The 575,151-nt window shown below is 38.7% G+C and overlaps 5 protein-coding genes, 4 long non-coding RNA genes, 1 other non-coding gene and 1 pseudogene across 60 annotated transcripts; 4 read left to right on the forward strand and 7 right to left on the reverse strand.

Moving 5' to 3' along the window:
* Positions 1-25,628: 25,628 nt before the first annotated feature.
* On the forward strand, positions 25,629-375,074 carry LOC145507181 (uncharacterized). The gene is made up of 2 exons (XR_014054670.1): positions 25,629-25,843; positions 374,056-375,074. It is a non-coding gene; the product is annotated as an uncharacterized LOC145507181 (long non-coding RNA).
* On the reverse strand, positions 71,783-76,571 carry S1PR1 (sphingosine-1-phosphate receptor 1). Of its 2 annotated transcripts, none has more exons than XM_081493137.1 (2): positions 76,241-76,571; positions 71,783-74,594 (listed from the first exon to the last, which is right to left on the reverse strand). In XM_081493137.1, the coding sequence occupies exon 2, from the start codon at positions 74,429-74,431 to the stop codon at positions 73,283-73,285; it is 1,149 nt and encodes a 382-aa protein (XP_081349263.1). In that variant the 5' UTR covers positions 74,432-74,594; positions 76,241-76,571; the 3' UTR covers positions 71,783-73,282. The 2 variants fall into 2 exon arrangements, with proteins under 2 accessions (XP_081349263.1, XP_081349264.1); XM_081493138.1 differs by lacking the exon at positions 76,241-76,571 and adding an exon at positions 74,824-75,094.
* On the reverse strand, positions 124,834-132,485 carry LOC145507180 (uncharacterized). The gene is made up of 2 exons (XR_014054669.1): positions 132,436-132,485; positions 124,834-125,106 (listed from the first exon to the last, which is right to left on the reverse strand). It is a non-coding gene; the product is annotated as an uncharacterized LOC145507180 (long non-coding RNA).
* On the reverse strand, positions 153,380-281,281 carry LOC145507178 (uncharacterized). Of its 40 annotated transcripts, none has more exons than XR_014054632.1 (11): positions 281,073-281,281; positions 264,571-264,615; positions 258,650-258,806; positions 251,547-251,602; positions 227,191-227,314; positions 226,070-226,144; positions 222,774-222,906; positions 221,438-221,530; positions 219,958-220,007; positions 203,362-203,417; positions 198,370-200,157 (listed from the first exon to the last, which is right to left on the reverse strand). XR_014054632.1 is itself a non-coding variant. In XM_081493153.1 (8 exons), exons 4-8 carry the CDS (start codon positions 251,553-251,555, stop codon positions 164,228-164,230), a joined length of 396 nt encoding a protein of 131 aa, XP_081349279.1. In that variant the 5' UTR covers positions 251,556-251,602; positions 258,650-258,806; positions 264,571-264,615; positions 281,073-281,281; the 3' UTR covers positions 159,208-164,227. The 40 variants fall into 40 exon arrangements, 3 of the variants coding, with proteins under 3 accessions (XP_081349279.1, XP_081349281.1, XP_081349280.1); XR_014054634.1 differs by having other exon boundaries at positions 226,070-226,188; XR_014054635.1 differs by lacking the exon at positions 219,958-220,007 and having other exon boundaries at positions 226,070-226,188; positions 226,941-227,729.
* DPH5 (diphthamide biosynthesis 5) lies at positions 281,300-309,174 on the forward strand. 4 transcript variants are annotated; one of them, XM_081493149.1, is made up of 8 exons: positions 281,300-281,441; positions 281,656-281,813; positions 285,216-285,340; positions 289,794-289,902; positions 300,689-300,809; positions 305,712-305,751; positions 306,653-306,756; positions 308,262-309,174. In XM_081493149.1, the coding sequence occupies exons 2-8, from the start codon at positions 281,679-281,681 to the stop codon at positions 308,483-308,485; spliced, it is 858 nt and encodes a 285-aa protein (XP_081349275.1). In that variant the 5' UTR covers positions 281,300-281,441; positions 281,656-281,678; the 3' UTR covers positions 308,486-309,174. The 4 variants fall into 4 exon arrangements, with proteins under 4 accessions (XP_081349275.1, XP_081349277.1, XP_081349276.1 ...); XM_081493151.1 differs by having other exon boundaries at positions 308,265-309,174; XM_081493150.1 differs by having other exon boundaries at positions 281,300-281,350.
* On the reverse strand, positions 328,112-431,552 carry SLC30A7 (solute carrier family 30 member 7). Its single transcript, XM_081493139.1, has 11 exons — positions 431,317-431,552; positions 430,992-431,093; positions 413,778-413,891; positions 409,612-409,699; positions 408,839-408,965; positions 400,128-400,271; positions 395,390-395,440; positions 392,333-392,468; positions 343,084-343,174; positions 337,025-337,174; positions 328,112-328,988 (listed from the first exon to the last, which is right to left on the reverse strand). Exons 1-11 carry the CDS (start codon positions 431,394-431,396, stop codon positions 328,941-328,943), a joined length of 1,131 nt encoding a protein of 376 aa, XP_081349265.1. The 5' UTR covers positions 431,397-431,552; the 3' UTR covers positions 328,112-328,940.
* LOC145508052 (U6 spliceosomal RNA) lies at positions 338,928-339,034 on the forward strand. The gene has a single exon (XR_014055321.1). It is a non-coding gene; the product is annotated as a U6 spliceosomal RNA (small nuclear RNA).
* Positions 361,368-367,596, reverse strand: LOC145507182 (uncharacterized). Its single transcript, XR_014054671.1, has 2 exons — positions 365,655-367,596; positions 361,368-362,325 (listed from the first exon to the last, which is right to left on the reverse strand). It is a non-coding gene; the product is annotated as an uncharacterized LOC145507182 (long non-coding RNA).
* A 75-nt stretch (positions 431,553-431,627) lies between the features above and the next one.
* EXTL2 (exostosin like glycosyltransferase 2) lies at positions 431,628-451,879 on the forward strand. 8 transcript variants are annotated; one of them, XM_081493144.1, is made up of 7 exons: positions 432,293-432,449; positions 432,663-432,831; positions 435,053-435,131; positions 442,614-442,756; positions 445,549-445,976; positions 446,858-446,928; positions 449,768-451,879. In XM_081493144.1, the coding sequence occupies exons 5-7, from the start codon at positions 445,583-445,585 to the stop codon at positions 450,254-450,256; spliced, it is 954 nt and encodes a 317-aa protein (XP_081349270.1). In that variant the 5' UTR covers positions 432,293-432,449; positions 432,663-432,831; positions 435,053-435,131; positions 442,614-442,756; positions 445,549-445,582; the 3' UTR covers positions 450,257-451,879. The 8 variants fall into 8 exon arrangements, with proteins under 8 accessions (XP_081349266.1, XP_081349274.1, XP_081349269.1 ...); XM_081493140.1 differs by lacking the exon at positions 442,614-442,756 and having other exon boundaries at positions 431,628-432,449; XM_081493145.1 differs by lacking the exon at positions 432,663-432,831 and having other exon boundaries at positions 431,982-432,449.
* Positions 451,880-466,255: 14,376 nt separating this feature from the next.
* LOC145504717 (large ribosomal subunit protein uL6 pseudogene) lies at positions 466,256-466,830 on the reverse strand (annotated as a pseudogene).
* A 22,922-nt stretch (positions 466,831-489,752) lies between these two features.
* Positions 489,753-503,285, reverse strand: LOC145504531 (uncharacterized). Its single transcript, XR_014052272.1, has 4 exons — positions 502,058-503,285; positions 496,300-497,157; positions 493,638-493,950; positions 489,753-490,537 (listed from the first exon to the last, which is right to left on the reverse strand). It is a non-coding gene; the product is annotated as an uncharacterized LOC145504531 (long non-coding RNA).
* Between the last annotated feature and the right edge of the window lie 71,866 nt (positions 503,286-575,151).

The following is a 575,151-nucleotide window of genomic DNA, read 5'->3' on the forward strand; positions in this document are numbered from 1 at the left end:
GAACAGCACAGAGGTTCCTCAAAAGGGCTAGAAGTGGAACTGCCATGTGATCCCACTCCTGGGCGTGTAAAAAAAAAAAAAAAGAGATGGGAATACCAGACCACCTGACCTGCCTCCTAAGAAATCTGTATGCAGGTCAAGAAGCAACAGTTAGAACTGCACATGGAACAACAGACTGGTTCCAAATCGGGAAAGGAGTATATCAAGGCTGTATATTGTCACCCTGCTTGTTTAACTTATATGCAGAGTACATCATGTGAAATGCCAAGCACAAGCTGGAATCAAGATTGCTGGGAGAAATATCAATAACCTCAGATATGCAGACGACAGCACCCTTATGGCAGAAAGTGAAGAAGTACTAAAGAGCCTCTTGATGAAAGTAAAAGAGGAGAGCGAAAAAGTTGGCTTAAAACTCAACATTCAGAAATCTAAGATCATAGCATCTGGTCCCATCATTTCATGGCAGATAGATGGGAAACAATGGAAACAGTGACAGAATTTATACTGGGAGGCTCCAAAATCACTGTAGATGGTGACTGCAGCCATGAAATTAAAAGGCGCTTGCTCCTAGGAAGAAAATCTGTGACCAACTTAGACAGCATAGCAAAGGTCTGTCTAGTCAAAGCTATGGTTTTTCCAAAGCTATGGGTTTTCCAACATGATTTTTCCTGGATGTGAGAGTTGGACTATAAAAAAAGCTGAGCACCAAAGAAATGATGCTTTTGAACTGTGGTGTTGGAGAAGACTCTTGAGAGTCTCTTGGACTGCAATGAGATCCAACCAGTCCATGCTAAAGGAAATAAGTCCTGAATATTCATTGGGAGGACTGATGCTGAAGCTGAAACTCCAATATTTTGGCCACCTAATGTGAAGAACTGACTCATTTGAAAAGCCCCTGATGCTGGGAAAGATTGGGGGGAGCAGGGGATGACAGAGGATGAGATGGTTGGATGGCATCACTGACTTGATGGACATGAGTTTGAGTAAGCCCCAGGAGTTGGTGATGGACAGGGAAGCCTGGCGTGCTGCAGTCCATAGAGTCGCAAAAGTTGGACACAACTGAGCGACTGAATTGAAGTGAACTGAAATGAAGTCCAAGATGTCGAATGAATGGACTTCCACTAGATCTTGAGCCTGAGCTCACTGTAACATAGCAGCAAGCTGAATACACACCCACAGGCACCATGACAGTTCCAAGTGAAAGTCGCTCAGTTGTGTCCAACACTGTGACCCCATGAACTATACAAAATTCTCCAGGCAAGAATGCTGGAGTGGGTTGCCATGCCCTCCTCCAAGGGATCTTCCCAACCCAGAGATGGAACCCAGATCTCCTGCATTGCACACAGATTCTTTACCGGCTGAGCCACAAGGGAAGCCCAAGAATACTGGAGTATCCCTTTTCCAGTGGATTCCTGACCCAGGAATCAAACCAGGGCCTCCTGTATCGCAGGCAGATTCTTTACCAACCGAGCTATCAGAGAATCCCCAGTTCCAAAATCAAACATAAAAGGTCAAAAAGTGGGTGGTGGCTCACCTTTTGGAAATCCCCACCCCTTCCCCCAACATAGTTGCAATAATCCTCCCACGTATTACCCTATGAAATTACCCAGCCCTATAAAAACTGACAACCCCATACCCTGGGGTCTCTCACCCTCTGAGATGGCCCACACTCTGTCTATGGACAGTGTATCTCCCTGAATAAACCTTCTTTCACCTTTCTATGGCTGCCTCTTAAATTTTCTCCTTTGCAAATCAACACACACTTGGTGGCAGTCCCAGGGACTCCCTGAGATATAAACATCTCTCTAGCCCCACTCTCTTTCCTTTTCCTTTTTCTTTTTTTGACTGCTCTGCCACAAAGTGGGCTCTTACTTCCCCAACTAGGGATGAAATCTGTGTTCCCTGCCTTGGCAGCTCAGCTTAACCACTGGTCTGCCAGGGAAGTCCCCCCACCCTCTTTCCTGCAGCACAACCAGTCCCACAAAATCACATCCTTGACACCTAGGGAATGTTTCCAGCGCCTTAAATTAAAAACAGCAACCCCTCCCTCTCACAAGCATAACCTTGGCCTGAGTATCCTTTAGTAGCTCACTGCCACCACCAGAGTTCTGCCCCTTTTGGTGAAATGTCCTCAAAAAGGCAAGGAGAATTTAAAGAATTATCTATGCCTATAATTTCAGATCTTCTCAAATCTACATCTTCTGACATCCTAGAACCTTTTGTTTAAAAAACCTGAGGTGAGGTGGGGAGAAATAAACTAAAATGAGGAGCCTTATCTAGTCAGATTGCTCCCAAATATTCCTCTAGCCCGTCCACTAGCTGTCCACCCTGGTTGCCAAAGATGCAAGAGAGAAGCCAAATGTACCTCACAGGTATCTTCCCACCAACTCTAATCTCAGAAAATCTTCAAGGTATCAAAGGAAGAGAGTGAGAGACCTACCTCCAGGTGAGAACATGGGAAGGTTGGAGTAATTCATCTCACTTAAAGGAGCTGCCCTTTGGGTATTAATTTAAAAAGTAACTGGTGGTCCAGTGGTTAAGAATAAGCAGAGGACACAGGTTTGCTCCCTCATCCAGGAAGATTCCACATATTGAGCAGAAACTAAGCCTGCACACCACAACTACTGAGCTGGCACGCTGCAAGAACTGAAGCCCAAGCACCCAGGACCTGTGCTCTGCAAGAAGAGAAGCCACTGCAATGAGAAGTCCATGCCACGATGAGGAGTAGCCCCTGGTCACCACAACTAGAGAAAGCCTGCACAGCAGGGAAGACCCAGCACAGCCAAAAATATAAATAAATAAAAATTTTTAAAATGGTTTAAAAAATTGTTTAATAAAATAAAAAGTAACCACACAAACCAGCCATATAGATTTCATTAGCCCACCGTTCAATATTGCAAAATAATTTTAATCCAGCTTCTTCAGCCAGCCTTAATTTCAGATGCATGCCTATCTTAAAATGTGTCACTACCCACCTTCACACTGTTCATTGCATCCCCAAAAGGTCAGCCTAAGTATACCTTTAAAACACTGCCTTCTACCGCAATCATCCTTTCTTGTTCCATCTGGCTCCCAAGATATATTTCTTGGTCAGCATAGAACTAGGGACATACTGAACCACATAGTGACTCTATTTTTGCTCCTGCCATCCAAGACAGTTGAGAATTAGGTTCGTTTTCTTTGCCTTCAGGCTCTTATAGATCCCTGGGAACTGGAAGGTGGCTAAGAAAGCAGTGACTTTATCTACCACCTTTAATCAGGGTCATGCTTAAGCCTTCCCAGCAGACGAGAATCGATGTTTAAAAATAATTCCCAAGATGCTGAATGAATAAAAGAGGTCATTTCATTAATTCTATGGTGAGTAATGGACAGTTACGCACATAAATGACATTGCCACTGGCTGTGCTTCCCATAGAAATCCAGCCTGCACAAAAGTGCTGCCCAGAGAAGCATAATCTCATCCGGGACACATTATCGGCAGATGAAGACGCAATGGGCCTGAAGTTACAGAGCGTTTCCCAGCTTGATACATGAATCAAATCGACTTTCTGAAGTCCTCTGGGAACATGCGTAAAAACCTGGGAAAAGGAACATCTTTCTCTGAGCAACTGTGATCAACTCTCAGGGTATTTCCTGGAGATTCATAGACAGTGAGGCAACTCACTGAATGGATCATACATGTCATGCCACTAGCCCTAAACTGGACACTCATTTCCAGGAAATCTACTGCCCTTGAATCATCATTGCTATAACAAGCATGAAAGAACAGGGTGTGATGATGTCTCCTGGAAGAAACCTTTTTGCCTAGTTCTAGAGAATCATTCAGAGAAGGCAATGGCACCCCACTCCAGTACTCTTGCCTGGAAAATCCCATGGATGGAGGAGCCTGGTAGGCTACAGTCCATGGGGTCGCTACGAGTCGGACACGACTGAGCAACTTCACTTTCACTTTTCCTTTTCATGCACTGGAGAAGGAAATGGCAACCCACTCCAGTATTCTTGCCTGGAGAATCCCAGGGACGGCGGAGCCTGGTGAGCTGCCGCCCATGGGATCGCACAAAGTCGGACACGACTGAAGCGACTTAGCAGCAGCAGCAGCAGCAGAGAATCATTTGCTGGGCATCAGCCTGAAATAATTCGTCTAGTCTTCATGACTCTTTTTGGAAAGAGGTTAATGACTCGTTGCCAGATGCACTGGAAAAAAAAAAAAAGGAACCTCATGAGCATTCCTGTGGCAATTGATAAAACTGAACTGGGGTCCCAGGTCGATCATTTATTGCATGTACATCTATGGGAAAGTTGTTTAACCTCACAAAGACTTCATTTTCTCACCTGTCAAATAAAGGCAATACCAACTGCCTTAAAAGTGGTGGCAAGGATTAAATGGACATCATCACAGCAGTGGAATTTAAGAGCTGCCCATTGGCCTCAGATTCTTGTGTTCAGAATGGCTTCTCACAAGCTGTGTGACTTTGAACAAGTTATTTACCCTCTCTGTTCCTCAATTTCTTCATAACAATAACACTTATTAATGGTGTTGTTATGAGAATAAAATGAGTTAGCACAGGTGAAAAAAAAAAGCTGAGAACAGTGCCTGATATAGTAACCACCCAAGAAGTGTTATTGTTATCATTTTTTGTAAAGAACCAAGTGGGTCCACACTGCATGTCATAGACACAGTAAACAGGAGCTCTCTGTGTCCCCTATTCTCTTGGCAAACTCCCGGGGAAATGTTAGGTAACATTACTCAGTACCTTTTATTTTCCAGTTCCTCTGCGTAAATGAGGATTATAGCAAGGGATTGTCCCCTTATCTCCATGGACACAGACCTTTTTGCCTCATTTCCCATTGGAAATATTTCAGACGTGACTGACCCCAAGTCCAACAAACATGACCTCTAAAGCCCTCTTGACAAAAAAATACAATCCCTCCAACCCACCTGGTCCCAACCAAAACTTACACTCTCTCAACTCACCAACCCACCCAGGTGCTTCAAATGCTTATGATTCCACAATCCGGAAAATATTTGCAAAGCACCTGCCACTTACAAAGCAATAGGAAGGACACAAAGAAGGAGCAGTTGTGAACTCTGCTCGAGGACCTGATGATTAGCAGGAGAAAGGAAAAGCAAAAGGCACACGGTGATAGCCACCATGAGAGGGAAACAAAGGGGGTCAGAAACCACTTCAGGAAGGAAGTGGCATTGGGACTTCATCTTAATCAATGTGTAGCATCCATGGGAATGGGGAATTCCAAACGGGAGGAAGAATGGGAACAAAGGTCTAGTTGTTAGAAAGCATGAGGAAAAAAAAAAAAGCAAGACAAACAACAACAAAACTGACTGCAGATTCCCTGGTTGCCTAATGGTTAGGGTTCAATCCCTGGTCAGGGAACTGAGATTACACAAGCCTCACAGCATGGCCAAAAAGAAAAGAAAGAAAGCATGAGAGGTACATTGGGAAGGATACAAGGTCGTCCCCTCTGACAGGAGCTTAGGATAAATAAAACATTAGAATTGGAGATAAAAAACTTTTAAAATGATATTTAGGGTAGAACTGGAAGAGCGTAAGCGTATCGATAAAGTGTGGAGCCAATGAAGATTTTGGAAAGGTAAGTAGCATGACTAAAGCTATTCTTTTTTTTTTAAGATTGCTTTTTTGCCTTTTTTTTAATGATCATTTTTAAAGTCTTTAGTGAATTTGCTACAATATTGCTTCTGTTGTTTATGTTCGGATTTTTTGGCCATGAGGCACGTGGGATCTTAACTTCCCAACCAGGGATAGAACCAACATCCCCTGCGCTGGAAGATGAAGTCTCAACCACTGAACTGCCAGGGAAGTCCCCTAAAAAGATGGTTCTTGGATAGCAAACCTAACAACATTGGAGAAGATGAGTCTAAGAGGAAAGAGATGGGCGTTAGGAGATTGTTACTTGAGTATGAGTGAGAAAGGAGGCGACTGGTGAGGGTGGGAGGGGAGAGTGAGGGAGATATGGGATGTAGTTGCCACAGATCTCCACCGATGATTGGACTGGGAGGTGAAAAGAGAAGGAAACGAAGGATAAGCCTCAGATCTTGAACCTAGCTCCCTGATGGAACACAGGAGCAACATCCTCCACAGAAGCAGGGGAGAAGATCTTGGCTTTGATGAGAAACGATGACTTGAGTTTATCCCTCTAAGAATTAGTCCTGTCTTTTCCACATTCTCTTTTGAAACTTCAAAAAGAGAGAATTACCTTCTCATGTTCTGTCTTTATTTACAGGATGAGGTGAATATGAAAATCATAAGGCCCTGGGACCTCTTGAGTAGAGAGGAAAGGGTGACAGAAGCAGAGGCAATCTTCTCTTCCTTCCTCACAAGTTTATCTCTGGCTCATGAGGGAGAAAAAATAACAAGAGGACTTTCCACTACTAGAATGTAAATACAGTGGGGCCAGGGAATTTTGCTTTGTGTTGGTTTTCTCAGTGATGTATCTCTAGTACCTAGAGCAGTCCTTGGCAATAGTTGGGAACTCAATAATGATTAGACAGTGTCTTAAAAAACAGAGAAATCACTTTGCTGACAAAGGTCCGTATAGTCAAAGCTGTGGTTTTTCCAGTAGTCATGTACAGATGTGCGAGTTGGACCATAAAAAAGGCTGAGGACTGAAGAATTGAGGCTTTTGAAGTGTGGTGCTGGAAAAGACTCTTGGGAGTCCCTTGGACAGCAAGGAGATCAAATCAGTCAGTCCTAAAGGAAATCAACTGAGTAACAACAATGATGTTGAATGAATAAATGATCCCTGTTCCTAGGCTTATGAAGAAATAAAGACTAGGTCTCTATAGCTCACTCAGGCTCTCCCTCTGAACCTCAGTCATCTACTCTGTTCATTCTTTTCATTTTTTTTTTCATCTTTGTCCAAATACATCTAGAAATAATTCTCAAATTGCCCTGCTTTATAGTCGCACACTCTTGCAAAGCTCTCAGGAATTGACAGTTGTGGGAAAGATAACAAGAATTAGAAGCTCTCTGATGATCAGGAAGTTGGATATTTATGATGTAACCAAACATGGTTCCTTGCTGAGGAGGAGGCTGGATATAAAAGTATGCAAGTCTCTGACTTATTTTCTTGATTTTATTTTCTACTTTTTGGCTCACTGTATAACTTTCATTTCCCTCTTAGAACATGATTGGGCAGCGATTTGGAGACTAGAATGCCAACCAGAATATGTTATGAGTCTCTTTTGACGCTATGGGAGGATGCCTTATAACCAGTTTTGGCAAATTTGAGAAGAATCCTCTATAGACTCTCAACAAGCATCACAAGGCTGAGGAGTTGGTCCGAGAAAGAGGACATCAAGGTGGACTATGTTTAAGTGGCTAAGGATTGGGAATTGGAAGGATGTTATTCAAAGGAGTAGTTTATGAGTCAGAGTGGTCTTGACATCAGAAGCTTTAACCTCAGGTCCACCCATCCGGACTCATTATAGTCAAATTGTATCTTATCTTCCTTTTCTGCTTCCTGAAACTGAATCGTGGTTTCCTCTGTGAGTATTATCAGCTGCCTAAAACTTTATAAGATAAAAGAATGTTTTCTTTTCTGGAAGTTGCTACTCAAGGGCTCAAACTAATATCCAAACCTACAAGTTTAAACTTGGTAATGTTCAGCATGAACCACTCATCCCCCTCTCTTCAAATTATACTCTGGGGTCATTTATTATGGGCCTATTGCATGCCAGGCACAGCAGGAATATAAGAACAGAAATGAATAAGACTGTAGGCCTTGAAAAAAAAAAGGAGCAAAAACACAATTCCTGTGTAGAGAAAGACACACAACCAGCTCTTCTAGAACAGGCCATGGCCAGGGATGACACAGCCACTGAAAGTTTTTGAGTAGTAAGTTTCATGACACCCAGGCTTAGCTTTTTCAAATGGCTTGCACTTTATTTCTGTCTTGACTAACTTCATTCTTTCTAAAGATATGCAGAATAAAAGATAAATGATATGCTCATTTTACAATTAATTAGTATTGAGTCCATTCTGAGGAATTATATAGGCAATTTTGCTGTTTATTCACTGAGTTGTGTCCAACTCTTTTGTGATCCCATGGACTGTAGCCCACCAGGCTCCTCTGTCCATGGGATTTCCCAGGCAAAAATACTGTAGTGAGCTGTCATTCTCTTCTCCAGAGGATCTTCCCAACTCAGGGATCAGATCTGCATCTCTGGCATTGCAGGTGGATTTTTAACTGCTGATCCATCTTCTGGTTAAATCCCCAAAGTGAAAGTGTTAGTCTCTCAGTCATGTTCGACTCTTTATGACCCCATGGACTGCAACCCACCAGGCTCCTCTGTCCACGGAATTCTTCCGGCAAGAATACTGGAGTGGATCTTTCTGACCGAGGGATCAAACCCAGATCTTCTGCATCACAGGTGAATTCTCTGCAGTCTGAGCCACCATGGAAAGGATTCTTACAATTGAAAGCAATTAGAGAGAGCTGGTGGAGAAGGCAATGGCACCCCACTCCAGTACTCTTGCCTGGAAACTCCCATGGACGGAGGAGCCTGGTAGGCTGCAGTCCATGGGGTCGCTAAGAGTTGGACATGACTGAGCGACTTCACTTTCACTTTTTGCTTTCATGCATTGGAGAAGGAAATGGCAACCCACTCCGGTGTTCTTGCCTGGAGAATCCCAGGGACGGGGGAGCCTGGTGGGCTGCCGTCTATGTGGTCACACAGAGTCAGACACGACTGAAGCGAGTTAGCAGCAGCAGCAGCAGAGAGAACTGGAGCTAGAGGTGGAGAAAGTAATCAGGATAAAGGGGAAGAAGAAGTTACTGGATGAGGAAATCGGGAAGAAAAGATGAAAATGGTAGGGAGTAAGGGAGGCTGGACACATGTACTATCTAGAAGAAAGAGAGACAGGATGATCTAACCCAGAGGCACGAAAGCACCAGGACTCATCAGGATCCTTGTGACAGTGCCATGTCTGGCTTTTCCCCAGGACAGGTCAGTGCCTCACATATGGTACTGAGTAAAATATTTGTGGATGAAGGTACTAAGAAACTATCAGGTGTGTTTCTTTATAATCGTTATACTTGTGAATCATTCTTGTTCTCTTTGGAAAGCAAAGTTTAAACTCACTAGTTCTGTTTACCAATCTGATCACATGGACCACGGCCTTGTCTAACTCAATGAAACTATAAGCCATGCCCTGTAGGGCCACCCAAGATGGACGGATCATGGTGGAGAGTTCTAACAAAACGTGGTCCACTGGAGAAGGGAATGGCAAACCACTTCAGTATTCTTGCCTTGAGAACACCATGAACGGTATGAAAAGGCAAAAAGATAGGACACTGAAAGATGAACTCCCAAGGTTGTTAGGTGCCCAATATGCTAGTGGAGATCAGTGGAGAAATAATTCCAGAAAGAATGAAAAGACGGAGCCAAAGCAAAAACAAAACCTGGTTGTGGATCTGACTGGTGATGGAAGTAAAGTCCAATGCTGTAAAGAACAATATTGCATAGAAACCTGGAATTTTAGGTCCATGAATCAAGGCAAATTGGAAGTGGTCAAACAGTAGATGGCAAGAGTGAACATTGACATTTTAGGAATCAGTGAACTAAAAAGGACTAGAGTAGGTGAATGTAACTCAGATGAACAATGTATCTATTACTGTAGGCAAGAATGCCTTAGAAAAAATGGAGTAGCCCTCATAGTCAACAAAAGAGTCTGAAATGCAGTACTTGGATGCAATCTCAAAAACAACAGAATGATCTCTGTTCCTTTCCAAGGCAAACCATTCAATATCACAGTAATTGAAGTCTGTGCCCCAACCAGTAAAGCTGAAGAAGCTGAAGTTGAATGGTTCTATGAAGACCTACAAGACCTTCTAGAACTAACATCCAAAAAGATGTCCTTTTCATTACAGGGGACTGGAATGCAAAAGTAGGAAGTCAAGAGATACCTGGAGTAACAGGCAAATTTGGCCTTGGAGTACAGAATGAAGCAGGGCAAAGGCTAACAGAGTTTTGCTAAGAGACTGCACTGGTCATAGCAAATACCCTCTTCTAACAACACAAGAGAAGACTCTACACATGGACATCATCAGGTGGTCAATACCAAAATCAGACTGATTATATTCTTTGCAGCCAAAGATGGAGAAGCTCTATACAGTCAGCAAAAACAAGACCAGGAGCAGACTGTGGCCGAGATCATGAACTGCTTATTGCCAAATTCAGACTTAAATTGAAGAAAGTAGGGAAAACCTCTAGACCATTCAGGTATGACATAAATTGAATCCCTTACAAGTATACAGTGGAAGTGAGAAATAGATTCAAGGGATTAGATCTGATAGACAGAGTGCCTGAAGAACTATGGACAGAGGTTCATGACATTGTACAGGAGGCAGTTATCAAGACCATCCCCAAGAAAAAGAAAGGCAAAATGGTTGTCTGAGGAGCCCTTACAAATATCTGAGAAAAGAAGAGAAGCTAAAGACAAAGGAGAAAAGGAAAGATATACCCATTTCAATGCAGAGTTCCAAAGAATAGCAAGGAGAGATAAAGTCTTCCTCAGAGATCAATGCAAAGAAATAGAGGAAAACAATAGAATGGGAAAGACTAGAGATCTCTTCAAGAAAATTAGAGATACCGAGGAAACATTTCATGCAAAGATGGGCTCAATAAAGGACAGAAATGGTATGGACCTAACACAAGCAGAAGATATTAAGAAGAGGTGGCAAGAATACACAGAAGAACTATGCAAAAAGATCTTCATGACCCACGACAGTATGATCACTCACCTAGAGCCAGACATCCTGGAATGCAAAGTCAAGTGGGCCTTAGAAAACATCACTACTTAGAAAGCATCACTATGAACAAAGCTACTGGAGGTGATGAAATTCCAGTTGTGCTATTTCAAATCCTAAAAGATGATGCTGTGAAAGTGCTGCACTCAATATGCCAGCAAATTTGGAAAACTCAGCAGTGGCCACAGGACTGGAAAAGGTCAATTTTCATTCCAATCCCAAAGAAAGGCAATGCCGAAGAATGCTCAAACTACTGCACAATTGCACTCATCTCACATACTTGCAAAGTAATGCTCAAGATTCTCCAAGCCAGGCTTCAACAGTACGTGAACCATGAACTTCCAGATGTTCAAGCTGGATTTAGAAAAGGCAGAGGAAGCAGAGATCAAATTTCCAACATCCGTTGGATCGTCAAAAAAACAAGACAGTTCCAAAAAATGACTAGGGCAAAGACTTTGACTGTGTGGATCACAACAAACTGTGGGAAATTCTTCAAGAGATAGGAATACCATACTACCTGACCTGCCTCCTGAGAAATCTTTGTGCAGGTCAAAAGCAATAGTTAGTACTGGACATGGAACAACAGACTGGTTCCAAGTCGGGAAAGAAGTATGTCCAGGCTGTAACTCATGTGCAGAGTACATCATGAGAAATCCCAGGCTTGATGAAGCATAAGCTGGAATCAAGATTGCCGGGAGAAACATCAGTAACCTCAGATATGCAGATGACACCACCTTTATGGCAGAAAGCAAAGAAGAACTAAAGAGCCTCTTGATGAAAGTGAAAGAGGAGAGTGAAAAAGTTGGCTTAAAACTCAACATTCAGAAACTAAGATCATGGCATCTGGTCCCATCACTTCATGGCAAATAGATGGGAAAACAGGGGAAACAGTGACAGACCTTATTGTGGGGGTGGGGGGCTCCAAAATCACTGCAGGTGGTGACTGCAGCCATGAAATTAAAAGACTCTTGCTCCTTGGAAGAAAAGTTATGACCAACCTAGACAGCATATTAAAAAGCAGAGACATTACTTTGCCAACAAAAATCTGTCTAGTCAAAGCTATGGTTTTTCCAGTAGTCAGGTATGGATATGAGAGTTGTTCTATAAAGAAAGCTGAGCACCAAAGAATTGATGCTTTTGAACTGTGGTGTTGCAGAAGACTCTTGAGAGTCCCTTGGACTGCAAGGAGATCCAACCAGTCCATTCTAAAGGAAATCAATCCGAATAATCATTGGGAGGATTGATGCTGAATCTGAAACTCCAATACTTTGGCCACCTGATGCGAAGAGCTGACTCTTTCGAAAAGACCCTGATGCTGGGAAAGACTGAAGACAGGAGCAGCTGGGGACAACAGAGGATGAGATGGTTGGATGGCGTTACCGACTCAATGGACATGAATTTGAGTAAGCTCCGGGAGTTGGTAATGGACAGGGAAGCCTGCCATGCTGCAGTCCACTAGTCACAAATAGTTGGACCCAACTGAACAACTGAACTGAACTGATCTCTGTTTAATTTCCCAGGTCATCTTCACATATGCCAGGTTACTGTTTCACAGTGTATCACTTAGGCATTTACCTGTTGCAAATAACCTACATTTTAGGTTACTTGTAGTGTTCAACTTTAACACTGCAAATATACAAAGGAAGAGAAGAAAGCATCATAGCATTACATAGCAATGGAGTTCCCCTTGAGGAGTCCAAAAGGAAACCAATGAAGGTTCCTTACTGTTTTGTAACTCTAAGCCAGTCCTGGTCACCTGCTCATACATCTTTGCCTCATAAGCAGGGAGTTCTGCTTCTCCCTCTGGTCAACTCTTCAGGAACAAGCTTCTCTCTCCTCCTCTGCTTCTTTTCCTCTGCTGCTCCTGTGCCACCTCTCCCTTCCTTCTCCCTTGCATCAGACTTCCACACGGAGACAACATGAGTGGGTTGGTATCACCAGTGAGGGCTGCTCCCACTGGATAGAGTTCTTGCACCTGCGAATCTCATGGGCTAATCCATAGGATCTCAATGGCCAGGGTGCCAATCCCCTCTCCATTCTGTCCATGAGGAAACATATGTGAGGGGAGCTCCATGAAGCTGCCTGAAGAGCTCAGAATGTGGTAAGCACTTAGAATTTCATGGAATTTCATTCATTTCAATTTATATAGGCAAACAAGTATCACAGAACTATCCAGAATCAGAAGAACATTGGAAACATCATTTATCCAAATCTGACCTCCTGAAATTCCAACCGCTCACTGCTCCCTATCCCCAGCAGACCTGCCTCCCCACAGACCTCTTCATCTCAGCTGAAGACCTCTCCATCCTTCCAACTACCAAAAGTTGAATTCATCCTATATTCCTCTCTTTCTCTCATGCCCCACATCTGATCTGACTAGAAATCCTTTTGACTGCCCTTTTAAAATAGATCCAAAAACTTAGAACTTCTCACATCTCCATTATTATCACCATAGTCCAAATCACCATCACCTCCAGCCTGGATTTATTGCTGATGCTCCTAACCTGTCCCCACCTTGCTCCCCACCTAACTCACTTCCTAACCCAACTATTCTCAACACCACAGCCAGAGTGGTCCCTGTAAACATTGGTCAGATCATGTCACATGACTGTTCAGGACTCTCCGGTAGGTCCTCATGTCTCTTAGAAAAAAAGCCAAAGTTCTTACAACAGCCTGTAGGGCTGACATGATTTGGCCTCTCCACCTCTTATTTTTCACCTCTCACTCTTGCTCACCCAGTGGCAACCACACTGGCCTCTTTGATGTTTCTAGAATACATCAAACATGCTCCTACCTCTAGTCCTTGCACTGGCTTTTCTCTCATTCCAGAGCACTCTTTTCCCAGATAAGCACAGGGATAATACTAACAAACCACCCCACTTAAAATCCCACCAGCATTCCCAACCCTCCCACAATAACCCTGTTGTTGTTTGGTCGCTAAGTCACGTCCAACTCTTTTGTGACCCCATGGACTCTAGCCCACCAGGCTCCTCTCTCCATGGGATTCTCCAGGCAAGAATACTGGAGTGGGTTGCCATTTCCTTCTCCAGGGGATCTGCCCAACCCAGGGATGGAACCCTGCATTGGCAGGCAGGTTCCTTACCACTGAGCCACCAGGGAAGCCCACATACCTGCCCTATACGACGCTCTGTAACGTATCATATAATTTACTTATTTGTTATGGTTTTGGTTTTGGGGTTTTAGTTTTATTTTTCTTTTTGATCTCTCTCCCTCAAATCCTGGTAGAATGAATGAAAGCTCCATGAAGAAATCTAGACCAATCTTTGCAATAAATATTTCAATATTTCTTTCAATAAATATTTGTTGGTGAATTCCTGACTTACAGGACAACTGACACAACATTCTGAGCTTATTTAGAAGAGATCGAAGAGATCGAGTATTGTGAGAATTCAACTGTGGTTTGGGGTTTGGTGCAGTGGGTTGAAAAAAATTATGATTTGCAAAGTACATTTTCTTTCTTTCCTATTATCTGTCTTTTGATCACCAATCTGTACTGATGGCGATTTATACATAGATAATGATGTGCTAGTTCCCGTAAATAAGTTCACATCAGTGAGTTAATCCACTAGCTTATAAAGAGATCAGTACGGTTCAGGGAGGATGAAAAGTTATGGTTCTCATCTTCAAGGAACTTACATGCAGCATCCATGAATTAGTCCACTATACTCCGGTGCAAGAAATTGTTGCATGCTTTTTTTTTTTTTTGTCTCTAAATCAGACTAAATCAGCTCCACTCCTTCAGGCTGAGATGGTCTTCGGTAGGCCCCCAGGTCAACACGGGCTGCCATATGTCCCCATCAGTAGTCCTAATAACTCCTGGGGTGCTGACACAAGTCCATGACATTCCCAGAACTTCCCACCACTAACCACTCTTCCTAACTTTGGAGTACACTCATCTTCCATGCCACATGGTCACCTCTTTCTTAAAACAGTGTCAGGACTTCCCTGGTGGTCCACTGGCTAAAACTCCATGCTCCCAATGCAGGAGGTCTGCTCAGGGAACTAAATCCCATGTGCCGTCACTAAGGGTTCACATGCTGCAACTAAAGATGGCACATGCCACAGTGAAGATCAAAAATCCTGTGTGTTATGACTAAGCCCCGGTGCAGCCAAGCAAATAAATAAATTTAAAAAGAGAGGGAGAGATTAAAAAATTAAGCAGTGTCAACCTCTAGTCCTTCCCTCTCAATGATTCTGAACTACAAAGATTTGCTACTTCAGCATAACAAATTGGGGTGGAGGGGTAAGGCGCTCCATGGGACACAAGGAATCAGAGCTTAATTCACTTTTTTACCTGATGTAATAGCTCTGCTAAGATAAAACCATCTCAGAATGATTACAACAAAAAGGAATTGTAAAATAAATCTTTTAAATTGAATGTATAAAATTTCAAACAATAGATAATAAGGAATTGATCCAAATGAGTTTGAATTTATCAGAGGAGTGTTCCTGGAAAGAAGTGGATTTTCAATCAGTCCTGGAATGGGTAAAGAGAGAATAGGTAAAGAAAGGACAATATTATCTTTGGTGTACAAGACAGGAAAAAGGAAGACAGCACCGAGATAGGAAATAGTGAGTTATATATCAGGGAGGAGAGTTGGAGGGTTCTGATGTAGGTACCATCGTCATTGGAGGGGAGTGGAGGGGGCGACTCTCCACCATGGCAGAACTACAAGTCTACAGTGTGGCAGACTCGGCTGGAAATCCAAACACAGCAAGCATGACTCAAGACTGATTTAGATTCTGGGAAGAAAAACAGGGAGATGAAAATATGCTCATGAGAGACAATCCACAAAAAGAGAAAAGACCAAATACCACAAAGAAAACTCCCAAGGGTGGCATCAGGTACTCCATTCCAACCGAAGCGTTAAATTTCAACTGTATTGCATTTCCCAGAGCTGCTTCTGTCATTGGGCTCATCAAATCCAATTCCTCCTTTTGGTGGTCAAAAAAATTGAAACCACAGAGATTCAATAATGTAAAGAAACTTGAGGTCATCGAGATGGTGCTAGACTTTGTACCATTTCTCTGTCTTCGGCACTCAAACTCCTTAAAAAGACAAAGAGTGGTAATATTATAGAAGACACGTCAAGAAAAAGGAAGGATTTTTAACAACCAAAAGGAATGCTATGCCCTTCAAAGTAGTTTCTAAGTAGTTTCACTATTACTTTAAAGTAGTAGTATATACTTGATTCCAGCTGCTAGCATGCAAGAACACGTCCTTTTATTATTTCTAAAAATTATTCAATATTTATCCTTCGAAGTATGTGAATATGAAAAATTGCCCAGAGTTTTTTGGTTTAAGTTCTGGTGACTAAGGAATGTGATCAGACAGGATACAATACCATCTTTATTAAAGTTAATAGATGGACTTTCTTATGTGGTTCCTTATGGAACTGTGTTATGGAGAGCTTTCGTTTCTTACTCTCTTGGGCGCTGAAGGGGGAATGGATGGTTTCCATGGTCCCAGAAGTCAGGAAATTTACACATTAAGGCGATACTTACACAGGTTGGCATGTTTTTACATGAAAAAGTGAAATACCACGAAGTGTGAGAAGAGACTGAGTCATTAGTTTGGTTGGAGGAACAGGGAAAGCAGCATTTATCTGGTAGTTGAGGGATAACTAGAATCAATATGCAAATAAAGGAATGGAAGGAACATTCCAAATGGAGTAAGAATAACAAAATCACAGCAATGTGAAAGTGCAGGGTGAGTTCAAGAAATAAATAGTTCTGTGGTTGGGGGCAACAGGCACTTGGGAGATGGTGGTGGAAGATGAAGCCGGACGATGGAGGAACATAAACATCAGACTCAGCATTGCACCAGATCTAGGAGAGCACTTCCTGGCATATTCTGAACAACCCGCCTTTGTTAGAATAAATAGGTAGCTTCCCCAGCTGAGTAGTTTGAAGGACAACACTCTGGAATGTTCAAAGTCCAGGATTGCAAAAACACACACCAGTCTCCATAACTTGATAACCACATCTGATACTGACATATCTCTGTAGAGAAAAAGTAGGCACCAATAAGGTAAGAAATCAGGCTTCAGGGCACCAAATGAGTCATCAGCAGACCAACAACAGGAGAATGAGGTCTGCTGGGCAGTCTCTCATGAGAGGTTACAGACTATAAAGATAAACTCTTCCAGGAAGCCCTCTTGAGAAATATCTATTTCTGTCTCAGGGGAATTTGAGAGGTCTCTCGGAGGGTCAGGAGTTAGTGGGGGAAGAGGTGGCAGGGATTCAGATTCAAGGACTGAGCTTGGAAAGAGCTCAGCCTTGTGAAGAGCTGAGGCAGAGAAATAGAGAAAGAAGCTGGGTAGACTCTCCAGCACCAACACAGGATGGAAGTGATGGGGGTTTGAGAGGAAGACCGCAGCAGGCCTAGCCTGTGGGTGCCCAAGATGAACACAGAAATCGAGCAGAGGCCTGTGGGGCTCCAAGGCATGGAGGCCTTTCTGTCCCCCATTTCTCATAGGCAAGACTCCAGCTTCCATGACCTTCCCTGAGTTCCAAAAGGCAGATTGAAGGGAGGAGCATTCAAGAAATCACCTGACACAAGATTAAATGGGGCAGAGAAGCTCATCAAGATTAGGAGAGGGACCACCTGAGATAAGGGAGTTCGAACCCTGCTCCCACTCTAATCTTGTCAGGAACCTCACCTTTGACCCACTGTTATAAAAACCCTCATCAAGTTCTCTGGAGTTGAGACACATGGTTTTTCAAGGCAGAAGCCTGGTGTGTTCCCTTTGCCTGGCAAAGTAACAGAGCTATTCTTTTCTACTTCACCCAAAGCTCTGTCTCCCGGACTTGATTTGGCATTGATGTACAGAGGCTGAGCTTTTGATAACAACATCAGGGCTCAAGATAGAACAGCCATGTTCACGCTCAGTCACTTCAAGTTGTGTCCGACTCTTTGTGACTCTCTGGACTGTAGCCTGCCAGACTCCACTGTCCATAGGATTTTCCAGGCAAGAATACTGGAGTGGGTTGCCATTTCCTTCTCCAGGGGATCTTCCCCACCCATGCATCAAACCTGTGTCTCCTGCAGATCCTGTATTACAGGCAAATTCTTTACCACTGAGCCACTGAGGAAGCCCAGAACAGTCATAGCCCCACAATTAATTCTGAACACCACCAGCTGGAAGTCCAGGGATACCAAAATAATTCCCTGTCCTGGTCAGAACTGGCCCTAGAAGAGTGGATCTCAAGGTTGAGATACACCACAGTGACCTGGAGGGCTTGTCAGAGAACAGATTGCTGATATTGTCAAAATGAAACAGGCGGGAAAGGGGCACAACTTTTGAAAGATGACATAGCCCAAGGACACAACATAAACCAATTAGAATCAAATGGTACCAAGATGGCTGACAAGACTAGATCTTGATCCTCAATTAGCAAGTGAAATGACACCCAGAGGTGTCATGACAGTTCCAAGGCACTGTCAAAAGACCAAAGAGTGAGCAGTGGCCCAAATCCTAGAAACCTCCACCCTTTCCCAAAAACAGTTAGAATAATTCTCCCACTCTTTAGCATATGAAGTTACCCAGCCTATAAAAACTAACACACCGCATTTCTTAGCCACACTCACCCTCTGCGATGGCCCATACTCTGTCTGTGGAGTGTGCTTCTCTCCAAATCTAAATAAATCCACTTCTTACCTATCACTTTGTCTCTCACTGAATTCTTTCTGCAATGAGACATCAAGAACCTGAGCTTCGTTAGGTCCTAAAACCAGGTACCATAGGTTTTGGCTGGGTTTGTATCCCAGCACATGGATTCAAGTCCCAATCTGAGGTAAACAGTTTCAAAAACACCTCAGTTTTTGATTCAGTAGGTCTGGGATGGGCTGAAGAGTTTAACTTTCTAAGGATTTCCCAGGTAGTGCCAACACTGTTAGGAACCACTGACCTACAACTTGAAGGGCCAGAGTGTCACAGGGAAGAGCCAATTTTGACTCCTAGCTGGATGTGTTTCTTTGATTTTAAACTTTGTTTTTCATTGTTTTTGTTATAATAATCATACATAAAAAGCAGAGACATCACTTTGCCAACAAAAGCCAGTATGGTCAAGCTATGGTTTTTCCAGTAGTGGTGATTTAGTCACTAAGTGATGTCTGACTCTTGCGACCACATGGACTATAGCCCACCAGGCTCCTCTGTCCATGAGATGCTTCAGGCAAGAATACTGTAGTGGGTTGCCATTTCCTTCTCCTGGGGATCTTCCCGACCCAGGAATCGAACCTGGGTCTCCTGCATTGCACGCAGATTCTTTTCCAACTGAGCTACAAGGGAAGCCCCTGGTTTTCCCAGTAGTCATGTATACAGATGTGATAATTGAACTATAAAGAAGGTTGAGCATCCAAGAATGCTATCAAATTGTGGTGCTGGAGAAGACTCTTGAGAGTCCCTTGGACTGCAAGGAGATCAAACAGGTCAATACTAAAGGAAACCAACCCTAAACATTCACTGGAAGGGCTGATGCTGAGGCTGAAGCTCCAATACTTTGGCCACCTGATGGGAAGAGCCAACTCACTAAAAAAGACCCTAATGCTGGGAAAGATTGAGGGCAGGAAGAGAAGGAGGCAATAGAGGATGAAATGGTTGGAGGGCATCATTGGACTCAGTGGACAGGAGTTTGATCAAACTCTGGGAGACAGTGAAAGACAGGGAAGCCTAGTGTGCTGCAGTCCACGGGGTCACAAAGAGTCAGACAAGACTGACTTAGAGACTGAACCACAACACTCATACGTAATGACCTGCCTCAGGGAACCCTACCCCTCTGCCTGAAGAAATTAACATATCCCCTCCCTGAAGCTGGGCTTCCCTTGTAGCTCAGCTGGTAAAGAACCAGCCTGCCAATGCAGGAGACCTGGGTTTGAAACCTCGGTTGGGAAGATCCTCTGGAGGAGAGCATGGCAACCCACTCCAGCATTCTTGCCTGGAGAATTCCATGGATAGAGAAGCCTGGCAGGCTACAGTCCACGGGATCACAAAGAGTTGGACACAATAGGGCGACTCAACACAGCATAGCTGCTCCCTGAGGTCAGCCATTCCAGGAGGTATCTGCAAGGTAATGGTCTTTACTTCTTCAACTCCTCCCCCTCTCTGTCCTATAGAAGAACCTGGCATCTAGACCCCTGAGAAGACGGATTATTTTGAGACTTTACTCTGCTGTCTTCTCAGTCAACAGTAGTCTTCTCAGTCAGCTGGCATTCTGAATAAAGTCACATTCCCTGCCTCAACACCTTGTCTCTCAGGTTAATTGGCCTGTCAAGGGACAAGCTGACTGAGCTTGGACTCAGTAACAAGAGCACTCGGGTAAAGTCTTCTGTAGCCGCATCTAACCAAGGGATTTTATATGGCCAGGAGACTGATAAGTATCAAAAAAACAGCAGTCAGGACAGTGGCAATGCTATAGAAAGAGGAGAGGTTGAAGTGTCTCCTACTTTATAGTCTACAGGAACTTGAGTGGAATTTGTATCCTACACTTGTGTGAAAATTGTATAAACCTTAATTACATTGAATTGGTGATTTTCAGGTCTACTCTATCCTACTTTTCTATATATTCATTCTATTAATTTTTAAGAGTTAGATACTGACATTCCAACTAAAAATCTTAATTTATTTAAAAAAATCATTATAATACATTGTGGAACTATATGTAACTTTGTCCTGTATTTTCCAAGACTTCTGTAAATGTGTTATCATACTTTCATCATTTAAAAAAGAAAAAAAAAGAAAAAGGACATCAGGAAAAAAAACTAATAAAATCTTAATAAAATATGGAGTGTACTTTATTAAAAAAAAAAAAAGAGGAGAGGAAGGGAAAGAATTCAAGAAGGAATCTGGCCATTTGCCCAGAGCAACCACCTGTTGGAGGAGGAAGGAACTGAATCACTAGCCTCCACGATAGTCCACAGCTCTGCTGTCACCTGGCTGCCTCTAGAATCACCTCTGGCAGGGGTCCCCAATTTCCGGGATTTGACGCCAGATCATCTGAGGTAGAGCTGATGCAATAGTAATAGAAATAAAGTGCACAGTAAATATAAAGCACTTGAATTATCCCCAGACCTCCCAATACCTCACCAGTCTGTGGAAAAATTGTCTTCCACTAAACCGGTCTCTGGTGCCAAGAAGGTTAGGGACTGCTATCCTAGGTAGGGAGCTTTTCAAATATATCAGACCATAGGCCCCACACCCTGCAAATTAAATCAGAATCCCTGCAGGTGGACCCTGACTGTGGGGATGAAGCAAGCTCCCAGGTGATTCTCACATGCAATAAGGACTGAGAGCCATTCTCTAAGGAGAATCTGATTCTATGTGAAGGAAGAAGAGACTTTATCATAGTGGATCTATGGAATGAAGAATTCATCTCCAGTTAACTTAACCTTAGCAAGATTTCCTCACTGACTGGTCCTCCTTTTGCTCTGTCCTTCTCAATCCTTCAGCTTGTTTTTACTGCTGGTGATGTTCCCGGAGTCTGAGTAGCGTCTTTGCTCTGCTCCCCCCATGCCTTGCTAACTGTGAATCACCACTGTGGTCACAGCAGTCAAACATCCTTAGAACTGAAAACACCGAACCAGCCACTTTCCTGGAGCTCTCTTTCCTCTTGTCTCTCAGAGGCCTGACACCAAGAGCAAGTTCAAGTGATTTCTTGGTCTCTGCACAGCTACAAGTCTATGAATCATTCATTTTGTAGCAAATCGAAAATACAGGTTTAAGCGTCATGAAATGCCCTAGTGAAAAAGAAGATTTATGGATAAGCTAGTTAAATATTTTATGGATAGATAGTCTCAGTTTTGGGAAATAGAAGCGAAATTTTGCATGAAAGTCCAACATATAAAATAGATCAGCAGCACCAAGGAACAGTGTAAATGCTATATCGTTATTTGTGTTAGTGAAAGAAAGGAAGTGAAGAACTTTCCTGGAGATCCAGTGGTTAAGATTCCACGATTCCAATTCAGGAGTCATGGTTCCATCCCTGGTCTAAGATTCCTGAACTAAGATCCTGCATGCTGTGCTGTGCTGCCAGAATAAAAAGAAAAAAATGAATAAAAATGAAAAAGAAAGAAAGGAGGTGAGACAACAGGGGCAGGGGTGGGTAATCTTTAGAAAGATAGATAAGAAATAGTGACCTTGGTTTCCTACAATGTGGGGAATAGGGACAGGGTAGTAAGGAGACTTTTGCCTGCATATTCTGTTGTACCTCTTGGATTTTGAATAATGACCTTGGATCACCTATTTTTAACAATATTTTTTTATAAGGCAATGGCAACCCACTCCAGTACTCTTGCCTGGAAAATCCCATGGATGGAGGAGCCTGGTAGGCTGCAGTCCATGGAGTCGCTAAAGGTCGGACACGACGGAAGCGACTTAGCAGCAACTTAGCAACAGTTCTAGTTGAAACAGGCAGGATCTCACCTTGCCTTCTCTTCCACTCACTCTAACCACCCCCTCCCCAGATGAAGACACTTCAGGGCTTCCAAACCCCTGAAACTTCTCCAATCATGCCCCCCACCCCAACCCCCACCATGGGATTCAGTTAAGAGAACTGCTGGACCTTTTAAACCCCAGTGGCTGAAAGCCATGCAACTAACAAATATACATAAATCTCTTGATTCTTTGTTCAGTGTTTTTTTTCATGAGTCCTCAAATATAATCCCTTCAACAGAGCAGATCATACATTTGTTGAACTTCTACAGCTATGTCTAAGAGATACCATTTATACATGCACACATCAGTGGCAGAGAAAACTTACTGACCAGACACCAAATAAATAATCACAAGCCTCATTATCACAGTATTGATTATATGGCAATAACAACCCTCACCATGAGTTAAAGCTTACACTATTAAAGGATTATGTAGCTTATCTGGATATTTTTTAGCATGAGTCACAGGACAAACATTTGGAAGAGGAAAGCACCATATATAGAAAGCAAACCTGTTGCTTTTTGTCGGTGCTGGCACGGTCCCAGTGGCCACTAGGTGGCAGTAGTGTCTTAACGACAGTAAAACCACCCTAGCACTTAGAAAGTGAAACCCTGAGCATCCCACAATTGACCCACCTGGCTACACACAGCTTTGAGGAACAGACAGAATTATTAGAACAAATAATTCCCCTATCTGTTGATGAGTTATGTCCTCTATCGCAGTAGCCAGGAACGCTTTCGCTTACATCAGAAAGCAGGCTCAAACCAGCTGCCCTTGGGCGGAATCTGGTCAGCAGAGATGTGTTTGCCTAGAGCAGTGTTTGCTTTTGTTATTTTGTTTTAATCCAAAATGCCTTTAGGTGGAGCAAGCCTTTCCAGAACACTCACCCCTCTGTTTTATTCGGGGCTTATCCATGCATTTGCACGGTCTCTGAAGGCAGGAGATTAGGATCCCTGCTTGCTCCTGCTCAAATGCTTAGCCCTGTCCAAACCTTTGCGACTCCCTGGACTGTAGCCCACCAGGATCTTCTGTCCATGGGATTCTCTAGGCAAGAATACTGGAGTGGGCTGCCATGTCCTTCTCCAGTGGATCTTCCCGACCCAGGGATCAAACCTGGGTCTTCTATGTCTCCCGTATTGGCGGGTGGATTCTTTACTGCTGAGCTACTAGGGAAGTCCTTGGGCTTTCCCACCTCCATCTATTTTTTCTCAGAGTCATTCCTCCACAACGACTCCTCCCTCCATGGCATGTCCATTGTTTTGCAATCCTTCTCATTCTTGAGGGCCCGGATTCAATGTAACCTCTTCCTTCCTCAATCATAGCAGACTGAGGTGTATTTCCCCCTCTGACCTCCCAAAACTCACAGACTTTATACTACTTAGTTCCTGCTTATTTTCTGCTCCATTAGTTTTCATGTCTCAGCTATTTGTAAATTCTCTGAGGGAAGCAAAGAGGTCTGTTACTTAGTGAGTGTGTGTGGGTGTGGGTATGGGTATGGGCGTGTAATGGTACCCTGTACAATGCCCTACCCAGCTTTTGCTTCCTTCCAACTAAAAAACTATGCCTCCTTAATGAGGACTAATAGGAGATGGGGTGGTTTAGAAAAAAGCCTTTTTGAGAACATCATGAAAGAAATATTTTTTGTTGTCTTCTTTTTATTTATTTTTGGCTGAGCTGGCTCTTTGTTGTTTTTTTTTTTTTTTTTGCCAAAAGCTTTCTCTAGTTGTGGTGAATAGGGGCTACTCTTTGTTGCCGTGCACAGGGTCCTCATTGCAGTGGCTTCTCTTGTCATGGAGCACAGGCTCTAGACTTGGGCTCATTAGTTGCGGTACGTGGTCTTGGTTGCTCCGTGACATGTGGAATCTTCCCAGGCCAGGGATCAAACTGGTGTCCCCTGCATTGGCAGGCAGATTCTTGTCTACCATGCCACAAGGGAAGTCCAGAAATATATGAAAAATTAAAGCTGAGCTAAAACTTCATTGTCTCCTCCAGGTGCTAAGGGGATGTATTGTGGGATTCTTCATAACCTCGAGATTCAGACAACCTGGGTACACATTTTTGCCTCAGCCTGGACAAGCTGGATAACCCTGAGTGAGTTACTTTACCTGCTAATAATAATGATATCACCTGCTTCAGAATATTTGTTTGTATTAATATTTTACTTAAAGATACTTGCTCCTTGGAAGAAAAGCTATGACAACCCTAGACAGCATATTAAAAAGCAGAGACATTACTTTGCCAACAAAGGTCCATCTAGTCAAAGCTCTGGTTTTTCCAGTAGTCATGTATGGATGTGAGAGTTGGACCATAAAGAAAGCTGAGCACCGAAGAATTGGTGCTTTTGAACTGTGGTGCTGGAGAAGACTCTCAAGAGTCCCTTGACTGCAAGGAGATCCAACCAGTCCATCCTAAAGGAAATCAGTCCTGAATATTCATTGGAAGGACTGATGCTGACGCTGAAGCTCCAATACTTTGGCCACCTGATGCAAAAAACTGACTCACTGGAAAAGACTCTGACGCTGGGAAAGATTGAAGACAAGTAGAAGGGGACAACAGAGGATGAGATGGTTGAATGGCATCACCGTCTCGATGGATATGAGTTTGAGCAAGCTCAAACTTTAAGAGTTAGTGATAGACAGGGAAGCCTGGAGTGCTGCAGTCCATGGGGTTGCAAAGAGTCGGACACGACTGAGCAACTGAGCTGAACTGAACTTGAAATGACTTTATAAAATGGCAAAAACTGTAGAAAAATTCTCTATACCCAGCTTCCTGGTGGTAGCTAACTACATCTTACATAAATGTGGTTCAGTTATCAAAACCAGGAAACTGACATTGGTATTATACAATAACATTAACTAAACCTACAACTTCATTTGTGTTTCACCAGTTTCCCCACTGATTTCTATTTTCTGGCCCAGGATCCAATCTAGGATTTCACATTTCAACTAGGTACTATGTCTTCTTCATCACCTCCAATCCATGATTCTTCTGGGAAGTCCAGGCCAGTTATTCACAATATATGTCTCACGTTTTCTCATAAGTAAATGGAAAGGATGCACTTTCAGGCAAGGATATGATATTGTGTCCTCATTGCATCATATGTGGGGATATATGGTGTTGTTCTATTATTACTGGAGAGGTTAACTTCCATCACTTGAATAAAGTGGTGTGGGGGGATGTCTCCACTGTAAAGTTACTATTTTTTCCTTTTTGTAATTAAAAAAAAAATTGTGGGCAGATAGTTTGAGACCCTGCCAATATCTCATTTCTGATCACACTTTCACCCACTAATTGTGTGACTGTCAACAGCTCTTATCTGAAATGATTATTACTGTGGTGTTTGGCCAACAGCTATCTTCTGTTTTCCACTTTTCTTTTACATGTATTAACTGAAATTCTACTGTAAGGAAGAACTGCTCCTTCCCCCTCACTTACATCTTCCTTTCATTTTACTATGTATTTATTTGGCTGCCAGGTCTTAGTTGCAGCACAACACATCTTTTAATTGTGGCTTGTAGGATCTAGATCCCGGACTGGGGATCAAACCTGCATCTCCTGCATTGGGTGTGTGGAGTCTTAACCATTGGACCACCAGGTAAGTCCCCCCTACTTATTTCTTTGGCGGGCTTTCATGAGGATGAAATGAAATAGAACATTTACAACAGTGCCTGGCACATGGTGAAGGCTCAGTGTGAGTGATTTCTCATGTTATTGATGAGACAATATGAAAGTTTTCTGATTAATATAGATATTTTCTGGTTTGGAAAATAAGTACTTCTAAAATGTTTAAGGATGTTGCAAAATAGCATGCCATACTAATTTGCTAGGATGCCATAACAAAATACCATAGCCTGGATAACTTAAACAACAGAAGTTAATCTTCTCAGTTCTGGAGGCTAGAAGTCCAAGACCAAGGTGACAGCTGATTCCGTTTCTTCTGAGGCATCTCTCTTCGGTTTGCAGATGTTCTTCCCTCCACGTACTGTGTCTGTGTTGCTCTGTCCACCTCTGTTGTCGTCCCTTCCGGTGACACTTCTGGTGTCTCTTCCTGTGTCCAAAATTCCTCTTACCAGAACACTAATCAGATTGGATTAGGACCAACCCTAAGAGCCTCATCTTCACTTAATCACACCTTGAAAGACCCTATCTGCAAATACAGTCTCATTCTGAGGTGCTGAAGTTAGTTTCAGTATAAATTTTGTGGAGAAACACAATTCAGCACATAATATCTACCTACAGGAGACACGGGTTCAATCCCTGGGTCGGAAAGATCCCCTGGAGGAGGGCATGGCTACCCACTCCAGTAATCTTGCTGGGATAATCCCATGAACAGAGGAGCCTGACAGGGGGTCGCAAAGAGTCAGACACAATTCATCAACTAAGCTCGAGCACTAGGAAAGCCCAAGATAACTGGGGATAAGTTTGATTGCAGTTGTGGAGTCATTGTGTATTTAAGAAAGACATTTTAGCAGGGATCCCAACCTCCTGCCTTCAAAAAACTATCATGAAAAAATCATCGTGCATGCGAGAATGCTTTCAGAGTTGAAGAGTACTGCACAGATATAAACAGTAGTGTGAAAATCATTGCAACTCTTTGCAACCATTTCTGCATTCACATACAAGTTGTTTAAGCATTCCCTTACGAGGTCATCAGCACCTTTCATTGGACCGTTGTTTTGTGGCTGTCAGAGAGCTGTGGAAGGCGATCTTCAACCCAGCTGCTCTCTGCCTTATCACACATTCTCATTGATTGGACCCGCAATCGGTCCGTTTTGCTGGATTTTTGTCTTCCTGAGGTTTGGGACTTCGAGCAACTCTCTTTAGTCAGTGCCAGCTATCTTGACAGTGGCCCAAGGCTTTTCCTTCCCCGAGAGAGGAAGCCTGCCCTTGAGCTGGTCAGCAGAGCCCGATTTCTGCCTCTACCAGCTGCGTAGCCTCAGGCAAGGCCCCTTGTGCCCCCTGTGTCTTGATTGCTAGGCTGCAAGAAAAGGATAACGATCAACACAAGCAGGCAATGAGGATGAATGAGTTAATGTTCATAGAGCATGCGGATAACGTAAAATGGACATACTCCTATTCATGTCTTTCTAGAACCAGCATCAGACTAAGACATCTGCTAGGCAGTTAATCCTTTTATATCATGTTTTCTTATAGGAGGCAATTTACAGATTTTCATAAATCTTAGCCTCCTGGAAGTGGGAACAAGACAGACATTTCACTCTCTGAGTCAGGAAAAAGAGGGGAATGATTTCTTCCCACTGAAGGTTTTGCTTATCAGAGGCTAACAGAGACCAGGGAGAAGATGTGGCCCTCACCCACCCTACCTGCCCCTGGGTGAGGGAGAGGAGCCAGGTCTCTTCAACTCTTGAATCCTTGCCATCCACAGCCACCACGGTCTGGGGGCATAGAATTAGGAGCTGGGTACAGTAACCGCTTCCCCTACCAGCCTGCCAAACCCATCACCATTCCCCCGGCTGCCAGGAGCCATTCCTTGCTTTAAAGGCTTTCAGAGTTATGAATACTTCTGATGACTAAAGCAAAGAAGTCCTCTTGAGTTGTGCAGCCTCTTTCAGAGCACCCAGGGGACTTTCTCTGTAGGAACTGTCTTTGTTAAATATGTCACACCACCCCTTTGCAAAATATAACCCCTCTTCCTGTGAGGTATCCGCGGTGAGCACCTACAGTTTTGTTGGAAGCCCTGTCTCCATTCCATCTCCTTATTTTCCTTGCGTGACTCTCATACTCTCAGGCAATTATCACCTCTTGTGCCGCCACAGCCTTCTAGGACATCTCCCTAATCCTTCCTGCATGCTCATCATCTCCTGCCATCCCTACCGTCTCCACCAGTTCAAATCCAAAAGTTGAAACAATAATCTATCCGATCCCGCCCCTGTTCCCACATGGTCTTTGAAGTTCCTTGCGGCTATTGTCAGGGAGAAAATGTGTGCCTGTGTGGCAAGGAAAAGAGGGGAAGGGACGACAACAGAGGTGGACAGAGCAACACAGACAAAAGGGTGAGGTGAGCAAATGGCCCGTCTGGGGAACTTCAGTGCATATGCTCAGTCCCTCAGTTGTGTCCCACTCTTTTCGATGCTATGGACTGTAGCCCTCCAGGCTCCTCTGTCCATGGGATTTCCCAGGCACGAATACTGGAATGGATTGCCATGCCCTTCTCCAGGGGATCTTCCAGACCCAGGGATCGAACCTGTGTCCCCTGCATTGGGCAGGCAGATTTTTACCACTGAGCCAGGGGAACTGCAGACCAGCCAGTAAAGCTGGAGCTCAAGGAGCAAGGGAGGAAGAGAGAGGAGGCTGGCCAGAGTAGTCCAGCTTGCCAGGTCACGAGGAGCTTTTGGACTGGAATTTGGAGAGGAGTTTGGACTTTATCAGCAGATGGTGGGAGCTACTGAAGGGTTTTAAGTAGGCGAGTGTCACAAACAGATTTGGAAATGGCAGGAGACCATCCAGGACTGTTGCAATAATCCAAAGTTGACAGCAGTGAGGGAGAAGGAGACGTGATGTTAACTGCAGCAGCGTTACTCAAAGTGTTGTCTTTGGACCAGGGCCAAATTCTGGATCAATGTCTGTCTTCCTACTGTTTTTACTGATCCGCTATAAGATAAGGAACTTGTGCCAGAAAGTAAACCCTAGGCACTTCTCAGTTCATCAAGAAAGTCTTGCTTTAGGAAAAATTTTGAAAATGTCAATTGAACTAAACAGTGTGCTTAGTGATGTAGCTGATTTACATTCTGGCCCAAGTACTTTATCTTTGTGGACCCATAACAAACAGTTCACAGACCCGGGATGTGAGCAACACTAACTCGAGGTACTTTGCAAACCAATGGTGATTTGGGTCAGAGTGAGAAGCTTGCAGTCGTGATGCGTTAGGAAAGGGAGAGAGACAAGATGATGCTTCTAAGAAGGACCGGTAATCCGAGGTGAGAAGGGGTGAAGGAATGGTACATGAATTAAATCTCTGAGGGCTCAAGTCAGGATGCCAGATCCTAGAGTGGAATTGACCATGGCTTTGAGTAAAGCAGAACTGAGTTCAAATGCCAATGTCCAGAGGTACAGTGTAAACTTGTTAGCTAACCTCTCTGAACCTCATTTCCCTGTCAGTAAAGTGGATGGAATAACACCTGCCTCACAGGGACTCAATGCCCATGACACAGCACATGGCAGGTGCTTGTTAACCAATCCCAAGATCTGGTACAGAACAAGCACTTACTGAAAATGTGTTGAATATCATTAAAAAAAAAAAAATCAGCTCTGGTACTCACCTGGTTCTCCGGTGGCTGACTCTGTGCTTCCAATGCAGGGGACCCAAATTCAATTGCTGGTGAAGGAACTAGATCCCACATGCCACAGCTAAGAGTTTGTATGCCGAAATTACGTCTGAGCGCTGCAACTAGAAACACCCTTGTGCCGCAACGAAGACCCAGGGCAGCCAAAATCAATTAACTAAATACTTATCTTCATGACCCATGTTTATTTAAAAAAATAAAGTAAAAAATAAGCTCAAAGGTGATGAGAGGACTATAAAAAAAAAGAGTAGTATGAATAAGGACAGAGTTGGGAGTATGTAGGCTAGCTAGTCTGGAATATCAAACTCTGTGAAAAGATAGTAAAATCATGAAGAACTCTGTGCCCAGCAGAATAGTAAAGTCCATATTCCTTCTAACTCCAGCCTCAGTCCCACACTCTGTGACCCCAGCCTACGAGTCATCCTCACTATCCTGGGTCCATCTCCAGCCTTGGATCTTCCTCTGATAATAGGGCTCACTTTGGTGCCCCTTTGGCCCTGTTCATGTTGTAGGTACTCACCCAATACCCCAGGTCCCTCTACTAGACCACCTGGGCCACTCTGGCCAATTTCCTCCCATGGGGAGATTCCCAAATTCCTTGGCCCATGGATGTTGCCTGAAACCTACTTGTGGACAGGTGCCCTGGAGAACAAGCAGAACCCATCGCCACTTTGTTTGGGCCTCTTTACAGTTTGCCTACAGGACTCTGATGTAGTATTGCCATAGCCCTTGGGCACCAAACTCTGTGGTCAGATGAAGACTTATCCCAGTACCTGATGAGTCTGGGGTTCCCCCTGCCCTCAGAACTTGCCTCACCCCTAGTGTGACAATCAAGTTCTAGATTCAAGTCCTTTGCTACAAGTGCCTGGGATGAAAAAAAGCATGCTTGTAGTTGTCTCTTATGATCTTTTGCTTTTCTGTGATGTCAGTTGCAACTTCTCCTTTTTCATTTCTATTTTTATTCATTTGAATAAATGATTTTTTTTGTTGATGAGTTTGGCTAAAGATTTATCAGTTTTGCTTATCTTTTCAAAGAACCTGTTTTTAGTTTCACTGATCTTTTCTATTACTTTCTCCATCTCTATTTCATTAATTTCTGCTTTATGACTTCTTCCCTTCTACTAACTTCAGGTTTTTGTTCTTCTCTCTTTAGTTGTCTTAGGTGAGGGTTAAGTAATTTGCTAGAGATTTTTCTTGTTTTCTTGAGGTAAAGCAGTACTTTATGTTTATTTGACAGTTAACAATTTACAAAGATCTTTTGCATTATCGCATTTGACCCTCACACCAAAGCCATGATGTAAAAAAGAATCAACTTCCCTATTTTACAGATAAGTGCAAGTGACTTAGTCAGGATGACCAACTATCCCAGGGTACCCAGGATTAAGAGGTTTCCTGGCGTGCAGGACTTCCAGCACTGAAATCAGGACACGCGTGCAAGCTCAGTCATGTCTAACTCTGCAACCCTATGAACTGTAGCTGGCCAGGCTACTCTATCCATGGGATTCTCCAGGCAAGAAAACTGGAGTGGGTTACCATTTCCTTCTCCAGGGGATCTTCCCAACCCAGGGGTTGAACCCATGTCTCCTGTGTCTCCTGCATAGGCAGGCAGATTTTTTACCACTGAACCACCTGGGAAGCCCAAAACAGGACAGTCCTGGGAAAACTGGATGGTTAGTCAGGCTAGGTCACATAGCTAGTAAGAGACTGAGCTGTTAATAGGATTTGAAACCAGGGCACCTAACCGAGTACCATAATGTGCTTAGTCACTCTGTTGTGTCTGACTCTTTGTGATGCCATGGACTGTAGCCCTCCAGGCTCCTCTGTCCATGGGGATTCTCTAGGCAAGAACACTAGAATGGGCTGCCATGTCCTTCTTCTTAGTGCTGTAATAGTTGCTCTCAATAAATATTTGGTGAATGAATGACACCTACCTCGTCTGTCTTCTCTCTACTGCATCATATGCCTCTCATAAACAACAACCCCTTCAGTCAAATATGAAGGTCTTATTTGCTCTCTTTTTCCCTCCTGAAATGGCAGTGAGAGGAAAGGGCAGGGGAAACACTGTTTTGCATGAGAAAAGCATGCTTGCATTAACTCCCATGTAGGAATAAACACCAAGAACAATAATGTCAAGAAAGGGATTAATTAAGCAGAGTCTGTGATTATCTTAATAAGAACTTGAAATCAAAAGTGATTATGAATGGGTCACTAACGCAATCAATATACATACTCTGCCCCAGAATAATCAAAGCTGATAAATACATGAATATTCAGTACATGTAAATTTGAAATCCTAGAATCAGATAACAGCACAAGGTTGTAAGAGATATGAAGTGATCAGTGTATCCCTTTAAAGTCATGCCAAGCCTTATGGAAACCATCTTAGAAAAGATGACAATCTGTGCTCCTTTTAATGATCTCCAATGAGAGTCCAAGAGCTTCTTCACGTAATGCTTTTAACACCTACTCATGACAGAAGGATGAGAGAAAAGGAGATTTGTAGAATGCCACCACCTAGCTCACTATGGAGAATCTGTCCCTTTTTCTTCACCCACCAAGTAGCTCTTCATCCCTCAATAACACAGAGAAAAAGAGAACACCCAGGAGAGTCTGTGGTCCCATACTGTTTCTGGTGGTGACACTTATCTGAAAAGGGGCAAGAGGTTTGTTTGTTTTTTTTTTTTTACAACATCGGCATTAAAAGTATCAAACTGTGGCCCCTCCAGGGCCAAGGCTAACTTGGGACTTTGTGCAAATCACAAAAACTCAGCTACTCCAAGGGGTCCTTTGGAAAAGATGTCCCATCCTCAGAGCTGTCACAGCCCCGCCTCTGTGGCACACAGCTTGACCCCGTGACCAGCTGAAAGAAGGCTGAATGTCAGCCCCACCTTCTTATCCTCTGCCAGACTCTCAGGAAGAGCACAATCTCCAGTCACTGCCACCCCGCTCCCCGACTCCCTGCCCAAGTCTCTGACAGCTCAAGCTCTCCTCTGTCACCCTGAATGCAATTATCCTCCAAGACTATGTCTAACCTTTTGTCTGACATATTTCCTTTCTTAGCTTATATCACTTTCTGGGATAATTAATTCTCAAGACTCAACCCCACTGTGACTTCCCTGGTGGCTCAGATGGTAAAGAGTCTGTCTGCAATGCAGGAGACTTTGGTTCAGTCCCTGGGTTGGGAGGATCCCCTGGAGAAGGGAATGGCTACCCACTCCAGTATTCTTGCCTGGAGAATCTCCATGGACAGAGGAGCCTGGCAAGCTATAGTCCATGGGGTTGCAAAGAGTCAGACATGACTGAATTGACTTAACACAATCTCTGCATGCATCAAGAAACTTCTGAATATCCATCATTCATTCAACAAGCAATTTACAAGATGCCTATAGATTGTGAGTACGTCAGTCACTGTACTGGAGGTTGAAGTTAATAATGAAACAGTTACAAGAGGCAGGAGTACTTGGTCATTAGGAGAACAGGGAATTTTAAAAAGTCATTCCTGGAAGAGAGAACAGCATCACACACTGAAGAAAACAAATGCTCAGATAACTACAAGTTAGTTCAGAAGGGCTGGAGACAGGAAGTTATTTAGGAGTTGGCAAACATGAGCCTGGATAATTCGGTACTTTTCCAGGAAGTTTTCTCCATCTTATCCCTAGAGAAGCAATAGCTTTGGCTCTCTCACTTTGAATAAACATAAAGCAACCAGGGCTTCCTACTCTTTCTCTTTTATTTTCCAATTTCCAATGCTTTCCACTGATGGAGATATTTTAACCCCTCCTAGCATGTTCTTTTTCATCTGTCTTCTGTATGTACCCCAACTATGAATCCACATCAGTGTTTGCTGCCGATAACCACTGGGAAGGGTGGAGTAGTCAGGGTTTCCTGTTGGCCCAGGAAGAAGAGAAAACAAGAGGTAATTGCTCTGCACTATGATTAAGCCACTATGAGCTTCCTTAGAAGTCTGGTTAACCTATCTCAGCAAAACATCAAATACCTATCTCTGCTAAGCACAGCCTCTTCACTGAGGGGACAGAATCCTTTACATTCCTAAAGATGCTTTCCAGTGGCAGAAATGGAGCCATACCAGGGACTGGCTACATTCAGCCAATATGAAGAGCAGCCCAGAGACAGGGAAGGGACTGGGGGAAAGGCTGATGAGACATGCCCGGGAGGAGTTGGGGAAGAGGTTCTATGGGAAATACTGCTGGCTTTGGGCATGATTGTGGGCCTGATGCCGTGTGCCTGGCCCACCGTGGGCTCAGCTAGAAGGTAATCCCACAGGCTTTCCCTCACGGCCAACCTGAGCTGGTTAAAACAGGGACAGGATCTGACCCAAGGGCTGTCAACCCAGGTTGGACAGTGACCTGTGATGATACCTGAGAGTGATGACAGTGATGATGGCAACAATGACAGCTCTGACGCCTTGAGGGCTTACAGTGTGCTGGTAGATAGGTCATCTCATTCAATCCTCACAACAACTCTCTGAGGTAAATACTATTATTATCTCCCCTTTACAGATGAAGGTTCACCAGTCTCTTAAAATCAGGATTAAGTCAGACGCTTGTCTACCTGATACTAGACTCAAACTCTTGTTTACCTTTCAGTACTGTCGTTCACTAATTTATTTATTTCTTCAACAAATGCATCTGAAAATCCATGGTTAACCAAGTGCTGCACTGTGTGGAGATACATGGAGCCGCCATGGAGCTTACACTCCACAGAGGCAGTAGATAAACTGTTAGCAAATACTCGACAAAAATAAGTATAGTTTGCATTAAACGCAATTTTAAAAGATGGACGGAATGTTATGGGAGAGATGCATAGAAGATATCTCATACACTGATGGTCAGAGAAGATCCCTCATTACACCGAGATCTGAAAAATGTGACAGAGCCAGCCGTGAGGGGACGTGAGGAAGAGGTGAGGGAAAAGCATGACCAGAACAGATCTGAAGAGACGAGCTCAGTGTGACTGAGGGTCTATGGAGAGTGTGGCAGAGACCAGATGGTTGCAGGAAGGGGAACTTCTTCCAGGGCCCGAAAGTGGACTCTTGTCTAACACTCAGAAATGAATTGTCCGAGGAGACACATGTGCTGACAGAGCAATAGATTTTATTGGGAAGAGATGCTGGGCGGAGAGCAGTAGGGTGAGGGGAACCCAGGAGGACTGCCCTGCCACGTGGGTTGGGTTTTATGGTGATGGGATTAGTTTCTGGGTTGTCTTTGGCCAATCCGTCTAACTCAGAGTCCTTCCCTTTGGCACACACATTGCTCAGCCAAGATGGATGCCAGCAAGAAGGATTCTGGGAGGTGGTTGGACACATGGTGTCACCTTTTGACATTTCCTGAAATCTTCTGGTGGGAGGTGGTTTATTAGTTCCATGTTCCTTACCAGGACCTCATAAAACAACTCATGTGAATGGTTACTATGGTGCCTGGCCAGGGTGGGCAGTTTCAGTCAGTGTACTTCCCCTAACAAGATGACGAGGTTTGTAAACCCCATCAAAAGAGTTAGAATTGTCTTCTAAATGCCATGGAAAGCTGTTGTAAGTTGTCAAGAAGTAGAATGAATGTAGATTTGCTTTTATTTAAAAATAGAGAAAGCATAGAGTGGTAATTAGAAGTATAGACTCTGAAACCAAGATGGCTGTGTTCAAATCCTGATCTGTAATTTACTAGCTATGTGACTGTGGGCAAACTTACCATGCCTCAGCTTCTTTATTTCTAAAATGCAGAAACTGGGACTTACCTAGTGGCTAAGACTCAACATTCTTAATGCAAGGGGCCCAGGTTTAATCTCTGGTCAGGGAACTAGATCCCATATGCAGAAACTAAGAGTTCACATGGTGCAACTAAAGAACCCATGTGCAATGAATATTGAAGATCCTGCATGCTATAACTGAGACCTGGTGCAGCCAAATAAATAAATGTGGGTTTTTTTTAATAAAATCAAAATTTAATAAAAGCAGAAACTAACAGTACCATGGGGCATCCCTGGTGGCTCAGATGGTAAAGAATCTGCCTGCAGTGTAGGAGACCTTGGTTCGATCCTGTGTTGGGAAGATCCTCTGGAGAAGTAAATGGCAACCTGCTCCAGTATTCTTGCCTGGAGAATTCCACAGACAGAGGAGCCTGGCAGTCTCCAGTCCATGGGGTTGCAAAGAGTTTGACACAACTGAGCGACTAACATACACAACAGTACCTGCCTCAGGGTGTTATTAAAAGGATTAAGTTAGTTATTATTTGAAAGTTCTTAAAATGGTACTTGGTATATAGTAATGCATACATTTGTTTTTTAAATGAATAAACAAAGATTAATAGATGTCTTTGGGACTTCAAAGGTGGCACAATGGAAAAGAATCCACCTGCCAATGCAGGAGACGCAGGTTCAAACCTAGGTCGGGAAGATCCCGTGGAGGAGAAATGGCAACCCACTCCAGTATTCTTGCCTGAAGAATCCCATGGACAAAGGAGCCTAGTGGGGCACAGTTCATAGGATTGCAAAAAGTCTAACAAGACTGACCATGCACTCGCACAATAGATGTCTTTACTCATATATCAATACAAATACATCATAAAATAAAGGCAGAATGCAATAGCAAAGACACATTTTTCTTTTAGTGAAGTCTTTTTGCTTTCTTCTTGATTCCTTCTTTCTCTTTCTCAACTCACACTACTAACTTGTCCTGCCTAAGGTAACACATGTGAGCAACTCACTGTTTCCTACCATACCATCCTAAAGAGGCACACATTGGATTTATGGACATATACATAAACATGGCATGCTTTTGTCTTTGTCTTGCAAGATCATGTTATATACGTGTTGTTCTCAACCAACACTATCTTGTAGAAATCTCTTTAAGATAACTGACACAACTCTAATCCATCATATTAATCACTCTATTGTGGTCCATGGAGACAGATACATCATAAATCATTCAGCTACTCCCTAACTGATGGACATTCATTTGTTCATGATCCTTTTACTATTATTAACACTGCTTCAGTAAGCATTATTGTTGCAACCTCCTTACATCCTGAGGCTTTCACCTCTGTGAGACAGATTCCTAGGAATGGTTTTGCTAGACTAGAAAACATAGTGTTATTTTCTAATAGATACAGGTGACAGATTGCTTGTTCATAAGACTAATACCATTTCCATTTCCTGTAGGAAGATATGTGATTGCTTTTTAACCTACATCCTTGCCAAAAACAGATCATTTTTGTCAGTTTGAATTGAGTGCAAATAACATTCTTATATTCAGTGAAAATTTACACATATTAAAATGTATACATCATAAGAATACAATTTGATGTTTTCTGATAAATGTTATACCATGACACCAATACCACACTCAAGATATAGAAAAATTCAATCACCCCAAATAATGTTTTCTAGCCAAATCTCACCCTCCATAAGCAACCTTTGTTTCGATTTCTGTCTTCATAGATTAGCTTTGCATGCAATTAAACTTAATGAGCAAATTCATGCAAAAGTGTATGATTTCTTTTGTTGAACATGTTTTGAGATTCTTTCATGTTGTTGCATGTATCAGTTGGTGATACTTTTATTTACATATGAATTAATGTTTTTGAACTGTGGTGTTGGAGAAGACTCTTGAGAGTCCCTTGGACTGCAAGGAGATCCAACCAGTCCATCCTAAAGGAGGTCAGTCCTGAATATTCATTGGAAGGACTGATGCTGAAGCTGAACATCCAATACTTTGGCCACCTGATGTGAAGAACTGACTCATTTGTAAAGACCCTGATGCTGGGAAAGATTGAAGGCAGGAGGAGAAGGGGACAACATAGGGTGAGATGGTTGGATGGCATCACTGACTCAATTAACTTGAAGTCTGAGCAAGATCCAGGTGTTGGTAATGACCAGGGAAGCCTGGGTGTAATGCAGTCCATTGGGTTGCCAAGAGTCAGACACAACTGAGTAACTGAACTGAACTGAATGGCTGTGAAATGATATTTCTTCATGGCTTTAATTTGCATCTACCTAGTGACTAGTGATTCTGAGCTTTTTATGTCTTTTAATGAATAGAAATTTCTCCTTTTATGTTTATTGCTTTTTGTCCAAATATTTGCCTGTCCCAAAGTCACAAAGCTTACCTTGCTTACTATATACTTCTGGAAGTATTATACTTCTAGTTTTACATTAAGTCTTTGATTTGATTAGTTTTACATTTTAGGTTTTTGATTCACTCTAAACTAATGTTTGTGTGTGGTGTGAGGTAAAGGTCAAGTTCATCCCCTTCTAACCCCACATGGTTAGCTTTTCCCTCATGGTTGTTTAAAAGATTTTCCTTTTCTCATTATAATTGTCCTGGTGCTTTTTTATTTTGTAATTCTATTAAACATATATGTATGTGCATGCTCAGTTGTTCAGTCATATCTAATTCTCTTTGTGACCCCATGGATTGTAGCCCACCGGGCTTCTCTGTCCATGGGATTCTCCAGACAAAAATACTAGAGTTGTCATTTCCTCCTCCAGGGGATCTTCGTGACCCAGGGACTGAACCTGTGCCTCTAGAGTCTCCTGCACTAGCAGGTGGGTTCTTTACCACTGAGACACCTGGGAAGCCCAAACATATATGTATAGGAGTATTTTTTAACTCTATTCTACTCTATGGATCTTTTTGTCTATATTTATGCTGATACTGATGGTAAAATTTCAGTCTCTTTGCATAAGTGCTAAATCAAATCTCAGAGACAGAGTTTTGGGGGAAGTTGAAAAGGATAGCTTTATTGCTTTGCCAGGCAAACAGGGACACAGAAGGCTCTTGCTTTGAAAAATTATGTGTCCAACCCCAGAATTTTGTCTAGTCAGTTGTGGTTTTTCAAGTAGTCATGTACAGGTGTGAAAGTTGGACCATAAAGAAGGCTGAATGCTGAAGAATTGATGCTTTTGAACTATGGTGCTGAAGAAGACTCTTGAGCGTTCCTTGGACAGCTGCTGCTGCTGCTAAGTCACTTAAGTTGTGTCCGACTCTGTGCGACCCCATAGACGGCAGCCCACCAGGCTCCGCCGTCCCTGGGATTCTCCAGGCAAGAATACTAGAGTGGGTTGCCATTTCCTTCTCCAGTGCATGAAAGGGAAAAATGAAAGTGAAGTTGCTCAGTCATGTCCGACCCTTAGCAACCCCATGGGCTGCAGCCTACTAGGCTCCTCCGTCCATGGGATTTTCCAGGCAAGAGTACTGGAGTGGGGTGCCATTGCCTTCTCCATCCTTGGACAGCAAGGAGATCAAATCAGTCAATCCCAAAGTAAATCAACTACAAATATTCACTGGGAGGACTGATGCTGAAGCTGAAGCTCCAAAAATTTGGCCACCTGATGCAAAGAGCTAATTCATTGGAAAAGACTCTGATGCTGGGAAAGACTGAAGTCAAAAGGAAAAGGAGGAGTATCACTGACTCAGTGGACATGAATTAGAACAAACTTGGAGAGTGAAGGACTGGGGAGCTTGGCATGCTGCAGTCTATGAGATCACAAAGAGTCAGACAGGGCTTAGTGACTGAACAGCAACAACTCCAGAGGATTTGTTGAAGAGCTTTATAACAATGGTACAAGGGTGAGGTCTCTGACAAGATTAAGGTGTGTGTAGGGTATCAGTTCAGTTCACTTCAGTCCCTCAGTCGTGTCAGACTCTTTGCGACGACATGGACTAAGGACAACAGGCAACCCTGTCCATCACCAACTCCTGGAGTTTACTCAAACTCATGTCCATTGAGTCAATAATGTCATCCAACCATCTCATCCTCTGTCATCCACTTCTCCTCCCACCTTCAATCTTTCCCAACAGCGGGTCTTTTCCAAAGAGTCAGTTTTTCATATTAGGGGGCTCAAGTATTGGAATTTCAGCTTCAGCAACAGTCCTTCCAATGAATATTCAGAACTGATTTCCTTTAGGATGGACTGGTTGGATCTCCTTGCAGTTCAAGGGACTCTCAAGAGTCTTCTCCAACACCACAGTTCAAAAGCATCAATTCTTCAGCGCTCAGCTTCCTTGATATTCCAACTCTCACATCCATACATGACTACCGGAAAAACCATACCTTTGACTATGTGGACCTTTGGTGGCAAAGTAATGTCTCTGCTTTTTAATATGCTGTCTAGGTTAGTCATAGCTTTTCTTCCCAGGAGCAAGCATCTTTTAATTTCATGGCTTCAGTCACCATCTGCAGTGATTTTGGAGCCCCCAAAAAATAAAGTCTGTCACTCTTTCCATTGTTTCTCCATCTGTTTGCCATGAAGTGATGGGAACAGATGCTATGATCTTAGTTTTCTGAATGTTGAGTTTTAAGCCAATTTTTTCACCCTCCTATTTCACTTTCTTCAAGAGGCTCTTTAGTTCTTCTCCACTTTCTGCCATAGGGGTGGTATCATCTGCATATCTGAGGTTACTGATATTTCTCCAGCAATCTTGATTCCAGCTTGTGCTTCATCCAGCTCAGCATTTCCCATGATGTACTCTGCATATAAGTTAAGTAAACAGGGTGACAATACACAGCATAGAGGTACTCTTTTCCCTATTTGGAACCAGTTTGTTGTTCTATGTTCAGTTCTAACTGTTGTTTCTTGACCTGCATACAGATTTCTCAGGAGGCAGGTCAGCTGGTCTGGTATTCCCATCTCTTTAAGAATTTTCCAGAGTTTGTTGTGGACACACAGTCAAAGGCTTTGGCATAGTCAATAAAGCAGAAGTAGATGTTTTTCTGGAACTCTCTTGCTTTTTCTATGATCCAGTGGATTTTGGCAATTTGATCTCTGGTTCCTCTGCCTTTTCTAAAGCCAGCTTGAACATCTGGAAGTTCACGGTTCACGTATTGCTGAAGCCTGACTTGGAGAATTTTGAGCATTACTTTACTAGCCTGTGAGATGAGTGCAGTTATGCGGTAGTTTGAGCATTCTTTGGCATTGCCTTTCTTTGGGATTGGAATGAAAACTGAATTTTTCCAGTCCTGTGGCCACTGCTGAGTTTTCCAAATTTGCTGGCATATTGAGTGAAGCACTTTCACAGCATCATCTTTCAGCATTTGAAATAGCAAAACTGGAATTTCATCACCTCTACTAGCTTTGTTTGTAATGATGCTTTCTAAGGCCCACTTGACTTTGCATTCCAGGATGTCTGGCTCTAGGTGAGTGATCATACTGTCGTGGGTCATGGAGATCTTTTTTGTATAGTTCTTCTGTGTATTCTTGCCACCTCTTCTTAGTATCTTCTGCTTCTGTTAGGTCCATATCATTTCTGTCCTTTATTGAGCCCATCTTTGCATGAAATGTTTTGGTATCTCTAATTTTCTTGAAGAGATCTGTAGTCCTTCCCATTCTGTTGTTTTCCTCTATTTCTTTGCATTGATTTCTGAGGAAGACTTTCTTATCTCTCCTTGCTATTCTTTGGAACTCTGCATTCAAATGGGTATATTTTTCCTTTTTTCCTTTGTCTTTCAATTCTCTTCTATTCACAGCTATTTGTAAGGCCTCCTCGGACAACCATTTTGCCTTTTTGCATTTCTTTTCTTGGTAATGGTGTTGATCCCTCCCTCCTGTACAATGTCACAAACCTCCATCCATAGTTCTTCCGGTACTCTCTCTATCACATCTAATCCCTTGAATCTATTTCTCACTTCCACTGTATAATCATAAGGGATTTGATTTAGGTCCTACCTGAATGGTCTAGTGGTTTACCCTACTTTCTTCAATTTAAGTCTGAATTTGGCAATAAGGAGTTCATGGTCTGTGCCACAGTCAGCTCCCAGTCTTGTTTTTGCTGACTGTATAGAGCTTCTCCATCTTTGACTGCAAAGAATATAATCAATCAATCTGATTTCGGTATTAACCATCTGGTGATGTCCATGTGTAAAGTCTTCTCTTGTGTTGTTGGATAAGGGTGTTTGCTATGACCAGTGGGTTCTCTTGGCAGAACTCTATTAGCCTTTGCCCTGCTTCATTCTGTACTCCAAGGCCAAATTTACCTGTTACTCCAGGTGTGTGACTTCCTGCTTTTGCATTCCAGTCCCCTATAATGAAAAGGACATCTTTTCTGGGTGTTAGTTCTAGAAGGTCTTGTAGGTCTTCATAGAACCATTCACCTTCAACTTCTTCAGCATTACTGGTCAGGGCATAGACTTGGATTACTGTGATATTGAATGGTTTGCCTTGGAAAGGAAGAGAGTTCATCATGTTGTTTTTGAGATTGCATCCAAGTACTGTATTTCGGACTCTTTTGTTGACCATGATGTCTACTCCCTTTCTTCTAAGGGATTCTTGCCCACAGTAGTAGATATAATGGTCATCTGAGTTAAATTCACCCATTCCAGTCCATTTTAGTTCACTGATTCCTAAAATGTTGATGTTCACTCTTGCCATCTCCTGTTTGGCCACTTCCAATTTACCTAGATTCATGGACCCAACATCCCAGGCTCCTATGTAATATTGCTCTTTGCAGCATCGGACTTTACTTCCATCACTGGTCATATCCACAACTGGGTGTTGTTTTTGCTTTGGCTCCATCTCTTCATTCTTTCTGGAGTTATTTCTCCACTGATCTCCAGTAGCATACTGGGTACCTAGCAACCTTGGGAGATCATCTTTCAGTGTCCTATCTTTTTGCCTTTTCATACTGTTCGTGTGGTTCTCAAAGCAAGAATACTGAAGTGGTTTGCCATTCCCTTCTCCAGTGGACCATGTTTTGTCAGAACTCTCCACCATGACCCGTCTGTCTTGGGTGGCCCTACACGGCATGTCTCATAGTTTCACTGAGTTAGACAAGGCTGTGATCCATGTGATCAGATTGATTAGTTTCCTGTGATTGTAGTTTTCAGTCTATCTGCCCTCTGATGGAGAAGGGTAAGAGGCTTATGGAGGCTTCCTGATGGGATAGACTGACTGAGGGGTAAACTGGGTCTTGTTCTGATGGTAGGGGCCATGTCAATAAATCTTTAATCCAATTTTCTGTTGATGCATGGGGCTCTGTTTACTCCCTGTTATTTCAGTTCAGTTCAGTTCATTGTGTCTGACTCTTTGCCTTGGACTGCAGCATGACAAGCCTCCCTGTCCATCATCAACTCCTAGAGTTTACTCAAATTCATGTCCATTGAGTCAGTGATGCCATCCAACCATCTCATCCTCTGTCATCCCCTTCTTCTCCCACCTTAAATCTTTCGCAGCATCAGGATCTTTTCAAATGAGTCAGCTCTTCGCATCAGGGGGCCAAAGTATTGGAGTTTCAGCTTCAACATCAGTCCTTCCAATGAACCCTCAAGACTGATCTCCTTGCAGTCCAAGGGACTCTCAAGAGTCTTCTCCAACACTACAGTTCAAAAGCATCAATTCTTCGGCGCTCAGCTTTCTTCATAGTCCAACTCTCACATGCATACATGACTGACTACTGGAAAAACCATAGCCTTGACTAGATGGAACTTTGTTAGCAAAGTACTGTCTCCACTTTTTAATATGCTGTCTAGGCTGGTCATAACTTTCCTGCCAAGGAGTAAGTGTCTTTTAATTTCATGGCTGCAGTCACCATCTGCAGTGATTTTGGAGCCCCAAAAAATAAAAACATAAAAAATCAATTCTTCAGCTCTGTTATTTACTTGGGGCCAAACTATGGTGGAGGTAATGAAGATAATGGCAACCTCCTTCAAAAGGTCCCATACATACACTACTACACTCAGTGCCCCCAGCCCTGCAGCCGGCCACCGCCAACCAACGCTTCCACTGGAGACTCCTGGGCACTTACGGGAAAGTCTTGGTCAGTTTCTTGTGAGGTCACTGCTCTTTTCTCCTGGGTCATGGTGCACACAAGTTTCTGTTTGTGCCCGCCAAGAGTTTGTTTCCCAGTCCTGTGCAAGTTCTGACAGCTCTATGGTGGGGTTGATGGCAACCTCCTCCAAGGGGCTTATGCCATACCCATGTCTGCTGCACCCAGAGCCCTTGCCCCTGTGGCAGTCCACTGCTGACCCGTACCTCTAGAGGAGACAGTGCAGTCTACACTCCTTTAATCTCAGGTGGTCAGTCTCCTAATCTTTATGAGCATCTCTGGTTCCTTTAATCTTGCCTCAGCTGTTTTCTTGGCTGCTCCTCCCTTGATTAGCAACTCTTCCTGTCTGTCCTTTAGATCTCAGGGAAGGTCATGGAGGCTGGAGTCTTGCCCACAAGGAATGGGGGACAAAAATGATCCCAGTGCCTGGGAACCCCACAGGGCCCCACTCAGTTTCAACATCCCAGCGGGTTTATTATTGTAATCCTATAATAAGTCTTGAAATCAGGTAATGTATTTGTTCTCTCTTTGTGTCAATTTTCTCTTGGTTATTCAATATGCATTTCCACATGAATTTTCAAGACAAAAATATCTTTTCAGATTTTGACTGGAATTGCATTATATCCATTAATCAGACTGTATTTTGAAGTAGTTTGTCTTATTTCTGCTTTAATTTAACAGAACTCATCCTTGAAACTAGCTGGGCTACTTCTTTTTTCATGCAATGTGGATTACTTGATGTATCTCTAACAGCTTTTTCCATTGGGAAGATTTTCTCTTTCCACTGTCTTTCAAGGGCAACTCTGATTGTAGCTATAATGCAACTGCTGTTTATTTTTAGCTTGCACACGTAACCAAGACCAACTGTTGACAAAGGAAGCTCAGGTTTTTTTCATCGTCCCTCAGCTGATGGGTGATCCCTAATAAGGTTATACATGTGAGCTGAAGCAGGAACACTTGTGAACTCTACAGAGTGACAATGCTGTGTGCTCATGCCCTCTGGTCACACTCTGGCTTGATCACAGATGAACCATTTTGACAGAATGCTGCTGGTCTGGCCCCAATTTATGATTTTGTGAGCCCCATGACTGACATTTCCAATGTAGTTAGGTGTCAGCCATTTGGCCCAATGATAAGGTTGCTGGCACCATAACTTTGACCACCACCATAACTTTTAAGTACTCCTTCCTGCTCTGGGCCCTATACAAAGCTCGGGGTATTCCTAGGTGTATAACGTACTTCCCCCAGAACCCAAAGTTGCCTACTGTGCCCCCAGAATCTAAAAAAGGCACTATACCTCCTCCTTTGTGGTAGAAGGTACAAGATATGTCTTTTACTTTGGAGGGGTTAGTCCAGCACACTCCTGACCACTGAAGCTGTGAAAATGTCACTGAAGTGTCAGGTCCTTAAAACTTTTTTTTAAAGCATTTTAAATTGTAGGCTTTGAAGTTATTGGGGAGTTGGTGATGGACAGGGAGGCCCGGTGTGCTGCGATTCATGGGGTCACAAAGAGTCGGACACGACTGAGTGACTGAACTGACTGAACTGACTGACACACATATATTCATTTATATATACATACACACATATATATATATATACACACCATACATATACATTTATTCATTTTTGGCTGTGCTAGGTCTTCACTGCTGTGTGTGAGCATTTCCCTAGTTGCAGTGAGGGGGGCTCCTCTTTGTTGTGGTGCAAGGCTTCTCATCGCAGTGGCTTCTCTTGTTACAGAGCACAGGCTCTAGGCATGTAGACTGCAGTAGTTGCAACACATGGGATCAGTAGTGGTGGCGCATGGCACTGAGACATGTAAGATCCTCCAGGCCAGGGGTCGAACCCATTTCCCCTAGATTGGCAGGAGGGTTTCTAATCACTGGACCACCTGGGAAGTCCCTTGAATCTTCATCGTGCATATTTATCTTCCATGTGTCTTATGAAATTTTCTAGCGCACTCTTTGGGCTTCCCTAGTGGCTCAGAAGGTAAAGAATCTGCCTGCAATTCGGGAGACTTGGGTTCAATCCTTGGGTTGGGAAGATCCCCTGGGGAGGGCATGGTAGTGCACTCCAGGATTCTTGCCTGGAGAAGCCTGGGGAGCTACAGTCCACGGGGTTGGAAAGAGTCAGATACAACTGAGGGACTAAGCACAGCACAGCAGCGCACTCTTCAAACAGCATGATGTTATTGACAGAATGAAACCGTATCATTTTCTGTGGGATCTCCCAGTGTTCCAAGCATCCTCAGACTATAGAACTAGAGAAGGAAGAGAGTCAATATAGTCTTAGATGAAAGCTGCAATCGAATATTATGTCACATAAGTAAAAACTGTTTCTGATCCTAACTGGAATTTTAAAAAGCATATTTCCTAAATTGATTGCTATATACCATTTACCTAAGGCCTTATTGACCTATTTTGTCTTCTTTATCTATCGATAAAACCTCATCCAACCTAGTAGCTGCAATCAGGGTACATTTGTATGAGCTTGTGGTTTTCTGCAATCATTCCCAGAAACATCCAGCTTTTGCAGGAACTAGCCTGGTGATTTAAATGAAGGTGTGATAGTGAGTAGTGACTATCACCCCTGCATCCTTTAGGTCTTTACTGGTAGCATGAAACTCTGCCCTCCTCCCACTCCCAAGATGCAATTTTCCTTTGTTTGCTATTTTCGTTGGTGAGGTTTGGGGCAATTTCAGAGGTTTCCACTTGGCTTTCTTTACTGTGATATCTCTTTCTCCATAGGCCAATGACTCAATATGCCTTTAATTGCTGGTGTGTCAATCTACTTGGGGATTTGAGAAATGAATGGGTGGGTCTGGGGACCTAGTGGATCCCCTGTCACTGGAATTTAGCCAGGAAATTGTTTGTTCCCCAGCTCTTATAAATCTCTACTCTAATGGTGGGGCCACCAGGATAAGAACCCCCGGGTCTCTGAGTATCATCACAGACTCTGTTCCCTGCAATGTTGAGGTACTGCATTTCCCTAGGGAGCTCCTGAATTAAGCTGATCCTTCAGTGCTATCCCAGGCTGGGGTAAGAGGATCAAGCCAGTTTCTCCCCATGTTGATTAGTGACTGGATGCAAGCTGCCCTGAAGGGAACTTATACAAGTACATGCAATCCTCTGTTCTTGAAGGAACATTTGGGTGGTACATCACAGTGTCTACCACAGAAATGCTCTTGGAAACCATGTTGGTAAGGGAGTAGGGGAAGCATGACTGGGCAGAAGGAGAAGTTGAACTGTGATAAGTTGTAACAGAGAGCTCTGCCAATTCTTTAGGGAGCTCTGCAACTGGCGTGGCCCTTCCGAGTTGGCCTGAACTGATGGCCTTTGTCTCCTTGCTTCAACCATCATTGGATGCAGACGTCCTGGGAAAAAGGGTGTAATCTTGGGCTGAGGACAATACTCAAGGAGGGAATGAACTGCAAGCTGCCAGCAGCTCAGCTAGGGAAATGAGTGCCTTAGTCCTGAAGGGAATATCTGGGTGGTGAACCACAGTCTCCATAATAGAAGTCATCAGCATGTAGATGATAATTTAGACCATGGATGGGCTCACTGGGGAGAAAAAGCAGAGAGTAAAATAAAAAGGAGTCAAGACCTAGCCCTAAGTCAAACTATTAAAAGCTAGCTAGAGAGCTGGTGAAAGAGATGGAGAAGGAGCAGTCAGTATGGTAGAAGAAAATGCAGCAGGTAGGGGTGGAAGGTGCAAAATAGGTGAAGGGGGTTAAGAGGCACAAACCTCCAGCTGTAAAATAAGTAAGCCACGAGGATGTAATACAAGCGTAAGGATATGGTAAATAATATTGTAATAATTTTGTATAAGTGGATACTTGACTTATCATGGTGATCATTTCATAATGTATGCAAATGTCAAATAACTATTTGGTACACCGGAAACTAACATAATATTGAACATCGACTATACTTCCACTTAAATAAATAAATGACACAAAGAAAAAAAGAGGAAAAGAGAAAGTGTTACTAAAATTAAGATGAACGGAATGGTTCGCCATTTAGAGTGATGCTGAGAGGCTGAACATATAAGGCACAGCACACCCATTGCCTCATCAGCGTGGAGATCATTGTTAACTATGACCAAAGCTCTTCTAGTGGCTAGTGGAGACAGAGGCCAGATTAGAGTGTCTGAAGGATAAAATGAAGCTCAAGCAGGAGAGACAGAATATTAACAAAACTTTTCTGAGTTTTACTGGCAAAGGGAACAGAAAAATACGTGGGGGTATTAGCTGGAAGGAGATAACAATTCAAAGAGGATTTTTGTGTGTTTTTAATTTGTGCTTGTTTTTTCATTTGATAGCTATTATAGGATGCTTGCATGTTGAGGGAAGAGATGGATGGTGTTAGAGAAAGGGTAAGAGAAGAAATAGAGTCAAAGTCTAGTGGGCAGAGGCAGTGGGTCCCAGGGCAGAATTGGAGAGACTGGAGAGATTCTGCTAAGAACAGCAGTACCAGGAGAAAAGAAGATGGGGAAAGATATGAGCAGAAGTAATGATTTGATGGGGAGACAATAAAGAAGTTCTGAAATGATGCCTTACATTCTCTCAATAAAATATAACTGCCTTCAGGGTAAATAATAGTCTTGCACTTGCAGCTAGCTCTCTCCCTACCTTAAACCATCAATATAATGGCCCAAGGCTCTGCTTCTTCTCATCATTACACAGGAAGAGAGAACAAGGTGTGGCTTACAAAGCTGGTAGCAGTGGGCACATGTCACTTTGCTTTTTTTGCCTTCTCTTTTTTCTTCCATTTAGAGTCATCTGTGCCAACTCTCAGATTGGTAAACAGAGGGTGGGGCTAAAGGTCGAGAGGTGACAGATCTCAATCTGAACTCATTGGCTTGATCAGCTGCGTTTCTTCATTTTAATCAGGAAATCCTGGAGTGACCGAGTCAGCAAGAGCACTTGTGGGGCGACAAAGAAGGGAGGGAGGGGAAGGAGAAGAGGGAGGAGTCCTGTAGCAAGGAAGGGAGGGGCTCCTCTCTCTTGTCTGGGCTCAAAATGGATCTTCCTTTCTTTAGTCCACACGTTCCATCTCTGACAAATTTTTTCCTTTGAGATTCTGTTGGTTTTGTCACCTCTTTCCTGACTAGAGGGGATTTCATTGCATTTACAGTTAAGGTCTGTTGGTTTCCAGATATAGCCAAATTGGTCTACACTCTATCTTGTTACATTGTAAAGCACACAGATATTTGTGGTAAGACAAAGTATATAAAATGTAACTATAAAATGTGTTTATAGACATAGGAAAATAGTCCTAATACATTGTTTAGCAATAGATGCAGATTCTTTTTAATGTAGGTCAATAGATACATATGTATGGAAACATTTATATACCTTTAAATGGCTAGCATATATTGAGTGATTATTATGATCTAGATATAAAGTTAGCTTTGAGTATTGAAAATGAAGGTGGTGTTTTCATTTCAAAATTTTATCAGTAGTTATTAAGTTTTCTATATCCATTACTTTTGTAAATAAAAAAATTACTAGAAGTTCATTTTAGAGCCAGTATCAAGTCCCTGGTAAACCCTATCATTTACATACAAATTTTGTGGTTCTTCTTTTCTCTGCTTGCAAATTATACTTGCATTGGACAAAAGGTTTGGGAGTTCTTTCCTTCTTCTGGGTTAGTGTGACTTTGCTCTGCTCTTTGTAACACGTGTCATTGTTTTGGGGCTGAGTTTGGAATGCCCCATAGAAGCTGAATATCTCCTGGCCTTGGTACATTACTAACAACCAATTTCAGAAGCAAAGCAACATTGTGTGTGTGTGTGTTCAGTCATGACAGATTCTTTGCAACTCCAGGAACTGTAGCTCATCAGGCCTCTCTATCCATGGAATTTTCCAGACAAGAATACTGGAGTGGGTTGCCATTTCCTTCTCCAGGGGATCTTCCCAACCCAGGGATTGAACCCACATCTCCAGGATCTCCTGCCTTGGCAGGAGTTTTATCCAATCAGGAAAAGTTATCCTGGCAACCAAATAACAGCAGAGGTTTTGGTTTTGGAAATTTTTTTTTAACCTCTGTTTTCTATAAATTTAGTTTCCTCTTACGGAGCTGGCCTGCCTCCTAAATGTTGAGAACCGCATGATTCAGTGAAGGCTGCTGACACTGACAGGCATATTGTTAAAATTGCTGGCAATCTTTTTTCTATTTCTCTCTTCAGAAGTTGAGATTTATCTGAATATTGGCATCCCATGTTTCCTATTGTTTCCCTGTTTTCCTTTGGAGATTACAGCTGAAAGGGCTGGCAACACATCCCTAAAGGTGATATTTTAAAGAGAGGGAGTGTTTGTAATCCCTGCCAGAACAGAAAGGCCCAGAGAACCACTAGAACCATGTTTCCTAATTTATCCAGTAGTTTTTTGGACCACCCTATTGGCTGATCTTCCTAATATGATGCTATTTTGCCATGGTTCCCAGGGAGTTATTTTCCTGAAATGATTATGCTTATTTGACTTATAGGAAAAGAATACTCTTTTCATAAGTCTAAATTTTCTTTTGGGAAGTAACTCCTGGTCTCTTAAGTCCTTTGAATAAAACCTTAATTTGAATTGAAAAGGAAAAAAAAAAAGTACAAGAAAATACACGGAGAGGCTAAATTGTTTTTTATTTGCTCCCTTGTACCTGCTCTGCATCCCTGTTTGCTTCTGATTACTGATTTCCCAGTGATTGTCTGACTCTGATTACCCCTGTCAGTCAACTAGGGTTCCTCCACTTCAATCCAAAAGTCCATTTTCTGGTTAAGAAGGGTAGGGCTGGACCTGGTAAAGGAGCCTCAACCTTGGTCGCAGCTAGAAACATGACTCCGAATGCAAGCCTTTTTCCAAGGAGATTGATGATTGCTTCTTTGTGAAGCTCGGCAGATTTACTGCGTTCCACCCTCCCACCCAGCCATCAGTTCTGGCAGCTCTCAAAGCAAGTAAAGCAGAGGATTGGTGAGAGTGCCAAAAGCAGATTCCCACTGAACATACCTCTTCTCTGCTCAATTCTTTGTAGGGTCTTAAAAGGATAATCTTTAAAAATTGTGACACTATACTATACACCCATAACTTATATAATATTGTACATCAACTATACTTCAATTAAAAATAGAGTAAGGGACTTCCCTGGTGGTCCAATGGCTAAGACTCCGGCTTCCCAATGCAGGCGGCACAGGTTCAATCCCTGGTCAGAGAATCAGAACCTGCATGCTGCAACTGAAAGACCCCACATGCAGCAGATAAATGGCACAGCCAAATAAATAAACAAATATTTCGGAGAAGGCGATGGCACCCCACTCCAGTACTCTTGCCTGGAAAATCCCATGGACGGAGGAGCCTGGTAGGCTGCAGTCCATGGGTTGGCGAAGAGTCGGACATGACTGAGTGACTTCAGTTTCACTTTTCACTTTCATGCACTGGAGAAGGAAATGGCAACCCACTCCAGTGTTCTTGCCTGGAGAATCCCAGGGACAGGGGAGCCTGGTGGGCTGCCGTCTGTGGGGTCGCACAGAGTCGGACACGACTGAAGCGACTTAGCAGCAGCAGCAGCAGTAGCAAAGCTATTTTTTAAAAAAGAGAGAGAGAAAGTAAACAGTCTCAGCCAGATACACACACCACTGTCTGTCACCTCAGGTTGTACATCGTGGATGGCTCTAAGTGTACGTGCAGTTTTGCAGGGACCCTGTTATTAAATGACATGGACACAAAGCTCATGGATACAGACGTTATGTGACTCACCAATATCCCTGTTTATACAAATCATTTCTTACAATTTTCTTAATATTTCTTAAAATTTAACAGTGAAGAAACATTACACATTGAAGTTGGTCTTCATAACACCTCATGCCCATCAGTAACCAGTTATTTCTTCCAAGTGCCTCTGACATCACTAGGAGTGACTTTTCCTGAAAGGGCACAGCAGCTTGAGGACAAAGAATCATGTATCTCAAAATAACAGAGAAACTTGAGGAACTAACCTTGACTTCTCCCAAGCCATAAAGGCTCTGCACCCCCAGCCCCTTCCTCTGAAACAGGAACCTGGAGATCTTTCTTTGTTCTGAGAAGGGGAGCTCATTAGGAATCTTCCTCGTTTTGCTTAAGAACAAGCCAGTTAAGGAAATTGGAGGGGAAAAGGACTGGCAGCAGGAGAGGAAAGAGAGGAAATATGCTTCAGCTTGAGTGTATACGGTCTTTTTGAAAGCTCTCCTTTTATTTCCCTCCCTTCGCTAATATTTAAGATGTCATTCACTTAACCACTCTGAGTCATCAATTTGATCTGATCCTAAAGTCCACCTAGATTCAAGAGGATGCTAAGAAGGAACTCACAGCAAATAACTGTGCATTTTTAGATAGAATCCATCCTCCTTCTCATTCCCAAAGACACATACATACACACCCTCATTCACTTGTTTTTTCTAGAATGAATGCCTAATCAGATTTTTGTTTTGTTTTTGTTTTTTATTGAGCCATCCATTAGTCTTAGCAAAACCTCAGAGAATAAAAAATATACTGGCAGGGCTCCACACACCACCTCCAAATGCTATAATAGCACAATTATCACTGGTGAGTGAGTTGGCCATCCATGAACAGAGGTTGAAAGCAAACTTCAAAGGGCCCTTCTTGTGGTAGCCAGGATTTTAGAGATTAGGATTCCAGTGTATCTTATTTTTAATAACTTAATGGGCAGAGTATGTGAGCGAAAATATAAGAAATGAAGCAATAAAGAAAAGGAAAAAATAAGAGTGGTAAAAAATGCTAAAAATGGGAAATTAAACATGATTTTAAAAATTAATAATAACCTTAACAGAAAAGGGAAAAGTAATTTGGCCTTCAAGGACAAGACAGAAGGATGGAAGAGGAAGTGGTTAAATTAGCCCAGAGGGAAAAAAAAAGCCCGATGGAACCAAAATAATATGGAGATCTCCACTGTTAGCAGTTTTTAGTGGCTGAAATCTGAGTTTTTTTCATTTCCTGACTTGTATTGCTGTCTTTACCAACACCAGAAGCAAGAAGCAAAATAAGCAGTCATCAGACCATTAGTCAGCACTTCTAACAGAATTGCATCAACAATTAATCATCTCTGAAAAGGAGTTCCCTATTCTTCCCTTCAAAGTACAGTTACCCCTTGGTATACATGGGAGATTGGTTCCAGGACTCTCCCACAGATACCAAAATCCACAGATGCTCAAGTGCCTTAAAGAAAATGGTGTAGTATTTGCATATAACCAATCCACATTCCCCACTATACTTTAAATCATCTCTGAATTACTTATAGTACCAGATACAATATAAATACTATGTAGTTGTACATACAAGGTAAATGTTATGTAAATAGTCACCAGTGTGTAGCAAATTCAAGTTTTGGTTTTTGGAGCTTCCTGGAAATTTTTTTTTTTTCCCGGTATTTTCTATCTGTGGTTGACGCAGATCCCACAGATACGGAGGGCCAGCTGTAATGATTTTTAGGCTAGTTATCATAAGATAATTTTTGAGTTCCATTTCAGAGTTATTGTAGGATAATTCAATTTATATAAAATCTTCACCTAAAAGCCTAAATATTTTTTTCAGAGCAGTTTGCCTTTGTGGAGTGGGTTTTGAGGCCATTGAAATCTGGGTTCAGGGTCTAGCTCTTCCAATTATTGCTTCAGCAGTCTTTTTTTTCCTTATTTCAATTTATTGAGTTGATTATTTGATAGTCTGCCTTGTCCAATAAATGAAGTCTCTTCAAGGGCAGAGATAATTTCTAATTATGCTTATCATTTATTTGTCATTAGTTTAATAGCAGTTAACAGAGTAAGTACTACATAACATTTTAACAAATGAATGGATGATCTATTAATTTTTTTTCACCTGATATTTGAGTTTTTAACAAGTATTAAGGTGTTCATTATGTTCAATGTTACTATATTATTATGTTCTGGGAGCAAGGGATGGATGAGTAAAAGCTAACCCTTGCCTTCAAAGATTTATAATATAGTAGAGAAGAAATTCATACAATTAAATATCAAGCAAGCCAGACTGTAATACATGCTATAAAAGAGATTTAAACAGATCTCTATGAGAACACAGAGGAAATAAATCTGCCAAAATGTATGAAGCTTTAAAAATGCAGAGATTATCTGAAATCTGCCTGGAAGGTAGTTTTGGATAAAATGGAGAACTAGAGAAAGGATAGTTCTATTGTCTTGAACAAAAATGTTTTAACCTCTTTGAGCCTCACTTTCTTCCTGCACACAATGGGGATTCTTAGGATTAAATGAGGGAGCCAAATAAAAGGAGCTTTCTCACCTCTACTAAGTAAAAGATACTGGATAAATTATAGCAATGACGATCAGCACATTAAGGAAGGAATCAATGTTCACACACATAGAAGGACAAGAGAGGAAGATCTGGAAGAAAAGCCGAGGGGAACGGGCTGTGAGTGTGGACACGTGGGCAAGAGCAAGGGTGTGCATTCCTGGAAGTGTGTCCAGCATGAGAGCACAGAGAGAAACACCAACGGCAAGAAGAGGAGAATGAAGAGGAAGAAGAGAGACGCAGTTGGGTGGAGGAGAAGTGTGACTTGGAAGCATGAAATTTGCCGCTGACTCCACACCAATGTCGTGAGCTACCTTTGCAGGACCACCCGCATCTGGGTGCAGGCCAGTCACCTGAACCCCAAAGCCAATAAACAGGGGGTTCCTTCACAGCCACAGTCATGACTCTGTAACAAGGGTAAGTTTTCATATTTTTGAAGTGCTTTTCTCTTTTGATCTTCCTGAGTAGAAATCTTTGCACTGGTCTGCCTGAGGTAATATGCCCAGAAGGAAGATTAGAACTTATTATACGAGCAGAACAAGACAAAGAGTCATGTTCTGTTTCTGTCATTCAGAAAAATAGGGTTATGCAAGCCTCTTAAAAAGGAATTCACTCTACTCCTTTGTGAGGCCTGAGTAGTTTAACCACTAGGCACGGAGGTTTCAGATCATAGAGGTCTACCACAATAAGATTAAAAAAAAAAAAGTAACCTGTTTGTCAGGTGAATGAAGTCAGGAAAGAAGATATCTGGTCTTTGCTGATGTGGGGAGTTGTGGGAAGTAGCAAGGGAGGAGGAGAGAGAGAGGAGTGAAATGGCCAAAGTGGTCCTCATCTCCCCTTCCCCAGTTCTTTCGAGGTTGGCTCAGGCAGGGAAAGCAAGGTTAGATACTTTGGAAGGCTGAGCAGAGGTTACTCTTGAACAGACCCCCCTATGGGCTCTGAATGAGGCAGTCCTGCATGTGACAAGTCCCCAGACAAGCGCAGGGACCCAGCCTGCCCCCATCTGCGCAGTACGGCCAGACAGAGAGATGTAGAGAAGTAGAAACCTCCAGCCCCACTGCTCCTCAGAGGCAGGCAAAAGTCAGCAAGACTTCAAACGGCCCTCTACCCGTAGGGAAACTGAAATGAGAGCAGGTCACCTAGAGCTCACTCCAGACTTTGACCAGGCGGAAATCGACCACAGGTCACACCCACCCAAGTTAGCCACAAACACCCACAGGGCCAGCAGCATCAAGTGGATAGGACAACAGCCTGGAGAGCCAGTGGGGAGGCAACTGTGCCTGAGGACATCGCCTCCTCCCACCACCTGAGGTTGCAGGAGCCTCAGCCCATCCCCCTGCTCCAAACAAGCTAGGGAGGAAGAGGTGATCTGTGAACCTGGCCATTATCAGCCAAGGGGAGCAAGAAAATATCCAACGGGATATTTCTCTCCCATTCTCTCTTGAATGGGACTACATAAAAAAAAAAAAAAAAGGTTTTTTTTTTTAATTGAAGTATAGTTGATTTACAATGCTGTGTTATTTTCAAGTATACAGCAAAGTGACTCAATTATACATACACATATATATTCTTTTTCAGATTCTTTTCTGAAATAATTATAGATTATTACAAGATATTGAATATAGTTCCCTGTGATATTCAGTAGGTCCTTGTTGTTTGTTTTATATAATAGTGGTGTGTATATATTAACCCCCACCTCCTAATTTATCCCTCCCTCCCTGCCCCCTCTTCTCCCTTTGATAACCTTAAGTTTGTTTTTTATGTCTGTGAGTCTATTTGCAAATAAATCTATGTCATTTTTTTAGTTTCCGCATACATGTGCTATCCTATGGTATTTTTCTTTCTCGGTCTGACTTTCATCATCTCTAGGTGGATGGGAGTACATTTTAACCTAGGTGTGTAATTACTGTTATTTCTCCCTCTGGTCAGGAGGTGAGAGCTTGGGAAGGAAGCCAAAACAGTAGACAATAAAGGTCATTTTTCTGCACATCCAAGCTGCACTGTATGTTGAATTTTGCAATTCTGTCATATGTTCTTTGTTTGGTTTCCTGTGAAAGGCAATGTAAGCACAAAATCCATTTGTTGACTAATAGGACTTCCAAAGGAATGAATTCTTTGAAAGAACAATACTCACCCTAAGTGTCCTGGCTTGACTTAGGAGGATCAAATGACTGACAAGGAAAGAGAGTGGGAAGGGAACTGTCTGTATGTAATGATTTTGTCCATTTTCTCAATGTGTTGGCAGTGTCTGGAGCATAATAGTGAAAGTGAAAGTCACTCAGTCGTGTCCAACTCTTTGCGGCCCCATGGACTATACAGTCCATGGAATTCTCCAGGCCAGAATACTGGAGTGGGTAGCCTTTCCCTTCTCTAGGGGATCTTTCCAACACAGGGATTGAACCCAGGTCTCCAGCATTGCAGGCAGATTCTTCACCAGCTGAGCCACAAGGGGAGCCATAAGTGCCTCATAAAGATGTTAAATGAATGAAGAAATAAACAAAAATTGACTAGTACTTATTTTGTGCCAGACATCATAAACATGATCCTGTTTAATTTTCACCATAGCCTTTTGAAGTTGTCATTATCATCAAGATTTGATAGATAAAGGACTTCAGACAGGTTGAATAACTTCTCCAGGTACACACACCTGTGTGTGGTGTGGACAGAATTCAAGCACAGGTCAAACTGACTACTGTGACTTCTCAATGTATTTCCTCTTGTGGAAGGAAATCTCTTCATATAGAAGAAATTTCAATGACATTTCCACCCCCTTTTTTATATTACAAGGAAGGTCCTGGTGTTCTTTTCCATAACCAGATGGCTGTGACCACTGCAAAAATAATTCCTACCTACCACAAAAATGATCCTTCTGCTAAGAATGTAACACCAATTTTGTGGCAGCTGCTGTGTCTAAATTGAAATGTTAATAATTATCTGGATAAAAGAAATCACAGGAAAGTAGAAGAGGCTATGTGTGAAACCAAAATACAATCCCAGAAAAATAAAAGGAAAGGAAAAGGGAAATCATAATAGGAATCAGAGATTTAACTAAAATAGCATCTTTGAATGTCAAAAGAACTCTTGAGCTTTGTGTAATCAAAATAAAGAACAAAATAGACCAAACTGCATAAAATAAGTCCTTTCTTGGGTTTCCAGTGACGTTACAAACCACAAAAGACTCCACCATTTTTTAAATTACAGCATGAGGTTTTACCCTCTGGTGGATTCTTTGGTCAAGCACTAACATCTACATTAACATTTGCTACACCCATCTGCTTTGATCTGAGATTCCCTCTAAGTACAACAGACATTCATTCGCAGTGCTACAGAAGCAAAATCATTGTCATTTCAGAGACTTGAACTCCACTTAACCCAGCTGCAAAAATTAGCAAGGGCCAATAGCCGAAGGGTCTAAAGAAAACCTGGCAGGATCTAAAAGAAATAAAGCTGGATGCATAAAACTGGAAATAAAATCAGCAACACAAGTTATTTCACTTTCAGTCATGGGTCTTGCTAAAAAGACTATGATTTCCAAATATTTAGTAGTATAAGGAAAAGAGAAATGATTAGGAACCAGGAGCAAGTCACTAATCTCTAAAATAAGACCCTTGGACATGTGAATCTCTAAGATCCCTTCCAACTCAACAGATCTTTGAGTATGAGTCTGGGAAGCCTAAAGAAGTTCTCTTGGCTTCTCTGGGTAATGGAAAAGCATAGCCCACCTTCTTGGAGATTGTGTGTGTGTGCACATTCTCAGTCACTTGGTTGTGTCCAACTCTTTGCGATCCTATGGACTATAGCCCACCAGGCTCCACTGTCCATGGGGTTTTCCAGGCAAGATTACTGGAGTGAGCTGCCATGTCCTCCTCCAGGGGATTTTCCCAAACCAGTGATGGAACCCACACCTCCTGTGTCTCTTACATTGGCAGGCTGATTCTTTACCACTGAGCCACCTCATTAGCTTAAGATTCTTCATCCTAAGGGAACAGGTAGTGGATAGGATTGTTGTTCATAGGATTATTGTGTGTAGCAAGCAGAAAAATGGGAAAGTCAGACTTGCTCATACACTTTCTAAAACTTTCAAATTTTAAAGTAATTTTGGAAAGGGAGGATAGAGAGAGTCAACATTTGGAAAGTACTGTAGCAACCAATGCCCATGACTGATGCTCTTATTATGCTACTACTTTGTACGAGATGGCAATATTTTGAAAGGTTGAGACCCTAGCGTTTCAGTATCCATCATCACCATGCAGTCTGAGAGCTGGAACCACTCACCCAGATATGTGGTAGCCTACAATGATCGCACACACCAACCAAGAAGCCTCCCTAACCCAAAGTCCCAGAATCCGATCTAGCTAGTTTCCCAGCTCCACAAGGGTTTTCACATCCCAGGAAACTGCTTCACTGTGAGATTGACTGAGCACCAACGGTGGATCTCAAGTGACGAGCTCAGTTATTTCTATTTAAATCAAGTGACAAATAAGTGCCCTCAGGTCATCTGTGAATACTATCATGTGAAGTTTGGCCTGTATAAGATTATTCTGAAATTGAATCAGCTACCAACATTTAAAACTCAGACTACATGGCAGAATCCCTATGTCCATCTCCCATAGGAACATCTGAAAACACTGGATTCCTATTCTCAGCTGGCAACATAGGACTGGAGGAGGTAAGGACTCCTCACTGAGATGGACTTACTTCTCAAGTTGGTCTCAGTCCTACCTGACTCACTTCACTCCAGTAGTCCTCTGCCTGCTTCCCAGAGGCATTTGAGAGCCACCACTGACTTGAAGATCTAAATAGACTAGGAAGCCTTCTGTAGGCCACTCAGCAGCCAGGATGCAATAGCTTCAGGATCTAAGTGGCTACCCTAGCATCTAATCATGAAGCTGATCTATCAAGACCCCTGTGCTAGGCACTCCTGAAAGCCAAATGATGGAAGGATGCTGGCAAGCTTAGTGCCGGCAAACAGGTTAGTGGTCTTTACAGCACTGACAAGGAATGAAGGCCAGGCTAGAAGCACTGATTCATTATTGAAATGGTTTTTCAACTGCTCTGCTCTGCCATTCATGGTATATAAAATGTCCTTTTGTAAGATATCACGTTAATTAGCCAAAGAGCATATGTAGTTCATTTCTGTTCAGTCACTCAGTCATGTCCGACTCTTTGCAACCCCATGGACTATATCATGCCAGGCTTCCTTGTCCGTCACCAATTCCCCAAGACTACTCAAACTCATGTCCATTGAGTCAGAGATGCCATCCAAACAACTCATTTTCTGTTGACCCCTTCTCCTCCTGCCTTCAATTTTTCCCAGCATCAGGGTCTTTTCAAATGAGTCAGCTCTTTGCATCAGGGGGCCAAAGTATTGGAGTTTCAGCTTCAACATCAGTCCTTCCAGTGAACACTCAAGACTGATCTCCTCGCAGTCCAAGGGACTCTCAAGAGTCTTCTCCAACACCACAGTTCAAAAGCATCAATTCTTCGACGCTCAGCTTTCTTTATAGTCCAACTCTCACATCCATACATGACTACTGGAAAACCCAGAGCTTTGACTAGATGGCATTTTTTTGGTAGAGTAATGTCTCTGCTTTTGAATATGCTGTCTAAGTTGGTCATAGCTTTTCTTCCCCGGAGCAAGTGTCTTTTAATTTCATAGCTATAGTCACCATCTGTGGTGATTCTGGAACCCCCCAAAATAAAGTCTCTTACTGTTTCCATTGTTTCGCTGTCTATTTGCCATGAAGTGATGGGACCGGATGCCACGGTCTTAGTTTTCTGAATGTTGAGTTTTAAGCCAACTTTCTCACTCTCCTCTTTCACTATCATCAAAAGACTCTTAAGTACTTCTTCATCTTCTATCGTAATGGTGATGTCATTTGCATATCTGAGGTTACTGATATTTCTCCCAGCAATCTTCATAACACCTTGTGCTTCATCCAGCCTGACATTTTGCATGTTGTACTATGCATATAAGTTAAATAAGCAGGGTGACAATAAACAGCCTTGATGTACTACTTTCCCACTTTGGATCCAGTCTGTTGTTCCATGTCCAGTTCTAACTGTTGCTTATTGACCTGCATACAGATTTCTCAGGAGGCAGGTCAAGTGGTCTCGTATTCCCATTTCTTTAAGAATTTTCAATAGTTAATTTGGCGTAGTCAATAAAGCAGAAGTAGATGTTTTTCTGGAACTCTCTTGCTTTTTTCAGTATCCAACGGATGTTGACAATTTGATCCCTGGTTCCTCTCTGCCTTTTCTAAATCCAGCTTGAACATCTCATGGCTCACATATTGCTGAAGCCTGGCTTGGAGAATTTTGAGCATTACTTTGCTAGCATGTGAGATGAGTGCAATTGTGCAGTAGTTTGAACATTCTTTGGTATTGCCTGTCTTTGGGATTGGAATGAAAACTGACCTTTTTCAGTCCTGTGGCCACTGCTAAGTTTTCCAAATTTGCTGGCATATTGAGTTCAGCACTTTCATAGCATCATCTTTTAGAATTTGAAATAACACAACTGGAATTCCATCACCTCCACTGGCTTTGTTCATAGTGATGCTTCCTAAGGCCTACTTGACTTCACATTCCAGGATGTCTGGCTCTAGGTGAGTGATCATACTGTCATGATTATCTGGATCATGAAGATCTATTTTAGTATAGTTCTTCTGTGTGTTCTTGCCACCTCTTCTTAATACCTTCTGCTTCTGTTATTTCCATAACATTTCTGTTCTTCATTGTGCCCATCTTTGCATGAAATGTTCCCTTGTATCTCTAATTTTCTTGAAGAGATCTCTAGACTTTCCCATTCTATTGTTTTCTTCTATTTCTCTGTATTGATCACTGAAGAGGCTTTCTTATCTCTCCATGGTATTCTTTGGAACTCTGCATTCAGATGAGTATAACTTTCCTTTTCTCCTTTGCCTTTCACTTCTCTTCTTTGCTCAGCTATTTGTAAGGCCTCCTCAGACAGCCATTTTCCCTTTGTACAGTTCTTTTTCTTGGGAATGGTCTTGATCACTACCTCCTGTACAATGTTACAAACCTCCGTCCATAATTCTTCAGGCACTCTGTCTATCAGATCCTATCCCTTGAATCTATTTCTCACTTCCATTGTATAATCATAAGGGATTTGATTTAGGTCATACCTGAATGGTCTAGTGGTTTTCCCTACTTTCTTCAATTTAAGACTGAATTTGGCAACAAAGAGTTCATGATCTGAGCCACAGTCAGCTCCCAGTCTTGTTTTTGCTGACTGTATAAAGCTTGTCCATCTTTGGCTGCAAAGAATATAATCAATCGGATTTTGGTATTGACCATCTGGTGATGTCCATGTGTAGAGTCTTCTCTTATGTTGTTGGAAGAGGGTGTTTACTATGACCAGTGGGTTCTCTTGGCAAAACTCTATTAGCCTTTGTCCTGCTTCATTCTGTACTCCAAGGCCAAATTTGCTTCCTACTCCAGGTATCTCTTGATTTCCTACTTCTGCATTCCAGTCCTCTATAATGAAAAGCATATACTTTTTGGGTGTTAGTTCTAGAAGGTCTTGAAGGTCTTCACAGAACCATACAACTTCAGTTTCTTCAGCATTACTGGTCGGGGCATCGACTTATATTACTGTGATATTGAATGGTTTGCCTTGGAAATGAACAGAGATCATTCTGTCATTTTTGAGGTTGCATCCAAGTACTCCATTTCAGACTCTTGTTGACTATGAGAGCTACTCCATTTCTTCTAAGGGATTCATGCCGATAGTAGTAAATATAATGGTCATCTGAGTTAAATTCACCCATTCCGGTCCATTTTAGTTCACTGATTCCTTAAATGTCGATGTTCACTCTTGCCACCTCCTGTTTGGCCATTTCCAATTTACCTTGATTCATGGACCTAACATCCCAGGTTCCTATGCAATATTTCTCTTTACAGCATTGGACTTTACTTCCATCACCAGTCACATCCACAACTGGGTGTTGTTTTTGCTTTGGCTCCATCTCTTCATTCTTTCTGGAGTTATTTCTTCGCTGATCTCCAGTAGCATATTGGGCCTCTACTAACCTGGGGAGTTCATCTTTCAGTGTCCTATATTTTTGCCTTTTCATACTGTTCATGGGGTTCTCAAGGCAAGAATACTGAAGTGGTTTGCCATTCCCTTCTCCAGTGGACCATGTTTTGTCAGAATTCTCCTCCATGACCTGTCTGTCTTAGGAGGCCCTACATGACATGGCTCATAGTTTCATTGAATTAGACAAGGCTGTGGTCCATGTGATCAGTTTGATTAGTTTTCTGTGATTGTGGTTTTCATTCTGTTGGCCCTCTGATGGAGAAGGATAGGAAGCTTGTGGAAGCTTCCTGAAGGGAGAGAGTGATTGAGGGGGGAAATTGGGTCTTGTTCTGATGGGCAGGGCCATGCTCAGTAAGTCTTTAATCCAATTTTCTGTTGATGAGCAGGACTGAGTTCCCTCCCTGTTGTTTGACCTGAGGCCAAACTATGGTGGAGGTAATAAAGATAAGGGTGACCTCCTTCAAAAGGTCCCATTCATCGGCTGCTGCACTGAGTGCCCCCAACGCTGTAGCATATGGAGACTTTTCAACAATATAAAGGAATATTTCACCCTACTTAAGGAATTCAAATAGAGCTTCACAAAACTAAATGCTTTCTAGATTGTACAACTCTCTTCCATAAAGATAAGCTCAGTTCCCCGGAGAATACTATAAATCACAAAGATCCTGATCTTAGCAGACAGATCCTCACATTCCCCAAACCCATACTTGACTCATTTCGGTGGAATTAGGTTTGTTTCTCTGTAGCACTATTTCCCAGTGTGTGACGGTCATCAGCCTGAGTGCCAGCCCTGGAATCAGGTCTTGCTCCTGGGAATGGGCTCTAGTACACTTAAACTTTTACGTTAGTAGGATACATCCCATTAAAGAACTTTTGCTTTGTTATCCTTTTCTTAACTTGGCCAAGGCCTCTTCAGTCTCTTTTTAGATTAAGTGAAAAGCAGAGCTGTGTTTCGAGTGGCTGCTAATGCTTCCTAGTGAAAGTCATGAGATATGAATAGTGTTCATGGAAAATGTTATTCAAGTAGGCAGCCACCAATCCCAGGGATATCCTCCTGGTTCAAAAATACAGGAAACAAAGTTACACCCTCAATTTATACCCCTCCTTAAGTTTGCCAGAAAAAGAATTCAGCAAGGCAAATGACACTGCCAACTTTTATTTGCTTTAGGCAGTGTGTTACAGCCTCTGAAATGGGTTAAAGCTGTGAACCTCCTCTAAATTACAGAAAAGTTCATGGAATGACATACCAAGAGTGGAGCTTATAATGCAGAGAATCTATGGAAATCCCTGATATCTTAGACTTCTTTTGTATGAAATACAAATTGTTCTTTTTCCTTCAGACATATTTAAATGGAAATAGGGAGGAAGTTAAAGCACTTTCAACAATAAGAATATGTTCTGATTACTTTGTTCCAAATGGAAGTTTCCTGCTAGTTACCAGTGCGTTCTTAATTGATAATGAAATACAAAATCTAAAGTGAACTTACTGTGGTAACACTGGCACACAATTCTGTATGAGTCAAAATTCTGCAAACCACCTAATAATTTCACCCACGATGCCAGACTCAATCGTGACATGAGGCAAGGCAGTTGTGGTGGCCTGAAAACTGTCCTCACCAGGGAAGGAATCAACATTCAGTTTTTCAGTGGTTTTTCAGTGAAATTCATCTCTTGTGTACTTTCTTTTTGTTTTTTTGTTTTTTTTCAGTGTTTAATTTCTCCAAGTTCTCCATAGGTTTACTCTATTAGGCAAAATTATGTATAAATATTTATTTCTTTTAAGACTCTGATAAAATCATATAGCACTTCCAAAAAGCCACCTTTCTATGAGTCAGGCAAGGCTATTTTAAAGCACAAAGAAAAGTAAATGTCCATTCCTTAACTTAAAAATACTTTAGGTTTTCAGTGTTGAACATTGTGTTAACACATTTATTCTAACTTTTTTTTCTTTAGGGAGGAGTTAGTTAATTCATTCCTTTTTTTTTTTTTTTTGAGAAGACAAAAGATTAAACAATATTTTTTCCCTTTACTGGAAATCTGATGTGTACTTAGGCAACCAGAATCCCATACTGCTAGGAATTAGTTGCTGTGTGGGTTAGGTATTAACACATACTTCAAATTTACACTCTAGTGTCTTCACTAGTATTTATCTTAGACTTTGTGAGAATATCCAACACTGATGTGTTTACAAATCTACTAGCAAGCTTGATGAATATAGAAAGATACCAAATAAACAACCCCAGAAATCTAAATCTGCTTATCTTCCAGATTCCATGGCACAGCTCCTGTCACTGTAGAACATTTTTAAGGGAAGGATAGTATAATCCAGACATCTCTCTTTTTTTTTTCCCAGACATCTCTTTTACTTTTCCTCTGGTAACAAGTCCAGTAACTAAACTGCTTGTATTGAATTTTCTAGAAAGTGAAAAGAGAATGGAAATCTGTTTGACACAAATAACCTACAAGTATTTAAATTACTTCAACTCATTTCAGTTTTGATCCTAAGTATAGGATCACAATTCAAAAATAGCTGATTATGCAAAAAACATTGTATAAGCATAATTTTTAAAAGTAAAACCTGATAAAATGAATATATAAAATGAGATCATGTATATAAAACTGCTTTTCAAACTTTGCTATTATACAGGTCATTTTGTCCCTTTAAATTAGGAGGTCCTTGGGGTATGTCTTCTAAATCCCTTGTAATTTTGCAACTCCTACTATAGTGCTTATGACAGTATAATAATTTAGTTGGGGACAGTATTGACAGAAAATACTCAGATAACTGAAGTAAAGGATTTTATACACTGAATAATCTAGGTAGTTCTTTAATACCCTAGATTCGCACTACACGTGTGAATGGGGAATATGAAAATCCGTGTTTTTCTAAATGCTGCCCTAACCAGCATCTAGACAAGGAAGAGAAACCAAGAACTATTTCTGCAGGTGGCCACTGAAGCTGCTGAAGCAGAACAGCATGTGAGACCTAACCACTATTTCTGGTGCCGCAAAAACCTGCAGAAGCTGAGTGAGGGAAGAATCTCGATGCATATAAAAATTAATACCTTTCAAGTGATTTAGCACCACTCTTCTCTTATTTTAGAACATTTTTACTGGTGACTTAAATTTGTTTTTCTCTGAAGTGTCTAGACAGGCACAAAAGAAACCCTGAAATTAGAAAGATGCTTTCCTTTGTACAAAAGAATGACACCACCCAGTCCTGTCACCAGTAGTCCTTTGAGGGGTAGATCCGGTCATGGTGAGTAGGTATCTGAGCTACTGGCAGGTGCAGTGGGATTGGCATGTAATATTGGGATGTGGAGTCCTTGAGAGCTAGCCCCAGCTCCCTGGCATCAGTAGTCGTCAAAACATACAACACACAAAAGACCTACTTAGGGTTCTTTCTCTAGTCCTTGAGAGGATTTATGATTGTTCACTTTAGATGAAGTTGCTCACGATATTGATAATTAAGGATGTGCGTCATGTTTCCTCTTGAATTATTCATTTTTCTCTCTTTTGCATCCAGGTTAAATAAACACACCACCTAAGACTTAGTCATGGAGAAGGAAATGGCAACCCACTCCAGTGTTCTTGCCTGGAGAATCCCAGGGACGGTGGAGCCTGGTGGGCTGCCGTCTATGGGGTCGCACAGAGTCGGACACGACTGAAGTGACTTAGCAGCAGCAGCAGCAAGACTTAGTCAAATGTAGACTTCATTTGCCCATTTCACCCAAGTGCCTCCACCCAACATAGGTCACAGCAGGGCTCTAGAAAAAAAGCACGAATTGAAGTGAGATAGAAACTAAAAATAATGTTGAATGCTTTGATTTCCCATGGGACCTAGAACAATTTGAAAAATTGAATACAAGGGATATAATGTATAACATGATGGATATAATTAACACTGCTGTATGTTATATAGGAAAGTTGTTAAGAAAGGAAGTCCTAAGATTTCGCTTCATAAGGAATTTTCTTTCTGTCTTTAATTTTATATCTACATGAAATGATGAATGTTCACTAAACTTACTGTGGTACTTATTTCATGACATATGTAAGTCAAATCATTATTCTCTACACCTTAAATTTATAGTGCTATGTCAAATATATCTCAGAAATATTGGAATTAAAAATTGAATACCAATACTGATATTTATAACAGAGTCCAATAACATAAAAGACTTCTCTCTCATCAGACTCTAAAAGTTAATTCCCCATTTTTTAGTTTTAAGTTATTTAGAGATGTTGGTGACATAAAAGCCAAAGACCAAATCTGCCAACATTTATCATATTTATTAAATGAAATTATTTAACACTACTTGAAAACTGAATACACTCAGGGGAGTATACAACATTGGAAAACTCTTGGAAAGAAGAACTGTTTCTTGCTTATATCAGCTGTATCTCTTCTCCCAAAGAGAAGGAACCATTGAAGCATGATGTATAGCTGGAGGAATGGCTCCTGTAAGCTCTATGAATGAAGGGATCTTGTTAATCATTCGCCTGGTACCCATGGCACACAGCCTAGAACAGGCATTCTTGTTGAAGGGATGGGTGCATGGGTGGGTGCACCCATCAAGAAGGGTGGGAGCAGGAAGCAGGAGCCCCATCAGTGCTTCCTCTAGGGTTGTTCTTTCTGCCTTGGTTTCAACAAAGCAGCAGAAAAGTGAGCAATAATAGGATTAGAGCTCTAGGGAAGTAGATAAGCAGCTACTTACCTTCCCCACTCCAGTCAGCACTGGAAGCACTGTCCCTTCTTCCCTATCCCCATTCTTCCATGTATCAGATCAGCCTGGCCCAGGAGCACTGTAGTGCCTGAAGCACTTCCATCTGCCCTGCTACTCCCAGAGCAGGTGAAGGAAAGAGTCCTTAGAGAGCACTGAGTACAAGAGAACAAGCTAACTAGCCGCAACAAGCTTATAAAGCCCTCAAAAGCATGAGCTTAGTGCATAAACAACTAGGTCCTATCATATAGCACAGGGAACTCTATTCAACATCCTTTTTATTTTTAAATAATTTTTTAATATATATATATGTATAACTGAATCACTTTGCTGTACAGCAGAAATGAACACAACATTGTAAATTAACTACACTTTAATAATACGTATATATATATATATATATATATATACACGTATATATATATATATAGAGAGAGAGAGAGAGAGAGAACATTTGTTGGTCAGTTGTTAAGTCATGTCCGACTCTGCAGTCCCATGGACTGTGGCACATCAGGCTTCTCTGTCCTTCAGCATCTCCTGGAGCTTGCTTAAATTCGTATCCATTGAGTCGATGATGCCATCCAACCATCTCATCCTCTGTTGTCCCCTTCTCCTCCTGCTTTCAATCTTTCCTAGCATCAGGGTCTTTTCCACTGAGTCAGCTCTTTGCATCAGGTGATCAAAGTATTGGAGTTTCAGCTTCAGCATCAGTCCTTCCAATGAGTATTCAGGGTTGATTTCCTTTAAATCAACTATGCTTTAAAAATACATACATGTGTATATATATACATATATGTATGTATATATATATAGAGAGAGAGGGAGAGAGAGAATGATATCTATTTCTTTTGTGTGTCTGCCTACTACCAATACTTCTAACAATGCAGATCTTGCACCCAAGACAAGTGTTATGTGACTGACTATCTTTTACAGGTTTGGCCAGGTGGTTTGGCACACTCCAGTTTTTCTGTCACCACTGCTAACATGTTTCAGAATCCTTGCCTTTGTGTAAAAGTCCATTCTTCATTAGGTGGTTTACAATGCACCATATACACCTAAGACTGAAATCTGACTGTTAATAAACTTTCATTGTGAAAGTTTCAGTTATAACCCTAGACTCTTTCAAGACACAGAAATTCTTCAGAGATTACAAATACCAATACCAGGCCAAATTCTCATCCTATAGAAGCAAAGAGAGTATCATCAGGTCACAGTTACTTAGCATTTTAATGTTTTGGTTCTGGGGCTTTGGAGGATACTAAAAAAGCATGTGTTCCTTTTGTGGAACATTTTGGGACTTTTGCCACATCTACTGAACTCTTTGAAAACTTGCTTCATAATTTCACGGAGAAAGTGCCAGCTGCATAGCTCTCATACTCAAAAGTAGAAGTTTACCATGGTGACTCTTTTTTTAATTCCACAGATCTTAAGAATATAGTTGGATAAGTTTAGACAAATGCATACACCAAGTAACCAACACCTTAAAAAATTAATAAAGAGAACATTGCTAACAACCTAGGAAGTGTCCTCATGTTCCTTTTCAGTTTGTCCTCCTCCCCCAAGCAACCACTGTTCTGATGACTTCTATCTTCATTGATTAGTTTTGTCTGTTTCTTAAATTTCTGTTCTTAAATTTTAAATAGAAGCATGCAGTATGTTCTCTTTTGTGGCTGGCTTCTTTTGCTCAATGTAGTGATTTTGAGATTTGCACAGATTGTTGCAAATAGCAGTAATAGTTCTTTTTTTAATTGCTGAACAATACTCCATTCTGTGAATTTATCAAAATGTGTTTATCCATTATTAATTAATACAGAAGCTGGTTGAGTGCATGCCAGTGGTTCAATAAAACAAATGCAGCAATTACTGTTCTTTCAAATTTGCAGTTTATACTTGGCTTTTGCTAACGATTATACCCAGGGTTAAATCTGATTTGTAAATCTTTTAATCCTCAAAGAGAGTATGGAAAAAAACAGGAATCCCTTGAGAGTCTGAAGAATCTGAGCAGAAAGCAGGAGGAGTAAAAGATAGGTGGTATTAGGGCAGATATCTTTAACATGAACAAAGTTTGCTCTAGGTCCTGGCTCTTGTCAAGCATTGTGAAAAGACTGAATCAAATACAGGTATAACCCTAACCATCTCTCAGTGTTATCTTCATCTTATCTTTCCTAGCTCTTTGACCACTGGTTAAAAATTCTTTCTCTCTGCAGACAATCTAAAGACTTTAAGTTATTCAAGAAAGCCATGCTTGCTTGAGTAGTCTGTAGTTTCAGTTAGAACTGCAGTGAAGGCAATGGTGTATATCAAAAAGTACTTTGAGTCCCTTTCCTTGTGACCAAGCACACATCAAAAAAGCAGGAAGGAAGGCTGGAGGAAATTACACAATTTATTATGATTTCTCATCATCAAGAGTTCACTGTTGTCCACAGGGAAAGAATAATGGTTCCTATAAACGTTTCTTTTGGTTATTTGTGATTCCTCCCTCAAGATCTTTACAACCTATTTTGAGAAAGCATAGACAAATCTAGTTTGATCTCATGTGTTGGGAAACGAATGAGATCAATCTCATTTGATCTAATTAGTTAGAGGTCCACAGAAAACATTTTTCCAGAAGAGAATGGAACAACCAGTATTAAAAAAAAAAAAGAATAATTGAACACTATATTGAGATTATAGAAACTCACTATTGCAAATACTATGGGTATGGGTAAATAATAGTCCCTAATCAGAGATTAATGTGTTTTAAACAGTGACTATTTACAGGATCAAATCTTTAATAGATTTGTAGGTAAAGTATTTTTTTTAATGTGTTATTCAAATATTATCCTTTGTTTCTCAGCTGAAAAAGGAATCGCTAACATGTAGAATTACTTGAATTTCAAGTCCTCACTTTGTATCATTTTCTAACAGGGTCTGTAATCTTTCTGAAGGTGTTATTTCAGAGTGGTATGTCCCACAAAGAGCTACATTTGTAGTTGCCTAGAAAATCTAACAGATCTCAGTGGGCTATGGAGGCATGAAGAGTCAAAATCATGCAAAAACTGTAGACTAGGTTAAAAGCACTAGGAAAAGTATTGCACTGGATATATTTTTAACATACACCATGTACTAAGGGGAAATTAATCCAATTAGAAAATAAAAACCATTAAAATCTTTAAAACTCTTTTTACATTAGGGGAAAAAAATAAAGACCCCATAATCACAACTGTAGTGCTGATATTATTACAATAGAATATAATATCTAATTAGCATAAATGCAAAACTCCTGTTCTTGTACACTTTTGAATTTATAACATCAGTAAATCAACTTTTTTACAGAATTAAATTTTTCTACTTATTAAGAGACTACAAAGGAAGAACAAGTGCTGGCTTTTATAAGATTTTTATTTGAATGTTCTGTAAAATTATAATCACACTTAAAGTTGTGAGGAAGAAAGCATTATTTGATGTCATTTTGTAATTTTCCTGAATATTTATGAAGTGAAGTGAAGTGAAGTTGCTCAGTCGTGTCCAACTCTGTGCGACCCCAAGGACTGTAACCTACCAGGCTCCTCCATCCATGGGATTTTCCAGGCAAGAGTACTGGAGTGGCTGCCATTTCCTTCTCCAGGGTATCTTCCCTGGAATATTTATGAGCCATAAAGTATTGTTCTGGTTGTCTGTTTTCCTCCTCTTAAAAACTCTACATGCTTTTTTTTTTTTAATCAGAACTTTATGGAGTTTATTTTAGTGTAAACATATAGGTACTGAGGGTTCCTTTTTTTTTTTTCTTTCTTATCTTTCATTCTCAATTCTCAAAATATACTGAATTAGAACCAGATATTTCTGGTTGAGATGCAGCCAAGACTCCCTTCATCTTAGCCATTGCTCTTAGCTAGAACTAGGGATCTGACCCACTTCTACCAGGAAAACCACAGTCCATGACTATCCAGTTGTCTTGGAATGAACTGCACTGTCGGGAATTTCCAGGAAGAAAGCACATTAAATCACTGAGTAATGTACTCACAGGTGGGCAAGCGCGACTGGGCTCCCGGTCACTAATGAGCTCCCCCACTCCGCCTCAACTTCCCCACATCGTTTGAGTCACTGCTGTGCTTATAAAGATAAGTCCAAGGGTACAACCACTTTATCTTCCATAGAAACTCAAAATGGACGCGGTTTTCCATTATGTTTGATTCTGTACTGAAAGGTCTGGGAAGTGAGTGTAACATGAACTCATTCCTTCCGCTTCAGCAGACAGATGGATAGAGACATTCCAGTTTGTTTCCAGTCTTTTGTCTTCGGAGCATTTTTGGCATTTCCCTCAGGAAACTGGAGGTTGTGACCTAAGGTTTCCTTAGTGAACACGCTTCTGTTTCCCACAGTTAACCTTACCCAGAAATGACATCTACTCTATTAGGTGAGGTTTTATCTTCATGTCCCAACTGTGTCCTGTGCATATTCAATGACACTTGAAAGCACAAATTCTGAAAGCTAACAATAGCACTGAAGAGCCAAACATGCCAAAATACTTTGATATAATCCCCAATGAAGATGACAATAATATCAAAACAAGAATTAAAAATTCTGTGAGGCTTGCCATTTTATAGTTGGAGAAATTAATGACTATGGATGGTAAAGCTTTCAGACAGTATGAATCAAAATTTTTCAGATGAAAAGTGTATGCTATTCAGCCAAGATTCTACAACTTGTTACTTTATCGCTATTGAATAGTTTTACACTGTTCAGCTGGTAGACTGGGAGAAGCCAAGACAATCTTCTGAAAGAAGTAAGTAATTTAACAGAATCTCTCATAGCCATACCACCACCTCCCAAGTATGCTGGTGGCAAGCCGAGAATGTAAACTTCTGTGGATGGGTGTGAACTGACCAAAGTGTCATAATTTAACTTAGATTTACAATGACATTGTTGTACATCATTTATTTTAAACCCATGTTTTTAGACAGATTTATTACACTATTGCTTGTTTTTTGGCCAAGAGGCATGTGGGATCTTAGCTTCCCAACCAGGGATCGAACCCACACTCCCTGCATTGGAAGGCAAGTTTTAACCACTGGACCACCAATACTTAATTTAGTTTGGCTTGAATGTCATTTAACTCAAACAATTACATTTACTTGTCGATGTGGTATTTAGAGGTTGGTGGTTTTCATCTCATTCTTTACTACTCTTCAGTGTTAACTTATTGAAGTTTCTCTTCCTGAAAAAGAGTGGTTTCTAAACAAACCACAGTTTTTTTTCCACTCTCTAGTTTATCAAGATAAAATCCCGTGAAGAATAACAGAAATTTGCCTTTAACTTTAATTCTAAAGGGGTACATAGTCAAATAGAATGTCTTACTAATTATTTTTTTAAAAATGCTCTTCACCAAAGAATCTTTAAAAAATCAGTTTATTAATGTTTAAAAGTTGATAAAGCTATGTGCAAAATGATCCACATTGTCAGAAACCTATTAAATACTATTTTTAAAAAAAAGACATTTCTTGATTTAATTGCACTGGAAACCATACTAAACAGACACCAATATATTTTTATTCTTTGTGACATTTATATACATCTTCAATTAACTATTTAATGTACTGGAAAACTTGTCATGTTCCCTATCAGTTAAAGTAATGCTTTAAGGGCACAAGAGGATGGTATTTTCTGAAGAAATACACATTCAATGGTGTTAACACAGGTTAGGAAAATCCAATAAAATGCTGAAACAAATACATTCAAAGATTACAAAAAGTACTTTTAACACAACAAAATATAGCCATCCTGTTGGTTGAAATGATTCCCACAACACTCTGAAAGAAACATCAACAAAAGTGCCAAAGATAGATGTTGTATTGTTAGACAAACTCGTTAAAAAAAAACTCTCTTGGTTTACAAAGTCACCCCCCAACCCCGAGTCAGTTTTCACCTTCTTTTGCTTATTTGTTTCTCCTATGACACTAAGGATACTGGGTGATGTCATTTAAATAAATTGGACTTCCTTATGCAGATTTCAGCCACAATGGATATGATACTGCAACACATTTCAAAGCAAAGGTTTTTGTTTTTGTTTTTAAAGTGACTGCAACTAAATTCAAAAACACTCATCCAGCTTACGTGGAAACTTTGGCCTCAGCAAGTAAAATTGCTTTCCAGCTCCAAACCATCTCCACCACAGTCTTCCTGCTGGATGCAGCCTACCTGCTACACATGCTCAAGAAATGGACCGTGCCACACCCCCAGCTCTGAATGCCAGGTAGTTAAAATATAAAGTAAAGGTATTCTGAGGAGGGGTGTGAAGGGGAAGGGAGGGTGGGATACCTAGCATAGTAGGTATGTAGAGCATACCTAGCGAAGCAGAAGTGCACACACTCACTTGCGTTGGAAACTAAAGTGAAAAAAAACATCTCCTCAAAGCTCCCGTCAGAGATGCTTTCACATGGGGACATTATTAGCAAAGCAGAAGTGCACACACTCACTTGCGTTGGAAACTAAAGTGAAAGAAAACATCTCCTCAAAGCTCCCATCAGAGATGCTTTCACATGGGGACATTAGTCTTTGAGGAGGGGCCAAACGAACCCTTCAGGAGCTTGACAATGCTAGACCTTTGGCTCAGTGCAAAATCAAAAGCTCCAGCAAGGGGAGGAAATAGATTCCAGGCGAGGACCTGATCTCCACCCTTCCCAGTGCATTGTTCACAGGAACTAAGTCTACCCACCAACACCAGGCGCTACCAGACTGTTCTGTGCTCCTCCTCCCTCCCTCTGGCTCCGGACAGCTCCTCCCTGGCAGCAGTGGAGGCACAGAGAGATGGCTGGTTTTGACTTTTTCTCCTCAAACACTGGGGGTGGTGGGTGACCATGCAAGAACACTCCCCATGGGTCAGCAGTTTTCACTTTTAGGAAGAAGAGGTGACATTTCCAGAAGACATAATGGTCTCTGGGTTGTCCCCATCGTCCTTCTGGGGGTGGGAGGAGTTGTCTGACTTACTCCGGCTGAATTCCATGCCCGCGATGATGGGTCGTGTGAATTTACCCGCAGAGTCTCTGCTGGGGCACTTGCAGCAGGACATGATCCGGACGAAGGCCCGCCGCATCTCCTTGTTGGACAAGGTGTAAATGATGGGGTTGGTGCCGGAGTTGAGCACAGCCAGCACCAGGAAGTACTCCGTTCTGAAGAGGATGTCACAGGTCTTCACCTTGCAGCCCACGTCGAGCAGGAGCAGGATGAAGAGCGGCGCCCAGCAGGCGATGAAGACGCCCAGGACAATAATCACGGTCTTGAGCAGTGCCAGCGACTTCTCAGAGCTGCGGCTGGCCTTGGAAATGTTCTTGCGGAAGGTCAGACGGCGGCTCCGAGTCCTGACCAAGGAGTAGATCCTGCAGTACAGGATGACAATGGAGAGCAGGAGCAGAGTGAAGACAGTGGTGCAGAAGAGGATATAGTGCTTGTGGTAGAGCGGCAGCACGGTAGAACAGCTGGGCAGCGTGCTGATGCAGTTCCAGCCCATGATAGGCAGGCCCCCCAGGATGAGGGAGATGACCCAGCAGGCACTGATGAGCAGGAAGGAGCGGAACCTGTTGCTCCCATTGTGGAGTTTCATCTTCAGCATGGTGATGTAGCGCTCAATGGCGATGGCCAGGAGGCTGAACACGGAGGCCGAGAGGGCCACAAACATACTCCCTTCCCGCAGAAACCACTGGGCGGGGGTTAGCTTGTAGGTAGTGGCCCCAGACAAGAGCAGGTTGGCTGTGTAGGCCACTCCCGCCAACAGGTCTGAGAGGGCCAGGTTGCCGATAAAATAGTACATGGGTCGGTGGAACTTCTTGGTTTTCCAGATGGTCAGCAAAACAAAGATGTTTTCTAGGATGATAAAGCAGCAGATGAGAATGAACACCACTGAGATCAGTTTAATGCCGTTGTCCTTGTCCGCGCTGATCTTCAGCTTTCCCGTGTAGTTATAATGCCGGACGATGATGTCGTAGTTGACATAGTCGGAGACAGGGTTGTGGAGGGCCTTGACCAGCGGAATGCGGGTGGACCCCATGATGCGCACTGTCCCCAGACACCCGGGGCGGCGCTTCTCCGGATGAACGCTAGAGGGCGAGGCGGAGCGAGCCTTCACAGGCAGCCGGGGTGGTTCAGGCAGCGAGATCCAGGCTTTTTTGTGAAGGTTTTCTTTGGCTGGAGAGGGCCTCGGAAAACACAGCCTTAAACAAATCACAAAGAGCAGAGAGTCAGGGAAAAAGCCACAGCACACAGGCGTAATTCGTTCTAGCGAAGGCATTGCTCCAGTTTTCTTGTTGTTGATTTGTTTTAAGGAAACTTGGGGAGAGCGCAGAGGGAAGGATTGTTTAAAAAACAGCAAACTCTCATTTCTTGGTGGGAAAAAAGGAAGAAGGGAGAGAGAGAGAAATAAAGGGAAAAAATTTTTTTTACCCAAACTGAAAACTCCGACTCGACAAGACGAAAACGTCCTCTATGGTTACATCCACTCAAATGGAAATGGGAAAACTGGAGGCGTGAGCCCCATTTAATTCGACTCCTGCCTCCTCAACACACACATACACCCCTCCACCTCGCTCAACGCTCCCCCCACCCCCACCAGGTTTCCAGCTCCAGTAGAAAAACTCTCTAAAGCCTTCACCGGCTTCGCGGCGGGCTCACCACCAGTTCCTGGCCGCACCTTCGAAGAGACCAAATCACCAATGTGAGACGCACACCTCTGTGCTCCGGCGCCACCCAGCTAAAACCACCTCCTAATTGCCATGCAAGAAGTTAGATTTGCACGAAAATCATTTGACAGCGTAAGTCACTTTTTAGGCTCTATTAATAATCTTTAGGAGCAGGTGTGCTTAGGGTCCGAAGGCGCAGCACAGTGTGGGCAGCCAAGCCCGCCCTGGCCTTGCGGTAAACAGGAAAGCTTTAGCGCCTCCGTGAAGCAACTGCCTTTTCATTCTTCTTCTTTTTTTTTTTTTTCCGCGCAAGTCAGTGCAAGAAACTATCAAAGTACTCAGTAAAAATCATTCATAAGCTATTGCAATAAACCCCAGAAGTTTCGTACACCCATTGATTGCAAAAGTATTTTTTAGTTACTGTGGATATAGCCAAAACATGTATACACAAAAAAAGAGAAATTAAATTACAAATGCTGAAAATACACGCCACTGCATTTCAAATTCCGAATGCAAAATTACTCTCCAGAAACTCATACAAACAGAAGTCTGGCGGTTCGTTGCTAAGCCAGTTTTATTTACTGCCCTCCCCCAATACGTTGCCTCGTCTCAGAGAACTGCAAAGTGTGGAGGGGATGAAATACGGCACGTGTGAGCAGAAGTCTACCCGTAAGTTGTATAAATGTTTCAAGGTAACATAGCAAATGCTATTAAAGTGGAATTCTCAAGACTACAGAAATTCCCGGGACAGCAGAGGCTGCTCGGCGCCTAGTAGCTCCGCGTTTCCCCTCATCTAATTCCACACCCGGCTCGCTCGCAAGGCAAGTTTAAGCCCTTAACCTCATCTCCCGCAGTCTTTGTCTATAGGATTTCCCAAAATAAGCGTCTTCCCTCCCACTCCGCAGACCCACCGCAGCTTCCTCTATCCCCCAACCCCAGACGGTTCTACAAAGAGGACTTAACCCTTTTCCAAACTTTTTAGTGCGCCCAGAACAATCCGATCCGGTTGGGCGCCTGAGTAGCCCAGAGATGCTTGTTCTCAGCACCCAAAGATGGATGGTTTAAAAGTGTTTGCTTTGCTTCGCCCTGGTTTGAAAATTTTGTTTCTGCCTCTGAAGACCTCCGGCCGCGATGCTCCCCCGCGCGCCCGGGTCCGCGCCTGCCCAGCGCACACTCCCTACCTGGCTCAGGCGGGACGCAGCTGCGTTCGCGGAGCTCCGGGTCTGCACTGCGCGCTCGGCATCTTGCTGCTGCCCGGGACTGACTGCGTCGAGCTCTCAATTTACTCGAGTCGGGGTCCCCTCCCTCCGCAGCTGCACACTCCAATGGCCAACGCTCTTGCCGTGGCCGGGCAGACCGGTCAGCTGAAGTGGCCGAGCGCCCCGCTGAGGCTGAGTGGCTTCTTTAGGAAGAGATGAGGAGGAGTGAGTGCCTCAAACCCCCATTCCCCTCCGCTCGCGCCTGGGGGCCGCTGGATCTGTGCAGCTGAGACTCACTGTCCAGGAAAGATCTGCGGCAGAAACACACAGACAAAAAAGAACCCCTCCTCCCCAAGGGAACCAAAAAAAAGAGGAGAAAAAAAAAAAAAGAAAGAAAGAAAGGGGCGGAGCCTGGTGCCCCCTGGACTCTAAATGTATAAATCACGGCCCTCGCCCTGCTATCCGCCGCTCCCTGGCGGTGGAGACAGTTCTCCCCAGCCTTAGAAAAGAAGGGAGGTGACGCGCTTTGGGAAACTTTTCTCAAGAAGAGTCTTAGGAGACAGAGGACGGCCTGGCGAATCTAGCGCGCCTTTCTGGTCCCCTAACCCCGCAGCCCGTGGGGGATCAGAGTCCGAAGATTGTGGCCGGGCGCTCCGGGCCCCCACCCCAACCCCGACCCCAGGTGCTTCTGCGGAGGCAGGGGGAAACCAGCTCCGCGACCCCGCGAGTCCCGGTCGTGTTCCTGGGGACGAGATGCTGGGAAGGGGCTGCCAGAAGGATGGCGGAGACAGGCAGCCCGGGTAGAAGAATGGCCTGGGAGGTCCCTCCACTTCAGCTCACCTCCCTCCCTCATCTCATCCTCATCCTTCGGCTGCCTCGAAACTTGCGGTCTGAGGGGGCAGAAAGTGGCTTTCGCGGGGCGCACAGTGAAATGGGCCAGCTCGGGGCGAGGTGTTGTGCGGGGGTTCCCCTCACTCAACTGGGCGCAGAATCACGTCTTGTGTCCCAGATTCTAGCCAGTGGTGAGGTCTGTGAGGAGGTGGGCAGCTGCCGGGGCCCGAGAGTTTAAACAGCTTGGGCAGCTCAGGAGTTTCCAAAGAGGAAGGGCTGCCCGGCGCGGACCAGCCTAGGACAGGCAGCTGCCCAGCCTGGGGCCAGCGCTCTTGTCTGTCTTTCTACTTCGGAGGCCCCAAGCCTCAGTGTTCACAACTCGCCCACTGTTTCCTTTCGCTTGCATGCTACTTCAGAACGTGAGACTGAGAGTCAGCCTTGGTCAGCTCCTCTTAAGTGGTAAACTGAGGGACCTGCTGCCCTGCCCTTCTGCTTTTAGCTTTGCAAGACAGTTTCCACCCAGTCTCTGGTCTCACTGGCTTCCCATCCAGGCAGATGTGAACGCAAAACTTCTCCGTTGTGCAGTTTCAATTAACACAGTACAGACACACCCTGTACCTGAATGACTCAGAAGGAGGCTGAATGAATAAACAACAACTCCTGGCTTCTGGGATCTTATGACTTTGCAAAGGAAAAAAAAAAAAATCAAATGACAGTTACTATACAGTTGCCCCAAAAGCTCTCATCAGCAGCCTTGGGCTCAGCACACACCCTCAAAGTCAACAACAGTAAATGTGTAAGACATAGAAACCAAGATAACGGTCCTCTAGAATAAACTCGGATTGGGTTTGAGGATGTATTTCTCTTAAAAGGGATGATATATTGAGTTTGCTGAGCACAACATAATGTGTGGACTTGGCAAACTTCACCCCATCCACTAATTTATGAGTTCTTTAAAGGGAAAAGAATTAAAGTAAATGGTACACCCAGACTATATCAGGCATGTGGTAGATTATCTAATTGAACACTACTGTTCTGTGAAGCAAATGTTGTTGGTCATTTTGTTGATGAAGGAAATGTCAGCCAGTTTAAACCACTGTATTTTCCAGCTAATGAGTTGCTGAGCTAGGTTTGAAAACTCAAATACTACAGATGCTATGCCAAATGCCTTCAGTAAGCAGTTAAGGGGTTCTGTATGTATACAACTGTCTGACAATGAAAGTTCTTTAAAACTGCTTATTTCCTGACTATCAAGCTTCACACATATTAACACATTTTATCCTTACCTTACCTTTACTTACCATGATCCTACACAAGTTAGGTACTATGTTTTTTTGTTTGTTTTTGTTTGAATTTGGGTTTTTTGGGGGGTGGGGGGGCTGTGCCATGCTGCATATGGGATCTTAATTGCCAACCAGGGATGGAATTCTTGCCCCCTGCATTGGGAGCACTGTCTTAACCACTGGACCATAGGGAAGTTCCAGGTTAGGTACTATTAAAATCCTAATTTTACAAACAAAGAAACTGAGTCCCAAACAAATTAAGCAACTTGGTTAGCGTGGGTGTTGACCATAGACAAACTGCTGACTCTTAACCGCTACTCCAAACCACCACAATAAACCTCAACCATGTCAAAGAATTATGTGGGGGAAGTCAGTCCTTTTTTCGTGAATACTGTTGGAGGACAACATTCAATACTGATTCAATATTTAGAAGAGCTCAAATACTTTGCAGATGATTACTTAGCAATATTCATCCTTAGTGCACAGCTATGAGATGTAAAATGTAGGTGAGCACTCAGGTAAAATTAGAAAGCAGTCGCAGTGATTTCCAGCAACGGCTTCCCTAACAGTTTCAAGTCTCTGGTTCCCATATATGTCTCTTCCCATTACTCTCATGAGAGGCCCCAAGAACGGCACCCTCAAGCTATCTCCTGGCTGTTAGCCCAGCTCCCTTTCAACTGTTGCCTGGAGGATAAGCCCAGTGTTCTTACCTTCTTCCCCACACACTGAGCTTACCATCTGATGCCCATAACATTGAGGTGGATCCATTCCAGACTTCTTATTTCAAAGCAGCTTTACTGTTCTTTATGCATGCTTTGGGAGACCTGGGTTCAATCCCTGGGTTGGGAAGATCCCCTGGAGTAGGGCATGGCAGTCCACTCCAGTATTCTTGCCTGGAGAATCCCCGTAGACAGAGGAGCCTGGTGGGCTACAGTCCATGAGGTTGAAAAGAGTCAGACACGACTGAGCTACTAAGCACATGCATGCTTTACTGTCTCTCTTTAAGAGTTGCCAGATAAAATACTATGCAATATTTGAGACACATACTAAAACAATTATGTCATTTTAATCTGCAATTCAGATTTCACTGAGTGAGTGGTATTTTTATTTACTGAACCTGGCAACCCTACTCTCTTTTCTAAAGTCATTTTCCAACTTCACTCTTCCCCCTAGTCTCCTGCAAAGATCCAACCCTTTCCTTATTCATTTGGAGAATAACTAAACTCTTACTTCATGGAGAAAAAGAGTATCAGACTTATAAATTCCAGCTTAATAACAATTTCACCCATACTTACCTCCTTTCCACAACTCTACTCCTGCCTATATCACCATGCTGCTTTCCCCAAATTTTCTAAGATAAACTCCTGCATAGGCCATCAGTATGTATGTATTTAGTTGTGTGCAACTCTTTTTGGTCCCATGGATTATAGTCCACCAGTCTCCTATGTCCATGGACTTTTCCAGGCAAGAATACTGGAGTGGATTGCCATTTTCTACTCCAAGGGATCTTCCTGACCCAGGGATTGAACCCACATCTCTCATGTCTCCTGCATTGGAAGTCAGATTCTTTACCAATGATGCCACCTGGGAAGCCCAACTTTCTAAAACTTGGATAAATTATTCCTTCTCTCTTCTGTACTTTTAATTATTACCCTCTGATGAGTCTTTACTTTCAACTTACCTTAATATTCATGTGTTTCCTCTACTCAAAACTTACTGTCTTCCCTTCATACTAGGTCCCAGTATCTTTCTCTGCTGTTTGCCAACATTCAGAACTATGTAATGGAATATGACTGAGCTTTGGAACCAGACAGACTTTGGTTCAGCCTTAATTCTGCCAGTTCCTAGCTGTGTGACTTTGGGCAAACTCCTTTAACTTCCTGGAGCCTTAGTTTCCTCATCTCTAAAATGGTGTAATGGTATTTCTTTCAGGAGTGTGAGGATTAAAGCACTTCATGTGTGTAAAGAGTATTACAGTAAATGCTTCACCTTCCCACCACCTCTATCTCTATAAGATTCATTGCTTTTACTACCTCACTTTCCATCTTTCCATTCACTTTCCTTTTTGATTGTATAATAAAATTATTTTAATAAAATTAATACATGCACATGGTGTTTTTTTTTTTAGTTAAAAAACTCACTGGGAAGAGCATTAGTCCTCCTCCATGACCCTCTAATCTTTCCAACCACTTTAGAATCTTATTGATCTTTCTTCTAGTGGCTATATGAGCTCTCTAAGCTCATATATTTTATACCTCCACTTCTTGATTATCAATTTTATACAGTATCTATAGGTTTTCTGCTATGTTGAAGGAGTATGAATTTACTTACCTTAAGAAATGTGCTTGTGCTATAAGCTTTCTAAATTCTTGCATGCCTACAATTTTAAAATTATACTTTTACACTTGAATAATATTTTGGCTGAATACAGAATAAGAGATTGCAAGTAACTTTCCCTGAGAATTTTGAAGGCATTATCCCCTTGTCTTTTAATTTCTAGTACTACTGGTAAAACTTCTAAAGCTATTCTGATCAAAACCTCACATGACTACATTTTTTCTTCTTTGGTTGTTTTTAGAATCTTCTCTTTCTCCATGGTGTTCCAGAATTATACAACAATATATTTTGATTTTCCAAGTGTTTTCCTAGGAAGTCATCTGAAATTATTTTTTGGATAACTTTATTTTCTCTATTCTCTCTTGCTAGAACTTCCACTCTTCAGATTATGGCCCATTTGGACTGATCTTTTAATTTCCTCATATTTAAACTTCAGTGCTTTGGCTACCTGATGCAAAGAGCCAGCTTATTTAAAAAGACCCTGATGCTGAGAAAGAATGAGGGAAGGAGGAGAAGGGGGCAACAGAGGATGAGATGGTTGGATGGCATCACTGGCTCAATGGACATGAGTTTGAACAAACTCCAGGAGATAGTGAAGGACAGGGAAGCCTGGAGTGCTGCAGTCCATGCGGTTGCAAAGAGTCAGACATGACTAAGTGACTAAACAACATTTTCTTTTTTTTTTACATGTTTGCCTTGTTTTCTAATTTCTGGGAGTTTTCTCAACTTAGTCTTTTAACTCTTCAGTTAACATTTCCCTTGCTTTTATCAGGCCTTTAATTCTAAATGCTCTCTTTTTCTTTTACGAGTATTTCAGTTTTGTATAACCCTGTGCTGTTGATGGCATTTTTCCTATTTTCTTTATTTCTCATTTTCTTGTTTGTTTTGGTCTCAGCCCTTTGTGTCAGAGGCTTTCCCCACTGTCAGGTAATCTCTGGCTATCTATTCATATTTCAAACAGAGTCACTGAAAGCTAATTTAAACTCTTTGTGGGGAGCTTGTTAATGGAAAGATGCTGGGTGATCAGGCTGTGTTATTTTGTTGGAGGATCCCAAATGTAAGCACCTGGAGATCTCTATTCCTAAGCTGGTCAATTTCACCAGAGGGGAATTTCAAAATCTCCTGTCTGCTTTCTAGCATTTTCCCAGGTAAATCAAGGAAGAGCAGGGGAGAGAAGTAGGGGGACTCTTAGTACTCGGTATTTAGATTTGAACTGAATCACAATAATGGGGATCTCCATACACATACTCTTAGCTCTGCCACGTGTCCCAAAGACTCTCTGATTTAGGCTCCAGGAAACTTGCAGTCATCTGCTGAAATGGGGGTGTTGGTACTTGTCCTGTCATACAAGTTGGAAATGGTGGGCTGGAGATATGGCTGCTAATTTTAATTTGATTTAAAAAGTAATTTTATTTAAAAACCTAAAAGGAAAATGAATGAGAAGTAAGAGGTTGAAAGCAATGAGTCTAGCAGGGCTAGAGAGAGGCGGGTGGGAGGTGATACATAGAGCATCTTTTCTCTAGTAGATGTTTCACACTCACTCCTCTTATTTTCAGATCATCATTTACACCAATTTTCAGAAATACCTATAGCTTCCATATCCTTACATTATTTGAGTATCTGTAATGCCACTCCAGTGTTCTTGCCTAGAGAATCCCAGGGACCGGGAAGCCTGGTGGGCTGCCATCTATGGGGTCGCAAAGAGTAGGACACGACTGAAGCGACTTAGCAGCAGCAGCAGCAGCAGTGGTAATTTGGGCTTCCCAGGTGGCGCTAGTGGTAAAGAACCTGCCTGCAAATGCAGGAGATGTAAGAGACCTGGGTTCAATCCTTGGGTTGGGAAGATCCCCTGGAGGAGGATCTGGCAACCCCCTCCATTATTCTTGCCTGGAGAATCCCATAGACAGAGGAGCCTGGTGGGCTACACTCCATGGGGTCACAAAGAGTCTGCCATGACTGAAGCGACTTAGCACGTATGTATCCACGGTGGTGATTTAACTTGCCTCTAGAATTGCCCTGCTTCTAGTACAAGGTTCAACTTTCTCTAGTCTGACAAGCCATTTACACACACTGTTTTCCAAAATTTAATTGCTATTGTCAGAGGCAATTAACCTTGAAGCTAACATAGCTCAAACTTTCCTGTCCTGCTTCCAGGGTCCTGCTTCCATGGAAGGAGTCCTAGCAATACATCCACATGGTTGTATAAATACAAAAAGTAAGCCATTTTACCCATGGCTAAGGTTCTTGTTTCTTTTCCATTAAGAAGTCTCATCTGTTTCATTTTCTGATGTGTAGGGGTGCTTTTGGAGTTACTGTAGGCATTTTTGGGATCTGACTAAGGGGAAGTTGAGCTGCATTTAGTTTGAGTAAAGGACAGGGATCTACATTTAGATTGAATATAGAAGGATGTGTGAGTGAAATCGGGGCTTCCCAGGTGGCTATTGGTAAAGAACACACCTGCCAATGCTCAGTGCTGGAGACATAAGAGATGTGGGCTTGATACGTGGGTTGGGAAGATCTCCTAGAGGAGGGCATGGCAACCCACTCCTGTATACTTGCCTGGAGAGTCCCCTGGACAGAGGAGCCATAGGGTTGAAAAGAGTCGGACACGAGCAAAGTGACTTAGCAGGCACGCATTTGAGCAAGATCACAGTTACTTCCAAGTTATTACTGGCTACCCAAGTGTAGAACTGATTTTCAGAATGTCTACTGCCCTCCATGGCTACTCATGCTGTCATGATATAAAATGCAAGGCCAGTGTCACACGACTCTAAGCTAGAAGCTAGTCTGGGGAAATACTTTCCAAGATGTCATGTGTAACATGTAACCGGAGCATTTGATTCTCACTGATGCCTCATGAAAACAGAAGTTCTCTTCTTTCCAGAATATACTTGATCACTTAGTATATATAATTATTAAACACATCATATACTTTTGTCCACTTTCGATGGAATTCACCCAAAAAAGATTGATCGGAATTTGTGTATATGTCCAGAATTTGTAGGGTATAAATAACTATTGCAATTTGGAAATAAGTTTAGGACTATTTCAATAAAATATGTGAGAAATTACAGACTCCTCACTTGGGCATATATAAAAGATACTTTATTCTGTCACCTATACACTTATTTATTGAAGGATTGAGAGAAAATTAAAATTAAAATTTAATAGAATATGAAACAAAAACAATAAAATGGGCAATTAAATAAACAGAAATTTTTCTGATGCTGAGAAAAAGTGATATCAAAAAATTTTTCAGATCATACCAAGACCATAACATGTTATTAAAAGGAAGATACTTGTTTTGAATAGAAGCAATGAATATGCTTTTGGATTGTTGATAATCCACATAATGAAGAGTAAATAATCATAAAAACTAGAAAAATATAAGTTTCTTGCTGACTTGACACACAAAACAACTAACATGGACAAAAATGTTATAAAGTTCAAGATATGTTACTGTGACATAAAGATACTAATTAACAAATGGTTTATGATCATCTCCATCTAAGTACATTTGCGATTAGTCAAAACACAAGAAAATTTGAAATGTTTTAAAGTCCTACAGTTTATGTACGTAAAAATAGGCAACTACTTTCCTAAATTTGGCAACAGTCCTAAAAGCTTATATGACACTACCAATAGTAATGTTGAAGCTAAAAGAATTTCTTCTAACTCGTCAATTTAAAAACTTTCTTTGAGCAGTGTGCTACAGGGAAGACTAAATTGCCTTTCTATTCTAATAAAATTAATATTTTATCACATGAAGAGTAGATAGAAGGCAATATAGCCCAAGATGTTAAAAAAAAAAAAGTATCAAAAAATTCCTAAGGCAGTTAATAAAAACACTGCTATTTTTCTGATGTCATGACGTCTGCTGGCTTTTTAAAATTAGCAGTTTGTTGTGATGTCTTTTATTCTATTCATTTTCAAATCTGATTTTGTGCGCTTCTTGTGAGGGCCTGCTGTCTCCAATTTTGTAAGCTCCTACCTTGCTCTTGTTCCTTCTTCCATTCTTTGTCCTAATAAGTTTATTTTACTGCATCTAGTAGGATTGAAAAAGGGAGAAAACATGTACAAACCTTCATGTTTTGACAGAAATTTCCATTCGTGATTTTTTAGACAGTAATTTTTGTTTTAATCATGATGTGTATGTAATTTTCAAATGAAATATTTCTATGAAAGTTGTTAATTTAAGGACTTCCTTGGTGGTCCAATAGTTAAGACATTGTGTTTCCACTTTAGGTGGTGTTGGTTCAATCCCTGGTCCAGGAAGATCCTGCATGAGACATGGACCAGCCCTCCCCCCACCCCCAAAAAACAGAAACAGACCAAAAAAAAGTTATTAATTCATGAAATAATTCTCCCCCTCCCCATTCTTTCTCCTCAGTGATAACTACTTTCACCTCTTTCACTTTTTCTTTGTGTATTTGCTTCCATGCCCTCCCGTGGTGGCTTCAGTGGTAAAGAATCCACCTGCCAATGCAGGAGACACAGGAGACAAGGTCTCTAGGTCTGGAAGATCCCCTGGAGAAGGAAATGGCAACCCACTCCAGTACTCTTGCCTGGAAATCCTATGGACAGAGGAGCCTGGCGGGCTAGTCTATGGGACTGCAAAGAGTCGGACATGACTTAGCAACTAAATAACAAACAATTTGCTTCTATGTTTTCTAATAATGTGCTTATGTTGATTTTTGGATTTTTTTCTATTTTAATAATTGTGTGTTGACTTTATCCTTTGGATACTAGGATTAGCTCTCAAACACACTGCTCCCTCAACCCCCTTCCAGTTTCCTGTCTCCAAAACACAGATCAAACATTAATTTTTATATTATTGTGACTATACAAATTTTACTCACAGCTTAGTCATATATGTACTATGATATGTTTACTTTCAAGTATACCTTTTGGTCTTCCCTAGACTTAAATATTGTCATTTTTTTGGTTCAGTCTCTTATATGCTTATTACTAATGCGTTCCCTTACTTAGAGCATTTAAACACCTGAGAAAATATAGCAGATTCATGGGGACATCACTCCTGAGTCCTCTGTTCTTCTCTCTAGGCTCAACTGCTGCATGGTTATTGTCCTGGGTTGTCCTCCACTTCTCTCCTGTTTGGGGCCTCCATTCCTGGCTCTGCTTCATTCCTTATGCCTTCATATTGATGGAGCACAGCTGCCAGGAGTTTCCTGGTTAAAGGTATATGGAAGATAAAATCCTTGAGAAGTTAAATACACACAAATAATCTGTCTTAACTCTTAACTCTGAGTATAAAATTCTGCCTCAAAAGCTGTTTTGTTTGATAAAGTTTAAGGCAGGAGTTTCCTGGTTAAAGGTATATGGAAGATAAAATCCTTGAGAAGCTGCTGCTGCTGCTGCTGCTAAGTCGCTTCAGTCGTGTCCGACTCTGTGCGACCCCATAGACGGCAGCCCACCAGGCTCCGCCATCCCTGGGATTCTCCAGGCAAGAATACTGGAGTGGGTTGCCATTTCCTCCTTGAGAAGCTAAATACACACAAATAATCTGTCTTAACTCTTAACTCTGAGTATAAAATTCTGCCTCAAAAGCTGTTTTGTTTGATAATGTTTAAGGCACCGTATGGATGTGAGAGTTGGACTATAAAGAGGGCTGAGCACCAAAGAATTGGTGCTTTTGAACTGTGGTGTTGGAGAAAGACTCTTGAGAGTCCCTTGGACTGCAAGGAGATCCAACCAGTCCATCTTAAAGGAGATCAATCCTGGGTGTTCATTGGAAGGTCTGGTGTTAAAGCTGAAACACCTATACTTTGGCCGCATGATGCGAAGAGCTGACTCATTTGAAAAGACCCTGATGCTGGGAAAGATTGAAGGCAGGAGGAGCAGGGGATGATAGAGGATGAGATGGTTGGATGGGATCACCGACTCAATGGACATGAGCTTGGGTAGGCTCCAGGAATTGATGTTGGACAAGGAGGCTTGGCATGCTGCAGTTCATGGAGTCACAAAGAGTTAGACACAACTGAGCGACTGAACTGAAGGCACTGTTCATCATCTTCTAGCATCCAGTGGTATTGCTAAGAATTGTGATCCCATCCTCACTCCCTATCCTTTGTGCGTCTGGTATTGCTTTGTCCTGTCCCACCTCCCAGGCCTTCCCACAATGTAACAATTTATACCTCCCCACCAAGGTTGCAGTCTCTGTTGTCTCCAACTGAACCTGGTGGCCCTTTTTAACCTGAATGAGGTACAAATAATGCTGAGTGACTTCCAAGGCTAGGTCATAAAAAGAATATGGCTTCCTCCCGGTGCTTGCTCTTTCTTGCTCTTAGCATCCACACCATACTGTAGACACTACATGGAAAGAGAAGAGAAATAGAGAGAAATGCCCAGGGTACCATTTGTCCTTGTTAAGATTTTAGACACATATAAAGACCATGAGGGCACTGTGTGGATGAGCTGAACTTGCTAAGTGGTGGACAGCACTGGAAGATAACCTGACTAAGCCATTTCACTGGGAGACCCCTGTCAGTAGCTTTAGGTTTTTTTCTCCTGGGGTACGTGTTTATTGAGAGGAAAAAGTCTCTCACCCTCTTTCCCAGAATACATAAACTTGGTTGCAGCATCTTGGAAAAATAGAGAGGGAATGGACCTGGGGTATCTCACTGTTCAGCAGAGACTTCCACTTAATCCATCCATTTGTACTGTAATGTTCCTCGGTCAAGGTCATTTGGTAATAACAAGGATCTACTCTAGAGCAGAGGAAACCCTACTCCATAGTCTGATGACCTCTGTGAGCAAATGAGCTGAAAATGAATGAATACATGTATATGAATGACAATAACTTTGCTGTACGCCTGAAGCTAATGCAACATTATAAATCAACTATACTTCAATAAAATACCCCACAGCTTCTGCCCCAAGAGTAAAGAGACAGTCATTCTGGCTATGCAGGGTTAGGGAAAGACATGGTGAAGCAGTACGAGGTGATGAAGTGATGATAAATGCTTCTTTTTTTCTTTAAGTTTCTTTTCAGCTTTTAATTTTTTATATATTAGTCATGCATTTGCTAGTTGGTTTAGTCACTAAGTTGTGTGTGACTCTTTTGACCTCATGGACTGTAGCCTGCCAGGCTCCTCTGTCCATAGGATTCTCTAGGCAACAATACTGGAGTGAGTTGCCTTCTCCAGGGGATCTTCCCGACCCAGGGATCGAACCGGGGTCTATATATATTTATATAATTGATTTATAAGAGTCTAACTGCTTCTGGAAAAGGTCAGTTTTCATTTCAATCCCAAAGAAAGGCAATGCCAAAGAACGTTCAAACTACCACACAATTGCACTCGTCTCACACACTCGAAAAGTAATGTTCAAAATTCTCCAAACCAGGCTTCAACAGTACATGAATCGTGAACTTCCAGATGTTCAAGCTGGATTTAGAAAAGGCAGGGGAACCAGAAATCAGATTACCAACATCTGTTGGATCACTGAAAAAGCAAGAGAGTTCCAGAAAAACACCTACTCTGCTTTGTTGACTACGCCAAATCCTTTGACTGTGTGGATCACAACAAACTGTGGAAAATTCATAAAGAGATGGGAATACCAGACTACCTGACCTGTCTCTTGAGAAACCTGTATGCAGGTCAAGAAGCAACAGTTAGAACTGGACATAGAACAACAGACTGGTTCCAAATTGGGAAAGGAGTACATCAAGGCTGTATATTGTCACCCTGCTTATTTAACTTATATGCAGAGTACATCATGCAAAATGCTGAGCTGGATGAAGCACAAGCTGGAATCAAGATTGCCAGGAGAAATATCAATAACCTCGGGTACACAGATGACACCACCCATATGGCAGAACACAAAGAAGAACTAAAGAGCGTCTTGATGAAAGTGAAAGAGGAGAGTGAAAAAGTTGACTTAAAACTCAACATTCAGAAAACTAAGATCGTGGCATCTGGTCCCATCACTTCATGGCAAATAGATGGGGAAACAATGGAAACAGTGGAAACAATGGAAACAGTGAGAAACTTTATTTTGGGGGGCTCCAAAATCACTGCAGATGGTGACTACAGCCATGAAATTAAAAGATGCTTGCTCCTTGGAAGAAAAGCTATGACCAACCTAGATAGCATATTAAAAAGCAGAGACATTACTTTGCCAACAAAGGTCTGTCTAGTCAAAGCTAAGGTTTTCCCAGTAGTCACGTATGGATTTGAGAGCTGAGTGCCGAAGAATTGATGCTTTTGAACTGTGGTGTTCGAGAAGACTCTTGAGAGTCTGTTGAACTGCAAGGAGATCCAACCAGTCCATCCTAAAGGAGATCAGTCCTGAATATTCATTGGAAGGACTGATGCTAAAGCTGAAACACCAATATTTTGGTCACCTGATGAGAAGAGCCAACTCATTGTAAAAGACCCTGATGCTGGGAAAGATTGAAGGCAGGAGGAGAAAAGTCAACAGAGGATGAGATGGTTGGATGGCATCACCGACTTTATGGATATGAGTTTGAGCAAACTCCGGGAGTTGGTGATGGACAGGGAGGCCTGGCGTGCTGCAGTCCATGGGGTAGCAAAGAATGGGACACGACTGAGCAACTGAACTGAACTGAACTGCTTCTAAAGCAGAACTTTCTGTTTTCGTCTTAACTTTCAACCCCACTTTCAGAGATACGTAAAATCCCCAATTCTGGGTTTTTCTGGGGTTCTATACCATAACTCAATTTCTTTTGGGGCTTCCCCTATGGCAGGCTTAGTTTTCAGTTTTTTAAATTGTACTAAGTAAATTATCATCCATTCTCTGGTTTTCAGTTTCCAGAATTCTGTTACTGTCATCTCTTGTCGTTTCTTTCTCTTTGTTATGAGAAGAAAAAAAAATCCCTTTACTATAATGTCAGTGCAGTGTCAGGGGAGGGAGGAAGTGAAAGTGTTCAATTTACTATCTCTGAAGAGAGGTCATTTTTGATTTGCTCTTAAATCCTAGCAGTAAGACTTCTGCTGCAGTTATTCTCCTGACCTTGACCTTTCTAAGAACACAAGTGACTCTTTAACCAACAGAGACAAAGGCCTCTCAGGAATCCCCACTTACAGGAACTTATAATGTTTGGCACAGTTGACACCCCCTCATTGAAACTCTCTACTTTTATAGCACTGCTCTCTCTCGTTCTCTTCTGACTCAGATTTCTCTTTCCTAGAACCTTAACTGCCTTCTCTTTTTCTGTTGCTGTTGTTGCTGCTAAGTCGTTTCAGTCGTGTCTCTTTTTCTATACTACCTTAAATAGTGCTGTGTGCTAAGTTGCTTCAGTCATGTCCAACTTTGTGATCCCATGGACTGTAGCCCACCAGGCTCTTCTGTCCATGGGATCTTCCAGGCAAGAATACTGGAGCAGATTGCCATTTTCTTCTCCAGGGGATCTTCCCGGCACATGAATCGAAACTTTGGATCTCTTACGTCTCCTGAATTGGCAGGCAGGTTCTTTACCACTAGTACCACCTGGAATATGCTTATCCCCCAAAATAGGAAATAATTATATAATCTGTATTATGTTCCAGGCACTGTACTAAATAAGCATTTTGTTCTATTAAACAACCCATTTTACAGATGGAGGAACTGAGGCACAAAAAGATTGAGTAATGTGTCCAAAGTCCCAGTTTTTCCCTACTGTGCCTATTGCCTCTTCAAGTGTTATATCCTTGGTCTACCATCTTATTCATTCATACTTTTTTGTTTTATTCTCATCTACTTCTAAGGCTGGCTTGATCTATCACATGTAGACAAATCTGAACTGTACATTTCTAGTCTCCCTTTCTCCTAAGCTATAGATTCGAGTCTCAAATATTTATTGGAAACTTCTTTTTGAACAGCTCATTCCCACCTCAACATAAAAATATCCAAAGCCCAACCATCTCATTTTCACCATTCTTTTTTCAGAACAACTCAACCTACTCTGTGTCATGCATATCAGTTAACAGGAAGCATTCATCTCATCAGACAAGCTAGAATATTGAGTCCATTCTGCCTGCTCCCTTTCTCTCACCCTCTGTGTGAAATTTACTGTGGAGACTGTTATCTTCAAAAGTGAAAATGCTGATCACTCAGTCATGTCTGACTCTTTGCAACCCCATGGACTATAGCCTGCCAGGCTCCTCTGTCCAAGGAATTGGAATTCTCCAGGTAAGAATACTGGAGTGGGTTGCCATTTTCTTCTCCAGGGGATCTTCCTAACCCAGCGATTGAACCCACATCTCCCACACTGCAGGCAGTTTCTTTACTATATGAGCCACCAGGGAAGCCTGTCATCCTCTGATCAGGCATCTGAATTCATTTCTTCATCATCCTTAGAATGTCATTGTTAGATTCTTACCTCCTGTTTATAACACCTTCCTCCTAACTGGCTTCACTACCATCATAATTGTTTTTCTAAATGCCTAAGATCTGTTTGCATTGAGGGTGGACAGGTAGTCTCCATGGGAGGGAAGGGTTCCTTACATTACAAAAGGCTAACAGAGAATCCCTTAAAGAAACATCCCATGTCTATTTTTATAGGTCAATAAACATACCAGGAAAAGCTAAGAGCTGTGATGTTCCAAACCACTGATGATTAAGTACCAATCAGAAGCTAAACTAAAGCAATTCTGGAGTCACACAGATAAAAATAGATCTTCATTTATTTATTTATAAATATTTGTTTATTTTACTTTTTTTTGTTTATTTGGCTGCATCAGGTCTTAGTTGCGGCATGTGAGATATAGTTTTCCTACCAGGACTCCAATCCAGACCCCCCATTTTGTGCATTGAAAGCATGAAGTCTTAGCCACTGGACCACCAGGGAAGTCCCTGGGCCTTCATTTATTTATTTAATAATTAGTAACCAAGCTCCTACTGTGACCAAACAGACATTCTTCTAGGAACTGGCACTGCAGCCTTGAGAAAGACGGATACGTTCCCTGGTACCATGGAGTTTATATTCCTATGCTGAAGACTAATAGCAAAGAAATAAGTAAATAAGTTAAGATATCAGAAAACAACAAGTAACATGCTGAGCATGAAGGCGAGATGATATGGCCTTGAGTTGTTGCTCTGGGTGGCCAGGATTGGCCTGTCTGAGATGCTGGCTTTGGGTACCAATACACCATGGCAGGCTCGGTCTCCCTGACCCAGCATCAGGAAGGCCTAAGAAGAGCTCTGCCCTGAGAACAGTAGGCACCGTGAGAGGAGCTCTGAAGTACGCATCATGGGACCGATCCAGGGCACTCAATAGGTGGCCTAAGGCAAGAAATTAAAAGACGCTTACTCTTTGGAAGGAAAGTTATGACCAACCTAGATAGCATATTAAAAAGCAGAGATGTTACTTTGCCAACAAAGGTCTGTCTAGTCAAGGCTATGGTTTTTCCAGTGGTCATGTATGGATGTGAGAGTTGGACTATAAAGAAAGCTGAGCACCAAAGAATTGATGCTTTTGAACTGTGGTGTTGGAAAAAACTCTTGAGAGTCCCTTGGACTGCAAGGAGATCCAACCAGTCCATCCTAAAGGAGATCAGTCCTGGGTGTTCATTGGAAGGACTGATATTGAAGCTGAAACTCCAATACTTTGGCCACCTGATGCGAAGAGCTGACTCATTGGAAAAGACCCTGATGCTGGGAAAGATCAAGGGCAGGAGGAGAAGGGGACGACAGAGGATGAGATGGCTGGATGGCATCATCAACTCGATGGACATGGGTTTGGGTGGACTCAGGGAGTTGGTGATGGACAGGGAGGCCTGGCGTGGTGCAGTTCATGGGATTGCAAAGAGTCGGACACGACTGAGCGACTGAATTGAACTGAAGGAAAGACTTCATCCCTCTCTGGAACTCTAAGGTCCTTTCCACCACTAGCACTTGCCTTCTTGGGTCCTGGGTCCCCCAAAATAATCTTCTTCCACTACTACCTCTATTCTTCTGGTTTAGGACTTCAACTGCAAAGCCTGGCTGGGCCTCTCCTCCATCTTCATAGAACCTTGCTTGGCCAGTGGTGGGGAGAGCACCAGGTAGCCAGGGCATAGGGTATAAATGCAGGAAGCAGCTCTTGGCAAACATGTGACTGGTGGGTCGCTTAACTCGACAAGGCTGGAGGATCTTGAGAGGCATCAGAAATGCAGAGAAGCTGCACTAACATTCAATAAGACTGCCTTCTCCTGAAAGAGAGTAATCTATGTCTGATTGAAGGATTACACATCTGTAAAGTAATATGTGAGCAAAATCTGATTATTCAGAATGAAATTTTTAAATGAAGAACAACAAAAGTGACTCTTTCTTTATATATATTTATATATAAGTTATATATATCTACACATATATATACCTTGTTATATATATCTATACAAGGCTGAGCACCAAAGGATTGATGCTTTCAAACTGTGGTGCTAGAGAAGACTCTGAAAGACCCTTGGACAACAAAGAGATCAAACCAGTCAATCCTAAAGGAAATCAACTCTGAATATTCATTGAAAGTACTGATGCCAAAGCTGAAGCTCCAATACTTTAGCCACCTGATGTGAAGAGCTAACTCATTGGAAAAGACCCTGATATTGGGAAAAATTGAGGGCAGGAAGAGTGGGGTGGGGAAATGAGATGGTTGGATGGCATCGTTGACTCAATGGACATGAGCAAACTCTGGGAGTTAGTGAAGGCCGGGGAAACCTGGCATGCTGCAGTCCATGAGGTAGCAAATAATCGGACGTGACTGAGTGACTGAACAACAACAGCAGTATATATTTATATAAATACATATAACTTCACGGTAAATAAAAATTTCAGAAGGAATTGTGCTTCATATAAGCAAAATCAAAGAAGTTTCCAGCTTTGAAAATCCACTCAACGGTTGCTCTTTCTCATGAATCATTTCTCTGGCTATTTTAGAAACAAAATGAAGACAGATTCACCTACAAATATGTTAGGCAACTCTGTTTTTAAAGTTTGCAAATTTGTCTTACAGGTTTGAAATTAGCTGTCTTTTACGTTTGTATTTTCTTTTATTATGTCATTTTCACAAGCCTCAAAAAGATCCAACTATTCACATGAATTGCAGAGGTAATTAAGGACACTCTAGGCTATGATTTTCTCTCTCCATTGTGCATTGTTGAGATGAAACATAAAGATAGCACCTTGCTCTGCATTGCGCAGCAGACTAGGCCATGAAGAGGAAAAAACTGTGATTGCTGCCACATTTATTTGTTTATTTTTAAGAAGATTGAACTGAATTGTGTGTACATAAATATGAATTTTAAATTGATAAGAAATCCAAAGGCATTTTAATTTCACAACTCTGGCTTGTAAATTGAAGGTATTACTGTGCTTTTAAAGCAAAGTAACAACTTCTGTTTGTTCCTCCCAGCTAAGTAGTAAGCAGGAACTGCCATTCTTATTTTACAGGCCAAGGAAAATGCCTAGAGAGAAAAGTGAGTTGCCAGAGGTCTCACAGAGTCTGTAGCAGGGTCAGATGATAAATTATAGACTTTCATCTTCTTACCAATGCTTGAAAAATAGATGAAGGAAAAAAGAAAGAAATGAAAGGAAGGAAAAAGAAAAAAACTCAATGAGTATTTGTTATTCTGTATTGCTTACTTATTTATTGTCTGAGCCTCCAACTGGAAAGTAAGTTCCATTAAGACAAATATTTTGTCTATCCATGTATATACTAGTACCTAGCATAGTGCCTGACACATGGAGATGCTCAATAAATGTTGATGATGAGTTACTGAATAAAAGTGTCTCAGATTAATCCTGAATTATGTCACATGGAATGGGTCATTTGAAAACAGCTAGATTATAAATCAGTGTTATTTTGATTTTTTATATCAGTTTCAAATTAACAGTGATATAGAACTATTGGTCCATGAAAAGACATGAAGGAAGCTAAAATGCATTATCACTAAGAGAATAAAGAATAGAATTGCTGTGTGATTCCAACCACATGACATTCTGGAAAGTTATGGTGACAGTCAAAGATCAGGGGTTGTCAGGGTTTAAGGGGTTGGGAGTGCTGGACAGACAGAACGTAGGGGAGTTTTAAGGCAGTGAAACTCTTCTACATGGTGCTACAATGATGAATATATGTCATACATTAAACAATTGTCCAAACCCATAGAATGTACAACATCAAAAGTACGCCCTAATGTAAACTCTGGACTATGGTTGATACTGATGTGTCAGTACAGGTACAGTTGTAGCAAATGTACCACTCAGCTGGAGGATGTTGATAGTGGAAAAGAGGAAGAGGAAGAGGAAGGTTTGTTGGACCCTTCAAAGAGGAAGAGGCTATGCTCATGGAGGTAGAGCATATATGGGGGATTTCTATACATTCCATTCAATTTTTCTCTGAAATATAGTCTAGTAAAAAAATTTTTTAATTGAAGAATTTCAAAAAAAGTTTCCAAGTTGCCTCTGTCTGTGGTTCTTGTTCCTAGAGACAGTAACTTTAGCCTCTCTTTGTTCCATTGTTTTAACTTCATTGAAGGATGCTAACCTTCCTTTCTGAGGTATCCTGGGACACTCCAAGTTTTTGTCTATATATTTTAAGTCAAACCATCTCAATTATACCCTCTCATCTTGAGAAAATTCTGTCCAGTAAGTTTTGGACATAATGATCTAAATTTTGTTTATATAAATTACAAATAATATATTTCCTGAAAATTTGTTAATATCAGCATTGCAAAATCACATTGATCCTTCTTACCCAGAAAAGGCTGAATTAGATTAGTGAGACATATAAATTAGAAAGCAATTTAAAAGTAAACGCATCCTAAATTCTTTAAAATTGGGTAAATTACAAGAATGAGGGTAACCAGGTATTGTTCAGGAGGCGGCTTTGACTGAATTAAAGGAATGGGAAAAAACCAGCTCTCATATATGTGAGGTAAACAAATGCCTCTCAAGGGCTTAAGGGTTCTTAACATGTGTACCCAGAGCCCTTAAGCATTGTTTAGACTCAGAGGGCTTAGTACACTGTCTTTACAGGTTATTTCACCCTCAGTCCATCCTAATTCTTATATGTTGCATTGTTTATAATTTTAAAAGTCTCTCTTCTGTGGCAGGAGAGAAGTTGATAAATGAACAGAGAGGCAAAAGGATAAACAGATAAAAAATGACTTGTGTATGTTTCCACAACTGAGTCAAGGATTTTCAACCACTAGAGTTTTCTCCCTATCATTAAATTCAAATTGCTGAAAACTGAGGAATTCGGGAAGGTTATGTGGCAATTACTCTCCTGGTGTCCTCCTTGGAAATAAAAGTGTATTACTTTAGGTAATTTAAATATTTATATGTTATTATATGTTATGTATATATTATACATAAGTATATGTATGTTTATACTTATATTAGATATGAACGTAAACTAAGTAATAAAAAAGAAAACAATTAAAGCTTGCTATTTACATACATTAGAAATTAATTATGTGCCAATCCCTCAACTCGTGACGTTTGCACTTGCTGTTCTTCCTGGAATGTTCTTTCTATCCTCAAACAGCTCCCACCCTCACTTCATTCAGATCTTAGATCAAACGTTGTTTCCTCAGAGAAGTCAGACTGTCCTCTATCTACAAATGCACAATTTTCTCTACACTTCATCTTCTTAAACCTACTTATTTTTTCTTTTTAAGCCTAAAGGGTGTGTTGTATTTTTTCTTTATAGTATTTCAATTACCACCCTACACGTGATTTGCATGTCTCCTCCTACCAGAGTGTAAACTCTAAAAGTGAAATTTTTTGTTGATGGGCCCATCAACAAACAAGAGTTTCGAGACAGCAGTCACTCATAATGTTATTGAGTGAATGAACAACAACAACAAAAAAATCACAGAAAATAGTGATATTTCTCCTTAAACACCAAACAAGCTTTTTTCTTTTTTTTAGAAAATGAACATTTTCTGATTTGAAAAAAAGAAAACAATTCTCATAAAAGGCCAGAAAGAAAATATCAGAACCTCTAAACCTTTAACTGCACCTAACACTGACCTGACCTGGTATCACCCTTGTAAGAAAGGGTTTCTGTTAAATTACTACTAAATTACTAAATTTAGTCAATCCAGTGAAAGAAATTGGTCTTAACTAATTGTTTTTTGCATATAAAAGGCAAAGATTATTAGTGGAACTTTTGTAACTTTGTTCTGTACTTTCTGAGTCTCCTGTAAATGTGTTATTATGCTTTCATAATTTAAAAAATTTAAAACAAACAAACACAAAAAAAAACGGGTTGTTTGGTTATAGTTTTTACCCACTGATGTGACTTCAGGCCTTGAATCTGTAAATGAAAAAGCCAGTGGCTCAAATTTGGCCTATATGCTAACTGAATACACAAATATCCAGTATTGTATATATGCTAATGCTAAGGATATCAAATCCCTGGCTATAGCATACTCACAGTCTAGTAGGGACAACTGAGAAATAAACAAGTGTATACTGTCCAGCACAGTAAAGTCTTGTCCTCAGTGTGTGATTCCATATCCCCAGCTGAGCTTGTGTTCTCATGCACCCATGCCATGAGAGATTTGCTTCTTGTAGAGACTACTAGAGCCTGAGCTATCTGAAACTTGGTCTCAAATCACTGAAACCTCTGCAGAAATGGAAACAGAGCAGGAAAAACTCATTTCAAAACTGCAAGCAATTTTCTGGAGTATTTGACAGTATGTATTTGAGTCGCCAAGAGTTGGACTCGACTTAGCGACTGAACAACAACAAATATATGAGTCAGCTCTTTCCTTTATTCTTGAAAAACCAGCCAAATGGACCCTTCCGTTACGCAAATGAGAAGTTAAAAATCCAAATCAGGAAAGGTCACTTTTGAGAAACTGCCATTACTGAGTGAAACTTCTGTTGCCACAAAGTTAAAACAAGGAAAGATAACCTACTCAGTGTCTCCAACTGAATATCTCAGACTCAATGTAACTAAAGTGCACCTTAGTTTCCTTTTCCTTGAAAACCCTCCTGCCCTCCACAGCCACCCCCAGCTCCCTCCCATTAGCCAGTGTCATCCTTGGTTGTTCATTTCCTTTTCCATCAGATCCAATGCCTCAGCGAGTTCTGGCATCCCATCACCAAAACACATCTTGAGTCGTCCACTTCTCTCTTGCTCCAGTGTCAGCCCTGCATTGAGCTGTCATCACCTTTTGCTGGATCACTGTCACGCTTCTTCAGCTTCCACTCTTGCTCATCTCCAGTCCATTCTCCACTGAAGACCCAGACAGAGCCTATTTTTTTTTAATCTTTTACTTGGCAATTTCACTTTTTTATTTAAAATTTTTTATTTTTTTTTAGAGCAGTCAAATTCACAGCAAAATTGAGTGGGTGGTGCAAGGAGTTTCCATACACCCCTCATTCTTGCACACGTACAACCTCCCTTGCTATCAACATCGTCCACCAGAATAGAATCTTTTACAATCAATGAACCAACATTGACGTATCATCATCACCCAAGTCCATAGTTTACATTAAGATTCACTCTTTGTGTTGTACTTTATCCAGTATTGACAACTGTATATAAAGATATATCCACCATTATAGTATCACATGGGCTTCCCAGGTGGAGCTAGTGGTAGAGAACCCACCTGCCAATGCAGGAGACATAAGAAAGGTGGCTTCGATCTCTGGATCAGGAAGATCTTCTGGAGGAGGGCATGGCAACACACTGCAATACTCTTGGCTGGAGAATCCTATGGAGAGAGGAGCCTGGCAGGTTACAGCCTATAGGTTTGCAAAGAGTCGGACACCACTGCAGTGACAGCACGCATGCACACACGCATAGTATCATATAGGATAGTTTCACTGCTGTAAAAGCCCTCTATATTCCTCCCCCTCCCCTTCCTACTAACCCCTGATAATCATTGGTCTTTATTTTTTTTATAAATAATTTTATTTATTTATTTTGGCTGTGCTGGGTTTTCGTTGCTGTGTGTGAGCTTTCTCTAGTGGCAGCCAGCTGGGGGCTCTGTTCGTTGTACTGCATGGGCTTCTCTTTGTTGTGGCTTCTCTTGCTCCAGAGTGTGGGCTCTAGGGCAAGCAGGATTCAGTGGGCTCTAGAGCACTGGTTCAGTAGTTATGGCGCACGGGCTTTGTTGCTCCACAGCATGTGGCATCTTCCCAGATCAGGGATTGAACCCGTGTTTCCTGCACTGGCAGCCAGATTCTTTACCACTGAGCCACCAGGGAAACCCTCCACTAGTTTTTTAACTGTCTTCGTAATTTTGCCTTCTCAAAATTATGTCATAAAGTTGAGATCATACAGTGTGTAGCCTTTTCAGATTGGCTTCTTTGACTCATTACTATGAGTTTGAGATTCTTCCTTTACTTTTAAGGGCTTGATTGCTCATGTATTTTTAGTGCTGAATAATATCCATTGTTTGGATGTACCAGTAATTTATCCATTCACCAATTTAGGGATGTTCTAGTTGCTTCCAAATTTTTGGCAATTATAAATATATCTATAGATATCTGTGTGCATATTTTTATGTGGACATAACATTTGGGTAAGTACCAAGGAGCACAATTTTTGGATTACATGGTAAAAGTAAGTTTAGTTTTGTAAGAAACTACCAAATTGTTTTTGTATTCTCACCAGCAATGAATGAGAGTTCCTATTGCCTTACATTCTCATCAACATTTGATGCTATCAGTGTTTTGGATTTTGGTCATTCTAATAGATGTACAGAAGTATCTCACTATTGTTTTGATTTACAATTCCCTAATGATAAATGATGTTAAATATCTTTTCACACGCTTACTTGCCATCTGTATGTCTTTTTTGGTGAGATGTGTCTTCAGGTCTTTGACCCAGACCCATTTTTTAGGTGAGTTGTTCATTTTCGTATCACTGAGTTTTAAGAGTTCTTTGTATATTTTGGATGAAGTGAAGTGAAAGTCGCTCAGTCGTGTCTGACTCTTTGAGACCCCATGGACTATAGAGTCCATGGAATTCTCCAGGCCAGAACACTGGTGTGGGTAGACTTTCCCTTCTCCAGGGGATCTTCCCAACCCAGGGATCCAACCCAGGTCTCCCACATTGCAGGCAGATTCTTTACCAGCTAAGCCACAAGGGAGGCCCATATTTTGGATAACTGTCCTTTATTAGAATTGTCTTTTGAAATATTTTTTCCTAGTCTGTGGCTTATCTCCTCATTGCCTTGACAGTGTCAAGAAGTTTTAATTTTAATGAAGTCTAGCTTATCAATGTTTTCTCTTGCCTTTGATGTTGTATCTAAAAAAGTCATTGTAGCTAAAAAGTCACCTAGATTTTCTCCATGTTATCTTCTAAGAGTTTTATAGTTTTGAACTTAAAGTTTATGTCTATTATCTATTTCAAGTTAATTGCTGTGAAGGGAGTGAGGTCTGTGTCTTGATTCATTACTTTGCATGTGGATGTCCAGTTGTTCCAGCACCATTTGTTAAAAAGACTGTCTTTGCTCCATTGTGTTACCTTTACTACTTTGTCAAGTATCAGTTGGCTGTATTTATGTGGGCCCATTTCTGCACTCTATTCTGTTCCATTGATCTATTTGTTTATTCTTTTGCCAATACCACACTATCTTGATTACTATAACTTTATATTGCTGTTGTTGTTTAGTCACTAAGTGGTGTCTGACTCTTTTGCAACCCCATGGACTGTAACCTGCCAGGCTCCTCTGTCCCTGTCCATGGGATTCTTCAGGCAAGAACACTAGCATGAGTTGCCATTTCCTCCTCCAGAGGATCTTCCCAACCCAGGGATCGAACCTGCATCTTCTGCATTGCAGACAGATTCTTTACTGCTGAGCCACCAGGGAAGTAAGTCTTAAAGTTGGGCAGTGTCAATCCTCCAAGAGAAGGAGTTTTTGGAAATGTAATTGCGTTTTGAAAACAAATGCTTCAAAGGCTTCTTCTTTTCCTTAGAATGAAGTCCAAATATTTAACAAGGCTTCCAAGGCCCTTTGCCAACCTCTCCCTTTCTGTGTTTTCTCCCTCCCTAATTTTTATTCCTCAGTCATCTGGGACTTCTTTGCTTCTGGAAATGTGTCTGCTCCTGCACACCTCAAGGCCTTCACACACGCTGTTTTTGTTGCAAGAAATATTCTTTCCAACCTGCCACCATCCCCCCTCTACCCCTCTGCACCAGGCTGACTCCTTCTTATCCTTTAGGAGCGTCTCATCTCGGGACATCTTCCTTGACCTTCTTGACTGGGTCAAGACCTCAAGTTACATGTTAGCATTTCACTTGTATTTTCATTTTCAGCATATATTAAGTCACAGTTGATTGAATCTTTGTGTAGTGATTTGCATAATGGATATTCCTACTAGACTGTAATCTCTTTGAGGTGAGAAACTTTCTCACGCCGTTTATTGTGGTCTCTCTGGCACAAACCCTGGCACACAGAAGGTGTCAATAACTGCTAGTTGTGCAAGTGAGTAAAACCTCTAACCCATATCACATATCATATATACACTGAACTATACAAGTGTGTTTCAAAAGAGATCTGTCAGTTTTTTCAATACTAGAATTCATTCACCAAGATATATAATGTTCTCATAATTAGGTAACATAAAAAAAAGCTTTATTTTGGATTTCTTGCTTATAAAATGACTACAGCTATAATAAAAAGTCTGATAGTATTCCTTTCTTTTTTTTCTATGAAGTAGATATTCTGCAAAGGAGAAAATTATTCCCAATTTTAACACTGGTGTTAGATGTTCCGGGCATCCTAGGAAGAGTCCAACAACCAGCCTTTTGTTAATTATATAACAAGCAGGGCCCCAACTACTACTTAGGTGGTATTTTTGCCTATGGAGATGGAAAAAGAAACTAGTTGTTGGAGAATGATTTTCTTTGTTCTGACTCTTTAATACCTTCTGTATTTTCCTCAGCCAAATAAATGTATAATCCTCAGCATTAACTGATCTTGGAATGTGAGCACCACTGACTTTTACTTTTAATAAGGATTAAGCTTAAGCAGGTACTATGTTAAAATGCAGTTTTAGAAGAAACCTTTAAAGTTTTATTAAATATTGTAAATAACGTTTTGAGCTATCAACTTGAGAAGGTAAGCTCAGCCAGCCTCTTGGGATTGTTCTTGGAATTAGGGGTGGGAATAGGTTCTAACATAGCTCAAATTTTGTGCAAATTCTGCAAATAGCAGAGAATGTGGTCCTGTAGTAGATATTCTTTGGGGGAGTAAAGTAGAAGAGAATGGTCCTATTGCCTTGTCAGGCAAAGGGGGCCCCAGTGAATTAATGCCCTCAAAACTGTGTGTCCCATCTTTTTAAAGTTTACCTTTAGCTGAACTTGTAGACATGAAGAGTAGAATGATGGTTACCAGGACCTGGTGGGTGGGGGAATTGAGGAGTTGTTGTTAAAGAATACAAACTGGCAACATAAAGATGAAAGTCTAGGAAACCTAATCACAGCATAGTGATTATAGTTAGCAATCCTGTATTATAAACTTCAGAGTTGCTAAGAGACTAGATTTTAAATGTTCTCACCACAAAAAAAGAAATGATAATTATGTGACGTGATAAAGGTGTTAGCTAACACTACTGTGGTAAGCAAGCATGTTGCAATATACAAAAGGACCAAGCCAACAACTGTACACTTAAAGTTACAAAGTGTTATATGTCAATTATATCTTATTTTTTTCTAAAAACCTATCTTCAGTAAGGAAATATTATGTTAAAGCTTCAATCTAGCAGCATTCTAAATAACTTCTAAAAGTGTTTCTATAATTGAAGGGTGGTGAGAAGATCCCCTGGAAAAGGGAATGGCTACCCACTCCAGTATTCTTGCCTGAATAGTTCCATGGACAGAGGAGCCTGGTGGGCCACAGTCCCTGGAGTCCCAAAGAGTCGGACATGACTGAGCAACTAACGCTAGAAATAGGATGACTTTTATTAAAATAATGTATTCATTCATTCATCCAAACATCAAATATTTATTTAAGACTAAAAGTGCACCATGTCTGGGGATTTCCTGGCAGTCTAGTTGTTAGAATGCAGTGCTTTCACTGCCTTGGGTCTGGGTTCAATCCCTGGTTGGGGAATTAAGGTCCTGCAAGCCACAAGGCATGGCCAAAAAAAGAGAAAAAAAAAAAAGACCATGTCCAGTCCAAGGTACTCGGGATATACATCACAAATAGAGTAGAAAAAGATTCCTGCCCTTGTGGAGATTATACTCTAGTAGGTGCATGGTCAGTCGCTTCAGTCATGTCCTACTCTTTGCAACCCTATGGACTGTAGTTTGCCAGGCTCCTCTGTCCATGGGATTCTCCAGGCAAGAATACTACAGTGGGTAACCATGCTTTCCTCCAGGAGATCTTTCCGACCCAGAGATCAAACCACAGTCTCCTATGTCTCCTTCATTGGCAAGTGGATTCTTTACCACTAGTGTCACCTGGGAAGCCCCATTCTAATAGAGGAGATATCAAATTAACCATCAATATAATCAGCAAATTATGTAGTCTTAATTCATTAAAAATATTTATTGAATAGTTGGCCAGCAGTAAACAAATCAGACAAAGATCTCTATCCCCGGACATTCCACTTTCTAAGAAGGGGAGATAGATGACAAACATAACAAATAAGTAAATTATAAAGCACCTTAGAAATAGTTGAAACTGATCGATCTAAATTGAAAGGAGGAAATAGTTGAAATATGTTTTCTTTTCCTCCAAAGTTTTCAGAAGTTCTGCATACTCTCAAAATAAAAACTGTTCATTTTCAAAGAAATTTTCTACAAACAATGGTTAGTCATGAGATCTTTTATTAATAATAGGTATATTCATTCAATCATTGTTCCATTTATTTCAAAGTCATGTATCAAGGGCTTATTTGGCACAGAAGATGACCCCAAATAATGTGGACACTATCCGTGCCCTCATCAGCAAATATTTTATATTCATTCCAGAATTTCATGGAGAAGACATGGATTTGAAAAAGCATGGGTCTCCATAGCACATTTACCCTAAAGTTTATGACTTTTTAAAGACTTCTCTCCCATTTGTTTTGTCAACCAAAAAGCTCCTGAAATGCAAAACAAATCTTTGCTGCTGTCAATGTTGTTTCATTTTCACTGTGACCAGGAAACCTTTGCTACCCCTTATTGAAGATGTGTTAACTGAGTCACTGAGGAAGGTACAGGAAAAGAGATTCCTGCTGCACACTCCTCAGGAAGGCAGACCCATTAAAGAAGCTGTAGTTTCTAAGAGAATTTTAAGAACCACCTCCGTGGTCTCCTTTCAACTCTAGGTCCTTGTCATATTCTTAATGTCATTATTGTTGTTCAGTCGCTAAGTTGTGTCCGACTTTTTGCAACTCCATGAGCTGTAGCACGCCAGGCTCCTCTGCCCTCCGCCATCTCCTGGAGTATGCTCAAATTCATATCCATTGAGTTGGTGATGCTATCTAACTAGCTCATCCTCTGCCACCTTTTTCTTCTGTTGCTTTCTATCTTTCTCAGCATCAGGGTCTTTTCCAAAGAGTTGGCTCTTTGCATCAGGTGGGAAAAGTACTGTAGTTCAACTTCAGCACCCTTAATGTCCTAGTGTCCAAATTGGGAGTTATTTTAAGGAAGAAAATACACCATATCTAATATCTTAATATGTCATAAAATGCCCCCAAAATTTTTGTGGTGGAAATGTTCTTTTTGCTGGCTTAGAGTTTCATCCCCCTTCCTCAGATTCTAGTACCCCACTTTTCCTTTGGCAAACCACCCACTTCATTCCACATGTGGGGACTGCCAATCAACCAACCCAGCTCCCTTGGCCAACCAGTGTGCCTGGGACCTGAGCCAGGCCAGGCTGATTCTCCTGCAATTTGAATCTTGATCAGGGTGACTCAAGGTCAGAAAACATTTGTAGCCAAGACTTTCTGATGGTGGAGCCCTGAAGAAATCACCCATTCTTTCTTGCCATCTAGATCCTCAAGCTTAATTGAATTACCACTTAGATTCTTCCAGTAAAATTTCCTTTTACTTAAATATGCCTAAATTGACTTCTGTTGCTTGTGACCAAAGAATCCTAATATACTTACTCATATAAATAGATCAAAGAATGTAATAAATAATTAATAGACCTTTAAAAATATGTTTGTTGAGACCAACAAAAATGAGAATTTATTTTGTTTCTCCTTGAGTCATTCAGAAGTTCACTTCTCAGGGCATAAAAAAGAGTTCAAATATATATGTAAAAAGCATAACTTTTTTTAGTGTATTGGGAAAAACTGTATTCTCTTAAAAAACCATTATTTTATAAAAGGATATATAAATAGACTGGCATTTTTATGTAAAATTGCTAATGTTCAAATAAATTCCATAATGCTTGTAAATTCCAGCTTCCAAAATAAGATACTAAGAGCAGAAATAAAATGAGTCACTGTTATAGCTGCCTTTGGGAGCAATTGGCATAGTACCTGCATTAAAAAGGCCAATTTATGTATATATGTGTGTATAGATACATATATTTACAACTGTACAAAAACAATACCTGCTTATTCTACTTTTAGGCACCCATTCCTTGAGGATGGAGTGTTTAATTATGATTGGAAACCTTTTCATTCTGATAACTGTTCAGCTTTGTCATCATTTCCTAATCTTTAAAGAGGAAGCAGGGACTTCCCTGATGGTCCAGTGTTTAAGACTCTGGCCTGCCAGTGCAACGGATGAAAGTTTGATCTCTGGTCAGGGAACTAAGATCCCACGTGAGGCACTGTGAGGCCAAAACCTTTTTTTTAATTGAAATAAAATAAAAAGGAGGCAAATTAGATCCAGGTACACCTCAATCAACATAACCCTGATTATGTTGATCATGTGAGTCTCAGTTTTAATTTCTGGTCTGGAACAATGTTTTCATAAGTCAGGTAAGTCTTACAAACTTCAGAATATATCGTTGATAGTGAAAATGTGGCTATAATAATAAACACCACTAATTTGATGATATTTTTTATAGATAGTGTTTCATAGTTTTCAAATCTTTTTGTATACTGTACCCATCAGGTTTGGAGCAAAAAAAAGAAAACAGAATTTCCTGAGAAGATTCAATGAAAAGAATTTAATGAAGTGACTATTTACAGAGGTTGTAGACAAGTTATGGAGCAAACAAGTGATGTTGAGGCAGTCAAAGACTAGCAAGAGTAGAAATCTATTATTTCCCCTAAAACCTAAGGGCTAAAAGATGAAAACAATGTTACCAGAGCCCCATGCAAAGTTAAGAGCCCAGGAAGAGGGGTCACCCAGCTGATGCCAAAGATGTAGTATGGAAGCTGTGAGAGAAGGCAGACTCATCTTTATCCTTCTTCCCACCTTCCGATCTACAGAAACAAAGGCCAGATGGCAAGAGAGCCCTGGCAGTGCAGTTAGTAGGAGACAGCAAATCCTTAGGGCACAGAGAAAGCAGAGGAGAGGGCAAATGTGTTTGTAGGAAAAACAAGAGTATAGCCAGCCACATATATTAACTCAGAATAGAAGAGGCTCAGAGAGATTAAGCACCTGATTAAATTTACACAACTCATAATCCCTGATCTGAGGCTTAAATACAAGTTTCCAGAACCTCCAAAGCCAGCGGTTTTTTTTGCAATATGCGTGAAAATGAAAGTGAAATTCACTCAGTCGTGTCCAACTCTTTGCAACCCCATGGACTATACAATCCACGGAATTCTCTAGGTCAGAATACTGGAGTGGATAGCCATTCCTTTCTCCAGGGGATCTTCCTAACCCAGGGATCAAACCCAGGTCTCCCACATTGCAGGCAGATTCTTTACCAGCAATATGCTTAGTTAATGGCTTAGCTGCTAATGATTGGGAAGTACTGTGTTGTTTGGGTCAAAAATAATATTGTGTTTCAAACTGAGTGACTTCAATGAAGGTCCCTAAGGAGGTCCTTTGTTGCACATCTACCATAAGAATTTGACTCATGAGGCAAGATTGTCCAATGAATCTGGTAAATACAGTGATGATGACTGCCCTGTCCTGGTGAGGTCAACAGAGAGACCCAGGGAGTCATGGGAGCAGCAGAGGAACAAGGCAGCAAAGAGGAGGGCCTTGATGGCTGGTGGAGGGAAGCATTACTAGGGTGTGTTAAGCGCTTAGTCATAGGAGGCAGCCAGCCTGAGTTTGAATCCTCTCCCTCTCTCTCTCTCACTATCTGGAGGGCATGTGTGCTTGCTAAATCGCTTCAGTTGTGTCCAACTCTTTGTGACCCTGTGAACTGTAGCCCCGGAGAAGGCAATGGCAACCCACTCCAGTACTCTTGCCTGGAAAATCCCATGGACGGAGGAGCCTGGTAGGCTGCCATCTAATGGGGTCGCACAGAGTCGGACACAACTGAAGCGACGCAGCAGCAGCAGCAGAACAGTAGCCCACCAGGCTCCTCTGTCTATAGGGTACGCCAGGCAAGAATACTGGAGTGAATTGCATGCCCTCCTCCAGGGGATCTTTTAGACCCAGGGATAGAATCTGTGTCTCATGTCTCCTGCACTGGCAGGCAGGTTCTTTACCACTAGCATCACATGGGAAGCCCCACTATCTGGGATATTGGGTAATTAATCTAAGTCTCCATTTTGTCAGGTATTGTTGTGACTAAACAAATCTCCTAGGATTGATATGAGGACTAAAATACTGCTTGTAAAATGCTTAGAATATGCTTGATGTAGTAGTTCTAATTAGCATTAATATTATTGGGCTCTTAACATGCTATTGAATCCATAAAACAGACTTAAGGTAGATCTTACTATCCCTCATTTTACAGATATGGAGATTGAGACGTAGAGAATGCTTTTCCTAAGATCACACAGCTAACACCAGTGCTGAGATCTGAATTTAAAAGCACATGCATCTACTCCATTATTCAGTTCCAGGCAAGATGGGGTTCCAGTAGTTTTCCTGGTGGGGGCTCAAGCCAGGGCTTTTAAAGTGTGCCTAGACAGGCTTTTCCTTGAATTTCTCAATAAAATTGATGCGACGTTGGGGACATGAGCTATACACCCTTTTCTTGTTATTGCTGTCATAAGCTTGTTGTGTCCGTTGTTGACATTTCAGGGCTAACACCAGCGATGTTGCTGTTTTTTAAATAAAGTCCAGTGTGCCCTTGAGAAATATGCCTTTCACCGGGGGATAATTGGTTTGGAATCCCGATGCCTTTATTTATCATCACGTGGAGCTGATTTGCAAGGAACATGGCTTTGATGCCTGAGGATTGGCATTGCGCCAAGAAGTCATTGTTGGGGAGTCTGACTGTTTGATGTTAAGATGCAATCTGCTGAGGGGCTGACTAGGCCTATTAATAGGAGTTCAAGCACAGTGTCACAAGCTTAACTAGGAGGGCCTGGAAAAAGAGAGCTGAATAATGATTCTGAGAGCCGGGAGGTGTTATTGGACAGGACACTGTGACAGCACCACCATGATAAGAACTCACGAAGACATCTGAAACGTGTCAGCAGTTCCTCTGCACACCCACTCTCACTCGAACACAGTTTTGGGCACTGACACAGCATGGAACGTTACACTTAGGTGTCCATCTTTCCCACAGAATAGAGATCTTAGAGGCAGGGATTATGTCATTAGTTCAAAAAGCATTAATTGAGGGTCTTTTGCCACTGCCAGGCATTGTATGAGGAGTCTTATTCATCTTCGTACCCAGCACTTCATCCAGAGGCCAGCACATGGCAGGCATTCAATAAGTGCTATGGGTAAAATATGATTCACTGAAGGGCTAAATACGAACACTGTGGTCATGGGCACTTCAATGCGCTTTCTCAAAATCTGCTGTAATATCCAGACTTTTTGAATTAAGAAAGTCATCCTGTGGCATCTATGACAACTGTTTAATGTGTTTCTGTTTATCTTGTATTTAAGGGCTAAAGCATTCCAATTGATTAAATATTTGGTTACTTAATAGTGAAATCTATATTTGGCAATATCAATTAAAGTATAAACTCAATAGCTGAACAAAACAGAAATCATTTCTTGATGATGAAAAGGCAATGTGTATCTTACAGCTGTCATTAAGGAAGCATTTACCATTGTACGGCCTCTAGCTATACATAGGGTTAAGAGCTTGGATTAATAAATGCTCTTCCTTTTAACAATATTTCTTTTTTATAATCAATTAATGACACATAATTATGATGAGACCCCCAGACTATAGTCAATAATTTTTAAAATTATTAAGATAAAAGAAAATACTGTTATTAAGTGTTGTTTATAAAGGCAAGAGAAACTAACTCTATTAAATTAAGTATTTAAAAAATTCATTTGAAATACAATGATGAACTATCAACAAAATGAAAAGGCAACCTACTGAATTGGAGAACATTCTTGCAAATTATATATCTGATAGGATCTTAATATCCCAAATATATAAAGAATTCATACAACTCAGTAGCAAAGAAACAACCCAATTAAAAAATGGATAGAACACCTGAGTAGACAATTTTCCAAAGAAGACATACAGATGACCAACGAGTACATGAAAAATGCTCAAAATCACTAATCATTAGAGAAATGTAAATCAAGACCACAGTGAGATGGTAGCTCATACCTATGAAAATGGCTATTATCAAAAAGACAACAAATGAAAAGTGTTGACAACAATGTTGAGAGGAGACTTGTGTACTGTTGGTGAGAATATAAATTGGTGCAGCCACTGTGGAGAACAGAATGGAGGTTCACTCAGCAATTCCACTTCTGGTATTTATCTTAAAAAACCAAAAACACTAAATAAAAAAGATATGTGCATCCCCATGCTAATTGCAGCATTATTTGCAATAGCCAAGACATGGGAAGAATTTAATTTCCATCAAGGGACAAATGAATAAAGAAAATGCAGTTTATACATATTTATAGGAATATTATTCAGTCATAAAAAAGAAGGAAATTCTGCTATTTTCAGCATCAGGGGTGGACCTCAAAGGTATTATGGTAAGTGAGATAAATCATACTCGATAAATACTATATGATCTCCTTTATGTGTGCAATCAAAAAAATAAAATAGGAAAACAAAACCCCCAAGCTTACAGATACAGAGAACAGATTAGTGGTTGCCAGAGACTGGGGTGTAGGAGAAATGAGGGAAAGGGCTCAAAAAGATAAAAACTTCACAAAATAGATGTCACGGGGGTGTAATGTGCAGTATGGTGACTATAGCTAATGAAACTGCATTGCATATTTGAAAGTTGCTAAGGAAAGAGTAGATCTTAAAAGTTCTCATCAGAGGAAAAACACTTTTTTGTTGTTGTAACGATGCAAGGTAGTGGATGTTAACTAGACTTATCATGGTGATCGTTTTGCAATGTAAGCAATATTGAATCATGATGTACATCTGAACCAATACATTGTTATCTGCTGATTATACCTCAATTTTAAAAAATCAGCCAGAGAGGCTTAGACAGCAGAAATCGCAGCTGATGTCATGCAACAGGAGCTATATGGATTGGCTACCCTTGGATGCTGGCTACAGAGAATGTCTAAACGGTTTCTGTGATATGGAACTGGAGTCCACAGGGGCTGAATGAAACCACAGTCACAGAACAGCAGCTCTGATGCCAGGGCATGGAGGAAGAGAGGATCAGATCCCCTGAGCTTCTGTAACAAGAATTTGGGCTCTGCCTCTCATAAGCCTTATCCACTGAGGGAGTCAAAAGACATAATGTCCATTATATAAACTGGGTGATTTTAAAACAAATCCAAGGTCTATTGTTTGTTATAAACCTTAATTATAAAAGGGCTTCCCTGGTAGCTCAGCTGGTAAAGAGAATCCACCTGCAATGAAGGAGACCTGGGTTCAATCCCTGGGTTGGGAAGATCCCCTGGGGAAGGGAACAGCTACCCACTCCAGTATCCTGGCCTGGAGAAATCCATGGACTGTATAGTCCATGGGGTCACAAAGAGTCGGACACGACTGAGTGACTTTCACTCACTTATTCTCCCCAAAATGTAAAACTGCAAAATCATCTAATCATATCATTGATAAAAGTTAGAGTTCATGAAGAATAAAGCAATTGTTCTCACTTCTCTGAGCAAAATTTCACTGAAATAATGTTTTGACTTTTAGTGAATCTTGGAAGGAAGATGTTAGATTTTATGGAATTATTGCATATTGATATATTTCAATGCGGTAAACATGATTACTTTCTATGGTGTGGAAAGTACCACTTATATTTTTAAGTGATTCAACAGACTTGAATTTCCTAGAATTAGAAGCAACCTCTGACTATGCTGATTCTTGGTCCCCAGAGGTAAGAATTACTCTTCATTCCAAAATCAATTAAGGCAGGTAGTATTGACTAGGACCACCAATCCAATTGTCAATGTGAAGCCTGGGACTGAGTCTCGACGTGGACAGCCTGCATATCTGGCGTACCTAGAAGTAGGCCTGGGTACCGGGAGCTTCTGAACTTTAGCATTCCCTGAATTTTTGTACTTGTGTCTCACTTTCCTTGTCTAACTCTCCATCCACCACCAAGGACTAGAGTTCAATCCTGAATATCAACTTTGTAATTACCTATCTCTTATCAATCCTTTCCCTCAATCCTGCTCTCCATGTCCCTTGGCTATTGGGGTGCATCAGAAATTGCCAGGGAGATATGATACTACTGCCCTCCCTGACTTTTAGCACTATTTCCACCTCATCCTCTTTTTATGACACAGGTCTGCAGTAGACCTATTTTAGGTAGAGTTACTTTACAACACCCAATCAGGGTGCTACAGATTGAATGGTGTCCCCCCAAAATTCATATGTTTAATTCCTAACTCAGAATGTGACTATAGTTGGAGAGGAGGCCTTTAAAGAGGTAATTAAGTTAAAATGAGGCCCTTAGGGTGGGACTGGTGTTCCTACAAGATTAGGACACCGGGCGAGACATCAGGGATCAACACTCACAGAGAGGAGACCACGTGATGGCACAGGAGGCCATCTGCAAACCAAAGAGAGAGGCCTTAGGAAAAACTAACCTGCCAACATCTTGATCTTGGACTTCCAACTTTCAGAACTATAAGAAAACTAATTCCTATTGTTTGAGCAACCTCAATCTCTGGAATTTTGTTACAGCAACCCTAACAAACTTACATAATGGAAAACTTTTGAGGATGGCCAAGGGGTAGTTATCAGTAAATAAGCAGAGACAACAAGTTAAATTGGGATTGTTCTGGACAAATCAGAATGAATAGTCAATGTTAAGCTCTAGGATAGCCTGCCCCAAGGAGAGGATGGGAGAAAGGAAGTGGAAGTTATTTCAGGCTAAGGGAGCTGTTGAGCATCAAACCACCTGGGTATGTTCAAAAAATATCCTTGTGAGGTTTATGTTTTCAAAAGACCACTCTCGTAGCATGTGGCAGAGGGATTATTGGCAGAGGGATTATGGAGGGAGACTGAAGCAGGAGGATATTGCAAAGTCTTGAAAAAAAGATGATGAGAACTTGCCTGATGTAAGGGAGTTACAAAGGGGCTGGTAGGAGAGACAGATGCAAGGAACACGAAGAAAATAGAATAGGCCCTGGTCACAGAGTATATACATACAGGAGAAGCGAGAGGTCAAGAAAACAAGTTTCAATGTGGATTACTTAGTCAATGAAGATGTCATTTACTGAGATGGAAAATAAAGAGAAAGATCAAGTTTGGAGAGGAACTTACAGGCTCTTTCTAAAATTGTTAATACGTTTGTATAATTTTTAGGTTCTAATTCTAGACTATGAAATATGAGAAAGTTGTTGTTGAGTTGCTCAGTCATGTCTGACTCTTTGCAACCCCATGGACTGCAGCACGCCAGGTTTCCTTATCCTTCACCACCTGCCAGAGTTTGCTCAGACTCATGTCCATTGAGTCAGTGATGCCATCCTACCATCTCATCCTCTGTCGTCCCCTTCTCCTCTTGCCCTCATCTTTCCCAGCATCAGCTCAGATGTCCAGCTAGCAATGCAGTCTCATATTATCCAAAACTAATCCATCATCTTTCCTGAGGTTTCCTTCCTGGTGACTTCTCTGTTTTTGTGAATGATGCCATGATAGTAATGATAACTCTTGTACTTAAACATCTTATTACTTATTTAGAAATGATGAGAACTCATCCTATTACTGAGAAATGGATGCAATGTATCCATGTTCACTGAAGATGGTATTTGGCCATATCAAGTTTTGGCTGTTTGGGTGACGGGAAGATTTGGTCAGTCAACCTTGAAACCAGTTGCTCACTTGTTTCTTGAATGATGAGTTGTTGATATCTTCCCTTTTTTATGACTCATCGGCTTTCAGTAACTTTATCAACAGTCACTGATTCATTCAGTAGCTTTATCAATGAATCATCCATTCATTCATTCAATAACTAGCTGCAAGGAGCTTCTCTGCTCCCTAGAAGGCACTGGGATGTCTGATGGACACAAAATTAGAGATATGACTGTTGTCTTCAAATTACTCAGCTTCTTATGAGGGAACCAACAAGAAAATTGATTTCTGAGGGGGTGACAATTGCCTTGATAGAACTATGCATCGGAAACTCTGGTACATCCTTAGACAAGAAGCATGCTAACTTCTCACTACCCTAGGCCTACCACATATTCATATTTTATAAATCCCCATATTTTTCAGCAGGAAGGTAAAGATAGTGTCTGAAGTTTATAAAGAAGTAATGACAGACAAATTTAAAGATATGAGCTAACCGCAAGAAGAACTAAAAATAGAAAAAGTTTCAATTGATGGCCCTGGCAAAGTAACTGGTGATGGCAAAGGTGGAGCAGGGGATTGCTATTTTTCATTATACACCTCTTTATTTTATCCTTTTATCATATGAGTGTGCTCAGTCACTCAGTCGTGTCCGACTCTTTGCAACTCCATGGACTGTAGCCTGCCAGGCTCCTCTGTCCATGAAATTTTCCAGGCAAGAATACTGGAGTGGATTTCCATTTCCTTCTCCAGGGTATCTTCCCAACCCAGGGATCAAACCTGCATCTCTTGTATCTCCTGTACTCACAGGCAAATTCTTTACCACTGTGCCACCTGGTACACACTTGATAAAAACATGGAAAATAAAGACCAGTTCAGCTCTTTCTCTTCAGTCCTTTCTTCCATCCGTGGCTTTCACAACTGGCCCTCAATTTTAGGTGTGGAGAACACACTCAGAGCTCACTGGTCAACTGTGTACAATTCTATTCGTCTCAACATATTTGTTGCCTGATCACTACATGTTGGGCATGGGGAATATGGTGGTGGGCAAGAGAGGAATGTTGTCTTGCTCTTATAGGGCTTATACTGGTTGTAAGAATCAGTATAAGCCAATTGCTATTTAATTTTGACCTTCTCTCCCTCTGTACTTAGTCAACAGAGTACTATGATATGCACTAGTTCAGTTCAGTTCAGTCGCTCAGTCGTGTCCGACTCTTTGTGACTCCAAGAACCAAAGCACGCCAGGCCTCCCTGTCCATCACCAACTCCGGGAGTCCACCCAAACCCATGTCCATTGAGTCGTGATGCCATCCAGCCATCTCATCCTCTGTCTTCCCCTTCTCCTCCTGCCCTCAATCTTTCCCAGCATCAGGGTCTTTTCCAGTGAGTCAGCTTTTCACATCAGGTGGCCAAAGTACTGGAGTTTCAGCTTCAGCATCAGTCCTTCCAATGAATATTTAGGACTGATTTCCTTTAGGATGGACTGGTTGGGTCTCCTTGCAGTCCAAGGGGCTCTCAAGAGTCTTCTCCAACATCACAGTTCAAAAGCATCAATTCTTCTGTGCTCAGCTTTCTTTATAGTCCAACTCTTACATCCACGATATGCACTAGTACCAAGTAGTCATCTGAACAGTGTGATCAGTTAGGAAGGTTTGAGCCCAGAGATGGAGCAGCTACCACCATGCTGGAGGAGAAACCATGAGGATATAATTATAAGCAATGAGTTGCTTAACAAGGATATGTGCAGTGACTAGTTTCCTGCCACAGTGAATGGAATCATGCACAGGTAGAGTGGAATATTATGGGGATAGGTGCTGCAGCCAGACTTCCTGGGTCAGAATTCCACTTTTTCCATTGTGAGCTAGAAGTATGATTCCAGATAAGTTAACACACCTTGATGGGGCTACAATGCCTCATCTCTGTAAAGAGGATAACAATAGCAGCTACCTCATGACTGCAAGAATTCCCTTACCCGAAGCACTTAGAATAGTGACTGGCAAAGTAAATGTCCAATAAATGTGACAGTATTATTGGGTACACTTGCATATTTAAAATGATTAAAAGAATGATGCTGATTATGATTATTTTATATCATATGTAAACTGCTTTTTAAATTTAAAATTCAGCATTTTTATCACAGAGCATATGTGGATTCACCATTTACAAATGTATTTGAATAGGGACATGAACACACAGAAACAGATATGAGTAGAGACACACAACGTGGCTGACCAGTAATCCCCTTTTTGGAAAATTAGATTGGAAATGGTGAAGAAACCTCTAGCATTTTATTAAGTGTTTGATGTTATTTTTATGATGGAAGCATATTCATGAACTTAAAAAATAATTTTAAAATTTAAGAAAACTCTCCTATTAAAAGAAATGCATTCCATGTTCGATGCATAAGACAAAGGCTCAGGGCCGGGGCAATGGGATGACCCAGAGGGATGGGATGGGGAGGGAGGTGGGTGGGGGGTCCAGGAAGGGGAACACATGTAAACCCATGGCTGATTCATGTCAATGTATGGCAAAAACTATTACAATATTGTAAAGTAATTAGCCCCCAACTAAAATAAATAAATTTATTAAAAAAATAAAATAAAATAAAATAAAATAAATGCTGGTAGTCAGTTGGAGATGCATAAGAGGGTATATTTACATTCAGATAACATTTCTACCTTTGCTGATTGAAAACTCAGTTTGCACTAGGCACTGCACTTGGTTCTTAAGTGTATGCAAAGTACACGTAGAGCTACCCAATCTGTTGAAAAGGCCCATTTCTCTCATTTTGGAACTGGTATGACATAAATTTGAGCTGGATGGTGTCAAATGAAGGGGTTTCAATTGGAGTATCTAATCATGGCAGGCAGTATAAACAAAAGCATGAGAGTAAGAGAGTGTGAGAAATGTCCAGGAAACAGCAAGTACTCGAGTTTGAACAGATCACTAGTACTGGAAAGAGAGAGATGAGACAGATTTGGAGAGGTAAATTGGATTCAATACACAGAGAGCTTCAAATTCAGGGGAAAAGCACTAGGCTTATTTCTTCAAGTGAATGGGAATCACTAAAGGATTTTGAGTAGAGGACTAACACGATGTTTCGGTTTATTCTAGGACATGTGAGATGATGGACTAGCTGGCATCTGACTTGCTAGCTGGGCATTTGTTATGAAACAAACATCAGTCATTTGAAGATCCATGTTCTGAACCTCCTGCACAGAGAAGGTAATCAAAGACGTAGGTGTGGATAAGATGGCCTAGTAGAAAGTGTATAAGACGAGAAGGATGATGACAGAGACTTGAGAAATGATTTATTTTGAGGATGTTGGAATATTAGAAAAAACTAGTGAGTGACAGAGAATAATTACTAGCATCATGCCTCTAATGGAGCCAAGGAAGAACACAATTCTTTTTAAAAAGAGAGAGGCCAACAGTATCAATATAGTAAAAGAGTTAAGAAAAATAAGGACTGAGGGGGTTACTTCCTTCTCTACCATCAGAAATGCAACCCTAAGCACTGTAGCCCACTAGGCTTCTCTGTCCATGGAATTTTCCAGGCGAGAATAGTGGAGAGGATTGCCATTTCCTACTCCAGGGGATCTGCCCAACCCAGGGACTGAATCCAAGTCTCTTGCGTCTCATGCATTAGTAGATGAATTCTTTACCAACTGCACCACCTGAGAAGCCCGGGAATGCCTTAGGAAAAGGTAATTTGAATATTAGATGAGCCTAAAGGATACTTGACACAAGTCCCATCACATTTTAAAGGTGGATGGAAAAGTCATGTCAAGGAGAGAATGTGAAGATACAGCTGAGAAAGACTCAGAATAAAGATAGAAAAAGGTCTGGAATGAAATAAAAACAGGTCCGTGGCTGCGTGAAAATCTGATTACCCAGAGAGGGGACATTTTTCCATAACCCGTGTCCTAGAAGGCCATGTTAAATAGGATACATTGAAAACACATGTGTACTTAGTTGTTCAGTCGTGTCAGACTCTGGGACCGCATGGACTGCAGCCTGCCAGGCTCCTCTGTCCATAGGGTTTTTCAGGGAAGAATATTGGAGTGGGTTGCCATTTACTCCTCCAGGAGATCTTCCCGACCCAGGAATTGAACCCATGTCTCACGTGTCTCCTGCATTGCAGGAGGATTCTTTACCTGCTGAGCCACTGGGGATGCCCCAAATTGAAAACACTTGATGCCTCAAACTGTGAGTCACATAAACCAGAGACTCTGCAGTGGAGTGCTGGGTGGAGAGCAGATTTCCTTTAAAAAAAATACAGATTACATCCTTCTTCTGCTCAACCACTTTCGATAGCTGTTTGCTGCCCATACAATACTTTCTAAACTTACCTTGGCAGTAAAGAGCCTTGATAAATTGAATCCTTCTCAATATTATTTTTCATTGTTTCTCAAAATAATTCCAGGCTGGTCTACTCACTGTCTCCTCAAAATTCTTATCATTCTCACATCTGCACCTTTGCTCGCACTATTTCTCTTGCCTAGACTCTTTCTCCTCTCTCTTTCTTCAAGAGAAAAGGCTTAAGTCAAACACTCCCTTCTCTGTTAAGTCTTTTTTTTTTTTTTTACAATTCAATTCCTGTAAGATTTGTTTGGGGACTATTCATTTAGCACTTGAGCTTCCCTGGTGGTTCAGACAGTAAAGAATTGACCCACAATGCAAGAGACCCAGGTTCAATCCCTGGGCCAGGAAGATCCCCTGGAGAAAGGAATGGCTACCCACTCCAGTATTCATGCCTGAAGAATCCCATGGACAGAGGACCCTGGTGGGTTACAGTCCATGGGTTCTCAAAGAGTCAGACACAACTGAGCAACTAACAATTTTACCCTTTAACTTAGCACTTAGATGTTATCTGCTGTTGTTTGCTATTATACTTTCTTTAGATTATAGGCTTCTTGAAGGCAAAAAAAACCATTATGCAAAAAGTACCTAGCAGAGTATCATGTTTCAATCTGAGGTATTTTAAAATTCTGGTATCTAAGTGTATAGTTTGATAAGTACTGAAAAGCATATATACCTCTGTAAGCACCCACCCTACCAAGACAGACAGTATTTCTAGCGAAGTATGTGCTCAGTAGGCATCAGGCTCAGCTCAAGGAGGAGGAGGCAGGAACAGGAGGGTGAATCTTAGGTTTGAGGCCTATCTAAAGGGATTGGATTATTCGATGTCAGATAAAACAAAAATGACAAATACTAAAAGTAGGATGATGTAGACAAGGGGATAGGATTTTGTAAATCAGAGCAGGCTTGGGATTGTGCAATCCGACAGGCAGTGGTGGAGGCAGAGACACTGGAGTGGTGATGCCAAAATCAGCTTTAATTCTCTAGTGGGGAGAATCTGCCCTCTTAGAAATCCTAGAAAGTTGAGGGTTATAGTACATGGTGCTCTGACCTGAGTTTGAGGTGATGAGATTTCTGGGAGTTTCTTTTTAAAAATATTGACTCACTGACTGACACACTGCTGATCTTGGCTGACTTGCATGTTTGGCTGCACTATTAGTAAAATACCCTACTCGATTTCCCAAATGGGAATTGCACTGTACTAAGAATATGTGAAAAGGCCAAGAGATGGATCCTAGCAGAATACTTCCCTAATATTCTACTACATTATTATTTCTACTTTATATTTATTTTTTACCTATTTTTTAATATTTTGGTATATATTCTTCCAAATATGTGTTGGTGGTGATATATAGATGTATGCTTATTTTCTTTTTAACAAAAAGTCATTCCAAGATCTTTGCACTTGCTGTCTTCCTTTCCAGGAATGCTCTTCAGCAAGCCCTTCACATTAAAGCATCCTCACTTCATTCAGCTCTATCAGCCTCTTACAAAGGTCCGTCTAGTCAAGGCTATGGTTTTTCCAGTGGTCATGTATGGATGTGAGAGTTGGACTATAAAGAAAGCTGAGTGCAGAAAAATTGATGCTTTTGAACTGTGGTGTTGGAGAAGACTCTTGAGAGTCCCTTGGACTGCAAGGAGATCCAACCAGTCCATCCTAAAGGAAATCAGTCCTGAATATTCATTGGAAGGACTGATGCTAAAGGTGAAACTCCAATACTTTGGCCACCTGATGCGAAGAGCTGACTCATTTGAAAAGATGATTGAGGGCAGGAAGAGAAGGGGATGACAGAGGATGAGATGGTTGGATGGCATCACCGACTCAATGGACACAGGTTTTGGTGGACTCCAGGAGTTTGTGATGGACAGGGAGGCCTGGCGTGCTGCAGTTCTAGGAATCGCAAAGAGTCGGACACAACTGAGTGACTGAACTGAACTGAATCAGCCTCTTAAAGAAGTCTGCCCAAATTATTCTTTCTCCTCCCCATTTTATTTTTCTTCATAGTTCTTAGCTGTATCTGTGACAATATAATACACTATAATTTACATGTTTACTTGTTTATAGTCTGTTTCCATCACTGCAATGTCAGCTTTTATAATCTGTCTGGCTCATCATCATGTCCCTGTGACTAAAACAGCAACTGAACATCATAGAAACTTGATAAATATTTGCTGAATGAATGGGTGAATATTCATATCTTCTCATACTCTCCAGTCATTCACCCACTCGTCCAAATTAAACATCACAGAGATCATCTAGCTCAACACTCTCATTTGATAGGGGAAGAAATCTATCAGCCAAGGAGAAGGTTATCTTGGGACTACCTCTTGCTTTTGTTCCAGAACTCTTCAGCAAACCATGCAGCCAGTCACCTTCTTCCAACCACACTCCACCGCACCTTGGTGCTACTGACAATGTACAATAACTTGAGTACAGGTAATTAAAGGGTATTGTTCAAAGACCCTTCTCCTTTACCTTCTATCTCTCTGAGATCTCTCAATTTTCTCTCTCCATCTTCTCCCTCTGCCTTTCCTTCAGCTAATCCTCAAAAGTGAAGTGAGTGAAGTAGCTCACTCGTGTCTGACTTTTTGCGACCCCGTGGACTGTAGCCTACCAGATTCCTCTCTCCATGGGGTTCTCCAGGCAAGAATACTGGAGTGGCTTGCCATTTCCTTCTCTAGGGGATCTTCCTGACCCAGGGATTGAACCCGGGTCTCCCACATTGCAGGCAGACGCTTTAACCTCTGAGCCACCAGGGAAGTCCCTAATCCTCAAAGTTTCACACAACCCATCTTCTCCACTGGTCTCCTATTAACAGTCAAGCCCATTGTCATAACATCAACTGCCATCTACATGCATGAATCTATATTTCCAGCCCAGATTCCTCTCATCTCCAACTCACACTTCTAACTGCTTACTGGACCACTCTGTCTAGATGTCCCTGGGCATCACACACTCAGTATTTACAAAGCAGATTTTATTCTCCATCAAAGGAGCTCTTCCTTCGGTGCTCCCTATACAGTGAATGAAGTCATCCAACCTGGCAAACTCCTCACTCTCTGTTCCCCTCAAACTATGTTTGGGACATGTTGATTCTACTTCCCAAACAATTATTGCATCATTTCACTCATTGTCACTGCTACCACTTTCATTATACCTATCATTAGTTCTTTCACAAATGAATATAACAATCTCCTATTTCTCAAGGTGTAATTCATGATAAGGCATCAGATCAATTTAGCGGGTCATAACAAGCAGCTTCTTAGAAAATCTCAGTATTACTTCTGTCTACAAGCCAGAAATTAGCAGGAGCAAAATTAGTAACAACGCAGGGATGTTTACTGGCAGCCTTTCCTTTTTGTAAAGGTCAAAGTACTCAAAATATTTTGAATGAGCACAAAGACATGGCTAAGAGAGAAAGCCAATCCCCTGCCCCCATACCCTTAAGCCAAGTGGAGAAATGCTTTATAGGAATAGCACTTAATGGATAGCACTATCAAATTCAGTGGCAATTCAGTTTTAATGTGATGTACCTATGCCCCATGATTCAGAAAGACATTTTGTTTCTCGGCAATATTATTCCCCACATCCATATTCATCATGCTTCCTGTCCCCAAAGGGATGAGCTCCTTAGAACAAATCCTTCATCCCTTTCTAAACATTAGCTCTAACAGCTCTCTGGGATTTGAAAATAGCAGTCAGGTACTCTTGCTTCAGGTTGGGCAGTACAATTTAATTTTCTAGTTCCAAGGTCTGGTCAGGAGCTGAATTTCTCCCACTTACTGTGAAATTTTCCCTATTGTTCACAAGTCCAGTAATCACATCTCCCTCAAATTTTCTCTTTCCTGAAGCAGCCTCTGAATTCATACAGGAGCTGTTTCAAGCCTCTCCATACGTGCCTTGTGGCCTTGGAGGAAACACTCTTTCACATGTCTCGGTTTCTCCCTGTTCTGTGTAAAGCCAGGCAAGCAAGCATCCCTAGGGAAGGTATTGACTCCTTGCAACAGGGGGCATCCCATAGTCTCCAGATCTACCTAGCCTGCCAGTCATGCCCACAGGGCCAATCCAAGCCTGTGGGCATGTGGGGGACAGTGCTCAGAACTCCATGGCCCAGCAAGACCACTAGGGTGAGGAGCATGACCAGATGAGGAACTGAGGCCATGGAGAGAAAGGAGAGCGCCCTCCCTTTTGCAGTGGGAGGGGTCCTTGCTGCCAGGTGCCTTGTGCCTGAGGTCTCATGTCAAGAACACCCCCATGACACCTCCCCAGCAAGCTGCTCTGTTCACTATAACAAGAATATTTTTAAAACATGAAATAGAGTAGAAAATATTTGAATGCAGCACACGCAGCACAGTTCAACTCTTGGGCATGTGTCTAGGGAGCTTTAGTCATGTCCGGCTTTTGTGACCCCACAGACTGGAGCCCCACCAGGCTCCTCTGTCCATGGGATTCTCCAGGCAAGAGTACTGGAGTGGGTTGCCATGCCCTCCTCCAGGGGATATTCCTGACCCAGGGATCGAACTGTGTTTCTTATGTTTCCTGCATTGGCAGTCAGGTTCTTTATACTAGCGCCACCTGGGAAGCCCAACTCTTGTGTATGGTTGTGTGTCTTCAGGGTTTACAATGCAATACTGAGGGTCATGGTCAAAAAACTTGAAGGATTATATTTTAGTTTGTTAACTTGCCTTCATTTTAAACCCTCTCATATTTATTTAAGTGCAAGAGCAATATAGGGAATCTCTAAGTACTGCACACAAAGTCAAACGAAGCTGGGTTTGAAACCAGACCCTAAGCATTTAATGGTGGTATGATGGTTAGAGAGTTACTTCAACACTGACCCCTCAATCTTCTCATCTTTGAAGCGGGAATAATAACATCATGAACTCAGGGCTGTGTGGACAGGCCCAGGCAAACCATATTAAATCATTTACCTCTAATCTTTACAAGAATCCCAACGAACTTATTACTATCTTCATTTTGTTAAAGAAACTGAAGCTCAGAAAAGTCAGGTAGCTCACTCAAGGTGATGTTAATATGTTCCTGAGCAAGGAGTTCATTTCAGGGTTCCCTTTGCTCTTTCCACTGAGTATGAATTTCTACCCATATGATATCTGAGGTTTGTCATCTTGCAGCAACTTATGTCAACTTCTTGGTCAATCTAGTGTTTATGAAACATTAAGTGCATAGCACTGGGTTGAGAACTATAGGGCAATGGAAGAGTAAAATGTGGTTTGTTCTCCAGGAATGCACATCTAACTTGGAAAGAGACACAGAGCAACAGTAAACTTATTGGTTTCATGACTACCTAAACATCTATTTCTGCTTTATTGACTATGCCAAAGCGTTTGACTGTGTGGATCACAACAAACTGGAAAACTTTAAAAGAGATGAGCATACCAGACCACCTGACCTGCCTCTTAAGAAACCTGTATGCAGGTCAGGAAGCAACAGTTAGAACTGGACATGGAACAACAGACTGGTTCCAAATAGGAAAAGGAGTACGTCAAGACTGTATATTGTCACCCTGCTTATTTAACTACCATGCAGAGTACATCATGAGAAACGCTGGGCTGGAAGAAGTACAAGCTGGAATCAAGATTGCCAGGAGAAATATCAATAACCTCAGATATGCAGATGACACCACCCTTATGGCAGAAAGTGAAGAAGAACTAAAGAGCCTCTTGATGAAAGTGAAAGAGGAGAGTGAAAAAGTTGGCTTAAGGCTCAACATTCAGAAAACTAAGATCACGACATCTGGTCCCATCACTTCATGGGAAATAGATGGGGAAACAATGGAAACAGTGGCTGACTTTATTTTTCTGGGCTCCAAAATCACTGCTGATGGTGATTGCAGCCATGAAATTAAAAGACGCTTACTCCTTGGAAGGAAAGTTATGACCAACCAAGACAGCATATTAAAAAGCAGAGATATTACTTTGCCAACAAAGGTCCGTCTAGTCAAGGCTATGGTTTTTCCAGTGGTCATGTATGGATGTGAGAGTTGGACTATAAAGAAAGCTGACACCAAAGAATTGATGCTTTCGAACTGTGGTGTTGGAGAAGACTCTTGAGAGTCCCTTGGACTGCAAGGAGATCCAACCAGTCCATCCTAAAGGAGATCAGTCCTGGGTGTTCATTGGAAGGACTGATGTTGAAGCTGAAACTCCATTACTTTGGCCACCTGATGCGAAGAGCTGACTCACTGGAAAAGACCCTGATGCTGGGAAAGATTGAGGGCAGGAGGAGAAGGGGATGACAGAGGATGAGATGGTTAGATCTCATCTTTGACTCGATGGACATGGGTTTGGGTGGACTCCGGGAGTTGGTGATGGACAGGGAGGCCTGGGATGCTGCAGTTCATGGGGTCACAAAGAGTTGTACATGACTGAGTGACTGAACTGAACTGAATTGAAATCACGTTAAATATTTAAAAATCATAACAGATGTTATCCTACAATAAATTTAAATGACAGCTAATGAAAGAAATTCATTATTTTACACAAGCATATAGATCTAATTTATAGATAAGGGATCTGCCTGAGTATGAATGAGTTTAAGTTGCTTATTTCAAAATTTAGCAGAAGATGCCCATTTCAGAGACCTATGATTAGTAGAGTAACGTAATTCCATTTGCATTTTAAAAATTAATCATATATATTTGTGATTTGCCTAATTATCAGCCTTTTGTTCTAACAAATTGGCATACTTTCCACTTAGGAGCTGATAGGAAAGAACGGCTTTAAAAAATCATTCCTTAAAGCACTCTTGGGAAGCTGTTCCTCTTAATGAAGGTGAAAGAGGAGAGTGAAGAAGTTGGCTTGAACTCAACATTTAAAAAACCTAAGATCATGGCATCAGGTCCTATCACTTCATGGCAAATAGAAGAAGAAAAAAATGGAAGCAGTGACAGATTTTCTTTTCTTTTCTTGGGCTCCAAAATCACTGTAGATGGTGACTGCAGCCATGAAATTAAAAGACGCTTGCTCCTTGGAAGGAAAGCTATGACAAACTTAGGCAGTGTATTAAAAAGCAGAGACATCACTTTGCCAACAAAAGTTTGTAATAGTCAGAGTTATGGTTTTTCCAGTAGTCATGTATGATTGCATGAGCTGGACCAAAAAGAAGGCTTAAGCGCAGAAGAACTGATGCTTTTAAACGGTGGTGTTGGAGAAGACTCTTGAGAGTACCTTGGGCTGCAAGGAGATCAAACCAGCCAATCCTAAAGGAAGTTAATCCTGAATATTCATTGGAAGGACTGTTGCTGAAACTCCAATACTTTGGCCACCTGATGTGAAGAGCTGACTCATTGGAAAAGACCCTGAAGCTGGGAGATTGAAGGCACAAGGAGAAGAGGGCAGCAGAGGATGAGATGGTTAGAAAGCATCACCAACTCAATCAACATGAATCTAAGCAAACTCCAGGAGAGAGTGGAGGATAGAGGAGCCTGGCATACTGCAGTCCATGAGGTCGCGGAGTTGGACAGGACTTAGCGACTGAACAACAACAACAGGAAGCTGCCTGTGTAGTCACTCATCAGAACAAGCCGCACCCTTCCACGCTTTGTTTACCTTTTCTGTTTTCCCTATTTATTGTTTTAAATTGATTTTCCATTTCTCTAGTGAGCACCGTGTTCCAAGCAAAGCTGGGAAATTCAATTTATATTCACACTACTGACATCAGTTTTTCTATCAGGAGTTATTGAATATGAATAGGATGTACAGAAGGAAGGAAAAGAATTCAGTAGAAGTTGAAGAGGCACGTGGACTTGGAGGGGATAACCCTGAAGCATGCTGTTGCTCTTCTGCAGCCCATTCCAGCTGCGTAGAGGAGGTGAAAGGAGCCATCAACATGTGCTGGAACCTCTGCAGTGGTTGACATAAAAGAAAGAGTCACGTAGGACCTCTCTTTGAAGTACTGAAAGAAAAAAGAAAAGCAAACACATGACATGAGCCATATCATTACCTTGGTTTAACTGATACTTAGAAACTGTCCTCTGTTATTATCATTTTTTGAAACTAAGCTCTATCATATCTTAGCTACAACCTATGAGAAAACTCTAAGAGGAAATCCCAGGAAGAATTGACTTTTCAATCTTCTGTCTTTCAATTTCTGTGTTTGCAAATAAAATTTGTATTAGAGGCCCTAGAACAAAATCAGTACTACTCATATCCTGTTTAGGTAAGCCAAATGACATACTTGTTTATTCAGAAAGCAAAAGTTCCTTTCACTTTTATTATTTTCCACCCTAGAGTTTCAAAGAATCCTTGAATATTTCTCAAATAAATGGGAATTTGCCATGGAGGTGCATACACCCAGAGATAGATGCCAAATGGGGTTCTCTGGCTTATGAAATAAAGAGTTAAAGCTTTTAGAATGAAAAACTATCAGATCCAAGATAAAATATACAGAAGGGACCTTTAAAAACATTGTCGCAGTATGAAAACTAGACAAAATATTGACAAGAAAAAGACAACTTATGCTGTAACACGTACAAAACTCCCAGCTCCCACAAATATTCCCAGACTGTCCAAGATAACAGGATTCCATTCTTGTGATGTGTGGGAGTTAACACATACGAAAGGAAACAATGACTTATGCTTAATGGAGGAACAATGGCAACATTTACACATATCATACTTGACAGGAAGATAATATGGATCAGGTTTAATCCACTGGGACTTATTATAAGGTTTATGGTACTAGGCTCTATGGAACTGTGAAATAAAAATCATCCTCCCCTAGGTATGATAGTTAGACATGCAAAATAATAAGCCAGCAACTAAGACATGTAAAATGGTCCCCCATCCTTTCTCCAAAATAATTAAAAAGATGTAGGCTATGTGGATGGGGGCTTCCCAGGTAGCATGGTGATAAGGAATATGCCTGCCAATGCAGGAGATGCAAGGGAAGCAGATTCAATCCTTGGGTTGGGAAGATCCCCTAGAGTAGGAAATGGCAACCCACTCTAGTATTCTTGCCTGGAGAATTCCATGGACAGAGGAGCCTGGCAGGCTACAGTCCATGAGGGGGCAAACAGTTGGACACAGCTGAGTGACTGAGCACACATGTGGAACCAAGGAAAATGATTACAACATAAAGGCACCCACATTAAAAAGATTAACATATTAATGAACTTTACAAAAATGACAGTCAGATTAAACACATGTTACCTTGAAGGAAATGAAAACATTGGCTTTTCATTGGCACCTCATTGAGTCAAAATGAGGTGATTTGACACCAGGGAAGATGCAGTAACAGAGCAGAATCCTTTATGTTGTTCAGTTGAAAAATATACAGAGTGCTTCCTATGTATATAGGTTGGTGCTGTATGTGAAAAAATCTTTTTTAAAAAATTAAAAGATGTGATTTTTTGATATTCTTGGGTTTGTATTTTTATATACACAAATAGTTCTGAGGTTGGGATATAATGATATATTTAAACAATTTTTAGTTTTAATCCTTTTTAGATGTACAAAGAAAACTAAATGGTAATATGGAGCAATTGTTGAACTACTCTGGGCTAAAGGGCTTCCCTGGTGGCTCAAATGGTAAAGAATCTGCCCACAATGCAGAAGACCTGGGTTCAATCCCTGGGTCGGGAATACCCTGGGGAAGGGAATGGCTACTCACTCCAGTATTCTTGCCTGAAGAATCCCATGGACAGAGGAGAATCCCATGAACAGTGGGCTGTTACGGGGTCACCACAAAGAATCGGACACGACTGAGAAACTAACACTTTCATTTTCTTTTCTAGACTAAAAGCAATTTATGGAAGAAAAAAGTGTGGTACTGTTTGTGTATGCATGTGTAAATGAGTGTGTGTGTACACAGGGGCTTGTGTATTGAGGGGGGCAGTCTCCAGTCTAGCCAAGCCTATTAGAGGAATTCAACATATGCCCCATCTGTCTTCTTGTTCAGCACCTCATAGCAACCACTCTTCAGCTTTTTTTTCCAGATTATTTAGCCACCTAATTTGGTGAGAGGAGAGTCTTCTTCCGAATGTCTTATTTATATTCCCATAATGTAGACTTGTTGGTCAACTTCACAGATCAGGTGCTTTTTGTTTATAACTTCAAAGTAAAATGGCTTTGGTTAGAAGCAAAGTTTTAGTCTAAGGCACAATGAACAGTTATACTTAAAAAGCTGAACATCACTTTCACTGTCAATATTTACAATGCATATGTTATCTTGTAATTAAATACAAAGCTTTTTATATGTAACAAGTTTGAGCACATAATAAAATATTTAATTGAACATTTTACATCTAGTTTTCCAAATAATTATGCTGAGTGAAAGAAGTCAGACAAAAGGAGTGCATGCCATATGATTGTGTTTGTATACAATTCTAGGCAATGTAATCTGTATGACAGAAAGTGGGTCAGTGTTACAGCCTGAGGAAGAAAGTGGAGAAAGGAAGAGAGGGAGGGATTACTAAGAGATACAAAGAAAGTTTTGAGGTACTAGAAATATCTGTTAGTCTGACTGCGATGATGCCTTCACATATGCATACATAGGTTAAGACTTACCAAAATTGTATACTTTAAATCTATGCAGCTACCTGAATAAAGCTTTTCTTAAAAAAAAAAATCCAATCTTGACTGTCAAGATATTCCTCTTTGCATGAACTGCGATAATATAGCTACTATATATTACACATATCTGGGGACTGAGGTGAAAATTCAGAATTAGAAAGCAGAATTCAGACATATAATTGGCAGGAGGACAGGTCTTTCTGCAATGCTGTATCTGGAGGTCATGTATCTGGTGACTTATCACTTTAAGCTTTTCCAGCAACACTGAACAGTTTGCTTTCATGGCCATGGAACAAATAACTATCCAAGTCCTCACATAACACTATTTCCTTTAGTCTTTCAGTTCAGTTCAGTTCAGTTGCTCAGTCATGCCCAACTCTTTGTGACCCCATGGACTTCAGCCTGCCAGGCTTCCCTGTCCATCACCAGCTCCTGAAGATTGCTCAAACTCATGTCCATTGAGTCGGTGATGCCACCCAACCATCTCATCCTCTGTCGTCCCCTTCTCCTCCTGCCTTCTATCTTTCCCAGCATCAGGGCCTTTTCCAATGAGTTGGTTCTTTTCATCAGGTGGCCAAAGTATTGGAGTTTCAGCTTCAGTATCAATGCTTCCAATGAAAATTCAGGACTGATTTCCTTTAGGATGGACTGGTTGGATCTCCTTGCAGTCCAAGGGACTCTCAAGAGTCTTCTCCAACACCACAGTTCAAAAGCATCAATTCTTCTGCACTCAGCTTTCTTTATAGTCCAACTCTCACATCCATACATGACTACTGGAAAAACCATAGCTTTGACTAGACAGACCTTTGTTGGCAAAGTAATGTCTCTGCTTTTTAATATGCTATCTAGGTTGGTCATAGCTTTTCTTCCAAGGATCAAGCATCTTTTAATTTCATGGATGCAGTCACCATCTGCAGTGATTTTGGAGCCCCCAAAAATAAAGTCTCTCACTGTTTCCATTGTTTCCACATCTATTTGCCATGAAGTGATGGGATTGGATGCAATGATCTTAGTTTTCTGAATGTTGAGTTTTAAGCCAACTTTTTCACTTTCTTCTTTCACTTTCATCAAGAGGCTCTTTAGTTCTTCGCTTTCTGCCATAAGGGTGGTGTCATCTGCATATCTGAGGTTATTGATATTTCTCCCAGCAGTCTTGATTACAGCTTGTGCTTCATCCAGCCCGGTATTTCGCATGATGTACTCTGCATATAAATTAAATAAGCAAGGTGACAATATACAGCCTTGACGTATTCCTTTCCCAGTTTGGAACCAGTCTGTTGTTCCATGTACAGTTCTAACTGTTAATTCTTGACCTGCATACAGATTTCTCAGGAGGCAAGTCAGGTGGTCTGATATTCCCATCTCTTTAATAATTTCCAGAGTTTGCTGTGATCCACACAGTCAAAGGCTTTGGTGTAGTCAATAAAGCAGAAGTAAATGCTTGTCTGAACTCTCTTGCTTTTTTGATGCTCCAGTGGATGTTGTCAATTTGATCTCTGGTTCCTCTGCCTTTTCTAAATCAAGCTTGAACATCTAGAAGTTCATGGTTCACGTACTGTTGAAGCTTGGCTTGGAGAATTTTGAGCATTACTTTACTAGCATGTGAGAGGACTGCAATTGTGCAGTAGTTTGAGCATTCTTTGGCATTGCCTTTCTTTGGGACTGGAATGAAAACTGACCTTTTCCAGTCCTGTGGCCACTGCTGAGTTTTCCAAACTTGCTGGCATATTGAGTGCAGCACTTTCACAGCATCATCTTTCAGGATTTGAAATAGCTCAACTGGAATTCCATCACCTCCACTAGCTTTTTTTGTTTGTAGTGATGCTTCCTAAGGCTCACTTGACTTCGAATTCCAGGATGTGTGGCTCTAGTTGAGTGATCACACCATTGTGGTTACTTGGGTCATGAAGATCTTTTTTATATAGTTCTTCTGTGTATTCTTGCCACCTCTTCTTAGTATTTTCTGCTCCTGTTAGGTCCATATCATTTCTGTTCTTTATTGTGCCCATCTTTGCATGAAATGTTCCCTTGGTATCTCTAGTTTTCTTGAAGGGATCTCTAATATTTCCCATTCTATTATTTTCCTCTATTTCTTTGCATTGATCAATGAGGAAGTCTTTCAAGAAGCTAATATTATGTAATATTTCATAGGATTATAACTGCATGAATCATGGAGCAGATTTAGTAGTTTTTATTGATAAGGGAAGGGGAATGAAAAACAATGATTCAAGGATAGGAAAAACAGTTTGGTACCTTTATTTTACCATTAATATCTGAAAGAAGGAAAAAGTTGGATTTGTTTTTTGAAAGATATGAATTTGGTATTCAAAGCACCCCTGCCATGCATTGCAAATTTCAAAACTACATATTTAATGATGTCATTCCTGCTTAATATCCTGCTATGGCTTCCTATTGGCCACTGCCTTTAGGAAAACTCCCTAGCATGTTTTATCAAGAGCTCAGAATCTGACCCCTGTCTACCTTTTCGACCACAGCTCATCTCTGTCTCTCACTCAAACTACAGTCATTCTGAATGCCTTGATTTGGCAAAGCTTTTATGTTGTCATGCAGTTTGGGCTCTCCAGGAAGTAGACTCAGGCAGGGTTTAGTGTTCAGGATGTTTATTAGGGAGTGTTCTTGAGATCAACACCCATGGAAGGGAGGGGGTGGGAGCAGGATTGAGAAGAGGGCAAAATCAAGCTGTGATGCAAGCCTGATAGCCTCAGCCAACTGTGCGGGTAGCTATGAAACAAAAATGGTCCATCAGAGTTGGCCTGCATGTACAGGGAGAACGTGACGTTGGGCAAGGGTCATATTCTCCCTGCAACTGAAGCAATGCCTAAAGAGGTTGTCATCACTGCCAGAGGCTGGAGAATCAAGTCCTTCCTTACAGGGGGTCTGGATGGGGCATTTGTACGTCCACCTCACCCTGGTATTCACCTTGTGTGAAACTTTCCTCTCTTCCAGTTTACTTAGGTAATTTTTTTTCTGTTCTTCCATGCACCAGATCTCAGTGTAATTCTCACTTCTTCAGAGAGGGCTTCCCAAATTCCCAAATACAATAGGCTTCTGTCAAACTTGCCACATTACTTCAGTTCCTTCTTGCAATTCTTATTATACTTGATTATGATTAGCCACTTGTTTCCACTTTCTTCTTTATAGTGGTAACTCCATGAAGACAGAGATAACTTCTGTAATATTCACTTCTGATCCTCATTGCCTACCACAGCGTTGGCACATAATAGGTACTCAATAAATATTGACTGAATAAATGAATAAGTCTAAGGTTTAAAGAGCACTGTGAGGAGCAAGGGCCCTTACCAACACATCTGTTTTGACATATGCTAAGATTTTCTGCCTCATGATGTCAGGACAAAAACTTTATTTGAGCTCTATAGTGAGACTGCCCAGTCCTGCAGTCCTAGCTTAATCACATCCTAGCCATGTGATAAGTTAATTAAACTCTCTAAGCCTCAATTTATCAATAATTATAATAAAAGCAATAATAGTATATTCCCCAAATGGTTGTTGTGAGGGTTCAATGAAATAGTCTACACAGAGGGTTTATCAAAGCTCCTAGAATACAGTACAGCATCAGTAAAAGTTAGCTATAATTATGATAATTATTATTTGGCTTTTATCTGTAAGTTCTTAACATACATTAAAAATGAGAAAAATATAAGGAAAAGACTTTTTTTTTATATTTGCTTTTAAACATACACCAAAATAGCAATCTTGGAAAAGTTAGAAATTGTATATAATGGGCTTCTTTCGTAGCTTAGTCTGTAAAGAATCTGCCTGCAGTGCAGGAGACCCAGGTTCGAGTCCTGGATTGGGAAGATCCCCTGGAGAAGGAAATGGCAACCCACTGCAGTATTCTTGCCTGGAGAATCAGAGAAGCCTGGCAGAGGAGGAGTCCATAGGGTCGCAAGAGCCAGATACGACTTAGCAACTAAACCACCATCATATATATAATGGAGAAGAGCATTATCTTCTCATTAGTTAGAGTATCCTAAGTCTATATAAATATAGTCCTAAATAAGTCCTATTCTTGTCTTCTCACACAACCTAGGAATTTATGACTCAGCAGTCCTTATAGTTTAGAAGTACTGGTGGGGGAAGTGGCAGTGGCAGAGAGAAATGTTTTTTTTGCCTACGTCCAAAATGCCTTTTCCTGTCTCAGGAGATTTCCACTTGAGTATGAATTGACTTAATCAGCTCCAGAAACACGTCCTGAACAAATCCTCACATCACTTCTTCCATGCTGCTCTTACATTTTTACCCTAAAACCATCTACCTACCTGGACATTTGTTCTAATTCCCCCTCCCCCAACATTGGTTCTACACATAAGAGGTAAGCTTCTTGAAGGTTGATCTACTTCATCTTTTCTATCTGGCACATTCAGACACTCAATAAATGTTTGTTGAATTGGTTTGAATTAGAAGAAAAACACCAAATCTCTTCAGGCAGATATAAATGAAGAAGCAGGTTAGATAATCTAATGTGCTCCAAAAGCATAGAACTTAATAAGCTAGAAGTCAAAATTTTTTTTTTATTTAAATATAACCAGCATCCATCTTTACAGAGTATTTTCTTTCCTACCAGAAACCTCATCTGACCCTTTAGAGGTTAAATTTTTCCTTTGAGAGAACAATTGTTCTACCTGCTTTCTTTATGGATTTCCATGGCAATTGACTGCCAGTCCCTTACCTCCATCTTTCCACTGGCATGGAATTCCAATTCTTCCAGTTCAGAGAATTCTTTGAATTCTTTCATCTTCTTAAAGAAATACACACATTTACCACTCTACTTCTGTGCCTTTATGACATTTCTTTCTAGGGCCTCCACTTCCTCCTTTCCTCCCTTTACTGTGTGTTATCTGTCCCTATATTCTTCTTAATTGAAACTCCTCTCCTGGGTGCTATGACTCATCTGATCTCTCTCTTCTTCTAACTCCTCCATTACATGCTTTAAAAACTCTCCAACAGAAATAGAAGTTCTGATGAATGCTGAAAGATCCAAATGTGAATTCTTTATTTAATTCTGACTATAAAGATTAAGCGAACAGGATATATTAAGATGGGTCTGTAACATAGTAGAAAAGATGACAAATTTAGAGAAAGTGATATGCTTTTCTGGGTGCCAGGCAAAAGAATGTGAGAAACTGAAACCACTGGCAGCTTCAAAAGGGTTAATAGTAAGAATTCTGCTCAGGATACACATGCCGAGATGAAATAACCACCACCCTACAGAGGCTTCTAAAAGGTACAGCTTTGACTGAAAATGCTATTTATTAGTCACTCTGGAAGGAAGAAAATTCGTAATGAAAAGAATGAATGGCTTTTCTGGAAATGTCTCGTTTCTTTATGCGTCACTATACTTTAGCTTTTTGTTGTTGTTGTTATTCTTCTTAACGGTTCTTTCCAGTTCTTGACAATCATGTAATTTAAAGAATTGATAGTCACTGAGATTTGTGATTACAAGACCTTGCCCGCAAGGACTCAAACTGCTTATCTTAAATCTTAATGAGATGCCTCTAATTATATTCTGAACTTTAAAAAAAATTGTACTGGCATTGTTTGAGCTATTATGCGTAAGGGATAAAAAACTGATCTGGGAAATTTAGTGCTGAGACTACATGGTGACTACAATTAGTAAGAATACATTCTGAGATCTGACAATGCTCACATAATTTAAACTTGGTTCAGTAAAGCGTCCAAAATAAATTATTCTTCCCACTTGGAAAATAGATAAAAGATGATGCTGTTACAAAAATCCCACCTAGAATATAAATCTTTATACTGTGTCTATTCATACAAGTGCAATGGCACCCCACTCCAGTACTCTTGTCTGGAAAATCCCATGGATGGAGGAGCCTGGTGGGCTGCAGTCCATGGGGTCGCTAAGAGTCGGACACGATTGAGCGATTTCACTTTCACTTTTCACTTACATGCAATGGAGAAGGAAATGGCAACCCACTCCAGTGTTCTTGCCTGGAGAATCCCAGGGGCGGAGGAGCCTGGTGGGCTGCCGTCTATGGGGTTGCACAGAGTCAAACATGACTGAAGCGACTTAGCAGCAGCAGCAGCATTCATACAAGTATCTGTCTCACTGATAGATTTTGGAAAACCTCAAGGAAGAAAATATATGTTATTCATCCACTGCACCTAGAACGGTGCTTAAAATATGGAACATGTCTCAGGCTTCCTAAACTAAACATCTTAATTGTCAGTTTCTCTTTCTCTCACTGGGCTACTTCCAAGAGCCACAAAATGTTTACCTCGGAGGAGAAAGATCTTTAAAATCTCACCTTTCTTCACCACTCCCAATTCTGTGCTAACGTCTATACCATGGACGTCAGTGGCATTGCCCCTCCTCACAAGACCCAGTACTCCTATTCTATTGCCGTGTCTCTTCCTCACTGCCCTCAGAGATTCTTTTCTGCATAACAAAGGGAGAAGAACCTTTTCAAAACAATTATACACCAAATACAATGTCAAGCATCTAAAATATATTATCTCTAATACAACATGCAGCAGCGTTGTATTACCTTAGTATTTCTAAGTGAGGAAATTAAGGGAGATTAAATAATTGATTTTAGGAAACATGGCTATTACAGTACTGGAGCTGACATTTAAACTTCCCTCTTTCTGATCCTGGTGTCTCAGAGGGTAAAGAATCTGCCTGCAATGCAGGAGACCAGGGTTCCATCTCTGAACTGGGAAGATCCCCTGGAGAAGGGAATGGCTACCCACTCCAGTATTCTTGCCTAGAGAATCCCATGGACAGAGGAGCCTGGTGGGCTACAGTCCATGGGGTTGCAAAGAGTCTGACACGACTGAGTGACTATTCCTACTACTACCTTCTGACTCTAGCTATCTCACTTCCTGGTCATGTCATCTTTTTGTTAAAAAAATCACTACTGGAAAACTTTTTACTCTGGCTCTCACAGAATAATATATAAACTCTTCGACATACAAGGAAAAAGAAATCCTCCCTAATATGTGTCCACTATCTTAAGCCTTCTTTACCTATGGTGTGGTTTAAGCTTCAGATGGCCTGTACTTCTCCCAGTTCCTCAAACTTCCAGGCCATCCCATGCCTCTATGCCTTTGCGTGTGCTTATTTCTCTCTGGAATGATTTTTCTATTTTTCTTGTCTTGTAAGTTTTATTCAACCTTCAAGACTCAACTCATGCGAAACTCAGTTGCTCAGAGGTTTCATTGACTTTTCCAGGCTCCTAAACTGCTCTCTCCTATCACTTGTGCATGAGTCCTCTCTTATGAAATCACTAATCCCATTCATGTGGCCTCCACCCTCATCTCTTAGTGGGTTGTGCTGTGCTGTGCTTAGTTGCTCACTTGTGTCTGACTCTTTGCAACCCCATGGACTGTAGCCCACCAGGCTCCTCTGTCCATGGGGATTCTCCAGGCAAGAACACTGGAGTGGGTTGCCCTGGCCTCCTCCAGCCTAGGGGATTAGGCTTCCATGTACAACAGAATACAAACATTTAGTTCATAGCAGTTTTACTGAAGAAAGGTGAAAGGATTAAATGCTGGTACTGAGAAACAAAATTTTCCTCCCCTCCCACCACCACCGCGCCACCACCGGCTCCTTTTTTATCTCCAGAAATCAGTTTAAAAACAAGCTTATTGATGAAAGCTACCTAGTTATGTAATTTTCAAAATGTGATTGCTTCAGTAGGCATTTAGTAAAACCATTAGGAAGATCTAAACCGACATTTATCCAAAGAAGACATACAGATGGCTAACAAACACATGAAAAGTTGCTCAATATTGTCCATTATTAGAGAAATGCAAATCAAAACTACAATGAGATACCACCTCACACCAATCAGAACAGCCATCATTAAAAAATCTACAAACAATAAATGCTGGAGAGGGTGTGGAGAAAAGGGAACTCTCTTGCATTGCTGGTGGGAATGTAAATTGATACAGCCACTATGGAAGATGGTATGGAGATTCCTTAAAAATATAGGAATAAAACCACCATATGATCCAGCAATCTCACTACTAGGCATATACTCAGAAGAAACCAAAACTGAAAGACAGATGTACCCCAATGTTCATTGCAGCACTATTTACAATAGCTAGAACATGGAAGCAGTCTAGATGTCCATCAACAGATGAATGGGTAAAGATGCTGTGGTACATATATATACATACAATGGAATATTACTTAGCTGTAAAAGGAAGCATTTGAATCAGTTCTAATGAGGTGAACTAAGATCATGGCATCTGGTCCCATCACTTCATGGGAAATAGATGGGGAAACAGTGGAAACAGTGTCAGACTTTATTTTTTTGGGTTCCAAAATCACTGCTGATGGTGATTGCAGCCATGAAATTAAAAGACGCTTATTCCTTGGAAGGAAGGTTATGACCAACCTAGATAGCATATTTAAAAGCAGAGACATTACTTTGCCAACAAAGGTCCATCTAGTCAAGGCTATGGTTTTTCCAGTGGTCATGTATGGATGTGAGAGTTGAACGGTGAAGAAAGCTGAGTGCAGAAGAATTGATGCTTTTGAACTGTGGTGTTGGAGAAGACTCTTGAGAGTCCCCTGGACTTCAAGGAGATCCAACCAGTCCATCCTAAAGGAGATCAGTCCTGGGTGTTCTTTGGAAGGACTGCTGTTGAAGCTGAAACTCCAATACTTTGGCCACCTCATGCAAAGAGTTGACTCATTGGAAAAGACCCTGATGCTGGGAAGAATTGGGGGCAGGAGGAGAAGGGGACGACAGAGGATGAGATGGCTGGATGGCATCACCGACTCGATGGACATGGGTTTGGGTAAACTCCGGGAGTTGGTGATGGACAGGGAGGCCTGGCGTGCTGCGATTCATGGGGTCGCAAAGAGTTGGACACAACTGAGTGACTGAACTGAAGTGAACTGAAATGAGGTGAGCAAACCTAGAGCCTATTATACTGAGTGAAGTAAGTCAGAAAGAGAAAGATAAATATTATATACTAACATATATATGGAATCTAGAAAAACAGTACTGATTAATTTATTTGCAGGGCAGCAAAGGAGAAACAGACATAGAGAACAGACTTATGGACTCAGCAGGAGGGAAGGAGGGAAAGGATGAGATGGATGGAGAGAGTAACATGGAAACTTACATACCATATGTAAAATAGATAGCCAATGGGAATTTGCTGTATGATTCAGGGAACTCAAACAGGGACTCTAACTATAGGGATCTGATGGGGAGGGAGATGGGAGGAAGGTTCAAGAGGAAGGGGACATATGTATGCCTATGGCTGATTCTTGTTGATGTTTGACAGAAAACAACAAAATTATGTAAAGCAATTATCTTTCAATTAAAAAACAAATAAATTAAATTATTTGTTTTAAAAAGATACAATTAGCAAAGAATGAAAACTATTAAGGGCCTCCCAGCTGGCAATAGTGGTAAAGAACCCACCGGCCAATGCAGTAGACATGAGAGACACTGGTTTGATCCCCGGGTTGGGAAGATCCCCTGGAAGAGGGCATGGAAACCCACTTTAGTATTCTTGTCTGGAGTATCCCATGGACAGAGGAGCCTGGCAGGCTACTGTCCATAGGGTCGCTAAGAATCGGACAGGACTGAAACAACTTAGCACACACGAGAACTATTAAATCTAAATAAACAATGCAACAATACCAACAGCTAACATTTATTGCATAATTACCATGTTCTAAGAACTGTTCTATTGCTTTCATGAGCAAGTTCATTTAATTCCCACAACACAACTAGTGTGTGTGTGTGCATGTGTGTGTGTGTGCATGCACGCTTAGTCGCTCAGTCGTGTCCGACTCTTTGCGACCCCATGGACTGTAGCCCGTCAAGCTCCTCTGTCCACAGGGATTCTCCAGGCAAGAATACTGGAGTGAGTTGCTGTGCCCTCCTCCATGGGATCTTCCCAACCCAGGAATAGAACCCAGATCTCCCACATTGAAGGCAGATTCTTTACCTCTGAGCCACAAGGGAAGTCCAACAACCCCATTAAGCGGTTATTACTATTGTGAGCCCCTTTTGAAATTGAGGAAACTTAGACACAGAAAGTTTTCCCCAAGAATATACAGTTAGTAAGTGGTACAACTAGGATTTGAACCCAAGTAGTCTGGTTCCAGAGTCAGAACCTCCATACTGTATGAATAAAGAGACATGAAAAAAGAGATGACAGAGAGATCTTTTCAGAAAGATTAAATGATCTCATTTCTGTTTTAGTTATTAGGGGAAAGATTCAAATTAGAAAGACCTATGTACAAATAATCAGTAATGCTATTTAAGACAAAATTAAGCCTTAGGAAAGTCTATTTTGTTTCTATAGATTGTAATTAAGGAGAGTGAAACTTAATTATAGAATTAAACTGAAAGAATACAACAAACATTGATATATCAAGAAGTCTCTACAAACAGTATGTTGAACATTATGGTACAGGATTTAGGGATATTAAAAAAAACCTATAAAACTATAAAATTCCTGCCCCAAAGAACAAACATTGTTATTGCAAAGAATGTGATTCTCACATGCAAAGTAGAAAATAGATAAAATCTTAAGTTTTTTGTATATAAATAAAAGCAATTATAGAACAACAGATATATGCTAAATAATCAAGTTATTTATTTTTAAAAGTAATTTTGAAAATTAAACTGGGAATTCCTTTTCTCAAATGCTTTGAGAATCATCCCACCAACAGGAGAAATTTTGTAAAATTGCTACTACTATAAAGCTCCATGGAAATTAAGCTTAAGAGACGAAGAACAAAACTGAAACACTCAGTTCTAGATTAAATTTTGATTAAAAAAAACTAACAAGCTTTGTTTTAGGATATGAGTTAAATGGAATAGCATTAGGAAAACTGCCTCAGGAAGTCAGAACACAATATAAATCAGTCAAACTTTCCATACCTTTCTAGTCACAGGAAATCTTAAAATATCACTCCATTCTGCCTGTGTGTGCTGCAAAGGCAAAGTTTCCAAGGCATTCAAAATACTTTCTAAGGCAGAGGTTGATTATATGTTTTATCAAATTAAAGTGATAACCTTGCTTATAAATGTCATTTCAAAGGATAGTAAAAAAGAAAGATAATAAAAATAAAAGACATAAGAAATCTTACCAAAATGTAATGAAAGAAGAAAAGACATGAAAAGAAAATTAACTAGCTAAAGGAAATAAATGGAGAAGGAAATGGCAACCCACTCCAGTATTCTTGTCTGGAGAATTCCATGGACAGAGGAGCCTGGTGGGCTACAGTCCATGGGATCGCAAAGAGCTGGACACAACTAAGTAACTAACACACACAGGAAATAAAAGAAAACAAGATTTTTTCTGGCCACTAAGTGTTAAAAGGTTTCAATCTTGCTGAAATGATAATTAATTACAGATTCAAAATTAAATAGCAGATTTGCCATTATGCTGCTGGAAGTGTAGAGAACAGTGGACTTTAGGGGCCAGTGAAGTAGGAGAGGGTCAGAAAAACAGGCAGCCTTGAGCATATAAGACAGAGAATATCTTGGCCAAAAATAATCTGTAACTTATATTGTGAACTATGTGAGTTCAGAGATGCTCTAGACTAATTATCTGGAGGCCACATAATTTTGCATCACTAGCTTGATTAGGCATCTCAGACATCACTGCAGGCATTAGGTCCTCAGTCTCTTGAGAAACCTTGCTAGAAAAATGCAATGTCTTTGGGTAGAACTCTAGGAATTAATCTTATTTCCCATCTTGATTACTAAGGTCTTATCTTTTCATATTATTTTATACTTGAACATTCATTATAATCATTCTTTTTTTTTTAAATAAATTTATTTATTTTAGTTGGGGGCTAATTACTTTACAATATTGTAATAGTTTTTGCCATACATTGACATGAATCAGCCATGGGTTTACATGTGTTCCCCTTCCTGGACCCCCCACCCACCTCCCTCCCCATCCCATCCCTCTGGGTCATCCTATTGCCCCGGCCCTGAGCCCTTGTCTCATGCATCGAACATGGAATGGTGTTCTGTTTCACATATGATAATATACATGTTTCAATGCTATTCTCCCAGAACGTCCCACCCTCACCTTCTCCCTCAGAGTCCATAAAATTGTTCTATGCATCTGTGTCTCTTATTCTGTCTCGCATATAGGGTTATCGTTACCATCTTTCAAATTCCATATATATGCATTAGTATACTGTATTGTTTTTCTTTCTGGCTTACTTCACTCTGTATAATGGGCTCCAGTTTCATCCATCTCAGTAGAACCGATTCAAATGTATTTTTTTTAATGGCTGAGTAATATTCCATTGTGTCTATGTACCACAGCTTCCTTATCCATTCGTCTGCTGATGGACATCTAGGTTGCTTCCATGTCCTGGCTATTCTAAACAGTGCTGCGATGAACATTGGGGTACACGTGTCTCTTTCAATTCTGGTTTCCTCGGTGTATATGCCCAGCAGTGGGATTGCTGGGTCATATGGCAGTTCTATTCCCAGTTTTTTAAGGAATCTCCACACTGTTCTCCATAGTGGCTGTACTAGTTTGCATTCCCACCAACAGTGTAAGAGGGTTTCCTTTTCTCCACACCCTCTCCAGCATTTATTGCTTGTAGACTTTTATAATCATTCTTAAATTTTTTCATATATGTGTGTATTTATAACCATCCCCCAGATAAATTGCTGTAGCTTGTGTCCAGGCTGGAAACCATCAATTTCTTCCTTCTCTGTATCTACTGCACTGAATCTGTACTGGTTTATAACAGCTTTGCCTAATCAAATATAGTGAAAGTAATGCTGCCTGACTTCTCACATCTAGCTCCCAGGACTTGAAGCTTCTGTTTGGGTCTCTTGGAATGCTTGCTCCTTAAATTGTCAGGTGGTGTGAAGCCCAAGCCAGACTTGAGAGTGGCCACGTGGGGAAAAGACAGAGAGAAAGGATCCACCAGTCACCAGCTGTTGTAGATAAGTCAGCCAAGCAATGAGACGTGAGTAAAGGAGCTTTCACGGGATTCCAACCTCAGCTGTCAACTGACTGCAACTGTCTGAAGGATCCCAACTGAGATGTGCCCAGCTCTGTTAGTTAACAACCAGAAAAGTGAAATATAATAATTATTGTTTTAACCTACCAAGTTTTGAGGTGGTTTATTAACACAGCAATAAGATAACTGGAACATGTAATAAGCATTTAAAGACAGTTCTAGTACTTCTTTATGCATTTATAATACTTAGTATAAAATTCAACACCACTCTGTCATTCTGAAGTGTAACAAATTCTACATATCTATCATCTATTTGGAGTCCCTGGTGGCTCAGATGGTAAAGAATCTGCCCACAATGCTGAAGACCTGGGTTTGATCCTTGGGTTGGAGAGTTCTCCAGTATTCTTGTCTGGAGAATTCCATGGACAAAGGAGCCTGGCAGGCTACAGTCCATGGGGTCTCAAAGAGTTGGACACAACTGAGGGACCAACACTTACTTCATTGGGAACAAAAATAAATTGCAATATTTTGTTGAAAGTTGTAAGGACTAAGCCCCGTAAGGACTATAAAATAGTACAATAAGAGTTATATACATGAATAGAATCCAGAAGCTTATATTAATGAAAAGTGGTTATATATTCATTTCAAAAAATAAACTTTATTTTTTAGAGCAGTTTTAGGTTCACAGGAAAACTGAGTGGGAAATACAGAGCATACTCATGTGCCCCTTGCTCCCACGTATGCATAGAATTCTTCCTTAGTCAACATCCCACATCACAGTGGTACATCTGTTACAATGGATGAGCCTACACGGACACATCATTATCACTTAAATCCATAGTTTACATTACAATCACTCGATATTTTACATTCTATGAGTTTGGGCAAATATATAATGACATATGTTTATTATTAAAGTATCATACCAGATACATATTATACATTGCCCTAAAAATTCTTTTTTGCTCCACCTATACATTCCTGTCTCCCCTCTGACCATTAAAAACAACTGATCTTTTTACCATCTCCATAATTTTGCCTTTTCCAGAATGTCACAGAGTTGAAATGATATATAGTATGTAACTTTCTCAAATTTGCTTCTGTCACTTAGTAATATTCTTTTAAGAGATTTCCCTGTCTTTAAGTGGCTTGGTTATATACTCTTTTTGAAAAAAAAAAAAAAACTCTGTTATATTTTCTTATCCCTCATTCATTCTTTAATCTGTTTAAATTTAGTTTATATTCTCATTCCTCTATGGAACCCTGTGCTCTTAAATATATGCATGCTAAGTCACTGCAGCTGCATCTGACTCTTTGCAAACCTATGGACCATGGCCTGCCAGGCTTCTCTGTCCACGGGATTCTCCAGGCAAGAATACTGGAGTGGGCTGCCATTGCTTTCTCTAGGGGATCTTCCTGACTCAGGGATCAAACCCACGTCTCTTATGGCTCTTGAATTGGCAGGCAGATTTTTTACCACTAGCACCACCTGGGAAGCCCCTTACTCTTAAAGGTCACAAAATACTTCCCAGTCACAAAATCCAGAGCCTGTTCTGCAACAATGAATATTGCTACTCACTATCTCCTTAAACTCTCGCCTATGGCTTTGTGAGATTGTCTTTTTTTCCCTCCTCTATCTTTCACTGCTCATTTCTTCTTACACACTCTTTGAGGGTAGATATTCTTCAAATGGTTGTCTTTGGTCTTCTCTGTACTCTGTATTACCAGCCCAGCATCTTTCTCTCACAGCAATACTGCATGCTAAGTTGCTTCAGTTGTGTCCAACTCTTTGCAACCCAATGCCTGTAGCCCCCAGTCTTCTCTGTCCATGGGATTCTCCAGGCAAGAATACTGGAGTGGGTTGCCATTTCCTCCTCCAGGGGATCTTCCTACCCAGGGATCAAACTCGCATCTCCTATGTCTCCTGCAACGATAGGCAGATTCTTTACCACTAGCACCACCTGGGAACCCCATATTATCTTCTACCTAAAATATCTGAGACTTCCCTGGTGGTCCAGTGGTTAAAAGTTCACCTTCCCAAGCAGGAGGTGTGGGTTCAATCACTGGTCAGGGAGTTGATTCCACATGCCTAGTGACCAAAAACTAAAGCATAAAACAGAAGAAATATTGCAACAATATTCAATAAAGACTTTAAAAATGGTCCATATTGGGACTTCCCTGGTGGTCCAGTGGTTAGGAATTCGCCTTGCAATGCAGGGGACATAGGTTCAATCCATGATAAGGGACTAAGATCCCTTTTATATGCTATGAAGCAACTAAGCCCATGTGCCACAGCTAGAAAGTCTATGCACTGAGGCTAAAGATCCTTGTGTGCCACAACTAAAACCCTACACAACCCATTAAATAAACCAATAACTTAAAAAAAATGGTCTACATTAAAAAAAATCTAAAATAAATAAAATGATAATCTCTCTTGCCCTTATATTCAGCCAGTTACCAAAATCAATCCATTCTCCCTCCCTGTTCAGTTCAGTTGCTCAGGCGTGTCCAATTCTGCGACCCCATGGACTGTAGCACACCAGGCTCCCCTGTCCATCACCAACTCCCAGCACCTACTCAAACTCAAGTCCATCCTGTTGGTGATGCCATCCAACCATAACCCTCCCTGTTACATTTTGCAATTGTCACTTCTTTCCATTTCTTCGGTCTCTTTCCTAGTTGAGGATCTCACTAATTCTTGTTTAAATAATGGCAATAGAGTTGTAGCCAATATCTCTTTTCCTTAAGCCTATTTCCTTAGTCCATTTTATTCACTCCAGCTTGCTGCCTTGCTGGTTAATATCTACTTCAATGTTATTTGAAATACAATGGATATTCATTGCTTCAGGAGTAAAATGCCAGAATAATTAATGATGATTGGGAAAACTTATTTTTATACACAATTACTAATAACTTGTAAATGGATAAAAAATAGTTAAACTTTTTAATTTACATCAGATAAAATTTATCAGGTGAAATAAAATGACAACATATTCAATAAATTGAATATCGGGAGAGAGTGACTTAGATAATATAAAGAACAATATTATACCTTTTTTGGGCAAAAAATACTTATAAAATTACAAATTATAATGCAAAGTAGAATTATAGATGTTCTATTATATCATAATTCTAATCATTTTAATAGTATTTGTGCACTGACCTTCCAATTTTAGTAAAATTTTTGTCAGTTTATTCAGTTATTCATTTAATTAATGAGTGTTTTATGGAAAGGCTTTCTTTGGTATTATTCATATCTTGAGAGTTTGTTTTATAAAGCAGAATTTTAGTCTCTCAAAATTTCCTCAAAATATAGAAAAAGCTACAAACTCATGTACAATGTATATGTTATCTTTGAGCCAAAATTAAACATGTATAAAGCTGAAAGAATTAGAAAAACACTAAGTATTCAAAATACATTAAAAAAAATTTTATGTTACTAAATTTGAGATTGAGTACATGGAGGTTGCAAATTTACATTAAAACCTTGCCAAAAATCTTTTCCTTGGAAGGAAGATTATGACCAACCTAGATAGCGTATTTAAAAGCAGAGACATTACTTTGTCAACAAAGGTCTGTCTAGTCAAGGCTATGGTTTTTCCAGTAGTCATGTATGGATGTGAGAGTTGGATGGTGAAGAAATCTGAGTGCCAAAGAATTGATGCTTTCTAACTGTGGTGTTGGAGAAGACTCTTGAGAGTCCCTTGGACTGCAAGAAATTCAACCAGTCCATCCTAAAGGAGATCAGTCCTGGGTGTTCATTGGAAGGACTGATGTTGAAGCTGAAACTCCAATACTTTGGCCACCTCATGCGAAGAGTTGACTCATTGGAAAAGACCCTGATGCTGGGAAGGATTGGGGGCAGGAGGAGAAGGGGACGACAGAGGATGAGATGGTTGGATGGCATCACCGACTCGATGGACATGGGTTTGGGTAAACTCCGGGAGTTGGTGATGGACAGGGAGGCCTGGCGTGCTGCGATTCATGAGGTAGCAAAGAGTCGGACACGACTGAGCGACTGAACTGACTGAATTGAGCTGAACAGTTGACAATGAAGACTATTTGAGTTTCTTTTCTAAGTACAAGTCCTGGATAGAAAAATTCCTTCTAGAAAATATATCAGTGAAAATCTTGCTTTCTTATTTGTATTTCGTCTTACACAAGAAGATAAATGGTAATATTAAATGTATTGTTTCAGCTTCTTGCGCCTCAGCTTTTTGGAACAAAGAATCAAGTAGTAATAATCCTGAACAGGCAGCATGATGGATCAAAGATAAATTCAATTGTATGTTGTGTTGGGAATATAGTCAATATAACAACTTTAAATAGAATATAACCTATATAAGTTTTGAATCATTATTTTGTACACATGAAACTAATATTATAAATAAACTATACCTCAATTTAAAAAAAAAGAGTGACCAAATCTCTCCATTTGTCCTTGACAATCCAGGTTTATGCTTGTTGTACCAGTATAATTGTTAATGGAAATTTCCTTTCAGTATTAAAAGTTTCCTAGCTTAAATAATAAATTATATACTCTACCTAGTTCAGTTCAGTTCAGTTCAGTCGCTCAGTCATGTCCGACTCTTTGTGACCCCATGAATTGCAGCACGCCAGGCCTCTCTGTCCATCACCAACTCCCGGAGTCTACCCAAACCCATGTCCATTGAGTCGGTGATGCCATCCAACCATCTCATCCTCTGTCATCCCCTTCTCCTCCTGCCCCCAATCCTTCCCAGCATTAGGGTCTTTTCCAATGAGTCAACTCTTCGCATGAGGTGGCCAAAGTATTGGAGTTTCAGCTTCAACATCAATCCTTCCAATGAACACCCAAGACATATTAATCAAATAAACTGTATTGTCATAGTTGGGATATTGATTTTAAAAAATCAACTATAATAAAACATTTGAATACTGAAAAAAAAAATCAAACAGTAAAGGATGAATTCAATTGTAATTTTGCTTACTTGCTTGCTGAGAGATTTCTGGGTCTCAGTCAAGTAGTAACAGTGAATGTGATTGAATCAATACTGACAGCATAGAAAGTTAGTAAAAAAAAAAAAATAGTCACGCGGTTGTCATCAACACCAAAACAAACATGACTTGTCTATTTGGCATCAAACTTTTCCCTGTGATCTGTGAATCTCAGAGGAGAAACTGAGAAGCATTGCTCCCAGAATTCCCCTTCCTAGGTGGTTCTGGTTAGAGTCTGCCAGCTACAGGCACTTATGTGACATTGGAATGGCAAGGAACAGAAGCTATTACTCTCCAAGGGCAATGACAGATAGATGTGTGGGCTGACAGTGGACATAAACTTCACAGTAGCTTCTGGATGAGTTCCTGCAAATTACCTTCTTTGGTCCCATAGACAACTGAGATAGCTAATGGTGCTTGCTGGTAAATTACTTGATTTGGTGCTCCAAGTTTACATAGCTTGTGGGAACTTCCAGGAAGCTCTTGAGAGCCACAAAATCTTCCAAGAAAGTTTTCTTGAAGCCAACCACCAACTGGACCAATTTCCCTTATCTTTCTCAGTCCTTCCAATGATTGTGGACGCCTCTAATTTCCATATTAAAACGCTTCATTTTTAGGGTACATAGAGTGCCTTTTGTTTTTCTATATGTACTTTGTTTAATATAATGTGGAGTTTACTAAGCATTGTCCACACTGTTTTGATAAACTGTTCAAAAATTACTATGTACTGTATTAATATAATTATTAGCCAAAACCAACAAGGCATATTATCTATGAGACCTTTATAAACTATCCTATCACATACTTACACAATGTGTTAAGACAAGATGGAATAGGAACTCTAACTTTCTAAAAGAATGTTTAAACAAAACAGTCTTAAAAGCTTTTCATATAAAAAATATTAACAGAGCAGGCCTTATAAAACTAAATATTGGCTGCTTTCGGAAGAAGAAACACATTTTGAAACCTCCTAAAGAAGTAACAAATCTGACACGCCTTAAGAACACAAAATTTCTTAAATAATATGCGCTAAATATTATCCTTCATTCTACTGTGGATGTAAACTTTCTTTTTTGGCTATGCTGGGTCTTCCTTGCTACACAGGGTTTTCTCTGGTTGCAGCGAGGAGCGGGGACTACTTTTTGTTGTAAAGTGCAGGCTCCTCACTGAGGTGCCTTCTCATGTTGCGGAGCACAGTCTCTAGGCATGCAGACTTCAGTAGTTGCAGCACATGGGCTCAATAATTAAGGCTCTCGGACTCTAGAGCACAGGCTCAATAGTTGTGGCACCCAGGTTTAGTAGCTCTGCAGCATGTGGGATCTTCCTGGACCAGAGATCGAACCCAGGTCTCCTGCAATGGCAGGCAGATTCATTATCATTGAACCACCAGGGAAGACCTGATGTAAACTTAACCTTCTTGATTTTTATTGTAAAGTGCTTTCTAGATAGACTCTAACAACCCATACTCCTGCTACCATTGTTTGAGAATGTCTATTTCACTATATCCTTGCTGACATTATGATCATTTTTTCAACTTTTTAACTAGTAAGATTGCCATAACATTTTAAAGAAAGTTGTTTCCTTTGACCTTTGCATCACTGGTATTCATAACATTAGTCTTATCTAGGTAATTAAACACAAATCTAAAAACTCAGGAACATGATATTATTCTTGATTCTGTTGCGGGTTTTTGAATCTGACAAAATATTTGTTTTCAGTTAAAAAAAGAAATTTTCAAAAAGGACTGTTAGTTCTCACTCTTCTTTTTCAAAATAGTAACTTTTAAAAAATAAGAACAGAGCACAGACAAGACGGTGCCGCCAATGCAGGTCTCTTCCTCATCAAGGTCGGCCACTACTCTGCTCTGCTCCTGGGCTTGATCTGTGAAGCCAAGTCTACCTGAAACACTGGGCAGGAGAGGAGAGGGTAGCAGCTGAGGAGAAAGAGAAGCAGGGTGAGCTGAAATGCATTCAGAGAGAATTGGCAGAAGCCCAAGAGGACAGCATATTCAAGTGATCCTCCTTTTCTCTGGAGCAGTGTGAATGAATAAAGCTTTCTGTCCTCTGTGAATGAATGAATGGATGAATGAATATGTAAATAGATAAATAAATAAAATATAGCAGAGAAAGTTGATACATTTAAATATGCTAAATCGATAGTGAATATTTGCTTAATCATTGGTTCAACATTTGTTGAGACCCACTAACATGCCAGGCAGGTGTGAGGAATCAGGGCTGACGCCAGAGACCTCACCCTCTGGTAGGGGACACAGACTAGCAATCAGGCAACATGCAGCTCCGTGTGTCTTTATCCAAAGAATCTGGGTCACAAGTGTCTCAGAAACAACACTATTTGTGGATTTTTTAGGAAGGTAAGACAATACTTACATATAACCAGAAATGGCTTCTGATGGAGCCTGGGACAGCCTCCCAATAAACAAATACAGCAACACTTCCCTAGCAGAACAACATTATGATTTTGCTGTTAATATGTTTTGGCAACAATTTTAAAATAAACTTTTGGTTTTCAGAGCTTTTCGGATTTTGGAGTTGTAGATAAGGGACTGTAAACTCGAAAATGGTGTCATACATTCTAAGAGAGAGGTAAGAACAGAGTACTATGGGAATGTATGGGAACGGCACCCAACCAGACTGACAGGGTCAGGAAGATGAGTGGAGAGAAAGTAGAGGTTGGCATATAGATGCCAATGAAATGCAAATGTTTTGTTGTATTATTGTTCCGGGGAGATGCGAGAGAAGTTGAGGGAGAGATGATCACCTGATGATGAGCTCTGAAAGATTGCTTTTGGGTTTTCTTACTTTATTGTTGTGTCACAAACTGTCAGATACTTCTTTTTGCTGTGTTACAAAGTTAACGATGAAAATACTAATGCCTGGACTATTCAATTTCCTTACTGGTAGAATAAAATATATTGCAAATCTGTGAAATAGCAGTATGTCATTTAAACACTCAACTATTTCTTGCACATCTATGCTACCATACATGTTTTTATACCTTCTCACATTGCTCTCTCTGGCCCCAGACAGGCTAGATATTATACCACCATGCAGAAATGGTTATCTCACTCTCATATCTGGAAACCTTTTAGAGTGCCCCACTGGGAAGGAGTGGGGAGATTCTATATTGCTCTCTCTCTCTCTCAATATATACTGTATAGGGCAGGAATGGGTCATCAACTTACAAACAAACTTGTGCAGGAACACAAATACAAGGAAGCTTTGTGAGGATGGCAAACTTAGTGGTAAAGGACAGGAGGGGCAAAAAGGATAAATGCCAAGCTCAGGAGAGATGTATGAAACAACATGAGACAGACCAGTCAAGAGCTTACACTGAAGATGCTTTTTGGATTGAAATGTAAGGAAAGCAGATCTAGAACTAGAATCCCTTTAACATGGGCTTTAAAATATCTCAATATGTGAAATATTTGTATGTGACGAGTCACTTCTAAAGTATGTTTTGCTTAATATTTTAAAGATTCTGCTTTTCCAAGCTCAACTTGCACAAATTATTTGCACTATTTTTCAAGGCAGCCTTTCTTAAGTAAATGCCAATTCAGGACCTGATCAAGTTATACATTAGCCAAATTAAAAGAATCCATTGGGAATTTATTAAAAAGTAACCAGCACAGAAGATAAACCTTAAAATTAGTCGTTAGAAAATAGAATCAGGGAAATTGAACCAATATGATTTTACTATGTTGTCTTATCATCCTTATGGATGTAAAAATTTTTTTAAATCCTTGAAACCTATCCAACAGTTCAATAAATATACCTTTAAAATAGTTAAAAGCTCTAGGACACTCCGTGGTTTCCACACTGCAATGTATTTACAAAGTACAAAACATCAGCTATTTATTTTGCCTAGCTAGGACAAAGGGCACTGAATATTAAAACTTCAAAAATGGTCATTTGAATTGTATTATGACTATGCAAACCACATGAGCCTGACTAAACAAGAAAAATGCAAAATCCTTTTCATTTCTTGTTCCTTAACTTGAACTCTAATATGAGGGCAAGGACAGAAAGAGAGGCATCTAACATCTCTTTCCCTTTCTTTTTCATACATCCTAAAATACGGTGGATCCTAATTCTGCTAAGGTCTCTTTAATGCCTCCCATCTCTAAATATAGTATTTACCTAACTGGCAATTTATTTCAGTGACAGTTAAAAAGAAAAAAGCTGTTCCATAGGGAATCTAATTTTCCTGAAGTAAGATTGACATAAATCTTTGATTGTGAGTATATTGGGGCAGTAGGGAATAAGAAGGAATTAAATTTTTTTTTGTGCAAACGGGGGACTGCACTCCCTGAGATAATCTTATTTTTTAAATAGGTTTTAAAGATTAGGAAAATAAGGCTCAGAGGTGGAACTACTAGTCCACAGTGGAGACACAGTTCATGGAACGCCCAGTCAAAATCAGAATTCAGATCCCTGCACAGTATGCTTTTATATCATATATGGCAGGAAATACATTTTCTCAAACGTGTTTATTCCCTCATGCATTAAAACAAATATTTATTAAGTAGTGATTTAGTTTTATTTAGTAGTACCTATTGAATGTCAGATGCTGCACAGGAGATATAGCAGTAAACAAGTCATAAAATAATCCCTCACTTTACAGACTACATTTAGGTGGAAAAGACAGAAAATAAACAAAAGAAATAAGTAAAATATATAATAATTTTAATGGTGGAAGTACTATGAAGAAAAATAAAGCAAGAAGGGAGCCAAGGCACAAAGCAAAGAGAAACTGTAAATTTAAATAAGTTGGTAGAATAACTACACTGGAAAAGACATTTGAACAAAGACTTAAAGGACATGAGGCACTGGACATGTTAATATCCAACAGAAGAGCATTCTAGGAAGAGACATAAATGCAGAAACCCTCATCTGAGAGGGTATCTAGCATATTCAAGGAAAAACAAGGAGAGCAGTGTGGCTGCAGCAGGGGGCAAGGCAGAGAGTACAGGAAATGAAGACATATTGTATAGTATAGGGTTTGCCTGCCTTTCATTCTAGGTGATGCTAGAAGTCAGTGGAGCATAAGCAGAAGATTGAGTGAGTGAAGTCGCTCAGTCGTGTCCAACTCTCTGCGACCTCATGGACTGTAGCCTACCAGGCTCCTCTGTCCATGGGATTTTCCACTCAAGCATATTGGGGTGGGTTGCCATTTCCTTCTCCAGGAGATCTTCCCTACCCAGGGATTGAGCCCAGGTCTCCCACATTGTAGGCAGATGCTTTACTGTTTGAGCCACCAGGGAAGTCCACGAGCAGAAGATTGACAGGGTGTAAATTATATTATAGTTAAATCATGTTGTTTGCTCTCAGAGAGCAGAAGTCTGGAGATGCGATGGTGGAAGAAAGAAGACTGGTTCAGAAATTTTCAACAATAATCACAATGAAATGTGGGAGAGGCCAGACTTACAGAAGAGAAAGTGTTGATATATGGTTAGTTCTGGAGATATTTTGAAGGTTAAGTCAAGAGGATTTCTTGACCGTTTGGGTATGAGTGTGAGAAAGGAGAAGAGGAGTCAAGAGTGACTCCAAAGCTTGTAGCTGAGCAACTGAATGAGGGAGTTGTCATTTACTGAAATGCGGAAGGCTTTAAGAACAACAGATTGTGAAAAGACTGGAGAATTCCATTTTAAATATGCTGAGTTTGAGATAGTGTTTAAGATATCCAGGTAGAGATCAAGCAGTCACTTGTACCTACAAATCAGGAGTTCAGGCAGAAGGCCTGGACTGGAGATAAAAATGTGGGATCAGTAGCTTATATGTGATATGCCAGCTGCAAGGTTGGATGAAGTTATTAGGGGAGCAATTATGGACAGAGAAAAGGTCAGAGGACTGAACTCTGGAGCAGTCCAATGTTTAGAAATTAGAAAAATGAGAAAGAGCTGTCAGTGAAACGCAAGATTATCTATTTCAAATGCATCTTGATTACCTGAAATGAGTGCTGAAAACTGGCCACTGCATTTAGCAATCTGAATGTCATTGGTTATTTCATCAAGTGCAGTGTCCATGGAATGCTGGTTTGCTGAGAGGAGTGGGTTCAGGAATGAGGGCCAGGGGAGAGGTGTGGGAGATGGCCTGGTGTCAGTTCTTACATACTTGCCTTGATATTTCTATATGGTTGCTAAGTGTAAAGAATCTTTTAGGAATTATAACGATAACTGTTTACTAAATTCCCTTTATATTATAGGTTTGTGCTATATACTTTATATGTTTAAAAAAGAATAACTCCTTGCAACAAAATGTAGTTTACAAATGAACAGACTGATGATTAAAGAGGTTAAGTAACTTTCCCAGCACCTCATGTTTGGTAAATGGCAGAGCCAGAATTTGAATTTAGGTCTGTCTCACGCCAAGTCTTCATTCTTAACCACTGTGTTACATTGCCTTTAAATATGACAAGGCCATGTTACACTGTCAATTAAATATTAAACAGTCACGTAAAAGTAATTCTCTCCTGAGGTTGACTTCCCTGGTGGCTCAGATGATAAAACGTCTGCCTACAATGTGGGAGATCCAGGTTCGATCCCTGGGTCGGGAAGATCCTCTGGAGAAGGAAATGGCAACCCACTCCAGTACTCTAGCCTGGAAAATCCCATGGACGGAGGAGCCTGGTAGGCTACAGTCCATGGGGTCGCAAAGAGTCGGACTCGACTGAGTGGCTTCACTTTCACTTTCCTGAGGTTAAATACTAGCTTGGAAGGGAGAATGCAGAAAGGTAAATGAAGTTCCTCTCTCCTTGATGGTTAAGGTTTCTTATTCTCTAGCAGGCACAATAGGGAGAACTGAATAGGGTTGTTCATCATTTCAGCTGTCAGTCAACTCCCACCTGGTCACTATATATGAAGCCCTTTTTGATATAAAATGGTTTGATGAACCAATTTTGAAGAAATATTGTTAATTTCAAATAACTCCCATTGGGAAAAATTCAGCGCTCTGAGAATTAACAAAAAAGGAGAACCAAGGTATGTCTATAAGTCCAATACACCAAATACTAAGAGAGAAATTTGTTTGTTTTTCTTATCTGGTTGTCTTTTTGCACGAAAAGCAGTGATACACCTTAGCAGAGGAGAAGTGAAGTGAAGTTTTAGTTGTTCAATCATGTCCGACTCTTTGTGACACGGACTGTTGACCACCAGGCTTCTCTGTCCATGGAATTTTCCAGGCAAAAATACTGGAGTGGTTTGCCATTTCCTTTTCCAGGGGATCGTCCCAATCCAGGGATTGAATTTGGGTCACCTGAATTGAAGGCAGATTCTTTACTAGCACAGGAGGATTTGTGGTAAAGTGTGACGGACAAATCTCCTAATACCCTGTAGGCCCACTTCCTATCCACACCTTCCATTCACCTTCAAGTGGTGCTTTTATTTACCCTCATACCCAGCTACTGAACCTTGTCTTGGGCCCCGTGGGATAAGAGGAGGGTAACATCAAACAAAATGTTGACGGAGCTCTGCATGGCTATCAAGAGAAACACAAGAGTATCAGAATTGTCTCTGTTCTGAAAGCCCGAGCTTTATAATTCTGTTACAGCTTGGCCCAATATGAAGGAAAGAAAAGGGTTGAAGTAGCAAATAGACCTTCCTTGGGAACTACTAAAGCTTTGTATCAGCTGACTTTGTATTTTTTGTGTGTGGTATTAGGGAGGAAAAAAAAAAACACTGCAGTTTAGTATGATAATCATTTATTAAGTAAGGCAAGAAAACCAGAAGAGCTAGCGAAAATCTTTGGGGAATTCTGAAGAGTTTACAAACCAGCAAATGTTACCAGGTAAACAAAACAAGGGATAGCATGGTTATGTTGCTGTTCAGTCACTAAGTTTGTCTGACTCGTTTCAACAAAGTCATGAAGCACACCAGGCTCCCCTGTCCTTCCCTATCTCCTACAGTTTGCTCAAATTCATGTCCATTGAGTTTGTGACGCTATTTAACCATCTCATCTTCTGTCGTCCCCTTCTCCTTTTGTCTTGAGTCGACTCTTCGCATCAGGTGGCCAAAGTATTGGAGCTTCAGTTTCAGCATCAGTCCTTCCAATGAATATTTGGGGTTTATTTATTGTAGGATTGACTAGTTTGATCTCTTTATGGATATAGGGTAGAATTGAAACTGAGTCTCCATAAAACCGAGTTCCTCTATGGAGTTTATGATTAACCTCTCCATCTAAAACATTATACCCTTTCTAGTCCCATTCCTATGCCCCTCAGGACTGAGGAGTATCAAAGAAAAGTGAAAGTGAAAGTCGCTCAGTCGTGTCCAACTCTTTGCGACTCCATGCACTATACAGTCCATTGAATTCTCCAGGCCGGAATACTGGAGTTGGTAGCCTTTCCCTTCTCCAGGGGATCTTCCCAACCCAGGGATCGAACCCAGGTCTCCCGCATTGCAGGCGACTTCTTTACCAGCTGAGCCACAAGGGGGGATCAAAACTGAGAAGGGCCCTGCAGTGCCCTCCAGGATACAAAAGTCCCTCTGTGTCCCCTGTTTCTTGTCTGTAGAAAAAGGCTTTAGTCTTCTAGGCCTTCCTTGGGTTCCAAGAAGCAGACCCAAGCAGTTACTAACAAGGGAAGTGAGGTGAGACAGAAATGAAGGAAAAGCAGTTAAGCAAGAAAAGTAATAATAATGGTTCAGCAATAAAACAGAATCCTAGTTTCTCCTCAAGGAGTATACATAAGAATCTGATGCATATCTTTGAGTAGTTCTGCAGAAACTAAGACACTCTCACCCTCCCAACACAGGTAGAGGACAGTAACCACATGCTGACCACAAGCATGTAGAACCCAGCCTGACTGGAACCAGAAAGTTGATTAATATCCCTGAAACATCACCCTGGTACCTCACCACCAATCAATCAGAAGAAAGTCATGCACCCTCACCCTAAATGTTGCCTTTAAAAACTTCCCTGAAAGCCATCGGGGATGTCATGTCTTCTGAATATGAACTGCCTGTTCTCCTAGCTTTAGTGTTAGTTGGTATTAGTCGTTCAGTCATGTCCAACTCTGCAACCTCACGCACTGTAGCCCACCAGGCTCCTCTGTCCATGGAATTCTCAAGGCAAGAATACTGGAGTGTGTTGCCTTTTCCTTCTCCAGGGGATCTTTCTGACCCAGGGATCAAACTTGGGTCTCCTGCATTGTGTGCAGATTCTTTGCCATCTGAGCCACCAAGGAAGCCCTCTTCTTGCTTAGCACCTTGCAAATAAATGCTGTGTTTTCCTTCAACAGGACTTGGTGTCAGTAAATTGGTTTTGCTTTGTTACAGGCAAGCAAATTCAAGTTTGTTTTGGTAACAAAATCTACTCATCAGGCACCTACTTTTAATTTTATAGAAATAGAAACTTACAGTAAAATATTTGTATTTGTAAAGCCTTATTCTTCTTTTTTAAAAAGCTATACCTGTACAAAGAAAAAAACTAAAATATAATAGTGTAAATTGTACAAAGTTTCCCTGACTGTTAGGTCTTCAATTCTTTTCCTCAAAGGCAACCAGTTTCTAGTTCCTTATATATCCTTCTATGTATATTTTATGAATATATCCACATTTATTACCTATATCTTTGGAATAAAAACAATTGATTCTTTCTTGATACTTTCCCTTTACTTTCTCACATTCTGTGGATTTTGGTATGGTAATCATATCCTATTCTGAAAAATAAATAACATGACGTTTTTCCTCTAAAATATTAAAACAATTCATAAATATTTAAACACTTAAGTTGCCCTTTATTTTCAAAATTTTACTTCACAATTTTCCACAGAATATGCTTGACTTTGTCAGAGATCAGAATCTTAAGGTCAATATTTGCCCAGACAAAATCCTTAAATGTTTCCTGTTCACTGTTCTTGCAATCACTGCATTTAGTATAAAATTAGAACATGGTGAGAAACCAGTGCTTATTAATTTAACACTGTTCTTTGATAGAGCCAGCTTTATGAATGCACCTAACAGAGGCTGTGTTAGGTGACTTGCCTTTGATTTCTAGTCTTTCTTTATATAGTCCTTTAATATTTTATGAATCCAAGGAACAATTCAGTACAAAACTGAAATACACAAGCTGGAAGAAGAGAAGAAAAATGAAGTCCCTGTATCCTTTGAAAATGAAGGCACAGAAATACATTGCATTTTATTTACCCTTTCATTTCTTCACTGGGTGTCATAAATGTGTTTCTCTGATTTACCTGGATGCTACAGCATATACAGAGGTGGGCAGAAAATTTTTTCATGCTCCTTTTCCAGCTAGAGAACATTTGGATGACTCAGGACCTCCCCTCTGGCTAATGGTAAGTAGTCTTTCAAAATGTGTTTAGCTTTTTAACAATAATCTGGCAGCTTTTGAGGTCTTAAGAAAGGATGAAAAGGAATCTGTTAGGAGATTGGGGAGAAGGGAGAGGACACTGGGGAATATAAAGATTTGCTATACTTATACGTTATTGATTTCACAATGTAATATGAGAAAAGGCAAAATGCAGCTACTACAATCAGTTAAAATAACAGATGACATGTGCACTCAGCTGAGGTGGTTCAGGAAAATGTGCAAAGAGCCCTCTGACATAGGACTTCCTCTTACTCCAGTGTCCTCCCAACCCTCCCTAAAACAAGACACCCATTGACCTCATTTGTTTCTGAAATGGCTGTTTTTTTAAAAATTGAAACTCTTTCTCACTGAAAACTTTTGACTATATAGCTACATAATAAAAAGTTAGCCATCAACACACATAAAATATATACACTCAGTGAATTCAACTTAAGAAAATTTCCCAAAATATTCATGTAAATTTTGGGGGACTAGACAGACAAAACAATAGCTAATTGAAATTTTTACTTTCACCTAATTATTTTTGGTCATGCAAAGACATAGACTGAGCTTGGCTAAACACCAATCATTCATTTTCTATAGCTACACTTAAGAATTCAACTTGCACAGCGTATGCTAGAATAAAGAAGTTCAAATTGACATTAGACATAATGCTACAGGTGGTAGCATTTTAGCTGGAGAAAAAAAATTCCTGGGATTCTGCAAAATTGTCTATAGAAGAAAAAACTGAAAGAAATGGGATGAAATGGAGTTTATCAGATGCATAACACACAGGATGAAAAAAGATCATGGATACAAACTGATATAAAACAACAATATGAAACTACTTATAATAAATGAAAGAGAAGAAAAGACATGGTCATACCTGAATTAAGATCTCTACTTCTTGATGTCATATATATAAAATCAAATTCTACCCTTAAATATACAAGAGGACTGAATAATTGATTGGCTTCTGCTTTGCTTTAAACCAAAGACAGAGTACAGTCGTCAGGGAAAAAGCTTGTAATTATCGTTTCCTTTCTTTATAGAGTAATGCTTATTGCTTTTCACTTCTCAGGATAAAAAAGTACCAGATTTATGAGGGCTTTTTCTTCCTCATCTCATCCCTGGACCCAGTTTAAGGTTTAATCATCATCCCTTCAAAGAGTACAGCATTTCAGGTCATTTCAAAGCACTGGATTGGTGCTGATGAGAATAGGACCAAAATAAAAAAGAGATTAGCTGTCTTGAGAAATGTCCATTGTAAGTACTGCAAGAATAGTGAACCAATCAGCCAGAATAAACTGAAGTTGCCTACTGCTGTTTACAGGAAATTGTACAAAACAGTCCTGGAACAGAAGGGAATGGGGCATGTGTCATCAACTTTGAAGATGGAGAAAAAGTTTCTGTATAAGGACCTTCCAAAGAAAATAAAAATTAACACATTCAAATACATTTGCTTCACAAACACACACAAACTGAGAAAAAAAAATCTTAAAAACTAATTTGAAAATAATATGAAACCTTATTGTGGAATTTACAGTGTTCTATTCCTTTAAAAGAGTGATAAGCTTTATGGGCTTCCCAGGCGGCTCAGTGGTGAAAAAAAAAAAAAAAAAAATATGTATGCAATGCAGGAGACGTAGGTTCAATTCCTGGGTCAGAAAGATCCCCTGGAGAAGGAAATGGCAACCCACTCCAGTATTCTTGCCTGAGGAATCCGATGGACAGAGGAATCTGGCAGGCTCCAGTCCATGGGATCGCAAAAGAGTCAGACATGACTTAGTGACTAAATAACAACAATAAGCTTTATGCTGTGCCCATGATCGCAAAGATGATTAATTCTTCCAAAGATTTGACCACTAAACAGTTTTAAAAAATATGAAAATAACTACATCAGTGTATGAACTCTGGAAAATTTCTTCTCCGGTAATAAGGTCAGATAGACATTTCCTGTTTCACATTTCTAGTACACGTTGTCTTTTAAACAATAATAGTGTGAAACAATAGCTTGGCCTGAGTTCAATGCATACTAAGAAATGCCCTGGCCCTTGAAGGCTGGGATGAATCAGCCTCAAATGGCAAAGATCTCAGTGACAACAAGAAAGGCAGACTGTCTGGGGTGTGGTGGCCCTAGAGAATAAGATTCAAGAAGCTGACCCATCTAGACTTCAATCTTTGATGTTTCTTGACCATGAAGAGTGTCTATGTTTAACGTGTACATTTACATAGACAGCATTTAGGCTTGTGTCTGCAAAACTCGGCTTTTAAATAAATTTGTTTGCAAGGCAAAACTGCAATACAGAAAAAGAAAGAGTTGGCAATTCCTCCTAAATTGTTAACCAAGATTGGCCATTGTTTTCACAACTCAACCTCCTGCTCCAGCAATAATCCAGTTAACAATGAACTCTTTCCGGCTCCTTACCAAACTTTGCAACCCACTGGGTTACCCTATTCATAGGTCTTACCACTACTTTGAATAGTATGAAACAGAGCCACGCAGGAGTGGGCCCCTACTAAAGTTCGGTATTCACACACCCATCTTCAATGATGCCAAACTGGGATCCTCAATACATTTTTTATTTTTTTGTTTTTTATGCACTTGCATGCTCATTCAGGCATGTCCGACTCTCTGGGACGCCATGGACTGTAGCCCACCAGGCTCCTCTATCCATGGAATTCTCCAGGCAAGAATACGAGAGTGGGTAGCCATTCCCTTCTCCAGGGGATCTTTCTGACCCAGGGATTGACACTGGGTCTCCTGCATTGCAGGAAGATTATTTACCATCTGAGCCACCAGGGAAGACCTGAGAATATTTAGGCCAGTCATTTCCGGTGATATCTGTCGTTTCTAATCTTCTGCTACTCAGTTATGGAAAGTAGATGAAGAGAGTATCCTAAAATAAAACAAATAATTTTAGAAGTGTTAACAATGTGACCAGCATACAGAGTTAGGTGGGGCAGAATCTGAGCTGAGAAGTTACACAGAAGAAGGAATGACAATGGGGAAAAACGGTAACTAAGAGGAGGTTGCCTTTCATCCGGTACCAGAGAATGACAGGGATGAGAAAGCTGGATGTGCTCCTTAGCTAAGACATCTCCTTCACTCTCCATATACAACTCATTATCAAGCCATCCTCATTTTTTACTACAAGGGATAAAATACCTGCTATTTTTCCCCCCCAAAAGAATAAAGTTTTACTCACTTATAAAACAATAATATATATTTTTAAATTTAAAAACAATACAAAAAGGCAGAGAAAAAAACTGAAAATCATTGCCTACCCTACTACCTAGAAATAAGCACTGTTTTAATATTTTGTGGAACAGCCTTACAGATATCTCTATATATACACACATGCACATTCCTGAACACACATACAATTTTATAGAAAGTGAGGCATGTTATACAAGGAGTTGGGAAACATTCTGTTTTTACTTAACAGGTCACAGAAGTCTTTCTATTTCAATAAACATAGATATACACAATATATTTTTCACATTTTAATGGTTGTATAATGTTCCATTGATAAGAATATGTCATAATTTATTTAACGAATCTTTCATTGAAGGAAATTTTTTTTCAATTTTGACAGTTAGGACAGCACTGATACTAATACCTTGTACATGCAGTGTATGTGTAGTTGCTTCAGTTGTATCTGCCTCTTTCGCGACACCATGGACTGCAGCCCATCAGGTTCCTCTGTCCATGAGATTCTCCAGGCAGGAATACTGGAGTGGGTTGCCATTTCCTCCTCCAGGGGATCTTCTCCACCCAGGGATCAAACCTGCGCCTCCTGTGTCTCCTTCATTGCGGGCAGAGTCTTTACCGCTGAGCCACTGGGGAAGCCCCACCTTGTACATATATATGTGCTATTATGAGAATTTCTTTACTAATCTGGTAACGAAAAATAGCTCTTGTCTTTTTATTTCCACTTTTTGATAGTGAAGTTTTAACATTTTGTAGGGCAATTATATTCTTTGATAAATTGCTGTATCCATTTTTTCTATTAGAAAGTTTTTTATCTTATTGAGTCATAAGACCTCTTTGAATATTAGGAATATCAACCCTCTTATCTTTCATATCATTCAGGTGTCACAAATGTTTTCCCCAGTTTGCCCCTTGCATCACAATTTTATTATGTTTTTAGTGAAGCACTTAATTTTTACATAGTCAAATTCTTTCTTGGTTCAGTCCTGCTGAATTAATCTACAATTCCTACCAGCAGTAACCTAAATCAGATGGCTTATCATCTTTCAGCCAGATAACTGTAAAAACCTGGATTGGTCTCTCTGATCTGCCACTGGGAATCTACACTAACAGAGGTGTCAGAGGGTTCTTTTTAACATGAAAATCTGTCCAGGTCATTCTGTCTAAGACTGTTCAGTGGTGTGTGTCTCAGTGGTGTATGGCTCTTCTAGGAGTCAATAAAATAACAACTAACTATGGCAGCTATTCCTGGAGCATTATTTATCTGTGAAGATTTTTGAAGAAAGAAAGCACATTAATCTTATTTTAGGAGAAACATGGGAGACTTCCCTGGTGGCGTAGTGGACAACAATCTGCCTGTTAATGCAGGAGACATGGGTTCAATTCCTGGCCCAGGAAGATCCCACATGCCACGGAGCAACTGAGCCCATGTGCCACAACTGCTGAGTCAGAGTGCTACAACTACTGAAGCCCATGCACCTAGAGCCTGTGCTCTGCAACAAGAGAAGCCATCACAATGCGATATCTGTCCACCACAACTAGAGAGGCGCCCCCACTGCTTGCAGCCAAAGAAAGCCAGGGTGCAGCAATGAAGATCCAGCACAGCCAAAAATTAATTGATTCATTAAAAAGAAAAACACAAATATATTATGGAGCAGGATGCAAAATTCAAATGAATTTTTAAGATAAGCAAAAAGGTTTCAAAGACATATCAGTATTTAGGAGGAAACGTTTAAAAGGCAATGGATATAGAAGATAACTCTTTAGTGCTTTGACATGTACATCAGGGAGTGCCTTGTATTCACCAAAATTCATTGCCTTTTCCCCTTGTTGACATAGATTTCCCAGCCTCCCTTGAGGTTAGGTGTGACAATGTGATTGAATTCTGGCCCATGGAGGTGAAGACATTAGGGTGATCATACAATGTATTGCCCAAATCAGGACACTATTGACGGTGCAAGAGGACACTATTAATTGCTGTCCTAGGAATTCAGGGGTAAACTGGGGCATGTGATCACCGTGGGGAGAAGTGAAGTGTGTCACCCCAAGGCAGGCCCAGGCCTAACTCGCTTGTCTCTTCTCCAGTCTGTTGACAGATGGGGCAGATGCTGGAGGAAGCCTCAATGCCCTGGGTAGAGCCATGGGTTGCACTAAACTGATCTGAGAGTGAGAACACCACTTCCAGCATTTCAAACCATTGTAGTGACATCAGTTCTTGTCCTGACTAGCGCAATGGGGAATTCAAGGCTTTCTATTTGGCCTTCCCCTAGCTTTCCAGGTGCGTTTCATCATTCTCTAGCTTGAAGTTAAGCTCTAGCGAACTTAACTGCTTGCTCACATGTTTATGTGTCAATCTCTCCCACTAATCAGGGAGCTCCTTGATAGCAAAAACTTAGTCTTAATTGTCTTTGCAGCAAGTCACAACCTGGCACATAAGACATTTCATGAATATCTGTGGAGTGAAGAAATATTTACCCATGTAAGGAGTAAATTTTTCAGCAGTGGCTCTTTCATTATACTATCAGAACACATGGAAGATCTTTTATATCTGCGAAGACATGTTATTAAAATACAAGATTTTGAAAAGATGAATTAAATACTTTTGTAGCCCTAAAACATGAATAAAAAAGTATTCTTCCTCTTAGTCGTCAATCTTCCTTTATCTCTGCTTTCTCCCCACACCCCATGCACTGCTTATAAACACACACACACTCACACATGTATTTGTTCATTTCCTGGGGGAATTTTTGACTTAACTAACAATAGTAGAAGTTCGAAGAAAAAGAAAGAATTACAATTTTAAGTTCAGATCCTAATGTTGGCCAATAATCCCTGCATGAGGTGCTTTTGCTCAGCAGGGGGATTTATCTCTCCTGCTACCCAAGATGATTAAGAGTTGACTTACAATTGACAATGATGTACACTAGAGCATGTTATCAACTCAAGAAAGGGGCTTTGCCTGCATGATTTAATTAACATTAATGGTAGTTAAGCTGCACACACAGAGCATAATGTCCTCTTTGCTCTAAGAAAAGGAGGGGCTTTCAATGCCTAGATTATGAAATATTGATGAATTCATGTATGCTGACATCCATCTAAAAATGGAATTGTTCAATCTGTCACTCCTTCCCCCTATCCACATACAAAAACATAATGGCAGTCCTGAGATGAACAAAAGGAGTGATGAGGGGACGCAAATGAGGAAGGAGAATAAAAGTCAGGAAGGAAAAACACTGCAAATGAAATATGTCAGACTATAACCACAGACACACAACATCCACAAACAATCACACATACACACACACACAACACCCACTCTAATTAATGCAGCTTTGCTTTCATGCCAGATATTGGGGAAACATTAATTAGAGAGAAATCTCATTAATCCATTTCCCAGTTCATTAATTATGCATCAGTGCCAAGTTTTTGTTGGCCTGACATAAGACAATCCTGTTCCAATGAAGATCTGATGCCGCACATTGCACAACAGTTACGGGGCTTTCCTAACTCCATGGGATGGGACTTAGGACCTACTCAATTCATATGTTGTATATATTTGTGTCCTCTGATAAGTATTTTGTGATTATGAAATGTTCTTTAAGCTCACTACAATTGTTTCTTAGCTAACACTTCATCCGTCTCTGTCACAAACACATTAGGAATTCTATTCAGCTGACAAAAAAAGTGACAAAACATTGCAAATGTAATTAATGCCACTGAATTGTGCACTTAAAAATGGTTACAGTGGTAAATTTAAAGTGATATATATTTTTTCACAATAAAATTTTTAAGTAAAAGAGGCTATCTATAGATTTTTGAAGAAGTTGTTCTAGGAAGTCTATGGATGTAAAGAAAAAAAAAGTTGACAAGTTCTCAGTTTCAAAAGACCTCACAATGTGTTTCCTTGTATTCAGAGAAAATATTTTGAGATGAACTTCAGAACCCAGACAAACTCAAATGTGCAAAGATTTGAGGAAAGCAAGGATGTTTAGTGGTCTTATCAACAAATATTAATTGAGCATCTGTAAAATTCTTAGCATTGTACTAGTTAATTTGGAGCTGTTTTTGTTGTTTAGTCACTACATCGTGTCTAGCTCTTTTGCAACCCCATGGACTGTAGCGCCCCAGGGTCCTCTGTCCATGGGATTTCCCAGGCAAGACTGCTAGAGCAGGTTGCCATTTCCTTCTCCAGGGGATCTTCCCGACCCAGGGATCAAACCTGGGTCCCCTGCACTGACAAGGGATTCCTATCCACTGTACCACCAGGGAAGTCTTGTCTACTGTATTTACTGAACAGGTTTATTTACCTAAATTCTCTTCTTCATTGTATATCTGATAGGGTACATATTGGTCCCATCAGCCTTTCACTGAGCAGTTGTCTGAGATCAGCCCAGCCTGTAAGAGAGCAAGGAAGAAGCTAGCAGCGTTTCTTGCCTAACACTATATAATGTGTGGAATATGAGGAAAATCATTAAAGGCTATCTAAGGAGAGACTGCTGAGAGAAGTACCTGTCAGTGTCCAAATGCCCATCAAAGAAGGGTCTCAGTGGGTTAATGAGATCTTTGCGAGGAAACCAACTGGTTAGAGAACAAGATGCAGCAGTAGCTCCAAGCGGGTGGGCTGCATTTTTGTATGTTTCTTAATATTCATGCTCTGTCAGCAGACACAGTTTACTTGATAAAGAGACCAGAGGGTTGGGACTGATGAGGTTCAAATATCCTCCATATGGAATAGCTAATACTTCCGCAGCATTTTATACATTTGCTGAGATGGTTTTCAGGAAGAAGTTTCACATGTGTCATTTCAACTGAACCTTGAATCAAGTAGATATGAATAGTATTCACAATTTACAGATGAAGATAAGACTTGAATAATAGGCTTCCACTGTAGAAACAGCTCATCTGGGGCTTGACCTTCACTCCCTGAGTCACCTAGAAGTAAGGTCATTTCTCCAACTGGAGGAGCCAGTCTTTGGCTATGTTGTCTGCTGGGCACCTCCTGACTGGCTGGTCAGAGAAGCAGCAGTAACAGGAGCTGAACACAGGATGAGGAAGATGATGGATCCTGGAGGTCTTGGTGAACTTTTTGAGATCTCAGTTTCTCACTTAAGAGATCCTAGAAGAAAAGCAGTGGGAAATAATAGTCAAGTATGAATCCTCATTAAGTTTTTCCCTGATAAATTTTCAAATTATTTCCAACAAAATACAGAGCAATTTAGGGCATATGACTCAGAAGCAATGAAAAGAGGTTAAGTAAATTTTCAATTAAAAAACAAAAAGCCGTCTTTGCAGAGCTATCTATTTAGGTATATGCCTTGGGCTTCTTAGGAAATGTGTCTCTAAAAATAAAATCTAGAAATTTTATTGATGCTAAACCTATCTCACTCTAGCAAAAAGCAGTAACTATTCATCAATAGATACACAAACTAGTTATAAAACAAAACAAAATCCCCCAAACAAAAGCAATAGTAAGCACAATTTTAAAAAGGTTTTAAAGCCTAATTCACCTCACACTTATCTCATTGAGATGCATTTCTAATAAAATTATACTTACTGTTAAGTCAAATCATGTAACTTTTAAAAATCAACTGTATATTAATAGTAATTATATTGGTGACTTGTAGCAGAGATGTTTGGACCTCATGTTCATGGGAAATTTTAAAAATTTTAAAGTTCAATTTATACAAATATTTTTGTCGAAATATTAATAAAAGATACTTAAGCATAAACATATATTAGAATAACATCTTATGGATAAGCTGGAATGGAAACATAAGCTTAAGGGAAAAAATGATGTAAATACTTATAAAGAAAGCAGAAATATTTACTTTTTAAATGGATGGTAGGGATATTAAATTGCTATGGTATTTAGATCACATTAATTTCTATTAAAAAGGAATACAATATTTTAATTTTTAAGTACAGTATTTTCCTGAGAGAAATTATACCCTCTGTAACTATTTGCACTTATAATAAAAATTTTCAGCTGTAACAATGAGTAAGAGGGACACATACTTTTGCAAAATTCTTTTGAGCTGCCTAAATGGGAAAAGAATCTGAAAAATAGATACATGCATATATATATAATTGAATCACTTTGCTGTACACCTGAAACTATCACAACATTGTTAAATCAACTATACTCCAATATAAAATAAAAAGTTAAAAAAATTCTATTAGGCTGCATGTGAATAGGAAAGTTTAAGGACCATTATGCTTACAGGAACACAGCATTTGTCTAATATTTGTATTGGAAATGCAGTTATTTCTAAAATCCTCTGTAGAAGGCAGAAAATCATATCCTGAGAGTCAAGCATCATAGCAATGTATTACTAAAGCAAACATAATCTTCTGAAATAACTATCTGTGTCTCAGCCAATACCTCCTACTATTGGCCACCTAGTTCTTCTACAACTACATCTTAAAACCTATTTGGCAGCTCATCATGCATATCAGAGAAGAAATAAGAATTTGGGAAGCTGCTGTAACATAATAATATTAAGCCACACTATGATAAGTGATAATTCTCTTATATAATTAAAGGCACATGCATACACATGGTCACATAAGCCTTGACCCAATCCAGCATAACACATGTGGCTGACATGTAGGATTACATTAGTTTTCCAGGAGTTGCTCCTAAGGACTAATCAGGAAGTTGCTTACCCTCATGGAACAGCATATACCTAAATAAAACAGGCCAACATTGTACACAGGAACAACAACACATAAAACAGGAAATGACCATCTCTTTGCATGTTTTAATTTATCTTCAGGGCAAAGTGACAGTAAACCATTAAAGTTAAACTAGAATCAACTTTTAACAAAAATCTAGGGGAAAAAGTAGTTAAAACAAGTTTGCTAGGGCTATTAGAACATGGAGTTCTGCTACGAAAGTGTTCAGAAAAAGCTTTACAATCTAAACACACTGAAACTCCCTAGTGTAAAACACTCTAAGCTAAATTATGGGAAAAGCCAATGTCGTATCAGCACCAAACAATCACCCAGCATCAGAATGAAAAGAAGGAAATGTTGTTCTGCATAGCTTGCCAAGGCTAAAGAAAAGTAGAACAGTTGCTGAAGATGGATTGTACAGACCAAAAGGACGCATTCTAATTTGTGTTGCCACTTAAATTTTGAAATAGGCCATTATCTTCAAATTTTGGGTAAATATAACTGCATCAGAGTAAAACAGAGAGAAAGAGAGAGAGGGAGGAAGAGAGGAAAAAAGGGCTTAACAAGAAACATTGAAAAATGCATTTTAATTTTTAGATTTCTCTCAATCAATATATCCTATAACTCATTATAGGAGTATGCATGCTGTGTTTTCCTCGTTTAACTTTTGCTGAGAGATAAAGATTAGGTTAAGTTTACAAACAGTAGATCTGGGCATCCCTATAGTAAACAAGTGATTAACAATATCTTTTATATAGCCTTTAGAAAACCATTTTAATGTTTGTTTCCATCAATTTGACTGCTTGAGTATCTAGTGAAATATTTTTTAAGCAAAATCACTTGACAATTTAACATAACACAGTGGTTCCTAACCTTTTTGAATATAACAATATTTAAGCTTATCATAAGGGAAATTTTCAAAAGCCACCAAGCTAAAAAGAAGGCCAGGCTAAATCTCTGTGTATTCATCATGTGGCTTCAACAACGCTCAACTCATGACCAATCTTGTTTCATCTGTAACACACCTACTTGTCCCACCCATATTATTTTTGAAGCAGATCCAAATTATGAGATAATTTACTTTTGTTTCTAGAGTAAAATGTTTGAGGGCCCTCTCCTGCCACACTTCAGTGTTGGCATTTTTAATAATGCTCAATTAAGAAAACCTACAGGTCCATCTGGATTATTGCCCACCCCACTTCTGCGGCTTTGCCCTGACTCTGTGCCACCCTCCCCATCACAAGGTCCTGTGGTCCGTGGCGGGGAAGCTCCTGGCACAATGAAAATAGCTGGTAACATCACTTAGAAATATGCTTATTCAGTAATGCCTTCACATATACTCACAACACAAACACTGCTTGTGCAGCTTTATTTCTCAGGAATATACTTGTCACTACGAGTTTACAAGTAGATTAAGAAAGATAGAATTAACAGGACTTTTTTCTCCTCTTTATCCACCAAACTGAGCATTTCTCTGCTAACAGAACAAAGAGCTAACACAGGCCACTGTTTTCTTAATCGTTGTTACTCCCTAACAGCTGTTTAGGGGCTTTTATGACCTTGACGTTACCTTTGAAAAAAACTCCCGATCTTTGTGGGCTGCAAATCTTTGCGCAATACAGCTTGAGAGCTGGCTGTGCTTGTTGGCAGTCTCCTGGAAAAGCTAAGAATAAATGAGTGAAGGCTGTGTTCACACACTTGGAAACGACAATAGCACACTGGAGGCCTTGGTGCACCCGTACATTAATTTCCTTTATATAAAAGGCCAATATCCAATGCTATTAGTCAGTACTTCTCTTACATATGAAATTCACTTTTGTAGGAAGAAAGAAAAAGAAAGCTTCTTTTTTTTCTCTACATAAGAGGGATAATTTCTTTAGTTTCCTCAGTAAGGAGCTCTAAAAAAAATCTTTCCTGATTTCTGCTCAGTGCATACATGTAATACTGATTAAGGCTAATAGTGTTCACATATTTAAAAAAGAGTTCACTCAATCTCATGATTATAAATACCATTCAGAAAGTGTGTGACTGGAATTTATTGGTATGAATTTAATTCAGGTCAGTTTTAAACTCCTAAACTTTTATGTTTACGTGAATAAAATTATCTCTATTAAATCATACTTGACACTGATTGTAGTTATATAAAGAGAAAAGTTATAGCAGTGTTACAATTATACTTTATTAGTGAAAAGCAATCATTTCCACTTGAATTTTCTTTCTAGTTTCATGCAATACCCTGTTTGGTAATTATGAATTTCTGAAAAAATACATCATCACTTGAAGATTCCAATTTTGGCTTTATTTTTCTAAACATGTCCATTATGGAGCTGACCAAATAGTATATATAAGATAATGAAATCTTGCTTACATAGTAGAATGTTTTTCTAAAACATATTTCAAACATGAAATAAGACTATCTAGTTTTCAGCCAGGGAAATTATTATCTGCTGCATATGTATCGTACTAATTAGATTATGCCCAAATCCTGGTAATTTGCATAATTGTATTTAATTTGCCAGAGGGGTCAAATTATAGCATTGGACCTCTACTAAGCGGTAATGCTGCTTAGTCAGCTAAAGCCTAACACATTCTAAAGAAACTGAAATGCATTTGTAACTTTAGAACAATAAGATGTAGTCTTTTCAGAGGTCCAATTTGAATAGAAATCCCCCAAGAAATGCATATATATATATAATACATATATATAATCATGAAATATGGTTACATATATATAATCATGAAATATGGTTAAACATTGGTTGGAAGCTCTTGTATTTCATCCCCTTCAGTTTAGTGTCCATTCCTTAAATGTATTTTCTGGTCATTTAACTAGCCTATCATTAAAATGTAAAAGGCTCAATGGTTAAGAATCTGCCTGCAATGAAGGAGATGTGTGCAAGAGACACAGATTTGACCGGGAAGATCCCCTGGAGAAGGAGATGCCAATCTACTCCAATATTCTTGCTTGGAAAATTCCATGGACAAAGTAGCCTGGCGGGCTTCAGTCCATGCGGTCACAAAGAGTCAGACATGACTTAGTGGCTAAATTATAGCAACAGAGAACCAATCTAAATTTATCAAACTGGAATCTTAGAGGTGGGGGTTCTGGAGGTAGGGTGAGGCAGAACCTGAGAATCAAAATTGTGTAAAAAGTTCCCCAGAGGACTTTTTTTAAAAGCAGTTTCATTGAGATATAATTTACCTACCATAGAATTCACCTACTTAATACATTTGAGTGGTTTTTAGCATATTCACAGATAAGTGTGACCATCATCACTGTCAACCTTAGACCACTTTTATCATTTCTAAGGAAACTCTTTAGCTATTCTCTGACTGTCCTGCCATCCACACCATTCCTGACTCTATACATTTCCCTGTTCTGGACTTTCATACAAATGGAATCATACACTTTGTGATCTTGTATGACGGGCTTCTTTCCCTTAACATAATGTTTTCAAGGTCCAACCAAATTGTTGCATGTATAGTACTTCATTCCTTTTTATGACCAACAGTATTTCATTGTATGGATATACCACATTTTGTTTATGGACATTTGGGTCCTTAGAAGATTTAATCACTAGCCATATTTGGTAACTAATGATGAAGAGTTGATCTCAAGACAGTTTCAAGCTCTCACAAAGCAAGGAAGGAAGAGAAGCATGGCTGGAAAGGTAAGGCTTAGGATGGAATTGGCTCTGCACTTACTAATCATATGACCCGGGTGGTGTCTTTAATTTTCTCCATTTTGTTTTCTCCATTTGTAAAATAGGAAAAATGATTTCACCTTCTTAGAACTGTCATGAGGATACATGAGACAATCTGAGTAAAACTCTTAAAATTGCCTGGCACACAGGAATTTTACACATGACAGCTATTATTTGTATTTCCCCTGTTGAATTAATATATATTAGTCATTTATATACAGAGTTATATAAATAGTTGGACAGGTATTTCCATCTAGAAAGTAAATTATTATAAATAAAATAAACTTTTCCAAGTTGTAAGAAAGTAAAAGAACAGATTGAATACTGCAATTTCTTGACTTTTTAAAACTAAAGTAAAAGTTATACTAAAAGTCGACACTGTCATTTGAAAAAAAAAATAGTTGCTTCTATTTAAGAATACAAATCAGATTTTTATTGTTTCATTGCATTTTCAAAGTCTACATATTTTGAATACTACATGAAATTTCTATGCATATAAGTGCAGGTATTTTATATATGTGTGTGTGTACATACAAACATACGTGAATGCATATATAATTATATTGAATAGTTAACACTGAACTCTTGATATATGCCAGGCAATGTACTTTATATTAATTAATTTAAAGTATTACATTATGACTCAACCCTTCCAACAACCTTACATGATCAGCTAAGGAAATCAAAGCATCAGGTAGTCAAGAATCTTGTTCTTGATCATAAAACAAGTGAGTAGCAGAGCCCAAGTTGTTAACCATGACTCTTGCAATAGTTTTTCCTCCATGCATTTGTACATAAGATAATGGAATAGATCTTGTTCCTCAACCACAGAATGATGTTTATTACAGCTTGAAGCAGTCTTTAATAGGTATTAGTTAAACCTCTTAATCTATAGATGAAAAGACAGAAAGCAAGGCCTTGAAGTGGCTAGTCCAATATGGTTAGTTCTAGTCTCCTGTTCTCCAATCTAGTTTCTTTCTACCACCTCATGCTGTCCAAGTACCAAGGTTCCATTTTTGTTTTAAAAGGCAATGTAATAGGAAAATGCCAAGCATGTCTAGGGTACCCATATTGTGTCTGCCTTAAGAGTCCTTATCTCATTCTCCTGCTGGAATACTACCCATTCTTAAGGTTCAACTCATATGTAACCTCTTCTGTGGCAATTTCTTCCTAGTTATATTGTCGTTACTCTGGAGGGTCCTTATATTCTTTTTACCTAATACAGGGCTGCTGCTGCTGCTGCTAAGTCGCTTCAGTCGTGTCTGACTCTGTGCGACCCCATAGATGGGAGCCCACCAGGCTCCCCCATCCCTGGGATTATCCAGGCAAGAACACTGGGGTGGGTTGCCATTTCCTTCTCCAATGCATGAAAGTGAAAAGTGAAAGTGAAGTTGCTCAGTTGTGTCCAACTCTTAGCGAACCCCATGGACTGCAGCCTACCAGCCTCCTCTGTCCATGGGATTTTCCAGGCAAGAGTACTGGAGTGGGTTGCCATTGCCTTCTCCAATACAGGGCTAGCTCAGTGCATGTTTACTGAATGTAAGCAAATGTGATGGGATACTAAAATGAAATAATTGGGGTTAATATTGAGGTTAGAAGTGGATTATAAAGAGCTTCAAATGCTATACTAAATTTTTAAACTGAAAATTTTGAAAGGTAGAGGTGCAGTAATATTTATTTTTCAGCAAAATAGATCATTGTAGTACAGTGATTCTTAACAGAAGGTGCTGGGTATAGTTCAGGTTAGTAGTTAGAAATGTTGAATTTGAGTTCAAATAACAGCTCTATCACTATCCATATTTGGCTGATAAAGTGTAACAAATATGATTTTAACTAAATGGCCTATCATTCCAAGAGCAGGTTTAGATTTTCTTCTATAAAGGATTTTTCTGAAACAACATCTGCTGCAACAAAATCTGAACTATAATATTCATTCAGTTCCATACTATCCAGCATCAGATTATAATTGCCTTGTTTAATACAGTTGATATTCCATATGGAATTCTTTCTGCTTTTTATAAATATTCCATCATGGATTAGATCTTTGCTTAAGCTTATTATCTGATCACAGTTTCCATTATAATTTGTCTGTGTCTGGCCCCACAGGACTGCTATGCCCAGCTTTTCTTTGCTTGTTATCAGATGAAGATGAACAGTGCAGAACTGTGAATAAATTGTATAATTGGATAAAGTCATCTTTCCTGCCTCCAGGCTGCTCTGTCCCCTTCTGAAGACCCACATTGCCTTTCTGCTCTCCAACTCTTCTCCCCCATCAAAACAAAAAAGAGTGTGATATCCTCATTTGTAGCTAAAACTGATTCTGGTATTTGTGTTGTAAGCTCCTTATCTCTAATTGTGGAATGAAAGGATTTATCAATAGTTTAAAATTTTGTTTTTCTTCCAGAGTTAGTGGAAGGGAAATTCTAGATTAAATGCTATCCCTGAAGGCAAAATAATTTTCGTCATATTAAGGTGCTGTGTGTGTTAGGGGAGGGTGATGTTGTGGTGAGAGAGGTTTGTGTAGAAAAATATGATCAGAAAAAAATCTCTACTTATCCCATATTTTCTTTTAAGCCTATGGTGAGGTAATTCATCAGAGCCCCCAAAATGGAAGAAGCAGCCAGTGACTCTGAGCATGTGGCTGGCTACCTGGCTACAAGGTGATAGATAACCAAAGTGGAGGGTCAGGATTCTTAGTTATGCAATAAGTTGGCTCCGGACAGCAGAACCATGTTAGGCACAAAGTAAATATACTATAGAAGCTTTTGAGAAATAACTGAAGGTCTAGAACACAGGGCAGGCAAGATCAATGGAACCCAAGGTGATATATAAGCTATGTCTTGTGTTTTTTCTATTTTATAAAGATTGTAAGTTCATTTTTCCCTGGTAGCTCAGCTGGTAAAGAATCTACCTGCAATGCAGGAGACTCCAGTACAATTCCTGGGTCAAGAAGATCCCCTGGAGAAGGGATAGGCTACTCATTCCAGTATTCATGGACTTCCCTGGTGGCTTAGACAGTATAGAATCTGCCTGCAAGGCAGGAGACATGGGTTCAATCCCTGGGTTGGGAAGATCCCCTGGAGGTGGGCATGGCAACCCACTCCAGTATTCTTGCCTGGATAATCCCCATAGACAGAGAAGCCTGGCAGGCTACAGTCCATGGGGTCCCAAAGAGTCAGACATGACTGAGTAACTAAGCACAGGACAAGTATTTTCATCTTTGGGTCCTTTATAACTATAACTATATCTTAGATGAGTTTGACCTCCAGGTGTACTATGATTTCAACGTCAGCTTGTAGAGAAGGGCAAGAAGCAGGATTGAGCAAGGTGGGAAAACCGTTCAGCAGTTCAAATTGGCGTTTATGAAGGAGCATGTTGAACTGGAGCTCAGTCAAAGACAAAGTTAATGGGGCCTATTTGCCTGGAATACGATAGCAATGGGAATATTAAAAATCAAGTCGCTGCACTGACAGGAAATGATATGTAGCATCCCATCCAGAGGCTGATGACATAGGAGACAAGATCCAGTTCCCAGGAATACAGAACAGGCTGTCAGAGATCCAGCCAACTGGACTGGTTTCAAAACAGGTTTCAGTTCCAGGCAGGGAACTGGAACAAAAATATGGGAGACCAAAGCAAAAAGGACTCATAACTGGGCTGTGTGAACATGGCATGAATTTTACAGATAGACGAAATTACATGTGTATTAATAATAATGATTTGTAGTCAATACATATCACATATTCTTGCAGGAGAAGATGAATACATGTCCTTCTACTCTGTCATCTTGGAACGGAACTTACTGTCTCATAGCTACTTCTCTAAATTATATTACTTAATTTTCTCAACATCTCTCCTAGGTAGATACTTTTATTATTTCTGTTTCATAGATAAGGAAATCAAGAATCAGGAACATTAAATAACTTGCCCTTGGTCACACAGCTAATGAACAGGGGATTGGATCTAACTAACACAGCCTGTTCAAGAGCATATACATTCAACCACCATTGAAAGTATTAAATGAAAGAAGGCTTACAAAGCTCTTAGCAGAGTTCCAGTCACATAGTAAGGAGTCGATGAAGATTATCAATTATCATTGCTATTGTTAATAGTATAGTAATAAAGGTGGCTCAGAGGTAAAGAATCCACCTGTCAAAGCAGGAGGTGCAAGAGATGCAGGTTCAATCCCTGGGTCCGGAAGATCCCCGAGTAGGTAATGGCAACCCGTTCCAGTATTTTGGCCTGGAAAATTCCACAGACAGAGGAGCCTAGCAGGCTACAGTCCATGGGGCTGCAAAGAGTTGGACATGACTGAGCAACTGAGCACACACACACAACAAAGTAATAGAAGCAGCACTATTAACTGTAGCAGTAGTGGTCCCTGTAGCAGCAGTAACACGTATATGGAATTTGGAGCCAGCTATTAAGGCCTATGGGCTTCCCACATGGCTCAGTGGGTCAAGAATCCACCTGCAGTGCGGGAGACGCAGGAGAAATGGGTTTGATTCCTGGGTTGGGAAGATCCCCTGGAGAAGGAAATGGCAACCCACTCCAGTATTCTTGCCTCGAGAATCCCATGGACAGTGGACCCTGGCAGGCTACAGACCATAGGGTTACAAAGAGCCGGACACGACTGAAGTGAATGAGCACACATGCATTAAGACCTATTGACTGTTTTGTTCCACAGGAGAGGACTGATGAGATGGGCACTGTTCTAGGGCACAGGGGCTGAGAATCAGATGTGAAGGAGTAAGAAGATACAGGGACATACAATGCAGAATCTTGCCCTCTTAACAAAAGTAATTGAGAAGTAACATAGGAGTTCAAAGCATGGACTTGCTCTGTTGTTTATTAATAGTGAGACCTTAGGGGAGTTACTCAACAGATGTGAGTTTCAAACATCTCACAACTGTGCCAAGCAGAGTGCCCAGCATATAGTAATCATTCGATAAATGCTTGTAGAATTAACTCACTGCTAAATTTCCATTCCTTTCCACTAAAAGAACAAACAAAAACAAAAACCATCCCCGTATATATCTGCTGTTAAACTTCGCAAATAATAAGGCAAAACCATCCCACTAAGTGTAGCTTTTATAACTGATATAATTTGTCACCACATCCACTTAACATTTCAGGAACCTCCTAATCTATGCTCAAAAACTGTAGCACAACCAGTGAAAATTGGGCGATGTGCTATTCATTCCTGTCATCCTGATGCTATGTTGCTATAGCAGGTATTCCTGTTATTCACTTATCTGAAGCTATTTTGACTTGACAAGGAGAGAGCATTTTGAAGCATATCTTATTTTTCCCCCCAAAGCAGGTCAGTTTTTAAAGCACTTCTCATTTTAACTATGTATGATGTAATTAAATATGAAAATATTTATTAAAAGGAACAGGTCATCTCTTTCCTTGGGTACCTTTTCACTGTAAATTTGAATTTCATTTCCTGGGACTCAAAAGAAAACAATGCTGTAATTCATGGGGGATTGAGACTGAAGGAGAGAAGAAGGGGGTGGGGTGGGGGGTGGTGGGAAGGGGAGAACATTACTGCCACCTCTCGCTCATTTCTCTAGAACTGAGAAAGTGTGGAGGAAACTTGACACTTGCTTGCCAAATGTTCACAGAGAGAGTCTGACTTTTGTTTTTACTTCCATGACCTTTAATGGCTCTCAGTGCAGCCAGACCAACTTTGCATATATATTGACACTATGGAAACCACACAGATAAGCAGTTTGGGGTTTGCATGCTGTATTTACTTTGGCACTTAACAATGATACACATATTTTCACATTAGAGCTCCCAAGGTCTTTGTTCTAATTTTGAGTTGCTTTTCTCTTTTATTCAGCTTTTAGATTGCTTCATAATGACTGCAAAAATGCACGTATTTTTAAACTTTTTCTTTTTTCGCTAAGTATAGTTCTATTTTGTTTTGGAGTGCATTGTTTGCTTTAACAGAAGTAGGAAGGGTCTTGTTCAAGCTGGGAAACACACACTCTGGAGGGATACAAGTAGAGGAGTGAGGAAGGCATCTTTGCAGTCACCGAGGGGACAGAGCCAACAGCAGGATGTCCTTCACAGCTGTGCATGCACATGCTAAATCGCTTCAGTCCTGTCGGACTCTTTGCGACGGATGGTAACCCACCAGGCTCATCTGTCCTTGGGATTCTCCAGGCAAGAATACTGGAGTGGGTTGCCATGCCCTTCTCCAGGGGATCTTCCCAACCTAGGGATTGAACCTGTGTCTCTTACATCTTCTGCATTGGCGGGTGGGTTATTTACCACTAGTGCCACCCAGTTTTCTATTTCTTTTCACCCAGGAGTTTCAGAGAACACTTTGATATCTCTGATTGTCTCTCAGAACCATTCCCTTATACCCTTCGGGCAAGAGATCACTCCCTTCAGTTAGTTCTCACACCCTGTATTGTTAAGGAAAAAGTCTATACTTCTGGAAGTCTAAAGAAAGATGTTTCAAGAAGGAGGGTTTTTAAAAATCTGATAAATATATTCTAATTTTAAACGGCTTCTATGGGACTGAATGTGTTCCCTCAAATTCATAAAATTCATGTATGTTGAAACCTAAATTCCCACTGTGACAGTATTTGGAGATGGGGCTTTAGGAAGGTAATCAGGTCATGAGGCTGGATCCCTTGTGAATGGGATTAGTGTTTTATAAGAAGAGAAAGAGATGATGTTTCAGCCATGTGGCCATACAGCAAGAAGGCCACCACCTACAGGCCTGAAAGTAGGACTTCAACAATCACCGAATTTGCTGCCACCTTAATCTTAAACATCTTAGCTTCCAGAACTGTGAGAAATAAATATTTTTTGTTTAAACCAATCATCCTGTGGTATTTTTGTTATAGCAGCCTGAGCTGAATACAACAGTAGTAAAATGTGTACAACAATATTTAACCATTTAACTGTTTTTAAGTGTATGGATCAGCAGAATTAAGTACATTCATATTATTATGCAACCATTACCATTATACATCTTCAGAGCTTTTTCATTACCTTAAACTGAAACTCTATACCCATTAAAAAATAGCTTCCCAGCCCACAAGCACCATTCTACCCTCTGTCAGTCTGAATTGGACTATTTCAGATACCTCATATAAGTGGAATCATATAATTTGTCCTTTTGTGTCTGGCTTATTTCACTTACCATAATGTCTTCAACACTGTACTGTATGTCAGAATTTCATTCACTTTTAAGTCTGAGTAATATTCCTTTGAGACTGTATCTGTTCATCTGTCAATAGACATTAGGTTGTTTCCACTTTTTGGCTATTGTGAATAATACTGCTATCAACATGGGTGTACAAATATTTGTTCTAGTCCCTGTTTTCAATTCTTTTGTATGTGCACTTAGAATTGGAATTGCTGGGTCATAAGGTAATTCTCTGTTTAATTTTTTGAGGAATTGCCATAAAGTTTTCCATAGTTGTATTTCATGTGTCCACCAATACTGTACAATGGTTCCAGTTCCTCTTCATCTTTGCCAACACAATTTATTTCCTGTTTTTTTACTTTTTTTGGTGATAGCTACTATCTAAAATAACTAGTGCTATTGTGTGAAGGGTGTGATCACATTGTCATATTTTAATTTTTCATAAACTACAGTTTTGGCCTAAATTTCTAGATGTTTTTTACAAAATATTTGGAACTCACTATGACAGTTTAATAACAAGAAATAATATTTTTATTTGACTGTCAATATGGTGCCATCTTACTTTAATGAGTAGCTGAAGAACTATTAGTCAAATATAGGTGAATAAGAAAACTAAGCTTATAGACATACTTTAGTAAAATGCACAGGACATCATGCCTAATTGGATTAGGTATTTAGAAACAGCAAGAACAGAATCTTCTCCATGTTTCTGATATGGACAATTGATAGATGGCAATGCTATTTACCAAGATATGGAAAATAGGGTATTATAATAAAATATGCTGCACATCCAAGTAGACATGTTCAGTGGAAATGCTGGGTTATATGCAACTGAGTTCAGCAAACAGGAAAAAGCTGAGGAAAAGAGAATTTTGGAGTTTTCAGCTTATGGTGATGCCATCAGCCTGAAGACCATCAGCAGAGAAGGCACCACAAAGAACTGATCAGTGGGATACACCAGTAGCTGAGGGTAGGCAGAGGAAGAGTAAGAAGGAATGATTACAGAGTTACAAGAATGATTACACAAAGAAAGATTTTGGCCCAAACTGAAGACAAAGTTGAAGACAGATAGGATAAAAAAAATAATGAAAGCTGCCTACTGGATTTAGTACCTAAGCAACCACAGGCAATGGTTATAGAGCAGTTTCACAGAGATACATGGGGAAAGGAGTGGACAAAGAAAAGAGAGCACAGGCTTTCATGAAGCTCAGGGATGAGGAGAAGGAGAAATGCAGGTCGGCAGCTTGAGAAACACACTTTGTTTTTTTATGCTGACATAGAGTTGAGTCTGGTTATAGGTTGAAGGTAAGGAGCTAAAGGAGAAGAAAAGGTTAAAGGTTCAGGACAGAAAAGAGGGGCAGCAGATGGATCCAGGTCCCAGAGGAGATGGGAGAGAATGAGATTCAGAGCACAAGTGGCTGGATTAGAATCAAGGTTTGTAACAGAGAAAAGAGGCAAGGTTACAGCCCATGCAGTTTTGTGTGTAAAAGGTGGGGAGGGGGAGGGCAGGAACTAAGAGCACTCATGCTTGATATAGTCTTTGTGAAATAGGAAGTAAAGTCACCTACTGAGAAAATGTGCTATTTTAGAAAATCAATATGGTATACAGTGAACGAAATAAGTTAAAGGTATAAACAGGAAGCTAACATAATAGTTTAGATGTGAGTTTATATGGGACTTAAGTAGAGTGATGGCAATATGATTGGAAAAGAGAGGAGGACATCATGGCTTTTTTCGTCTCATATTCTTCTGAAAATGAGAAGCATTGCTTTTTGTCTGATTAAAATTCTGATAGACAATGTCCATGCCATGAGAATTGCCACATGACACCAATATTTTAAAACATCTAAAATAAGAGCAGAAAGATCCTTGACATCAACCTCGGTAATAAATATTTTTTAAATTCTGACTCAAAAGCAAGGCAACAAAAGCAAAACTAAGTGGGATTATATCAAACTAAGAAGCTTCTGCACAGCAAAGAAAACTATCAACAAAATGAAAAGGCTACTGAATGGAAGAAAATATTTGCAAAGCATATATCTGATAAGGAGTTAGTAGTCAAAATATATAAAGCATACAATTCAATAGCAAAGAAACAACCCATTAAAAAAAAATGGACAGACAATCTGAATAGACATTGTTCCAAAGCAGACACAGATCGTCAACAGGTACCTGAAAAAAATGCTCAATACCAGTAATCAGCAGGGAAATGCAAATCAAAACCACAGTGAGATATCACCTTACACTTGTTAGACTGGCTCTTATCAAAAAAGATAAGAAGTCAAAAGTGTTGGAGAGGATGTAAGAAAAAGAAACCCTTATACACTATTGGTAGGAAAGTAAATTGGTGCAGCCACTACAGAAAATGGTATGAATGCTATGAAGGTTCCTTAAAAAATTTACAACATAACCACCATATGATCCAGCAATTTCAGTTCTGGGTCTTTATCTGAAGAAAACAAAGTGAAAATATTAAGTAAAAAAGATATATGTACCTCCATGTTCACTACAGCATTATTTATAATAGGCAAGATAAGATAATAATCTAAGTTTCCATCAATGGATAAATGGATAAAGAAAATGTGGGATAAAATGTGTACACACACAGAGACAATAGAATATAATTCAGCTATTAAAGGAAGGCAATTCTGCCATTTGTGACAACATAAATGGACCTTGAGCGTATTATGTATGCTAAGTGAAATAAGCTATCAAAGAGAAATTCCATTTGATATCATTTACATGTAGACCAAGCCAAACCAACCAAACAAATTAAAAAAACCAAGCTCATAGATGCAGAGAGCAGATGATTAGTGGTTGCCAGAGGCAGTGGGTAGCAGTGGGCAAAATTGGTGAAGAGGGTCCAAAGGTATAAATTTCCAATTACATAATAAATAAGTCATGGGGATATAATGTGCTGCATGGTGACTATATTGTCACATGGTGACTGTATTGCATATTTGAAAGTTGCTAAGACAGTAGATCATAAAAGTCCTCATCACAAGATTTAAAAAAATTGTAACAGTGTATGGTGATGGGTGTTAACTATACTTATTGTTGTGGTCATTTCATAATATATGCATTATATGCACAATATATGCATTCAATATATATCATCATACTGTACCCCTGAAACTAATACAATGTTTTCTGTCAATTATAACTCAACAAAAACAAAGGTTTTAAAAAAGAACAAATGCAACTGGCCAATAAACTTAAGAAAAAATGTTCAGTATAATTTTATACATATAAATATGCACATATATATATACAGAACATCTAGAGCTAGAATAAAACATCTTTGGAGCAACAAGATTCTCTAAAGACAAGTTTTTTTAGATTGCAGAGATGAATATCAATATTAACTTGCCCTTCCCATTTCAATCTTTGAGCGATCCATTGTAACACCTCCTCTGTCTCACACACACACATTCTTATGTGTGTACATATATGTATAGAGTAGAACAATTGATTTAAGAGAAACTAGGGTAAAGACAAAAAGGAGCCTGACCAAAACCCCTATGTAAACCAGAAATAAAGATTGCTATAATGAATGATTTGCTTTTTAAAAAATTGTGGTAAAATAGAGGAACTAATAGAGGAACTACAGTCCATGGAGTCACAAAGAGTTGGACATGACTTAGCGACTAAACATCGATGATACATAACATAAAATTTACCATTTTAAGATACACAGTTTAGGGGCAGTAAGTACATTCACATTAATTGTGCAACCATCACCATTATCTATCTCCAGAACTTTTTCATCATCCTGTATATACATACAGGATGATGTGTATATATACATATATATATGTATGTATAGGCTATTGTGAACAATGCTGCTAAGAACTAAGTGTACAAATATTGTTCTACTGCTTACTTCCAATTCTTTGGGATATATCTCTAAAATTGTAATTAATGAATCATGATAATTCTATGTTTAAGTTTTTGAGGAACCACTATATAGTTGTACCATATAGTTGTATTCCCACCAGCAATGCATAGGGTTTCAATTTCTCTACATTTTTGCCAACACCCATTATTTTCTACTCGTTTGTTTTCATAATAACTATCCTAATGGCTGTGAAGTGATATCTTATATATATGATTTTAATTTGTTTCACTAATGACTAGTGATGTTGAGCATATTTTCATGTGCTTATTGGCCATTTATGCATTATCTTTGTTTGTTATTGTTGTTCAGTTGCTGTCTTTGGGAAAATGTCTATTCAAGTCCTTTTCCCATTTTAAAATCGGCTTGTTTGTTGGTGGTGGTGGTGGTGGTTGTAGGAGTCGTAGAAGTCCTTTATGTATTCTGTATATTAATCCCTTATCAGATATATGATTTGCAAATACGCTCTCTCAGTCTGTGGGTTACCTTTTCAATCTTTGTGTATGTGTGTGTGTATATGACTATGCAGACTCTTTTGCGACCCCATGGACCGTAGCTCACCAGGAGCTCTCTGTCCATGGATTTTCCAGGCAAGAATACTGGAGTGGGTTGCCAGTTCCTCCTCCAGGGGATCTTCCAAACCCAAGGATCAAATCTGTGTCTCTAACGTATTGACAGGCAGGTTCTTTACTAGTAGCACCACCTGGAAAGTGTTGCTAATTTTTTATATTTTGATCTTTTGGCCATGAGGCATGTGGGATCCTAGCTCTCCAACCAGGGATCACACCCACACTCCTTGCACTGGAAGATGAAGTCATAACCACTGGACTTCCAGGGACATCCCCATGATAGTCTGCTTTATCCTCTACAGGCATACCACACAGGACATGAACCATGCTCCTTCTCACCACAGTACCAAAAACTGGGTTTCCAGCTTCTCTAGAAAAAGGAAGAGATCTAGTAAACCTGGACTCATGTTCTCATGTGTCCAGAGCCAAAACACTTGTTTTACTGCAGTGCTTCCAAACCTTTTAGGTAGAGGCTCAATTAAAAAATGGTAATATTTGAATAGTACACTGGAGTCAGCAGAAGAAGCTGCTTGAATGAGGCAATGAACTCAGGTTCATTAGTACCGCAAAGGCTGTTGTGATCAATATCTGGTCACATTGGTGACCCATTCTGGTGAGCTATGAACTGTTGAGATGTTTCTAAGCAAAAGAGTGAAAGTATCAGTGCTGCATTTAAAAAGATAACTATAGCAATAGTGTAGAGAGCAGGCAGGAGGCAATCAGATCAGTTAGAAGTTTTCCTAGATGAGTATAGGGAAATGGCTATAAAGGCTGGTCATATGGCACTGCTAAGGACAGAGAAGAGGGTATTCCAGAGACTTTTAAAGATAGAACCAAAAGACCTAGTGCTAGTGATAGCTTCAGACTTCCCTTAGAGCAGGAACTTAACGACAGAGGTAAAGTCTTATTGGTAAAAAAAAAAAAAAAATACCTGAAGCTCATGTTGTCTTAAAAACTCAAATGTAAACATGGTAAAAAAAATCAGTTAAGTCTTCTATTAACTTAGATGCTTCAGAAGATTTTAGCCCCATGAAAGGCAAATTGATAAGCAGTAGTATTGTTTAAAAATATTGTTCCAAGCTTATTAAATAGCCTGATAAATAGATTTTCATTTTAGATGTTTGATGTCTTATGTATCTTTATAAGCACTGGCTTATAAATATAAGGGTTATTTTCCCCCCTCCCTTCGTCATCACATTTTAGCCTTATCTGATCTAAAAGGGTGGGGTTCATGATCCACAGTAACCGCAAAGCCATCTGAGAGGCAGCAGTATGGTGTATGCAAGTCATTTGAGCATGCAGTAGAAAGTATAAGTAAGTAGGTTATGTCCAGTGCTCTTGTACTTGACACTGTGAACATTAACAATCTACTTAAAATACATTCACCAGCTTCTCCTGCGTTATAATTTTCACTTCACACCATGGAGGTGGCATAGGTGTGATTTTTTTTTTCTAAATGAAACTGTTGAGGGGATTTCCTACTTCTTTCCTTCTTCATTCTCTAAAACATAAGTTTAGAGATTTTTTTTTCTATAAAAAAAAGTACATGGGTACTTTGAATTTTACATCAATTTTTTTTTTTTTTTTCCGATTGAAATCAAAATATGGTCAGATTCCCTGAACTCTGGCAGTTAGGAACTCAGGAGACTTTCAAAGGAGAAGACTGCAGCTCAGGAAAGGAAGGACTGACCGCAAGGCTCTATTACCCTGCCCTTCAGGGTTATCTGTTGCAGGCAGCTGCTGTCAGTTTTGTGCATAATTCACTTGAAGACAACAATAAAAACACACTGAAGTCAGATGCACAACATGCCAACCAAGAGAATGAGTTTGATCTATTGCATGCCTCACTAGGAGTGAAAAAAAAAAGGCAGGAAAATAGAGTGGTTTCAGAGAGATTCCCACTCCGCTTCACTGCAGGAAGGAAGCCTGCGCCTCAGAGACCCAGAGGGAGAGCAGCACTGGATGGATACTCCCTGCAGAGTGCCGCCACACACAGAGAAGCAAACTTGCATAGATACACAGCACTTCCTCCTCTTGTGAAAGCTGCCAGGAAGAAGTGCTTCTATGCCAGGCCCACTGTGGATGGCCTACTGTGTGATTAAAGAATCAAAGAGAGAGTCCTCCAAACAGAAGAAAGTATGATGGTATGCTTCCCCCAACCAAGGTCAGTGTCCAGACCAGACATAATCATAGTCCCAGAAGCACATGTCCTGTCAGAGAAGGTCTGAAAATTCTATTGCCTTTAAAAGTCTAATATTGATCTAATTATCACCTTCACTCCCAGATTTTCCAAATTTGCCAATATTATGCTTTTTTGTTAAAGTATCCAAACTCAGTCCTGAAAAAATTTCACCAGGCCCCAGAATGGGATTGATTTCCATCGAAAACCCTTGGTGTTAATGATAAAATAAATTTCCCATACAGATTCTCTCAGAAGCAGTGAGATGTTAGATATACATTTTAAACAGGGAGTATATAACTAGTAATGTTACAAACTGTCAAGGTATCATATACAAATCATAATTTCATTACAATGGGAACTCAAGCTCAGCTTCTCCCTGATTTTCTGGCCTATTTATAGCATGATCTGAAAGCAGATCTGACATCATAACCAGAACTGTGGTGCTGGAGAAGACTCTTGTGAGTCCCTTGGACAGCAAGGAGATCAAACCAGTCAATCCTAAAGGAAATCAACCCTGATTATTCATTGGAAGGACTGATGCTAAAGCTGAAGCTTCAGTACTTTGATCACTTGATGTGAAGAGCTGATTCACTGGAAAAGACCTTGATGCTGGAAAAGATTGAAGGTAAGAGGAGAAGGGGACAGCAGAGGATGAGATGGTTGGATGCTATCACCAACTCAATAGACATGAGTTTGAGCAAACTCCAGGAGATAGTGAAGGATTGGGAAGCCTGGCATATGGCAGTCCATGGGGTTGCAAAGAGTTGGATACAACTTAGCAACTGAACAACAATAACAATATAAATAAAGATCTGATTTCTTTTTAAAGAGATAACATTTAATTTCTTTAAGTTGTACCTCTTTAAATTCATATTAGACCTTTATGTATTAAAATACTGAAGATAATATTATAAATGTACTTTTTATTATAAAAATAAGACATAGAATTATAGTATGTGACATGCAAATTTTTCCTGACTAATATATTTTTCCTGACTAATCAAGAATTATTTATTGTACATTTTACTCAGAAAATCGATATATTTTCCTTTTCTTTTGATATGGCAAATATAATCTTAAGATAATCTTGGTTAAAATTATCATGTATTGGGTAATTCAATAGTGTATAAGTGTGGAGGGAGTTAGGTTAGAGATGAGCAAAAATGGAATCTGAAATATTAATGTAGATTGAGATAACTCTGATATTTTGACTGCAAATAAACGCAAAACTTTCATTTCAGCTAATTATGTCAATCTTCTTTCTCATAAAGCTAAATTCATAGTTAAACACATAAACAGAAATATATATATTAAGCTTTGGTAGAAACTTTAAAAACTCGAATCATGTGTTTTTTACCAGTATATTTAGGAAATAAATTGTTCTGATTGAATGAGTTTTCTAGTTTAATGAGAAAATGAAAACTGTTTTGCTTTGATCTCTATAGTGGAAAGCTTAGCTTAAACAAACAAGTTTACTATTTTCCTTCAGCAAAAAGAATATGACAAGCACAAGCAAATGATTCAGGATCATTGAATGCTGAGGGTTTTATGTTTTCCCTTTATTAACTCACTTACTTGACAAATACTTACTGAACATCAACAATGTGCCAGGTACTGTTCTGGGCAAAAGTTCTATTTGAGGGTCTTTATATATACTCTAGAAGTATAAATAACAGGGTTCGATGTGCAGAGATTCCAACTTATTCCTTAGAATGTACTCTTACAATTTTGTATTAGCTTGTTTTTTGGTAACATGGTGACTTTGCCTAAAAGTTTACAATGTCTTTCTTCTGCATGCTCTTAAAATAAAGCCTACATAGTTGAAGTTCTGGTTCATCATACTTTTACTGCAGCACAAGATAATCTGTAAAGAAATCACTACAATGTCATGGGAACTGGCGATTGTTTACTTGTGTATGATGGTCAGAATTCCATTGTGGAACCAGCGGTCTTCACTGTCTACATGAAAAAGCCATCTTCAGATAGAAAGCACAGTCAGTGTGACATAGAAACAGTACAGCCTCAGGAGCCAGACAAACCTGGTCATTTGATGAGGAGGTGAGCGCCTCCCTTTAGCCTTAGTGTAGCACACTGAAAAATAAACCTAATGTTATTTTGAAGATTAGAGAAGATAATTCATTCAACAAATATTCATCACCTGATTTAGCCTGAGTGCCCTGGAGAATCACTATAGGGTCTTACAGAGAATGAATGAGCATAAGGTAAGATTGGAATGAGCGAAATCAGTTACGGATCTGTTATAATTTGGAAATAAGTGCAGCTTTCATTGAAGGAGAGGTGGTGAGGAGAAAGAGAATTAAATGGATTTGAGCCTTAATAAGAAATTAAGAAAGTGGTATCAACAGGAGAGGATGAGAAGCTGCATGTGGATGGTGAGAATGTAAGGTATAAACAAACATTTGGATCTCTTATTTGGGTATCTGAGCAGATGGTGGTGCCATTAACTGGGAGAGAGAATGTTGGAAAAGCAGCAGATTTTGTGGGAAAGATAACAAATTCTGTTCTAGACAGGTAGAGTCTTCTGAGACACCCATGGGACCCCCAAGTAGTAATTTACAATATGTGGTTAGAAATACAGGTCTGGAGATGATGCAGGGGAACACAATACAGGATAGAAGCTCAGTGATCAGTGGCTGCTACTGAACAGACCTCCCAGCTGGCAGTGAACATCTCTGCCTCCCTCACTGGTCTAGAAGCACCCATAGTTCAGGGACCATTAAGCATCTTACAGTATAGGCAATTCATCAACTGGAAAATTTTCACAACTACTAGTGCTACCTGAAGAACCTGTCTAGATTCTGTCTCAGCCTCTTAGCTGTGGAAAAGCAGTTCAAGAAGAGTCTTGCTATTGCTTCCCTTTTAGTGATCTATATATCAGTTTTCCACTGTGGCTTCTTAGAACTTTCTTTTTTTGAAAATTTATTTATTTATCTATTTGGTTGTGGTGGGTCTTGACTGCTGCACTCGGGCTATCTCTAGTTGCAGTGAGCAAGGGCTAATCTTCATTGTGGTGCATGGGCTTCTCACTGATGTGACTTCTCTTGTTGCAGAGCATGGGCTACTGGCTTAGTAGCTGTGATGCATGGGCTTAGTCGCTCCACAGCATGTGGATCTTCCTGGACCAGGGATTGAACCAGTGTCTCTTGCATTGCAAGGTGGATTCTTAACCACTGGACCACAAGAGAAGCCCAGAGCTTTGAACTTTTGAATCTATATTTCAAGATGTGCTTGAAGTATGTGTGTAAACTCTCTCATTTTGATTTTCCATACAGCTATTGAGTGTAATGGGCTTCCCTGGTGGCTCAGCTGGTAAAGAAAGCACCTGCAATGCAGGAGACCTGGGTTCAATCCGTGGGTTGGGAAGATCCCCTGAAGAAGGGAACGGCTACTCACTCCAGTATTCTGGCCTAGAGAATTCCATGGACTGTATAGTCCATGGGGTCACAAAGAGTCGGACACAACTGAGCAACGTTCACTATTGAGTATAACATGTTGAAGTCACATGATAGCTAGGGAGGAGCATTAAAACTAGAGAAAACACAAGCAGCTGTGAGTCAAAACATGCTCGGTGCATTGAAGACCCATGTGGAGTGATGTGACAGTGGTATGAGATGACCTGGGAATACAAGCAGGAGGCAGATCATGCAGGGAATGTGCAAAGATCCTGAGGTAAGAACGTCACTTGTTCTGAGAACCAGAATATCAGAAATTCATAAAGAGGTGAAGCTGTAGAAATATTTCAGCAGAAAGGTTTGGATCAGGAAGGGCTTTACAGCCACATGAGGAATCCAGACTTTATGCTGACGCCCACGTGAAACTACTGAAAGATTATTAGAAAGATCATTTTAGTTGTCATATGGAGAATGGACTGGATAAAGCAAGTGGTGGCAGCCAGGAAGGAGGCTGTTGTGAAATGCCAGGTGAGCTATAATGGTGGCTGATTTGATGCCAGGAAAGCACGGAAAGAAAAAAAAGTGGATACTCCAGTATCAGTATCTGGTGAATATCTGGATGTGGGGTATCAGGAAAGTAAGGCACTAAGCATGACTGTCACCCACCCAGGTTTCTCAGTGGGGGCAACAAATGGTGGCACCATTCTACGCTGTCCTATTTTCTTCTACAGAACTTTTCTCCACCTATGGCTGCCATGCTCTACCTTTCTCTGCAGTGGTGATCGTTAAAATACTTATCTGTCACTAGTTGGTTGATAATAGGTTCATATCAAAGAAAACGCAGTTCTGCTAGGCTGCTACTTCTTCCACTGATGCAAGAAGTTTTACCCTAATGAGTCAGTGACAACTTGAAGCCTGGAAGGAAGTGAGGAAACAGCAGCTGCTCCCAAACCCACAGGGATCAGCTCTGGACCTCCTCAATGATGATGGTCACCGCATTGTCTCCTTCTTAGGGAACTAGCACCAAGGGGACTAAACCTCATGCAATTTAAGTTCCCTACTGTTTCTGCCAAAGTATATAGAGTCACAATTTCTTTAAAGCAGCTATTAAAGTATTTTTCTTTCACCATTCAGCTGTAAAATCCTACAAGCTGAGTTGCCATATAGAAATACTGGTTCTCACCAATTCTATGATTTGATTATTTGAAACTCTAAGAATTTCTAATTCCGCAGACACTGACCACTACCCTGAGCCACATCTTTCTGTTTAACAGGTATTTTAAAAGCTATTGTGGCTTACCACAGCACCTTGAAGGGGGTTTTCTATTATTATACTGAAGCTTATCACCTGATATGTTCAGAACTACCTTTTTTAAAAAATGTAAAATAGTTTTAAATTCAGTCATCCTGAAGCTCTTGCTTTTAGTTTGTTGCTGATTCTGTTTCAGACAGGATGTATTTCATTTAAAAAGAAAAAGGCAGTTAAGAAATTTCCAGCTTATTTCTCTGAAACCATTTTAAGAAGTGATAAAGATTCATCGCTTTTTTCTAAGAACGCAGGATAGTTTTTAGGAAATGCTATAAAGAAAATGTGCATAATTTTAAGAAAATACAATATTTTAGACTATTCACTAATAATTGATGGTATTTGATAACTTTTGGTCACCAAAAGGAAAGAAAGCACTAAGGGGGTACTTCATATGAGCCAAGAGGTAGAAACAAGTTACTAAATTAGGCAAATCTTCCTTGCACAAAAGCATTTTAAGGAATACAAAATAAATGTTTTTAAGGAGACAGTCTAGTTGGAAACAGCCTTTTGTTTGTTTATTCAGTTGTGGGAGAAATACCATGAAAAACTCATTTACATTCAGTGTGCTGTGTATTTTATTTATTGATTGATATCTAGGAAGGATGATGTTAGTGATGTTGAAACAAGAAAAACAAAGTTTTTCTTCTGTGCATCTCATGCCTCCCATTTTAAATAGTTTCCATGATGGAAATACTACACGTTCTGTATTCCCATTTCTCTGATAGACTCAGTCAATATGTAATAGGTGAGCCTTGCCATGATTAATGCTTTTAGTACTTTAAGCATTTTCTCTACATGATAGTACTTTGACTGTTTGGTGAGTTTTTTTTTTTTCATTTTGAGAACATAAAGCAAAACTCTGATGTATTGATACTTCCACTGACAGCAAATATTTTGCTTTCAAAATCTTTTTACTTTTTCTCTCTTCTGAGTTACATTGGAATAGAAAATTTTTATAGTTGCTAAAGTAACACAGTTATTTTAAACATCAAAAAATCAATCTCTTTATTTGGCAAAGAAATATTTCTAAGCATGCAATAACTAGGACTCAGTTTAAATATATTATGTTATTTGTATCTTCTATGTCACTTGGTTTTGTCTCCAGAGGATTTGACATTAGAAAATTCCATGAGCCCTTAAAGTATCTTATAAAGAAATAACTGATAATCAAGATGATTTCCTCCATTTCAGCTTTTATCATTAGCGTATGTTAAAGTGGGCTTCCCTGGTGGCTCAGCAGTAAAGAATCTGCCTACCAATGCAGGAGACACAGGAGTTCAGTTCCTGGGTTGGGAAGATGCCCTGGGGAAAGGAATGGCAATTGATTTCACTATTCTTTCCAGGAAAATCCCATGGACAGAGGAGTCTGGAGGGCTACAGTTCATGGGGTCACAAAGAGTCAGAAATGACTGAGCATGCACAAACGCATTAATAATTATCATTCTTAATATTATACTTCCTTTATAACTTTTGATTTTGGTAATACACAGCAGAGACTAGATATCTGTCTCCCTGTTAGAAAAACTGAAAATGGGCTCTCTTGCATTGAAAAGTAGGTTGAAACTGGTGATCTTTCCTAACATTCTACAATAACAAGGAGATTATAAGGTTTTTCATGTTTTATTTTCCTGACATTCCTCTGAAGTAGAAGAGCAAATACACTTCCTCTCATCTTATAGCTGAAGAGAAAAGCTGTAACTCTCCCTCAAGTCATGTTCCCTGTAGATCTGAAATCTAAACCTTTGTCTTTTGACTCTCTCTCCTTACAAAATAACCAAAGTAGCTTATAAACAACTTGTCTTTCTATTATTAGAAACTTTTTAGATGACCTCTTCCTAAACTCTTGGGATTTTGTTTCCCACTAGTAATGCTATTTCTAAAATAATGCTGTTAGAGGTATGAAGTTGAGCTAATCACCTGACTATAGATAAACCATCGAAGCAACCCAGTGGAAAAATATAAAAGATAGAATTTAATCTTCAACTTAAAATCTCATGGTTAACCATGCAAATAAAAGATTTATCACATTTATTCATGATCACTGAATTAAATCCTCATGACAGTTAACATCATACAGCCTTTTGATAAAACAGCATTACATTTTAGAGTACTTTACCACAAATTTGAAATTGAAACATGTGAAAAAGGGTCACATGTTTCCAGGATCAAACGAGCAGTAAGGGCCTCAAAACACATTCTAAGATGCTGGTTAAATGTGGTTTGGGCATGATTTTACAAATATAAACTATTTGAGAAACTGTAAGTTCTTTGTAATCAAATGCATTATCTTTCAAAACTTAAACATTATAATAACAAAACAGCAGTGCTATTCTAAGTAGAACATTCTTTCTTAGGAATTAGTTGTTTTACTATCCCAGAGATATATCTGGAACAGGGTCTAGTTCACAATAACCGCTCAATAAATATTTGTTGAATGAATAAATAAATGAGTCTCAAGTTCTGGAGAGAAGCATGGAATGCAGCCATAGATTTGAGGACAGCAGCTAAAATGGACGGAGCTGAATTCACGCCAGATGGATGAAAGAAGAGTCTGTAGTCTCAGAAGTTCTCAAGAATGCACACAGATAAGAAGTATAAGTTTCCATACGAAGAGATTTAGTTATTATTTTGATTATATCGTGTCATCTATAACTGGAGATCAGTAAGATAATCAGAACAAAAGAAATATATAAAAACAATAACTGTCAGACACAAAAGATAACTTAGAAAATGCAAATGAAATTGTGTTATTGATGGTAGTAGACACAAATAAATAAACAGAAAGAAATTTCACAAAACTATACAGGATTTACATGCAAAAATTATAAAGCTCCACTTAAAGACATAAAAGAAAATCTGAATAACAGAGTGCTAACCCCAAATTAGATGATAAACCTTGCAATCAACATTCTAATGGCCCACTATGCACCTACTAGGACAGTCCAAATCCACAACACTAACATGACCAAATGCTAGTGAGGATACAGAGCGACAGAAACGCTCATTTATTGCTGGTGAAAATTGCTGGTGCAAGACGGTATATTCACGTTGAAAGATAGTTCGACAGTTTCTTACAAAACTAAATAAATTCTTACCATATGATTCAGCAATTGAGCTCCTTGGTATTTACCCGAAGGAGTTGAAAAGTTATATCCACACAGAAACCTGCACACAGATGTTTATGGCAGCTTTACCCATAATTGTTAAGACCTGGAAACAACCAAGATGTCCTTCAGGAGGTGACGGATAAGGAAACTGTGGTACATCAGACAATGGAATATTATTCAGTGCTAAAAGGAAATGAGCTAATAAGCCTTGGAAAGCCATGGAGGAAATTTAAATGTATATCTCCAAGTGAAAGAAGTCAGTCTATAAGGATTACATTCTATATTATTTCAATAGTATGATATTCTGGAAAAAGTAAAAATATAGAGACAGTGAAAAGATTAGTGGTTATTAATGGCTTTCAGGGGTTGGGGGGAAGGATATAAAGAGGCAGAGCACAGAACATTTTTAGGGCAGTGAAAATGTACTGTATGATACTATAATGGTGAATACATGTCATATATATAATCTCATTTTGGTCAAAAATATGTATGCACATATGTGGTTTGAGAAGAGATAGAAGTGATCCTCTCTGAGCAGTGGGATTACAGATGAGCAGGAAAGGGTACTGATACTTCCACACTCCACACTGCATAAACCACATTTACAACTTAAAACATAACTAAAATGACCTTGGGAATGTTATCTACATCATCATGACAACCCGATATGACCTAGGTGCTAGACAGAGTAACAAACTATAAAGTACTAAAAGATTGGTAACACAGGCAAAGCCAGACCTAAAAATTCAGATTCTAGCCTAGGTTTTTCCATTCCCCAGTTCACAATAACAAAAAAGATAAAGTTTAGGGAACACAGTCCTGTGCTGCTGCTGCTAGTAATACTAGTGATTGCCACTTGTGATGGCCTATCACAGGCCAAGTGCTGTGCCAGACGCTTTACATATTTTATCTAATTTAATCCTCACAATCCTTTTAGGCTTCACAAATGAGGAAACTTAAGTCAAGAGAATATAAGTATTTTGCCCAAAGTCACAGTGTTAGTAAGTGCCAGAGCCAGAATTAACATTGAAGTTTAATTGGACTCCAAGTTCTTTTCCTCACAACAGCTGAATTGCCTCTAAATAAAATAGAAGAAAATATTAATTAAAGAAAAACACATCTTGAAAGAAAATCTGATCTCTAATAGTGAAAAATGTAGTGTATCTTAATGAATAACATTTAAGTTTAACTGTAGTAAGCATAGCAAACTCATCTCTATCATATAATTCACCCATAGCTCTCCATGTTTATACTTAAGCTTCACAGTGACTCTTTTCAGTAATCTGGCCTGTAGGCCAATGTATCAAATAAAGATGGAAAAGCAATATAAAATCACTTTTGTATCAGTAAAGGGCTCTCAACTGGAAAAAAAAAGAATTATCCTTCCCTGCAAGCATGTGAAAAGATTACATATTTGCACACTTCATTCCTCCATAAGAGCTAATCCAAGCTTCCTTACTGCCAAGCTTCTGAACATTTACATAAACGATAGGTTTGTTATCACTTATCACTGGATTCAGCGGATCACATGCAAAATGTGCAAAGACATGATTAAAAATCTTTGATCTTTTAATCAAAAGAGTAAGCAATATTAATTCATTTTGGCAAGTGTGATACATATACTCTATTGTAATACTATTTTGCATTTGAGATTACCACACTACAATAATTTCTTAATTAATGAAAGTTTGCTGCTATGTGATTTCACTGTGGCTCTAGGCAATAATATCCTTTCTAGATCACTGGCTAAATTTGGTGTGACTTTATTTTATAAAATAATCATATCCTTTATAAAATATAAATTTTGCCTTCATGGCATTTGATTCTGTAAAGCTCATAGGCAGAAATATCACTGAGAACTGTGTAAACGGGGAGAGTGAAAAAATCGTCAAATTGAATAAGAAATAACCTTCAAATTCAAAAGCCCACTGTATTTCTGTTGGTATTAATTTTGTGAAGCAAGAAAGGAAAAAACCTTCCAAATCTTACTACTGTCCCATTCAATAATGAGGATAGACTTATAATAAATAATCATAACACAAAGAAGGATTCACATTAATGCTGTAACAAAAGAAGAAGCGGCATGCTAATTATTCCTAGAAGGATCCTGGAAGACTTCATGGAAAAGATATCAGTCAGTTCAGTCACTCAGTCATATCTGACTCTTTGAGACCCCACAGACTGCAAGCACGCCCAGCTTCCCTGTCCATCACCAACTCCCAAAGCTTGCTCAGACTCAGGTCCATTGAGTCAGTGATGCCATCCAACCATCTCATCCTCTTTTGTCCCCTTCTCCTCCTGCCTTCAATCCTTCCCAGCATCAGGGTCTTTTCCAATGAGTCAGTTCTTCACATCAGGTGGCCAAAGTATTGGAGTTTCAGCTTCAGCATTAGTCCTTCCAATGAATATTCAGGACTGATCTCCTTTAGGACTGACTGGTTGGATCTCCTTGCAGTCCAAGAGACTCTCAAGAGTCTTCTCCAACACCACAGTTCAAAAGCATCAATTCTTCAGCACTCAGCTTTCTTTAGAGTCCAACTCTCACATCATGCATGACTACTGGAAAAACCAGAGCTCTGACTAGATAGACCTTTGTTGCCAAAGTAAAGTCTCTGCTTTTTAATATGCTGTCTGGGTTGGTCATAGTCTTTCTTCCAAGGAACAAGGGTCTTTTAGTTTCATGGCTGCAGTCACCATGTGCAGTGATTTTGGAGCACCCCCAAAATAAAGTCTGTCACTGTTTCCATTGTTTCCTCATCTATTTACCATGAAGTGATGGGACCGGATGCCATGATCTTAGTTTTCTGAATGCTGAGTTTTAATCCAACTTTTTCACTCTCCTCTTTCACTTTCATCAAGAGGCTCTTTAGTTCTTCTTCACTTTCTGCTATAAGGGTGGTGTCATCTGCATATGTGAGGTTATTGATATTTCTTCTGGAAATCTTGATTCCAGCTTGTGCTTCATCCAGTCTGGCATTTCGCATGATATATTTTGCATATAAGTTAAATAAGCAGGGTGACAATACAACCTTGACATACTCCTTTCCATATTTGGAACCAGTTTGTTTTTCCATGTCCGGTTCTAACTGTTGCTTCTTGACCTGCATACAGATTTCTCAGGAGGCAGGTCAGATGGTCTGATATTCCCCTCTCTTGAAGAATTTTCTACAGTTTGTTGTGATCTACATAGTCAAAGGCTTTTTTTCTAAGGAAAAGACATAATGTGAATTAATCTCTGATGAACGGGCAAAATCAGGAAGTGGAGAGGAAAGGAGAGATGTGAAGTAGGATGGAAAAAGCATAGAGTCTTGACTGCTCATCTAAATGGTGAATCTTTACTCTGTGATAAATAGAAAGCTACTGGATTTTGAGCTCAAAAGTAATATGATTCAGAGTTATGAGGAGTACTCTAATGGAACTGTGAAGGGTACACAAGATTAAAGGAAGAACATGGTGGCAAAACCAGTGGTGAAGCTACTTCAGTGATTGGTTTATTTGTCTGTCTGCTGAGTTGTCACAAGCACCTCCAGGCCAGGCGCCATGTTTTCCACAATGTCATACTCCCTGGGTCACACATATTTAACAGGTGCTGCTGAATGCATGTGGGAAAGGGGATGGGTTCCTGTACTATGCAAATGGCTGTGGGAAAGCAAAGAGATGAAACGGACACAATATAACTGAAGAGGTGACATTGTAAAGAGATGTTATCTGGTTGGATGTAGATGCTGAGGAAGACAAAGAAATAAAATCCTTACATATTTTACCCCAATAAAAATTTACTGAGTACTTACTATGTGCCCCAGTGCAATAGATACTAAATATATAAATATAAATTAATATCTTGTCCCTACTATCAAAACACTAGGGGTGACATAAAGTGAATAGATAAATAATACATACAAATAAAATAATATGCAATAGTACTTTACAAAATAATGTGTCAACAAAGTTTACAAATTACAAAGAAAAGTAATTGTGTCTGGGGAGAATGATGGAAGACTCCATTGAGCAAATGGTGGTGGTGGTTGAGCAGGACTTTGAAGAATAAATAGGAGTTTTCGAGGTAAAGCGGTGCAGAGCCTATCTCACACAGGGGAATTAAAATTTTTAAGTATGTGGAGGTCTCAAAAAACTTCTCCCCACATGTGTGTGCTTGTATGTGTGCATATGTGTTTAAGTATTTTGCAAAAGCACAGATTGCAACAGGGAACTGGGAACTAACGGGAAATGAGATTGGAGAGGTGGGCAGGGGATAAAAATCTCTGCATTGCAAGCTAAAGAGCATGAACTTTATTCTGTGTGTAGATGGGAATCAGTTAAGCTATTAAGCTGTGTGGCAGCTGGTAGATCTACTCATCAGAAAAGAGCAGATGGGAAGCATATTGATGAAAGCTTGGTGAATGGATAGGCAGGAGGGGAGAGAAGGTGGGTAGGTGTGAGGAGAGAGTGGTAATGACAGAGTCTATTGAAATAGGTTGGATGAAACATTGTGAAGTCTACTAAGATAGTGATGAGAGAAGGATAGGTAGAATGAAATAAAGAGATATTTAGGTAATTACATTGGACAAATTCAGTGACATGGGATGTAAAACAACCAACTCTAAGGTAGAGTTATGTCACTGAATGAAGAGTCCATTTGGGGTATGCAGCATCTGAAGCATCTCTGGCATACCCAGGGGGATGTTTCTGTAGACAGTGAAATTTATGTCTGTGACTTAGGGGTAACATCAGTGCTAGTGCTCAAGTTACATACTCGGAAGGAGGATGACACTACTGGCCAAAGTATGGAATACAATTTAGAAATACACAACAATTAACAATTGTAAATACAATTTTTTGTAATTGTTAATACAACAATTAAAATTTCTGTTGTTGTTGCATTTGATTAGCTGGTGGAATAACCATGTGGATACATCCCTATGGAGTTCAGAAATATGATACTTCCATACTGTGAAATACTTTGAAGCCTTTCAAAGAATTAGATAGCTCCACATGTATCAGTTGGGCTTCCTGGCGGCTCAGATGGTAAAGAATCTGCCTGCAATGTGGGAGACCTGAGTTCGATCCCTGGGTTGGGAAGATCTCCTGGAGGAGGTCACGGCAATCCACTCCAGTATTCTTGCCTGGTATGGACAGAGGAGACTGGTGGGCTACAGTCCATAGGGTTGCAAAGAGTCAGACACGACTGAGCAACTAAGCACAGCACATATGCATCAATTAGGAAAGATATTCATGATTTGTTGTAAAGAAAAAAATGCAAGTTGTAGAACAATATTTAATATGATTCAACTTTCATAACAAAATAGACATGAAAATACATATATGTATGAATATATTATAGACAGAAAAGTAGCATATATATACACATATAGATAGATATAAATATACAGAAAAAAGTATGGGGGAAGACAACTAATATTTTACTGTATAGTCCATTGCATTCTATGTATTTTTATAATGCACATTTATTGCTTCTAAGTTCTTTTCAGGGTTTAAAAAAAAAAGCTGTGGAAAAAAATAAGATTGTCAAGTGATCATATAGAGGAAGAAAAGAAGAGTGTCAAAGGCAGGAACTTGAGAAATGCTCTAAGCACAAATATAATTTGAGAGTCAGAGAGAAAGGGGGAAAAGAGGACTGAAAGATACCTGAGGTTTAATAGCCAAGGGAAGAGTGCTTAACTAGGTGGTGTTGAAGACTTCAAAAAAACGTGGATAGAATGATGACCTGAAAGTGGCAAATGGGGTTGGGAGATTGGCAAGTTTTGATTAAGCAGCGTTCTGAGAGCAGGGTCAGATTGCATTTGGTGAAGCATGAGATTAAAACGAGGACATAGAGGTAGCAGTGCAGTGAGTTACCAAGGAGAGCATCTCAGGCAAAGGGAAACTAGAGCGTGCTTGTCATCCAAGGCGGGAGAGGCAGTGTTCTGATAAAGGCTGAAAACATGAAGGGAGAGGGAGTAACTGTGCCAGTTCATCACATACAATTAAATTTCTTTTAGAAAGGAAGTAATACTGTATACACTTTCATATTTGAGGATGGAACAAAGTATGCTTTTCTTTACCTTGATTATACAGAATCACATTTAAGGGCTTTTACAACTATTTTTTCAATTCCAAACATTGCCATTTTTCAGACAAAAACAGGAACCGGAAAGAAATGGCTGGCAATCTGTCTGTGGTCTGACGCATGCTGCTGGCCCAGACAGCTAGAGTATATGTTGTCTTGATTCTCATGAAACACAGTCTTCTAACGTTGGATCAAACAACTTTAATTGTTCAAAGTGACAGTAAGTGTTAGAATAAACCACAACACCTGAACCGTTGGCAGTGATATAACTCCACCCAAAGGTTGGTTCTAAGACACACTTGTGAACACTGGTATTGCATGTACCATAGACTTCTTTGGTAAGAGCTTATTTTTCTGCAAGTTGTTCACATCTTGATGACATATATCCAGACACGCACACATGAGAACAATCAAAACAGCCATTTATATATATATATATATATATATATATATATATATATATGGGTGTGTGTGTGTGTGTGTGTGTGTATATATATTTGGTAATTCATATGGGGATCATGCAAGACAAATTTTAGCTCTTAGATGGCTTCCTTCCTCATAATCCATCAGAAACCTATCAATACTGTCATTAATTTAAAAGTCTAAATGTTGACGGCTTTAAAAAGGGGAAACCTATAGGGTATACCTCCTATGACAGATGGTAGAGTAGAAAAGCAAAAAAAGCATTCTAAATCTAACTATGCACAATTTTTAAATTATCTGTGAAACAAAATTTAGATTATTTGCCATTTGGGATTATGCATAGTGCTGGTAGAAGGTTGACTATATTTAATACAAAGGTATCCTATCAAATTTCCTCCCTAAAAAAAAATCAATTGTACCCCATGACCTTGGATTACAAGACTATAGAATGCACAAGCTGCTGCCATAGCAGCGTTTGGAATACATTTAACTATGAGAACATGACCCTCCCCAAATAAAAATCATCTAAAATTCCTGATGAACATTTTCCATAGGAGTCTCACATATGGCTGGAGTTTAGAGTGTATAATTGCATAAAGAAATAAAATTGGAAAAGATAGAGTGGGAAGGTTATGGAAAGCATTGCATGAAATATTTATTATTTCGGGGTTTAGTCAGGTACTGCTTACCAAGAATACACAGAAGAACTGTACAAAAAAGATCTTCATGACCCAGATAATCACGATGGTGTGATCACTCGCCTAGAGCCAGACATCCTGGAATCTGAAGTCAAGTGGGCCTTAGAAAGCATCACTATGAACAAAGCTAGTGGAGGTGATGGAATTCCAGTTGAGCTATTTCAAATCCTCAAAGGTGATGCTGTGAAAGTGCTGCACTCGATATGCCAACAAATCTGGAAAACTCAGCAGTGGCCACAGGACTGGAAAAGGTCAGTTTTCGTTCCAATCCCAGAGAAAGGCAATGCCAAAGAATGCTCAAACTACTGCACAATTGCACTCATCTCACATGCTAGTAAAGTAATGCTCAAAATTCTCCAAGCCAGGCTTCAGCAATACGTGAACCGTGAACTTCCAGATGTTCAAGCTGGTTTTAGAAAAAGGCAGAGGAACCAGAGATCAAATTGCCAATATCCGCTGGATCATCGAAAAAGCAAGAGAGTTCCAGGAAAACATCTATTTGTGCTTTATTGACTATGCCAAAGCCTTTGACTGTGTGGATCACAATAAACTGTGAACAATTCTGAAAGAGATGGGAATACCAGACCATCTGACCTGTCTCTTGAGAAACCTGTATGCAGGTCAGGAAGCAACAGTTAGAACTGGACATGGAACAACAGACTGGTTCCAAATAGGAAAAGGAGTCCGTCAAGGCTGTATATTGTCACCCTGCTTATTTAACTTATATGCAGAGTACATCATGAGAAATGCTGGGCTGGAAGAAACACAAGCTGGAGTCAAGATTGCCGGGAGAAATATCAATAACCTCAGATATGTGGATGACACCACTCTTATGGCAGAGAGTGAAGAAGAACTGAAGAGCCTCTTGATGAAGGTGAAGGAGGAGAGTGAAAAAGTTGGCTTAAAGCTCAACATTCAGAAAACTAAGATCATGGCATCTGGTCCCATCACTGCGTGGGAAATAGATGGGGAAATAGTGGAAACAGTGTCAGACTTTACTTTTTTGGGCTCCAGAACCACTGCTGATGGTGACTGCAGCCATGAAATTAAAAGATGCTTACTCCTTGGAAGGAAGGTTATGGCCAACCTAGATAGCATATTTAAAAGCAGAGGCATTACTTTGCCAACAAAAATCCGTCTAGTCAAGGCTATGGTTTTTCCAATGGTCATGTATAGATGTGAGAGTTGGACGGTGAAGAAAGCTGAGCGCCGAAGAATTGATGCTTTTGAACTGTGGTGTTGGAGAAGACTCTTGAGAGTCCCTTGGACTGCAAGGAGATCCAATCAATCCATCCTAAAAGAGATCAATCCTGGGTGTTCATCGGAAGGTCTGATGTTGAAGCTGAAACTCCAATACTTTGGCCACCTCATGCGAAGGGTTGACTCATTGGAAAAGACCCTGATGCTGGGTAGGATTGGGGGCGGGAGGAGAAGGGGACGACAGAGGATGAGATGGTTGGATGGCATCACCGACTCGATGAACATGGGTTTGGATAGACTCCGGGAGTTGGTGATGGACAGGGAGGCCTGGCGTGCTGCAATTCATGGGGTTGCAGAGAGTCGGACACGATTGAGTGACTGAACTGAACTGAACTGCTTTCCAAGTTTAAGACTGCAGACCTCCTCTCCTCTGCTGCTATTGAACCTGTTTTTTTGTTTGTTTGTTTGTTCTCTGCCAAGCAGCACATGGGATCTTCATTTCTGGAACAGGGATTGAACTTGTGCCCCCTGCATTGGAAATATAGAGTTGTTTTTAGTTTAAGATTTTTTGACGTGGAATATTTTTAGTCTTTATTGAATTTGTTACAATATTGCTTCTGTTTTTATGTTTTGGTTTTTTGGCCACGAGGCATGTGGGATCCTAGTTCCCCTACCAGGAATGGAACCTGTACCCCATGCATTGGAAGGCAAAGTCTTAACCACTGGACCACCAGGGAAGTCCCTGTGATTATTTATATTGACACATCTATTTTATTATTTGTAATTGTCATTCACGGCACTCTTACTCCCAGATTATGAGCAATCTGAAGAGCAGGGAAAATATTTGTTCTCATATCATTTTATCCCAGAACCTAACATAGTGATTGAGCTCAGTAAGTGCTCAAAGGAATAAATGAACAGAAGAACGTGTGAGTGTGTGAACACAAGTGATATGTATACACAAGACTATGAAAAGTGACTTTAAAACAAAGACGTGCTTCTAGATAAAATTGGCCAAGTTGCACTCTGGACTCTCTCCCATGACTCTCTTTTTTTAAATTTTTTCCTTGAAATTAAACTGATACTCATTTTGGCATTGCCTAAAATGTCCTTATCTTTAGTCCCCAAAGCAATGTGGACCACAAGGGCCAGCACTGAGACATGGTCCAGGGGTCAGAGGATCATGCAGTGGTGTAATCTCTTGGAAAAGCATGGAGAAGATAGAATAAGTTCTGTAAGGGCAAACACTGAGATTCGGAACTGAACCAAGGCCATTGCTAAGACTTTGAGACAAGCTGGAGGCTAGAAATGGGAGCTAAAGGCAGTTTGCATTCTAGACAAATGCAATAAGGTAAGAAGAATTAGGGAGAGCAAAAAAAAAGGGCCCAGAACTTGAGATGTGATGAGGGCTGCTTTCCTGAAGTTCCTCCCCTTGGGTGCAGCCACATAACTGGGGTAACAGGCATAACAGGGTCAGGATGAATGCATACTTTATCAACTTCTAGAGTTTCCTAAGGGCCTCATTTTCATCCAGGGGTTTCATTCAGTGAGGCATGCTTCATTCGTTTATTAAAGAAACATGTTTTGCTGCCTATGGCATACCAGGCACTAAATGAATGTGGTGAGAAAACACAACTGTGAATGAGCCACAGTCCCTGGTCCCAATCTGAAAGGAAAAATAGACTCATGAACAAATGAGAGTAAGTAAGCAGTCTAGAGAAGTATGTACAAGTGTTAGGGAGTTCAGAGGAAATGCTTGAGTTTAGTTGGGGATAGTGATGGCTGGTGTGGGAAGATCTTCAGGAAAAATTCAATGAAACAAAGTCTGGAAGGCTGGAGTAGAAGTTTAGCAGTCAAACTAAGAGAACAGGAGTAATAGAAGCAGGTAGAAAAATTAACTAATTAAAAATCAGCACCATAAAAATCTGAGGCACATGAAAAATCAGGATATATTGAGGTCAGGTTGTTCAGGTGAGATGGGAAGAAGCGATGGATACATGGCTGGAACTGTAACCATGGCCTCAAACAGAAAGCCTGTGGGACCTAGAAAAATTAATGAAAACTGGAAGATAAGTTCAGTGGTGAGAAATGCAGATGTCATGAATTTGAACCAAGACACTGGTAAGAGGGGATGAAGAGAAGGTTATAGATTTGAAAAGCAGTTTGGAGGAAGACTGGACAGAATTTGATGACATGACTGCATGCTGGGGGGAAGTATGGGAGAGTCATATTTGAGTCCAGGGTTTTTGGTTTGGGAAAACAGGAGACGTAGCAAGTGTGGAAGAGATGAGTTTGGTTTTAGACATGTCGAGTTAGAGTTCAAATTCATTATGTCCAAAATTAAACTCATGGATATGGAAAACCATGTGAAGAGGCCATTGGTAGTTGAAAATATGATTGTATCATGACTTGAATGAAACACCTCTCTACTTCTGCCAAGATCAAGGATGTATTCCAGGCTTTTTATTCTGAGAAGCTCATGTCACCCATAACTTACTCACAAATGTTCATTATGTATTTTGCTATTCAATGAGAGTACACAGGGGTTTTTATTTTTATTGTTTAATGCCTATGTCAAAATAAGAGAGTTTGGCTAGAGGAAGAATAAAGTCCCTTCTAATGTTCTAATCTCTGTGTTTGGATAAAGTCTATGTCTTTAACATAGACTTTAAAATTCTAAAATCTAAAAATAAGAAAAGATGAAAACACACATTTTTGGTTTCTTCTACACAAATATAAAAGACATTCTTGGTTTTGTCTTCCCAGCATTTACATCTCCAGTATCCTTCTGGGAAATTAACTGTGTGCAGTTTAAATGTCAGAACTGAGACTTGGCAACCTGGCACATGAATGAGGTTAATCCAAAGCATTATCATGGGATTCTGTATTTCATGAGCAATGCAAGGACAGGGGTCAAGGGCAGTATTGAGGTGGCACCCTGATTAGCCCACCCAGTGATAAAGCAGTGACTGTAGGTCTGCTCCTGGCTTTTCATTTCTAGCGACCTTTTGGTTTCTGTCTATTCCAAGCTTCCCATTCTCTAGTCTTCCGTTCGTCCTGTGAGCCTGATGTCCTCTCAATAAATCCCCTTTGCTTCAAATAGTCAGTTAATTTCTGCCACTTTGGATAAGAAATCTGACTGAACATCAGATTAAATTAAGTCACTCAACCAAAAAGAAAATACTAGATATTTCCTAACTAATTGAAATAACGATTACTACTAACACCACTGAATCTAGTCCAGAATCAGAAAAAACTTCATGGTGACTTTTTAAGAAAAGACAACTTAGACACATTCCTTACTATCTGTCTGGTTACCTTACAGTAATTTGAACATAGGCAGGATTTTTTCTGGAAACACCTAACTTGGCTGAGGAGTAATTTCAGTAGTATTTTTTTTTTCACTTAGTTTTAAATTGTAAAAGATTTAATTATTTTCTGCAGGTAAGTATCTGAATAGGAAAGATATACTATTCTTATTGCTTTGGTAGCATGTACTGAGTGCTTATTGTGGCAAAGCAATGTGCTAGATGTTGAAAGAGTATTCTCTTTCATTATTTTATATTTTAAAGAATTGAGCACATTAATGCTTCCATAGTAAGTTCCTGTCCTTGTGGAGCTTTTATTCTAATGAGAAAGACAGGGGAAAAACAATAAATAACAGTAAGTCATAGTATGTACTATGAAGTACACAGACTGGCAGCTGAGATGGTGACCTACAATGAGACCTACCTTATATTCGGTAGCCAGAGACAGCTTCCCCAAGGATAGGGTCGATATGCCAAGACCTAGAGGATGAGAAGGGGCTGCTATTACACACAGTGGAAAAGCTCATCCTGGTGTCATTAATTACAAACTGTGGGGATTTGGGCAATTTATTTAACCTCTCTGTGTCTTTGTTTCCTCATCTGTAAAATATGGAACATGATAGTATCATTCCATACTGCTGTTGTGCGGATTAAATGTATGCATATAGAAGGTACCTAGAACAGTCTCTAGTATGTAGCAAGCGCAAAACAAATACCAGTTATTTCTACTATCGCAAAAAAGAAGGGCTGGCACATGCAAAAACCTGAGGCAAGAAAGATATTTACAGATTAATTAAACTGAAATAGGACTAGTGAAATAAGATAGCATCGTGACTCAATGGACCTGAACTTGAGCAAACTCTGGAAGATAGTGGAGAACAGGGAAGCCTGACGTGGTGCAGTCCATGGGGTCGTAAAGAGTCAACACACCCGAGCAACTGAACAACAACAACAAAGACTAATGTGGCTAGAGCAGAGAAGGCAAAGAGGTGAGTGCCCAAGTTGAGGCTAGAAACATAGACTGGATCAGATCAGGCCGAGCCTTGTGGCTCATAGTAAAGAGTCTGGATTTGTTTCTTAATGAAAAGGGAAGCCACTGAAGAATTTAAGCAGGAGATTGATGTCATTTGCTTTAAGTTTTAAGATGATCCCTTCAACTGCTGTATGAAGAATAGACTAGAGGGGGAAAGGAGTCAAGGTGGGACATGATGGTGGCCAGGCTTAGGTGGAAGGAGTGGAAAAGAAGAGGGCAGTTGCAAGATATACTTTGGAGGCACTTGGCAGTATTTGTAAATTAACTGAGTCTAAGTGGGGGAGGGAGAAAAAAGGGAGAAGGCCAAGGCCAGGCTGCCACATACAGTTGTACAGCATGTTCACTAAGTGTGCCGAGCTGACAAGGGCACATGGGAGCTGACATCCAACACTTAGTTCACTGACAGAAATGAGGGATTCATTTTCTGTATCAGTTATAAGATTCTTCAGATTTCCATATTTTTTCTCTCTTTACTTTTAGTAAATTATGTTTTCTTAGGCATTTGTCCATTCCATCTAAATTTTCAAATTTATTGACAAAGTTGTTCATAATAATAATGATAAAGATAATGATATCCTCTTACTATCCCTTTAAAACCTGCATTTGTGTCTTCTCTCTTTCTTGGTCAGTCTATTCAGAGGCTTATATCGAGAATCAGCATTGTGGAGTGACTTTTAATGGTACAGGGTTTCTTTCTGGGGTGATGAAAGTGTTCTGAAATTAAATACTAGTGAGGGTGTACAACTGTGAATATACTAAAAACCACTGAATTGTATCCTAAAAAGATAAATTTTATGCATTTGAACTATATATTCACTTGTTATTTTATATATATGTATTATATTTTGTGTGCATATATATGTATATGTATACACAAACAAAATAACACAACCAGTATAACCTGTATAAGTACTAGTGAAGTTTATAATACTTGACTACATTAAGGCTTCCAGTAAAATTATTTGTCTTAGTTTTTGTACACTATAATGTTCTTCTGGGGCTTCCCATTCTTTTTATCATATAGTTTTTGACAAATTAACCATTGTTAGTATTGTCAGGAAGGTAAGATTCATTAATATATGATTTCTTTAAATCCTTCAAATTTTAAATAATGACCAGTAGTTTCCAGAGAATACTGGCACATGTTTTATTCATAGACACCAAATGAATCTAAGAAAAGTAGGTCACAGAACACAATTTAATTCAAACTTGGCACTAAATGATGCAACGTTTTTTCTTCACATAATCATGATGTTCTAATCATTCTATGATTCTGACCTTTAAGTCAGTGGGTAGTCTATTATTACTTAGTAGCTGCTGAATCCAGAGTCAACATTTTGGAGCTAAAGAATGCCCATCCTCTTTCAAAATTGTTTGGCTTACAAAAAGCTGAGCCCAGCTAAAAACTCTTGCCAAGGGTGAGTTATTTCATGCATATGAACTAAATAACAAACAGAATACAATTAGCAGAGGGTGAAAAAAAAATAGAGACCACACTTCTTTTCTAACATATTAAAAACATTAAATATATTAAAACATTTTTTAAAAAATTACCTTCAAGCATATTATAATCTCAGAAAACTATAAATCAAATTTTTTCTATGTCTCAAAATGTTATACTTTCTTTTTTCTATAGATAGTAGGCCAAAATAAAATTTTAGTAAAGTTAGAAATTTTAAAAATTCAAATAACAGAGTATCTGTTCTATCTACAGGCTACCAATAAGAGAGATTTTTTGCTTCTCAAAGATACATAATGCATAAATTTAAAAGGTAAAATGGTAATCAGAGATTGGCTCAACATCATAACTATACCTCAATTAAAAAATTTTTTTTTAAATTTTTGAAAGGAAAAGGGAAAGTTACCTATGGTTCTAATTTAATACATTTTGCAAAAGTGTGTGTGTCCTTTTTTAAAATTTTTTGTAAGAATAAAGTCAAATATAGTTTCCTTTCTAACAGGAGAATTTATATTAACAATATTCATTTATATTAACAATAGATTATTTAAGGGCTTCCCCAAAGGCCCAGTGGTAAAGAATCCACCTGCAATGTAGGAAACACAGGAGACACAGGTTTGATCCCTGGGTCAGGAAGATCCCACAGAAAAGGAAATGGCAAACCACTCCAGCATTCTTGCCCAGAAAATACCATGGACAAATGAGCCTAGAGAGCTACAGTCCACAGGGTAGCAAAACAATAGAACATGACTGAGCAACTAAACAACAACAGAGTATTTAGGTAATTTTTAAATATTGTCAGCTTTCCTAAGATATTTATCACCTTTCCATCACATCCAAAGTTTCTATCTTAACAAAAGAACTCCAGAAATACAATATATCAAGAGATCATTAGAGGTGTACATAAGAACTTTTAAGAAAGGTGATTTGAAGTCTTGACTTTTGTAATTTAATGTAATTTTCCCTTTACTTAGGAACATAGCTTCTATACAGTGATTTATTTGGTATAGTAATAAATTGCCTCTTGGGAAAGCTAGATACACAACTCTAAGATGGTCTTCAAAGACTATAATTTTTTTTTGAGGTTAGCTGCTGTGCAGTTGATATAAGTTTCTGTGGTACAACATGATGATTAATAAATTTTAAAGGTTGTACTCCATTTATAGTTATTATAAAATATTCGCTATATGCCCTGTGTAGTATATCCTTGTAGCTTATTTATGTTATACACAGTAGTTCAGAGTTCAGACTGTCAGGTTCCCAACAATTAGCAATTTAACCTTCTGTCTATGAAAATGAAAATAATTAAGTGCAAATATGCATGACTTAAAATGCAGGTGGGTGTTGAGGAATGGAAACTCAAAATGGCAAATACAATTTTAGATTCAGTAGTCCATGTTCTTTAAATAATCTTGCTGTGAGATGTTAAAATATTGTGAGAAAATGGAATTGTGAAAAGATGGTTTATTAAATATTCATTCTTGAGCTTCAAGGCACATATGCCTTCATGCATTCAATGATGAACAACAAAAAAAAAACTTTTAAATCACACCCAAAAGATAATCCTTCTGACTCAGACAGATGATTTACATCTGTTTTACTAAAAACTCCTACAAACTAATAAGGAAACATGCAAATCATTAGAATAACAGGATTGGGGTATAAATAGATAATTCACCAAAGAAGTACAAAAATAAAATTCAAAAGGATGCTGAATTCACCAGCTAAAACATGTAAATCAAAATAAATACGATATTTTTCTAATCAGATTAGAAAAATGTAAAAGTTTGATATCAATAACTGTTGAACAAGTGTGAGGTATGGTAAAATAAGCTTTAAAGTTTTTTTTTTTTTTTTTTTAATTTTATTATTTCTATTTGGCTTCACTAGGTCTTAGTGGGAGCATGTGGGATCTATTTCCCCAGCCAGGGATTGAACACAGGCCCTTTGTATTGAGAGCACAGAGTCTTAGCCACTGGACCACCAAGGAAGTCCCAGCTTTAAAGTTTTGATGAAAGTATAAATTTGTGCAAATTTTTGAAAAATGAATTTTCCTTATTAAAATCTGAAACATACATTTCCTGTTATCTAGAAATCCCAATTCTAGGAATCCAACCTATAGATATGATTTCATGAGAATGTAAAAATAAAATAGAATGTGGTTATTACAACGTTAGTAATAGCAGAAATTTAAAACAGCTTATACATCTACTGATGAGTGAATGGTTCAATGAAGGGGTAGACATGAAAACAGGCTTCCCTGGTAGCTCAGATGGTGAGAATCTGCCTGAAATGCAGGAGACCTGGGTTCGATTCCTGGGTTGGGAAGATCCCCTGGAGCAGGGAATGGTAACTCACTCTAATATCCTGGCCTGGAGAATTCCATGGACAGAGGAGCCAGGCGGGCTACAGTCCATGGGGTCACAGAGTCTTCACACAACTGAGCACACACACAGAGACATAAAACTATTCAGTTCAATTCAGTTCAGTCGCTCAGTCATGTCCAACTCTTTGTGACCCCATGGACCGCAGCATGCCAGGCCTCCCTGTCCATCACCAACTCCCGGAGTTTACTCAAACTCATGTCCATCGAGTTGGTGATGCCATCCAGCCATCTCATCCTCTGTCATCCCCTTCTCCTCCTGCCCCCAACCCTTCCCAGCATTAGGTTCTTTTCCAATGAGTCAACACTACGCATGAGGTGGCCAAAGTATTGGAGTTTCAACTTCAACATCAGTCCTTCCAATGAACACCCAGGACTGATCTCCTTTAGGATGGACTGGTTGGATCTCCTTGCAGACCAAGGGACTCTCAAGAGTCTTCTCCAACACCACAGTTCAAAAGCATCAGTTCTTTGGCACTCAGCTTTCCTTATAGTCCAACTCTCCATCCATACATGACTACTGGAAAAACCATAACCTTGACTAGATGGACCTTTGTTGACAAAGTAATGTCTCTGCTTTTTAATATGCTATTTAGGTTGGTTATAACTTTCCTTCCAAGGAGTAAGCATCTTTTAATTTAATGGCTGCCATCACCATCTGCAGTGATTTTGGAGCCCAAAAAAAGTCTGACACTGTTTCCACTGTTTCCCCATCTATTTCCCATGAAGTGATGGGACCGGATGCCATGATCTTAATTTTCTGAATGTTGAGCTTTAAACCAACTTTGTCACTCTCCTCTTTCACTTTCATCAAGAGACTTTTTAGTTCTTCTTCACTTTCTGCCATAAGGGTGGTGTCATCTGCATATCTGAGGTTATTGATATTTCTCCCAGCAATCTTGATTCCAGCTTGTGTTTCTTCCAGCCCAGCATTTCTCATGATGTACTCTGCATATAAGTTAAGTAATCAGGGTGAAAATATACAGTCTTGACCTACTCCTTTTCCTATTTGGACCGGTCTGTTGTTCCATGTCCAGTCTTAACTGTTGCTTCCTGACCTGCATACAGGTTTCTCAAGAGACAGGTCAGGTGGTCTGCTATTCCTATCTCTTTCAGAATTTTCCACAGTTTATTGTGATCCACACAGTCAAAGGCTTTGGAATAGTCAATAAAGCAGAAATAGATGTTTTTCTGGAACTCTTTTGCTTTTTTGATGATCCAGCAGATGTTGGCAATTTGATCTCTGGTTCCTCTGCCTTTTCTAAAATCAGCTTGGACATCTGGAAGTTCATGGTTCACATACTGCTGAACCTGGCTTGGAGAATTTTGAGCATTACTTTACTAGCATGTGAGATGAGTGCAGTTGTGCAGTAGTTTGAGCTTTCTTTGGGATTGGAATAAAAACTGCCCTTTTCCAGTCCTGTGGCCACTGCTGAGTTTTCCAGATTTGCTGGCACATTGAGTGCAGCACTTTCACAGCATCATCTTTGAGGATTTGAAATAGCTCTACTGGAATTCCATCACCTCCACTAGCTTTGCTCATAGTGATGCTTTCTAAGGCCCAGACTTCACATTCCCGGATGTCTGGCTCTAGGTGAGTGATCACACCATTGTGATTATCTGGGTCATGAAGATCTTTTTTGTACAGTTCTGTGTATTCCTGCCACCTCTTCTTAATACCTTCTGCTTCCATTAGGTCCATACCATTTCTGTCCTTTATTGAGCCCATCTTTGCATGAAATGTTCCCTTGGTATCTCTAATTTTCTTGAAGAGATCTCTAGTCTTTCCCATTCTGTTGTTTTCCTCTATTTCTTTGCAGTGATCACTGAGGAAGGCTTTCTTATCTCTCCTTGCTATTCTTGGAACTCTGCATTCAGATGGGAATATCTTTTCTTTTCGCCTTTGCTTTTTGCTTCTCTTCTTTTCACAGCTATTTGTAAGGCCTCCTCAGACAGCCATTTTGCTTTTTTGCATTTCTTTTCCATGGGGATGGTCTTGATCCCTGTCTCCTGTACAATGTCACAAACCTCTGTCCATAGTTCATCAGGCACTCTGTCTATCAGTTCTAGTCTCTTAAATCTATTTCTCACATCCACTGTATAATCATAAGGGATTTGATGTAGGTCATACCTGAATGGTCTAGTGGTTTTCCCTACTTTCTTCAATTTAAGTCTGAATTTGGCAACAAGGAGTTCATGATCTGAGCCAAACTAACCATTACAACCATTTAAAAAGGCATTGATAGGATTTCCAATGTACTGGCAATGTTCTTTTTCTCAAGCTGAGTAGTGGATGTCTGGATGCTCACTATGCATATATTTATTTACATACATAACTGTACATGTCTTTACATGCTTCTGAATTTTAACCAAAAAATGAAAAGGAAAGAACGAGGATAAATCTATATGGATTAATATAGTAAGATGTATGTTGTATATTATGAAAAAAACATAGGAGACCATAAAGTCTATTACAAATGGCATAATCCTTATTTTACGGGAAAAAAGTATCATGTATGCATGCATATGGACATATCACATGCAGGACCATGGAGAATATGTAACAAACCTCTGGAGAATGGGATTATAAGGATAATTTTGGGAGGAACAGTGTGGCATTGGAGAGATTTCATATCTTTTCTAAAACATAATTTTGATGGTGTATATATATATCGTATATACACATGTGTACATATAGATATGTATATATACACACACATATGTATATATTTACTTCTTTAGGTTTTGATTGACAAACAAAATCTTGCCCAAGACAGTTTAGCAAGCAAAACAAAAGAGATCAAATTTGAATACATTCTAGTAAATATTTATACAGCTATAAAAAGTGAACTATATAGTAAAAATTGTTCCATATGCTTGGTGAGGAATAGTTTATAGAAAAGTTTAAGGCACTGTGATTACAACTATGTTTCTCACATTGTAATTAGAGAAATGAAATCATTTTTATCAACTATAGCTGATATATGAAATTTACAGTAAAGAATCTGAATTCAACTGTTTTAGAAATGTTGTTCTTGTTCAGTTGCCAAGTCATGTCCAACTCTTTGCGATTGCATGGAATATAACATGCCAGGCTTCCGTGTCCTTCACCATCCCCTGGAGTTTGCCCAAGTTCACGTCCATTAAATCGGTGATGCCATCCAACCATCTCATCCTTTGTCACCCCCTCCTATAATAGATCAAAAAATTTTCCCAAATAGTAATTAAAAGAAAATACTTATTTAATTATATTTAAGTTCTAAGTATGACTCTAAGTGTTTTTATGTATTAATTCAATTATTACAACCAGTTATTACGATTATATATATTTTATAGATGAGATACAGAGAGGTTAAATAATTTGACAAAGGTCACACAGCTTGTAAGTATCAGAATCAGGATTTAAACTCAGGAATTTTGATTCTAATTTTCTACCATTCTACACTCTCTTAAAGAATTTTAACTAAAACCTAATATTCATTATTAAATGATATATTGTAGCATTGAAGTATGTTTTCTGTCTACCTCCATGAGATATATAAAAACATTTTGAAAAATATAGAACATTATAACATGCAAAATATTAAGATTGTAAAGCTTTAGTTATTATCTCTCTCTCCATAATTCAGATTCTTATGCTTTGGATCTACAGTAGATTATATGGAATGTTACGCTTGTCAAGACAAAATTTGTTTTTGAGGGAAATAGTATATAATTTTGAGATTCTGATCATAACTTTCTTATTTACTTCACAGACTAATATGAATTGCCCCAACAATTGTGTTTATACATTCCAGTGCCAAGGAACTATAGAGCTAGTTAAGTCATAGTTTATCTACTGAAATTTATTCTGTGTTAATAGATAAAAGTTTGAGAGTAAATGATACTGTACAGTGTTTTTTTTTCCCAACAAATTAAAATTCACTTTAGAGGATAGAAAGCATTTTTTAAAAATTCTAGAGAATAATTACAACATTGCATATAAGGAAGGATTAAAATGAGTGTCATAAGATACATGAGGTATATAACAGTTCAGAGAAGGTAAAAACTGTTGGATTATGAAATAATTGCAGGAGTTTTTATGCCTAATGAAGTTGGGTCTGCAAGGGAGGGAAAGAATCAAGAGTTCATAAAAGAGGATACTTTACTTTTGGTTTTTAACAAGTTAAATATAATTATGACTTTATTTTGCCTACTTTCTTAGAACTGTTGAAAAATCACTGTAATTCTGGAGGTACATTTCGGAAAAAATATAATAGTGAAAAGGTTGCTGGTTTTTTTGAACTATTCATGTGATAATGTTTTTCTAACATTATCACATGAATAGTTCTTCTTCCTTTTTTTTTAATCCAAGCCAATTAAATGATGAAAATCCCTTCTTTTGCAATTCTTTTAGCATTAATTACTAGAACTTAATTACTTTTTCTCTGATTTTAGTTAGACAAGCCCAAACAAACATATAGACCAATTGGCAAACAAACATATAGACCAATTGGCTACTAGTTATTACATATACATTTTACTAATGAAACATGTAGAGGTCACTGATTGGTCAAAGGTTATCTAGTAACATTCAAGACTTCAAACTTTCATTTCAAAGCTTTACCACACTCAGGTTATCATAGCTTGGAAATATGAAAGTGAAAACACTAGGAATCTGAACTCTCAAATCAGTAGTGGGATGTAGCAAAAGAGCCAGGGGCTACAATGAGTTACATCTCCTCATCCTCTGAAAAGCAAATGTAATTTATACCAGGAAAAGTCATTTAAGTAAAATGTTACATGCTGTAAAAGAGGAAAAGGAAGTTGTATAAGAATTGGCTATTAAAGAACATTCAGTTAGAGGCAACTCTAATGATGGAACTGCCAGGAAGTGGTTTAAAATATTTCCTTTAAAAAAAAAATAGTACAGCAACTAGTTTTATTATCCTTAATAAGTTCCCTGGGCCTTATTTATATTTATCCAGAAATGAATGCTTAAATTTACAGATATTCTTAAAAGAGCTCCCATCCTTCCTATTACATGGTGGGAAAAGAGTGGGTTATATGTCATATTGTGGGCAGGAAAGGGTAGGACAGCGCAAGAGGTAGGTTTTGGTGCCAACAGACTGAGAATTTGTCTCAGAACTAATGCCTGGAAGGAATCCAAGTTTGCAGTAATCAACATTCAGTCCCTATTCCACACAAGCAAAAAGGAGCAAACTATGCAATAAGAAAATCAGACAAATTAAAAAAGAAACTATTAGAGACTCTCCAAAAATGATTTCTTTTTAAAGTGCATTGGAGAAGTGGTCAAGGTCATATTATTTTAAAACATAGATTATCCTTCTGATGATCTAAGGCTACAGCAAAAGCAATATGGAGCAGTTACCTAAACAATTACATAGGAAGTGGAGCAAAATATTGTTCACTAAGGTTGTGTCAGGAAACTGAATAATACTGAAATTTAAGTTCACTGGGGCATGCACCCAAATGCAAACTACACACTAAAAAATTCAGCTTGACCTAACTATGAAGCTGCAATTAGCAACTGGGTTTTTTTATGCATGTGGATTTTTCAATCAGACTCACATTGCTTTGGTCAATGAAAGGACTCCTTGATTTTTTTTGAAGACTGGAAATGATACATCATTACCCATTAGCTAGGTCAAGAGTATAGGTAATTGGTACTACTGTTTTCTTGAACCAAGAGAGTGTTTTAGATCAGATATATTCTTTCTTTACTCTTTCTTCCAATATCTCCTTCTTCCCAGAGGGAGAAACAGGACCTCACTAATACACAAAAATCTTTTCTGATGCTCATGCTTCCCTCTCAGTTGTGCAGATATGGATGTGAAAAGGACATCCTATCATCTACAATGAAGATGAAAAAGATTACTTATCAAACTTGGTTACTAAAATGCAAAATAATATACTTTATGATGAGGCTTGACAAGATTCATAAACAATATGATAAAAAGCATAAAGAACTAAAACCCAGAAAACTAGTCCACTCTCTAGTCCTGTTACCTTGTACAGATGATGCTTTCTGTGGTTCAGTTTTATCATCTATGCACCTACTTTATGAGTGGTTTTGAAGGATTAGATGAGATTAATATCTTGAAACAAATAACAGAGCTGTATACAAGGACATGATATTATTGACCTTGTGTTCTATTTTATTATTTGTCAGTTAGCATATAAATGCAGTCCCTTATGAAGCACAATGGACCTGGAATATGAATTGAAAATTTTCTAGCCCTTATTTATTTTTAATAAATAAGGAGTAATGCCACATATAGTTCCTTTGGTGAAATGTTTTTGGTAGGGGCTCTTTATATCTGGCAAATAACAAGCCATAAAATTGGGACTTTCTCAGAAATTCCAGATTCAACATCTGTATTAGCTTACATTAGCTTTGGTAGTAAATGACAGAAACAATAGCTTAATAAAGAGAGATATGTGTTTTTGTCTCATAGGAAAATCTAGGAAGTGGTTCATGACTGGCGCTGTGACCCATACTGCCAAGAACTCAGGAGTCATTCATCTTGATATTCTGAACTGCGGGGCTTCAACCTCACGGTCTAAGATGGCAGAATCACATTCCAGTGGAGCAAACAGGGAAAGGCTCAGGGGACAAGAGTAAGGGGGCCTCTATCTTACTCTCTCCTGAAGAATGTTCATGAAAACTGCCACAAGAGGAACTTCCCTGGTGGTGCAGTGGATAAAGAATCTGCCTGCCAATCCAGGGGACATGGGTTCCATCCCTGCTCCAGGAAAATTCTACATGCCGCACAGCCTGTGTGCCCCAACTGCTGGGCTTGCGCTCTAAAGCCAGAAAGCCACAACTATTGAGCCTGCATGCTGCAACTACTGAAGCCCGAGCACTTAAGAGACTGTGTTCTGCAACAAGTCACTGCAATGAGAAGCCTGTGCACCGCAACTGGAGAGTTAGTTTACCCCCGCTCTCTGCAACTAGAGAAAGCCTGTGTACAGCAATAAAGACCCAGTGCAGCCAATAATTAATTAATTAATCAATTAAAAAACTGCCAAAAGACACTTCCATTTGTATGCTGCTGGCCACGCCTGGTTGCAAGCTGGAAATAAAATGTCCATTGCAAATAGTCACAAATCTGACCTTCTACAACTCTGGGAACAACTACTGGGGGATAACTATCAGTCTCTGCCATTTATTATTTAATTTATATAATTATTTTACTTTAGAAACTTTTTCTTCTTCAATGAGTAAAGAGATTGGACTAAGAAATATGTCAGAAAAGTGAAATAAAGCTGCTTTATGAATGTTTATTATTGTCTTTTTAATTCTGAAAAGTAGTAAGCTGCAATAGGGGCTTCCCAGGTGGCTCTAGTGGTCAAGAACCCGCTTGCAATGCAGGAGAGGAAAAAGACGAGGGTTCGATCTCTCAGTCCAGAAGATCCCCTGGAGGAGGGCATGGCAACCCACTCCAGTATTCTTGCCTGAAGAATCCCATGGACAGAGGAGCCTGGCAGGCTACAGTCCATAGGTCACAAAGAGTTGGACAGGACTGAAGTGACTTAGCACACACACACAAGCTCCAATGACTTTAGTGGTTTAAAATGCCGATTATGTTTATCATTGTGTAATTATTATTCCTATACTTCTGAGTATCTAAAATGCTTATTTCTCTGTCTGAATGTTGGCCTACAACATACTAAACAAAGCTAAAAATAACATAAGCATAAATAAAGAGAATACGAAAATTCTCAAAACATTTACAAGAACTACAAAGGGGAAGCAGCATGAAATGTGGCAAGAGCACAGGTTTTGTAAAGAGAGTCCTGGGACAGAAGCCCACCGTTCAGCCATTCATGCATTCATTCATAGCATCTATTGACATGTGTGTATGTTTCAGATACTGTGTGTAAGGCATGGAATGTACAACTTGCTTAGGGAGACAGGAAAAAATGTACAATTTTATAATAATTCAAATTACAACTGCAGTAAGTAATTCAAAGTAAGAGTACAGGGTTCTATGAATATCTCAATGCAAGATCTAGCAATTACACAGAAAGAGGGAAATTTATATTTACTAGTTGAAAGATCTTTTACACTTGAAAGTTTAGATACATTACATGAAAAAAAAGAAATTGCCAAATAAGGTGCACAGGATAATTCAATTTCATTTATACAGTTGCCCCTTAAAATTGTAAAAATATTATTATTACAGTTTTTGTGAAATATTATGCATGTATAAATCCACAGGAAAAAAACGTAGGAATTACTTTGAACTATCAACAGAAGTCATCTCTGATATTTTTGTTAAATATTTTTATAAGGATTTAATTGTTTGCAACAAGCACATGCATTTCATTTGTGCTCAGAAAAAAATTCTTTAAATGTATTTAAAATATAAGTTTAGGAATATAAAATTAACTGCAACATGAGTCTGATGCCTGAACACTGACCTACATCTAGTAAATGCTCAGTTCAGTTCAGTTTAGTCACTCAGTCATGCCCGACTCTTTGCAACCCCATGGACTGCAGCATGACAGGCCTCCCTGTCCATTACCAACTCCCAGAGTTTACTCAAACTCATGTCCACTGAGTCGGTGATGCCATCAACCATCTCATCCTCTGTCGTCCCCTTCTCCTCCCACCTTCAGTCTTTCCCAGAATCAGAGTCTTTTCAAAGGAGTCAGTTCTTTGCATCAAGTGGCCAAAGTATTGGAGTTTCAGCTTCAACATCAGTCCTTCCAATGAATATTCAGGACTGATTTCCTTTAGGATGGACTGGTTGGATCTCCTTGCAGTCCAAAGGACTCTCAAGAGTCTTTCTCCAACCCCACTGTTCAAAAGCATCAATTCTTTGGCGCTCAGCTTTCTTTATAGTCCAACTTTCACATCCATACATGACTACTGGAAAAACCATAGTCTTAACCAGACAGACCTTTGTTGGCAAAGGAATGTCTCTGCTTTTTAATATGCTGTCTAGGTTGGTCATAACTTCTCTTCCAAGGAGCAAGCGTCTTTTAATTTCATGGCTTCAGTCACCATCTGCAGTGATTTTGGAGCCCCCCAAAATAGTCTGTCACTGTTCTCCTGTTTTCCCATCTATTTGCCATGAAGTGATGGGACCAGATGCCATGATTTTAGTTTTCTGAATGTTGAGCTTTAAGCCAAATTTTTCACCCTACTCTTTCACTTTCATCAAGAGGCTCTTTAGTTCTTCTTTGCTTTCTGCCATAAGGGTGGTGTCATCTGCATATCTGAGGTTATTGATATTTCTCCCAGCAATCTTGATTCCAGCTTGTGCTTCATCCAGCCCACTGTTTCTCATGATGTATTCTGCATATAAGTTAAATAAGCAGGGTGACAATATACAGCCTTGATATACTCCTTTCCTGATTTGCAACCAGTCTGTTGTTCCATGTCCAGTTCTAACTGTTGCTTCGTGACCTGCATACAGATTTCTCAGGAGGCAGGTCAGGTGGTCTGGTATTCCCATCTCTCGAAGAATTCTCCACAGTTTGTGGTGATCCACACAGTCAAAGGCTTTGGAATAGTCAATAAAGCAGAAATAGATGTTTTTCTGGAACTCTTGCTTTTTCGATAATCCAACAGATGTTGGCAATTTGATCTCTGGTTCCTTTGCCTTTTCTAAAACCAGCTTGAACATCTGAAAGTTCATGGTTCACGTACTGTTGAAGCCTGGCTTGCAGAATTTTGAGCATTACTTCAGTAGCGTGTGAAATGAGTGCAATTGTGTGGTAGTTTGAGCATTCTTTGGCATTGCCTTTCTTTGGGATTGGAATGAAAACTGACCCTTTCCAGTCCTGTGGCTACTGCTGAGTTTTCCAAATTTGCTGGCATACTGAGTGCAGCACTTTCACAGCATCATCTTTTAGGATTTGAAATAGCTCATCTGTAATTCCATCACCTCCACTAGCTTTGTTCATAGTGATGCTTCCTAAGGCCCACTTGACTTCACATTCTAGGATGTCTAGCTCTAGGTTAATGATCAAACCATTGTGATTATCTGGGTTGTGAAGATCGTTTTTGTACAGTTTTTCTGTGTATTCTTGCCACCTCTTCTTAATATCTTATGCTTCCGTTAGGTCCATACCATTTCTGTCCTTTACTGAGCCCATCTTTGCATGAAATGTTCCCTTGCAGTATTTTGTTAAGTACTCACTGTGTGTTTATTTTGTGAGAGCCAAAATCATCTCTACTTTAATTCCTTCAGTATTTCTATAAACTAAGGGAAATCAGAACTTACTTTCATTGCTTTGTAAATGGAAAAATATAATTATCTTTAATGTTGGATACCAAATCTTGAGTTTTTACTATGAAAGAAATAATTAATTAACATATTTTAAAATGGGTTTCCCTGGTGGCTCAGATGGTAAAGAATCCACCTGCAATGCAGGAGACCTGGGTTCGATCCCTGGGTTGGGAAGATTCCTTGTAGAAGGGAATAGTGCACTGCTCTTTGGTCACTAAGTCATGTCTGACTCTTTTGTGACCCCATGGGCTATAGCCTGCCAGGCTCCTCTGAATATTTTATTTATTTATTCTTTTGTTTGTTTGCTAATGTTTTTCTATTAGGTCTTCCCAGGTGGCTCAGTGGTAAAGAAACCGCCTGCCAATGCAGGAGATGTTGGTTTGATCCTGAAATGGCCACCCACTGCAATATTCTTGCCTGGGAATTCCCATGGACAAAGGAGTCGCAAGAGTCAAACTTGACTTAGTGACTAAACAGCAGCACAACATTCTTCTATTTAAAAAGGGTTGCCATTCGCTTCTCCAAGGGATCTTCCCAACCCAGGGATTGAACCCAGGTCTCCTGCACTGCAGGTGGATTCTTTACAATCTGAGCCACCAGGGAAACCCCAGATCGAAAATGAAAAGGACATAGACCCTGCCTTCAAAACACTTTTGATTTAGTGATAGAGACAGGTACATAAATAACTTCCTAAATAAACTGCTAGAAAAGTAAGATAACCATGGGCAATTTTTAGATGTAGACATAACTTAACATGCCAGTGCATGCACATTCTTCTATAGTGTGCCACAGAATTATACAGTTTATTATGAGGGAAAGCAAGGGCAGAAAGCATCAATGGCTTCCTCTTTTGCAAAACACAAAAATTCAGAAAAATAAATTTGAACTGAGAAGAGGAGAAAGACAAATTTTGCTCAAATAGCTGTCATACTTATAAAGCTTCATGGCTTTTGTGTAAAAAGTCACTTTCTAGTCTTTATGTAATGATCCTTAATTGTGAAACAGTTTAGCTGCTGACAATGTAAAACCATTGCAGAAAAAGTCCTTCTATCTCAAAAAAGTTCTGCTTTTCTCTTTTTTGTCAGTTTTTCTAGTGGTGACTGTGGTAATGAAAGAAAGCCTTAGATCCATAGTGATAAGATGGAGTGGTTATTTTTCCTTCTTGGCAGTCAGCATGGGCATTTATATTGAGAGCTCACTAATAAGCATTTTCATTATCAGTGTAATGAAACACCTTCATAATGGTTTTGCAGACAGAATCAGCTCTCACTGAGACATGCACTCATTCATCCAACCAACAGTCTCTATCACTTACAATATGCCAAATCATTATTGGGCTCTGAGCTCTAAGAAATAAGAAAGCCAAAGTCCATGCTCTTAAATTCACGTAGAGACTCACTATATAGGGAACAAATTTCCTAAGCTCTGGCATCCTGTGGTGAATAGAATCAACCATACTGTTACCCACATGGTCTTCATTTCTTCATTCATTTAATAAATGTGCATTGAGCTCCTTCTAAGTAGCAAGAACTGTGCTAAACACAAAACAGCAGTTAAAAGCAGCCATGGCCTCTGTTCTAAAAGAGCACATAGTCAGGCTGGGGCAGACTGAAGAAGCAATTGTTAGTTTCCTAAACAATTTCCATTATCCCTTCTTTTTCTCTAAAAGAAAACTGATTCTTGCATGGGGAGCAATATGTCCAGCTTCACATAATGGGTCACGATAAGTTTAAACCTGTGATTCCCAAACTGTATGCTCAGTTTCCAAGGTCACTGGAGTAAACTCACTGGGGGCCACAGCATATTTTCATTTTCAAGGGAAACACAGTGGAGCTCAGTACCTGTTGGACAGCATGCACTACTAGCTTAAGGTGCAGTTTTCACACAGGATTACCACATACCTTTAGACTATGCCATATCACTGCAAAACTGGACTGTCAGTGGTTGCTGACTGAAAAAGAAAGTATGGCATGAAATGCATGTAGAATGAGAAATGGCAATGTCCAGTGTGATTCCAGTGTTTGAGAAGTTATGGAGTACCCAATACAGAATTCTCATTAATAACACATGGCTATTATTGTTCTTTCAATTTATGTGCATAATTTATTCAAATGGCTACTAAGTTGTAAATGGAATTATTATGTATTTCTTGGGGCTTCCCTGATAGCTCAGTTGGTAAAAAATCTGCCTGCAATGCAGAGACCCTGGTTCAATTCCTGGGTTGGGAAGATATGCTGAAAAAGGAGTAGGTTACCCACCCCAGTATTCTTGGGCTTCCCTGGTGGCTCAGCTCATAAAGAATCTGCCTGCAATGAGGGATACCTGGATATGATCTCTGGGTTGGGAAGATCCCCTGTAGAAGGGAAAGGCAACCCACTCCAGTATTCTGGCCTGGAGAATTCCATGGACTGAATAGTCCATGGGGTCGCAAAGAGTCAGACACGACTGAGTGACTGTCACTTGGCACCATGAAAATACTTACTGAGATCTCAAGGGAGCTGTGAACCAAGAAAGTTTGGGAGCCTTTGGGCAAAGCCAATCATGTAAAACCTGTTTCCTGTTTCTTCAGCTTCCTTGTCTCTAGAGGTGACCATATGACCCAATTCCAGCCTAAGCAGAAATATGCTGGGAGGTAAAGGAGGAATGAAGGTGCTCAGAGAACATTTACTTTCCTGATAAAAGGGGACAGACAATGACTAAGATTGTTAGTTGTCCTTCAAAGTCCAATTCCTTTAGCAGTAAAATCTTACAAGTTTCAGCTACAGACCACATGCTCCAGTATATTTTCCAGCTACATATGACCAATTGACTAAGCTCTGGCTAAAGGTACATGAGCAGAAGTGACACATGAAAATTCTGGATTATACCCTACAAAGGAATGGGTGCACCTTCTAGTTCTGTTCCTTTCATGGGTCACAGCCTTGTCCTGGTGAAGGGGCTTGCATAAATCAATGAAGCTATGAGCCATGCTGTGCAGGGCCAGACAAGATGGAAAGGTCCTAGTGGAGAGTTCTGACAAAACATGAACCCCTGGAAGAGGCAATGGCAAACAACTCCAGTATTCTTGCCACCAGAATCCCATGACCAGTATGAAAACGCAAAAAGTTATGACACTGGAAGATGAGCCCCTCATGTAGGAAGGTGTCCAGTATGCTCTTGGGGAAGAGCAGAGGGCAATTACTATATATAGTATGCTAGTACAGTAAAATCTCTTTGATATGAATACATCCTATTGATTCAAAATAATAACTGGATACATTCACATTATTATAATGCATAAACCATATTACTTTGGTTAATAAGCGAGATTTAGTTAGTGAGTCAACTTGAGATTCTTAACCTGTACTACTTAGGACTAGACTCCAGCTCATGGTGGGTTACCTCTCCAAGGTGCAGGTCGCATGATAGTTGGACTATGACCAGGAGTAGCAAAGAGGCAGAGCTTTAGCCATTCCATGAATGAGTCTCTCTTAACTGAGGTAGAAATATGAAAAAGTGACAAAAAGACAAAAGGAGACTTAAGAACAGATATGAATCAGCTAATGTCTCAGTTTCCCCTGTCCCATGGTTCATGTTATATCCATCTGGTTATTCGAACTGGCCTTTTTCTCAGTTCTTCAAATATGCCATGCTCATTCCTACTTCATGGCTTTTGCGTGTGCTGTTTGCTCTGCCTAGAACGCTGTCATGTCCCCAAAGTTCTTCAATCCCCTCCCACTCTGCCTAGCTACATCTTCATTTTCCAGATCTCTTTCTGCACCTCACCTCAGAGAAGCCATACCTGACCCTCAGCTTAAGTTATACTCTTTTAAACATGCTGTACAGAGTCTTGTAAAACCCATGACACTTGAAAAAAGTTATCAAGTTTTCTTTTATGTTAGAGTAAAACCTCCATTAGGGTGGGTTCCAATTCTGTCCCAGGTCATTGTTAAATTCCCAGGACTTTTCTCGTTTGATACATATTAGATATTTGATAAATATTTGTTCCATGAATGAATAAACAAAAGGAGAAAGAAATCCTATACCTTCAGTTGAAATGATCATTTAAGGATTTATGGTGGAGAAAGCCTTTGAGACAGGCTCTGAAAATGGACACAATAGTGAGATGCAGTGGGAATAGTTGATGCTGAGGTTAGGAGATAAAAAAAGCTGGAGGGTGCTTGGCGAGGAGTGGACAGTTCAGTTTGGCCATAGAATATGGACCATATAGAGAGTAGGAAAAGATTAGGTTGGAAAGGAAGGTCAACATAATATGGTGGGAAAGGCCTGTCTTGAAAATATTTAATTTTGTATTTGATCATGAGAAAAACAAAGGAACTGTATACATAAGCTAAATGAAAGGAGAAAGAGAAAGCATGGAGGAAACCTGTCCACAAACCAAGTGATGGTCCAGGCAACAACTAATAATAATAAAAACTGAACAGCTGACAGCAGAACATTAATGGAAAAAAAAAAGGCAGTGAGAAAAAGAATTACATGTTTAATGTGGATTCTGTGGAGAAAGACTAAAATGTTTAGCTAAAATATCTAGGGGGAGACAAGAAAGAGAGATAAGCTGGTGTGCCGTCTGAGATTTCTGTAAGAGTAACTGGGAAAATGATGAAGCTAGGAAAGTCAGAATAATCTGGTTTTAGAGATAGTGAAAGAGGGGAATGATGTAACACACTGAACTGTAACCAATGTAACAATATTGAGCTGGATTTTTTAAAAAACTCACCTTGAACACTGTAGATCAGTGACTGAAGATTAATGTAGAACTTCTCCTCTGATGAGAGTTTATCATTACATTTCTGATAATTCCTAGTCTGTTTTTCACATGCTTTTGTACCGGGGGGGGGGGGTGCTTCAAGCTGTAAGATAAACATAGTGTGCTTTTTTGGAGAAATAACTGTGCAGAAAATTTGAGGCAATAACCACCAACCAACTTGATCCCTTCGCCCAACTTAAAAATACTTTTTACATTAAAACAAACAGAAATGTGTTAGAAGAGAAGGCAAGAATCACTTGGATTTTTTTTTTTTTAAAGAATTTTATTTGTTCATTTTTGGCTGTGCTGCATCGTCATTGCTGCAAAGGCTTTTCTCTAGTTGTAGCAAGCGGGGCCTCCTCTCTAGTGGGGGTGCATGGACTTATTGAGGTGGCTTCTTTGTTGTAGGGCACAGGCTCTAGGGTGCTCAGGTTTCAGTAGTTGCAGTGTGTTGGCTCAGAAGTTGTGGTTCCAGGGCTCTAGAGCACAGGCTTAACAGGTTGTGGCACATGGGCTTAATTGCTCTGTGACCTGGGGGATCCCAGGACCAGGGATCAGATCGATATCCCCTGTATTGGTAGGTAGATTCTTTGCCACTGAGCCATCAGGGAAGCCCAAGATTCACTTGGATTTTTAAATTACTCTCTCAAATTCGAAGAAATATCATGCTTGGCAAACTGCTTTATGGTCTACCAACCTTGCCCCAGTCTCCCCATCCGTCATTTGGAGTTTATTTTGCTAAGTAAGGTGTCTAAATAGTTTTTCACATCTGTTACAGCTAGTAAGTGGCATAGCAAGAATTTTAAACCAGATCTCTCTAGAGTGTCCACTCTGAACACTACTTCCCTATATATTATTGTATAATTCAATGGTATTTGAGTTTTAACATTTAGCATCACTCACCAAGTAAATGACAACATAATGCCAAATACTGACAGCTGGCAATTTTTCAGTATGCATTAGCGGGGTCTCCAAGAATGCAATCAGAGCAAGTGATTTTTCACAGGGCTTGGGAGACATGGAAGATGGGATCAGCAAAAGGACTAGTGTGCTATTTCCTAGCTCAGTTTCAGTTCAGTTCAGTCGCTCAGTTGTGTCCGACTCTTTGTGACCCCATGAACCACAGCACGCCAGGCCCCCTGTCCATCACCAACTCCCGGAGTCTACCCAAACTCGTCCATTGAGTTGGTGATGCCATCCAACCATCTCATCCTCTGTCATCCCCTTCTCCTCCTGCCTTCAACCTTTCCCAGCTCACTGACCATTAATTTACATGGGCATGTTCATTCTTTGAAGGCTCAAACCATCCTTCAAACTTTTAAAACATAAAGCTGATATCATTTTCCTGTTCAAACTCTTGAAAGCACAATTTAGAAAGTCCTTCACAATCTGGTTCCAGGGACTTCCCTAGTGGTCCAGTGACTGGGAATCTGCAGAGCATGGGCTCTAGACTTCAAGGGTTAGTAAAGGTTAGTCAGATTAAAGTGGGGAAACTGGGTTGAGAGGGAGAGCATTTCAGGCAAGAACAGGCAGAAGCAACATCATGCGGAAGAAAGAGCCAGGCCCACCAAAGAGAGTTCACTGAGGGAAGGATGATGAGAGATGAGGCTGACAAGGCAGGTTGGCAAAAGCCAGAAGCTGAAAAGTCATGTGGAATGCGGGCCTTCCCTTCATGGGCAATGGGAAGTCCACAAAGGGTACTGAGCAAGCAATGAGATACTTAGATCAGACTTGTGCTTCAGATAGTTCACTCTAGAGTCACTTGGAAATGGTATTAACAGGCACTGCTCCATGACTGCTATTTCCAGATGTATTATCTTCTACTGACTTTTACAGGTAAATGTGGAAACTAATGAATGGATTTACTTAACAAAATTGTAGTTTGAATTCTTATCGGATTTTAAAACACAGTAATTAAAAATACAAAAGCTTTCCACTGAAAGCCTTAGGGTGCATGTTAGTGTGTTTGTTTTGTTTTTTACAAACTTTAATAACTATAATAAGCAAATTACTTTGAAGCACTCCATTTTTAAGATGTTGCTCAATGTATGAAATGTGATATTATAGCATTACCAATCTGCTTTATAATCTTTTTAAAAAAGTGCTTATTTGAATACACAAATATGATCAATGAATACAGAATTATATAATCACCAAAAGAAGTTACTAGAGTTTTCATAATGGTCTTTTGGTTTTTCCTCTGCTGATACTGGTGCCAAAGAAATTAGGTTATAACTATTGTTTCTCTTTGTGGCTGAAGAAACATTTCCAAGTACAGAATGAATGGAGTTCATTCAGAGGCCTTGCAAATGGGCTGTGGCCCCTTATTATGCATAATGGGCCCCAGAGAGGATATTTAGAACAAAACCAACTTTTCTTTTTTAACCCATTGACAAGGTCTTCACATTTTAAAGGAGCTCTACACCCCGGATTTACTTAAGTTTATCCGTCCTTTTATCACAATCTCTACAGAAAGATATTAAGGATCCTCGACAGTCTTCCACTCAGAAAAGGCAGCTGATTCTTAAAAATTTATTTATTCATTTTATTTTTGGTTGTGCTGGGTCTTCATTGCTGCACCTGGGCTTTCTCTAGTTGTGGCGAGCAGGAGCTACTCTAGTTGTATGTGGGTTTATCTTGTTGCAAGAAGCATGGGCTCTCGGCATGCAGGCTCAATAATTGTGGTACATGGGCTTAGTTTCCCAGAGGCATGTGGAATCTTCCTGGACCAGGGATTGAACCTATGTCCCCTGCATTGGCAGGTGGATTGTTATCCACTGTACCACCAGGGAGGTCCTGAATTTTTTTTTTAATAACAGGTTAAACTGCATGTTATTTAAAACTTTAATTACAGAGGACATAGGCTTTTCCAAAAGCCTAAGCCTGACACAATGACATGAAATAACATTTGAGAAGAAAATAAAGAGAGCTTGGTGGAGAGGGCAAGTCCCTGTAAATGGAAAAAAGGTGAAAAAGTGTTGCATCTTTCAGTAAACCTAATTTTTTTGTTTATTGTTGTTCCTGAATACATCAGGGCATCATGCACTTTTCTTTGAGTTCTTAAAAGGCAAGACAAGACACTACAAGTTGGGAAAAGAGGTTGTAACCCACTTCCTCCACACCCTCTTGACACTTACTATCAATCCTTCCTGTGGTCTTTGCTTATGCAGTATCCTGTCTTATTATGACTGGACTGTGAAGAGTCAAATAACTGTCATCAACAATGTAGTATCAAACTGCAGGTCCCATATTTTTGTTAAACTTACCCATTTTGTCAACTTGGTCCATTCTTACCCCCTGTTCAACCACAGAACAATCTCCTAAAGGTGCCAAGTTCACAGCTGGCAAATTAGCAGAGAAGTAAAAGAGTTGGACATGACAGCAACTAAACAACAACAAAAAAAAAACTGTCATCTAATGCAATGGCTTCAGACAAAGTCAAAGGATTTTAATCTGAGAGGAAAGGAATTTCAAATTTTTGACCCACAAGTTCAATATTTAAAGGTTCTCTCATATTTTTTTTTTTTTTTAGCAAGGGAACTAATTTATTCCTAGATTGGCCAGAGATGGATCTATCTTTGTCTCAAAGTAGCTTGCAGGTTGGACTACAAAGGACACACAGAAACCCAGTGAAAAGAGAGTAATGTGGTAGAAAGGAGATGGGCTCTTGGCATGTGCTTGCCCATCAGCCTGCATTTCTGAGCAAGCATTCAGGGGCTGGCTGAGATGCCTGCCTCCTCCACTTCACTAGCCAGCCGGGGACAAGCAGTGCTCCCTCGAACTGTGTACTTTTGAAGCACTTGATAGAAACTCTTCTTAATGGAGATATTAAAGATTAAAGAACAATTCTGAAACTGAATCATTATGGAAGAATAAAGAAAGAAAGAAAACTGTCTAAGTCAAGTGAAACCACCTCTGACAGAGCACTGACAGAGGACAGTTCCTCTTTTCCCAGGAACTCTTGAAGGGCTAAAGCTGCAGCCGGATAATTGCTAATTAACCCCTTCATGTTTTCATTAAGTAAATATCTATTAAGCTTGTCACATATCCAGAGTTGTAGTTTTATTATATAAGCATGGCATAATGACCATACAGGTACTCTAAGAATTTTATTACATAACAATATTATATACTTACAGTAGAAATAATAGTAGTCTACCTCATCAGGTTGTGGAAAGGCTGAGAGGAGAAAATAAGCATAAAGTGCTCATAGCCATATTCCTCTTGCATCATGATTGCAATATGGTCACTACTATAATTATTGCTCTAATAGAAGCTGTTCATATAAAGCTTTATTTCTTTGTCCAGCTACAAATACGTTTTAATGGAGATACAGGGACTAAATAATAACTGAGATTTGAGTAAGATCTGGAAAAAAAGGATATACTTTTGATCCAGAGGTATTTATAAGACTTCAAACCACCCCAAGACTTGGATTTCTTCTTGTTGCTGTTGTTCAGTCGCTGTCGTGTCCGACTATTTGTGACCCCATGCACTGCAGCACAAGAAATCTAAAGCAAGAAAGCAAGAGAATTGTAGGTGCCTTAATTCCTGAAGTTTGTGAAGAGATTTGCAATTTTGAGAATTTAGGCTTTGACAATGAATTAGGAAATTTGAATCCTGGCTCCACGACTTAATCTCTCTGTTCCTGAGTTTTCTTGTGCATAAAATGGAACCAATAGTTCTACCTACCTACACCTCAGGGTTGGGTTGTTGTGAACAATTTGCAGACTCTCTGCTCTTCAGTACAATTACCCATGTGTTAAGATTTCCGTAGACTTCCCTGGTGGCCCAGTGGTTAAGAATCTGCCTGCCAACTCAGGGGACATGGGTTCAATCCTTGGTCCAGGAAGATTCCACATGCTACAGGACAACCAAGCCCATGCACCACAACTACTGATGCCCGCAAGCTCTACAGCCCACGCTCTGCAACAAGAGAAGACACCACAATGAGAGCCCACACACCGCAACTAGAAAGCAGCCCAGGTCACCACAGCTAGAGAAAGACCGCACACAGCAATGAAGACCCAGCACAGTCTAAATAAGTAAAGTTTAAAAAAAGGAATTCCTTAGTACTATCACCCATCTATTTGAGAAATAGCTTCCTTAATCTTTCCTAACTCCGTCACTCCCTCCTTATTTGCAAAGATCTAGGCTGACTCCCTCCACAGTCACTACATCCAAGATGCCCATGCACCTTATTTCAGTTCCTGTGGAGCCTACAATGAACACCTATATGTACCCTGTCTTTCCCTCTAGAGTCAAAATGAAAAAGGAGAAACCAGAAGTGGTGGTTTCTATATAGTTATTAGCAGCTAAACAACAACAACCAAAAATAACTTAGATAAAAGATATTTTTTTGGAGTTACTAAAAAAAAAGTTACAGGTTCTGGCTTCTGGAACAAAGGAAGGAAGCAAAGTTATAATAATTGATTATATTCTACAAGGAGTAGCAATACCTTGGTCAAAAGTAAAGAAATTTGGTTGGGTTACTCCCTTCCCTGGTGGCTCAGAAGGTAAAGAATCTGCTTGAAATGTGGGAGATCCGGGCTCCATCTTCTGGGTTGGGAAGATTCCCTGGAGAAGAGAACGGCTACCCACTCCAGTATTCTGGTCTGGAGAATTCCATGGACTGTATAGTCCATGGAGTCACAAAGAATCAGACATGACTGAGCGACTTTTACTCACTCACTCCCTAGAAAATAACAAGAAAACCCGAGGTTCATAAAAGTTATATGAAGAAGTAAGGATTCAAAACCAAGAAAACAAAAACAAAACACAAACAAACAAAAAGTCAGATGAGAGTTCCACTTAGGTATGTGATGGAATTCTTGCTCACTATGCCCACCTTGAATCAAGGGAAGGGGGGGTGTATTGCAATATCCAAAACTGGAAATACGAATATATTTTCTGAGTAAAGTTGTTAAATAGAATGATTTTTTTTTTTTTACATAATGGGATTAATAGGATTTTGTAAGTGACCTAAAATTGCATACAATAATAACAACTGCCATTAAATTAAATGACAATGTGCTTAGTCACTCAGTCACGTCCAACTCTTTGTGACCCCGTGGATTGTAGCCTGCTAGGCTCCTCTCTGTCCATGGAATTGTCCAGGCAAGAATATTGAAGTGAGTACCCTTTCCCTTCTTCAGGGGATTTTCCCAACCCAGAGACTGAACTTAGGTCTCCTACACTGCAGGTGGATTCTTTACCATCTGAGCCACCAGGGAAGCCCAAATGAGAGTGTAATAGATGTTTTTCTGAAACTGCCATCCAAGAGTCATTCTCTTTTCTTCTAATAATAAATCTACACTTTTCCTCTAGGGAACAATGTTCCCTGTGCCTTTTGTCCTTATGCTTTGGATGGAACTGAAATCATCCCAGATTCTGGAGGTAGGTATGTGATCTAGGTTGGACTTATTTAAAACAATTATTTGGGGGCTGGAAACATGCAAATATGAATTTAATCAAGGTAAGGCCAAGACTTTTGTGGGTTTTTCTGAGAGGAGCTGACCCTTTTTTCCTTTTAAATTGGAAACCAGTAAGATGTTAATATAGAGGTGGTAAGAGTCAGCATTAAGAACTTCTTTCAAAATAAAGCAAATATCAAGAAAAGCAGTTGAAGAAATGCATCAAAATCAAATCTGAGAGTACTGTTTGAATCTTTAATATTAATTAATATTTTTAAGTTTTAGCCAGTTTTCTTTTCCTTCCCTCCCTTTTCCCTTTCTTCTTTCCTTTGCTTCGTATACGCCTGCAACTGAGAATGTTAATACAATCTGTTTTATGTTAGCCTGTATATATACTTTTTCTTTAACCCACAAAACAAGCCTATGCTGCTGCTGCTAAGTCGCTTCAGTTGTGTCCGACTCTGTGCGACCCCATAGATGGCAGCCCACCAGGCTCCCCCATCCCTGGGATTCTCCAGGCAAGAACACTGGAGTGGGTTGCCATTTCCTTCTCCAATGCAGGAAAGTGAAAAGTGAAAGTGAAGTTACTCAGTTGTGTCCGACTCTTAGCGACCCCATGGACTGCAGCCTACCAGGCTCCTCTGTCCATGGGATTTTCCAGGCAAGAGTACTGGAATGGGGTGCCATTGCCTTCTCCAAAACAAGCCTATAGCTGAACATAATTATTCTCATTTTCTGATCACAACTGAGGAATTCCATGGTCATGCACCTAATAAGCCACAAAGCTATGATTCAACTTGAGGTCAGTCTGATTCCAAAGCAGATGGTCTTCACTATACTCGCTGCTCTCAGAGAACAGGGGTCCTAAGGCACCAAGCCTTGAGGTTTCAACAGCTTATATGTACTTATAATTTAAGGGTCGTGTCTGTATGATAGACATGATGTGAGAATAACACATTTGCTCTGGCCTGTGATGTGAAAATTGATTTACTTTTGAAAATGTACTGATTCTTTGACCAGGCCTCAGTTTTAAAAATCTGTTTTATTGAAATATAGTTGACTAACAATGTTGTGTTAGTTTCTGGTTATATATTTATCTGGTTATATATACATATACATATATATAGTTTCAGTTATATATAGCTGCTTCTTAGAATATTACTGAAATGATTGTCAAGGACAAGTCATTTATAAAATGTATTTTTTAAATAATCTTTTTAATTACTAAGTATTTTTAAAAATTTATTTGGCTGCTTTGGGTCTTAGTTGTGGCATACAAGATCTTCTTTGGATCATGCAGGATATTTAGTGGCTGGTGTATGGATTCTCTAGTTGTGGCACTAGGGCTTGGTAGTAGTTGTGGTTAGTGGACTTAGCTGCTCTGAGGCATGTGGGATCTGAGTTCCCCGACCGGGGATTGAACCTGTGTCCCTTGCATTGCAAGGCAAATTCTTAACCACTGGACCACAGAGAAGTCCCTAAAATGTATTTCTTTAAAGCAAATTGTATTTTCTACTTTTAGCCTAAAAATCAGGTATATGTCCAAGAGAAAATTTTCATATTCGTTCATCCTGTAACAGACATTTAGAGATGTTTAGACATTTAGAGCATATCAGGCAAGAAGCAATGGAGTATCTGAACTGGGTTGCCTAGAACAAAAATTTGCCTAAGTGGTTATACCCACTTTGGGATATATCCCGTGTTATATTCTGTGTGGCAATGTACCACTTTGCTCTACTTGTGAAATTTCAAAGGAAGTAATTTTTTCAAAGGATAAGAGTCTGAGAGACAGTACTGAATAAATCTCCTGCGTCTCAGTTTCCTCACCAGTAAAATGATAATAATGGTTCGATTATTATTATTATTTTGGCCATGCAGCATGTGGGATCTTAGTTCCCTGACCAGGAATTGAACCACTGCCCCCTGCAGTTGGAAGGGCAGAATCTTAGCCACTGGACTACCAGGGAAGTCCTAGCAATACTGCTATTAGTAGGACACCACCCTCTCCTAAGTTTCTCAACTAAATGAACTTCTGACTTGAAACTTAACTATTTAGTTAAGTTTGAGTATTTATTGATTAGATTTCCAAAGGATTCAATTCAATTTTCTCTTCTCTCTCATGCCCTTTCTTCCACGCACATAAAAATATGCTACATAATTTATCTCAAAAAAAAAAAACAAGTTATAATACATGCTCAGCATTGAAATATGCTAATTGTATTTTATCAAGGAACAAAAGATCATTGCCATACATGGTGAACAAGGAAATACATCAATAGTTTTCATTACAAAAATGCATTGTTTTAAAAATACCTCTCTTCTCAGATTTTCTGCCAAAGTTAATGTAGCCTTGTGGCTTAGATAAGTTTTACAAAACAAAAGCCAGGTATCTTGAATCACTTAAAGTATGGTGACTTCAGAACAGGGATAGTATTATTGTTTAAATAACATTATATCATTTTAACATATTCCGTCTTTCTATTTAGGGAGAAACTAGGCTAAGACAATAGGGAAATCTTTCAAATAAATGAAATTAGAGAAATTTTCCTTTATTCCTCTCACCATAATACATTAGAATGGATCATTGGAATCTATTTCAAACAAATCAGAAGTCTCTATTATATCTGTATTGCAAAGACCAAAATGTTTAAGTTGTCATCTCAGAGCAGCAGATAGCTTTGAAAACAAACACATTTATTTTCTAGCTTATTGAGTTAGGTTAAATTTAGTTTAAGTGTTAGTCACTCAGTCGTGTCCAACTCTTTGCGACGCCATGGACTGTATAGCCTGCCAGGCTACAGCCTCCTGTCCATGGAATTCTCCAGGCAAGAATATTGGAGTGGGTAGCCATCCCCTTCTCCAGGGGATGATATTCAGGTCTCCCACATTGGAGACAGATTCATTACCACCTGAGCTACCAGGGAAGCCCTCTTTAAGCTTTCAGTCAGTCACTTCAGTCGCTCAGTCGTGTCCGACTCTGTGCGACCCCATGAACCGCAGTATGCCAAGCCTCCCTGTCGTTCATCAACTTCCGGAGTTTACCCAAACTCATGTCCATTGAGTCGGTGATGCCATCCAACCATCTCATCCTCTGTTGTCCCCTTCTCCTCCTGCCCCCAATCCTTCCCAGCATTAGGGTCTTTTCCAATGAGTCAGCTCTTCGCATCAGGTGGCCAAAGTATTGGAGTTTCAACTTCAACATCAGTCCTTCCAATGAACACCCAGGACTGATCTCCTTTAGGATGGACTGGTTGGATCTCCTTGCAGTCCAAGGGACCCTCAAGAGTCTTCTCCAACACCACAGTTCAAAAGCATCAGTTCTTTGGCACTCAGCTTTCCTTATAGTCCAACTCTCACATCCATACATGACTACTGGAAAAACCATAGCCTTTGTTGACAAAGTAAAGTCTCTGCTTTCTAATATGCTGTCTAGGTTGGTCACAACTTTCCTTCCAAGGAGTAAGCGTCTTTTAATTTCATGGCTGCAGTCACCATCTGCAGTGATTTTGGAGCCCAAAAAAATAAAGTCAGCCACTGTTGCCACTGTTTCCCCATCTCTTTGCCATGAAGTGATGGGACCAGATGCCATGATCTTAGTTTTCTGAATGTTGAGCTTTAAGCCAACTTTTTCACTCTCCTCTTTCACTTTCATCAAGAGGCTCTTTAGTTCTTCTTCACTTTCTGCCATAAGGGTGGTGTCATCTGCATATCTGAGGTTATTGATATTTCTCACGGCAATCTTGATTCCAGCTTGTGCTTCATCCAGCCCAGCATTTCTCATGATGTACTCTGCATATAAGTTAAATAAGCAGGGTGACAATATACAGCCTTGATGTACTCCTTTTCCTATTTGGAACTAGTCTGTTGTTCCATGTTCAGTTCTAACTGTTGCTTCCTGATCTGCATACAGGTTTCTCAAGAGACAGGTCTGGTGGTCTGGTATGCTCATCTCTTGAAGAATTTTCCACAGTTTATTGTGATCCACACAGTCAAAGGCTTTGGCATAGTCAATAAAGCAGAAATAGATGTTTTTATGAAACTTTCTTGCTTTTTCGATGATCCAGCGGATGTTGGCAATTTGATCTCTGGTTCCTCTGCCTTTTCTAAAACCAGCTTGAACATCTGGAAGTTCATGGTTCACGTATGCTGAAGCCTGGCTTGGAGAATTTTGAGCATTACTTTACTAGCGTGTGAGATGAGTGCAATTGTGCGGTAGTTTGATCATTCTTTGGCATTGCCTTTCTTTGGGACTGGAATGAAAACTGACCTTTTCCAGTCCTGTGGCCACCGCTGAGTATTCCAGATGTGCTGGCATATCGAGTGCAGCACTTTCACAGCATCATCTTTGAGGATTTGAAATAGCTCAACTGGAGTTCCATCACCTCCACTAGCTTTGTTCGTAGTGATGCTTTCTAAGGCCCACTTGACTTCACATTCCAGGACGTCTGGCTCTAGGTGAGTGATCGATCACACTATCGTGATTATCTGGGTCATGAAGATCTTTTCTGTACAGTTCTTCTGTGTATTCTTGCCACTTCTTAATATCTTCTGCTTCCGTTAGGTCCATACCATTTCTGTCCTTTATCGAGTCCATCTTTGCATGAAATGTTCCCTTGGTATCTCTAATTTTCTTGAAGAGATCTCTAATCTTTCCCATTCTGTTGTTTTCCTCTATTTCTTTGCAGTGATCACTGAGGAAGGCTTTCTTTCTTTTTTTTTTTTTTTTGAGGAAGGCTTTCTTATCTCTCCTTGCTATTCTTTGGAACTCAGCATTCAGATGCGAATATCTTTCCTTTTCTCCTTTGCTTTTTGCTTCTCTTCTTTTCCCAGCTATTTGTAAGGCCTCCTCAGACAGCCATTTTGCTTTTTTGCATTTCTTTTCCATAGGGATGGTCTTGATCCCTGTCTCCTGTACAGTGTCACGAACCTCTGTCCATAGTTCACCAGGCATTCTGTCTATCAGATCTAGTCCCTTAAATCTATTTGTCACTTCCACTGTATAATCAAGGGATTTGGTGTAGGTCATACCTGAATGGTCTAGTGGTTTTCCCTACTTTCTTCAATTTAAGTCTGAATTTGGCAATAAGGAGTTCATGATCTGAGCCACAGTCTGCTCCCGGTCTTGTTTTTGCTGACTGTATAGAGCTTCTCCATCTTTGGCTGCAAAGAATATAATCAATCTGATTTTGGTGTTGATCATCTAGTGATGTCCATGTGTAGAGTCTTCTCTTGTGTTGTTGGAAGAGGGTGTTTGCTATGACCAGTACATTCTCTTGGCAAAACTCTATTAGCCTTTGCCCTGCTTCATTCTGTACTCAAAGGCCAAATTTGCCCGTTACGCCAGGTGTTTCCTGACTTCCTACTTTTGCATTCCAGTCCCCTATAATGAAAAGGACATCTTTTTTGGGTGTTAGTTCTAAAAGGTCTTGTAGGTCTTCATAGAACCGTTCAAGTTCAGCTTCTTCAGTGTTATTGGTCGGGGCATAGACTTGGATTACCGTGATATTGAATGGTTTGCCTTAACAGAGATCATTCTGTCGTTTTTGAGGTTGCATCCAAGTACTGCATTTCAGACTCTTTTACTGACTATGATGACTACTTCATTTCTTCTAAGGGATTCCTGCCCACAATAGTAGATATGATGGTCATCTGAGTTAAATTCATCCATTCCAGTCCATTTTAGATTGCTGATTCCTAGAATGTCAACGTTCACTCTTGCCATCTCCTGTTTGACCACTTCCAATTTGCCTTGATTCATGGACCTAATATTCCAGGTTTCTATGCAATATTGCTCTTTACAGCATGGGACCTTGCTTCTATCACCAGTCACACCCACAACTGGGTGTTGTTTTTGCTTTGGTTCTGTCCTTTCTTTCTTTCAGGAGTTATTTCTCCACTATCTCCAGTAGCATATTGGGCACCTACCGACCTGGGGAGTTCATCTTTAAGCTTTAATATTGAGTTATTAATTAACTCAAAAAAATTGTATACATTTAGGTTGTACAACAAGATTTTTTTAAGAAGTACACTCTGATGATTTCATATATTATATATGGTGGAATGATTACTACAACCAAGTTAATTTAATACAGACATCATCACTTTGCATAGTTATCTTTTTAGTGTGTGTGGTGAGAACACTTAAGATTTACTTCCTTGGCAAATTTCAAGTATACCATTATGGTATCATTGACTATAATTATCATGCTGTACAATGGATCCTCAGAACTTATTTATCTTATAAATGAAAGTTTGTACCCTTTGACCAACATCTCTCCACTCTTCTCTAGCTCCTGGCAACCACCAGTCTATTCTCTTATTCTAAGAATTTGATTTTTTTTTAGATTCCATGTATATGTGAGATCATACACTGTTTGTCTTTCTGTGTCGAGCTTATTTCACCTAGCATAATACCTTCTATATTCATTGGAAGGTCTGATGCTGAAGCTGAAGCTCCAACAGTTTGGCCACCTGATGCAAAGAGCCAACTCATTGGAAAAGACCTTGATGCTGGGAAAGATTGAAAGCAGGAGGAGAAGGGGACAACAGAGGATGAGATGGTTGCATGGCATCACTGGTTCAATGGTCATGAGTTTGAGCAAACTCCAGGAGATAATGAAGGACAGGGAAGCCTAACGTGCTGCAGTCCATGGGGTCGCAAAGAGTTGGACACAACTGAATAACAATGCATTCCATGTCATCACAAATGGCAGGATTCCTTTTCAATGACTGAATAATATTTATATATGTGTGTGTGTGTATATATATATATACACATTATGTAAAATATATATACAATTTTTTAATTTATTCATTCATAGACAGACCTGTTGTTTGCACATCTTGGCTACTGTAAATATGCTGCAATGAATATGGAAGTGCAGATACCTCTTCAAGAGACAGATCATTTCCCATTTAGAAGTGGGAATGCTGGATCATATGGTGGTTCTATTCTTAGCTTTTAGAGGAACCCCCGATGTTGTTTTCCATAGTGCCTCTATCAATCTACATTTCAGTAACAGTACACAAGGATTCCCTTTCTCCACATTCTTGCCAATGCTTATCTCTAGTACTTTTGATAATAGCTGTCCTAAAAGCTGTGAGGTGACATATCATTGTGGTTTTGATTTGCATTTCTCTGAGGATTAGCGATATTGAATAACTTTTCATACACCTGTTAGTCATTTGTGTGTCTTTGAAAAAATGTCTCTCCAGGTCCTTTGTCCAGGGACATAAAACAAGGTGCAAAAATTTCATGGTCTAAAGGTATTGAAATCATACAGAGTCTGCTCTCTTATTACTTTGGGATTATGTCAAAAATCAATATTATCAAAAGATATTTGAAAATAACACATATTTTCAAGTGCAATGTGACATTTACCACATTGAGAGATAGAGATATTTGACTTAGCCATTAAAAGCCTCAATAAAGTTAGAAGACTGAAAAAATACAGAGGGTGATTGCAGAGAAGAAAGCACTTAAATGAGGAATTAATATCAAAACGAGAAACTAATATCAAAGCTAGTTTTAAAAATCCCATGTATATGGAAATTAAATGTCCACTTTAAATGATGGATGTATCTAATAAGCTGTAACAAGGAAAATTAGAAAATATTTGTAAAAGAATAAAAATGAAAAGAAAAGTTACCAGAATTTGTTGCATGCAGCTGAAGCTACTCAATGTGGAGTCTTGAGTAAGATATGAAAACAGATAATAGGCAACAGCATAAAGTTTTGTGAAATTTGAACAAAATTTGTACTTTAGCTCATAATAGTATATCACATGGTAATTTCCTGTTTGTTTTTTTTTTTTTACAACATAATACTTCTTTATAGTTTCAGAATTGGATTAGAAGTTTCAAGCCTCATTCAAAATTTTTAAATCACTAAGATAATAAATTTTCTAGATTTTAGCAGTAATACTAGATGCCAAAATACATGGAAATATATCAAAGTCTTGAGAGAATATAAATTAGAAATCTACCACTCTATTCATACTAAGTCAAACAAGTGAAACCAAAAGGTCATAAATTTTTTAGCTAGGCAAAAATTAATAAATTTTCTAAAATATGCATATTATATTATACATACTATATATATATGTATTCAAAAGCCTCTCTACTACACTTGATAAAGGTTTGAGAAAGAACAACAATGACAATAACAACAAAAAAGAGATGGAGAAATTGGAAAACATAAACTAAATGCAGATACTTTTTAAGGTTTTTATGTACTTGATGAGCTGAACACTCAGTTTAGATTCAGTTACACAATTATAAGATTTTTTTATCACACAATTATTCTTTCAAAATTGAATGTGCCTGTACAAATGTCCAATGTAGACAGCTGTCCAAACAATAAGAATTCTATGTATCAAGACAGGTGCTGTTATTACCCTCCAAATCCATAACACAAGTGTTCATTTATAAGATTTGAAAGAAAAAGACTTAACATAAAAATAAATAATTAAATATCTTGGTAGGAAAATAGAGCAATGAATTTCAATTTATTACATGCACAAAAAACTTTAATATATAGTCTGAAGAAAATTATAGACATTTGTCCACTGCTGAGGAAGTATTTTGATACCACATAATAATACCTGATTTGAGAAATTTAGTCCAGCTAACTCAGAAGTTCAGGACACTGCTTCAAAGTGTTACTAAGAGTCACTTCGTACATTTACAAAACCTGAAGAATCAACCTAATTTACAAATTTTGAGACAAGAGCTACTTCAGGACAAGAACAAACTTACTGATCATGGTTTTGCCAGTACCTCTCTGAGGCTACTGAATGTATCAGGCTTTGAATGTATGAAGGAGCATGTCTGACTGAAGACCTACCCTACTGGAAGAAAAGTTGTACAATGGTCAACTTACACTGTCCCACAGGCTTAAAATCAATGGCCAGATGATCAAAAGCAGTTCTCAATTAGGGGTGATATGCCCCCCATAGGACATTTGACAGTACCTGGAGTCATTTTGGGGTGTCACAACTGACAAGGGTGCTGGCGTCGAGGAGGTAAAAGCTAGGGATGCTGCCAAACATCCCATAATGACCAGGTCAGCTCCGCCCAACAAAAATCTGTCTGGCCCAAAATGTCAATATTGCTAAGGTTAAGAAATCTCTAATATTCAGAAGTTAACGGAATATTAATGTCAGTATTAGATGGTCATCCAGAGCCAAATCCACCAAACCCTACCTTGCTTAAATAAAAAGTTTCATTATACAGTTGAGTACTCATTTTCCAAAAAGGAAAAGCTACTGAAATGGAAATGTGGAAGCAAAATGAAAAGCCTTCCATGTTCTCTTAGCTAATAGACAATTTTTCACATATCTTTGTATTTATCATCACATGTGTTATTTAGGAACTGTGGTTGAACACAAGTTACAATAGAATGCTAACACAGACATCTCATTTCTCCTAAAAAATACACACTCATTATTGGCATGAGAATACGGAAAGAGGAAAGGTAAAGATATTCGTGGATATAGTTAACATCTCTTGAATGCTTTCAATCTGTTAAGGACTATACTAAGCGCTTTCCCCGGGTTTTCATGTAACTGGTTAAGTTCTATCAATTTCAGAAATTAAGTGTTCCAGTAAGAACACTCTTAGCTCATTTACATAAAGTTGTATTATAATTTATCTTCTACATCTTTCTTTCCTCCTCTAGACTGTGAGATCTTCTGGAGGACAGGGTCCCTTGTCTTATTCATCATTTTATCCCTAAGGGCCTGGCACCTTATCACAAAATAGTGCATTCATTAGAGGTTTGTTACATGAATAAAGGTATTACTATTCAGTAAAACAGCTTCTTTCTCTTCATGGACTAATATTTACAAAATGCTCTCATATATATGTTTGTCTATCATATACCACTGTGAGAAAGTTAAATAAGAAGTTTCTGTCCTCTGAATTTCTGTATTATAGGGAATAAGGGAGAAGAGAAAAAAGGGTCATTTTCCTTCCACCTAAATGTCAGTCAAAAATAATATATAAATTATTATTGTAACCAAGAAATACTGATAGTTGTATAGGTCTGACCAAACTGGATGGAGAGTATATGCTCTCAGAGTATGGACTGGGTGAGTAAACACAAAATATAACACCTTCCAATTTTTTTCAACACAAACGATCTCTGTGTTTGTTTTCTTAGATGAGAAAAGAAGGCCTGTGGGATGGTCTCCGGTCACTTTGAGCTAGTCTGCAACAGCGGATCCTTATCAGTCTGCTACCCAGTGAGCGGAAAGACCCCAAAATGGGCTGCCAGAGAGCTGCAACACATGCTAAGCACTTGTAATCTCTCTTGTTTTCTTACTTTTCCTGTTTTCATTGGCAGAATTTTTTCCCTGCCCAAAGCAGAGCTGCAAATGAAAGCAGCTGCCCAAAGTGGAAGAAGTTCAAAGACCAGGGAAGAAAGAGAAAGGAGGTGGGGTCAAATGAGGAAAACAACTGAGGACAACACGAAGACTCTTGGCAGCTCTGCCTGGTACAAAAGTCTAAAACAGAAAACATACGGGGGACAGACAGATGGATGGCTGGCAGCCATGGCAAAGTGATGCACCCATAGGCTCTCAAGTGACAACTGAACATCATATTTTTACACAGACTCATAAGCATTTAATGCTCCCAGGGTGAGAAGTATTTCTAAATGCTTTTCTCTGAACTTCTGGTGGTTACTCTTTGGGCATCTGTCATATATTCATTCGTGTTTCTGAATCATGCCACAGATGAAAATCTACTTGAAATCATGGTATGAATTTCTTCTTTCATTTTATAACTTAAAAGTCTTCAAGGAAATATAGGTATGGTTATTGTGGAATCTAAATTCAATTCAATTTTGAGAAATGAGTTTATATCCTAGCTTTTTTTTTTTTTTTTAGCTACGAGGTTTAGTACTTTTTTAGATATTAAAATTTAATCTTGAAATTTTTATAATGAGATTATCATTAAAATATTGTAATTACTTTCTTTTGAGGAAGAACTTAAAGAAGTAAAACAAATACAATTTTTAGGGCATTTCAGAATGTATTTTTAAAATGGATTTAAAGAATATATAAATATTTCACTGTACTTTAGGACTTTTAGAAGACTTTTATGCAAATTATTTTTATATACTTATAATTCAATGCCAAATATACACAAATTACAGCATGCTGGAATTTCAAAACAGATTGGAAAAATCCATAAGAGTGCACAGATTCTGAGAAACAACTTGTTTGAATATATTTGCAAGTTCACATATCTACATTTTTAGCACAAAAACTATTCTAAAAGAATATATTTACAAGTAAGAACAACTATGAAATAAGACCTACAAATATTTAATCTATGTAGAAATTTCAGGAACGTAACTGTAGAATAGCAGACACTTTTTACAGACTAACTGCCAAATCTAGAAGCCTTTTCTTTCAGTCAACACTTTCCCACCATCGTGAGAACCATTTCTCATTAACAACCAAATTGTTTTCAGATGCTGTGCTATAAGGGGTTTCCTTAGAAACCGTTTGGTAAAAGACTGTGGCTTTCTTCCATAGAAATCCCAGCAGTGAAAAGGCAGATTTTCTGGCATAAATCAAACCCAATTTCTAGGGTTCACTAAACCCTTTCTCCTCAAAATAATGTTTTGTGACTTGATCTTAGCAGTTTATAGCACATGCAGGAGAGCTGGTGTGAGCCAGTCTTAAATGAATTTTATTCTACTTCTTTTGTCATTCAATAGAAATCACTCCCAGGGCTTGTTATACCTTGATGAAGGTTTGACCGCACAACTAATGAATAAAATAGTACATTTTACTGTATGGAAAATTCTGATTTTTTTTCCTCCACTAAGTTTGCCCAAGAGAATCAATCTTTGTATTGTTAGGATAATATTATTTGTTCTGTTCTGATTTCAGAGTTGTTCCTACAACTATGTGCATGTATGCATGCATGCTCAGTTGCTTCAGTTGTGTCTGACTCTTTGTGACCCTATAGGCTGTAGTCCACCAGGCTCCTCTGTCCACGGGCTTCTGGAGGCAAGAATACTGGACGGGGTTGTCATGCCCTCCTCCAGGGGATCTTCCTGACACAGGGATCAAACCCACATCTCCTGCACTGGCAGGTGAATTCTTTACCCACTGAGTCACCTGGGAAGCCAGTATATACAATATATACTTTTTTTAAAAAGAAATTAGGCAACAAAGTTTTTTGTACTAAAAACATAAATATTTCAACTGGCTAGTTCATTTCAGTCGCTCAGTCATGTCCAACTCTTTGTGACCCCATGGACTGCATAAGTATAGACTAATTAGTGTTTTAGGAAGTTTCTAGTTGTGTACAAATTCATAAGAAACACTCCATAAATAAGCATATGTATCAATCATGTCTCAAGTGTGGGACTTGGCAGAGTACTTTAAATGGAAACCTAAAATTACTACTGGGATGGAATTATGCTTTTCCATGTCTCCATATCTTTTACATACATTGTACTCTTTGCCAACAATGTGCACCTCCCTCCCAAACAAACCCTACTCCTTCTTCAGACTCTGTTCAACCATCTCCTCGTTCAATCATTCATTTGTTCAATAAACTTTTACTAAGGACCCATTATTTGTTTGATTCTGTACTAGATGCTGGGGGTGAATAAGGCAGACAATGTCCTATCTTCATGAAACTGATGGTTGATTGTAAATTATTCCTCTGTCCCTGACTTCCTCAGACAAAAATAAATACTTCCATCTTGGTGCTACCATTATCAATCTAGCAAGTATCTAAAAGCATCTACTAAGTACTAGGCACTTGCCATATCATAGTACAATTATTTATTTGTGAACCTGCTTCACTTATTTGACTGTGACGTCTTCAAGGAAAGAGCCTTTATATATCTTTGCATTCCCAACTAACACAATTCCTGGAATTTAATGGGTACAAAGTAAATGCTTGCTGAACAAATGATTGAATTAAACTAAAACATTCTAGCTAACAGGCTAGAGTGTTATAACAGGCTTTCTTCTGTTTGAAAACTATCCTAATGTATCATGGTTTTACAGAAGTATTGGCCCTGATATGCTAAAAAACTTCAGCCAAACATTTCTGTGAAAGATAAAAATCTAAAAATGGCTGAGCTGTTCTAAGAACTTTGGCAACTAGAGGCCCCACTAAAATACCAAGCAAGTCTTTCTCAAGATTAAATTAATAAGCTTATAGCATGATCCACTTAATTTCAAAAAATAATTCAAAATAGAAATTGGTCTATTAATAATTAATTAAGTAACACAAGTCTTGTGGACATTTGGTTCGAGGATATTTGAATTAAAAATGGATAACTTGCTTCCAAAGGCATCTCACTGGGAATAAATGCCCTAAACCCCTACTATAATCTGTAGAACCCTATAAGATTTGCCACCCTGCCCCCATCTCTCTGACCTCTCAACCCCTGCCTCTCTCCCTTTCCTACCAGACTAACCTCCTTGCTATTCCTTGAATATCCAAGCAGTTCTGCCTTGGACCTTAGTACCTGTCCACTCTGCTGGGATCTTTCTTCCTCAGATACTTTCAGGGCAGACTCTCTCTTGCCTTCAGGTCTCTGCTCAAATGCCACCTTTTCAGTGAGCCTTTCCTTGACACCGTATCTGAAACAGCAGGCCTATACCCTCCACTCCCAATCACTCCCTAACTTCCTTGCTGTTGTTGTTTAGTCGCTAAGTCATGAATGACTCTTTTGCAATACAGTGGACTGTAGCCTGCCAGGCTCCTTTGCCCATGGGATTTCCCAGGCGAGAACACTGGAATGGGTAGCCATTTCCTTCTCCAGGGATCTTTCCAACCCAGGGATCGAACCCGTCTCCTGCATGGGCAGGTGGATTCCTCACCATTAAGCCACCAGGGAAGCCCTTGATGATGTAGTAATCTATTCTAAAGTGAAAGTGAAAGTTAGTCACACAGTAGAGTCCAGCTCTTTTCGATCCCATGGACTGTAGCCCGCCAGGCTCCTCTGTCCTTGGAATTCTCCAGGCAAGAGTACTGGAGTGGGCTGCCATTTCCTTCTCCAGGGGATCTTCTGACCCTAGAATCTATTCTAAAGCACTAGTGAAATTCATAGGCTATAGGAGCCCCCTGTTCTCCTCTCACCTCCATCTTCCTTGGGTCTGAAGGTACTTCAAAGGAAACTTTTAGCCTTGAGTTGAATGGATTTTGTCTTTCAAACAGACTAGATATATGGTGATATCTCTTTGCTGTTTGGTGGTTCTGGCTGTTATCCCTGGATACTCCCCTGATGTTCTCCTTTGTCCTGCATGACCACTGAAAAGAACCAATGAATCGTTTCTGAGGGGAGAGGGAGAGGGAGGCCTGAGGCCTTACATCTTGAACAACTCTAGAAGGTTAGGGGGAAATTGTGTCAGCCTTAACCAAAATGACTTTATTGAATCTGAAGAATAGAAGATAACATTAAAAAGACAATTAAATGTGGCACTAGTTGCTCTTCAAAAAAGAAAAGTGGAATAACTATATTTTCAGTTAAGTAAGAATAAATAAGATTTAAGAACAAGGAAGACACCAGAGATAAAGAGATGTATTTCATAATGACAAAGGAGTTAACTGTCCAGGAGGATACAAGAATCTTAATGTGTATATATATCTAAGAGCTTCAAAATATATCAATCTAAAAATTAATAGAAATGGAGGAAAAATATACAAATTTGGTTATAGTTAGATATTTGGTTATATCTGATGACTTAAAATACATCAAGCTAAAATTAATAGAAATGGAGGGGGAAATATGCAAATTCAGTTATAGTTAGATATTCTAGCAAATGAAACAAACAAATAAACAAAACATTAAGTGTGTAGAAAGACCTAAACAACATTATCAATTAACTTGACCTAACTGACATATACAGAACACTCTACCTACAACAGAGGATTATCTAATCTTTTCAAGTGCCAATGGAACATTCATCATGAAAGAACATATTCTGGTCCAGAAAACAAGCTCAGTGAATTTTAAAAGAATGAAATAAAATAGAGTATTTTCCTCTAACTGCAAGCTGATCCATTGATTAAACTAGAAATTAATAACAGAGGATATCTGGGAAAAAATCTCTAAGTATTTGGAAATTAAAACACCTCTAAATATTATAGCCATAGAATAAATCATGAAAAAAACTTTATATATTTTGCACTGAATGAAAATGGAAACATTGCTAAAGTGCTACTTACAGAGAAATTTATAGCATTAAGTGTTATATTAAAAAAGAGGAAAACACTAAAGTCAGTGATACAACTGAAGAAATCAAGGACAGAAGAAAAAATGAAACTCAAAGTAAACAGAAGAAAGGAAATAAAATAATGGCTTAAATGAAAGAAAATGAACAAACAAAATAAAATCAATAAAAACAAATGCTTTGAAAAGATAAATCAAATCAATAAACTTCAAATTGGAATAAATTAGATAAAAAGACATGCATCACCAATATCAGAAAAGAAAAAAAGAGATGCAACTACACACCTTACACACATTTCTGGATTTCTCTATTTCACTATTCCAATCACTACAGTTCCAGTTTATAGTATTGTTTCAATTTCTTTCTTGCTCACAGCAGTCAATCACTAGGTCTAATCTGCAATGTTTTTCTCATCTGTTCAGTTTTTCCCTGTATAAAAATCACTTGGGTTTTAGATTTTATTACTCAATCAAGAAAGGACCACTCCCCTTTAACTTACCTTGCTGCTTCTAGACTATTACCCTAAAATCCTCTGTGCATTAATTAGCTCATTTTATTTACCCAAAAAGTATTACATAGCACTCTCCATGCATCACATTCAGAAAACTAAGATCATGGCATCCGGTCCCATCACTTCATGGCAAATAGATGGGGAAAAAGTGGAAACAGTGGCTGATCTTATTTTGGGGGGCTCCAAAATCACTGCAGATGGTGACTGCAGCCATGAAATAAAAAGACGCTTACTCCTTGGAAGGGAAGTTATGACCAACCTAGACAACATATTAAAAAGCAGAGACATTACTTTCGCAACAAAGGTCCGTCTCATCAAGGCTATGGTTTTTCCAGAAGTCATGTATGGATATGAGAGTTGGACTATAAAGAAAGCTGAGTGCAGAATTGATGCTTTTGAACTGTGGTGTGGGAGAAGACTCTTGAGAGTCCCTTGGACTGCAAGGAGATCCAGCCAGTCCATCCTAAAGGAGATCAGTCCTGGGTGTTCATTGGAAGGACTGTTGCTGAAGCTGAAACTCCAATACTTTGGCCACCTCATGCAAAGAGCTGACTCATTGGAAAAGACCCTGATGCTGGGAAAGATTGGCGGCAGGAGGAGAAGGGGACGACAGAGGATGAGATGGTTGGATGGTATCACCGACTCAATGGACATGAGTTTTAGTAATCTCCAGGAGTTGATGATGAACAGGGAGGTCTGGTGTGCTGCACTTCATGGGGTCGCAAACAGTCGGACACAACTGAGTGACTGAACTGAACTCTATGCATCAAATAATGAACTCTTCATTGAGGATACATGGTTCCTGTGTCAGTCTAGTGAAGGAGACTGACAATTACATAAGTGAGTACAATGCAGATAATAGGTACACTGTGTGTGTGTGTGTGTGTGTGTGTGTGTGCGCGCTCAGTTGTGTCCGACTCTTTGTGACATAGACTCTAGCCCACCAGGCTTCTCTGTCCACGAAATTCTCCAGGCAAGAATACTGTAATGGGTTGCCATTTCTTCCACCAGGGGATCTTCCCAACCCAGGGATCTAAACCAGGTCTCCCACATTGCAGGCAGATTCTCTACTGCTGAGCAATCGGGGAAGCCCAAGAACACTGTAGGTATGTAAAGTTTAATAAGATAAACACAGAAGATGTAACGAACCCTTTCTAGAAGAGGAGAACATGTAAGGCTTCAGAGAGGTTGTGATGTTTAAGGTGCATCTTAAATAACAAGTAATTCTCAGGCAAAGAGAATGACGTAGATATACAAGTACATTAAAAGCCTGGTATGATACTCAAAGAAATGTAAATAGTGGATATGGTGTGACTGGAGTGTATTATTTTTAGGTCACTGTGGCAGAAGATGAAGATAGATAGGTGGAACGAGCCAGAGCTTAAGAATTTGTATGTTCTGATGAAAAGTTCAAACCTTGTTCTATAAGTAATAGGAAACCATAAAAAAAAAAAAAAGTGACATGATCAAATATGTATTTTAAAAAAGAACAGCTGAAGAATATAGAAAGAAATTAGAACTGGAAAAAGACTAAAAAATGTGAGATAAGTCGGGCACTTTCTACAATGGTCCAAGCAAGATGATATAGGCAGAAGGAATTAGGAAGAATCAGATTTAAAAGATATTTTTTAAATAGCAGGGCTTGATAACAAAGTGCTGTGAATTTCAGGGGTAAAAGAAGTCAAAGATGATACCCAGGTTGCTGCTTTGGCCAAGTGGAAATACAGTGGAGCCATTAACATAGAAATGAACATAAAAGGAGAGGAAAATCAGGGGGAAAGAGCCTAGTTTTGAATATGCACAGACAGGTAGTTTGTACAGTCATATGGAGTTATCTAATAGCAGTCAAATATAGATTTTTAAGTACTATCATCCTTCTTAAAATATGCTTTACCTGTGACTCCATGTCTTTGAACTTTCCCACGGCCTTCCACTATGTGAAGGACAGAGTGCACATGCTTATTTTGGTACTGAAACTCCTTCACAATCTGGATCTAGTGCATAAAGTCTTTACTTCCACTATTTCCGTATTTCCTGTTGTGTGTGTGTGTGTGTGTGTTAGTTGCTCAGTCATGTCCGTCTCTTTGCAACTCCAAGGACTGTAGCCCACCAGGCTCCTCTGTCCATGCAATTCTCTGGGCAAGAATACTGGAGCGGGTAGCCATTCCCTTCTCCAGGGGATCTTCACACCCAGGGATTGAACCCAGGTCTCATACACTGCAGGTGGATTCTTTGCTGTCTGAGCCACCAAGGAAGCCCATTGTCTGTCACAGTCATTCTCAAAATATGGTACTTGGACCAGCAGCAGCAGCCTCCAGAAACTCTTTAGAAATGAAATTTCACAGGCATCACCCGAGACCTATAAACTCAGGAGTTGGAAGAAGAACTACTGATATATAGAAACTCGACAATCCAACAGAAATGGACTACTTGCCATTTACTCAAGATGCTCCTCTTTTGTCTCTGACTTATGCCATAGTCATTACAAGACTTGCATCAGGAGAGCAAGTGTCCACAGACAACAGCTTATTATTGTCTGATGATCTACATCACTAACTTTGCTAAAAGGTACCAATTTCCTCATTTATATAATCATTTAGTAATCTGAAAAGGATTGCATTTAAGTATAATTAGGTCAAGATTAGTTTTCTGAAAAACTAAGTTAGTAGAATCTACATGATACCATATACAAACAAGTCACAGGCATAAAACAGATCATCATTTAGATGAACATATACCCAGTCAAAGAGATGACAGCACAAAAGATTCCTCTAGTGTCTGTGAAAGCAGCTGACAGCATAAGCTGCTCATTTTGGTTAGAAAATTTAAGAGTGACTTCCCTTAACTCATATTTAGAGCAAATGCCTGAAATGGTGCCAGCCTAAGCATAGATCAAAGAGCTTCTTTTTCTCTCTCTCTTCTCAGTCTCATTGGAATTTGCAAATGACAACTTTTCTGCTCACTGGGTTGTTTTAAAAAGAGTAAGATGGTTTATGAGTCTCAAAATGGCCCTTTCCAGAAACTGGGAGCAGAGTAAGTGCGCTGACTCACAGCAGACCATCTGGGTTCAAAGTCCAGTATCGTCACCTACTATGTGGGTATTCTTAGATTATCTAACATCTGAATGTCTATTTCCTCATCTTTAAAATGATCATTTTCTCAACATAGGAGTATCTCAATATGTAATGCAGATACTAACAAACATAAAGGGAGAAATTGACAGTTAACACAATAATGGTGGGAGACTTTAATATCCCACTTTCACCAGTGGGCAGATCATCTAGACAGAAAATTAATAAAGAAACACAGGCCTTAAATGACATTTTAGACAAGTTGGACTTAGTTGATATTTATACAGCATTCCACCCAAAAGCAGCAGACTACATATTCTTCTTAAGTGTACACAGAACATTCTCCAGGATTGACCACATGCTGGGCCACAAGGTGAGCCTTGGTAAATTTAAGAAAATCGAAATTATATCAAGTATCTTCTCTAATCACAGTGCTATGTGATTAGAAATAAACTACAAGAAAAAAATTCCCAAAACACAAATATATGGCGGCTAAACAATATGCTACTCAACAACCATTGGATCACTGAAGAAATCAAAGAGGAAATAAAATGGTGATTTTTAAGAATGCAATAAGTGTGGTTTCAGTCCAATAGGGTGACATAGGAGACTCTTGGACTCACCTCCTCCAATGGACACACCAAATCTACAGCCACTGATAGAAATCTACTGAATTCAGAAATCTACCGAATGACTCCTACATACTGGGCAAATGAGAAAATACTCACATAAAAATGGGTGAGAGACTGAGAAACACCCTTGCACAAACTGCACCCCTGACACAGTGACATACAGCTTGAAGGGTCTCATAACTCTCAGCTCATCCCTGAAAAATGAAGGGTTTGGGCCCAACATCTAGTGCTTGAAATTTTAAGATTTTCACTTGAGGAAAGTGTCCCCCAAAAAACACTGCTCTGAAAGCTAATTAGGCTGATGTACATGAGACCCAAATGGCCACAGTAAAGAAATAGTTCTTCGTCTCTTACTTTGTTTTATTTTAATTGAGATCTAATTGACATAGAACATATAACCTAATGATTTGATAAAAGTATATATTGTGAAATGATTACCACAATAAGTTTAGTGAACATCAATCATCATACTATAATTTTTTCTGTGATAACTTTAAATATTTACTCTTAGAGTTTTGGTGTTTTTTTTTTTTGAATGGGGAAGCACCAAACCAGGGTGTGCCTGTGCTATGCTTAGTCACTCAGTCGTGTCTGACTCTTTGTGACCACATGGATTGTTGCCTGCCAGGCTCTCTTAACAAGTTTCAAACATAAAATATTGTTAAATACACTCATCGTGCTGTACACACTATCCCTAGAGCTTATTTATCTTTTACTGGATGTTTGTACTTTTTGACCGCCTTTAAACATTGCACCCACTTCCTACTCCCCATCTCTGGCAACCACTAATACTACCAATCTGTTCTCTGGTAGTTCTTTTTTTCTTCCAATTAGTTCTTTTTTCTTCTGAAAATAGATTCCACATATAAATGAGATCATACATTATTTGTCTTTCTTCATCTGATTTATTTCACTTAGCACAATGCCCTCAAGATCTATGTATGTTGTTACAAATGGCAGGATTTCTTTTTTATAGATGAATAATATTCCAGGATGTATATATGCCACATTTTCTTTATCTATTCATCTTTCAGTGGACACTTAGGTCATTTCCAGGTCTGGGCTATTATAAATAATGCTGCAATGAACATTGTTGTTGTTTAGTTGCTAAATTGTGTCTGACTCCTTATGACTCCATGGACTGTTGGCCACCATGGGATTTCCCAAGCAAGAACAATGGAGTGGGTTGCCATTTTCTTCTCCAGGGGATCTTCCTGACCCAGGGATCGAACTCAGGTGTCCTGCTTTGGCAAGCAGATTCTTTACCGCCGATCCACCGTAAGGATGCATATATTGTTCTAAGTTAGTAATTTCTTTTTCTTCAGATAAAAACAGAAATGGAACTGCTGGATGATACACTAGTTCCATTAAAAAATTTTTTTGAGGAATTTCCATATTGCTTTCCATAGTGACGGCACCAATTTACATTCCTACCAACCACACAAAAAGGTATCCATTTCTCCATGTCCTTGACACTTCTTATTTCTTGTGTTTTGGATGGCAGCCATTCTAACAGGTGTGAGGTGATATCTGGCTATAAATTTAACTTGTATTTGCCTGATGATTAGTGATGCTGATCTTGGAGAAGGAAATGGCAACCCACTCCGGTGTTCTTGCCTGGAGAATCCCAGAGACGGGGGAGCCTGGTGGGCTGCCGTCTATGGGGTCGCACAGAGTCGGAAAGGACTGAAGTGACTTAGCAGCAGCAGCAGCAGTGATGCTGATCATCTTTTCATGTGTCTGTTAAGTTATCTGTATGTCTTTGCAAAAACGTCTATGCAGGTCTTCTGGCCATTTTTTAATCAGTTTTTGTTTGTTTGTTTGTTTGATGTTGAGTTGTATGAGTTCTTTGTATATTTTGGATAGTAACCTCTTATGGATATACCACTTACAAATATCTTCTCCCATTCAATAGGTTGTCTTTTCATTTTTTTGATAAGATTCCTTTGCTGTGAATAAGCTTTTTAGTGATTTCATCCTATTTGTTTATTTTTGCTTTTATTGCTTTTGTTTTTAATGTCAAATCGAACAAATAATTGCCAAGACCACTGTCATGGAGATGGACTCTATTCTTCTCCTTTCGAGTATATGTCCACTTTTGTGCCAACACCACACTGTTCTGATTACTATAGCTCTGTAATATAGTATAGAATCAGGAAGCATGATGCCTCCAACTTTATTCTTTTCTATCAAGATGGCTTCAGCTATTCAGTCTCTTTTGCAGTTCTGTATACATTTTTGTATCATTTTTTTCTCTTTCTCTGAAAAAATGCCTCTTCCAAAAGAAAAAAAAAAAATGCAACTGGGCTGCTATGGTCCTTTTATTACTCTAAATGTCAATGTTTATGAGCCTTAATATTATAAAATGTAAACCATATATTATTGCTAATAATTTCTCAAGAAATTTATTCCATTCTGTTAGACTTTTATTTAAATCTACTGTTATTTAATAAAGCCCAGCAAGAGTGTAAAACAGTATAAAAATATTGTCTCTAATTGGAAATAGTTTTATTAAATTTTCATCACTTAAAAAAGTTGAGCAAATCTGTAAAATAAAAGCTAGAAATTTTTATAAATAAATGTATAATTTTAGTACATTTAGTCTCCATAAATGTTTATTTTTTGATCAATTTGCATAAAAGAATAAAACTAAATCAGAATCCACAAAGATATTTCATTATAAGGAAACTTTACTTATTTAAGCTCTCCTCTATATCAGGGAGATTCCCACAAAAGTGATATTACATTGACTCTAACCACAAAAAGGAAGAATCTGAAATGGCACTTTAACACCATCAAAGTTTTGAACTACACATGACATCATAAACATACATATCATGCTACTGGCTAGGATCCAACCATGTATGTACTTTTACTAAAAGAATCACTTTGAAATATACTTACTCTTAACATAGTAGGAAATTATAGGTTCTAACCCTGATGTACTTGAAAACATATCTCTGTAAGAAAACCATAAAACAAGTTAAGTCAAACATGTTTATGTTGGTTACATTCAATTTTAATTACAGGTTATTCTTCTAGGATTTACTTTGAAAAAATAAAGGGAATCTTTTTGAGAAATATATTACTGATATCTACAATGTGAAAACAGACAAAACAGTGTAAAAACAGTACATACTATTTGATTGTGTGATTAATGGCAATCATTTGTTTCACAAGCTGTTACTGGAACTGCAAAATAGTCTGTCCTCTTATCTCAGAGAAACAGTTGTCCTGTCTCCTTTCCAGCTAACCTCCCACCACTGTACTTGATAACCTTCCCTTCTGTCACCCCCACTTACAGCTAAAAACTATTCTTAAGTTTTATAGCTACATCTCTTTCTGTGTCTATATCTCTATTTCTGATTCTATCTCTATATAATTTATCACCATGTCTCTCTTCCTCAATGTAGATCTTGCCGCAAACTACAATTCTATTTTTCTTTTAGTAAGAAATTTTCAGGGGCAAAAAGTCATTTCCACTTTAAGCACTCACTAACCTAGTTTTGAGTACCTTGCAGTATAGCCTGCTACTCTGCCATTTCTCTGAAGTAAACAGAGCTCTTTGAAGTAATCAGAGCTCTTTGTACTTGGTGTGCCCTCCCTCCCATATTTTGTGCCCACCCAGAACCTGTGAATGTGACCTTATTTGCAAATAGGGTGGGTCTTTGCAGATATAATTAAGCTAAGATTAGAACATACTAGATTAGAGTAGGTCTTAAATCCAAAGACTGAAGTTCTAATAAGAAGCGGGAAATTTCAACATAGAGACACGGACACTTGGAGGGAAAGTAGCTATGTGACAAAGGAGTCAGAAATTAGAACAATGCAGTGGTAAGCCAGCAACATGCAGGACTGCCAGTAATCACCAGAAACTAGAAGAAGCAATGAAGAATTTGTCTCTAGAGACTTTGGAGGTAGCAGGGCCCTGCTGATACCTTGATTTCAGGCTTCTGTCTTCCAAAACTGCTGCTGTTGCTGCTTGGTCGCTGCAGTCGTGTCTGACTCTGTGCGACCCCATAGACGACAGCCCAACAGGCTCCCCCGTTCCTGGGATTCTCCAGGCAAGAACACTGGAGTGGGTTGCCACTTCCTTCTCCAGTGCATGAAAGTGAAAAGTGAAAGTGAAGTTGCTCAGTCGTGTCCGACTCTTAGTGACCCCAGGGACTGCAGCCTACCAGGCTCCTCTGTCCATGGGATTTTCCAGGCAAGAGTACTGCAGTGGGTTGCCATTGCCTTCTCAGCTTCCAAAACTATGATAGACTAAATCTCAATTGTGTTAAGCCACCCAGTTTGTAAGAAGCTTAATCACAAAATCTGATAGTCTCTTTATTCCTCATTTTCCTCAACTAAAGGAAGGATTAATTGTACCTTTCATAGTAAAATTCCTTCATTGTATCTGAACACTCCACTAACATCTTCATGAGCTCTTTTCCCTCTTTTTTCACCTTACCATGGGCTTACTTTACTAGGAGTTTGCTTCAAAATTCTTTGCCCTTGTTTTCATTCTTTCTCCCATAGAACCACTCCTACTTTGTGATTTCAACTTCTGCTTCTATGTGCTGCTGCTGCTGCTGCTGCTAAGTCGCTTCAGTCGTGTCCGACTCTGTGCGACCCCATAGACGGCAGCCCACCAGGCTCCTCTGTCCCTGGGATTCTCCAGGCAAGAATACTGGAGTGGGTTGCTTCTATGTCGGTAACTTCCAAACCTAAATTTTCAACTCTTGCCCAACTTTTGAGCTTTAAATTTTACATTTTCAACAAAAATAGCTTTAAAATTCTATATTTTGTTTTATATTTTTATAGGCACTTTTTTTTTTAAGAGTCAGGGCTTCGCTGGTGGCTCAGTGGTAAAGAAAAAAAATCTGCCTGCAATGCAGAAGCCACAGAAGACTCAGTTTTGATCCCTGGGTCAGGAAGATCCCCTGAAGTAGGGCATGGCAAACCCCCCCCCATTATTCCTGCCTGGAGAATCCCACTGGACAAAGGAGCCTGGCGGGCTAAAGTCCATAGGGTTGTAAAGAGTTGGACATGACTGAAGTGACTTAGCACATGCACACACACCCATACACACACACATAGTAAGAGCCACATGGCCACTTACATGTGCCAAGCACTTTACATACATTCAGTTCAGTTCAGTTCAGTTGTTCAGTTGGGTACGACTCTTCGCGATCCCATGGACTGCAGCACACCAGGCCTCCCTGTCCATCACCAACTCCCGGAGTTTACTCAAACTTATGTCCATTGAGTCCATGATGTCATCCAACTATCTTATCCTCTGTCATCCCCTTCTCTTCCCACCCTCAATCTTTCCCAGCATCAGATTCAACTTGTTAATATTCAAAACAACCTTATAAGACCATTACTATTATTGCATCCCAGTTTAATGATGAGAAAGATGTGAAAGACCCTGAGTGGTTAAATAACTGTCTGAAGTCCCTCAGCTAGTATGTGGTGGAGCTGGGACATAAACTCACACACTTTTACTCAGCACCATGAATCTTATGCATTTAGGCAACTTAGACCTCTTTGAGAATTTGATGAAAACTATGGTAATTTGCCATGGAAAAAATATGCAAAAAGTTTCTTATAAAATTTTAGTGAATTTATGAATCCCTTAGAAGTCCACTTGTGGATCCCAAGTTAAGGACACCGGTATTGGGAAGAACGTAATCCCTACAACATTAGTAATAAGAAAAAAACTGGATTCAATACTCTAATTTGATTCATTAATTTGATTCTCTAGGAAAATACAATTTCTGCTATAGGCAGCAAATAACTAGATCTTTTTTTGTAAAGAAAATGGTGCACATCATTCTCATTCATTCACACCTGGTCTAGGAGAGGACAAAACATGTAAACAAGTAGTTACAAGATCATGCAATAGTTATCACAGGAACAATGACCTTTGTGGATCTGTGGATAATGATATAGAAGGGAAAAACAGTGGTGAACAAGATCAAGTGAAAAAAAAATCATGGTAACTAGGAAAAACTACACATGCAAGAGGTGATTAGAAGTTCTAACCTAAGACAGTAGAAGAAATAATAAAGAAGTGGATTCAAGGGTTGCCAAGGAGGAAGAAAATTATCCAAGTTTAGGGACTGATGAGAGAAAGAGAAATCAAGAACAATTCTGAGATTCCTAAATAAGATGATTAGGTGTAGAGGTAGCGTTAAATTGAGATATGGAAAAAGAAGAGAAAGGAGTTGCAATGGAGAGAAAAAAAAATTCTATTTGAACATCCTTGGTTTAGATGGGACTGAGGCAACAATGTAGAGGTGCTTACTATATGAAAGTATAAATAGGAGTTCAGATAAGAGCCTGAGATAAATATTCTGGAGTCAAAGACGTATTATGGACATAGTTGAGGAAGTGAAAAGGATGAATCATATGGAACATGACAAACAAAATGACAAAGTGTTCTGTAATCAGTCAGAGTCCTCCAGAAACACAGAACTAATAGAAGATATGTGTGTGTCCATATTTTAAACAGATTTATATCAAGGCCTGGCTCATGTGATTGTTGGGGTTGGCATCCTGAAGTCTGAAAGACAGGCAAGTCAGAAATATTTAGGGTGGGCAGATCAGCAGGCTGGAAACTCAGAAACTCAGGAAGACTACAAACTCAGATGCTACAAGCTTAAGGCAGAATTTTTTTTGTTGTTTTTTTGCTGGAAACCTCAGTTTTTGCTCTTAAGGCTTTCTAACTAACTAGATGAAGCCCAACCACTTTATTTCCTTAAAGTAAACTGATTACAGATGTTAACTACATCTATAAAACACATTGATAGCAGCATCTAGATTAGTGTTTGATTAAATAACGGTATACTGTAGCCTAGCCAAGTTTACATACAACTAACCAGCACAGGAGGGAAGACAGCACCCTACAATCAATGGGAAAATATAGGACTGTAAATACCAACAAGCATTCATAAAAGTAGAAGAAAGGGAACACAGAAGCCAAAAAGGAAAAAATCATCAAGAAGATGAACAAACATATCAAGCACTAGTAGGGGTCATATGCTGAAACCTGTTCCCAGAACTTAACATTTAGTAGTTCATTGTGACCCCAGTAAGATCTGTTTCAGTGGAATTTAGGGAAGGGTGTAAGACTGCAGTGGATTACAAAGTGAAAGGGATCTGAGGAAGTAAAAGCCTGATTGCAGTATATTAGTTGAAAAAATAATTGAAATGTCCCAAAAAGTGTTTTTCCCTTCCTTCAACTGGGGCCTCCCCACTACCAAATTACTTGGGTCTTCCCCAAGGTGAAAGCCACTCTGAAGGGCCACCTGGCAACAGGTGCAGACACAGCTGTTTAGACACCAGGCATTATGGAAATTAACTTTAATGTCACAGATGACAAATTAGATATTTCATTGGAAATCCTGGTAATACTTTTAGGAGTTATAAGGAAATCAAATTCCTAGAAAAAAATTTAATTTTTTGTACAAAGAAATGCAATTGTATTCATTACTACATATTACTTAAAAAATAATTGATAACCAACCTCAGAACTTTTCTGGTATCAGAAAAGACTCAGTCTGTTACATGTGCAGTTTTGTTCAGGGGCTATACTTTTTTGTTGTCGTTCAGGTGCCATACAAAGTTTGGTTGACTAAAGCACACTTAATAAAGAGGGTATTTATAAGAACTGGGCCCACAGAATTTTTAATTATGATAGCTAAACAGAACTTACATTAGTTGTTTACCAAGATAAGTTCTAGTTTGTCTCTATCAAGCAAGAAGTATTACTTAGAATGAAAATGTCAGCTAAAATGGAATTTCACAATTGTTAGAAATTTGTCTGGTGTATTTACTTGATAAAATAATAATTTTATGTGTGTTTCTTAACTAAAAGTATAAATACAAATTATTTGGGCCTCCCCAAGACTAAAACTACTCTCAGAAGGGCTTCTCCCAGCATTCAGGAGAAAGACCATTGGATTTGTAAGTTAAAGCCAAAATTTGGCAAAATACTTATTTTTTTAACATTGCTATTGCAACAGAAGACCTACATTTAATTTGTAAGCTAATTATGACATATATGGTTTTATTGTGGATGATTTTATTTAATTCAATAAATATTTCTACCGGCCCCAAATATACAAACACCGTCATAAATAAGCTGTCCCTTATTCCTATTTCCCATTTAAAAGTAAAACATACAAGATTAAATGAAATAAAATTACTTTAAAAAAGGAAGAGAAAGATTTTTTTAAAAGGCAACAAGAAGAACAAACACTATCTAGGAGCACAGCTCAGGGCAGGGTAAATGCCCCTGTAATAAAGAACAACATGTCACCTTATCAAGTGGAAAGTTGGAGGGATAATGCAGGAAGAGTTTGTAAATCACAGATGAAAGTTTCTGAAGTTTTCACCAGCAGAGAAACTAAGACTTGGCCTTTGAAGGAGGTATATGCGAATTGTTATTCCCGTTCACCAGTGCTTATTCCCACTTGCCGGTGCCCTGGTAGGCAGCATCAACTCTTCTTCCTCCATCCATCGTTGTCATCAGCACCAGCTGCAGACCCCCAGGCTCTGAAAGGTCACTCATCATTTTTTTTTTTTTGGCTGCGGCACGTGGCTTCTGGGATCTTAGTTCCCCAATCAGGAATCAAACCCCAGGGCCCATAGCAGTGAAACCCCCGAGTCCTAACCACTGAACCACTGAACCCAGGGAATTCCCTGAAGGGTCACTCTTAACCTCAGACTTTTAATTATTATCAGTTCCTCTATGTTAAACAGATGGGTTTACATGAAAGCTTTGAGTATAATTTTTTTTTTTTACCAAGCAGAACTGATCATTATTGAGCCTTTTCTCCCCATAGTGATTCAAAAGTTATGGAATATATATCATGCAGAATACTGTGCTAAGTACAGAGGAAAGAGGTGACATGATCAGCAGAGTGAAAAAAAAATAAAATATAATCCCTTTCCTTAAGAAGGTTATTAATTTGTTTTGTTTCTTTGCTTGAATTCAGTCAAGTCTAAAATGTGCTGGCATTGGAGATAAAGAGAAAACTAAGAGACTAATCAAGTCCTCTGGTTTTCAAGGATTCACAGCTAACTCAACATCTGTTTATTGGTCTGACTAGGAATAGAATATAGTATGGCAGATTAAAGCTGAAGGACCACAGACAGGTTGGATAACATAGTGGTTAAAATCTTTGGGCCAAATGGAGTCAAGGTTCAATTTCAGACCTAAACACTCTTTTTTTAGTTTCCTCATTTATAAGACAGGGACTATCACATGAATCTCATAAGGCTGTTGTGCCAAATAAATGAGAAAACTGACTTCAAAGCAACTAGCATGGTACCTAGCCTATGACAGAATATTTTTAAAAGTTAGTGATTATTATTATTAAGCATCTAATTTAAATTTCTCATTTAGTAGATGAAACTGCTGGAACTCCAAAAGAATATCTAAGGCAAGTGAGCAGACAAGTTAGGTCTAAAGCTAAAGCTAGTGATCAGACAAGTTAGGACTAAAATCCAGCATTATTTCACAGAGAGGACCAAGCTTCACTCTGAGAACGAAGCATTTCCAGAAATCCTACTAAGCCTTACTTTGTAATAGTAATGCAAAAGCATTCAAAATTTTTAATAATTCTACTTTTACTAAAATAAGGCACAATTTTCTTTACTATCTTTTCAAGACCTGCACAAATATCAATTATTTCCTTCAATGCCAGAAACTAACATAATTCTTTCCTATATTTTCACTAGAATATAGTTTTCTTATAGCTAAACACACCTGTTTTGGTATACTTACAATTGCCTTTGAGTCCTTTTTTTCTCCTCTGCTATTCTTTACAATATAGGGACACAGTCCTTTGCCCTGCTTTTGAAGAATGTACTGCACTAACTTTCATTCATTCTTCTCTTTGGTGCTTCTCTATTTTTAATATTGATGAATTGCATTGGTAGAAATGTAACTGAACTACTGCTCAGTCTGTGACTTACATAGTACCCAAAGGACACAGATGAACTGTAGAGATTACCTGGGCCTGGGTCAGGGAGTGGAAGAGACATCTGAAGCAGTAGCCAAGAAGTCAAGATGCTTAGGCCTCACTGGAATGATAAATCCACAGGACTCTACTGTATTCCAGCCTGCAAATCTTAACTGTGCTGCTTTTTCCATCCTTTCCTTTCTGAAATCTGGAACAGTGGGTAAAATGAAAAGAGTTTAAGTTTTGGAGTCAGTAGAACTAAGCTCAAATCTGGGTTCCAAGACTTACTAGTTTTGTATCTTTTAGCTATTCAGCCTTCCTAAACCTTAACATACTTATCTGTGAAATGGACTTTAGACTTCTTTACCAGGATTATAGTAAAGATAACTGAAATAATGAACAACACATCTAACTTATAGCAAGATTTTAGCAAGACTCCTCCTGCAATCCTGATTTTGATTTGAAGTCTGATACTGATCTGTATTCTTTGTTTTCTATAACTCATTTAAAGATAGGCTTTTAATTTACCATGAAGGCACAGACATGTGGCTTTCCATTTGGAAAAGAAATGATTTTAGATTTTATCTAATATTACAAAATAAAATGTCATTTTGAAAAATAATGTAGTATGTTCAATGGTTTACAGAGGTACTAGTAAATAGTATTAAGCAAGAGATTTGCTTGGATTGGCTTCAGAAATGTTTTCACTGCAAGTTATATGTGTGCTTATATTTTGTTTTTTTCTAGTACATTTATATACAGTGAAATACACAATCTTAAGTGTAAAATTAGGTCTTGACAAATGTATAAATTCATGTAGCCAACAACCGGTCAATATATCACCTCAGAGAAAGTTCTATAGAGCAAATTTCTAGGCAAGTGCCACTCCCCATAGGCACCATGGATGAATTTTGCCCAGATTTTAGTTTCACTTAAATGAGAGCAATATGTATTCCTCTGTGTCTAACTTCTTTTGATCAATATGTTCCTGATATTCACCCATCTTGCTGTGTGATCAGTAGTTCATTTTTAGTTGCTTATAGTATAGTATTTCATTGTATGACTGTATCACAATTTTTAAAAATCCATTTGACTTTTGGTGGACATTTGGGCTGTTTCCAATTTGCTGCAGATATAAATAAAACTGCTACAAAAACTTGTACAAGTCTTTTTGTGAGCATTTGTATTCATTTCCCTTGGATAAATACTGGGAGTTAAGTGGGTTATGTCATAGAATAGTTGCATGCTTAATTGAAAAACAGGTCTCCAAAGTCCTTTTACCATTTTACATTCTACTAGAGAATTACAGTGCTCCACATCCTTGCAAACGTTTCTTGGTATTAGTTTTTAATGTTTTAGTCATTCTAATGGGTGTAAAGTGTCTCACTGTTAATATTAATATGCATTTCCCTAATAACTAATTATGCTGAGTACTTTTTCCTATGCATACCAGCTATCAATAAATCTTCTCTGATGAAGTGTCATTCAGGTCATTTTTAAAAACTAGATAATCTTATCTTTGAATGCTAGTGTGAAATAATAAGAAAACACATAAATATTGGTGTCTGCCCCTAGTTCTTGACACAGAACTCTTAAAATCCTTGTAAATAGGGATGCTAGGAGAATTTTTTTCTAATAGTCTTTGACCAGAGTTCCTGATGCAGAGATGCTAAGAACTTGGTAATTTCCTGAGGGATAGGAGTATCTTTTGTTCTAACAAGTGACTCTTGGTGGCTTCCAGATGGGACTGGTTACCAAATACTGTCATAATCTTGGAACTTTCAGCTTCTCTCCACTCCCTCCTCTTGAATGTAATCATCAATCATGCCTATATAGAGCCTCTGTAAATATCCAAATGGAGATTTGGAGTGGCTCTGGAAATGGAGTTAATAATCAATCATTCCTTTAAGATGAAGCCTCCATAAAAACCCCAATGGTATAAGCTTCAGAGAGTTTCTGAGTAAGTGAACACATCTCTGTGCCGTGAAGGTGGCTCACCCCAGTTTCACAGGGACAGAAGCTCCTGTGCTTGGGACACTGCCAGGCGATGCTCTATGCATCACTTCATCTGGCTGTTCATGTGTATCCTTTAACATACCCTTTATTGTACAATAAGCTGGTAAACATGTGTTTCCTGAGTCCTGTAGTTGTTCTAACAGATGATCCAGTGCAAGGAGGGGGTCATGGGAACATGTGATTTGCAGCCAAGCCAGACAGAAGTTGTGGGAGATGCTGTGATACTGGGCTTTATAGTAAGAAATACATTAATTGATCTCTGCCCACTGTTACTGGCACATAGTTTGTAAAACCTTGCAATTCCCTTTATAAGACCTGTAGGGGCATCTTTTGCTATATTTGGCTTTCTGTCATCGATTCCTGAAATAGCTCCAGAGCCATAAAGGTGAAAGGAGTGTCTAGTTATTCATAAGCTCCTTTCAACTATACCTGAATTTATGTTAATGAGATGACTTTGGGAAATCTTCTAAGGATAGGGGCTAATTGTCAGGGAAACTAACCATGATCAAGCAATTGGAACTTTCAGTCCTACCACCTGAGTGCTGGAGAGGGAAGAGGGGCTTGTGGTTGGATCAATCACCAACGGCCAATTTCATTAATCATGCCTCTTTAGTGGAGCCTCTGCTGCTGCTGCTTAGTCACTTCAGTAGTGTCCAACTCTGTGCGACCCCATAGACGGCAGCCCACCAGGCTCCTCTGTCCCTGGACTGTTATCCACCATGCTCCTGTGTCCATGGGATTCTCCAGGCAAGAATACTGTAGTGGGTTGCCATGCTTTCCTCCAGGGGATCTTCCTGACCCAGGGATCGAACCCAGGTCTCCTGCATTGCAGGCAGATTCTTTACCGCTGGGCCACCAGGGAAGCCCAACGGAGCATCTACAGAAACTCAAAAGGAGGGGACTCAGAAACCCTCTGGGTTTGTGAACAAGTGGCAATTGTGGGAGAATAGTGAGCCGAGAACATGGAAGCTCAGTACCCTTTCCACGTGTCTTGCCCTCTGCATCTCTTCCATCTGGCTGTTACTGAGTTATATCTTTTTATAATAAAACAGTGATCTGGTAGTTCTATGAGCTACTCTAGCAAATTGATCAAGCCCAAAGAGAAGGTGGTGATACTCTCCAACCTATAGTCACTTGGTCAGCAGCACATGTAACATTGGACTTATGACTGGCATCTGAAGTGGGGGCAGTCTTGTGGGACTGAGCTCTTAACCTATGGGATCTTACACTATCTCCAGGTAGATAATGCCAGAACTGAGTTAAACTTGTGGGACCAAGTAAGAGAAATAGAGAATTGTTTGGTGTTGGAAAAAAACACAGGTTATACCTGGGGATCTACTACTTGTGATTGGCATCTAAAGTTGGGGGCAGTCTTGTGAGACTGAGCCCTTAACCTGTGGAGTGTGTACTAACTCTGGTTAGTTTCAGAATTGAATTAAATTGCAAGCACTGAGCTGGTGCTGTGGGAAACCCCTACATCTGGTGTCAGAAGTACTGTGGTAGAATTGTAACAGTAAAGTAGAAACAAAGAGTTCTATCTCCTTGTAGGATTTATTTATCCAGATATAGATAGATAGATAGATAGATAGATAGATAGACAGATAGAGAGAGAGAGAGAGAGAGAGAGAGAATATCTTCTCTCAATCTGTGGCTTCACTTTTTATTTTCTTAATGATGTATTTGGATGAGCAGAATATTTTAATTTTGAATTTTCAGTTTATCAATTGCTTTTAGGTTAGGGTTAGCACTTTTGGGGCCTTTTATAAGGAACTATTTTCTTGATTTGTTCTTTAGTTTAAAAAATTAATAAATGAGACATTTCAATTTTAAAGATTAAAATTCAGTAAGATATTATACCTCATAGGTTGCAGTTTCATAAACTCAAGGTGGTCACAGAAAATGGCAGAACTGAATTCTATTTCTTTGACTTTAAATCACGGTTTAGGTCTATTATTTACATAAAGGACTATGTAGTATCTCATGGGTAATGAGTTGCACCTAAAAAAAGCATGAATGATTTCTAACCATTATAAATCCTAAACTAAGGGTTGAGAATTTTTTTTGGTAAAGGTCCAGATAGTAACTACTTTAGGCTTTGCAGGCCATGCATAGTATCTACTGTAATTGCTTAACTCAGCTATTCCAGTGCAAAAGTAGCCACAGACAATACATACATGAATAAGCATGGCTGTTTCAATAAAACTTTATAGACACTAAAATTTGAATTTCATATATAATTTTCATGTCATGAAATATGGTTCTTTTGATTTGTTTCAACCATTTAAAAATGTAAAAATAATGCTTTGCTCACAGGCTATACAAAAACAGACAGCAGGCATATTTGGCTTGAGATCTACAGCTTGAAATCCCCAGCTAAGCGAAAGTTCATTTTTTAATTAATTTTCCTTGCTGTTACCTTTGGTGGGACAAGCTTACGTTTAGGCTCACTCTTAAACTGAGGGTATAGCCCTCTGAAGACAGCTCTGTTTACAAGAGAGGATTCTTATTAGACTGCCTTGGTGGCTACAGAGTTTGTCTCTGCCCTCAGTAGTCTGATTTGTGCAGAGGAAGCTCAGGGTCAAATGCTTTTGCACAAATTCCTGGGGCAAAAGGCAACTTATGCACTAATTTAGCTCCCTGGGTTTCTGTATTCATTTTGTTTTTGGCCTGTGAATTTTTAAAATTTGTTAATTCAGTTGTTCATTTATCTATCATTTATTGCTATTATCAGTAAGAGGGCAAGTCAGAATATTTTATTATTCTGCAGAAACAGAGATCCTCTAATCACAAGTCATTTTTATTCACACTATCTAAAACCAATGTACTGTTTTAGCCTCTGTAAATTTTTCAAAGTTTTGGAGGTTAAAGTCATAGAGAGATTTTCAGATTTCTTCCTATGAGTTTTATTTCAGTCCAGCCTAACAGCTCTTAAGAAAGACTGTCAATATTGTTAAAATACATTTAACACTGTCTGGCTACTTAAGGTAACTTTAATGTAGGTGGAAATCTTAATCAAGATTTAATTCCTGTTTATAAATAAAATTTGATGTATTATAAATGGTAAAAATATTAAATCAGTAAGAAATACCAAATGGAGGAAAGAAATAAATCTTTTCTAGGGAAGATTACTTTATCTATTCAATTTAATTTGTTTGATGCAGGACCTAACAAGATTTCATAGATCATCAGCTTTATAAGAAGGATCATCCAAGTTTTATTCTCTTTATATGCTCTTAATGTTCGCATTAGCACAATTTCTGAAACATATTCTCTAAGTGAAGTTGGTATAATCTAACTCAGAAGTAGTTCCTAATTCTGATAAATTTTTCTTGTCTGGACAGTCTCTAACAGATTTTGCCAAATGGAAATTTATGCTATCAATTCAGTTTTTTTAAGTGCCATTAAGACTTTTAAACTGTACATGAATGTCAAATTCCTTGCCCCACCCCATTTAAGAACATTTAAAGTTCACTGTCTTAGCAAATTTCAATTATACAATACAGTGTTATATAAACTATAGTCACCATGTTATATATCAGTTCCTCAGACTTCATTATCTCATAGCTGAAAGTTTGTAACCTTTTGTAACTTCTCCGTATTTCCCACCACCCCCAGACCCTGGAAACCACTTTTCTACAATTTTTTAAAAGATTATACATATAAGTGATACCATGCAGAATTTGTTTGTGTCTGGCTTATTTCACTTTGTTTAATGTCTTTAAGGGCCATCCATGTTGTTGCAAATGGCAGGATTTCCTTCCTTCTCATGCCTGAATATTCCATTGTGTATGTGCACATATATACATGTATATGTGTGTGTATACACACACACACACACACACACATACACATACACTGCATCTTCTTTATCTCTTCATTTGTTGATGGACACTTAGGTTGTTTCCATATCTTGGCTAATATGAACGATGTTACAATAAACACAAAAGTGCAAATACCTCTTCGATACTCTGTTTTCATTTCCTTTAGACCATGGTCCTTTTCTGGAATGATTAAAAAAGATAAATGAATACAAATTCTAGAGTACCAATATAATTTAGGCTTTACATAACTTTCAATTCTGGTAGCCAGACTTGTTTTAACTGTAGATGGTCTAAGACTACTGGCCAGAGAATATAGCTGGTTTCTGTCCCCAGTTCCTGTGAGGTAGCCTCTAAAGCCTTGGGATTTTGCCAGTGATAGGAGTGGCTCTGTTATTCATGGTGGGCTTCTAGAGTTTATACTAGTAAGATTCAGGATAGGGCAGAGACATGCTAGAAAGAGCAATCATGAGATTATAAGACTGGGACCTTAACCCATACAGTATCAGTACAACCTGTGTGGAGGGGAGGGAGGATGGAGATTGAGTTCAACCTATGGCCAATGATTTCTGGGGTTTCCCAGGTAGCTCAGTGGTAAAGAATCCTCCTTCCAGTCAGGAGATGTGGGTTCAATCCCTGGATGGGGAAGATCCCCTGGAGGAGGGCATGGCTACCCATTTCAGTATTCTTGCCTGGAGAATCCCAGGAACAGAGGAATCTGGCAGGCTACAGCCCATAGGATCACAAAGAGCTGGACACAACTGAGCAACTAACCTTGCATGCATGCATGACCAGTTATTTAGTCAGTCATACTTACGTAATGAATCCCAATAAAAACTCTGGACACTGAAGCTCAGATATGCTTCCCTGGTTAGTGATACACTAATCACTGTCACACATTGACGTGAGGCAGGTAGCTGACTCCATGGGGAAAGGACATGGAAACTGACACGGAAACCTCACACATCGGGCCCCTCCAGACATCACCCTGTAAGTCTCTTCTTTTGACTGGTTCTGATTTGAATCTTCTGTGCCTTAATAAAATTATAATTTATATTTAGTGCTTTCCTGAATTCTGTGAATTCTTCTAATGAATAATCAAACCTGAACGGGTCAAGCTGCTGCTGCTGCTAAGTCGCTTCAGTCATACCCGACTCTGTGCGACCCTATAGACGGCAGCCCGTCAGGCTCCGCTGTCCCTGGGATTCTCCAGGTAATAACACTGGAGTGAGTTGCCATTTCCTTCTCCAGAACAGGTCAAGGGAACTTCCCAAATTTGTAAGCAGCTGGTCAGAAATGAGGGTAGCTCTGGGAAATCATAAGCTTGTAGCTGGTGAATGAAATGAGGGCACTCTTGTGGAAGACTGTGCCCTTAACCTATGAAATCTGGCCCAGAATTGCATTGCAAAGGCTCTACAAATTTACTGCCACCTGTATTCCTGAGCTACTTTCTCTAACCTCTAAGTTCTTGGTTCCAGAGAAGGCAATGGCACCCCACTCTAGTACTCTTGCCTAGAAAATCCCATGGATGGAGGAGCCTGGTAGGCTACAGTCCATGGGGTCGCTACGAGTCGGACACGACTGAGCAACTTCACTTTCACTTTTCCCTTTCATGCACTGGAGAAGGAAATGGCAACCCACTCCAGTGTTCTTGCCTGGAGAATCCTAGGGACGGCGGAGCCTGGTGAGCTGCCGTCCATGGGATCGCACAGAGTCGGACACGACTGAAGCGACTTAGCAGCAGCAGCAGCAAGTTCTTGGTTCAGAGAGGAATTTAGACCATTTTTAAAGAATAAGCCTGCTATACATTATACAATTTAATTGCAATTGTAACAGTAGTGATTATTTCTGATGTAAATCAGACATCAGAGATTTTTTTCCCAACAAACTTTTATTAAGGATATTCCATGGGTACATTCTAGATGGCATGATACAGAGATAATACACAATTCCTGCTGCCAGGGAGTTTTGATCTAGGAAAGACTCAGATAAACCATTACAACAGAATTAATTAGTGTGATAAAAGAAACATGACATAGGAAACACGGCAATGCCAAATGAGTAGGTGAGAAAGAAAAGCAGAGGCCTGGAAGAAATGCTAATAGAAGTATGAGAGCTGGGCAGGGTAAGAAGGAGAAACAGACAGTGTGGAAGGTGAAGAATGGAGTGCCCTCTGGGACCTGATACAAAGTTGACTTGCACATAGGAGAGTTAAGAGGTGCAGCCAGAGAGAAACACTGGGCCCAGAATACAAAATATCTTACAGACACTATGCTAAGAAGTGGGAGTGTACCTTGAATGTAGTTGGAAAGCACTGAAGGATTTCAAGCAGGAGAATAAAGTAAAAGATGTGTTTCAGAGAAAAAAAACAAAATAGAAACCAACCACTCCCCCCCCCCCAAAAAAAACAAACTGGAACACTTTTATAAATAGATTAAATATCAGATGAGATTGGAATCAGTCTTAAGAAGTGATGAGGTAATTCCAGAGGAAAACAGTAACCTTTGGAATTGGAAAGATGGAGTCAGAAACAAGAGATATAAGGAGGTAAAATGGGAACATACTTATTTGATTTTGAAGGGGTCGGCACTTAGGGACGCATCAGGGTTTGGTCTGGATGGTGCTTCTTGTCACTAAATGGAATCCAGGAAGAACAGCATCCGTGGTGGGAAGAGTAGAGTTCAGTTCTGTATGTACTGAGATGCTGTGAAACAACTAAGTATAGCAGACATATGGCTGAACGTGTGAGACGGCAGTTCGGGAAAGTTATTGCAAGTGAAAATACAGACACGAGGGTCATAACTTTAACAACGATTCTGGAATTACAGGAATGAATAAGGTATCAAATTGGAGTTTGTAGAACAAGAAAAGAATGAATAAGACCAAGAAAAGCATCCCCCAAAACACCAACGTTTGAAAAGTAGAGGGAACGAAAACATAGAAATTGAAGAGAAATGGTGTCACAAACCAAGGAAGAATCAACAAAGCTGCAAAGATCCAGCAGCAGAATGTAACACAGGTCATTAGAGACCATGGTTTCACTGTAGAAGGGATGAAAATCAGATTAAAGAACAGCAGGATTAACAAAATAGCAGGAAGGAGGAATCTGAGATGATCTCTGGATATTTTTGCAAAACATGCTATGTGAGGGGAAGAAGTATTGGGTAATAGCTAGATGGGGTAACAATTAGAGGAAGGTTGTTCTGATTATTTTTAAGATGAGTACACTCTAATATGCAGAAGGTAAAAAGCCAGCAGTGAGGGAGTAGTTGAAATTAGGGAAGAGGATAATGGGCTTCCCTGGTAGCTCAGTCGGTAAAGAAACTGCCTGCAGTGCAGGAAACCCAGGTTCAATCCCTGGGTCAGGAAGATCCCCTGCAAAAGGAAATGGCAACCCACTCTAGTATTCTTGCCTGGAGAACCCCATGGACAGAGGAGCCTGGCGGGCTACAAGGGGGTCCATGGGTTGCAAGACTCAGACACAACTTAGTGACTAAATCACCACCATAATGGATGAAGCTAGGGCTCTGTGAACGTGGGAGAAGAGATTAAGAGAATGGGTAGAGGGATACATGTTCAACAAACAATATGAGGAAAACCTTACCGTGAGTAGGAAAGAAAAAAACAATGGTAGGGATGGCACTACAAAGAGAAAACTTAAATTACAACTCCAACTACCTACAAGGACAGGGCATTAGTTAACAATGGAAATCCTATTGATCCTGCTATTCTTTGAAAATGATGCAAACTAGGCAACGATTTATGTACATTCTCTACAGAAGAATGCCATACATAATATCAGGCCCAAAGAATAAGAAGTATTTCCACACCATGGTTTCCTTTTCCTGAGGAAGCCAGGAATTAACTACTGAAATAGATACATAAGTGGACATTCTGTTTCTGCTGAGTACGCAGAAGGCATGACTATATTGTGTAGGTATATTCACAACATTTTAAACTAGCAGTCACTAGTACTCATTTTTCTATGAAAACAGTTTCATAAAAATAGACCACAAAACATAATTCATCCTATAACTGAAATTTTTCAATATGACTTTGGCAGTTTTCATGGAAAAAACAAAACACTCTGCAATTATGGTGTACTTAGCTGTCTGGAATCCTTAAAAGGTGAGTCACTCATTTATGAACACCAACCCCACAGGGCAACCAATTCAAATTTCTGTCCAGGAAACAGACTTCTGAAGGAGAACTTATAAAAATGGGGCTCACAAGAACCCCATTAACCTGTATGTTGTGTGGAAGATTGCTATTTCCTTATGTTTTCCCAGCATCCAGGTAATAACATTCACTTTCCTGTACAGATTGTATGGTCATCAAGTAACCTTCAAGCTGGTATCTGAAAGAAGAAATGTCTAAATTAGAAATACACACCCCCTACCTCTCCCCAAACACTAATAAAGTTGACAAAATGATGCCCAGATTTTTGTATGTCAGAAACAGGTAAATGTAGTATTAGTACATTGCTATGACACTGGTATTCTGGGTAACCTGGAAAATCCAGTTAACATGTTTGTAAGGCTGAAGTTCATCTGCAACTAAATAGTTCATCTGCAATATAGTTCCCCCCTCCAAACTGTGACATAAATAAAATGGTTATCTGGTGATCAGTCAAACATCCAGAGTTTCCTTGTGTTACCTAGATATTACAAAAAGAACAGAATTAGATCAAGCTATTAGAGTGTTATCCAGTTTAATTAATCCCCTTTTCGCTCTCTTCTCCCACTGTACACTGCCTGTACCTTTATTACAGCATGTATTGCTGCCTATTATCACGTTATCACTATGGAACACAGCTACTGATGCTGTTTTTGCCACCTGAATATAATTTCTAGAGGGCATAGATAGTAACTTATGTTTTCTTTTTCCCTAAGAATATAGGACACATAGCCTTATATAAACACAAGACACTCAATAAATATTTATTGTGTTGAACCAGGGACAATTAAGGTCTAATAGGTATTATAGGGATACAAATTAGTTGTGAAAGGAATTAAGCTAAATCTCTGCATGTGGTGGACACTCACGAATATGCAAGAATATGTTAAAAATGTGGTGCTCCAGAAATTTGTATGTCTAGCTCTCAGGGCTTTTGGGGAGAAAGGCATAAAAGTATTTCAAGTAATTTGCATAAATTAGTAATAGTCTCAACTCTCACTCTATTTATTCCTGTATCCAGCTGGTTACAAGAGGGGGGAAAAATCCCATAGCTCATTCTAGTTTTGTTGAATTTCACAAAAAAACTGGATTTCATGTTTAAAATAATCAAATGTCATGACACCCTGGAAAAACCGAGAGTTTTTTAATGATACATTTCTTTGTGGTTTTAAACATTACTAAGGTGAATGTAGAATATCATTAACTTAGGTCTGAATTTATTTTTATTCTCCTGACATTTGATGTAAACTTCTAAAAGTAAGTTTAGAAGCTTGGATTGAAACAGGATCCAGTTTGGATTGACATCAGATTTTAATCAATCCTTGTCTTCCCTTCGTCCATTTAATTATGTTCATCATCATCCACATTGATTTATATAATTAATGCACCTCAACTTATTGTGCCACTGAATAGATTCAAGATTGATTATCACTTAATCTACAAATCACTATAATAGTTCATCAAATCACTTCCCTCTGTTTAGTCTCTCCCTTCTCAGTTCCATTAAGCATATCTACTTGATGGCTCTTGTTAAGCAGCAGTCTCACCAAGTCACTCTGCAAATACTGAGCATCTGTTAAGAGCCAAGTACTGATACAGATGTTACAGAGAATATAAAAACAGGTAAAACACTGCCCTTGTCCTTCAAATCCACAGTGTAACTAAAGAAATAACAAGCAATAATAATAAAACATTAAAGGAAATGAGAAGTGGAAGAAAGGAAAGAGATTGCAGCTCAGGTGAGATACTATAGTATACATTTAAAATATACTGTATTTTAGACTAGAGTTTAAAAGTTAAGATGCCTATGGAGTAGAGAAGGAGTATTCCAGGTAGATGTAACAATACTAAGCAATGAGCGGCTGTGAAAGTTAAAACAAAATAACTGGAAGTAATATACAAAGCTTAGTCACTCAGTCGTGTCCAACTCTTTGCAACCCCACAGACCATAGCCCTCCAGACTCCTCTGTCCATGGGGATTCTACAGGCAAGAATACTGGACTGGGTTTCTATGCCTTCCTCCAGGGGATCTTCCCAACCCAGGGATCAAACCCAGGTCTCCCGCATTGCAGGTGGATTCTTTACTGTCTGAGCCACCAGTGAATCCCAATATACAAGGAAGATGAGATAAAACAATTTGGGCTCAGCTAGTAAAGAATCCACCTACAATGTGGGAGACCTGGGTTTGATCCCTGGGTTGGGAAGATCCCCTGGAGAAGGAAACAGCTACCCACTCCAGTATTCTGGCCTGGAGAATTCCATGGGCTGTGTAGTCCATAGGGTCACAAAGAATCAGACACGACTGAGCTACTTTCATTTTCACAAACCTGGGCAGCAATCTCATTACATGCTGTCTAATGAAGACTACTCTTTAAAAGTGCTACTCTAGTACACAATGATACAGCATATAATATTACCTTAAAATAAAAACAAACAAAAATCAAGTAACACAGATCCAGGGTACATACTCAAAAAAGAACATAGCAGGTGAACAATAGTTTAAGAAATAGAAAACTGGTCATTGGGCCACCATGTGCAGCTGGGCAGGCTGTATGCAGTCTATGTGAATGGCACTTTTGGTGCACTACCTATTCAAAGGTACTCAGTAACCCTGATGGTTTCAGACAGGTGAGTATTTAACTTTGTGGGGGTCTCGCTTTGCAAAAGGGAACTCATTCAGGGGGAGATGCATCCGAAGGCAAGAAATTAAGTCAAAAGACTGAAATCAGTTGTATGGTTCAGTCTCTTGAAACAGCAAGATAGAGATGTTGGTCCTTAGGAACTAGGTATAAGCAAGGAATCAAGATCAGTATGACTTCTGAGTGTAGTTTCCATGTAAGATTATTACAGCTTCTTCAAGAAAAGGACTGGCTGCAGACAACACAATGCCATAATCCCCTCAAGTATCCCCAACTTACTGATGGAGTTTAATTGGTCATAGACCAAAATTATTAGGAAAGGAAATAATTGGAAGGAAATGTCATTGTATTATTATTGAAAGAAAAACATTTGTCTTTTTTTAGTAGTGATTAATACCACATTTGCTTCCTTTCATTATAAATAACATTTCAGCTACATTATAATTTTTAAAAGGTTTGCGCTTTAGCCTAGAAATCCGTACGTTTTCTGAGTACAAATATATTAATGGCAAGTTCACTTTTTGGGTGAGGGGAGAGGAGAGAGGAGAGAATGGTCCCAAAGTGCAGCTTTAGTTAGACATAGAGAAATTTTGTAAAAACCAACTGATCAGAAAAAAATCTTTGTCTGGTAACATATCAACTAATGTTAATTGTGTACCACACTGAAGGCCTTTTGATATACACTTTACATACATTACTACATTTAATCCTCAGAAAACATCTAAAGGTAGTAATATTTATAATGGCAGCTAAGAACTGAATGATTACTAAGTACAAGACACTGTTCAGAGCAATTTATACACAGTATTACTGCCTGTAATCCACAAGACAGTCCTATGAGATAACTACCTTTATTATCTACATTTTACACATAATATATCTAAGGATTCAGGAATGTTCCTAAGGTCACACTTTCAGCACGGAGGGCCAGAATTCAAGTCGAGTAGTCTGACTTCGGAGAAGGCAATGGCACCCCACTCCAGTACTCTTGCCTGGAAAATCCCATGGATGGAGGAGCCTGGTAGGCTACAGTCCATGGGGTCACTGAGAGTCGGACACGACTGAGCGACTTCACTTTCACTTTTCCCTTTCATGCACTGGAGAAGGAAATGGCAACCCACTCCAATATTCTTGCCTGGAGAATCCCAGGGATGGCGGAGCCTGGTGGGCTGCCGTCTATGGGGTCGCACAGAGTCGGACACGACTGAAGCGACTTAGCAGTAGCAGTAGCAGCAGTCTGACTTCAAAGCCCAGGTTGTTTTTTTTTACTTTACAATATTGTATTGGTTTTGCCATACATTGACATGAATCCAAAGCCCAGGTTCTTAATCACAGCTTTCTACTGCTTCTGAAATTGGTATTCATAGCATAAACAGTATCTTTGATACTACTGTTGCATTTTATCAAGTGCCTATTATTTAATGAACGTTCAAAGAGGAGCAATAACCAGAAGCGAAGATAAGATTAAAATAGATTCTATTTGAGTCTGGATACCAATAAGCCATTATTTTCAGAAAATGTAATGAACTTGGAAAGTGAGGTGCTGAAAACTGCTGAAAAGAAACAATGCTACTCAGTTACAGCAGAAAACTTTACTGTAAATCAAGCAAAAAAATCAAATAAACTAAAATGCAAGAAAATCAGGTTAAGATGAATCATGCCCTATGCCTGCCTAGGATTTAGAAAATGAAAACCAAATCCACTCCAGGAAAATTAAGTTTGTGGAAATTCTGCAACTTGATATAGACAGGGGTTTAATTTTGGTTAAAAAGGTTTCTAGATTTACCACAGGAAAAAAATCAGCCTCTAAGTAACATAAGTGACCATATTATCTGAATAACTCAATGTCCACAGAGTTTATTAGTGTACATATTTAATAACGACAAGAACTTATGTGGTTTTAAAAAAATTTATATTCTGGTTATGCTAATTTCCAGGCTTATGGAATCACTGCCTTGCTCACTGCTTCATATCAGAATCTGTTAAAGGAGGGAAGGTAGGAAAAGAGGAGGTCGATGACAAAGAGACTCTCTGGGGTTTAGAACCATGAAACAAAGCAAAGGCCCACAAGTGCAAAGATCCCAGGTGGATTCCCGGTCTAATATTCTTTGCATTCTAACTTGCTCCTTCTACAGAAAGAAGTTTCTGAATCTTAGAGTGTTTCTTAGAAATCATCTAGCTAAATATATCTATTTCACTGACAGCAAACCTAGTCCAAACTCACATAGTGACTTGGCAACAGAGCTGGAGTAAATGGGCATCCTGACCATGGGCATCCTCTCTGGACATGACTATATTCTTTAGATACACACAGTCGCTGGTGCATACATATTCCTACTGAAAGTATCTTAATTTGTAAATCATTTTGCTTACTTACAGGTACAGATTCAGCACTTAAATAACATTGTGATGGGGGAAATACTTTTGCTTTTAAAAAAAAGTAAACTTACTGTACACATATTTACACCATGTTATGTGTCAAATATATCTCAATAAAATTGGAAAAATACTGTTTGTATAAGTACAGCAAAGAGATTAGAAAAATGATAGTGTTTGCTATCTTTAAAAATAAATAAATAAACTTGCTTAGAAATGTCTTCAATTAATATTATCTTCAAAAACACTTTCATCCAAAGTGAATTCCAAACTGACTCTTCAAGGATAGATATGAGTTAGCCAGAGGATGGAGAGAAGAAATTGGAGTCTCAGGGGAGGATAAGCAAAGAAACTGTTTCAGGCAACTGTTCGGCATAAGCAAATGACTACAGAGAGAAACACAATACTTTGCAGATGGGGGACCTCTTAGCAAGTTTGGTATTACTAGAGACTAATGCTCAGCACAAGAGATGAGGCTGGAAAATATACTACCAAAAACACTGAAATTGAAATACCTGAACTACTTGTTGCTCAGTCACTACATCACGTCCAACTCTTTGCAACCCCATGAACTGCAGTACGCCAGATTTCCCTTTCTTTACTATCTTTCAGAGTTTGCTCAAACTCATGTCCATTGAATCATTGCTATTTTGATTTGTGACAGAATGTTATATTCTTCTTTCTCTTTCAAGAGCACATTTCCTATTTTTTCATGAACAAACTACTTTTGAAGTGAAGTGAAGTCACTCAGTTGTGTCTAACTCTTTGTGACCCCATGGACTGTAGCCTACCAGGCTCCTCCATTCATGGGATTTGCCAGGCAAGAATACTGGAGTGGGTTGCCACTTCCTTCTCCAGGAGATCTTCCTGACTCAGTGATTGAACCCGTATCTCCCGCATTGTAGGCAGATGCTTTACCGTCTGAGCCACCAGGGAAGTTCACATTTCCTATTTTTTCATGAGCAAACTACTTTTACCTACTTCAATTTTTTAATCAGCTTTTTACTTAAGTATAACTTACATACAATAAAATTGATCAATTTTCAGTATACAATTAGATGAGTTTTGACAAATTACAACCACCATTACAATTAAGATACAGATTATTTTCATCACGTTAAAAAGTTCCCTCATGTGTCCTGCAGTCAATCCTTTCTCCCATCCTTGACCCCTGGTCACCACTGATCTCTCTGCCACTAACCTTTTGCCTTTTATAGAATTTTATATAAACAGAATCATATGGTAAACAAACAAAAAACCACTTTCATCCAACACAAAAAAGATAGTTTTATTAACATTAAAAAATAAAGAAATTAAAGAACGACTCAAAAAAAATTGCATATGAGGTGATAAATATCTTAATTATCAAGGAACTGCATACTGAAACCATAATGAGATAGCAATACACAGTCACTAAAATTTTAAGGACTCACCATACCAAATATTGGCAAGGATATGGAGGAATAGGAACTCATTCATTATTGGCAAGATTTAGCACCATCTACTGTAGTCAAAGGGCTTTCCTTGTGGCTCAGCTGGTAAAGAAACTGCCTGTTGGGGAAGATCCCCTTGAGAAGGGAAAGGCTACCCACTCCAGTATTATGGCCTGGAGAGTTCCATGGACTGTATAGTCCATGGAGTCGCAAAGAGTTGGACATGACTGCGCAACTTTCACTTCCACTGTAGTAAAAACACATGCATCCTATTAACACAGGTATTCAAATTCTTGGGTATATACCAAGAGAAACGGTATATACCGCTTACTTCCAACAAAAGACAGATACAACAATGTTTAGAGCAGACTTCTCAAATTGTACATTTAAGATTTTGTGGACTTTGCTGTATGAAAGTTATATACCATCTTCAAAGTACTCTTTTACTCGTCCATATTGAGATTCTGAGATTCATCCAGGCTGTTTTATGCAGCAGTAGTTCACCGTTTTAATTGCTATATAGTATTGTGTTGTAGAATGGACTACAATTATCTTTTTAATTGTTGCTGAGCATCTAAAATTTTTAAAAATTAATTGTTTAGAATCCGAGTGAACATTTTCTCTGCTCATCAGATTTTGTTTCCTAAAATACAAAGTTCATCTGCATGCTAGCTTTCTTCTACTTTGAATATTAACATATTGGTAGGCAACATTTATTTGGTGCCAATCAAGTCTACAGTGTGAAAGTCAATGACAGAATGATAGAAACAAAGTTTTTCTCAGAAAAAGTATCTCAGAGTATAATAATAATGTTTGTTTAAGATGACTCTTGTGAATCAATAAAATAGTCCACCTAAAGGTCTAATTGATCTATGTCAGGATTTCAGAGAACTACAGTGAACGAGGAAAAGAATGAGAATCAATCTTGGTGAAAGATGAATCTGATTCTCATAATCTGATAGACACTGTAGATTACCATAAAATTAATTTCAAACTCCATATCTGCCATTATTGATTGAGTCTTCACTAAATGCCTGATACTGTGCTAAGCCCTTAATATGTATTCTTTCATTTAGCCTCATAATAATCCTATGAAGGATGGTATTATTATCTCTATTTCACAGATGAGACAACTGAGGTTTAGAAAGGGAATGCACTACTGAAACCATATACAAGCCCTTGTGTCCCTGTCCTTTGAAGTAAAACACTTCCCTGGTGGCTCAGACGGTAAAGAACCTGCCTGAAATGCGGGAGACCTGGGTTTGATCCCTGGGTCAGGAAGATCCCTGGAGAAGGGAATGGCAAACCACTCTAGTATTCTTGCCTGGAGAATTCCATGGACAGAGGAGCCTGGTGGGCTAGCCTATGGGGCTGCAAAGAGTAGGACACAACTGAGTGACTAACACACAACCAGTTTCCCTTGAGTCTCAAAAGACTGGCTCAATAGCTAATGATTCCTGGAAAATCCCATGGATGGAGGAGCCTGGTAGGCTACAGTCCATGGGGTCACGAAGAGTCGGACATGACTGAGCGACTTCACTTTCACTTTTCACTTTCATGCATTGGAGAAGGAAATGGAAGGAAATGGCAACCCACTCCAGTGTTCTTGCCAGGAGAATCCCAGGGACAGAGGAACCTGATGGGCTGCCATCTGTGGGGTCGCACAGAGTCGGACACGACTGAAGCGACTTAGCAGCAGCAACAGCAGGAAATGTGAAGGTACAGAAACAAAGAAGAGATGTTGGGCTGGGAAACTGGTAACAATTTAGACTATAGATTATTACCAGTAATCAGTTACTACAGATTCTTTAACATGGCTGAATCACTGATCTCACAGTTCCCTAAAAGATATAAAGGGCTGACACACATTCCTAAATTGTCTTTAGAGGATGCAGACCCCCACCAGATGAAAACAATGCCCACAAGCACATAGACCCTAGACCTGTTGAGATCCAAAGGTTGATGATGCTTGAAACTTCACCTTGATGTCAACCAATGTGAGAACTATGCATAAGCTGATCACGTACCCTGCAGTCTCCTCCCTTACAACGCCTTTAAAACCCCCTTTCCTAAGCACCTATATAAACGCCAATAAAAATTAATTAAAAACAACAACACTTTCCTGAAAGCCACTGGGGAGTTTGGATCTTTTGAACATGAGCTACCCACTCCCCTTGCGTGGCGCCCTTCAATAAATGCTGTACTTTCCTTCACCACAACTCAGTGTCAGTAGATTAGCTTTACTGTGCACAGGCAAGCAGACCCAAGTTTGGTTCATTAACACTACTGAGCAGAAACACCTAAATTTAAACCCAGGTCTGAATGATATCAAAATCTGAGTTCTTAATCATCATTCAAACTTCTCTCTGCATAATTCTTCCCTTACAAATAATGTATTTATAATATATTACTATATGTAGATGTGTACTCATTCATTCAACATATATCTACTGAGCATATGTGCCAAACATTGTTCTGGGTGTTTCTTTCACATTAGTAAACCAAATGGAACAACAAATTCTTGACTTTCTGGTGCTTATATTCTAGGATGTCATGGACAATAAACATAATAAATTAGTAAATTACACGGTTATGTTAGAAGGTGAATGTGTGCTCTGGGGGGAAACAGCAGATGAAGTGACTGAAACTGTCAGTTTTATACAGGTTAGGCCTCACTGAGGAGGTAAATTTTGGGCAAAGATTTCAAGGAAGTGGAGCCAGGAACAAACAGATATCTGTGGGGTGGTGCTGTGGAGAACACCAGGAAGTGAGGCCATAGAAACAGAAGAGCAGTAAAATGCAATCACACGTGTACTTATGTCTGTAACTCCGGTAGAAATGCAACAAAATAATAACATAAGTTGATGGCTGAGTGGATGGATAAATATGTGATTGAACACATGTAGCAAAAGGTTAAAACTGGAAAACCTAGGAGGTAGCTATATGGATATTTACTGTAAAACGGTTTTAATTTTTCTATATGTTTGAAACTTTTAATGATAAATTATTGATGGAAATGCAGTCATACTTGAAACCTGTTTTAAATGGCAAGACAGAAATCAAATCACACAGAAACACTCTGGAAAAAAAAGATGACACCAGTTTTTTTCTGCTTATATTTGCTGAGGTGGGGAAGAAAAAAGACTGCCATAACATGTTTACTTTATCTACCTCCAGAAAAGTCCTCCAAATCCACACTCCTATTGAGAAATGAAGGCAGGTAGAAAGGTGTGTTTAAGAATTCTATAGTGAAAGTAAGTTCCTTTGACTGAATTTTGAAAAGTAAAACATGAAAATACTTCTGTATTTAAAAACACAGTATTTCTTTACCAACTCAGAATAACTTCATTTTCAATATAGATTTCCTGAAAAGAGATAAAGTATACCTTCCTTTGGATTACTAATTATTCTTTATGGCAATGTTCTTTCCCTGTGAAGCTATTTTGAAATCACTCAAGGAAAATCTGAAAATCGAAACATGCTACAAAACGATCAGCACATTGGAAAATTTTACCTACTCAATAGTGAGCATATAAAGTATATGTGACATGTCATGAGCCTTTCAACATAAATGACTTCCTAAAGTATCATAAGCAAGGCATGTTTATGTTTGATAATTTCACCAATGATTTTTGACCGTCATCAAAATATCACTTTCTGCATTTCATAAAGACTGAAAAAGAAATAACCATAACAAAGAAATTGCTCAGCTCATAGTGAATAATGACCTATTTAACAAACATTTATTGAATACCTACCATGTGCCAGACACTGTGATATGCCTTAGGGATGAGAATATAAATAAAATAAAGCCCCTGATTTCATGAAATTTATGGTTTGATAAAGAAGATACACAACTACAAAACACCTAAATCGACCAGTAAGTATATATATGGAGTGTTATTGTAACAAAAAGGAGATACCTAACCTAGTTTCAGGATCTCTGGGACTACTTCTTTGATTTAGTCTTAAAGAATGAGTAGCAGGGATTTAGGCAGAAGAAAATGGCCAAGGGTATTCCATGCTGAGGTAGCCGCCTGACTAAAGGCAGAGAGGAACAGAGCAGCATGTTGTGGGCACAGAACTAGACAGCTAGAGAAAAAGCTCATGGTAAGTAGTGGAGACAGATGAGACTATAGAGGTAGACAATTGTCACATCATGGTTGATCTTGTGGGACATGTTAAGGAGCCTGGACTTCTCTTGGCCTCAAAAGGATTTAGAAGGGGAGTGACATTTTCAGATTGTATCTGAGCTAGATCTCCTTGGCTCCTGGGAGAAGGATGAATGTGAAGGAGACATGATGACCAGCTGCAGGAGTGGCATAATGAGGACCTGAATCAAGATTGTGATGGTAGCCATGGTTTCTATTGAGAAAGACCAGCAGATTGTCAGATTAAAATGTGAGGTGACTTCCAGGTGTCTGGCTTCGATAAGACCCTATAGATGACAATGTCTTCCAATCAAAGCAGACAATACAGCAGGAAAAGCCAAGTTGAAAACTGATGGATTCAGCTTTGGATGTGTTAGATTTGACATGCCTCTGGGTTACTCAGATGATTTCCAAAAAAAAGTTAAATACGGGATGCTGAGGAAGAGGTCTGAATGAAAGGTGGAAATTTGAGTCTGCAAAATATAAGAGATAACCTGAAATCATGGTAATGAATATTAAGGATTTTGTTTGTTTCTTAATGTAGCCATTCTAATAGGTGTGCAGTAGTAGGAATGGTTTTTAATAATTTCCCTAATGTCTAATAATGTTTGGCATCTTTTCAAATGTGTATTTGCTACTCATGTAACTTCTTTGGGGATGTGTCCATATTTAATTTTTTCCCATTTTTAAAACTGTTTTCTTACTATTGTGTTTTGAGAGTTCTTTGTATATTCTCAATACAAGCCCTTTATTGGATATATGCTTTGCAAATATTTCCTCCCAATGTGTGACTTCAATGTTTTCTGAAGACCATCGTTTTTATTTTGTCGAAGTACAATTTATTTTTTTCTTTTCTCTATCATACTTTTGGTGTTGCACCTAAGAAATCTTTGCCTAAGTAAGTCACAAATCTCTTTCTCCTGTTTTCCCTCGGAAATTTGAAGTTTTCCACTTACATCTATGAGTGAATTTATTTTTGTTTATTGTATGAGGAATGAATCTAACAGTGACAGTGGATAGAACCAATCATTAAGTGTACAGAATGAGAAGGCCAAAGCCTGGATGAAATTCAGAGAGAAAAGATAGCCAAGGAAGCAGAATTGAGCAAAAAAGCATTGTCAGAGAAGCACAATGAAAATTCTGAATAATCAACATTGCCTGCTGAGATATGCAATGGAAATTGTCTTTTTAACTTGGATGAAGTCATTAGTGACCTTGCTTCTGCTAAGTCGCTTCAGTCGTGTCCGACTCTGTGCGACCCCATAGACGGCAGCCCACCAGGCTCCCCAGTCCCAGGGATTCTCCAGGCAAGAACACTGGAGTGGGTTGCCATTTCCTTCTTCAAATTAGTGACCTTAGGAAGACCATATTCAGTCATAACAAATCATCTCGGCATTGGAACATTTAACCAACCACTTTAAGAATTCCCCCTGTGGAAGCGTTGTGGCGAGCTCTGAAATCCGTGAGCATTCTTAAAGGTCACTTCTCAGGGCACAGGAGGGTTTTGGGCTTCCCGACACTGACGATGACTGAGGCAGATTCCAGTCACACACCCCTTGGGACACTCCAGAATAAGGTTTCGGGGACAAACCCGAGGAATCACGGCCCCGCTGGGAAATTAGAACCAACATTCATCACCAGTTTTGCCAAAATGACAGCTCGACAGGAAAGCAGCTGGTTAAATTACGGCCAAATGAAAAGGCGAGGATGGCAATGTGTGCATTAGGGCTATCTCGGGGCAGACTAGGGAAACCCCTTCCACCCGCCACCCTCTGGTGTTTCTGGAGGAGAGAAGGAAGGCTTGGGGCTCCTTGGTCCAACCTCGAGGCTGGCTTTCCTCGCTGGGGAAAAGCTCTTGCACTTACCTGGTTCCAGGTTAGGATGTTTATAAAATTAGGGGATCGTGGGCAGGCCTCGTCCCTTCCCAAAGTCCGTGCTGGGGGACTGATCGGACTCCCGTGACCAGGTGAACTTTCGCCTCCCAGCCCCAGCACCCTGCGGGTCAACGTTAGTGGCGGTGGGACGGGGTGCCCCAGCCCGGAGCCTGCAGAAGCCACCCCTTCCAGCTAGTCGTGAAATGCCGTAAAGCGGAGCCGCTTTGCGGCATTGTAGGTGAGGCCGGCGGCGTGGATCGTTTCTCCGGGTAAATCCTCCGCTTGGGCAGCTACTTCTGGGGAACGGAGGCGGATAGGAATTTGGGGAGGACAGCGATTCAACTGTCGTTTTCTCAGCGGGTAAATGTCTGTTCCTAGCGTTGTGTAATAAGAGAGAAAGAGGGTAGGGCTATTTAAAAACACTCCAGTCCTTATTTAAAAGGCGGGAAGTTCTTAACTCTCCCGCTGACATGCCGTCCCTCCTCGTGTTATTTTGGTTTTCGTTTTCATTACTAGATTTTAGGTATCCTCGGTGTAGCTGACACTTGATTTTCATATTCATTTCGTCCTGTAGTCACCCTCCCCGTGTTATTTGAGATGCTTTACATGATTGGTTTGGGCCTGGGAGATGCTAAGGACATCACAGTCAAGGGCCTGGAAGTTGTCAGACGATGCAGTCGAGTGTATCTGGAAGCCTATACGTCAGTCCTGACTGTAGGGAAAGAAGTTCTGGTAAGTGCTTAAGGCTTTCCAGCCTCCTGCGAAGACGGATATTTAACAGCTAATTTTTTTTTTTTTTTACACTAAGCTGAATCGAATTTCTCAGGTCTCCTGGTTCAAACCCTTTAAAACACATCCCCTTCTCATGAAAAATCTGAGGAGTACAAGAATGGCATTCATACACTAACCATGTGACTTGGAAAATGAAAGGGTGCTTTTTCTCACAAGTCTCATTGTGTAGCTTTCTCCATTAAATAGGAAAGGAAAGTTATTTTACGCTCCTGGGGATAGTCATCAGAATCCCTTATTTCATGAGATAGCCAAGAAATCCTTTCCGAGTTGAGTGCTAATGAGGTGCTAACACAGCCTTAATGAGTTGGTTATGTATTCAGGGACCAAACTGAAGGCTTACCCCTTTGAAGTATTTCCATAGGGAATGGTAATCACCTTTCTGTCTGTGTCATATCCAGAGAGATCTAACCTTTAAATAGACGGTTCCCAGTCAGGCTTATACCCATACACTTGAATGTGTTGATTGAGCCAGGAACTTGGTAACCATAGAATTTGCTAGCATATCATACATTTAGCTGGATTTGGTTAAAGGCTCAGTAAATTTTGAAAGAGGGGTCAGATTCAGGTTCATTGTCAAGTTTCAAATAGAAAGTAGATTAAGATGCAAAAACTGATGGATATATTACAGGAGGAGGGAGAAGATTTTAGGATTGTCTGGTCTATCAAGTCTTTCAAAGAAAAAGGTGACCTAGAGAATTTCCAGTCTTCTGGCCTCTCAGATTAACAGCCCCGGGAATTCTGAAGGTCTCACATTTACTTTAAAACCTGAAGAAGGACTGCTACTTGAATTAGCCATACTTTGAAATGAAAGTTGTGTCTAATGACCAGCTTTGATTTGTTGGCTCCAATTTAATAGGATGGAGCCACAGTCTCCAAGCTCAAGATGATAGAAATATTCCTTTCTAATTAGTGATCAGGGGCATTTAGAATGAACTTAAAATCTTCTTAGAGAATATAAACAAATAACAAGTCAGTAGTTTTAAAGAACTGGGCCTGGTTTTATGTCTTTGTTCTGTCACATGTTAACATGTGACCTTAGACAAGCCCTTTAACTTTTGTTTCTTACTTTGTAGAAAGAGGACAGAAATGCCTGCCTTACAGTATTTTAGCATAGTGGCTGGCACAAAAGTGTTCAGAAATAGGAGTTAATAGACATTTCCAAACATCTCTACATCTCAATTCCTTCATCTGTCAAATGGAGATAATAACCAGTTGGAAGGCTGTTAAGATTATATCATTTATTAGTGTATTTGAAACTGCTTTGCAAATTTAAGTGCTAGCTAAATGTTAATTTTGGTTGCTACGATTTTTAAAGTATTTTTCCCCGAAAGACATTTGAACAATTATTACTTATAGGGTCAAGATCTGGGCCTGGAAGGGGGATGGAAAGTGAGGGTAGCATGGATTGAGAGTTTGGGATAGAGAATGGATAATCAATAAGGTCTTACTGTACAGCAGTAAGTGAACTATAGTCAATATCCTTTGATAAACCATGATGGAAAAGAATATGACACTAGATATTATGCTCCTTAGGGCAGGGGTTGGGTATGTCCACACTGTTTCCAACATCATGCATAGAGCTTGGCATGGAGGTTGTACACAAGAAATATTTTTCAAATGAGTGAATGAACAAATACATAAATAAGTGGTTACGTTAAAAATAATGCAGTACCTGTCTATTTCTGCTTTAGCAGTTTCTTCCCTTTTTTAAGCATTCTTTTTAAAGAGGATCAACCATTTGATTATATTGAGGTATTAGTGTGTATTTCTCTTTGAGGATTTTTTTTTATATTCTGTTGTCTCAATTAGGTAATGAAATATTTCTCGAGTTAGGATAAGTGATAAATATGGAGTGAATGTGATAGAAATCTTGAGGAGAGACTGGGTTTTCTGTTGTTAAGTCATTTATAAAATATTGGATCGGATTACTGCCAGCATTAAGCTAGTAACATGTGATTCTTTGATGTTTAAGAAATTTTAGAAGTTCAGAAAAGAACATTATTTCTTTCAGCTTTCAGTAATCATATGTGTGTTCTCTTACATATATGGCTATAAATGTTCTGCAACTATTAAGTTTACTGGGCTCACAAAATTAAAATAAGGTATATAAAATGAGTGATTAAGAAAAGATACGTGGTAAAAGGGAAAATAAAACATTTTTCATCCATGAAAACATTATTATTGGGAACTTCTGGAACATTAAGAACATGAGCGATGAAAAGGAAAGTATCTTTTTTTCACAACTGAGAAACAGATTGTAGTTAAGTATTAGGAAATAATTATCAGTTGGAACTTTTTAGCCTTTATCTTCAAATGCTTAATGATTTGTTCATTTGCTTGACAAATATTACTGAGTAGCTGACACTTTTCCATTATAGTAATCCTTATAACTTTTGACATGTGATATAATCCTTACGACTAAAATAAATTTACTAGCATGTAAGAAATAGTATTATTTATCTATGCATCCACTTTTACTGTATTTGAGTTGTATATTACTCCACAGGAAATCAGTTATAAGATTCGTGATCTTGCATAATAGGTTGTAACCGCTACCCCATGACCACTAGCTCACTCTTACATGCTGCCATTGCAGTTAAGGTCAGCCTCTTGAGTTTATGCTTTGGAGTTGAAATTCTGGGGATTTGTTCACAAGCAGTTTGTATGGAGATTTCCTATATATTTAGAATCCTTTTTTTTCTCCTGCAACTCTGCTTTTTTTTTTTTAACCAGAAACTAGGAAGTACAGTTTTAAATTAGTCTTTCCTGAAATTATGTAGGAATGATTGCTGGTTTTGTAAACAACTAAATCATAATTTTTACTATTTCTCATTGAAATTATCTTTTATTTTCATCAGGGTCACATAGATTTTCCCAAGGAAAATTTAATAAGACCTAACTACCATATATGTATGGTAAACATATGTTAAATAAACATATATTATTGTTTAATATAATTATTCTGGAGTATTGTGTTTCTGAAGCAAGTAAGGCTCATGCATACGTATTTTCTATTCGAACTACAATGTTTGGCCTCGTCTATTAGACCCAAATTTAGAGGTTAATATAAATGCAAAAAGCCTCAGATGTTAGGAGGTCTACCTCCTCTTGGGATATTAAGATAGCCCCAAAGACAGAGTTTAATTGCAACATGATACAGAGTGCTAGTTCATTGATGAGTTGTATTCAGGGATCGGTGTTTGGATGGTTGCCAGGATTTGCACCAGCCACAGACAAAGATTGTTTTGTGTGTGTGAGATTGTGTAAGAGGGTGTGTATGTGTGTTTGTGTGTTGAAATGGTCACCTGCTGTCTCATTTTTATATTGAATTTAAATCTATAGGAAGAATTTTATGAGAGAAAATTGATTCTCGCTGATAGAGAAGAAGTGGAACAGGAGGCAGATAATATTTTAAAGGATGCTGATATCAGTGATGTTGCATTCCTTGTAGTTGGTGATCCATTTGGGTAAGTCAAAGCAGATACTTTGACTTTTAATTTATTTACTTTTTTCATCATTAAGAATTATTATATTCAGAACTTTGTCTTCCAGGTGCTGATAGGAGACTCTGTTTACCTAGGCTCTGTCTAAAATTTTATAGTTTAAACTTTGGCCATCTTTGAGGTTAATGAAGAAAATTTACTTGGGAAAGATGTCATCATGTATCAGTTACACTGGTTATCAGGTGTCAAGTTTATGTTGTTGCTTCTGCTTTTGTTTAGAAAGTCACTTAGGACATCAAATAACAAAGTAGTATATTGTTATTAAATAAGTATATCGCATTATCAAGAGTCATACATGCCATTTATTTTGCAGGTAAGTGCAACTGTCTTCTGCTTGCTTTGTCTCCGACCCCCCCCACCCTGTTTTAATCATCTGCTATTTAGTGATACTGCTGTCACTTTACTTGCCTTGAATTTATCATTTATGAAGCCTCAGATTTCAGTTTCTTATATCCAGTGGGAGCTCTGTTCTTGCCCATTACTACAAAGATGGACTTGTACTTGTCTAGTCAAGCATCATTAATCTCTAATGTCAAGCCAAATAGAACAATTCTTTTTCTCCAGCTGGTGACCCAAAATTTATGTCACAGATTTAAGGAACATAAGGACAATTAAGTCACTTTGAGCCCACCACCAAGGATATTTTTCAGAATAATGGAGTTGCATGTACATGTGTCTGTCAAAAAGAAAATAATTTATATCAATATGAGGTTTTAGAGATTATGTATGATTATTATATTTGGTTGCAAATGGTATCCAGTCATGGACAAAGTCCAGGAAACTAATGCTACTTGAAGTGAGATTTGCTGACTGTTACCAGCCTATAAACTTAGTCCATGATGAGATAAGTACAGAAATTGAAAGTAAGCATTTAGACACTTTTATAGCAACTTTACAAAATAATTTTATCTCTGCTGAAACTAATAATAAAATAATAAAAATAAGCAGCAAATAATCACAATCTCATTGACATTCTTAAAAGATCACTAAATGTGTGGGTGAACGGACTTTAGGGAGGCAAACTAGCCCTGGTGCAAGAGAGAAAAAAGATAAATTGGGAAAAATTTAGAAGGAAAAATGCTCAGATGTATGTAATAGATGAGGAAAGGAAAGAAGTAAGTCTTCAAGTATTCTGGCTTTAGTAACTGAAGAGTTGATGCTGCCATTTTTTGAAATGATGAAAACCAGCAAGGAAGAAGGCTGGGGGAAACAGGAATCGGTCCTGGAAACGTTTTAACTTTCATGATACCTGCTAATGTAGCTCAGGGGAGAATCTATCCTGGTTATATGACTTTTAAAGCCATCCATATCTAGATATTTAAAACCAGAGGAATGGGTGGAATTACTCTAGGAAAGAATAAGAGCAAGAATAAGACCCTAGGATGGGTCAGTCCCTAGGATACTGGCATTTCATGGTCTCTCAAGAGCAGAGGAAGATGAAAACCATTAGAGTTGTGCTAAAGCAGAAGCCAAGGAAAGAGAATGTTTTAGAAAAGAGTGATCAACTTTGATGTACCGCTGAAATGTTGAGTAGAAGACAAGGATAGACAAGTCTGTGTAATTTAAAGACTTTATGGAGGAGTTGGTGCTGGGGGAAGGTCTGGTTTAACAGTTGAAGATTGTGAGGTAGGATGCGGGGGAGTTGGGATGGAAGGGAAATTTCAGTGTAAATGAAAAAACCTGAGGCCCAGAGAAAGTACTGCGGTGCTCCTCAGAATCCTTCAGTGACTTCATGGCCTTAAATCTTTTAACAGTTTATCTACTTGTTCCATTGGCTGCTCCTCTTTTTGACAGTGGCAGAACCAAGCCCTTTTGTAAATGTTTCACAATATTCATTTTCTGTTTCTTTGCTCATGCTTTTTCCTTAAAACAGACTGTCCTTCCCAGTTTCTATTTAGTAAAATAATAGATTCTTTGAAACCCAACTTAGATGCCACCTCTTCTAAGAATCTTCCCTTATTTTATTCAGGAGTAAATGCTTTTTTTTTTTTTTTTTAAACTTCTAGCGAATTAATTTTCCTTATGTCAGTGACTAGTCATATATAACATTGTATTCATATTTATGTGGTATTTACTGTACTGTAGTTGTTTTTCATTTACCCACTGGATTACTATTCAGATATATTAGCCATTGGAGATAAGATGATAAGGAAGGTATAAATTTTAATTGGGCCTTGAAAAATTTGAATTTAAATTAATTAAATGGATAAACCAGGAATGGAATACAAAATATTAACAAGGCACTGAAATGCTTCCTTATATATGACCAAAAAATGTACTGTGTTTAAGTTTAAGCCCCTTTCTACTTATTTGAACAAAAAATTCAAAAAGAAGGGAAAGTTGTTTACTCAATCTTAAATTATTTTTTGTAAGTTTTTAAAATTTTCAAATATTTAAAAATTCATAAAGTTTATCATTTTAACTATTTTTGAGTGTACAGTTCAGTGGCATTAAGAACATTCACATCATTGTGCATCTATCAGCACCATCCATCTCCAGCAATCTTAAATTCATGAAGAAGGTACTTGAAAGTCAGTTAAGTCAGTTGGTGTAGTTCTCATCTTTGCCCTTTTATCTAGGTTGTTTAAAGGAATGTGGAAGTTAATCACATAAAGAATGTAAGTCACTTTAAAATATACCGCATCAGTAGATCTGACTCAGTCATGTGAGAGATGACAGTGTTAAGCTTTCTATCCCCAAAAAGAGCAGTTGAACAAGGTCATCATTAAACAGATTCTTTCTAAAGATACTTCTGTTTTTATTCCATTCTGTATTTTAATGTGCTCTATAACTATGTATTTTATAATAAATGAACACATAATTTTTTATCTTTATGTTGTGTGCCATTTCCTTCATGGCATGTACATGCATGCATGCACGTGCACACACACACACACACACACACACACAAATATACCTTTCTTTGCCTGTCTCCTGTGTACCTTAATGTGAGTCATTTGTTTCCATTCTGCAAATCAATGTTATATAAAGTAAAATGTAAAATAAACATACTAAGCCTTATATATTCAAATTGATTTTGGTTAGAGCCACACATGCCCAGAAATAGTCATAAATTTGTCTTGACACATGGCAGTGCACATGTGCCTGCACGTACACATGTACACACACACACACACACACACACACACACACACAGCCTTTCTTAGTCACTATAATGAAATATTTTCATGAGCCACAGACTGTGAGGAATCCCTGGTATGAGAGTGTTAAACATGTAGCTCATACCAGTTTTTTTCTTTTTTTTTTAAATGAAGCAATATAATCTAGGTAATTGTGATAATAAAATAACAGTTTTATCACAGTTTTTCATAGCAGAAATTTGAGAAGCTCATTTAATCACATTTGTAGCAGTTTCACAAAATCAAATCACTTTGCCAGGTCATTAAATCTTCATAGTACACCAACCACATCTGGTCATTTTAAATGAACTTGTGAAAAAGGGAATAATTCTAAACCAGTTTTTCTTTCTGCTCATCTATTTAAATAACTCACCAAGTAACTAATTTCATTTTCCCTTATCTTAGTGTTAACTAGTGAAATTCTGTTTGAAAGGGATATTAAAAACATTCTTTACAACAGGCATTTGTATTTTTTTTAAAAAAGCTTATCCTAAGTCAAATTAATGATTATTTTTATAGTAGCTGTTGTTTCATTTCATGTGTGTGATTAAAAGCAGGCTTCCCTGGTGGGCATGTGTTAATGTTTCTGACTGCCTCATGGGGTAAAAGCCCTTGATCTTGCTACTTGGTATGCGTTGGCCAGTTGACAGGTTCTGCTTGTTTGTATGTAGTTTCTCAAACATGCTAATGTTGCTTTCCCCAGTTGGGCCTGGAGTTTTCATCAAGGGGGAAACAAGCTGTTAATAATGCAGTTCTAAATTGATTTGGGGTTAAGTTTCACAGTATCCATATTTATGTTTACATGTATTCTCCCTTTACCCTGAAAAATGAAGCCTTCAAAATAGAGCAGAAATTAAGAAGTAGTCTAGTTGTGCTATAATTTGAAACTTTGTCACAGAAATTATAAGAGTTTAGAGGTCAAAATATTTAAGAATTGCTTCTCAACTTCAGTTGCTGAGTAATATTCCACAGATGTCTTTTGCAGGTATTAACAGAATAAAAAGAGCAAGTTAAAAGTTCCCTCTTTTCTGTAGCTGCCAAGTCTGCTTTAAGAGTGTTAAAGGCGTAATTTAACATTGTACAGGGCTTGTGTAAACTTATACACTTGCCAGAATTCCCAAATGACAGCTTAAGCAAGTGCTTTGAAATATTTGAGGGAGAACAGTGTCCTTGACTGATTCTTCTTGACCGTTTGGGCTCATGAAATGTTGTAGATTTACTGTCTTAAAAAGTCAGTCTTGGTTAGTTTAATCCAACCTGATCTTTTCTCACTACAGGGCTACAACACACAGTGATCTTATTCTGAGAGCAACAAAACTGGGGATCCCTTACCGAGTTATTCACAATGCGTCCATAATGAATGCTGTAGGCTGCTGTGGTTTGCAGGTAATACTACAAAAGGATGGTTTTCTTGGTGGTATTTAGCAAAAATGTTTTTGTTTTCTGCAAATTCCCGTAGATCTTATTATATTTCATGAGTTATAAGACAATATTATTTTATATAAGACTGTGTATTAAGTTTGTTAATACTAGATATTTTATACTAATTTTCCTATACCTTAGATTTTTCCCCTCCCCCTTAGAATAGATCATTGAAATTTATCTAAAGAAAGATTTTAATTCTATATCCAGTTGGTACATACAAAAAAGGGACTATAACTTAATTGGTTAAGTATTCCTAAAACCTCTTGGCATTATTCCAAATGACTTACTCTGCATTGCTGAGGGCCATGTTTTTCCACTCGGTATTGTTTTCTGTGTGGTCAAGAGCACTATGATGGAGCATTTCTTAAAATAATACATAAAAGAGCTAAATGCCAGTGATATTAGACTTTTAAGCCAACTTTGCAGTTACTGATATGCAAAGTTAGTTGTTTTTAATCCAGAAATCATGGTTCTGAGGAGTTAAAGGAGTGCTCTGTAGCTGCGTTTAAGATTTTTTTGTGTGTTCTGATGTTCACATGTATGTAATCCATGACAGTTGGACTGCTTATGGCCAATAGCAGTTTTAAGACTCCATTGATTGTTAAGACACATTCCTTTTTCAGATATAATAGGAAAAAGAATTTGCACCTTACAACCTGTGAAATACATCTTCCTGGAATATATAATTTAAAATAACTTTGCAAAGTAAGGGACAACATGAGCTGAGAACTGTTGGCCTGTATTGGTTGGTTTCCTCTCTTTGAATAGGAAACAAGCATTTTATTTTCATGAAATCTTAAATATTTTGGTCATATATGTGGAATATTCTCAAAATCAAATAAAAGAAAAAATAGTAGTTATTCTTTGGGGAATCACGTATGTATTTCCAGTATCTTGGGAAGTATAAAGATAGTTTGATCCTTTCTGCACGTTTATTTGAAAGGAAATATAATTGTATAAAACTTAACTAATACTTGTATGCTTTAGTGAAGCCCATGGGTAAAAGCTGCTGTCAGTTATGAAGTACTGGCATGATTATTCTGATAAATGCAGTTTAAAAGTTTCTACACACTAGTTAGATGTCCCATGTGCATTACTACATAGAATAAGAGCTACTAATTTTTAGGCACAAAGAGACGACTCACAGCTAGTAGATCACCTAGCCTCTGAATTCAGTGCTAGCTGTATATATGGGAAATCTCAGAAAACACTTTTTCTTTTATTCTGAGGGTCCATAAAATTCTATCTAATAATTCATCCGTTAAAAAAAAAATAGCTGTTTACAGCAAGAAGCTACATTACCCATGGAACTCAGTGCTGTCTCTGGGGCTTTAGAGGGACCTATATTTTTTGTATTACCTAGGAAGAGTAGCTCACTTTAATTGACTAGTCCTGGCCAGTCATCCCAGAAATGCTGCCTTTGGTTTTGAAGGAACAGAGAAAAAGTATAAATGATTTACTTTTCAGTATTCATTACTTGCTCTTAGTTATAACTATGTCCAAATTGGCAAAGAACTTTGCCGTCTGTTTTGTCTTTTAATAAAATGCATACTTTAAAAAGCCTTGCCAATTCAAGTCTTTTTTTTTACACTTAAAATTCTTTCTGAACATTTCTGTGTTGGAGTAAATTGAATTCTTGATGCTCAGATTCTTGAGTGATTCTCAGTCTAATATGCTTTTCTCTGGACAATGCTACCTTTCAATCATTTAAGAATGATTGCTAGGAGAAAGGAAAAAAGTGAGGGCAAAAATTATCATATGTTAGACAAAAATACGTGAATCTTAAGCTAATTGACTATATATATTTTTTCATATTGGTTTTGTTTTTATATCGAAGAAGGTTAGTTAGTCCCTTTCGATCATATTTTGCTCTAAATTATCTTATGATAATCTATTATTTAGAGTTTTTAAGCCTAAATTTTAAAAAAGTTCCCTGTCTTTATTACATAAATCTGTTATCCAGACTGCCTAAAGTTAGACTTGTCCCTCTGATCCTCTACATTGATAAAGAAGTGCAGAGTTATTTTTCTTATGTTTAAAATGAATGAAGGTATTTGAGAAGGAATTTACTAAGAGAATTGAAGTTTCTATACATATAAACCCTCAAGATCATATCCACATTTACGTATATTATTATTATTTTTAAATGTAACTTTCAGTTTAACATGGGATTTCTCTAAGCAGCCACAAAGTATTGTTTCCTCATCTTAGTTCTGTTCTCTAATCTGGATATGAAATGACTTACTACTTGTGTGAAAAACAGAAGGTAGCTTTCTGTTTTCTGGCTTACGTATTTATGAAATCTCTATGAAAGTGTAATTCTCGTACCATGCAAGTTATTCATATCCCAGGAGAAGGAGGGATTGATGCCTTAAGTATTGATGCCTTGGTATAGTTTTCTAAGATAAAAAACATGGAAAAATAATCGTATGCATGGCATGCTTAAATTTTAAAATAAATGTCTATCAGTATCCTGCATAATGTAAAAATTCTGGCAAAGTCTCCTTCCTTGTAATAGCTGGTCTTTTTCTCTTTACTATTTTGACTAGCATTTATGGAAAAGACAGTAACCTGTACCAGTGGTCCTCTGTCTTCAGTGTTCATCAGAATTACCTAGAAGGACTATTAAAGAATTTTCTGTACCTTCCCTTCAGATTTTCTGATACAGTATATATCTGGGGTAAGGTCTGAGAATTTGCATCTCTAACAAATTCTCAGGTGATGCTGAAACTGCTGGTTATAGGCACCACACCTTCAGAATCACCAACATAGATAAAACATTTCTTAGAAAGTTAAAACCTGTACTGTCATTCTTTTAGTATGACAGAGTTGGAAAGGTTGACCTTAGTTCCCAGAAATATGCTTGCTAAATGTAGAATGTTACCTTGCTGTGCTCTCTTGCTCAATTTCCTAAAAGGGAAGTGGGCACCACTTTCGAAAGGTGTTCTGTCATCCCTGTGAAAGAGCTTTCCTATGAATTCAAAAACAGCCTCAAGTTATTGAAGAGAAGTGCTACTTTAGGTAAGGTGACAGACCTGGACAGTATGTACTTTCCAACATCTTTACCTTAGGTTAAGGAAGAGTAGTATGAAATTCCTTACCTGAAAATGGGTACAGTATTTTTAAACTATCACTTATTATTCTTTCAAACTGTCTTTTTAGTTGTTTTTAAAAGCAGCATAGAGAGCTCAGAACTGACCATCGAGTATTTTTTTATTAACTTTGTAGTTATTAACCAACAGGAGACTCTTAATTATTAGTATCAATGAAGGTAAGTAGTTGCATAGACTAACACTTCTACTCACACACAGACAGTTGATATGTGTTTTATTAGTATGCCATAAATACAGTTCTTTACCACAAACCTCATACACCTAATGAAATTTTTGTTGTTGTTAAATGGAAAGTATATTAGAGGCTACCAAGTTAGACATCGTTAAGAGGAATAGTTATCTGTTTATTCAGCAAATACTGTTTGCCTTCTTGTTGGATTTCCCTGGTGGTTCAGATGGTGAAGAATTGGCCTGCAATTCAGGAGACCTGGGTTCAGTCCCTGTGTTGGGAAGATCCTGTGGAGGATAAAATGACAACCTACTCCAGTATTCTTGCCTACAGAATTCCAGGGACAGAGGAGCCTGGTGGGCTACAATCCATGGGGTCACAAGCAGTCGGACTTGACTGGATGACTTTTACTTTCTTATTGTTTGCCTACTGAGTTTCTTTGGATATGGTAGTAAACCTGACCAAGAAGGTCTCTGCTCTCAAAGAGCTTTTATTCTAGTAGGAAAGAGAAGTGATAACAAAATAAATGTCAGGTAGTGGTAAGTATAAGAAATTCAAAAAGACTGCTAGGTTAGAGAGTGACTAGATCACTACTGTCGTTGGGTAGTCAGGAGAGGTCTCTTGGGGTGGTAACATTTAAGATTAAATAGAAATCAGGAAGGGACAACCATATCCCAAAGTTTGGGCAAAGACCCTAAAGTGGAAATGAGCTTAGCTTCTTAAAGGAAACGAAGGAAGGCTTGCTGGAGAGTAGCAGGCACAGGGAAGAGTGATCTGAGGCTGGACAGGTGGGTGGACTTGGATCACTAGGCTGTCTAATACACTATCAGGAGTTTGGATTTTATTCTAAGTAATATAGACTAACTGCCTTTAGAGGGATTTAAGTGGAGCAAATACTTGATCTGATAAGTGTTTTAAAAAGATGTCTCTAGCTGCTATGTGGAGATGGAATTACTACCAGGCAAGACTGCTAAGTTGCTAAGTCACTTCAGTCGTGTCTGACTCTGTGCAGCCCCATAGAAGGCAGCCCACCAGGCTCCGCCGTCCCTAGGATTCTCCAGGCAAGAATACTGGAGTGGGTTGCCATTTCCTTCTCCAGTGCATGAAAAGGAAAAGTGAAAGTGAAGTCGCTCAGTCGTGTCCGACTCTTAGCGACCCCATGGACTGTAGCCTACCAGGCTCCTCCGTCCATGGGATTTTCCAGGCAAAAGTACTGGAGTGGGGTGCCATTGCCTTCTCTGTCCAGGCAAGACTAGAAGTGAGGAAATCAGTTAGTAAGCTTATTGTATTCCTTTAGAGGAAAGATGATGGGGGCTTAGACCGCATGAGGATGGGGTATAATAGACGATAAGTTCTAATATCCTATATACTTGGAAGCTAAAAAGTTGGCCTGTTTTCCAACTTATTTTTTAATTTATTTATAAAATATTTATTCGTTTATTTGGCTGTGCCAGGTCTTAGTTGTATTATGCAAGATCTTTCTTTGCATCATGCGAGCTTCTCTCTAGTTGCAGTGTGCAGGCTTAGTTGCTCCTTAGTATGTGGGATCTTAGTTCCCCTACCGGGAATTGAACTTGAGTCTCATGCATTGCACAGCAGGTTCTTAACCCCTGGAGCACTGGTGAAGTCCCTGTTTGCCAACTTTAGGCAGAGGTTACCTAGATTTTCATTGAGTTAACTTTGAGATTTTTCACAGTTAAAGTGTTAGTTACAAACACATGTACTTTAAAATCATGTTGTTTGAAATACCTAGGCAACAGATACTTGTAACACATTATTTGTATTCTGAGGATTTTTCTAGTCAAAGAAAAATCCATTTATTTATCGAGAGCCAGACATGGTGGTTACATTTAAACATTCCTGGTAATGAAAAATCAAGGATTTTTCTCAGAATACAAGAGACAAGAGGAATAAGTCCTTCTTTTCTTGAACTCTTCAAGTTAAACATTTAGTGGTGTAATCATGCAAAATCAGAATTGCTTTTATTTATTATTGTTTCTGCTTTGAAGAGTCATTTTGTAATTTTTTTCTTGATAATAAATGACGTATATACTCATAAAAAATTGGAAAAATACAGTAAGTATAAAGAAGAAAATAAAAGCATCCATAGTCTTTCCTCCTAAAGGTAACCACAGTTATCATTTTGGTATATTTTCTTTCAGTCTTTTTACTTAGCACTTACTATGTGTACATTCTCCTGAATCTGACAAACTAAGTAAAAGAATTATATAATACTAAAATGCTTTTTTTTGGCCTAGTATTTATTTATAAATAATAAATAAACTTATTTATTTATTATAAATAACATAAATTTATTTAGAATTTATTATTAGTGATTTGTGTGATAGAATGTATTAATTCTTGTAAAAGTTTGATGACTGAAATAATTTTGAGATATTTAAAAGAAATATAAATAAAATGGGTTGATGAAACCAGGTAGCAATGATTTCTGCATAAAAACTGCATTATTAGTTGTGGCTGACTTCAGAGAAAAGGTTGTATAATTTTCTCATCATTATGAAATGCTTCCACTTTCTCTGACTGTTGCATGAGTGACCTTAATTATTGCCATATGTTCCCCTGTTTATATAATATCTTTCTACTTTGGAAAAAATATATGTTACTTTCAAAAAGTAAGAACTCATTTCCTTCCTTTTTTTAAATAACACTCATTGTGATAGTCAGCATTTTTGACCTTGTAGTAGTTCTTACTGTTAGTTTTCAGAAGCATTAAATTGGTTTCATTGTTGTCCAGGCACTATTGTAGAAATGATAAAACTTAATGAGTACAAAGAACACTAGACTAGGTAATAAGGGTATCAGAGCTCTGCATTACTGTTGTTACCTTAGCAAACCGTAGAAAAACTCATCCAGTAAGTTCTCCATTCTTTTAGTCACTTCGGAATTATTTTTGACCACCTGTTAAATCATGAGTATATTAAATTTTTTCCCCTTCCTTTTCATTTTCTTTTTTTTAGTCACTGTTTTAATAGCCATCTTACCATCATTGTCTTACAGTTTATAGTTTTCTGCTTAAATTGTAGATCTGATTATGCCATTCTTCTGTTCAAACGGTCCTGGTAAATCTCCATCCTATAAGAGAGTTCAGTTACTTGTGTATGTTTATGTGCTCACCATATTATAAACTCCTTAATTTACTCATCTTCACATCTCCCTTGCTACTTTATTGCAGTGTCATGCATATGATCAATGTGCAACAAATATTTGCTGAGTTGAATTGCTTATTTATTTACCCCCCCCCCGCTTTCCCCTCACCCCAAGTTGGATCTTGTCTTTGGAACTGTATGCTTTAAATTGTGATTCTTTCACTTAGTTTATATGTGGGCTCTCTTATTTATATGTGAAAATATAAATCTTACATCGCTTCTATCTACATAGTCATTCAACTTTATCTGTGTACCTGCTTATGTAGCCATGTGTATAATCTTTCTTACTATTAGCAAAAATCAGTGTTATATCATTGTTAAGCAAAATGCATGTGAAAATTAAAAACAAAACAAGTATTCTATATAAAAAAGAAAACTAGTAACTCTTGGTTAAGTGGTTTTGTGGTACATTTTTAGACAGCCCTGCTGGCTCAGCTTTCTTTTACATCACAAATTTACGTGATCTGGTTAGGATATACATATATAAAATGATATATGTAGGGCTTGCTAAAGTTCTTAGCAAGTTAAATTTTCTAATTTTTCCATATCCAAAAAAGATACTTTTTAACTTAAAAATCACAAAATATTTTCATTTGAATATAAAATGTGTGTGCGTGCTCATTCATGTCTGACTGTTTGTGACCCCATGGACGATAGCACTCCAGGCTCCTTAGTCCATGGGATTTTCCAGGCAAGAACACTGGAGTGGGCTGCCATTTCCATCTCAAGGGGATCTTCCCAACCCATGGATTGAACCCAGGTCTCCTGCATTGCAAGCAGATTCTTTACTGTCTGAGCCACCAGGGAAGCCCTTGAATATAAAATACCAAAGCATTAAAATCTAATTATAAAATGGAGCTTACAAAGTATCTGTCCTTCTGAAAGAAAGGAAATATCAGCAGTGAGATGAACAATAAGACTATTAAGGTCATTCAGGCAGGTGGTATTGAGAACTCAAACTAAGGTAGAGAAAAAAGAAATAAATAGTATCTGGGTAAACTATAGAGCAAGAATTGACAGAAATTGGTACATAGTAAGATGTCAGGAATTAGACATACTTGTTAGAGGCAAGTCAGACAGTACTTATTTCTAGACAGTTGCTTAATGTCACTCTCAGTATTGCCCAAGATTTCCCGCCTCTGTTCCTTTGTTCACATCATCTCATTCTGCGTGTTCAGCTCCCCTAGGCTAAATCTTACCCATCTTCTAAAGTCCAGCTTATATTCTGTCTATTCAAAAGTTACCTTCAGGTGCTCTCTAGTTGGGGGAAATGCTAAACTCTTATAATCTGTATCTAATTTTTTATTATTGTTTATTACCTCATATTTGTCTTTCTTGTGCATCTTTTCACTCTTAACTAGTGCCTTATATATGATTAAATATTTCATTTTGAATTGAGTTTTTATCTTCAATAGATGAAAAAAAATCATGATTCAGTATCAAGTTAGATAAACTGCTTCCCCTATAACTTACTCTAGGTTAAAATAAAAAAAGCCTGTATTTGCCTACTGCTTTTGAAAACTGCTCTTTTTATAATCTTTAAATGTAGACTTGCATCAATAATGGTTTGCAGGGAAATGATCATAAGCACAAATGCTTACATTTTTAGGATGGTAGGTACACAGGTCTCGGCAATCCCAGTTCTCGTCAACTGTATGATTTTGTTCCAGTTTCCTTTTGTACTTTACTGGTAAGTCCTTGAATTGTGAAACACAAAGGGACTGGTCCTTCTGTTCTTTAAGGTACTGACATCTAAATGGTGAAACTGTTTGCATAATGTTCCAGAATTCATTGAAGAAGTTTGTACCACAGCCATGGAAATGGTTACAGTCTATAAATCAGGGTCCTAGAAAGCAGTGCTTATGTGAGGTTTTCTTTAATCCCCCAAATTAGACAATTCAGAGAAGCTTTTACACAAAGTGTTTCAGCTAGTGTTTACATGTGACTAGCATCTCAATGCTCTTTTAAATGAACTGTTCCTTGCTTTTTGAATGAAGAATTTATGTCCATGACTATATTTCTGTGACTCTTAAAATATTGAAAACTTGTTTATTTATTTATGGTGACATATATAATTTTCTTTAATGGTTTTACCTTAAGGTTTGTTTTAAATAGAGTAATGTTAATATTTCAAAATCTGATCAGAGATGCCAAAAATCCTTTTCAAAATGTAAACGACTGAACTTTTCAGATTAAGTCAAGAGCGTAGTTTCAAATATTTGATAATATTTTTGAGCTCATTCCAGTAAGGAAAGCAGTTGGATTATAGTGTAACACAATATTTTAGAGCATCTTCATTATAAACATTATCATTGTTAGATTATCATATTCCTAACATTTATTGATGCTTTCTATGGCACTGGGCACTACATACAGTATATCATTTAATCCTTAACAAAACAGATTGTTAGGTTTATAATTATTATATCAAATTGGCAGGGGATTTCCTCCTGAAAGTCACCCAGCTAGTCACCATAATCATCCTGGTAGTAGGAACCAGAGCCCGACTCCACAGCGTTTGCTTGCTGTGTGAGGTATAAGGAAGACTGCATATTTCCTGAGGGCTGGAGCTCTGTTTGCTTCTCACTTTATACCCGTGTATAACGTAATGCCTGGCACGTCGTAGGTGATTCATAGTAAATATTTGTTAGATACGTTTGCCTCTCATAGAACAATAGCAATGACAGAAACCTCCAACAGAGCAAGGCTTATTCCTTGTAGCGTACCTGAATGTATTCCAAAGATCTCACATAGGAACTCTACATTTTTTTTTACAGAGAAATCATATTAGGTGTGGCTGGAAGGTTTATGATTTCATTCTGAGAGTTATATAGGTCTTTGTAAACTAATCTGTGAATTTGACTGCCCTTGAATAGCATGGCTTCAATGGGGAAATCCTCTTTAGACAATTTTCAAGTGGACTTTTGGAATAAAGCCTATTGGTAAGTAGGTTGGAAGTTGTGGCCATGTGAGGAATATGATGAAATGAACCTTCTCTTGGTAGCTCAGAGTCACCATTATGAGTATGAGTGATAGTTTTTAAACCCTCCATGTATAAACATCGAGAAAGGTTGAGCTTCTTTAGGCACGTAGAGATGGGGGACCCTGAATATGCCTCTTGCAGCAGCATTGTTCAAATGAAGAACTTTAGGCTTGGAAAAGTTAGGTGATCTCGTGAAGTCATACAGCTATTTCAGCCAAACAGCTAATTTGTGGCAGAGGACTAGGTGTGATTTTCAGCATTTAGTGCTTTCCAGCTGTATTAAACATTGTTTTAGGCACTCTTTAAATTGAATAGTTAAAATCTTTATGTAACAGCTTTAGTATTAGGTTTTACAATATATTAAGTCTTTGAAAATAAAGTCCATTGGGCAATACCTAGATAGTAATTAATGTAAGAATATCATTCACAGTTTGAATAACTTTTTACATGTTATTTGGTTTACACAACTCTGTGGGTAGGAAGGGCATGTGTTATCACTGTTCCTGTTATAGAGATTAAGACTTGGAAAGAAAGAGTAATGTCATCCAGCTAACAAGTTGCAGAACCAAAGCTCAAAACTAGATTTGCTCAACATAAGATTTGGAGTTGGATTCACTTAAGTGAGATGTGTGGCTAGCCTGGAAGCAAGTTGGAACAAAGACGCTTCTTGGTTGTGTGATGGTCATGTGGAGTGGATGGGCCACCCTGGGGGGAAAGGAGGAGGTTTGGGAAAAGGCCCTTATTGTTGAACTCTAGAGTCAGGGAATAAATAGTGGGGAAAGTAAGGGCATAGGTTTTGAGATGTGACCACAGTGAGTATGCAGTGTATGAATTTTACTGCACTAGCATGGTGGAAAGGAACTCTCCCTCGACCCTGGTTTGAGTTTCTACTAACTAGCTGTGTGACCTTAGGCAAGCCAGTTCATCTTTCTGAGCCTTGGTGGACTCCTCCATAAAATGAGGATAATAGGAACCTTGTGAACACTGCTCTGACTGCTCACAAGTTTTTTTTTTTTTTTGCTTCCTTCTGGGTTCTCTGTATTTCAGTATTTTTAGCAGCTACCTAGCTAAATCATGAACTAGTTACATATGTTCCTGTACTGAATACAGAAATACTAGAAGCCTCCTACCGAAAGGGCATCAGAGTGACACCAGCTGCTATGGAGCAAAGGGAATTTTTATTACCTTTTTTTTATGACAGAGTTGATCCCCAGTCCATCTCAAGTTTGGGTCTTACTTTTTATTTTGGTTGTTATCTATGAGACAGTAGTTAGTGAATTGTTAGATCATTAATTAATGTTTTTATTTTTTCTAGTTGTATAAGTTTGGAGAGACAGTGTCTATTGTTTTCTGGACGGACACTTGGAGACCAGAAAGCTTCTTTGACAAAGTGAAGAAGAACAGACAAAACGGCATGCACACACTATGCCTACTAGGTAAGTGCTCTGCAGTTTCTCTAGGGTCACAGTATGGAGTTGTCATATTGTTCTTGTTTTGATTTTGTATGAAGGTAAAACCGTTCTGTATGATATAGTCTAGCTACTCTGTGCATGGTGTGCCCTCCCCCATACTCTTGTGGAGAAGTGAGTTTTCATTTCAAATACAATTTGTCTATTCCTGCGTATGTAACACAGTTCTTGCTGCTGCCAACTTCTGCCCTATTAGATCCTCTCCAGCATTGCATCTTTTACCCATTTGTCCATTAAGAGCCTGTCCTCATCAATTTACTGCAACTCAGTACACTTATACTGAGCATTTACTCTTACCAAGTTCCATCCTATCTTTCTTGAGGTGTCCTTTGAATACTGCAGTCGTGATGCTATCAGAATCACAGAATTATAGATCTGAGGGAGACTCTGGAGATCGTCTTAAATGAAATGGAGGCCCAGAGACATTGGATCATTTTCCCCCTGTCACCCAGCTTATTGGTTGCAGAATTGGTAAAATCTACAGATCCCGTAATTCACAGCTCTTTTCACTGTATTATGCTGCCAAATTGTATTTCCTACCTAGTGTGGAAAGAGTTTGGGTCGCTGTCTTTGTGTACAAGGATGATGGTACTGATAGAGCTTCAGGGGTTTCAGCTACTGCGTTTGCCAGCAGAGGTACTGGAATTATACTGATTCACATTCACTGTCAGTTCCCTTTCTACAGTATGTGTTGTAAAAATACTGTAATCAGAGCTTTAATCTGTGGCTGGTCAACAGAAGAGAAATAATTGTCATCTTTGATAACTTTGAAATGACACTTGTACTTGACATCAGAAGACAAAATCCGAGTGCTACTCTATACTAGCTAGAGAGTATTTAGAACAGTCCATACCTTTGCCTTCTTTTTTATCAAATAGGAATAACCTTTTTCTTGTCTTTTGGAAGTGTTTAGAGCAGTATATGTATGTGTGTGTGTGTGTATGCACATACACATATATAAAATAAATATACGTAAAAATAAATACATTATATTTACTTACTTTAAAGTTTCTAGTCTTTTGTGTCGAAGTCAAATTACTATGTTTGTGAACACTGATTCACACTCTTGTAGTTTTTTTTTTTTTTTTTTATCATTTGTTGGGAACAGAATGCTCACATATTGGCATCAGTCCCTGGATCATACACTGAATTGCACTGGTTTGGTTCTACTGTGTGTGAAGTTATCCAGAAGAAGAATGTCTGCCATGTAGCACAAAATCAGGGCAAAGAAAGAACCCATAATTTTGACCTCTGTAGTAAGTACAGATATTCAGAACATTAGAAAAGATTCCTACTTGCCAAAGACATTTAGGTTGTCTCATGTACAAAGTTCTCTATTTTTCAATAATATATAATTTGTACATTATCAGAACCCCAATCAGTACGTCTCTTTTAAAAGAGAAGACTGTAGAAAAGTTTTACTAATGGTTAGCATTTCTTATAGGGTAGAATTTGGAAATTATGTAGAGCAGAGGTTAGCAAACTAGCACCGCTGGATCAAATCTAGGCTACCACCTGTTTCATAAAGTTTAATTGGAACACAGCCACGCTACTTCATTTATATATTATCTGTGTCTGTTTCATGCTACAGTGGCAGCAATAAGTAGTTTTGACAGAGACCTTGTGGCCTTCAGAACCTAAAATATTTACTACCTGGTTCTTGATAGAAACGTTTACTGACTCCTGATCTAAAGTAAAATTCTAGCTAATTTAATGTACACCCTGTATTCCCCAGTGATTTTCTTTCCCATTACCTTGTGTAACTTCTTGTCTTACCATTCATCTGAATTGTTTTATGAACTTGTTGGTTTTCTTCTTTACTTCATAAGAGCAGGGACTTTGTCTTACTGATTCCTCTCTTTCTAATGTCTAGAAGTGTAGCACAGTGTAGCTGTCCAACAGATATGTAATAGAAGTTAATTGGTTGAAGTTTACTTTTAGTTTCAGACTTGATCTTATTACCCATTGGCACAGAAAATCTTTAACTCTTGCTAGTTCATTCAGTTCCAGCTAGATTACATTCCTTTTTTACTCCAGTAAGAGTGACACCTAATTAGTTCTAGATCTAGATCAGGCCATGCATGCTTCTCTGGTATTTTTTTGGCTTATGCCTGAATCCCACAATTTACTGGTATGATAGCTTTCTTATTTTAGTTAATTATCAGTGTAATTTAGTAATTCATTATTAGCTAATTAGCTTTATAGTTTTGTGTTTGGATTTTCTATGTGGAAAGATACTAGTCTCCCTCTTTAGTAGTTCTTATTGGCAGAACTTATTTTATGGTTCTTGTTAATTCATGTGGAATATGCCATTAGAGGTATCCATCATGTTGTCTTAAACTTAGAGCCAATTAAGGCCAGCGGTATGTAGAAAGTCAAAGGAGAATGATTCAAGAGGTACAGGCATTTAAAAAAGCTTTTATTAAAGGCAGAGGTAGAAATATATGCAACTGAGGGATAAAAAATAGGGATTCGTTAGAGCTCAGCTATGAAGTGTGTGTGTGTTTAAACAACAGAACTGAGAAGTTTTTAAAACAGAATGGGGATAAAAGTAGTCTTAAGAGGCAAGCTACCTGTGATAACATCTTCATGTATCATGAAAAAAATGGAGGAAAGGGGGAAAAATTGGAATTATCTTTTGGAAGCTTTGAAAGGGCAGTTAGAAATTCAGCTCACAGTATTTATTAAGTATTTATGCCCACTGTGGAGTTAGGTTCTTCTGGAATACCAAGGAAGTATTAGACCTGGGTCCTGCTCTCAAGATTTTGAAATCTAGTTGGAACTAATGTGCTGTGTACCTGAAAGTTGAGAGAACAATTAAGCTCTATTGTATGTAGAGGCAGGAAGGACAAACCAGAACTTTGGCTCTTGGAACTTTCTCTAAGAGCTGCTGCCTCTTTTCTTGGCTTTCCTGGGAAAAGACAAACAAGGTTAAACAATATATCTTCCTTGCTCCATTAACAAAAACAGGAACAAGGTGTGAAGTATAAGATATCATGATTCTGACTTCGCAAACCATAGATCTCATCATTTAATCACCTGGAGTTCTCATTATTTTTAATTAGTATGTATTTATTGAATGCCTGCTCTTATGGGCCATACCCTGTAAGGTTTAGTGAGAATAAGTCATGGTAACAAACCATAGAGACTTTAAAATTTACTTGGAAAGGCAAGACTGATATATGTGATGTAATTGGAGATTAACAAAATATAGCATTAATTGTATGGCTATCTCAAAGGACAAAGAGCCTTTGGGAGGAAGTCTGTAAAGGCTTTCTGAAGGAGTTGGGACTTTTACTCTACTTAAGAGGTAGATAGTTTAAGTTGAGCTGTCATAGTAGAGCCACATGAACAAATTTATTCAGTAGAATTTATGGTGTATCTGCTAGGTACTTTGCATTATGCTAAGTGCTGGTACTAAAATGAATAGGAGAAGCTTACATTCTAGCAAGTAGAAAGGAATAAATATGGCCTGTGTAAATACAAGGTAAGATGCGTCTGGCTTGAATTTATTCACTAATACAGACTTACATTTGTGAAGAAGCATTTGCCCATAAAAATTCTCCCCAGCGCTCTTCATTTTTAAAATAAAATTCTATAGAACATATCATTTAAAAAGTGAAAAAATTGAAAATATTAAAAACTTAACTATCACGAATAACACTTCAGAAGCTCAAGGTGAATGCATTAATAAATGTTTACTTTTTAAAAATGATTACAACTATTAGGTAAAGGAGGTCTAAGTTGACTTATATATCATTAATTGTATTGCAGGCCATATTTCAATAACACATATACATATTTCCTATATGTGCCATACAATGGAAATACCTAAACAATGAATTTCAAACCTGAAAAATATATTCATTTCTGGTTCTAAGAACATTTAGAAATATATGTTAGGGATTGTCTCTAGAGCAATTTCCTAGCAAATACTTAGTATACTTTGTAAGAAAAACTTTTATAATCACTTGAGAAAGTTGTTGAAGTCTATCAAAAAGACCACTCAATTACACTATATTTATTTTTGCAGAAACAAACTTTGGCCGAACCATTTGTTTTTAGCATGTAGAACAGGAAGCAGCTGTTGCTCTTGCTGTTGTTGTACTGAGTTCCTGTGAGGATGTAGAGTGATTCTGCTTTTTTACCTTCTACCAGATTGTTTAGCTGAGCATCAGTGATTACAAAGCATAAAGAATCAAATCTTTGTGATGCTTGCATCATCAAACTTTATGAGAACAAGGGCTATATGTGTTTTGGCTGCTACCAGTCCATGCTTGGGAAATCCCCATTAAAGTATAAATATTTGGTATTAAAAAGTTTATTTATAAGTTACTGACATGTCTTACCATTCACACAAAAGTGAAAGTTTCTTCAATATGTGGTAAAAAATTTCTTTTATTTACATTACATGCATTGAAGCTTATATTCTAGTGCTTGAAAAATAGGTAAGGAACATAACAAGAACTTTCCAGTTGGGTCTGTGCAGTTACCATCTAATAGAAATGAACACAAAGATTTTGATTAGCTGTTAGATAGTGTATATGCCAATATTTATCTAACTCTTTCCTGTGTCTTCTTTTCCAAGAGCAAATTCAATCCATTCAGGATGGTCTCAGGGCCAACCTCATGTTTGTTTTCTAACTAATGATCTTTATACAACCACAAGCTTCCATTCTTCTTTATATTTCCTTAAAAATGTGGCCAGATACAAGTGTGAGGGAAGATTGTCACAAACTCTCAAATTAGCATTTTAGAGACTTGAGAATAATATTTACCAAAAATTTAGGTGTTTCAGATGAAGCTTACATGTAGGATTTGGGTAAAGTACTTAATTAAAAGAGAACTATCTTTTTTTGCTTCCTACAGACATCAAAGTAAAGGAGCAGTCTTTGGAAAATCTGATCAAGTAAGTTCGTATTCTGAGAATGCTTAATTCTATTTTAATTCCATGGACTATAAGTTCTACTGAAATGACATAAGTTCTAAAGATTGTTGAAAATCAGTTTTAAGTAATAGTGCAAAATTTAACACTTTAAATCTTATGAAATGTTAAGCAGTATGATAGAATGGAAACAGTAAATTTCATGGGTTCAGTATTAAGAACAGTGGTTGGCACCTAATAGGTACTCAGTAAATATATGTGGAATGAGTTAATTGAGAGTTAGAAAACATGGGTTTGAGTCATGAGTCGGACTCTGGTTATGTGCTCTTGGGAAACTTACTTCCATTTCTGAACTGTATTGTCTTCAATTGTATATTGGGGGAAATAACCCCTTTTTACTTATAGATGCAGTGTCCCATACAGTAGCTGCTACCCACATATAACTAATGAGAGCTTTAAATATATATGACTAATGTAACTGAGGAATGGAATTTATAATTTAGTTTTAATTAATTTAAAACTAATACTCAACTAAGTAACTAGATAGCATTTAAGTGTATTTAGAACAATTCAATATGTAAATCTACTTTTACAACCGTGAATTTTATGAAATCTGAATACAGATCAAGTATTTCCAGTGAAAATTTAACATTTGAATTAAGATGTGCTAAAATATAGAATACATTCCAGATTTCAAAGACTTAGTACAAAAATGATGTATAATAATTTTTATAGGAATAAATGTTGAAATATAACATTCTGGATATATTGGGCTAAATAAATACATTATTAAAATTAATTTTGTCTGTGTTCAAACAGAACATAGAATGTAGTAATTGAGTATACCTGGGGGAATAATTACATTAAAAATGTATTATGTAATTTCATGGCTAAGAACAGTGGCATCTAGTTTTTACACTTACAGGGGAAGAAAGATCTATGAACCTCCTCGGTATATGAGTGTCAACCAAGCAGCCCAGCAACTTCTGGAGATTGTTCAGAATCAGCGAATACGAGGAGAAGAACCAGGTACTCAGGAATCTTAAAGGGACTCATATTCCCCTCGTGCTGCATTGAGATGAGTATATAACATCTGAATCACACACATGCATTACCAACACCACTAAAGTGAGAGTCAGTGTGTTTGCATTCATTTTTTCCCTATCATTTTTTTTCATCTTTCCCTTAAATCTCATAGGTTGAAAGTTCTACTGAAAGAAAAGTAATGGATTTCTTTCTAGTAATATTAATATCATTCTAGAGAGTAAGGATTTTTTTTTTTTTACAAAATTAACTATAAATCAGATTTTATGTAAATAGGTTAGTATAAATATTTTGATGAAATACAGAACCTCCATTTCAGCCCAAGTCTATAGTGAGCTCTATCCTGCAAAAGTATACTTATTCTGCTTTTTCTCATTCTCAACACTGAGACCAGGTATAGTTGTTTTTTCAGGATAAAGACAAGAGAATTTACCCTTGCATTCTTAATATCCAGACACAGTAGACATGCTATATAATAAAATGTTCATTGACAATAGATTTTTATTGAGAGGTTCTTAAATAAATCTGTCATTATATTCTGTTACAAGGTGCTGACTGGCTTTGAACACATATTTCTTGATAGAAAAGATATACAAAGAGATTCTTTAATAACCATTGGCCTCAGTAGGCCTTGTTAAAATCATGAAACAAATAACCTGTAGGGGTGCTATATACCCATACCTTTGTACAGAGTTCTTTACATTCCTGCTTGTCCTTGGAGAAATCATTTGCCCCATTTTGGTCATTTTTCAATCAGGACAGCTTTTCCAACTAAAGAAAATCACAGGAGGGTCTGCTGAAGAGCAGACACACTGGAATGAATAATACTGAAGTTCACTAATGTATGTTATTTGGAACTTAAAAGCATAAGTAATGTCATACTGCCTATTATTTCTTCAGAGCTGTGTAGTTTACTAAGTACTTTCATATCTATTATCTTAGTCCTTAAACCACCATTTATGAAGGATAGTTTTCCCATAAAAAAGAAGAAACTTAAGGTTTGTCATATAGCTGAGTGGTCAAGCACAGACTCAAATCTATGTATTTATCTCATAATCTTCTGTTTTTTCCAGTATATCTTGGTCAATGTGAAGATACCTCAAACATTTTATTTATAGTATAAGCATGTAATAAACACTCTCCACTCAGAACCTAGTTAAAGGCAAATGCTATGTGATAGAGTATGGATACAGGTAATTATTCATCAAGTCCTAAAAATTTAAACTAAAGTAAACCTTTGGAATTCCGAAATGGTGAAGTTAGAAAGTACTACTTTACTTTAAATATTAGCTAGTGCAAATAATTAAGAAAAGCCTTAGATAAATCAGCAGATAGTATATCTATAATGAGTGACTAAAGGAGATTTAATATATTTGGGACTTATTTGGAACTTCTTTAAACGTATTTTTGGTACTTGTGTTAGTTTGAGTGGATTCAGGATAATGCATTTACTGAATTGGATGGTGGCATCTTTGTTTTTCTTTTAATAGCAGTCACCGAGGAGACACTCTGTGTTGGCTTAGCCAGGGTTGGAGCTGAGGACCAGAAAATTGCAGCAGGCACTTTGCAGCAAATGTCTACTGTGGACTTGGGAGGACCATTGCATTCCTTGATTATCACAGGAGGCAGCTTGCATCCACTGGAGATGGAGATGCTAAGTTTGTTTACCATATCAGAAAATAGTTCAGAATCCCAAAGTGCTGATGGACTCTGAATACAGGCATTTTCTATTGCGAGATGTTAATTTCAGTCATATATACACAAACACATATTTGTATAACAAATCAAACAGGTCTTCAGGTTTACTTAATAAGTATAAATTGAGTGACCAAGAAGAAAGACATTGACTCAACAGTGCTTGGTTTCCTGTGTCAATGAGTTTTTACCCTGTGATATCATCCAGTGTTGCTGCTATTTTGGCAGTTTTTCAGGATGAACATACGTGGAACAGACCAAACTGGAGAACTTTAAGCTAGATATCCATAGACAGAGTCATTTTAAAGCAATGTCTGTTTATGAAATCAGTTTATACAAGATAGAACTTTCTTCTTTCTTAAAAATCTGATGTCCTGACTGTGAGATACATTGTCCTGACAGCACATGGTATTAATGCATATAAACAGAGATGAGAAAAATATGTCACCAGCCAACAGTCCCACTTACTTAGGGCTCAGCTGAGTACATGCCACTGAATGACATCCTTTTGCATTGCCTTGTCTTGTTTAGCTGATGTCCTAATTATGTGCCTCATATTCTGCTGTATTTTGGAGATTATATAATTGTTGAATTATAAATGTTCAGCCAGCCATGTACAGTTGCTGTTTGGTTTTAAATAGCATCTTTCACATCCAAGCTGAAAATGGAAAATTTGCTGACTACAAAATAAAATTTTTAAAAACTTAAGGTTGAAGACAACGATAGATAGGTCAAGATTTGTCATATCACTTAACAGTTAATATGCCTCCATATGTATGCAAGTAGCCACATTCTTCTTCCTAGTTGTAAATCACACTCCATTTATTATGTTTCATAACTATGAAGTCTTATACTTTTTATCAGTTCATAATAGAAATAGCTTTGCTCCATGGTAGTTTAGTTTGTCTAACTCTGATTTCAGTTGACCCTTGAACAGCACAGGTTTGAACTGTGTAGGTCCACAAAATACGTACTACAGTACTGCACGGTCTGGTTGGTTGGATCTGCAGTTGGTTGAATCCATGGATATGGAACCACGGATGTTTTCAACTATATGTAAGGGTCAGTTCCCCAAACCCGTATATTGTTCAAGGTCAGTCAACTGTGTTTCCATGGCCTAATCAGTTTATCTGACCTCTTTGCTCAGTAGATTCACTAAAAGCTGAGCAACTACTTCCCTACTTTCTGGGAGCAACAATTAATAGATTATTTTGAGTTATTTCATTTGGGATAAAAGATATCTTAATATATGTGAAACATTCTTTCAATCTGTCAGATGCAAAATAAGAGAGCCAAAGACATTTAAGTAACAGTTCTGTATTTTTTTTTAAACAATGAAGAATTATAAAATGAAGGCCTTCTGGTTTGGGTAGTGGTGGAATAGCTTGTAATGTACAAACTCTCCCAATGATAAACTCTGGGAAAACATAATAAATAACTGTCTAAAGGCACCAAGGAGTGACCAGAAGTAGTAAGAGAACTATACTTACACAACTTTTCCCTCAGGGCATTTACCAGTCAGTCTAGTGAGTGGGAAGCTAGAATGGAAGAGAAAGTTGCAGTCTTAATGACAAGCTGTTGGAATTGGCTGCTGCTGTAGGAGCTGTAAATTGAAGGAGTGAATTCTAGAAATGAAGGTGGCACTGAGGGAGGAGACTTCCAATCTGCATGTGATTTCCTCTTAAATCTTTGGCTGACTCTGGCATTGTGCATGTTCAGGGAAGACTCCAGTGAACCTGGTGGAAAGCCATAGCTGGGAGGCAGAAAAAGCTGAGCAGAGATTGTTGCTCTCTGTTGCAAGAGAACTCAAGAGTTTGAATCCCAACAAGTTAGAAAGCTTGTACCTTAGGCTTTGCATCAAATCCCTAGAATGTTTGTATATTAGCAGTAAAGGCTGTGCCTAGGGCTAAGGATTTGTGCTAAAACTAAAGACAGAATCTTTAACATAATGTGAAATCAAGGTGACTAGCCAATAATTACCTGCCTGCTAGAACAAAGCTTATCACTTCCAGAGCATGATAACCAAATGAATCAATCTATCAACAATACCTCGAATGCTGTAAAATATTATGAGGCATGCAATGAAATAGGAAAATATGACTTAAGGTCAAAAAGAGAAAAACACAGTAAAAAGAGATCCTACCAACCCAGATATTGGAATTAGCGAACAAGGATTTCAAAGCAGCTCAGAACTGTGTTCGAGGATGAAAAGGAAAAGTGGTTGTAGTGAATTAATGTAAATGAGTACTCTTAGCAGAGTAATGGAAACGAACAGAAAAACCCAAATGGTTGAAGTTAACAACAGAGTGCAGATGATGAATAGAAATTTTCTGAGGAATAAAGGAAAAGAGGTTGGAGGGAAGAATAAAAGAGCACAGAGCCTCAATGCCATGTGGGGCAGTATCAAGCAGTTGAACATATACGTGATTGGGTCCCCAGAAGCAGAAGAGAAAACAAATAAGACAGAAAAATACAAATAAAACAATCTTCACGAAAGCAGAATTAGTCACCAGCAGACCCACACTACAAGGAAAGCTGAGGGAAGTGTTTTGGCTTGAAGGTAAATGACATCAGCTGGAAGAAAGGAAATAATAAATATGTAAGTATAAATGACTATCAGATTTTCTTTGATTTATGTTTTTAAAAGCTATTGGGCATCCCTGATAGCTCAGTTGGTAAAGAATCTGCCTTCAGTGCAGGAGATCCCAGTTCCATTCCTGGCTTGGGAAGATCACTATTCTTGGGCTTCCCTGGTGGCTCAGCTGGTAAAGAATCCGTCTGCAGTGTGGGAGTCCTGGGTTCAATCCCTGGGTTGGGAAGATCCCCTGGAGAAGGGAATGGCTACCCACTCCAGTATCCTGGCTTGGAGAATTCCATGGACTCTATAGTCCGTGGGGTTGCAAAGAGTAGGACATGACTGAGCAACTTTCACTTTTAAAAGACAACTGACAATATAACATAGTATTGTGGCATGTATTTATTTTTACATTTTTATTTAGCTATAAAATATGTGCAAACAATAACACAAGTTGCAGGGGGAAAGGGAATTATACAGTTGCAGGATTACTACATTTTCTTTGAAGTAGTAGAATAATAACTGTAGGTAGATTGTGTTAAGGATATGTGTTGTAATCCTTTGGCAACTACTACCAACACACACACACACAGACACACACAGACACACACACACACACACACACACACACACGGCAGAAGTTAAAAAAAAATTAGAGGAATTAAAATTGAATACTGAAAGACATATAATTAACCAAAAGAGGACAGGAAAGGAGGAAATAAACATTAAAAAACATAGGACAAAGGACAAACAAATAGTGGAATGGTAAACTTAAATCCAGCCAAACCAATAATTGCTTATTGGTATCGCAGTTGTAAATTAAGTAGTCCAACTAAAAGGACTAGAATTTTTTTCAAAGGCTCAACTAAAGGTTGTCTCCAAGAGTTAAACTTTATAAAGACTCTGGATGAAAGTAGAAGAATAGGGAAAAAATAAACAATACAAACAGTAAGCATAAGAAAACAAATGGCTGTATTAGCATAAGACAAAATAGACTTAAAAAGGTGGAGTATACTGGAGATATACTCTTCATAAAGGGGCAGTTCATCAAGAAGACAATCCTACATGTGTATGCATTGAATACCAGCTTGAAAATACATGGGGCAAAAATTGACAAAACTGGAGGAAGATGCAGACAAAGCCACAATCAAAGTTGAGGGTTTTGACACTCTTCTCTCAGCAACTGATAGAAGTAAACAATATCAGTAAAAGTATTGATTTGAACAACAACAACCATTTAGGTCAAATTGTTAGGTCACTACAGTCAACAGTGGTAGAATAGATATTTTCAAGCACACATGAAACACTTATCAAAGTAGACCATATGCTTGGCCATTGACCATAATGGAATTAAATTTAAAATTGCTGGCAAAAGATATCTATAAAAGTCCCAAATATTTGGAGATTAAAGAGTATATTTTTAATTGAGTAAAAACATAAAATGTGAAAATTTGTGGGATGCAAATAAAGTAGTGTTCAGAAATTTACTGCTTTAGAAAAGAAGAAAATTTTAAAATCAGTGATCCAATTTCATTTTAGAAAGCTAGAAAAGCAGAGTGTATTAAATTTTAAGTAATTAGAAGGAAGCACCCTGGAATGCAAAATCAAGTGAGCCTTAGGAAACATCACTACAAACAAAGCTGGTGAAGGTGATAAAATTCCAGATGAGCTATTTGAAATCCTAGATGGTGATGCTGTGAAAGTGCTGCACTCAATATGCCAGCAAATCTGGAAAACTCAGCAGTGGCCACGGGACTGGAAAAGGTCAGTTTTCATTCCAATCCCAAAGAACGGCAATGCCAAAGAATGCTCAAACTACCGTGCAATTGCACTCATCTCACACGCTAGTACAGTAATGCTCAAAATTCTCCAAGCCAGGCTTCAACAGTATGTGAACTGGGAAATTCCACATGTTCAAGCTGGTTTTAGAAAAGGCAGAGGAACCAGAGATCCAATTGCCAACATCCACTGGATGATCGAAAAAGCACGAGAGTTCCAGAAAAACATCTGCTTTATTGAGTACACCAAAGCCTTTGACTGTATGAATCACAACACACTGTGGAAAATTCTTAAAGAAATGGGATACTAGACCCCCTGAGATGCCTCCTGAGAAATCTGTATTCAGGTCAAGAAGCAGCAGTTAGAACTGGACATGGGACAACAGACTGGTTCCAAATCGGGAAAGGAGTACATCAAGGCTGTATATTGTCACCCTGCTTATTTAACTTATATGCAGAGTACATCGTGTGAAATGCCAGGCTGGATGAAGCACAAGCTGGAATCAAGATTGCAGGGAGAAATATCAATAATCTCGATACTCAGATGACCCCACCCTTATGGCAGAAAGAAAAGAAGAACTAAAGAGCCTCTTGATGAAACTGAAAGAGGAGAGTGAAAAAGTTGGCTTAAAACTCAACATTCAGAAAACTAAGATCGTGGCATCTGGTCCCATCACTTCATGGCAAATAGATGGGGAAACAGTGGAAACAGTGAGAGACTATATCTTTGGGCTCCAAAATCACTGCAGATGATGCCTGCAGCTATGAAATTAAAAGACATTTGTTCCTTGGAAGAAAAGCTATGACCAACCTAGACAGCATATTAAAAAGCAGAGACATTACTTTACCAACAAAGATCCGTCTAGTTAAAGCTATGGTTTTTCCAGTAGCCATGTATGGATGTGAGAGTTGGACTATAAAGAAAGCTGAGTGCCAAAGAACTGATGCTTTTGAACTGTGGTGTTGGAAAAGACTCTTGAGAGACCCTTGGACTGCAAGGAGATCCATCCTAAAGGAAATCAGTCCTGAATATTCATTGGGAGGACTGATCCTAAAGCTGAAACTCCAATACTTTGGCCACCTGATGTGAAGAACTGACTCACTGGAAAGGACCCTGATGCTGGGAAAGATTGAAGGCGGGAGGATAAGGGAATGACAGAGGATGAGGTGGTTGGGTGGCATCACTGATTCGATGGACATGAGTTTGAGTATGCTCCAGGAGTTGGTGATGGACAGGGAAGCCTGGTGTACTACAGTCCATGGGGTCACAAAGAGTCAGACACAACTAAGTGACTGAACTGACTGAGAAGGAAGCAAGTACTTTACATAAGAGCAGAAACTGGTGAAATAGAAAATGGACAAACAGGAAAGAAAAGCCAATAGAATGTCAAAAATTTTAAGGGCTAATAGTAGTAAAAGTTGCCAGGGTATGTAATAATTGAAAATCTCATTACTGGTAGGTATAAAAATTGGCACAACTCCTTGGGAAACTAATTGGCAGTTTCTTATAAATTAAACATACCATGAACTTTCAAAACCAGTCCTATGTATTTACTGAAAAGAAACGAAAACCTACTGACAAAAAATAGTCCATGAATGTTTATAACTTTGTATCTTTATTTATTCATAGCCCCAAACTGGAACCAAGTCATGTGTCCTTTACAGGAGAATGGACTTAAAAATTGTAGTAAGTTTTGCAATGGAATATTACTTTACGGTAAAACAGAATGAATCATTGACAAAAAAAACCTGAGTGAATTTAAAAAATAGATGAAAGAAACCAGACATAAAAGAGTACAGTTCCATTTATATGAATTATAGCAACAGGCAAAACAGTGCTTGAAAAGAAAACAGTGGTTACAGAGAGAGTAAGAGTGACTAGAAGAAGAGAGAGAGTGATGAGTGACTAGAAGGAGACAGAAAGGCACCGTGGTCACGGAAAGGTTCTGTATCTTGATGTGGTGTTGATTGTATAGGTATAAATATTTACCAAAATTCATTAAGTTATATAGATTCAGGATCTGTGCATTTTTGTTAGGATTTCCAGATAAAATAGGGTTACCCTATTCCAACAACACAAGAGAAGACTCTACACGTGGACATCACCAGATGGTCAACACCGAAATCAGACTGATTATATTCTTTGCAGCCAAAGATGGAGAAGCTCTATACAGTCAGCAAAAACAAGACCGGGAGTGGACTGTGGCTCAGATCATGAACTCCTTGTTGCCAAATTCAGACTTAAATTGAAGAAAGTAGGGAAAACCACTAGACCATTCAGGTATGACCTAAATCAAATCCCTTATGATTATACAGTGGAAGTGACAAATAGATTTAAGGGACTAGATCTGATAGAGTGCCTGATGAACTATGGACAGAGGTTCGTGACATTGTACAGGAGGCAGGGATCAAGACCATCCCCACGAAAAAGCAATGCAAAAAAGCAAAATGGCTGTCTGAGGAGGCCTTACAGATAGCTGGGAAGAGAAGAGAAGGGAAAAGCAAAGGAGAAAAGGAAAGATATTCCCATCTGAATGCAGAGTTCCAAAGAATAGCAAGGAGAGATAAGAAAGCCTTCCTCAGCGATCAATGCAAAGAAATAGAGGAAAACAACAGATTGGGAAAGACTAGAGATCTCTTCAAGAAAATTAGAGATACCAAAGGAACATTTCATGCAAAGATAGGCTCGATAAAGGACAAAAATGGTATGGACCTAACAGAAGCAGAAGATATTAAGAAGAGGTGGCAAAAATACACAGAAGAATTGTACAAAAAAGATCTTCACGACCCAGATAATCACAATGGTGTGATCACTCACCTAGAGCCATACATCCTGGAATGTGAAGTCAAGTGGGCCTTAGAAAGCATCACTACAAACAAAGCTAGTGGAGGTGATGGAATTCCAGTTGAGCTATTTCAAATCCTCAAAGGTGATGCTGTGAAAGTGCTGCCCTCGATATGCCAGCAAATCTGGAAAACTCAGCAGTGGCCACAGGACTGGAAAAGGTCAGTTTTTGTTCCAATCCCAAAGAAAGGCAATGCCAAAGAATGCTCAAACTACCACACAATTGCACTCATCTCACATGCTAGTAAAGTAATGCTCAAAATTCTCCAAGCCAGGCTTCAGCAATACGTGAACCGTGAACTTCCAGATGTTCAAGCTGGTTTTAGAAAAGGCAGAGGAACCAGAGATCAAATTGCCAATATCCACTGGATCATCAAAAAAGCAAGAGAGTTCCAGAAAAACATCTATTTCTGCTTTATTGACTATGCCAAAGCCTTTGACTGTGTGGATCACAATAAACTGTGGAAAATTCTGAAAGAGATGGGAATACCAGACCATCTGGCCTGTCTCTTGAGAAACCTGTATGCAGGTCAGGGGCAACAGTTAGAACTGGACATGGAACAACAGACTGGTTCCAAATAGGAAAAGGAGTACGTCAAGGCTGTATATTTTCACCCTGCTTATTTAACTTCTATGCAGAGTACATCATGAGAAACGCTGGGCTGGAAGAAACACAAGCTGGAATCAAGATTGCCGGGAGAAATATCAATAACTTCAGATATGCAGATGACACCACCCTTATGGCAGAAAGTGAAGAAGAACTAAGGAGCCTCTTGATGAAAGTGAAAGAGGAGAGTGAAAAAGTTGGCTTAAAGCTCAACGTTCAGAAAACTAAGATCATGGCATCTGGTCCCATCACTTCATGGGAAATAGATGGGGAAACAGTGGAAACAGTGTTAGACTTTATTTTTTTGGGCTCCAGAATCACTGCTGATGGTTACTTCAGCCATGAAATTAAAAGACGCTCACTCCTTGGAAGGAAGGTTATGACCAACCTAGATAGCATATTTAAAAGCAGAGACATTACTTTGCCAACAAAAATCCGTCTAGTTAAGGCTATGGTTTTTCCAGTGGTTATGTATGGATGTGAGAGTTGGACGGTGAAGAAAGCTGAGAGCCGCAGAATTGATGCTTTTGAACTGTGGTGTTGGAGAATACTCGTGAGAGTCCCTTGGACTGCAAGGAGATCCAATCAATCCATCCTAAAAGAGATCAATCCTGGGTGCTCATTGGAAGGACTGATGTTGAAGCTGAAACTCCAGTACTTTGGCCACCTCATGCGAAGAGTTGACTCATTGGAAAAGACCTTAATGCTGGGTAGGATTGGGGGCAGGAGGAGAAGGGGACGACAGAGGATGAGATGGTTGGATGGCATCACCGACTCGATGGACATGGGTTTGGGTAGACTCCGGGAGTTGGTGATGGACAGAGAGGCCTGGCGTGCTGCAATTCATGGGGTCGCAAAGAGTCGGACACGACTGAGTGACTGAACTGAACTGAACTGATGCGTTTAAGCTGAATTTCAGATAAACAATTTTTTAAAATACTTTTATGTTCTGTTCAATATTTGGGACATTTAAGAAAATATTTATTTCAAATTGAATCAAGTGCCTGTGTTTTTATTTGCTTAATCTTCCTAATCTAATCTTTATGTTATTTAACCTCAATAAATGAAATTGTAAAATGAAAAATGTGCACTATTCATCAGGTAGTTTAATGCTATTTTAAACTATTATACAGTGAAACTACTTTCATAATCTAGACACAGAATAGTTCTCTCTCTCACAAAAACTCCTTCACCTGTCCCTTTATGTTCACCCCTTCTATCCATCTATAATGCCTGGGAACCATTGATCTGATCTTTTTTTGTAGTTCTGTTCTTTTGAGAATATCATGTAAATGAGACTGGCTTCTTGCAATAAAACGCTGTTTAAGATTCATCCAAGTTATTGCATGTATCAGAAGTTCATTTTTTTAAATTGCTAAATAGTAGTTTTATATAAACACACTATTCTTTGTTTATCCATTCACTATTTGAAAGAGATTTGCGTTTTTTCTATTTTTAGCAGTTATACATATAGTTTTTAAAATATTCTCATACTGGTATTTGTATGAATGTAGATTTTTATTTCTCTAGAGTAGACACCCAGCAGTGCAATTGCTGCATCATATGGTAAGTGTACATTTATTAAAAACTGCCAAAATGATTTCCAGAGTATCTATGTCATTTTGCTTTCTTGCAAGCAATGTAAGAGTTCCCATTGCTGTGTATCTTTGTCAGCACTTCATATTGACAGTTTTTTATTTTAGCTCTTCTGATAGGTGTGTTGTGGTATATCATCATAGTTTTAATTTGCATTTTCCTAGTGCCTAATGATGTTGAACATCTTTTCATGTATTTATTTACCATTTTTACACCCTGCTTAATGAAACATTTGTTCATGCCTTGTGCCCATTTTTAATTTGAATTTTCTTATGGTTAAATTTTGATTATTCTTTATCTATTTTGGATATAGGGCTTTCCAGGTGGCACTAATGGTAAAGAATCTGCCTGCCAATGCAGGAAACGTAAGAGACACAGATTCGATCCCTGGGTCAGGAAGATTCCCCTGGAGGAGGGCATGGTAACCCACACTAGCATTCTTGCCTGGGAAATTTCATGGACAGAGGAGCCTGGCAGGCTGCAGTCCAAAGGGTCGCAAAGAATAGGACATGACTGAAGCAACTTAGCACACGTGTTCTGGATATAAGTTCTTTGTCAGACTGATTTGTAAATATTTTCTCCTAATCTGCTGCTTATCCTTTTATTCCCTTAACTATGCCTTTGCAAAGCACAAGTTTCTCATTTTGATGAAATCCAGTTTATTAACTTTTTCTTGATCATGTTTCTGTTACATTGTATAAGAACCAATAAGCAAACTCAAGGACATGTAGATTTTATCCTATGTTTTCTTCTAAAATTTTTTACTTTTGTAGTTCACACTTATCTGTAGTATATTTTGTTAATTTTTGTATGAAGTGTGAGTTTTAGATGAAAGTTCTGGTTTTTTTCTTTTCTTGCATGGAGATATTCAATTGCTTCAACACCATTTGTTTAAAAAGACTCATTATTGAATTGTTTCTGTACTGTTGTCAAAATCAGTTTACCATAATTGTGTTGACCGTATTTGTGTGGATCTATTTCTGAACTCTTTGCTATTCTGTTGGTCTATGTCTCTTTCCCTTCTGTAATAGCACACTGTCTTGATTTCTTTAGCTTTATGGTAAATCTTAAAAATAGCTAGTGTAATTCTTCTAGTTTTCTCTTTTTCTAAAATTGTATCTAGTTTAGTTCCTTTGCCTTTTTATATGAATGTTAGAATGAACTTGTTAACATTTATGTAAAGCTTGTGAATTTTGATTGTAATTATCTGGTCATGTTGCATTTCTTGTGGATATTTTAGCATTTATCCTTTGGGCGTTTGCTCAGCTTCCTGTATCTTAGGTTTATGTCACCAGATTTGGGAAGTTACCAGCCATTGTTTCTTCAAATATTTTTTTCAGCACTTCGGGCTTCATCATTGTATGTAGAGTCCTCTCTTCTGGGCATCTGATAACAAAAGTGTTAAGACATTTCTTATTGTCCCACAGGTCTCTGAGCTCTGTTCATTTTTTTTTCCCCAATCTGTTTTCTCTGTTATTTAGTACCTTCCATGGGGTGAGGTTCCAGTGTTAGTTGGGTTTTCAAGGACTGCAGTTCTTTTTTGATCTATCTCAAGTTTATGTGACCCAGGCTGGGCCCTAGGCAGTTGGATAATTTAGTCTTTTGGTATGCCAGGTAGGAAGGATCAGATACAAGCCTTACTGACTTGAGTGTGAAAATTGGGGTTGATAGTCGACTTTTCAAGGTTGTTTTCATGAGCTCTTCTTCATGATCTCACTACTTCCTGGTTCCCTAGGTTCTTTTTTTTTTTTTGGTGCTCTGTTCAGAAACTTGGAGTTCTGTTTACTCTGTTGCTCTGTGACTCTCATGATTGGGCTTATGTTCTGACCCATGTGCAGAGGCGGACAGAGGGAAAAAGCAACAGGGGTATACACTACCCTTTTGAAATCATAACTCTATCAAACAGAAAAATTCTTCTCTCAGTTGTAGTTCTTGTGGGTTTCCTTAGTTGGTGGCCACCACTACCAGATTGTCTTTGGAAGCCAATGGGAGGTCTTTGCTCTGATTTAACTACAAATGTAGTGACTTTCTCTTGTTTTGAAGTTCTGAGGAAATCAATATGAACTGTGTAGAAATTATTGCTCAAGGGGGAAGTAGTATGATGCACATACAGGACAGATAACCCCTGTGAACTTGAACAACAATCTGATCTAACAATGCCTAGAGTAGAAAAACACCCTAATGGCTAATCAGACAGACCTTATTATTATTATTACAGTTTTAGAAGCAGTTGCAATGTTTTCAAAAGTCCAGAGCAAATGGCAGGGTTCTAATTGCTCTGAAACAGTATCTATCCTTTTCTGACTTTCCTAAAGTCAGGAAATATTTTGAGGAATGCTTTTGTTTTCATATTATTTTGTTTTTCTTCTGGCTTTAGCAGTGATGCTGTACAAAGAATACAGTTCACATTGCCAATCCATATAGAACTATTTTTCAAATAGGTGCTAAACTTCATATTAAAAGCATAATTTATCCATTTTTTCAATAAATTTTGATTGCTTAAACTGTGCCAGATGAGTATTATCATACTATTATTACTCCTGTTGGTTATAGGACTTTATTAAAGCCTGAACTTCATGGTAAATTATCTTTAAAGTGTAGAAGTAGAGCTGGATGAGCTGACAGAGTATTTGAATGAGCAAGAATCCTGTTAAAGTGGTGTTGTCTGTTTCTCTTTTTCATGCAGAATGAAAAACAGTAAATTATTGTCATTCTGTCTAATCTGTTAAACCTGCTTGCTTCTTCTCCCTTTCTTTGCTGTTTCTATGGTCTAGAGTAATGCAAAGTTTGCTTATTCCATATCATGAGTAATGAGATTGAATAAGGAGGGAAAGAAAAGCATTACAAGTTGCTGAAATTATTCAGAGGAATTTGTATTTGATGAACATTTAAGAGAGCCACTCAAGATTCCTGAGCTGAAGGAATTAAAAGTGGAAACTGGGAAGCTTACTTCGTTAGTATAACACAAGTTGGCTTCTGGGGGAAGGAAGCAAAAACTCAAAGATTGGGTAGTGAACTGTTATAGTAAATAATTTGCCTAAACATGTATGTAAACAGAAAGGGCTGCTCTAATGGGCTGATGACAGACCACTATAGACTTCCCTTAGGCCAGAGGCTGATTCCAGAGAGCACAGGAAAGGCAGGGCAGGGCATCCCCGGCAGGTGCTTCAGCTCTAGGAGGTCAAAGTCCACCATGCAAAAGGGCCAGCAGAAGGTAGTCAGGAAACCAGGATAGGGGAAATATTTGAAAAGAACTTAGATAGGAGTCTGATTCAGCAGAAATTCCTTGTACTTCCTAAGGCCAGAATTGTTTTTGTGGCGTGTTGAGGGTGTGTGTGTGTGTGTGTGCTGAAATGGAGATGGCTAGAGTCGGGCATTGAATAGGTGAGAAGTCAGACAATTCCAGACTGCGACTCTGCACACAGCAATGAAGTACTAGACAGGGCAGTGGGAATGAAAAGGTGAACTTAAAAGATTTCCAATAAATGAGGACTTTTTGATAGGGGATTCAGGAAATGGGAGGTGGCAAAGGCAGTATTTAGATTTCTAAGAATTCTTTAAGGAATTCTGAACAGAATGGTAGTTGAAAAGAGATTTGAGTGGGAAAAGTAAAATTAGAGATGTTGGTAGTTCTGCCATGGCGTGACAAGAACTCTACAAACTAGGGAGGAGTGAAGCTATATTAGTAAGTGCTACAGAAATGGTTAGAGAGCAAGCAGAAACAGTGCATGTAGACCACACATGAGATACTTGACAACACGCACACTGAGGATAAAGCCCTCATTGTACAGCACAGATTGATGGTAAGGAAGAGACTGCTTTGATAAGAGTATGTTTGAGAAGATGGGATGAGTGGGATCTGGGGTTTTGCGAAGAAGTTATTTTAAAAAAGGATTTCTTCTGATTAGAGGAAAAAATTTGGAAGGATAATGGTCAGATGTTTTTGGTCTTCATTTCCTGTGAGCTGAGATGATAGAGAACAAGGTGAGAAAATAATTTAAGGTTAAATATCTGGAGATACTTGAGATTTGTTTATGAGGTAAAATAATGAGTAGGAGGGTTTACAGTGAGGCTCTTCAGTGTTGAGACATTTCCAAGTCTCCAACTATCTCCTCTCTCCTGATCAGTTTTGCTGTTCCTGGGCCCTGAGAATCATTCTTTCACTTACATTCCATAAGTCTTCCAGAATCTGTTCCAATAACTTAAATTCACAGTGGTCTTTTCAGTTCATCAAACTAATAGACAACTAAGGTTGTTGTTGTTGTTCAGTCACTCAGTTGTGTCCGACTCTTTGCAACCCCTTGGACTGCAGCACACCAGGCTTCCCTGTCCTTCATCTCTCAGAGTTTGCTCAAACTCATGTCTATTGAGTTGATGATGCCATGCAACCATCTCATCCTCTGTTGCCCCTTTCTCCTCCTGCCCTCAATCTTTCCCAGCATCAGGGTCTTTTCCAGTGACTCAACTCCACATCAGGTGGCCGAAGTATTGGAGCCTCATCAAACGAATAGACAATTCGGGTAAAGATTTTTTAACAGAAATTTTATTGGAAGAATTTTGGTAACAATCATTTATTATTCTTTTTAAATACATCTGAGGTTAAACAAAATACATGAATGTCTTCAAGTAGAAAAAGGTGAAATACACATTTGGAATTTGTTATGTTGTTCTTAGGCAAATCATAATTACTCACTCTAGTATATTCAAACCAAATTACAATATAGTCTTTGACATTCCAACCTAGCCTTGTGCGCAAATGTTTATTTAGAAATGTTTTGATGGTGTACTCTTCACCAAAGGAATCAAACCCAAATCAAACTTGGCCATATGTTTAAACCATTAAAGACAGGGAGGTAAAGTGTTGTAGGGGTATTTAAAATATACCAAGAAGGGATTTGGCAGTTTTTCATTCACAGTATTTCTGATACAGAAGACTCATTCTGTTTGTTGATCAGACTCACAAATGTTGGGGCAAAATATCACTTGGGCAGATATATCACTAAATTTGTTGCTGTTAGAGGAAGTGATGAGACTACATGACAAGCTCTTGACAGGATATGTCTAGTTCAAAACAGAATACTGAGTCTAATTGACAGATGATACATAAAATTCAAATACTAACATTCAAAACAAAGTTATTTTTTTTTTTTTGCCAGTGAAAGAAAAGTTTTACATTGGCAGCAGTAATGAAAAGAGACAGAAAATAAGAAACAGAAGCTCTACTAAAATTTAGTATTTAGAGGGGAAAAAGAGAAGATATATAAACTACCTTAGGAATATTTAAATCACTTAATGAATACATGTAGTGTTGCTTTTATAGAAGCACTTTCAAGATAGACCTTTGAAAGAGTTTTGGATGAAAATAAATCTGGGATAAATGAAATAGAATGTTATACACAGGCCCTTAAAGTATTGGATAATAGGAATATGACAATTTCCTATAAAAAGAGAGACTGGTTTCTCATTCAAAATACACAAAATATAAAAACTCAGGTGATCCAGGTTCCACTGTCCCAGTTCTACCAAATTGCTGTCCCAACGCAGCGTGCAAAATGGAAAACATCTCCATATTCCCACTGTTCCTGTATTAAAGTGGAGTAGCTTACAGGGTGACTTTAAAAAAAAAAATGGCCATAGTGAATATAAAGTCACTTATCTGTGCAAAAATGCCAAAGAAAAGCTAAGATGTCTTCTGTAATAAACAGTAAATTACTGGTTTTACCTTACTTGCATATCCACTGCTGACTACAATAGTTACTCACTGGTTAACCAAACATTTACTGAGCATGTAAGTGTAAATTCATGCTAAATTTGGTGACAATAGGATGTATGAGACAAAGACATTCTTTTTTTACAGACTTTCCACCATGATCAAAGTTACAAATATTAAAATTTTCAAAGCCATGGGAAGAGTTCACAGTTAAGTATTAAGTTTAAGCATAGATTAATACTAATTGTGAAATATATTTCTTCCTTTTGAAGAGCTATACCGTCTATAAAATGTAATGTAAATCAAATTGTACACATCCCTCTCATGCAATGCAAAATCATCTGTACTTCTTAGAAGACAACTTCCTACCAATTAATGTCTCTTGGCCAGGAGGTGTTTCTCTTCACTCACACTGGCGCTGACACTTGAGTCAGTCCCTTTTAAGCAGTTAACTCTGTGTCAAGAAAACATTTTACATTTTTCCAAACAATGGTCTTAAAAGTGCTTAAAGGAGCTCTGATTGTTCATTTTAGTCTGCAGAGTAGAAGTTAAATGGCAAAAGTGGTAAGCGTAGGAGAGGATCCAAAGAAGGAACGAGTCTAAACAAACGTTATGTGCTGTGCTTAGCCGCTCAGTCTTGTCCAACTCTTTGCGGCCCCGTGGACTGTAGCCCACCAGGCTCCTCCGTCCATGCGATTTCCCAGGCAAAAATGCTGGAGTGGGTTGCCATTTCCTTCCCCAGGGAATTTCCCGACCCAGGGATCAAACCTGTGTCTCCTGCTTGGCAGGCGGATTTTTTACCACTGAGCCACCTGGGAAGCCTCATAATTTTATAGGAGAGTGTATTTAAGTCTGATATAACTTCCTGGATCTTTAAATCACTGTAGAATGACATACAAAAAACAGAGTAGTTGTCACCAAAAAGTACTCAATCTAGAATCAGTGCTCTACTACTGGCCATTCCCCAGTCAGTTCATTTACATTCTCTCAAAACAGCTTCTTCATCTGTAAAATGGAGTTATGAATTTCTTCCTCATAAGCATATTAGGAGAATCAGCAGATAAAATATATTTGAAAAAGATCAATCAAAATCATGCAACATTCTTTTTTTTATAAAATATAAGGATTTTACATGTGATAACATGAAAAAGGCCATACAAAGAGCCTGATAGATAAATACTTAATAAAAGGGTGTTCTTTCTGTACAATTTGTAGTTAGGAAATGGTTAAACATAAACCAAAGACACCCTCATCAAAGACACACTGATTTATAGTAAATAAAACTATACTTATCTGCAAATACTTTTTTGATACATAATTTTTCATTGTATTGATTCTGTGGTAGAGATCTAGATCATGAAGACTTTTGGGGATCATGTCTTCAAACAATCTTCTTCTCTGAATAAGACTTTTATTGAATGCTCTTCGAAGAATAAACTCATTTCCTTTTTTTTTTTGGCAAAGTTCTTGTGAATTGGAAAATAATTTGTTTTGAAGACAGTGACAAAATGAAAAACAAAGTTTAACTTTCTCAAGGTAATGTTTTTAATGAAGAGTTGAAAGTTGCAATTTAGCATTTGGGATTCTCTATAAGACTTCAAAATTCTACCCGGTTAAAATTTTTGTTCTGTTCTATACAACATTTAATGCCCAATTTTGTGTGACTCTGAGAATAATGTTAAGAATTTAAGATCCCTCCAGTGACTGAAAACTTAAAAGTAACAAGAATGAAATGATGACCTGTGAATTAGCCTGGTTTCTAAAAAGTATCAATTCACAGAACATAAACAAACTAAGCAGGCCTTAAATTGGATTTAGTCTTGGGCAATAAACAGAAAAATTTACTCACAAGTTAAAAGTATCCAATGCAGAGATGTCACTATTTAAAAAAAAAAAAAATCAGGAACTGGTTACACAACAGTAGAAAAGTAAAAAAGAGTAAAAAATTAATTATATCTTTCATAAAGAATACTATGGAAATAATATTCTAAACCTCATAATTAGCTATGAAAAATAAGACAGTAAAACTCCATTTATAAAGTGCCTTAATGTACCAAAAATGGAGGTCAGATGTCTTTTATTTAAAAATGCTTCATCACATTTACATAAAGGCAAATATTATTACACTGGAGACACAGCACAGAAGAGTAGAAAGAACTCTTGACTTGGAGTCAGAAAACTATAATTATCTCTGTGACCTTGAGCAAATGACAGCATTTCTGGGCTTCAGTTTTCTCATCTGTAAAATGAGAGGTAGAACGAGACTGCTTCTATGGACAGTCTCCTTGGATGTAAGACTCTAAAATTCTATGTTCAGCGATGAATTATTTTTATACTTAAGCCCCAGAATTATGTAAGAGGATGCTACCATATTAATAACGTCTATTAAATTGATTATTCCATAAGAGGTTAAAAAAAATTATATAACTCTAATCAACTGCATCTGGAGTCACTGATTTGGCTGTTAAACAAAGGTGCACAAAAGTCACAGTATTTTGGCTACTGGTGTATACAAACAGGCTTTGAAGAATGCTGGAGCATTCCAGGTATATGGGAAATGCCAGTTACAGCTGTTTCCACTTCCTCATGTCTCTGCAGAAGAGGCTGTGGGGATGTATGAGGAACACTGAGCTACAGATGAACTAGATACTGTCATTCAACAAAGCGCACAAGGAGCCAGCAAAATAAGGGAGCTGGGAATAGGTTAAGCCCTTCATCTTGATCAATATATTCTTAGATGTAAAAACACAAAACTAGTCTAGCTGTATTTCTATCTAGGGAAGTTTACTTGGCAAGGTAAACATTCCCTGAGCAATATAAATTTGTTCTCCAGAGTATATTTTGTTTTTTAAAGTATTAGCAAAATTATATCTCAGATTTTTTTCCCAAAAATTAGCCCAACATTAGAATCCCCAATAGGGACATTCTAAATGTATTTTATAAGAATAATCAAGTAGTATTTCTCAGTGAAATTATCTACTTTAGCAATACATCTGTGCCAAAAACACTGAGAAGACAAAAGTATTTCCTAAGTGAGAAAAAAAAAAATTGTTTTCCTGTTGTACACACAGGTTTAAGAACATTTAGGTTTAAGAACATTTAATTAAATCATAAATGTTAGTGCCAACCTGTGAAATGATATGAATTGGCGCTCTCTTATAACAGGTGCAAAATAAAGAGTTTCATCTTGTCAAATGTCCTAAAAAACCACACTCAGGCACTTGTGTACTGAGAGTGTAAAAGTAAGAGTGATGTATATTTTGACAGAAAATTTCGCTTGGAATGGAGGACTCAGTGAAAAGCAGAACTGGATCTTCAGTGTGCACTGGTAAATCTTACAGGCCAATGCAAATACTACCTCTGTATGTGAAGTATCAGTACAGTTTCACACAATTAGTTTTTAAAGGCACACATCAAAGTCCCTGCCTTCATGCAGATCTGTCACTTTCCACAATATGCCAAAACCTACAGAATATCTCAGGCTTGGCAGTGGATGTAAACTTCCAAGTGACTACTTACACTTACAGTGAAAAAGCAGTACCATTATCAGGACATTTCCTTTTATATTTTCCACTTGAAACATCTTAACAATTGTTTCAGTTAAAAGCATTCTGTTGACAGGAATTTTTAGCTTCAGAACTGCCTGGCAGTATGTAAAAATATTTTGAAAATACTACATAATCTGCAGAAAAAGGAGACTATCAATAGCTCATGGCAATCTGCAGTGGTTTAGAAAAGCATGAAGAAAGTAGTCTGTAGGTTCATGATATATTTCATAAATTGTAGGTCAGAAATACAGAAATAGGTACTCTGAAACTTAAGACAAAACCAACAGTGATTTCTGCCACATCAGTGAAAAAGTGCTTATCACTTATCTTCATTCTAAACATTCATTTCCGTCCTGCAGGGTTCTCCCCCACAAAAAAAAATTTTTTAATTTTTCCCTTTCAGTTAAAAGGGAATGCACACTATGAGAAAATGGAGTACAGTGGGAAAATATCTATGCAGATCAATTTCTTCATAAAACACAGAGAATATTTAAGTAGAGTGTTCAAGCACTTATCTTGAATTGCAATTTTATTTTTCAAATAAACAAGAACCTAAAAATCAACTTATTTATGAACGTCCAAGATACTTGTGTTAGGAGTTCTACATTACCACATTTACTCCATACCTTCAATACTTCAAACTCAGTAAAATGCTGCTTTAGGATTCCTGAAAGCAATTGTATTTTTGTAATGCTTGCATAGGAAACAAATTATAGGAGAAGAAAGAAAAACGAAAGAGCAAGAAGGAAAAAGCAAAAGAACATTGTCACAACCTTTTCTCTTTTCACTCTACATGCTTTTCCCTTTCATTAAGAGAATCTTTAAAAACAGCAAAGAGATACAGGAAAGTTTATCATAGACACAGTAGCTTTTTAGAAATCTGAAATTTAGCGGATGTCATAAGTCAAAACATCTGTCCGTATAACAGAAGCATCTGCAAAGTTTTGAAAGCATAGTCCACAAAATAATTTAATATAATAACTGAATTTGATTTAAAAAGCAAAATAACACCTTTTATTTTTTGATGAGAGAGGAATAAAAGGCAAATTTTTCTGTATCTAAACACATGCTTGAAGTACACAAAAAGACATCTGTATATGTTACTAACAAGAGTCTTATTTTGTACAGAATACAGAATACCCATTAAAAAAAAAAAAACATATACATGACCTTTGATGGAACATTTCTATGCTGGCAAATACATTTTCTGATACAAAGGCACTTTGAAAACCCAATATGGTTTGGTTCATAAGTTTGCAAGGTACAAACAATTTCACAAACATATGATTATATTGAAAAACGTCAACAACTGTGACATTACATATAAAACAGATTTCCATTTCTTATTTTTTTTTTCTTTTTTAAAATAACACTGGTTTTGTGGGAATGAAAGCAGTGATTTCCAGCAGCTTCAGTGAAGACATTCCAGATGATTAAAGACCCACAGTCTGAATTTCTTACTGGCTAGGATGAGGGGTGGGAGTGAGGGCATTTGAAATGAAAAAAAAAAAAAAAAAAAAGGAAACAACAAGAAAACAGTACCCTGGAACAAAACTAGAAACCTCAGAAATCAAAATGGTTTGGTGAGAAGAGCACAAAGACAAGACCAGAAGTCCAGGAGAGATCCTCTTACTTCTGACCCCCTTAGTTGTAAACTCCCGGCAGAGCACAAACGGTGGACTCTACCTGGTCTACTTGGCGCTGGGGAGTTGTAGTGACGATTTTTCTTTTTAGAAAGCTAGGTACAATGTTTAGGATTGTACAGTACCAGAAAAATTAGGTCCCCCCCAAAAGTGAAAAGTTTCTTTTCACTCATTACATGGCCGCAAAGTCAATCTGTACATAAAGCTGTCTCACTCCAGCCTGAAAAGTTAAAAAAAAAAAAGAGAAAATTAAACAAACTATAACAGGCTATACATTTCTGAAAAGTAGTATGAAAAAATTGTTTTTCTTCCTTTTTGAAAAAGGGAAGAATTATTTTTCTCTTCTGTCTTTGGGAAAGAATTGTCCATTTTTCATCATAAAGTGCCAATAATTTTATTTTAGAAAAAAGTATGTTAATCAGTTACAAAAACAAACAAAAAGATTCTCCATATAGCTCTACAAAAGAAAACTGTGCTACTAATTACATGCCTTGCCCAAGTGAATTTTGGAAAAATGAGGTTACCCACCTACCTGTATTCTCCTAGAGAGAACACCACAGTGATTGATGATTTGGCTATTAAAATCAGAAGTCAATGCCATCTAAATCTTTCTATGGTAAATGATTTGTAAACACTGAAATAATTCCTTTACACTCCAACTCCTCCCTTCAATTTTGGATATAAACTTGCTATTCAAGGACACTGCTCTCAAAATTGCCCCCATCTCTTCTGTATCAATTTTTCTATATTTGCTGTCTACAATTCCTTTCCTCTTCTCTCTTGAACCTGTTTCAACCAAACTTTTGCTGCCAACCACTTCCCCTAAATTGCTCAGATCAGTCCTCAATTCTCAGTCCTCATCTTAGTAGCTAGTCTAGCAGCAAGGACACGGGGGAATCCTTTCCTCCTGCTGAAACACTTTTCCCACTCTTGGCTTCCACAGAATACTCACTGGTTGCCCTTTTACCTCACTTACCAGTCTTTCTCAGTCTCCTTTGTGGGTTCTGCCTCCTGTCTTTGAACATAAACACTCAAATACCCAAAGACTCAACCCTCAGATCCCTTGTTTTTTGATACTCCCCCCTAGTTGGTCTTACCCAATATCCAGACTTTCAGTACCATCTACATTCTCACACTTTTTGTAGGCTGGAACCTACCTACCATCTACTTGACAGTTCTACTTATAAATGTCTGAAAGCACCGAAACACAGCTAAGCTGATCACTATCTCCTCCCCTCAAACCTGCTGATCAGGTATCTTCTCCAGCTCAATTCCTCCCTCAATGTTGCAACTGCAAGATCTTTCTTTCTCACACTCCCAACCCATTATTAGCAAAATCTGTTTGCCTCACCTCCAAAATAATGCAAATTCAGAGTCTGATCACTTTATGGCCCCTCCACTGCTCTCCCCTGGCCCGAGTCACTATCATCTCTTACCTGTATTTTGTAACGGCCTGTGATCTAGTTTTCACTCTTTTACCTTTGCACTCCTTTGGTCTGTTTCCAGCAGAGCAACTACGCTGCTGTCACTCTATCACTTAAACCCAACAACAGTTTAATCTCCCTTAGTCCTTAGGTCTGAGTCCTTACAGTGGCCTTTAAAGCCCTCCCATGATCTGGTCCCTGATTCCCTCTCTTGTTTTATTTTGTACTCCTCTCCCTTTGGTCACTCTGTTCCAGCCACAACTGGTCCTTCTGCCTGGAACAATGGTCCTCAAGACTGCCACGTGACATACTCCCTTCTCTTGTCACATCTCTACTCAGATGTCAGTGAGGCTTACCCTGACCACCCTATATAAAATGCAGTCAATTCATTCATCCAGCAAATACGTTTTGTGCATCTCTTAGATTCCTGGTACTGTTCTGTCCCCTAGGAATACAATAGCCAACAAAACAGGTATGAAATACCTTGTGCTCATGGAGTTTACAAGCTATTGGGAACTAGGAAGGAGGTGAGATGATAAACGAGCAAGTATATATAGTATGTAAGATGAGATGATGAGATAGATATCATCTATCTATAGATCTATCCATCCATGAAGAAAAAAAAAAAAACAAAGCTTGGTGCAAGAAATGGTAAATGCCTCAGCACCTCTGGTCTCCCTACTCTGCTCTCCTTATCTATAACACATCACTTTCTAATATATTATAAAATTCTTTGCTGTGAATCTGTTTATTGTCACTCTCCATTTATAATGGACTCTCTCTGAAATAAAAAGATTGTTGATTTTTTCACTGCTGACTCCCAGAACCTCAAGTAGTGCCCACCACACAGTAAGTGATTAACAAAGATTTGTTGGATGAAGTGAAATACTGCTAATTTCCTTCTTTCAAATAAACAACTTGAAAAAAATTAAACCATACAATCAGTTACAATAAGCACTTTGTCAGTAACACAGAATGAAAAGTAAATCAGAACATTTAAAAGAAAGGAAAATCCAGAGTGGGGGATAAAATAATAATGCTACCTTTTCATAGGAATTTCTGGGCTCCTCAAAGCATTGCTTCTAGCCTGGCTTTCTTTCTCCCTAGCATTCAAGTTGGAGGGCTCTGTCCAACACTATGAATGCCCAAAGAGGCAGGAGCTGCTCTAATGAAATAAAAAGCCCAATAAGACCCCAGTGCCTTTCCAGCACAGAAAACATGTTAGCTTTTTTGTCTCATTAAAAAGGAAAAACTTTGCTGTCATAAAGTTAAAGTTCTCTGAAAATGCATTTAATAGCACGTACTCCTTAAAGAGGTCTGTGGCAGAAAAAAGAACTTAATATCTTATAATTTTAAGCTAAAAACTGAAACAGAATCTCAGTTTTTCTAATTTTAGAATTGTGGATAAATATCAATATTTGCACCTATCTCACAAAACTGTTGTGTATTCATCCAGTATTTGACATTTAATAAACGCTTGTTACATAACAGGCACTATTGTAAGGATCATGTGTGAATATATGAGAATGATTTTACATGCTATAGAAAACAAAGTATGATTGATTATATTTGATTTACTCAACCCAGATGGGCCCCAAAATAACTATACTTAGGAACCCCTTTTGCAAATTTCTTGTATATCTAACCTCAAGTTGTTGTTCAGTGGTCAAGTTGTGTCCAACTCTTTATTGCCCAAATATACTGGCTTAATTTCTTTTCTTTTTAACAAACATGTTAATGAAAGTTAAATGGACAAAATATGTTGGTCTCCCATTATTATCCCTGCCATTTTCCTAAATCTCGGCCCAAATACAGTGAAGATGGTAATAAGAAATGAGGTAGCCCAAGGCAATAAAAAAAAAGGAAGAAAAACAAAGAGGCTAGGTAAATTGATCTTTGCATAATCATGAGTTAATTACTCAAGCTGGTATTTTTCCCCTGAGGGCCCACTGCTTCATACAAAAGCTCTAAAAGAAAAAGTGTTAGATGGGCACAGCTTTAACCCTTCCAGGTTCCCATTTTCTTTTCTCAATTTCCTTCAAAGTAGAGAGAAAAAGTGAAATTTTCAAAGACTCCTATAGTATGTCACCTACTTTCTGAACGCAAACTAGGTTTCCTATACAGTTTATTCTCATGACAAATACTCCAGGAGATCAAAACGATGCTCAGTTCCCTTAAATATTCTACTATTGGGATGACACTAGCACTCAGAGGCCTGCTGAGGGCTGTCCTTCAAAAAAGTGAAAACCATAGAATACTTGTGTCTTATATCCTGAGAATCATGTACAAACCATAAAAAAATCAGTTAAAAATTTTAAATGGGAAAGACAGTTATTTTTAACACCTATGCTTCTAAGAAAATAACTGTTAACCTGATGTCATAGACTTAGAATATTTGCCATAAATATTCATTGCTGTGGAAAGGAAAATAAATCAGCAATAAAAATTTAGAAAAATAAACAAGAATATGGCTACAGAAAATTACTGATTGTTTGTACTTCTCTACCAATTCTCACAAACTACAGAAACTTTCCACTTTAGTTTTTGACTGAGTGTATTATATTAATCTTTACCCATAAAAATGAATTTTTGAAAAACTGCCTTAGTCTTTCATGTGAAAACAGACAGAATCATCTCTGAATTCATGAAATAGTGACTGAATATGATGAAATTACAAGTCATGAACAGTAACGTGGGTCTGGGCTCCTTTTTCTATAAACTGGGGCTAACACCCCACCTGTCTTGTAAGGATAGACTAATACATTAGGTACCCATCACAGTGCTTGGCATGTGGAGGGCTCTCAATAAGGCTAGCTGCTGATGCTGTTGTTATTTCCACCACCATCAACAAAATGAGCACTTAAACCCTGTGGATTAATGAAAAACAACCAATAATTACAAAAGATTAAAACCTCCCACAAACAGGAAAGGGTGGAAAAACAGCTCGCCACGAGGAAGGCTGGATAGCTCTTTCCTCCTTTCTACTCTCACCTCCCAGGAGACACAACAAGGTGGGGTGATGTCTGCTGTCAGGAATACTGAAGGGATTGTGTATGCAGGAGACTGGTGGAGGTGGGAAGTTCTGAATCCTGGGGAACTCTCAACTGGGCTAGTGAGGAAGCTCTTCAGGTTCCTTCTGGGTATCAGGGTTAACTTCTATTTTGAGCCTAGAGACTAGAGCACAGAAGGCTGAAGCAGGAAGCTGAGGAGTTAGGACTTAACAGGCAGAAACAGGCCAGAAGAGAAGAAAAAAATGGAAGATATCAAGATAGAAGTTCTACTGAAAAGTAAGTAACATGCATTAAGTTAAACTGTCTTTTCTGCTTTGTGGAGCTGAGGAGGGTTATGAACCCAAGCATATTCTAGATTTTTCTTCTAACATTATTTCGAAACAAAAGTGTGTCTAAAAAATTAACATATGGTATCAGCCAGTTCAAAACAAGAAACATAAAACGATAAACTGCCTTCCTCATCCAGTTTCCCACGTCCACATCCTGTTCAAATACTAAATGTAAATATCTTCTATTTTATCAATTCCCAAAAGATACATCATTTTTAAAAAGTTAGCGCATGCAGTGAGGAGAATGGACTTTTTCAATGTCAACAAAAACCTTGTAGTTTAAAACTGGATGATCACTTAACTAATAATCCCAAAGAAATATAAGTACTGAAGAGACTTCTACCAATTCACTTGTATTATTCTACATTAGTGACAGCAACCCAGCTGCCTTAACCATTCATGATTAAGTGATCACTATGGAAAATGAGAATAAAAAGACATGCTTAATGTACAGTTCCAGAAGAGTCACAAAGCTTATAGATTTATAAACAAAACAAAAAGCTACAGTTCTCAAATTTAATGTTAACCTCAAAGTTATCTCCACACAAATTTTAACAAGAACTTAAAAAAAATTGTTTTTCAATCGATTTAAGACCAGCTCTAAGAAAAATACTTTAAAATATCATAGAAGCACCAGGTATTGAGAAAATTCTTTTGGTCTTTTGGAACTAAAGCCACTAGTATTCCTACAAGAAAAGTACTTAAAGCATTAGTGTAATTTTTTTCTAAAAAATGAAGCAATCTGAGTTTTATTACTTTTGGTAAGTGAAATCTATGATTAAGATAAAATTTAAATTTTTTTAAAATGTAAAAAAATTTCAATTCACGAATTGTAAATGTTACTGCAAGCCCTAGGATATACTCACAGCATAATGAGTATGTGTGATGAGGGCATAAGCAAAAAAGGAAAATAATTTTTAAAAAACCTTCAATTTCACATATTTCAGAACCAAAATAACTATCACACATCAACTTACAATCATTAAATGTGTGGAATAAAAGTTATGAGTAGGGTGACCTCACTCTCCCCACTGGGAAAAATGTGTTGAACCATTTTCACTGCAAGCCTAAGACAGTCCCTGGTCTCTGCAAGGCATGAAATCAAGTTGGTTTGACCTTAGCTGATAAAAAGGCTTAAACATGTTTTAGAGCTGAAAATTTTCAAAACCCAAATACTGCTCCCAAAACCAAAGAAGCAGCTGAGTAAACTTTCAATTTCAGCCATTTTCAAAGCCAAGATTTCTACGGTTACCAAAAGAACCTCCCTCCACATACTTCAATGACAACTTCAGCAGTTCTTAGCACAGACACCACTGCTTGTGCATTTCTAAACATACAAATCGCACTCCTTTCTCAGAGGGAGAACTGTGACTTAAGTGCCAAAGATTTAGGACAGCATGAGGTATTCCAGAGCTGGACAGATGCTCATGCTGTGAGGGGGGAAGGACATGGTGTAACCAGGAGAAAATCGATAGACTGAAGGAAAGAAGAAATGATCTAGAAATGGCAGTGGAAAGCAAGGTTGTTGAAGGCTGCTGAAGGCTAGCCTTTTTGCCTCTGAAAAAGGGAGGAGGTGTGAGAAGGATTCTGACTTACTGTGAAGGTTTTTACATGCTGCATTATGAAACTCATAATAGTACAGATTTTTTACAGCATCTGCTAAGAAAAGACTTGGTTCTTAAAAGTCTAAGATAAATAAGTGGCCCTAGTATATTGTTTTGCAGTAGAATAAGTCTTGCTGTTGCCTACGTTATAAGACCATTTCACTAATTATTCCAAAGGAACATAACCATACATCTCTCTTTTCTTACACAAGAGAGATCATTTAATTTATGCTAAGGTCCTGAATTTAAACTGTCCATCTGTCCCTCTCTTTTTCTTTCATTTGAGTATGAGGCTTAGAAGGGTCTTTAAGGCTTTAGAGAGAAAGTAACAATTGAATTGTTACATTAGAGTAGGATTTTTGTCTCACACAGATAAGTAGATAGTCTAGCGGGGCTGGAGTATGAAGTACATGGCAGTGAATAATAGCAGAAGAGAGGCTTGAAAAGTTAATTGGGTCATACTAGAAAGTTTGGGCTTTATCCTGGTGGTAATGAGGAGCCACTGAAGTTTTATTTTTTAATTTTTTATTTTGAAAAGGCTTAAAGACAAAAGAATAGCACAATAAATATCTATCTACCCATGACTTATATAAACTAATCGCTAACATTTTGCCATATTTGCTTTTTTTTCTGTATGTGTATTTATTTGTAATCCTTTTCACTTTTGCTGAAGCATTGGAAAGTTAGACATCCTGATGCTCTGCCACTAAAGCCTTTGGCATGTTATCTCCTAAGAACATAAGTATTCTTCTATAGCCACAATACCATATCATACCCAAGAAGTTTAACACCTACACAATTATGTGAACTATTATGGATCCATATTTCAATTTCCTGATTACCCAGTAGTTTCCTTTGTGATGTTTCTCCCCAGTTTAAGGTCCAATCAGGCACCACACACTGCATTTAATTGTGAAGTCTCCTCTAATTTAGAAGAAACCCCTATCATTCCTTTTATTCCTTTCATGACACTTCTTAAGAATCCAGGGTGACAGGCCACAAGCTGGGTTTGTCTGGTTGTTTATTAGTGACTGGATTTACATTAACTGTTTCTGGCAAGAGTACCACACAGGTCATGTATACTTCCCACTGCATCACATCAGGAGGCCTGGGTCAGTTTTTAAGCACAGATTTTTATGGCATGGAATCAGTTTCCACATTAGATTTATGTGTTAGATAAATCTGGCAGCAGTGTCAACACCTACATTTTCTGCCAAATATTTCCAGCAAACCAGAGCCCACCCCCCCAAAAAAAAACCTGTGGTCTCTCTCTCCTCAGATATTCTTGACATGATGTTCTTATTTTCCCAATAGGTTCAGAATAACCTGGTAATCACTTTTAGTTTATCAGTCACTATGTCAACTCATGACGGCATAAACATTACCTGATATAATTTGGTTGCAGCCATGAACTGACTAATTCAGTATTCCATATACAGAATTAAGAAAAACTCAAGAGCATCTTAAGTCATTAAAACACAAAGAAGGAGTGGTGGCTTTGCTATCGACAAAAATGTTAAGAGAGTTTGCTTTAAGTTAAAGCGATTGACCAGGCATTATTCTTATTCCAAATACTATCTTAGAATTCCTAGCTTCAAACAGCATATAACATGTCTTATGAGGAGTGTACAGTAAGGGAGAATCTACTTTTTCATAAAGGAGCTCAAATCAGCTCAATGATGAATAAACAGGACTATCTTCATTAAAAGAGTATTCACTAAAGCAAGGATCTCCCAAATTTGACTCTGTGATCGAAAAAATCTTTTATATGTACCTCACAGTGTAGAATATATATCCATATTTAATATGTTAAACAGTAGATATTTTTAAAACTAGTAGATACAATAAATTCCTAGACCCTTAAAAGAGGTTAGTAAAAATATCATACCTGAGTAAAAATGTTATGCGTTTGGCTTAAAATCCACCTGGCATCAGCATCAGGTGCTACTACTAATTTCAAGGTCCCAACATAAACATCAGAACATAATGTCCAGAAATGCTGTTCTTGTAAACTGTAAACTCCTTGTAACTGCTGCACCTAAAATATGAAGAACAGATATTAACGTGAAATCAAATATAAGTGGTTGCAACTTAAATCATTACACAACACATCAGTAAACATGGATTCTACCCTCTAAGAAAAAACGTGGGCTGGTGGGGTGGGTTCAAACTGATGAACAAATACCTACTGAGTACTTACTACGTGCTGGTACTATGACGGGTGTTCAGGAAATATAAATGAACACATATCAAAATTCATAGGGCATAGCTGAGAGAGTGCCTAGGGGAGATTTACATTTTCAAATACAGCTGACCAGAGAATAGTGCAGGGGAAGGGACACCAGCCTGCCTCTCAGTCAAAAATCTGAGGATGCAACTAACCATGGATCATGTACTACTGTGGTATTTACTATTGAAAAAAAAAAAATCTATGTATAAGTAGAACGTGCATTCAAACCTATGTTGTTCAAGAGTCAAATCATACAATGATATATAAATACAAATGAGCTAAGAAATTACAAAAAGAACAACAAAGTCAACTTAAAAAATAAAAAGGAAAGAAATAAAGGATGGGAAGCAGAAATGTGGAAATGATGGAATTGTCCATGTCAAAACACTACTTCTTTGAAAAAAATCAATGAGCTAGAGAGTCAATGTTTTATTCACAGTGGGGGCATATTTTGGACAGGATGAGTCTTCATTGTGTACAAATGTCAGAAACTACAGGATCTTTGCACTCCCAGGACCCAGGAAACTAAATGCCAACATATACCCTTCCCCAACTCATGTGACAACCAAAAATGGGAGGGATGGCTCTAAGTCTTTCCAATGGCTCCTTAAGTGTTCCTCACCCTGAGGTTGAGAACCAGTGACAAGACAAACTCTGATGGAGTTAAAAAAATAAAATAAATATGTAATTAAACAAAGTACAAAATGAAAAAGGAAAACAACACATAACAGATTTAAAAAACCATAAAAGGGAATACTATAATATGAGTGTATCAACATATTGAGTATACAATATATTACAACCGAGTAGAATCCTAATACTTCTCACCATCTCTACTGTTACCAGTCCAGTTAAAGCCACTCTAGTTTGATTAAGTGGTCTCCCTATTGCTAGCCTTGCACCTCTTCATCTAGTCTCAAAATAGGAGCCCAAGTGAGATTCTGTTGCTTTAAGCCAGACGCTTTCATTCTGCTCAAAATCCTCAGTAGATTCCCATCTTACTCTGAACCAAAACCAATGCTTCCACAATAACTCCCATGGACCCATGTGATGTGGCCGCTTGTTATTTACCACATTTACGTCATCTCCTCCTCCTCCTCCCCTTGCTTCCTCTTTCCCAGCTATAGCAGCATTCTCACCACTCTTTGAAGAGTCTGAAACACTCCTGTCTCAAGGTATTTGCTATGCCCTCTGCTTGGAGTGTCCTTCCTCCCACAATAATGACTGGTCTACTTTATGTGGGCCTTTACTCAAACGCCAACTTCTCAGGAAGCCTTTCTACTGTTATCCTATCTAAAACAAAGTTTTCACTATTACATTTCTCTGCTTTGTTTTACTTTTCAGCAGCTAATGACACATGCCACATTATTTATGTTATTTATATTGTTTATTGCCTGTCTACTCTGACAGAACTCAAGCTCAATAAGAGCAGGGATTTATTTTTGAGTTTCATGTTTGTATACTGAACACCTAAAACTATAAGCATCTAAGCCTGGCCTGCAAGTAAGTGCTCAGTAAACAGTATATGTATGTATATAAAATGAATAAACACTCAATTTTGGTGTTTGCTTTGGCAGCACATATACTAAAATTAGAATGATACAGGGAAGATTAACTTGGCCCTTGTGCAAGAATGACATGCAAATTTGTGAAGTGTTCCCTATTTTTGTGGCAGTCATTTCACAATGTACATGTGTATCAGAACATCAAATTGTAAACTTTAAATATATATAATTTTAATTTATCAATTTTACCTCACTAAAGCTGGAAAAAATAAATAATAAAATCAGAAAAACAACAAAAAACACAATTTTTAAAAAGTAGACAAAAATGAATAAATTTTGGGAAATTACTTCAGAAAATACAGAAAATCCTGTAATATAAGATTAAAAAAACAGAAAATACAAAAGGACCATTAAAAAGTGTAAAGGTAATACAAGTTCTCTTTCATAAAGCGCCCCTAGCCCTGCCAAGTCCCAGAGGGAAAACTTTCAAGTAACTTAACCTCTTAGTTTTGCCATAAAATAAAAGAGGCACTACCTCATATAAGTAAAAATAATCTTGATCCCCAACCAGATAAAGACAGTAACATATAAGCTGAATTTTCTTATGAATTAAGTAAGCTAAATCCAACAGTATATTAAAAAAATAATGTATCATGACTAAGTTAGGTTTACCCCAAGAGGGAAACAATAAACATCAGAAATTCTATTACTGTTATTCTTCAATTAATGAAGCAAAGGAGAAAAATCACACAATCATTTTAATAAAAGAATTACAATCACTTAATAAAATTCAACCCCTATTTATGCTTAGAAGGACACTTCCTTAACTTAATAAAAGCTATCTACCAAAAATGTATAGAAAACACTTAAGGAAAAAAACATTAGATGCATTCCATTGAAGATCAGGAAAATCTTTACAAAGATGCCCAAACTACTGCTATTGTTCAGTATCTCTGTAGATAGTAGATCTGGAAGAGATGAACCAAGATCAGAACTCAGAAGTTAAAAGAGGCTCAATGTAAAAAGATCTTTATAACAATTAGATCAGCTTAAAAGAGAAGAGGTTACTCTGTGACGAGATTAACCACTGGTTCCTGGAAATGGTCAAGAAGCTGGATGACCAACTAAATGTTGCAGAGGAGATTCTTGCAACAGATAGAAGTCTGAACCAAGTGAATAATAAGATCTTTACAAATTCTGAGATTCTCTGATTCTTAAGTAACCTATTTGGGATGTTAACTAAGAAAAGGTTGAACTTTTACTCAAAATATTTATTTTTATCAGAATCTGATGCATGTAGGATTACCTTCTATAAGCTCCAAGACTTCTGGTGGGAAACTGAGACAATATCCACTGTGCCCGTTAAAAAAAAAAAAACAAAAACAAACAACTGCTTTTACTGGGGAAACAGGGCAAGGTGGACTTTCTCTTCCTCTTTCAGGACTCTGATGACAGAGGGGTTTGAAGTTGATATCCTCCACATTTTTCTAAAGAGCATCCTCACGAATGGTGTACTGCTAGTGAAGCAACACGCTGACTGAAGAGATTTCTTCTACCTCCATAGAAATAGCAGTACGAGTACATTCTTGCAGTTTTTCTAAAGCTTAAGTTAAGGAATGATTCTTATAGAAACTGGCATTAACTTTCCTCAAATTAAAAATGTGCAGAAAGTGTAGTTATAGATGAAAGTCTATGTTGCTCTTCTTGCTCTGACAGTGTGGTGTAACAAAAAGAGCAGGAGCTTCTAAAGCCAGAATTATATGGATTAGAATCCTGATTCAGCCGCTACCATCTGTGACCTTAAATGAGTTATTTAAATCTTCTGAGCCTCAATTTTACTCAATTTTCCTAGGGAAAGGAATAGGAAACTTAGCCTGTATGGTTAATTTGAAGAACAGAAACAATATATGTATATCACTTAGTATAGGGGCCAGCTTAGAGTAGGCATTCACTAAATTGCCCCTTTCTCTTCCACAATTATGCTGACTGGCCCTCCCTTAAAATCATAAAACCACAGAAGTCAAATGGGCAGCATTTCCCTTTCCCTATCTCAAAAAAAAACTATTCTATACCTTCTCTTTTTTCCTCTGGTCTTCTCATTTCTCTGCATGATTACACTGCCCTGTAAGTCAAAGAGAAAATAGAAGCACACAGAAAAGCTCTTCTGACCCAACAAATCTACCAGTCAACCCTCATCTGTTTCAGCATTCTCTGCCTTCCCTTGCGGGATACAGTACCCCTGGCTCCTATCTACAATTAATTCCTCCATAATGCTTTGGATCCTATCCTTTCTCATCTTCTCAAGAACTTCATTCCTTCATTAAATTAACTTGCTTCACTACCATGTCATCAATTTCTTTTTCTCAGTTGGCATGTTCCCATTAGCAACACACATGCTCCCAAACTGCACTGTGCAATACAGAAGTCACTCGGCACATGTGACTAAATACATGAAAATGTAATGAAATTAAAAAATTAGTTGCACTAGCTCAAAATTATTAAGCTTCAAATGCTCAACAGCCACAGGTTCCTTGTGAATTCCACACTGGACAAGGTAGATTATTGAACATCTCCATTACTGGGGAATGTTCTATGGGATGCTGTTTTAACAAATTCCCTCCCCCTTCTTACTATATTCATAACAACACTTCTTAAAAGAATTGACTGTAACCACTATCTCTACGTCCCCCATTCATTTCCACCCTAATCTACTATATCAAGCTTTCACCAAATCTACTGAAAATGTTTTTATCAAGGCCATTAATGCCATTCATGATGCCAATCAATGGTCACTTCTTTCTTCTATTTAATTGCCTCACAGAAATATTTGGCACAGTTGATTACTTCCTCCTTCTTCAACTTCTGGGTTTTCCAGCTCCCTTTCTACCTATGCTCTAAACTTGAACTTGAGCTAAAGAATAGAGCTGAATCCTCCCATGGTAATCTCATAAAATTCTAATGTTTTAAAGGTTATTTATATGTTGATGAATCAAAACTCCTCCTAGTTCTAATCAGTCCCTAAAATTCCAGATTTGCACATCCAAGCACTTCAGTGACATTTTGCTTAGAAGTATAGTAGGCATTTCAGTCTTAACATATCTAGAATAGAACTCTTGACATGGGAGGATTTTCCACCCTCACGCCTGCATCAACCTCAACAAATAGTATTAGGATCTAGCTAGTTGCAATTCAACACTTTTTCTCCCCTCTGCTAATATAATCTATCTCTAAAACCTTTTCCAAAATATCTACTTAGCTCCACTGTCATTGCTACCACTGAAGTCCAAGCCATAACTTTTCAAATTAAATGATAATAGCTTCTTAATTGGTTTTCTTTGCTTTCATTCTTCCTAGAGTTTATTCTCTAATAGCAAGCTTTGAAAATTTAAGTTCTGTATCACTCTCCCTGCATAAAAGCTTTCTAATGCTTCCCACAGAATCAGAATTAAATCTAAACCTCTTAGTAAGACCAACACTTCTGTATGATCTGTCCCCTGCCATTCTCTCCAGCCTTTTCAGCCACTCTTCCCTTTATCTATTATGCTTCAGCAACAATGGGTTTTCCTCATTGTTTTTCAAATACACTAAATTAGCTCCAGCCATAGAACTTATTGCATTAGCAGTTTCCTTTGCTTGGAACACTCTTCTCCAAGATTTTCATATGTCTGGCTCCTTCTAATCAACAAGATTTCAGCTTCCTTGAATATGACATCCTCAATAAATCTGATGTAGCCATCCATGTCTACAACCTCACTTTGTTTCATTTCTATTATAGTAATCATCACTGATATTTCCTTATTTATTTCTTGTTTAGTGCCTGTCTTTCCACCCCAGACCATAAATACATAAATACACTGTCTATCTTGTTTACCATCACACCCCTAGGACCTTAGAAGACTACATGGCATAAAAGATGAGGGGCTCACAAAATACATGTTGAAGAAATGCTTATACCATCTGCTATTCATATTTATATTTTAAAACAGCTGCTGGATTTCTAGACTAGATGAGGACAATTTCTACCCCATTTCTTTAGTGAAGCTCAATATTTTCCAATGATTTTATTCTGGTTTAAGTGGCATTCATGGTCAGCTTTTAATCTTGGAAGAAATACTAAATTATACACACATGCTACCCATATTTATAAAAGTTGAAACCCCCAACAACTTGGAAACAGCTAAATCCCAATGGTTTGGAAGCACTGAAACTTACCCTCTGATAGCACTGAGGTAAATTATTTTCCAAAAGCGGAGGAGTTCTCTGCATTAATATTCCAACAGACTCTCTTAAGAGAGGAATAACACTATAGAAAAGGAAGACAACAAACTTATTAGAGCCACATTCTGACCATCCCATCCTGCAAGAAAGTAATAATATACCTCCTGACAGTAGAATATAACAAAGATTTATCAGAATAATATGAGGAAAAAGAATCCAGTCACTGTTTCAAATTTTTCATGGGACAAAAAATTTATGATTTAAAGTAAAAGTAGAAGAGTTAAATGAAATACATCAGTGTATGAAATACTAAACTTATACTACTGAATAGTACTGGAGCATCTAAAAATCTAAACACAACAGTCATTCAACTGCCATTTAAAATATGACTTCAAATGGCTAGAATCTTCCAAGATAATCTATAAAGCACATCGTGGCTGATTGGTCCTTAACATTTATCAAACATTTACGTGCATTTATCTGAACAGTTCTGTTACGGAAAATACACACAAAAACTAATACAGTATATTACGTTCATTCATTCAATGTTTTTCTAACCCAATTATGTACCAATCTTTTTTGATTATTAAAAAAAAACAGAAGCCTGGATATCACCACACATCTAGTGAAGAATCAGCACCTCTAGTGATAGGGCCCAAAAGTCTGTATGAATTGACGTAATTAGTCTGTAATTGGTATTTGGAAATTATAGCTTTAGGCTATTTAGATGGTTAAATGCACACAAAACAGTTAATGGTGAGGGTGATTCTAATGCAACAGTTTTCCAAACTAGCTACACACCAAATTCACCTTAAGAGTGTGGTTTGTTTTCATTCCTAACATACTAAATGAGAATCTCTGAGGAAAAGGTGAAGTATCAATATTTTTAGAAAGCCCTCCAGGGGGAGTCCAGTAAGTCACTGGAGTGAGCAGACACTCACTGCTCTAATGCTTGAAGCTGACTGAAAGGCAAGGTCAGGAATAGTTTCATTATATTTAATAGCTGAAGCCAGTGCTTTGTTTTAAACTTATAGAATCTCAATGTTTCTAGAGTAAAATCCCTCCTGATTATAGCTGAAGGTATGTGTGCGTGCTCAGTGTTGTCCAACTCTTTGCAACTCCGCAGACTGTAGCCCACCAGGCTCCTCTGTCCATGGAATTCTTTAGGCAAGAATACTGGAGTGAGGAGTCATTTCCTACTCCATGGGATCTTCCCAAACCAGGGATCAAACTCGTGTCTCCTGCATTGGCAGGTGGACTCTTTACAACTAAACCACTTGGGAAACCCCAGAAACCCCATAGCTACAGGAGATAAAGAGAAAACAAAACAAAACACACACCTTTTAAGGAAGGTAGAAGGTGAAGTGGATAACTTAAAAGATTAGTGTTATTTTTGACAGAAAGGAAAGAGAAGATATTACTGATCAGAGGAATAGGGACAATGCTTGTCTTGCTGTTATATTCCCAAGGAGGCCCAGTAAAGTGCTGGTCACAAAGTGGGCCCACAATACTTGTTGGTTAAGTGAAAGATAAATGTATCTAGCTATTAGATGTTTTAGAATCTGGATTAAAGAAAGGAAAAGGCCTCAGAGAAGAAATTAAGAAATTCTTCCCACACTTTGTGTACAGAGATAAGTAGCTGGGTAAGGAGGGTAAAAGCAGGAACAGAGACAAATAGAAAAATTAAACAGACACTGAGAGATATTGAGATACTGAGAAACTGGAGTCCAGGGATGCAAGATCAAGGGCAAGTTTAGAAAACTGAATGTGTGGAGAGAATAGCAGAAATGCATATAAAAGCTCAACATGGACAGGAGTTGAAGACACATTCAAGTGAAAATATTCTTCAGTCAGATAGTGATTTGCTAGCCAAAAACACTTAGATGCCACATTTAATTGCTTCTTCTCCCTTAAAACCTTCTAAATCACCAAGTTCTCATGACGTAACCTGCTAATAAGCATTTCTTGCCTCCACCTCCCTCCTTCATTCTATTACACACGTCTACAGTAATCTCCGTATCATTTCACCTGGATTATCAAATAGCCTCCTAAGTGGTCCCTTTGCCTCTAGTCTTATTTTCTTAAGTCCACTGTGACAGGCAGCTTCAAAGATAGATCCCAGTGACCCCTGCCTCCCGAGTGTACGTGCTCTTGTGTCATCCCCTCCCCTTGAGTGTGGTCTGGATCCACTGACTTGCTCCTAATGCGTCAAGTATGGCAAAAGTGACGCTTCTAAGGCAAAAGACTCTGGCTTCCATCTTTTCCACCCTTCTCTCTTGCTGTCTCGCTTGTTCAAAGCTGCCACACTGTGAGCTGCCCTAGGCAGAGGCCCAAGGCAAGGGGAACCAAGAGATGCTTCTGGAGAGGAAACGAGACCCTCAGTCCAAGAGCCCCAAAGAAACTCAATACTGTCAACAACCACTTCAGTGAGACTGGAAGTAGATTCTCCCCCAGACGAGCATTAGAATGACTACAGCCCTGGCTGACACCTTGACTCGTGTGTGGGAGCCTGAGCCAGACAGCCCAGTTAGCCATGCTCAAGTTCCTGAACCAAGGCAAAGATAATAATGTGTGTCATTTTAGCTATGCTCTTTTTGTGTAAGTTGTTATCTTACCATCGATAACTAATAGAACCATTCTGTATAAAGCTATTAGACTAATCTAATTAAAATCAGAATCTGACTCTATCTTCCCTCAAAAAAAAAAAAAAAGGAAAATTCATTAACAGCTCCCTACTGACTGGCGTGCTGCAGTCCATAGGGTTGCAAAGAGTCAGACACGACTGAGCAACTGAACTGAACTGAACTGCCTGGGGAATTAAATGTAAACTCTAGCTTCACCTCCCATCATTCTTGCTTCACATTTTAAGCTCTGTAAAACATAAACATATTTGTACTTCACTTTCTGCTGTTTCTTCCTTTCATGCTTTGTCTCATGCTGTAACCTCCCTAGATGTCCCTAAACTGTCCTTTAATCTGGCTTCTAGTCCTTCTTTAAAATCTCAAGTGTCACCCCTTGTAGGGGATATTCCCTGATCCCAAGCTGTCCTCCAAACTCTTTGAAGTTCTTCTCTGTGCTCTTACAAAAAATTTGTGATATCTATAGTAAGGCTGGAGGAAAAATGGGTGGAAAGCTACTAGAACTGCAGTTAAGGATTTTGACAGTGAAAGAACAGTGGTTATCCCTTCATTCAATCTGAACAGTAATGTCTGTTTCTATCCACTGTGCTGTTATTAAAAAGGTGAAGGCTCCCTGGATTTATCAAAAAGGCAAAGAAAAGCATCATAGTAGAATAACAAGGTATAATTCAATTATGACATTCTTCTTTCCTCTCTCCATAGAAAGGATCCATAACTAAATGGATCTAACTTAAACAATTTTTGTTTTCCTACTTTCCTTATTGTACTTCTCAGGAAATGAGAAAATGGTCACAAAAGTCGTTTCCTCAGAATAACTATTTGAGAATAAGAAAAAAGTATTTTTCCACGTGCCCACTAAATTTAGCTATTTTGATAATTTCTTCTTCAATCTTTATCTCAAGAAACTGCTAATAATGCCTGGAGATACCTGATGTGGGAAAATCACTCAAGTGTAAATCATAAGACCTGGGTTCTAACTCTGCCATTGAACAGCTTTAGACAAAACATCAGCTTTCTCATCTATAAAATAAGGGAATAGATTAAATTTCTAGGTTATTTCTTCCATCTTTAATTTATTTTCATTCAGGAAGAAAAAAAATGGTCAAAGTATAAGGAATACTAGAGAGAGAATACATTTGCAAATGAAATATAAGTTGCCTTTTGTATACTAAAAAGCAATAACATGCTAGTATCATCAATTGATATATACTTTGCAAGCCAATCTAATCCATTACTAATTAGGTAAGTCTGCAAATAGATTTTATTATGCAATCAATACAAACAAGCAATAAGTACTACATGCTTTGCTTGGCATCAGATTTTCTAGAAACAGATGGAATCTTACTCTAGAGTTGTGGAAATGGAGACCTAGTGCACCAAAGTAACTTGCTTAAGGTTAAAGCTAGTGAATGGGAGAGCTAGAATAATAACAGGTCTTCTGACTCCAAAATCAGTTTTGAACAGTTCAAGTCTACAAACATTTACTGCTTATCTACCATGTGCCAGGCATGTGCTAGGCACCAGAAATAAAAAGAGAAATAATTCACAATGCTTTACTTCAAAGGAACTCAACAGTATTGAAAAAGCCTGTAGAGATCAATGGAAACTAGACAATAAACATTTATTGGATTGACCCACCATTCAGAAAAAGACACACATGAATTCAAAACAACTGTATATTAAAAGCCTGTATCCGTTTTCATTTCCCAGGAACTTCTGGCAAATGTTTTTTTAATTAGTATGTTGATAACTTACTCTTAAACATACCTTTAAAAATAAAAAATACACCTTTCAGACTTCCCTGGTAGTGCAGTGGATAAGGATCTGCTTGCCAATGCAGGGAACATGGGTTTGACCCCTGATCGAGGAAGATTCCACATGCTTCAGAGCAAGTAAGCCCATGCACCACAACTACTGACCCTGTGTGCCACAACTACTGAAGCCTGTACACCTAGACCTGTGCTCCACAGCAAGAGAAGCCACTATAATGAAAGCCTGCCACAACTAGAGAAAGGCTGTACAAAGGCAACAAAGACAAGGTGCAGCCAAAAATTAGTAAAAAAAATATATACCCTTCAAAACAATGTGGGGAAGAAAGGAATAGAAGAGAACATGGATTTTACTGTAACAAAATGCATGCGATATGAGCAATGATATTACTTAAGCAATAGTAGTAAAACATAATCTTGCAAAAAACTTTTAAAATCTTTGTCTTAGTATACCTAAGGCTAGTTTAACTTTCCCCCAAGAGCTAAAGCACAATTAATACGAGAGTTTAGTCCAATCTAGATTAATCCTTAAGGAAATCAACCTTAAAACAGTAAAAACACTTCTTTAATACGGTCTCCTAATAAGTCACCAAACACATGGGGAAACAGTGACAGACTTTATTTTCTTGGGCTCCAAAATCACTGCAGATGGTGACTGCAGCCATGAAACTGAAAGACACTTACTCCTTGGAAGAAAAGTTGTGACCAACCTAGACAGCATTATTAAAAAGCAGAGACATTACTTTGCCAACAAAGGTCCGTCTAGTCAAGGTTATGGTTTTTCCAGTGGTCATGTATAGATGTGAGAGTTGGACTATAAAGAAAGCTGAGCACTGAAGAATTGATGCTTTTGAACTGTGGTGTTGGAGAAGACTTTTGAGAGTCCCTTGGACTGCAAGCAGGTCCAACCAGTCCATCCTAAAGATCAGTCCTGAGTGTTCACTGGAAGGACTGATGTTGACGCTGAAACTCCAATACTTTAGCCATCTGATGCGAAGAACTGACTCAATAGAAAAGACCTTGATGCTGGGAAAGATAGAAGGCAGGAGGAGAAGGGGATGACAGAGGATGAGATGGTTGGATGGCATTACCGACTCAATGGACATGAGTTTGCGTAAACTCTGGAAGTTGGTGATGGACAGGGAGTCCTGGCGTGCTGCAGTCCATGGGGTCACAAAGAGTCGGACACGACTGAGTGACTGAACTGAATAAGTCACCAAGAACAACCATCTACAAATTTATCCAAATCTTTGTTCAAATGTTTATGTGTATAATCCATGGTGTTGCCTCTCCAAGTCTGCTACTCTCTTTGTAAAAATAACAACAATGAACAACAACTAGTACTTCCCTTTTTCTCCTAAAATTTACTTTCACATGTGGCCCTTAGTTTGAGGATTCTAGAACTGGTGAAGCTCCATGATCACAGATAACACAGTATTAGAATTAACAGAATTTAGAGATACCCCGTTTTAACACAATTCAAAAACCATAATGTAGACAAATATTTTAATAAAATTAGTATTAGAAGCCAGCATCTATTTTAAAATAATTAAATGAAAGATATAACTGATATAAGAAAATAATATATAGAGAGTGTACCAATGAGGTTTTTACTGACTTTGCTACACTATAAAATTTCGAATGGTTGTCTACTTAGGTAGAATTTTAATAAAATGCTTACATTCAGGAGCAGCAAGCATTTCACCAAAGCACATGGAAATATCAGGCTCATTTTCTCCAATAATAATATTAAAATATTGTTAAGAATTTCAGCTGTAGGAGCTATAACTAGGTCATGAAACTGGGGTGGGGAGAAAAAAAGTACTTGCTAAGTCAAGTGTGGTGATAAGCAATTTAAAATCAAAGTCAATTTCTATAATAATCTCAAAGATTATAAAAATGTAAAAGAAACCTGCAGAAACTCTATTTTTGTTTTTTAAAATTGTGTTTAGCTCAGGAGTTTGTGTCCATATTTTTCTGATTAACTACTGTAATAGGGAATCATGAAACAGATTTTAGCATGGATCTATCTAGCCATAATGAAAGGATATGGGGAAAAAGACAAACTTAGCAAATTCCTGACTGAGCTAAGACTTAGAGCTGCATCCAAACCCAAAAAGTAAGCATTTGGAAACAATTAGAGGTTCACTTCTGGTTGACTAACTCAATTCTAGCTTTAACAATGAAATACCATTTTCCTAGCATATATAAAAAGAATGACTCATTAGGTACATGAGTTTACCAGTAAAACATGGTAATATTTTTATTCCTCAAAAGCTAAGTCAAATTTACAGTCATATAATCAGAAATTTACAATTAATATGAAAGTTTAAATGACCGCAGATTAAATAAGCAACAGTTAGCTATTACTCTTTATTGCCAGTAACTCTGCAAATGAAAACCTCACTTCAAAAGCATTTAGTGAAAGTCTCACCATTTCAACAGTAAATAAAATTGTCTAGCAATAATTATAAATAAACCAAAGAAAAGAAAAGGATATACGTTATGAAAACTTGAAGAACAATCAGACTAGCAATAATCATAATCCTTAACAATAAAGAATTCCAGAGAGTTGAAACCATCACTTAAATCTAAGAACAAATACCTATTAATAATAATTAAAACATAATTACTGATTCAACTTTTTTGAACTGGCTAACAGACTAAGTTTTCCTGCATATTATCAGTGGTTTTCATAATCCACAAACATAAAGACAGCTGTACTTTATAAAAAAGTCTATAAATTTGAAGTACTTTCTAGCATATGTCATATACTCAAAAATGTTTAGTGGACAAAAAAAGCCAAAGAAAATTGACCCTGAAAAGCAATGTATTCTACATTTAGCCATGGTGATCCTGTTGATAAGCTGTAAATATACAATCATATTTGCACAAATACAACTATTCCACTGTAAAAAACAATTACCTATAAACCCAGAATTTCATAAGCCTAATACAGAATACCAGACCATCTGACCTGTCTCTTGAGAAACCTGTATGCAGGTCAGGAAGCAACAGTTAGAACTGGACATGGAACAACAGACTGGTTCCAAATAGGAAAAGGAGTACGTCAAGGCTGCATATTGTCACCCTGCTTATTTAACCTCTATGCAGAGTACATAATGAGAAACGCTGGGCTGGAAGAAACACAAGCTAGAATCAAGATTGCCGGGAGAAATATCAATAACCTCAGATATGCAGATTACACCACCCTTATGGCAGAAAGTGAAGAAGAACTAAAGAGCCTCTTGATGAAAGTAAAAGTGGAGAGTGAAAAAGTTGGCTTAAAGCTCAACAATCAGAAAACTAAGATCATGGCATCTGGTCCCATCACTTCATGGGAAATAGATGGGGAAACAGTGGAAACAGTGTCAGACTTTACTTTTTTGGGGTCCAAAATCACTGCTGATGGTGATTGCAGCCATGAAATTAAAAGATGCTTACTCCTTGGAAGGAAGGTTATGGCCAACCTAGATAGCATATTTCAAAGCAGAGACATTACTTTGCCAACAAAAGTCCGTCTAGTCAAGGCTATGGTTTTTGCAGTGGTCGTGTATGGATGTGAGAGTTGGACGGTGAAGAAAGCTGAGTGCCACAGAATTGATGCTTTTGAACTGTGGTGTTGGAGAAGACTCTTGAGAGTCCCTTGGACTGCAAGGAGATCCAATCAATCCATCCTAAAAGAGATCAATCCTGGGTGCTCATTGGAAGGACTGATGTTGAAGCTGAAACTCCAATACTTTGGCCACCTCATGCGAAGAGTTGACTCATTGGAAAAGACCCTAACGCTGGGTAGGATTGGGGGCGGGAGGAGAAGGGGACGACAGAGGATGAGATGGTTGGATGGCATCACTGACTCAGTGGACATGGGTTTGGGTGGATTCCGGGAGTTGGTGATGGACAGAGAGGCCTGGCGTGCTGCAATTCATGGGATCACAAAGAGTCAGACGACTGAGCGACTGAACTGAACTGAACTGAATACAGAACAGAAAACCTAAAACCACAGGGATTGTGATTTACCTTATAATTATACTGAGTTTCTGAAATCTATTGTTTAATCAGTGCATATTTACAGAGTACCTATTTTACTCAATAACAGAGACAGTATGATATCCTAAAATACCCCTAGAAACTTGGAGCCAACATCATGAAAAAGTCACTCTTTTCTCTAAAGTTCTGGAACTTAGTTATAACACTTAATGCGTCTGGTCTTTGGACCAAAAGCATTTATAAATAACGTCAAATTAGCAGATAATAATGTCTTTGTTTAAACAACACTTAATAGTTTCTTTAAGTACTATTAATAAAGTACTTTAAGCACTTTAATAAATTTTTTTCCAACTTGATCCTCACAACAATTTAAGTAGCTTTAAGAAAATGTTGGAATAAGAGATACAGACAAGATCAAAAGAGCTTATTTAGACCAACTCCCTCATTTTATGGAAGAGAAAACCATCTCAGAGAGATTAAGACAACTCGCTCTTTGTTACATATTGGTAAGCAGCAGAATTAGAGGTAATAACTCCAACACTAAAGCCTTCTTCTCTATACTGCAGTGTCTCATGATGACTGAGTCCTCTGGGATCAGAGACCAGGTTGTATTCATTTTATTCCCAGTGCCACGCACAGTGCATGGAATATAATAAGTGTTGGACACACATCTGCTGAATGTACAGTCTATTGTAAAATTTCAAACACTAGTAGAAGATTATTAAAATGTCAAACAGCCCTTGTTTGATATGACTTTCAACACTTCACAATAACAGCTAAATAAAGCAGTAAAAAGGCCCTTAAAAGAATCATTCCCCGAAAATAATCTCTAATAAATAGAAGCAGAAGTATCTTATCCTCTATTCAAGTATAGGTGACAAAGAATTAATTATACTTAGGCAGGAGCAATCTGCATTCCCAACTCTTAATATGCAACTTGTTATCTTAATAAAGGCTTTTCACTCTCTTGAAAAAGAATATTCTCATGAATAAAAAACTAAAATCACACCAACAATGTAAATAGAAAATAAAAGTGATAACATATGTATCCATGAAGCACAAAGGTGCAAATAAGTATGAAAAATGAATGAGAACTCATGCTAATATCCTCTCAAGAGGGAGACAAATGGGAAGAGACAATGGAATAGAAGTAAGAGGGCAAAGACCACCACAAGATAGTTTTGAGACTGGAATAAATCTTATTACTCGTATTAAATAAGGTAACATTTGCATTTAAAAGCTAATGAGAACTGGAGGCACCTCTCTACTCCCTCTGTGACCCACTGAAAGCGGTGGCTACGCTAACATGGACAAAGGCAAGAGATGAAGCTCTTTAAGGAAATCTGAATTTTAAAAAATGGTGAAGAAACAGGACTTTATTTCAAAAACCAGATGAGATGGCAAGAAACATTTATATATTAATACTATCAAAACCGACTTATCATTAAACGGCTTCAGCAATTACAAGTTTTAACTCAAAATTAAAAGGCCTTAAGATCAGTGAGAAAAATCTAAGAGGAATGGGACCAGGTGTTGATCAATACCTAGGTTCAATAAGGCTATTAGTAATCTGAACTAAACTGTGTCTAGCTACTTCCAGGTTAAGCAGTTAACACTTACACAATGCCTGCCAAGTGGCAGGTCTGGTCTAGACTTGGTATACCTTAACCTATTTAGTCCACATATAACAAGTTATGAGGTAAAAGTAACTGTCATTTCCACTTTCACGATGAAAAACTGAGGTTAAGTTATTTGCCCAAGGTCACACAGATAAAAGGTCAAAACAGGATTTGAACCCAGGCAGCTTTGCTCAAAAGTAAACACTCTTAATTGCTTGGTAAGATTTCTTCTAATTAAGTCATCAAGGTGGCTCTGTTAGTGCTCCCAAGGCACCTTTACCTAAAGAAAAACTCTAACTTTAGGAGAAGCTGGCCTTCAAAGTGTACTGAAGGCATGGATCATAAAAAGAACTCTAAAAGCTCAGGAAAAGATGAACAGTAATAAAAATATGAAAGTTTTCTGCCATCTGAGAGGTGAGTCAAAAGTTGAACAGAAGCAAACCCTGACACCTACTTTCTGTTCTGTGCCCATATTCAATGGTAACTTTCAAAGTCAGATGTCTGTGGGAAGCAAATCTAACAGGAAATGAAAAGCAAAGGAAAAGATACCTTTATTTGCTTATCCAAATTAAACTTAAAATATCACCGTGAGAGTATATTTTTTATTAAATATCTCAAAGTAGATTTCTAATGGCTACACTGCTACACTGAAGGCGGACTACTTTAAAATATTTAGCTGCTGAGGTAGGAGTAGAAATCATGTTTTCAAAGGATAAATTAAACGAGAGAACACAGTAACTTATGTGCAGGCTATACCTAGTGGTGGAGAATTTCAAAGTAATTACACATAAATTAACAATGAACATTGAAAATGTATAATCAAAAGGGAGTAATATTTTTTCTTTTGGTAGGTATAAATTAAGAGTTGAAAAAACTCAACGTACTTTCAACCTTTTAAAATTTACTTTTTTAAAGGCTAAAAATGTCTATAATTCCAAAGTCAAAAGTATATTAAACGTATAAGTCTCATTTCTAATCCCTTCCTCAGTCTGCTGCTGCTAAGTCACTTCAGTTGTGTCCAACTCTGTGCGACCCCATAGATGGCAGCCCACCAGGCTCCCCTGTCCCTGGGATTCTCCAGGCAAGAATACTGGAGTGGGTTGCCATTTCCTTCGCCAGTGCATGAAAGTGAAAAGTGAAAGGGAAGTCGCTCAGTCATGTCCAACTCCTAGCAACCCCAAGGACTGCAGCCCACCAGGCTCATCCGTCCACGGGATTCTCCAGGCAAGAGTACTGGAGTGGGTTGCCATTGCCTTCTCCATCCTCAGTCTAGAGGTAACTATATTTATTATATTCATTTTCAATTTGTTCTTTGAACATGCAAATTATATACGCATCTTTCCTTATGGAAAAGATTAAGTGCTACTTTTTAACCTGTCTTATGCTGTACTCCTATATATCAGGTGCTACATATCAAATGCTATTTTGTTTTCTTAACAATATAGCTTGAAAATAATGCCTCATTACCAAAGCTAGTGGAGGTGATGAAATTCCCATTGATCTATTTGAAATCCTAAAACATGATGCTGTGAAAGTGCTGCACTCAATATGCCAGCAAATTTGGAAAACTCAGCAGTGGCCACAGGACTGGAACAGGTCAGTTTTCATTCCAATCCCAAAGAAAGACAATGCCAAAGAATGCTCAAACTACCACACAATTGCACTCATCTCACACGCTAGCAACGTAATGCTCAAAATTCTCCAAGGCAGGCTTCAACAGTATGTGCACTGTGAACTTCCACATGTTCAAGCTGGATTTAGAAAAGGCAGACATCAAATTGCCAATCACTGAAAAAGCAAGAGAGTTCCAGAAAAACAACTACTTCTGCTTTATTGACTACTCCAAAGCCTTTGACTGTGTGGATCACAACAAACTGGAAAATTCTTAAAGAAATGGGAATACCAGACAACCTGACCTGCCTCTTGAGAAATCTGTATGCAGGTCAAGAAGCAACAATTATAACTGGACATGGAACAACAGACTGGTTCCAAATCGGGAAAGGAGTATGTCAAGGCTGTATATTGTCACCCTGATTATTTAACTTATATGCAGAGTACATCATGCAAAATGCTGGGCTGGATGAAACACAAGCTGGAATCAAGACTGCCGGGAGAAATATCAATAACCTCAGATACTCAGATGACACGACCCTTATGGCAGAAAGCAAAGAAGAACTAAATAGCCTCTTGACTGAAAGTGAAAGAGGAGACTGAAAAAGTTGGCTTAAAATTCAGCATTCAGAAAACTAAGATCATGACATCCGGTCCAATCACTGCATGGCAAATAGGGAAACAATGGAAACAGTAAGAGACTATATCTTTCGGCTCCAAAATCTCTGCAGATGGTGACTGCAGCCATGAAATTAAAAGACGCTTACTCTTTGGAAGAAAAGCTAAGACAAACCTAGACAGCATATTAAAAAGCAGACATCACTTTACCAACAAAGGTCCATCTAGTCAAAGCTATGGTTTTTCCAGTAGTCATGTATGGATGTGAGAGTTGGACTATAAAGAAGTATGAGCACTGAAGAATTGATGCTTTTGAACTGTGGTGTTGGAGAAGACTCTTGAGAGTCTCTTGGGAGTGCAAGATCAAACCAGTCCATCCTAAAGGAAATCAGCCATGAATATCCATTGGAAGGACTTATGCTGAAGCTGAAACTCCAACACTTTAGCCATCTGATGCAAAGAACTGACTCTTTGGAAAAGACCCTAATGCTGGGACAGATTGAAGGCAGGAGGAGAAGGGGACAGCAGAGGATGAGATGGTTGGATGGCATCACCTACATAATGAACATGAGTTTGAGCAAGCTCCGGGAGTTTGATGGACAGGGAGGCCTGGTGTGCTGCAGTCCATGGGGTCACAAGGAATCACACACAACTGAGCGACTGAACTGAACTGAATCATATAGAGATGTTCCTTATTCTTTTCTGTTACAGTAAAAAGACATATAACACTCAATGTATCAGCCTAACCATTTAAAAATGTGTAATTCAGCAGTGTCAAGAAACACTGTTGTACGAAAGATCTCTAGAACTTTTTTCATGTTGCAACACTAAAACTCTTTACCCATTAAACACTAAATTTCCCATCCCTCCTGCTCCCAACCCTTGGCAACATCCTTCTACTCTGTTTCCATATTTCTGACTACTTTATATATGTCAATATGATTAGACTCACACAATATTTGCTCTTTAGGATTGGCTTATTTAGTTTAGTATAATGTCCTGAAGTTTCATGATGAAGTGTATGACAGAATTTCCTTCTTTTTAAAGGCTGCATAATATTATACTACATCTATATACCACGTTCTGGGAGAAGGCAATGGCACCCCACTCTTGTATTCTTGCCTGGAAAATCCCATGCACAGAAGAGCCTGGTAGGCTGCAGTCTGTGGGGTCGCGAAGAGTTGGACACGACGGAGCGACTTCACTTTCACTTTTCACTTTCATGCATTGGAGAAGGAAACGGCAACCCACTCCAGCGTTCTTGCCTGGAGAATCCCAGGGACAGCAGAGCCTGGCGGGCTTCCGTCTATGGGGTCGCACAGAGTCGGACACGACCGAAGCGACTTAGTAGCAGCAGCAGCAGCAGCAGCATGTACCACGTCTTCCTTATCTATTCATCTGTTGATGGAGATGTGGGTTACTTCTCCCTCTTATCTACTGTGAATAATGCTGCAATGAACACGGGTATATGAGTATCTCTTTGCTATCCTCCTCTGAGTTCTTTTGGACGTGTACCCAGAAATGAAATTGCTAGGTTATATAACTCTACTTTTAACTTTCTGAGGAACATGGATACTAATTTCCACAAGGGCTACACCATTTTACATTCCTTCCAAAAGTAAACAAAGGCTCCAAGTTCTCCACATCCTTGCCTACAGGTATTGTTTATTCTTTTGATAGGGGACATCCTGATGGGTGGGTTTCCCTGGTAGCTCAACTGGTAAAGAATCCACCTGCAATGCAGGAGACCCCAGTTTGATTCCTGGGTCAGGAAGATCCCCTGGACAAGGGATAGGCTACCCACTCCAGTATACATGGGTTTCCCTGATGGCTCAGAAAGTAAAGAATCCGCCTGCAATGTGGGAGACCTGGGTTGAATCCCTGAGTTGGGAAGACCCTCTAGAGGAGGGCATGGCAACTCACTCTAGGATTCTTGCTTGGAGAATCTCCACCGACTGTAGACCAGCAGGCTCCTCTGTCCATGGGGTCGCAAAGAGTCGGACAGGTCTGAGCACTAAGCACAGCATGGCATCCTGATGGGTGTGAGGTGATGTCTTGTCATTTGGATTTGCATTTCCCTAGTTATTAGCAATGCTGAGCATCTTTTCATGTGCTTATTTGCAGGTGTAAATCTTTAGAGAAATGTCTATTAAAATGCTTTGCTTCTTTTTAAATTGGTTTATTTCGCTTTTGCTGTTCAGCTGTATATCTTCTTATATATTCTGAATATTAACATCTTACAAGATTTATGATTTGCAATTGTTTGCTTCAATTCCATAAACTGACTTTTTTGACAATTCCAAAAATTACGCTGCTGACTGTTTCTTTTGATAAGCATAAGTTTTTAAGTTTGGTAAAGTCCAATTTGTCTATTTTTTATTTTGTTGCCTATCTTCTTTGGTTTCTATCAAAAAAAAAAAAAAAAAAATCACTCCAAAAACCAATATCCTAAAACTTTTCTATGTTTTTGCCTAGGGTTTTAATAGTTTTAGAACATATGTTTAAAGTCTTTAATCCATTTTGAGTTAAGTTTTATTGTGGTGTAAAGGTCCAATTTCATCTTTTTGCATGTTGATATCCAGTTTTTCCAAAACCATTTGTTGAAAAGACTGCTTTATCCCCATTGTATAGTCTAGGCACCCTTATCAAAAATCATTTGGCTATTTATATGCAAACATTTATTACTGGGCTCTCTATTCAGCTTACTGCTCTCCATCTCTGTCTTTATGCCAGGACCACACCATCTCAATCACTGTTGCTTTGTTGTACATTTTGAAATCAGGGAGTGGGAGGCCTCCAACTTTGTTGTTCTCTCTTGAGATTGTTTTGGCTATTCATAGTCTCTTCATATTCCACGCCAGTTTTAGGATTTTTAAAAAATCAATTTCTGCAAAAAGATGCCATTTGGATTTTGAATCTGTAGATCACTTTGGGCAGCATATACATTTTAACAATACTAAAGTCTTATGATCCACAAGCATGAGATATCTTTTCATTTATTTATATCTGCTTTGATTTCTTTTAGCAATATTTTATAGTTTTCAATGTACACATCTTTCACCTCCTTGGTGGACTTAAGTATTTTATCCTTTCTGGTGTTATGCTAAATGGGATTGTTTTTAAAATCTCTTCTTCTGATTGGCTCTTGTTAGTGTTTAAGAATATAACTGGGTTTTGAGTGTTGATTTTGCATTTTGCAACTTTGCTGAATTCTTTATTAGTTCTAACAGTTTGTATATGTGTGTGTGTAATCTTTAGGATTTTCTACATGTAAGATCATGTCATGTGTGAACAGGGATAATTTCTTACAATAATCCCTTGTATTTTAATTAATTTTTAAATTGAAGTATAATTGCTTTACAATGTGTGTAAGCAGCCAGGACATGGAAGCAACCTAAATGTCCATCAACAGATAAATGGAGATGTGGTACATAAATATAATGGAATATTATTCAGCCATAAAAAGGAATGAAACTGGGTCATCTGTAGTGATGTGGATGAACTAGAGTCTGTCAAACAGAGTGAAGTCAGAAACATAAAAACAAATATCATATATTAATGCATACATATGGAATCTGGGCTTCCGTTGTGGCTCAGATGGTAAAGAATTGCCTGCCACAGAGGAGACCTGGGTTTGATCCCTGGGTTGGGACGATCCCCTGGAGAAGGGAAAGGCTACCCACTATAGAATTCTGGGCTGGAGAATTTCATGGACTGTACAGTCCATGGGGTTGCAAAGAGTCGAACACAACTGAGCAACTTTCACCTCACTATGGAATCTAGAAAATTGGTATTGAAGAACTTATCTGCAAGAGAGGGTGGGATGAATTGAACATGGATAATTGTAATTCTTCATTTCTAATTTGTATGGCCTTTATTTATTTTTCTTGTCTGATTGCTCTGGCTAGAACTTTCAGTACTTTGGTGAATAGTAGTGAGAAAATTGGGCATCCTTACCTTGTTCATGATCTTAGAGGAAACGTTTTCAGTCTTTCTCCAGGTGTGGTTTCTCCGATATGGCTGTTATTATGTTGAGGTAATTTCCTTCTATTCTTGGTTTGTTGAATGTTTTTAATCATGAAAGGGTGTTGACTTTTGTCACTTATCTGCATTGTTTTGAGATGATTACATCCTTTCTTCCTTCATTCTACTCATGTGGTATATAATACTGATTGATTTTCATGTGTTGAACCATCCTTATTTTCCAAGCATAAATATCCCCTAGTCGTGATATATGATCCTTTTTTTTTATGTGCTGTTGAATTTGATTTGCCTACTGTTTTGCTTAGGATTTTTAAGTCAACACTCATCAAGGATACTGGTCTATAGTTTTCTTGTTGTGTCTTTATCTGATATTGGTATCAGGTTAACACTGGCCTGATGAGTTTGGGAGCCTTCTTTTCTCTTCAAATCTTTGGAAGAGTGTGAAAAGAACTGGTGCTAATATTTCTTTAAATTTTTGGTAGAATTCACCAGTGAAACCATCTGATCATGGGCTTTTCTTTGTTGAAAGGTTTTTGATTACTGCTTTAATCTTCTCACTAGTAATAGGTTTGTTCAGATTTTTTTAATTTCTTCATGATTCAGCCTTGATAGGTTGCATGCTTCTAGAAATTTAGCAATTTCTTATAGGTTATCCAATTTGTTGGCATATAATTACTCATAGCAATCTCCTACAATTCTTTCTATCTCTGTGATATCAGTTGTAAAATCTCCTCTTTCATTTCTTATTTTAGATAACTGAGTCTCTTTCTTTTTCTTAGCTGGGTTAGCAAAGTTTTGTCAGTTTTCTTGCTCTTTTCAAAAAATCAACTCTAGGTTCTGTTGACTTTTTCCTATTTTTTTCTATTATTTCATTTATCTCTGCTCTAACCTTACTGTTTCCTTCCTTCTCCTGACTTTGAATTTAGTTTGTTCTTCTTTTTCTAGTTCCTTGAGTTGTAAGGTTAGATTGTTGACTTGAGATTATTTTTTTTTTTTGTACTGGTTTTGCTCAATTCCATACATTTTGGTATGTTGTGTCTTTGTTTTCATTTGTCTCCATATATTTTCTGAATTCTCTTGTGATTTCTTCTTTGACCCATTGGTTGTTACAGAGTGTGTTAATTTCCACATATTTTTTAATGCTCTTGCTTTCCTTTTGCTATTGATTTCCAGTTTCATTCCACTGTGGTCACAGAAAATATTTCATATAGTTTCAATGTTCTACACTTTGTTAGGACCGCTTTTGTGACATGATGTGTCATCTTTTTGGAAGAATGTTCCACATACACTTGAGAAGAATGTGTATTCTGCTGTAGTTAGGTTAGGCCCAACAACAACCTGTTAGTCCCAACTGGTCCACAGTGTTCAAGTCTTCTCTTTGCTTATTGAGTCTCTAATGATTGATTGGTTTATTTTCTAGTTGCCCTAAGGTATTGAAGTTTCCTACTATTACTACGTTACTATCTATTATTTCTTCCCACCTCATCATCAGTGTTTGATTTATATATTCATGAGATCTCATGTTAGCAGCATATATACTTACAAATGTTGTATCTTCCTGGTGAACTGATCTTTTTATCCTTATAATTTTCTTCTTTGTGTCTTGTGACAGTTTTGGTTGTCTGTTCTGGCTAATATTAAGTATGGCTACCACTGCTCTCTTTAGACTCCTGTTTGTATAAAGCATCTTTTCCTACTTTATCACTTTTAGTCTCTTTGAGTCCTTATTTCTATAATCAATCTCTTGTAGGCAGAATAAAGATGAATCTTGTTTTTTTTAAAAATCCATTCATTCAGCCAGTCAATGCCTTTGAATTGATGTTTAATCCCTTTACACATAAAGTAATTACTGGCATGGAAGGACTTAATATTATCATTTTGTTCAGTTTTCTATCTTTAGCTTTTTCATCTCTTTCCCCTCTTTTGCTGTCTTCCTTTGTGTTTCATTGATTTTTTTATAGTGACATGTTTTGATTTCCTTCTCATTTCCCTTTGCACATATTCTATAAATGTTTCCTTTGTGGTTATCATTGCATGTAACAAGTTGCTTTTCTCTTTCTGCTTTCAAGATTCTTACTTTATATGTAACCTCTGATAGTTTGATTATGATGTGTCTCAGTGTGGGCTTCTTTATTTTTACATTTATCCTAGTTGAAGTTCTTTTACATTTCCTGAGTTTCTATATCCACTCTTCTTCTCAGATGTGGGAGAGTTTCAGCCACAGTTTCTTTAAATAAGTATTCTGCCCCTTTTTTTCTTTACTTTCTGGGACCCACAATCCACAATGTATATGCTATTCTGCTTATCTGTAAATCCTCCAGGATCCCCCCCCCAACCTTTTTTGCTTCTTTTTTATGTTCTTCTGCCTCAATAATTTTTGTAAGTCCTGCCTTCAAATTCACTGATTCTATCTTTTGCCTGGTCACATCTGCTGCTGAGGCCATCCAGTAAAATTTTTAATTTGTTTCTTCTTTTGTTTGGCTCTTGTCCACACTTTCTGTCTCTTTGATGATATTCCCATTTTGTTCATGCACCATTTTCCTGATTTTGTTTAGTGTCTACCTGTGCCTTTTTAAAATTATCTGGGCATCTTTATGACAGTAATTTTTAATTCTTTACCTGGAAATTCATATGTCTCCTTTTCTTGAGTCTGGTTTCTGGATATCTAATTGTTTCCATGGTTGGCTGTTTCCTTATATGTCTTATTTTTCATTGTTGGTATTTCAGCATCTGAAGAATCAGTCAACTCTCCAGACTTTGTAGTCAGATTTCACGCAGGGAGGACTTTCTCTGCATAATCTGGCTGGAGATTCTGAATTCTCAAGTGTTTTCTGGTATGTGCCCTCTCTGAGCTTGTGCATGTAATCTCCTATTTGAAAAAGTAAGCTGGCTCCTACTCAGGAGCTCCTCCTGGTGTCCATCTGTAATACTGCTGCCTCCTGGACTTGCAGTAAGTCACAGTTCTGGGGTTCCACCTAGTGTCTGTCTGTGGTACTGTACCCACATCTTCCCAGGAAGCTCAGTGGAAAATGCTTGCCCAGTAGATTGGGTTCACTCCTTGGATCGGGAAGATCCCCTGGAGAAGGAAAGAGCAACCCACTCCAGTATTCTTGCCTGGTAAATACCATAGACAGAGGAGCCTGGTGGGCTACAGTCCATGGTGTCGCAGAGAGTCAGACATGATGTAGCAACTGAACAGTATCAACAGCAGCCTAAGCAGGCACCCATTTTGGTCAGTACTTGAATACAAGCAAGGCAAACCTCTCAGGCAACCCCACTAAAAGTCAGTTTATATTCAACTCCTTTCCCTGCCCTGGAAGAATATGGGGATTGTGGGTTTCTTCCCAAACAGTCTACCATGTGCAGGAAAGTGGGGAGTGCCATGAATTTCCCCAAGCTTCCATGTGGTTAGCCTAGTGTGCAGAAACCTTTTAACTAGTTTCTGGATTTCTCACAAGGCTATTTTGTCAGTTTGCTCAGTTAAGTCTCCATGGAGGAAAGAGAATCTAGGGCTTCCTATTATGCCACCTTGCTGATTTTACTTCCCTGGCCCCTCTATTCTTTTGTGTGTGTGTGTGCTGTGCTTAGTCACTCAGTCGTGTCTAACTTTTTGCGACCCCATAGACTGTAGCCTGCCAGACTTCTCTGTCCATGGGGATTATTTAGGCAATAATCCTGGAGTGGGTTGCCATACCCTTCTCCAGGGGATCTTCCCAACTCAGGTCTCCCACATTTCAGACGGATTCTTTACAGTCTTGAGCCACTAGGGAAGCCCCCTCTTTTTTTAGGGGATGCAGAGAATTCCCTTACTAACATACATTTGTATTCTTTCCAACCCAAGCACATAAAGCCACAAAGAATGGCCTTAAAAATAAATCTTTATAGATTTTTGCCAATTTATCTTTAGGATACATTCCCAGAAGTAGGATTGCTTAATCAAAGGTAAACATACATTATGATAGATGTTTGTTAAAGTTCTCTCCACAGAGATAGTACCACTCTCATTTCTATCAGCAATGTATCAGAATACTTATTTTTACCCATGCCCTTGCCAAATATTATGCAAGTTTCAGAATAATTATTCATCTGATTGGAGAGGAGTGACATTACAATGAAATTTTAGTTTACATTTCTTTTTTTATGAGTGAGGCTAAACTACATTTACTCATTTAAAAGTCACTTGTATTTCTTTTCCTTTGAACTAAATGTATTTATACTTTTGCTCATTTTTCTTTCAGGCTTTTAATTTTTTTAATTTAAGAGCTCTGTCTATATTAGGGAGATTAGTCCTTCATGACCTAAGTGGCAAATATGTATCCCAGTTTATTATGCTTTTTGACCTCCCTCATGGCGCTCTTTTTTCTATGCCAAAGTTCTTTTTTCTTTTTAAATGTAACTCAATTCATCTGGATTTATCCGGTAGAGTATGAAGTACAGTCCCATTTTGTCTTTTCCACATCATTACTCAGTTATTTAAAAAAGCCCATCTTTTCATTGAGTCTTTTCAATGACTGAAAATGCTGCCTTTATTCCTATAAAATTTCTATCTGCAGATAAATCTACTTCTATAATTCTAATCTGCTCCATCTCACTATTTTAATTATAAAGACTTTAACTTTATATCTTTTCCAAGGTTTCCTTGGCTATTCCTCCTGCTTCTTTGTTTTTCCTTATGAACTTTAAAATCAACTTTGATTCAGTTCAGTCCAGTTCAGTCGCTCAGTCGTGTCCGATTCTTTGTGACCCCATGAATTGCAGCATGTCAGGCCTCCCTGTCCATCACCAACTCCCGGAATTTACCCAAACTCATGTCCATTGAGTTGGTGATGCCATCCAGCCATCTCATCCTCTGTTGTCCCCTTCTCCTCCTGCCCCCAATCCTTCCCAGCACCAGGGTCTTTCCCAATGAGTCAACTCTTCGCATGAGGTGGCCAAAGTATTGGAGTTTCAGCTTCAACATCAGTCCTTCCAATGAACACCCAGGACTGATCTCCTTTAGGATGGACTGGTTGGATCTTCTTGAAGTCCAAGGGACTCTCAAGAGTCTTCTCCAACACCACAGTTCAAAAGCATCAATTCTGTGGCACTCAGCTTTCTTCACCGTCCAACTCTCACATCCATACATGACTACTGGAAAAACCATAGCCTTGACTAGACGGACCTTTGTTGGCAGAATAAGGTCTCTGCTTTTAAATATGCTATCTAGGTTGGTCATAACCTTCCTTCCAAGGAGTAAGTGTCTTTTAATTTCATGGCTGCAATCACCATCTGCAGTGATTCTGGAGCCCAAAAAAATAAAGTCTGACACTGTTTCCACTGTTTCCCCATCTACTTCCCATGAAGTGATGGGACCAGATGCCATGATCTTAGTTTTCTGATTGTTGAGCTTTAAGCCAACTTTTTCACTCTCCTCTTTCACTTTCATCAAGAGGCTCTTTAGTTCTTCTTCACTTTCTGCCATAAGGGTGGGGTCATCTGCATATCTGAGGTTATTGATATTTCTCCCGGCAATCTTGATTCCAGCTTGTGTTTCTTCCAGCCCAGCGTTTCTCATGATGTACTCTGCATAGAAGTTAAATAAGCAGGGTGACAATATACAGCCTTGACGTACTCCTTTTCCTATTTGGAACCAGTCTGTTGTTCCATGTCCAGTTCTAACTGTTGCTTCCTGACCTCCATACAGGCTTCTCAAGAGACAGGTCAGATGGTCTGGTATGCCCATCTCTTTATGAATTTTCCACAGTTTGTTGTGATCCACACAGTCAAAGGCTTTGGCATAGTCAATAAAGCAGAAATAGATGTTTTTCTGGAATGTTCTTGCTTTTTTGATGATCCAGCGGATGTTGGCAATTTGATCTCTGGTTCCTCTGCCTTTTCTAAAACCAGCTTGAACATCTGGAAGTTCACGGTTCACGTATTGCTGAAGCCTGGCTTGGAGAATTTTGAGCATTACTTTACTAGAGTGTGCTGCTGCTGCTAAGACGCTTCAGTCGTGTGAGATGAGTGCAATTGTGTGGTAGTTTGAGCATTCTTTGGCATTGCCTTTCTTTGGGATTGGAATGGAAACTGACCTTTTCCAGTCCTGTGGCCATTGCTGAGTTTTCCAGATTTGCTGGCATATCGAGTGCAGCACTTTCATAGCATCATCTTTGAGGATCTGAAATAGCTCAACTGGAATTCCATCACCTCTACTAGTTTTGTTCGTAGTGATGCTTTCTAAGGCCCACTTGACTTCACATTCCAGGATGTCTGGCTCTAGGTGAGTGATCACACCATTGTGATTATCTAGGTCGTGAAGATCTTTTTTGTACAGTTCTTCTGTGTATTCCTGCCACCTCTTCTTAATGTCTTCTGCTTCTGTTAGGTCCACACCATTTCTGTCCTCTCTTTTATTACCTCCTCTCTAAAAAAATTTTTTTGACTCTTCAAAAACCAAGTTGTTGTTGTTGCTGTTGTTCAGTCACCTAACTCATGACCAGCTCTTTGTGATCCCATGGACGGCAGCATGCCAGGCCTCCCTGTCCCTCACCATCTCCCGGAGTTTGCCCAAGTTTGTGATCACTGCATTGGCAATGCCGTCCAGCCATCTCATCTTCTGACACCCTCTTCTCCTTCTGCCCTTAATCCTTCCCAGCAACAGAGACTTTTCCAATGAGTCATCTGTTCACATCAGATGACCAAAATACTGGAGCTTCTGCTTCAGTCCTTTCAGTGAATATTCTGGGTTAATCTCCCTTAAGATTGCCTGGTTTGATCTCCTTGCTATCTGAGGGACTTTCAGGAGTGTTCTTCAGCATCACAGTTCGAAGGCATCGATTTTTTGGCATTCTGCCTTCTTCACAGTCCAGCTCTCGCAACCACTGGGAAGACCATAGCCTTGACCATACGGACCTTTGTCGGCAGAGTAATGTCTCTGCTTGTTAATACACTGTCTAGGTTTGTCATCACTTTCCTGCCAAGAAGCAATCATCTTCTGTTTTCATGGCTGCAGTCAGCGTCTGCAGTGATTCTGGAGCCCAAGAAGAGGAAATATCACTACTTCCACCTTTTCCCTTTCTATTTGCCATGCAATAATGGGGCCAGATGCCATGATCTTAAGTTTTTTTTTTAATATTTAGTCTTAAGCCAGCTCTTTCACTCTCCTCCTTTACCGTCATCAAGAGGCTCTTTAGTTTCTCTTAGCTTTCTGTCATTACAGTGGTATCATCTGCATATGAGGTTGTTGATGATTCTCCTATCTTGATTTCAGCTTATAACTCACCCAGCCTGGTATTTCTCATGATGTGCTCAGCATATAGGTTAAACAAATGGTGACAGCAGACAGCCCTATCATAGTCCTTTACTGATCTTGAAACAATCAGTTGTTCCATACAGGAAACTGCTCTTCTTGACCCACATACATGTTTCTTAGGAAGATGGTCTGGTATTCCTATCTCTCTAAGAGCCTTCCAGTTTGTCATGATCCACTCAGTCAAACGCTTTAGCATAGTTCATGAAACAGAGATAGATGTTTTTCAGAAATTCCCTTGCCTTCTCTATAATCCAGCGAATGTTGGCAATTTGATCCCTGGTTCCTCTTCCTTTCCTAAACCCAGCTGGGACAACTGGAAGTTCTTGGTTCGCATAATGCTGAAGCCTAGCATGCAAGATTTTAAGCATGACCTTACTAGCATGAGAGATGAATGCTATTGCCTGATGGTTAGCACATTTTATGGTACTACCCTTCTTGAAATTGGGATGAGGATTGACCTTTTCCAGTCCTGTGGCCACTGCTGGGTCTTCCAGATTTGCTGACATACTGAATGCAAAACCTTGATAGCATCTTCCTTTAGGGATTTCAATAGTTCTGCTGGAATTTTATTGCATCCACTAGCTTTATTAACAGCAGTGTTTCTTACAGCCCACCTACTTTGTACTCCAGAATGTCTGGCTCAGGAAGACTAACCACGCCATCGTAGCAATCTGGCTCACTAAGATCTTTTTTATACAATTCTTCCATGTATTCTTTCCATCTCTTCTTGATCTTGTCAGCTAGGTCTCTACCATTTTTATCCTTTATTTTGCCCATCTTTTGGTGGAATGTTCCCTTGATGTTTCCAATTTTCCTGAAGAGATCTCTAGTCTTTCTCCCTTTGTTGTTTTCTTCTATTAATAAGCACCGTTCATTGAAGGCCTTCTTGTCTCTTCTGTTATTTTCTGGAACTCTGCATTTAATCTGTTGGTATTGCTATTCAGTTCAATTCAGTCACTCAGTCGTGTCTGACTCGTTGCGACTCCATGAATCGCAGCACGCCAGGCCTCCCTGTCCATCACCAACCCCCGGAGTTTACCCAAACTCATGTCCATTGAGTTGGTGATGCCATCCAACCATCTCATCCTCTGTTGTCCCCTTCTCCTCCTGCCCTCAATCCTTCCCAGCATTAGGGTCTTTTCCAATGAGTCAACTCATTGCATGAGGTGGCCAAAGTATTGGAGTTTCAGCCTCAACATCAGTCCTTCCAATGAACACCCAGGACTGATCTCCTTTAGGATAGACTGGCTGGATCTCCTTGCAGTCCAAGGGACTCTCAAGAGTCTTCTCCAACACCACAGTTCAAAAGCATCAATTCTTCGGCACTCAGCTTTCTTCACCGTCCAACTCTCACATCCATACGTGACCACTGGAAAAACCACAGCCTTGACTAGGTGGACCTTTGTTGGCAGAGTAATGTCTCTGCTTTTAAATATGCTATCTAGGTTGGTCATAACCTTCCTTCCAAGGAGTAAGCGTCTTTTAATTTCATGGCTGCAATCACCATCAGCAATGATTTTGGAGCCCAAAAAAATAAAGTAAAATTTATAAATAACGTAAGAATTAACATGTTTATAATGTTGACTCTTCAAAAACACCATAACTGAACAAAAAAAGATTCTGGGGGGAGAGCAGAAGATGGCGGAGGAATAGGACGAGGAGACCACTCTCTCCTCCACAAATTTATCGAAAGAACATCTGAACGCTGACCAAACTTCACAAAACTACTTCTGAAGGCTGGCTGAGGACGTCAGGCTTTCACAAAAACTGCGCATTATCTTCAAAAGAGGTAGGAGAAATTATAAAAGATAAAAAGAGAGACAAAAGAGTTAGGGACGGAGACCCGTCCCGGGGAGGGAGTCGTAAAAGAGGAGGAATTTCCAAGCACCAGGAAACCCTCTCACCGGCGGGTGTGGGGGAGGATTTTTTATCTCGGAGGGCAACGTAACTGGGAGGAAAAAATAAATAAAATCGACAGATTACGTGCCTAAAGCAACTCCCAGCAAAGAACCCCAGACGCTCGCATCATCCGCCACCAGCAAGTGGGGGCTGAACGGAGAGGAGCGGGCGGCATTGCCTAGGGTAAGGACCGGGCCCGAGTGCCCCGAGGGCAATCTGAGGGAGCTAACGTGAGATAGTAACCTAAACTGTGGGACAGCGAGAGAGAGAGAGAACTATCCCGCGAAAAGCCCAACTCTAAGGCACTGCCGGCCCGCTCACAGAACAAAGGACTGAGCGATACCAGAGGAGAGCTAGCCGGCTGCGGACTGCGCCATCCCCCGCCGGACACAGCGGGCAGGCGGGGCCCGCCAGAGCCGGAAAGGGGCAAACTCGGCTCCAGAGAGGGCACCCCCTACCAAACTGCAAACAGGCTCCCAGTTTTTAAGCAAAGACTGCCTGAGATCCCGGAGGGTCGACAGCAGCCGGGAGGGTCGCAGCCAGAGACCAGCTCCCCAGAACCGACACAAAGCACACCGGAGCCGGGCGCGCCCGTAAACCGAGGCGGGGACCAGGGAGGTGATAAGCCGCACCGCCCCAACAGGGGACAGCGCCCTCGCCAAACTCCTGGCCGCCTGGGCAGCTCCGACCGGGAACGGCACAAGCCGCGGGCAAAATCGAGTCTGCGCCTTTGTGGAGTAACCGGGAGCCTGAACCTGAGCGGCTTAGACCTGGGAAGTGCACGCAGCTCAGGGCCCGCTCCCCGGCCGAGTAACCTGAAGCCTGAGCAGGGTAGACGGGGAAAGCACACACGCCGTGAGCGGGGGCGAACCCAGTGCGGCCGAGACACTGCGAGCTTACCACACACACGCCAGAATTGCAGTGTTCCTTCCTCCCCACAGCACGATTGAACAAGCGAACCTAAAGAGATCACCTCCACCGCTTTGTTGCAGGGCGGAAATTAGATACTGAAGAGATCTCCAAACAGAAGCCAAATAAACAGAGGGAAGTGCTTTGGAAGGGACAGGCCAACAGATTAAGATCCCTGTAGCTAATACCGACTGCATTAAAAAGGACCTACAGATCTTGAAAAGTATAAGCAGGAATAAGGATCTATCTAAAACTGAGCAGATCCCACACTGCTCACAACAGCTCCAGAGAAAGTCCGGGATATATATATTTTTTACTATTATTATTTTTTTTAATTTTTTTTTAATTTTTTTTTTTAATTAAAAAAATTTTTTTTTTCTCTTCTTTCCTTTTTCTTCAAGTCCTCTATTGCACCTTTAACTTTCATAACCCACTATTAACTTGCAAAAAAAAAAAAAAAACCCCTATTTTTGAAGCAAACTACATACATATATCTTATACCTTTTGTGTTTTTTTTTAATGTTTTTTTCCTGTTCTACATTTTTTTACTGTTTCTTTTTTTACTGTTTTACTGTTTTTTTTTCTTTTTACACTGTTCCCTTTTTTCTTTTTTTTTTTTTTTTTAGATTGTAAGTTTTATAAGAGTCTAACCTCTACTCTAGATTTTTAATCTGTGTTTTACATATTTGATATCAACTTTGTACATTTAAGAACCCAATCTTTAGGACCCATTTTTACTCAGGAGTGTGATCACTGGCCTGATCACTCTCTCCCCCTATTGATGCTCTTTCTTCTCCCCCAGGGAACCTCTATCTCCCACCCTCCTCCTTCTCTTCTCAACCCAATTCTGTGAATCTCTGAGGGTGTTCTGGGTACCGGAGAACACTTCAGGAACAGGATACTGCCCAGATCTCTCTCTCCCCTCTTAATTCCTCCCTTTCTACTCATGCTCACCTCTGTTACCTTCCTCCCCCCTCTCTATGTATCTCTGTGAATCACTCTGAGGGTTCCAAACTGTGGAAAGCACAGAGGGAAGTGCTTACTGGCTAGATTGCTCTCTCCACATTTGAATTCCCCTCTTCCCCTCCTGGTCACTTCAACCCACCCCCCCCACCTCATCTCTCCATGTAACTCAGTGAACCTTTCTGGGTATCCCTCACTGTGGAGAATCTTTTCACCATTAACCTAAAAGTTTTATTATTGAGGCTGTATGGAAGGAGAAGTCTTGAAGCTACTGCAAGAATAAGACTGAAAGCCAGGGGAAACATTAATTAATAAGAGACCATCCAATAGCCTCCATAAATTCACTGAAACCAAGCTCCACCCAAGAGATAATAAGTTCCAGAGCAAGACATACCACGCAAATTCTCCAGCAACGCGGGAACATAGACCTGAGCATCAATATACAGGCTGCCCAGAGGCACACCAAATCCATAGACATCTCAAAAATTAATACTGGTCACTCCATTACACTCAAGAGAGCAGAAATCCAGCTCCACCCACCAGAACACCGACACAAGCTCCCCCAACCAGGAAACCTTGACAAGCCACCTGTCCAACCCCAACCGCAGTGAGGAACCTCCACAACAAAGAGGAACTTCATACTACCAGAATACAGAAGGGCCACGCCTAACACAGCAATCTAAACAAGATGAAAAGGCAGAGAAATACTCAGCAAGTAAAGGAAAATGAGAAATGCCCACAAAGCCAAACAAAAGAGGAGGAGATAGGGAATCTATCCGAAAAAGAATTTAGAATAAGGATAATAAAAATGATCCAAAATCTTGAAAGCAAAATGGAGTTACAGATAAATAGCCTGGAGACAAAGATTGAGAAGATGCAAGAAATGTTTATCAAGGACTTAGAAGAAATAAAAAGGAATCAATATAGAATGAATAATGAAATAAAGGAGATAAAAGACACTCTGGAGGGAACCAACAGTAGAATAACGGAGGCAGAAGATAGGATAAGTGAGGTAGAAGATAGAATGATGGAAATAAACGAAGCAGAGAGGAAAAAAGAAAAAAGAATCAAAAGAAATGAGGAAAACCTCCGGGACCTCTGGGACAATATGAAACGCCCCAACATTCGAATCATAGGAGTCCCAGAAGAAGAAGATAAAAGGAAAGGCCATGAAAAAATACTCGAGGAGATAATAGTTGAGAATTTCCCTAAATTGAGGAAAGAAATAGTCACAGAAGTCCAAGAAACCCAGAGAGTTCCAAACAGGATAAACCCAAGGCGAAACACCCCAAGACACATATTAATCAAATTAACAAAGATCAAACACAAAGAACAAATATTAAAAGCAGCAAGGGAAAAACAACAAATAACACACAAGGGGATCCCCATAAGGATAACAGCTGATCTTTCAATAGAAACCCTTCAGGCTAGAAGGGAATGGCAGGACATACTTAAAGTAATGAAAGAGAATAATCTACAACCCAGATTACTGTACCCAGCAAGGATCTCATTCAGATATGAAGGAGAATTCAAAAGCTTTACAGGCAAGCAAGAGCTGAGGGAATTCAGCACCACCAAACCAGCTCTCCAGCAAATGCTAAAGGATCTTCTCTAAACAGGAAACACAGAAAGGATGTTTCAACACGAACTCAAAACAACAAAGTAAATGGCAACGGGATCATACTTATCAATAATTACCTTAAATGTAAATGGGTTGAATGCCCCAACCAAAAGGCAAAGGGTTGCTGAATGGATACAAAAACAAGACCCCTATATATGCTGTCTACAAGAGACCCACCTCAAAACTAGGGACACACACAGGCTGAAAGTGAAAGGATGGAAAAACATATTCCATGCAAACGGAGACCAAAAGAAAGCAGGAGTCGCAATACTCATTTCAGATAAAATAGACTTTAAAATAAAGGATGTGAAAAGGGACAAAGAAGGACACTACATAAAGATCAAAGGATCAATTCAAGAAGAAGACGTAACAATCATAAATATATATGCACCCAACATAGGAGCACCACAATATATAAGGCAAATACTAACAAGTATGAAAGGGGAAATTAACAATAACACAATAATAGTGGGAGACTTTAATACTCCACTCACGCATATGGATAGATCAACTAAACAGAAAATTAACAAGGAAACACAAACTTTAAATGATACAATAGACAAATTAGATTTAATTGATATTTACAGGAGTTTCCACCCCAAAACAATCAATTTTACCTTTTTCTCAAGTGCACATGGAACTTTCTCCAGGATAGATCACATCCTGGGCCATAAATCTAGCCTTGGTAAATTCAAAAAAATTGAAATCATCCCAGCCATCTTCTCTGACCACAATGCAGTAAGATTAGACCTCAATTACAGGAAAAAAACTATTAAAAGTTCCAACATATGGAGGCTAAACAACACGCTTCTGAATAACCAACAAATCACAGAAGAAATCAAAAAAGAAATAAAATTATGCATAGAAACGAATGAAAATGAAAACACAACAACCCAAAACCTATGGGACACTGTAAAAGCAATACTAAGGGGAAGGTTCATAGCAATACAGGCGTACCTCAAGAAACAAGAAAAAAATCAAATAAATCAACTAACTCTACACCTAAAGCAACTAGAGAAGGAAGAAATGAAAAACCCCAGGGTCAGTAGAAGGAAAGAAATCTTAAAAATTAGGGCAGAAATAAATGCAAAAGAAACAAAAGAGACCATAGCAAAAATCAACAAAACTAAAAGCTGGTTTTTCGAGAAGATAAACAAAATTGATAAGCCATTAGCCAGACTCATCAAGAAACAAAGGGAGAAGAATCAGATCAACAAAATTAGAAATGAAAATGGAGAGATCACAACAGATTCCACAGAAATACAAAGGATCATAAGAGACTACTACCAACAGCTATATGCCAATAAAATGGACAACTTGGAAGAAATGGACAAATTCTTAGAAAAGTATAACTTTCCAAAACTGAACCAGGAAGAAATAGAAGATCTTAACAGACCCATCACAAGCACGGAAATCGAAAGTGTAATCAGAAATCTTCCAGCAAACAAAAGCCCAGGACCAGACGGCTTCACAGCGGAATTCTACCAAAAATTTAGAGAAGAGCTAACACCTATCCTGCTCAAACTCTTCCAGAAAATTGCAGAAGATGGTAAACTTCCAAACTCATTCTATGAGGCCACCATCACCCTAATTCCAAAACCAGACAAAGATGTCACAAAAAAGGAAAACTACAGGCCAATATCACTGATGAACATAGATGCAAAAATCCTTAATAAAATTCTAGCAAACAGAATCCAACATCATATTAAAAAGATCATACATCATGACCAAGTGGGCTTTATCCCAGGAATGCAAGGTTTTTTTAACATCCGCAAATCAATCAATGTAATACACCACATTAACAAATTGAAAGAAAAAAACCATATGGTTATCTCAATAGATGCAGAAAAAGCCTTTGACAAAATTCAGCATCCATTTATGATTAAAACCCTCCAGAAAGCAGGAATAGAAGGAACATATCTCAACATAATAAAAGCTATATATGACAAACCCACAGCAAACATTATCCTCAATGGTGAAAAATTGAAAGCATTTCCCCTAAAGTCAGGAACAAGGCAAGGATGCCCACTTTCACCACTACTATTCAACATAGTTTTGGAAGTTTTGGCCACAGCAATCAGAGCTGAAAAAGAAATAAAAGGAATACAGATAGGAAAAGAAGAAGTAAAACTCTCACTGTTTGCAGATGACATGATCCTCTACATAGAAAACCCTAAAGACTCTACTAGAAAATTACTAGAGTTGATCAATGAATATAGTAAAGTTGCAGGATATAAAATTAACACACAGAAATCCCTTGCATTCCTATACTCCAATAATGAGAAAACAGAAAGAGAAATTAAGGAAACAATACCATTCACCATTGCATCAAAAAGAATAAAATACTTAGGAATATATCTACCTAAAGAAACAAAAGACTTATATATAGAAAACTATAAAACACTGATGAAAGAAATCAAAGAGGACACAAACAGATGGAGAAATATACCGTGTTCATGGATTGGAAGAATTAATATAGTGAAAATGAGTATTCTACCCAAAGCAATCTACAGATTCAATGCAATCCCTATCAAGCTACCAATGGTATTTTTCACAGAACTAGAACAAATCATCTCACAATTTGTATGGAAATATAAGAAACCTCGAATAGCCAAAGCAATCTTGAGGAAGAAGAATGGAACTGGAGGAATCAACCTGCCTGACTTCAGACTCTACTACAAAGCCACAGTCATCAAGACAGTATGGTACTGGCACAAAGATAGAAATATAGATCAATGGAACAAAATAGAAAGCCCAGAGATAAACCCACGCACATATGGACACCTTATCTTCGACAAAGGAGGCAAGAATATACAATGGAGAAAAGACAACCTCTTTAACAAGTGGTGCTGGGAAAACTGGTCAACCACTTGTAAAAGAATGAAACTAGAACACTTCCTAACACCGTACACAAAAATAAACTCAAAATGGATTAAAGATCTAAACGTAAGACCAGAAACAATAAAACTCCTAGAGGAAAACATAGGCAAAACACTCTCCGACATAAATCACAGCAGGATCCTCCATGACCCACCTCCCAGAATATTGGAAATAAAAGCAAAAATAAACAAATGGGACCTAATTAAAATTAAAAGCTTTTGCACAACAAAGGAAACTATAAACAAGGTGAAAAGACAGCCTTCAGAATGGGAGAAAATAATAGCAAATGAAGCAACAGACAAACAATTAATCTCAAAAATATACAAGCAACTTCTGCAGCTGAATTCCCGAAAAATAAATGACCCAATCAAAAAATGGGCCAAAGAACTAAACAGACATTTCTCCAAAGAAGACATACAGATGGCTAACAAACACATGAAAAGATGCTCAACATCACTCATTATTAGAGAAATGCAAATCAAAACCACAATGAGGTATCATTTCACACCAGTCAGAATGGCTGCTATCCAAAAGTCTACAAGCAATAAATGCTGGAGAGGGTGTGGAGAAAAGGGAACCCTCTTACACTGTTGGTGGGAATGCAAACTAGTACAGCCACTATGGAGAACAGTGTGGAGATTCCTTAAAAAACTGGGAATAGAACTGCCATATGACCCAGCAATCCCACTGCTAGGCATATACACCGAGGAAACCAGAATTGAAAGAGACGCGTGTACCCCAATGTTCATCGCAGCACTGTTTACAATAGCCAGGACATGGAAGCAACCTAGATGTCCATCAGCAGATGAATGGATAAGGAAGCTGTGGTACATATACACAATGGAATATTACTCAGCCATTAAAAAAAATACATTTGAACCGGTTCTACTGAGATGGATGAAACTGGAGCCCATTATACAGAGTGAAGTAAGCCAGAAAGAAAAACAACAATACAGTATACTAATGCATATATATGGAATCTGAAAGATGGTAACGATAACCCTATATGCGGGACAGAATGAGAGACACAGATGCATGGAACAATTTTATGGACTCTGAGGGAGAAGGTGAGGGTGGGACGTTCTGGGAGAATGGCATTGAGACATGTGTATTGTCATATGTGAAACAGAGCACCATTCCATGTTCGATGCATGTGACAAGGGCTCGGGGCCGGGGCAGTGGGATGATCCAGAGGGATGGGAGGGGGAGGGAGGTGGGTGGGGGGTTCGGGAAGGGGAACACATGTAAACCCATGGCTGATTCTTGTCAATGTATGGCAAAAACTATTACAATATTGTAAAGTAATTAGCCCCCAAGTAAAATAAATAAATTTATAAAAAAAAAAAAAAAAAAAAAAAGATTCTGAAGGTCTACTTTGGTGTTTTTCAGAAGTGTTTAAAATTTTTCTCCTATAAGGTTTTATACATTTTATCTCTAGAAGGTCTTTGTTATTGCTACTGAAAAGGTGTCTCCTCTTTAATTGTATCATTCAACTGGATTTTGCTTATATATATATCCCTGGGTTGGAAAGATCCTCTGGAGTAGGAAATGGCAACCCACTCCAGTATTCTTGCCTGGAAAATTCCATGGACAGAGGAGCCTGGCTGGCTACAGTCTATGGGGCCACAAAAAGTTAGATATGACGGAGCACACACTAAGTGTACTAACTTTGTATATTAATTTTGTATCTGTAACTTTACCAAACTGTCAGTTTTTCCACTGATTCTTAGAAGGTTTAAATAAATATATTTTACATAAAAGAATAATCTCTTCTTCCTAGTTTTTTAGGCTCAAATACTTTCTCTTATCTAATATTATTGGTTTATGATCACTAACACATTATCATACTTGCTCTATTCCTTCTAGTATTTCTAAGACTATCTACCAGCCTTTCTTAATTAGGATTCCTCCTCTGAACCACTGAACACACAAAATGACTTGAGTGACTATTCTCAATTCCACCAAGTATAGTACAGGGCTTCCCTGGTGGCTTAGTGGTAAAGCATCTGCCTGCAGTGCAAGAGACACAGGAGACGTGGGTTCGATCCCTGGGTCAGGAAGATCCCCTGGAGAAGGAAATGGCAACCCACTCCAGTATTCTTGCCTGAGAAATCCCATAGACAGAGGAGCCTGGTGAGCCACAGTCCATGGGATCACCAAGAGTCCAACATGACTTAGCAACTAAATGACAACATACTTCATATCCAGTACTTTCCTAGATGTGTAGGTGAGAAGTTATTAATAATAATTACATACAAATGGAATCTTCAGGGCATTAGGGAATTCTTTGCAAGAATGCTGCATGAGAAAAGCTGTTAGATCAATCAGTATTTATAAATGCTCTATTGGTTTTACATATAATTAGAAAATACAATTACTATGCAATAATATTCCCATATGTTCAATTTTACAAAATGGATACTAACCCCAAGTTAAAATCTTGGGGAACTGTTTACCTTTATCTTAGCCTCCAAAAGTATGGTTCACAAATTGTAACCACTTGAAAGACAAACCGCAAAGGAAATTGTTAGGCTACACCCAAAACCATTCTTGAAAAAAAATCCATAATTTCCCATATATGTTAAACTATTTGAGGATATGGTAGATACTTACTTGTTTAAAAAAAATGCTTATTAAATTTAATATAGGCTACAAATAATTACCTATTTAACCACAAGATCAACAAGGTTTATCAAAATTAGTATCTGATCCAAATCCTGTATTCATGTACAATGATAATCATCTAGATAATCATTCAGAATTTGGAATTTATAAATTTACTTCATTATTGTATAATCTTTCCATTGCAGACCTCAATTTATGCCATTACTTGTCATTTCTAAGGCCTATACCTCAGTTTGCTTCTAAAAGTTGGGCTATTTTTTCTTCTATATGATAATAAATAAACATATCATTTGAAATACTTTTGCATCTAACAAAAAGACAATTTCTTTTATTAAAACAGCTTTTCTTTGTATTTACAAATGATTACACTGAAAGTCACAGAGCACCACGAGATAATAGCTTTTGTTAGTTGCAGAAAACTGATTTTGAGGAAAAAAAGAAAAAACTCCAGCAAGGCTTCAAAAATACCACACCAGTAACAAAGCTTTTTTCTGCATCCTGTTTATATATTTTTTCCCATAATGCACAGGTGCCCCTTTTAGTTAAGTGAATCAAACATCAAGCTACAGATTTATGTAGCTTTTAAATTAACATAGTTCTCTTGGCTAATGGAACTATAGATAACTTTTTTCCTTATTCTATCTTATATTTTTTCCAAGTTTATCAACATAACTACTTTCAAAATTTTTAAAAAATTACTTTTAAACATGCAATTTCCATTAAATCGTCAATCTCTCCTCTGAATAGCCATAACATGTTGCTCCTCTACCTGAAAACTGGCTATCACCTAATGACAATTTTTCCCACAGCATTTTCTCTTCCACACTCCCTGCACTACTGAGGCTTGTGGGGAGGTGAATGTCCTCCTCACTTACTACTACAACTGTTCCTCCTACATCTCCCATCACAGCTCCTTTAAGGCCCACACCATCAGATTATTCCACCCTTTCTCTTTCTCTTTCTCTCTTAGCGTGTGTGCTCAGCTGTGTCCAACTCTTTGCAACCCTATAGTCTGTAGCCCTCCAGGCTCTTCTGTCCATGGAATTCTCCAGGTGAGAATACTAGAGTGGGTAGCCATTCCCTTCTCCAGGGGATATTCCCAACCCAGGAATCGAACCCAGGTCTCCTGCACTGCCGGCAAATACTTTACCATCCGAGCCACCAGGGAACCCCCACCCTCTAACCATCCTAATTAACAGAGATACAATTCTTTATAGCTCCTCTTCCGACACTGAAGTTTAGCAACAGGATTACTCTCTTTCCACCTCTATCCTTTTTATTACTCTATTAAATATCCGTGTGAACAATGCATTCCAACATTTGGCTTTATATGATGATCTTTTGCTGAATCCACCCCCATGATCAGACCCTAGACCTTAAGATCTCAGTTTCAAGCATCTCACAAACCTTCCTACTTCTGGATTTCTTCCCCTAATCCATCCTCCCTAACACTTCTGAGAACTCCAATCCAATCCACTCCTATCACTTTTGCCTTAAGAATCTATTATTACCTTTAAATCTTAAGTTTCCCACCCTGCCTTGCTCCTTTCTCACTCCTTCAGTACTCATCCAACAAAACCCAAAACCTTTTAAATCCAATTCTCTATCTACTCTATACTTTTTACCAAGTAGCTAAACAAGACTAGGAAAAAGAAAAAAAAGAAAACAAAACCAAAGAACCAACATACAACTGCTGGCTGTTTTCACTTTAAATTCATGACCACAAATCTTACAGTGAGATTTAGTGATCTCACAGTGAGACTTTAGTGTTGCCAGCAGTCACACTGCTCCCCTTTACAGTAAAGAGCTTTGAAAAGCAGTTGACTACAGTTATCTCTGTTTCTTCTCCACCAACCTCTCTTAAAGCTACTCTGATCAGGCTTTCATTTTCATCACTCTTCTGGGCATCTCATCTAAGTTACCAATTATCAGCCCCAAAGCATTTAACAGGGTTAATCATTCCTTCTTGTTTAAAACATTTTCTTTACATGGCTCCTAAAGCAAGCCATTCTCATGACTTTCTCCCCGCCTCACTGGCCATTCCACTTTACTCTCCTCTGCTGGAGTTGCCTCCTGTTCCCCATTTCCCCTAGGGCTCAGTCCTTAGGCTTCTTCTATCTATACTCATTCTCTGGGCAAACTCATCCAATCTCATGGCTTTAAATATCATACATAAATGGAGGACACCCAAATTTCTATCTTCTACCTCACTCCCTTCCCCAAACTCTAAATATACCTACCACCACCCCGATGCTGGGTAAGACTGAAGGCAGGAGGAGAAGGGGACAACAGAGGATGAGATGGTAGGATGGCACCACCGACTCAATGGACATGAATTTGAGCAAGCTCCAGGAGTTGGTGATGGACAGGGAAGCCTAGCATGCTGCAGTCTATGGGGTCACAAAGAGTCGGACACAACTGAGGACTGAACTGAACTGATCTGAACCTGCCACTCTCTACCCTGCTCACTGCCCTCCCCTGTCACCATTCCTCGCATGCCAGGCATGCTCCCATCTCAGTGTGTTTACTTCAAGTTCCCTCTATCTGGAGTGTTCTTCTGACCAGTCCCAAGTTCCTCTCCTGCAGTATTAAGGTCTCTGCTCAAATGTCACCTCATGCAGAAGACCTTCCAAGTCCTTTTAAAATATAGCCCCTTCACCTACTTCATAGAATTTATCGTCATGTGACATTACATTATCTACCTGCATGTTCATCTGCTTTATTGACTCTACCTTCCTTAGAACATAAGCTCCATGAGGGTAAGGTATCTGCTACGTTGTTTACCAACTAGCACAGAGTGGGCACTAAAACATTTGTCAAATAATTTAAAGATAGGGTAAAGTTGTTTGCTTTATCTCCAAGTGGTGAGATTAAGAGGATATTTCAATAGACAAGTTGTACATTTCAGTAACATTTGAGTTTTTTACAATCAATATGTATTACTTTTGCTAACAGAAGAAAAGAACAAGTAAAAGAATAACAAAATGAAAAAGAATCAAATTATATGAATTTGAGACTATGTATTTTTGTAAACTACTGAGAAAAAGCTTTATAAACAGGTCAGTAGGACTTACATAAGGACACATAGGTTTTATAGGTTCATCTTGAAAGCCAACTGTAGTTGATTGGTTGTGGCTGACTGAAGCAGTACTCCCTGAAGCTAAATTGGGTTCAGCAGAAAAGATGGTGGCTTTCCAGGAAAATGGAAGTGGTAGGAATTGTGGTATTCATGCCACATAAATGCCACTCTATGACTTTATATGTGAACTACTGGGTTGATGAACTTTTTGGCCAACCCAGTATTTCCAATCCTTTATATTCCAATCCTATATATTCTTGGGAGCTGAGTGCTCCCAAGAATTCCGTACTTTTACTTGCACCACCTACCTGAGATCTCCAAATAAATGTCTAACGAGAGATCTCAAATCTAGCAACAACCAAAACAGAACTTCCGATCAGCAATGCCTTTGAAACAGATAAACTCTTCCCCTAGTTTTCTCTTTCAGTAGAGGCACCTTCATTTACTCAGTTGCTCATGTAAAAACTCTAGGAAGTATCCTTAATTTCCCCTCTTTCACTGAACCTTTCACCTAAACATTTGTATCTATGAGCAAATCTTATCAGCTCTAGGCCCAAAGCATTTTCTAACTTTACCTAGTCTTTCCACCTCCTCAATTATTAGTACCTTAGACCAAGGAACCCAGGCCTCTTATTTGTTCCACTATAATAGCTTTCTAGCTAATCTGCCTGTGTGCCCTCTTGCCCCCCCTTTAATCCTACTATCTTCACAGCAGCCAAAATCTTTTTTTTTTTTCAAAATCATTTTTAATGATACAAATCAAATAACGTCACTCCTATGGTTTCCTCCTCCACCTGAAATAAAAATCCAAACTCCTAACTCTGGCTCATTTTCCCAGGCCTATCTCTCCAACTTCATTTCAAAGCACTCTCCCCTTACTCCCTATACTTCTGCCATACCAACCTCCTTTCAGTGCTAACGTTCTTTTCACTACAGGGCTTTTACACTAGCTGTTCCTTAGGCTAGAGTGCTCTCTTAGACATTTTGACTCAAAACCCTCCCTCTTCAGAAGTCTTCCCTTATGACTAAATCTAAAGTGGTATCTCGAGGGGGCAGTCCTAAGATGGTGGAGAAACAGGACAGGAGACCACTGTCTCCTCCACAAATTCATCAAAAGATCATTTGAACGCTGAGCAACTTCCACAAAACAACTTCTGAATGCTGGTGGAGGACACCAAGCACCCAGAAAGGCAGCCCATTCTCTTCAAAAGGAGATAGGACAAAATATAAGACAAAAGGAGAGACAGAAGAGTGAGGGACTGAGACCCGTCCCGGGGAGGGAGTCGTGAAGGAGGAGAAGTTTCCAAACATCAGGAAACCCTCTCAACGGCAGGTCTGTGGGGAGTTTTGGAATCTCAGAGGGCATCATAACTAGGAGGAAAAAAAAACAGAGAATACGTGCCTAACCGCAACTCCCAGCAGAGAAGTAGCCCAGACGTTCGCATTTACCACCAGCGAGTGGGGCTGAACAGGGAGGCAGGGGCTGCATGATTAGGGTAAGGACCGGGCCTGAACACCCTGAGGACAATCTGAGGGAGCTAAGGTAAGATAGCAACCCAAATGTGAGACAGCCAGAGAGAGAGAAAAAAAAAGAGACAGAGAGAACTTTCCTGTGAAAAGCTCTAACCTAAGGCACAGCCTGACCTGCTCACAGAACAAAGGATTGAGCGAATACCAAAGAAGAGATAGCTGGCTGCAGACCAGACCATCCTCCCACCAGAGACAGAGAGGCAGCTGGGCAACAGCCAGAGCCGGAGGGCGAGGGACAATTTCAGCCCCAGAGACGGCATCGTCCACCAAACTGTGAGCAGACTCCCAGTTGCTAACCAAGTCTTCCTGGGATCCTGAAGGGTTGACCTCTGCCAGGAGGGGCGCAACCAGAGATCAGCTCCCCAGAGGAGACACATGGCACACCTGAGACGGCACTCTTGTGGTGCACCCAGGAAACTGAGCGGCCGGGATGGGGGAGGTGATTAAGAAGCACAGCCCACCTGGGACAGTGCGCTCATCAAGCACCTGGTCACCTGAGCTGCTAGGATCTGGGAAGGGCACAAAACGCACGCCCAACCAAGTCCTTGCCTTTGTGGAATACCCAAGAACCTGAACCTGAACCTGAGCAGCTTAGATCGGGAAGTGCACGAAACCCAGGGCCCACTTTGGACAGTTCCCCTGCAGAGCAACCTGGAGCCTGAGCAGTGTAGACCAGGAAGCACATACGCCGTGAGCTGGGACAAACCCAGTGTGGTCCATACACTGCGAGCACTCCGCACACATGCCAGTGATATCTGTCTGCAGTGTCCCTCCCTCCCCACAGCACAACTGAACAAGTGAGCCCAAATAAGTGACCACCTTTGCCCCATTGTGTCAGGGCGGAAATTAGACACTGAAGAGACGTGCAAACAGAGAAAGCCAAAATTAACAAAGAAGAGGGCACTACTCTGGAAGTGACAGGTGCAACAAATTAAAAGCTTGCAGTTAGCACTGACTAAGCATTGGAAGGGGCCTTATATACCTTGAGAAGAAGTATAAGCTGGAACAAGGAACTATCTGAAACTGAACTGACCCCACACTGACCTCAACAGCTCCAGAGAAATTCCTAGATATATTTTTACTATTATTATTTTTACTATTATTATTTCAATTAAAAAAATTTTTTTTTAATTTTAAGTTCTTTATTACTCCTTTAAATTTCACTTTTATAACCTACTATTACCTTGCAAAAAAAAGACCCTATTTCTAAAGCAAATTTCATATATATATTTTTTATAATTTTTGTGATTGCTTTGTATTTTCAATATTGTATTTTTCAGAGTGTAACTTCTACTCTAGATTTTTAATCTTTGTTTTTTGGTATCTGCTATCAATTTTGCACCTTTAAGAATCTAATCTTCAGTACCCATTTTTGCTTAGGGGTGTGATTACTGGCTTGATTGCTCTCTCCCCTTTTGACTCTCTCTTTTCTCCCCCAGGTCACCTCTATCTCCTCCCTCCCGTTTCTCTTCTCTGCTTAACTCTGTGAATCTCTCTGGGTGTTCCAGGCTGTGGAGAACACTTAGGGAACTGATTACTGGCTACATTGGTCTCTCCCCTTTTGACTGCACCTCTTCTCCTCCTGGTCACCTCTATCTCTCTCCTCCCTCTTCTCTTTGTGTAACTCCGTGAACCTCTCTGGGTGTTCCAGACTGTGGAGAGCACACAGGGACTTGATTACTGGCTAGACTGCTCTCTCTTTTGATTTCCCCTCTTCTCCTCCTGGTCACCTCTATCTCCCTCCTCCCTCTTCTCCTCTGTATGTAACTCTGCGAACCTCTCTGGGTATCCCTCACTGTGGAGAATCTTTTCTCCATTAACCTAGATGTTCTATCATCTGTGCTGTATGGATGGAGAAGTCTTGAGGCTACTGTAAGAATAAGACTGAAAGCCAGACGCAGGAGGCTTAAATCCAAAACTTGAGAACACCAGAAAACTTCTAACCCCAGGGAACATTAATCAACAAGAGCTCATCCCAAAGCCTCCACACCTGCACTGAAACCAAGCTCCACCCAAGAGTTAACAAGTTCCAGACTAAGACATACCATGCTAATTCTCCAGCAATGCAGGAACATATCGCTGAGCATTAAAATACAGGCTGCCCAAAGTCACAACAAACCCACAGACATCTTAAAACTCAGTACTGGACACTTCATTACACTCCAGAGAAGAGATCCAGCTCCACCCACGAGAACATCGACACAACCTTCCCTAACCAGAAAACCTTGATAAGCGACTAGTCCAACCCCACCCACAGGAAGCAACCTCCACAATAAAGAGGAACCACACACTTCCAGCATACAGAAAGGCAACCCCAAACACAGCAATCCAAACAAGATGAAAAGGCAGAGAAATATTTAGCAGGTAACTGCTGCTGCTGCTAAGTCGCTTCAGACATGTCCGACTCCGTGCAACCCCATAGACAGCAGTCCACCAGGCTCCCCCGTCCCTGGGATTCTCCAGGAAAGAACACTGGAGTGGGTTGCCATTTCCTTCTCCAATGCACGAAAGGGAAGAGTGAAAGTGAAGTCGCTCAGTCATGTCCGACTCTTAGCGACCTCATGGACTGCAGCTCACCAGGCTCCTCCATCCATGGGATTTTCCAGGCAAGAGTACTGGAGTAGGGTGCCATTGCCTTCTCCACCAGCAGGTAAAAGAACATGATAAATGCTCACCAAACCAACAAAATGAGGAATAGATAAGGAGTCTACCTGAAAAAGAATTCAGAATAATGACAGTAAAGATGATCCAAAATCTTGAAAACAAAATGGAGTTACAAATAAACAGACTAGAGACAAGAACTGAGAAGATGCAAGAAATGTTTAACAAGGACCTAGAAGAAATAAAAAAGAGTCAATCAATAATGAATAATGCAATAAGGCACCCTGGAGGGAACCAACAGAAGAATAACTGAGGAAGAAGATAGGATAAGTGAGGTGGAAGGTAGAATGGTGGAAATAAATGAAGCAGAGAGGAAAAAAGAAGAAAGAATTAAAAGAAATAAGAACAACCTTAGAGACCTCTGGGACAATGTTAAACGCCCCAACATCCGAATCATAGGAGTCCCTGAAGAAGACAAAAAGAAAGGCCATAGAAAATACTTGAGGAGATAACAGTTGAAAACTTCCCTAAAATGGGGAAGGAAATAGCCACCCAAGTCCAAGAAACCCAGAGAGTCCCAAACAGGATAAACCCAAGGCAAAACAGCCCAAGACACATGTTAATCAAATTAACAAAGATGAAACACAAAGAGCAAATATTAAAAGCAGCAAGGGAAAAGCAACAAATAACACATAAGGGGATTCCCATACAGATAACAGCTGATCTTTTAATAGAAACTCTTCAGGCCAGAAGGGAATGGCAGGACATACTTAAAATGATGAAAGAGAAAAACCTACAACCCAGATTACTGTACCCAGCAAGGATCTCACTCGGATATGAAGGAGAAATCAAAAGCTTTACAGACAAGCAAAAGCTGAGAGAATTCAGCACCACCAAACCAGCTCTTCAACAAATGCTAAACGATAATCTCTAGACAGGAAAACACAGAAAAGGTTTATAAACTCGAACCCAAAACAACAAAGTAAATGGCAACGAGATCATACTTATCAATAATTACCTTAAATGTAAATGGGTTGAATGCCCCAATCAAAAGACAAAGACTGGCTGAATGGATACAAAAATAAGACCCCTATATATGCTGTCTGCACAAGACCCACTTCAAAACAAGGGACACATACAGACTGCAAGTGAAGGGCTGTAAAAAGATATTTCATGCAAATGGAGACCAAAAGAAAGCAGAAGTAGCAATACTCATATCAGATAAAATAGACTTTAAAATAAAGGCCGTGAAAAGAGACAAAGAAGGACAGTACATAATGATCACAGGATCAATCCAAGAAGAAGATATAACAATTATAAATATATATGCACCCAACACAGGAGCACCACAATATGTAAGGCAAATGCTAACAAGTATGAAAGGGGAAATTAACAATAACACAATAATAGTGGGAGACTTTAATACCCCACTCACACCTATGGATAGATCAACCAAACAGAAAATTAGCAAGGAACACAAACTTTAAATGATACAATGGACCAATTAGACCTAATTGATATCTATACGACACTTCATCCCAAAACAATGAATTTCACCTTTTTCTCAAGTGCACATGGAACATTCTCCAGGATAGATCACATCCTGGGCCATAAATCCAGCCTTGATAAATTTGAAAAAATTGAAACTGTTTCAAGCATCTTTTCTGATCACAATCGGTAAGATTAGATGTCAATTACAGGAAAAAAACCGATGAAAAATACAAACATATGGAGGCAAAACAACATGCTTCTGAATAACCAATAAATCACAGAAGAAAACAAAAAAGAAATCAAAATATGCATAGAAACAAATAAAAATGAAAACACGACAACCAAAAACCTATGGGATTCAGTAAAAGCAGTGCTAAGGGAAAGGTTCATAGCAATACAAGCTTACCTCAAGAAACAAGAGAAAAATCAAATAAATAACTTACCTGCACCTAAAGCAACTAGAAAAAGAATGAAGAACCCCAGGGTTAGTAGAAGGAAAGAAATCATAAAAATTAGGGCAGAAATAAGTGAAAAAGAAACAAAGGAGATTATAGAAAAAATCAACAAAACTAAAAGCTGGTTCTTTGAGAACCATTAGCCAGACTCATCAAGAAAAAAAGGGAGAAGAATCAAATCAACAAAATTAGAAATGAAAATGGAGAAATCACAACAGACAACACAGAAATACAAAGGATCATAAGAGACTACTATCAGCAACTATATGCCAATAAAATGGACAACTTGGAAGAAATGGATGAATTCTTAGAAAAGTATAACCTTCAAAAACTGAGCTAGGAAGAAATAGAAAATCTCAACAGACTCATCACAAGCACGGAAACTGAAACTGTAATCAAAAATGTTCCAACAAACAAAAGCCCAGGACCAGATGGCTTCACAGTTGAATTCTACCAAAAATTTAGAGAAGAGCTAACACCTATCCTACTCAAACTCTTCCAGAAAATTGCAGAGGAAGGTAAACTGCCAAACTCATTCTGTGAGGCCACCATCACCCTAATACCAAAACCTGACAAAGATGCCACAAAAAAACCTACAGGCCAATGTCACTGATGAACATAGATGAAAAAATCCTCAACAAAATTCTAGCAAACAGAATCCAACAACATATTAAAAAGATCATACATCATGACCAAGTGGGCTTTATCCCAGGGATGTAAGGATGCTTCAATATTCACGAATCAATTAATGTGATACACTACATTAACATATTGAAAGATAAAAAGCATATGATTATCTCAATAGATGCAGAGAAAGCCTTTGACAAAATTCAACATCGATTTATGATAAAAACCCTCCAGAAAGTAGGCATAAAAGGAACATACCTCAACATAATAAAAGCTATATATGACAAACCCACAGCAAACATTATCCTCAATGGTGAAAAAGTGAAAACATTTCCCCTAAAGTCAGGAACAAGGCTAGGGTGCCCATTCTCACCACTACTATTCAACATAGTTTTGGAAGTTTTAACCATAGCAATCAGAGAAGAAAAAGGAATGAAAAGAATCCAGGTTGGAAAAGAAGAAGTAAAACTCTCACTGTTTGCAGATGACATGATCCTCTACACAGAAAACCCTAAAGACATCACCAGAAAATTACTAGAGCTAATCAATGAATATAGTAAAGTTTCAGGATATAAAATTAACACAAAGATCTCTTGCATTCCTATACACTAACAATGAGAAAACAGAAAGAGAAATTAAGGAAACAATTCCATTCACCATTGCAATGACAAAAATAAAATACTAAGGAATAAATCTACCTAAAGAAACAAAAGACTTATATATAGAAAACTATAAAACACTGATGAAAGAAATCAAAGATGACACAAATAGATGGAGAAATATACCATGTTCATGGATGGGAAAAATCAATACAGTGAAAATGAGTACACTACCCAAAGCAATCTATTGAGTCAATGCAATCCCTATTAAGCTACCAATGGTATTTTTCACAGAACTAGAACAAATAATTTCACAATTCGTATGGAAATACAAAAAGCCTCGAATAGCCAAAGTAATCTTGAGAAAGAAGAATGGAACTGGAGGAATCAACATGTCTGACTTCAGGCTCTACTACAAAGCTACAGTCATCAAGACAGTATGGTACTGGCACAAACACAGAAATATAGATCAATGGAACAAAATAGAAATCCCAGAGATAAATCCACGCACCTATGGACACCTTATCTTTGACAAAGGAGGCAAGAATATACAATGGAGAAAAGACAATCTCTTTAACAAGTGGTGCTTGGAAAACTGGTCAACCACTCAAAAAAGAATGAAACTAGAACACTTTCTAACACCATACACAAAATTAAACTCAAAATGGATTAAAGATCTAAATGTAAGACCGGAGACTATAAAACTCCTAGGTGAAAACATAGGCAAAACACTCTCTGACATAAATCACAGCAGGATCCTCTATGACCCACCTCCCAGAGTAATGGAAATAAAAGCAAAAATAAACAAATGGGACCTAATTAAACTTAAAAGCTTTTGCACAATGAAGGACACTATAAGCAAAGTGAAAAGACAGCCTTCAGAATGGAAGAAAATAGCAAACGAAGCAACTGAAAAAGAATTAATCTCAAAAATATACAAGCAGTTCATGCAGCTCAATTCCAAAAAATTAAACGACTCAATCAAAAAATGGGCCAAAGAATGAAACACATTTCTCCAAAGAAGACATATAGATGGTTGACAAACACATGAAAAGATGCTCAACATCACTCACTATCAGAGAAATACAAATCAAAACCACAATGAGGTACCATCTCACCCTGGTCAGAATGGCGCTATCAAAAAGTCTACAAACAATAAATGCTGGAGAGAGTGCGGAGAAAAGGGAACCCTCTTACACTGTTGGTAAGAATGCAAACTAGTACAGCCACTATGGAGAACAGTGTGGAGATTCCTTAAAAAACTGGAAATAGAACTGCCATAGCAATGCCACTGCTGGGCATACACCCTGTGAAAACCAGAACTGAAAGAGACACGTGTACCCCAATGTTCACTGCAGCACTGTTTACAACAGCTAGGACGTGGAAGCAACCTAGATGTCCATCAGCAGATGAATGGATAAGAAAGCTGTGGTACATGTACACAATGGAATATTACTCAGCTATTAACAAGAATGCTTTTGAATCAGTTCTAATGAGGTGGATGAAACTGGAGCCTATTATACAGAGTGAAATAAGCCAGAAAGAAAAACACCAATACAGTATATTAATGCATATATATGGAATTTAGAAAGATGGTAATGATGACCCCTATATGCGAGACAGCAAAAGAGACCCAGATGTAAAGAATAGACTTTTGGACTCTGTGGGAGAAGACAAGGGTGGGATGATTTGAGAGACAGCATTGAAACATGTATATTACCATATGTGAAATAGATCGCCAGTCCAGGTTCGATGCATGAGACAGGGCACTCAGGGCTAGTGCACTGGGATGACCCTGAGCGATGGGATGGGGAAGGAGGTGGGAGCGGGGTTCAGGATGGGGGACACATGTACACCCATGGCTGACTCATGTCAATGCATGGCAAAAACCACTACAATATTGTAAAGTAATTAGCCTCCAAAAAATAAATTAATTTACCAAAAAAAAAAAAAGTGGTATCTTAGTCACTACAACCCCATATTAACTCTCTGTACAATAACTGCTTGATATTGGTTTATTGATTGATTTGTGTCTCTCTCTTCTGCTATAATGTAATATCAAAACAGTAAGTATCTTGTCCTTTCACTACCCTGGTAAGAGGTACTTACTTAATAAATATTTGCTGAAAATAATTTGTATAGCTTTTCAATGTGTTATATTTCAACAACAACAAAAAAAGGTTCTCTTGTCTTGTGTGTGTTTATTTATTTATTTATTCATATTTCTCGTGGAACAACTGAATGGGACTAGAACTAAGTAAGAATTCCCCATTTAGGATTAGAGAAAGTCATTCTCTGAGACTGAAAAAAACACAAATTTATTTTGATTTAAATAAAAAAATGTATCAAGTTTTACCTGGCGGTGCTGACTTTACAATCATGAAAAAACAGTTTGCCCTCATGGAGCTTGCTGCTGCTGCTGCTGCTAAATCGCTTCAGTAGTGTCCAACGCTGTGCAACCCCAAAAACAGCAGCCCACCAGGCTCCTTTGTCCCTGGGATTCTCCAGGCAAGAATACTGGAGTGGGTTGCCATTTCCTGCTCCAATGCATGCAAGTGAAAAGTGAAAGTGAAGTCACCCAGTAATGTCTGACTCTTCGCGACCCCATGGACTGTAGCCTACCAGGCCCCTCCATTCATGGGATTTTCCAGGCAAGAGTACTAGAGTGGGTTGCCATGGAGCTTAAGGGAGAAAATAAGACAGGCTCTAAGTAAATGCTGTAAGAGGAGTAGCAGGTGGTGCTACAGGTTCACCTAACCCCTCCTGAGATGCAGAAAATCAGGAAAAGGCTTCTTCAAGGAAAGCCATTTAAACTGAAAGATCTATGCATTTGTGAGGGTGAATGGAAAGTGAGAAGGGCACTCAATGTAAGGGTAGTTTATTTTGCAGAGAGGAAAGATGAGAAAGCCCCAGAATCCAGAGAGTTCATAACATGTTTCCAGGGAACTGACAGTTACTTACTATGGCTGGAGAACAGATATAAATTGAGATGGGGTGAGAGAAGGACTGAAGAGAAAAATGAATCCCAACATGAAGGCCTACTAAGGAATTTACACTTGATCCTGAGGGCAAGAAAGCCATGGAAAGATTCAAAGCAAGATAATTTTTCCATGTACCATAATCTTTATTGAAGAAAGATCACTTTGGCCACAGTGCAGAAGAGAAATTAGAAGGAGACAGAAAGGCCAATCTCTTCCAAGCAACAAATGATAGAATTAGGATATAAGATTGGAGACAAAGAAAAGTTGAGATTAAGATCCAACTCTAAGAAGTATTAGAAACAACCAAGAATTATAACACAAAATAAAATGAACACTGAACATGCAAATAAAGAGGAACAGATCTAAGAAACCAAATCTATCATTAGTTAAGTTTCATAGAATATGTTATATTTAAGCTAAAGAACTTTCAAGGAAGTATAGTAAGATTCCAAAGATGAAGAAGAGAGATTTGAAGCTTTATAAAAGATTTTTACACAGCAGAGACGCTTCCTAGTACAAATAATTTAAATAAAATTTAAAAATAAGCTGCACGTTTAAAATGTATATCCTATCTTTTATGAAAAACTTAAAAATCTACATTTATGACTAATTTACAAGATTATATTTCATTGTAATTTTTTAAGTCTATTCTATTCAACTACAAGCTATAAAAATCATCATAGTCTACCCACTAACAGGTTTTTGTTATCATTACAAAGACAGCTTTACTAACAGTAAAATCATATGGATAAACTAGACAAACTGAGTCCAACCAAGACATATCTATGTAAATAAGTCAAGACTGGGAAATAAAGGCACTACTGTTCCATTTTTCTGATAAAAATTAAAATAATAAATGGACATAAATTTAAAAGACAGCAACTATCCTCTAATTCACATTAATACTTACTGAGAATTTATACACACTCACACTTTGATACAAACATTGGTACCATGACAGGCAATAGAGAGCTGAAGAGCTAAAAGACAAGATCCTTCCTCAAGAATTTATAATCTCGATAGAGAGGAGGACATAAATATACTTCAGTAAGCATTTTTATAAGACTTCTACAACAATAACATGAATTTATAAATTAAAGCTAGTTCTAGAAGAGATTTTAGTATTCTTTTACACTTGATAGTACAAAATGCAGATGTCAAAGGAATAATATTCTAACATTAATACATTTTACATTTCCAGTGCTCTACTCTACAGATGTAGTGCTGGATTAAAGACAATTACTACTGATTTGATTTACAGAAGATCAATCACTAAATACAAAAAAGAAATATCAAACCTGAGGTAACACAAAAAAAAGTAAGATGAAAAGAGAAACAATCTATGTAGAAATCTGTTGAAGACCAAAAAATCCCCAACATAATAATAATTTAGATCTATAATTTAAGTAAGATATTTATCACCTCTCATTTTAATATCTGAAAGTAACATACCAACACTTACCTTATAACTATGAGCATGGCTATCAGGATTGAACAAATAGGATCTGCTATCATCAGACCAAAATTCTGCATCATGATGGCAGAGGCAATTACACCAATACTCCCAAGTGTATCTGCTAGAATGTGTAAAAATACACCTAGAAATAAAGCATAATGAGAATCAAAATCACATTTTCTGATCAACTAAAAATGTAAATGTTTCTTAAAACTATATTCTTGGTTTTATATACTAAAAAACTAAATACCAATTTGAAAGTCAGTACGAATGCTGATTCACTGTTTAGTAAAGAAGTAATAGTACCTCTGGAAATTAAAATAATCTTTCTTTTTAAAAAATAGGAGGAGTTAAAATATTTGACTTGTAAGTTATACTTGCTCTTCATGATCCTTAATATGCTATAATATAAATGAAGAAGTGAAGAAATACATGATTTAAAAAAAAATTTTTGTGCACATTCATTTCTGGTTGAGTCCAGAAGTTAACTGATAATTTGTTAGGAGAAAACTGCATTAGGCTGAAAGAATCAGTCAAGAAAACACTGTTTATAACTACAAATATATGTACACTCAGAGCCCTCTGCTGGTAATTAAAATTATTCCCTTTTGAGACTAACATTTTCCTATGGACCATAACTCTACTAATAAACTGGTAAACTAATTATCCTGAAGGTACTGTTAACTAAAGTTACATACTAAACTCAAACCTGGTATGAAAGAAAGTAACGGTCTGAATATTTTAAAGAGGATTTAAATATATTTTTAACTTTTAATAATTAAATATTATATTGAAAGTGAAAGTGTTGATCACTTAGTCATGTCTGATGCTTTGCGACCCTATAGACCCTACAGAGCCCACCAGGCTCCTCTGTCCATGGGATTCTCCAGGCAAGAATACTGGAGTGGGTTGCCATTCCCTTCTCCAAAAATATTACAATGGCAAGATACTAATACTTCAACTGCCCACGAACCTATATGTATGAACATTTAATAACTGATACTTGACAGGAAAACAATTTAAAAAGTCAAAGAATTCAGTTTAGTATACATTATTTAAGAAAATTTTAACTAGTGAACAATTAAATAGATTAACAAGTCTCAGGATCACTTTAAGTTTTAAAAATAAAACTTAAGGAAGATACACATGGAAGTGGATGAGGGTCCCTAACCTGCAAAACTCTGAAGTGATATGATAAAGACTTTAAATCTTTATATATTCTTTAATCAATGTTCTGGAAGGATCCAAATTGAAAACAGCTCTGACCACTGAAAGGAAAAAGAATCCTTTGCTCTTGATTTTCCTTTAACTGGCAAGTCCCTGGCAACATCTTACTTGGTGACCTAAAAACCAGCTTTATTAGCAAATGTCCTTAACTAAACATGCCCTTCTTACTTTCCAGTAACCTTTTCAAGAAGAAAGTTACTAAAGAAAGAAATCTAAACTAATATGTTTAACTTATATAAAAGCCAGAAGTCATACTGAAAATGCAGCAAATAACTGAAAAATTCAGTAAACTTGGTTTTCACCTGTGAGTATCTATGTGGAAAAGTGTTAGTATCTGGCAGTTATCCTATAGGCTGCTTCAGCCACCATAAATGGACACTCAGAAAATATTAGTTAATTTTTACAACAGCTTATATAAAAGCTAATTAGGAAGGCAAATCTGACCTCCCTTTCTCAGTTTGTGATGATTTCCGTAACTAAAACTTAACTCTTATTATCAAGGCTAAATGTATAGTATACATATGCATGATTACAAGTTATTTCAACAAACGCTGCCCTAAAACAATTCTCTATATTTCACAAAAGGAAAATTAGTGACTAGAAGGCACATTTAAGCCTTCTGAAATGAGCTCCTCAGGGTGAAGCAATATAGTCCCAGGGAAAAAATAAAAAGCAAGAGCTGTATCAAAAAATTGTGGAGAAAATAAAAATAAGCACAGTAGAAATAGGATCACAAGCTAGTGAGAAAGTCGGACTGTGGTCAAAAGTTAACAAAGAGGACCTCCCTGGTTGGTGGTCCAGTGGTTAAGAAACTACCTTTCAATGCAGAGGATGTGGGCTTGATCCCTGGTCTGGAACTAAGTTCCCACATGCCTCAGGGCAACTAAGCCCACACACCTCAACTAGAGAGCCCTAGTGCCGCAAGGAAAGACCCTGCATGCCACAACTAAGACTCGATGCAGCCAAAAATAAATAAATATTTTTAAAAATTAATACAGGCAGGAAGATGGGCAGCTGGAAATTAGGAACTTTGACAACGAAACCTATATAGATATCCAGAGCCAAAGATAAGTTCACATCCCAAAAAAGAAACTGCCATAGTTCACGGACAATACAGATTTTCTCTAGCTTGTAAAATTTTGTAATGTATCATTTTACATAACTTGTAAGCTCCTGTTTACGTTTTACCATTTGATGCTTATGTATATGCGAAAGATCTCTCTTTGCATCACATTTTTTAAAAATATGACATTACTTTTGAGAGCAGTTTTAGGTTCACAGCAAAATAAGTGGCAGATACAGAGATTTTACTTATACCCACTGTTCCAACTCAGGCACAGTCCCTCTCATTATCAACATCCCCCACCAGAATAGTGCATTTGTTACAAATGACATATCATTATGACCCAAAGTCCATAGTTCATATTTGGATTCACTCTTGGTGTTATACATTTTTTGAGTTTGGATGCATTACATTTTTAGCACAAAATTTTCCTACAACATACTGAATATTATTTTTAGAAAAATAATAATTCTACAAAGGCAAACATACTATTATGGTATTACTAGAGTCAATGGCATGAGTATATATATTTCAGCAGTCTAGTTTCTGAATATTTTAATCTTCTTATTAAATGTTAAGAAAATAGCTCAGTGACAGTTAAAAGAACATCTGCTAACATACCTAATAGTACATATTAAAAAATCAACTAGGAAGGCTAACATTTTAAACACAAATACTATGTTATAAGTTTTTCTTAAAGGAAAACTACAGTTAACTCAAAACTATGAAACCAGTTGCATAAAACTGAGAAATACACAAATAGCTTGTCATACCTTGTAAAATCTGTCTACTGGGTCCTGCTGTTTCTTTTAAGGAGGGGCCATCTGTAGAGAGTTAAGTTAAATTATTTTAAAACATGTCTTCAATTCCTGATTCAATTTTTGCAATTCAGAGTACTTTTCATTCAAATGTATCGTGAAGGATGCACGATTACATAGCCACATCAGACCTACAAAATTATTTTTAAAATTTAATATGGTAATTAAATGAAGGTAGACATAGGAAATTTCAAAATGCATCAATAGTACAGAGTATTTCGGAAATTATTATATTAGGCAATTTGGTTAAAAAAACCCCAGTAAATTAAAAACATTATGAATTTTCTAATATCCATAGCATACTTTACAGAGTTTGCTACATCAATTTTACAGCTGGAAAATTAAGAAAAAACAAAACTACCCCTTGATATTATAAGACCAAGAAATGAAACCAAGACATTTTCCAGGAAAACTAGACTACGACAAACAGTTTCCCAATAGCTTCTAGATGAACGCGACAAGATTTTCATACAAAAGAGATAAAAATACTTTTTCATTTTGCCTTTTTGATGAAATAAAAAATATACTGCAATTTTTATACTAAATAGTTGGAAGATCACTAATCAACATTAACGTCGAAGCAAAAATACAGGTAAACAACGTAAATGATCAGCAGTATTTGTTGTAAGGGAGCATCAGGATGACTGATGAGCTTTCTGATTTTTGACTAACAGAGTCCTAGTTCTTGGCCCACAGTAACAAAGAGTGGACCAACCCTCGTTTACTACAGCTTTGATGGAACACCGTGACAATGCCAGAAGAATTATAAAAACATAAGGTTATGCAATGATTTCTGTCTAAATACGGTACTGCTGCATGGGAAGAAAGATGTAGTCATCTTGAAAATCCTGAGAGCTAAAAGAGTAACTGTTCTAAAAATCAGGCTCCTGATCAGGGCATGAGATTTCTGTCTATACATAATTAGTCCAGACAAAGACAGTCATTTTTTTTCTTTTCTATTATGGTTTGTTATAAGATATTCCTGTGCTATACAGTAGGACCTTATTTATTTTATATATAGTAGTTTGTATCTGCTAATCCCATATTTTAGATTTATCATATAAGTGATAAATATCATATTGTATTTATCTTCCTCTTTCTGACTAACTTCACTTATTATGACATTCCTAAATCCATTCATGTTGCTGCAAATGGCATTATTTCACTCTTTCTTATGGCTGAGTACTTTCCATTGTGCATATATACCATATCTTTTTTATCTATTCATCTACTGATAGACATTTAGATTGCTTCCATGTCTTGGCTACTGCAAATAGTGCTGCTGTGAACACTGGGGAGCATCTTTTTGAATTAGTCATACTCCGGGAGATAAGGGACAGGGAGGCCTAGCATGCTGCAGTCCATGGGGTCACAGAATCGGACACAAGTGCGGGACTGAACAACAACAACATTCTCCAGATCTATACCCAGGAGTGGGATTGCTAGATCATATGGCAACTTTATTTTTAATTTTTCAAAGACCTTCCATACTGTTTTCCACAATGGCTGCACCAATTCACATTCCTGCCAGCAATGTAGGAGGGTTCCTTTTTCTCCACATCCTCTCTAGCGTTTGTTATTTGTATACTTTTTCCTGATGATCATTCTGACTGGTGTTAGGTGGTACCTCGTTGTAGTTCTGACTTGCATTTCTCTAATAATTAGAGATGTTGTGCATCTTTTCATGTGCCTATTAGCCATCTGTATATCTTCTTTGGAGAAATGTCTATTTAGACCTTCTGCCCATTTTTTGATTGGGTTGTTTGTTTCTATGTTATTGAGTTGTATGAGCTGTTTGTGTATTTTGGAAATTAAGCCCTTTTTGGTAGCATCATTTTCAAATATTTTCTTTCAGTCAGTAGGTTGTCTTTTCATTTTGTTTATGGTTTCCTTTGCTATGTCAAAGCTTGTAAGTTTGATTAGGTCCCATTTGTTTATTTTTGTCTTTATTTCTATTGCCTTGGGAGTCTGATCTAAGAAAACATTGGTACGATTTATGTCAGAGAATGCTTTGCCTGCGTTCTCTTCTAGGAGTTTTATGGTGTCATGTTCTGTATTTAAGTCTTTAAGCCACTTTGAGTTTAGTTTTATGCATGGTGTGAGAGTGTCATCTAACTCACTGATCTACATGCAGCTGTCCAGTTTTCCCAATATCAGTCACTGAAGAGATCCAACAGTCATTTTTGACATAATTATTTTAAAACGTATGTTCAGCTATACTAATATAACAGTTATATAAAATAACTCCCACCTATGTAAAATCTGACAATCCTTCTGGATATAAAGTTTGTTTTCTGTGACAGACATTGGCTACCTCCTTACCAGACCCATTTCTTCTTCCTCTCTGATAAACAACTTAACTAGATTTCCCAGGCTCCCTGAGTTAGGGATCACCTGAATTAGGTGGTGCACCTGACTGAGTCGTAAACAAAGAAAATACAAGATGTAAATTATTTCCAGGCTCAGCTCATAAGAATATCCTACACAATCTTCTATATACTCTATCTCCAGCTAGATGCAGAGAATCCAGTGGTGGAACCCAAGGGTTAAGAATCCTAAAGATGGAAAGAGCCTGGATTCCTGAATGGCCATGAGGAACAAAGCCCCTACTCTCTACCCAATCAATCCAAGATATAAACTTTTAGTGTTTAAGTCACTAAGACATGAGCACTTAAAACAAACAAAATACGATCTAACTTCACTCACAGTGCAGCATTCCAATAAATACAAAGTTCACAGTACTGCATAGTGAGACTATAATGGTTCTTACAGGCAAAATGGAATAATGGCCCTATTACTTTTGCATTCTCAGATTGGCTTATAAAATACTGAAGGTAGAATAACAGTTACTAGCAGATTTTGAAGTCAGATTCCCTGTTTGAGGCCTGGCATTTCTATTTACTAGTTACTATAATTTCTTTGTGTGTTAAAGTCATTTCCAAATCTTTTCTTTTCTCAAAGAAGGGCTACTTTTCATCTAAACGCTTATCACAGTTTATTCCCCAGAGCATCAGAAAAATTCCAGGACAACAAACAAGGGGTCAATTGTACATGTTGGTGGCAGTGACTCTAAAGATTGGCTAGCAGATCTTTTTGTAAGTAATACGGTTTCTAATTCTTTGCTGCTAATAAAAAGTAGGGATTAGCTAATAAAACTACCAATTAATAGATCATCAAAAATATTTGACGATACATTATGTAACTTTTGGAATATAATTGTGAAGGTAATCAAAGAATTGACAGAAACTGAAATAACAGAATTCCTTCTATTTTAGGTTTCTTAGAACTTACATCATGAAGATGGAAAACAGGAACAGAATTGATGTCAATACCTGTTTTATGCTAATAAGTTATTTATCCATAAACTAATTGAGAAAAAGAGTTTCAATAATCTCATTAAGATATGTATTTCAAATACAATGCTGCTTTTTAATGATTATATATGTATCAAAAATCAAAACAGAATTATTTTAATTGACTTTATACTAGTAAAAGCTACAATAATTCCATCTGAAAGAAACGTTTACATGCTGTCTTAAGTTCCTAAAAGATTTTAATTAATATACCTATTTTATTGTCAAGAAATATAACAGACGACCAATTAAAGACTTAACACAGGTATACTCCACTTTATAAAATTCTGGAAAGGAAGTGAAATAGAAATAAAAGTTCAAGGAGAAAGGATGTTACAAAATTAATAACTGTTTAAATATTTTTAAATAGGTGACAGTGGGTCTCAAATCACTAAGGTATTTAGAGTCCACTGACTATGTTCAATAAAGTAATATGGAAGTTTCATTCTAAAATATAATTTATAAAGTATCAAATTATATTCTCTGAAATTAAACATTAAATTTTTTTTAGATATCATCCTAAGAATGTGAATATACAGTTTTTATCAAAATTATTTTGTGATGCATGTGAGCAAAAAGCTTAGAAAAGCAAGGTTTTAAAGCAGACCAGTGTAATAAATAGTTACAAAAGTATAGCAAATATTAGAGACTGAAAATATTAGGGGCTTAGTACTCAATCCTAAGGCCTATCTCATCTTTTCAGATTGAAAGCTTTAGGATTCTGTCTTTGTGGCAAGCACAGACAATCTTTAAGCATATAACTTATTTAAAGATTAAACAAACTGTATCACCCAAGCAGTTTCTATTAGATTAATAATATTCTAAAATTTTGTGAATAAACTAAATATAATTTTAAAATAAAATGTTAAGTAAGTTGATAAATACCTTATCTTAGTATCCAATACTATGTAAGTTAACATATAAAGACTTCTAAGGGAACTGGAGGTAAATATCAGGTGGTATCTGTTAAAATTACAATAAAAATGTGGAAAATTGAATACTATTATATTTTTATAAGCCTATATATGGCACAAAAGGCCTTATCATAATTAAAAAAAAAAAACTGGTGAAATGCAATAGCTCCCCATTCACTGACACTCATTTAAAATAGTGGCATTTTATTATGACAAACTCACTGAAAAAAGCTATATTCACTGCCTTATGCCAAGTTAATTTCATTTTATACTGAAAATAAACTAGTCTTAGAAACCATTTAGTCCGATTTATTAGAAAGGAACTTGACTGCAATATCTTTAAGAGATTATGTTAACTAGAAAAGTTAATCTATGCCATTTCTGTTTAAGAAACTGTCCGTGTGAAATTATTTTAGCTGTACTCACCATGAGAGTGAAAGTGTCCATGTCCATGAGCATGATCATGGCTATGTGCAGCACCATGTTTCAATTCATGACTATGGCAGTGATCTCCATGGCCATGTGCCTGATCCAGAGCACCATTAAAGAGAGAATGACTGTGTCCATGGCCTAAAAATAAAGTGTGTAAGAAAAAAAGGTATGTAAAAATGTATTACTTAATGTTTACAATAATACTGACATTAGCGAGAAGAATTAGTGCTAAAACCAGATTCAGTTTAGTAAACATTTGTAGAAAGTGCTAAAATGATTATGCTCAGTCACTCAGTCATGTCCAACTCTTTGTGATCCCGTGGACAGAGGAGCCCTGCAGGCTACAGTCCATGAGATTTTCCAGGCAAGAACACTGGGGTGGGTGGGTTGCCATTTTCTATTCCAGGGGATCTTCCTGACCCAGGGATGAAACCCATGTCTCTGACATCTCCTGCACTGGCAGGCGGATTCTTTACCACTGAGCCACCTAGAAAGCCCCTAGATTCATTAAAACAATACTGAGTTCTTAGCACAGAGTTCAGGAAGGAAATAAAAGCACAGTAAGAAGTGGCAGACTCTACTGGTAATAAAAATAAGTGAGAAGTACACAAAAGGATTTAAAGAGATTAGATAATGTTGCTTATTCATTCAAGGAGTACTTAGTTGGAACACATTATGTTATAGCACCATCCCAGGCACTGGGGACAAAACAGTGAACATGGACAAAACTCTTGCCCAAAACTTTGTCAAGTACTATCATACATATAATACTAACAAAGTTAAAATAATACATGCATATGGTTGCATTACGGCAGAGGCAGGGAAACGGCTGCATTTGCTAAAAGGACCCGTAAAATTAAAGCAGGTAGAATCCTTAGGGGAAAAAAGGCACAAAATAGTGGGCAATCATTTCTCCATAGCAGACCTAAAAACTACCTAACCATCATAGAAACATCTTCTACAAACTATTTCAAAGTATAGAAAAATGACTGGATGCTACCTAATTCAAAAATATCACTTATATTTACAAAAATCCTAAATACCCTAAAATCAAACTCAGCAGTGCATTATATGAAAAATTATGAATAGGGAGATCAACTTCCAGAATGGTAGACAGAGGCTGTTGGCAAGCTAGTCTCCTAAAACAACAAAAATATGGGAAACGCAACTAAAAACTTTCAGAAGTCTGATAATTAACAAAAACCACAAAAGGAACTGAAAATCATCTATCCAAGAAACTACCAAATCTCAGTAAGACAGCAGAGTCTTGATGTTTTAACTTGGGGTTAGTTCCAGTCCACTTCCTGCCTAAGCTCAACTGAAATTAGCTAAAGTCAGCAGCTTTGCAGACACTGGAGAGATCTGATTTCTTCTGAGGTTCTGTTAAAAGCAACATGTGCAGATCATAGTCAATATTTTGTCCAAACTTGGCAGTTCCCTGAAAAAAATATCTTTATTCTCAATGTGGTAACTATCAGACTCAGAGCTCAGCTTCAAGAATTCAATGGACATACACTGCAGGACATGAATTAATACAAGGAAGTCATGCAATAGGATAAATAACTATAATAATATCAGGAACAACAAGCTTTGAGAAGAGAGGGTGAATTAACCTGATATCAATGTCATTTTGGAGAAGGGGACGACAGAGGATGAGATGGTTGGATGGCATCACCGACTCAATGGATATGAGTTTAAGTAAACTCCGGGAGTTGGTGATGGACAAGGAGGCCTAGTGTGCTGCAGTCCATGAGGTCACAAAGAGTTGGACACGACTAAGCAACTGAACTGATACTGAATGTCATTTTAATATTAAAGGTCCAGTTTTCAATAAAAAATTAGTAAGATATTCAAAGAAAGAGAAAAATATGCCATGTACATAGGAGAAAAACCAGCCAACAGAAAATGTTCCTGAAGGGGACTCAGATTTTTGACTTTATAGACAAAAACTTTGATCAGCTACTACAAATATGGTCATGGAAGGAAATCATGTCTAAAGAATCAAAGTACAATAATGATTACTCATCAAGTAGAGAATATTAATGAAGAGATAGAAGTTATAATAAAGAACCAAACAGAAACTTTGGAATTAAAAAAACATAACTGAAATAAAATATCCACTTTAGAAGGGCTCAGCCACATATTTGGGCTGTAATAACAGTAAGCTTGAAGATAGATCAATAGAGATTATATACTCTGAAAAACAGGTAGAAAAAAGAAAATCAAGAAAAATGAAACTTAGAGACCTATGAAAACATTAAGTCTACCAAATTAATTATAAATAAAGTCCCAAAGAGAAAAGAGGGAGAAAAAGAAATATAAAAAATACGTGAAGAAATAATAGATGGAAACTCCCCAAATTTGACAAAATATAATATCTACACATTCAAGAAGTTCAGGAAACTCCAAGTAGAATAAACTCAAATAGAACCATATCTAAAGACATCATAGTTAAATCGATGAACATCAAAGAGAAATCTTGAAAATTGTATAGCAAGATAAAAAGGACTTATGTACAAGGGATCTTGAATAAGATTAAATGCTGACTTCATAACAAAAATCAGGGAGGTCAAAAGACAATGGGATAACAAACTTAAACTAGAAAACTCAATCAAGAAGTCTAAATTCAACTAAAGTCTCCTTTAAATCAAAGGAAAACTCAGACACTTCCACATAAACAAAAGTATTTCCTACAAATGAAATAAAACAACAGTAAATAGTAATTTAAATCCACATAAAGAAATAAAGAGCACCAGTAACAGTAATCTTGCAAGAGAAGATAAACATATTTTTTAATTTGCAACTTGTTTCTTCTCCTGAATGTTTTAGAAGGCAATTGCATAAAGCAATAATTACAAAACTGTACTGATGGGCTTATAACATAAAACCATATAATTTGTCTGACAACAGTAATATAAATAAGGGAGATGGGAATAGAGATATATCTGAGCAAAGTTTTTGTATATTATTAAATTACTATTAATCTGAATTATTAAGTTACTATTAATTTGTTTTAAATTAAGATGATGTTTGTAATCTCCAGGGCAACAATTAAGAAAAGAACTAAGAAAATATACAGTAAAAGAAACAAGAGAATTAAAAAGGTATACTAGAAAATATCTATTTAATTTAAAAGACAAGAACCGAGGATCACAGTAACAAAAAGGACAAAAGATTCAGACAACAAATATCAAAATGGCAGATGTAAATTCTACCATAATAGTAATTAAATGAAGTGTAAATTTTTTTAAACCTCTAGTCAAAAGGCAGAGACTGTCAAAAATGGACTAAAAACAATGATTCAGCTATATTCTGTCTATAAGAGGCAAATTGTAGATTCAAAGACAAAAATAAGTTGCAAGTAAAATAACAGAAAAATATACCAATGCCATCAAGCAGTTAAAAATGACAGAGACAGAGAGAGCCAGAATGGCTATCATGATACTATAAGCCAGAAATCACTGTGAGAAAAAAAGAACATGTTATTAGCAAGTTCTATGCCTCAGGAAGATATCCAGGATTATAGAAATAAATGAACTGAACAACACAGCTCCAAAATACATGAAGCAAAAACTAAAAAAGTTAACTGGAAAACTTACAACAATATTACTTGAAGACTTCAATACCCTACTTTCAATAATGGATAGACAAGTAGGCAGAAGATCACAAAGCAACAGAAGACTGAACAACTATGAACAAACTATACCTAACAGACAGCTATAGAACATCCCACCCAACAACAGCAGAATATACATTCTTCTCACAAGCACATGGAAGAATCTAGGATAGACAAATGCTAGGTCATTGAAATAAGAAACAAGACTCAATAAAAATTTTTTAAATTTGAAATAATAAAAGGTCATCTGATCACAATGGAATAAATCAGAAATCAAAAACTGAAGAAAATTAGGGCAATTTACAAATATGAGAAAATCAAATAGGGTACCACTAAATAACTAATGGGTCAAAGAAGAAATCACAAGGGAAATTTAAAAATACTTTGAGATAAACAAAAATGAAAACATGACATATCCAAACTTTACATTATAGCAATGCTTAGACAAATATTTGTAGCTATTAAGCCTCTGCTAAAAGGAAAAAAAAATTGAAATCAATAATATAATCTTCCACCTTAAAATATTAGAAAAAGAAAAAAACTAAATCCAAAAGCAAGGAAAAGAGTGTATAATAAACATTACAGCAGAAATATAACATGAAATAAAGATAACAAAAGCAATAGAGAAAAACCAAAAGGAAAAAATAATTAGACTGACCATGAAAAAAAGAAAGTAAAAATGACTAAAATCACTGCTGACCTTATGAGAAAAAGAAGACATACTTTTTAATATATATCTAAGATCATTAGTAAGTCATTTAGATGAAACAGACAAATTCCTAGAAACACACAAACTGCTGAAATGACTCATTAGGAAACAAATCAGATAGACCTATAACAAGCAAAAAAACTGAATTAATAATTTTAACACTGTCAACAATGAAACACTTGGTCTTCACAAGCAAATTCTGCCAAACATTTAGAAAGAATCAGTACTTCACTAGATATCCCTCAACTATGCACCCCAAAAAACAGAAGAGAAGGGATTACTTCCCAACTCATTATACAAGGCCAGTGTTACCCTGATATCAGCACCAGCCAACAATACTAAAGGAAAACTGCAGACAAATATCCCTTAGGAATATAAACACAACAAGTGTGGAAAGTGTTAGTCGCTCAGTTGTGTTTGACTCTTTGTGATCCCATGGACCGCCAGGCTCCTCTGTCCATGAGATTTTCCAGGCAAGAATACTAGAGTGGGTTGCCATTTCCTTCTCCAGGGGATATTCCCAAACCAGGAATCGAACCTGGGTCTCCTACATTGTGGGCAGACTCTTTACCATCTGAACCACCAGGGAAGTACAGAAGTCTTCTATAAACACACAAGTCTTCAATAAAATACTAGCAAACCAAATCCAGTAATATGTCAAAAGGATTACAAACCATGGCCAAATGGGATTTATCCTAAGAATGCAAAGGTGGTTTAATATCTAAAAACCAAGCAATGTAACACACCATACGAATAGAATAAAAGAACCAACTGATTATCTTTAAAAATGAAGAAAAAAAATCATTAAAAAAATCCAATACCCTTTCATGATGAAAACACCCAATGAACTAGGAATAAAAAGAAAACCTCCTCAATCTGATAAGAGGCATTTCTGAAAAACCCATAGCTAATGCAGCTAACATCATATTTAATGATGAAATATTGAATGCTTTCACCCTAAAATCACGAAAAAGAAAAGAATGTCCACTCTCACTACTTCTATTTAACTGTAGGATCTAGCCATGGCATTTAGATTTGTTTGATGCAAGGCTGCCACAAACCTCCAATTTGTAAAAAGTGCAGAACCTGCAAAGCTCAACAAAATAAGGTATGCTTATATACAGAAAATTCTAAACACTCCACTAAAAGCCTGTTAGAATAATGAACTACTTCAGCAATGTGGCAGGACACAATATCAATATACAAATATGAGCTATATTCCTATACTGCTGCTGCTGCTGCTGCTAAGTTGCTTCAGTCGTGTCCGACTCTGTGTGACCCCATAGATGGCAGCCCACCAGGCTCCGCCATCCCTGGGATTCTTCAGGCAAGAATACTGGAGTGGGTTGCCATTTCCTTCTCCAGTGCATGAAAGGGAAAAGTGAAAGTGAAGTTGCTCAGTCATGTCCAACTCTTAGCGATCCCATGGACTATAGCTTACCAGGCTCCTCCATCCATGGGATTTTCCAGGCAAGAGTACTATACTAGCAATGAGCAATCCAAATATGAAACTAAGAAAACAATCCTACTTATAGTGGCAGCCAAAAAAAAAAAAAAAAACCCCACTGGTAAAGTTAACAAAAGAAGTGTAAGACAGTTACTCTAACAACTACAAAACACTGTTGCAAGAAACTAAAGAAGCTAAAAATAAATGGAAGGGCATCCCATGTTCATGGATCAGGAAACTTGAGATGTTAAGATGACAATAATTCCCAAATTGATCTACAGAGTTAGTACAATTTCTATCGAAGCCCCAGCTGCCCTTTCTGGGCAAAAATTGACAAACTGATCCTAAAGTTTATATGGAAATGCCAAGAAGGGACCCAGGGTAGCCAAAGTAACTTTAAAAAAGAATAAAGTTGGACAATTCAAATGTTTTAATTTCAAAACATACCCAAAAGCTGCATTAATCAAAACTGCATAGTAATGGCATAAGGACAGACATACAGATCCACAAAATAGAATTGACAGTACAGAACTTTTAAACTCTCAATTGATTGTTGACAAGGGTGTCAAGACAATTCAATAGGGAAAAACAATCCTTTAAAAAAATTCTGTTCAGACAGGCACACATTTGCATATAAGAAAATGATATTGGATTATACCTCATACCATATACAAAAATTGACATAAAAATGGATCACAGACCAAAGTTTTAACTCCCAAATTAAAAGATGGTTTCTCATGAGAAAAATCTTATCAACATAATTACCAACTTTAAATTAACTAAAGCAGGAAAAAAAAAATGATTACTTCAATAGATGTAGGGAAAAAAAATATTCTTAACTTGGTAACACAGTTTTATCAGAAACAGACCACAAATATCAGACTCATTGGTAAAACTTCAGTAGCATTTTTAAACAGCAATGGTTCTGAACCTTTATTGCACATTAAAGTTGACTGGAGAGCTTCAAAACATGCTGACGTTGGGGTCTCTTCCTCCAGAGATTCTGATGTAAATATTCTGGGATTAAATCTGGGCATCAGTGTTTCTTTAAAAGTTTACCCAGGTGATTATACAGGTTGACACAATGATATAAGCTATAACTATTTCTAAACACTGTGATAGAGATTCTGGCTATGTAATTAAGACAAATAGGAAAAATAGTTTCCATTCTTAATAGAAAAAACTTTTCAAATACCTAAAAATGAATCAAAGTTACTAAGACAATTTAATAGAGGACTCAAAATTTAAGATGTTAATTCTCCAGAATTAAACATAAAGGCAATGCATTCCCAATCAAATCACAAAAAGATTTTTCATAAAACCTGACGAGGTGATTAAAAATGCCAAATGAGCAAGACAGGCCCAAACAACTCTGGAGGGGAAAAAAAAAAAAGAGAAAGATGAGACTAACCCTTCCAGATGTTAAAACATAAAGTTTACAGCAATTAGTCCTGAGTGATTCTGAAGAGGCCAAAAATAATCTGATATATAAGGTAATTTAGGCTAAATGTGTCCTTTTATATCAGTGAGGTAAAGAGCAAATTAATAAATGGTGCTTGGAAAACTGCTTATTCACACTGAGAAAAAAAAGTCCTAACTCACTCCATCACAAAAATATATATAAATGAAGTACCAATGTAGTTTGGACAAAAACCAAAATTTTCACAGTATTAAATAATAAGAATATTTTTATGAATCAGAGATAGGAACTCCTTTTAAAAAAAAAGCAGAAAACATACCACAAATTATATAAGACAAAAAAATAGAAAGAAACTAGACTATATCCAAATTAAAAACCCCTAAATAAAAGTTTTAACAGACAAGCCACAGACTGGGAAAAGATATCTGCAGCACATAAAACAAAGAATTAGTATACAAAATACATAAACAAAAGCTTGTAAATGGATTAATAATAAGACAATAGAAAAATGGGGTGTTAAAGGGGGAAGGGACAATTTCAGAAGAGGAAAAAATCTGAATGATGGCCAAAAAGCATACAGAAAGATTTTCAACCTCACTAGTCAAAAAAATACCAAATAAAATGAGGTATCATTTTTATCAAAATATCAGCAAAATGGTTTTAAACCCATAATAGTAAGTTCTGATATGGGTGAAAGAATCCTAGTACTTACATTTTATGCTGGGGTAAATGTAAATGAGTCATTCAGAGGACAAACTGCTAATGTCCATTGAAACTAAACATTATATATCCTGTGTTCCAGCAATCCTATTCACATTCAAGAAATTTTCAATTCAAAGAATTTTCTGTGATGATGGAAATTGTCTATATTTGCTATCCAATATGGTAACCCTGTGTGTCTACTGAGCACTTGAAATGTCATTAACTGAATTCTTAATTTTATTAAATTTAATTAACCATAATTTAAACAAATTGTCACATGTGACTAACAACTACTATATAGGACAGCACAGCTCTGGAGAAACGTTTGCATGTGTTCATAAAGATATCCTTCATAAGGAAGTATGACAATCCATAGAAGACCGTTTAAATAAACCACAGTAACCCACACCATGCAATTTTATGTGTCTGTGAACAAGAGAAGGTACAGTGATGGACACCAGGTGAAAAGATCTCAAAGACAGACTGTATTATAAATTTCATACCCCCATACACTATGATTTTTTAATATTTAAATTTGTATTGTCATTTTGGTATTTGCTTTATATAAATGTTATCACACTAAACAGATGAGCTACAGAGGTCTTAAAGTAGCCACACCAAAATGATACTATAACTCAGAGAAGCCACAAAAGGGGAAGGTTCAGGAAGACATTAATATGAGTCAATTAACATATTGTTCTTGTTATTAAAAATCAATATAGAGTTAGACTTCAAAAATCATCAATTTTCAAAACTGAATAATTATGACAGAAACCAGAAATGAAGAAACAAAGGGTTCTAACCATCATACCAGAGCCATGAGAATGTCCATGACCTCCATGCTTGAAAACAAATATTCCTACTAGGTTTACCACAAACCCAAGAATTGAAACAAGCAGCAGTCTCTCATGATGTACGTCTGGAGGGGCTAACGCTCTCTAGAAAACATAGAATACAAACAAACTGTATTGATATAATTTCTGACTAATCAATTGATAAAAACAAAAAGCAAGCAAAACTTTTTATTTTCATAATTAAAACCACTCCAAAACTGTCTGTAAAACAGTTAACAGAAATAAAACCATTGCTCACATATTTCAGAAAAGGTAACAATTATTATTTTTAAGTAAGTACACTTAAAGGCATGAATATTTGGACTAAAACCATCCTTCTTTAGAATCTTAAAATACTGTAATTAATTTTAAGTTGATTAACTTTTAAATTTTTGCTTGTCTTAAACATTGAAATATTGAAGATTCATTGGCAAAATTCTCAGACTCTATCTTAAGAACTATTTCCAAAAGAACTCACCACCAGGATTGTTGTGTGTTTACTTTTCATAGTGTCAAAACATCATTCACAGCTTACAAAGCACTACTATTTGTTTTCAAGTAGTTTCACATATAACTTTCCAATTATTTTGTAAGTTTCTCTTATATACACATAATACTTTATGCAACCCAAGACTGGCCTCAGTAAATACTCAATGATAGTGTGAAAAAACAGCTCTATTACATGTATGTTTAGTTAGTAAACATTTTCATTACAGAAATGTAATTTACTGGCTCTAATTATCTACTATACCTCAACTCCTTCTGAGAAAATAAAAAAAGCAGTGAAGATCAAAAACAGGCCATTGACAAAGCCAGCCAGAACCTCCGCTCTAACATACCTAGAGAAGAGCAAAGTAAACAACTGAATTAAGCTTTTCTTTAAAAGAAAACCAAATCATAAATTTACATATATTCAGAGGTACTAAACCATACTATACAGTTATATGTAGTCAACAAAGTCCCAGTGTTTATAGTATAGTATTTTTATCGTACATATGTCATAAAATTGAGAAAATAAATAATTACTATGAGTTATGTTTAAAGAAGAATGCCATAAAGTACAGAGATATCTACAAGCCAACCAAAAGACCTCTTTAGAGTAAGCAGTTTTAGAGAGACCTTTCAGAGAAATGTAAATCTCAAGCTGCCACTGGAGAAGGAAGAATAGGCAAAGAAGGAAAGAAGGAAGGATACAAAGATAAAAAGTTGAGGAAGAGAGCTTGAAAAAGGGTTTTTGTAACTTATTAATTCCTTCTTTTCTAAGAACTCCTTATGCTTTTTGCTTTGTATCTTTCAGCTTTCAAATCTCTGGCAAGTAAAGCTTTGATCCGAAGGAAAAAAAAATTAGTTCTGAATTATCCCAGAGACAACTTGAGATTTATATTTCTATCACTCTTCTTCTAAAGATGAATAAATTTAAGAAAAAAATCTTCAATTACCTAATTTTAGAATCAATTTTAGTTTCACATAATTTGAATTAAACTATTTTTAAAATACCTGTCTTTTGTTCCATGGACTTCTGAAGCTTTCTGCTTCCTACCTGTGTGAAGCATTGGGGAAAGATTTTATTTTTTCATGAGCTATATTTGGCTTAGTTAAAGTTATTAGAAACAACTTTAACTTGGCAGTTTAACATGTTCAGACATTATTCAAAGGGTGCTAACAGCAGTCATTCACTCTGGTCCTTAAACAATGTAATAGGAGCATCAAAAATATGATTTTTTCAAGCTTTCTATGGTAATTTCTAGATAATACAATTTTCACTGCAGAAATATTTTTAAAGTAAATAGAACAAACTCTTTAAAATATATTCCATACAGTTATACTGGAGTTTTCCCTGTAAAGCACATTTCAAAGTAGTATATATATATCTACACTCAGAAATAAAGCATATATCTACCTTCTAATACATATAAGTGAATTAATATATTATTTGTCAAAGCATAAACATTTTTTATTATTAAATTCAAAGAATTTACTGCCTGCCTTCCACAATCCACACTTAGGAATTTATCTGTTATCAGCAGGTTTACTTCTCCAAAATAAAAAAGCACTTTCTTTTAATCCACTCTTCTAATCTCATAGCTAATGCATGATTGAAAGCCTTTTGTCCTTGAGTTTCACTAGATTTCAAGATCAAAGGCAAGATCAGTTTTCAGGTATCTCTTTGTCCCTAATGCTTAGTAGGTGTTCCATAAACTCTGATAAATAGTTGGGCTAAAGTGATTTAATTAGGTTTAATATATTTGCTAAACTTGATTGCTGGATTAAAATGAAAAACGTGTAAAGTCCAGACACACTTGCTTTTACAAATGACTGTGTTTACTTGAACGGACTGAGTCTGGGGATTAAAATGTATGATCCATGAATGTACTATTACCTATTTAAGAATGATGGCACCTGTATTCCTTACCCAAAGCAAAAAATATACAAGTATATGTACATATGTATATTAGCATGTACATATACATCCACCTATCTATTAGATGTGTATTACTTTTATTCTGGCTCTACTATTTCAAAATTAGGACTGTAACAAGACACAATGGTGACATCACATAAAAAAATACTGAAAAACTTTTGCTGCCTCTGAGATTCCTCCTACTGTTTCTTCTATTGCAGTCAGTCTGCTACTGTGATCATATTGAATTGGAGATTTGGGGATTCATCACTGGCTTCGCCTATTTGGTGACATTTTGATATACTGGCAAAACAGCAGTATATTTCTACTGCTGCTACTTACTACTATAGAATTACTAACAGTTTGAAATGTTACATCAGCTTTTATTCCCTAATTTTTCCCTTCTCAAAAGAAAAAAAAGAGCAAAGAAGAAGACAGGATATAAAAATTAAAAGGAGGCAAGAATATTACTCTCATATATTTTAGTTAAAGTTGAATTAGTAAAACCTGCTATGGTACTGAAGGTATTCAAAGCCATTTCTAAAAACCACCTTATACCAGGATATTATGCATTCTGAACAGAAAACAGGATACCCTAAGAATTAAGAATTTTTAGTTACTGTTTATCCAGAAATGTTGCTTAATAAGATATTCTAATTTGATTTTTTATACGAAATATGTATGAATTACTAATTTTCCAACACAAAATTATAATTTCACACACAATCTTTCTTTAGTAATTCAAAATATACTTAAGAATCTTTGATTATATAGTGCCATGGAATAGGTTCTTTTCTGAGTTTTCAAGCTGTTTGGATTTGTAAACAGGATCTCTTGCTCCATACTATAAAAACAATATAATTTGTTTTTTGTCTCACTTTTTATAACTTTATAAGTAACCACATCACCTAGGTTATATCCCAGATCAGAAAGTTCTGCCACAGAATTTCACATATCTCTCTTTTAGCACTTGTCATACAATGTATAGTTATTACAGTGTTTTTACAGAACTGTTTCCCCATCAGACTACAAGTGCCTCTGAGGCAGAAGTCATACCTTATTCATTCTGATATCATTAGAAGTAACACAGTATTCAAATCCTAGTGGATCCTCAATAAACATCTGAAGAGAACAAAAGCTCATGCCAGCAGTATGTGCTTACTCAAGAACCAAAGCAAAGCTAGAAAGAAAGAGGAAGCGGTAGAGGACTACGAGTAGAAGAGACGCAAGAGACAGTTCATGTAAGAAGGTGGATGTGAGTGGAAGAGGGAGAGAATGAGAGAAACTGCACAAGAAAGGAAGTTCTCAGGGAAGAGCAACTTGTGAAAGAAGGAAAGAGAGCCTGAAGAAAAAAAAAAACTACAGCTGAAGAGGTTAAGGGGTGGGAAAGAAAAGAAAGAACCTGAGGGGTACAGTAGTATAGCATAGAGGGACAGAGCAGGAGAAAGGAAAAAATAAGAGAAAAGATGTGAGGGAAGGAGAAAGAATGAGAGTAGAAGGGAGAGGAAGAGAAAAAACCTGAACACAGACCCAAGTAACTAGAAAGAAGGAACAGAAAAGGAGAGAAGGGAGTTTAGGAGAAATAAAGGGGAGAGAATGAGTAGGAGGATGGGGGCAAGAATGAGAGATGGAATGAAAATAGGAAAGACAGCAAAGAAAGGCGAGAATGTGAGACAGCACTCAAAAAAAAGAGGGGAAAAGACCTAGGGCAACTGAACAAACAAGCAGGTGAGAGAGGGGAGTAGGAACAAGAAAGCAGGTGGAAGAGAGACGAAGCAGATGTTAGTTCTGAGTGCTGCCAATACATAAATATAATTACATTGTAAAATATTCTGAATTAAAAAAAAAAAAAGAAAGAAAGAAAACATTCAGGCCAAGTAAATCAAATAATGGAAACTCCATTGTTTCCCCCAATCAGAGATGGCATAAAGAAAGCTCTGCCTCTAAGGTTACTAGGCTCAGAAGTGAGACCAGATGTTCAGAGCAAGTCCCTTCAGCATAAAAACATTTTCCTAATATTTGATTAATTGTCTGAATTCAGCAAAAATAAGAGAAGTAGTCTACATAAAGGCAGAGCTGAAGACAATAAGTAAACAAAATATCAACCAAAAATGAAAAATAAGGAAGCATAATCATATTCATATTCTGAAACTTTTTCTTTTTCCTCCTCTTCTCTCAAAAAAAAAAAAAAAAGAAAATTTTAAGAGCTGGGAAAGTCCTCTATCTAGTAACAATCTCACCTGAAATTCTCTGGTAAAATGAAGATGCAAAGGAACTTAAGATGCCTAAAAAATTTATATATTATAGATTCTAATTGTCCAAAAACAGGCAAAACTAACCCATAGAGTCAGGAAAGTGGAAGGTGAGTGTTAAAGAACTAGAAGGAGGCATGAGGGGGTTTCAAGGGTTCAAGTTACATAAGTGTGTTCAACTGTGAAAATTAAGTGAGCTTGAGATTTATGTATTATTTTCTGTATTTCTTATACTTCAATAAAAATGTTTTTAAAAAGTCTTACCCATAAGAGAAAGCATCATTATCTCTCCATTTTGAAATAACAGATGCTGCCAATCCAGCCAAAATGGCAGTGCTATCGAAAAACATGTGAAAAGAGTCGGAAATCAAACCTAAGCTGGAAAAGAACAAACACATTGGCATATTACAATAATAATCAAATAGCAGTCATCCTCTAAAAATCTAAGATTCAGCCTCTGCTTATCAGGAACTAATCTTCTGAAAGGACAACACTGAAATATGATATATTGAAAAATATCTAAGATAATTTTTAAGTGTCTGAGAAGACACCCTCACACCCCCTACCCAAGGAAAAGTCCAGCTGCTACTGAAAGAAGGATAGGAATATGCCCACCCTCTGGTGACTAGCAAAGGTCGGCTGTCACTGAAAGAAAAACAGAAAAAATAGCCATTTGCTACTGGGGGCAAGGCTGAAGCCAGCTTGGGCTCAAGACCTTACACTGATACAAAGCAAAGGTCTGCTGTTAGAGAAGAGGATCAAGGCCCTTCTTTTTTTTATACAACACTGGCAAGAGTGGTGAGAAATGGGGTAGGAACATTAACAACACTCACTCCTACACTCAGGGGTAAAGGGCCTGCCCAATACTGAGGCTACAAAAGGAGAACCAAATACCCATCCCCCCACTTCTCCAACCAAAGCCTTGCCTAAAGCAAAAGACAACAGCAATCTACCTCTGAGAGCCAAGAAAGAGCACAGAGAGACTCCTCTCTTATGGCACAGGTATGCAGGGCTTGCTGAAACCTGAGAATGTTAACTAGTAATACCAAAACACAATAGCCCAGCTCAACTATTGACCAGATAGATTCAAAATCCCCACACTAATGACCTAACCAAAAAAAGAAAAAAATGTGCACACCTCTGGTCATAAATACTACTAACCTCAGTCTCTATTGTTCTTTTAAACATAACATATAGCACTCAATAAGTATTTATAAGGCATATTAACAAGATCAAGGAAAAAAAAGTAATAAGACCTACTGTCAAAACCTAAAACATTCAAAAGAGGCAGAAACTGAAAACTCCCAGAGATTATATTGTATAGGAACTATAAAATATGATTAATATGTTAAAGGATGTGTTACAAAGCTGGGGAAATTTTATGATCAGAGATAGAAACTAAAAAATAATCAAATGGAAATGATACAAAAAAAACATTTAAAATATCATAATATTGAAGATTAAAAATAATACACACGTACTTCTGAACAGACAGGACACAGAGAGAAAGAATCAGTGAGATCAAAACAAATTATCCAGAGTAAAACACAAAGAAGAAAAGGAATGGAAAAAAAAGAACAGATAATTCAAAATCTGTCAAAGCATCAGACAGACTAAAATACATGTATTTGGATTCTCAGTTACGGAGAGGGAAGAATAAGGTAGAAAAAGTATTTAAAAAGAAAATGATTAGAGTTTTCTAAAATTAATGGAAAACACAAACAAACAAACCATCAACAACAAAAACAAATTCCATATCCAAGAAGCTTAATGAGATCCTAGCAAGGCAAAACCCTACATAACTCACAAATTGCTGAATACCACCCAGAAAGAGAAAATTCTGAAAGAAAAAAAAAAAAAAAGAAAAACTGGATACATAAAAGCAAAGATAAAGATTAATAGCATATTTTTCATCAGAAACTACTCAAGGCAGAATACAATGAAGTAATATCTTTAAAGTCTTGAAAAACAAAAAATGTGTCAACTAAATTCTGTATTGTGTAAAATATCTTTCAAAAATGAAGGCAAAACAGACTTTTTCAGACAACCAAAACTAAGAGAATTCACTGCTAGCAGATCTGAACTACAATAAAAAGTTCTTTAAGTACAAATATGATACCACATGGAAACTAGATTTGTATGATAAAGATCATTGAAAATGATAAACATGTGGGGAAATATTGAACATAATTTTTCTAACTTTTAGTATCTTTAAAAGACACTTGAAAAAGTAACTTTAAAACAGAAAAAGTACCTTTAAAACAGAAAAAAGGAGGATAAAACAATAAACTAAAGTTGGTTCTTTGAAAATATCAGTAAAATTCACAACCTTTAACTCAAATGAACAAGAATAAAGAGAAAGGGCTCATAATTACCGAAATCAGCAATGAAAGTGACACACTACTACTGACTTAAGGGAAAATAAAGATTATAAGAAATTACTATGAACAACTAAATATAAGCCAACAAATTAGGTAACTTAGATGATATATACAAACTCCTAAACAATCTAGCAAAATTGAGTCAAAAAGAAGTCTAAACAGAGAAACACCTGGAGTAACAGGCAAATTTGGCCTAGAGTACAGAATGAAGCAGGGCAAAGGCTAATAGAGTTTGGCCAAGAGAACGCACTGGTCATAGCAAACACCCTCTTCCAACAACACAAGAGAAGACTCTAAACATGGACATCACCAGATGGTCAACACCGAAATCAGACTGACTATATGCTCTGCAGCCAAAGATGGAGAAGCTCTATACAGTCAGCAAAAACAAGATCGGGAGCTGACTGTGGCCCAGATCATGAACTCCCTATTGCCAAATTCAGACTGAAATTGAAGAAAGTGGGGAAAACCACTAGATCATTCAGTTCAGTTCAGTTGCTCAGTGGTGTCCGACTCTTTGAGACCCCATGAATCGCAGCACGCCAGGCATCACTCTCCATCACCAACTCCCAGAGTTTACCCAAACCCACGTCCATCGAGTCGGTGATGCCATTCAACCATCTCATCCTCTGTCGTCCCCTTCTCCTCCTGCCCTCAATCCTACCCAGCTTTACGGTCTTTTCCAATGAGTCAACTCTTTGCATGAGGTAGCCAAAGTATTGGAGTTTCAGCTTCAACATCAGTCCTTCCAACGAACACCCAGGACTGATCTCCTTTAGGATGGACTGGTTGGATCTTCTTGAAGTCCAAGGGACTCTCAAGAGTCTTCTCCAACACCACAGTTCAAAAGCATCAATTCTTCGGCGTTCAGCTTTCTTCACCATCCAACTCTCATATCCATACATGGCCACTGGAAAAACCATAGCCTTGACTAGACGGACCTTTGTTGGCAAAGTAATGTCTCTGCTTTTAAATATGCTACCTAGGTTGGTCATAACCTTCCTTTCAAGCAGTACACGTCATTTAATTTCATGGCTGCAATCACCATCACCAGTGATTTTGGAGCCAAAAAATAAAGTTGGACACTGTTTCCACTGTTTCCCCATCTATTTCCCATGGAGTGATGGGACTAGATGCCATGATCTTAGTTTTCTGAATGCTGACCTTTAAGCCAACTTTTTCACTCTCCACTTTCACTTTCATCAAGAGGCTCTTTAGTTCTTCTTCACTTTCTGCCATAAGGGTGGTGTCATCGGCATATCTTAGGTTATTGATATTTCTCCCGGAAATCTTGATTCCAGCTTGTGCTTCTTCCAGCCCAGAGTTTCTCATGATGTACTCTGCATATAAGTTAAATAAGCAGGGTGACAATATATAGCCTTGACGTACTCCTTTTCCTATTTGGAACCAGTCTGTTGTTCCATGTCCAGTTCTAACTGTTACTTCCTGACCTGCATACAGGTTTCTCAAGAGGCAGGCCAGGTGGTCTGGTACGCCCATCTCTTTTAGAATTTTCCACAGTTTATTGTGATCCACACAGTCAAAGGCTTTGGCATAGTCAATAAAGCAGAAATAGATGTTTTTCTGGAACTCTCTTGCTTTTTCAATGATCCATCGAATGTTGGCAATTTGATCTCTGGTTCCTCTGCCTTTTCTAAAACGAGCTTGAACATCTGGAAGTTCACGTTCACGTATTGCTAAAGCCTGGCTTGGAGAATTTTGAGCATTACTTTACTAGCGTGTGAGATGAGTGCAACTGTGTGGTAGCTTGAGCATTCTTTGGCATTGCCTTTCATTGGGATTGGAATGAAAACTGACCTTTTCCAGTCCTGTGGCCACTGCCGAGTTTTCCAGATTTGCTGGCATATCGAGAGCAGCACTTTCACAGCATCACCTTTGAGGATTTGAAATAGCTCAACTGGAATTCCATCACCTCCACTAGCTTTGTTCGTAGTGATGCTTTCTAAGGCCCGCTTGACTTCACATTCCAGGATGTCTGGCTCTAGGTGAGTGATCACACACCATCATGATTGTTTGTGTCGTGAAGATCTTTTTTGTACAGTTCTTCTGTGTATTCTTGCCATCTCTTCTTAATATCTTCTGCTTCTGTTAGGTCCATACCATTTCTGTCCTTTATTGAGCCCATCTTTGCATGAAATAGTCCCTTGGTATCTCTAATTTTCTCGAAGAGATCTCTAGTCTTTCCCATTCTGTTGTTTTTCTCTATTTCTTTACATTGATCCCTGAGGAAGGCTTTTTTATCTCTCCTTGCTATTCTTGGAACTCTGCATTCAGATGGGAATATCTTTCCTTTTCTCCTTTGCTTTTCGCTTCTCTTCTTTTCCCAGTTATTTGTAAGGCCTCCTCAGACAGCCATTTTGCTTTTTTGCATTTCTTTCCCATGGGGATGGTCTTGATCCTTGTGTCCTGTACAATGTCACGAACCTCTGTCCATAGTTCATCAGGCACTCTGTCTGTCAGATCTAGTCCCTTAAATATGACCTAAATCCAATCCCTTATGACTATACAGTGGAAGTGAGAAATAGATTTAAAGGACTAGACTGATAGAATGCCTGATGAACTAAGGATGGAGGTTCATGACACTGTACAGAAGACAGGAATCAAGACCATCCCCAAGAAAAAGAAATGCAAAAAAGCAAAATGGCTGTCTGAGGAGGCCTTAAAATAGCTGTGAAAAGACGGGAAGCGAAAAGCAAAGGAGAAAAGGAAAAATATACCCATTTGAATGCAGAGTTCCAAAGAATAGCAAGGAGAGATAAGAAAGCCTTCCTCAGAGATCAATGCAAAGAAATAGAGGAAAACAACAGAATGGGAAAGACTAGAGATCTCTTCAGAAAATTAGAGATATCAAGGGAATATTTCATGCAAAAATGGGCTCGATAAAGGACAGAAATGGTATGGACCTAACAGAAGCAGAAGATATTAAGAAGAGATGGCAAGAATACACAGAAGAACTGTACAAAAAAGATCTTCACGACACAAACAATCATGATGGTGTGTGATCACTCACCTAGAGCCAGACATCCTGGAATGTGAAGTCAAGCGGGCCTTAGAAAGCATCACTACGAACAAAGCTAGTGGAGGTGATGGAATTCCAGTTGAGCTATTTCAAATCCTCAAAGGTGATGCTGTGAAAGTGCTGCCCTCGATATGCCAGCAAATCTGGAAAACTCAGCAGTGGCCACAGGACTGGAAAAGGTCAGTTTTCATTCCAATCCCAATGAAAGGCAATGCCAAAGAATGCTCAAGCTACCACACAGTTGCACTCATCTCACACGCTAGTAAAGTAATGCTCAAAATTCTCCAAGCCAGGCTTTAGCAATATGTGAACGTGAACTTCCAGATGTTCAAGCTGGTTTTAGAAAACGCAGAGGAACCAGAGATCAAATTGCCAACATTCGATGGATCATTGAAAAAGCAAGAGAGTTCCAGAAAAACATCTATTTCTGCTTTATTGACTATGCCAAAGCCTTTGACTGTGTAGATCACAATAAACTGTGGAAAATTCTGAAAGAGATGGGAATACCAGACCATCTGACCTGCCTCTTGAGAAACCTGTATGCAGGTCAGGAAGCAACAGTTAGAACTGGACATGGAACAACAGACTGGTTCCAAATAGGAAAAGGAGTACGTCAAGGCTGTATATTGTCACCCTGCTTATTTAACTTATATGCAGAGTACATCATGAGAAACGCTGGGCTGGAGGAAGCACAAGCTGGAATCAAGATTTCCGGGAGAAATAACAATAACCTTAGATATGCAGATGACACCACCCTTATGGCAGAAAGTGAAGAAGAACTAAAGAGCCTCTTGATGAAAGTGAAAGTGGAGAGTGAAAAAGTTGGCTTAAAGGTCAACATTCAGAAAACTAAGATCATGGCATCCCGTCTCATCACTTCATGGCAGATAGATGGGGATACAGTGCAAACAGTGTCAGACTTTATTTTTCTGGGCTCCAAAATCATGGCAGATGGTGACTGCAGCCATGAAATTAAATGATGCTTACTCCTTGGAAGGAAAGTTATGACCAATCAAGACAGCTTATTAAAAAGCAGAGACATTACTTTGCCAACAAAGGTCCGTCTAGTCAAGACTATGGTTTTTCCAGTAGTCATGTATGGATGTGAGAGTTGGACGGTGAAGAAAGCTGAGCGCTGAAGAATTAATTGATGCTTTTGAACTGTGGTGTTGGAGAAGACTCTTGAGAGTCCCTTTCACTGCAAGGAGATCCAACCAGTCCATCCTAAAGGAGATCAATCCTGGGTGTTCATTGGAAGGATTGATGTTGAAGCTGAAACTCCAATACTTTGGCCACCTCATGCGAAGAGCTGACTCATTGGAAAAGACCCTGATGCTGGGAAAGATTGAGGGCAGGAGGAGAAGTGGATGATAGAGGATGAATAGAGGATGAGATGGCTGGATGGCATCATTGACTCAATGGACATGGGTCTGGGTGGACTCCGGGAGTTGGTGATGGACAGGGATGCCTGGCGTGCTGCGGTTCATGGGGTTGCAAAGAGTCGGACATGACTGAGCGACTGAACTGAACTGAGCTGAACTGAAGCAGATTAAATTAATGCTTTTAAAACTTTCAACAAAAAAAAGCCTAGGCCCAGATGGCTTTACTGGTAAATCCTACTAAACATTTAAAGAACAATAAATATCAATTCCTTACAAACTCTTCCAAAAAACAGAAGATGAAGGAATACTTCCCAATTTGTTCTATAAGTATTACACTGATCCCCAAATCAGACGAAAGACATCACAGGAAACTAGAGACCAGTAGTTTTTGTAAACACACACACACACATAAGAATATTCAACAAGACACTAGCAAATCAAATTCACCAATATATAAATAGAGAGTACAGATCACAACCCACAACCCACAATCCCAACAATGCAAGGTTGGTTAACTACATGAAAATCAATCGATGCAATACATCATATCAATGGAATGAGGGACAAAAATCACACTATCATCTTAATAGATGCAGGAAAGTATTTGACAAAATTCAACATTTTTATGATGAAAACATTCAACAAACTTGCAGTAGAGGGTACTTCCTGAACTGATAAATAGCACACAGATCAATGGAATAGAAGTTAAGAGTGTGCAACAAATGATGTTGAAACAACTGGATGTCCACGTGCAAAAAAAAAATGATTTTTGACCCTTTCTTCATATTATACACAATAATTAACCTAAAATGGATCAAAGACCTAAACATAAAAGCTAAACTAGCAGTCTCAACCTTTTTGGCACCAGGGATTGGTTTTATGGAAGACAATTTTTCCACAGATGGGAAAGGGGTAGGCATGGTTTAGGTGGTAATGAGAGCAATGGGGGAGAAGATTCAGGCAGTAATGTCAGCGAAGAGGAGCAATAGGGAGCCACTCATCTCCTTCTCTGAGCCTGGCTTCTAACAGCCCATGGCCCAGGACAAGTCCAGGGGTTGGGGAACTCTGAGCTAAAGCATTCACAATCTTGGATTAGGCAATGGTTTCTTTTGTTTTGTTTTGACTTTTTTTTTTTAGTTAGTTTATTTTCTATTTTTTAACTTTACAATATTGTATTTGTTTTGCTATACATTGACATGAATCCACCATGGGCAATGGTTTCTTAAATATGACATCAGAAGCATAAGCAATAAAAGAAAAAAAGAGGAACACAGTCTGAACATCATTGAAATTTTAAAACTTTCATGCTTCAAAGGACAATATCAAGAAAGTGAAATGACAATGTACAAGTGGGAGAAAATATCTGCCAATCATGTATCTGACAAAAGCCTTGTATCCAGAATATATGAAGAATTCTTAAAACTCTTCAAAGACAGAAAATATCCATTTTTAAAAAATGAATAAAGGATCTGAATAGACATTTCTCCAAAGAAGACAAACAAATGGCCATCAGCACTAGAAAAGTTACTCAACATCATTAAACGCAAATCAAAACGATGATAAGTAACAACTTCACATTCACAATGATGACCAGAATAAAAAAGTCCATGTATACCTATGGCTATGGCCATCTATACCTGTGGATAGATGGCAGAAATCAACACAATATTGTAATTATCCTTCAATTAAAAGTAAATAAATTCAGAAAAAGTCCAATAATTACAAGTATTGGTGGAGAAACTGGAATTCTTTCACATTGCTGAAATATTATTTGGCAATAAAAATAAATGAAATACTGATACATGCAGAACATGGATAACCCTTGAAGCCATTATGCTAAGTGAAATAAACCATCACAAAGGATCATATGCAAGTGATTCCATTTATATGAAATGTTCAGAACAGGCAAATACATATAGACAGAAAGTAGATTGGTGATCACCTAGAATTGGGACAGATCAGGGGACAAGGGAATTGGAGGGTGATAGCTAGGGGTTTAAAGTTTCCTTCTAGAATAATAAGTGTTCCAAAATGGACTGTTGTGATGATTTTACAACTCTATAAATACATTAAAAGCCATTCACCAGTACAACATAGATGGGAGAATTTTAAGGTATTTGAATTGTACCTCAATAAAGCTATTTTTAAAAAAGGTATCTGACAATCTAAGGCAAGGTCGGCAAGCTATAGGCCACAGGCTAAATCTGGACCACCATCTGTTTTTGTAAGTAAAAAGTTTTGCTGAAACACAGTTATGCTCATTTGTTTATATATTGTCTATGCTACTTCTGTGCTGTAACAGTAGAATCGAGAAACTGTGACAGAGATTTTATGACCCTTAAAGCCTAAAATATTTACTATCTGCTGTCAAGAAGAAAGGTTTATTTATTAACCTCAGGTATATTGAGGGGTTTACATAAAAGTGAAATGTATGACAGTTAAAGCACAAAAGATAGAAGGAAATGGAAGTGTACTGTTATAAAGTTCTTATAAGATACATGAAGTGACATATTATTTGTTATGTTAAAGATTCATATTATACACGCTTTTAAGAAAGACACTGAAAGAGGAGGGTAGGGCAGGAAATCCTTTTGGGCAGAGGATTCTGTACCAACACAAAGCAGATGTTCTGCTGGCAAGAAACTTACTTTCACCCAAGACTATCCTCATATATGTGACAGACTTTCATTGTCATGAAGGGAAGAGTAAAAATGTAAAAACAAAAACAATCAAATGAAAAGCACACCCTCAAGGCCCAGGCTCAAAGGGCCTGCCTAAGACTGAGGCTTTGTCAAGATAATGAATGTCCCTCTGCCCTCACCACAAACCTCATACAGAGTAACAATCAATAACCATCTATAGCTTGGCAGGCGAAGGGCACCATGAGCACAAAGAGAGAGCTTCTGTGACACACGCATATGAAGAATACTGGAAGTGAAAAGCCTAAGCAACGAACAGGTTGACAGAGGACACATACTTATTCCTAGTAATAAATACCATTACCTCAATATCTACTGCTCTTGACTCACAATGTCCAGCTTTGATCAAAAATCTCAAGAAACACAAATAACAGGATGAAAAATAACTTGTGAAGAGATAAAGCAGTTAACAGAACCAGACAACAATACTGATCCAGATATCAGAACTATAAGTAATAAAGGATCTGTGGGGAAAAAAATGCATGAATCAGTAAGGAATTTCAGCAAAATGGGAAGTACCAAAAAAAAAAAAAATTTAACAAAACATAAGGTGTCAGAGATGAAGAATTCTTCCAACTGGCTTAACCACATACTGGACAGAGCTGAGCAAAGAAATCAGGGAACTTTAAGATAGGTCAACAGAAACATTCTGAAAGCAAGCACATCAGCAGTTCAATCTTTAAAAATAAGAAGTATCAGAATGGTTAAGAGCACTACTTTTGAAGTCAGAGTATCTGGGTTAAAATTCCAGCTCTACCATTTACTAATTCTGTGACTGTCAACTTGCTTAACTACTTTGGACCTCAATTTAGCACCTTTAAACAGGTAACAGTAAAAAGTGTCATAAGTGTTATAATTGAATTATAGTTATACAACATATAACAGTGCTTGTCACACTAAACCCACATCAATATTCCCATTATTTCTATTATTATTAATAAATTACTGCATTATTAGTAATATCTAGTATTAATATTATATTAATATCTAGTATTCCCAGGATGATCCATAGCTATTAATATTTGGCTATATGTCAGAGCTTTCTTCAGTTGTAACTGCTACAAACTAAAAGTCAAAAACCTTCTTCACTGAAGTAGAAAAAGCAGTTTTTAAATTTCCTTGTAATTTAGGATAATTATAAACTTAGGAACTGAAGTAAAGCATATTACTCACCCACACATAAAAGAACAAAAATTTGCAAGTTCCTCAAAAATCATTTTGAAAAATGTCTTAAATTTTATCATGAACCTTATATATTTTATTCAAATACATAAAGATGGATAAAATAGTTTTAAGTACTGTCTATACTTACCTGAAACCCAACTCAAAGCAGAACAAGAATGAGTGAACAAATGAAAAGGCTGAATAAGAAAATCAATACCTGAGGAGGACAAAGTTAGGCTCTTGCCAATCAAGTAAGCCTCTCAGATTTATAGTTATTTTAAGATTTTTCCTTGAACAGATCACTTAAAACTACACACTTGACCCTTAACATTAAAAATAATAATTTAAATTTTGAGGTACGAAGACCCATTTGAAGAAAATCTGTGTAATGTGTTATAAAACCAATAAAGATTGTTTATGATTTTGTTTTCTATGTTCTGATATGATATAGTAAGCTATTTTTAAAATTTGGTTTCAAAAAACTCTCTCTATTCTGATAAAACAATACAGTTGACAATGAGAATTTTTACCCACTCTGCCTTGATTTCATGAGATTTTATAACTAAATTCAAAAGTCAATTTCAGTAACAGTAGTCTACATATTTAACAGGTTTATTTTCCTCTCTGTATATAGTTTTAAATGTTTTTATTTCTTAATTGGAGGGTTTTATTGTATATATGACTTTTATTCTAAATAACTGTAAATTCGTTATAGAAGAAGGCAAGGTATTTATGCTAAATAAATATAAACTTTAAAATTCACTGACTTATTTATTGATCTACATATATAGTTACTAAAATCTTGTTATGGGTTGAACTGTATTTTCCCCAAAATTTCTAAGTTGAAGTCTTACGTCTCCAGTAACTCAGAATGTGACTTTATTTGGAAATAGGGTCACTGCAGACAAAATTTGTAGAGATTAAGTCAGTCAAGTGGGCCCAAATCCAATATGTCTGCTCTCCTTATAAAAAGGGATATCTGAAGACAGACATGCACACAGGGAGACTGCCAAGTAAAGATAAGGCAGAGATCAGGTGATGTTTTAACAAGCCAAGGAACACAAAAGATTGCCAGCAAAGCAATGGACCTCATCGACCTCAGAAGGAACCAATCCTGACAATATCTTAATCTCTGACTTTTAGGCTGCAGAACTACAAGACAACAAATTTTTGTTGTTTAAGTCACTCAGCCTGTGGTACTTCGTTACAGCAGCCCTAGAAAATTAATATAAACCATCTCTTTTATAACAGATTTATTTATTTTGGTGTCAATAGACACCAAAGACTGCCTCAACACTGGGATAAAAATGATAAACCTCTTCTGTATACTAGAGGAATCAGATTTCTTTCTAACAATTAAATGTAGTGTGGCAATTTTAATACTCACCAAAATGATGTTTTAATTTTATTTAAATTTTAAATAAATTTGTCATTAAAATGTTTTTTTTCCCCAACATTTCATAAAATATGATTCTACCTGAAAAAAATACTCCTTCTTTTGAGGTGGCAGAACATGATGTTCTATTAAAGCATTGTGATATGAAAGTGTGAACACCACATCATGATTTGAAAATTACTTAGTTGCATCTATGTAGGCAAACTCATGTGAAACAGTCTGCTTCTAGTTCTCTGCTCGCCTATCATATATCAAAACAGTGTTTATGAGGAATGTCAATTTTACTGCTCATCTTCAATCAGCAAATGTTTCTGATTATGAATTATCACTTAAACTACCTGGCACAAAATCCTTAGAAAATAAAAGTAGCATAGAGAATTCTTAAGGCTATATGATTTACACACAAAATGTAATTGATTAAAAAAACTGGTTGCTAAAAGCAGCATACTTGTTTTTGGCTCTGATCTTTAAACACTAAATATTAAAATGTATTTTTAAGCTTTTTTTAAGTGACCACGTTCTACAGGTATTTTAATAAAGAAAACTTCTTAGGATATAAAAATGGAAACGTGACCACTAGAGCAAAATATAACAAATGTGAACAGAACATCTAGCCAAAGAAACTTATGAAAGGGATTTTATCTAAGGCCTACTGAAGGAAAAGACAAAGGAAGAAAGAACCGATAAACTGAGACTTAAGAGACATATCAATCAAATAAAACCAACTTCAAACAGAATTTATGAGACAATAAGGGACATATGAACACTCACTCACTGGACATTTGATATTAATAAATTATATATTTTTATAGGTGAGAATAGCATTGAAGTGAAGTGAAAGTCTCTCAGTGTGTCCAACTCTTTGTGAACCCATGGACTGTAACCCACCAGGCTCCTCTGTCCATGGAATTCTCTAGGCCAGAATACTGGAGTAGGTAGCCATCCCTTCTCCAGCGAATCTTTCCAACCCAGGGATTGAATCCAGGTCTCCCACAATGCAGGTGGATTCTTTACCATCAGAGCCACTAGGGAAGTCCAAGAATACTGGAGTGGGTAACCTATCTCTTCTCCAGCAGATCTTCTGACCCAGGAATTGAACTGGGGTCTCCTACATTGCAGGTGGATTCTTTACCAGCTGAGCTACCAGGTAAATCCAAGAATAGCATTGGATTATGGTAAAAATGGGGACTCTTATCTTTTAGACCCAATTGAAGCAGTTATTAATATGTAAGAAATAATACTGTAGCTGGTATCCGCATTAAAACAATTCAATGGTGACAGATGTAACAGATGAAACAAAATAGGCCACATGTTAATAAACATTAAAGGTGGGTGACGGAGACATGAGGTTCACTGAACTCTCTACTTTTACATACATTTTCCATAATAAAAAATTTTAAGGTCTATAGGTAACTAAGCTAACAGCATATTTATAGTGGCTGTTAGACATTAACTTGAAATCGAACGCAGGGAATCATCAACTTGAGTTCCATGAGATGGAAAGGGGGAAACTATTTACTATCAATTAATTAGCAAGAAAATAGAAAATCCTTAGAATCCTGGTATTTGTGTAAGTTGTTAAACTAATGAGAGTTATGGTGAAAACCCACAACTCCACTACATTCCATATAACCCCTTCCTGTAAGGTAGAATTCTCAGCAAAATGGAATAGGAATCTATGTTCTTAAAGTTTAGAAAAAAAAGCAAAAGACGTCATCACTTTAACCTGGCAAGTAATGTCTTTTCAGAAGGGAAAAGCTGATAAAAACTCAAGATATTTCAAATCTTTAAGGCCATAGAAAAAATGTTACTATTGGAAGCATTTTTCTTTACCAAGGAATTACTTTACAAACATATGCTGTGACATACTATACAGAAGTAGGACAGAAACAGTGAATAGTAGGGCCTAAAACATTTCTTGAACAAGTAATTATTTTGCTACTACAAAGACATTTATCTTTAAAGCTAGATGAGTTTCCTCTATGTCTAAGAGGAAAATGGTTGTTAACAGCTTTGGTAGAAAATATCATTGAAAATTAAAAATTCTAACAGTGAGGTAAACATAAAATAGAAGAGCATTAAAACCAAAAAAAGCAAACTATATTAAGATACTAGGGGAAAAAAATCACTGTATGGTAGAAAATACTTGGATAACTGACGCTTCTAAGCTCTTCTACTACTCTGTAAAAGTAAAAAGCTTCCTGGGCCTTTCATACTATTCTACCTGTAGAAGAGGTCCCACTTTCTGAGCCTACATATTTCCTTTCATCATTGGTAAAAAAATTCATGACTTTCAGAATACCTGGTTGACTGGAAAGAAGATGACATTTGCAACTAGACATGAACAATGTGATAAAGGTTTAGCCACTGAAATACTGGTGAAGACTGTTGTGTGCTAGTGTCCAAACAAATCTCCTTAAAAGACACTGTACATACTTTTTATCTCTTTTTGTCTCCATTCTGGATATTCTGCTGCTAGGGATGGCTGGAACTGTAATAGCCATTTTGGAAATTAAGTTTTATTTTGCTCAGGCAATCACTAATTTGGGGTTTTCCTAAAACTAAAGAAAGAATTTAATTCTAGATGGTACAAAACCACATTGTTATATATATTATACTACCTCAAGATTACTCAACAATAACTAAGTAAATGAAAATAAAATGCGAGAAAGAAAAGAACCATAGAAGAAAAGATCACATGGTATTCCTACCATTTTGCTACCAATAATAGAGAAAGAAGGGGCTTAATGTCCTTCCCCGCTACCCTGTCCCAAACAGGGTAGTTAGCATGGTTAGTATAGGTAGACTAAATCCATATATTCATTATTCCTTTGTTCTTTCATTCAGCAAACATGTATTAAACATATTATGTGCCATGCACTAAGGTGCCTGAATAAGATAGAAAAGATTCCACTTTAGTAACATTTACATTCGGAAAGGTAAAAAGTACTAGATATTTAATAAGGGAAAATATACAAAGAGCTTAGCTATTCTCCACTGATGACACAGTCTCATCATCAAAAATACAAATCAACTATAATTAAGTTCTTATTTAAAATGAAGGTGCTGAATCAGAACCAAAACTATTTAACATTTAACCATTCCAATGAGGTCAAATGTTTCTATGAACCTTTATTCATGAAGAGAAAGTGTGTTTTACCTATCTTTTAATTCCATAATGGAAAAAACTCTTGACATCTCATAACATCTTGAAACTACTTTTACAGAACACAAAGGAACATAGAAATGACTATGACAAAAACAGAAAACAGTTTTGGTAAGGAATTTACTCAAGGAACTCAAAATCTAATTGAACCTTCAGGAACAGAGATAATTTAGTGATGTAAAGAAACTGCTAATCAGTCTACAAAGGGGCTCCAAATTTGTGGTGTCTAACTAAGACAAAAAGTCAGATTATGAAAAGGCCCAAGCAACTTCTACGTCCACCAAGGCTTCAACAGGAACACATTTGTACTCCCAATCAACTGATAAAAATTAGCATTGGGGAAAAAATAACAATGGTGGATGTGGAGGTTAACATAGTAATGCATACCTGCTAATTAATCTAGGCATGACAGACAGTAGTTCAGCGCTAGATTGCAAAGATATAACACAAAGAAAGGGAAAAAACTGGAGAAGAGGCCTAAAGTCAAAAGAACAAGCCACCTGAAGGCAGAACAAGCCATGTACCATTGACATTTTCTTCATACCCTGATGAATACTGACTAATCGCTTAGAAAACAATGGTCTTAGTGATTTCCTCAACAGATCTCTAAAGATCAAAAGAATTACTATATACTTAACTTTCCATAGAAAGGTGGTTTAGGTACTTCAAATATGAATCACTTGAACAAGACATCTCACTTAGTAATTTATGCAACGGAAGGCCACAGTGAAATGTATTGTAATATAACATAACTATAGCAGAACTGTACACAGGCAAACCAAGATAGAGCCTTGACAATAGTCAGCACATACACCACAATATGGCATAATTTAGGAAGAGGAAAATGTAACACATAAATATTGCATATTTATATGTAATAGAACATATTTATTATATTGTATATTATATGTAATATTACATATTTATAATAAAGTATGATTACTTCAATACAAACTAAGACAATATAATGCTTTTAACATGTACAACATATCAAAGGGTATTAATATTACAGGACACATATATGTGATCCCCAAATGATTAAAAACGGTTATTACATACATTGAGATTTTATTATGTTTCAATATGCCTTTTACTCTTGGGTGGTGACTAAACCAATAACCGGCATAACCTGCTGAGTAGTTCTGATAAAACTGAACTGACATTTGAATTTAAAAGTCTACCTTTTCATATAAAAGTATACATTTCACAAAAACTGGTAGTATCACCTAATGTCATTGTTCAATCTCAATAAAGACCGAAAACACCAATTCTCTCTGAAAATGGACCTTAAAGGACAGAGACTTAGTTTATTAAATTAATAGAAAATAAAGCATTGATGGCACAGGTTCTTAACTTTGGGGTCCAAGATCTATTTCAAGGAATCCAAGAAAAAACTTATATTTTATATAAAATTTTGAAGTGTTGGCTATTATAAGGTAAGTATCATATTTAAAGAGGAATCAATATACCTAGAAGTGAGATGATCTTTTCCTTAGCTCAACAATTTTACAAGACCTTAAGCATTAAACTGCAAACACCTGGATAACACTACTGCATTTCCACAGAGTTACACTGGATGGACTTCTTCCCAAAGCAGTTAAAAACAAAAACAAAAAGAACCAATGATGACACCAAAAAACATCAACTCAAGAGACGCAAAGCTTTTAGAAAACTATGTGGGCTCTTTTAGCACAGTCAAGACCAGAAGAAAACCTTGAGAGTTTCAGCATAAATGTAAAGAGAATGAAACATGTTTCTCCAGATATCCCCTCTATAAACCTCTCCCTCGTTTCAAGACCTAGTATCAAATTAAGTATAAAATCTCAGGTATTCCCTCCCACTATTTTAATGGTCAATTCCTAATACCATTACCCTAAAGAACGGGAAGAAAAGGATTTCTCCCAATTCCAAGAAAGTGGGCAAAGCTAAGGTGTGCAAAAACAAAACTCTCTCCATCTGTCAAAATGAGGAGGGGACTTGTCACCCTGGTTTGAAGGAGTCGTGGGGGGTGGGGGGAGCTTGGCAAAGGAGGCGGGGACCTAAATCTTAACTGCTGCACGCGATGGCCTCGGCTCTTAAGAAATGTAACCGTGCCAGACTGTTGTGGATACGAAAACGCAACTGAGTAGCATAGGTGGTGGCAAAGGCAAGACCTGAGCCTCCGAGTGAGGAGCTACGTGGCACTAAGCAAACAGAGCTTCGTCTCCCCCACCCCCTGCTTCCGCCCCAACCCTTTTCCCCTTTGGTTACCAGTTGCTCCAGATGCCGTAGAGTAGTTCAACAAAAGCGAAAGAGAGGTTCAGGCACAGGAAGAAAAACAGGTTCCGAGACGTCTTGTCCGACAGGATAGACCTAGGCATGATACAAGTGGGGAAGAGGGAGGAAAGTCAAAGGAGTGCCAGACCCGGAGGCTGGGTCCCCTTTCAAGACTCTCCCAGTCCACACGTTCCCTTCCTCACACGAACGAGGGTGTCCCAGACGCTACCTCCCTGGACCTCGGGCCATCTTTAGATTTGGGCCTTCTCCCCTTGTGCCGGACACCCACTTCCCGCAAACACAGTTCCGGAGCCCGCACCTAAACCAGCCTGAGATCTTGCGGAACAGATTGAACTTGGGTGGCTTGTATTCATCGTCCTTGATGGACAGAGGCAACATCTTCTCTGCCCGGCGAAGGGCCGGGTCTACTCCCCTCTAGCAGTGGTTCCGTGGGAGATGGGAGTGATACAGGTGACGCTTCAGATGGGAATCCCAGCGCCTGTCCCGGGCCGCGCGCCGCTTCCAGACACAGCCTCAGACACACACCCGGGAACCGGGCGACTTCCGGCCCGGGCCGCGCAACGCGTCCTGGGACGGGAAAGGGGGAAGGCGGGGCCGAGGGCGGGACTTGTGCGGTGGGGCGGGGCTTACGACGAGGGCGGAGTTGCGAGTTTTACAGTGGCCGAAGAGAGGTGGCATCCTGTAGGTGGTCTAAAGGGCCGACTTGGAGTGAAGTCCCGCCACCTGTACTCAGGAAGAAAATCCTGAGGTGGCCACCCACGGATTGGGCTGGCCGGAAAGTTGAGAGCCCGCTCACGTCCACTCCGACTACCTATCACTGCTGTTCCTGGATGCGCTGGCATCCTGCGCCTGCCCTTTCGCCATTGCCCCTATCTATTAGCATCAAATCCCGGTTTGTTCGGTAGCAGTGCTTAAGAATCCAGTCTGCAGGAAGCGCAAATGATAAGAAGCGCAAATGATGATGGTTTTACTGGGTGAACTTTATGGGTACCCAAATCCAAGTAATCCACCCAGCCCTGCGCCCCCAAACAGCGTCTGACCTTTCTGTACTGTCACGCAGGAGACAAATACGTTCCGAAAGAATGTTAAATGTATTTAAAAGAGTTCTTTTTGAAAGGAGTGCCTACGAGACCGTGTTGAAATTGAGATTTGGTTAAGGCATTGACTGATTCCCCGAGCATCTCAATCCGCTGTTAACCCCAAACTCGAGTTCGTATACGTCCCCTTTACTTCCAGGTCATCCCAGAGCCCGGAGCCGCGGCTCTGATTCTCGTGAGAACCCCATTGCCCATTTCAGGGAAGCGCAAGGAAAATTGACTCGCTGGTGGGACACGGGGGCTTGCGGAGCGCGGAGGAGCGAGCCTGCGGTCCAGTCCTGGGCCCTACGGCCGCCGGAACTCCTCTTCGGTATCTTTCCGGGAAATTGTTTGGGTAAGGTTAAGTGGTCCATCGCCTGAATGATTAAAAGTTGTTACGTTGGGGGAGAAATGGGGGAAAAGACTGGCTTTTGGTTGTGAGCTAGAAACTACAAAACCGAGCTTCTTGGGAACAGCCTTTCAATCTAACAGGAAGTGGAGCATCACTGAAAGGGAGGGGCGGCCACCCGGTACTGTCCCCAGCTTTAGGCTTTCTCTTTGTGGGCAGCGTTTCATCCAGGTTATCAATCCAGCGAATGACGCCGGGTAAATGCAAACTTCTGGGTTTGGAGAAAGAGCAAAAAATGAGTAAGCGAGACGCCCCTTGCGTTTTATGATAACCAAGCTGCAAGCAAATAAATCGCCTAGGTCTCACTGCAGTCTTTTCTGCACCAGAGGTAAGGAAATAGCAAAATGCTCTCTGGTCAAAAAATTTTTTTACAATGAGGATATATCTGTTTTGCTCTCTTTCTTGGAACTTTATGAGTTTGTGGGGTAGTGAGTCTGTGTTTTTATTTTTGAAAATATAATGTATGTATTCTACAATTTTTAAAAAATGTTCATGTTAATTAAAACTGCTGTGTAAAAACAGCTAGATTCCAGAAATTAAGTTCTGCAAAGAGTATTTTGTCTTTGCCTTTCTTGGCCTATATTTCATTATTTTAATTTAAACAGAAAAACATAGAAATATTTTCAGTTAGTAGCATTTATTTATATTTTTAGGAAGCTTTTATATTAGCCAGAGGCTAAATTTTGCTCAACTGCACTACTGGGGAAAGGTTAAATGGGTACAAATTAGGTTAATATTTAAATATAAATATTTCGACTGCAGTTGAGTTTTTCCTCCAAAGCTGCTTTATTTCAATATGATGTAACTGGAGACAGGGGTTGGGGGGAGGGTGGTTCAGATGTATATATGGAAATAACTAAATTTCAGCAACTCATTTCCAGCATTCTCTTAACACATCAAGGTCAGCTGCAATTTGACCCTGTGTTTGTATTCTGCCTTTGAAAATAAATTCTTCATTTTGCCTATATTGCTACAGATGAGAAATTGTTCAATTGGTTTATGGAGAAGTCTGCAACACCGTTTTTCAAATAGTTTTGAAATAACTTGGAGAAACTTGAAATTTAATTTCAGTTACATTGGTTCTGGAACTCCTAAATTCCTATCTGCTTACTCCCAAAAATGGAAGATAGCTATTCCTGCAAAGAACTTTCAAAAAATGGCAATGCCACTTCACATTCTTTGATGGCATAATTACCAATTTCAGTTGTAAATATTTTCTTAGAAATATAATGGTTTATATAAATTTCCAATTTAGAAATGTAAATTGGACACTAAATCAGAAGTTCTATGAGTGGAAAATGACATCTGGCTTGTTTTGTCATCTTGAAATGATGTTTGTCCCATATATGTTAACCAATATATGTTGTCATATCAAAGTTATAGTTACTTTCTTTCATTCATTCAACGATCATTTAATGTGTCTATTATGTGCTAGGCTCTGTGCTAAGCAGAAAATTAAAGCTCCTGGATGAATTTTATGGGAAGAGGAAGCAGATGTGAGGACAGGGCAGATCAGTCCAGGATTTTAGAACTATGTGATGCTAAGATGTGTACAAGGGGTGCTCTTGGTACAGAGAGGAGGAACAAGTGTCACCTGATGAGTCTAGATACAGGCTAAGCCACTCCTTTGTCCCTTCAGTAACTGTATCATGAAAGAATATGCATTTGATAAATCAAAAATGATTCTTCAGCTCTATTCAGGTGGTCATTTTAGATGCAATATCTTGCAAGTCTCTTAATCACCTCTGAATTCCTTCATATATTATGAGTTTATAAGATTTATAAAATGGGTAGTAGATATATTCATGAACATTTTTAAACTAATGAATGAATTTCTGCCCTGAACTTTTATATAGTTGTTTAGATCATTGACTAATTAATTGTATTAGGTTAACTATGTGGACTCTATGGGGGGAAAAGCTCTAACTTCTTAGACATGTAATTGAGGACTGTGAGAAATGAAGCCCGAGAGGAGTAAGGGGCAGAAGGTCATCTCCAGCCGAAGTTCTGGCTCCCTTTGGGCAATAGTAAGGAATAGGAAGGATACCATCTGTCATTCCTCAGTAATGTAGTTAATCCTGACCTTTACCTGCAACTCTATTTTAAACCCTGTGTTTTTCTTTTAGTACTTCAAATTGAATGCCATATGAACCTTAAGTGAAAAAAGAGTTTTGATGATAGATAAAACTACAGATACTTAAAAGTCTAGAAATTGAATACAAGTGCAGGTTGCTGCGTCTGGAGGCCTTTCTGCATGGCATATATATTCTGGTTTCAAATGAGTAAACATTAGATCATCAGGATGATATGGGTGTACTGTTTCTGGATACTTAAAGAAAAGATGAAAACAAAAATATAGCAGTGTTAGCAAGAACCTCAGGAGGATGTCATCTACCTAGTCGCCTACATGTAATTTTTAGAACACAGTATAGAAAATTTTAAGTTCTAAAAATAATTCAAAGTCTATGGACCATGGCATTAAAGCATTTTTTTAAATTACTCCTGATTGACAAAAACATCACAGGAAATTCTTTGATTTCCCTTAATAGTGCCAAGAGAGCCTGTTCCTATCAATTACTGAAGCCATAAGGGAAAATTTTTCAAAAATTAAAACTTTACCATAATGAGGTAAGTACCAGTATTTTCCTTTTACTTTTTAAAAACTGTGGTAAAATACACAAATCTGCCATCTTAACCATTTTTAAGTGTGTAGCTCAGTAGTGTTAAGTGCATTGACTTTGTTGAGCAGTCAATCTCAAGAACTTTTTCATCCTGCAAAACAGAAACTCTGCAACCATTAAACAACTCTCCATTTCTCTGTTTCCCCGGTCCCCGGCAGCCACCTTTCTACTTTTCTGTTTCTTTGAATTTGACTATTCTAGATTCCTCATGTAAGTGAAATCATATAATATTTGTCCTTTTGTACTGGCTTATTTCACTGAGCATGACATCCTCAAGGTTCATCCATGCTGTAACATGTGTCAGAATTTCCTTCATTTTAAAGACTGAATAATATTTCATTGTATGTCTATACCACATTTGTTTATCCATTCATCTGTCAATGGAAATTTGGGTTGCTTCCACCTTTTGGCTCTTGTGAATAATACTGCTATGAACATAGGTGAAGTACCAGTATTTTTATCTGAGAAAAAATGTCTCCTATCGAGGTACTTTTGTTTCCTTGGAAATAAAGAGTTTTTACTTGAGCCAGGATCTGTTAGAAAATACTGCATTGCCTGTTTTAGATCTTAGCCATTGAAATAGTATTCCAGACTATAACATAAAGTCAATAAAAAGTTTATTCCTGTAAACTAGAACAAAGCTGAAAACAGAGACTACACAGAAAACACTGAAAATATGGAGGTAGGAGTTTGTTCAGACCCTCGACTCTTTCTGTGGCTCAGGAAACATCATTTAATATTCTCAGGCTCAGCTATCTCATCTACAGAATGGGGTGGCTGTATTTTAATTCCCGTGTCTCTAAAGATTTGAGATGTTAGGTAACACACAGAGGGAAAAGGTCTGACAACTTTTGTTACTACTGGTAAGCTCTGTGAGGGCAGGAATTGGAGGTCTTACTCATTATCAACCCTAGTGTCTGACAGTGCTGGGCTGAGTAAGCACCTAGGAATGTTTGTTTATGGACTACCATGGATATTCTGACCTTCCTCTAATAAAGCTAGGAAGCTCACATGAATTCGGATTGCATTGATTTTAGGTCTGACATCGAAAGCTATTTACATATTATAATTCATACAGATAAAATCTGTTTCTCTTCGAGAAACAATTTTGGAATGTGAGTTTATTTCTGAAAACCAGTATTGTGTAAAAAGTAAGAGGATTCTGTAGAACATTCCAAGGATCTGTCGCCCAGCAATCTTGCCTCCCCTCCGCTTTCTTGTGACTAAAACAGAGAGAAGTTCAAATGAAAAGCTTCAGTATTCCGGAATGGTAAAAATAATGTATTTGCAGATAGACTTGGTTTCTTTTTGACCCATTTCTTGAACTAATTTTGCATGACACTGTACTGAGCTAAAAATGCTTTTCTATTTCTAGGCTTTCTTCTTAGGATGCATTGACTCCTTGGATCCTTATAAGTAGTGGATGTTCCTCTTAGGAAGGCCATTCCTTCTCCTGCTCTGATATATGTCCATAGGTTTGATCATCGTCAAACATCATATCATAATTATCATCATAATAGCTACAGTTAGTTAGCAATTCCAAGAGGAAGATGCAAGACTGGAAGAAACTTTGATCTAGCATAATTGAGACCTATGCACTTTGAGGGTAGAGAGGCTTCTCTGCCTCAGTAACAAATGGCTGGATTGACAGAGGCAGTGCTTTAAGAAGACTTTCTACATAATATTTATATGTTATTTCCTCTTTAATTAATGATGAGAAAGCAAATCTAGTTAATTGAGAGTAGCTGCCTGAAGAAGTATTGAGAAGCAATTTGATGGTTTGTACAGGATGCCTTAGAAGGGGACAAAAATGCCAGGACTGACAAGCAGTCTTTGCTGCTGATAACAGGGCGAGACTGGGGAGGAAAGTGGAGACAGAGGTACTTGGTGTCTGCTATCTGTGTTTGATGGGCTTCCCAGGTAGCTCAGTGGTAAAGAATCCTCCTTCAATATAGGAGACCCAGTTTCAATCCCTGGGTCAGGGAGATCCCCTGTAGGAGGAAATGGCAACCCACTCCAGTATTCCTGTCTTGGAAATCCCAATATAGTACATGAGATTGCAAAGAATCAGACACTGCCTAGCAAATGAACACACATGTGCGCACACACACACACATACACACGTTTTTTCAGCACACACACATACACACACACAAACATGTTTTTTAGAGTTCATTTGAACCTGATATACCTGTAAGGGAATGACTCACTCAACCTGGCTGCCAGGAGGAGGACTTGCTTTTTAATGTGATCAATACAGAAATTCTTTCTTACAGCTTGCAGTGAGAAATGACCTGTGGCAGCAACTTTTGTTTTTCAAATGTGATATTGTAGTAAATGCAGCTATTTACCAATATGTTTTAGCATTTCTGTTTCAGAACTGTAGACTCAAAAGGACAGGAAAGGTCAATCTTAAGCCTTCTAAATGACAGAACTTAGATTGGGTCTCAGTGATCCTGTATATGTTGTAATCAGTTATACTGTCAATAAAAAAAAGATGAATCACTTTAACCCTAAGAGCCACTTCATGACACTGTAGATCCAGATTGTATGCATCTAAATTATCTGTTCAGATCACTGTACAACTGGTTGTAAACACAGCGAAACCACAAGTTAAATCTGTGATACTATGTGGATCCTTTTATTATTCATTACTTTAAGTCTATTCATATTCCTGCCTTTCTTATTCCTAAATAAATAATATCATTAACACAAAATAACGTATTTTGATTATTTGGACTGGTGAAAAAAGTAATGTGAGTTAAGACTCCCTGATGGGAGTTAGGGACTTCTCTGGTGGTCCAGTGATTAAAACTTCGTCTTTCAATGCAGGGGACGCAGGTTCAATCCCTGCATCATGGCCAAAAACATGCCTCATGGCCAAAAACCCAAAACATAAAACAGAAGCAATATTTTAACAAATTCAATAAAGACTTTAAAAAATATGGCTTACGTATTAAGAAAGGTGTTTCTTAAGAAGAACCACCATAAAAAAAAAAAAAAATAGATGGGTTCCTTAGAAGGAAAACTGAGGGAAGATCATTTAGGAAGGAGAGGATATCATGGTTGAAAATGAGAAAGCTGAATGGCATTTATAAAATACCATGAAAAGAATGAATTTCCTGAATAGGGGAAAATACAGAGGTAAAAGCTCTTCTTAGAATACTCTCTAGCACCTGGAAAAGACTCGTAAAGAACAGTAACATTTCATGTACTATTTCTGGCATTCTGGATTTTGCAATGAAATAAATTCTAGTGTGTGCTGCTTAAAACTAATGGAAGAGGCTTACTCTAAGCAATAATGAACGGACTTATGTGGTGTTCTGACTTAGTTTTCTGTTTCTGCCAGTTGTCCTGAAGTCTCTCTAGGTTTTTTCCAGTTTCTAAACAAAAATTAAATTTTCATTTCTCAACTAGCCAAGACTTTATCGTCTCTTTGTTTAAGTCATATATGCTGCCAGATTAAGGGTACAGCTTCTGGTTATTGTTACCAGAATTTACAAGGATGATATTATCTAATAAGTGATGGTTTTCTCCCAAGACAATTCAGCTTATTCTCCAAGAACTTCCATAGAAATAGGGATGTTCAAAAGTATTTAAATGCAGAATATCTTTGAAAAAATCAGACTTCTAGGATATCTTCTATAAAGTAGTTTTGGCCACAGAACTTAAAGTAGAAAGGTGACTTGTGTGGCCTGAGCTTTAGACCACATGTCATCATCGCTTCTCAGCCTTTTGGCTAAGATCGAGTGTAGACCACATGTCATGCCCTGATCCCCAGGTGGGGGATAACCCAGGTCTTTTATAGAGGGAAAGGTTTCTTAAGTCTTGACTGGATGTTAATTTGCATTTAATTTGAGGTTTTTTTTTTTTAATTTCAGGCATTTCTTATTCATTGTGAAGTTTGTTGTTGTTATTTAGTTATTGTGTCTGACTCTTTGCGACCCCATGGACTACAGACTACCAAGTTCCTCTGTCCGTGGGATTTCCCAGACAGGAACAGTGGAGTCGCTTGCCATTTCCTTCTCCAGGGGATCTTCCCAATCCATGGACTGAACCCGCATCTCCTGCTTTAGCAGGTGGATTCTTTACCCCCGAGCCACCAGGGAAGCCCCATTATGAAGTTTAAGACTGTTTAGATATAGATTCCCTCACTTTTTTCAACCACAGAGAATTGTGAACCTTGCTCAGAAAATGGCCAGGCACTCTTCTGGATTGCAGAGCCTGAGAGAAAGGGCCCTCAATACAGTCAGAGTCGAAAAGGAGGCTCAGTCAGTAGTTGTAATACCTGGAAACAAAGTGTGGTATGCGTTCCCCGTCCCCAGGATCACTGAGGATGGAGAGTGGTGAGAGAAACACTCACAGGGGAGGGGATGTTTGCAAGAGTCTTGCGGGTAGAAGGGCAGGGTATAGGAGTCTGGTGGGTGGGGAGAATGGGTTTTGTAGTGGAAAAGAGCATGTACAACATGTGGAGTCATGGTCAGCCTGCTGGCTGTAGGTACCGTAAGAGGAAAGTCCTTTTGGAATTGGGTGCCACACGTACCTTTGCCTCAGTTGAAACAACGTATGTCACCTACATGCCATAAACCTGGCCAGAAACTGCTCATCAGGTGTACGCTGATGTCTTCTGATTCTTCTTTCATGTTCACAAAAGGGAACCCCAGGTTGTAAATTAGCCTCTGTGTTCCACCTTGAAATGTCTTTATCTCGTGGCAGTGAAGGGCCCCTTTCTGAGCAACTATATGCTATAATCATCAGTTTTTTTGGCAAGTGCGTATTTTGGAGGATGAGCCAGAGGAGAAAACAATCTGTATAATATGAGGCAAATCTCATCGTGAAATGGCAGAATAGTTACTATTCTTCCACCATCTGTGGCATTAAAATGAAAATGACAGCTTCTCAGTGTATGACGTGACGCTGCTCATTGCTTTTATATCTTGTGAGTCAGAGGACATAACTAATCTTCTTTCATGCTGTGCTCTGGCTATTTGTTTTCAGCTTTTGTCTAGATAATTGTTGCTTTTTAATCCCAAGGAACTAGCCTGGAGTAAAGAATTCATCATTCAGTAGTGTTCCTTCTGAGGAACTCTGGTAGAAGATGTAGTAAATAACTGAATAGGAGGTCTTTGAAAATTCAGATTGCCTCATTCATTTAAAGACAAACACTAGAGAATTTGTAATTGTTGCTTCATTGTATTATTTACTTTCCTACTCTATCTTATGTCCACATTTAAGAAAATTTCTTAAAATTTCAAATAATGGTTTTCTAAAAGCTATCTCACTTTTCAAGTATTTAAAAATTCTGATATAATGACCCAGTCATTCCACTCCCAGGTACATGCCCAAAAGAAATGAAAACATATGTTCACAAAAAAATATGTACATGATTATTTGTAACAACAATGTTCATAATAGCAAAATGTGGAAGCAACCCAAATGTGCAACAACTGCTAACACGAACAAAATGTGGTATATCTGTACAATAGAATGTTATTTGGCAATAAAGAATTAAGTATGGATATATACTATGACATGGGTGAACCTTGAAAACATTTATGCTAAGTGAAAAAAGCCAGACACATAGGCTATATATTGTATGATCTCTTTTTAGGAAACGTCCAGAATAGCCAAACTATGGAGATAGAAAGTGGATCAGTGTTTGCTTGGTGCTGGGATGGAGAATGAGGGGAAATGGGGGTGAGGAGCGACTGCTAATGAGTAGGCCTTGGGTTTCTTTTTAGAGTGTTAAAAATATTATAAAATTAGATTTGGTTGCACAATTCTGTGTAGATACTAAAAGCTACTGAACTGTGTACTTTATATGGGTGAAGCTTATTGTATGTGAAATAAATGTTAATAAAGATGTAAAAAAATCAACATACCAATACTAATATTTATATTATCATATAGGTACCTTAGTGACAGTCTCATAAACTAATTTATGATGTATCCTTGCAGAATTTACCACAACCCAGTGGAAAGAGTCACGGACTGTGCCATCAGGGATCTAGGTCCTTTTTGGAATGAAGCAGGGTTTCAGAAAATACAAACAGAGATCATTTTAAATTTTATTTTTTTATTGTTTTTGGCTGCCCTGAATCTTCTTTGCTGTGCAGGGGCGTTCTATAGCTGCGGTGCACGGGCTTCTCATTGCCATCGCTTCTCTGGTTGTGGAGCACGGGCTCTAGGGCACTCGAGTTTCAGTAGCTGTAGCTCCCGGGCTCTACAGCACAGGCTCAGGAGTTGTGGTGAATGGGCTTAGTTGCTCCCCGGCATATGGGATCTTCCCAGACCAGGGATCAAACCCATGTCACCTGCATTGGTAGGCAGATTCTTAACCACTGGACCACCAGGGAGGTTTACAGATATACTTTTAAATTAAATTATTTTAATTCTTGATTCTTTCTAAGATGAAGTTTATCCAGGTGTATTCTCTCTCATATTCCCCATTCAAAACTCAAAGCTGTGAGTTAGATGATACATTCTTCTCTAGACAATGAACAGAAGAAAGCTATACACTGAAATCCAAATAGCTATATGAAGTCACCTTCTAAGGCTGTTTCCAGTGCATCTACAATAAAGTCGCAGACTTCAGCTGTTCTCAAAGTACAGAGATGCCACCTGCACTGCAGTCTATAAAGTTCTTACTTTCCTATACAGACTACACATTTTATATAACTTTATCGGTCTGTATGACTGCATGAAATATTTGCATTGTCTTTCCAAAGATATAAATTATTCATAACTCTCAAAACTTTTTTGATACAAGGAAAATAGGGGGTTAGAAGCTATCTGACAGAGGAAATTTCTACGATGGATATGGAGGAAAACTCCCACTTAAAAGTATATTATTGGTAAAAGTGAAACAGTCGTTCATGAATTCTCTTTGACAATGTCTGTTTATAGTGGGCTATAGAGATGAGTCTTCGTTACTTTTTCTCCACTAAACTGGCAGGTAGTTACCAGAATCTGCTTTATAGACTAGAGACACTGCTATATAAATTCTAGAACATGTTATTCCTATTCCGCTGTAGAAAACAAACATTAAGATCTCAATCAGGGTATACCTTAATGTAGTTGTCAGATGAATCTTAACTCTCAGTGCTTATAACCAGCCATTTTTATGCAGAACTGAAAATATGTTTTATGAGACTTGCTTTTGATGCAGTGTTAGAAGGATTATCAAGGTCTTTGAATCAAGACTATTAATTTATAATGGTTTCTGTTTGGTTTATCACATTAACAGTATGTGTTGTTTTAGGGACAGGTTATATACAATGAAGACATTTGTACTCTCAAACCTTAAATTGGCCATCCTTGAAAAATAATCATAGTAAAGCTGAGGTTACCTCAAAAATAATCTGTTTTATTCGTTTCTTAGAGTGAGGCCATGATGAAAGGGGAAACACAAAATTGCTTTTCTTAACAGAACAGGCTCCAGACAAAGTCCAGGAGAGAATATCCTTGAGAGCTCTCTGAAAAGATTACTGCAAGGGAACATTGCTTTTCGAATCTGGACTTTTGAAAAGTGAGAGTTGCTGAGTGACATTGACCATTCCCTTGTCCTTATGAGTAAGTTCTTCCTTTGCTTGCATAGCACTCAGTGCATTAGCACAGTATGTTGGAGTATGTTCTCCTTCCATCTTTGGAATTCTCCAGTCCCCACTCTTGTGAACTTTAAAAGATGTTAAAGGCATGGTCTATATGACCTCTCTACGTCCTTGTTGACCTATATAGAGAAAAACTATTTATACAGTGACACCGCACACCTCACAACGTGAAATAAGATCAGGGGAACTGGTGCCAAGTTTCCTCAATGAAAAAAAAGAAGATTAGTTGCACATCATTTGGATAGTGAAGTGAGATTTTGTTTGGAATCTAATGCTTCCAGAACGATGGCCGAGCTACAAGTGCCCAGCTGAAACCACAAGGGGTCCTTCGGATATATTCTCTTCATTACCACTATCCTAAATTAACTTTATTTACTTTATCTGTCTCTCCCTACTATTTCCTCTGCTATGAACAGCAGAGACATCGTCTATCTTATTCATTGCTATATGCACAGAACCTAAAATAGTGCTCAGTAATTATTTAATTTATTGAGTAAATAAGCAAATACTATGGCATGCAAAGCACAGAGTACAGTATCTAATAAGTAATAAACCATTATAATTGTTTGCTGCTGCTGCTTCTACCACTGTTATCTGATTCATATATGAGGATTATGCATATGATTTCATTTGGAAACAAGTTTGCTGCCAAAAGTTGTTTAAATTTAGTATACTGAAGTGTTTATATATACGTGTGTATGTGTATATATGTATATATCAGTTCAGTTCAGTCGCTCAGTCGTGTCCAACTCTTTGCGACCCCATGAATTGCAGCACGCCAGGCCTCTCTGTCCATCATCAACTGCCGGAGTCTACTCAAACCCATGTCCATCGAGTCGGTGATGCCATCCAACCATTTCATCCTCTGTCGTCCCCTTCTCCTCCTGCCCCCAATCCTACCCAGCATTAGGGTCTTTTCCAATGAGTCAACTCTTCGCATGAGGTGGCCAAAGTATTGGAGTTTCAGCTTCAACATCAGTCCTTCCAATGAACACCCAGGACTGATCTCTTTTAGGATGGATTGATTGGATCTCCTTGCAGTCCAAGGGACTCTCAAGAGTCTTCTCCAACACCACAGTTCAAAAGCATCAATTCTTCGGTGCTCAGCTTTCTTCACCGTCCAACTCTCACATCCATACATGACCACTGGAAAAACCATAGCCTTGACTAGATGGACTTTTGTTGGCAAAGTAATGTCTCTCCTTTTAAATATGCTATCTAGGTTGGTCATAACCTTCCTTCCAAGGAGTAAGCGTCTTTTAATTTCATGGCTGTAATCACCATCAGCAGTGATTTTGGAGCACAAAAAAGTAAAGTCTGACACTGTTTCCACTGTTTCCCCATCTATTTCCCATGAAGTGATGGGACCAGATGCCATGATCTTAGTTTTCTGAACGTTGAGCTTTAAGCCAACTTTTTCATTCTCCTCTTTCACTTTCATCAAGAGGCTCTTTAGTTCTTCTTCACTTTCTGCCATCAGGGTGGGGTCATCTGCATATCTGAGGTTATTGATAATTTATCCCGGCAATCTTGATTCCAGATTGTGTTTCCTCCAGCCCAGCGTTTCTCATGATGTACTCTGCATATAAGTTAAATAAGCAGGGTGACAATATACAGCCTTGACATACTCCTTTTCCTATTTGGAACCAGTCTGTTGTTCCATGTCCAGTTCTAACTGTTACTTCCTGACCTGCATACAGGTTTCTCAAGAGACGGGTCAGACGTCTGGTATTCCCATCTCTTTCAGAATTTCCCACAGTTTATTGTGATCCACACAGTCAAAGGCTTTGGCATAGTCAATAAAGCAGAAATAGATGTTTTTCTGGAACTCTCTTGCTTTTTCGATGATCCAGTGGATATTGGCAATTTGATCTCTGGTTCCTCTGCCTTTTCTAAAACCAGCTTGAACATCTGGAAGTTCACGGTTCACGTATTGCTGAAGCCTGGGTTGAAGAATTTTGAGCATTACTTTACTAGCGTGTGAGATGAATGCAATTGTGTGGTAGTTTGAGCATTCTTTGGCATTGCCTTTCTTTGGGATTGGAACGAAAACTGACCTTTTCCAGTCCTGTGGCCACTGCTGAGTTTTTATAAGAAAAACTTGTACACCTTAAATATATATAATTTTATGTGTCAATGATATCTCAATAAAGCCATTTAAATAATTAGTATACTACTAAGAGAAATATATACTAATTATTTAAATAGTTACTAAGAGAAATATAGGGCTTCCCAGGTGGCTCAGTGGTAAAGAATCTGGCTGCCAATGTAGATGTGGATTCAATCCCTGGGTTGGGAAGATCCCCTGGAGAAGGAAATGGCAATCCACTCCAGTATTCTTGCCTGGGAAATCCCATGGACAGAGGAGCCTGGTGGGCTACAGTCCATGGAATCACAAAGAGTCATATATGACTGCGTGACTAAACAACAACAACAAAAGAGAAATATAATCCAGTTTGAAAATAATAATCTCAGTTCCAAATTTTTAGTTGTGAAATGAGGGCAAGTTTTAGAATATGCTGCTTAATTCTTCCTGTGTATAGATGTTCTTTTGTCTGCAACTGCAAAGCAGTCAGGGAAGGGAAGGTTTATTCACTGCACTTTTTGTCTTAGGCTAAATCAAAAAGGCAGGAGGAACTGAACTTGAATAACTAAAGGGTGATTAACCTTTCTCTCCTTAAAAAAGCAGAGGCAAAACCATGGTAACTAGTAAGAATGCTAAGATTCTGCATTTTACTTCCATTTCTACTCCAGGTGTTGCCACATCTGCAAACTCCCAGGAAGAGTGATGGGAATTCGCGTGCTTCGTCTCTCTTTGGTGGTCATCCTTGTGTTACTGCTGGTAGCTGGGGCTTTAACCACTTTACTCCCTAATATCAAAGAAGACAAGATGCTCACTTTGCGTAGGGAGATAAAATCTCAGGGCAAGCCCACCCAGGATTCCTTTACTCTCATAATGCAGACGTACAACAGAACAGATCTCTTATTGAGACTTTTAAATCATTATCAGGCAGTACCATATCTGCACAAAGTGATTGTGGTATGGAACAATGTTGGGGAGAAGGGACCAGAGGAGTTATGGAACTCCCTAGGGCCTCACCCTGTCCCCGTGAACTTCAAAGCACAGACCACAAACAGGATGAGAAATCGACTCCAGGTCTTTCCTGAACTGGAAACCAAAGGTGAGTTGCAGCTGGGTTTTTAGTCTGACAGGGCTGCAGTTAACCAGAACTGGGGACTCATGTGTGGCTTTGGGGCCTCCTACTTACCTTAATTGTCTGGAGAAAAGAGGGAAATTTAATCATGAGAAAGCATTTTGAAAAACTTAAGAGGCAGTTTCCCAGATGTCAAGAAGCAGTCTCCCGGGGAAGAAATCACATATATCTTGCCACAGTGATAAAGAGGTTAATTAATATTATAAAAGAAGACATGCTATGATTACATCTTATTGCATCACAGAAGTTAGTAAAATGCTATTTAACTTATGCTTGATGTGTTTTGCCACCTTCTTTTCCTCCCACTCATAGCAGTTACATGAGCTTGTAATTTGCTTAAAAGAACCTTGGTTTTATTTATTTATAGGTTCATTAGTTTCTGGGCTTCCTTGGTGGCTCAGATGGTAAAGCATCTGCCTGCAATGTGGGAGACCCAGGTTCAATCCCTGGGCTGGAAAGATCCCCTGGAGAAGGAAATGGCAACTCACTCCAGTACTCTTACCTGGAAAATTCCATGGACTGAGGAGCCTGGTAGGCTACAGTTCATGGGGTCACAAAGAGTCAGACACAACTGAGTGACTTCACTTTCTTTCACTTTCACTTTCATTAGTTTCTAGGATAATGGATGATAACTACATGATAATCTCCCTCTTTGGAAATTATAAAATCAATTATAATTCAAGTAAAAACTTTTTCTGCTAGATAAATCTTTAAGAATACATTTTTTATTTACTGATTTCATTCAGAAAATACTTCATCTGAAAGATCTATAAAGACACCACTGTATCTTACAACTTCTGTCTTCACTTCCAAACTGTTTGATTTAAATTCTTTTTCTTTCATTTCAGCGGTGTTAATAGTAGATGATGACTTGCTAATTAGCGCCCAGGACCTTGTTTTCGCTTTTTCTGTGTGGCAGGTAATGTTGCTACATGCTTTATGAAATCATCAATATAAAGTCTGATCTAGTGTTTAACCAGAACAACATGGTTTAAATATGGGGGTTACCCAGATTAGTGTAGACAATATTTATCTAAAAAGGAGATTACTTTGTCATAAAGTAATCAGATTTCCTGAGCTCAGTTAAGCTAACTGACAGTTATGATATCTTTTATCTATAGTTGATTTAAATTTGATATATTGGGGAGAAGAGCTAGAATTGCCTTCCAAAGAACAATGAGGAAATGATCTGGTATAGGACAGAGCAAAGACTATAATCCTGAGACACTTTCCACAAGGCCACAGACCTGTATCTCAAATGAAGCGTACTTCTGTATTAATGTTGCATAGAGCTTCCTTTGAAAGAAATAATTGATTATATCCACAAAATTTAATTCTGAAACCATTGTTTAAAAAATAATATTAATAATAATTCTACATGCACCATTGTGGTGGCAGATTTTTCCCCCCTTAAATCCCACTGGTATAAATAGGCATTAATTGCCTGGTAGTCTATAAAGACACCTTTTTCCTATTGAATATTTGTTCATAGTAGCCAGCTTTTACAAGTTTCACTACAAGTACCTGAAAGCAGAATTGCATACAAATAGTCTGAAGCCTGTCCAGTAATTAAACACTGTGCTACCCAATAAGTGGTCTAATTTGCACTGTAGTAACTCTCCTTGATTAGCAGCTTGAGATGTGACAACATTAGGTATTAATGGTAAGCAGTCACAGTACTCTACAGATACCAGCATTTTCAAAACTTCAGTTTTCAGCTTCATGCTTAGCGTACTGATCAACACATTTTTTCCATATCAGCAATTTTTCCAGCCCCAGAAATAAAAGCTTCCCAAGCAAAAATTTCTAATGTAATACTCCAGCTGTGAGATTTTTATTTCAGGTGAAAAAATCAATTTTCTGAAAATGTCAGGTTTGGGGAAATATGAGAACTACGGTTAATTAGAACAATACAAGTAAACCATGATTAAAGATGGATAAATATGATTTTAAGTTTCATCCATAAAACTGTCAAGAACAGTTTCAATCCATTGCCCAAGATAATCTGACTCCTAAAGTTCAGTCCCATTGGTGCCCTATGGAATATAGAGATTTGGGGCATAGAGACAAGCAGGATTAGAACAGACACACGTCTGTGCCTTTGCACTTAACCATGACCTCCATTTGCAGTGCCTTTCCTTTTCCTGCTCTAGCCATCTGTGAAATCTCTGTCATCCTCCTAGATTATGTAAGTGGTACCTTGTCTCTGAGGCCTCCCAGTGTTCATCCTCCCAAGCCCCTGATGTTCCCCTTTACCTCCCAACAACACACTTGTCACTCTGTCCTCAGTGCTGTCCTGAGAATTACTCAGCTGCATTTACAGCTTTCTCTACAGTGTGGTAATTCCTAGTTCATGTATCTGTATCATACTCTCCCTAGACTATGCATTCTCTGACATGGGATTAAATCCAGACTGATTTGTATGTGTGTGTGTGTCCCTAGTTTAGCTAGCGTCTGTTCAGTAAATGAGTGAAACTCAAGGTATTTATGAGATGGAACTAAACCTTTTTCAGTTCATATTTCTTTTCCATGACTCACTGCTTTTCTTTGTTTGCTGATTTTTGTTTTATTTTTAGTCATTCTCATCCTACTATTATTGCTTTAATACCATCCTTTCTTCATAGATCCTGACACATCTCTTCATATATATATATACATATATATATATATATACAAGCACGTATATATATGACTTCCCCCGTGGCTAAGCAGTAAAGAATCCAGCTGTAGTATAGAAGATGCAGAAGACACCGATTTGGTCCCTGGGTCAGGAAGATCCCCTGGAGGAGGAAATAGAACCCACTCCAGTGTTCTTGCTGGGAAAATCCCATGGGCAAAAGAGCCAGTGGGCTATGGTCCATGGGGTCACAAAGAGTCAGACACAACTGAAGCAACAATATACATATATATATATGTATAGGTGTGTGTATATATATACACACACCTATACATATTGACCTTTGAGTAACACAAGCTTGAAGCATACAGGTCCACTTACACTCAGATATTTTCAATAAATACATACCATATTACTACATGATGCGTGGTTGGTTGAATCTGTAGATGCAGAACCATGGATATTGAAGGCTGACTATAAAGTTATACATGAATTTTCCATTATACTGTCAGTTGGTATCCTTAACTCCTGCATTGTTTAAGGGTCAACTGTATATATATGTGTGTGTGTGTGTGTGTGTGTGTGTGTGTGTGTGTGTGTATTTTGTTTTTTAAAGAAAAGGGATAAAAATAAAACATTGTTTAAAACCAACAGTAACTTTCAAAAACATTGAAATAAACATGGAAAATCAGTAAAATGATACATGTACATCCATAATTTTATTTACTCCTAAGAGATTAAAACAGTTTTTCAAAATAATCATGTATCTTCTTAATCTCCTATAATAAGCATTGTTCATATAGTCAACTTCTTTTACAGTAAGCTCTGAAAAACCAGACTCTCTGGTAACTAGAATTTATTAATATCAAATAATATGTGAATTGAGAGACTATTTGAAAGGTCAGAAATTTTTTTAAAGAGATTTGGGTTATGATGGAATTTGAACTTTAAACTTACCAGGACATAGATTTATGAAGTTGCCTGGAGTTAAAGGAAATTGAGATGTAGAAGCCAGGAATAAAATAACACTGACAAATCAGTTTAATTCTTTCTGTAATAAATCATTGCCTTTTTCACTGTGTTAGCTCTAAAGAAATGCCACACCGAATTATTCTTATTTTTTCTTTTTTTATCTTTTCAGCAATTTCCTGATCAAATTGTAGGATTTGTTCCCAGAAAGCATGTGTCTACTTCCTCTGGTATCTACAGCTATGGAGGTTTTGAACTGCAGACACCAGGAGTTGGAAATGGTGATCATTATTCCCTGGTCCTGATTGGAGCCTCATTCTTCCACAGCAAATACCTGGAACTCTTTCAGAGGCAGCCTGCAGCCGTCCATGCTTTGTTAGATGAGACGCAGAACTGTGATGACATTGCCATGAATTTTATCATCGCCAAGCACACTGGGAAGACTTCAGGGGTATTTGTGAAACCTGTAAACATAGCCAATTTAGAAAAAGAAACCACCGGTGGCTATTCTGGAATGTGGCATCGAGCTGAGCACTTTCTGCAGAGGTCTTATTGTATAAATAAGCTTGCTAACATCTATGACAGCATGCCCTTAAAATACTCCAACATTATGATTTCTCAGTTTGGTTTTCCGTATGCCAATCACAAAAGTAAAATGTGAGAGTGAAACAGACAAACAAAAACAAACCTCAAAACTACTTGTTATTTGAGTAGCTTCTTTGTGCTCTGGTTGGTCTTTTTATTTATTTATTTTTAAGCAACATCATGAACATTTTTTCTACTCCAGAAGTCTCTACAAAGGGGAAGAATGCGTGGGGCTTCTAGGATGTACAATTTACATGTGCTTCAAAACCCAAGAAGCTGATATTATCCAGATAGGTCTTGTGATAAGTCTTCATTCATGGATATAATTCCTTGGTCAACAATTTTATTGTTTACAGCTCAGACTGTTTGACAGTTTTTTTAAATTGAAGTATAGTTGATTTACAGTGTAGTGATAATGCTCTACGATTTTGTTTTTTGACTCCTGGCACTTGCCTTAAGGACCTTTAGCAAGCCGTTTCCAGGATCAAAATCTCCAGAGAAGTATTTCTCAGCTTTTTCATTCAAGGATGATTATTTTCATTTGAAGCCTGAAATGCCTCTTTCTCAAAAGACTGTGGTGTAGGAAAAAGCCATGTGAGGAGAGAATAGTCTCAATCCCATATAAAAACAAGTGGAGATTTTGTGACTATCAGGGTTTCAATTCTGGTTCTTCCAACCAGCCCTTTCCAGGACTAGCTCGTCCCAGCATGGTTTTGATGCAACCATCAGTGCTTTCTGTGGTTAAGTCTGTTGTGACTGGTTGGGTTAATTTTAGTAGCTGAATGATGTCTAGTTGTTTGCTTGACTTTTGTGAACATTTACTGCATGGATCACAAAAAAGTGCAGCCTGTATTTCTTATATGCAACTTCTATGCAGCAAGGAGCTAATGTGTTACTAGATTCAGGTCCTGCATTTTGGCACTGAATCTGACTTTGAGATTGTACATTAATTTTTAGATTTTATTTAAAAGATGTATTGTTTAAGGAACATGTGTAAAATAACTCTTCTGACAGAGTGATTGAGTAGGACCAGGCAGAAATTAAAACCCTTACTATCAGATGATATTTATTGTTATAAAAGCATAAGTTATCTCATGGATACTAAAATGTTATGTGTGTTACACACAAAGTCAGTCTCTTGGATTCTGAATTCCCCCTCCGAGCCCCTGCTGCCAAAAGATTCAGAGATCATGATGAAATTTGAATTACATAGATGTATAAAAAAAATAAAAGACCTCAGTCATAGCAGAGAAATTCCACAGGGAGCCTGCGTCAGTTCATTGTTAAGTTGCCCACTCTCTGTTACATGAATTAGTATCTGCTCCACACTGTCTGTGTTTGGTCCTTAATTCACTACTGGTGGAAAGGAATACTTAATTAAGCCTCTTTCTACCACATTCTCCCCTTCCTATTCTCCCTCCTCCCATATTCCATAATGGTCTCAAAATGGCACAGCTATGAAAATAATCATGGTTAATGTTCCAACAATGAGATCTCTTGTGCAGTTAGCTCGGTGTGTATTGTTCCTTTACATGGGCATGTGTATGTGTCTTAATGCCATCTGAGAAAACCAGTAGAACTTGAAGCCTCACTAAAAATCTATAGTGTTAATTATCTGCTTTGTCCAACCTTGGTAGTGATTATTTTTTTTTTTGCCTCTTGAGATTGACAGATAAATAAAATAAACTTTTACCATCCAGATGTTTTTGTTAATTAAGCAGACTCATGCTTCTGTTGTCCGTATTCACACAAATTTCCAAATATTCTCATATTGCTTAGACTAAGGTAGGGCTATCTGCTACATTCCCCATGAGAAAATTTTCCAGTGGGAAAATATTCTTAGATTTTTTCATCTTCTATTCTTAAACATCTTTTCTTCAGCATCACTTAACTTGCTCATACATATTTCAGACATTGCAGAGCAAATATGAAAACAAAAGTGAAGTTCAATCTGTATTACAAAGACTCTTGTGTTGATTGGGACTAAACTTCTACACAAGTGGCACTAATGGTAAAGAACCCACCTGCCGTTGCAGAAGACATAAGAGACACAGATTCTATTCCTGTGTCGGGAAGATCCCCTGGAGGAGGGCCTGGCAACCCACTCCAGTATTCTTGCCTGGAGAATCCTATGAACAGAGGAGCCTGGCAGACTACAGTCCATAGGATCACAAAGAGTCGGACATGACTGAAGCGACTTAGCACTCGTACAATTTTCCCTTCATGCCTCTTATTCTTACTCCAGATGATCTGGGGCAAAGATGATGCTCAGGCTTAAAACTACATAAGAAAAGCAGCATAGTTTAGAGGTTAAGTGTGCCAGTACAGTACTTGGGCTCAAATCCTTCCTGTATCTCATACTTACTTAACCTCTTGGAGCTTCAGTTTCCTCATCTGCAAAAGTGAGAATAATATCTACATAGGGATTCTGAAAGAGATGGGAATACCAGACCATCTGACCTGTCTCTTGAGAAACCTGTATGCAGGTCAGGAAGCAACAGTTAGAACTGGACATGGAACAACAGACTGGTTCCAGATAGGAAAAGGAGTCCGTCAAGGCTGTATATTGTCACCCTGCTTATTTAACTTATATGCAGAGTACATCATGAGAAACGCTGGGCTGGAGGAAACACAAGCTGGAATCAAGATTGCCGGGAGAAATATCAATAACCTCAGATATGCGGATGACACCACCCTTATGGCAGAGAGTGAAGAAGAACTAAAGAGCCTCTTGATGAAGGTGAAGGAGGAGAGTGAAAAAGTTGGCTTAAAGCTCAACGTTCAGAAAACTAAGATCATGGCATCTGGTCCCATCACTCCATGGGAAATAGATGAGGAAACAGGGGAAACAGTGTCAGACTTTATTTTTTTGGGCTCCAGAATCACTGCTGATGTTGATTGCAGCCATGAAATTAAAAGACGCTTACTCCTTGGAAGGAAGGTTATGGCCAACCTAGATAGCATATTTAAAAGCAGAGACATTACTTTGCCAACAAAAGTCCATCTAGTCAAGGCTATGGTTTTCCAGTAGTCATGTATGGATGTGAGAGTTGGACGGTGAAGAAAGCTGAGCACTGCAGAATTGATGCTTTTGAACTGTGGTGTTGGAGAAGACTCTTGAGAGTCCCTTGCACTGCAAGAAGATCCAATCAATCCATCCTAAAAGAGATCAATCCTGGGTGTTCATTGGAAGGACTGATGTTGAAGCTGAAACTCCAATACTTTGGCCACCTCATGCAAAGGATTGACTCATTGGAAAAGACCCTAATGCTGGGTAGGATTGGGGGCGGGAGGAGAAGGGGACGACAGAGGATGAGATGGTTGGACGGCATCACCGACTCGATGAACATGGGTTTGGGTAGACTCCGGGAGTTGGTGATGGACAGAGAGGCCTGGCGTGCTGCAATTCATGGGGTCGCAAAGAGTCGGACGCGACTGAGCGACTGAACTGAACTGAACTGAACTGAGGGGTTTGTTTTAAGGAATAAAGGAGATAGCTTGTGTAAATATAAGCACAGAGACTTGCCCATTTAAAAATGGTCAGTAAAGGAAAGCTGCTGGGATGTGTATGGACAATGAGTGTATGCTCAGTCATGTCTGACTTTTGGGACCTCATGGACTGTAGCCTGCCAGGCTTTTCTGTTCGTGGGATTATCCCGGCAGAAATACCGGAGTGGGTCGCTATTTTCTCCTCCAGGGAATCTTCCCGACCCAGGGATTGAGCCTGCATCTCCTGCATTGCAAGTGGATTCTTTACCACTGAGCCACCAGGGAAGCCCATCATTGACAATAAGGGCAGTTAATTCTATGTTATCAGAAAGGCTCCTGAATCCACCAGGTGAGATACTAGGGAAATTGTTTCTACATAACAGTGTTCTACATAACCATGGCAGTTTTCATCTCATTTTCTTTATTTCAAATGCCCCTCTTCATATTAAGACAGTGCATATTCATTCTAGCAATTTTGGCATATTCAGTTCAGTTCAGTTCAGTTGCACAGTCATGTCCGACTCTTTGAGACCCCATGAATTAGAGCACGCCAGGCCTCCCTGTCCATCACCAACTTCCAGAGTTTACCCAAACCCATATCCATCAAGTTAGTGATGCCATCCAACCATCTCATCCTCTGTCGTCCCCTTCTCCTCCTGCCCCCAATCCTTCCCAGCATTAGGGTCTTTTCCAATGAGTCAACTCTTCACATGAGGTGGCCAAAGTATTGGAGTTTCAGCTTCAACATCAGTCTTTCCAATGAACACCCAGGACTGATCTCTTTTAGGATGGATTGATTGGATCTCCTTGCAGTCCAAGGGACTCTCAAGAGTCTTCTCCAACACCACAGTTCAAAAGCATCAATTCTGCGACACTCAGCTTTCTTCACCGTCCAAATCTCACATCCATACATGACCACTGGAAAAACCATAGCCTTGACTGGACGGACTTTTGTTGGCAAAGTAATGTCTTTGCTTTTAAATATGCTAGCTAGTGTGGCCATAACCTTCGTTCCAAAGAGTAAGCGTCTTTTAATTTCATGGCTGCAATCACCATCTACAGTGATTTTGGAGCCCAAAAAAATAAAGTCTGACACTGTTTCCCCATCTATTTGCCATGAAGTGATGGGACCAGATGCCATGATCTTAGTTTTCTGAACATTGAGCTTTAAGCCAACTTTTTCACTCTCCTCTTTCACTTTCATCAAGAGGCTCTTTAGTTCTTCTTCACTTTCTGCCATAAGGGTGGTGTCATCTGCATATCTGAGGTTATTGATATTTCTCCCAGTAATCTTGATTCCAGCTTGTGTTTCCTCCAGCCCAGCGTTTCTCATGATGTACTCTGCATAGAAGTTAAATAAGCAGGGTAACAATATACAGCCTTGAGATACTCCTTTTCCTATCTGGAACCAGTCTGTTGTTCCATGTCCAGTTCTAACTGTTGCTTCCTGACCTCATACAGGTTTCTCAAGAGACAGGTCAGATGGTCTGGTATTCCCATCTCTTTCAGAATTTTCCACAGTTTATTGTGATGCACACAGTCAAAGGCTTTGGCATAGTCAATAAAGCAGAAATAGATGTTTTTCTGGAACTCTGTTGCTTTTTCGATGATCCCGTGGATGTTTGCAATTTGATCTCTGGTTCCTCTGCCTTTTCTAAAACCAGCTTGAACATCTGGAAGTTCATGGTTCATGTATTGCTGAAGCCTGGCTTGGAGAATTTTGAGCATTACTTTACTAGCATGTGCTGCTACTGCTAAGTCACTTCAGTCATGTCCGACTCTGTGTGACCCCATAGACGGCAGCCCACCAGGCTCCTTCGTCCCTGGGATTCTCCAGGCAAGAATATTGGAGTGGGTTGCCATTTCCTTCTCCAGTGCAGGAAAGTGAAAAGTGAAAGTGAAGTCGCTCAGTCGTGTCTGACTCTTCGCAACCCCATGGGCTGTAGCCTACCAGTCTCCTCCGTCCATGGGGTTTCCCAGGCAAGAGTACTGGAGTGGGGTGCCATTGCCTTCTCCGAGATAAGTGCAATTCTGCGGGTAGTTTGAGCATTCTTTGGCATTGCCTTTCTTTGGGATTGGAATGAAAACTGACCTTTTCCAGTCCTGTGGCCACTGCTGATTTTTCCAAATTTGCTAGCATATCGAGGGCAGCACTTTCACAGCATCATCTTTCAGGATTTGAAATAGTTCAACTGGAATTCTATCACCTCCACTAGCTTTGTTTGTAGTGATGCTTTCTAAGGCCCACTTGACTTCATATTCCAGGATGTATGGCTCTAGGTGAGTGATCACACCATCGTGATTATCTGTGTCGTGAAGATCTTTTTTGTACAGTTCTTCTGTGTATTCTTGCCACCTCTTCTTAATATCTTCTGCTTCTGTTAGGTCCATACCATTTCTGTCCTTTATCGAGCCTATCTTTGCATGAAATGTTCCTTTGGTATCTCTAATTTTCTTGAAAAAGTCTCTAGTCATTCCCAATCTGTTGTTTTCCTCTATTGGTATATTCAGAATGGTATAAAGAAGAAATTAAAAGCCTACCACATTAACAATCACTAAACATTTTTGTGTCTATTCCTTCTTACTTTTCTAGGCATATGTTTTAATAGCATGATTTGTTTGGTATTTCATTGGATATATAAACCTTAGTTTATGTAATCAATCATACTGCTATTCTATTAGATAATATCTTATTATTCTAACAACATTTGGGCAAGCATCCTTGCCTTGGACAAATATCTTTGAGCATACCTATAATGATTTCTTTAAAATCAAGTCTAAAAAGTCTAATGCCTGGATCCATTTAGTAGTTGTATTTTAGGGTTTTTAATACATATTGCTATATGCCCCCAGAAGCATTCCCATAGCTACAGTATTTCTGCATCCAAGAGCACCTGTTTCTCATCAGACTTCCCAACATTGCATATTATTTAAAATATTCTTAATTTCATTTTCTATGCACAAAATACTCAAATGTTGCAGAATTTGGAAAGACTTGGGCTATGTTAATAACTCCATGTTGAGAAGGCTGAAAATCAGGCAATCAACTGTCAGATGAAAGATTCCGGGACAATATAAGCTTTGGGAATCTTCTGAAGTGCTTCCAAAAATTCTTTGCTCCCAGGATGGAGTATAGGCAATGAATTGTTGGCTCTTTGCTGGTCCCAGGAATCAAAAACTTGGGAGCAGCAACAACAAAAGAAATACACTGGTTCCTCTTAAAAAGACCTAGGGCTTTGACCACAAAGTCAGGAGTGGATAAGTGAGTATGTGTATGCATGTGTGTGCGTGTGTTGTGTGTGTGTGTGCACATGCACATGCCCACAGTCCTACACACACACACACCTACATGCACACGTGTGGTGGCAGTGGGCAGGGTAGGACGTAGAAGGAGTGGCAAGGAGGGGGTATGGAGTAGAGGACAATGCTGTCATGGACGAGGAAGAGAGAGGTGCCCAATCCCATTGGTCCCCAGGAGGACGTAGATGGTGAGATCCGATAATCCTCTTTCCCAAGCTATTTCTTAAGCCAGTTTTGTTTTTCTGTTAGGGTTCCCCCAACTTTTTCCCCTTCCACCTCTTCTTTCATGAAGGTTCTGTCAATATAAAACCCTTTTTTTTTTTTAAGTTTCTTACTTTTATTATTCTTTCGTGCATTCTCTCTGGGAGAAAAAAATGATAAGCCTCCACCTCTGCACATTTCAAACCTGCACCTTCTTTTTTAAAAATTTTTATTGGAGTATAGTTGCTTAGCGGTGTTGTATTATTTCTATTGTACAACAAAGTGAATCAGCTATACATATACATATATTCTCTCTTTTTTGGGGGGGTTTCCTTCCCATTTAGGTCTCCACAGAGTATCAAATAGAGTTCCCTGTGCTTTACAGTAGGTTCTCATTAGCCATCCACTTTATACATAGTTGGAGAAGGAAATGGAAACCCACTCCAGTGTTCTTGCCAGGAGAATCCCAGGGACAGAAGAGCCTGGTGGGCTGCTGTCTATGGGGTCACACAGAGTTGGACACGACTGAAGCGACTTAGCATTATACATAGTAATGTGTGTATGTCAATCCCAATCTCCCAATTCATCCCACCCACCTTCTTTCCTCTCGGTGGCCACACATTAGTTCTCTTTGCCCGTGTCTCTGTTTCTGCTTTGCAAATAGGTTCATCTCTACCGTTTTTCTAGAATCCACATATATGCATTTATATAAGATATGTGTTTTTCTCTTTCTGACTTCACTCTGCAATATTTAAAAAATACACCTATTGTGGAGGAAACACAAAGAACATTTGATTCATTGAAAATGTGCATTGAGTCCTGGACCCACTAAATTCCCTCATCTGCTGAATGAGGCTGAAAATACCTGCCCTCAAATCTCACCAATGGCTTTTGGTTTCAAAGAGCACAGTGTGTAGGTAGAACTTTAAAGTATCAAGAAAATGAAAGAATTTTTTAAAAATCATTACAGATAAAGAAAGAGCAGCTCAACTGAGAAAGAAAAACTTGTTTGGGAATTATTAGCAGTGTCAAAATTATACCTTAGAGCATAAAAAAGCAAAAATAAACATGCAAGCATCAAAAACAATTTAAGGAACCCATTTTTATTAGCTCTGGTTCAGAATAGAGTATTTAAATGAAATATTTAAACTAGGGATGACATGAGGCTCCTTCTTATTTCACATGTCAACATTTATTTGGAAATAAAAAGGATCATATTTTTGACCAAAATGCTTTTAAGTAGTTTAAAAAAACAAATCTGAAGCAAACAGCTTTAATTTACAGCAGTGGTTCTTCACCTGGGCTCATTTCCCCCCTAGGGGTCATTAGCAGTGTCTGAAGATACATTTGGTTACAAATGGGAGCAGCCTAATGGGATGTAAGAAGGATGCTGCAGCCCTCCCCCGACAAGAATTAGCCATCCCCAAATGTCAGTAGTGTTGAAGTTGGGTGAAACATGTGCATGGCCTCATATTATAGAATATTTGATTGGTGATTTATACATATGACACTTTTATGACAATGGAAGTTGCATTGCTAAAATTTTATACAACAGTGCCTATTAGAGGAAAATTAAGGAGGGTAACATGTTTATATTAGAGAGTTCCAGAAAAACATCTACTTCTGCTTTATTGACTATGCCAAAGCCTTTGACTGTGTGGATCACAATAAACTGTGGAAAATTCTGAAAGAGATGGGAATACCAGACCACCTGACTTGCCTCCTGAGAAATCTGTATGCAAGTCAGGAAGCAACAGTTAGAACCGGACATGGAACAACAGAGTGGTTCCAAAGTGGGAAAGAAGCACATCAAGGCTGTATATTGTCACCCTGCTTATTTAACTTATATGCAGAGTACATCATTAGAAGTGCTGGGCTGGATGAAGCACCAGCTGGAATCAAGACTGCAGGGAGAAATATCAATAACCTCAGATATGCAGATGACACCACCCTTATGGCAGAAAGTGAAGAAGAACTAAAGAGCCTCTTGAAATTGAAAGAGGAAAGTGAAAAAATTGCCTTAAAACTCAACATTCAGAAAACTAACATCATGGCATCTGGTCCCATCACTTCATGGGAAATAGATGGGGAAGCAATGGAAACAGTGACAGACTTTATTTTTGGGGGCTCCAAAATCACTGCAAGTGGTGACTGCAGCCATGAAACTAAAAGACGTTTGCTCCTTGGAAGAAAAGTTATGACCAGCCTAGACAGCTTCATTCTGTTCACCTCCAAACACTCCCAGATATCCATTGGCCCTTTTTGGGGTGGGTGTGTGGAAGAGATGGTGGAGGTATACTTACTACTCTTCCTGGAAAATCCCATGGACGGAGGAGCCTGGTAGGCTGCAGTCCATGGCGTCGCCAAGAGTCGGACATGACTGAGAGACTTCACTTTCACTTTTCACTTTCATGCATTGGAGAAGGCAATGGCAACCCACTCCAGTGTTCTTGCCTGGAGAATCCCAAGGATGACAGAGCCTGGTGGGCTGCCGTCTATGGGGTCGCACAGAGTCGGACACGACTGAAGCAACGAAGGAGCAGACAGCATATTAAAAAGCAGAGCCATTACTTTGACAGCAAAGGTCCATCTAGTCAAAGCTACGATTTTTCCAGTAGTCATGTATGGGTGTGAGAGTTGGACTATAAAGAAAGCTGAGTGCCAAAGAATCGATGCTTTTGAACTGTGGTGTTGGAGAAGACTCTTGAGAGTCCCTTGGACTGCAAGGAGATCCAACCAGTCCATCCTAAAGGAAATCTCTCCTGAATATTCATCGGAGAGACTGATGCTGAAGCTGAAACTCCAATACTTTGGCCACCTGATGCGAAGAACTGACTCATTTGAAAAGACCCTGATGCTGGGAAAGATTGAAGGCAGGAGGAGAAGGGGACAACAGAGGATGAGGTGGTTGGATGGCATCACCGCCTCAAAGGACATGAGTTTGAGTAAGCTCTGGAAGTTGGTGATGGACAGGAAGACCTGGTGTGCTGCAGTCCATGGGGTCGCAAAGAGTAGGACATGACTGAGTGACTGAACTGAACAGAATTGAAGACATCTGCTGCATAGTTGTGTGACCCCAAATCTGATCAAAGAGCCAGAAACTTCCCTGATTAAGGGCTATTTTTGATTCTTTTTTTTTTTTGATCCACTTGCCTTTTTCTTTTTTCACATCTGAAGAAATAGACAGTGCAGCTTCAGTTTCTAGGAAGAAGTTATGAATAAATATATATTTGTGAAGAACTACAGAACAATATTACATAATACAGTATGTATTTTCATAATACATGTCTAGTTAGAGAAAATAAACTAAATACAAATTTTCAAATAATCATATTTGTGTATTTTCAAGCATTTTTGGTTTCAACAAACAGTAAACAACTAGTCAAGACAATTTATATAGGAAAGAATCCTGGAATGAGAGAATTAAGAAACATTTTTCTCATACAATTAGGTAATGAATTACGTAAATTTATCTGGGGCTCGATTTCCACATCTACAAAAGACATGAGTGAATTAAGTGATTAGGAAATTTCTTTCCATTTGTAAAATTCTGCAACCCTGAATCATTGTTGAATTGGTATGTTTTAAAGGAATCATGTTATACTTCCTGACAAGAAAACAAATCCCCTAAAGTTTAGTTGTAGCTTACAACCTTCCCTACACCATAAGCCTATTTTCCTTGCAAGTCTTTCTCAAAGTGAAAACTATCTTAATAAACATCACTACTGTTGTACTGCTTTCAGATCAAAAGAAATCATCATGATTTTGGGATGAAAAAGAAGTTGATGATGTAATTGTTCAGTGGTAAACACTGACTGGAAGAATTTATGACTTAAAAGATGTTTTATTTCATAACTAAGCATCTGTTGCTACGTCCTTTAGGAAGATTCCCTCAAAATTTGCAACAGGTTGGCAAATCACTTGAATCAAATTGAAGTATGAATCAGATATACAGCCCTTAACTTGTTAAATGCAGAATGCAAATACAAGTTTTAAAGACTAAATTAAACTGATTCCTTTGAAATTAATGAAACATGATTTTAATGAAATTTTCTGTCTTACCAGCAGATGTCAGTGCAACCTAATTAACTGAGTAACTTTTTTTTTTTTTTTTTAGCCGATTAAATACCTGCCAGTAAACTGAGTGAAAACAGTCTTAAAATAGCAGTTAAAAAAACCTACTGTCAATGTGTTTGATTAAGAATATCTTCCTAGGTGGAGCTATAGAGAAAAAGCCAATCCTTCAAAACTTATGAAGTTAAAATGGGCCCTTGCCTAGGTAAATCATATTATGTAAGTTATAACACATTGTTATTACCATCATAATTTATGACATTAACATTTCTCAGTGACGTATAAAAGACATGATCTTAATTAAGTACAAAATGCTAATCTGTAAAGCATAAGAATGTGTATGTGTTATTCTCTCAGTCGTGTTCAACTCTTTGTGACCCCGTGGACTGTAGCTTGCCAGGCTCCTCTGTCCATGGGATTCTCCAAGCAAGAATACCGGAGTGGGTAGCCATTCCTTTCTCTAGGGATTTTCCCAACTCAGGGGTCAAACCAGTGCAGGCAGACTCTTTACCATCTGAGCCATCAGGGAAGCTCCAAAACATAAGAATGACAGTATTTTAAAACTCACACGCCACAGACACTAGAGCCAAAGGAAACTCATTTGTCTCTGGGTGACATTTTTACAGCTCCTGAAGAAACACATTAATTCCTAATGAAACCTAAAATATGTATTGTGTGATACCATCTGTTTTCTAAAATGTAGCTTGTAGTAAAAGTTGTTAATCTAATGGCAGTAACAGCAATCTCTATGATGAACATGCATTTATGGATCTTTATAACAGTCTTCAATTTAAATACCTACATCACTCACCTTTCAGGATTCAATAGCTGTTGTTTGGGGAGGTTAGTTAATTTGCCTAATAAAGAAAAGTTATGCAGAAAGTCAAAGTGACAGACCTCAGATGATTCCAAGGCTATATTCTTTCCTTTATGCAATTCTCCACTCTTCTAAAAATGCTATTTCGTGACACTGTGTAAAAAGAGGCTTCTTGTTGCATTTTTGTCACACATGGAATTCAAGCTATATTTTGTACAAAAGATTTCTACAACAATGGTTCTGGACACTACTAGAATAAGGCTAAAATAAGGATAAAGTAAAGAAATACATGTAAAACCACTTTTATAAAGCAAAAGTCAGGTTTGTTTGCTTTTATATATAAAATAAATGTGCAGTTACCATGTGCAATTCCATGCCTGAGTATTTACCCAATAAATACGATAATATGTATTTACACAAAGACATGCATAAAACTGTTTATCACAATTTAATCATAATCATTAAAAGCAGGAAACAACTCAAATTTCCATCAGTTAGTTAAAGGGTAAATATACTGTGGTTTACCCATGAGACAGAATACTACTTAGCAATAAATGGGAACCAAACACAGATGCACCAACATGGTAGACTATCAAATCACTAAGCCAAGTGAAGGAAGACCGACCCAAGGCTACATACTATATGATTTCGTGTATACGAAAACGCAAAGACCTTCTGGAAGAGGCCAAACTGTAGAGATAGAAAACAGATCACTGGGTGCCAGAGCATGGGAGTAGCAAAGAGGTTGACTATAAAAGAGCATGAGGACAATTTAGGAGACGATGAAAATATTCTAGATCTTGATGGTGATGGTATTAATGGTACTCTGTACACTTACCAAAACTCACAAAACTACAAACTTAAAATTGGTGAATTATATGTAAGTTTTACCTCAATAAACCAGACTTTTTAAAAAATTAAAAGACATTGGGCACATACAATGTCTTAATAATTTCATAAATAATAAACTTTATGAAGAGTTGAGTCAAATAACAAGAGACAGAGAGGTTAACAACCTGAACCTTGCCTTGGAATAGTTTGCCTAGTCTGGGAATGTAGGAGAACAGAAACCAGGGTGCTAGTGTTAGCTGGCCAACCCACTTGTCCCACTTGTGTGTGATCTCAAGTGCAGATCACTGCTGCTTAGTCGCTAAGTCATGTCCGATTCTTTGTGACCCCATAGCCTGTAGTCTGGCAGGCTCCACTGTCCATGAGATTTCCCAGGCAAGAATACTGGAGTGGGTTGCCATTTCTTCCTCCAGGGAATCTTCCTGACCCAGGGATCAAACTTACATCTCCTGCTTGGAAGGAGGATTCTTTACCTCTGAGCCACCTGGAAAGCCCTGAGTAGGATTCAGTTCAGTTCACTTCAGTTCAGTTCACTCACTCAGTCGTGTCCGACTATTTGTGACTCCATGAATCACAGCACGCCAGGCCTCCCTGTCCATCACCAACTCCTGGAGTTTACTCAAACTCATATCGATCGAGTCGGTGATGTCATCCAGCCCTCTCATCCTCTGCCATCCCATTCTCCTCCTGCCCCCAATCCTTCCCAGCATTAGGGTCTTTTCCAAAGAGTCAACTCTTTGCATGAGGTGGCCAAAGTATTGGAGTTTCAGCTTCAACATCAGTCCTTCCAATGAACACCCAGGACTGATCTCCTTTAGGATGGACTGGTTGGATCTCCTTGCAGTCCAAGGGACTCTCAAGAGTCTTCTCCAACACCACAGTTCAAAAGCATCAATTCTTCGGCACTCAGCTTTCTTCAGGGTCCAACTCTCACATCTATACATGGCTACTGGAAAATCCATAGCCTTGACTAGACGGACCTTTGTTGGCAAAGTAACGTCTCTGCTTTTTAATATGCTATCTACATTGTTCATAACTTTCGTTCCAAAGAGCAAACATCTTTTAATTTCATGGCTGTAATCACCATCTGCAGTGATTTTGGAGCCCCAAAATATAAAATCTGACACTGTTTCCACTGTTTCCCCATCTATTTCCCATGAAGTGATGGGACCAGATGCCATGATCTTAGTTTTCTGAATGTTGAGTTTTAAGCCAACTTTTTCACTCTCCTCTTTCACTTTCATCAAGAGGCTCTTTAGGTCTTCTTTGCTTTCTGCCATAAGAGTGGTGTCATCTGCATATCTGAGGTTATTGATATTTCTCCCGGCAATCTTGATTCCAGCTTGTGCTTCTTCCAGCTCAGCGTTTCTCATGATGTACTCTGCATATAAGTTAAATAAGCAGGGTGACAATATACAGCCTTGACGTACTCCTTTTCCTATTTGGAACCAGTCTGTTGTTCCATGTCCAGTTCTAACTGTTGCTTCCTGACCTGCACACAGGTTTGTCAAGAGACAGGTCAGATGGTCTGGTATTCCCATCTCTTTCAGAATTTTCCACAGTTTATTGTGATCCACACAGTCAAAGGCTTTGGCATAGTCAATAAAGCAGAAATAGATGTTTTTCCGGAACTCTCTTGCTTTGTTGATGATCCATCGGATGTTGGCAATTTGATCTCTGATTCCTCTGCCTTTTCTAAAACCAGCTTGAACATCTGGAAGTTCGCGAGTCACGTATTGCTGAATCCTGGCTGAAGCCGAGTAGGATTACTTTTCTCCAAATTTCAGTTAATTTACAGTGAAAGACATTGAATTAAATAAAATTTTTAAACCTTCTTGAGCTCAAGACAAAAACAAAACAAAACAAAAAAAGGACTAGATTCACCATTCCAAAAAAATCTTCCATTTGCTGATTAAGAATGATTAGAGGAAATCTAATATATAAACTCTAAGTAGGGAAGCAGTGTTAATCAACTTTATTACTCTCCATTCCTTTGGAGAGGGAAATTATATAATTTGGCCAGCAGGAGTCATGCACTATCTATGAAAAACTGACAACTCTTCATATCGAAATGTTTTCTTAGTATTTTCCTGCTGTTTTCATCTGTAATGGTTATGAACAATTTTTCCTCTCTCTCTATATATATATACACATATCCTTAAAAGGATGGAGGATGTTTGAAATATTCAATCTTTTTCTCCTTTTTTTCTCAGCTCTAATCAAGTATGATAATTAAATTTACATATTAAAATAGAAAAGAAATCACTCTTATTTCATTATGTTTAATGTTTCAAACATTTTTGGAAAATGGAGTAACAACTTCATGAACATTATTTGCATAGTTTTGGCAAACTCAGTCTTTTAACGGCATTCTCTTTATTGTCGATGTCATCTCTTGTGTGAAGCCTTCCTCTGGGATCTCATATACCATGAAATGTTCCATGATCTATGTAAAGCAATCGCCATGTTGTCTTGTAACTGTTTATGTAAAAGGTCTATCTCTCTTCTCTTTTCACCACTCCCCAAACTAGGAGTGTACCAGTGCTGCATCTCCAAGTATGTAACATAGTACCTGGTACCCAAAAATGTTTGTTGGTGGTAAGCAAATAAGTGATTAAACACTTGAATCAATTTTGCCATTTCCAAGACAGTGGTTTTTCAATAACCTGGTGAAAAGTTAAATGACCGATAGTTAGTTGAATCAATAGAAAAGTTCAGTTCAGCTCAGTCGCTCAGTCGTGTCCAACTCTTTGCGACCCCATGAATTGCAGCACGCCAGGCCTCCCTGTCCATCACCAACTCCTGGAGTTTACTCAGACCCAGGTTCATCGAGTCAGTGATGCCATCCAACCATCTCATCCTCTGTTGTCCCCTTCTCCTCCTGCCCCCAATCCTTCCCAGCATTAGGGTCTTTTCCAATGAGTCAACTTTTCGCATGAGGTGGCCAAAGTATTGGAGTTTCAGCTTCAACATCAGTCCTTCCAATGAACACCCAGGGCTGATTTCCTTTAGGATGGACTGATTGGATCTCCTTGCAGTCCAAGGGACTCTCAAGAGTCTTCTCCAACACCACCGTTCAAATAGAAAAGTGCATAGAGGCAAATGGCTATTTTCCCTGGAGCAACATTTAGGACAATTGTGGCTTGCCGAAAAAAGGGCAGCAGCATACAGAATCCAAAAACAGGATAATGGAGCAGTAGATGGCTTCTGTGATGGACTAGCAGGAAGGCTTAACTTTTTTAAAAAAATCGAAGATGTTTTTATTGCCTCTTTAAAATACCACAACGCAGTCCATAGAACCATCTGGCATCTTGCTGTTTCTGCAGCCAGACCACTCAGATCTTATTAGTCAGCCTGATGAACTGCTCCTTTTTAAGAAACATAGATGCCATCCAAAAATTTTCTGAAATCCTTGTTTTTAACTGTGGTGGCTTCCTGAATCAAAGCACCTGAATTTGACACAAGTTCAATGACATTTCCTTCAAGAATCAGCTCACCTTCCTGGACTTGAGATACTGAACAAGCAACCCCTGGCCTCATCCGAACCCTGCAGATGTATTTTTCACCCCCAGAATTTCATCTCAACAAGAGAACCATTCTCCTGAATAACAGAGTTGATGGGGTAGTGGGCATACACCGACCTCATCTTGTAACGGAAGCCCAGTGTAACACCCTTGATCATGTTCTGTACATGACTACAGATCCTGTGAACAGTTGCCAGTTCCTTTCTGTTTCCCGACCATTTGTCAACCCGGAGCCTCTTCTTTTTCTTTCCAAAGAGACTCAGTTCTACATTGATGTGATTGAAGTCCCTCCACAGGGTGCCTCTGGCGCCCTTCACAATAACTGTCTGTCCCTTCAGAGTAACATCGACATTTTTCTGGAACGTCGACAGTCTGATTGCTGAGAAAAGTCTTCATTCTCACAGTAGATGTGGCAAAAAGCAGTCTTAACTTTTTAGTACCAAAAATTCTTTGACATCTGGGGAAGACTACAGATCCCTTCTTGGAAAAATGTTTTTAAAGAACATAAAACAAAACAAAGGAAACTAATTACATATAAACACAGTTTTCAAAATAGGCTTAAACAATTTATTAATAAGATTGAGCAGTAGGTTTGATAACTAACATAATTTCTTAAAAGTAGTGAGTGTAAATGATATTTTAAGAAATTTGTGACAACTGTAATATGATATGAAAATATATTTTTGACAGTCACAGACACTGCTAATCTTTTGTAGTTTTTGCCTACATTCATAGTTGATGAAAATGCTAAATTTCAGGCTAGTGAAATATAAAGTCATAATTTTTTTCTCCTTTTTAAATATATAGGCCCCTTAAATTCTGTTCATAAACCACCTGAAGGGGTCTATGGACCCAAGGTTAAGAACCTCTGGATAGGGCTTCCCTGGTGGCTCAGTGGTAAAGTATCCACCCCCCAATGCAGGAGATATGGGTTCAATCCCTAATTTGGGAAGATCCCACATGCTGCAGAGAAACTAAATCTGTGCACCACAACTATTGAGCTTGTGCCCTGCCCAGCATAGACAAAATAAAATAAATAAATAAAATTATATTAAACAAGAATCTCCGGATGAAAGGGAAGTTAGGGTGATGGAAAATAGGGAATTATGAGGGAAGAGGAAGCAAAAGGAGCTTCCTTCTTCAGGTAGTCTTCTCTCTTTTCCTTCAGAAAGCTCACAGTATTCACTTCCTAGACTCTCATTTGTTCTCTGCCCCATAACAGTGAGGTTTGTAGCCCTGTCCTTCCACAAAACCATTCTTTCCCAAGTCATGTCTGGTGTCCAGGCAGGACACTGACCAGAGTGTATCTCGGTCCTTACTTCATTTGATTTCTCTTTGGCTTTTGTACTGTTGACTACTCTCTTTTTAAAGCTTCTTTTCTCCTTTGGCCTCTTTCTTTTTCTCATATCTTTCTGGTTCCTTTTCAGCCTCCTATCCTACTTCATCTTATGTCTATGGATGGGTCCCTGGAGTTCTAACTACCCTATATATCTGCTCTCATTCTGCGTTCTTTCTCTGGATAGTCTTGTCAATCTAATCTACATCTTTAGCTGAAGGCTCTTTCCTGATCCTAAGTCCCTACGTTCAACTATCCACAACTCTTCTTAAATGTACCAGGGATCCCTCAGACTCAATATATCCCCCAATTAAATTTATTCTCTTCCTCTCTCTGCTTCTTCTCTTCTGTTCCCCATTTGAGTGAACGACACTGCAATCCAAATCTCCCCACATTAAAGCTCTTTTTGATTTAATCTTCCTTATCCCAAACATAAAAATAGCTGCCAAATTTTCCAGAGTATCTTGAAGACTGCTCAAGTTTGTCCCTTTTTTTCCATTCTACTATGATTGCCTTAGACATTTTAATAACTAGTAACAATTCATGTTTACACTTGGTACTCTGCCAAGTGTTTTGTATAAACTGTTTATTTAATCCTCATATCACCCCACCGGATAAAAATGATTATGCCTAAAATTACACATGAGGAAATAGAAGAAAAGGGAGAGAAGAAATTTCTCAAGTTCACAAGGTTTTTTAATGGCAGAGCCAGGATCGGCACATTGGTCTGTTGGATTCCAGAGCCATATGCCCAGCTGTTGCTCTTAGGGTCTCCAGGATTGCCCTAGTAAATTTTATTTATTATGGCACCACCTAAGTTCTCTCTCTTAGAGGCAAATCTTATTTGGCTGCCTAGGCTTTTCAGTGTTCCCAAGACCCTCCCCCATGGAGCTCAAATTCCTCAGCTAGGCTCCAAGAACTCACCCTGCTCTAGCCTCTTCTCTTGCAGCCACCCAACTTCCATTCCACATTCAGATGCTTTTCTTCCCAGGGGCTTTTCTTCCTGAGCTCCACAGGATCAGATTGCTAAGGCAGTCATAATAAAGTACCACAGACTGGGTGACTTGAACAACGGGAATACATTTTATCACAGTTTCAGAGGCTGAAAGTCAGAGATCACAGTGCTGGCAGGGCTGTTTCTTTTGAAGTCTCTCTCCTTGACTTGCAGATGGCCGTCTTCTCATTGTGTTCTCACATAATCTTCCCTCTGTGCTCATACATCCCCGGTATCTTTCTGACTGTCCACGTTTTCTCTTCTTTCTCAGACGGACGTCAGTAAGATTGGATTAATGGCTCTAACTAATGGCCTCATTTTGACTTAATTACCCCTTTAAAGGCCCTAACTCTAAATACAATCACATGTAGAGCTCCAGGGGGTATGGCATTACCAAATAAAACCCTGGGAGGACACAGTTCAGTCTACAACGCCCACCCACATAGCTCATTTTGACCCATCCTTTTCAACTCATTCTTTCATGCCACCCTCTCTGGGAAGTCTTCTCTGGCTGCCTCAGGTCTGAGTTAAACACTTCTGACATTAATTCTGTTACAATCCTTGAACTTCTTCCTGTTATACTATTCTGTATTGCAATTATTTTATTTCTCTGACATCTCCATTGGACCAAGCTCCTGGAAGGCAGGAACTGTGACTCATTTTTCATTTTTCTAGCCAAAGCCCAAAACCCAGTACCTGGATCATATGTGTATTTAATCAGTCAATTAGTTAACAATTTGATAGTTAATATTTTCCAAAAGCTTATTTTTGTCAGGTACTTTTCAAGAAATTAAGGACACAGTGGTGATCAAGACCAAAGAAAGTTCCTCCTCTCATGGAACTGACATTTAGCTAGCAGTCAATAAATAGGTGAAAATAAATGAACAGTATAATTCTGGTACTGAAAAAGAAAATAAAATGGAGTAGTTTGGTGGAGAGCAGCTTTTGTTGTTGTTGTTTAGTTGCTAAGTCATGTCCAAATTTTTACAACTCCCATTGACTGTAGCTACCTCTGCCGACAAAGGTCTGTAGAGTCAAAGCTATGGTTTTTCCAGTAGTCATGTATGGATTGTGAGAGTTGGACCATAAAGAAAGCTGAGCACTGAAGAATTGATGCTTTTGAACTGTAGTGTTGGAGAAAACTCTTGAGAGCCCCTTGGACTGCAAGGAGATCAAACCAGTCAATCCTAAAGGAAATCAGTCCTGAATATTCATTGGAAGACTGATGTTGAAGCTGAAACTCCAATTCTTTGGCCACCTGATGTGAAGAACTGACTGACTGGCAAATACCCTGATGCTGGGAAAGATTGAAGGCAGGAGGAGAAGGGGATGACAGAGGATGAGATGGTTGGATGGCATCGCCGACTTGATGGACATGAGTTTGAGCAAGCTTTGGGAGTTGGTGATGGACAGGGAAGCCTGGCATGCTATAGTCCTTGGGGTTGCAAAGAGACGAAAATGACTGAGCAACTGAACTAACTAACTGATTGGACTGTAACTTGCCAGGCTCCTCTGGCCATGGGATTTCCCAGACAAGAATACTGGAGTGGGTTGCCATTTCCTTCTCCAGGGGATCTTCCTGACCCAGGGATCAAACTTGCGTATCCTGCACTGCGGGTAGATTCTTTAGCTCTGAACCACCAGGGAAGCACTAAAAGGCAGTGTTAGGGGAATTCTTTCATCGGAGGTTCAGGGAAAGCTGGAGAAGACATTTGAGACATGGCTTGAATGATGAGATGTAACCATGTATGATCTATAAAAAGGGAGTTTCAAGCAGGAAACATCACAGGCAAAGACCCTGAGATGGGAATTAACTTGGCAAGTTTGAGGGACAGTAAGAAGTCCAGAGTGACTTTAGATCAGTGACTGATGGTGAGAGCAGAAGAAGATGATGTCAGAAGCTCGAGCTGATTTCTAAGTACAGAGGAAGCCACTGAAATATGTTGAGCCAGGGCTGGTTATGATATGATTTGTGACCTTAATAATATTCCTCTGGCTGCTGTGTGCGGTGTAGATTTTAGAAGGACAATGGTGGAGCTGGGAGTCTAGTGAAGAGAGTGCTGTCAATAAGAGAACAGTGGTGTCAGCTGGGAGTGATTTTGTACCCCCAAGCCCTCAAAGGGCATTTAGCAATGCTGGAGAGATTCACAGCTGCGGGCTGGAGTGCTACCACAATGTAGTAGGTAGAGGCCAAGGATGCTGCTAAACAGCCTTCAAAGCACAGGACAGCCTCCAAGACAAAGAATTATTCGGTCAAAATGTTAGTAGTGCTGAGACTGAAAAACTCTGATTTAGAGAGAAATGACGGTGGTTTGACCCCAGTGATAGCAATGGAGGTTGTAAGAAGTTCTTAGGCTTAGGATATATTTGGAGGTAGCTGGTAAACTATACAGGACGTGTAGACAGATCAGATGTGGGCTCTTAGGTTTGGGGCCTAAGAAACGAGGTGGGTGTTGGTAATGTTTACTGAAATGAGGAACACTAGGGGTTAGTCATTAGAGCATAGATGATATATAAAGCCATGAGACTGGGTGAACTCATTCAGGTGGATAATGTAGAGAAGGAAAGAGGCCTCAGACACTCCAGCACTGGAAATCCTCTTAGAGGAAGTGTAGCCAATGCAGGAGACAAGAATCAGGTCGTCAGAAGGCCAGAGAGTATGGGCTCCAAACTCAGAGAGGATCACCTGAGGAGCAGGAACACTTCTTCCACTAAAAAATGGGAGGAAGGTAAAGTTCATGAATGGCTTCTCAGATGTCTCAGTAGTAAAGAATTGCCTGACAGTGCAGGAGGCACAGGAGATGCACGGTTAATCCCCGGGGCCAGAAGATCCCCTGGAAGAGGAAATGGCAAGCCCCTCCAGTATTCTTGCCTGGGAAATCCCATGGACAGTGGAGCCTGGCTGACTACAGTCCATGGGGTCACAAAGAGTCAGACATGACCTAATGACTAAGCATGCACAAAGTTCATGAATAAGTGTATAGGCAGGTGAGTGGATCTGGTAACAAGGAGGGTAGCTTTAATTGCATTTATTGTTTTTATTAGACTGAGCAACTAAGCATGTACATATTGTCTTATGAACTAAGGTCTGAGTGTGAGTGTGAATGTGTGTGTAGAAGGGGGAGATATTTGAGATTTGAGAAGGGAGAATGTTATTTGATAGCAAAACTGGAGAGAGGGAGAATGAAATAAGAAATGGAAATGAGATAGAATTCTCAGAGTTTTGAGCCATTTGAGCTTTGTAGTCAAAATTTAAAATGAGTCCAGTCAGTATAATTTCTGAATTAATAATTAATTAATAACTTGTATTGAATAAATTGTCATAGTAACAGTAATATGAACACCTACCATTTCTTGACCATTTGTAATGTAGCATGCTTCAATCTTTACAGAATACTCTTATTTAATACTCTCAAATAACCCCCATGAGATAGGCAACATTATCCTGAACTAACTTCTAAGGAAACTAGAGCTCAGAGATATTAAATGATTTGTTCAAGCCCACACAGTAAGAAAGAGAATCCAAAACTGGTTCCATCAAACCAGAGCTCATATTCTTCACTAGCATTTTATATCCTTCTCAGGCTGTTGTTGTTGTTATTGCTGTTCTGTCGCTAAGTTCTGTGCAACTCTTTGTGACCCTACAGACTGTAGCCCACCAGGCTCCTCTGTTCATGGAATTCTCCAGGTAGGAATACTGGAGTGGGTAGCCATTCCTTTCTCCAGGGATCTTCCCAACCCAGGGATCAAACCCATGTCTCCTGCATTGCAGGCAGATTCTTTATCATCTGAGCCACCAGGGAAGCCCCCCTCGGGCTATGCTTAATGACAATCATTGCCCTGAGCAGGGCTTTGTCATTTCCCTACCTTTCTAAAGGCCAAAAATGCTAATAACTCCAAGAAAAAGGGTGGGAGTAAAGGGAGGCAGTGCTGAAAAAATCACCAGTTTTCTTAAAAATGCATATGATTGATGCTATGATTTACTTTGTTGTGATGTGTCTCTTTCAAGATTCTTCCTGAGACCTGTATGCAGGTCAGGAAGCAACAGTTAGAACTGGACATGGAAAAACAGACTAGTTCCAAATAGGAAAAGGAGTACCTCAAGGCTGTATATTGTCACCCTGTTTATTTAATTTCTATGCAGAGTACATCATGAGAAACGCTGGGCTGGAAGAAACACAAGCTGGAATCAAGATTGCTGGGAGAAATATCAATAACCTCAGATATGCAGATGACACCACCCTTATGGCAGAAAGTGAAGAAGACCTAAAGAGCATCTTGATGAAAGTGAAAGAGGAGAGTGAAAAAGTTGGCTTAAAGCTCAACATTCAGAAAACTAAGATCATGGCATCTGGTCCCATCACTTCATGGGAAATAGATGGGGAAACAGTGGAAACTGTGCCAGACTTTATTTTTTTGGGCTCCAAAATCACTGCAGATGGTGATTGCAGCCATGAAATTAAAAGACGCTTACGCCTTGGAAAGAAGGTTATGGCCACCCTAGATAGCATATTTAAAAGCAGAGACATTACTTTGCCAACAAACGTCCGTCTAGTCAAGGCTATGGTTTTTCCAGTGGTCATGTATGGATGTGACAGTTGGATGGTGAAGAAAGCTGAGCACCGCAGAATTGATGCTTTTGAACTGTGGTGTTGGAGAAGACTCTTGAGAGTCCCTTGGACTGCAAGGAGATCCAATCAATCCATCCTAAAAGAGATCAATCCTGGGTGTTCATTGGAAGGACTGATGTTGAAGCTGAAACTCCAATACTTTGGCCACCTCATGCGAAGAGTTGACTCATTGGAAAAGACCCTAATGCTGGGAAGGATTGGGGGCGGGAGGAGAAGGGAACGACAGAGGATGAGATGGTTGGATGGCATAACCTACTCGATGGACATGGGTTTGGGTAGACTCCGGGAGTTGGTGATGGACAGAGAGGCCTGGTGTGCTGCAATTCATGGGGTCGCAAAGAGTCAGACACGACTGAGTGACTGAACTGAACTGAACTTGAGACTTATGTAAACTCAGTGTCCTGTTTCGATGCATGGGTTCAGGAAGGCCTGTGGAGAGGAAACAAGACACCAGAGAGGGAACAGGCACAGCGTGTGATTTGTCTTCAGTCTCCAACCTCCCACGGGACAGTCTTGAGTATAAAGAGTGACTAAGGTGACTTCTACTAAGGAAACATTCCACTTTCCCCCATGCCTCCACCTTCGGTTGGAAGAAGATGTGAGAGTTGAGAAAGAGGTTATCTAAAACCTCAAGAGATTCTCTGAAGAGAATGGAGATTTTCCTTTGTAATTTGACTCCTATTGCACACCCAGCTCATCCCACATTCTCGACAGCAATGTGGTTCACTTAGAGATTTAATGCAAAATATGACTGGTCCTTTCATTCAAAACCTCCAAAGCAAAATGATGTATTGAGTTTCCCTCATTTTTAATCGCTGTCAGCCACACTCTTTATTTCCCTCCCTTCAACAATTAAAATGTTTTAGAGCTTTTATTTTTTTCTGCCAAAGGAGACGAGGATAGAAGTGGACAATTGCTAAATCTGATGAATTTCCATATAGCATTATTGATATAAATGTATATCTCATTAAACTTGGATTTATTCTCTCTCTGTTCCTGTCATATTTACCTACCACTTGCCATTAACTATGCCAATGCGGCCCTATTATTAAAAAGTTGTTTCTAAAAGACTACAACTTTTTTGATACCTTTGTTTAAATACTTATGAAAGATTAGTTAAAACTCAACATTTGTTTATTTATAGAGTGATTTATTTTTTTCTTTGAGCTTTGTTTCAACAATTTGTATATTTTGACTACATACTTTCTCACCTTGTTAGTCATGATGAAACATATTGGCTAAGATGGGGCACCCACCCTACATGACAGTGTGAGAGTTAACATCGCTCACATGTGTTATCAGGTTAAGCCCTGATGTATCCTGTTCTTCCTCTCCAGGAAAAAGTTTAGGCAATCATTTAGCATTCCACTAATATTGATTATACACCTACAGTTAGGTTCTAACTCGAAAGGATTGTCAAAAGCAGAGATAGAAGATCATGTTGTACACAGATAATCAGGTTTTTATGACCCTATTGAGGTCTGTGGCTTAAGACACTGTTATCTCTGCAGTGTTATCACCTCATTTGCTCCATTGTACCAACAGAAGAGCTGTTTCAGTTGACTTTATTTTTTCATTTTCCCCCTAAACGTTGCCTAACACAACTTGACAGTTGTGAGAGTATTTCAGTAGTGTATTAGCCATTGGATAAGATATAACTTCAAAGATGAATTCCATGTTGTATTATTTCTATTAATAGTATAATTTAAAATATACTGATGCCCTTCAGCACTATGGAATAGACGAGATACAAAGAAGGGTAAGACCTGGTCATTGTTTTCGAGGAACAGAAAGAGACAAGTACATCCAGTGTTACTGAGAGTATAATAGCTTCATCTAAAGGACAGAGTGGAAGAAAAGAAAGAAACACAAAACCTGCAGAATGTTCTGGCGTTTCTATCCTAAGATGAAGCCATTGACCTCTCACTCTCCAGCTCCCTTATGGCTAAGAGAGGTCTGTGAAGTGAAGTGAAGGTCGCTCAGTCGTGTCCGACTTTTTGTGACATCATGGACTATACAGTCCATGGAATTCTCCAGGCCAGAAATTGGAGTGGGTAGCCGGGGATTGAACCCAGGTTTCCCACATTGCAGGTGGATTCTTTAGCAACTGAGCCACAAGGGAAGCCCAAGAGAGCTCTGGAGAGAGATTATCAGCTGGTACCACCCACCACCAGAAGACTGGGCTCAGGAGTAAGACAGACCTCGTTCAAATTACATATCCATGCATCACTTAGGAAAATGTGAATTTGGCAACTTTTTTAACCTCATTGAGCCCAGATTTCTTTAGCCACAAAGTCAGGCTTATTGTAAGGTATGCAATGTTGTGAAGTGCCTAAGAGGTAAAGGTTTGCAGCCAGGCTGCCCCGATTGAGCCAAGGGACCTTGGGCAATTTATTGAATCTCTAAGATTTACAAGGAAATGATTATCCTAAACTTTTGCAAACTTTTTGTTGCTTTCATTTGTAAAATGGGGACAATAATGTCATGTATCTCTTTGGTTTGGGGGTGGATTAAATGATTAAAGTGCATAGAATAGTGAGTAGTACATTGTAACTGGTCAATAAATGTTAACTATCATTATTATTAGATCTGCCTTATAAAGCAGTTGAAAATTAAATGAAACAGTGTGTCACAATAGCTAGCACAGTTCCTAATGCCTAATACTGCCTTATTAAATTCAACAGATGAAACTAAGTGAACTAAATGTGGCTTTCTCATTTTTCTTTCATCAAGTCTGACCCTGACCTCAACAGAGTGAGCTTTCAAAAAGTTAAATCAGTCCTATCACAGTTCTAGCAGTTCTCCAGGGGTTTCCTGGTTCACTCAAAATAAAAGGCAAAGTCCTTAGAGCAATCTACAAATCCCAAAATAACCTGGTCCCACCCTGCCTCCCTGACCTCCCAGCCTCCTCCTCCAGGCCTCACTCACGTTGCCTTAGCCACAGGAAATCTGGGCTGCTCTTTGTACATGCCAAGCAGATTCTTATATCCCACCCTGGCTGTTTCCTCTCCCTGAAAGGTCCTTCTTCCCTTAGAAAACTGGCACAGCTGGCATCCTCTCATTCCTCAGGTTGTCTCCCCAGTGAGGCTATCCTTTACCCTGCTATTCCCTTGCATGTGTGCATGCTCAGTCACTTCTGTCGAGTCCAACTCTCTGCAACCCTGTGGACTGTACCCTGCCAGGCTCCTCTGTCTGTGGAATTCTCCAGGCAAGAACACTGGGGTGCCTTGCCATTTCCTTCTCTAGGGGATCTTCGCGACCCAGGGATGGAAACTTTCTTTGTCTCTTATGTCTCCTGCACTGGCAAACAGGTTCTTTACCACTAACGCCACCTGGGAAGACTTCTCAGCTTTGTATTTCTGCTTAGGACACTGTTAACAGCTGTACCATATATCTTACCTGTCTATTTATCTAGTTCTGTCTTCCTTCACTAGAAGGCAAAGTAGCCTTAACTTTGATATAAAAACTCTAAATTTGCTAGACATATCTGTTTAAATACTTATCAGTGCTTATTTACAAAAACTGACTACAATCTGGGTCTTGTGGCAAAGCTTGACAAATTTCAAATTGTTCTCATACAAAGCACGTTCTCTAAACATAACTTCAAATAAAAAGTAAACAATGAAAGATATGCAAAAAAAATTTTCATATACTTGGAAAGAAGTTAAATTGTATATTACAAATATTTATAACTAAAAATATTAAAATTATTACATATGAAAGTATGAGCGAACCAGCAAAAGTAGTTTTTTTAAAAAAATATGTAGCCTTAAATGTTTATATTAGGAAAGAATAAATGAGCTGTACTTGCAAGCTTAGAAAAAAATATTTAAGGAGGAATAAAAGTTAAAAACAAATTAATGTTTTAGAAAATAGAAAGTATAATAGGATTTACAAAGTCTTTGGTTCTTTGAAAAGACTACCAAAATACACAAACCGCTAGCAAGGTTGATAAAGAAGATTAAAGATGGCACAAATAAACAATGTTACCAATGGAAAAAGAAAATGATTTCATATTCAGGAAAATTTATAAAACGTAATTTTGATTAATTTTATGCCAACAAGTTTGAAAATTTAGAAAAAAATTTACAAACTTTTAGAAGTAGTTCAACCACCTATTAAGAACACTGACAAACAAACTGAATGTCTTCCCATAAAGGAAACATCAAATCTCAGGTAGTTTTATTGATGTGTTCTACAAAATTTGCAAAGAAAAGTTTATTTTAATCTTTTGAAATCTCTTTCAGAAAATAGAAAAAAAAGGAATATCCCTTACCATACTCTGTGGATTCAATATAATCATGATAGCAACCAGACAAGGACTGTATAAGAAAAAAAATTGCAGGCCAACTTTACTTATGAACATAAATTTAAGAATTCTAAATAAATATTAGATACATCACGATCAAGTTGGATTATCTCAAGAATTCAAGGCTGATATAACTTTAGAAGATTCTAGAATGCTATTCATCAGAAGAATAGCTTAACGGAAGTATAACCTATACATTTTTTCTCAAATATTTGGTGTTATTCCAAGGAATATTTGAAAAAACAAAAAACGGTGAGTTGTTTGGATTTAAACCTGAAGTTTCTAAGTTTCCCTGGCTCTGACTAAACTGTTCTTTTATCATCTGGCAGAATGAAGGAGTCAAAAAAGAAAGAAAATTAGACTTTCGTATCTGAGTTTTGTCCCTAAAACATCCTATTTACTAAGCCTGCCACTGGAATGGCTTTATTTTCTTATACTGTGAATTTTCCCATTCAAATTCATGCAAAGTATACAAGAAAAGTCTTATGAGGAACTAGCTTGTTACCAAGTTTGGTAAGCAGTATCTCCTCCATTCTTTTATCTTGTAATTCATAATTTTAAAATTAAAAAATTGTTAATTGTGTAGCATGACTTGTGATTGATCTTTTAATGACTAGAATAGTTCGTAATCAAATTTCTTTTGCCAGATTAAAATAGGAATAAAGTAAAGTAACATATTTATTGAACTTAACATGCTCTATAGACATCGACTTGTAAACTCCTGTGAGGTTACTGATGCTTGAAGAAGTGAAGAAACTGGCCAACATTCCCTGTTTCTAGCATAGAGTGTTATTGGAATTTAAGCAGAGTTTATTTGACTTTAGAGATCAGCTTCCATCTGCCAGACTTGGGAGGAAAAATGACATACTGAGACAGTTTTCTTGATAATTAGAGAAAATTTACAATTTCTTTCACAGTTTTTTTTGTTTTCTTTTTTACTTTGGTGCTTTTGGTATGGGAACCTTAACCAAACCATTTCTGCAATTTTTCTGGATTCTGTATTTATATATCAAAGTTTTTTATTGAGTTTTATATAGATTCTCATTTTGATAAGCTCATTACAAACTATAGTGAAGGTGGTAGGAATTTAGTTTGATATCCAAAGGCACTGGTAAGGTTTTGTACTAGAGGAAACATATTTGATTTCTATGTTTGATTTGGGAAAAGATTAAAAGGTAAGAGAATTTTTGTTTGACTTCATAGCATCTTCCAGGTTTCTATGGCTCCCTTCATTGTATTACATTCTACTCTTTTTCTCTTCACTTTTCACACTCAATGTATCATTTAAAATAGACTCAATAGCTCATGCAAAGAGTCGGACATGACTGAGCGACTTCACTTTCAATAGCTCATGCAACTCCTCTGCCTCTTTACCATGAACCCACCCTACCTGAGAATGGACAAGGAAATGGCAACCCATCCAGAATTCTTGCCTGGAAAATTCAATGGATAGAAGAGCCTGGAGGGCTGCAGTCCATGGGGTAGTAAAGAGTCGGACATGAGTGAGCACAATACCACCTGACTTCTGCCCCAAGCCTGGAAACCCTAAAAAAATCCTGCTGCTGCTGTTCTGTTCTGGCAGCTAAATTCTAAAGAAGTTTCCCAATCATACAGTCGTTCTCACTGTAAATTTATATTCTGTAAATTTGCTGAGCACTCAATACTGCTTACCAAATTGTTTCTTATTGAAGCTACAATTAGCTATCTTAGTCTTTTTGCACAAGGCCCGGTAGCTTCATTTTTCTGTTTAAGACTTCAGGGCATTTCTTCTCCACCCAGTAACAGAAAAGAATTTCCCTTTCTCTTTTTTTGGAAAATATTGAGGCAATTAGGTTATCATCAGACCCATGTTTTTAAAGATCTAGTTTGTTCACGCTTCCATCCTGGTTAGCTGCTTATATTTACTCTTGCTTTCAAAGACATAGCCCAAATACAACACCATCCATGGAAGAATGTAACTTAGTAAATACCAAAGATGTTTTCTTTCTTTTTTAGGAAGCTGTGCTATTGTTTCTAATAATTTGCATTAATCCCAGTTCTCAGTGATTCTTCAAAACTCATTTTAAATGAATTAGTTAATATGTACACAAAGCCCTTAAGTATAATACAAGCAGCTAGATTGGTGGATCTGGCTACATCCTCATTGTTTTATTTGCTATTGCTTTATACTGTTTAGAAAATATTATTTTTTAAGTGTCTGCTGGCTAATATGTTTGCTTGTAACTTTAGGCAAATGCTTAACCATTTATTATAATTGACATGATTCTTTTTATAAAATCATATTGAATAGGTCCAAAATAAATAATTCAGTGTATCTCAGTTGCTGTATCTGTTCTATTCAGCTTTATACTGGGACCTACAATGAGTTTTATCTCATGAACATCATTAAAATGGCCTTAGGTAATCACAACAATGGAAATTTCAGACATCAGAATGATTACACACACACACACACACACATCTTTTAAAAGTAAACTAAATCTATAATATAGTTTAAATTGTGAGCTGGAGTAGAGAATATATCTTGTGCTTTACTGTATGCATTAGAGGGCCTAATGTATGCCTGTGAATACAGTAGATGCTCAATACTTGGATGAATGAGTAAAAGGACCTGTGGTCATCAGTAATGCATCTAGACACTGAAGCCAGTTGCTTACACACATATCCTAGCTCCATTGCTCCACAACTGTGTGATGTTAAGCAAATGATATGCATTCTCTGAATCCCAGTTTCTCAGTCATTAACTGTGGATAATCATTATATTCACCTCAAAAAATTTTCTTGAGCATTAAATGAATTAATAATACCCTAAAGATAATAAGCATTCAGTTAGTATTAGCTATTATTGTTTGGTATAGTTACACTAAAATGGAGCCTTGTCTTTAATATTTGTATGTAGATATGCTTTTTTTTAAATTCATAGAACTTAAAAAAATTTTTTTATTTTGTATCTGGGTATAACCGATTAACAATGTTGTGATAGTTTTGGGTGAACAGCAAATGGACTCAGCTATACAAATTCTTCATATGCAGATATTTTCTAAAACTATTACCCTAACAAGATCTGCACAGAATAATTGTTCAGTGAGGTTCTTGCTCCTGTGTGGGTTCATTTCAGTTCAGTAGCTCAGTCATGTCTGACTCTTTGCCACCCCATGGACTGCAACAAGCCAGGCCTCCCTGCCCATCACCAACTCCCGGAGTTTACTCAAACTCATGTTCATTGAGTCGGTGATGCCATTCAACCACCTTATCCTCTGTCATCCCCTTCTCCTCCCAGCATCAGGGTCTTTTCAAATGAGTGAGTTCTTCGCATCAAGTGGCCAAAGTATTGGAGTTTCAGCTTCAACATCAGTCCTTCCAGTGAATATTCAAGACTGATTTCCTTTAGGATGGACTGGTTGGATCTCCTTACAGTCCAAGGGACTCTCAAGAGTCTTCTCCAACACCACAGTTCAAAAGCATCAATTCTTTGGTGCTCAGCTTTCTTTATAGTCCAACTCTCACATCCATACAAGACTATGGGAAAAACCATAGCATTGACCAGATGGACCTTCGTTGGCAAAGTAATGTCTCTGCTTTTTAACACGTTGTCTACATTGGTCATAACTTTTCTTCCAAGGAGTAAGCGTCTTTAAATTTCGTGGCTGTAGTAGCCACCTGCAGTGATTTTGGAGCCCCCAAAATAAAGTCTGACACTGTTTCCACTGTTTTCCCATCTATTTGCCATGAAGTGATGGGACCAGATGCCATGATCTTAGTTTTCTGGATGTTGAGCTTTAAACCAACTTTTTCACTCTCCTCTTTCACTTTCATCAAGAGGCTCTTTAGTTCTTCTTCAGTTTCTGCCATAAGGGTGGTGTCATCTGCATATCTGAGGTTATTGATATTTCTCCCAGCAATCTTGATTCCAGCTGGTGCTTCATCCAGTCTGGCATTTCACATGATTTATTCTGCATATAAGTTAAATAAGCAGGGTGACAATATACAGCCTTGATGTACTCCTTTTCCTATCTGGAACCAGTCTGTTTTTCCATGTCCAGTTCTAACTGTTGCTTCCTGACCTGCATACAGGTTTCTCAAGAGACATGTCAGGTGGTCTGCTATTCCCACCTCTTTCAGAATTTTCCACAGTTTATTGTGATCCACACAGTCAAAGGCTTTGGCATAATCAATAAAGCAGAAATAGATGTTTTTCTGGAACTCTCTTGCTTTTTCGATGATCCATCGGATGTTGGCAATTTGATCTCTGGTTCCTCTGCCTTTTCTAAAACCAGTTTGAATATCTGGAAGTTCACGTTTCACGTACTGTTGAAGCCTGGCTTGGAGAATTTTGAGCACTACACTGCTACTGTGTGAGATGAGTGCAATTGTGCAGCAGTTTGAGCATTCTTTGGAATTGCCTTTCATTGGGATTGGAATGAAAACTGACCTTTTCCAGTCCTGTGGCCACTGCTGAGTTTTCCAAATTTGCTGACATATTGAGGGCGGCACTTTCACAGCATCATCTTTTAGGATTTGAAATAGCTCAACTGGAATTCCATCACCTCCACTAGCTTTGTTCGTAGTGATGCTTCCTAAGGCCCACTTGACTTCACATTCCAGGATGTCTGGCTCTAGGTGAGTGACCACACCATCATGATTATCTGGTTTGTGAAGATCTTTTTTGTATAGTTCTGCGTATTCTTGCCATCTCTTCTTAATATCTTCTGCTTCTGTTAGGTTCATACCATTTCTGTCCTTTATTGTGCCCATCTTTGCATGAAATATTCCCTTAGTATCTCTAATTTTCTTGAAGAGATCTCTAGTTTTTCCTACTCTATTATTTTCCTCTATTTTTTTGCATTGATCGCTGAGGTAGGCTTTCTTATCTCTCCTTGCTGTTCTCTGGAACTCTGCATTCAAATGGGTATATCTTTCCTTTTCTCCTTTGCTTTTCACTTCTCTTCTTTTCACAGCTATTTTAAGGCCTCCTCAGACGCCATTTTGATTTTTTGCATTTCTTTTTCTTGGGAATGGTCTTGATCCCTGTCTCCTGTACAGTGTCATGAACCTCCGTCCATAGTTCCTCAGGCACTCTATCAGATCTAGTCCCTTAAATGGGTTAAATGAATGTTAAATGGGTTAAATGAATGTTAAGGCCTAAATGAATGTTAAATGGGTTAAGTGAATGTTAAAGCCTAGTTTAGCTCCTGACACATGGTAGACATCAAGAATAGTAGTTTTTCTTCCCCCTTCTTCTCCCCTGATTTACCATGTCCTTAACCTCATATTTCTTTCTGACCACTGCTATTCTTATGACTGTATTACAAATAACTTTTTGGCATTGCTAATCCAACAACTTTGATCTCAAGACATCTATTATTCTCTGGGTCTTTTATGTTCATTTACAAGAAAACCTTGATTATATAATCAGGTAAACCAGAATTTAAACCTAGGTGTTACCACTTGATCTCTTCCGGCTTTATTCTCTTCAGGCTTTATACACTCATCTGCAAAAAGGTCCTTAATCTACTTTACAGAGTTGCTGAAAGGATTATGGCAATTATATGCTCTGTTCCCATTATAATGCCTAGCACACAGTAAGTTATCAAAATATATTACTCTAGTTCCTTCTCTGCTTGAACTGACTTCCCTCATTTTGCATTTTTCTGCTGTACTTTATTTCTTTAAAGGATTCAAAGAAAACTATTGACTCTGACCCATCTGTTTTCTGGCTTCCCTGGTGGCTCAAGTGATAAAGAATCTCCCTGCAATGCAGGAGACCCAGGTTTGATTCCTGGGTCAGAAAGATCCCCTGGAGAAGGGAATGACAACCCACTCCAGTACTATTGCCTTGAGAATTCCATGGACTAGAGGAACCTGGCGTCATACAGTCCATGGGGTAACAAAGAGTCAGACATGACTGAGCAACTAACACTTTCATCTTTTCTCACAGCATTTTGCATTTTTGTTTTCCAAAAGAACTTGAATAGTTTTAGATTCTCCTGCCTCCTTTAAGGACTGTGCTAGGGCCCATAGAGAATACAAAAAAGTTTCCCAGTGGAAAATTTCCCTGATGGCTCAGTGGTAAAGAATCTGCCTGCAATGCAAAAGACACAGGTTCCATCCTTGGGTTGGAAAGATCCCCTGGAGTAGGAAAAGGCAACCCACTTCAGTATTCTTGCCTGGAAAATCCCATAAACTGTAGCCTGCCAGCTGCTACATGTCACAAAAGTGTCGGACATAACTTAGCGACTAAACAAGAGGAAGTGGGATCTGGGAAATTTTCCTAGAGATTTTGACCAATATCTTAATAATCTTGCTTCCCATCTCTATTCAAACCCTTTCCTTAACGCAGAAAAATTTTAAACTCTCTCCTCTGGGGAGAGAAAATCCCCAGGAAATAATTTAACCCTTGTATGTTATAACTGGTCATTTGTAGTAGAAAAGCCAAGAACTTGATATCTTTAGTTTTTGGTTTGCGCTGCAACTACCTCCCCTGCTCTTCTTTCTCATCCTGCTTCTTGGGAGAATGGAACAATCCAGTCTAGTGGCCAGGACAGGAAAGGTTCAGGCAGAGGAAATACTTCACTGTCTCCATGACACAGGGATTTTATTTATAGTTTAAAATACTTCAGTCTTAATCAGATTTGGGTTTTCTGGAAACCCAAAGTAGATTTCTGAGATAGCAGTTCATGCTGTCATATTGAAATTTGTTCCTCTAGGGTTTATTTTCTGACAATAGTCTTTACAGTAGAATTATTGTGTTTAAACAGTGAGTATTGGGCAACTAGGTGGTGTTAGTGATAAAGAACCTGTCTGTCAATGCAGGAAACATAAGAGATGTGGATTCGATCTCTGGGTCAGGAAGATCCCCTAGAGAAGGGAATGGCAACTCACTCCAGTATTCTTGCCTGGAAAATCCCATGGACAGAGGAGCCTGGTGGGCTCTGGAGTCCATGGAGTTGCAAAGAGTCAGACTCGACTGAAGCAACTTAGCATGCAGACTCATGGAAGTAACTTAAGCCTCTTCCATCTTCAATAATCTGGCTTGATATAATATGTGATGTTTCAAATAATATGTTCTTTACTCCACAAAGTCTTCTTTGATCTCTCGAGAATTAGTTCTGTATTTCCAGAATTCCAGGTATTTACTTCTATGATAACCTTTAGCACCCTGTTCACTATACCTCTTATTAGACTATTAGATTACAAGCTCACTGAGGTCAGGGCCAGTGTCTATTTCACTGTTGCATTCCCAGTGCTGGGCACAGCACCTGGCTCATAGGAAAAGTACAAAAACTGCTTGGAAGAATAAATGAACAAATTCACTGATATTATCCAAACCATTCCTCACCTACCCTCAATATATTAGAAGAAGAATATAAGTAATAAAGTGCTGGGGATGTCTTTTAGTCCAATCACTGACTCAAAGTAAAAATCCTTTATATAAAATTGCTACAGAGTCAAGCTTTTGCTAAAATATTTCCCGAAGACAGAATATATTTAGCATTTTTCCATTTATGGGTAGTTTATATTTTTAGAAAGTGCTTTTAATAATTGAATCAAAATCTGCCTCCTTGGTTCTGTCTGCCCTTTGGAGTTTTACATATTTGCATTTTCTATACTAGAATTCTCCAAATTTGTTAAAAAGACATAAAATCGAAAAGAATTAAAAAGTGATAAGGACTACTATTTTGCACAGAAATCACCATCAACTGGAATGTCTGCTTTTTCCTCCAATACAATACACAGGTCTTGCTTTCAAATTAAGGTACTCACAGACATGTCAGAAAGGTAATAGGGCAGGAATACTGAAAGGTTTGGCTACTACATTCCAAGAGGGGAAACTGCCGTGACTTTAAACCTTGTCTTTGTTGTGAGAGAAGTATTGTTTAGGTACTTTATAATATATGTCATACAACACATGATGAGGATTCATTTCTGGTGGTGGTAGCTTATATTGGAAAATGCGCATCAATATTTCTCTATGTGCTTTTTCTCTGTCCCCATATTGCTACAGAGAAGGAAATGGCAACCCACTCCAGTATTCTTGCCTTGAGAATCCCGTGGACAGAGGAGCCTGCTGGGCGGCTGTCCATGGGGTCGCACAGAGTCAGACAAGACTGAAGCAACTTAGAATGCATGCATGCATTGGAGAAGGAGATGAAAACCCACTCCAGTATTCTTGCCTGGAGAATCCCAGGGATGGAGGACCCTGGTGGGCTGCTGTCTATGGGGTCACACAGAGTTGGACACGACTGAAGCGACTTAGCAGCAGCAGCAGCAACATATTGCTACTGCCTAATTGTCACTGTTGCCTCAATTCCTACATCTAAAAGGTCCAAATTACCTTCTTTTCTTAATCAATTTCTTCAGCCGGTTGTTCTATCATTGACATCATTATTCCCACAGGCTTAGAAAATATGGGGTTAATTTGTCCTGCTTAATCCCCTATCCTGGCAGTTACCCAGTCATTCACATTTCTCCTCTGTAGTATTTCTCACATCTTCTTTCTCTCCAGTGAGGTTGACAAATGGCCTTCATCAGGCACATGATTTGATTTCTGCTGCCCTTCCTCATTCCGGCTTCTATCCCATTTTTAATGCAAAGGGCATACCACAGCCATACTAATGTTCCTTAAAATCCTCTGTTATCAGTATGTCACCTAGTTTAAAACCTGTAATGTATTGATGTTCTATTGCACCGGAGGCCAAACTCCTCTGCCTCCATTTCAAGCTCTTTCTTCAACCCCCTAACTCCTCAAACTGTCCAGTTTTATTTTAGCTACTGCACCTCCCCATCTACCCACCCTCCCTTCAAACTCCAGGTCCACTCCTGTCGCCCACCTTTCTCACTGCAACCCACCTGCTCCCCCACCCTCTCACAACCCTGCTGCATCTGATCTGTATCATCTGCGGTCTCCTCTGGGCCAGTTCTGAAGCCCACCCTTAGTCCTATTTTCTCCACAGTTTTTTGTCTCAATTTTTCCAGGATTTATCCAGCTCCTTTCTTCTCTCTCCTCTATTATTTTTATTGTGAATTATAAACAAAAGTAAATAAAACTTATGAGTACAATTTAACAAGTAGTTGTAAAAAGAACACCACTCAGATGGGAAAAACAACATGCTGGAACTCCTGGGGCCCATCCCTGCTCCCTTCCCAATTAATGTATCCCTTCCCAATTAATTTTATGGTATTAATAGTCTGTACCTCATCATTTAGCACTTATAGTAATCAAGTACCAACTTGCTTTGCCTTGTGGCTTAACTGTGGTAATTTTATTCCTCCTCCTTGACTGTAGGCTCTTAAAGGGCAGGGTCTGTATAGGTTATTCTTCAGAAACCCTGCAGTATCCCAAGCAGTGCTAAGCATATATGGGTATTCAATAGATACTTGATTATAGACTAAGAAAAAGCAACACTGAGGACAAACAATGGTGCTTGTGTCCCATCTGTATTTTTGTGTCCAAGAGTGAGTGCTGTGATATCTCTCAAACGCATGCTAATGTTAGAAAATGGCACAGTTCTTCTTCATTGAGTACTTGCCCCATATATTATGCTCTGTGGTTTCAGTTTTCTTTTCCTTTATATTGCACTCAGCTTCCTTGGAAATTCCTCAGGGAATTTCCAGTTTTGTCAGACAGATTGTAGAGGAATGCCTTGTTAATGAATAGAGGTCCATGGCAACATCGCAGAAACACTAGCAATTTTCTATTTCAAAGACTTGCTGTAATCACAAAACAACCTTCTCTCTTCCCTGCACAACTCTTCCTCTCATGAAAGAACTTTGCATTGCATCTAAATGTCTTTAGGACTAAATGTTTTAAGGAATGTTAGTAATATTCCCTATCTTGGAGGTTTAATCACATAGGACTTCTAAAGAAGATTCCATGCCAGGAATAGAGAAGAAAAGATATATGTATAATAAATAAGGTAATAATAAACAAACAAAACACACATAAACAAAAAATAAATAAATAATTTCTGAAGAAGCTCTCTGTGTAAGTAAAATATTGGATTCAATGAAATAATACAGTGTAAACATAAAAAATACATACAGTATGCCAATGATGGTACTGAGAAAAATGGCATATATATCACAAAACCATAACAATTCTAGTAATTAGTGAGAAAATAATGCAAAATAAGCATTCTTTCAAGAAGAACCTGGGATTTAGCAGAAAAAGGAAGGAAAGCCACCTTTTTGTCTTACCTTAGAAATTTTATGACTGGGGCAAAATTCATTGTATTGCAGAATTATTTCTGTCTTGGGATAATTATGAGGCAGTGGAGATAAGCAGGAAGGAAACCAACACTTACTGAAATGGGTTTTTTGTTTTTTTACAATAGCTTATAGCTCATGCCTTGGGCCATTGAAATATCTATGTCAGGCAGGATAGAAAGCTACAAAGAATAGACCCTGACAATCCACTCTATGAGTTAAGCAGCTACACCTAACCGCCAAACTTCAGGTGTGAGGAGGACAAGTGCTGTTGAGAAGTCTCAGATTTTCATTCACTCAGTTTACAAATGAATGAGCTCCTCCCATGCGCCAGACCCTATTGTAATCACTTTGGATACATTGTTGAACAAATAGGTGAAAGTCCTTGCTCTTGTGGCACCCACATTCTAGTAAAGTTATGCTGATTGTGATTCATACAGTGTGATAGGAATCTGTGAATAAGAATCAACGTTTATGAATTTCAAAAACAAAAATATATATTGTTTACTTTGTAGGGAAACCATAGAAAGCTTATAAGTAAACAGAAGCCTCAAGATAGTGGTTGACTAGATAAGGATGAGTGAAAGCAATAGGATCAGGAAGGAACAAACAGGTAACTTCAATGACATCTGTGATGTTAAAGTTCTGATCTTGGGTAAAGAAATGATAGGTGCATGTTTTAGTATTTTGCTTTACAAGCTAAGTAAGAGTTACATAATTTCCTTTGTACATATAGGATATTACATCATGAAGTTTTGTTTGTTTTTAATGAAAGGGGAAAGAGGATGGCAGTGATTTTTTACAAAGGAGCAAGAGGGCAGGGCATGAAATTAATTTTCTCACACTTTTGGAGTCTGGAAGTCCAAGATCAGGGGGACAGTATGTCAGCTTCTGTTGAGAACTCTCTTCCTGGCTTGCAGATGGCCATCTTTTAACCATGACTTTGCATGATAGAGAGAGAGAGAGCAAGCTCTCTGGTGCTTCCTCTTAAAAGGACACTAATACCATCATGAGGGCCCTACCTTCATGAACTTATCTAAATCTAATTATCTCCCAAAGTCCCTATCTGCAAATACTACCTCATTGGGGGTTATGGTTTCAACATATGAATTTCGAGGACAAACATTCTGTCTCTAACAGACTCTGCAGAGGGTTTACTGAGGAGTGTTTTCAGTAGATATAAGAAAGTGAAAAGGAAGGACTGGACAGAAGTAGAAACGACCAGGAATGAGACTGCAACTGAGGCCTCAATCTATTTTATGAGGAGTTGTGGAGCTGGGATAGACCTTCAGAAATATAGTGAATTAAAGGTAAGGGGATAGTCATTGGCTGTTGGTTGCTCCCTAAAGGGCATAACCTGAGCAAGACAGTATCCAGGGAGAGATGCAGTTTTGAGCCATCAATGGCTGATGGTTCCAGCAGCTAGAAGACTGCTGTTTAAGCCGTGAAGAAGTGATCTGGGAAAAACACGACTGTAATCACCAGAGTTTAAAGAGCTAGAATATCATGGTGATTAAAATAGACTGAACCTAAAATCTGAATTCTGTGTGGTCTATGAAATTTCACTGAAATCTATTAAAATTTTTTTCTCATCTGTAAAAAATGGTTGTAATAATACTATAATCATATAAAATAGCATAATATATTTTACATTATAGTTATTATATATGCGTTATTCTAACAATTGTTATAAGGATTATATAAACTTAAAAATATACAAAGAAATTTATTGTAGTACCTGACTTGTACATTCAATAAATGGTACCAATTATTACTATATTAATATCATATACTTTCTAAAACAAGATTGAGTATATACAAATAAACAGTCAGATGCCTCAATTAGTTCATAGGATAAAAATTTTATTTGAGAAATTTTCAGTACTTATTGATATCAGTGCCTTGAGAGGTTCTGAATTGTAGTGTCAGATTTCACACAGGGGTCTGAGATGGCAAGTGGATTTAATCCCAAATTCCAGCTAAGAGTAATCTGTAGTAGTTGCTGGGAGGGTAGTGTTAGGAAACTTTCTAAGGAAATTTCCACTTCCAGTTAGATTGTAGTTAGATGGGAAAGAACTTTGAACCTAGTAACAACTAGGAAAAACACCCAAGTAAAATTTAAAAATCACACTTTTTTATGGAGCTAGATATGAGTTTGAGCAAACTCAGGGAGATAGTGAAGGATAGGGAAGCCTGGCATGTTGCAGTTCATGGGGTCAAGGAGAGTCAGACACAACTTGGCAACTAAACAACAACAAGCAAGAGAGAGGGACATAAGGAAGCCCATAAGAACTAAATTACAGGGACTTCCCTGGAGGTTCAGTGGTTTAGACTTCACTTTCCAATGCAGGGGGTATGGGTTTGATCCCCGGTTGGGGAGTTAAGATCCCACAGGCTTCTCAGCCAAAAAACAAAACAACATAAAACAGAAACAATAGTGCAACAAATTCAATAAAGACTTTAAAAATGGCCCACATTAAAAAACAAAATCTTTAAAAAAAGAACTAAATTACAGAGCAATATGTGCCGCATCTATTTGATCTGGGAGCTGTGGTTGCCTACATACCTGGGTGGAGAGGAGGTGTCTGTTCTACGTCCAAATGGATGGAGGAACTGGCCTGTCATGGCTAGAGAAACAGAACAAATAAGGATAAATCAGCTAAGCCTTTTCCTTAAATAACAGAATGCATTAATGAAACAGGATGACATCTGGAAAAGTCCCATATACAAAGCAAATTGCTAGGTCTGATAATTCTCTATAACCCTACTCTGAATTTGTGCTGGGAACACAGTGGGTGTTGCGGGGGTGAAAGTGTAGTCCTTAGCATTCTTTAGCGTTTTTGTGGTAATTAGAGTTCATGGATCTGCCCAATTAAGCCCAAAAAGTGAACCAAGTGGATCTGAAAATTCAGCACAATTGACTGCCAGCTCAACTATCAGTAAAAAAAAAAAAAAAAAGAAGAAGAAGACAGAAAGAGAGGCATGTAAGTTGGACTAATCAAATATGAACTTTAAAACAAAACCAAGAACAATTTCTAGAATTGTTAGAATTTCTAGAACTGAAAAGTGTAATTGTTTGAAGTTAAAATTTCATTGGACGTGTTTAACAGCAGATAGATCACTGCAGAAAAAAATTAGTAAATTCTTTTAAAAGTTAATAAAAATTACCTAGACGAAAGAAGAGAGATAAAGTGATTTTAGGAAACAAAGTATCAGGAATCGTGGGATAATGTCAGATGGTCTTACATACATGTAATTGGGGTCCTGGAAATAGAGGAGAGAGACGAGGGGACACAAAAGATATACGATGAAAGAGAAGCCTAAAATTTTCCAAATTCACTGGGAAGGGTGACATATAGGTATTTGCTTTATCAATAGATATATATTTTAGTTTAATTTCTTAAACTTTTAATATTAGAAAAGATAAATATTTAAGTAAAGAGGTTTTGAATTTAGACTGCTTGTGTTTGAATCTCTGATCCATAATTATTAGTGTGTCACCTTAGAAAATTTCCTTTAGCATTCCAGGCTCTTCATCCCTCATCTGTAAACTGAGTATAATAGCATATTCACCTCATAGAGAATATTATGAAATAATACATGTTAAGTTTTTAGCATGGTTCCTGGCACCTGGAAAGAACTCAATAGAAGTAAAATTTCTCCTCTTTCATATTCTCTTTCTCTTCTTTATCATCTAGGAGATCTTCAGCCGTGGTCATGTCTATGCCCAAAGGCCAAGTTCATATCAGATACAGCAAGCTGTAAGACTCTTTCCTGATGACTCCAATTCAAGGTAAAGTTGCTTCAAATTCATCATAAGTAAGGCATTTTATATGATCCTCATCCAGAGAGGGTGAGCCAGCATATTGATGGGAGAGACTGGAATAATCAGGTCTGTCCATATCTGAAGACTTATCCTCTGGCTAAGCACACCTCTCTGCTGAACATACCACAAGGCCTGGAAAATGGTACCTAGTAACCTGCTACTTGGTGACTAAGCTTTTGTTTTGGAGAGAAAGCAGAACAATTCAAGCAACCTATCAAGGACACCATGGTTTTCTACTTCCTTCCTAACCAAGTTTAGCTTTCATTTTGCCTTTCTGGCAGAAAAATACACTAGAATGACGTCTGTTTGGGCAGTCTGGACCAACTCTGTGTCCCTCCCTGATGGTCAGTGATCCTTTGTGTTTGAACTAGTTTTCTCTTTTGCACCATCTGGCATCTGTCCATGTGGAAAAACAGGGCTGATTGTCTAGCATACACAGCCTTACATTTTTTACACTGTTTATTTTGGTTGGTTTTAAATTTCTTTTATTAGAAGAACTATATGTCTTCTAGAAATCCAGAAAATTTTACTAGGTTCTCTTTTTTTTCAGATCAAGGGAGAGCATTTCCAACTTTTATGATTGGGAAAACCACTTGTTTATACATTTGTTAGGTAGTGTTTATTCCTACCCTAAATTGTGATCTTTAGACCAGTTTATCAATTCAAGCATTTTAATATATGTAACAACTATTCATTTACCAGATACCTTTCTTGGTGGGGGGATGCATTAATGAATATATCAAACACATGATGAAGATCTTGCCTTTGTTGATCTTACAGCATAGTGAGGAAGAAAGAGAACAGTAGAACAATACCACTGACTTGAGGGGGACAGTCTTACAATGACAGAAAACCAGCATCTACTATTGTATAAGGTCAAATCCTTGAAACAAATATTGCTCTGTTGTTGTTGTTCAGTCACTTGGTAGTGTCCAGCTCTTTGTGACCCTATGGACTGCAGTGCACCAGGATTCTCTGTCCTTCACTATCTCCCTGAGTTTGCTCAAACTCACATCCATTGAGTTGATGATGCCATCCAACCATCTCATCCTCTGTCACCCCCTTCTCCTGCCCTCAACCTTTCTCAGCATCAAGGTCTTTTCCAATGAGTTGACTTTCTGCATCAGGTGGCCAAAGTAGTGGGACTTCAGCATCAGTCCTTCCAATTAATATTCAAGGTTGATTTCCTTTAGTATTGACAGGTTGGACCTCCTTGAAGTCCAAGGGAATCTCAAGAGTCTTTTCCAGCCCTGCAGTTTGAAAGCATCGATTCTTCAGTGCTCAGCCTTCTTTATGGTCCAACTCTTACATCTTTACATGACTACTGGAAAAACCATAGCTTTAACTATACAGACCTTTGTTGGTCAAGTGATGTCTCTGCTTTTATAAATATCTGTAGAACCTCCTAATGGCTCTGCTTCCCTGATTGAACCCTGACTGATACAAGTATTGAGCAGATTTCCATAGGTGTTCTCATCTGAGAAGCTACAGGCAAAGCAAGAAGTAAGAGACAACACAGGGAAAACTATCAGTTTGCTCCTGTGCAAAATTGGCTAGAGCAGATATTGGAAAGGTAGCTGCAGCAGTGGCGGGAATAAGAGGTGAGACTGGAAGTGTCTGAAGTGGCATAAAAGAGGTGTCTGATACAGCATTCTATAATAAAAAAAAATTCATTGGATGCTAAGGAACTACTCAGTTCATTTGGAGAAGGGCATATCAAGAGAAAATTCATGGGATTTTCCATGCAAGAGTACCGGAGTGGGGTGCCGTTGCCTTCTCCGATATCAAGAGAAGGATTCACAGATCTCTATCCCTGGAAAACAATGTACTCAAATAAACATCATCACACTTGTTATAATCATAGTAACATTCCAGTTTTATCAGTAAAGCTTGTTCCTTACCTTAGTCTTGGATCCTTTCAGGTTTTAACTGAATATCCATATTTGGTAAGGAGATCAATGTTTCTGCTGCCGTAAAAAGTGCAACTTGTTGACGACATGAAGAAATGAATTCAAATGCTCTTTGTTTGATAGTGTGAAACACCAAATCTATCAAATCAACAGCACAAGACCTTATGGAGTCTCTGCAAAGAGGATGTCTTTTTTATTTCCTGGAGAGATTCCCAGCACTTCTCTCATAAATGCAGGTTTTAATACTGTATTTTTCACTTTTCTTTTCCTTTCTTATCTGTGGCAATGGGAGAGGATTTTGGAGCTGTAACAAAATGGTGACCAAAAAAGTAGACTAGGCTTAGTATGGATTGATAGTAACGTGTGCAATCTTTGTAAAATTTTTGCTTATATTTTGCCTGGACATAAATATTTACAACATAAACCAATGCCTATTGTAAACAGCCATTTTTATACCATTAAAAAGAAACTATGAAATCAAATCTTTCGTTAACCACCTTTGTATCTTTGGGTAATGTAAATTCTCTGGGCTTCTGCTTCTTCTTTTATATGTAATAGATGTTTTGGTTAAAGATATTTTCTTCTATTTCAAAAATTATGTTATTAAGGCTTTCATTTTGCAATAAAATTTCAAATCACCAAAGAAACCCAGAAAAATACCAGGAAAATAACATTATTTCATTTTTCTTACTGGGTTTCAGATTTTACTGGTGTTAATAGTTTAATTTATCAGCCCCTTTTTAATGGAGTTGTTTACTCTCTCAACAGGGGGAAAAGTAACTTCAAATCCTTATTATACTGGACATATTGTTTTTAGATTTTTATCACTTAAAAGCATCAGAAAAAGTTCCTTTTCATAATATTTAAAGGAAATTAAACAATTCACTTCTAGTAGCAATAAGTCAGTTAAGTGCTACACACCACACCCCTTGACAAGCATGTTGAAAGGAAGATCAAAACTCCTGTAAATTTTTTGTAGCCCTAAATATCACATTGTTATGAGAAGTTCCCTTGATTCCTGAAATTCAAAAAGTCTGAAGAGTTGGATCTGATGAAAACTGAAAGTAAACCCCCTAACAATTGTGTTTAGCAATATTTTAAACGAACAAAGTTTAAAATCTCAGTAGGTGAATTGAACCGGATGTGAGACATTCTGAGATCATCTTCTTTGACGTATATGTTTTCAGATGTAAAAATAAATCCAACCCAGTAGCCAAGAAAGGCTGAAATTCTCTGCATAAGAATAAAAGCTATTCAAACCCTCTGACAGCAATGAAACGAAAGAATACAATAAAGGTAAAGAGGAGGAAAAAAAGCCTCTAAAACTTAGAAACAAGAAAATGAAATTTACCATGCAGGTGATGGCTCAGCAGTAAAGAATCCTCCTCCAATGCAGGAGACTTGCAGGAGACAAAGATTCAATCCCTGGGTCGGGAAGATAGCCTTGGAGAAGGAAATGGCGATCCACTCCAATTTTCTTGCCTGGAAAATCCCCATGAACAGAGGAGCTTCGCAGGCTACAGTTCATGGCTTCGCAAAGAGTCAGACATGACTGAGTGACTAAGCAAAAATAACTGCTTTGGACTCCCTCTGACACAAGCGATACCACCCTTTATTCAATTTCTGTTTCCCAATACTCCATTAAATACTTTACATACATGATGCTCTATGTGCATGAATGGATAGTCAAGTTTGAGGCTAAGTACCTTCACTTAAGCAGTTCAGTTGTGGTGATAGATTTGGGCAAATCTATTTTCATGAAGGTGCTCAGTATCCCCCCAGGAAATAGCTAACTAAAGAAGGAACTAGATCATGTGCCTAACCCAATATCAAAGCCTTTGTCATCAGAAAAGAGGAGAGAAGAGTTTGCTCACTCCTTGGGAGACTTAGATTTATGCCTTGCTCATGGACTCTTGTTGCAGCTTCTGCTTTGTCCTTGGATGTAGGGGTGTCTTTTCCTGGTAGATTCCAACATTCTCTGATGGTTGTTCAGCAGCTTGTTGTGATTTTGGTATTCTAGCAGAAGATGAGTGCACCTCCTACTCTGCCATCTTAGAGATTTGGACTCTGTCTGAGTCAGGGAGAGAGAGTTAGGTGAGGGTAAGAGAGAGTATGCCCTAAAAGAGCATTTCCACTAAAACCAGAAAGTATTGCTACTCATCTAATGCAGTGTAACATAAATGAGGGAGAGGGATACATCTCTTATTTATCACAATCTGACAAATAGTTTTAGTACATGGAGTGAGAAATGTGTGAAGTGAGTGAAAGTGTTAGTCGCTCAGTTATGTAGACTCTTTGCAACTCCATGGGCTACTCTGTCCATGGAATTCTCCACGCAAGAATACTGGAATGGATAGTCGTTTGCTTCTCCAGGGGATCTTCCCCATCCAGGGATTGAACTGGGGTCTCCCATGATGCAGACAGATTCTTTACCATCTGAGCTGCCAGGGAAGCCTGAGAAGTATGTCAGTTCAGTTCAGTTCAGTTGCTCAGTTGTGTCTGACTCTGCGACCCCATGGACTGCAGCACGCCAGCCCTCCCTGTCCATCACCAACTCCCGGAATTTACCCAAATACATGTCCATTGAGTTGGTGATGCCATCCAGCCATCTCATCCTCTGTCGTACCCTTCTCCTCCCGCCTTTAATCTTTACCAGCATCAGGGTCTTTTCCATTGAGTCAGTTCTTCACATCAGGTGGCTAAAGCGTTGGAGTTTCAGCGTCAACATCAGTCCTTCCAATGAACACTCAGGGCTGATCTCCTTTAGTATGGACTGGCTGGACCTCCTTGCAGTCCAAGGGACTCTCAAGAGTCTTCTCCAACACCACAGTTCAAAAGCATCAATTCTTTGGCACTCAGCTTTCTTTATAGTCCAACTCTCACATCCATACACGACTACTGGAAAAACCATAGCTTTGACTATGTGGATCTTTGTTGGCAAAGTAATGTCTCTGCTTTTTAATATGCTGTCTAGGTTGGTCATAACTTTTCTTCCAAGGAGCAAGTGTCTTTTAATTTCATGGCTGCAATCACCATCTGCAGTGATTTTGGAGCCCAAAAAAATAAAGTCTCACTATTTCCACTGTTTCCCCACCTATTTGCCATGAAGTGATGGGACTGGATGCCATGATCTTAGTTTTCTGAATGTTGAGCTTTAAGCCAACGTTTTCACTCTCCTCTTTCACTTTCATCAAGAGGTTTTTTAGTTCTTCTTCACTTTCTGCCATAAGGGTGGTGTAATCTGCATATCTGAGGTTATTGATATCTCTCCTGGCAATCTTGATTCCAACTTGTGCTTCATCCAGCCCAGCATTTCTCATGATGTACTCTGCATATAAGTTAAATAAGCAGGGTGACAATATATAGCAGAAGTGTGCTGCAGGTAATTATAGAGACCTTTGGTGGGAGGTAGCAGATGCTTAAGAAGTGGCAGTGGGATCTGCTGAAGGTCCCTTGATAAGTGGATATATTTGATATTGCTTCTAGAAATTCACTGTTACTTCCAGAAAGCCTGTAGGCAAAAAAAAGATGGGTGTATTCATCAGGAGAGGCTAAGTGGTCATAACAAACATGTCACTTCTGTTTACAAGCCAGTGATGAGAAGTCCTATAGCCTTGCTTAACAGTAAGTGGGCAAAATGGGGGAGTAGATAGTGTCTCTGCCACCATAAAGGGTGGATCTATGAGAAACAAGTAGGTGAAGACAATAGCTTGTGAAATATGCTCTTAATTTGACCTCATTCATTCCCACATATATTTGAGACCAAGGATAATGGTAATGGTCTGTATGTTGCTGCTGTTGTTTAGTCACTAAGAGTTGTCCAACTCTTTGAGACCCCCATGGACTATAGCCTGCCAGGCTCCTCTGTCCATGGGATTTCCCAGGCAAGAATACTGGAATGGATTATCATTTCCTTCTCCAGGGGATGTTCCTGACCCAGGCATGGAAACTGAGTTTCCTGCATTTGCAGGCAGGTTACTTACCACTGAGCCAGTAGGGAAGTCCCTTAGTGGTATATATAAATATATATATATATAATACTTTTATTTATCCTCATGACAGATTCAGAGAAGTTAGGTAATTGACTAGAAGTTATACAGCTGTCCAGTTTTCCATGACTCCAAAACTGTTTTTTTATTATTCCGCATTTGCCACAAAGCTATATGCTTCAAAATAACCCCAAACATTTACTAAATTCCTGCTCCCTTCTTTATTGTCTCCTTTGTTTTTTCACAACAACCTAGTGAGGTAAGATTGGTATTATCCTCAGTAGGCTCAGAGAGGTTAAGTAACTTGATCTAGTCACAAAGCTTGGCTTTCAGCCAAGACATGGCTTGAGCCCAGATCTTTTGCCTTCCCTCGGAGAACTAATTCTATTCACTCTTTCAAGCAAGTGCACCCAGAAAGGCTAAGAATTTGCCCAAAGTCACAAAACTAGCAAGCAACAGACTAGAATTCAAATTCAAATTACACAACTCCCAGACCCATGCTTTTTGCATCACAACACCTCTCCTTAGGGGGATGCTTCATTCACACTCCATTTACCGTATTATCAATGTTATCAATCTCAGACTATAAACTTGGTTCATTGCAAACTGCTAGTTTATTTGGTGACTGCTACTGTAGAGAACAATAGGTTCTTCCCAGTTTAAAACTTTATTTTTCATTTCAACAAATCATTGAACATCTCTAAAGCATAGATTCCTTTGTTCTTCATAAACTGAACAAAAGCACCTTTTCCATTAATTGTATTAGACATCAAATATGCAAGATGAATGATTAAGCCATGGGATGTTTTTGAGGCAGAATCTATAAAGAGAAGCTCAAACAACGTCAGTTGACATAAGCTGAGAAGGAAAGCAGATGAAGCACTAACAGGAAAACTAATTTAAGGGAAATAGATACTAAATACTAAGGATTGAGCACAATTAATTTTTCTAAATGTGTGACATGAAACATGGTAGAAAACAGATCCTATAGTAAGAATATACTACGTTGTTTAGTCGCTAAGTCACGTCTGACTCTTTGCAACCCCAAAGACTGTAGCCTGCCAGGCTCTTTTGTTCACTCCAGAATACTGGAGTGGATTACCATTTCCTCCTTCAGGAGATCTTCCTTACTGAGGGATCAAACCAGTGTCTCCTGCATCTACCACATTGGGAGCAGATTCTTTACCACTGAGGGCTTCCCTAGTGGCTCAGACAGTAAAAGTGTCTGCCTGCAATGCAGGAGACCTGGGTTCAATCCCTAGGTCAGGAAGATCCCCTGGAGAAGGAAATGGCAACCCACTCCAGTACTCTTGCCTGGAAAATTCTATGGATGGAGGAGTCTGGTGGTCTACAGTCCATGGGGTCCCAAAGAGTTGGACACGACTGAGCAACTTCACTTTTACTTTTCACTTTTCTTTACCACTGAGCCACCAGGGAGGCCTATACTAGGATGTAGATAGAATCAAAGAAGGGGGGAGAAAACTAGAGAAAGTCAAGAGTTGTTTGCATACCAACTAATTCGTAGGTCATTTCTAACTGCAAAATCTAGCCCTATGCACATAAGGTTTGAGACTTGTCTGAAGTAGATTAAACTTTGTTTATCTGCAAATAGACTGATTTCTTCATACAGGCTCTCAACTACACTCTTTGTTTAAAAATAGCCTTTATACAGGACATATTTCTAAGATGACCCACAATAATCTATCTTCAAATTATTGTGAAAGCAAGGGATGTTTCGATTTAGCTTTCACCATTTTTCCTGTCACCAGTAAAGAATCTGCCTGCAACGCAGGAGACACAGAAGATACAGGTTCCATCCAGGGAAAATCCCCTGGAACAGGAAATAGCAACCCACTCCAGTATTTTTGCCTGGGAAATTCCAAGGACAGAGGAGTCTATCAGGCTACAGTCCCTGGACTCACAAAGAGTTTCTGACATGACTTAGTAAATAGACAACAACAAGAACAATTTTTCCCAATTCCAATCAGAGACACCATTAAAATGACTGCCTTCAAATCCAAAGTTGATGCAGAGGGTCTGCAGTAGGGTCTCAACTCTAACTACTCCTGTTTTTTTTCTTTCTTTAAGCTATGTACAGTTTTAACTTAAAAAATTCCAATTATTACCATTTAAAATATTTCCTTGGGACTTCCCTGGTGGTCCAGCGGTTAAGAATCTGCTTGCCAATGCAGGGCACACAGGTTCGATCGATCCCTAATCCGAGAGGATTCTACATGACTCAGAGCAATTAACCCTGTGGAACATAACTATTGAGCCTGTACTCTAGAGCCTGGGAGCAGCAACTATTAAAACCTGTGTGCCTAGAGCCTGTGTTCCTCAACAAGCGAAGCCACTGCAATGAGAAACTTGTGCACAACTCTGAAGAGTGGCCCTGGCTCACCACAACTAGAGAAACGAACACAATGAAGACCCAGCGCAGCCAAACATAAATAATTAAAAAAAAAATTCCTGGCAGCTAAGTAATCACAAGTGTGAAAACAACAACAGCAACAAAACAGAAAGATATCTACTTTGTTAATAAATGAAAAGTTTGCTGAATAGTGAGGCTATGCTAATTTTGGAGACATTCATGTTTACATTCAGTTGAAAATCCTTATAATTCACTATTTCTGAATTAACACCATTTAGACTACAGGCTAATTTCTGCTACTGCCATAGTTAATTACAATCATTTATTTTTTAAACACATTTATTTATTATTTTTAATTTTATTTTATGTTGGAGAATAGTCAATTAACAATGTTGTATTAATTTTAGGTATACAGCAAAGAGCAATGTAAGTCAGACAGAAAAAGACATATAATATCACATATATGTGAATCTAAAAAAATGTTACAAATGAGCTTATTTATAAAACAGAAGTAGACTCACAGATTTAGAGAATGGATTTATGGTTATTGGGGGGAAGGTAGGGGAGAAGGACAGATTGGGACTGACATGGACACACTGCTAAATTTAAAACAGATAATATACACTACCGTGTGTAAATTAGATAGCTGGTGGGAAGCTGCTGTATAGCACAGGGAGATCTGTGATGATCTAGATGGGTGGGAAGTGGGGTGAGGTGGAAGGAAAATTCAAGAAGAAAGGGACATATGTATGCATAGTTCTAATTCACTTGGTTGTACAGCAGAAACTAGCACAATATTGTAAAGCAGTTATACTCCAATAAAAATTTTTCTAAATAAAATAAAATAGATAACCAACAAGGACCTACTGTGCTATAGCACAGGGAGCTCTGCTCAATATTCTGTAATAACCTCAATGGGAAAAGCCCTTAAAAAAGAATAAATGCATGTATGTCAATCACTGGCTACTCTTTAGAATCGCCTAAGGCATTGTCAATAAACATAGCCACATAGGCCCCACCTGTAGTGGTTCTTGTTTAATTGGAGTATGAGGTCCAAAACATCTAGGTATACTTAAAAAGTTATTCCCAGGTAATCTGACACCTGATCTATAGCTGTCTGCTACTAGTTGTGTATGAGCCAACATTTTCTTGAAAAATTAGACAGCCCACCCAAACAAACACACCAAAAGCCCTAACACGTGGAAGATTAGCCATGTCATGCTATGACTGGTTTGAGTTATTATTTTTTTTTAGTTTAACAGTTTAGTTATTAGTGTATTCTTCACAAATGCATATCATGACTGGAGATGAATCACATTTTTAATATGAGAAATCATAACAAGGTGGTGTTAAATCTTTTACCTTAATGAATATGATAAAAACCTTTCCCACATCTTATTATTAAATTTAAAGCTTTATCTTTAGCAATTCTCTCTGTATAACTCTGCGGCCTTCCTTGCACACAATTTGATGCTGTTCAGCATGTCTGCTGTCTTTGTTCTTATGTTCATCTATTCCCTTGCAATGTGGTAATTAGTTTTAAGATTAAAAGCCAATCCTGACTGAGAGAGCACTGAGCTATTATTACTGCTGGCTAATGTACCACTGGAAGGCCATGCACAGTAAGTCAGAAAAAAGGTTTTTCTTATGTTCTCTCATTGGTTTATTATTACAGTTAGGAAACATCCTGCACAATTTATTTCTTAAGCAGAGTAGGGATGGAAGAAAGTAAACAATATAAAAATGAGAAACAGTGGGTTTCTGGGGAGCAATGACTAAATCTAAGACATTTTATGTCCCAGAAGAGCAGGAATTCAGCATCCAAACCCTGATCTACTGGAGGAGAGGGAGTCTCCAGATTTCTATAAATCCTCTGAAATGACAAGCAAAATAATGTGTGTGTGTGTGTGTGTGTGTGTGTGTGTGTGTGTGCATGCGCGCGTACAGTTTTGGGGAGGTAGATGTGCTTGACATCCACCAAAGGCTTAGCAGTGAGGTATCTACAAATTGATCTGAAGGAACAGTCTCTTGTCAAATCTTCTCTTTCTTACCAGTAACCAATTCTGGCTCCTTTGACTACTTTTCTTTTAGGATCCCTCCGCTGGTACAAGCCATAAGTACTTGATACAGTTCTTCAGTGTGTCCTTCCAGGATTTCCTAATTAATGAATATTGGAATCAGGCTTGCCTCTTATGTACAAGGACCACTGTGGCCAGGATCTTAATGTCTTGAACAACAATTGCTGCAACTTCTCATCCTTTTCTGCCAACTCTACCTCTATTTATACTGTCTTCATCTTATTTTTCCAAACTTCTGCATGTCTGCTTGGTTGGTAGGTGGACCCACTAGCTAGGTGCCATTGAGGCTTAGTGTCTACCTAGCTCTAGGCTCTTCTCCCTTGCTCTGTGGAGGAGCAGGTTGATATCTTCTAAGAGAGGGCAGGATCTCAGTTCTCCTGAGTGAGTGGGAAGGTAAAGGACAGGGTCCTCATTTCTTTATTTCTTAGCATTGCATCAAGGTCTGTCCGGTATTCATCCATGGTTCTATTCTTTTGCATGGAGAATTCTCTGTTTCCTATTTCATTTCTGTTGGAGTGTGTGTGTGTGTGTGTGTGTATGTGTGTGTTTGTGTAATTGCATGGAGGGTGTAGTCTGAGCACTTAGGCTCTAAAGCCTATAATGCTGTTTCCTGATAATCAAGGCTCAAGGCCAGACTGGTTACAAAAATATCTCTGATATTTAAAGCAAGCTGTAGCCTTAACTCTATACATCAAGAGCCCGATGCCATCAACCATGTCAATCACAATTGTTCCTGTTTATTGAGATTTACTGCATATAAAGCATGTGTGTGTGTGTGTGTGTGTGTATGTTCATCACTCCGCCATGTCCAACTCTTTGTGACCCCATGGACTATAGCCTTCCAGGCTCCTCTGTCTGTGGAATTCTCCAAGCAAGAATACTGGAGTGGGTTGCCATTCCCTTTTCCAGGGGATCTTCCCTACCCACGGATCAAACCCAGGTGTCCTGCGTTGCAGACCAATTCTTTACCATCTGAGCCACCAGGGAAGTCCATAAAGCCTGTAATTTGTATTATCTCATTTAGTCTCCACAATAATCCTCTTAGGTAGGTCCAATTATTATTTCAAGATTATTATCTACAGATACTAAAGATTTAGTGTAACCAAGTAATTTGGGTGTTATACAACTAGCAACAGGTTGAGTTGGGAGGTCTGTCTAACTCCAGAGCATCATGCTCATCAGCATTAACTCCATGTCATCTGGAAGGATCTAGAATCTCTAGGGTAGGTAGAATCACAGTCACAGAGCATAGCCATTGTGAGCTGGAAGCCCAGGGAATAAATACAGCATTGGTTACATATTTCTCACACATATTTAAGAGGTATTTTCTTGTATAAAGAATATTGAAAGTAGCAAGTTTTAGTATGACCTTAGACATCATTAAATCAACAACAGCAAACAGTGTATTTAATCAATATAGACCTTGAAAACATCTAACCAGCCCCTTTAGAATACTCATAATTATTTATCTGCTCATCACAATTTATAGTGACATTTCCTCAGTGTCCTTCCTCAAGGAACAGTGTTTTAAAATTAAATCTAATAACACTTTGTTTAATTATCAGAAAATATCAGTATACCACTACTTATCTATATTTAAATAATTCTATTTTAGCACTGATGATTATGTGTCCAGCTATGTTAGAAATTATTTTATCTTAGGATATGATGTAAAAATTATGGAGTGTCTCTTTACTTTGTTATCCATAAACTATATATCATGTCTGCCACCAGATTACAAACTTGACCTTCTGCAGTCAGTAACAAGGAGCTACCCGGTGCTAAAATAACTTTTGTAGTGACTTTATTATTTATTTATTTATTCTTGCTTCCTGTGCTGGGTCTTCATTACTGTGCAGGCTTTTCTATAATTGTGGTGAACAGAGGCTACTCTCCAGCTGCAGTGTGCAGGCTATTCTCTACTTGCTGTGCACGGGCATCTCATTGTGGTGGCTTTTCTTGCTGTGCAGCATGGGCTCTAGAACTCTTGGGCTTCAGTAGTTGCTGCTCCTGGGGGTCTAGGGCACAAATGGAATAGTTGTGTCAAAAGTTGTTGTACATGGACCCAGCTGCTCTGCCGCGTGTGGAATCATCCCAGACCAAGGGTCGAACCCATGTCCCCTTCATTAGAAGGCAGACTCTTTACCACTGAACCACCAGGGAAGCCCTGTGGTGACTTTAATATCATAATAATAACTCTCACAATTTGAACAGTCATTCATCAATTTTTTATTTTGTGTGTTTTTTTTTATCGGTGTGTGCCAGCCACTATAGAAGGTAAAGACTTCATAGTTTTCTATAGGAAGTCAATGACAGAATTTTGATGCTCTTGGAATATTTCCCAGGGACACTTGATCACCTAGTAAAATTTATTTTAAGAATCATGATACTACTGATCAAAATAAGATATCTAATTACCATACATACTTTACAATATCTAGTAAATGCATATTTTTATTATTAGTAATTGATGGAAAAAAGGGAGAAATGAATGTGAAGTCTAAGTGACATGAAAAGGACATAAAGTAGTTTTTTGAGAAATAAAGTGGCCTGCCTTATAAATGGGCAGTCTTGCTGATACATTAGCTGCTGCTGCTGCTGCTAAGTCGCTTTAGTCGTGTCCGACTCTGTGCGACCCCATGGACTGCAGCCTACCAGGCTCCTCTGTCCATGGGGTTTCCCAGGCAAGAGTACTGGAGTGGGGTGCCATTGCCTCCTCCGTGATACATTAGAGCCCAAACCTATTTATTTCTATGGAGAAATCATGTTTTCTTCAAATTATACATATCTTTTCATATTTTAACTGAGGCATATGGAAATCAGCCCAGAATATAATCTCAGAATCATCATAAAGTAAGAAACTCCTTTTTCTGCTGTGTTTTTTAGGTATTCTTTTGTGTATTCCTACTCCACCAGAAGAATTATCTTTTTTTGAAACCTACTTACAATAAAATTCCTGTTCTCATTTCATAGTGTTAGAATCCTCAAAGAGCACTTAGGGGGATCCTGATGACCCACATGAAAAAGGATCAATCAGTAGTAAATCACTGGAATTCCATCAAATTGTACAAAATAACTCTGAAATCATAAGCCTAGAATAGAGCTAAGGGTATTCAACCTGTCATGACAGACTGATGACTGCCTTCATATCTCTGGAATATAGTCATGGCCTATATTCCTACAAATACCCAACAATTTAAATAATCAAACCTATACCGCTGCTGCTGCTGCTGTTAAATCGCTTCAGTCGTGTCCGACTCCGTGTGACCCCATAGACAACAGCCTACCAGGCTCCCCCGTCCCTGGGATTCTCCAGGCAAGAACACTGGAGTGGGTTGCCATTTCCTTCTCCAATGCAGGAAAGTGAAAAGTGAGTGAAGTTGCTCAGTCATGTCCGACTCTTAGCGACCCCATGGACTGCAGCCTGCCAGGCTCCTCTGTCCATGAGATTTTCCAGGCAAGAGTACTGGAGTGGGTTGCCATTGCCTTCTGGGAATCAAACCTATGAACTCTTCCTAAAAGTTTGCCCCATAAGTCCTTTTTCATAAGTATCAGCAATCTGTTAAGAATTCATGGTTTCTGCTCCTTGTTCTGCTGTCATAGCAACCTTCATACCATAGACGTATGCAAAGAAACGAACACCACCTAACCAGTAACATCAAACTGTCATGACAATTACTATGTTAAATACAAAATGACAAACCAACTTCTAATTGCTGAAGCATAAAATCAAGGTGCAACCATACTTCCAGATCTCTTTTAGCAAATATGTATAATGGTGATAGTGGTGGTGTTGGTAATAAGTGATGGGACTAGAAAGGGGAGTTTGGAAGAGATAAACATATTAGACACCTATGTAAGATGAGTTTGTGCAAATATTAAAATTCAGTGCTAATTGAGACTACCCATTGAAAGACGACCAATTATAAAATGGCCAGCTCCTATGCAAATATAAAATATGAAATCTGTTTTACCCATCTATTAATAATAATAATAAAAAAAGCTCACCTCTTTTGTGCATCTTTCAGTTTGAAAAAGATAGTTGTAAAATATCCCTTATGGTCTGATAGTCTGATAAGTTATTCCAGGAAAGCTAGGAGAATCTTAATGTGCCTCCCTAGGGTTCTAGAGGGGCTTCACAGGTGGCACTAGTGGTAAAGAATCCACCTGCCATTGCAGTAGACACAGGAGATGAAGGTTCAATCCTTGGATTGGGAAGATCCCCTGGAGTAGGAAATGGCGACCCACTCCAGTATTCTTCCTCACCCTCAGCAAGTACTTCAGCTGGTTCTGGTTCTTCACATGGTTGGATATTCCTAATCTTTTGGGATTTTCCAGGTGGCTTAGTGGTAAAGAATTCACTTGCCAATGCAGGAGACTCAGGAGACGCTGGATGGATCATTAGGAAGATCCCCTGGAGGAGGAAATGGCAACCCACACCAATATTCTTTCCTGGAAAATCCCAAAATCCCATGTACAGAAGAGTCTGGTGGACTGTAGTCCATGGGGTCACAAAGAGTTGAACACAACTGAATGACTGAGCACGCAGGGTTCTAGAGCAAAATCATGCCTTGAGCAGGGGAGAATTACACATCATTCAGACAGCAACTCTTGGTAAGTTACCAGGCACACGGAAAAGGAAAATTTGACCATGAGGCAATAAGTAACTATCTGGCTAGAGTTGCTCCTCATAAGTTGACTTTTGTCAGACCTACAAAGTCGTAAGATCAAGTATGAAAGTGTTAATTGCTCAGTTGTGTCCGACTCTTTGCAACCCCCTGAACTGTAGGCCAAAGCTCCACTGTACATGGAATTCTCTAGGCAAGAATACTGGAGTGGGTTGCCATTCCCTTCTTCAGGGTATCTTTCTGACCCAGGGATTGAACCTGGGTCTCCTACATTGCAGGCAGATTCTTTACTGTTTGAGCCACCAAGGAAGCCCAAGATCAAATATGCCCAGCAACAATTCACTGTAAGATAGAAATGGAATAACTGGAAGCAGGCATAGCACTGGCTGGAAGGCACAAGTAAGCTACAGAAGTAAGTATCCCAGACCCACCTCTCGCTAAGCACTTTCATGGTACCTTGCCCTCACCTTACATCTATAACCATGGAAATGGAAGGGCAGGACATCCCTTTATAACAAGCTGATGGAGGACAAAAAAGACCAAGCTTAGTTTATGAATAGGTTGAGTCGAGGTGTAAATGCAAGCTAAAAAAAAAAAAAAGACTGCTGAATACTACAATCTTATTGAGGACTGGCTCCAAAATTCAGTCGTGAGGGTAGGTCCTCCCAACAAGCAGAGCTTTATAGAGTGCATACTTTTCTTTCTTAAAAGTGACCTAAAATGAGAATATACATAGACTCATGGGTAGTGGTGAATGGATTAGCTGCATATTTAAAGTGCCTGTGAAAATAAATACTTGAAGATCAGGAATAAGAAAGTCTGGAGAAGAGACATGTGGATGACCTAAAGAAATGGACAGAAAATATGAAGATCTTTGTATCACATACCAATGCCCAACAGAAATCACCTATCATGGAAGAGGCACAAAATTACCAAGGAGACAGAATGACTCAGCCAGTTGACATCATCCTGTTGTTTCCAATCATTCTTTTGCTAGCACAATGGACTCTTGTAGTAGACACATTGGTACTGATGAAGGCTGATGTGCAGGGTTATGTGGGCTCCCATTGACCAAGGTTGATCTAGTTACTGCTGCTGTCAAATGCTCAACCTGCCAGCACCTGCGCTCCGTATATACAGCCTTATCCCTAGAAGAGACCAATCAGCCTGCTGGAATGAACTTAAAAGCGACAGGCTCAACTGGAAGATCACAGGGGGCCGTTTAGAAACCCCTCACAGGATCAAGCTATTATGCTGGGTTTATACTTGGAAGTTTTGATTTCCATTTGATTAGTCAGATGTTAGAGATATTTACTTTAATCTGCCTTATTGGCGATTAATATTTAGTTTGATGTGTGTATGTTAGTCTCTCAGTCATGTCCGATTCTTTGCAACCCCATGGACTCTTCTGTCATGAGATTCTCCAGGCAAGAATATTTGAGTGGGTAGCCATTCCCTTCTTGAGGGGCTCTTCCGAACCCAGGGATGAAGCAGAGGTCTCCTGCATTGAAGGCAGATTCTTTACTGTCTGAACCACCAGGGAAACTCCCATTTAGCTTAATAGTTTTCACCAAATAAAATGCTTCTGAGTCTTGCTCACTAAGATGGAAACTGTCCAAATTGAAATTAGTCATCAATCAGTCCAACACATGTCTAATTCATTTTGATTAGATCTGGGTATTAATGAGACAAAAGTTGAAGTCACTGGCCTTGTAAAATTTTTTATTTTAAGAAGGCATGTTTTATTTTTAGAATTTGTGTGCAGCAGAAGCTATCTGGTACAAGCCATCCATCTTCTGCTTGCCACACTAATCCTCAGTCAAACTGGTATAATAAAATTACTTCCTTCCCCTTCTGGCCCTAGGTTATGGAACTCCTTAATGTTATTCCTTGGTGACCCATATTTCTGATGTTAAACTCAAATTAGGTCAGTGGCTGCTACCCTTAAGTTTAACATAATACCACTGTACTATGATAGAACTATGCCTTAGATACAGCAAGTACTCAAAAGATGTTTGTTGAATTAATATGAATAATTTCACAGAGCATCAGTATTTGTAGGAATTTCAGAAAATATTTTAAAATCATCTCTATCCCTTATCTTCCACACCCAATTGTTTTTTTTTATCTCCTGAATACATCCATCTGTAATCCATCTACTTCTCCTCAGTCTTACAGCCACCACCTAGTGTCTACCTCTATCATCTTTTACACGTAGTACTGCTAATTGGTCTTAGGTCTCCTTCAGTGTCCCTTGGATAGCAAGGAGATCAAACCAGTCAATCCTAAAGGAAATCAACCCTGACTATTCATTGGAAGGACTCATGTTGAAGCTGAAGCTCCAATACTTTGGCCACATGATGCAAAAGGCTGATTCATTGGAAAAGATCCTCATGCTGGGAAAGATTGAGGGCAGGAGGAGGATGAGCGACAGAAGATGAGACGGTTGGATGGCATCATTAACTCAATGCACATGAGTTTGAGAAAGCTCCAGGAGATAGTGAAGGATAGGGGAGCCTGGCATGCTGCAGTCATGGGGTTGCAAAGAGTTGGACATAACTTAGTGACTGGACAACTCCTTCAACTTAGCCTTTACAGGGCAGTTAATTGATTTTAAAGTGAAAACCTGATCACTTTATACTCCTGTTTAAGATACTTTAATACTGCTCATTGCTCTTAGTATAAAGACCACAATACTTTGAGATCCTCCAGACCTGTCCTCTGCCCACCTCTCTTGAAATCGTGTTTCTAGAGTTCAATTAGGGCCAATGATCTGAAAAGTGAGGGCTGAAGACTTCTCCAGAAGGTACAACTAAGCAGGAAACATCTTGTTTTTACTGATGCAGGGTGGCTTCCAGGACTAATGGTCCCTCGGATACAGCTGCTTCCCAGCTTCACTCCTCCTCATTTTCACTCTGCTTCTTCTTTGCTAGCTTTCTTTCAGTTCTCAGAACATCCCAAGTGCCTTCCATCTCAGAGCCTTTTTGTTTGTTGCTTTTTCTACCTAGAGCCATTTTATTGTTCTAAATATTACTCAACCTACAGTTCTCAGATTAAACGTCATTTTCTCAGGGAAAACTTCCTTGGACTAAGGTGGTTCCCCAAGTCATAGGCTCTGCTCTTCACACAGGTAGCCTAGTCTCTCCCATCAGATCAAAAGTTTTGGGGAGGCAGGGGCAATTTTTGTCTAGTTTACTGCATTCTTCATAGTGCCTGACTCGTTCCATTCACGTTCGTTGAATGAATGAACTGCTTTGCAGTTTGCACTGCAATTGGAAGGGACTTTACTGATAATGAAATTGGGTCATGGGATGGTTGCTAGTATTGCTCATGGTCTTATAGCTAATTAGCAGCAATGTCAGAAGTGAAATGCTATAGAGAATATTGATTATGGACCCAGAAAGCTTTCCAAGTACTAACTCATTGAATCCCCTACAGCTGCAGGAACTAGGTACCATTAAGGTAACTTACCTGAGGTCACACATGATGGGTAATAGAATCAGGACTCGAACCACTTTTACTCTGAAAGAAATGGCCATTCCAAATGCACCAGTAGGACTGAGAAAACAGACAGAATGTAGCCTCATCATAAGGCAGAGAGAAAATAAGAAAAGGCAAGAATATTGGTAAGAATTCAAGGGCAGGTCACACTGAACAGATATATTCTTTTCAGCTGAATGTGTATCTCATGAAGTTACTGGTGTTCCAATGGGTCCTGTTAATTTGAAAAGTACCATTGGTGCCCCAAATTAAGGGGGGGGGTGCATACTGAGGCTAAGGCAGTTGGGGAAATAGTAGTGCTCCAGATTTGATGAAGACATGCTTTGTGAGAGCTGCTGACATTTGAATCCTCCTTCTCTAGGAGAAAGCCCTCTACCCCCAGGATGAAGCTTGTTCTGTGACAGGAGTGGGGCTAGTAGACCACCTGCTGCATGTTAACCTCTTACAAAGACACTCTACAACATCCTCAAAACCAAATGGGAGAAAACATTTGTGTTTCAGAGAAAAGGGTGAAGAAGGAGGGGAGAAGAGAATAGAACAAGAAGTGAAAGAGGAAAGAGGAAAGTGAGAGCTGAGGAGAGACAAGGAAAGACAGGATGAATAGTAGAATATAAGACAAGGCAGCCTTTTTGCAATATAGGATTTAATGATTGTCGAAAGAACTAAGAGATTTCCTTTATTTAGAATGTGTGTGATAGGATTAGTGGTTTTTGTATTTATTAATTGTTGCATTGCTGTTTCTAAAGCATACCACTTTTAAAATAATAATGGCATCTTCATAATCATCATCGTCAGTCTGTCTCCTTTATATATATTGTTTAAATGCAATATTTACGGAATTGTCCTTGTGGATTAACCCGTCACTTCTCTTAGAGTCCCTGCAAGCTTCTTTCTAGAAGCTCAATATTTGTGTTGTATCCCAGACCTCAGGACTCTTGGATATCTAAGCCTCTGATACTCTGTGAATTGGTAAACAATTAACACAGAATCAGAATTACCTCATCACAATTTCTACTAAAAGGAAAACCAGGAATTATCTCATTATGGGCTTCCCTGGTGGGTCACATTGTAAAGAATCTGTTTTCAATGCAGGAGACCCAGGTTCAATCCCAGGGTTGGGAAGATCCCCTGGAGGAGGAAATGGCAACCCACTCCAGTATTCTTGCCTGGAAAATCCCATGGACAGAGGACCCTGGTGGGCTACAATCCATGGGGTCGCAGTGAGTCAGACACAACTAAGCGACTGACACTTTGATGAACTGGTGAGACTTAGATAACTCAGCTTGTATAGAGCAACTCCAGAGAGGGTGGGATTCTGATTCCAAGAGGGAGAATGTAGTCTGACGTTCAATCCGATGTGAGGGGAAAAAGCAAAGCTCACAATAGAGTTGGTTCATGTGTCATATATAAATTGGGCACTGTGTTGTCTTTTCCCAAATTCCCTCTAATAACATAGATGTCATGTGCAGTACAGTTGGTATATTTCACAGGTGAGTATTATAATCCTATAAAAGCATTTTGAGACTGCAGGGTGTGAGTCATGACAAAAATTCCAAGAATTATTATCCTTTCTCTTCCACCCAGGAGGGCTCAGTTTTGCATCTCATCTGTAGCAGTGTATGTTTTGAAGAACTATTAAGATGAAATAAGATGAAAGAAATGTCAAAATATAAAACCAAGGCTGGATCATAAAGAAATAATTTCTCCAGTTAAATTATATTGTTAATGTTTAATGTAATATTTACAAGATATAAAATCTGACATTACATTTTTTTAAATCAATCTGAGAGCCTCAAAATTTATCTTAATATTTTCTTTTTGTACTCTAAATTTCTTTCATAATGGAATTATACCTGAAATATATTTGGTATATTTGTCAGTTTATCTTTTATTAACTTGATTTTGTTTAGTGGATTATTATTTTTGGTTTATTTAACTAGTTCTAAACATGTTACAAACTACCGCACAATTGCACTCATCTCACATGCTAGTAAAGTAATGTTCAAAATTCTCCAAGCCAGGCTTCAGCAATACGTGAACCATGAACTTCCAGATGTTCAAGCTGGTTTTAGAAAAGGCAGAGGAACCAGAGATCAAATTGCCAACATCTGCTGGATCATCAAAAAAGCAAGAGAGTTCCAGAAAAACATCTATTTCTGCTTTATTGACTATGCCAAAGCCTTTGACTGTGTGGATCACAATAAACTGTGGAAAATTCTGAAAGAGATGGGAATACCAGACCATCTGACCTGTCTCTTGACAAACCTGTATGCAGGTCAGGAAGCAACAGTTAGAACTGGACATGGAACAACAGACTGGTTCCAAATAGGAAAAGGAGTACGTCAAGGCTGTATATTGTCACCCTGCTTATTTAACTTATATGCAGAGTACATCATGAGAAACGCTGGATTGGAAGAAGCACAAGCTGGAATCAAGATTGCCGGGAGAAATATCAATAACCTTATATGCAGATGACACCACCCTGATGGCAGAAAGTGAAGAAGAACTAAAGAGCCTCTTGATGAAAGTGAAAGAGGAGAGTGAAAAAGTTGGCTTAAAGCTCAACGTTCAGAAAACTAAGATCATGGAATCTAGTCCCATCACTTCATGGGAAATAGATGGGGAAACAGTGGAAACAGTGGCAGACTTTATTTTTTGGGGGTCCAAAATCACTGCTGATGGTGCTTGCAGCCATGAAATTGCTGCTGCTGCTGCTAAGTCACTTCAGTCGTGTCCGATTCTGTGCAACCTCATAGACGGCAGCCCACCAGGCTCACCTGTCCCTGGGATTCTCCAGGCAAGAACACTGGAGTGGGTTGCCATTACCTTCTCCAATGCATGAAAGTGAAAAGTGAAAGTGAAGTCACTCAGTCGTGTCCGACTCTTAGCGACCCCATGGACTGCAGCCCAGCCTACCAGGCTCCTCTGTCCATGGGGTTTTCCAGGCAAGAGTACTGGAGTGGGTTGCCATTGCCTTCTCCGAGCCATGAAGTTAAAAGACGCTTACTCCTTGGAAGGAAGGTTATGGCCACCCTAGATAGCATATTTCAAAGCAGAGACATTACTTTGCCAACAAAAGTCCGTCTAGTAAAAGCTATGGTTTTTCCAGTGGTCATGTATGGATGTGAGAGTTGGACGGTGAAGAAAGCTGAGTGCCACAGAATTGATGCTTTTGAACTGTGGTGTTGGAGAAGACTCTTGAGAGTCCCTTGGACTGCAAGGAGATCCATTCAATCCATCCTAAAGGAGATCAGTCCTGGGTGTTCATTGGAAGGACTGATGTTGAAGCTGAAACTCCAATACTTTGGCTACCTCATGTGAAGAGTTGACTCATTGGAAAAGACCCTAATGCTGGGTAGGATTGGGGGCAGGAGGAGAAGGGGACGACAGAGGATGAGATGGTTGGATGGCATCACTGACTCGATGGACATGGGTTTGGGTGGACTCTGGGAGTTGGCGATGGACAGAGAGGCCTGGCGTGCTGCAATTCATGGGGTCGCAAAGAGTCGGACACGACTGAGAGACTGAACTGAACTGAAACATGTTACAAAGCAGAATATCCCCCAATCAAATCTGCTACAAATATAACTTTTACTTCTGTTTTATACAGAAGCTAGGTTATTAACAAATTTATTCTAATTCATTCATATTAAAAGTTTATTAAGTAAATGCCAGTTACTAACTTATTATAAAACTATTTTTATGTAGATAGCCTACTATTGTTTGATATACATTAGCAAGTCCTTGGGGTTTTTCTTATGACATTTACATTATCACTTTAATCTTACATGCTGCTGCTGCTGCTAAGTCGCTTCAGTCGTGTCCAACTCTGTGCTACCCCATAGACAGCAGCCCACCAGGCTCCACCGTCCCTGGGATTCTCCAGGCAAGAACAAGGGAATGGGTGGCCATTTCCTTCTCCAGTGCATGAAAGAGAAAAGTGAAAGTGAAGTCTCTCAGTCATGTCCGACTCTTAGTGACCCCATGGACTGTAGCCTACCAGACTCCTCCGTCCATGGGATTTTTCAGGCAAGAGTACTGGAGTGGGGTGCCATTGTCTTCTCCTTTATCTTGCATATAATGGGTCAAGAATTTTTTATTTTCCTATTCAGTTGCCATCACTATAATAATGGTACTTACCTTCTTGGATATATTTTCTCCCTTCTGTTTCTTTTCTTTCACTCTATCTTCTTGTGTGGTCTGTTTTCTGTTTTTATTTGCTTTCTCTTATTTATCTGAATTTTACCAACCTTGAACTCAGTTATATTTAGCCTTCATATCCACAAAAGGGATCAGGAGAGTGTCTGGGGGAAGTGATACAGTGACCACTATACTAACCAAACTCCAATGGTAGTTAGTACTGAATGTCTCTCAGTGTCATCTTTTGCATGAAAGCATCTACAGTCCCCTAAAAAATGGAAAGGAAAAAAATTGACATTTCCTTATGCACTTGAACTTGTTCGTTTCTTTAAGGAGATATTCATGTTGCCGGGTTTGTGGCATTTATAAAATTTGCTTTCCACTGAAATTGTCATTTGTAAATTTGAAGATATGTACTAATTCAGAATTTTAATTGTGTATTTGACAAAAGAGGCAAATATTTATTTTGAAAAATATCCTTTAAGTTGTAGAAAAACCGTAATAATGTATGTGACTGTCTGGCAGGATGATTGTCTGCTGATGATTGACTTTAGCCATTGGCCAGTTCTACATTGGTTTAACAAATTCATCTCAGTGTTTTCATTATCTGTATATGTGTCTACTCTTCCAATTCTCCTTTGAACCAGTTACAATATCTTACTGACTCCATTATAAACTAGTCTGGTTGAATATAATCTTTGACACTTAAAAATTCTTTATCTGCAAGTTTATTAATAAAGCAAAACATAAAAGAACAAAGTCCCCAAAGGATCTGTATAATTAAAAGTGCAAATTTACTCCAGACTGAAATAGAAAACATGTGGCAGGCCTTGACAATTTGGGCCATAGAAATTGTGTGATTAAAATGCCTTTATCACACAACTCTAGTGCTGAACTATATTTGATTAACTCTTTGGTTTATGCTATTGAAAAAAATATATGCTGTGATTCCTGCTGGTAGATTGCATCATAATACACAATTTAGGGTCAGAGCATCAAAGATAACAAAAATAAGAGCAATGTTTTACAGTCAAGTGACTGAATTAAGGCACATTTTTAAAAGCAAAGGGTGCTAAAAACATTCCTGAATATCTGATACATCAAAAACAAGATTATGTATAATTCAGCTGCACATTTTGGTCTATTCTCTTTGTATTCATGTGCAGTCGCTAAGCTGTGTCTGGTTTTTTGCGATCTCATGGACGTAGCCTGCCAGGATCCTCTATCCATTGAATTTTCTAGGCAAGAATGCAGGAAAAGGTTGCCATTTCCTCCTCCAAGGCATCTTCCCTACCCAAGAATACAATCTGTGTCTCTTACACTGGCAGATGGATTCTTTGCCTCTGAGCCACCAGGAAAGCCCATTTTGATGGCATATTCATCACACTTTCCCAACTTATGCTTGCTTACCCCCAACAAATTATGTGCTATGTAAGTTTAAAAAAATAAAAGTATCTAAGTAACAGACATGTGAGTTTTAAAAAATTAACAAAACAGCATGATGATAACAACTGAACATTTTTTTTCTCAATGGAATTCCAAGACATTCCATTCACAAATATTATAGTTCAATAAAACTTTGTACACATATCCCCAAAAGTCCACACCAGATTAGACCACTTTACTAAATCACTAAAATTAGAAGTAATGAAAACATTATCATAATTATTTTTAGAGCCATAAAGATCTGAGGTGCTCTGGGAAAGATGTTCTCATACAAGTAGAACATGTCAGTGATGTCAAATTATCTTACAAGAAAGTCACAAGATACCCAGTAATCAAGTACACTCATAACAATGACCTTGATCTGATATGACTTCTCTGGATCCATGCCCATTTGGACTGAACTGCTGAAAGGAACACAGATATTGGGCAGCTGAAGTGGGCCTGTCCTCTTCCTTGGTATTATGTTGAGAATTTAGGAAACTACTCTGAGTTGCTTATTGTAAATCACTATGTTCCCAAGGCCATCAATTCTCCTTACAAAATGTTATTTCAACATAATTTGACAAAACTTTCAAGTGACTGTAACTAATAGTTACTAGCAAACATTCTGTTTCTATACTGAAATGAGAGGGGAATGGGAAATACAAATCATTTTAGCTGTCTTTATATAACTGAGCAGCAAACACTGAAGTCTCAAGGTCAGCATTCGTGCATTTTCCAAGTAGTTGCTATAAACACAGACTTCTTCTTCCTAGTGAACTGCCAGGTTGCTTCTACAGCATGCTCCTTTTCTCATACTTCTGGTACCTGCTCTGTGTTCTGTTTGTTTTGCTCTGGCTGTTTGGGATTCTAAGAGAATCTACTTAGAAAGATCTTGGCCTTCATATAATTAATTTTTAGAAATATGAAAAGCTGTGGAAACCATTGAGAAGTAGGTGCTAGTAACAATGAAAATATTTAGAGCAATCAGATTTTTCTTTATGTATCATATTCAGTGAATGCATAGCAGACAATATTTTATTTTCAGGTTTGTTACCTGCAAAATTGTTCCTTGAGGAGATACTGAGAGTTCTCTGTAATATGTCAACATTAATGGAGCATTGAGAAAGCATGGTTGAATAATTACTGGTCTGCTCATCTGAGGTGAAGGATGGAGGCTCATTTCTCTCTGTCTTTCAAAAGTCTGTTTACTTAATCAATGTAAGAAACATATAGAATCATACAAATGATTTGAAGAGACAGAGTCTTATAATTGGCAAAACTTGCTCATTATTCCAAGGCAATCAATTCTATTTCAGGCCAAATGATAGTGATAGTCATTAGAGCTATTTGCCAAATATTCCCATTTCTGCCCCATTCTAGGCTCATGATGGGCTCATACTTCTATGCCCTTTATTGTTAGGAAGAGAACCATATGGCTAGTTCTGCAGAATGAGTTCTAAGAAAAATGGAGTGGGTGACTTCTGGGTTGGACTTCTTGGTTTTCACAGTGAGACCCTCCAGATCTTACTCTTTCCTTTTGCATGGTGATAGATAATTGTAAGAAAGATAGTGGCTGTTCCATCAACCTGGGTCCCTGAGTGACTAGAATGCATTGAATCCATCCCCACCTCACTGTCCCCAGATGGATTTGAAACATGAGCAAGGAATTACTCTTTGTTGTTTTAAGGTACTGATCTTTAAAAGTTTATTGGTACTACCTTTACACGTCACTACTCATGCAGAATAAAGTCATAAATTGCTAGTTGGATGTAACAGGAGAAGGAAAATACCTCATTCAGGGCATATCTGACCACAGAGATTGTTGGACAACTTCCCTCCAATTTCACAATCTTGACTAGGCTCAAGCTCACATTAAGATTCCTTTAATAGAGGCATGCTTCAGCACTACATGCCACTAACAACATGCTTCTCAGATAGCTTCCCAATGGGAGTCTATGCACAAGATAACATAGAAAAGCCTAAAAATAATGTGGTTAAAATATGTTCATGCTTTCAAGTGAGCTCTCTGCAATTTCTAAATTTAACTCAAGTCATCACACTGTGGCTTTGCAACCTCCTGGGGGTGCTTCCCACATGCAGCCTGAAACTGTCTCTGGTACTCAGTATTCCTGTCCTCTGAGAGCACAAGTAGAGACCTGAGAAGGAGGTAGATCCCTCCAGGTTTTAGGTGGGAGATTTGATAAACAAGAGGATTCACATAGAAGACTTAGCTTAGGTGGCCACAAATTGAGTAGATCTCCATACCCACAACCAGTATCTTAAAAAGTTTATGTAGAGGACTTAACTGAGTTCAGTCACATGTGTAGTCCAAATGATCTCATCGGCACATTATTATCTCAAGGCTGTATCCTTGAGGGAGCATCTGGAAGTGGCAGAGGCAAGTGGAACACACATTTCAAGGACAGGGATAGGGAACCTCCAATGCCTGGGTCAAACCTGCAATCACATCTCTTGACAACTTCCTCCAACATGCACTCTGCATAGTGGTGGAGACAGACATCATGTAAAATACATTTTTATACTCAAGAGCTCAAATTTGCGGGTGAAAAAAATCCACTTATTTTTCTAAGTATTTTGTGCTATGGACTTAAAATACATTTTCTCAATGAATTCTGAAAACTTTCTTGCAATCTGGCATTGTGAACTAGAACTCCATGAACTAGTGATGTTGACAATTTATTGTTTTTATGTACAAGGCATTATGCTGCGTGCCTTATATACATTGACTTATTAATTTATCATAGCAAGTCCACTAAGAGGAAGCTGAGATTCAGAGAATTTAAGAAAGTTTTCCAAAGAAATACATGAGTAAGTGTTAGATATGGAACTCATCCTCAGGTCTAATTTCAAAGTCTGTAATGGTTCAATATTGTGGGTACTACAGAGGGATTATGCTCATCAAGAATTTAGTATCTGTTGGTAAGATGACTAACACAGACATTTCCTGGTATGAAACTGAGAAAACCAATGGCAAAGCTAAGTAAATATAGCCAGTAAATTTCTTTTATAAAAACTATTCCTATGAGATTTACTCCATTGTCTATAAGTTGCAACAATAGCAAGTATTCAGTGGTATGATGTTGTTGCTGTTATTCAGTCAGTAAGTCATGTCCAACTCTTTGTGACCCCCATGGATTGCAGTACGCCAGGCTTTCCTGTCCTTCACTTTCTCCTAGAGTTTGTTCAAATTCATGTCCATTGAGATAACCTGGAAGAGATGGACAGATTCTTAGAAAAGTTCAATCTTCCAAGACTGAACCAGGAAGAAATAGAAACTATGAACAACCCAAGTACGAGCACTGAAATTGAAGCTGTGATCAAAAATCTCCCCAAAAACAAACGCCCAGGACAAGATGGCTTCGCAGGAGAATTCTATCAAACATTTAGAGAAGAGCTAATGCCTATCCTTCTAAAACTCTTTCAAAAAATTGCAGAAGAGGGAACACTTCCAAACTCATTCTACGAGGCTACCATCACCCTGATACCAAAGCCAGACAAAGATAACACAAAAAAGAAAACCACAGTCCAATGTCACTGATGAAAATAGATGCAAAAATCCTCAACAAAATTTTAGCAAACAGAATTCAGCAACACATCAAAAAGCTCATACACCATGATCAAGTTGGGTTTACTCCAGGAATGCAAGGATTCTTCAATATATGCAAATCAATCAATGTGATACACTATATTAACAAATTGAAAGATAAAAATCATATGATAATCTCAATAGATGCAGAAAAAGCCTTTGACAAAATTCAGCATCCATTTATGATTAAAACTCTTCAAAAAATGGGCATAGAAGGAATCTACCTCAACATCATAAAGACTGTATATGATAAGCCCACAGGAAACATTATTCTCAATGGTGAAAAACTGAAATCATTCCCCCTAAGAGCAGGAACAAGACAAGGGGGTCCACTTTCACCACTATTATTCAACATAGTTCTGGAAGTCCTGGCTACAGTCATCAGAGAAGAAAAATAAATAAAAGGAATCCAGATTGGAAAAGAAAAAGTAAAGCTCTCACTGTTTGCAGATGACATGATACTGTACATAGAAAACCCTAAAGATGGTATCAGAAAATTATTAGAGCTAATCAGTGAACTTAGCAAAGTTTCAGGATACAAAATAGATACACAGAAATCACTTGCATTTCTATATACAAACAATGAAAAATCAGAAAGAGAAATTAAGGAATCAATCCCATTCACCATTGCAACTAAAAGAATTAAATATCTAGGAATAAACTTACCTAAGGAGACAAAAGAACTGTACACAAAAAATTATAAGACACTAATGAAAGAAATCAAAGATGACATAAACAGATGGAGAGATATTCCATATTCCTGGGTAGGAAGAATCAATATTGTGAAAATGACTATACTATCAAATGCAATCTACAGATTTAATGTGATTCCTATCAAGTTACCAATGGCATTTTTCACAGAACTAGAACAAAAAAAATTTCACTATTCATATGGAAACATAAAAGACCTCAAAGAGCCAAAGCAGTTTGAGAAGGAAGAATGGAGCTGGAGGTATCAACTGTCCCGACTTCATATTATACTACAAAGCTACAGTCATCAAGACAGTATGGTACTGGCACAAAAACAGAAATATAGACCAATGGAACAGATAGAAAGCCCGGAAATAAACCCATGCACCTATGGGTACCTTATTTTTGACAAAGGAGGCAAGAATATACAATGGGGCAAAGAGAACCTCTCCAATAAATGGTGCCTGGAAAACTGGACAACTAGATGTAAAAGAATGAAATTAGAATACTTTCTAACACCATACACAAAGATAAACTCAACATGGATTAAAGACTTAAATGTAAGACCAGAAACTGTAAGATTCTTAGAGGAAAACATAGGCAGAACACTCAATATTATAAATCAAAGCAAGATCCTCTATGACCCACCTCCTAGAGTAACAGAAATAAAAACAAAAGTAAACAAGTGGGACCTGATTAAACTCAAAAGCTTTTGCAAAGCAAAGGAAGCTACAAGCAAGGTGAAAAGACAACCCTCAGAATGGGAGAATATAATAGCAAATGAAACAACAGACAAAGGATTAATTTCCAAAATATACAAGCAGCTCATACAATTCAATGCCAGAAAAGCAAACAACCCAGTCAAAAAGTGGGGAAAAGACCTAAACAGACATTTCTCCAAAGAAGACATACAGATGGCTAACAAGCACATGAAAAGATGCTCAACATTGCTCGTTATTAGAGAAATGCAAATCAAAACTACAATGAGATATCACCTTACACCAGTCAGAATGGCCATCACCAAAAAGTCTACAAACAATAAATGCTGGAGACGGTGTGGAGAAGAGGGAACACTCTTGCACTGTTGATGGGAATGTAAATTGATACAGCCACTGTGGAAGATGGTATGGAGAGTCCTTAAAAAACTAGAAATAAAACCACCATATGACCCAGCAATCCCACTTCTAGGCATACACCCTGAGGAAGCCAAAATTGAAAAAGACACATGTATCTCATTGTTCCTTGCAACACTATTTACAATAGCTAAAACATGGAAGCAACCTAGATGTCCATCGACAGATGAACAGATAAAGAAGTTATGGTATATATACACAATGGAATATTACTCAGCCTTAGAAAGGAACGCATTTGAGTCAGTTCTGATGAAGTGGATGAACCTAGAACCTATTATACAGAGTGAAGTGAGTCAGAAAGCGAAAGATAAATATGGTATTCTAATGCATATGTACGGAATCTAGAAAAATGGTAATGAACAATTTATTTGCAGGGCAGCAATGGAGAAATAGATGTAGAGAATAGACTTATGGACATGGGGAGAGGGGAGGAGAGGGTGAGATGTATGAAAAGAATAATATGGAAACTTATATTACCATACGTAAAATAGATAGCCAACAGGAATTTGCTGTATGGCCCAGGAAACTCAAAGAGGGGCTCTGTATCAATCTAGAGGGGTGGGATGGGGAGGGAGGTTCGAAAGGGAGGGGATATATGTATGCTGCTGCTGCTGCTAAGTCCCTTCAGTCGTGTCCAACTCTGTGTGACCCCATAGACGGCAGCCCACCAAGCTCCCCCGTCCCTAGGATTCTCCAGGCAAGAACACTGGAGTGGGTTGCCATTTTCTTCTCCAATGCATGAAAGTGAAAAGTGAAAGTGAAGTCACTCAGCCGTGTCCGACTCTTAGCAACCCTATGGGCTGCAGCCTACCAGGCTCCTCCCTCCATGGGATTTTCCAGGAGAGAGTACTGGAGTGGGTTGCCATTGCCTTCTCCGGATATATGTATACCTATGGCTGATTTATGTTGAGGTTTGACAGAAAACAAAAAAATTCTGTAAGGTAATTATCCTGCAATACAAAAATAAATTAAGAAAAATAAAAGAAAAAAAATTCATGTCCACTGAGATTCAGAGATATGAATAGTTATTAACTTTATTTATCAAGAAATTGTTAAACATTAACTAAGTGCCAAGTATTTTCATCCCTTTTTCTGTGCCCTGGATCTTGACCACTCTTGCATTCACCTGTGACCCTCTCGAAATTCAATAGCTTTAAATGTTTCCCTCTCATTTACTCAACTTGTACCTGGGACTGAGAGTGTAATCAGACGAGAATATTTCTCAGTAATATAGGAAGGACATCACTTCATCTTTACTTGCAAGTGATTATTTCTCCTAATTTATTTGGACCCATGGGCTTCCCTGGTAGCTCAGATGGTACAGAATCCTCCTGCAATGCAGGAGACCTGGGTTGGATCCCTGAGTTGATAAGATCCCCTGGAGGAGGGCATGGCAACCCATTCCAGTTTTCTTGCCTGGAGAATCCCCATGGACAGAAGAGCCTGGCGGACTACAGTCCATGGGGTTACAAAGAGTAAGACATGACTGAATGACTAAGCACAGCACAACTGGACCCATAGAATGTGAGGAGGCAACTGGAGAAGCTCAGACACTATGAAGCTGAATTTGGAATGTCGACTGAAGAAATGCTAGGGCCATAAAGGCAGAAAAAGGCATGCCTGACATAGGTAAAATCTTTTCATGCATTCTCAGTTTTCTGCTGTGTTTCCCAACCATGTCTCTTCCTGTGAGTACAACTCTTTGCAACTACCTCTACCAACTCTTTCTCAGGTACGGTGGTTTCTCTGTTCTCATCACCATTTGCTTAGCTCCAGCCTTTACAGCTCCATACCTGGTGGTTCAGCGGTGAAGAATCCACCTGCCAATACAAGAGACATGGGTTTGACCCCTGGGTTCCATCCCTGGGTTACGAAGATCCCCGGAGAAGAACATGGCAACCCACTCCAGTATTCTTGCCTAGAGAATCCCATGGATGGAGGAGTCTGGTGGGCTACAGTCCATGCGGTCGCAAGAGAGTCAGACACAACTTAGTGACTAAAACAACAACAACAGAAGTCCTCACAGCTCCATACCATCAAAATCGCTTTCATTCTGGTTCATTTTCTGCATCATAGTCTAAATTTACATCCTGAAACATAAATCTAGTCACTTGTCTTTCACCCTTCAGATATTTGTTGGTTTCCTACTACCCACAGGGGATAAATAATCAAGCATCGCAGCCTGATGTACAAGACACTTTGCAACTCAACTCAGTCCCAGCTTTCTGCTAGAATCCCCTTTCCTGACATTTCCTTCCTGAACCTCTTTCCTTCCCCCATTTCCCATCTTACCCATTAACCTGACAGGTTAATCACAGAACGCCTCGCTCTTTCCAGAGTATCTCATGACTTTTCAGGTCAATGTGATTTGGAAGCTGGTTATAACGCCTTTCATTTGACTTTTCTATCTGGAAAATGCACACTTACTCTTTAAATCCAATGCAAACATTAACTCTTTGGCAAAGCCTTTCCCAGCTGCCCCAGGCAAAGCTCATCAGCTTCTTCATGGGACCAGAAAAGCACGTTGTTCCCATTTATAGTATAGATTTCATTGTGTTATAACTTATCTGTTCCTATGTCTCTCTTTTCTACTAAACTGGGAGCAGGACCTATAATATCTCAGACATTACTGTATTCCCTATGACTTGTATAAGGCTTGACACATAGAAAATGCTCAAAAATGTTTGCCTAGTAAAAGGAAAGAGTTTTTTCCCTTAGTATCTAAATTACCAGTCCAAGATGATAACTCGATCATAAGAGACAGACATTGTGGTCCCATCACAATAACGTGTGCTTCTGATAACCGAATTTTAGCAAGTGTTCCACTGAAACAAAACAGGTAGTTCTCTTGCAGCAGTTTGACACAAATACCTAGGTAAGCAGCACTGCTATTTTGGGCATCCTGTCATCTCCCACTTGTCTCCAATGCAACTGTAGAAAGAGCTTTGTGCTGACACTGATGTCTTAGGAATGTAAGCTCCGTGCATGGCCACTGCTGTTTGTCTCCCTGTCACCTGCCGTCCTTGGAGCAGGCCCTCTGTGTTGTGTGAAGTGTCCTGATTCAGAGTCCATCAAGACAGATGGCACGGTCTACATGCAGGATTTTGATAGATAATCTTCCTAGTTCTTAGGTTAACAGAAACTTTTTTTCTTTGCTGTGTGAAAATTCAATAACGTCAATACTCACGCACAATTGCTGCTAAGAAAAAGAAATATTCAGCAGGAATGTGAAACCCACACACATCTATATTCATTTCCTTTGGACACATTCCTAGAAAAATTTGCTTCCGTGTATTATCCTTTTCCCATCCACGAAGGCCCAATTTAAAACCTATCTGGGAATCCAAAACAGGACACAAATGAAACTATCTATGAAATAGACTCACAGACATGGAGACCACATGTGTAATTGCCAAGGGGGATTAGGGCGGGGAAGGATGGGTTGAGAGTTTGGGGTTAGTAGATGCAAGCTATTACGTATGAGATAGATAAACAACAAGGTCCTACTGTATATAGCACAGGGAACTATAGTTAATATCCTGTGAGAAAGAATAATGGAAAAGAAGATAAAAAGGAATGTATATATATGTATACACGTGTGTGTGTGTGTGTGTGTGTGTGTATACATATAATTGAATCACTTTGCCATGTAGCAGAAATTAGCACACCATTGTAAATCAACTATGTTGCCCTTGCTGTTTAGTCACTAAGTCATGTCAGATTCTTTGCAACCCCATGGACTGTAGCCTACCCTCCAGGCTTCTCTGTCCATGGGATTTTCCAGGCAAGAATACTGGCATTGGTTGCCATTTCCTTCTCCAGGGGATCTTGCTGACCCAGGTATCGAACCTGCATCTCCTGCTTGGCAGGAAGATTCTTTACCACTGAGCCACCAGGGAAGCCCAAATCAACTAGACTTCAATACATTTTTAAAAATGATAAGTAAACCTAAAAAAAGAAAAGAAAATCTGTCTTGTTCAGGAAGCTTCTCCACTGTGCAACCACAGTTTCAGTTCGAGATAGACCAAGTTACTCTTTTGAAGAGCTCAAAACTTACCATTGTCAATATTTTCCCCAGTGACTGCCAATTATGTTAATGTGTCCCTGCCAAAATTCATTTTCAGTCATCTGTGAGTTTTCCCCCTTGTAGACGTCTGTTTACATGCTCATATTCTAGAGACAGAGAGCATATGGGCTGACTCATTTTGCTGTAGCAGTGCAGAATCAACAGTTTGCTTTAACTTAGCTAATTAAACTTTAAAATTAGATAGCTGATTATATTCCCTGCACACATGGCCAGAGTATTTAGGAACATACTATTATTGCAATCCTAACTGCTATCCTAGTTTATTTTATGTTTATGGCTCTTCATTCCTATACTCGCAGTTTTAAACAGCAAGCATGGCTGGAAGCCATTTAATCAGTTCAGCATATAAAAAAGTGCCCCCAAACTGTGCTGATTCATCAACATTTTAATGTTACAACTCATACATGCACATAATTCCAGCTCCAGTTCTCCTTGCTAACAAAAAGTAGAAGATGAGAGTTTGTACTTTTGAGAATTGAAAAAACATATATATATAGTAAAAAAAAAAAAAAGGACAAAAGACATGGTTAGTGTCTTTTGTTGTCTAATAAAAATTCATATTAGATCTTAGTATATAGTTTGGATTATCAAAACGGTCATTGCTGATATAATTTTTTATATTAAAAGTAAAAAGGTAGCAGACTGTCAGTATGCCTGTATCATAGGCTCAGGGAGATTAGACTGTAAGATTCTGGAATCTTTAGCTTTCCAAAATTTCATTTTCATAGCTTTAAAATGAGAGGATGGAAACCAAGACAGTGTTTAACTTCTCCTTATTCCCTCTTCTTCTCTTCCTCTTTTTTGTTTCCTTCTTCTTCTTCATTTTGACATTGACCTGGGAGAGTTAGCAAAATTGTATGCATATGCATGTAACCAGAGGAGCAGAATACCTCCCAATTTACCTCTTGGGGTGTTGTAAGCACAGGACTCATAAATGCATGTTTCCTCCCTTCAGCTCATGGAGTGTAATTGGGCCTTGCCTAGAAATGCTATTTGGGCCTAAACTGGTGAAAACTGTAACTTCACAGTTTCTACCAGCTCTTTGATAGGTAAATTTGAAACAGATTAGAAACCAGAGGATGGACAGTGGATACAACTAATACGTTTTTTTCATGCGTGAAGGGCTGTTCCTTTTGTAGGAAGACATCTGTACAGATTCTCTTATATGTCAGGAAAATGCTTCTTCTTAAAATATGAAACTAAGTTACACTGTTTCCAAGAACAAGTATGTGTCTTTGGGAAACAGTTTTGGCTGCAGGTGTATTCAGTGGTTGAGACTGGATGATCAGTATGGCTTGTTCTTTTATTTTCCACTAGGGGGAGATTTTAAAGGGCTCATGCTCTGGACCATCTTATTCAAGCTTAACCAATGGGTTAAGCCGCACTGAATAAACCAGTCTTTGGAAATTGCATTGTAAGCGAGTTTTATATCCCACAAATTGTCTTATGGGGGCAAGACATGAATTCTGATGCAACTAAACGTCTGTTTTTTTATCTTCATATGTTTTGGGTGGCAGACAACGTAGCTTAGTCCTTGCTGTGTAACTTCCCTCCAAACCCCATAATCTCAGGTGTGTGAAGTGCTGTCATTTACAGAGAATGTGTGGGGAGGGGAGACTATTTAGATCTGATCATTTGTCCACTCACATAATGCTGAGACGCCACCATTCTTTACAGTATGGTCCCTTCAGGCCTCTCCTGATTCCACCCCTTGGCTCTGGGAAATAAGGTTATTTTGTTAAGATGCCTGTGCTCCCATTTTTAGCCACCTTCCTGTAAACAGCTAGAAATCAAGCCTCGGGTATCCTGCCGGAGAATACAGACAGCTCTCTCCCTTGGGCTCTCTCCCTCTCCTTCCCCTCTTTCTCCAGCTTCCCTCTCTTTCTCTTCTCTTATCCCTTTTCTCTTTGCTTTCTCCCCAGCCCAGGGTAAACATCTGATGTGATTGAACAGGCAAGAACTTACTTACTCAGTTATTTAACAGACAGCTTAAGTTTCATATGGGCAAATCAAACCTTCTGAGTTTAGTTCCTCAAACTGCTACTTCTTCAATGTCCTGCCTCTCAGAAAAATGGCACTTCCTCACACTCAGAAGCCCCAAACTTGGAATTCATCCGTGATTCTCCTCTTTTCCTCATCCTCTTCATGCTCAGTCTTCACCCGTTCATCCTTAAATCCAAGTCTTAGTTTCCCCTTTTTGCTTTGTATCACAGAGGGACTGATTCCTGCAGGATATCCTTCCAGGGGGCCCCTGGCAGCCTGCTGTCTGCATTGACAGCTGACCAGAGGGCAGGAAAAAGAGCAAAGCCACAGTGTTTACCCTTCCTGTATGTGAGCCTCAGCAACATCTGCATCTCCAGCCTCCCAATGGACAACTTCCACCTCCCAACCCCATACCCGTGTTCAGTTTCTGCCAAAAAGCCCTGCCTTCTGGGCTATAATACCATCACTTCCTCTCTTCAGCCCCCAGCATACAGTCAATAGTGGCTTTCTGCTGTTACTAACTTCCAGGATGTCCCACCATCCTATATGGCTTCTTGGCTCTTTGATCATTGGTACAAATAATTCCCCCTTAACTCCCTCCATTGCATCTTACTGGTCAGGGTGATATCAAATGTCCATGCTTAAACATACCTGTGGTAAAGGGAATGAGATGAACACAGCTGACTTGCATTAAACCACTTTCATCCTCTGGGACTGGGGAAGAGCCATGAAGCCCATAGTTGCTGAATGTTCATTTCCCCATTAAACACATTCATCCCCAGCAGCTGTAGCCACAATTTCTTAATCAAAAGAGAAAAAGATAAAGATACTCAAGTCTGTTTATTTCTCTACATATTTGGAGGTATTAGTAAGTATTCTGAGAATTTTTCCTACTCACTGAAAGATTTGTGAGGGTAGAATTGGGGTTAGAAACTAAGACTTGTTCTGCTTTTGTATTTTGCTAGAGAATTTTATCTTTTTTCTCTTGGTTGTCATTTTTTGAAACGTACTACTTTAGCCTATGTCCTTGTTTGATTGTCCTTTTGAGTGACAAAAGTTTCTGTTTTAAAAATCATTTTCCTCATTTTTGGCTGGGAAAGAAATTCTGTGAGGACATTTTTATTGACCATCTTAAGGCAGAAATCAAATGGTATTTATACAAAATGTTTATTGATATTAGACTATATTGTACAGAGATGCATTGCTAAGAGGTAAAACTATAAAGAAAATTTCCAATACTTGGCCAGTTGCAGAAGACCCTAATTCTGGGAAAAATTGAAGGCGAAAGGAGAAGGGGGTGGCAGAGGATGAGATGGCTAGATAGCATCACCAACTCAATGGACATGAATTTGAGGAAACTCTGGGGGATAGTGAAGAGGAGAGCAACTTGCTGTGCTTCAGTCTATGGGGTCGCAAAGAACTGGACATGACTCTGTGACTGAACAGCAACAACTACTCTCAGGGTGGCGGCTGCTCTGGAGGGGAGAGGAACGTGGAAGGACCATGTGCTGGGGTACTTCTGGGAATTGGCAGCATTCTATTTCTTGCCTGCATGGTAGATACATGACCTTTGCTTTATAATTATGCACTAAACTCTATACATGTGTTTTATGTATTCTTTTCTATATACGTTATACTTCACAATTGAAAAACAAAGTTAAAAATATCAAAAAAAACAAACAAAAAAACCCAAAACAAACAAACAAAAATATCAACAGCTGTTGCAAACTGTAAGACATTACTCCTTAGGAGAAAATCTGATTACACCACTCACACACTTAATAATGTCCAATAATTTCCCAGTGCACTTGGAATCAGGCCAGACTCCTCACTGTGGATACCAAGGCTTTACAAGATCTGGTGTCCATTCACCTCTCCAACTTCTCCTCTTGCTCTTTAAGCCCCACCCACTCAAAACTTAAATCTTTTGAATATGTCCAACTCACATCCACCTCAAGGTTTTTGTACTTGCTGTTTCCTCTGCTTAGAATATTCCTTTCCAAACTTCATGAAGCTGATGCTACCCTAAATGTTATATTCAGCTTCCAGTTTACCATCACTCAGATACTTTCTCTTAGTATCAGAGCTACAATACCTGCTGCCCCACCATCCACCTCATCCTCTCCCCATCACTGTGCTCTGTCCTATCACCTTGCTTTGTTTCTTTCGTGTCCTTATCATTACATGAAATTAGGAATATAAGATATTATTTCATATACTGATCATTACTCGAAAGTAACTTGTTATTGTGTTTACTTGTCTGTTGGCACCTTGTACTAGAAGAGAAATGTTTCTATCTTATTCATTGTTTTTACCCCCACCACCAAAACCTGACTGACACATAGCAGATTCTTATCTGTTGAATATTTTTTAATATATATTTTGAATATAAATTTTTTTTAATTCTTTTTTTTATTTTTGGTTATGCTGTGTCTGCATTGCTGCACGAGGGTTTTTTCTAGTTGTGGCGAGCAGCGGCTACTCTGTAGTGGTGGTGCTTGGGCCTCTCATTGCGGTGGCTTCTCTGGTTGTAGAGCACAGATTCTATGTGCACAAGCTTCGGAAGTTGCAGCCTGTGGGCTTGGTTTCTTCGCAGCATGTGGAATCTTTTTGGACCAGGGATTGAACCTGTGTCCTCTGCATTGGCAGGCAGATTCTTATCCACTGTATCACCGGGCAAGTCCAGAGTGTTTCTTTAAAACAGTCTCTGCCTGTGAATTAAATAATCTTTTTTTAAGGTGTCTCTCAAGCACAGCTAGCATACCTCCTTAATGGCTTTAATCCAGCAGCCAAGCAATGCTGACAGGGGCAAGACAGATGATGTAAGTGAGTGAAGTTTCCCAAGTCAGCAAAAGGATAGTGGTGAGAGCTAAGGTTGCAGCCTCTATTTAGACACATGAAAATAACAGCCCATTGTGTTGAGACCATCTAAGTTTTAAGAGATGTCAGAAATTCAAATCTCTCTGTGAAATGTGCCAAGTGTTGGCTCAAGTTTTAAAAACATTCCATATGAACCTAATAAAACATACATGTGGACCAAATTTAACTCTGGAGTCTCTGGCTTGAGATGTGGTTTAGGAAATAGGAAAGAAAATGCCAATCAAAAGCCTCCTCTTGGGCAAAGAAATATTCAGATTGAATGGAAGGAAAGTGGAAGTCACTCAGTAGTGTCCAATTCTTTGCGACCCCATGGACTGTAGCCCACCAGTTTCCTCTGTCCATGGAATTCTCCAGGCAAGAATACTGGAGTGAGTTGCTATTCCCTTCTCTAGGAGATTTCCCTAACCCAGGGGTTGAACCTGGGTCTCTTGCATTGCAGTCAGATTCTTTACCATCTGAGCCACCAGGGAAGCCCAAATGGAGGGAAGGAAAAGAGAATAAGGGTAGACAAAAGTTAGATTGATGTCTCAATTGTCATGCCCCAGGGTCCTTCTGAGTGAATACTTCATGTGCCATTCAGTTGCATCAAGGTGCTAAGATTGGTTTTGAAGAGAGGAGCAGGAAGGCAGAGTTTTATTTGAGTTTCACAGATAAAGTAAGACAAAATGATGTCTTGAGGAAGGGAGGATGGATGGAAACAGAGGGCTTCTTTCCTTATAAAGTCCATCGTTGTTACATTTACAGTAAGGAGCACCATGTGATGAAGATCAGAAATCCATTAGAGACAATTTATGGAAGCCCTTGATGCATATAAAGCAAAGAAGGTAAAAACTGTGTGGACTTGGATGTATGTGAACACAGACTGGAGTAGCTTGCATGGGAAAACTAGCCAAATAATGAAATGGCTAAAGAATAAACTTTGCTTTTTTAAACCAAGGACTGTTTTGATTACTTAGTGATGTCTTGATCATTTAGGTACAAACTATAACTGCTCAATAAATATTAAATACGATTCTAGATTGAGCATTATCAGGCAGAACAAACTAATCATCAGCTAGGGCTGTTCCCATGGGGGATTAGGTGTATTTCTCAGAGCAAGAAGTTTTCATAAACATAAATAAACATCAGAGCATTCAGATAATGAATGGAGGAAGTTCAGCTATGCTACTGGGAGTGGGTCCTGGACCTGCTCTCTAGTTAACAGATGATTCCAAGTGCTTTCATGTGATGGTGAAAAGTGCCTGCTATAGCCAAGCCTACAGTCCAACAATAACCAAGGAGATTTGATTTTAGCCATAGACCAATAATATAAACGAGTGACTCAGTGGTAAAGAATCCACCTGCCAATGAAGGAGATGCAAGAGACTCAGGTTTGATCCCTGAGTCAGCAAGATCCCCTGGAGGAGGACATGGCAACCTGCTCCAGTATTCTTGCCTGGAAAATTCCACGAACGGAGGAGCCTAATGGGCTACAGTCCACGGGGTCGCAAAGAATTGGACATGACTAAGCAATTGAGCATGCACACACTCACGCACAATAATATAAACACTGACAGTAAAATTAGAATATTGGAGGAGGGAATTTATCTAAATAGAGAGAGGATGATGATGATAAGGAATCAGTGGATAAGAATCAGAATAATCTTTTTCAGTTGCTACTGCTAAGTTGCTTCAGTCGTGTCCGACTCTGTGCGATCCCACAGACGGCAGCCCACCAGGCTCCCCCATCCCTGGGATTCTCCAGGCAAGAACACTGGAGTGGGTTGCCATTTCCTTCTCCAACATATGAAAGTGAAAAGTGAAAGTGAAGTTGAAAAGAGTGCAATTCTGAATTGTGAAATTAATGCTGATTTAGTCCCATTTGTGGAGTGGGAACAGCACAGACAGCCTCTTCTGAAAGTGGTGGGCCACCAAAGTATAGTGATGAAGCTGAATTAAAAATTCTTCCAGATCTTGAGATTACATCAAACTTGGTATTTTTGAAACAACTTTCTTGCTTAGAGTTATTGGTCAGAGTGCCGTGTTGCCATGTGCTTTTTCGGGACTTCCTACTCCAAGCAGTAGATGGATGAAAAATGAGGAGGCACTCAACACAGAGAACTCTGAAATACTGGTATTTCTGGCAGGTGGTAGTCTGGAGATCAGTGATGTCACTGAGGATGATGCTAGGACTTATTTTGGTATAGTTGATAGTGAAAATCAGACAACTGAAACTCAAGCAGAGCTTACAGTACAAAGTTCTCTGATTGAGACGTCAAAGAAAATGACCATAGCATGTACAAAGCATAATCTCCCCATGTCACTTACTTTTCCTCCATATGGAAATGTATCCTCAGAGGAACATTGCTCTCTCTCCTATGATTTGTCTGCAAATTTATCTTTGTTCCAAACAAAAATCTTTAAGACCTTCGAAGAAAAGGAATCAGAATAAAAACAAGGCATAGAGAGAAAATCAGAAAGGAAAGAATGACTTGGGGATAGAGGGTTGGACATGAGAGGGAATAAAGGACAGCACATTAAAAAAAATAACCCAAAAAACAGCGTGGAAAGGAAACTGTAGAAAGGAAGACAGAAGGCAAGAGAAGCAGGATAGGAAAGGTTATAACAGTAGCAGGAAAAAGTCTGCTCCCAGATGTGGGAAGCCTCATAAATTTTGCAATGAGACATATGAAACAGAAGGACCCTCTGCAGAATGTATAGTTAGAACAGAGTTGTTTTTCTCATGTTCTTATGCTGACTTCTGAGTTCTGCTGTAGATAATAAACAGTTACCAGTAGACTGAGTGCCCTAAGTTCTGATTTTCTAAGTGGAGCTTGGGCAAGTGAGAAGCTTTTTCCCAAGGAGGACCCTGATTTGTGTGACAAAGAACTTTCTGAGGCTGCCCTTAACATAATACTTCCCACTGGGGAGCAATAGGTTCTCACAGGACTTTAGGGCCCTATGATCACTGGAGCATGACCAAAACCTATCAATTCTCATCACAAGTGTTTATTTCTTAAAATCTTCCTCATTTTATCCTTCTGTGCTAATAGTGTTTTCAAATACATTGCTTGACACACCCCAGATGGTGTTTTATTGTAGTTATTCTCCATAGGCAGACAGTTGGTCACATAAACATAAATACATACTAATCGTCTGGTCAGTGAATAGGGAAGGCTTAAATGCAATGCAAGAAATCACAAAATAAAGATACCAAACAAAAGACTTTCATAAATAAAAAGCAAGTTTAAAAAGAAGACAACAAGCTGAGGGAAACAAATTTTTTAATTTACTATGTGTTTCTGAATTGCCAAAGTAGTAAATACTTATTGTAAAAAAAAATTACAAGCAATATAGAAGATATATATGGAAAAGTGGAAGTGACTTCCTTTCCATCACCACTACTTACTTTTTGCTCTGTTAACCATTTCTTGAGAATTCTGTACACACATAAAGACTTTTTCTATGCACAAACATACCCCAAGTGTCTCTATCAACCTCACAAACTCCTCTCTCATCGTTCAAGTGTGATCTCTCACCAGCATATGCAGGGGAACAGATTTTTCTTAATGAAGGATTTCCTGGAGAAACATTTAGTCAGCAGAGAACCTTGATGTCTTTGCTTCTTCTTGGACCACATTCATGTTGTTAAAGACCAGCCTCAACAGGATGCTCTTTGCTCTCTGAACATTGACCACAGAAGGACTATTTGGAGTGCGCTGCACTTCCCTTTACTACCTCAGCTTCTTATCCTCCACGACACCACCACAAGGGTTGGAAATTTTACTTAAGTGGTGAACTTAAGGAGAAAGCATAATGCTGTATGCTAAATATGACTTTCCCCAAGGCTTAGGGAAAACAGAAAGCAAGAGGGATGCCATCCATGGGCAAAACTCAGTGATTCTTAGTTCCACATTTCAGCTCTCTTGAAAAATATCTTCTTCTAACCTTCACCAGGGAATTTTTTCTTTAAGGAAAATGCAAACTGTAACCATAATGTTGTTTTTTAATTGAGCTATTCCCAGGATGCCTTAGTAGACGATCAGTGATAGCTGTTGACACACAGAGCCCCACAGGATAAGCCAGGTGGAATGAGAGCTAGGCGGGTACTCCAAATTTAGCCCTTTCAAGACTTTCCTGGCCTATGTGACTCAGACTTCTGTTTATTCTCATTAATGTAGAGTAAGTATTCAGATAAACTCACATACACACTGCTGCTGCTGCTAAGTTGCTTCAGTCGTGTCCGACTCTGTGCGACCCCATAGACAGCAGCCCACCAGGCTCCTCCGTCCACAGGATTTTCTAGGCAAGAATACCGGAGTGGGTTGCCATTTCCTTCTCCGCACATATGAACACACATATTCAAAGTAAAATACTAACTCTCAGAGACAGTACTGGGTGAACCATTCAGGAGAACTGGAAATATAGTCTTAACTGACTTAAAATTTGTGATGTGTATATTTCACTTTGGAATTCATATTGCACATTATTTTGCAGGAGGGAGTTAATTGTTTTCTTTCAGTCTGAAAACCCCTCATTCTCAAACTCTTTCTAATTGGGATCCTTTCGGCTAAATGGGAGGGAAGTTTGGGGAGAATGTTTACATGTATATGCACAGCTGAGTCCTTTCACTGTTCACCCAAAACTATCACAATATTGTTAATTGGCTATACCCCAATACTACGGTCCATGGAGTCGCAAAGAGTCGGACATGACTGAGCAACTAAGCACAGCACAGCACAATACAAAATAAAAAGTTTAAATTAAAAAAATGGGCTCCTTGTACCTGAATGGGAAAAGAAAAGAATTCATTGGAGAGCAATGTCCCTTTTACTGGCTTTGCAACAGGGCCATGCCATCTCAGTCATGTTCTATTCTTTACGACCCCATGGACTACAGCCCGCCAGCTTCTCTGTCCATGGAATTTTCCAGTCAAGAATACTAATCAGTTTAAAATTAATCTGGTTTACAATAACTCAGTTAAATTCTTAATTAAGCATTTTCCATTTGAGAGAAGTAAAAAGACTGATTTTATTCTTCCAGTAACAACTATATCCACTGAGATATAGTGTTCTATTTTATGAAAGGGTGTAATACTGTACACATGTTAAAGGTTGTCAAGAAATACATTTGTAGAAAAAATACAAAAGGTTAATATCCTTGATAAAAAGAGCTATCATAAAATCCATTTTTTTAAAGTTTGTGATACCTAGATGAGCAAAATAACAATACCACTTATAAAGAAAACTAAAGAGTAATGATATGTATATCCTAAAAATACCAAAGTCAAAATAAAGTAACAAGAAGACATAATTGCTGTTGATAACATTTACCAAAAAAAAAAAAAATTTAATGACAGTCCTGGTAACAGTATGATGAGATAAGCTCTCTTATCTAATCTTGGTAGAATTATAATTTAGTAGAGCTGCTCTGAAAAACAATTTGGCAATATGTATCCAGACATTTCCCTTAACTTCTAGTTTATTAATATCTTCAATATAAATGATAAGAACTATTGATTAAAATTTATGCATAAAATTTTATTTTGATATTAATTTGAATAAATAAAAGTTACAACCAATCTAAGTATCAAACTTTAGGGGGAAATACAGGTATATTATGGTGCATACATACCATAGAATATTATGACTCAAAAGCTAGAATGTTTTCAACACAGGGGCTATGATGTGAAATCATATAAACTCTCAAACTATGTAAGTTTCATCTGTAGACCCATGGAAAAGCTTTGGAGTGATATTGTGCAAATCCAATTAGCCACACTGAAGAAAAGAATATCCATTGATACTACTTTGTAGTTTACGTAGGAAAGAAAATTAATACCACAAAGACTATAGTGAGTCAGACATTTATATTTAGAACCTAATGCTTACTTTTATAATGTTAATCATTAACACTGAGGAGTATATTAACAAGCACAGAGGCAAAAAGTAATTCACAACCACAGAATGTTTTAAAATAATAAATTAAATTAAATTCAAAACTATGCAAAGTAAGTAAAATATATCCCTACTATAGGAAGTTTTCACACTGAGTAGACTGAATAAGTCTTATTTAGTAAGATCTAGAAGTTTCGTCGGAGAAGGCAATGGCACCCCACTCCAGTACTCTTGCCTAGAAAATCCCATGGATGGAGGAGCCTGGTAGGCTACAGTCCATGGGGTCGCTACGAGCGGACACGACTGAGCAACTTCACTTTCACTTTTCCCTTTCATGCACGGGAGAAGGAAATGGCAACCCACTCCAGTGTTCTTGCCTGGAGAATCCTAGGGATGGCAGAGCCTGGTGGGCTGCCGTCCATGAGGTCGCACAGAGTCGGACACGACTGAAGCGACTTAGCAGCAGCAGCAGCAGAAGTTTCGTAATACACAAGTAATTCTCAGTGGGTAGGCTTCAGGGTGAATTCAGCATTTCTAAAAATGCTACAACAAGAAGTTCAGCATGAACTGAGGAAGCAAAGAATCCCTATTTCCTTTCATCTGAAGGGCAAAGAGCCAAATAAGAAGTTCATGGAAGTCCTACTTGAAATTAGCATTCTCTACAGAAAGCAAAAAAGAATTCAGTTATTCCTTAGGGTACATGAGTTGGTTCTTCAAGATATTTCCCAATACTGTTGAGCAACTAAGAATGTAAAATGCAACAAAACCCTGTATGACAACAGTGGAGATATTTGAAAGCTATTTTATGTCCTATATTTTTTTATTTACTTATTTTTTACTTGAAGGATAATTGCTTTACAGAATTTTGTTGTTTTCTGTCAAACCTCAACACAAATCAGCCATAGGTATACATATATCCCCTCACTCTTGAACCTCCCTCCCATCTCCCTCCTCGTCCCACCCCTCTAGGTTGATACAGAGCCCCTGTTTGAGTTTTCTGAGACATACAGCAAATTCCCATTGGCTATCTATTTTACGTAAGGTAATATAATTTTCCATGTTATTCTCTCCATATATCTCACCTTCTCCTCCCCTTTCCCTATGTCCATAAGTCTGTTCTCTATGTCTGTTTCTCCATTGCTGCCCTGCAGATAAATTCATTAGTACCATCTTTCTAGATTCCATATATATCATCAGTATATGATATTTATATTTCTCTTTCTGATTTACTTTACTCTGTATAATAGGCTCTAGGTTCATCCACCTCATCAGAACTGACTCAAATGTGTTGCTTTTTATGGCTGATTAATATTCCATTGAGTATATGTACAACAACTTCTTTATCCACTCATCTGATGGACGTCTAGGTTGCTTCCATATTCTAGCTATTGTAAACAGTGCTTCAGTGAACAATGGAATACATGTGTCTCTTTCAATTTTGGTTTCCTCAGGATTTATGCCTAGGCATGGGATTGCTAGGTCATATGGTGGTTTTATTCCTGGTTTTTTAAGGACTCTCCATACCATCTTCCATAGTGGCTGTATCAATTTACATTCCCATCAATAGTGCAAGAGTGTCCCCTTTTCTCCACACTGTCTCCAGCATTTATCGTTTGTAGACTTTTTGATGATGGCCATTCTGACTGGTGTGAGGTGATATCTCATTGTAGTTTTGATTTGCATTTCTCTAATAATGAGAGAGACTATGGGCAGAGGTTCGTGACATTGTACAGGAGACAGGGATCAAGAAAATCCCCATGGAAAAGAAATGCAAAAAAGCAAAATGGCTGTCTGAGGAGGCCTTACAGATAGCTGGGAAGAGAAGAGAAGCGAAAAGCAAAAGAGAAAAGGAAAGATATTCTCATCTGAATGCAGAGTTCCAAAGAATAGCAAGGAGAGATAAGAAAGCCTTCCTCAGCGATCAGTGCAAACAAATAGAGGAAAACAACAGATTGGGAAAGACTAGAGACCTCTTCAAGAAAATTAGAGCTACCAAGGGAACATTTCATGCAAAGATAGGCTCGATAAAGGACAGAAATGGTATGGACCTAACAGAAGCAGAAGATATTAAGAAGAGGTGGCAAGAATACACAGAAGAACTGTACAAAAAAGATCTTCACGACACAGATAATCACGATGGTGTGATCACTCACCTAGAGCCAGACATCCTGGAATGTGAAGTCAAGTGGGCCTTAGAAAGCATCACTACGAACAAAGCTAGTGGAGGTGATGGAATTCCAGTTGAGCTATTTCAAATCCTCAAAGGTGATGCTGTGAAAGTGCTGCACTCGATATGCCAGCAAATTTGGAAAACTCAGCAGTGGCCACAGGACTGGAAGAGGTCAGTCTGCGTTCCAATCCCAAAGAAAGGCAATGCCAAAGAATGCTCAAACTACCGCACAATTGCACTCATCTCACATGCTAGTAAAGTAATGCTCAAAATTCTCCAAGCCAGGCTTCAGCAATATGTGAACCGTGAACTTCCAGATGTTCAAGCTGGTTTTAGAAAAGGCAGAGGAACCAGAGATCAAATTGCCAACATCTGCTGGATCATCGAAAAAGCAAGAGAGTTCCAGAAAAACATCTATTTGTGCTTTATTGACTATGCCAAAGCCTTCGACTGTGTGGATCACAATAAACTGTGGAAAATTCTGAAAGAGATGGGAATACCAGATCTTCTGACCTGTCTCTTGACAAACCTGTATGCAGGTCAGGAAGCAACAGTTAGAACTGGACATGGAACAACAGACTGGTTCCAAATAGGAAAAGGAGTACGTCAAGGCTGTATATTGTCACCCTGCTTATTTAACTTATATGCAGAGTACATCATGAGAAACGCTGGGCTGGAAGAAACACGAGCTGGAATCAAGATTGCCAGGAGAAATATCAATAACCTCAGATATGCGGATGACACCACCCTTATGGCAGAAAGTGAAGAAGAACTAAAGAGCCTCTTGATGAAGGTGAAGAAGGAGAGTGAAAAAGTTGGCTTAAAGCTCAACGTTCAGAAAACTAAGAGCATGGCATCTGGTCCCATCACTCCATGGGAAATAGATGGGGTAACAGTGGAAACAGTGTCAGACTTTACTTTTTTGGGCTCCAGAATCACTGCTGATGGTGACTGCAGCCATGAAATTAAAAGACGCTTACTACTTGGAAGGAAGGTTATGGCCAACCTAGATAGCATGTTTAAAAGCAGAGACATTACTTTGCCAACAAAAGTCCGTCTAGTCAAGACTATGGTTTTTCCAGTGGTCATGTATGGATGTGAGAGTTGGACGGTGAAGAAAGCTGAGTGCCGTAGAATTGATGCTTTTGAACTGTGGTGTTGAAGAAGACTCTTGAGAGTTTCTTGGACTGCAAGGAGATCCAATCAATCCATCCTAAAAGAGATCAATCCTGGGTATTCATTGGAAGATCTGATGTTGAAGCTGAAGCTCCAATACTTTGGCCACCTCATGCGAAGGGTTGACTCATTGGAAAAGACCTTAATGCTGGGTAGGATTGGGGGCGGGAGGAGAAGGGGACGACAGAGGATGAGATGGTTGGATGGCATCACCGACTCGATGAACATGGGTTTGGGTAAACTCCGGGAGTTGGTGATGGACAGAGAGGCCTGGCGTGCTGCAATTCATGGGGTCGCAGAGAGTCGGACACGACTGAGCGACTGAACTGAACTGAATAATGAGAGATGTTGAACATCTTTTCATGTGCTTGTTAGTCATCTGTATGTCTTCCTCGGAGAAATATCTGTTTAGGTCTTTTTCCCACTTTTTGATTGGGTTTTTTGTTTTTCTGATGTTTATATTCTATTTTCTCATCATAACTGGTCAGTAGATAATTAGACAAAAAATGGGTGAATTATATATAATATAGTCACACAATCAACACATCTTTATTGAGCATTTATTTTAGGGCCCAGAGATATAGCAATAAGACAATGCTCCTATTTGCAAGGGGCTGATATTCTAGTGAGAGAGCACAAAAGTAAACAATAAATGTATCATTTCCAGGAAGCACTAAGTGCAATGAAGAATAAGCAGGCCAAAGGGCTAGAAGAACTATACACTATATACTGTTGCATGAAGACCTACTTCAGATAGAGAGCACTGAAAAGGCCACTCACAGAAGGCCTGATTTAGACAGTTTGGAATGAAGTGAGAAAACAAACTATTACATGACCCAAAGGAAGAGTGTTCCAAGCTGAACAAAGAGGACATACAAAGAGCCAAGGTAGAAATAAGCTTGACACAGTTTAAGGAGATAAAAAACGGCTGAAGTAGAGTAGTCAGGAGAGGAAGAGCTGAGGAAGCCACTGAATCCGATTATTTGGAACCTTAACAGTATAACTACAACTTTATTCCAAATGCACTGGAAGCAACTGGAAGGCTTTAAGAGAGGGTGTGATGTCAGCCATTTTACTCCGAATTTTAACTGCTGATAGGGAAAGAGATTTTTAAAGGAAACAAATGTTGAAGTAAGGAGAACTATCAAAGAAGCTATTACTACAGTAATTCAGGTGTGAGATGACAGTGGCTTGGATAGAGTGATAGAGATGAAGATGATCAGATTGAGGCTATGGAGAACAAAGCCAACAGAGTATGCTAATGGACCAGCTTTATCATATGTGATACACAGAAAGGCCAGTGATGATTCCCAAGGTTGATAATGGAATATCACGAAATTGTGAACTGCTAAGGGAGAAACAGGTTTGGGGATGCCAGGAAAGAGGAAAGTTGGGAGGTAGTCAGGAAATGAATCTATTTTGGATATGTCAAATTTGAGGTGGTTGTTAAATATCCAAGTGAACATAGCAACTAGATAGTACAGCTGTTTGCCCGAGTCTGGAGCTCAGGAAAGTGGTTTAGACAATAGATATAATAGTTACCCATTTGAGAGTCATTAGACTATAGATGGGATTTAAAGCCAGAGGACTAATTGAGATGGCTAGGAAGTAAGGGTATCAAGCAGGGTATTATAACTATTATGATAGATATAATAGTTGTAAGTTTGAGAATATGATGCTGCTAAGTCACTTCAGTCATGTCCCACTCTTTGCAATCCTATAGCCCGCCAGGTTCCTCTGTCCATAGGATTCTCCAGGCAAGAATACTGAAGTGGGTTGCCATCCCCTCCTCCAGGGAATCTTCCCAACCCAGGGTATTTAAAGACAGAGAACTAATTGAGATTGCTAGGAAGTAAGAGTATCAAGAGAAGCTTCTCTCCAGATGCGCTGCACGAAGAAAGAAGAAGAAAGAAGCGTCAGGATGGTCTGCTGAGACCGGCCAAGTCCGAGTACCACATGGACTTCATCCAGCAGCAGAGGCTGCAGTTTGAGCACTGGGATGTCGTGCTGGACAAGCTGGGTAAAGTCACCATCAGGGGCACCTCCCAGAACTGGACACCCGCCCTCACCAACCTCATGACACTGCAGCTGCTGGACCCCCCTGCCATCTTCTGGTGCAAGGAAGACTCCTAGGCCATGGATTGGAAAGAGGCCGAGGCCCAGGAGTTCAGGGAGCGCTTGTCTAACTTGGCCAAAATCCGCAGGGTCATGTACTTTCTCATCACCTTCAGCGAGGGCTTCGAGCATGCCAACTTCAAGGCCTCTGTGGTCTTTAACTGGCTGCTCTCTGCTACCTGCTCCTCTTGACTGCCTGCCTGGCCCCTGCCCTTACCCCATCCCCCAGGTGTTTGGGGACATTCTTTTAGCTGCTGGTCTGCTCTTGGCTTGGCCGGAACCCGGGCCTGCACCGTTCCTTCTCTCCTTCCCTGGTGCTGGCGCTCCTGCTCACAGGAGGAAATGCAGTCTCCCAAGTCCAGAAGCAGGCCTGGGGGCCGCTGCTTCTGTCTTCAACCTTGGAGGCCTGCTCTGGGCCAGTGTGGGAAGATGAGAGACCATGGGAGATTACTTTCTCTCTGCTCCATTGTTGGGAGACTGAAAGAGAGACAGACAGAGAAACAAATCTAAAGAACCAGCCATCAGGTTTCATCCCGAGATGGGGAGGTGAAGACGACAGAGCAGCCTCCTTGCAGAGTTTGACCAACAGGCACTTACTGCCCTCTTGGCCACAATGCCTTTTCTCAGAGTCCGTGTCTGGAGGTGAGCACCTAGCCTGAGAACCCAGAAAGGTGCTCTGCATGCACCTTGTGTGGTCTAAGACACTGGGCAGGGCTGCTGTGGGGCTGATTTGGGCAGTAGGGAGGGGCTGGCACGCCAGAGGCTGTGCAGGCCAACTCTTGCTTCTGGGAATGACTTCAGGAGAGGAGAAGTGAAGGGAGAGGGAGAAAAAGTCATGTGGAGATGTACCTATCTTTATGTATACATGTATACTGAGAGATTTGAAATAGCTCAACTGGAATTCCATCACCTCCACTAGCTTTGTTCATAGTGATACTTTCTAAGGCCTGCCGGAATCCCGCTCCAGCTGGTCCAAGGGTCCCCAAGGGATGAATGGCGTCGGCGAAAGGAAAAGAGACAGAGAGGTTTTTTTTTTTGATGGCCTAAAGACCACACTCTTTATTGCTTTAGTCTCTATTTATGTAGCATATGATCTTCTACGTAATGATTCTTACAATATTTTTCCATTTAGATCAACATCCCCTGATTCAAAGATGTGTTAAAAGTTTTTTCCTAGTTTATTGTCACATTTTGGTTACATGTTTACCCCGAAACCTATTTTTATTTTACTAAAACATAATCTATAAATCATATTATTCCATCTGTTTATTTTGTACAGCCTGCTACTACAGTGAGTACAGTGTCTTGCTTCAATGACTAAAAACTATAGTGATGGCTAAGGGCAAAGTTTTTCATAGTACAGCCATTGTCAGTGGTGGCTTGTTTACCATCTACCCACATACCACAAGACTATTTCTGGCAAGGGGAAATCTTTTGCAGTTTACCTAGATACTATTTACAATACAATTTATATATATCTTTTCTGTTTGTGCTTAGATTTTGAGGGGAAAAGGCAATTGGCTTAGTTTCTGTAACTTTCCCTGATACATGACCCAAGTTTTCCAGTCATCAATAACAATTTCCTCATGAGGCCAGGTCACAATAGGCTTAGGGCTTGTTTTCCAAATGATCATGACCTTATTCCCTGGCTGAATGTTAGGGACCCACCAGTCAGGGGCCTCAGTAGGTTTAATCATTTTTGGAATGTTTCTCTGGGGCAAGGGATCATATTTCTTTTTATTGAACTCTCGTGATCTCATCATGGAAGCCCCTACAACTCCAGCCATCAAAGAATGAAACAGAGTTAGCCACAACAAAAGCATAGAAACAGGAAGGAGGGAAGGTTCCGATCCTGGAGAGAAACCGCTTTGCAGTTTCTTCTTGATTGGTGCCATGACTTTGTCATCCGGCAATAGATCCAGAACGGCTCCCAACAGAAAGAAAGAAACACAGCTAGCTACAACAGAAGCATAGAAACAGGAAGGAGCAAAGGTTCCGATCCTGTAGAGAAACCGCTTTGCAGTTTCTTCTTGATTGGTGCCGTGACTTTGTCACCCGGCAGTAGTTCCAGAACGGCTCCCAACAAAGGCCCACTTGACTTCACATTCCAGGATGTCTGGCTCTAGGTGAGTGATCACACCATCATGATTGTCTGGGTCGTGAAGATCTTTTTTGTACAGTTCTTCTGTGTATTCTTGCCACCTCTTCTTAATATCTGCTGCTTATGTTAGGTCCATACAATTTCTGTCCTTTATCGAGCCAATCTTTGCATCAAATGTTCCCTTAGTATCTCTAATTTTCTTGAAGAATTCTCTAGTCTTTCCCATTCTGTTGTTTTCCTCTATTTCTTTGCATTGATCACTGAGGAAGGCTTTCTTATCTTTCCTTGCTATTCTTTGGAACTCTGCATTCAGATGAGAATATCTTTCCTTTTCTCCTTTGCTTTTTGCTTCTCTTCTTTTCCCAGCTATCTGTAAGGCCTCCTCAGACAGCCATTTTGCTTTTTTGCATTTCTTTTCCATGGGGATGGTCTTGATCCCTGTCTCCTGTACAATGTCACGAACCTCTGTCCATAGTTCATCAGGCACTCTGTCTATCAGATCTAGTCCCTTAAATCTATTTGTCACTTCCACTGTATAATCGTAAGGGATTTGATTTAGGTCATACCTGAATGGTATAGTGGTTTTCCCTACTTTCTTCAATTTAAGTCTGAATTTGGCAATAAGGAGTTCATGATCTGAGCCACAGTCTGCTCCCGGTCTTGTTTTTGCTGACTGTATAGAGCTTCTCCATCTTTGGCTGCAAAGAATATAATCAATCTGATTTCGGTATTGACCATCTGGTGATGTCCATGTGTAGAGTCTTCTCTTGTGTTGTTGGAAGAGGGTGTTTGCTATGACCAGTGCATTCTCTTGGCAAAACTGTATTAGCCTTTGCCCTGCTTCATTCTGTACTCCAAGGCCAAATTTGCCTGTTACGCCAGGTGTGCTGTGAAAGTGCTGCACTCGGTATGCCAGCAAATCTGGAAAACTCAGCAGTGGCCACAGGACTGGAAAAGGTCAGTTTTCATTCCAATCCCAAAGAAAAGCAATGCCAAAGAATGCTCAAACTACCGCACAGTTGCACTCATCTCACACGCTAGTAAAGTAATGCTCAAAATTCTCCAAGCCAGGCTTCAGCAATACATGAATCGTGAACTTCCAGATGTTCAAGCTGGTTTTAGAAAAGGCAGAGGAACCAGAGATCAAATTGCCAACATCTGCTGGATCATCGAAAAAGCAAGAGAGTTCCAGAAAAACATCTATTTGTGCTTTATTGACTATGCCAAAGCCTTTGACTGTGTGGATCACAATAAACTGTGGAAAATTCTGAAAGAGATGGGAATACCAGACCATCTGACCTGTCTCTTGAGAAACCTGTATGCAGGTCAGGAAGCAACAGTTAGAACTGGACGTGGAAGAACAGACTGGTTGCAAATAGGAAAAGGAGTACGTCAAGGCTATATATTGTCACCCTGCTTATTTAACTTATATGCAGAGTACATCATGAGAAACACTGGGTTGGAAGAAGCACAAGGTGGAATCAAGGTTGCCGGGAGAAATATCAATAACCTGAGATATGCGGATGACCCCACCCTTATGGCAGAAAGTGAAGAAGAACTAAAGAGCCTCCTGATGAAAGTGAAAGAGGAGAGTGAAAAAGTTGGCTTAAAGCTCAACGTTCAGAAAACTAAGATCATGGCATTTGGTCCCATCATTTCCTGGGAAATAGATGGGGAAACAGTGGAAACAGTGGCAGACTTTATTTTCTGGGGGTCCAAAATCACTGCTGATGGTGATTGCAGCCATGAAATTAAAAGATGCTTACTCCTTGGAAGGAAGGTTATGGCCAACCTAAATAGTATATTTAAAAGCAGAGACATTACTTTGCCAAAAAATGTCCGTCTAGTCAAGGCTATGGTTTTTCCAGTGGTCATGTATGGATGTGAGAGTTGGACAGTGAAAAAAGCTGAGCACCGCAGACTTGATGCTTTTGAACTGTGGTGTTGAAGAAGACTCTTGAGAGTCCCTTGGACTGTAAGAAGATCCAACCAGTCCATCCTAAAGGAGGTCAGTCCTGGGTGTTCATTGGAAGGACTGATGTTGAAGCTGAAATTCCAATACTTTGGCCACCTCATGTGAAGAGTTGACTCATTGGAAAAGACCCTAATGCTGGGAAGGATTAGCGGCAGGAGGAGAAGGGGACGACGGAGGATGAGATGGTTGGATGGTATCACCGACTCGATGGACATGGGTAAACTCCAGGAGTTTGGGTAAACTCCAGGAGTTGGTGATAGACCAGGAGGCCTGGCGTGCTACAATTCATGGGGTCGCAAAGAGTCGGACACGACTGAGTGACTGAAATGACTGACTGACTGATACTGAGAGAAGAAAAGAAAAGAGAAGCTTAGGACTGAGTAGTATTGGACCACTTCAGTAATTAGAAATTGGATAGATAATGAGGAGCCATCAAAGACATAGGGGCTTCCTTAGTAGCCCAGACAGTAAAGAATCTGCCTGCAATGCAGAAGACCCGGGTTAGATCCCTGGGTCAGGAAGATCTCCTGGAGAAGGAAATGGCAACCCATTCCAGTGTCCTTGCCTGGAGAATCCCATGGACAGAGGAACCCAGTGGGCTACAGTCCATGGTGTCACAAAGAGTTGGACATGACTGAGCAATTAACATTAACATCAAAGACATGTCTAGTGAGGGAGGAGGAAAACTAGTAAAGCATAGGATCTGGAATCTTAAGGAGAAAGTATTTCTAGGAGAAGGGGAGTGCCAAAAAGTCAAGCAGGAGAAGAAGTGACCTTTGTATTTGGCAGCTTGGAGGTCACTGATGACTATGAGGAGAGCAATATTTGGGAGGTTGGGTACAGAGGCCTTACTGGAGTGAGTTAAAAGACAGTAGAAGGTGAGGAAGTGGAGATAGCAAAAACAGACTACTCTTTTAGAGAATTTTGCTGTTAAGAGAGCAGAGAAATGGAGCCATTGTTGTATGGGGAAGTGTTGGGAAGGAGGAGTTTAAATATATGTGTATATATATGCCTTTTTAATGTTGAAAGATACTAAAGCATGTGTGCATGCTGATAATGGGAATGATTTCTCAGTGAAGAGTAAAGATTCTCTGTGTAAGAGAAACAATGTAAGAAACAATGCAAAAGTTTAACATTTTCAGGACTTATCTGTGGTACAGTAGATAAGAATCCACCTGCCAATGCAGGGCACATGGGTTTAGTCCCTGGTCCAAGAAGATTACACATTCTGCAGGGCAACTAAACCCATGCACCACTACTACTGAAGCCTGTGTGCCTAGAGCCTGTGCTCCCCAACAAAAGAAGCAAATTTTTTTTTCAAATAATGAAAAATCAGTTAAAAATTTAATATTTGAACAAAAGAGGTTTTCCCCCATGTTTTATGGGCTTCCCTGGTGGCTCAGACAGTAAAGAATCTACCTGCAATGCGGGAGACCTTGGATTGATCCCTGGGTTGGTAAGATAACCTAGAGGAGGGCATGGCAACCCACTTCAGTATTCTTGCCTGGAGAATCCCCATAAACAGAGGAGGCTGGCAGGCTGCAGTCCATGGGGTCACAAAGAATCTGACACAATCGAGCGACTAAGAACAGCACATGGGGAAGAAGTCTGAAAATTTAAGAAAGGATAAAAGTCAATTGAATGGCATCTTTAAAGTGCTACAGGAAAAAAAAAATCAGTTAAGGATTTTACATTCAAGAAGTTATTCTAAATAACAAAAATGAAAGCAACAGATTTAAAATAATTTGTGTCAAAATTTCAACAGATTTTTTTTGTTACAGAAATGGGAAAACTGATTATCCAATTCATATAGAATTGCAAGTGGTCCTGAATAGCTAAACTAATCTTGAAAAAACGAATAAAATCTGATGCTTCACACTTTTCTAATTTCAAAACTTACCACAAAGCTACAGTAATTAAAAGAGAATGATACTGGCATAAGGATAGACTTATTAACAAATGGAATAGAATTGAGAGTTTGTAAATACACCAATACACCTATGGTCAATTGGTTTCTGATAAAGGTGCCAGGTCTGTTCAATAGAAAACAATAGTTTCTTCAACAAATGGTGTTGGGACAACTGAATTACCATAGGTAAAAAATGAAGTTGAACCCCTGCCTCACACACATACAAAAATTAAATCAAAATAGATCAATGACTAAATATTAGAACCAGAACTGTAAAACTCTTAGAAGAAAATATAGAAGCGAATCTTCATGAACTTGGATTTGACAATATATTCTTAGCTATAACAACAACAAAAATAGATAAATTGCACTTAATCAAAGTAAAAAAAAATCTTCTGTGTATCAGAGAGCATGATTAACAAAGTGAAAAACCAACCTACAAAATGGGAGAGAATATTTTCACATTATGTGCACGATAGGTTTAACATCCAGAATACGTAAAAGCTCCTACAATACAATAATGACAAAAAAAGACAATCCAATTTTTAAATGAACAAAGGACCCAAAAAGATATACAAGTGGCCAATAAACACACAAAAAGATTTTCAGCACCATTCGTCATTAAGGAAATGCAAATGCAAACCACAGTGAGGTAGCACAGCACAACTACTAGGATGGTGATCATTTCTTTTAAAGGAAAATAGCACATGAAAATGTGGAGAAAATGGAACACTTGTATATCGCTAATGAGAATGCAAAATGTTGCAGCTGCTATGAAAAAATAGCTTAATCTTTCTTCAGAAAGCTAAACATAAGCTATGATCCAGCAATTCCATTCTTACCTCAAAGAGGGACTCAAATAGGCATTTATACACCAATACTTCTGGTGGCTCAGATGGTAAAGAATCTGCCTGCAGTGCAGGAGACCCTGCTTCCACCCTTGGGTCAGGAAGATCCCCTGGAGAAGGAAATGGCAACCCACTTTAGTATTCTTGCCTGGGAAATCCCATAGACAGAAGAACCTGGCAGTCTACAGTCCATGGAGTTGGACACTACTGAGCAACTAATACCAACACACAAATACTAATTGTAGCATTACTTACAATAGCCAAAAGTTAGAAACTTCTCAAGTGTCTATCAACAGATGAATGGATAAAGAAAAGTGATCATATACATACAGTGGAATATTGTTCAGCCATAAAAAGGAATGAAATTCTGATCCGTGTTCATTCAACATGGATGAAACTTGAAAACATATTAAGTGAAATAATCCAGACAAAAAAGACAGATATGCATGGTTCTGTTTGTATGAAATATCTATAATAGACAAATTTATAGGGACAGAAAGTAGATTAAAGGGTACCTGTGGCTACAAGTTATTGCATAATTCCTGGCTACAGTGTTTTTTGGGATGATGAAAATGTTTTGGAAATAAATGGTGGTGATAGTTTCAATTATGAATGCAATTAATACCTTTGAACTGTACTCTTAAGGTAGTTAAAATGGCAAGCTTTTTATATATTTTATCACAATAAAAATTTTAAATAATATAAAAAAGAAAGCAATTTTAGATAATCAAAAGCAGATTAAAAATGTTTTCAGCACCTCAGCTTTACAAGAAATTTCAAAGGAAGCTTTTCATCCTGAAAGGAAATGATATAAAATGGAAACCTTAATTGAAAGGAAGGAAGGGAGAGAACAAGAAATTGTAAATATGTGGGTAAATATAAAGGTCTTTCTCTTCTTAATTTCTTAAAAATAAATTGACTAAAGTAAAAATAATAATGGTGTATTTAAGGTTTAGAACATATTTGGGGCTTTAAACATACATTGTAAAATGTATGACAGTAATAGCACAAGAGATAGGAAGAGATAAAATTGAAATTGTTATAAGGGTCTTACATATTATTGCTGTTATAAGGGTCTTACATATATATCAAATAGTATAGTATTAACTATAGATAGATAAGAAAGCTCTAAATATAATAATATAAAGAGGCAGTTAAAAACATAAATGGAAGAGATAGAATAAAATTCTAAACAATTCTCAACTGAAGGGAAGATAGAAGAAAAAAGACCCCACAAACAAAGGGAACAAATAGAAAACAGAGAGTGAGATGACATTAATTTAAACCCAATCATGTCAATAATTACATCAACTATAATTGAACTAATATGGTTAAAAACTGGAGTTTGAAGACTCATGAGGAAGCAAGGCCTAATTAGAACAATATATAGTTTAGAAGGGATATGTTCTAAATATAAAAACAATTTGAAAACAAAAGGGTAGAAAAATGAAAATTCAGTGTCAAATATATACCCTAGGTTTGACATTTCATTTTTAAAGTTTACAGCTACCTCAGAGGGACTGAACTAGATGTACTCTTATCCTTTCTCTGAAGCATAACAGTCCACCACTGCACAATGCCACCCAATCTGAAGACCAACGGTAAAGGAAATTCTTCAAGAAAAAATGAAAATCCATCAATATGAACATCTAAATAAAATAATACATAGAAGTGCATCATCAGAACAAAAATTTTTTATTCCAGTTTGTATTGCCAATTTCCAAAACAATGCAGCAAACACAAACCCAGTCCAGATGTCAATTATAAATACTAATGTAGCTTGAGGTTTTATTTAAAGGCAGCAATTTTTTGAAATAGTTAACGCAGCAATTGCTACACAATAATAACAGTACTTCAACTCTTCTTCTATCCTTCTAAATTAATTTTCCAGAGTTGGAATGTAATCTTTTCCCCTTAGACTATGCATTAATTGAGACTTTCTTTTCACCATGCTTTGTAATGTCTAGTATACAGTATTTCTACTTCCCATATCTTTACACAGTCAACTTGCCCCTCCTCCCATCATCTAATAAGAAAAGATGGTCAGACTAAGTAACAGGTAAAGTCTACAAGATGTCTGTATGTTTTGTGTGGCTTCAGAGTTAGACTGAAATTGCCAGGCACAGATTTAGCCTTGTAATTTTGTTTACACATTGGGGAAGAAGAATTCAGTTTGTTAAATGTTTCCTGTAACTGTACCCAGGTTTTACCAAGCTAGGAACTTGGACCTTCTCTGTGTGTGTTAGTTGCTCAGTTATGTCTGACTCTTTGTGACCCCATGGACTATATAGCCCACCAGGCTCCTCTGTTCATGAAGAGATTCTCCAGGCAAGAATATTGGAATGGGTAGCCATTCCCTTCTCCAGGGGATCTTCCAGACCCAGGAATCAAACCTGGGTCTCCTTCACTGCAGGCAGACATTTACCATCTGAGCCACTAGAGCTGGGAATTTGGATGTGTAGTGACTTTTTAATTCTAGTTTTCATAACCTGGAGATCAGACTGTTGCTTTTTCATGATATATGTAGTGTCTCACGACTGCAGTTTGCTTTGTTTTATAGTATCTGTACTTGTATTTTTCAAGAGCTATTTTGTAAATAGATGATGTTATTTCTCCATTGAAAACACAATTTTTTTTGAAAAAGCAAAATCACCACTCCCAAAAAAAGGGTAGAACAATATGCAATAAAAAAGTAAGTGTGATATAGTTACACCAGTCTGCTACTAACATCAAAGAATCTTCAAGACAGGGAATCAGGGATGAAGTTTTCTGACAATAAAAGGTTCAATTCATCAAGAATGATCCTAAATGCTTAAATCCCTAATAACAAAATTTCAAAATATATGAAACAAAAATTGACAGAACTAAATGGAGAAACAGGTAAATTTGTTTCTACATGTTGCTGGATTTGACTTTTTAAACATTTTTTTGTTTATGAACATGTGGATTGGAAGACTCAATATTATTGGGATGTCAGTCCCTCTCAGATTGATGTATAGATCTAAGGCTATTAAATTTAAATTCTAAGCAGCTTTTTGTTTGTTGGGTTTTTGAAGAGACTAATATGCAAAATCTAAAATTTATGTGCGAATCCAAAGGACCTAGAATATAATCTTTAAAAAGATGAATAAAATTGCAACTCTTACACAAACTGAACCTATCAACTTGCTAAAAAGCTTATTATCAACTTATTAAAAAGCTGTAGTAATCAAAGTAGTGAGGTATTGACAAAAGTAGAGAGAAATAGATCAATAGAACTACATAGAGAGACTAAAAATACACATACATTTTTAAAAGTTAAATGATTTTTGGCAAAGCACCAAGATAATTCAACGGAAAAAGAAAAGTCAACAAATAATACTGTAATATAGGATATTTGTGTGGAAAAAATGAACCTCAACTGCCACATTATGTGATACATAAATATTAATTTGAAATACATGATGGGACTAAACTAGAAATGTAACACTACAAAACCTCTAGGAAAAAAATAGTAAGTCACCATGATTTTCTGGTACACAGGGATTTCTTAGAACTCCAGAAGACCTAACCATAATATATGATTTATATTTGTAATTTATAAATGTTAAGAACTTTTTTTTTTCAGTGAAACACTGATAATAAAACAAAAACATAAACCACAGGCTGGGAGAAAATATCTGAAATACATATATAATGAGAAAAGACTTATTTCTAAGTCATATAAAGAACACTGACACAACATTACCATCATCATCATCATCATTACCACCATCATTGTCATTCAAATAACCTGATTTTTCAAATGGGCAGAAGATTGGGGGGGAACCAGTTTATAAAAGAGTATATATTAATGATAACTAGACATTTCAAAGTCTCTTCTCTGATCTGCAAATCAAAACCACCATGATATGACACTCCCATTATCTACCAAAATGGTTAAAAATAAAAAGACCAACTGTACTAAGTATTGACAAGGATGGGAGCAAGAGGAGCTCTTCTACTTTGGTGGTGGCTGGGTGAAACGGTATGCCCACTTTGGAAACAGCTTGACAGTTTCTTATAAAGTTAAATGTATACCTGTTCTATGAGCCAGCAATTCAATCTTAGTTTTTTAAATCTAGAGAAATGAAAACACAATAGATGGTATTGGTTCTGAGTTCTTTAAATGAGATTTTCATAAACAAACTTTCTAAAAGGTTAAAGCAGAGGTCCCCAACTTCTGGGATCTGATGCTTGATGATTTGAGATGGAGCTGATGTAATAAAGATAGAAATAAAATGCACAATAAATATAATGTACTTGAATCATCCTGAAACCCCTGTCCATGGAAAAATTGTCTTCCACAAAACTGGTCCCTGTTGCCAAAAAAGTTGGGGACCACGGAAAACAAACTTGCCATCTCCACTTCCTTGTTGTTGCTGTTCAGCTGCTAAGTCTTGTCTTACTCTTTGCAATCCCATGGACTGTAGCATACCAGGCTCCTCTGTCCTCCACTATCTCCTAGAGTCTGCTAGGATTCATGTCCATTGAGTCATTTTTGCTATCTAACCATTTCATCCTTTGCCACTCTCTCCTCCTTTTGCCTTTAGTCTTTCCCACATAAGGGTCTTTTCTAATGAGTTGGCTCTTCACTTGGGGTTGGCCAAAGTATTGGAGCTTTAGGAACAGTTCTTCCAATGAATGTTCAGGGTTGATTTCCTTTATGATTGACTGGTTTGATCTCCTCACTTCTCATTTATTCCTCCAATCACTGTTATCAAGCATCATTCTCTTGACTCTCCTGAAATCCACTTTAGCATCTCAAGTACTTGAGATTTCATAGTCATTAAAGAGGCTCCTTTGGTTTGAGATCAACTTGAGTGAAGTGTTTAATGGGGTTGGTTATTCTCAACCTGCTCTGTTATGTCCTGGATTAAGGTAGCTACGTTATGGTATATCTTTTTGTTGATCATGTTGACTCTATATATAGCCACATCTGTAATGTAGTTAGGCAATGGGACATTAGATTCCTCCTCTAGGCTGTCTTGTATTCCCCACTCCCAACTCACCACCCCCTAGTTAAGGCCTTCGTTACTTCCTTTATATTTTTGCAAGAAGTCTTACTTAATGACTCTGCCTCTTCTGCATCTGGTTTTCACAATGCTCAGTAAGTAAGTTTCCCAAGGTACATCCCAGTTCAAATAACTTTGTGTTTCCTTTTACATGCAGAATAACATTCACACTCTTAAGGCTGATGTTGAAGTTGCACCGTAACCTGGTCCTGATTTAGCATTTTCTGGTCATTTTAAATATTTGATTCCAATTCATCTGATCAGGGCAAAGTTGCAATTAAAAATACTTCACATTTACTGAGTGTTTACTTTGTGCCATTCACAAATCATCCTTAGTATGTATGTCATAAGATTTAACTTCAACTAAAGAGCCTCTTGATGAAAGTGAAAGAGGAGAGTGAAAAAGTTGGCTTAAAACTCAACATTCAAAAACCTAAGATCATGGCATCCGGTCCCATCACTTCATGGCAAATAGTGGGGAAACAATAGAAAGAGCGAAAGACTTTATTTTGGGGGGCTCCAAAATCACTGCATATGGTGACTGCAGCCATGAAATTAAAAGATGCTTGCTCCTTGGAAGAAAAGCTATGACAAACCTAGACATCATAATAAAAAGCAGAGACATTACTTTGCCAACAAAGGTCCACATAGTCAAAGCTATGGGTTTTTCAGTAGTCATGTATGGATGTGAGAATTGGACTATAAAGAAAGCTGAGCACCAAAGAATTGATGCTTTTGAACTGTGATGTTAGAGAAGACTCTTGAGAATCCCTTGGACTGCAAGGAGATCCAATCAGTCCATCCTAAAGGAAATGAGTCCTGAATATTCATTGGAAGGACTGATGTTGAAGCTGAAACTCCAGTACTTTGGCCACCTGATGTGAAGAACTGACTCGTTTGAAAAGACCATGATGCTGGGAAAGATTGAAGGTGGGAGGAGAAAGAGACAACAGAGGATGAGATGATTGGATGGCATCACCAAGTCTATGGACTTGAGTTTGAGTAAGCTCTGGGAGTTGGTGATAGACAGGGAAGCCTGGCGTGCTGCAGTCTATGGGGTCTCAAAGAGTCGGACACGACTGAGCGACTGAACTGAACTGAACTGAATCCTTGCCAGGTAGTGCTATGGTAAAGAATCTGCCTGCTGATGCAGGAGACGTGGGTTCAAACTCTGAGTCAGGAAGATCCCCTGGAGAAGGAACTGGCAACCCACATCAGTATTCTTGCCTGGAAAATTCCATGGACAGGGAAGCTTGGTGGGCTACGGTCTATAGGATTGCAAAGAGTCAAACAGGACTGAGCATGCAGCACACACACACACACACACACACAAAACAGTCCTTGTATTGACCTGACTCTTGCTTTGTCATTTTGTCATCACCTTAACCACCAGCTCTATTACTTTACTTCTTTCATACATTTCAGTCCCACTGATTATGGCTTCCTGATTTTTTGGCTTTTTTGGTTGCCTTTGCCATCATTTTCTTTGAGTTCTGTCTTCTCATCACCATGATGTTTGTCCAGCTTTCCTGTTTGTTAACTAACCCTTTGGCTTGTCCTCTGGATGCCCTCCTTAGAATTACCACTACAGGAAGACTTGTTGGCACTGACCCCAGCAGTCTGAGCTCTATTCTGTTGTTTAGCTTTGATATCAGATCCTGGGCATTCCAAACGTAGCCTTCCTGGTTTATTATAAAATCATGCTGTAGATTTCCTAGAATCTCAAGTTTAAAAGAAATCCTAAAATCTGTAACAGTACAACCTTTCTATTATTTTGTCATTCCTTTTAATAGCACTTCAAATATTTGATGGCATATTTCATATCTCTAAGTCTCCTCTTCATAATCTAAATATCCCAGTTTCTTTGGTCATCATCTCCAACTTGAGTGACTTTCCTGAAATTAGCATCATTTTTATTACTTCCCCTTTTACAATGATTTATATACTGAAGAGAAACCAGAGTGAAAAACTGGTTTTAAAACTCAACATTCAAAAAACTAAGATCATGGCATCCGGTTCCATCACTTCATGACAAATAGATAGGGAAATAGTGGAAACAGAGACAGACTTTATTTTCTGGGCTCCAAAATCTCTGCAGATGGTGACTGTAGCCATGAAATTAAAAGATTCTTGCTCCTTGGAAGAAAAGCTATGACAAACCTAGACAGCATATTAAAAAGCAGAGACATTACTTTGCCAACAAAGATCCACATAGTCAAAACTATGGTTTTTTCAGTAGTCATGAATGGGTATGAGAGTTGGAACATAAAGAAGGCTGAGTGCTAAAGAACTGATGCTTTTGAACTGTGATGTTGGAGAACTCTTGAGAGTCCCTTGGACTGCAAGGAAATCAAAGCAGTCAATCCTAAAGGAAATCAGCCCTTAGTATTCATTGGAAGGACTGATGTTGAAGCTGAAGATCCAATACTTTGGCCACCTGATGCGAAGAGCCGACTCATTGGAAAAGACCCTGATGCTGGGAAAAACTGAAGGTGGGAGGAGAAGGGAATGACAGAGGACAAGATGGTTGGATGGCATCACTGACTCAATGGACATGAATTTGAGCAAGCTCCAGGAGATGGTGAAGGACAGGGAAGCCTGGCATGCTGCAGTCCATGGGGTCACAAAGAGTCAGACAAAACTGAGCAACTGAACAACAGCAACTTTTACAATGAGAGGTGGAAAGAATTTATTTTTTTAATGTCTCAATTATGTTCTGACCAGTAAGGGCTAGAATAGGGCTTTATATTACTTACTATTAACTTTTACCTAACTTTTTCCATGATGATGATCAGGATCTTTTAAAATCCTTATTCTGGAATCAGCATAGTCATTACTTTCTGCTTCAGCTTCAGCCTCATCTCAGGTCTGAATCATGAAGCTGGGGTCAAGTGTCATGCTACTTCCCATGAAGGTAGATGCCTTCACTAATTTCTCTGCAGCCATGTGCAGATATACAACATGTTGCCGAGGATACATCCAGATATGTTATGAGTGTTGAAGGGTTCTATATAATTCTCTTCTGCTTATTGTAACTCCCTCTCATCTCCTATTCACAGAAACCATCTGAATTCCAATGAGGGAGATATTTTCTGATGGAAAATCTTGAATCCATGTTGATTTACTCTTTAACATTAGTAACAATTTTTTTTTCACACACAACTGATTGAAACACATCCATGTGTCTATCATAGATGAGATTCTTCCCTGTGTGAGAATTCCTCTATGTACTGTTCCATTCACCCTGTGCACATTGTGTAGTCACTTAAGCAGTTATCCTAAGTGTTCCACATCCTCCCCAAATAATTGAAGAAACTCTTTCAAACCCTTGCCAAAATTCTGATTTCATCACATTTATTGTACTCCTTTTATTTACAGGCTTTGGAAAAATGAAAGCTAGTTTGGCATAACTTTCTTTCCCCTTTTAAATTCTGATTATTACTGCTCCATTTTTATTTTAAAAGCTGTAGAATCTTAACAAGGTCCATGTCAAGCTCCCCTTTTCATGCTGTTTAGCAATCTACCTCTATTCATCAAGAATAATCTGGAATTAGTGGATTTTTTTTTTTTTTTTGCAATTGGGATGTGATTTCTAGGTCCGTATTATTAAAATAGGCTTCCCTGATGGCTCAAGTGATAAAGAATCAGCCTGCCAATGCAGAAGGTGCAAGTTTAATCCCTGGGTCAGGAAGATCCCCTGGAGAAGGAAATGGCAACCCAATCCAGTATTCTTGACTGGGAAATCCCAAGGACAGAGGAGTGTGGCAGGGTCCATTGGGTTGCAAAGGGTCGGACATAACTGAGCACACTTACACGTTATTAAAATAAAGAAAAGTTATTGATATTTGAATATTTATCTTGTATCTAGCTATTTTGCCATTACTGCTTGTTATTGCTGTGGTTTTACTCAAATTCATTGGGGGTTCTAGGGTTTCAAATATCATCAGCAAAAGCAGATACTGTGATCTCATCTTTTTGAAACCAGTTATTTTACATTCTTGTTGCTTTGCATTATCTAGAACTTCTAAGACAATGTTTAATATTAACAGCAGAATGAACAAAAATTTGGAATTTCCTAGAAATTAAGACTGATTCTACTAGATAATTATTGGATCAAACAAAAATCAAAAGTGAAAAGATAACCAATCTATCTAGAGAGAAATGAAAAAGATATTCTACCAAAATCTATAGAAATAGCAAACACTGAGTCAGGGGAAAGCATAAGCATATATATATATATATTCTTAGATGACTTCGTTATTAAAGAAAGAAAGTAATAAAAAATCAAAGGGGAGAAAAGAACTTAGTATCTATTTTAAGAAATTAGGGAAGAAAAAGAAACTAAGATGAAATTAATTAAAAAATTTTAAGTAATAACTCTGTTCTTCCTGTCTCCCTCTTATAAGGAGCTTTCTGATTACTTTGGACCCACTTCTGAAGTCTAGGATAATCCCACCCTTCCATCTCAAGATCCTTAACTATATCTGCAAATGCATTTTTACCATATAAATACCATATTCATAGGTTCCAAAGATTAGAACATGAACTCTTTTTTGGGGAGGGGGGGTCATTATTTGGCTTACCACTCAAAAATTCAGACTAAGATTCTCTTTTCCAAAGTGATCAGTTTCAGCTAAATGCTTATTAATTAAGTTTTCTTTACCATCTATATCTTATTGCCTTTTTTGCTTGTTTGGTGCAATGGCACCAATTTGGTGTCAGGCCAGGTCTCTTCAGGCAGCTTTAATTCTTACTCTCACCAGTATAGAACACTATAAAGCACTCATTTTGCCTTTCAAAATTGTTCTTTTTTCTTTTACATTTGCTTTTTTACTGACTTTCAATCTCTTTCTTTCAAAGTTTCCAAATTCAAAAAGTACGAATATACATAACAGTCAAACACGCACTCAAGAAATTCACTCATGATGACAGATGGCCGTTTCAACACAGTAACTTATAAGTTTCTTTTAATGTCAACAGAAGGAAGTTAAATGTCCAGTGAACAATATTGGATATTTAGCATTAGTAATCTAGGATTCTTTTCTCTTCAGAAAACACACAACAAAAACTTATCTGAACAGTATAATCAGCCCTTCGTCCTTCCCATAACACACTGAGTACCTAAGACAAATTTCTTTCTTAAGGTTACTTTCAATCTGTCCTTCAAAGATGTCTAAGCCTGTAGTTGCCTATTTCATGTGCATGAATTAACAGTAACACAGTATAGAGAGTAACAGTGCCAATTCTAAATCAGACCAACCATAGTCAACCATAGCTCTATCACTTACTGAATTTAGGGAAACTACTTAAGTATTCCAGTTCAGTTTTTCTGTTGGCCAGATAACAGTACTTAGCTGGATTAATGTGAATATTAAATAAAATAATTCATGGAAAGCACTCAGTCCAGGATTGTAGTAATAGTGTTAGTTACTCAGTCATGTCGAACTCTTTGCGACCCAGTGGACTATAGCCTGCCAGGCTCCTCTGTCTATGGGATTCTCCAGGCAAGAATACTAGAGTGGATTGTCATTCCCTTCTCCAGAGGATCTGCCTGAGCCAGGGATCAAACCAGGTCTCCTGCATTGCAAGCAGATTCTTTACCATCCAAGCTACAGGGAAGATCCTTAATCCTGGATAGACATGCCATAAATTTTCAGCAAATATTACTTATCAGTTGTTTTTACAAAGGTACTATTAAAAATGTGCCAGACACATCAAACAGGGATTTGTTCCCCAGCTTTGATCAGCCTGAAAAACAGGCACCCTAACTCTGGAAGCAATGGGACCACTGCCGAAAGAAAACTTTCAAGATTCTTATTCCCCTAGGCATGTCATTAATGTTGACGTCGTTTATTGACTAAAAAGAAATATGTTGGTTTATGCTATCATTATCCTTAGATCCTGAAGGTAGTAGTAGTAGTAGCGTTAGTTCCTCAGTTGTGTCTGATTCTTTGTGACCCCACTGACTGTAGCTCACCAGGCTCCTCTGTCCATGGGATTCTTCAGGCAAGAATACTGGAATGGATTGCCGTTCTCTTCTCTGAAGGATCTTTCTGACCCAGGGATCAAACCCGGGTCTCCTGCATTGCAAGCAGATTCTTTACTGTCTGAGCTACCGGGAAGACCCTGAAGATATATTTCTTCAAAAAGAAACAGGGAAAAGATAGATATAGTCCTCTAGAATTTATGTTATCCTTAGTCATGTTTCTCCATTCTCTTCCTGATAAAGCTATAAAAACTCTTTTAAGACTCCAAAAGTTCCTTTACTTGTTTGGAGAGCTTGAAAAATTAGGACTACTGTTATTCAGATAAATCCTAGTAGCACCCATGTCTCCTTTGCATGGCTGGAAGAAGGGCCAAAAAACAGAGTTTGCTTAGCAAGGGTGAAACTGGAAGAGATGTAAAGCAGAGTAATTTTCTTATATCAAAGATGTAGACACAATTGTAGATCTACTTGGTTGAAAATTTCTGAGGAAATAAAATGAATTAGTAAATTCAGTTGCTCAAACACAGTAATTTGGCAGATTTCTCCTTTTCCAGGATTTCCTTAAATCCTTCTTTATCTGCTTAAGTATTATCAGATTCCATAGTAGCAAATTATGCCAGACTGGAAAAGAGTGAACAAATGATTCTTGAGGCATAAAATCAAAATTTGCATAAGGCACCTACCTGTGGTTTCCTGGATAGCTCTTGAAATCATCACGGTACCCTGATGTTTAAACCTCAATATTTCACTTCAGTGTGGCCAAGCAATTCTGACTGAGTCCTTCCCCAAGCCCTGTGAGAGTGTGGAGTGATGGTGTGCAGGCTCTTCATGTCACTTTCCTTCCCTCTAGGCTTTATTTAGAAATTCCAGAGGAGGTTTAGGGGTGAAAGGCTGTTCAAGTACTTTCCTCTCCTTTTTATTCTCTTCAGAGCAATTACTCAAACACTCAGAAAGCCAAAGCAGCTGTCTCACTCCATGTCTGGATCACAGAGCCCCAAATATTTATAGGTCTTTGAGAATTCCAAGTCTCAAGTTCAGGTAGGATGCTATTTTTACTTGCTGTTTGAAGACTTACTCGCCATGGTTAACACACTAGAAAGTAACTTTTTTGACTATAAGTGTAATACATTCTAATTTGGAAAATGGTTATGGTATAAATAAAATAAAATTATCCATAATACCACTGTCAATGTTACACTGAGATCTCTTTTCATTGCTTTATGTGTATATGCATATAAAGTCACATCCAACTCTGAAACCACATGGACTGTATCTAGCCAAGCTCCTCTGTCCATGGGATTTCCAAGGCAAGAAAACTGGATTGGGTTGCCACTTCCTTCTCCAGGGGATCTTCTCAACCCAGGGATCAAACCTATGATTCCTTCATTGGCAGGAAGATTCTTGACCACTGAGCCGCCAGGGAAGCCTGTATACACATATAGACACATAATATTCAGATTTTTATGATTTTTCAAATATTACATACAATTCTTATTCTGTTTTTGTTAATCTATTTGGCAGAAACATGGGAGAATGTAAAAAAATTACAGTAAAAACTGAAGTTGGAAACATGAGTTGTAACAAATTGTGGGAGGCCTTAAATGCAGTCGTGGAAGTTTGGACTTTGTTCAGTGCTTTAGAAGGTTGACACCTCATGTTCACTTGGTATTTTCTGTTTATGCCTTTGTGTGTGTATGTCTGTGTGCACAGTCATGCCGCAAAAAGTCAGACATGACTGAGCACACATACACACACACACAAAAGAAAAGATAGAAAATATCAAGTGAATATGAGGTGTCAATCTCCTAAAGCACTGGGCTGATCCTGTTGGTCCCTTTCAATGCTCTTTTTCACGAACAAGGCCTTTCCCCTTCACTTTGAATGTCCCTGCCCTTCCTTACAGTGACTTGTCTACATCTTATCCATTGATTCATGATTCAGCTCAAATAGTACCTTCTTCATGGAACCATGCATGAGTCCTTCTGTCTCTCCTGGCCAGAGTCAATGGTTTTCACTTCTCAGTTCTATCTTTACCCATGCATCAGTTTTCTTGAGTTATGGCTATTTGTGTACACATCTTATTACTCCTTTTTGATTATGCATCAAAGATTTTGGACATTTTCATCATATCTCAGTATCCTTTTTGGTCATTACAATTTTTCCTGGCACATGCTAAACAATTAACAGCATCCACAGTTTTACTACTCACTTAACATATGGTGTCCTTATTTGAGTAAAATTGCCCTGACTTGTCTTTTTTATATTCACCAGAGAAGTGTTTTTTGGTGGTAGCTTGTCTCCAGAGACAGTCCCCAATATTTCCTCTTCACACTGTAGATACGGGTTCCCACACACATCAGGACCTGGTGCTACATCCAACCCTCAACCATGGGCTGGCTTTGTGGACTGACTTTGACCAAGAGAATGCAATGGAAATAATAAGTCTAGGACTTCCGAACCCAGTATCAGAAACCCATACTATAAAGCAAAGGGCCAAGGTTGTCTTTGACCTCCACAGCTAGTTCCCAGCTGACAGCCAACAGTAACTGTCAGCCATGTGGGTGAATCACACTGAACATTCCAATCTAATCAACAACCGACCCAAACCCATGAAGAAGAAGCAAAACCCAAACCCATGCAGCCAACCCTAGTCAGCCCAAGAATCGTTAAACATAATAAAATGTTGTTTTAAACCACAAAGTTTGGGTGTAGTGTGTCACACACAACAGATAAACCTAACACTGATTTACAAGTTAAACCATAGGAATTGCTGAATTTGACAGGTTTTGACTAGCAATTTCATATAGTTCAACCTAACATGAATAATGCCTTGATATTACTCTATTGCTCTCAGCTCTTATTCTAAGCAAGTTATAACACTCTTGTCTCAGAATCCACTCAACAAAGGGTAGTTAAAATTTATCACCATAATGGTAAATAATAACAGTAAATAAAAATAAATATTTTGTATTGATCAAAATTAAGCAGTTCTACAGAGAATTGTGTGTTGTAAATACTAGTGTTCTATATAAAACATTAAGGAGAAAAACTTCCAAGTTCAGTTTTTTCAAACTTCAGTTCTTTACATACCACCTTCATGATTTATGGCATGTCTTCATACTCACCATAAGATTATCTACATTATGTTTACTCAGAAAAATCATTTTAATAAAACATTATATCCCTCTCATAACAGATCTATTTAAATCCTTATTAAAGAGACTCAAAGTGATATAATGTTACTGGTCCTCTTTGAAGCTTATATATTTTGATAGACACATTTATATACACGCAGGCTCTGGTTAGATCATCACACACACACACAAGTATTACAACAGGTATCATCAAACACAGAAGATCAGAGTTCTTTCCTTGCAGCAGTTGTGAAAAAAGAAAAAAAAAACACAAGCCTTTCCTTCAGCTCTAATTTCTTTTTTTCAGTATATTTATCACTTTCCAAACCACAGCCTGAGGCATCACTTTCTTTCTAGTACCCCAAATATCATTGCTCTACACAATGACATTTGATCTAGATCAGTGGACAGCACTTAAGCTCTGGAGATTTCTTGTCTCTTTTTCCAACCTCATTTATCCTGTTCACCAATTCATTGAGTCTTATTTGCCAATGGAGAAAAGTTAATATAAAGAATTCATCTAGACCACTTTGTTCATACTTATGCTTCCAAAGTACCACACATAAGCCTATTATTTTAATTTTTGGCTTACTTCTTTGTATTCTGGTATTTTCATAAAATATTTGAGGCAACTAATGGGAAAGTGTTTAATAGAACAATAAAATGCAAATGTAAGTAAAAGGCACAAAAGCCAGAAGAAAATGCAAACTAGTATAGATGTAACCAAGGGGGAAGTAGCACTCAAAACAGTCCATAAAATACAACACAGAGGCTACAGTTAAGGTATAAATTTGACTAAGTATCTCTTAGTTGATCAATGAAGAAAGAAAAGTGGGTCTTTTATATTAATCTCTTCAGTCATGATTTAGAAGAAAAATAATTTTTTCAGGTAAATGTTTCCTGAATTATATTCTAAAATTAGTTTTTCATATGGAGCCTATAATTTGGAGCAGAGAAATATAAAATATAAAAACATTCCTATAAAAAATAGAGAAATCATTTCTAGAAGGTATTTCTAGCAGTTGTTGTTTAGTAGCTAAGTTGTATCCAACTCTTTTGCTACCCCATGTGTCAGGGGACATTCAACTTTAAGGGATCCAATATGTTGCATTTTCCTTTGTGTGCCATTTTTCAAGGACTCTCTGTTCCTTATTAGTTCCCGGAATACAGGAACAAGTAGAGCTGCAGGAAGTTCTCAGGACTGAGATCATGGGAAAGGGCACCTGCTTGGATTCCTTTCAGTGACTCTCTTCAGTGACTCTCTTCAGAGACCTTGTGTTTATTAGAATATCCATTTTGTTGCAACTGGTGGAATTTCATTCTTTGTAATGGCCGAGTAACCATTTTACTGAAGATATATAAGCATGCATTTCTGCTAATAAAATACCCTTGTTGTACTAGAGACGTGGGTCCCCCACGTCCTTCTTTCTGTCTTCATTCTCTTAGGAGCGTGGAAACCTACCGAGCTCACTTTCTCGCCCGAGCTTTCAAGACCTCCTTGAGAGGAGGCCCTGTGCCTTCATGGGCGGTACAAGTCCTGTGTATGGGCTTTATTGGTTTTCCACGTAACCCGAGAGATACTGCTCTCTCTCTCTCTCTTTTTCTCTCTTTCTTTTCATCGACTCCGGTCCCCAGGTCTGTAAAAGATCGCAATAAGTGGCGCCCGAACAGGGACCTGGTATTCACGGTATTCAGGACGGAGTGACTGGGACCTAATGAGGTCGGTAAGTGTGGGGTTATGGGACAAACGGCTGGTAAGCCCCACCATTTTTCTACTTTACTTCATCATTTATTTAAGGTTTTAAGACAAAATGACTCTGACAATGACTCTTCTGAGGCTCCCTTTGACACTAAAGCTGAGAACTTCTAAACGCTGTGGCATCTTCTATTGGGTATTTTAATCCTTCTGATTGGTGAATTTTGATAAGAGCTCTCCTTAAACAAGGAGAATATCTTCAATGGACAATATGGTTTCAGGATATGGCCCGAGATCATGCCAATTCTAATGCTCGAGGTAACGCTCCCCAAAACCAAATTACTTTTAAAATGTTAACCAGCACAAAATAATTTGATACTATAGAAGCTCAAATATAAAGCCCTCCTTGGTAGAAAACTATCTTGACTATAATAATTATAGTCATCTTGTTCTTGCTGTTTGCCTTTTATATCTGTAACTGTATAATGAACTTTATATCTAAATGGCTTAGGCATTTAAGTTACAAATGATTATTCATGCTCCTGCAGTTTCCACTGCCTCCTCTAGCTATTACTCAGGGCCCCTAGATCAGAGACTCTCAATATGAAGATAAGGAGACTATATTGCCTCAACAATTTAAGGCCTATGCCCCTTCCCAGCAGGAAGAGGTTACAGAACGATTTCTTCACCCCTTTCCCTGACAATCATATTCTCCTAAAAACAAGAAGAAATGAAAGAGTTAAAGCTTAGGCAAACAGTCCAGGACCCTATAAAGAGAAAGCAAATATTCTCACTCATGCTTTCCTTAAGCCTTGTGTGACAATGTATCTTGCCAGAGAACTGACCTTCCTTTAGGTCCAAAACTAATGATTACAGAGCACAATGTCTTACTCATGAAAATGCTTTTCTTAGGCTCTATGTTAATGATTATAATCATAACAAATCTTGCCTGGGAACCTGTCTCAAGACTTGTACCTCTGAATACACAGCAATGATAAATCTTGCCCAGAGATGTTGTCTGGAACCTGTTCTCCCTGGCTAATCTTGTGCCAAAGTTATCTCAAAATATATGTCTTGGGAAAGGGCCTAATGAAGCCTATGCTGATTTTTTAGCTAGACTAGAAACTACTATTTCCCGTAATGTTATCAAAAAAGAGGCCAAAATGCAAAAAACTACTTACTTATGAAAATACAAATCAAGAATGTCAAAGAGCTATCTTCAGTTCATGAGACTGGGACTATTATTGATTATTTGAAAGCTTATCATCATTTAGGATCAGAAACTCAAGAAATGCAAATGTTAGCCAAAACAACGGCTACTGCTTTTAAAAATAGAAATAAAAGATATTTTATATGTGGGGACAAAATCCATTTAAAAAGGGATTGCCCTAAAAGGCACGCACACACACACACACACACACACACACACACACACACACACACACACACACACACACACACACACACACACACACACACACACACACAAATTAAAACTGTTGAAAAATCTCCAGGAATCTGCCCTCATTGCCATAAAGAGATACATTGGGCCAAAAAATATCAATCTAAATATGATGTTGAAGGAAGGCCTATTTCAGGAAACTCCAAGCTGGGGACTCCCCAGGTCCCCATTAACAAAAACCAGGGGCAAACTCCATCTTTTCCCTCAAACCCCCAACATCAGGCAAAGATGCTGTCAATATACCAGCCCTAAATGATTTTCTTCTTTTCCTCAAGCAGTCTCTTCTAGAATACCTACTGGACTTTTTGGACCCCTACCTCCACAAACCTTCGGCCTTTTACTTGGCTGATCTAGCTTGACTTCTAAGAAAATTACTGTTCACCCTGGAATAATTGATTCAAATTATAAGGGAAAAATTCAAATTATGATGTCATCTCAGATACTATGGCAATTTAAAAAAGGAGTTAAAATTGCCCAATTACTTCTTTTACCTTATATTTCTATTAACTCCTCTAACGATATACAGATAGATGGATTAAGAAATACAGATCAGAAACAATCCTTATGGACATCATTGGTATCTGAATATGCCCAATCAAATATAAATATCAAAATTAATGATAAAAGATTTTCGGGTCTCCTTAATACTGGATATGATATCACTATTATTTGCAAACACTTATGGCCCAAATCTTGGCCTATACAGAAAATTTCTTGCCAAATTACAGGAGTTTCTCAAACCAAAATACAAGAAGTCTATCAAAGTATTCAAATTTATCCTTGTGAGGAACCAGAAGGCCAGGTGGCAACATTACAAACTTACATAGTAGATGCAACCCTTAATTTAATAGGAAGAGATTTACTTATGTGATGACAAACTCAGATATACATTCCACACTTTTCTTAGGGGCCACTGCTCATGTAACAAACAATGGAATTATTAAAATAAATTGGAAATATGATGAGCCTATATGGACAGAGCAGTGGTCCCTTACAAAAGAAAAATTACAGGCTACTAAAGAACTTATAGCAAACACCCTCTTCCAACAACGCAAGAGAAGACTGTACACATGGACATCACCAGATGGTCAGCACCGAAATCATATTGATTATATTCTTTGCAGCCAAAGATGGAGAAGCTCTATACAGTCAGCAACAACAAGATTAGGAGCAGACTGTGGCTCAGATCATGAACTCCTTATGGCCAAATTCAGACTTAAATTGAAGAAAGTAGGGAAAACCACTAGACCATTCAGGTATGACCTAAATCAAATCCCTTATGATTATACAGTGGAAGTGACAAATAGATTTAAGGGACTAGATCTGATAGACAGAATGCCTGATGAACTATGGACAGAGGTTTGTGACATTGTACAGAAGACAGGGATCAAGACCATCCCCATGGAAAAGAAATGCAAAAAAGCAAAATGGCTGTCTGAAGAGGCCTTACAAATAGTTGGGAAAAGGAGAGAAGCGAAAAGCAAAGGAGACAAGGAAAGATATTCCCATCTGAATGCAGAGTTCCAAAGAATAGCAAGGAGAGATAAGAAAGCTTTCCTCAGCGATCAGTGCAAAGAAATAGAGGAAAGCAATAGACTTGGAAAGACTAGAGATCTCTTCAAGAAAATTAGAGATACCAAGGGAACATTTCATGCAAAGATGGGCTCAATAAAGGACAGAAATAGTATGGACTTAACAGAAGCAGCAGATATTAAGAAGAGATGGCAAGAATACACAGAAGAACTGTACAAAAAAGATCTTCATGACCCAGATAATCATGATAGTGTGATCACTCACCTAGAGCCAGACATCCTGGAATGTGAAGTCAAGTGGGCCTTAGAAAGCATCACTACAAACAAAGCCAGTGGAGGTGATGGAATTCCAGTTGAGCTATTTCAAATCCTCAAAGACGATGCTGTGACAGTGCTGCGCTTGATATGCCAGCAAACCTGGAAAACTCAGCAGTGGCCACAGGACTGGAAAAGGTCAGTTTTCATTCCAATCCCAAAGAAAGGCAATGCCAAAGAATGCTCAAACTACCGCACAATTGCACTCATCTCACACGCTAGTAAAGTAATGCTCAAAATTCTCCAACCCAGGCTTCAGCAATATGTGAACCGTGAACTTCCAGATGTTCAAGCTGGTTTTAGAAAAGACAGAGGAACCAGAGATCAAATTGCCAATATCCACTGGATCATCGAAAAAGCAAGAGAGTTCCAGAAAAACATCTATTTCTGCCTTTTTGACTATGCCAAAGCCTTTGACTGTGTGGATCACAATAAACTGTGGAAAATTCTGAAAGAGATGGGAATACCAGACCATCTGACCTGTCTCTTGAGAAACCTGTATGCAGGTCAGGAAGCAACAGTTAGAACTGGACATGGAACAACAGACTGGTTCCAAATAGGAAAAGGAGTACGTCAAGGCTGTATATTGTCACCCTGCTTATTTAACTTATATGGAGAGTACATCATGAGAAACGCTGGGTTGGAAGAAGCACAAGCTGGAATCAAGATTGCCGGGAGAAATATCAATAACCTCAGATATGTGGATGACACCACCCTTATGGCAGAAAGGGAAGAAGAACTAGAGAGCCTCTTGATGAAAGTGAAAGAGGAGAATGAAAAAGTTGGCTTAAAGCTCAACGTTCAGAAAACTAAGATCATGGCATCTGGTCCCATCACTTCATGGGAAATAGATGGGAAAACAGTGGAAACAGTGGCAGACTTTATTTTTGGGGGCTCCAAAATCACTGCAGACGGTGATTGCAGCCATGAAATTAAAAGACGCTTACTCCTTGGAAGGAAGGTTATGGCCAACCTAGATAGCGTATTTAAAAGCAGGGACATTACTTTGCCAACAAAGGTCTGTCTCGTCAAGGCTATGGTTTTTCCAGTGGTCATGTATGGATGTGAGAGTTGGATGGTGAAGAAAGCTGAGCGCCGAAGAATTGATGCTTTTGAACTGTGGTGTTGGAGAAGACTCTTGAGAGTCCCTTGGACTGCAAGGAGATCCAACCAGTCCATCCTAAAGGAGATCAGTCCCGGTTGCTCATTGGAAGGACTGATATTGAAGCTGAAATTCCAACACTTTGGCCACCTCATGTGAAGAGTTGACTCATTGGAAAAGACCCTAATCCTGGGAAGGATCGGGGGCAGGAGGAGAAGCGGACGACAGAGGATGAGATGGCTGGATGGCATCACCGACTTGATGGACATGGGTTGGGTAAACTCTGGAAGTTGGTGATGGACAGGGCGTCTTGGCGTGCTGCGATTTATGGGGTTGCAAAGAGTCGGACATGACTGAGCGACTGAACTGAACTGAACTGAATCTATTTAAAACTTTAAAAGGAAATCCCAATTTAAATAGCCCTCATTCACTTACCCAAGAGACATGAGTAGAACTCTATTTAATACAAAATAAATTGCAAAAGCAATTTCTTAGACGTCGTAGACTTAATTTACCTCTAAAATTATTTATACTCCCCTCTCTTCATTCCCCCACAGGACTTCTTGCCCAACTAAAACACCCAATAGAATGGATCTATACCCATTTTAGAGGGACAAAATCACTTACACCCTATCTTGATTAATCGCTGTAATCATTATCAATGGAAAAAATAGAACTAAGACTTTAATTGGTTCTGATCCTCATAAAATTGTAATACCTATTAATAAATCTCAATTTGAGAACACATTACAAACTTCTACTGATTTCCAAGTAGCTTTTCTGAAATATTTTGAAAAAAATTCATTTGATTATCCTTTTACAAACTCTGCAATTTCTTCAAAAATACTGAATTTATTATCTCCCGCATCATCAGCTCACAGTCTATACCTCAAGCTGATGTTTTCTGTATAGACAGGACTAACACCACCAAAGCCTCATTCTGGTCTCTCAAAAAATATGAAGTCTTTTATACTAAATTTCATTCTGCTCAACAAAACGTATTATATGCTCTTATTCAAGTTATTCCCCTACATCCTTACCCCATTAATATAGTCTCTGATTCCTTATATTCAGTTTTTGTATTATAAAATATAGAAACCTCCACTATAAACTCCAATCAATCTGTTATTCAACAACTTTTTTTCGAACTACAATCTATTGTTAAAAACTGAACTTCTCCCATTTATATTACCCATATTCGAACACATTCCTGCCTTTCCGGCCCTATGACTCATGGTAATGAACAAGCTGATAAATTTGTTTCTTTTGCTACTCCCAAGAAACAATATGCTTTATTACACAATAATGCTGGCTCCTTACACCAAATTTGAAAAATTCCATACCGCCATACTAAAAAAATCATTAAAAATTGCCCTACTTGTAGGCCTTTACATCTTTGACCCATTACACAAGGTATTAATCCTCAAAGATTACAACCCAATAAATTATGGCAAATGGATGTAACTCATTGCCCTGAACTTTCTCCATCTTCTTTCTTACATGTCTATATCAACACAAATTCTTCTTTTATCTGGTTCACACCTCTTCGAGATGAAACTATACAACATGTTATAACTCATCTGTTAACTTATTTTGCAATAATGGGAACTCCTAGTTCTATAAAAACAGACAATGGCCCTGCCTATATTTTTAGGCACTTTAATAATTTTTACAATTATTTTCTATTAAACGTGTTACAGGCATTCCTTATAATCCACAGACACAAGACATAGTCAAATGGACACCTCACACACTGAAACTATAAAAATAAATAAATAAATAAATAAATAAAATTAGAAAAGGGGGACTACACAGGAACACTTTTATCTTCCTTATCCAGAGCAGACTTTACTAGATTCCAACGTAATATGTTCTTTAATCCTATAACTATTGTTAATACAGCTTTATTTGTTTTAAATTTTTTAAACTTACCACAAGGAGATATTTTGACAAAAGCAGAAAAACATTTCGAAGCATTGAAGGATACCTCCCTTCCTCTGCCCATTTGGTATCAAGATGGGTTGAGTAAACAATGGAAATCTGGAAAATTAATATTACAGAGAAAGAGATGTGCTTATATTTCTCCAGATGAATCCAATGAAGCCATTTGGCTCCTTCTTCGGAAGACCCACCCCCGGGAACCACTGATGTTCAAGATAGAGAGGAAAAGGCGAAATCCCCAGGAAGAGGAGGTTCCAGTACAAGCCATGGCTGCTTAAGAGATTTCCAAAAAATGCTGCACTCAGTGTCATCTATCTCATGATCTCCCTACTTGGGGACAGATAAAAACCCTTACTAATCAAGCGGAAAATCTGGTTTCTCAATAGGAAATGCCTCGGAATCCAGAAAATATTTTTGTCCCTATGCTTGCTTTGCTTGCTTTTGCTTCCCCTGCTCAAGCTGAATTAATTAATCATACTTACTGGGCTTATATACCCAACCCCCCTTTACTGCAGGTTGTAAAATAGACCAATCATATCCACCAATGACTCAATACATATGCCTCTTCCTTGGAGCCTGGAGGGGCCCTCACACCCTGAGGAGGAAGGGAGACTAATTAATATTTCTCTAGGTTATGAAATCCTTCCTTTATGCATGGGCCCAGCAGAATTATGCATAAACGTTAGGGCTTTCATCCTGCCTCTAAAAAAGGACTTTTAGACATTGCTTAAATTATTCACTGCCCTTTCTTTTTATGAGAACCATGTCAACAATACTGAAACTCTAGAGAAAGGACAAAAAACATTATGCAAAGGGTTTACGTATAAGAACTTTAAATATACTCCTGTCAAGCCGAATCAAGAAAATTAATGTTTGTGGCCAATTACACCATTGTCAATTGGGGACCCAATGGTATGTGGTTATCTGACTGTTCAGATGATATTAACAGCACTGCATGTGATTATGCTACTCAAGTAGCATGGGGGAATTACCAATAGTACGATGGACCATTACCATGACAAAGGACTTCTTGGCTGGCTTGACGGTGGAATGACACCCCCTTGCCCTCGAATCATCCTCAATAAACAGATTGGTCCTGAACAATGGGACATTTGGAAACTTGCCACGAGCACCAAAGGTGCTCATACTATGTGGACCACTCAGGCTCAGATAAATGAGGAAATCCAAGATAAAATACAAGAAATAAAAATAGCCATCCAATGGGTCAGAGATCAATTAATAGATTTATAGAAACAAGCTATACTAAAACAAGCTATACACAATTTTGTATCACTCCTGTTTGGTTCAACTATAGTGCCTACAATTGGGAACAAATCAAATTTCATTTGCAAGACTTACAAGATAATGCTTCCTTAAATGTACAATTATTACAAAAGAAAATCTTTGAAGCCTTCTCTAAGAATCTACCCTCTTCCAACAATCTGGAAACCTTAGCTGAACAGCTAGCTGATCAATTATCCGGGCTGGACCCTCAAAGATGGTTTCAAGCATTATACATAGTATTAGATCTGGGGCTATAACACTGATAATTATCCTGATGGTTATATTTGTAGTATACCAATGCCTTTGAACTAAAGTTGTTCAAACTAAACAAACTCATTTGGTCAGGACCTTTTTCACTAAAGTATCTACAGTCACCCCCAATTATGAAAAAATAAAAAAGGGGGAATTGTCAGGGAACATTCAACTTTAAGGGATCCAATATGTTGCATTTTCCTTTGTGTGCCATTTCTCAAGGACTCTGTTCCTTATTAGTTCCTGGAATACAGGAACAAGTAGAGCTGCACGCAGTTCTCAGGACTGAGATCATAGGAAAGGGCACCTGCCCTTTCAGTGACTCTCTTCAGAGACCTTGTGTTTATTAGAATATCCATTTTGTTGCAACTGGTGGAATTTCATTCTTTGTAATGGCTGAGTAATCATTTTACTGAAGCTACATAAGCATGCATTTCTGCTAACAAAATACCCTTGTTCCACTAGACACTTGGGTCCCCCACATTCTTCTTTCTGTCTTCACTCTCTTTGGAGCGTGGAAGCCTACCAAGCTCACTTTCTCGCCCGGGCTTTCAAGACCTCCTTGAGAGGACGCCCTGTGCCTTCGTGGGCAGTACAAGTCCTGTGTATGGGCTTTATTGGTTTTCCATGTAACCCAAGAGATACTGCTCTCTCTCTCTCTTTTTCTCTCTTTCTTTTCATTGACTCCGATCCCCAGGTCCCAGTCTGTAAAAGACCGCAACACCCATGGACTGTAGCCCCCCAAGTTCCTCTGCCCATGGGATTTCTCAGGCAGGAAAACTGGAGTGGGTTGCATTTCCTTTTTAGGAGGATCTTTCCAACCCAAGGATTGAAGCTGCATCTCCTGCATTGGCAGGTTGGATTCTTTACAACTGAGCCACCAGGAACACTCGTTTCTAGCAGTACTCTTTGATTAAAAGTGAGTTCAGACTTCTACTTTTGGCCAAGAGGTTAGATTTACCATTACAATTCAAAAAAATGAGAAAACCAGAGAAAATATATGAAACAATGATTTTTAGTCATTGGACAGGAGGTTGCAAAAGACAGTGATATCTGCAAGAGTGGAAACAAATGAAGTTAAGTCTTCTGATTGCCCAGACTTACTGCCTGGAGAAAGTTTCCAAGCTATAATTGCAGGAGAGAGGAAACCCAGGCAGAACCTAGTGACCTCCTGAAACTAAGGAGAATGACTTGGAAGTTGAGAGAGGCCAGGGTTGGTAGAGTGTGCAGGACAGAGTGCCAGAAAGGAGAGGACTCTGGAAATCTTCCTCAAGCTGGACTATAGAGGTTTCCTATATAAGGAAACTACCCAAATCTAAGAGAAGAACCATGCAGTAAGAACAAGGGGAATGATTGTTGGAATTCCATAGGACAAAGAATAGATTATGCTACTTCCAACAAGAGTGGGAAAAACTTGTAAGTCACAGGGTATCAGGTAGAATACTCAGAAGAGTTTTGATTTAGTGATAAAATTAGCCCTCGACTAAAACTTGCTCCAGTCCCTCATAACAATACTTAAAAACAAAATCCTAAAAAGTGTCAACATTTCTCCAAATAACTTAGCAACCACCTAGGGAAAAAAGCTCAAGAATAGTTTTAAGAATGTGAATATATTCAGCACCAAGCAAGGTAAAATTCATAATGTCTTGTATCTAATAAAAATTAAAGGTCACAAAAAAGCAGATGACAAATATGACTCATATTGAGGAGATGAATCAATCAACAGAAACAGACCCAGAAATGACACATATGATAGAATTAGCACCAAGAACATTAAAAGTTATAATGACATCCTTACATGCAAAAAAGTGAAGGAAATTTGAGCATAATAAGTTAAGGCACAAGTAGAGCTACTATCCATGAAAATTACAATGTCTATGATTTAAACACACACACACACAGAATGTGGTTAATAGTAGATTAAACAATGTAAAAGAAAAGGCTAGTAAATTAAAAACATAGTAATTGAAACTATTCAAAATGAAACACAAATTTTAAAAAAGACTAGAACAAATAGGCAAAACATCAGTGAGCTATGGGAAAACGCCAAGCACCTTTATGTACCTGTATTGGGGTTTATGAAAGGGAAGGGGTGGGTGGTACAGAATAAAATTTTGAAGAAACAATGATTGAATTTTTTCCAAATTTAATGAAAACTATAGAGTCATAGATCCAAAAATCTGAACAAACCTCAAACACAAAAGGAACCATAAAGAACATGATATAAAGGTGTATCATAATCAAATTTATTAAAGCGAGTGTTAAAAATGCCTTAGAAACAACCAGAGATGAAAAAGATGTTACATTAAAAGAACGAAGATAAGCAGATTTAGAAGATAGTGAGATATTTCTAAAGAATTAAAAACAAAACAAAACTCCTTATCAAGCTAGAATTCTATACCAGTAAAACTATCTTTCAAAATGAAAGACAGAAAAAAACAGAGACTTTCTCAGCAAAGAATTCATCACCAGCAAACATGTATATCCTATGAGGAATGTTAAAGGGAAGTTTTTAAATAGAAGGAAAATGATGGCAGAGGAAATCCTGAATCTATGGAAAAGAGTGATGAGTGCTAGACATGGTAAATATCTGGTTAAACAAAATTTTTCTTAATTTTCAAATATCTTTACAAAATAATTGACTGCTTACAGTAAAAACAACAACATCATATTGTGCTGTTTATTACATCTGCAGAACAAAAATGTCTTATTAGCACAAAGGCTGGAAGCAAAGATAAAATATACTGTCATAAAGTTCTCATAAAAGTGGTATAATAGTAAACTGTGATAAGTTAAAGTTGTGGACCATAAAGCAATGGGCTTCCTTGTTGGCTCAGTGGTAAAGAATACACCTGCTAATGCAGGAGACACAGCTTCAATCCCTGGGTTGGGAAGATCCCCTGGAGCAGGAAATAGCAACCCACTCCAGTGTTCGTGCCTGGGAAATTCCCTGGACAGAGTAGCCCAGTGGGCTACAGTTCCTGGGGTCACAAAGAGTCTGATATGACTTAGCAACTACTAAAAACAAAAACAAGTAAGCCAACAAGAAGGATAAAATGTAATTGCTAAAAATCAGTTCAGTT

The sequence above is a fragment of the Giraffa tippelskirchi genome, chromosome 5, assembly GCF_054371585.1.
Source record: "Giraffa tippelskirchi isolate mGirTip1 chromosome 5, T2T-mGirTip1v1.2.pri, whole genome shotgun sequence".
In the NCBI taxonomy this organism is placed as follows: Eukaryota; Metazoa; Chordata; class Mammalia; order Artiodactyla; family Giraffidae; genus Giraffa; species Giraffa tippelskirchi.

Bases quoted from the DNA above. Each gene is read 5' to 3' on its own strand.
- S1PR1 (XM_081493137.1), bottom strand. From the start codon at position 74,431: ATGGGGTCCACCCGCATTCCGCTGGTCAAGGCCCTCCACAACCCTGTC.
- LOC145507178 (XM_081493153.1), bottom strand. The intron at 203,418-222,773 runs GTGAGTTTTTTA...CTCATCCTCTAG, and splicing joins ACTGATCTACAGTGTTCAAG to GTCTTGGCATATCGACCCTA. The intron at 167,555-203,361 runs GTAGGTCTCATT...ATTTATTCTTAG, and splicing joins CTCTGGCTACCGAATATAAG to CTTTTCCAGGAGACTGCCAA.
- DPH5 (XM_081493149.1), top strand. From the start codon at position 281,679: ATGCTTTACATGATTGGTTTGGGCCTGGGAGATGCTAAGGACATCACA. The intron at 281,814-285,215 runs GTAAGTGCTTAA...TTAAATCTATAG, and splicing joins CTGTAGGGAAAGAAGTTCTG to GAAGAATTTTATGAGAGAAA. The intron at 300,810-305,711 runs GTAAGTGCTCTG...TGCTTCCTACAG, and splicing joins GCACACACTATGCCTACTAG to ACATCAAAGTAAAGGAGCAG.
- SLC30A7 (XM_081493139.1), bottom strand. From the start codon at position 431,396: ATGTTGCCTCTGTCCATCAAGGACGATGAATACAAGCCACCCAAGTTC. The intron at 408,966-409,611 runs GTATAGTAGATA...TATGTTTTCTAG, and splicing joins TTTTCTCAGAAGGAGTTGAG to AGAGCGTTAGCCCCTCCAGA. The intron at 328,989-337,024 runs GTATGATATTTT...TTAACTTTTCAG, and splicing joins CGCATAACATTTTTACTCAG to GCTGGAGTGAGACAGCTTTA.
- EXTL2 (XM_081493140.1), top strand. The intron at 445,977-446,857 runs GTGAGTTGCAGC...CTTTCATTTCAG, and splicing joins TCCTGAACTGGAAACCAAAG to CGGTGTTAATAGTAGATGAT. The intron at 446,929-449,767 runs GTAATGTTGCTA...TTATCTTTTCAG, and splicing joins TCGCTTTTTCTGTGTGGCAG to CAATTTCCTGATCAAATTGT.